This window comes from Bubalus bubalis, chromosome 8 (assembly GCF_019923935.1).
Source record: "Bubalus bubalis isolate 160015118507 breed Murrah chromosome 8, NDDB_SH_1, whole genome shotgun sequence".
Taxonomy (NCBI): domain Eukaryota; kingdom Metazoa; phylum Chordata; class Mammalia; order Artiodactyla; family Bovidae; genus Bubalus; species Bubalus bubalis.
In genome coordinates this window covers 48,840,792-49,417,507 of record NC_059164.1, presented here as the reverse complement: position 1 = coordinate 49,417,507, position 576,716 = coordinate 48,840,792, and the positions used below count along the sequence as shown (strand labels likewise).

Below are 576,716 nucleotides of genomic sequence, written 5' to 3'. Positions count from 1 at the left end.
AATTAGGGAGAGGAGAAAAGATAGGAGAGAGAATTATTGAAAGAGTTGGCCAAGCATCATGGAGCAATTTCCAAGGGGCTTTTGAAGAGCTTTCATGTTTATTCTTAGACTGCATCCCCTTCTATCTGCTTAAAACTGCAGCAAAGACCTTGAATAATTTTCTTGTTTGTCTGTTTATTGAAACAATGGAAATGGGTTGAATCTATGTCGCAGTCAGTGCCAAGATGTGGATAATAAGGAATAGCAGCAAGTGCAGAACAGGGAATGATTTAGCAGTGTCTGGACATCATGGCTGAAGGTGACTGTGAGAATGTAAACTCTTCCAAAAATTCAGTGCACCAGTATTAGCTGCAAAACTCTGAGCACTGAGGCAAAAAAATAAATAAATAAAAATCCAGAAGTAGATGCACATATATTGGGATTACCCAACACAGGAATCACCACTGGAGAGCGATTACTATATATGCTAGTAGATTTTGTACAAAACTTTTTGGAGTCCCCAAGGATAGAATGACGAATTGAATTGAGCAGAAAGGAATTTGCTCAGAGTAATGGGGTTTGGCTGAATGAGCACTTGCTCAATATAATCCATTAATAATGACTAGAACAGATAATTCTTGCTGGACAAACTTCCCTTCAAATTTCATAATATAATATTTCTGTCATGGGATCAGGGGAGAGTACAAACAATTTAAGGAAGCTGTTCCTGAAGTACTCAAAGGCTCTTCTTATAATCAGTTCTTCCATACATAGTCCTTTCTGAGTTCTCTCCTGTCCTTGAAGGGTTCAGCAATGGAGCATGTGAAGTATCAGCCAAGTAGACAAGTATGAGAATTTTGCGCTCAGGTAAAATTATGAAGCATCCAAGGAAATAAAATAAGTCTTCCATGACCCATGAGGGGCCTGGCAGGTGAATCCTTTTAAATACTGAGTTAAAGTCAGTTAAAAAAAAAAAACAAACAAAAAAAAAAAACACAAGAGAAAACAAGTTCAGTTTCAAAGACTGTGAACTGAGCCACATCAGGAGGACAAACCTAGACTAGCATTCAGGAAGAACTGCCATAAATGGGAGAGATTTAGGGGCTAGGACAGTGTTGATTGTCTCAGTTCAACTGCGGGTTCCCTTGTTTGCCAGTACTTGCTGTGGTTTGAGTTTCTGGCTTTGTGGTTTGAGTATCATGTGATTTGAGTTTCTGGCTGACTAGTCTTAAATGTGTAGGGTCAGGACAAGATCTCTCAAGGAAAATGCTCAGGAAACTCAATGGTAGCTGAGTCTTCATGGGAGTGAGATAAACCAGTATGACTCAAAGTTCTGATTTTTCACCAAATCCATGATCTAGACTTTGAGATATAATCGAAAGAACATCAACTACAAAATAAAAATGATTGATTCCCAGCCCCAAATACCCACCTGCCAGCATGCTTGTGAGGATTAAGTATTAACATATATGTGAAAGCAATCGTGCTGTGTTTAGTAAATACTGGTTTGGATCTTTTTCTCTCTTGCTCCTTTCTCCCCTCTCTCTCTCCCTCTCTTCCTCTATTCCTTCAGATTCTCTTCCACAATAGATGCCTTAGAAGCATCACTCTCTGAGCATCAGACCCACTGGCTTCCAATTAAATCTGATTTTCAGTACTCACGTAGACCTTGCCACATCAACATTCAGATGCATTCAGCTACTAGCTAGGGAGATGTTCTATGCCCACATGGACGTAAGCAGTGGGTGACTGTAACCCTGAGTCAGGGTCCCTCAGGGAAGATGAGCAGAAACCTCAACAAACTCAAAGCATGTGTTTCATGTATAAGGAGAGAGCACAAGGCAAACTATTTGTCAGCTGTTTTCACTGCTGACTGGGAGGCCTTGCTGAGAGCACCCCAGCAATCCTTGTTCAAGCCTCCTGAAAGGTGATTCATTCTCTTTCGCCCTGTGGCAAATCTGTGTTAATAGTCCAAATGATATGGATTTAATAACATCATCTATATAGAAGTTATGCATAGCATTCCAAAACAGAGTTCAAGCAGACCTTGTTGATATTCATGTGATCAAAATTGTGTAGTGTTTATTTCATAAGCAAATAGCAAAAGGCAACTGCAGCCCAGAGAAAAAGTTTTGGAGATGTCTACAGAGGGTGGTAGCTGAAATGATGCAATAGGATGAGATGACTCAAGAAGAGAGTGGAAGGCAATAGATAAGGAACAGACAGGAAAAAAATAATAATAACATTGGAAAGGCATAGTCAGAGTAATAGGAAGGTACCAGAATAAAGTAGCATCTCTAAAGAATCAGGGCTAAGAATTTCAAAAAGTCAAGAGGAGTAAGGCTAAGAGTATAGGTTGAAACACAGGTTAAGATGGAGACACCTTTTGGTGTCTAACCCTTTTGGTGGTTTCCCATATCTCCTAGGATGAGATACCAAATTATTCACAATGTCCAAAAGTCCTTTAGCTTCACCTCACACCATTCTCTCACTCTCCCACTTCCAAATCTCTGCTCCAGCCTCATTGGCTTTCTTTTAATTTCTCTAAGGTAACATGTTCCCTCCTACCACAGGGCCTTTGTATGTGCTATTCCTCTGCCTGAAATACTCTTCTCCTTAGGTGCACTTGAATTTGTTTTTCCAATCTCAAAGGAAGCATCATTTCCTCAGTGAAACCTTCCCTGACTAATTCAGGCCAAGTCAAATTCCTTAATTATATGCTTTTATAGAATCATTTTTCTTTCTATCCTAGCATTAATCTCAATGTATAATTATATGTTCATTTATGTTATTTGATAAAATTGTCTCACCCACGGGAATGTAAACTTTATGAGTGGGATTCAAGGAATTCTTAACACAGCCATTAAGATTTTAACCAAATAGCAACGGTTCTGCCAACCAGAACCAAGACTGGTGTGAAAAGAGACTTTCTGTACTCTCCATCCATTAGTACATGCCTAAATAACCCCATCAAAATCACGTTGTTGTTTCTCCATGATTTAGCATTTAAGACACACCCTGGCACATCTCGAGCCTACAAACTTGTCGATTAGATTTATATAAGACAAGCCATAAAGCAGATTTTCCAGCCACTAGTTTTTAATCTTTGGAAGGACTAAAGACTTCTTTAGGAATCCAGTGAAAGCTATGGGTATTGCTCGAATGAATTGTGTCACCCCTAAAGAGCTATATTGAAATTTAACCCCCAGATCTTGGGAATATGATATAATTTGGAAATAGGGTCTTTGCAATTGGTTAAGTTAGAGGTGAGGTAATTACAGTGAGCCCTAATCCAATATGACTGATACCCTTATACAAAAGGGAAATCTGAGCACAGAGACAGGGCTTCCCTGGTGACTCGGCAGTAAAGAAGTCACCTGCAATGCAGGAGATGCAGCAGGAGCCAAGAGTTCAATCCCTGGGTTGGGAACATCCCCTGAAGAAGGAAATGTCAACCCACTCCAGTATTCTTTCCTGGGAAATCCCATGGACAGAGGAGACACAGAAACATGTATAGAGGAAGACAATATGAAGAAACAACATGAATACCTTCTAAAGCCAAGGAGTGCCTGAGACCACCAGAAACTGGAAAGAGACTTGAAACAGACTGTCCCTCAGCACCTTCAGAAGGAACCAGCCCTGCAGACACCTTGATTGCAGACCTCTAGCCTCCAGATCTGTGAGGCCCAAGTTTTCTATTGTTTAAGCCACCAAGTTTATGATCCTTTGTTGCAGCAGCCTCAGGAAACTGATCCAGATACTTTCTAGAAATAAAAGCCCTTATCAACTTCCACAGTCTTCATGTAATTTCAGGGTGTTCACAGATCCACTGAAGCCCAGTCAGTAATTCCTGCAAAGATGCTATAAAGTTCCTGGACCAAAATCCCATGGGATAAGGCAAAGAAAGAAGAGAGAAAAGAAAGTTGGCATCAGCTACTGTTCGCTATAAGTTTGTCCCTTCACCAGACACTTGACATTTATTTCCTTGAACCCTCATAACCACTTCATGAAGTCGATGTTAGCATCCCCATTTCAGAGAAGAGGAAATTGAGACCCTGAGAGATTTAACTTCATGCACAAATTCATGCACAAAATCTAGAGAGTGGCTCTGCTGGGAATATGACCTGAGTTTGTTTTACCCTAAAACCAAAGCTTTTTCCATTCTTGCCCTGCCTCTGAGCATGAGTGATATGTGAGATCCAAAGCACATGATGTGTGGTTTCCGGGGCTGTAAGGTTACAGAGAGACCAGGGTTATGCATGTGTCAGTGGCTTCGAGGGAAACAGGAGAATAGCTATAAAAAAAAAAAAAAAAAGTCATTTCTTTTAACTGCTTTCCTTCATTGTTTGACATTATAACTTCTTTTGAACTAAGGATTTTGGCATAGAAAGATTTTTGCTTTTGCTTGGCAAGGATAGAGACAACAAAGGATTAATTAAGTCAAACTGATAATGATAATTATCAACAGGCACTTTAAATTATGATTTTCAGGGGTGGAACAGTGTGTGGCTGAGACAGCAGAGCAAAAGAAAGTCAATCTCTCATTCATCAAAAAACATTTTTTGAGGACCCACTCGATGGTATGCTCCATGGTCTGTGGAAAGTCTGGCCACATGGAGCCTTGAATCTAGAGAGTGGAAATCAACAGTTACATCAGTCAATACAATAAAGTAAAATGTGTCTGATAAGCAAAGAAGAGTAAACAATAAACAGTAGGAATAACTGCTGGATCTAAGTTTACCTCAAAGTCCGAGTAGTGATTATCCTGCTTAGGGAGTAAGAGAGAGGTGATTTCAGGCAGAGGTCCTGTGCAAAGGTCCTGCGGTAATGGAGAATATAATACATTTGAAGACCTGAACCCAATTCATCACAACCTGAATGTGGAATGTGAAGGGGAAAAAATAATTTACCCCAAGGGCTGTTTGGAAGCTAGGTCATGAAGGGCCTTAGCAGCAGCTGTGTGATGGAGACTGGTTTCTCCCAGAGAGCAGGGGGAGGTCAATAAAGATTGGCAGCTGAGGAGGAGAGGGCTACTGGGCTCTCTGAGTCTCTGTTACTTCATGGTAAGAGATAATAAGGCCATTGTGAAGACTCAATGAGTCATTTCATGCAATACTCTTAGAATAGTGTTCCAGGAAGCATCAGCTTTTATATCATAACAGTAATATGGGCCAGACTGGGGGAGCCCTATTACTGTCAGGTGCTGCATTCTAAACACCATGCCTTTCATTCCACCCATTTCCAGAGAACTCCTCAGAGGCAAGTGCCATGGTGACGCTTTGATTCTAGCCCCCGGAACATACACAGGTTTCCAACAGGTTTGTCCTATTCCACCTTGGTCAGAGAGCGAGGTTTTTCCTCGTATCATCCTCAGACAAGATCTGAAGATCTCCAGGTCTGTGGAAGGCAGGCTGTCCAGGCTTTGCATCAGGGAGGGGCAGCAGGCAGAGTTCAGGGCACTGGACGCTCAACAGTGAACTGCAGGCCAGTGGCCCTGGCAGGCCCACCCTCCTTCTCACTTTGGGGCCCGCCAAGGTGGGGCCCGCCAAGGCTTATCTCGTTTAGGGGTTGCTTTGAGATGGTAGAGACTCACCCCAGAAGCATGCATCAGAATCTTTATGCCATGTCTTATACTTTGTTTTACAGCTTTGAAAAAACTTAGACGCTTTGGTGAGGCCTATGGCTGGTAGTACTTAAAAATAACACACCGCTTCCTCACCATAGAAAAGTCCCAGGAGATTCAGTTCACTTGAGGACTTCACTCTCATCTCCTTATATGCACTTTTAGAGAGTTACTCAAAATATGTGCAGGTGTGAGTGATAGCTCTTCCAAACATGCAGGCTGTGGGACATGAGAGTTAAGGTCACGTTCAGCCTATTCTTATTTCCTGACACCGGGCCTCTGAGGATGAGGACAGAAGCCCTAGATAACATGGCTACCAGAGAAAGCAGACTTTCTTTGTTCAGAGAGTTTCTTGTCATTAAAGACAAAAACTCATATATGCTGAGTATCCACCATGCTCAGGGACCTATTGTAGTTATTGGCTCATACATGATCTTTTACTCTATTAAACTTAGGAAGTAATTATGATTCTCATTTTTACTACTATGGAAAATACAGCCTGGAAAGGTCTATAGATCAGACCAGATTTTCATATGCACAGTTTCACTCAAAAGTCAACAGACTCCCTGTACCCTCTACCTCATTGCAGGAAGAGCCTGATGTGTGTGAAGCCCAGCACTAGCACTACCTGGCTCTGTGACAATGGACAAACTACTTAATCTTGCTGTGCTTCGAATTCCTTAACTATAAAATAGGCAATAAAAAATTTTCATCTAACAAGACTGCCGCTGCTGCTGCTGCTAAGTCGCTTCAGTCGTGTCCAACTCTGTGCGACCCCATAGACGGCAGCCCATCAGGCTCCCCTGTCCCTGGGATTCTCCAGGCAAGAACACTAGAGTGGGTTGCCATTTCCTGCTCCAATGCATGCAAGTGAAAAGTGAAAGTGAAGTCGCTCAGTCGTGTCTGACTCTTCGCGACCCCATGGATTGCAGCCTACAGGCTCCTCCATCCATGGGATTTTCCAGACAAGAGTACTGGAGTGGGTTGCCATTGCCTTCTCCATCTAACAAGACTACATTAAGTTAAATGAATTAGTATTTGTGAAATACTTAGGATGGTGCCTGATGATTAATTAGTGCTATAAACAAGTTAGCCATTATTGTTATTATAACTGGAAAGAGCAAAATCTCAACATCTCAAAATCTCAACAGAGCAGGGTTTTATGGTCCTTGCTGCCCACCCTATCCTCACCCCATGTCCTTTGCCTGCCTTTTGTCTGTGGAAAACTTTAACCAAAGAATAAGTTTAATAAGAGAAATGAGAAATGTAGAAACAAAGGAAAACAGTTCAAATTTGTTTCTGACTATTTGAAACAGTCAAAATTGTTTCAATTTATTATTTGAAATGAATAATAAATATATATAACCAAATAATAATATGTAACCAAATAATAATATATAACCAAATAATAATAATGTAGTCATGAAGCATAGTCAAGGACATTTAGATCCTTCTCAAGAACTATAGATAATATTCTGAGCCATATCCTGTGAGCTGTCTTATAGCTACTGAAATCCCAGGTGGAAGAAATTAGCTACATGATAACCAGACTGTACCCACGACATGTGCAACCATAATTCCAAGAACTGGCCTCAAAGGAATGGGAACAAACGGACCCTGGAACTGAAGATTAACTGTACCTAAAACAACCAAGATGATGCTGGTCAGACCACCGATGACCAATTTGAAGATGGCTGGCAGAGCTGACTGTGCTGTTTCTGCATATAACCCCCTCCTTCTGTCTGTAAAAGATCTTACCTCACTGGATGCCAGTTGCGGGGGGTTGGGGGCTGTAGGGTGGGGGGAGTCAGCCTCTGAACAGATGTCTGCACTCCCCTGCAGTTGCTGGCATCTGAAAGAAAACAAACTTTCCTTTTCACCAATCTGGCCTGTTTACTGGCTTTTGAGCGGTAGGCAGCCAAACTGTACCTTTCGTTAACAATCAGAGCAAAATCGGATATTGCCCAAGATCTCTGGTCTGAAAGTGTATACATATAAATAAATATACGTATAAAAAAAAACAAGACAAAGAACATTCAATACCCAACCTCAATAGCTCATTCCAAGAAATCTTCCCTTAAAAGAAAAGAAACCTCCAAAGCAGATACATGAGAAGTGTTGGGTTTTAAAAATTGTTTTCCAGTAAGAGCTAATTCCTTTATTTGGGTCTCTCACACCCCCTCTCATTTTCCCCATAGCATAATTAAGGATCTGGATGAACTGGATAATACCATTTTAGTCCCATGATTATCTGCCATTGTTATTGGCACCCTGAGGTGGAGCGCATCTAGAGAATTTTAAAGGAGTTTTACGGTCATTAAAATCTTCAGCCTCAAACTTTATTCAGCTTATCCTCAGCTACAACTGGGATAATGAAAAGATAAAGATTTCGTGACATTCCTTAACAAGCTTACTCAGTAATCCTAAATTGCTGCTGTGGGTAGGCTCCCAGAACTTTCTATAGGCTCTTCTCAGAGTTTGTTGTTCTATGAATTAAGTTCATTTAGCAAATCTATACTGATCATTTATCTGTGCAAATAACTATGGAGAATTTTTTTTTAAAGTTGAAGACAGGACTTTCTCTTGAGAAAAATAAAGTCTAGCTGGGAAACCATGAACTGGTCTCACATTAAAAGTAGTATGTGACTGTCCAAGTCCGGCTAGGGTGTTAGGATGGCATCAAAATAGCTCTCATACACTGGCTGAAATGTGATTGAAACTATCACATCATAATTTCATTTTTCAACTCAGATTTTTGCCAATCCCTCCCTCCAAAAAAAGAAAAAAAATCAAATGACTACTTGTCCTGCTCGCTTCTAGGCCAGCGGTTCTCCAAATATATTCTCCTGAATATGTGTGTTTTGGAGATAAGAGGACCCAATGATTCCATTGCCAGCAAATGGAAGACTCCAAGATTTTAATAGCCCATCAAGTTGAATTAACACCTTTGATAAAAGTTAGAAAACCGATACTAAGAAGATTGCCCCAACTCTCAAAGATGAATCAAGGGAGTACCAACGTTTTCTTTAAAAACTAATGAGCCTATGCCAAGAAATGGTCAGAGTATTCATTAAAACCTAAAAGTGTCACAGCTGGACTACAAGAATTTAGTTGGAATTTTTTTTTAAGTTGGTGACACTAAATTATCATCTTAATTTGGGGGGAGGATTTAGGGAGGGTGGCTTAAGAAACTTTGTAAGGCTCTCAACTTCATATCACAAAATGCTTTCTAGAAATTCACCAACATACAGGTCAGCTGCTGTGCATGAGTCCTTATTCCATCATCAGCCCTCAAACATCACTGGGAATTATAAACTTTTTAATATTTATCAATCAAAGAAGATGAAAATGGTATTATACAGCTTAACTTGCACATCTTTGATTACTACTGAAGTTGGACATTTTAACATGTTTCTTAGACATCTGTCTTTCTTATTTATGAATTGTCTACTTATGTCCTTTGCTTATTTTCTAGTGAACAATGAAGACAAATGATTAATAAAATGTCATATTTTGTAGGAAGTGTTGTAAATGTTTTCCTCGATTTGTCATTTGCCTTTTAATCTTCTTTGTTATTATATTATTTATATATGTAATATTATAGTCTATTATATATAATATAGGGTTATATATATTTTGTGTCAGTGTTTATATAGACAATTTTATATAGTCAATCTGTTTCTCTCACTCTCTTTTTTGCTTAAATGCTGGAATCCAACATCAGGCTGCTTTCCTATGTTTTATTTTAGTATTTTAGAAATCCTGGAGTGGTTTTATACTATTTTAATATCCATGTCTTTAATGCACTACAATTTATTTCAGTGCATGGTATGGGTAAAACTACAGCTATATTTTGTTTCTCAAAAAAAGAATTATTTTCCCAATACTTTTTTAGTAAGAAAACCCATCCTTCCCATGGGCTTATGATGCTTATTTTGAAATGTTAAATTTGTGTGTCTCTTTCAAGACTGTTGTGCCTAATGATTTATATGTGAATTCAACAGTCTGTCCAACTTTTTGTCTAACACTTCATTTTATTTTTTTTATTTTATTTTTAAACTTTACAATATTGTATTAGTTTTGCCAAATATCGCTTCATTTTATAACTAGCATTTCATAGGGAAAGTGCACAACCGTGCTTTCTTTTCTTCTCTAGCCTTGATTTTTTATTTTTCCAAAACAAAATTTAAAATTATTTTGTGAAACTGCAAAGGAAAGCGTTTGGATTAGAATTATATTTTTAACCCCTATTTTAAGTGGAAAAATTTATAGACTGCTGAGTAGGTAATTTCAGGAACTAATTAAAATTATTATATACTGCTGCACATTTATGAAGTTTATGTATCTTTTTTAGCATATAGTTTCTACAAATTTCTTCTAAGGGTTATTTCCAGGAGTCTTTGTTTTCCTGATGCAAGTGAGTTATAATTTTTGCTCTCATTTTATTTCTGATTATGTCTATTATTTTTTTAAACTATTGATTGAAAAAAAATTCACCTTCAAAATATCTTGTCTAAACAGATGTTCAACTGAGTAACAAGAGGCCAGTCTCCCTAAGAGGCAGACACATTGAGTTTACAGGTGTTGTGCACAGGGGAAAGTGGGCCTCTGTTCAGAAGCTGTGCACCTGCTTTCCATAATGCCAGCCTGTATCTTTCCTCACACAAGATGAATTTATTGCATACTGATGGAATCTTTTCATAACGAGGTGCTTCTTGACATTGAGCTTCTAGTTAAAGTGTACCTCCTCAGAGAGGCCTTCCCTGACTGTCCCATCTAAAGTGGCTATTTATTCACTCTACTCCATCACTCTTTTTTCTCTGTATAGTTCTCTTCACTCTCTGGCTTTTTCAATGGTCTGTGTGTTGCCTGCCCACTCACCAACACCAGAATGGAAGCTCCCTGAGGACAGGACCTGGCCTGTCTTGTCCTTCACTGTATCCCAGTACCTAGAAGAGAGTCTTATGCGTAGTTGCATTTCAGTAAAGCTTAATGATTAAATGAATTCCTGAGACTATGAACTGATGATGCTTCTTCAGTCTGAAAACCACAATCCCAGGACCCTTTTCTCTCTCTGGGGACTTCATATACTGTTAACAATGGCCCACTGTCTGTCCTATTTCACTCTTGGCTGCTGTTAAAAATAATATTGTTATTGTTGTTAACCACTCAGTCATGTCAGACTCTTTGTGACCCCATGGACTGTAGCCCACCAAATTCCTCTGTCCATGAATCTTCCAGGCAAGAATACTGGAGTGGGTAGCCATTCCCTTTTACAGGGGATCTTCCAGACCCAGGGACTGAACCCAAGTCTCCTGCATTGCAGGCAGATTCTTTACCATCTGAGGCACCAGGAAAGTGACAGTGAAGTCACTCAGTCGTGTCCGACTCTTTGCGACCCCATGGACTGCAGCCCTCCAGGCTCCTCCGTCCATGGGATTCTCCAGGCAAGAATACTGGAGTGGGTTGCCATTTCCTTCTCCAGGGGATCTTCCCAACCCAGGGATCGAACCCATGTCTCCCACATTGCAGGCAGACACTTTAGCCTACCAGGGAAGCCCCAGAAATAGTATTACCTGGAATTAATTCAGGAAAGTGATGTTATTGAGAAGTGGCACGAAAATAGAGGATAAAGGGATGACTTTGGCTACTCCAGAAATATTTTCCCACTGCAGAGATACCTGCTGGCTTTCTGACTGATCAGGACACGCTTTTGGCAGAAGTAGTAACAGTGGGTGAGAACATTTCTACCTTATTCCTGCCTGCCTGTTGCTTTTCAAAGCTTAGGGGCAGAATAGTCTTGGCCATTGCTCAGCTAAGCCCTCTGATAGCTAATTAGTGATCATTCTTGCAGATTGATAAACTGCTGATGGATTCTTCCTGTTTCTAGCACTATGGTAGCTTTGTATCTTTGTTTGTTTGTTTAAATGGACATTTGACCATGAAGTCGGGGGAAAGATAAGGTTCTACCACAACCCAGAAGTCCACAGGCAGTGCTGTCAATTAAACAGAGATGATGGTTGTGGTTTTACATTCAACTCATATTCAAAACTGAACGTATAGAACTGTGTTTTAATGTAATCATTCAGTCTTTTCCTCATTTAATAAACATGACTTTTATAAGTAATGTTCTAGCAACATGTACCTAGGAAGTCAAATAATAGTTAAAAAATTGTTATCAGTTGTCCTCTTAAGGACATTGATATGAACCTCAGTGTTATCATTTATGAGATGGGAATAATAATAATAAGTTTCTAGCTCAAAGGTTGTTGCAGAGATTAAATGAAGTAATCAGTATAAAATTCTGAAGAGAGACCCTGACATAAAGTAAGTATTGGTTACTGTTCTTTAAGATTGAGGTTGATACTATTTTAGTTTTATGTATCCTTAATATATTCTGTGAAAAATGGCAAGAACTACAAGAGCCACACTTCTTAAGAGAAAGTCACTGTTATCTTTTAAAACTAAGCTTATATTATCCCTCATGGTACCTGAGTATGGCTAAGAGTGGGTACATTTCTGCCTATGGGTGTGAAGCAATGGAGACTGGACAGAGGTATCCCAGAGGACAGGCCAGCTAGTGGATCTATGAGCACATAGAAGGCACTACCTTCATAGGTCACCTTAGGTAAGATCCTTAGAAGATTTATACAGTCATAAAGGCTTGATTTTGTTGGTCAATGAAGGGTTGGTCAGACTCTCAGGGGAAAGAAACCAAAGTAGGAAGTATCTACCATTTTGAGGGCCTATTACCTACAGAGTTATTGACTACATACTTTATACTGTTTCATTCAATCCTAACAAAATCCTTTAGTAGACCTAGAGAAAATTTAGGCTCACAGAGAGTTCCAATAACTTGTCCAAGGTGATAAGGGACCTAGTCAGCATTTGAAGTCAGTTCAGTTCAGTTCACTCGCTCAGTCGTGTCTAACTCTTTGTGACCCCATGAATCGCATCTCCATCACCAACTCCCGGAGTTCACTCAAACTCACATCCATCGAGTCGGTGATGCCATCCAGCCATCTCATCCTTTGTCGTCCCCTTCTCCTCCTGCCCCCAATCCCTCCCAGCATCAGAGTCTTTTCCAATGAGTCAACTCTTTGCATGAGGTGGCCAAAGTACTGGAGTTTCAGCTTTAGCATCATTCCTTCCAAAGAACACCCAGGGCTGATCTCCTTTAGAATGCAGATTTGAACTCAAGTGTGTATAATTTCAGGGCTTTCTCAGTGGTTCAGCAGTAAAGAATCTGCCTGCAATCCAGGAGCTGTAGGAGATGGGAATTTGATCCCTGGGTCAGGAGGACCCCCTGGAGGAGGGAATGGCAACCCACTCCAGTATTCTTGCTTGGAAAATCCCATGGACGGAGGAGTCTGGTTAGCTACAGTCCATGGGATCACAGAATCAGACATGACTCAAGCAACATACCATGCATGCTTGTATAATTTCAAGCCCATTTCCTTTCTGTTATAGTCCACAGTCTCTCTCAGAAACTGACAAATACTAAGCAACTTAACTTTGTTGAGACGGGCGTATAAACTAGAATGACAATGCATTATTTTACAATGGTGCTTTGAATCTTTTCAGTGAGTAGAATACTTGCCTGTGATAACAAATTATTTAAGAAGTAAAATTTCTAATCCGAAGGGAATCCACCTAATCTGGAGGAGTAATTCTTCTTGGCCACGGAATTTACTGAATTATGCCTGATCCATAGGGCTAGTTAAACATTTCTCTCCTTTTTGGGTGTTTCTGTTCATGCAGGTTGGCTATTGCTCTGAAAAGCCAGGGTCTAGGGTAGGTGGTATTAGGCACCAAGGCAAATACTTTTCTCCTGTGTCCTTGCTCCCTTCCTTTGCTGCCAGAGGGTCTGATGTGTTGCCCTTTGGCTGACCCAGGATGATAAGATCTACTTGAGTTGGGATTGGTAGTAGAGCAGACACACCTAGTAATTTACCCCGCTCTGGTTTGTGGCTTCCTTGGCCTCTACTTCCTCTGCTTGATCTCGCCTAATTCCCCAGAGTCCTACAGAAGTACTTGGGGGCCAGAGTCCCAGCTAAATAATGGTGATGGTTCACTTGGCTCTGTCTTCTGAGCATGCGCCTCTATGGATCCTTGACAAGAGAGGGAGTAAAATCTGGATATTCATGGATTTTGCCCAAAGTAACAACACATGATTTTAATCTCAAAATTGTCCCCAGTGTTCTCCAGATATCTGCCAGATTCCATAGTTTTCTCTCCTGCATGCAAACAGTGCCAAATCCTTGGTCCTAGATTCCCTAACTAAATTCCACATAAACCAACCTCCTTCTGCTAAACCACTTTGTCTTCAGACAAAATGAGAACATGCTAGTGTTCTTTCATATCAGCCCAGTTTCCACAGCATGTTAATGAAATAGCATTCCAATGGCAATCTTGCTTTAATAGGACTTCATGATTTCTCCAGTTTTTCAGCCCTGAATATGCAGACCTTCTTTTTCCATGGCTTAAATCTAAATAACTCTTTTATCCATTCATTATGTATTTATTGGTCCTATGTTTCCAATCACAGAGCTTAACCTTATTTCTGAGTTTGGAAGCAATTAAGTTTAGCCTATTTGTATCTGACTTCATTAAGTAAATTTGCTACTAACATTCTTCTAGAGATATATGCTATGCTATGCTATGCTATGCTATGCTAAGTCGCTTCAGTCGTGTCCAACTCTGTACGACCCCATAGACGGCAGCCCACCAGGCTCTGTCGTCCCTAGAGATATATGGATCTATCTAAATAGAAAAATTATTAAATAGTTTATTTTTGAACAAACTGGTCATACCAAATAGTTATATAGGGCAAGAACCTAGGGAAATTTTTATCTGCATTCTAGGAGCACCCGCTGCAAATACTTTTTTTTTTAATCTATCAGTCTTATATTATTGGAACTAACTGAATCACCTAAAGACTTGTTTCCCCCTCTTCCTAACCTTTAATCCAGGAAATGCAAAGTTCTCATGACAGAACTAGAAAGATAAGGGGTTTAGAAAGAGTAAAATAGACTCATGAGTTTTAGAATTGTATGATAATCCATTTTTAAATAAGAACTATCTACGTTTTAATATAATTTCCACACAATGTTAAACTAAGAAGTGTCCTCCAAGGTTTAATTGCTACACACTTGAACACACAAAAATACTGAACTTTAGTTGTTCTGACAAAATAAAAGTCATTTTGAATTTTTTGAACTGAAAAAGCGGAGTCGGTACTCCCCAAATTAGTAGACTCTCTCATTCAGGCTGTTTTTCTTTATCATTAAATGACAACATCTACTATGAGGTCAACAGATCCACAGACATGAAAATAATTCTAAATTTCTGACAGAAGAGACCAATGGTTAGTGGCTTAGGAAAGAACATTCAGTTTGGAAATGCTGTATATTAGGATGACTTAATAGAGAGACATTTGAAATGAAAATCTCTAAGGTGCTGCTCCAGTATGGCTTGAACTGTTCTTATGTTTATTTATCTATATATACATCACAATAAACTGTGGAAAATTCTGAAAGAGATGGGGATACCAGACCACCTGACCTGCCTCTTGAGAAACCTATATGCAGGTCAGGAAGCAACAGTTAGAACTGGACATGGAACAACAGACTGGTTCCAAATAGGAAAAGGAGTCCGTCAAGGCTGTATACTGTCACCCTGCTTATTTAACTTCTATGCAGAGTACATCATGAGAAACTGTGCTGGAAGAAGCACAAGCTGGAATCAAGATTGCCGGGAGAAATATCAATAACCTCAGATATGCAGATAACACCACCCTTATGGCAGAAAGTGAAGAGGAACTAAAAAGCCTCTTGATGAAAGTGAAAGAGGAGAGTGAAAAAGTTGGCTTAAAGGTCAACATTCAGAAAACGAAGATCATGGTATCTGGTCCCATTACTTCATGGGAAATAGATGGGGAAACAGTGGAAACAGTGTCAGACTTTATTTTTTGGGGCTCCAAAATCACTGCAGATGGTGACTGCAGCCATGAAATTAAAAGACGCTTACTCCTTGGAAGGAAAGTTATGACCAACCTAGATAGCATTTTGAAAAGCAGAGACATTACTTTGCCAACAAAGGTCCATCTAGTCAAGGTTATGGTTTTTCCAGTGGTCATGTATGGATGTGCGAGTTGGACTGTGAAGAAAGCTGAGCACCAAAGAATTGATGCTTTTGAACTGTGGTGTTGGAGAAGACTCTTGAGAGTCCGTTGGACTGCAAGGAGATCCAACCAGTCCATCCTAAAGATCAGTCCTGGGTGTTCATTGGAAGGACTGATGTTGAAGCTGAAACTCCAATACTTTGGCCACCTGAGGCGAAGAGTTGACTCATTGGAAAAGACCCTGATGCTGGGAGGGATTGGGGATGACAGAGGATGAGATGGCTGGATGGCATCACCGACTAGATGGACATGAGTTTGGGTAAACTCCAGGAGTTGGTGATGGACAGTGAGGCCTGGCGTGCTGAGATTCATGGGGTTGCAAAGAGTCGGACATGACTGAGCAACTGAACTGAACTGAACTGATATATATATATATCAGTAACTTTGGATTGAGAATTTATGATGATATATCAAATGGTTTCTCCTCCCCCTTTCCTCCTTCTCCTCCTATTCTTTTATTCTTACCCTTATTCTTACTCTTCAATTATCTTTGCTGTTTGGGACATAAATTGAGTTGAGCTAGAATTTATTGGATTGCTATAATCATGATTTTTTTATATTAGACACATAAATATCTAAGCAATGCCTTTAATGTCAAGCTACCAGAAGTACTGGGGTCCATCTAAAATCTTTGCTGTGCTATTGTTTGCTTTAATATAATGTGAGTTATGGCAATAAGAATACACATGGTTGCTGATCTGATTAAAACTGTTAAGTGAGAGAAATTTAACTAAAAAGACACGTCATGAAAGTGTGCACCTTTGTTGGGTTTGAAACACCACTTTACTCACTCCTGTGATGCTAATGTGCACCATAGGTCTTAAAATTTCCTAAAGTCTTGCAAGACAGATCAGTTTATGTTTTCACTTTTTTACCCCCAAGCCCTTGGAGCGACCAGAGCTACTAACGAAAGGCCACTTAATACTTTAGAATCAAAATGTTTTGCAAAAGCAAAGGACCCTGATAATAAGATACTAAATTGCAACTGTTGATCATGCATGCCCATCAACTAATGTGATCACAGAATGTTTCAGAAATAACTTTTAGTCTTTTTCTCACCAAAAGTTTTCAATTTAGCTTTTATACAACTTTGTTTTTCCTGGAATTTAACTGTGTTAAATTTTGCAGTAGAATTTAATGGAAAACTTGACTTTGCTAAGGGTACTTGTTCCATAAGATAGGACAGCTATACCATGATTCCACAACAAAGATACCACTTCTGCCACAAAAATGAAGCAAAATCAAGAGACCCTAAATATCTATTTTATATAACCCCCCTACCCTATCCCAAGACTATACTATTAATCAAACAAGTTTGTGTATTTAGCTAACTTGGAATTTTCCAGTAGTTTAGATTGGTGCCTTCTGGTTGGGAAACTAATGCCAATGTTTTCTCAGCCTTTCTCCAAGGTGAGAAAACTAATTAACTAGGCTGAGAGGTTATTAAATAATATACTGTAGATTTGAAAAACCATTTCACAAGAAAACCTGTGACTTATTGTGGCTTTCTTTAGTTTTGTTTATTGATATTATAGAGCTCAAGTGAGGTTATAATGATAACAGTCATACTTTAATAAGAAGAGTACTTGTTTTATCATCAAAAAGTACCCTAAGGAAGGAAAAGAACACTTAGCTATCCAATTTGAGCAAATGGTATGTTAAAATAAATATACAACATACCACTGGGAATGTTATAGCTGCAACTGAAGCGTAGCACACACAAACACATATACTCAGATTACCCAAATACCAAGAATGCTGTGTGTGTGCATTCAGTTGTGTCCAACTGTTTGTGACCCCATGGACTATAGCCCACCAGGCTCCTCTGTCCATGGGATTTTCCAGGCAAGAATGCTGGAGCAGGTTGCCATTCCCTTCTCCAGGGGATCTTTCCAACCCAGGGACTGAACTCACATCTCCTGCATTGTAAGCAGATTCTTTACCATCTTAGCCACCAGGGAAGATGTATCCACCGCCAATTATATCCCACTGCTTGACTGTCGAAAATGCATTACACGTCTCATCTTTAAATAGGAAATAAATACGGTAACTGTGTTAATATTTGCCCTAATGAAAGCAATATGAATTTAAGAATAGCGATATAAATGTGTCATTCTCCCTGAATAAAATATACTGCAAATTATAGCCCAGTGTTTTTTCTGTACATGTTCCTGAACTAATAATTCTGCTTTAAAACAAATAAAAGTATATTTCAGTTGTTATCATCCTAGCATAGTTCTCAAAAGATTATTGAGGTCATTCCCTGGCAGTCTAGTGGTTAGGACTTTGTGCTTTCACTGCTGCTGTGGCCTGAGTTCAATCCTAGATCAGGGAACTAATATCCTGCAAACTACGCAGCAAACCCCCCCCCTCCCCACCAAAAAAATGATTGTTGATACTAGGATATCCATGTATAATGTTAAAGTTAAGTTTATTTTTTTAGAGCTTTCCACTCACAAGGCCTTTAAATCTCACAAATTACTCACAAGACTTTGGCTGAGGAGGCTCATAATCTCCAACTGAAGTCATTTTTCATCAATAAAAAAGGCAAGGATGCCCTTCTTGCATCTAAGGTGCCTTCAGTAGATGGACAGAAACACAATCTACACACTTCAAAAAAGTGAAAGATACAATCGTGTGACACAGGTGTCTATACCAGCAAAGCAATTTAAAATAACTGAGGGAACATTGAGAGGGTGGAGTTAGTGAAGAAAATCCAGCAAGGAGTGAGTATTGAGTTTTCACATGGTGTGGAATTTAGCTTAATGGGAAACTCAGTATGTCACTGGAAATCTCCTCAGAGATCTAAACTTTCTGCCCTTTTAAAATATTTAAATAATTTTATATTTTGAATACTGGGTCCCAGTCTTAGGAAATGCAGCATTATCTCAATTTGCAAAGCCTCTGGCAACAAAGTCACCCTGATAATCAGAGCACTTGAGGGCAGAAAGGCCAGGCCCCTTTGATTCCACACAAGCCAGTGGGAGAGGGAGGAATGGCTCTGTCTCCAAGCAGGGCCTTGAGAATTGAAGGCCAAGGGTAGAGAAGACCCCTGAGCTTGCATGGATCCTGGCAGTTTGCCTTGGGAGGGGTGGAAAGAAGTTGCTGTGAAATAATATAAAGGGTCAGAGACACAAGGCAGAGGGTCCACAAAGTGAAACCCAACCCTGGTCCTGGTCCATGTCAGTACTGTCTGCAGATTAAGTGAGGCACCGGATGCTCCTCTCTGTTAATAGGAACCAGTCCCTTCCCTATTCGAGAGTCCTCTTATTTTTTTTACTATTTTGGCCACTGGAGAATTTTATACAAGACTGGTAACTGATAAAACCCCCTGCACCCAGAAGTAACTCAAGTTTCATTTCCCAGGCTCTTATGGCCATTTGAAAAGAGAGACCGGTGCCAAGAGCTGAGGCTGGAGAGGGAATCAGGGCCTGATCAAAGGGGCCTTGGACACCAGGCTATGGAGCCTCCACTTTTCCTGGAGGCAGTGGAGAACCACATAAGCAGGGCACCATCAGGTGTGTACTGAGGTCCCACTGGACACAGAATCCTTCTGCAAGGAAGATTTAGCTTAATTGGGAAATGGCTTAACTCCCAAAGTGGACAAACTGAAAAATGAAGGGTGCCAACTTCACATGTTCTGAATAAAATAAGAGGAGTTCCTTTCCTTTCTCGTTCGAGTGGTGGTATAGATTGAGGTGGGTGAATGCAAAATTGCAGAGCTAAGGGAAATGGTGCAGGGTTATCCTGTGGGTGGAGAGAAAAGAAGTAGGTCAAACACTGTCACTAAGGCTTTATCAAGCTGGACCACCTTGAAGGCAGCTGTGAAAGTCTCCCCCATCTGTGCAGTCCAGAGACTGGCCTTGGTCACAGTGCATTCTTCTCTGTGACTCTAGGAACCAGCATAGGCAATGGAGATAGCAGCGGTTCAGGACTGGCTTATGAATGAATGAATGAACAGAGGATGGTTTCTAGAACAAGGAAAAGGACAGAGGGTATAAAGATCTTACAAAGATCAGCAATGCTAAGAGCTGGGATGTGCATGTGACTGAGGGGATGGACAAGAGGCTGTACCTTTAAGAACTATTTTGTTGAAACTCAGGACACTGAGTGCTTATGAGGATTGAAGGAGAAAATATGGGTCAAAAATGACTCTGAGTCTTCCAACCCAGGAAACTGGGACTTTAAAGAGGAAAAGCAGGCTTTTGAGAAAATATAATGAATTTGGTGTAGATCTTAGGAAGCACTTTATTCATTAGAGGAGTGTTTTGACTGCCTTATAGCCATATATAAGCCGTATAAGGCTCATGCCTTATAGCCATGAGCACCGAAGAATCGATGCTTTTGAACTGTGGTGTTGGAGAAGATTCTTGAGAGTCCCTTGGACTGCAAGGAGATCCAACTAGTCAATCCTAAAGGAAATCAGTCCTTAATATTCATTGGAAGGACTGATGCTGAAGCTGAAACTCCAATACTTTGGCTACCTGATGCAAAGAACTGACTCATTTGAAAAGACCCTGATGCTTGGAAACATTGAAGGTGGGAGGAGAAGGGGACATAGGATGAGATGGTTGGATAGCATGACTGACTCGATGGACATGAATTTGAGTAAGCTCCAAGAGTTGGTGATGGACCGGGAAGCCTGGTGTGCTGCAGTCCATGGGGTCACAAAGAGTCAGACATGACTGAGTGACTGAACTGAACTGAACTGATAGCCATATTTATTATAAGATAATACATATTTTGAACTGTGGTGTTGGAGAAGACCCTTGAGAGTCCCTTGGACTGCAAGGAGATCCAACCAGTCCATCCTAAAGGAAATCAATCCTGAATATTCATTGGAAGGACTGATACTGAAGCTGAAACTCCAATACTTTGGCCAATTGATGCAAAGAACTGACTCATTTAAAAAGACCCTAATTCTGGGAAAGATTGAAGGTGGGAGGAGAAGGGGACGACAAAGGATGAGATGGTTGGATGGCATCACCAGCTCAATGGACATGAGTTTGAGTAAACTCTGGGAGTTGGTGATGGGCAGGGAAGCCTGGTATGCTGCAGTCCATGGGATCACAGAGTTGGACACGACTAAGTGACTGAACTGAACTGAATACATATTTATTACAAAAACAAATATATCAAAGAACACTGAGAAGTGCAATTACATTAGTTTATTGATACAGTATAGATAAACTGTGAGTAATACAGATTGTTTTCAGCATAACATAGGTGTCACACATTTCTCCTGGCAATAGATGATGGATAGATAGATGGCCAGATAAAACACAATATTAGAAAGAATATAGAATGATAAATTTTACTACTAGATGTCTCCCTAGAGATGAGCAAACCCAATCCCATTTAGCAAATGAGGAAATAAGGACCAGAGAGGCTATCATTCTCCATTCTACAAACTTTAGGGCACTGACCATGTGCCAGGCACTTAGTGCTGGGCATATAAAAGTAAACAGAACATGGTAACCATACTCATGGCACTCATAGTCAGGCTAGTGAGTCAGAGTGTCCAGGAAGCAGGAAATTTTGACACAGCCTAGTAAGCATTATCAGAATAACATGTTCAAGCTACAAGTTGCACCCAGTCCAGGCTTGGGAGCAGCCTCTGAAGGCCATGCATGAGCTGACCTAGGAAGGATGAGCAGAAGTCAGACCAAAAAAGAGGTTATGAAATGCTGCCCCAGGGATGTAAGAGGAAACACAGTCTATCTAGTGAATCAAAGGAGCTCCAGTACAAGAGAATTCTCATCCTGGATTTCAGAAACAACAGTCTCCTGAATCCCACTGTGCTATTTTTAGAATGCTACCTGTCTCTTTTGGTCTCTTGACGAGTTGATTCAGCACACATATCAATACTCTTGCATAGAAAAAAGGAAGAATACATGGCTCATGCTTACCCAGAAATAGACATTAAGATTTTCCAAACCATCCTATGTAAAAATATATCTTTAGAGGAATCATTCTTTTTACTATAGCATTTTATTTCCTCCCCAAGTATTTACATCCATTGGGTCATGCCATAAAGCTCTTAAGGCCAGAAGGGATTTTCAGAGATCATTGTGTCAGAGACCAAGGGAGCACAGGGTGGGGGAAAAGGAGGAGGTGCTGGGGGGATGGAGCAGTGGAAGCAATCCTTACCCTGGCACAGGCAATAAGGGGGCCAGTGTGTATAGAGAGCTTCAAAATTAATACTAACACTGACCACAGTCAATTTGCTCTTTTTATCACCATGTGCCAGCAATCCAGCAAGTCCCAGTAATGTCAGTAATAACACATTCGCCCCTGATGACCCTTCCCTCATCCTGTGTGTGCCGCCACACGACCTATACACTTGCATACGCAGAAAGTGCAGGGCCCAGACAGGCTCTGGAAATACCTGAGGTCCCTGTGTTTGCCATCTCTTCATATATTACCACATATTCTCCATTCCATTCCTTTTTTTAAACCTAGCTCAAGTAGTCAAAAACCATACATTAAAAAAAAACATATCAAAGAATTATGATATTTATCTCCAACGAAGACACTCATTTCTCAAGTCTCAAATCTGACTGGAGCTGGGGCCGCTGGTATCTGATGTCCGATGCTGTCCCTTCGGTGTTTGCAGGCTTACCAGGAGCATTCCTCGCTCATCCTCTCTGGTTGGGCTGTCTGGCATGTGCTTGGCGGGGTGAACACTGATGGGTCTTTAATGCCCAGCTGTATATCGAAAAACCGTGTGGACAACATCACACTGTAATTTTTGGTGAAGGTTTCTTGGACAGGATAACAATCCTTGACGGTATAAATGCCAATCCAAGTTTCATCTATAAGAGGAAGGCAAGTTGAGTCTTTAATGTAGAAAACAGGCAAAATACAGTATGTTTTAATGTGGTAAAATGTAGCATTTTAACCACTTTTAAGTACAGTTCTGTGGCACTAAATGCAGTTACATTGTTATGAAAGTATCACCATCATCCATCTTCAGAGATTTTCCATCTCCCCCAGCTCAAACTCTGTGCCCACTAAACACTAACTCCCCATTCTCCCCTCCCTCAGCCCCTGGCAACCACCATTCTAGTTTCTGTTTCTATGAGTCTGACTAGTCTACATACCTCATATAAGTGATATTATACAGTATTTGTCCTTTAGTGACTGGTTTATTTCACTTAGCATAATGTCCTCAAGGTTCATCCATGTTGTAGCATGTATCAGAATGTCCTTCCTTTTTAAGTTTCAATAATATTCCACTGTATGTATATACCATCTTTGTCTACTCATTTGTCTGCTGATGGAAACTTGGGTTGTTTCTACCTCTGGCTATTATGAATAGTGCTGCTGTGAATATGGATGTACAAATATCTCTTTAAGTTCTTGCTTTCAGTTCTTTGGGGTATATGCCAAAAAGTAGAACTACTAAGTCATATGATAATTCTATGTTTAATTTCAGAGGGAGCCATCATACTGTTTTCCACAGCAATAAAGGCCTGTGTTTATGAAACACTCTTGGGGGAGGTGTGTGGGCAGCATTGCAGAGAAGAGCTTCACATATCTGTATAAAAGACATATAATGGCAGTCTATATGGTCACTACAACTTTAGTTAGTGTTTTGGGGGAAGGAAAAGGAGGCGCCCAGTTCTAACCTGTGCCTTAGACAAACATGTCACAGACCTTGGGGGCATCCCTTAACAGTCAAAGTGGAGAAAGTTACGGGGAGGTGGGGGTCTTAGAAGGCTGAGGGGTTTCAAATGTGATGCTGAGATCCCTGCATTACACAGCTAATAGAGTACATGTGGGCACTTCAATGGAGTTAAACAATTTGATTAAGCTTCTAAATTTCCTTAACGACTACCTTCCTTAATGAGCTTAAACATTTTTTTCCCTTCCTGCCTCTTGAGATGCAATACTTGAATACTTTGTTGAACCCTTACATGATCTGGCTGACTTTCTGTCCGACCATTCCTGGACAGTGATCTGCTCCTGGGGGCCCCCTATGGAGTATTGGTCCTCAAAGGTGGAGTTCTGAGGAATGTCCAGAGGGTCCCAGGGCTCTGTCAGGGTGATCTTGGAGCACTGCTTGGTGGCTTGTTCAATCTGAAACATCACTCCATCCTTATAGAGCAAAATATATTCAAATAATCTGGAAGATAGATTAAGAGAGAACATTCAGGACTTTATGTTGCAATCACCATGTCTTTTATCAGCATAAAAGTCAAAGGCCTTTGATACAAATTACTGTTAAAATAGAAAAAAATAGTTTTGCTTGTGAGGCAATTATTTACTTATTTATAACCACTAGGCACCCAAACAACTTGAATAGAAAATAAAGCTCAGAGGTCAAAACTGAATATTCCTGAGACAATTACCTATCAATTACCTATTAACTTATCAAGTACCTATTGTATGACAGACCCTCTGCTTGGGAGACAAACACAAGGAGGTGAGACCTTGAGTTAGCAGCTGGTTTGTGACATTTTAGCCTTAGAGACACAGGAGGATTTGACTCTTGGCCTTCGTTGAGTCCTTACAGCAATGAGTCAGGGACTCCAGGGATATGCTGTAGACAGGATGACAAGAGTTGAGGATGTACCAGGCAACTGTGCCCCACTGTCTCAACTGTCATTATAGGAATGGGCTTCGGTGAGGTGCAGCTGCACTGGGAATGAGCTGAGACAGGCAAGGACAAAAGCTGAGGGACCCCAATCAAATGGCATCGCTGGACTGAGTTTGTCTGCATGCTCTCAGCCTCTTCCCTCACGCCCAGCGCACACACTTTGTGCAGAGCAAGCCGGAAGTATCCCAGGCTGTGCTTGAGCTCACAGACTGCCTGCCATCACCTTGCATGCTGTGTGGTCATCAGCCTTGTATCTTTCTTAAAACTAAGCCGTCTTGATGTTGGATGAAGCTTGCTGTGTTTCCATGCATTGAACTGTCAGTCTAAAACTCAGGGCACTGTTGCTGACCCAGTGGAGTGAGGTTGCAACCCTGACTTCAAAAGTGAAATTTTAAACATCTGAAGGCAGAAGAGCCCAGAGAAATAGCTTTCCATGAGCAAATAACAATAGTCAGCTGTTCATCTGTGGTACATAAGGCTCACTCCACCCCACAACCCCCCAGAGGATGCCTGTTTTCCATCTCAAGTCAGGGGTTGAAATTTATTTTCTTCAAAAAAATTTTGTAAATGATAAGTTTCTATATGGTCGAATAGTACCATATGAGCTAGGATAAAAATATGAATATAACCCCATTTTATGTATTTAGAAATATTGACCCTGCTTATTCCAGTAAATGTTTGACATGGCTTATGAGAGTAAAACCCAAGCACAGACTTTGAGAAGTGGGAGTGACTGGAGGAAGAAAAGGAAGTGTTCATTTTATGCGCTATTGCTCAAAACTGGAGCAAATCTCTCATATAGAAGCAGGGTTCACGTCAAACTATAAGTCCTTTGGAGGAGTTTGGAGTTGGACTGTGGCACATCAGAGTCTAAACATTCATGGAAGGAATACAGAAATATTTGCATCAACTTTAGAGCACAGTCCAGTCATCATAAGGGATTCCTTGTTCATACACAAATCCTGCTCCATGACCCTTTCAGTGAGAGCAGCACCTATACTGTACGCCCCAAGGAGTGGTAGTCTCCATCGTCCTTCTCCTCACCACCAGCTTCATCTTATTGTGCTTCCCCAAGTTTAAGGCGTTTAGGCTACAGTCATTCCTAGCTTTGGCTGATACTCTAGTTGTATGCAACTGAAAGATATGCAGCCAGGTGCAGGAAAAAGGAGCTTCCTTCCTGAAACTCAGCCCGAGAATCCACGTGAGCACAGAAGTGGAAGCCTGGCAGCCATGTTTATGTATGTGAGCTGGTCACCCTCCACAGAGCTTCAGAGAGCACAGGGGGACATCTGACGTGGGGAGGGGTGGGGAGGTGGGGGAAACAACCAGATTGTCTCTCATTCAGACGTGTGGAATTGATACCAAACGTCTACTAGTCAGTCACTTATCATGGCTGGTCGTGTCATACGTAAGCTCAGAAGTCATGGGAGGCTTATTTGCAATAGGTGAACTAAAAGTAAAGAAGGAACAGAGAAGCAGCAACAAGCTGGGATTCCAACAGCTATTCATTTTCTGAATGTATTTTCTCTCTGAGGCCCAGTGCCTACAGATCCACCTGCAGAATTATGATGTTTCCTTTGTTCTAATAACTTCCCTTTTTCTGCTTGGAACTTTTTGTGTGACTCATAACCAGGACTCATTTCTAATACAGTTGAGGATCACTGTTCCACTGAGAGCCCCGGGAACAGCTGCCAGCACAGCTGTTCTGGGAGAGGCACCACACAGGCCACGGCAGAGCCAAGGGCAAGGATGGATGCCTGTCAGTCACCCGTGGGGCAAGGGAGGAGGGCAGCAGAAAAGGAACTCTGCCAACTTCACTGTTCGCCCAAGGCCAGATCTGTCCATACACAGAAGTAAAATTTAACTTAAAAATGAGAATTCTGGACTTGAAACAATCACTGCAAAAGGTTAACATTTGTTAATTCTGGGTGGTCTGAACACAGGTGTTTGTTATGATGTTTTCTGTACTTTTCTAAGTTTTCAAAATATTTAATTTGAAAAAAAAAAAGAGGGCATAGTCTGATACTGACATTATGTTGACAGTGCCTCAAGTAAAACAGAAAATATTAATTGAATGGGAAGCAAAATAGAACTGTATAATCATCTTTTCAAAATTCCATATGGATATTAATGCTAGTACTGCCCCATTCAAAGTTTTGGAAAAGAAGACGTTCATGGCTTGTATGTTTATATGAACATTTTCACAGTCAAGATGTGGGTTCTCTATCATAACCAGGATAAAGGGGCCTGGAGCCCAATTAAGCCAGAAGGTCACAATGCAGAGATCAGCCAGGGTTGAAATGAATCATCTGTCTGGGATGCTGTGCGGGTAATAACCCGTGGATCTGAAAGAGTAACAGACTTCAACAGAAACTGGGTCCTGGGAGGTGAGATCAAAGCCTGGCTCTGAAGAGAAGGAAGTTGTGAGGACAGGAGTCACAAACCACACCCCTGGGTTACAGTCAAGCAAGGTGGGGGGCTAGAATGGGTGTGAAGGACGAGGCAGGCAGGCCAGCCCTGGGTCAAAAACAGCCTGTAAACGCAGCCTCCTCGCTGGCCAGACACCAAGCAAAGCACTGTTCCCAGGAGGGCCCCGACGCCGGGATCTCAGGCTCTCCAGGTCCAGCCAAGGGGTCGGCAGGCCAAGCTTTCCACAGCAACCAGATTGCAGAGGAATGCCCAGTGCACCATTTTGCCTCCCACCTTGTGGGACAAAGGATTTTTGTGGCTTCTGATAAAATTCTCAGGCTGCATGGACAATTTCTGTTGTTTGCTGAAAAATCCATTTTCCTAAAAACTGAAACTCTAATTTACAGAAAGAACAACTCTGCATGCCAGAAATCTTCTGATTTCTCAATTTTAATTTTAATTGTAACATACACATAACACGAAATCTAACACCTTAACCATTTTTAAGTGTACAGTTCAGTGGTGTTAAGTACTTTCACATTGTTGTGCAACCAATCTCCATAACTCTTTCATCTGGCAAAACTGGAACGCCATACCCATTAAACAACACTTTTCTTCCTTCCCCAGCTCCTGGCAAGCACCATTCTATTTTCTGTCCCTATGAACTTGACTACTCTGAGTACCTCACATAAGTGGAATCATACCTTTTTGTGATGGGGTTATTTCATTTCACACAATGTCCTTAAGATTCATGAGTAGCATGAGTAGCATGAGTCAGAATTTCCTTCCTTTATAAACCTAATATTCCACTGAATGTATAGATCACATATTTTTTATTAATTCATTCGAGGATGAACACTTGGGTTGTTTCCATCTTTTGGCATTGTAAATAGTGCTGCTATGAACATAAGTATGCAAATACATTAATTTTTAGTGTATGAACCACATTTTACAAAAATAATTATATATATTTTTTCTAACCTGTGTTTTAAGTTCAACAGTTTGTCCTCGGTAGTGGGCTTCCCTGGAGTCTCAGTGGTAAAGAATCTGCCTGCCAACGCAGGAGACATGGGTTCCATCCCTGGGTCGGGAAGATCCCCTGAAGAAGGAAATGGCAACCCACTCCAGTATTCTTGCCAGGGAAATCCCATGGACAGAGGAGTCTGGTGGGCTATATAGTCCATTGGGTCACAAAAGTGTTGGACACGACTTAGCAACTAAACAATAACAAAAACAACATTCTTCCAAGTATTTCCAAAAAATACAGATGTCAAATCATTTTCCCTAATTTACTATGAAATATTTTTAAAATGCAGGAATTGAAGAACGAGTACAATGATCACCCTTATATCTGCCATTTTGAATTCAACAGTTTTTACATTTCATCATATTTGCTCTATTTTCCAAGTATCGCTTACAAATAAGACTCTGTACTTCATGTCCCATCACATCAGAAGACAGGTGATGTCCCATTCCACTATTAATGCTACCAACTTTGATCACCAAGTCATGTGATTACTCCAACTGTCTCCATCATAAAGGCATTTCTTTTTGCAACTGCCAAAGTGCCTGCATGCTCAGTTGCCAAGTTGTGTCTGTCTCTTTGTGACCCCCATGGACTATAGCCTGCCGGGCTCCTCTGTCTATAGAGGAGAATTCCAGGCAAGAATACTGAAGTGGGTTGCTATTTCCTCCTCCAGGGGATCTTCCCAACCCATCCCGTGTCTCTTGTGTCTCCTACATTGGTAGGCAGATTCATTACCACTGAGCCTCCTGGGAAGCCCCAGCTGCCAAGTAATTGGTGGGTAATACCTTGTGATGCTGAAAATATCTGTCACCCAATCATTTTAGGTAAAACCATTTCCTGAATCAATTATTTCACTGGTGGCTGATACAATGTTACCAGTGGTGTAGCAAACAGCATCTATCCATCGATCTAGTATCACTTTGCACTCTTGGGTTTTTATTTAACATACAACAAATAATTAAACTCATTATTCCATTTGATGCTCAAAGTATCCCAATTTTGTCAGTAGGAGCTCCTTTTACCTGATATTTGTGACTTATAACATGACTCCATTAGTCTTTGAGTGACTCATGGCCTTCTGTGACACAAGTGTCCCAGACTCATCTTAGACTTCTCTTGCACTAAATCTAAAATCAGTCATTTCTCTAAGGATCCCTGAATCTAACTGGGAAATAACTTGGAAACCAACATCAGGGCCCCAGATGTGCTCATTGTCATTGGGATGTCTTTGTTTTGAGAATATTTTAGTGGTTGGAGCCTTGTACATTTAAAAAAATATCGTGAGTTCATACAGATATTTCCAATCTAAATTTAATGTTATAGATTCTTCTCTATCATTTTTTAATGTTTGTATATATTTTCTCTTAAAATAATCTAAAAACATAGCAAATTTATTTGCTTAATCCTACAATAGCTTTGAAATACTTTCAAAAGTGTTATCAAAGAATAAAACTGCCCAGTGAAGTTTAAAATATCATTGTAATTCTTTTCATGCTTAGAAAACAACTCAATACTGCAGTAAATATTCACTTGGATTAAGCCTATTCCCTGAGCAGGTACATTTCCAGGTTGATATGTCATTAGGCTCATTTGTTTGTTGTCAATTCAAGGACTTCACACTTTTCCTCTTTGATTTAATTTTATTATTTAAATATGTAAAAATTGTCATGTTTCAGAACTCAGAAAAATATAAAAAACCACATTCAGAGAAGTCTCCCATCTCAACCCCTGCCCCATCCCTTGATCTCCCGATAAACAGCACTTTTCATTGGCTTCCCTGTTATTTTCCTTTATTTCCTTTCAAAAATATAAGCAAACACATGTATGTACTCTTACTGCTCTCTTTTCTTTATAAAAGGGGTAGAATACTACATACACTTTTGGCACCTTGCTTTTTCCAGTCTCTATTAATACACTGAGGTTATCATTATTCTTTTTATGCTCATATCAATAGTTTATTGTAAGTAGCATTGATTATTTAGTCAGTCTCCTACTGGTGAGCACTGGCTTGTTTCCATTCTTATGATATTGCCCCAAACACCACAGTGAATAATCTTGTGCCATTTTGGAGGTATACATTTTGAATAAATCACTGATATGAAACTACAAGGACAACAGAATTTTGTTAAATATTATCAAATTTCTTTTTACAGAGTTGTACAATTTTGCACTTCTATCAATAATAAATGAAAGCACCTGTTTCCTTTGTAGTCTTGCCAACAGATCATGCTGTCAAACTTGGATGTGTGCCAATCTGATAAGTAAGAAACGTCAGGATTTTAAAAAAAAACAACATATTTTCCTTTGGGGGTTAGCATAATAAGCATACACTAGACTGCGTAAATCTAAAGTGTAGAGCATGATAAAGTTTACAAACTGAAGAACTGGGATCCCCTATCCATATCCAGTTGTGGCACCTCTGAAGTCTTCTCTGGCCCCTCCCAGACACTTCCCTTCCACAATGAATAGAATAGTGCTCAGTTGCTCAGTCGTGTCTGACTCTTGGCAACCCTATGGACTGTAGCCCATCAGGCTCCTCTCTCCATGGGATTCTCCAGGCAAGAATACTGGGGTGGGTTGCCATTTCCTCCTGCAGGGGATCTTCCCGACCGAGGGATCGAATCCTTGTCTGTTCCATCTCCCACATTGGTAGGCGGATTTTACCACTGAGCTACCAGGGAAGCCCACTACCAAGGACAAATTGTTGAATTTAAAATAGTGTAGTTTTAATTTGTCTTCATTCATTATTTTCGGTTGAAATATCTTTTCATACATTTAAGGACCATATGACTGTCTCAGTTTTCTGTAGCTAGTGACTTAGCCTTTTGTGTCTTAGTTGCAGATATTTTTTCTCTGCCATTTGTTCACATTATTTGCATTTTTTCCTACAATGCATATTTTTGAAGTCAGATTCCTTTTACTGCTTTCAGATTTTGTCAGATTTAGAAAACCTTTCCCTTCTCCCAGGTTATAAAAGAATTCACCGATGATTTCTCTTATCCCTGTATGGTTTTCTTTTGTTAACATTTAGATCTTTAATTCATTTGGTATTTATTCTTGTGTATGATGTGAGATATGGGTACAATGTTATCTTTTCCCAATTGTTCTAACTCTATTGATTTAAAAGTCCATCTTTGCCGCAGTGACTTGAGATGCTGCCCTCCTTATACACCAATTCCAGATGTACACTGGTCTACCCCAGAACTCTATTCCATTGGGTTGTCTATCTATTCATGCACCTGTGTCACACTGCTTTAATTACAGCGACTTACTAGAATGCCATTTCATAATCTCATAGAATTTACTAGACCTCCCATGGTGTCCTCCTTTTCCAGGGCTTTCCTAAATACTTGCTTTTTAAATTTTGTGATATGAATTTAGAATTAACTTATTTGGCTTCAGAAAAAACCACCTTTTTGGCATTTGGGAGGACTGAGTTAACTTTCAATATTAATGTAGGAAGATTGGATGTGCTCAGTCCTGTCCAACTCTTTGCAATCCCATGGACTATAGCCCGCCAGGCTCCTCTGTCCATGGAATTTTCCAGGAAGAATACTGGAGTGGGTTGCCATTTTCTACTCCAAGGAAGAATGGATACCTGTATGATATTGTTATTCTATTTCCCCGCAAACAAAAAAAAGTCCTTGTTGTTGTTCAGTTGCTAAGTTGTGTCTGACTCGGCAACCCCATGGACTGCAGCACACCCAGGCTCTTCTGTCTTCCACAATCTCCCAGTTTGCTCAAATTCATGTCCATTGAGTCAGTGATGCTATCTAACCATCTAATCATCTGCCACCCCCTTCTCTTCTTGCCTTGGATCTTTCCCAGCATCAGAGTCTTTTCCAATGAGTCTGCTATTCACATCAGGTGGCATAAGTATTGGAGCTTCAGCTTCAGCAACAGTCCTTCCAATGAATATGCAGGGTTGATTTCTTTTAGGATTGACTGGTTTGATCTCCTTGCAGTCCAAGAGTTTTCTCTAGCACCACAATTCAAAAAATCTTCAGCACTCAGCCTTCTTTATGGTCCATCTCTCACATCCGTACATGACTACTGGAAAAACCATAGCTTTAACTATACAGACCTTTGGCGTCAAAGTGACGTCTCTGCTTTTTAATATGCTAATAGGTTTGTCACAGTTTTCCTTCCAAGGAGCAAGTGTGTTTTAATTACACAGCTGCAGTCACTGTCCACAGTAGTTTTGGAGCCCAAGAAAATAAAATCTGTCACTGTTTCCACTTTTTTCCCTTCTATTTGCCATGAAGTGATGGGACTGGATGCCATGATCTTAGTTTTTTGAATGTTGAGTTTCAAATCAGATTTTTCGCTCTTCTCTTTCACCCTCATGAGAGGCTCTTTAATTCCTCTTCACTTTCTCCCATTAGAGTGGTATCATCTGCATATCTGAGATTGTTGATATTTCTCCTGGCAATCTTGATTCCAGCTTGTGCTTCATCCAGTCTGGCATTTCACATGATATACTCTGCATAGAAGTTAAACAGGGTAACAGTATACAACCTTGCCATACTCCCTTCCCAATTTTGAACCCAGTGAGTTGTTCCATGTCCAGTTCTAACTGTTAACTTCATGACGCACATACAGATTTCTCAGGAGACAGGTAAAGTGCTCTGGTACTTTCATTTCTTTAAGAATTTTTCCAGTTTGTTGTGATCCACACAGTCAAAGACTTTAGTCAATAAGGCAGAAGTAGATGTTTTTCTGGAACTTGTAGCTCAATTGGTAAAGAATATACCTGCAATGCAGGAGACCCTGGTTCTCCTGGGCTGGGGAGATCTGCTGGAGAAGGGATAGGCTCCCCACTCCAGTGTTCTTGGGCTTCCCTTGTGGCTCAGCTGGTAAAGAATCTGCCTGCAATGAAGGAGACCTGAGTTTGATCCCTGGGTTGGGAAGATCAACTGGAGAAGGGAAAGGCTAGCCACTCCAGTATTCTGGCCTGGAGAATTCCATGAACTGTATAGTCCATGGGGTCACAAACAGTTGGACACGACTGATCGACGTTCACTTTCACTTGCTTTCTCCATGATCCAATAAATGTTGGCAATTTGATCTCTGATTCCTCTGCCTCTTCAAAACTCAGCTTGTACACCTGGAAGTTCTCAGTTCTCGTACTGCTGAAACCTAGCTTGAAGGTTTCTGAGCATAACCTTGCTAGCATGTGAAATGAGTGAAGTTGTATGGTAGTTTGAACATGCTTTGGCATTGCCTTTCTTTGGGACTGGAATGAAAATTGACATTTTCCAGTCTTGTGGCCACTGCTGATTTTCCAAATTTGCCAGCATATTGAGTGCAGCACTTTAACAGCATCATCTTTTAGGATTTGAAATAACTCAGCTGGAATTCCATAACCTCCACTAGCTTTGTTCATAGTAATGTTTCCTGAGGCCCACTTGACTTAACACTCCAGGATGTCCAGCTGTAGGTGAGTGACCACACCATCGTGGTTATCTGGGTCATTAAGACCTTTCTTTTATAGTTCTATGTATTCTTGCCACCTCTCCTTAATCTCTTCTGCTTCTGTTAGGCCCTTACCATTTCTGTACTTTCAACCTTGCATGTCTTTACATCTTTTCAAATCTCGTTTTGTCATTTTGTATGTATCAGCAGTATTTGAAATTTTTCTTATACATATTTTTAACATTTTCTTTAAATTTATTCATAAGTAGTTAGTCTTTTGTTGTTTTTGATGTTGCCGTTTTAAATGAGACCTTCCATTGTTATTTGCTATTTCTAGATTATTGTTTGTATATATTAAGGCTATTGATTTTTCAGGCTAATTTTATATACAGTTACCTTACTGAATTATCTTACTGTTTGAATTAGTTTTATTCTTTAGGCCTTTTGTGTTTTCCAGCATACTACATCCATATCCTTCACTCAGTCGGTTCAGTAGCTCAGTCGTGTCCGACTCTTTGCGACTCCATGAATCCCAGCACGCCAGGCCTCACTGTCCATCACCAACTCCTGGAGTTTACCCAAACTCATGTCCATCGAGTCGGTGATGCCATCCAGCCATCTCATCCTGTCATCCCCTTCTCCTCCTGCCCCCAATCCCTGCCCCCAGCATCAGGGTCTTTTCCAATGAGTCAACTCTTTGCATGAGGTGGCCAAAATATTGGAGTTTCAGCTTTAGCATCAGTCCTTCCAATGAACACCCAGGACTGATCTCCTTTAGAATGGACTGGTTGGATCTCCTTGCAGTCCAACGGACTCTCAAGAGTCTTCTCCAACACCACAGTTCAAAAGCATCAATTCTTCAGTGCTCAGCTTTCTTCACAGTCCAACTCTCACATCCATACATGACCACTGGAAAAACCATAGCCTTGACTAGACGGACCTTTGTTGGCAAAGTAATGTCTCTGCTTTTGAATATGCTATCTAGGTTGGTCATAACTTTCCTTCCAAGGAGTAAGCGTCTTTTAATTTCATGGCTGCAGTCACCATCTGCAGTGATTTTGGAGCCCCCCAAAATAAAGTCTAACACTGTTTCCACTGTTTCCCCATCTATTTCCCATGAAGTGATGGGACCAGATAACATGATCTTAGTTTTCTGAATGTTAAGCTTTAAGCCAACTTTTTCAGTCTCTTCTTTAACTTTTATCAAGAGGCTTTTTAATTCCTCTTCACTTCTGCCATAAGGGTGGTGTCATCTGCATATCTGAGGTTATTGAGATTTCTCCCAGAAATCTTGATTCCAGCTTGTGCTTCCAGCCCAGCATTTCTCATGTTGTACTCTGCATATAAGTTAAATAAGCAGAGTGACAATATACAGCCTTGACGGACTCCTTTTCCTATTTGGAACCAGTCTGTTGTTCCATGTCCAGTTCTAACTGTTGCTTCCTGACCTGCATATAGGTTTCCCAAGAGGCAGGTCAGGTGGTCTGGTATTCCCATCTCTTGAAGAATTTTCCACAGTTTATTGTGATCCACACAGTCAAAGACTTTGGCATAATCAATAAAGCAAAAATAGATGTTTTTCTGGAACTCTCTTGCTTTTTCCATGATCCAGCAGATGTTGGCAATTTGATCTCTGGTTCCTCCGCCTTTTCTAAAACCAGCTTGAACATCTGGAAGTTCACGGTTCATGGTTCATGGTTCATGGTTCACGTCCATATCATTAGCAGAGATCATTTTTATCTCTTCTTTTCTAATTCTCATGTCTCTAAATATTCTATCTCTAATTACATTGGCCAGTGAATCAAACACAGTATTAAATAAAATGGAGCTAATGGACATTCTTGTTTTCTTCCTGAGTTTAGTGGGAAAGGGGCTATGGTTTCAACATTAAGCACATTAAAAATGATACAGATTTCATCATATTAAGGAAGCATCAATTTGTTCTTATTGAATGTTTTGTATCAAGATTGTTAATTGAGTTTTATCATCCACCTTTCATAGATGTTTATAGATTCCTTAAAACAGGATCATCTGTACATTCCTGGAATAAACCTCAATCATAATATATTCTTTCTTTCATGTGCTATGGGGTTCAGTCTTGGAGAAGGCAATGACACCCCAACTCCAGTACTCTTGCCTGGAAAATCCCATGGATGGAGGAGCCTGGTGGGCTGCAGTCCATGGGGTCGCTAATAGTAGAACATGACTGAGCGACTTCACTTTCACTTTTCACTTTCATGCATTGGAGAAGGAAATGGCAACCCACTCCAGTGTTCTTGCCTGGAGAATCCCAGGGACGGGGGAGCCTGGTTGGCTCCCATCTATGGGGTTGCACAGAGTCGGACACAACTGAAGCAACTTAGCAGCAGCAGCATTGGGTTCAGTCTACTATTTAGTAATTTGTAATCAATGATTCCATCAATTTTCCTACATGACAATGCTTTACAATACTTATTAGATGCATATTTCTCTTTTATGTATGTATATATACACACACACCATAATTTGCTTCAGTAGTTCCCTACTCATGACCACTTAGATTATTTTCACAGTTTGTCAGTATTAACAATACTAAATACAAATTGGACATAAGCCCTTTTGCTTTCTGTTTTTATATTCCTATTTAACAATATCACTCATTATCAGAGAAATGCAAATCAAAACCACTATGAGGTACCATTTCACGCCAGTCAGAATGGCTGCGATCCAAAAGTCTACAAGCAATAAATGCTGGTGAGGGTGTGGAGAAAAGGGGACCCTCTTACACTGTTGGTGGGAATGCAAACTAGTACAGCCACTATGGAGAGCAGTGTGGAGATTCCTTAAAAAACTGGAAATAGAACTGCCTTATGATCCAGCAATCCCACTGCTGGGCATACACACTGAGGAAACCAGAATTGAAAGAGACGCATGTACCCCAATGTTCATCGCAGCTCTGTTTATAATAGCCAGGACATGGAAGCAACCTAGATGTCTATCAGCAGATGAATAGATAAGAAAGCTGTGGTACATATACATAATGGAGTATTACTCAGCCATTAAAAAGAATACATTTGAATCAGTTCTAATGAGGTGGATGAAACTGGAGCCTATTATACAGAGTGAAGTAAGCCAGAAAGAAAAACACCAATACAGTATACTAACGCATATATATGGAATTTAGAAAGATGGTAACAATAACCCTGTATACGAGACAGCAAAAGAGACACTCATGTATAGAACAGTCTTTTGGACTCTGTGGCAGAGGGAGAGGGTGGGATGATTTGGGAGAATGGCATTGAAACATGTATAATATCATATATGAAATGAGTCGCCAGTCCAGGTTCGATGCACGATACTGGATGCTTGGGGCTGGTGCACTGGGACGACCCAGAGGGATGGTATGGGGAGGGAGGGGGGAGAAGGGTTCAGGATGAGGAACACATGTATATCTGTGGCGGATTCATTTTGATATATGGCAAAACCAATACAATATTGTAAAGTTAAAATAAAATAAATAAATAAAATTTAAGAACTGGGATTGTTGGATCAAAAGGAAATTCCCATTTTATATTATATGAGTTACTCCTGCTGCTGCTGCTGCTAAGTCACTTCAGTCGTGTCCGACTCTGTGCGACCCCATAGACAGAAGCCCACCAGGCTCCCCATCCCTGGGATTCTCCAGGCAAGAACATTGGAGTGGGTTGCCATTTCCTGCTCCAGTGCATGAAAGTGACAAGTGAAAGGAAAGTCGCTCAGTCGTGTCCAACTCTTAGCAACCCCATGGACTGCAGCCTACCAGGCTCCTCTGTCCATGGGATTTTCCAGGCAAGAGTACTGGAGTGGATTGCCATTGCCTTCTCCGATATGAGGTATTACTATTTCCCAAAAAGGAACAGTGGAATTTTTAACTGGGTGTAGAGTATCATTAATTTCCTCCCATTGGAAAAGGTACTAAAAGTGTATGCTACTGTGAGAAAATGGGAGAAAACCTTTCTGTCTAATTTTTCTACCTCAGGATAATGTTTACAGACATACAGTGTTAAAAGCACTGTAAAGAAGTTTTGGTCAAGGAATTAAGGATCCCAGTCTACCAATGGTGAACTATATCATCATAATTTTAAACTATATTTTCCATATGTAAAGAGAGATTAAAATTTTAAATCTCACAGCATTATTATGAAGACAATTTTAGATAATGAATGTGAAATTATTGCATAAATGCAAGGATTTATAGCTTTGTAGGAAAGTCTGATTACAGATGGATTTGCCATAATCAGTTAATGTTTAACAAGTAAACTATTCATTTAACACGTACACATTAAGATGTGATCTACTATGTAGCAAAAGGTTAATTCATTCAGATGAAATGGAGAGATGAAGGAGACAACACTTCTGAGGCACAATGAGGCCTTTTGTGGAAGACATAGCAGGCATTCTCACCCATTCTTCCTGACCTGCCTCTCAATATAGAGGCTGAGAAAGTATACTCATATACTTATTTTCTTAGTTTTCTTTGAAGCTAGGAGTGTTGTCAGTTCTGGTCTTGGAGACCTAAAAATAAGTCTATGGGGAAAGGGAATCCTTTGGAAATTTCTTTGCTCTCAAAAAATAGAAGAGGAGAATCTCTGTTCCACTTCCTTCATTTTCTTTGAACATAGTTGAGTAAGAACATAAGGCTTGGAGTAAAGGCAGCCATCTTGAAGCTGCAAGGCAACATGTCAGCGTACCCTCTTGCAACTATGAGTCAGCATACTGAGAGTGGCAAAGTGGATGGATGGAGAAGAACCAGGACCCCTGATGAAACTGCTGAGTCAAACCTACAAACACATATCACCAGAATTCTGAAGTAAACATCCTTTCAATTTAAGCCAATGACAGTCAAATTTTCTGCAGCCAAAAGGAGAAATAAGTAAAAACAAATACTTCATAGATATTACCTGTTGGATACCTTATAACAACAAGTCTATGAAAGCCTTCCCTTCCAGAATGAGCAGCGTCCAAGGATTTGGTTAATCCTAGAACTCGAAATACCAGAGCCTGGCCTGGGCATAAATGAACTCAAAAGCTACTGCCTTCACAGCCAAAAGGCAACTGTTTTTCTGTCTTGAATTGGGGTAGTCAGAAAAAAAAAAAAAAAAACAGTATAGGGCAGAAGTTACAAACTGGCAAATTCAGCTGGCTGACATTATTAGCCTTTTTCATTAAAAAAAAAAATGGAGGAGAAAATACGAGGCTCGGAGCATAATTTAGTAGTAAATAATGATGCCATGATCAAACCCAAGATGCGATCTCCAATCAGACTCGCTCTAATTCACTAATACCACACTCTTTGCCTCCTTCCACAGGGGAAAGGAATGATTTTTCTCATTCACGTAGAAGTACTTGGCCATCCAAGATACACTAAATTACAGAAAAGGGAGTGGACAAATATTATATTGTGATTACAAAAGTACTTTGGCTTTTATGGAAGAAATTGGACAAATTTTGGATTTGTTTAATATGCAGTACAATAGATTAGTAATGCATGCCGGCTCTCTGACTCTCAGCAGGAAGAACTGAGCTGCGGCCACTTGACATTCTGGCATATACCAAGATCGAGTTACACCCTACAGTAATCATGAGACATAAAAGAAAAACACTATTTCAAAATTGTCGTGTTAGACACCAACTCATCATGCAGGCTGATGCCAACCGCATATAACAAAAGGAAAATTCAATTACTTGAGAATGCAGCCCTAGGAAAAGTCAAGTCAAAGAATAATTATGTGTGCAATTTAAGAAGCTGTAAGGTGATGGGCCTCCACTACTTGGATTCTAGTTCAAAAGAAGAAAAGGATGCTCAAGAAACTAAAGAGATTTTTTTCCCCCAAAAAAAATGTATCTGGATGAATACTGGCAACGTGTAGGCATATATTCTTTCATCTGATGAAAGATAATAATAAAAAAATTTCTCATGAGGCAATAATTCAAGGAGGGTTTTTTTCTACCACCACTAAAAGAAAACGCCTCATTAGCACTGAGATACCCATGTTGCCATGGTACGTGGTGATTTCTAAAACTTCATATCAGGGGTATTAAGGAGGTTGGGAGGATACAAGCATAGTTAGGGTCATATAGTCAGCACTCTGCTTTTCAGCAGAAAATAATAGTTCCCAGGTGGCGCTAGTGGTAAAGAACCTGCCTGCCAATGCAGGAGACATAAGAGAAACGGATTCAATGTCTGGGTCTGGAAGATCCCCTGGAGGAGGGCAAGGCAACCCACTCCAGTATTCTTGCCTGGAGATCCCATCAACAGAGGAGCCTGGCAGGCTACAGTCCACAGGGTCACAAACAGTTGAACACGACTGAAGCAACTTAGCACACAGCACACACTATGTTGAAATAAAACACACACACACACACACAGCCTTCCAGCTAACAGTTAACAAAACAAAAATACAAATCTTATTTTTCACTTTCACTAGGATTTGGGATTTTGCATTTAAGAAAAAAAGGAATAATGTATGACCACAAGAATAGCTTTCCACTGAAAAACATGATTATCAAGATAGAAAGTGCAGTGAAAGTAGTATGAAGCAGACTGGCTATGGGAAGCAACAAAAACAAAAAGCAGAAGCAATGAGTTTAAAGGCACTATTCCAGAACTCAAGTGAAAAAAACATAAAAAGTGATGAAAGGCTAATGAAAAGATAAAAAATGGGGGGGGGGGGCAGGTGTATGAGAATCAGTACATGATAAATAGAGAGATATTCTACAAGCAACAAATAGAGAAGACAAAATATCAAGCCTCCAGAAATTTCCCTAGAACTGCACATTAACCAAGAGATATTAATAAAGTTCAAAGATTAACATATACATCCAACTATCTATTAAATAGACAAACACCAAGGACCTATTATGTAGCACAGGGAACTATATTCAATATGTTATAATAACTTATAATGGAAAAGAATCTGGAAAGTAATATATATATATTTATATATTATATATATATAACTGAACCTCTTTTCTGTATACTTAAACCATTGTAAATCAACTATACTTCAATAAAAATTTTTAATTTAAAAAAGTTCAAGGTTAACAAAATACAGTGTACAAAGACTTGGGCAGAAAAAAATTGTTAAAACTAAACAAAAATTACTTTGGTATCAAACTTCTCTTCTAGAATTCTAAATGCCATAAAAAATTTAAGCAAAAATACTATTATTACCCAATGAATTATATGCACCCCCAAATTATCATTATGTGAAAAAACAATAAGATATTCTCTGACATTCAAAATCTCTGAAATTACACCACCACAGCAATTCCGTAGCTGAAAAAAATTAATTGAATATATTCTCTAGCTGACCAAAACATGAATCAAATCTAGGAGTCAGGTGAATGTGAATATAAATATAAAAGAAACTGCATTGAATAATAAAAGTAGTAAAATAATTCATGTTTCTCATTCAACAGAGGACATTGTGGCAAAGCTACTTAGCAGTTTATACAAACACACACTATAAAAATTCCTCTGTGTTTTAACAAGTGAAGAAGTTGACCTTTTAGAGGCTTGACTCAGTGTGGTGAAAGAAGGAAAGACAAGAAGCCATCCAAACACTTTAAATTCTTTTCCACATACCAAGTGGGACCTAAATAAATACTTGTCTTTTACAAAAGAAACTGTGTTCTGGCACCAGAAAAGCAGATCCCAAAGAGGACCAAGCCTTCAGCAGAGTGGCTCCTCTGGGGTCTCAGGGGTAAGCCAGACAATAACCAACACTGGCTGCAGGGAGAATCACTGTCCACAATAGAATCTGTTACAAAGAGCTCGACTGAAAGGGAGGACTCCCATATCCAGAGGAAACACGTAAACCATACCAGAACACAGCACGTAACGTGGCATCTCAGTGGGTATTAAATATGAGGTGGATTCTCTCCCCAGCATCCTGTGCTCCCAAGAGCACAGGCTGTAGAATTTCCACTGGTCCACTACCTGTTTCTCCTGAAATGAGAGTTTCTATCCCACTGGGCTTTCTCTGCATTTACTGCCTCTGCCTCCCCACTTCCACCAGGGCCTCTCTGCCAAGAGTGGTCCTGGAGATTCTGAAGCAGATGCTGTTTCCACTTGACTTCAGCCAACTCAGCTCCATGGTGGTCGGGCATCTTCCTCAGAGGAATGTCTGCCTTTTCCAGCTTGGATCCTGGGTTATTGGCTTCTCAGTGAGACTCTGGGCAGCAGGCCTTATGATTCCAAAGGATATAAGAGGTGTCCCATTAAGGGACTTGGGGGCAATGTTTTAGTAGCTTTGGCATCAGTGCAGATGGTCCTGCTAACCACAGTCTTCCCTGCAAGTATTTTCAAGCAACCTTGAAGCCCTTGCATTCATTATGGCTGTTCCTGGATGCCACACCAACTAGTCTGGTGGTTCATGATGCCTCCTATAGTCCTCGTAAGTTATATCTCACCTATAGCTGACAAGATTACCTCAGACCCAGGAACCTGCGTGCCCCTTGGCCCTGTGCCACTATCTTCCCATTGGCTAGCATCTTCCTTGATGACTTGTGATATGCTCAAGAGCAGGTTCTCTGGGTCCTATGACCTGAATTTTTTTCTTCCCCAAAGTTATGTTGAAAACCTAAAGCCCAAGATGAGTATTTAGGAGTGAGGTCTTTGGAAGGTGATTTGACCAAGAGCCTTCACAGATGGAATTATCCTCCAATTAAAAAAAAAAATTCACATAGTAGCACTCAGAAGCAGAGGAAGGCCCTGCTGGGGCTGGGTTCAGGGCCTGCCTGCCATGGATGTTGAATGTTACCAAATGATCTTTCTATATTTCTTCAGATGACTGTATAATTTTTCTTGTTTATTCTATAAATATAATGAGTTATATTGACTGAATTTTTAATATTAAATAAAACTTGCATAATCACTAGGTCAAGATCCATTTTATATACATATATATTTATATATTTATTTATATATGTATATAAAATTACATATATTTATATATATGTATATAAAATTACATACTGTCGGATTTAAAGATTCCCAGGTGGCTCAGTGGATAAAGAATCTGCCTACAATGCAGAAGGCTTCCCTGGTGGCTCAGAGGGTAAAGCATCTGCCTGCAATCCGGGAGACCTGAGTTCAATCCCTGGGTGGGGAAGATTCCCCTGAAGAAGGAAATGGCAACCCACTCCAGTATTCTTGCCTGGAAAACCCCATGGATGGAGAAGCCTGGTGGGCTACAGTCCATGGAGTCGCAGAGAGTCGGACACAACTGAGCAACTTCACTTTCACTTTCACTTACAATGCAGAAGACGTAGGAGATGCAGGTTCAATCCCTGGGTTGGAAGATTCCCTGAAAGAGGGCATGATAATTCGCTCCACTATTCTTGCCTAGAGACTTCCATGGACAGAGGAGCCAGACAGGCAATAGTCCACAGGGTCACAAAGAGTCGAATATGACTGAAGCAACTGAGCATGCACGAATACACTGTTGGATTTAATATGCTAATGGTTTATTAAGAATTTTACATCTATACTCATGAAGAAATTTGTGATTTTCTTACAATGTATTGCTTGATTTTGTTATCAAATAATCCTGGTATGAAAAAATATTTGGAATAAGTTCTGGCCTTCCTTTTTCCCATTCTGTTGTTTTCCTCTATTTCTTTGCATTGATCGCTGAGGAAGGCTTTCTTATCTCTTCTTGCTATTCTTTGGAACTCTGCATTCAGATGCTTATATCTTTCTTTTCTCCTTTGCTTTCCACTTCTCTTCTTTTCACAGCTATTTGTAAGGCCTCCCCAGACAGCCATTTTGCTTTTTTGCATTTCTTTTCCACGGGGATGGTCTTGATCCCTGTCTCCTGTACAATGTCACGAATCTCCATCCATAGTTCATCAGGCACTCTGTCTATCAGATCTAGTCCCTTAAATCTATTTCTCACTTCCACTGTATAATCATAAGGGATTTGATTTAGGTCATACCTGAATGGTCTAGTGGTTTTCCCTACTTTCTTCAATTTAAGTCTGAATTTGGCAATAAGGAGCTCATGATCTGAGCCACAGTCAGCTCCCGGTCTTGTTTTTGCTGACTGTATAGAGATCTAGAGATCTCTTCAAGAAAATTAGAGATACCAAGGGAACATTTCATGCAAAGGACAGAAATGGTATGGACCTAACAGAAGCATAAGATATTAAGAAGAGGTGGCAAGAATACACAGAAGAACTGTACAAAAAAGATCTTCACGACCAAGATAATCACGATGGTATGATCACTGACCTAGAGCCAGACATCCTGGAATGTGAAGTCAAGTGGGCCTTAGAAAGCATCACTACGAACAAAGCTAGTGGAGGTGATGGAATTCCAGTGGAGCTATTTCAAATCCTGAAAGATGATGCTGTGAAAGTGCTGCACTCAATATGCCAGCAAATTTGGAAAACTCAGCAGTGGCCACAGGACTAGAAAAGGTCAGTTTTCATACCAATCCCAAAGAAAGGCAATGCCAAAGAATGCTCAAACTACCACATAATTGCATTCATCTCACACGCTAGTAAAGTAATGCTCAAAATTCTCCAAGCCAGGCTTCAGCAATATGTGAACCGTGAACTTCCAGATATTCAAGCTGGTTTTAGAAAAGGCAGAGGAACCAGGGATCAACTTGCCAACATCTGCTGGATCATGGAAAAAGCAAGAGAGTTCCAGAAAAAACATCTATTTCTGCTTTATTGACTATACTAAAGACTTTGATAGTGTGGATCACAATAAACTGTGGAAAATTCTGAAAGAGATGGGAATACCAGACTACCTGACCTGCCTCTTGGGAAACCTATATGCAGGTCAGGAAGCAACAGTTAGAACTGGACATGGAACAACAGACTGGTTCCAAACAGGAAAAGGAGTCCGTCAAGGCTGTATATTGTCACCTTGCTTATTTAATTTATATGCAGAGTACATCATGAGAAATTCTGGGCTGGAAGAAGCACAAGCTGGAATCAAGATTGCCGGGAGAAATCTCAATAACCTCAGATATGCAGATGACATCACCCTTATGGCAAAAAGTGAAGAGGAACTAAAAAGCCTCTTGATGAAAGTGAAAGAGGAGAGTGAAAAAGTTGGCTTAAAGCTCAACATTCAGAAAATGAAGATCATGGCATCTGGTTCATGGGAAATAGATGGGGAAACAGTGGAAACAGTGTCAGACTTTATTTTTTGGGGGGCTCCAAAATCACTGCAGATGGTGACTGCAGCCATGAAATTAAAAGACGCTTACTCCTTGGAAGGAAAGTTATGACCAACCTAGATAGCATATTCAAAAGCAGAGACATTACTTTGCCAACAAAGGTCCATCTAGTCAAGGCTATGGTTTTCCCAGTGGTCATGTATGGATGTGAGAGTTGGACTGTGAAGAAGGCTGAGCGCCAAAGAATTGATGCTTTTGAACTGCGGTGTTGGAGAAGACTCTCGAGAGTCCTTTGGACTGCAAGGAGATCCAACCAGTCCATTCTAAAGGAGATCAGCCCTGGGATTTCTTTGGAGGGAATGATGCTAAAGCTGAAACTCCAGTCCTTTGGCCACCTCATGCAAAGAGTTGACTCATTGGAAAAGACTCTGATGCAGGGATGGATTGGGGGCAGGAGGAGAAGGGGACAACAGAGGATGAGATGACTGGATGGCATCGCTGACTCGATGGATGTGAGTTTGAGTGAACTCTGGGAGTTGGTGATGGACAGGGAGGCCTGGCGTGCTGCAATTCATGGGGTCACAAAGAGTCAGACATGACTGAGTGACTGAACTGAACTGAACTGAATTGGTCTTCCTTTTTAATAATAACTTTGGTAGGATTGATATGTCTCCCTCAAATTTTATAACATTTATGAATGGATAAAAAAAAGAGAGAAATGCCAAAGAGCTAGCTGACCATGCCCACCATGTGAAGATACAGTGAAAACTCAAACCCAGAAGAGGGTCCTCACTCATTGACAGAATTCACACTCTGTACCTTTCCCAGTAGACCTAACTTTAGCCAACAAAACAGCCTGCTATGAAAGGACAGGGGTCATCCAAGGAACTGCAGCCTTTTTGTCCAGGGGCAGCTACTGCTTCTGTTTAGGAGCCATCTGTCCCAAGAGTTCCTCTTTTCTTTGGAAGGTCTGAGGGCAACGCAGTCACCCTGCTAGGGGTCTGATTCTTCAGAAGGCCTCTCGGTTTAAGAGGTACTGTTTCAGAAGGAAACCATTGGTGGTGGGGGAACTTCCTATGCCTATATTAGGAGGAATTCTCCAAACCAGAGGGTGAGGAGCAGGAGAAGCACTGTAAAGAGTGTTTGATGAGAGAAGAGCTGTGAGTAGCTCATGCATGAAAGGAATCTGGGGGATGTACTGGTCATTGCATGCCCTTCTACCTGTAGTGGAGTGTATGCTCCACTATAACCCTCTTCAAAACTTTTCAAAATATGGGTAGACACTGAAATTTAATTATTTAAATTATTCTTAATAATTTAAAATTATTCTTAACAAAAAAGATATTGGATGTAAAATATAAATGAATAATAAACCATAAAACCATCACACAATTCCATTAGCTTATTGTTAAAATGTAATTTAGAGGGAAAAAAAGAAAATTTAAATATAGAATATTGGGAAGAAAAGGGGATATTGATAGACAAGGTGAAGTTTTTTTAAGAGTTAAGAAAATACCATGCAAACTTGTTATGATGATAAATACAATGTTTATTAAGTAAAAGATTTTCTAGGAAACTATAAACAACGAAAACTGACTCAGACTTAAGCAGAAAGGTAAGCTGGTCAACAACTAGAGGAAAAATCCTTATAATAGCTTAGTGAGATCTTAGATCTTTGATCTTAAAAAGAGATCAAAGAGTTACTTCTTCAAAAATAGTTGGGTCCACATGATTTCATGAATCATTTTTTTCCAACCTCAAGGCTATAGAGCATACAGAAATACAGAAAGATTGCCAATTCTTTTACAAAATTATGAAACTCTGACATTAAAATATAGAAAACTAATACAGTTGTGTAAAGTTTAAAAATAAAATAAAATTAAAAAAAAAGAAAGAAAAAAAAGAAAAGCACCACAGTACAAAAAAAAAAAAAATATATAGAAAACACAAATATAAACAATAGATCAAATTAAATTATGGCTATGGATTAAAAACAAATATTAAATATTAGCAAATCAAGCAGACTATTAAAAAATAAAACATAATAACAGAATTTATTTCAGGAATGCAAAGATGGTTAAATGTTAGGCAATCTATTAGTATAAATCACTAGGCTGGGGAAGTTTAAGACTCATCCTGATTAGAATAAATTCTTTATAAAATAGGTCAGAAAAATACTTACTGAACATGATAGTGTGTCTTTGTTAAACCAGCAGCCTGTAGGAGACTTAACTGTGGCAAATTAGAGGCATTCACTTTAGAGTGAGACTCATGACAAGGGAGTGTGACATCACTGCAGTATGTCATTCTGCCTTTCAGTTTCTTGTTTATCATATTTGAAATCGCTAAAAATTAATGAGGCTCCTTTTAGGTGTGAGTGGGGTAAATAAGAACATTCATATTTTGCCAGTTGAAATATCAGCTGGAACAACCTTCCTGAAAAGCAAAGTGGTAAAAATTTAATAAATGTGTAATCCCTTTTCAACCATTTTCTTATCCAGGAATCTGTGTAAAAAATTTTTAAAGTAAATTGCACACAAATACAAGGTTATACATGTAGTCATTTATAGTAGTGAAACATAAAGGAGAAAGAAATCTAATTGTCCCCTATTTAGGATTGCTTATAGAAACTGTGTTCCATCCATTAGCCAGAATACCATATAGTCATTAAAAATGATTCTGTTAAAGATTGCATAGTGGCATGAAAATATGGAATGTTTTGTTAAATTTTTAAAAATCACATAGCATGTTTCTAATTTAATTTTAGAATTGTATATACAGAAATAGAAATTGAAAAATCTAGAAGCACATATATAAGGGTTGTTAATTCTGGACAACATGATTCTCTTTACTCTATTTTGCTATTCTTGGTTACCTAGATTTTCCACCACGAACATGTATGATACTAGTAATCCAAAAGTCATAAAAATGGTATTTATTCATTCAGTAAACATTATTGAGATATACTATGTGCCAAGCACTTCTAGGTGTTGGAGTTTCGGTACTATACCAGACTGATCAATTTCTCCTCTCACTCCTGGGAAGAGAGACTCAAGACAATGTCACTCAGAGATGGTGTCCTGAGTAAAACAGAATGAGATGTGATGGAGAGTGGGTAGTGGGGAGGGCTTTATTGGACAGTCACATAAGGCCCCTCTGGGCTAAGACCTGAATGGGGAAAAGCCAGGAGTTCAAAGGTGATACAAGCAGACTAGTCAGTATGGATGAGCTTGCACAATATTGTTAAATGAAAAACAGCCTATTACCAAACAGTGTGTGCTACAGTATGTAAATTGTGCATCTAAGAGTACCTCATGAGAAACGCTGGACTGGAAGAAACACAAGCTGGAATTAAGATTGCCGGGAGAAATATCAATAACCTCAGATATGCAGATGACACCACCCTTATGGCAGAAAGTGAAGAGGAACTAAAAAGCCTCTTGATGAAAGTGAAAGAGAGTGAAAAAATTGGCTTAAAGCTCAACATTCAGAAAATGAAGATCATGGCATCCGGTCCCATCACTTCATGGGAAATAGATGGGGAAACAGTGGAAACAGTGTCAGACTTTATTTTGGGGGCTCCAAAATCACTGCAGATGGTGACTGCAGCCATGAAATTAAAAGACGCTTACTCCTTGGAAGGAAGGTTATGACCAACCTAGATAGCACATTCAAAAGCAGAGACACTACTTTGCCAACAAAGGTTCGTCTAGTCAAGGCTATGGTTTTTCCTGTGGTCATGTATGGATGTGAGAGTTGGACTGTGAAGAAGGCTGAGCGCCAAAGAATTGATGCTTTTGAACTGTGGTGTTGGAGAAGACTCTTGAGAGTCCCTTGGACTGCAAGGAGATCCAACCAGTCCATCCTAAAGGAGATCAGCCCTGGGATTTCTTTGGAGGGAATGATGCTAAAGCTGAAACTCCAGTCCTTTGGCCACCTCATGCAAAGAGTTGACTCATTGGAAAAGACTCTGCTGCTGGGAGGGATTGGGGGCAGGAGGAGAAGGGGACGACAGAGGATGAGATGGCTGGATGGCATCACTGACTCGATGGACACGAGTCTGGGTGAACTCCGGGAGTTGGTGATGGACAGGGAGGCCTGGCGTGCTGCAATTCATGGGGTCGCAAAGAGTCGGACACGACTGAGCGACTGAACTGAACTGAAAAGTCTCCTAGGATATTTAGAAGATGTTACCAGTAGTCATATTGGCTTGGTAGTTATGGATAATTTTTACTCTTTGCATATCTATATTTTAGATATCCTTTTTCAATGAATATATGTTATCATTGTCATTCATTCTCTCATTCAAAAAAATTTAATCAGGGCTATTCTATGGTGCTGGAAATACAGCAACAACCAGGGGAAAAATCCTGGACCTAATGGAGCTTTACTTTGGGTGGCAGAGGAAATGAGGGAACAGACTTTAAAATTTAAATTAAATTAAATAGCATATTAATAAAATATTAAGATAGTATGTTAATAAAATATGAAATAGTAGGTAAATATCTTGAAGATAAAAGGTAGTGAGGTAGAGTATATGTCGTGGAGAGAAAGGACAGTCTAATTTGCAAAAGGGTCATACAGCTTTTCAAGGAAAAGGCTTTCCAGGCAGAGGAATCAACCACTCATGTGCCAAAGGAGTGAGCATGCAGAGGCTATGGGCTGAGTGAGTGAGCTGGTGATGAGGTGATAATGGATGGATGATAGAGTGAAGAGGTCAAGACAAACTGTGGAGGGGCTGGGGGAGCAGATCCCACAGGATGGTCAAATCCTTGCAAAACCTTTACTCTGAGACATAGAAACACACAGGAGGGTTTTGAGCAGACAAGCAACATGATACAACAATTTTAGCAAATCACTCAAGCTGCAAGGTTGAGAATAGACCAAAGGGAGCAAGGGCAGAAGTAGGGACCTGTTAGGTGGCTGTTGCAAAAAACCCAGGCAAGAATGATGAAGGTTTGGACCAGCCTGACAGTAAAGATGTGTGACAGTAAAGAGAAAGAGAAGGTAAGAAAATGAGGTAAAAGGAGGGGAACTAGAAGAGCATGATGTCCTGAAAAGTACAGAAGAAAATACATCAAGATGGAGGAAATGACCAACAGTAAAATGAAAACAGATAAAAGATCACTTGATTAGTAATGGGGAGCATACCGTCGTTCACCAGAGCCGTTGCAGTAGAGCTATGATGGAGAAAGTTTGCTTGGAGAGAGTCCAAGAGAACATGGGAGGACAAAAATGGGAATCAGCATGAGATTTGCTTTAAATAGATGGAGAGAATGTAGTTTCAGTTAGTAAGAAGATCAAGAGAAGATTTTTTTTCTTGAAAGCTGGGTAAAATAAAATAAATTATAAAGGGGGAAAATAGAAGATTTTTACTGGAATTGGGGAAATATAAGCCTATCACATTTATTCCAGGAAAAACAAACCACTAATTGGTGGAATATTTTCAGATCTTTGGGCACTTTGCCCTTGACCACCATCTTTGAGGTCAGAATCAGGAAGAAACAGTTCAAGGTTAATGGAGAGAAATAAAGATATTTCCAAAGCAGTATGGCGACCACCTCTGGCTTCTATTTATAAATTAGCCTCCTATTCCACCAGTGCCTTTAATCTCCTGGGCTTATCTTCCTTGGAATTTATTTTTCATCATCCCTGCATCCCATTTTTTCCACATCCCAGCATCAATCCTCTGAAATTCAGGGTCAATAGACCCACAGAATTAAGATTCTTAAAGCAAACTTTACGTGCTTCCAAGAAAATCTCTTTCGTAAAGAAAAACTCAGTATTACAAATCCAGCATGGTTTATTTTTCGAGGATCAAATGCCACAAGCATTTAGACTTCCTGAGCTAATAAAAGAAAATACTGGCTCCAGCCTTCAGAGATCAAGGAGGAGGGAGTAAGGGCAAAAGAGTAATTCTCCTGAAATTCTGAAAGGAGTTCCTCAAATGAAAGCCCAACCCGTGCAAAACAGGGCTCAGGATCAAATAAATTTGTTGAATATTTCATACTAATTTACTTCCCCCAGCACACAGACACATTCTGAGAATTTACAACGATATTAGCCCCAAGAAATCCCAAAGAAAAACATATGAAAAAATGTAACCTGACCTTCCCTTCCCCTCATTAAATAGTTTAGTCTAGAGCCATTAAGCAGGGTCAAGCAAGGTAGGTCTCTGCATGGCCTGGCCTGGAGTGCAGAGCCCAACAGGAAGACATCCAAGTAGGAAGTGGGTAGCATAGCTATGCCTGATACCTACTGCAATTGAATAAAGGGAGCCAGTTTTCTCATGGTCTGAAAAGGGAGTTACAAAAAATGAACAGGAGAAATCTAGAATGATCCGTGGTGGTGGATCAGAATTAGAGATACTGGTATAAATATCTCTGTGTATTAAAATCGGAAGCTTAGAAATAAATGTGGATGTAAATATGTGTACATATGTGTGAATGAGTGAGTGTGTGTGTGTATATGTATTCAAACCTATATCTTTTTGCTTTGTCTAGTGAGGGTGCCTGGAAAGTGCCACCCAATAACCATGAGCACAATTAGAGCAGGGACCTTGGCTTCCAAATATTATTCTCTAGTAAAAATAACCATATCTTCCTGAGAAATGACTTATTCCAATACTCCAGCAAGGAAAGTACAGATGATCTTGGAATATCTTGGCAGAAATTGAGGATATGTTCAAAGAAGAGAGACATGTCAAAAAAACATAGAGGCCAACTTGAAGGGCTTCCCACTGGCCAAATCTGAAACATCAAATAAATAGTGAAAGCAAATGGAATTCAATGAGCATCCTTATATTCATGCTGATAAAAATAAAAGAATAACTTGAAACTTTAGTGAAGAACAGAATATGTACATGGTCTTAAAATATCTCCCTATAAAATACTTACAGATTATAAAATATAAAAGTATCATTTCACACTTAAGAAATATTGCAGACATCAGTCATCGAGTTATCAAAGTAAACATCCAGATGTGCTGTTTCTACCCTAGGTGAATAACTTGAATCTAATTATGAGGAAGCATCAGACAAACCCAAATCAAGGAACATTCTACTAAATAATTGGCATGTCATCTTCAAAAGTATTGAAGTACAAGAAAGTCTTAGGAACTGTTAGTGACAAAAAGAGACTAAAAAGGCATACCTAAATGCAATGCTTAAATATAAACTGGGTCCTTCCTGCTACAAGAACATCAAAAGCACAAGTGACAAAATTTGAGTGAGACCTGAATTTCAGATGGTAGCAAGGAACACATGCTAATTTCCTGGTTTCCATGGTTGTGTCCCAAGACAATGTCCCTATTTATAGGAAATATACACTGAAATACTGGGGGGCCATGGGGGCATCAAGCTGACAACTCATTCTCAAGAGACTCGGGGAAAAATGGCTACAGACTATAATTGTAACTTTTTCTGTAAGTGTAAAGTAATTTCAAAATAAAATTGTGCATTTGGAGGAAAAAACCCTTATCCTGATTCTCAAACACATATGATTGTCGAAGCTGCCCCATGTGATAACTTCCCCTGGAATGAATCTTCCACAGCAGATCCTTGGAGGGACACTCCTGTAAGCAGTCCCATTCAATCCCACAGTATACAAGGAGACTCCACGGAGAGGACAGCCAAAGAGTTTGGAGCCAAAGCATAGAAAGTCAGCCCATCTCATCTCTACCCATGAACACAAGCTTTGGTGGAAAGGTGAAAGAAGAAAGAGATGTATCTGAATTTATCTACACAAAGGGACAAGTTTAAAAATAAATTTAGAATTTATGTCAAGTTCATTGCATCTTGCAAGAAAAAAGAATCAGCCTAATGTAATAAAAGTACAAGTAGTGTTCTCATGGTATCGTATAATTTTATTTGTACCTAGCTTTTAAGAAGCCCGAAATGTTATTTAGTATAAATACTGTAGATATCATTAAAATCAAATTAAAAGATGAAAAGCACTGCTATTCCAAGAAGCAAAGGAACTTGTGGAGGTGAAGCCAGGATTAGAAGCCATGTTTGGCATCCCACGACTGTCTAAATGGATGTCCACTGCTCTCTATTACACTAGGTGGTTTTCTCTAAGAATAGAGAAGAGAAACGATATTCTGTTCTCCAAGAAGTAGAATGCTCTGGAAAAATCTGAGACAGAGATGGAACTAATCAGAATTTGTATAAGATAAAGTGGATACTTGTCACTCCATTTAAGACATACTTTTCTTTTCATCCTTTAGTGAAAAAAAAAAAAAAAGAAATCCTCAAACATGTGGGGATTGGTAGTTGAATAGTCCTCTAAGATACATTTCTTTTTTTTTTTTTTTTTTTTTTTTTTTTTTTATTTTATTTTATTTTTAAACTTTACATAACTGTATTAGATTTGCCAAATTAAGATACATTTCTAACTTACCAGTGCATATCCTCTCAACGCCACTCTGCTCCCTTTGCATCAATAGCTTGATTAATTCCCATTCCCAATCTACCATTTTGTAAACAGGAACAGTAAATTACTGGTAGTCTTAACAAAATTCATTCAGTATCTAGACTGCTTCTCCCATGAAGTTCACTGAGTCACTGAAATACAAAATAATCTTGCCTTTCCTTCAGTCTTCCAAATGTAATACTTGTGAGTTTACCGGAAAAAACAGTTGGAAACAGAAAACAAAATAGTATCAATTACTAATATTTCCCATTCTCTGCTAAGGCTTGTCTTATCTGAAGCTTGTAAAGTTATTTAATCTTTTCCATCATCTCAGGGAGAAGAAAGCCTGGAAAATCCTAGTCATTCCACAGTAACTATCAGTGGGATTTTCCATAACTATCTGGATGCAAAATAAAAATCTTAAGAAATTGATCCAATTCTAAAACTTACTTCTCAACTTACTAATAAATATGAAGAGACAACCCATCCATATTTTCTTCAAACCGTATCAGGTTTCTTGGCCAGACTGCTAGTACCTGAAAAAGTTTCAGAGTTTGTTCCAATAAATCTACATTTAAAAGCTTAAAAATGCATTTGTGCGCTAACCATTCTTTTCTGCATCTGACTTAGGGCCAGAGATGGGACTGTAAGATAAAACCTTGGCAAGAAATTGGGAAGAAAAGGAGTAAAATTGCCTTCTAAAAGCTAAACTGTGAGATTAACACTTGACGGATCAGGGCAAGTGTGAAGAAGTGAGAAATCACCACATGGACACAGGGAACAAAAGTCAATATCTGGTAATAAACCATAATGGGAGAGAATGTGAAAAAGGACATGAACATATATGTAAAACTGAATCACCTTCCTGTACCCAGAAACCCACACATTGTAAATCAACTGTACTTCAATTTAAAAAGTAAAGAAAGAAAGAAATCACCACCTGGGGACAAAAAAGCTTCCAGGCCAGCAAGATTTGGCTGTGACCTCAGTGAGGCTATAATATACACATCTGAAGGCTCTATTAATTGATCATGGAGTCACAGAAGAAGAAAGGTTTCTAAGACAACCTGAGCAATACCCACCCAGGCTTTATGCAGAGTGAAGGGGGTCTGGACCAGCAGTGTTGGGATAGCATAGGATCAGGGACTTCTATGCTTCTAACTTCTCTAGTGAAAATGATGCATGCTTAATCTTAGCCTGATTCTGCTGGGCTGGCCTCTTATGTATGATGGAAAGCTCAACTTTGAGCACACAGCCCAGCCTAAAGCAGGCAGTCATTAGACTCCATGAATTTGCTCCAACTCTTTGCTCATAGCCTCCTGATTAGAATTTGGCTCTCTACATAGTTCTGCCTACAGGGAGAGAATGACCTAGTCAGATTTGAGAATTCTGGCCCCCATGCCAGCTACAGCACTCACTGAGATATACAGTGTCACACTTGAGCTTGTTTATTCTCAGTCAGCTCCCAAAGAAAGGGCCCTGGAGGGTGCCACAAGGTCTAAGTTTCTGAGCTCATGGGGCTGGCAGCGAGTCTCTGGGCTATGGTAAATTTACCGGGATGGCGAAGATGGTGGTGGCCAGAGGGACAATTGTGGCCACACCTTCTACATTGCACTGTGTGCTGTACATAGTTGAACTCATTTCATCCCCACAGCAAAGCAATACATTAGGCATTAGTAGCATTCCCATCTAGTAACCTAAAGACCTGCATTAGAAATTGGAATTCAGAGGCAGATTTATCTAACTCTAAAATCTAATCCCTTAAATCATGAAAATCCTACCTCTGGGAGGTGGGGAGATAAACCCTATCCTCCTTTCCTTCTCCTGGCCTCACTCCACTATGTCAGCAGTGTGCTTTGGGCCATCCTGTTACCGATCAGGGTTGTTGGCCTCCTTAATCAATAGAAACTGATCAGAGGCCAGACAAGAAATTCAGGCAAGGCTTTATAGGAGCCGCTGCTGCAGTAGAGGGGGCAAGGGGAACAAGAACAAACAGATCCCCAAGGGGAGCAAGCTTGTTCCTTACACAGGATGAGGCTAGGGGTGTATCCAGGGGTCGGGCTGCAGGGGGATGGCTTAGGTGGTTTGCCCACCCCTTAATCAGTGGTGTTTTGTATAGGGGAATGTACATAATAGGCTGCTTTTGCGCCAGGCTCTTTCAAATGTGGGGATTGGGTTTTGGCTCTCTTTGTATCCTTTATCCAGAATTCACCCTAATTGTGCATGCACACAGTTATTTTTAGTCCCATATAGTTTCTTTGTATTTTATTGCTGGAGGAGAAGTATGTCCATGTGTGAGCACTGGAGCATAGGGTCCCAGGTCCCAGGTCTGTCTCAATCCTAGTCCGTCTTTGACATGGACTCATCCGAAAGCCACCACTATACAAGGCTTCCGGACAGTGCACACAAAAAGCAGTACTTGACCCTTCTTCAGAAGTGCAGAAGCCAAATCCCGTCTCAGCAAACAGCATCACCATCTACGCAATGCCGTCAGTACCGTTAGCTTTCACAAGCCAGAAATGACTTCCCCCACCATCACCCTGCAGCATACCATCTAATCCTCTGCACCTTCTTCAATAAGCCTCTTCAGTATCCTTAAAATTTCTCAAAAGTGTCCACTTCTCACCATCACATTGCCACACCCCATCTTCCACCTGGATCTCTCTACAAACATCTCCTAAGTCATGTTTCGGCTTCTTCTCTTGTTCTTCTTTATTCTCAACCATTCATCCAGTGCTCTTTTAAAAACCCAGCCATGGCATTCCACTGTTTAAATATCCTTCCCTGGATCCCCAACCTCCCACCATACTCCATGCTTCAGTCTAACAGTGATTGGCCTGCAGTTCTTGGAATATTCTCAGCCTTGCCTGTGGCAGGATGTCCCAAAATAAACCTGGATGGATCCTCCTGGATCAGTCTTCCCTCCACACCTGCTTCCCCTTAATGGTCAGCCCGTCCAGGGATTTTGGGACTCACTCCTGTTCCACCTCCTCCAGGAAGCACCTCCAGGTTAGTTGCTTGTCTGGGGTGCTCTCAAGTCCAGCCCATCCCTTACCCCACTATATGGGAATTCTTCCTTATATGATTCAACCCCCACACCATGACCTCCCTGAAACCCAGGACCCACTCTGATTATACAAAATGACTGACACACAAAAAAATGCAGATTGAATGAATAAGCAAATGAACAAGAGCCCAGTATATCATAGATGTCAGAATCCACTCAGTTTCCTCCAGTCCTAGCTCTTGATCTGAGAAAGTTATCTAATCTCCCTTGACCCCAGATTTCTCTGCTTGTAAAATGGAGATCATAACACCTGCATTATCCAGTGGTTGTGATTTTTTAACTAAATAATACAGTATGTGGAACATCTTCAGGACCATGCCTGGTACATAACAAGTACTCAAATGCTGGATTTTGCTATTATTATTACAAAGTTCTTCAAGACTTAACAGAAAACATTCATCTTCTTGAAAGAGAAAAGATACTCCCAATACCCCATGATGACTCAGCTACTCCAGGCCTCCTCAGCACTTGTGGTTTACAATCATGTACTATTTTGCATTCTCAAATATATTGCTTTGAACAAATCTTGCATTTGCATACTGTCTTCAAGATACCTAATACTTCAACAAACACTTTTAGGTGAAATGATATCAAATTTTCTCCACATTTTACTGCCCACGGGAGCCTTAAACTGTGGACATTCACATGGCACCTCCTAATTATGCCAACTCCATATGAGAGGCCAGCATAACCCTTGGAGGAACACACACAGAGAAACAGGAATGAGGCAGAAGGAACTGACAGGTGGCGATCCCAAAATAGAAATCAGGTTTTAATAGGGTCAGAACAAACTGCAGTCTCAGGAAAGAGGGTGTCCTTTGTCATAACAGATGCAGAAAGGTGACGAATCATACCAGTAGTTAAAAAGCATTGTAGCATAACCTCTCTGTGGAATATTGTGCGGCCATTAAAAATAGGTAGGGGGCAACTATTAAAATGGCAAATAACAACAGGTAAGAGATCATGTTCTATAAAAAAGATACAGACATACAGGCTTATTGATCACCGAATGTAAAACTTGCTTAAAAGAAATTTTAAGGTGGTAGATGAAAATTTCAACGGTTGTGACAGTTCTTTTAACTGATCCCGCACACTTTTGGTTGAGTTGTCATATTCCTTTAAAAAGGAAAAAACAAAAACAAAAACAAAAAAAACCTCGTATAAAATATGTATTCGGCGTGTCTCCTACACAGATGGCTCCTGAAAGAGCTGCGATAGTGCAGAAGACACGCCCTAGGCTGAAGGGGGCACCAGGAGTCAGGAGGCTGACTCAGCAGCGTTTGAATGTGGGCGAACCAGGGCCTGGGGGCGCCACCTTTCTTCACCGGCCACCGCCCTGCGAGGTCTTACTGAGTGCCCGCCAGCAGGCCGCCCCCAGTGGGCCAGCCCGACACCCAGCCCCCAACTCTGCTGTCCCCAAGAGATCCTCTCCGCGAAGTTTTTCTTTGATGGGAGGAAGGCGACGCGAGCTGCTGGAAACCCCGCGCTTCGGCGCAGCTCCCTCGACCTCGCCCTCCCCGGGCCGCCCTGGCCTCGCCCCCCCCGCCTCGCGTACCTCTTGCAGGGGATCAGCGCCTTCCTCTCGTCCAGCACCCGCACGCGCTGGTTGAGCCCGTCGTAAGAGAGCAGGGCGCGACTGTAGCGCCCGGTGCTCTGCCGGTACAGCACCTGGCGTCCCTCCCACTGCTGCGGCGCCTGGCAAGGGCGCTGAGCTCCCAGGGAGCCCCCAGCCCCCGCCCCGGCCCCCGGCGCCGCCGTCCCCACGCCGCAGAGGCAGCCCAGCGCGCAGACCCAGAGGCCGCCCAGCAGCCAAGCGTCCAGGGACCCTCGGGCCACGCGGAGGGGAGCGCGCCTAGGCATCGCCTTCTGCCGCGGCCGCAGTCCCCAGAGAGCCAGCCCGCGCCCAAGGGGGCGCTGAGCAGCCCAGGCACTCAGCGGGGCTTTCTCCAACTGTGCCCGAGGGCGGTCTTGGCCGAGTTGCTGCTGGTCACGGCGGCGGCCTTTCCAGCTGTTGGGATCAGGACGCGCAAGGCCTGGGAGCCGGGATCGGCCACGGGAAAGCTTCCCTGAATCGTGTGAGAGCTGTTTCTGCCTGGGCCGCTGCCCGCTGCCGCTACTGTTTTCACTTGCTCTCTGCTGCCAACAGGAAATGCAGTGGCAGTGGTGCCACTAGCATCCTGAAGGGTATCCGCGTTTTAAGGGGGATGGGGTGGTGGGGTGAGAAGCAAAGTGTTTTTCTGCTGAGTATTCAGCAGATAACCAACACTGGAGGACAAACTCAAACACAAGATCAAGAAAGCTGGATCACTGCACTTGCTGTACCCCACATAACCCTGTCCCTTTATCAAATTGTTTTTGTCGCTGTTCAGTCCCTTACCTCATGTCCAACTCTTTGCGACCCTATGGACTGCAGCACATCAGGCTTCCCTGTCCTTCACTGGAGTTTGCTCAAATATTTGTCCATTGAGTCAGTGATGCCATCCAACCATCTCATCGGAGCATTTAGGATGAGGAGGAGTAGCCCGCTTCTCCTCTTGCCCTCAATCTTTCCCAGACAGGGTCTTTTCTAAAAATTCGGCTCTTCAAATCAGGTGCCCAAAGTATTGGAGCTTCAGCTTCACAGCATCAATTCTTCCAATGAATATTTAGGATTGATTTCCTTTAGGATGGACTGGTTTGATCTTGCAGTCTGAGGGACTCTCAAGAGTCTTCTCCAACACCACAGTTTAAAAGCATCAATTTGTCAGTCCTCAGCTGTCTTTATGGTCTCTCATATCTCACAAACACGACTACTGGAAAAACCATAGCTTTGACTATATGGACCTTTGTTGGCAAAGTGATGTCTCTGCTTTTAAATATGCTAATAGGTTTGTCATAGCTTTTCTTCCAAGGAGCAAGCATCTTTTAATTATGTGGCTGCAGTCACTGTCTGCAGAGATTTTGGAGCCCAAGAAAACAAAATCTGTCACTATTTCCACTTTTTCGTCATCTATTTGCCATGAAGTGATGGGACCAGATGCCATGATCTTAGTTTTTTGAATGTTGAGTTTTAAGCCAGCTTTTTCACTCTCCTCTTTCACCTTCATCAAGAGGCTCTTTAGTTCCTCATCTGCATATCTGAGGTTGTTGATATTTCTTCTAGCAATCTTGATTCCAGCTTGTGATTCATCCAGTCCAGCATTTCACAGGATGTACTCTACATATAAGTTAAATAAGCAGGGTGACAATATATAGCCTTGACATACTCCTTTCCCAATTTTGAACCAGTCCATTGTTCCATATCCAATTCTAATTGTTGCTTCTTGATCTGCATACAGGCTTCTCAGGAGACAGGTACAGTGGTCTAATATTCCCATCTCTTTAAGAATTTTCCAGTTTGTTGTGATCCATACAGATACTTAGTTGTGGATGTGACTGGTGATAGAAGCAAGGTCCGATGCTGTAAAGAGCAATATTGCATAGGAACCTGGAATGTCAGGTCCATGAATCAAGGCAAATTGAAAGTGGTCAAACAGGAGATGGCAAGAGTGAATGTCGACATTCTAGGAATCAGAGAACTAAAATGGACTGGAATGGGTTAAGTTAACTCAGATGACCATTATATCTACTACTGCGGGCAGGAATCCCTCAGAAGAAATGGAGTAGCCATCATGGTCAACAAAAGAGTCCGAAATGCAGTACTTGGATGCAATCTCAAAAGCAACAGAATGATCTCTGTTCATTTCCAAGGCAAACCATTCAACATCACAGTAATCCAAGTCTATGCCCCAACCAGTAATGCTGAAGAAGCTGAAGTTGAACGGTTCTATGAAGACCTACAAGACCTTTTAGAACTAACACCCAAAAAAGATGTCCTTTTCATTATAGGGGACTGGAATGCAAAAGTAGGAAGTCAAGAAACACCTGGAGTAACAGGCAAATTTGGCCTTGGAATACGGAATGAAGTAGGGCAAAGACTATTAGAGTTTTGCCAAGAAAATGCACTGGTCATAGCAAACACCCTCTTCCAACAACACAAGAGAAGACTCTACACATGGACATCAGCAGATGGTCAACAGCAAAATCAGATTGATTATATTCTTTGCAGCCAAAGATGGAGAAGCTCTATACAGTCAGCAAAAACAAGACCAGGAGCTGACTGTGGCTCAGACCATGAACTCCTTATTGCCAAATTCAGACTGAAATTGAAGAAAGTAGGGAAAACCACTAGACCATTCAGGTATGACCTAAATCAAATCCCTTATTATTATACAGTGGAAGTGAGAAATAGATTTAAGGGACTAGATCTGATAGACAGAGTGCCTGATGAACTATGGATGGAGATTCGTGACACTGTACAGAAGACAGGGATCAAGACCATCCCCATGGAAAAGAAATGCAAAAAAGCAAAATGGCTGTCTGGGGAGGCCTTACAAATAGCTGTGAAAAGAAGAGAAGTGGAAAGCAAAGGAGAAAAGGAAAGATATAAACATCTGAATGCAGAGTTCCAAAGAATAGCAAGGAGAGATAAGAAAGTCTTCCTCAGCGATCAATGCAAAGAAATAGAGGAAAACAACAGAATGGGAAAGACTAGAGATCTCTTCAAGAAAATCAGAGATACCAAGGGAACATTTCATGCAAAGATGGGCTCAATAAAGGACAGAAATGGTATGGACCTAACAGAAGCAGAAGATACTAAGAAGAGGTGGCAAGAATACACAGAAGAACTGTACAAAAAAGATCTTCACGACCAAGATAATCACAATGGTGTGATCACTGACCTAGAGCCAGACATCCTGGAATGTGAAGTCAAGTGGGCCTTAGAAAGCATCACTACGAACAAAGCTAGTGGAGGTGATGGAATTCCAGTGGAGCTATTTCAAATCCTGAAAGATGATGCTGTGAAAGTGCTGCACTCAATATGCCAGCACATTTGGAAAACTCAGCAGTGGCCACAGGACTGGAAAAGGTCAGTTTTCATTCCAGTCCCAAAGAAAGGTAATGCCAAAGAATGCTCAAACTACCACATAATTGCACTCATCTCACACGCTAGTAAAGTAATGCCCAAAATTCTCCAAGCCAAGCTTCAGCAATATGTGAACTGTGAACTTCCAGATATTCAAGCTGGTTTTAGAAAAGGCAGAGGAACCAGGGATCAACTTGCCAACATCCACTGGATCATCAAAGAAGGAAGAGAGTTCCAGAAAAACATCTATTTCTGCTTTATTGACTCTGCCAAAGCCTTTGACTGTGTGGATCACAATAAACTGTGGAAAATTCTGAAAGAGATGGGAATACCAGACCACCTGATCTGCCTCTTGAGAAATCTGTATGCAGGTCAGGAAGCAACAGTTAGAACTGGACATGGAACAACAGACTGGTTCCAAATAGGAAAAGGAGTCCATCAAGGCTGTATATTGTCACCCTGCTTATTTAACTTATATGCAGAGTACATCATGAGAAACACTGGGCTGGAAGAAGCACAAGCTGGAATCAAGATTGCCGGGAGAAAGCTCAATAACCTCAGATATGCAGATGACACCACCCTTATGGCAGAAAGTGAAGAGGAACTCAAAAGCCTCTTGATGAAAGTGAAAGAGGAGAGTGAAAAAGTTGGCTTAAAGCTCAACATTCAGAAAACAAAGATCATGGTATCTGGTCCCATCACTTCATGGGAAATAGATGGGGAAACAGTGGAAACAGTGTCAGACTTTATTTTTCTGGGCTCCAAAATCACTGCAGATGGTGACTGCAGCCATGAAATTAAAGGACGCTTACTCCTTGGAAGGAAAGTTATGACCAACCTAGATAGCATATTCAAAAGCAGAATTACTTTGCCAACAAAGGTCTGTCTAGTCAAGGCTATGGTTTTTCCTGTGGTCATGTATGGATGTGAGAGTTGGACTGTAAAGAAAGCTGAGTGACAAAGAATTGATGCTTTTGAACTGTGGTACTGGAGAAGACTCTTGAGAGTCCCTTGGATTGCAAGGAGATCCAACCAGTCCATTCTGAAGGAGATCAGCCCTGGGATTTCTTTGGAAGGAATGATGCTAAAGCTGAAACTCCAGTACTTTGGCCACCTCATGCGAAGAGTTGACTTATTGGAAAGGACTCTGATGCTGGGAGGGATTGGGGGCAGGAGAAGAAGGGGACGACAGAGGATGAGATGGCTGGATGGCATCACTGACTCGATGGACATGAGTCTGAGTGAACTCCGGGAGTTGGTGATGGACAGGGAGGCCTGGCATGCTGTGATTCATGTGGTTGCAAAGAGTCAGACACGACTGAGCGACTGAACTGAACTGAACACTGTCAAAGTTTTAGCATAGTCAATGAAGCAGAAGTAGATGTTTTTCTGGAGTTGTCTTGCTTTTTCTATGATACAATTTGATCTCTGGTTCCTCTGTCTTTTCTAAATCTAGCATGTACATCTGGAAGTTCTGAGTTCACTTACTACTGAAGACCAGCTTGCAGGATTTTGAGCATAATCTTGCCAACATGTTAAATGAGTGCAATTGTACAGTAAGTAGTTTAAACATTCTTTGACATTGCCTTTCTTTGGAATGGGAATGAAAACTGACCTTTTCCAGTCCTGTGGCCATGGCTGAGTTTATCAAAATTACCAGCTGCTAACTCCAAATTAAAAGTAGAAAAAAGGGTCTCTTTCTGTAGAAATGACATCAGTCATTCATTATGGCCATTTGGCAGCCAGTAGAGAGCCTGTGGGACTAGATACTATGGGGACTAGTCTAGACCCTAAACCCTGTGGGACTAGACACTATGCCTTTGCTCTTGGGCTGAGGACTCAGGAACACACCTGGTGGCCACATCTGCAGTGAGACCCATCTCCTCACCCATCACCTGACAATACCACAGACCTACATGTTGGTGTCTGGAAGTTTAGTGTCGTTAAGAACAACGTTAACTGGGTTTATGGTTTATGTCTGTGTAAGGTTAGAATCTGTAGTATGGACTCGATAAAAAGCAACTGTTTAAAAAACAAAAGGTGAGGGTGGGATGATTTGAGAAAATAGCATTGAAACATGTATATTATCATACGTGAAATAGATGACCAGTCCAGGTTCGATGCATGAGACAGGGTGCTCAGGGCTGGTGCACCGGGATGACCCTGAAGGATGGGATGGAGAGGGAGGTGGTGGGGGGCGTTCAGGATGGGGAACACATGTACACCCATTGACTCATGTCAATGTATGGCAAAAAACCACTACAATATTGTAAAGTAATTAGCCTCCAATTAAAACAATAAATTAATTTAAAAAAAAAACAAAAATGAAAAAACACCTTGTTTTCAAAGTTTATATAGTCTTTTCACCTGATCTGCTTTTCAAAGATGAAGAGTGAGGCAGGTGAACGTGGGAGAGAGCATTCCTGAATGAGAGACAGATGCGGGGCAAGAGGAAATGAGTATGATTTGGGGGATCAAGTATGAGGCAGATGGTAATCTGAGGCCAGATCACTCAGGGCCTTGAAAATCCTTTTAAGGATTTATTATTAATTCCAAAGTTTTGGAGCCAACCATAAATGTAAAGCTAGGGGGAGTGTCATCAGGTAGAAGTCTTAGGAAGCTCCCCCAGGTCAGTGTGGAGAATGGCAGGGCAAGGCAGAGGGCAGGGGGAAGAGGAAGATGCTGTCACAATCTAGACAAGAGCTACTGTCTGAGTTAACACCTTGGTAGTAGCAATACAGAGGATGGAAGAGTTGGGGACTAGAGAAAAGGATAGACTTGGAGGAAGACCACTTCCTTTGAGTGGTTTGGATCACTGGAAGTTCAGTCCTGAATGAGAGAAGATAAATTCAGTTTAGGATTGGCTGATTTTGTGATGACTATGGGATATACAGATGGAAATACCCAGAGGACAATTGGATAAACATTTCCAGAGACCAGCAGGCTTGCATGCGTGCCTGCTAAGTCACTTAAGGCATGTCTGTGTGACCCTATGGACTATGGCCTGCCAGGCTCCTCTGTCCATGGGATTCTCCAGGCAAGAATACTGCAGTGGGTTGCAATTTCCCACTCCAGAAGATCTTCCTGACCCAGGGATCAAACCCACGTCTCTTATGTCTCCTGCAGGAAGGCAGGTTCTTTATTACTAGGGCCATCTGGGAAGCCCAGCAGGCCTAGGAGTCTGGATTTGGAAGCCATTGGCATTTAGTTGGTCACTGAACCCAGAAAGGACAGTAGAAGAGTGGTTTCCCACTCATGGTGATTTTGTCTCCCAGGGGACAGTTGGCACTATCTAGAGACATTTTGACTATTACAATGGGATAGAGGGCAAGCTGGCCCTGGCATCTAGTGAGAGGAGACCAAAGACACTACTAAATTACCCACAGTGTGCAGGACAACCCTCCCCACCCCAGCTCCCATGGCTCACTAAAAAAAGAATTATCCAGCGCTTTTGACACTAGTGCTGCGACTGAGACAACCTGGAGCAGTGGGGAGTGTAGAGAGTGAGAAGAGGGCTGAGGATGGAGCCCTAGAGAACTCCCGACATTGAAAGGATGGGCAGGGAAGCAGGCCCTGGAGGAGACTGAAGAGGAGCCACCAGAGAGAAGCCACTGACCAGGGGAACTTCCCCAGTTACATGAGATTTTGGCAAATCAATGTCAAGTATGGGGTAATGGATTGAGTGCTAAAAGCCAGGCAAGAAGAGGGAGGCTGGTTGTCACACTCTCCAGATGAATTCCTCAATGCTGCCACCCTCTCCTAGGAACACTAAAGCCAAACTACCAACAGACCTAATCGGGTAAGCAAGGAGCTTTATGAGAAGGGTGCTCAGCTTTTCCCCTCCCTTTCTTAATGCACATTCCATCTGAGAACATCAAGGAAATACCTGAAATGTCGTGACTTGGTACTTGCAGAGCTAAACTAATGCAGCAGGTTCAAACTAGCTGTAGAAGTTTGAGTCCTCCCCAAGTTTGCCCTCCTCAGCTGATTCCTAGGAAAAGGGCAGGGAGCCCAGTTCATTCTCAAAACTGTATCTTCTTCCCTGGTAGGAACTTGGGCTGAAACTCATTTTCACTAAACCAGGGTTTAGACCTACTAGAATCTAATACTGAAAACAGCTTGAGATCTCATCTGGGCTATCCTGTTTGCTTGCTATTTCACTAGCCTGCACTGGCATTTGAAGCTTGGTTTTCTACAGAAAAAAAGATACCTCTCTAGATGGGCCCTGCTGTATTTGGTTACCCTGGATTCCCACAAATAAAACTGGACTCCTTGGGTGAATCCTGAAATGTGTTTGTCTCATTTACCTTTTCAACTAACCATATTTGATTCATGTACCCAGAAAAAATAAATAAGGTAATGCATTTACACATCAAGTGCATTGTACATGCTCAGTAAACAGCTGTGCTTTTCCTTTATTGGGCTATTTTAATCCTCAGTCCCAATCAGAATCAAAACTAAATTAATTCTGTTATCTAAGCTTTGGAGAGAAAATCAATGTCTGCCTTAAGTTCAGATTTCCAACCAAACCATGAAGATTACCATTCAGATAACATACTTTCATATTCTAATGCCCTAAGAAAATATCATATACCATAAATCTTACAGTGTATACTTGGAACAATAAAGCCTCCCTTTTCTGGGGATGGCTGAGCCAGCAGTGGATTCTACTACCTGTCCGAATAAAAATAAGATAAAAGAGAGAACAAAACATACATCATTGATCTCCATGGTACACAGCTTCTTACTTCATTAAATAACAGTTTCCAAGTAAATCAAGATGTTAGACAGCTGGATTGGAAATCACTTGGCATAAAGGAGGAAAAAAATCTTTCAGATTGTGATATCAAAGTCGTCTTGGCTTTCTGCTTTCGTTCAAGTTGAAAAGAGGAACAAGGAGTAGGAGAAAGAGGGAGAAATGTTAGACGGAAGACATTTCTCAAACTGGAAGATGCTGCGACACCTTCGGTCAGTTCTTTTCCTGGAGCAGGTACAGCTCAAAGGCCATTCTGGAAAAAAACCTGAGCCCAAAGTACTGTCTACTAGCCACGACAGTAATCACAAAAACAAATTCCATACAACTCAGGGCCGGGAGGGGGCGGTTTGCTTATATAATGCGTCCATCCTGTTCCAACTGCACTCTCCTGGTCCTACACGTCTCACTGCTCGGCGCTTCTCATGCCCCCTACTGGAGAAAGCAAGTACGTTTAAGAGGTAAAGAGCAGCAAAAGTTCCCATTTCCCTCCAACTTCACAGTTGGGGAACTCAAAAGGCAGAGGGCGCAAAGTTCAGCTTTGATTCGAAAGACGGTTCTTCCCTCTCTTGAAATCGTATCTTGCACCTTCTTGGATCCGGTGTCCAAAACGACTGCCAGAGGCTCTTTTTCTTGGTTTGAAGAAAAAGGACTGGCCAGACTAAAAAGGAGGGACTTTGGGGGAATGCAGGATTCAAGCCCTGGGTTGCGGCCCGGAGAAGATGATGTCACCGCTTCTGCAAGAGAGGGCTGGGGGGTGGGGCGGCCGACGGGGAGCCCGCGCCGAGCCTGCAGCTGCCAAGGGAGCGTTCCTAGCCCACGTCAGGGGAGGTGTCGGGATAAATAGGTCCGGCAATGGCCGGGGTTGGCTGCGCTCGGAGCTGCCGGGCCGGGGACTGGAATTGCCAGGGCGGGTTCACGCCTGGGAGGCTGAGAGCTGGAACTACTGGGGCCGCGCGCGCCGGACTGCGGATACCCCCGGCCACCCCAGAGGCCGCGCACTGCTGCCCACGGGAGTTTGGGTAGAGCACATCCCCTGTGCCCTAAAGCACCTCTTCCTTCGTGAAGGGAGAGAGAAAGACTAGGGGGCCCATTCTGTCTACTGGGGTGGCGGCGCGGGAGGGCAGTAACATGCTCCTCTCCATCCTGACCGCGTTGTGCCTGTGGCTGCGCCTGGCGCTGGGCGTGCGCGGCGCGCCCTGCGAGGCGGTGCGCATCCCGATGTGCCGGCACATGGCCTGGAACATCACGCGGATGCCCAATCACCTGCACCACAGCACGCAGGAGAACGCCATCCTGGCCATCGAGCAGTACGAGGAGCTGGTGGACGTGAACTGCAGCGCGGTGCTGCGCTTCTTCCTCTGTGCCATGTACGCGCCCATCTGCACCCTGGAGTTCCTGCACGACCCCATTAAGCCGTGCAAGTCGGTGTGCCAGCGCGCGCGTGACGACTGCGAGCCCCTCATGAAGATGTACAATCACAGCTGGCCTGAGAGCCTGGCCTGCGATGAGCTGCCTGTCTACGACCGGGGTGTGTGCATCTCGCCTGAGGCCATCGTCACTGACCTCCCTGACGGTGAGACTTGGGGAAGGACCAAGGTGGTGATGGGGGGGGGGGGGCGGGGGCGGTTGAGGGGGCACTCTGGACTGTCACTGCCACATGAGAACCCGACAGCTGCCAGTGGGTGGTCGGGCAGCGCCCCATTCTTCTTAGGTGAATTGGAGGAGGTGGGAAGGGCTGGTGACTTGACTTCTGGAAGTCTGCTTTCTCCACAGGAATTTCAGGAGCTGAAGAACACCATGTCCCCATAAAGAGGGATGGGCGACTTTGCTTAGATAGGTGACACTAGAGAATTTTTTCTTTGTAGTAATAAAATAGTAATAGCAGTGACTGGGTCTGAACCAGCTTTGAGCACTTTTTTTTACATCATTTAATAAACAAAACACTCCTACCAGGATTCTCCACTTAACGTTAGTTCTTGAAAGCTCTTTCTGAAAAAGCAGTACTAGTCACTTCCCACCAGGAGTACAGTTTATAAATTTAGTTGCCCTGGAAAACTGTGATGTCTGTTTCATGGTCTTTGACCCAATGCCAGCGTCTGTGGCATCTTAGTTAACTCGAACTCAACCACCACTTCCTTCTTTTCTCTTTAGTCTTTTTGATGCTTTTCTAGGAAGAAGAGGCAGGTTTAAATCCACTTCTTGAAATAAAACCTAAGAATATTTTTGCCTTCTTTTATCCCTGACTCAAGTTGCTACACATTTAAAGAAATTATGGTGTTGCTTTAGTGTCGTTTCTGAAGTTATATCTCAGAGCCTTGCCCAAAACGTGGAGGTGGAGAAGTGAAATGAAGGGGGGGAAATTTAAGCTCCTCTCTAATTCAGTTTTAAAAAAAAAAACAAACAAACATGTATTTCTTTAATTATAGAAATGATACAGGGTTATGCTTCTTTAGGGAGTAGCTCTGGACTGTTTCTGCAAAATGTGAGGTGGGAATTGGGGACTATTTTGGTTATTTTGATTAGTGTAAGCTCTCAACTTGGAAAATCAACATTTTAAAATAGATTTAGGGGGGAATGACATAATTTATCCAGGTTGGATAAATGTCAGATAAATCCAGGTTGGCTGTATATATCAACCAGTTTAAATGGATGTGCCTTCACTTCAGTTTGTTCTGGATAAGCAGTCTCAGCCATAAGTCTTCTTTCCTAAGCCCAAAGAGTCTATATGGAAGAAGTAGTTGACAATCACATATAATTTTTGCTGTTTAGGATTTGTGTGTGTTTGTGTGTGCTGCCGTGTTAGTCAGTGTCTCCAGATGATTCCTTACTCCAGCTGGAATCACTGACCACACCCATGTGTCCCTGTGTGTTTTTCAGACGTTAAGTGGATAGACATCACTCCAGACATGATGGTACAGGAAAGGCCTCTTGATATTGACTGTAAACGCCTAAGCCCGGGTAAGTTCATTAGCCTCAAGGCTCCATCTCTTTCTTCTCTCCAGAGTGACTTCTGAACCTTTTTTCAACATTGCCTTTGTTTTGTCTTCTTTAGACCGGTGCAAGTGCAAAAAGGTGAAGCCAACCCTGGCAACGTATCTAAGCAAAAACTACAGTTACGGTAAATCATCTGCTGAATCCATTGGCTTGGGGACTTGGCACATGACACAGCCAGGTCTGCTAGTCATGAAGTGAAAAAGCGGGTTGGTGATTTCTCTCAGTCATGTGGGTCCTAGATGGCACAATAACAACTGTGAATATATCTTGCTTTTCTGAGTAAATCAAGTAAAAACTAAGTAAAGTACCTGGGTGAGGGCAGTGCTGTGAATCAGATTACAAGTGTGACATCCTGATCCTAACTGTCCTATTTGTCCAGAAGTTCTGTCAGCCAGGACATCACCTCACTTCTCTCATGGTTTCACCACAGGGCCTTAGGGCAGCGGTGGGAGGGGACGGAAAAAAAAGTTTCACTGCTGTGGAAAGGATGGGTAAGTGATCTGTGGATTTGACCTGAGGCCCAGAGACCAAAGAATTAAGATGTGCACACGTATCTTTTTACTTATAAAAACACTTTTTAAAAAACTGTGGGAATATGTTAATCACAAGACCTACAGCTGTAAGTATTAACATAGTTAAAATGTTCTCTTATTTGAAAGACCCAGTTGGCACTTTCTTCAGAGAATAAGTCAATCATGCTGTCTTGAATGTTTTCAGTGAATTCTAGTGTCATAATTTGAAAGTAAATTTAATTAAAAATGTGTTCCTTTAAAATATCTTTTTGGGCTATTTCATGGGTTTTTTTGTGTGTTTTTTAAATTATTTCTGTTGAAATAGTGGAAACTATTTGGGTAAAAATGTTTGTTTTATTTGGTAACTTAGTTTTCCATATTTCAAACTGAAATTTTATATCATAAGAACCTTTGTATTATACAACCCACATAAAAGCAGGAAGATCATGGCACTATAAAAGTCTGAAAAAATAACCTCTTATTTAGGTTGTCATATTTGAGAACCACACATAGCCAAAATGGGTAATTCAACCCCCCCCAAAAAAAAACAAAACAAAGCAAAACACTGTCTTTTCTAGTAGCTTCTTGTTACTGTTTTTTAAACCTGTTATATGTAGATATCATCTTAATCTGATCCACGTAGCCCCTTGTCTGGCACCATCCAGCCTTAGTTACTTTGTTGTCCAGTCTGAGTTTCACTGTCATGCTGTTCTCTAGGGCATCATTGCTTCGTAACCACATTGATGATGAAACTATTTTCTATTTAAATTATTCAACTCCTTCATAAACCAGCTTGCTAGGATGGAATCCAAGACAGATCCATCCTAGGCTGATTACAACTCCATGGCAGGTGGTAATAGCAAGGGACCAAGGAGGTCAAGGAGCTTCCCTGGTGGCTCAGATGGTAAAGCGTCTGCCTGCAATGAGGGAGACCTGGGCTCGATTCCTGGGTCAGGAACATCCCCTGGAGAAGGAAATGGCAATCCACTCCAGCACTCTTGCCTGGAAAATCCCATGGACGGAGGAACCTGATAGGCTACAGTCCATGGGGTCGCAAAGAGTCGGACATGACTGAGCAACTTCACTTTCACTTTCACTTTCAAGGAGGTCAGAACTGCAAGCATGATAAGACCCAGTGACGTTACCAGTCATCTGTAATAACAGTTCCACCTCTGCCCACCACAGACCCTGCTTTGGTGGTTTGGGAAATTAAAGAATTGAGAACAGTCATCTTCAGAGACTCCTTCCTGCATGAGAATATTAGGACTATAACAACTTTCTCTGGAACAGTTCAAGCAGCAGATGGGTGATTGAACCACACAAACTTTTAGGTGCCTTCTGAATCTGAGAATATATGATTCTCACTTCAAATCATTACAGGACAGAGTAGAAAGACAAAGTAGTATTATTTCTACAAAGTTTAGTCAACCTTCTATGTAACTAAATTTCCTGATGTTCCCTTCTGCACCCTCCCAAAAAAAGCCCCTCATCATAGAATTATAGAATTCTAGGGCTGAGAAGAATCCATGGGATTCTGTATTGAAACTCTATCTGTAGCCCCATGTGGAGCAGTCACTGACCCAAAGACAGATCTCAGAGTAAGCCCGCTTGTGAATTTCCTTTTCTATCTTGCAGCATGATTCAGAACTTTTAAGACATTGTTGACAATATGGGAGGCCTTACATTTAGCATATGATTGTGTGGGCATTTTTGCCTGCATTCGGGCAGCTTGGACATGACCATAATTACAGGAGTGATTCTTTAAGAGAGGCTCAGAGTTGGCAGGAATACACCATCCATATTTCTCTCCAAAGCTTCAGCAACACTTATATCGATTTTTCAATTGCAGTCATTCATGCAAAAATAAAAGCCGTGCAGAGGAGTGGCTGTAATGAAGTAACGACAGTGGTGGATGTGAAAGAGATCTTCAAGTCCTCATCACCCATCCCTCGGACTCAAGTCCCTCTTATTACGAATTCTTCCTGCCAGTGTCCACACATCCTGCCTCATCAAGATGTTCTCATCATGTGTTACGAGTGGCGCTCACGGTAGGCACAGAGGGGCAGAAAAAAACTGCACACAGCTTAGGAAAACCATGAATCCCACTTAGAAGTCCTAGTTTGTGTGTTTTGTTTTTTTTTTTTAAAAAAGCACTAGCTTTTAAAAAAAAATCAGTTTTATTAGATGGTTTGATTGGGATATCATATATCCTAAACATCGCTTAATTCTTTATAGAATTAAGGAAAAATGAAAGCATGAGCATTTCAGTGGACTCTTTAAAAATCAATTTCAGAATTTATTACCGGATTTCAGAAACTTATAAGCAAATAAATTGAGTAAAATCAGTTCTTTTCAAATCAATCTTATTGTAGCAAATATGAATTTTTAAGACCTTTTAAATAAATTATGAATCAAGAAACGATGGCCATTTGAAACACAGTTCCACACTTAGTTTACATTTGTTTACTTGAGTATTATATAAACACATATATACACTCACACACATGTATTGTATGCATCTCTCCAGCTGGGAGTGTGTCTCCTCACTTATCTTTCCATAACATCTTTTTATATATATCCTTACAACATAAGAAGTCCTTAAAATATAAAAATCAAACACTTCAGCACAGGTTCCAGAAAGAGCCCCATAACTTGCTTCACTTCGTTTCTCCAGCAAAACTACTCATTTTTATTTAAAAAGTCTTCCTTTTGATTCTCTGCCATTAATAATGTTCCTATTCCTTCTGGATATACAGCTCAAGATTCTATTTCTCAAAAAAAAACCACTTTTTGATACTGCCTTCACTTGAATACTTTCTTATTCTTCAGTCTATTAGTACTTAGTACCTTCTTCACACTTCTTGTGCTTTCGGCTTTAAAGCTGTTTTACTGCTTATATCTTGTCTTTCTAAAGACATTGAATGAATGAACTTTGAATGACTGTTTCTGGGCTCATTCCTCTATGATGCTTATATATGCTCCAGTACTAGAAGCAGCTCTGAGGATGTGCCGGATTGCTGAACAGGTGAATAGATAATACATGAGTTAAATAACAGCCTTTGTGTCATTTTCCCTGTTAGATTATAGATAGTGTAATTCTGATCAAAATCCTAGTAAATCTTTTGGATGATTGAGATTTATGTCTTCACAAATAGTGCTAATGATCATTTGGAAGAATAAAGTGGTAAGGACATGTAAAGGAGATTTTGAAAATCGAAGGATGAGCGAAAATGTGCCTTATGTCATAAGCAAAGTCAGCATAAAGCTACACTTGTTCAAGTCATGTGGTGCAACAGTAGACATGTAGATAAATAAAGCAGAGAAGAAAATCTTGCAACAGATTATAATGCATGCAAGAACTTCTATTATGAAAGAGATGTGGCAAATCAATAGAAATTAAACTGTTGTTTAGTAAATGTTGCAAATAGCTTTACTTGGGAAAATAGTATGTATTTTCACTTTGTACTCAATAAATTTTAAATGGGGTAAAAAAGTAAATATTTTAAAAACTTAATCAAAAAGGATAAAGTTCAGTAAATAAATGTGTACTACCTGAAAAATAAAGTAGTCTGTAAACATAAAAGTAATGTAAGAAATTATGAGGGAAAATGTCAGTGCACATATCTGATGACAATATTGTGCATATTAAAATCAAAAATAAAAAGAGAAAGACATGGACTTCCCTAGAGGTCCAGTGGTTAAGACTCCAAACTTCCACTGCAGGGGGCATGGGTTCAATCCCTGGTCTGTAAACTAGGATCCTGTGTGCCAGGCAGCCAAAAAAAATTTTTTTAGAAAGAGAAAGACAAAAAAAAAAAAATTATTGCAATGGGTATAACAAAAGATAGTGATTTACTCTATAAAAAGTAAGTATAAATTTACATCTAAATCAATATTTAAAACATTGACTACAATATAGAAATGCATGTACGAAGTCTATACAAAGTTCTAAAAGAAGTACAAGTAGTAAATAAACATTAAAATATTTACCTCCTTAATTTTCCAACCCAAATAAAAGCAAGATTCCATTCTTACTTAGTCTTAATGTTGGTGAATTAAGTGACAGTTCAACCATTTTGAAAATAATTTAGCACTATGCATTGAAAACCTTAAGAAAAAAATACATACTCTTCTGCTTTCATAAATCTATCTTAAGGAAATAATTAGCCAGTGCACACTAGTGATATTCAGTGCAATGCTGATGATAATAGCTAAGCAAAAGGGAGGTTCAACTGTAGAGAAATAGTTAAATACATTATGGATATCCATAGTTATAATTTATATAGTTAGGAAAGTTATATTTTTTTAATTTTTCAGGTATATAAGAAAATGCATATAATGCTGAAAGGAAATATACAGTATGATCTAAATGTACAGTGTGATCTAATAAAATATGAAATATTAGTAAAATAAATACACTGAAAGAAAATATTAGTAAAATATAAATGGGGACTTGTGGGGCTAATGGTTATTGAAGAATTTTGGTTTTTACAATTTTTTGTATTTTATATTTTTGAACTTCTGTATTTTTGAAATTTTTACTTTCATAATTAGCATTGCTTATTAAGATAAATTACTTTTTTCAGGATGATGCTTCTTGAAAATTGTTTAGTTGAAAAATGGAGAGACCAACTCAGTAAAAGATCCATAGTAAGTATAATTAGGAATTCACAGATATGGATTGAAATGCATGTATTTGGGAATTCTTCACATTCTTTCATCTCTAGGCTATCATGTGCTGTGCTTAGTCGCTAAGTCGTGTCCGACTCTTTGTGACCCTGTGGACCGTAGCCCGCCAGGCTTCTCTGTTCGTGGGGATTCTCCAGGCAAGAATACTGGAGTGGGTTGCCATACCTAGCTCCAGCTAGGCTATGATAGGAGTCAGCAACAGTAGCAGTATTTGTCTTTGAATAAATAATTAAGAGAATAACTTTTCTCATTTGGAGTTTTTATCATAAGTTTCTCTTCAGTTTCAAAGGTGATTTGGTTGCATTCAATACTGATCTACTGGTTTTCAATATTTCCAGATTAAATTTATTTATTGCTTTCTTTATTGTATTATATTTAATTTGTTTAGCAGTCAGTCAGGTGCTTGAACAGAATTAATATACAGTGGTATTAATACAGACATATATGGGTGTGAATATCTGCTTTTGAAATTCATACTGTCACTGTACAGAGAAGATTCTTTCCCTTTAAGATAAGTATTTAAGATAACTTCAAGACTTTTGTCAAAATAAATCATATACAAAAAGTAATACTTTTGTGGTCAAATCCATAATTTAATGGTAACATCATAGAAAAATCGGTCACTCAGTTAGAGGAGTTAGAATAATTTTCTGCCCAGAGATGTGAAATCATTCCAGAACTAAAGAAATCAGGTTATTGGTTTGGATTTTAAAAGCATCCTTTTTCCTTAAAATATGTTTAGATGTATGCAGGAGAGTTTGTGTTACCCAGTTCAGAAAAGATACTGCAACTGCCTGTGTTTTCTTAGTTTGCAGGAATGAAAATTCTTGAGCAAGGAGAGAGTGTATATTAATACTGATTTATGGAGAAGGTGGGCTTCACAGGTAGCTCAGTGGTAGAGAATCTGCCTGCCAGTGCAGGAGCCGCAGGAGACATGGGATCAATCCCTGGGTTGGGAAGATCCCCTGGAGGAGTAAATGGCAACCCACTCCAGTATTCTTGTCTGAAGAATCCCATGGACAGAGGAACCTGGCAGGCTACAGTCCATGGGGTCACAAAAGAGTTGGACATGACTGAGCAACTGAGCGTGCTTGCATGCATGGAGAAGGCAGTTTCAACACAACCTCTTCTACTGAGTCCTTTTCTAAATAACAGGCCCAAACACTGCTGCTGCATCTAAGTTAAACACTCATGAGCTTCTCAGGAGCACACTTTGTCTTACTGAACAGAAAATTCTAGCAGAGTTGCTTATCTGATTTCCAAGACTGCAGTAGATTAGAAGAATCAATCTAGAAGGTAAGTCCGCCTTGAAAACTGAGATTGTTGACAGGAAAGAAAGCTTTCAAGAATCATAACTGGGTCATTCACTTTGGCAGCAAATACTCCAATACAGTATTAAGAATATGAAAATATCACCATGGTATAACAATGCACAGTAATAAGTTTATTATTTTAGGACTAGAGTTGTGCCCTAGGAGGGTGGGGACTGCATTTTTCATTTCATTGTATTTTTACTGCCTGACCTATGGTTGTGGTCTAATTTTTATACTCTAACATAAAGTAGGGACATATGTGTTATAATGAAAAGCAATGTCTATTCAAATAGACTCTTTTTCATTTTTTTTTCTTAGACATTTTCATATTTAAAGAGTAAATTCTTTTTCTATCATGGAATCTTGACTGTCTAGAATGGCATTTCTCATCAGCTCTGGGTAGCTAACACATGAGCGGATTACTAAATGTGGGTGGGGCTTCCATTTTCTTTCAGATATAAGAGAGTTAGGTGAACCTATAAGTGTGGTAAGAAATCCCAGCTTCCTAGTGAGGCTGTATCCATTTCTGCTTTTAGCCTTGGCAAAGCCTTTTTGAATGATTGGCTGTATAGGAAAGTTGCATTACAGGGCCTATGGGAAAAATTGCATACATTAGGGCCTTCACAGGAGGAGAAGGGGATGACAGAGGATGAGATGGTTGGATGGTAACACCAACTCAATGGGCATGAGTTTGAGCAAACTCCAGAAAATAGCGAAGGACAGAGAAACCTGGCATGCTGTAGTCCATGGAGTCACAGAGTTGGACATGACTGAGCAACTGAACAACAGCAAAGGGCCTTAGGCTGTGGAGTCAGGCTGGTAAATTTGAATCCCAGCTCTGACTTTGTCGGCTCTGAAAATAACATCAGTATGCTTGTTTCCCGGTCATGACAATGGTGTCTACCTAGAAGGGCTGTTGTTTCAATGAAATAAATGTATGTCAAGACATTACCATATATATCCAGTGCTTTCCAAAGCACCTGTTACAGGATACGTGCTCAACATCACGGGGTAGAGTAGCTATGGTAATCATGAATCTCATGATGAGTATATTACAGTGAAAATACGCATTATTTTGGATATTAGTTTAATAGCATGAAGAGGTGAGACATATTTGATGGTCACATGTACACATTGCCTCCCAGCAGTGGGAAGAGAGGCTGCAGGAACAGCAGAGGACAGCCCCGGACAAGAAGCGAACAGCAGGGCGCACCAGCCGCAGTAACGCCCCGAAGCCCAAGGGGAAGCCACCTGCTCCCAAACCAGCCAGCCCCAAGAAGAACATCAAAGCTAGGAGTGCTCCAAAGAGCACAAACCCAAAACGAGCGTGAGCTAACTGCTTTCTGCAATGGGGACTTCCTCTCAGAGTGAGGCCAGGCATCACCCAGACAGCCTGTAGAAGGCCACACACCCCTCGCCTTAACAACCACAGTCCTCTTCATAGACACATCTTGCAGCATTTTTCTTAATGATATGCTTCAATTTTTCTTTTTAAGTCACTACAAACCATAGTGGTAGGTATGCCCTTTGGTATGCAAGGTATAAGAAAGCTGGTCAAATAAGCTTATCGTATTGAGAGTAAACTGTGTGCAGACTCTGTGAGAGCTCCGCAAGGGCAAAGATGCTTTTGTTCTTACAATTTGACCTGATATGTGCATTGAAAAATAAATGCCATAATACAAACCAAACACCCAATTTTTTTTTTTTACAATATGTTTTATTTTATTTGGTGGTTAGGATGTGAGCAGTTTTTCAAAATGTGATTGAAAATACAATGCTTCTAAAGAGGAAAGCAAGAGGAATGAATGTTTCAAAGATCTTTACTGTTTGCAGAAGAATTTTTGTGATCAAAGGGGATTTTTGAACAATCTAGAAAAGTAGGATGTGGAAAATCAGAATCAGTCTGGTTTTATGGTTTTTGTTTTTACAAAGAAGCCTTTCTGCTCTGTTTTCAGCTAGAAACCCTAAAACTAAAACAACAGTATTGCTAAATGAATAAAAGGGAAAGGCAGACAGACAAAGTCTGGACCCTTGTTTTCTGGTTACCATGCCACAGTGGAGATGCTCTGGTTTCATATGCACCATGTTTCTTACAGCCCCTTTAAGCAGTACTGGAAACACTTTGTTTCTTCTCTATGATTCGGGTACCAATTAGTCATCCCCAAGCATCTTACACCTGTGGGTGTGATGCTCATCTCACTTCCCAGGACATCCCAGGTATCTTGACGCCCAGCCTCTCTGCTGATTGCTGGTGCCCCCAAGGGTGCCTTGGGCCTGAGGTAGGAGGGTCAGGATCCAGAGCCCCTGGTCTTCAGCCTGCTATGGCACCCTTGCCACACACCAGCTCCGTACTTGGAAAAGACAGTTGCAGTCACTTGTCCATCCACTACTCAAGGATATAGAAGAACAAACTGCAAGCTTAAGAGTAAAATCTCCTTTAGATGTACCATTGTTGCTGCTTCTCAGAGTAAGGGTAAGTTACATGTTGCATTCACACACAATGATTAAACAGATAATTTAATTTCATCTCTGTAGGCTTTGGGACACAGAGGTGAGGTGTGTGGGTAAGCCAGGGCAGAGTGAAGAAACAGCGTTAATGAGAGTGCTGGCACGGGCACCCATCTCCTCCAGAAAGTGTAACTTCATCTGCATCCTGTTACCCCACGGCAATAGAGCTGAAGGAATCCAATATAAACACCCACACAGAGGTATCAATAAAATACTCCATGTGTGTTTCTGTCTAAAAAACAAACCACTCTGGCCCTTAAGGAAAACCAGACAGGTATTTAGGATAGCATCTAAAGAAATCTAGGAAAGTCCATACTTTATACCTATATACCATATCCTAGGGTATCAAAAGCCATTGATACCCTAGATTACCTCCTTAGCATAGTAGGAATTTGGAGGGTGGGGAGGGGAGTTAGAACTCTCAATGGAAATGAAAAAACTCCCTGCAAAACTTTTTTTTAAGTGCAAAATGATGTAACGAGAGTTTGGAAATGGCTTGACAATTTTAAACACTGTTTCATTTGAATATTTAACTGAAATCATATACTGCATATCACAACTTAATAAGGTACATTAATTACTTTAATTGATAATCACTGTTTATTTGTTATAAAAAAGTTGAAAATGAACATCAGCCCACACTGAGAGTAATATAACAAGTGTGGAAGTGGGTTTTGTGTGAGAGCCACAAATTTTTCTCCCTTAAAATATTGTTTCCACCTAAATACTTATGAGAGGTAAATCGCTCACCTGGGGGGATGGGGTTTGATTGTATAACGGTGCACCCTTCCTGCCATCTTGTTGGGTTTTTCTCTTTGGATGTAGAATATCATTTTGGGTAGGCTCCAATCTTTGTTACTGATGATTGTCTGGTAGTTAGTTGCAGTCTGGGTGTGTTCATGAGAAGAGGCAAGCCCAGGGTCCCTCGATTCCACCACCTTGTAGCTACTTCCTTCAGAAAACTTCCAATTCCTTCAGCATCCATCAGTTTGGTTACCAAATCCTTTTCCCTAGCTTCTGCAGGTTGTCAGCAGTCCTGAGCATTCCTTGGCTTGAGGCAGGATAACTCCTGTGCCTTGGTAGTCACACAGTGTTCCTATGGGTAGGTCTGTGTCCAAATTTCCACTTCCTGACAGTCACTCCTCTCGCAGTTTGCAGTCTCCCTCTGTGCATTTATATGATAAAAAACAAAACCTATTATACGGGTTATACTGTTTCATAACCTGCCTTCTTCACTCAGCCCTTTATTTGAATTAGCTCTCACATCACTAAAACCCAGGCCAGCTTATTTATAATGGCCATGAGGTATTCAATGATGAGCATCACTTAGACCTTCATATTATTAGAGATTTAACTGTATGTACTGAATAACTCAAACAGCTTGACAGCTAATATCCATGCACATCCTTAGTTAGTCCTGGGGGATAAGTTCATTTAAGGGACATTGCTGGGCCGAGGAGGATGCCCAGCCAGGAAAGTTCTTGATCCTATTGTCAGTCATCCTGCAGAATGTTTGGCCCATAGGTGTATCAAAGTGATTTTCCAGCTCCTTACTAAGATTGTCTTCACCTTCTTATAACATAAATTTGAGCTGAAAACTTGATGTCTCTTTTCATCTATGAGCCCTCAACTGACAACATTCTCCACATTCCAGGCAGCTGGGCAATGAATGACTAGTTTATTTTGTCAATAACTTGTGAGAATGGACTTCTGAATGTGGCTCCCCAGGCATGAGGGGAGGACAGATTTTCATGTCACAGATAATTTCCTACTGTTACTGAGTTCTCAGAACCAGGAAAAAAAAATGTGGCACAGAAGAATACAAGCCATAAATGCTTCCTTGTACTCTGTCTAATGAACATGTGTTGCTTTTATAATTAGAAAATACTGTAAACATATTAGGCCTTCCCAGGTAGCACTAGTGATAAAGAACCTACCTGCCAATGCAGGAGACATACAAGATGCAGGTTTCATCCGTGTGTGGGAAGATCCCCTGGAGGAGAGCACAGTAACCCACTCTAGTACTCTTATCTGGAGAATCTCATGGACAGAGGAGACTGGGAGGCTATAGTCCATAGGGTCACACAGAGTTGGACATGACTCAAGTGACTTAGCATGTATGCACAAACATATTACCAGAGAGAGAAAGAGGGTGATGAAATATAGTATGGATTTAAGCCAGGTATCAGGGAAGGCAATGCCAACCCACTCCACTACTCTTGCCTGGAAAATCCCATGGACAGAGAAGCCTGGTAGGCTGCAGTCCATGGGGTCGCTAAGAGTTGGACACAAGTAAGCGATTTCACTTTCACTTTTCACTTTCATGCACTGGAGAAGGAAATGGCAACCCACTCCAGTGTTCTTGCCTGGAGAATCCCAGGGACGGGGGAGCCTGGTGGGCTGCCATCTATGGAGTAGCACAGAGTCGGACACAACTGAAGCGACTTAGCAACAGCAGTAGCAGCAAGCCAGGTAGACATGAAAACTTTTATTGATTACATGTGTGTTAGTCTGGGTACTCAGAGAAGCAGGCACCAAAATGGAATTCAATCAAATATGGATCCTATTAGAGGAAACACCTGTGAAAAAGAGTGAGGAGGGAGTTGAATAAGGCTGGGAGAGCTGAGACAGAAGGAAGATGGACAGAAAGTTGGGGAAGAAACACTCCAGGCTGCTTCAGTGTCTAAGGAAGGCTTGTCAAGACTACTGGGAACCTTGACCCAAGCCAGCCATCAGGGACTCCCTTGTCTCCCAGGGACAGTTCTGCCTTCATATCCTACATATCTTACATTATTTACTCTTCTATCTAAGAGAGGTCTGTTTCTACTAGCATGTAAAGAAACCTTTTTTGAAAGGATGTCAATGGCAGTAAGAATCTATATGGTATGTAATTTTGCCTTTACAACTTCAGGCAGTATAGGCGTAAGTCTAATATATCTAGTTGCAATATTTGTATGAGAGTAGTTTTATAACTAGTAGTTCTAACATGCAGCTGTAATATCTAGATGAGAACCATTTTGTAATGGCAAATTTAAATCACATAAGTGATATATTTTAGAGGGAAAAGGAGCATACTTGATCAGCAACTACATTTAGATAAGAGAGAAGACTCATAGCCAGAGGGCCGATCCCAAATCTCACAAAATTGTAATAACATGAATAACAGTATGAGGTTCAGAACACTGAGGTTAAGCAAAACATGGTATTATGAATAAAGTTTCATCATGGTATCAAGGGATCTCTCAAATGCTGTTGTTGAATCAAACAGATGGATTTTTAAAATTCATTAACCATTTAGTCATCTAATAATTTCAAGTATTTATTATGTCATTGAAATATTTTAGCAGCTGAAAATCACATAAACCATTGCTTAGTAAACTTTCTTCTTTCTTAAAAGCATTGAAAAAAGAACTGGCTTTGGAGGTCTCTCAGAGTAACTTCCAAGGGGTGAGCAAGTTAGAACACTGTACAGGCAAGCATCATTAGCAACAGATCAACTCTTGGTGTCTCAGGGCTAAGAGACTCCAGGGAGAGAGCCATAGAATAGAGCAGAGCACATTTTAGGGAACTGGTCCATTTTCTGCAAAGCATCTGCTTACAAGGAACAGGATCCAGGTAGGGTATCCTGGAAGGTAGTAGCCTCTAATCAACAATGCTTCTGGTCTCCTATGTTAGAAACAGGCTACAAGGGCTAAGTAGGGCAATGAAGGAAACTCTGGCTTCAAGGTCAAGGTGCATGACTGATCCAGTGCCAGAGGCTGGAGATTATTCTGTACTGTATAGTTCATGAAGATGAGACTCATCCCCGGCTCTGTCTGGCTGTCAGGTTAGAGGTGCTTCCTTCCCTCACAGACACACCATTGCCTGCCTTCTGAGCTAGTCCCTGTATTTGGACCCATGGTCCCACCATCATGCGCTTCTCATCTTGTTTACATATCTCAGCCCACTGCTTTAAGGTATATACACCGATTACCTCAGCCACAATGGCCAATGACATACATCTGCTGCCTAAAGTCCAGCTAAGATTCAAGATCCAGTGAGCTGGAGCCCTGGCAATTTTCTAGTCTTTTCTAACCTTTCTTCCTCTGGGGAAGAATATACTCCCAGATACCACCAACCCCAGCCCCCAGATGCCTGCCTCATGCTGCTGCATACCACTTTACTAAGTTCAAACCCCTCAAGACCAACACCAACATAAACTAAAGTTTAACTGAATATATCTCTTTGGACATTGATTATTATATTTCTGACTACTTAAACCTAATTCTACAACCTGAAAAAAATAGCCTGTCCCTATGTCTTGCTTTTAAAATCTTTGAACAGCTATGTACAACTGAGTGAAGCATGCCATCTGCTGGTTATTAAGAGTTTTGGCTTTAATGCTACTGGAGTCCTGGACCAGTCCTGAGGCAATAACAGTGTGTCATTTAGGTCTAATTGGACTATAGTATTGCTGAAGTCCTCCATTTCCTTGCTGATCTTCTGTCTTGTTCTATCCATTATTATTATGAAAGAGTTCCATTGAAGTCTCCAGCTATTACTGTGGAACTTATTTCTCTCTTCTGTCAAAGTTTGCTTCATGTATTTTGGAATTCTTTTGTTATTGTGCATATGTTTATAATTGTAATTTATTGATAATTGAATCTTTTTCAATATCTAATGTCCTTTATTGTCTTTTGCATAAACTTCTTTGATGTCAAATATAATTTTCTGATTATAATATAGGTACCGTAGCTTTCTTTTAGTTACTATTAGCATGGAATATTCTATTCCATCTTTTTAATTTCAAGCTTTTTGTGTTTTTGGATTGAAAGTGAGTCTCTTGAAGATAACATATTAATGGATCACATGCTTTAATCCATTCTGTTATTCTCCACCTTTAAATTGGAGAACTTACTCCATGTACATTTAAATTGGGAGAACTTACTCCATGCTTCCCTAGTGGGTCAGCTTGCAAAGAATCCACCTGCCATGCAGGAAACCTGGGTTTGATTCCTGCGTTGGGAAGATCCCCTGGAGAAGGGAAGGGCTACCCACTCCAGTATTCTGGCCTGGGGAATTCCATGGACTGTATAGTCCATGGGGTCACAAAGAGTCAGACACGACTGAGTGACTTTCACTTTCATTTTACTTCCCTTGTGGCTCAAATGGTAAAGAATCTACTTGCAATGCAGGAGACCCATGTTCGATCCCTGGGTCAGGATGACCCCCTGGAGAACCCCATGGACAGAGGAGCCTGGCGGGCTACAGTCCGTGGGGTCACAAAGAGTCGGACACGACGAGCAAGTAATACTTTCACTTTCACCCATGTGCATTTAAGGTACTTACTGATTAGGAAGGACTTATGTCTGCCATTTACTTATCTGTTTTCTATATGTCCTGTGTGCTTTTCTTCCTCAGTTCTTCCTTTACTCTTTTTCACTTGGTTGACTTTTTATGTTTAGCACACCATTTTGCTTCCCTCTTTTTCCTAGTAGTTTATAAAACTTCTCAGTGGTTCCTCAGAAATTGCAATTAACATTCTAAAACTCATAACAAAAGCAAAGCAAAACAAAAAACAACTTATAACAACCTACTGTGAAGAATACCAATTTCAATAGTATATAATGGAATACACCACTAGTATTTATTTTAATAATATACACTTTTCTCCTAAACTTTTCTGTCTCTCCCCTTTTATATTATTGTTGGCACATACTGCATATTTGTACACTGTGTGCCCATCAATATATATTTATAATCATTATTTTATCATCTTTTTTATATGTTGATACCATAGGAGGGCAAAAAGAGTTAGAAACCAAAAGTACAGTAATACTAGCTTTTACATTTTTACCAGTGCTCTTTATTTCTTCATGTGTGAGTTACTGTCTAGTGACCTTTCATTTCAGTTTGAAGTACCCTCTCTAGCATTTCTTGTGGAGCAGACTTAGTAGTAATGAATTCCTTTAGTTTTTTGTTGTTTTTTTTTTTAACTAGGAATGTCTTAGAAGGATAGTTTTGCTAGGTATAGGCTTCTTGGTTGATTTTTTTTTTCTTTCAGTATTTTAAATGTGTTATCCTATTGCCTTCTGGCCTCCATGATTTCTGATGAGGATCAGCTATTATTGTGGATTCCATGTACATAACAAGTGCTTTTCTCTTATTGCTCTCTAATTTCAGTCTTCTTTTTTTTTTTTTTTTTGGCTTTTGACAATTCAACTGTAATGCGGTAGAACTGTAGCCAGTTATCAAGTCTTGTGGGTGCCATGCAGCTTTCTAAAAATTCTCTGATTATTTCACTTGTCACTAACTCACATTTCCACATTATTTTGTGTTGCTGTTGACTTCCACATTGATTACTGCAGTGCCTCCTCTCTGTATAACTTCAATCTCTTTTTCCCTCTGTGTCACATATATGCATCTGCTCACTCTGTGCTTACCTCTAAGAATCCTAGAACACATATTAATTTTCCATCTCCAGCCTTTAGAGTCTTAAGCTCCTTTAGGACAAGCACTGTGTATATACAGCCCTGCAACAGTGTCCAAAAAGAGCCAAATGATTCTTGAATGTCTGAAACATACCCACAATACTGGCCCCCTGAGAGTTATGATATAGTGACAGCATAAGACAGAAACCAGCAAAATGTGAATATATGTGTGTAGTGGTAGTCGTGCTTTAGTCACTAAGCCATGTCCAACTCTTGTGAGTCTATGGACTGCAGACTACCAGGCTCCTCTGTCCATGGGATTTCCCAGGCAAGAATACCAGAGTGGGTTGCCATTTCCTTCTCCAGGGGATCTTCCCAACCCAGGAATTAAACCCAGGTCTCCTGCATTGCAGGTGGATTCTTTACCAATTGAGCCACCAAGGAAGCCTGTGTATGTGTGTGTGTGTGTGTATAAAACTCCTTTCTTGCTTCTTTACCTCTGATTTTGAAAATCCTACCCATTTTTCAAGATCTATTTGATCCATTACATTCTCCAGTTCCTACCCATCAAACACACACCTATCAATTCAGCACTGAAATATACACTAATTAAAAATCCCCCATATTATTCATAATGTTTCCCTCATCACAAAAGGGGGGGAGGTATGTTGACATTAGATCTACACTATATTTCTAATAGACACTATAAACAGAATGTAATTCTACTCACCACCTGCTCCACAGGCACTCATCACTGACATGCTTAATAATTAGTTATAATCAGACATTGTTTCTGTGATTTTGTCTCCTCATCATATTTGTATTTCCCTGAAGGTAACCTTAATTATTATTTATTAACCAAGAACCCATAGTTTTGTATTAACTAAGAACCCACAGTTCAAGCAGATATACAATACCTATTTTTCCAACATAAGTGGTCAAGGGTTGTACCATCATGCTTTGGTCTATAACTGAGCTAGACTAATGAAATGAGCTGCACTATGCCAGAATTTACCTTTATTTCTATGCATAATCTATTAATACAACATTCTTATATCTAGAGAAATCATAGCTTATCAATAATATTAGGAATCAATGTGCTTGCTCATCTCTCCCTGAGCAACCAGTTGGGTGTGAAGGGATTGCTCCATTTCACATTGTTTCTTCATTATGCTCTGGAGGCTGATTCTCAGTTTGGCTTGTCCAGGTGGGGACTGTACTCCACATTCAAGTCAGCAACCAGAGCCACATGGGTGTACATTTGTGAGCCTTCTCTTTGAAACTAAAGAAAGAAAGTAGGTTTTATGGGGAAAATTATCTGTCTTACACTCTTATCTCCCATATTGTCCAAGATGGAAAAGCTTTCAATCAACAACTAAGCAAGACTCAATTCACATACATTTTATGTAACTTCCTCTCCCCAATAAGCACCTCTTTGCCAAAGAATAGAACTGATTGCCTTTTATTCTATGCTTTCTAATATTCTATTCTATTCCATGGTCATATAGTACCCACAGGTAGTTAATAGGCTCCAAGTTTCCAGACACTTAAAGGATAGAGTTGAGGCTTCTGAATGAGACTTTGACCACTCAGAGTGAAGAAGTGGAGGGGAAGAAAGGAGAGAGACTGATGAGACTGAGTCATAGCAGATGGCACAGACACAGCTGGAGACCAGGGCTTGCCAACCCATAGGTTTAAAACCAAGGCTGGCAAATCCACAGATGTCTCACTTGCCCTACTGTCTCTCAGGTCCCTGGCATCTACAAGGCTCCCAGGCTGCTACAGACCTGCAGAGTGTGTCTGGCAGGAAATAAAGTTGATTCAGGAGTATGGGGAGAACTCTGGTCTTTATGGACCAGCCTTGTCCTAGGTCTAGCCACTGTAATAAGGAGATATAATAATAATTCAAGAGGTACTGTACTTTAGTTTTCCTCAAGGTTCTCAGGAACAAAGTCTTCAAACATTCTACTAATCGTCTCCATTGCCTCCTCCATATTAGATGCACCATGGACAGCATTTTTCAAAATATTTTTTCCAAATTGGGCTCGAATAGAATCTGGGGACAGTAGTCTTGCTTCCTCTGGGTCTGTGGGACCCATCAATCGTCTCCAGTCTGAAACAGCATTCCACTTGGTCAGAATCATGACCAAAGATGTACCCCTGCAAACAAGAATGCTTTCAGAAGACTTGGACTATTGGTAACTGTAGAGACTGAATACACAGCTAAAGACAGAATGCCACAGCTTCATCCAGAGAGCTCATCTTTATTCTTTGTCCTCATCAGTGTGATTTTTCTGCTTTTTTAAAAAAATTTTAACTTCTCCCTCACCCAATAGGTTTTCTGGTTTTTTGGGTTTTTTTTTTTTGGCCATGTTGCATGGCTTGCTAGGTCTTTGTTATCTCACCAGGGATTGAACCCGTGCCCTCTGCAGTGGAAGCACAGAGTCCTAATCACTGGACCACCAGGGAAGTCCCTTTCAATAGGATTTTTGTTCTAGAAGAATGTTTGTTGTTTTTTTTTAATTTTAGGGATACATGCTAGGCACTATTCCAGTTACTTTCAATGTATCAATTATTTAGCCTTCACAACAGTGCCGATGAGGTAGGTCCTATTAACATCCCCATTTTATGGATAAGGAAACTAAGGCAAAGATCAAACATGTTGGCAAAGCAGATATTTAAAAGTAGATAGCCTCTATATTTAATGTGAAGAACTAAAGAAACAAAGAAACAGAAAACAGAGAAGAAAAAAAGGAATTAGCATAAACATGAACTCCAAATATTACCAGGGTGCTTTTCTCATTAATTAGATTGGATAAAATATTTTAATGAATTTTTTGTATTTTTCAAAGTTTCTATAACAAACAGTTACTATGTCTACAATGCAAAGAACTTTTATATATCAGAAACTTACTCAGCTAAAACATCCAAGACATCCTTATAAAACGCTTTTCTTTTTATTTTAAAATAAATTTTCTCTGCTTCCTCTTCAGTTAGGAGTGTTTCTTTCATCTGTGTTATATCAAATCCAGTCTCTTTAATAATTTTCATGATATCCTCTAGGGAAAACAGATATTTGATAGTCTTGCAGATTGCCTCCATTTTTGTTCTGTATTTAAGTAGATTGAATAACTGTTGCTGCTACTGCTAAGTCACTTCAGTCGTGTCCGACTCTGCGCGACCCGATAGACGGCAGCCCACCAGGCTCCCCCGTCCCTGGGATTCTCCAGGCAAGAACACTGGAATAGGTTGCCATTTCCTTCTCCAATGCATGAAAGTGAAAAGTGAAAATAAAGTCGCTCAGTTGTGTCCGACTCTTCGAGACCCCATGGACTGCAGCTCACCAGGCTCCTCCGCCCATGGGATTTTCCAGGCAAGAGTATTGGAGTGGGGTGCCATTGCCTTCTCCGATTCAATAACTAAGGAAGGTCATAGTATCACTTGCATACAGTGGTTTTAAAAAAACCAAAACTGTGCTAAACTAAACTGAAAAGGCACCAGAGGGACATTCAGAAGAACTTCAATATGTTAATGTAGATGTTCAGTTTCTGGGATCCATCTTTCCAGAAACCACCTGAAATGTCTAGTGGTCTATAAATGAGGAAATCTGTTTCTATGCCAAAAGTGAAGACATGTTTTCATCTCCACACTGCAAATGCCAAGGAACTTCTTGGATATAGAACTTCTAGATATAGATTGGAAGAGACAGCCAACCTGAACTCTTCTCACTGAACTGGCAGGGCACCATTAAGGTGATTAAATAAAGGAAATCTGGTCAAAATCTCTCACAGCCTAAACTTGGAGCACTACCGCCTGATAATGAAGGTGTTCATTGCTTTATTCTTTCAGCTTTTCTTTACTTTGCAAAATTCCACAGAAGTTGAAGAAAAACGTATACATTGGTTCTATCTTTATATATTTACCTCTTTGTTCTTGTGTTACATGAGGTTTAATCAGTGCCACAGTGTGTTGAGGAGGAAAGAAATATTGTATTTCCCTTTCAGCAGCTTCTAGTGAATCACTTCCGTACAACTGGTTGATAGGCAAACCTTCTATTGCAAATTGTGCGCATAAACTTTGAAAAAGAAGTCAAGTCAAAAACTGTTATAACATATAAAATAACATAACACAGTGTAAAACTTCATATTTGCATTCTACAGAAGGAAGTAACTGCAGAATGGCTTGGGGCATGCTATTACCTTTAAGGAGGTAGCAGTCATTAGAAAGAAAGGAGTTGAACATTTCAGTAATCATGATAATGGATACTGACAACTATCAAAGATGGAATGAACACCCTGGTGCAGTGGAAAAGAACAGAATATAGAATTCTGGTGGTATCACTTGCTAGCTACATGATACCGATCAACTATTTTCCTTGTCTGTGCTTCAGTTGTCTCAAATATGAATATGATAATAAACCCTGTTTTGGAAGTCTTTGAAGATGTAATCTGATGATGTGTTTGAAATTTATGGGACATATTAAGCTGTCAATAAATTCCTTCTCCTTCTTTAATCACTAAATAATATCAAGCACTAGAGATGGCATTTGACCTATTCCAAAGATACCAAATTATAAACACTGAATCCAGGAGACATGGCAGTGGAACCCTCCAGGTAAGGAAAGCAGCACTGAAAGAGGAGCATACCAAACAGCTTTGTGGAACAAGGCAGAAGTGACATTGATGTTAATGGACAAGCCCTGCTGGGGTAGTTTCTTCCAGTTCTGTTTTTGTACGATAGATGAATACACATCTCCAAAGTCAACCGTTATTCCTCAGTGTTTTCCAGTTGCACCCTTTTCTTTCTGTCCCTCTGCTTATCTATTTATATTTCAGTAGAAGTGACGTTCATTGCTCATTGATTTTCTGCCCTTTAAACATAGCCCTGAGCAAGCAACCCACAAAATCCAGCCACAGCAAATAATCTCCCTTCCTGTTAACAGACTGACATCACTGGAAACTTGGCTTTCTGTCCTAAGTTTTAAGACCCCTTTCTTATCTCTGAGTTTCCCTTGTGGCTCAGCTGGTAAAATCTCTAATTTTTTCAGTGACCATTTCAGATTTCCTTATCTAACGTGACCTTCCCATTCAGCCCTTGGCTGCTCTCACATCTCTGATTTGAAGATATTTGTAGACTAAGAGCCTGTGATTGTCAGGGAGATTTGTACAATGAATGATACATCACCAGAACTGAATCCATTCAATGCAGAGAACTACAAGCAGACCCTCTATTAGGCTGTTAGACATGGTATTTGGAAAAAGTGTCTGTGTGTGTGTGTGTGTGTGTGTTTGCATGTAAGGATAGCAGAGAAGGATTGCTATGTTTCTCTTGTATGCAAGTGACCATATTTCAGATTAAGCAAGGGAGAGTAAACAGTCTGATGCCCAAGTGCAGGAGTTATTTCTAAGGCAACTTAGAAAAGGAGGCAATCAAAAATAATGGCTAAGAGTCATTGTGAACTTGTGGCAACATTAGGGATCATAAGGGCTTAGGATTTAAATTCTCACTATAATAGTGGGGAGAAGAGGGACAGTTACTGAGTGCCTTCACTTGGAGAAAATGTCTCTGTGCTGGTATGTAGCCTCCATATTTGGAGCCAGAATTTCTAGAAGAGTGTGCCTACATGTATCAGATCAGATCAGATCAGTCTCTCAGTCGTGTCCGACTCTTTGCGACCCCATGAATCGCAGCACGCCAGGCCTCCCTGTCCATCACCAACTCCTGGAGTTCACTCAGACTCGTGTCCATCGAGTCAGTGATGCCATCCATCCATCTCATCCTCTGTTGTCCCCTTCTTCTCCTGCCCCCAATCCCTCCCAGCATCAGAGTCTTTTCCAATGAGTCAACTCTTTGCATGAGGTGGCCAAAGTACTGGAGTTTCAGCTTTAGCATCATTCCTTCCAAAGAAATCCCAGGGCTGATCTCCTTTAGAATGGACTGGTTGGATCGCCTTGCAGTCCAAGGGACTCTCAAGAGTCTTCTCCAACACCACAATTCAAAAGCATCAATTCTTTGGTGCTCAGCCTTCTTCACAGTCCAACTCTCACATCCATACATGACCACAGGAAAAACCATAGCCTTGACTAGATGAACCTTTGTTGGCAAAGTAATGTCTCTGCTTTGTATAGGCCAGGTATTGATAAGGATTCTTCTCTCTGATGCCATGTATTGCATTCTCTGCTGCATTTCATTAAGAGGTTCTATGGCACCCTGCTCATACCACATAAAGAGTGTCCAAGCCATATTATCCTTTACAGTAATTTTCTGGCACAGGAACAAAGACATAAGAGAGGAGGGTCAAAAGAGTACAAAATGCCTCCTTCAGGACAAGTCCAACTCAAGATCTTATACCCCAAAGAAAACACTTCAACTCTATATACATGATGTCTCATAAGTCCTGTTATTTATTGTGGTAGCATGGATGCAAACATTTCCTGTGTTTGACAAAGCATCTTTATTCTTGCTCACTTGAAGGAGGGCTTTTCTTCCCCTGAATTCAATCCTACTCTGAAATTAACACAAAGAATTTAGGTGAATTGCAAGTCAGTTTGTTTCCATCAGCTACATGCCAGGAACAGAGATGAATGAGATGCTATCTCCTTCCCTTGGCTGAGACCAAGCCCAGCAGCTAAGATCAAAAAATATTTTTTAAAGTGCCTCTAGGTAACAGGTACTAGACAGCATATTAAAAAGCAGAGACATTACTTTGTCAACAAAGGTCCATCTAGTCAAGGCTATGGTTTTTCCAGTAGTCATGTATGGATGTGAGAGTTGGACTATAAAGAAAGCTGAGCACCAAAGAATTGATGCTTTTGAACTGTGGTGTTGGAGAAGACTCTTGAGAGTCCCTTGGACTGCAAGGAGATCCAACCAGTTCATCCTAAAGGAGATCAGTCCTGGATGTTCATTGGAAGGACTGATATTGAAGCTGAAACTCCAATACTTGGCCACATGATGCAAAGAACTGACTCACTGGAAAAGACCCTGATACTGGGAAATATTGAGGGCAGGAGGAGAAGGGGACGACAGAGGATAAGATGATTGGATGGCATCACCGACTCAATTGGCATGGGTTTGAGTGAACTCCGGGGGTTGTTGATGGACAGGGAGGCCTGGCGTGCTGCAGTTCATGGGATCGCAAAGAGTCGGACATGACTGAGCGACTGAACTGAACTAGGTAACAGGTAACATGCCAGGTTTTGAGCTGATTACAAAATTCTAAGACTCATCAGTAAATTACTTTGTAAATGTTCCCACCAAATTGTAGACTATATATTAAGTTAGTCATCATTGTCTTAAAACTCCTATATCAATTAAATAACCTACAGGACTATTATGCCCTTCTCAAAAGAATTTCTCCTAAACAGTGCATGGGGCAGATATTTCTGCCAAGATACGGACTTCTGGCTGGGTAGCTACCACTTATTTTCAGCCCCAAATGAAGCAGCTTACAACATTCTCTTGCAAAGCCTTGGCCATATTCAGGTTAGCACTGGGCTGGGCTTTCAGTCATAAATAGCCCACTCCTTACCCAGCAAAAGGAGCATTCCTGAGAACCTACTTTGGATGAGAGCTGTAGTTTCTGTACCCTATATTCAAAAGGAAATCAAAATGGCTCCCATGAAAAAATCTGAATCATACCACTCTGGAAGATATTCTTTGGCTTCTTCAACATTGCTTGGTCCAATTAACTGTTTCCAGTGTCCTAAGCCATTCTCTCTTACTAAAACAAGGGCTAGCGATGGACCACTGTTAGAAAAGAAAAAAAAAGTTAATGAAACTATGGTTTGTAGCTAATTATAGATATAAATAATGCAAGTGAATTTGTTAGATGAAAATAGTAAAATAGCCCTTTTTACTAAGAGTATGAAATTAATTTCTGTTAGTGTACTCTCAAGAGTATATTCATCAAAGAAAGGAAGCAGAGAAAGGAAGGGAAAAGAAGGGCCTTGGTTCTGATCGAGTGGTCTACGGACAATACAGGTATTGTCCCCATGCCCCTGCTGATTTATATTATACATGCTTGCTGGCTTTCTGGTCTAGCTGCTGTTTCATTTATTCTGCTAGAAACCCATTCATCTCCTTGGACTAGTGATCTTTAGGACTACCAAAACCCTTGAGAGTCAGTCATAGCTGTCTACTTAGACTTGATGATGCTGCACAAACTGGCTATTCAACTCAACTAGACTCCAGAGGCTTCACTGGGAACCTGCATTGCTCTAATAACATTCCGGGGGGACCACAGAAGACACACAGTTGAGCAGGCAATCAAAATGGAAGTAATATTGGCAAAGAAGTAAACTCAGCACATCTTTACAGAATTGAGAGGTTTGGCAACTTGAACAGAAAGCAGGGTTAAAAAAAGGCTAAATGATTCAAACATAAATCAACCTGCGCTTTCTCAACCTGAATTCTATTTTACCTGGTCATGTTTTCTATAACATTTCCAAAATAATCTTTATTTTCATATTCTTTGCACAGTGTTTTTGCTTCTTCTTCTGATAATACTATCTGTCTTTGCAGCAGTATTTTGAAGCCTTCATCTTGAATTTTATTCAAAACATCCTCTAAATAAAAAGTCACATAAGTTTTAAAGTGCTAGGTTATTGATTGTATACACAATACAGACTATATTATCATAAGGACATAGAATGTATTTCATTCTCATATGAAATTTAAGTTTACAAAAATAGATTATTCGATTTTTAATTTAAGGTGAACAGTATTCTTAACATGTCAAATTTATGATGCCATTTCCAGTTCTTCAGTGAAACAAAATCTATAGATCTGAGAATGGGGGATTTATTTTTAAAAATGTGTACAGTCAGATAAGTTTTATTTCATACATAAAGGTGATATACTGACATTCTCAGATATGCTAGGGTTCTAGAGTTGGGTTTCCCTGATAGCTCAGTTGGTTAAAAATCCACCTGCAGAGCAGGACACCCCAGTTTGATTCCTGAGTTGGGAAGATCCACTGGAGAAGGGATAGGCTACCCACTCCAGTATTCTTGGGCTTCCCTTGTGGCTCAGCTGGTAAAGAATCCACCTGCAATGCAGGAGACCTGGGTTTGATCCCTGGGTTGGGAAGATCCCCTGGAGAAGAGAAAGGCTCCTCACTCCAGTATTCTGGCCTGGAGAATTCCAAGGACTATAAAGTCCATGGGGTCACAAAGAGTCAGACATGACTGAGTGATTTTCACTTTCAGAAAACAAAATAACTAGGTACATATCTTTTTTTAATGTGCTTAAATATAGGCTCTAGATAACTGAAAGATGAAATACAGTTGAGTAAAAAGTGGGAAATTAATGGACCTAAGGACTGTGAAAAGCATGAAAACTAGTTTATATAAGAAAAATTCTAAATATATCCACTGTAAACATGTTTATAAACAAAATATAAATTTCAAAATATGCCATCAAAAGACATGCTATTGGATTACATTCAAAATCTTTTTGTACCATGTGGCAGATAGAACTATTTTAGAGTATAGATATTTTTGCCTAAAAGCTAAAGCAAACATCATAATTGAAATCACTGGAGGCATTAAAAGCAGTCAGGGGTAGAATAAAGGCAAAATGTTATCATACTGGCCTTTAATTATTTAATAGTTATTCTGGAAGTACTAAGCCATACATAAAAATAACAAAATTTAACAAAATGGATAACAGTGTTTGCATATAAGCTGTTTGGGAAATTCAGGAGTATTTTTAAAAGGTTAATAGTATTAAATATTATAATTCAGTAAGGGAGTCAGTAAGTAAACATTTACAAAAGCCACTATCTTTCTTACATAGAAAATAAGTTTTGGGGGGAAGTGTCATTCACTATGGGCTTAAAAACTAGGAATAATGCTGAAAAGAAAGAGCTGGCACTAAAACAACAACTATGAACAGCTTACCTTTTATTGAGTGAATACTTTAGAGCAAAGAACATTACATATATTCCCATATTTACTTGAAAAATAAGATAACAAGAACTATAATGAAGAAAACTATTATATCTGAATAAAAGATGCAATAGATGAGTTGAAAAGAGGTACATTGTATTTCTTGAAAATTCCTAAGAATATGGTGAAGATGTCTGTTTTCTTCAAGTTAAATAATCCACATAGACTTTGCTTTAGAATTTCTTGAGGTGACCCAGAATATTAAATATCAATGAAGGTCAACATTTATTTAAAGAGTGATGAATTACCATTTGCTACCAAATGGCAAACATAGTAAACACAAAATAATCAAAAACTGAGGCTAGAGTCAAGCAAGAGGGAGAGGGATAGTGATAAGAGACTAACCAACTTCAAATTTTGTTTTTCCCCCTTTTCAATTAACACCTTTATGCCATCCTTAAATGTCAGTATGGTTTGCATATCACAATAGCAATATGTTATGACATTAACAGCTATTACCAAAATTCTTTGTAGGAGAAAACTGTATTTGTTTGGGAAAAATTATTTCAACAAATTATTGAGTAGAAGGTGAGATCTTTGCAACTTGGTTGGAGGTAGATTTACTTTGCTCAGAAAAACTGAAAAAATTGTATTTGTTTCCCGGGAACAAGAGTCAGGATTTCAGGGGCAATCCAAACCAGGTGACCAGTGTGGAAGCAGAAACTGCTAAATACTACTAAGCACTATGAACAGAATGCAGGCCATTTGAAAGTTAGATTTGGCAATTTGGAGGTCATTGCTGAACTTGACTAGGGTAGTTCTGACAGAAGCTCAATTGGAGGGGCTTCAGGAGTGGGTGAGGGTCAAGAAGACGATTCACTGAGCACAGACAACTCCTTGAGAAGTGTCCATTGCAGAGAAGTAGAGAAATGGGGTGTCAGCTGAGGGGGCAGAGGATCCAAGGCGGTATTTCTGGTTTTGTTTTTATTTCATTGAATTTTGTTTATTATTATGTTGGACCATGTTTTTGAGCTAACAGGGAAAACTCAGTAACAAGAGAGAAAGTGATTTTTTGCCAGAAAATAAGGGACATTTTCGAGTGTGGAACACTCAGGAAAGCAGGTAGAAATGGCATACATAGATCAAGAAAAGGGCTGGCCTTGGATGGATCATGTCCATACCAGGGTTGCCTCTTCTCCTCTCAGCCAATAACATTGCTTCTTATTTACAGAGAAACCAAGTAACGGAAGACAAACCCCTCAACTTCCTGTCACAAATCTATAAACTGGATCTGTGTCTATCCAGCCCTCTTTCTCTCTTGCTACATAGAATAAAAATCTCTTCTCAGCCCAATCCTATACATCTGCTACAGAAACTATTTCCTCCTGACTCTCAGTGACCTTGGCCTGTCCTAATCTTTTCTCTCTTTCTTGTAACTTCAACTGGTTGGTTCCTTCCCATGAGCATTAATCTACAGTCAGATTTTTCCAATCTCAAAATAACATTTACAAATCTGTCAAATATTACTTCTTTAATTCTGAATTGTTCTGACTTCTTTGTATATAATCTCTCACCCCAGTTTTGAGACTGACTTTTGTGGCAAGCACTACACTGAAACTACTCAAGATTTTCCTTTTCCTGGCTAATTCAAACTTGACTTTTTAGTCTCTGCATAAACGGTGCTTCTTCCATAAGTATTATGCAACTGTCCCTGGTTAATTAAGCCATACTTATCTTTCCACTCAATTTTGGGCTGCATATCCTATTTGATATCCAGTGAGGCATCTCTTATCATAGTGCTTTCCACCCTCAGCTGTTATTATCAATTAGATGTATTTTGCTTCAGCAGTTCATGTACAGGCTTCAACAGTACATGAACTGTGAACTTCTAGATGTTCAAGGTGGATTTAGAAAAGGCAGAGGAACCAGAGATCAAGTTGCCAACATCTGCTGGATCATAGAAAAAGCAAGAGAATTCCAGAAAAATCTCTACTTCTGCTTTATTAATTATGCCAAAGCCTTTGACTGTGTATATCACAGCAAACTGTGGAAAATTCTTCAAGAGATGGGGGTAACAGACCACCTTACTTGCATCCTGAGAAACCTGTTTGCAGGTCAAGAAGCAACAATTAGAACCAGACATGGAACAATGGACTGGTTCCAAATTGGGAAAAGGGTGCATCAAGGCTGTATATTGTCACCTTGCTTATTCAACTTATATGCAGAGTACATCATGCAAAATGCCGGGCTGGATGAAACACAATCTGGAATCAAGATTCCCAGGAGAAACATCAATAACCTCAGATACAAAGATGATACCATGCTTATGGCAGAAAGTGAAGAGGAACTAAAGAGCCTCTTGATGAAAGTGAAAGAGGAGAGCGAAAAAGTTGGCTTAAAACTCAACATTCAGAAAACTAAGATCATGGCATCTGGTCCCATCTCTTCATGGCAAATAGATGGGGACACAATGGAAACAGTGAGAGAGTTTATTTTCTTGGGCTTCAAAATCACTGCACATGGTGACTGCAGCCATGAAATTAAAAGATGCTTGCTCCTTGGAAGAAAAGCTATGACCAACCTAGTCAGCATATTAAAAAGCAGAGATATTACTTTACTAAAAAAGTCCAAAAAAGCTATGGTTTTTCCAGTAGTCATGTATGGATGTGAGAGTTGGACTATAAAGAAAGCTGAGTGCTGAAGAATTGACGCTTTTGAACTGTAGTGTTGGATAAGACTTTTAAGGGTCCCTTGGACTGCAAGGAGATGAACCAGTCAATCCTAAAGGAAATCAATCCTGAATATTCATTGGAAAGACTGATGCTGAAGCTGAAACTCCAATACTTTGACCATCTGATGCGAAGAACTGACTTGCTGGAAAAGACCCTGATGCTGGGAAAGATTTAAGGCAGAAGGAGAAGAGGACAACAGAGGATGAGATGGTTGGATGGCATCACTGACTCAATGGACATGAGTTTGAGCAAGCTCCGGGAGTTGGTGATGGACAGGGAAGCCTCACGTGCTGCAGTCCTTGAGATCACAAAGCGTCAGACATGACTGCGTGACTGAACTGAACTGAGATGCATTTTGCAGCAGGTTGTTGTACTGGTAGGATAAAGATTATATTGTGTAGAAAATTAAACCTAAAACCCTAGTGACTCAATACATCAGAGATATTCTTATCACCAATGTTACATGCTCATAATAAAGCTGCCTATAGCAGCTTTACTCCTAATAGCCAAAAACTGAACGCAACGAAGATGTCCTCTAATAAGTAACTAGACATATGCTGGTATATTCATACAATATAATGTTACTCAGCTATAAAGAAGTAAGCTATTTAAGCCACAAAAAGACACAAAGGAAACTTAAATGTATATAGTTATATAAGAGAAATTTATCACTATATGATTTCAACTCTATGGCATTCTGGAACATGCAAAACTACAGAGACAGTAAAAAGGTCAGATCACAACAGGGGTTGGGAGGAGGAGATGGATAAATAGGAGAACAGGGATTTTTAGGGCAGTGGTTCTACCATGTATGATACTGTAAAAGGGACACATGACACTGAATTTATCAAAACCCACAGAATGTGCAACACAAAGAGCAAACCTTAACATCAACTATGAAGTTTAGTTAATAACAGTGTGTTGATATTGGTTCACTAGTTATAAGAATGTGTTACAATAAAATATTACTAGAAGAAATTATTATGGGGGTAAGCATATGGGAACACTGTACTATCTTTCTTAATTTTTCTGTAGATCAACAACTATTCTAAAATATAAAGTCTATTTATCTAAAAAAATATACATATTGTTCAAGGTTTAAAAAGCCAAATGAAACTTTCCAAAGACGAGAACTCTAGGCCCAGGGAGCTTCACTGGTAAATTCCAGTAAAGATTTTAAAAAGATGCGATATCAATTCTACACCATCTCTTCCATAAAACAGTGACTACCTTTCATCTCATTTTATGAAATCTGCATTTACCCATTACCCTAATACCAAAACCAGATAAAGACATTACAAGAAAGTCCCCAACAAAATATTGAAAATTCAAACCCAGCAATATGTTAAAAAGGACAGTAAAAGAAAATAAACAACAACCAAGTATAGTTTATCTGGAGAATGCAAGGCTGGTTAAATATTTAAAAATCAAAATAATTGCCATATTGTTAAACTCAAGGAAAAAATATCAGTAGATACAGGGAAATTTTTTTGAGAAACTATAACATCCATTCATGATTTTTAAAAAAATACCTCCCCAAACTAGGAGTAGGTGAGAATTTCCTTAATCTAAATAAAGGGCATACAAAGCTAACATGACACTTAATGGTAAAAGACTTAATGCTTTCACTGTAAGATCAGGAGCAAGGTAACTTGTGTACTCTCATCTCGCTTATTATTCAACATCATGCAGGAAGTTCCAGCCAGTCCAATAAGGCAAGCAAAAGAAATAAAAAGTGTATGTATTAAAAAGAAAGAGGCAAAACTGTCTCAAGTTTTAGATATTATTGTCTACATCAGTGGTTCTCAGTCCTTCAAAGTGCATTTAACAATGTTTGGAGATGTGTTTTGATTTTCACAACTAGGAGTTGAGGGGATGCTACCGACACGAAGTGAGCAAAGGCCAAAGATGGTGCTGAACATTTTCCAACGTTCGTGACGCAACACCGTCAGCAATTACCTGGCCCAGAAGGTAAGTAGGTCTGATGTTCAGAAATCCTGTGCTGTGCTGTGCTAAGTCACTTCAGTCATGTCCTACTGTTTGTGACCCTATGAACTGTAGCCTGCCAGGCTCCTCTGTCCACGGGATTCTGCAGGCAAGAAGACTGGAGTGGGTTGCCTTGCCCTACCCCCTGGGATCTTCCCGACCCTCCTCTCTTATGTGTCCTGCATTGGCAGGCAGCTTCTTAACCACTCGTGCCACCTGAAAAGCCTTCAGAAACCCTAGTAACAGAAATTCTCAAGGAAATGATGTCAAAAAGCTCCTAGAACCAAGTAGTTTAGCAAGTCAGAGAATATGAGGTCAACATACAAGTATCAATTTATTTCCATACACTGGATATAAAAAAGAATTAACAGTGTTACTTTATAGTTTCTGTTCTTGCTCTGCCAATATTCTATTCACATAATACTCTATTATGTGTGGTTAAAAATAGCTAGCATGTTTTAAGTGTTAGGCACTTTATGTTTTCTCATTTTAACCTTCTCAATTTAAACATGAAGAAAGATTTGGTAAAGTACATTTTTTCCAAATCACACTAGTAATAAGAGGTTTACCTAAGTGTTGAACTTAGGCATTTCAGACATGAATACTTCTAATCTTTATTATAATAACTATAATAATAATTATATACAATAATAATTCTTGTATGTTAAATCTACCCTAACAAATTCCTAGGTTAGAAAGCACTTTCTGAACTTTTTAACTATAAAATTGTTTTATTCTTTTTATTGAGAAATTAGTAAATTAGTGTCAATTAAGTTTCTTACTTCAAGTGCTTTTTCTTGAATGTTAAATTTTAAACTAATGTATTTTAATATAATTATTCAAATCATATGCACAATGTAGTTAAACAATTTACACTTTATTTCTTACCTGTTCTTTCATTAACAAGGGCTGGTCGAAGTAATGCCAGTATCTTTTCAAATTTTATGCCTCTAATTTTTTTAAAATCAGGGATTAAGACATCAATAAACTTAGTATTAGTTATATTCTCTTCAACATCACAAAACTGAGATATTTGTTGTATTTCCAGATATTGTTGTAAACTGTTGAAATCCAAAACATAATTATAAACTGAAGTTTAATAATCATGCCTGAAAATTAAAATTATAATATATCCTCACAAATAAAACAAATGAATATGGAACTTCACATAAAGATAAGTTACATCTCTATTACATCAAAGAATATGCATTTAATTCCATTTTTATTGAACCAACACAAAAATCAATTACATGAAATCACATGTTTGATTTCATGAGAGTATATTAAAGACACCAAAATAACGTACGTTTAAAAAAATTTTTTTCTTTCCTCTATGTAAAGCAGTCCAGATACTTTCTAATTTTCCTTATAATCTTGTCTTTGAATCTAGGCTAATATAGGAGCACATTTCATGTTTTCAAATAGGTAAGATGCTTTCTATTTGAAATTTATTATTTATTTACTTCCAACTTTATTGGATTATAATCAGGAAATGTATGTGGTAAGATTTTAATTTTTAAAAATGTGTTTAGGTTTTCTTTGTAAACAAAGCAAATTTACTTGTGGGATTTAAGGTTATACATGTTCATATTTCATATATTTTAGATCATTTATTATACACAATTATGGAATACATATTTGCCATTCCTATATATCCTTGCTCTTTTGTCTGCTTTGTATTGAGATCTATGACCATAATGTTACTTTTATCCAGTTCTTCTTATTATCTTTCTAATACTTATATTTTTATTATGTCATCTGTGTGGTTTCAGGAATAAATTTTTTGACCACTATATCTTCTTCACAAATGTTTTCTTTTACATCATGTCCTTCTTTATCAAGTTTAACACTTTTAATATTCAATTCTAATTCTTTATTTTTTCTGGCTATTTTGTTGCCATCTCTTAATTTTTTTATTTTTCTTTGTCTCTTCTAAGCAGAATATAGATTTAGATTACTGCGATACTGAATGGTTTGCCTCGGAAATGAACAGAGATCGTCCTGTCGTTTTTGAGATTGCACCCGACTACTGCATTTCAGGTTCTTTTGTTGATTATGAGGGCTACTCCATTTCTTCTAAGGGATTCTTGCCCACAGTTGTAGATATAACGGTCATTTTAATTAAATTCGCCCATTCCAGTCCATTTTAGTTCACTGATCCCTAAACTGTCAATGTTTACTCTTGCCATCTCCCATTTGACCACTTCAAATTTACCTTGATTCATGGACCTAACATTCCAAGTTCCTATGCAGTCTTGTTCTTTACAGCATTGGACTTTATTTTTATCACCAGACATATCCACAACTGGGCGTTGTTTCCACTTTGGCTCAGCCTCCTCAGTCCTTCTGGAGCTATTTCTTCTCCCTTCTCCAGTAGAATATTGGGCACCTAACAACCTGGGGAATTCATCTTTCAGTGTCATATCTTTCTGCCTTTTCATACTGTTCATGTGGTTCTCAGGCAAGAATGCTGAAGTGGTTTGCCATTATGTTCTCCAGTGGACCACGTTTTGTCAGAACTCTCCACCATGATCCATCCATCTGGGGTGGCTCTACATGGCATGGCTCATAGTTTCATCGAGTTAGACAAGGCTGTGACCCATGTGATCAGAAAAACCAAATACACTCAGCAAAAACAAAACCAGGAGCTGACTGTGGCTCAGATCATGAACTCCTTATTGCAAAATTCAGACTTAACTTGAAGAAAGTAGGGAAAACCACTAGGCCATTCAGGTATGACCTAAATCAAATCCCTTATGATTATACAGTAGAAGTGACAAATATATTCAGGGGATTAGATCTGATAGACAGAGTGCCTGAGGAACTATGGGCAGAGGTTCGTAATATTGTATATGAGGCAGTGATCAAAACCATCCCCAAGACCAAGAAATGTAAAAAGGCAAAATGGTTGCCTGAGGTGGCCTTACAAATAGCTGAGAAAAAAAGAGAAATGAAAGGGAAAGGAGAAAAGGAAAGATATACCCATCTGACTGCAGAGTTCCAAAGAATAGCAAGGAGAGATAAGAAAGCCTTCTTCAGTGATCAATGCAAAGAAATAGAGGAAAACAATAGAATGGGAAAGACTAGAGATCTTGTGAAGAAAATTAGATACCAAGGGAACATTTTCATGCAAAGATGGGCACAATAAAGGACAGAAACGGTGTGGACCTAACAGAAGCAGAAGATATTAATAAGAGATGGCAAGAATACACACAAGAACTATAGAGAAAAGTTCTTAATGATGCGGATAACCACGATGGTGTGATCACTCACCTAGAGCCAAACATCCTGGAGTATGAAGTCAAGTGGGCCTTTGGAAGCAACACTACAAACAAAGCTAGTGGAGGTGATGGAATTCCAGCTGAGCTATTTCAAATCCTAAAAGAGGATGCTGTCAAAGTGCTGCACTCAATATACCAGCAAATTTGGAAAACTCAGCAGTGGCCACAAGACTGGAAAAGGTCAGTTTTCATTCCAATCCCAAAGAAAGGCAATGCCAAAGAACACTCAGACTACCACACAATTGCACTCATCTCACATGCCAGCAAAGCAATGCTCAAAATTCTCAAAGTCTTCAACAGTACGTGAACTGAGAACTTTCAGATGTTCAAGCAGGTTTAGAAAAGGCAGAGGAACCAGAGATCAAATTGCCAGCATCTGTTGAATCATAGAAAAGGCAAGAGAATTCCAGAAGAACATCTACTTCTGCTTCATTGACTACATTAAAGCCTTTTGCTGTGTGGATCACCACAAACTGGAAAATTCTTAAAGAGATGGGAATACCAGACCACTGTACCTGCCTCCTGAGAAACCTGTACGCAGGTCAAGAAGCAACAATTAGAACTGGCCGTGGAACAACAGACTGGTTCAAAATTGGTAAAGGAGTGCATGAAGGCTATATATTGTCACCCTGCTTATTCAACTTATATACAGAGTACATCATGAGAAATGCTGGGCTGGATGAAGCACAAGCTGGAATCAAGATTCCCAGGAGAAACATCAATAACCTCAGATATGCAGATGACACCACCCTTATGGCAGAAAGCAAAGAGGAACTAAAGAGCCTCTTGATGAAAGTGAAAGAGGAGAGTGAAAAAGTTGGCTTAAAACTCAACATTTAAAAAACTAACATCATGACATCTGGTCCCATCACTTCATGGCAAATAGGTGGGGATACAACGGAAACAGTGAGAGAGTTTATTTTGGGGGGCTCCAAAATCACTTCAGATGGTAACTGCAGCCATGAAATTAAAAGATGCTTGCTCCTTGGAAGAAAAGCTGTGACCAAGCTAGACAGCATATTAAAAAGCAGAGACATTAATTTGCTGACAAAGGTCCATCTAGTCAAAGCTATGGTTTTTCCAGTAGTCATGTATGAATTTGAGAGTTGGACCATAAAGAAGGCTGAGTGCCAAAGAACTGATGCTTTTGAATGGTGGTGCTGGAGAAGACTCTTGAGAGTCCCTTGGACAGCAAGGAGATCAAACCAGTCAATGCTAAGGGAAATCAATCCTGAACATTCATTGGAAGGACTGATGCTGAAGGTGAAGCTCCAATACTTGGGCCACCTGATGTGAAGAGCTGACTCATTAGAAAAGACCCTGATGCTGGGAAAGATTGAAGGTAGAAGGAGAAAGGAACGACATAGGACAAGATGGTTGGGCGGCATCACTGACTCGATGGACATGAATTTGAGCAAGCTCCTGGAGATGGTGAAGGACACACCCAAGTGACTGAACAACAGCAAAGAAGCAGAATATAGATGAGTACAGTTTTTAAAATTTTTTATTTTGAAAAAATGTATATTGACAGAAAAGTTTTAAGGCCAAGATACTGAACTTTAGATTCATCAACTGTCAGCATTTTGTCACATTTGTTCTTTCTCTCTTTTCCCTCCACCCCCATTCAAGAGTGTGTGGGGTGTGTGTGTGTGTGTGTGTGTATTTTGACTTAACCATTTAAGAACTGGCTGCAGATATTTTCACCATTCACCCTCCTAAATACCCGAGGGAAGTTTACACTGTTACAAGAGTATTATCTTATGAACAATCCATATTCAAGTTTCAGCAGTTTTATAATCTGTCCTGTCTATAGTACATACATGCATGCTAAGTTGCTTTAGTCATGTCTGACTCTTTGCAACACCATGGACTATAGCCAGAGAGGCTCCTCTGTCCATGGCATTCTCCAGGCAAGAATGCTGGCTTGAGTTGCCTTGCCTTTCTCCAAGGGATCTTCCCAACCCAGGGATAGTACCTACATCTCCTGCATTGCAGGCAGATTCTTTGAGCTCAGATTCGCTGAGCCACTGGGGAAACCACCTATCTATAGTAATTTTTCCTAATTTTGGATCATATATTGCATGCAGTCGCCCTTAGCCCTAGTCTCCTTCAGCCTCTAACAAATGCCTCAGCCCTTCTTGTCTTTCATGATACTGATATTTTGAAGACTCCAGGCCAGCCCTCATTTTAGAAGGTTTCAAACTATGGAATGGCCCCATAGTTTCCTATTACATTCTGGGTATGATACTCTATAGGAATATCACATCAGTGGTGCTGTATCCTTCATGAAACATCACAATAGGAGGTACACAATGTCAGTTTTTCCCATCACTGGGAAATTATAATAACATAGTCAAAGTGGAACCCCCAGTTTTCACCACTGAAAAGCAACAATTTTCACTTTGTAAATAATATCCTTATTATTTATTTATCCTTATTATTTGAAAGGGCACTATTGGAAAATCCATATATTATTCATACAATGGATTTAGCACTCATTGATGATTCCTGTCTGCATTAATTATCATTAGGTAGTTTTTAATTTTTTTATCTTAATCTGGTAATCTCTGTATTTGATGGGATAGTTAACCTTTTCATATTTAGTATAGCAGTCATATACCCGGCTACAAAAATTTATATATACTGTTTATTCTACATGAGAGTTTGTGTCCTTGATCCTTTAGGTTTTGAATCTACTTTAAAAATGGCAGGTGAAAGTTCACAGCACCTGTTAGGCCATGTCTGTAGAATAAGATCTGTAAAAACTGATTCCCAGAAAAATGTGTTCCCTAACCCACAACTTCATGCTGCCTGCTTAGGTTGATACTCAGTATAAACACAGGCCAATATTAAAAAGAAAATGCTGCAAACTTTGCAAAACAACATTGACACACCTCACTCCACCCCTATCCTGCCAAGTGCTTAAATTATCTTATTACGTGTGTATTGAACAACTGCTTCTGAATGTTGGATGCAATAGACCCCGACCTGTACAACAGCACCAACAGACACTGACTCCCCCTGTGCCAGCTATGTTAATAGTGTTTCACACAACACTTTAAAAAATGGCTCAAAAATTCAGGTATGCAACCTGGTATAGCCTGCTCCCCAACCGCTAAGTATCATTTTCTCTTAAAACTCTCACAGTAACTCATACTGTTTACAAAGTCCTTTGTCAGCACTTGATTTATCCTACCAGTCCCTCTATCTCACTTAAAACTGGGAATTAATGGTTTAGGGTCTCCCTGCTACCTAAAAATTATGATATGGCTAGGAACCAGTGGATGGACCAACTAAAAAAAAAAACTGCTCTAATTTATTAATAAGATAGCAAGGAGAGTTCTGGAGATGCTCAACCAGAACACGCAGTGGAGATGGGCTGCCCAGCAGGAGGAGACACACATTAGGAAGCCTCAGGACTCAGCTACTCGGAACCTGCTCCTGCTCACCCACCTTTCTTTCAGACATGACCCTGACAACTCATGGACTAAACGCTGGATTTTCTGAGTCTTCAGAGGAATAAAAGGCACAGATGGCAACTGCATAAACCCAACGTTCTGTAAGTGACTTACGTTCACTTTTGAATATTTACAAACTGTTAACAAAAACTGTACAACTATTTAGTTCTTAGCAGTTTATCACCACTAACTGTCTTGAGTAAAAGGACAGAGGACATTTGCTGTTTCTAGGACAAGGGGAGGCAGAAGTGGAATGTAGAGAGACAGGAAAGGGGTCTGGTTTGGAAGGGACCAGCCTTGGTCCCATTCTAACCCTTGAGTCCAGGGCCATGAAGCCAGATTGGTGCACCCAGTGTTAGAGAAAGAAACAGGAATTTCTTCCCTTTCGAAACTGCTTGACGTAAACTTTCAGGGCAACTCCGGCTTTGTTGATCATATAAAATTTTGGACTGAAAAGAATACCTGTGGCCTTGACATAAAGATGTTTGTCTTTAGACTTGAGATATCTGTATGTTATACTATGTTACCTGCTAAAACATTGTAAACAATACGCTTCCTGGCCTGGAGTTACCTTTTCCTCTCCTTCATCCTCGAAGGCTTGGCCATCTCCTGTTGTTCATCCCACGGTTCTTTAGATTCTGTCTCAGAATTAACTTCACTTTCATCCCAGGAAGGCTGTTTTTCCTTTGCTTGTGAAACAACTAGAATATAGCTTAGGTTCCTTGTCATAAAAGAAACAAAATCCTCAAAGTCAGGCTACAAAATAAAATAAAAATAATATTATTAGGCTCATGAAATGGATAGACTACAATGGTGACCCCTACCCAAGTCAAGGACCTCTTCCCCTTCATGACTATTGGTCAAGAGAAAGTTACTCACAAGCCTCCTGTTAACTAACACATCTCTGAGGGACAGAAGTTCACAGTTGGCAGGGACTGATCGTCAACGCAGTCTAATAACAATTGTTAAACTATAGGATGCTTCCAAATCAACTGGAGGGCTTGTTGAACACAGTTTTCTGGAGTCCAGTTCCAGACTTTATGATTCAGTAGGTTTGGGGTGGGGCCTGGGAACTGGATTTTCTCAAAAGTTCCCAGGTGATGCTGATGTTGCTGGTCCAACCCTTTTCCAGAGCCAAGAAAGATGGTCTGTGGGGGTGCAGCTGGTTTACAAAGTGCTTTTCAGTAGAACTTTCTCTGATGACCAACATGCTCTGTGCTCGTCAGCATATGTAACCACAGGCAGCTGCTGAGCACTTGAAAAATGGCTAGTGCCACTGAGACTCTGAATTTTTAACTTTTTTTAACTGTAATGAATTTAAGTTCAAATGGCCACATGTATCTAATGGCTACCATACTGGACAGTGAATTTCTAGAACCTACATCTCCTGACACCCAAGCCATTGCACTTGCAAATACAAAGTCTTTACTGTATTACCCCAGACAAAAGAGAATTTTAAAAATAGCTTGATGAAAAGGATTTACGTGTAGGTAAAGAAAGGATTAAAGCTTTCCTATGAAGTTTATGACAAGGAGCCTTCAAACTGGGATCAGAATCTATAGGAAAGGTCTGGATACTCACTTCCTGGGGGCTGATGCACAGAGTCTTAGAGGACACATATCATAAAGAGATCTTTGCTCCTATAGAACACAATCAGAGCATCCATTTTTGCTTGGCTGCCTCTATGTCTACTGGAGCTTTCTCCATAGTCGCTCTCTTTGGATTAACCATGATATGGACACCGCCAAGGAAATCTGGAGCTTAGTTGTTGGTCAGACTTATTTGTTTTTTCTATAATGAGAATACTAAACTTAGAGGAATCCACTGTATTTGACACACAGTGGATTTTTAAAAAAACTTTCTTACCTGGTCTACTATTTGACTATAGAAGTGCTTTACTTGTTCTTCAGTAAGCGGTTTCTTATCCTCTGCTTCTATGACAAATCCTGCCTTGATAATCTTCAATTAGAGAGCCAGGTCAGATCCAAATGGGTAAAAGTCAAGGACATTTGTTTCTTAGGCTTAACAAATCATCCAGATTTGAATGCATTACATGATTTTGCCTCAGCACAATCCATAAGGCACTAAGTTGCAAGAGGCCCAAAAATATGTAAACAAAGAAGGTTCTTTTCATGACCCCCCCACCAACCTCAGTGTTTAAATTTTCGTGGCTTGAACGAGAGACTCCACACTACTTCTATTATTTAAGTGAATTGTTTCCAGGTTAAAAAAAAAAAAAAACAACTAACTGAATTCTAAGGAAAGATATCACAGCTTTCTAAATTATTCAAAAAGACATACATTTATAAGCACTTTTAACCATTTATTTTCAAAATTATTTTAACCTTCTTAACTTTTTTCAAGGCTTACCTTTCTTAAATCTGTAACTCATAATCTAGTATATCTTACTCTGACAGCAACAAAAATATCCAAATTACAGGGAAGAATAGTATTTAAAATTCAGCCATGCTTTGTCTTAAAATTTTTTAATTTAATGACAAATTGTGTGTATGTCACTCAAGTATAACAATGTATAAAATGTGCCATCTACTTTATTGTAGTTTAATCAATGCTGCTTTGGCTGAAGAAAGAATGCATGATGGGAAATTCATAATGAGATATCCAATCCCTCCTGACATAGCTTCCCATGTGACCTCCTCTATTGCACATGCAGCATTCTTACAAATTTTAATATAATTTTGTTGTTTCAACACAAAATCTCTATTCAGGGGTCAGTAAAACCATAGCCCCTTCCACCACACATGCTTAGAAACAAAGTTTACTAGAACCACGCCCCTTTATTTACTGTCTTGTTGCCTTCTCCAGATGATGGCAGAGTTAAACTTCTGTGGCAGAGATCATATGCCCCATAAGCCTGAAAATAGTTACTATCTGGCTGACCTTTGGATTAGAATGCAATTTTCCTCCAAAAATTTTTTCTTTGGGCTCTAAAAGCAAAACCTTAAATGCTTCTTTAAATTATCATGTATCTAAAAGGACCATATACTTGTGACAACATCAGGGGATAATGCAAGCTAAGGTGAGCTTATAGCAAGTCTGCACTGATGATAACTAAATACAAAGACTTTGTCATCATCCAACATAAGAATGGCAATTTTTATCTTTTATATTGGATGCTAGTAGAGCAGAGTTATTTAAATAAGGATGTTGAGTAGGTTGAGCCTTTGTAAGACAAAACATCCAAAGCCTTTAGAGGTACCTAGTACCAGATGTTATTTATGTTCTAGTTTACTCTAAATGATAAGCTTGCCTCTACATTGAAAATTAATGGATTTTTTTTTACAATTAATTTAAACTATTTTTGGGAAATATTACTTACTTTTTCTTTAATTTCTTGAACTTTTCTAGCAGCCACAGCATCAGGCTTGATAATAACAATAGTGTATATTTGGTCTAGGAAAAAACAATGGATGGATTTCATTTTCTTGGCACAAAGTCTAGATAACGAAGGATTTGACAATTGCAAGCGTAAACTACTAATGTCCAGTGAATTTTGTCCATCAACAGCTTTGTCCTTATGGCATTGCAACTACCAAAGAGTTTCTACTTAGAATCAAAGTATATTTCCTGTATTTGCATGCAGGAGAAACTTTCACAAGAGTTTACAGTCAGAGGGCCAAAAAAAAGTGTAGGTGGGTACTAGTTACTTTATTTTTTTTGGCCACATTTCATGGCTTGTGCATCTTAGCTCCCCAACTAAGGGTTGAATCCGGGCCCTCGGCAGTGATGATGTGAAGTCCTACCCACCGGACCACCAGGGAATTCCCAGCACTAGTTATTTTAATACAATTCACGTGCATTAGAATCACACCAATGATCCACCCAGCTCAGTATCACTAGTGGCTGGAGTTTCAGTGCAAGCAAACATTATAAACCAATGGCTTAACTGTCTATGAATTTATCCACATTTATCTACACATTTTTATAACTAGTTTTTAGTGCAGAATAGCTCACCTAGCATGTTGTTTGCCTCTGATCCCTCCAAGGTATGAACACACATTCACTCACTCACTCAAAACAATCCAATGAAGGCAGGAAGTTGTTCGTCCATAAAGTAAACTAGAAGTGCAGGTCATCAGGGAAGAAATTTTTACAAGTTTTGGAAAGATGATAAAGGATAAAGTAGGAGGAAACTACTGTCCAGATTACTCACAGGGGACAGAAGCCCCCGGTCAAGTGTAATATCTGAAAGACTCCAGGCATAGAGACTGAAGGCAAGGCAAGGGGAGCAAAAGAGATTGCTTTTTAAGAGCTGAGTCTGGTATTGCACAAATCATCATTAATCCTACCAGTCCTTATCAATTAACATTAATGTCATTACAAGGTTTTTGCTGCAAGTGATGCTGTAATGAACATTATTCATGTACACCAATCCTTCACTATTACTTTATAGTAAATTTACTTGCCAACGCTTTCATAGTTTAGTTCCCCAGCATCCTCTGAATCTGAGTCTACAAACACAATTTCATGATACTGTGAAAAAGGAAAGCAAATAAAACAGTTATATTTTAATATGATAGTGAGAGAGTTTTTAGAAATTTTGTTTCTAGTAAATATGTATAATCAAAGGGATAGAAATTAAAGTGGAAATGTGCCTGCATTTATCTAACACTACTTTTCCCCAACCTTTCCACTAAAATAAAATAAGGAATATTTAAATAGTTGGGATGTGGAGACTATCAGGAATAATGCATATATGCTATATGGAGAAGGCAATGGCACCCCACTCCAGTACTCTTGCCTGGAAAATCCCATGGACGGAGGAGCCTGGTAGGCTGCAGTCCATGGGGCTGCTAAGAGTCGGACACGACTGAGCGACTTCCCTTTAACTTTTCACTTTCATGCATTGGAAAAGGAAATGGCAACCCACTCCAGTGTTCTTGCTTGGAGAATCCCAGGGACGGGGCAGCCTGGCGGGCTGCCGTCTCTGGGGTCACACAGAGTCGGACACAACTGAGGTGACTTAGCAGCAGTAGCAGCAGCTATATGGAAAATTCTTAAAAACAAAACCTTTAAAACTTAAGAGCACAAGGAATAAAATAAGAAGAAAAGATTAACAAGAAAGCAATAAGCACATAATCATTATGTTAAAAACTGAAAACATTTGTAAGCTTCAGGATCCATTCTTGACCATTGCTCCAAGTAATTAGGAGCAGAAAGATACTTCCTTAACTTATAAAAATAAATCTTTCTCAAAACAATAGCCAATTTCCTCCTATAGAGTAAAACCCTAGGATAACTAAGGGAGTCTTAGTTTCTGGAGAAGCCCTGAAAATGCTTCTGTGATTCTGTAAACTACCTGAAAAGTTTATATATTTACATATATACATTTTGAGGGCAAGAAGTTTGTATAATTATAGATTCTTAATGGACTACATAATCAAAAATACTTGTAAATAACTATATGGAAAGCATTCACTTCTGTTATAATCAGAAATAAGATAATTATGCCAGCTATAACTTCATAGTGACCTGTCTTGTATTTGTTGGATCTACCCTGACAAACAGGGCAGCCACTAACCACATAAGGCTATATTTGAGAGCTTGAAATGAGGTTAGTCCAAATTAAGATGTGCTATGAGTAAAAAATACACAGCACATTTCAAAGACTTAGTTTGAAAAGATGAATGTGGAATACCTTATTTCTTATATTGACTACATCTTTTTTCTTATTTTATTGAAGTATAGTTGATTTACAATGCTGCGTTTAATTGCTGCTATAGAGAAAAGTGGCTTAGTTATACATATATACTTTTTCATAGTCCTTTCCATTATGGTTTATCAGAGGATATTGAATATAGTTCCCTGTGCTGTACAGTTTATACATCTAATAAATAATAGCTAGCATCTGCTAATCCCAAACTCCCAATCCTCCCCTCCTTGGCCCCCTCTCTCCCTCAGACACTGCAAGTCTGTTCTCTGTATTTGTGAGTCTGTTTTTGGTTCATAGATATGTTCATTTGTGTCATATTTTAGATTCCAAATATAAGTGATATCATATGATATTTATCTTTCTCTTTCTGACTGACCTCACTTAGTATGATAATCTCTAGATGCATCCATGTTGCTGCAATGATTTTGTTCTTTTTAATGGCTGAGTAATATTTCATTGTGTGTGTATGTATGTGTGTGTGTATATATATATACATACACCACATCTTCCTTATCCATTCATCTAGGGGTGCATGTATTGTTTTGAATTATAGTGTTGTCTGGGTATATGTTCAGGAGTGGGATTTCTGGGTCATATGACAACTCTATTTTCAGTTGTTTGAGGAACTACCATACTGTCCTCCATAGTGGCTGCACCAGTTTACATTCCTACCAACAGTGTAAGAAGGTTCCCTCTCCTCCACACCCTCTCCAGCATGTATTATTTGTAGTCTTTTTAATGATGGCCATTCTGACAGGTGTAAAGTGGTACCCCATTGTAGTTTTGATTTTCATTTTTCTAATAATTAGTAATGAAGATCTTTTCATGTTCCTGTTAGATCTCTGTATGTCTTCTTTGGAGATATGTCTATTTAGGTTTCTGTCCATTTTTCAATTGAGTTGTTTTTTGTTGTTGTTGTTGTTATTGAATTGTAAGAGCTCTTTGTATATTTTGGAAGCTAAGCCCTTGTTGGTCACATCATTTGCAAATATTTTCTCCCAGTTCATACATTGTCTTCTCGTTTTGTCTATGGATTACCTCATTGTGCAAAATCTTGTAAGTTATATTGAATACATCTTTAAATGGGCATGTTTTTAATATGTCAGGTGCAAGAAAAGATGTTTGAAAATTAATTTCACCTGTTTTATTGTTTTTAAATGACTAGTAGAATATTAAAATTATGTATGTGACTCACATTATGGCTTGTATTTTATTACTATTATTGCACTGCTGCTGCTGCTGCTGCTGCTGCCGCTAAGTCGCTTCAGTCGTGTCCGACTCTGTGCGACCCAATGGATGGCAGCCCACCAGGCTCCCCCGTCCCTGGGATTCTCCAGGCAAGAACACTGGAGTGGGTTGCCATTTCCTTTTCCAATGCTTGAGAGTGAAAACTGAAAGTGAAGTCACTCAGTCGTGTCTGACTCTTAGCGACCCCCTGGACTGCAGCCCACCAGGCTCCTCTGTCCATGGGATTTTCCAGGCAAGAGTACTGAAGTGGGGTGCCATTGCACAAGGCAATTGATGAGAAACCTAAATAATAGAAGTGTCCAACAAAATGGAATAAGATAAAATAAATATCAGATATTAATAAATTTCTTACATATCCACTATTATTAATTAAACTAAGATGTCATTCTGCAAGGATAATGAGAATAACAATAAAACCAGAGTACAGAGCACACATAGCGAAAGCCAGATGCAGTATAGTAATTAGGAGAAATGTTTAAAAGTCATTCTGCCTGACTTCAAATACAGCCTACTAGCTACCTGTTTCTAAGGAAAGGACATGTTTCTAAGCCTGTCTTATTGAGCACAAATACTTCATAAGGTTCCCCTAGGTTCAGATTCAAGATGCAACATAGGAGGCTCCTGAACTCACCTCCTCCCTCAGACACACCAGACCTACAGTTATTTGTGGAACAGTTCCCTCCGAGTGAAATCCAGAAAACAACTGGACAATTCCTATGCATCAGACAGATGAGGAAAAAAAACACATGCAAATTGGGTAGGAGAGGCTGAGTCACAGTCTCACCATAAACTCCCTCCCCTACCCAGAGGCATAAAATGGAGAGGGGACTCACAACTCCCAGCATCCCCCAAAGGAGTGAAGGGCTTGACACCAACATTGAGTACCCCCAACTTTAAGACTTCCAACAGAGAGATGGGGCCCCCAGTGCTTGGCTCTAAATGAAGCCCAAGTTAGTGGACGAAGGAAATAAAGATCAGAGCGGAAATAAATAAAATAGAGACTATAAGACAATAGAAAAAAATCAGTGAAACTAAAAGCTGGATTTTGAAAAAATACACAAAAGAGAACTTTAGCTAGATTGTGAGGGAAAAAAAGAGAAGACTCAAATAAATAAAATTAGAAATGAAAGAGGAGACATTATAACTAATACCACAGAAACACAAGGATCTTAAAAGACTATTATGACCAACTATGAAATGATTGTCTCAAAAAGCACTCCCATGTTCATTGCAGCCTTATTTACAACAGCCAAGATACGAAAACAACCTAATGGACACTGATGATGGATAAAGGTATTGTATCTATACACAATGACATCCTACTTATTCATAAAAAAGGAAGAAATCTTGCTATTTGCGACAACGTGGATGGAGCGTGAGGGCATTATGCTATGTGAAATAAGTCAAAGAAAGATAAATAGTGTATGATCTCTCTTATATGTGGAATCTAGAAAAAATGAACTCACAGGCACAGAGAACAGAATGGTAGTTGACAGCAGCAGAGCGTGGTGAACTGGAGAATTGGGTGAAGGAGGTCAAAAGGTAAAACCTCCAAATAAGTTTGGAGGGCATAATGTATAGCATAATGACTATAGGTAATGATATGTATCGTGTATATGAAAGTTGCTGAAAGAGTAGATTTTTAAAACTTTTAGTGACAATTTTTTTCAGAAAAAATGACATGACAAATGTCAACTAAGTGTGGTAGTTGTTGTTCGGTTGCTATGTCCAATTAAGTGTAGTAATCATTTCCTAATATCCACATACATCAAATCATTAGGGTGTATACCTTAAACTAATAAAATATTAGTTGTCAATTATATCTCAATAAAAGTGAGGAGTAAAATGGTTTCTGTAAGGATTAAATGAGGATATCTTTTTTAAAATCTTAGCAAACAGTAAGTCCTCAAAAATTCCTAGTTATTATAACTTCAAAAAGAAGTAGAGGGGGTGGAAAGAGTGAGGGAGGGAGATACAGAGAGAAAGGAAGGACAAAGATTCCCTGAAAAACAAGAAACCTGAAAATATAAAGGAAAATGCGCTTGGATGAGAAAAATGACTATTGTAAATGTAAATCCCCTATGCTTGTCGTTGTCAGTTTACCATCAAAATATTCATTTTTTTCCTTAATGCTTATACTTTGTACACACTAAGGATATTAGCGCATTGAGACACAGTACAAACATTTCTCCAAGTTTGCCGCTTTACTTTTATATTTTATTCAAACTTTTAAATAAGTATATCAATTTTTTTCTTTTTTGATATGTTTTATATTATACTTTCAAGGCCTTTCTCAACCTTTGACAAAATAAATGCTTTTCAATATTTTCTTCTAATACTTTTATGTTTGGTTTCTTCATAGGTCTTTCATTCATATGAAATTTGTTTATGTCCATGAGGAAACGATATAACTTTCTTATATAAATAGCCCAGTATTACTGTTTTATGAATTTTTAATCCTTTCCAGATTTAAGCTGATAGTTTTTATAGCAGATACTTATACAGCCTTGAGCCTATACCTTCTCATAGTTTTTATTTTTCATTATTTCTCAGCTAGTCTTTACTTTTTGTTTCTTAAATTCACACTTCTTGTTTTTGTTGTTGTGTGTGTATATGTGTGTGCATGTTTCAATATGTCAGTCCTATTTATCTGTCTATATCTGTAATCACTTTCCTATGTGGCTTTCTTTCTTATGGTATATTATGTTCATAGCTCTACATGCTATATGATTCATTTCAAAATTTCAAAATATTTTATTTCTTATTACCAAGCAGTACACTTTGCACACATAGGATCTTATTCTAAGCATCATATTAAAGTATAATACTTATTGTTCATTTGTCAGTTTATCTTGGCCCTCTTTTCATATCAATAAACAGAGATAGAATGTACTAAATAATACTTTACTGTATGAATTCGTATAATTTATGACACATTACAACATTTATGTCATATATTCACTATTGCTAGGTATTTAGATTGGTTCCAAAATTTTAGTAACATAGACAACACTGAAATAAATAGCCTTTTCTTTCTTTGTCTCATGATCTTAAGGAAACGTAATGGAATGTAATTGTCAGTCAAAAGATACATGTTTTGTTTTAAGCCTTTGATTCATATTATCAAAATATTCCCAACAAGGTTGCACCATTTAGATACCTAGATAGTTATAAAACTAGGGGAAACACTTCAGGAAAACAACAAAAAAGATGAAATACATCATTTTGAAAACAAATTTTTTAAAATAAAATTGTTAGTAATTCAAAGTATTACCTGAGGGCGAACCATTTCACCTGCTGCAATTTTCCTCTCCTCATTGACCAAGGCAATAATTTTTTGATTCACAAGTGGTGCATTTGCACCCTGGATTTTTGCAACAATTGTGCCATTCTATAAGGGGAAATAAAAGCAGGAAGGAAATTCATTTTCAGGATAAGTCAAGAATTAATACTTCAACTGGACTAAGTCACCCCACTCTGACCCACATCCTCACCAATCCTTTTTTAGCTACTGTAATTAGCCATTTTAAAATAAATATTAGTGGTATGAAAGTATGTCCATTTGGTAAATCCACCTCTTGGAGTTCTACCTCTAATTCATCTGTTAGATGATTAGATCTACCACTAATTCTCCTACAACCAAAGACAGGCCATCCATGCATTAAATTTTACTAGCTCTGTTCAGGCCTCTCAACATTACTCTCCTTCATTATTTTTGATATTATTTCCCTTTTGTTTGTTTTATAACATATACTTACTGAACACTTGTGTACTATCATTCTTTGGTATTGCCTTTCTTTAGGATCACAATAAACTGTGGAAAATTCTGAAAGAGATGGGAATACCAGACCACCTGACCTGCCTCTTGAGAAACCTATATGCAGGTCAGGAAGCAACAGTTAGAACTGGACATGGAACAACAGACTGGTTCCAAATAGGGAAAGGAGTACATCAAGGCTGTATATTGTCACCCTGCTTATTTAACTTATATGCAGAGTACATCATGAGAAATGCTGGGCTGGAGGAAGCACAAGCTGGAATCAAGATTGCCGGGAGAAATATCAATAACCTCAGATATGCAGATGACACCAGCCTTATGGCAGAAAGTGAAGAAGAACTAAAGAGCCTCTTGATTAAAGTGAAAGAAGAGAGTGAAAAAGTTGGCTTAAAGGTCAACATTCAGAAAACTAAGATCATGGCAACCGGTCCCATCACTTCGTGGCAAATAGGTGGGGAAACAGTGGAAACAGTGGCTGACTTTATTTTGGGGGGCTCCAAAATCACTGCAGATGGTGATTGCAGCCATGAAATTAAAAGACACTTACTCCTTGGAAGGAAAGTTATGACCAACCTAGACAACATATTCAAAAGCAGGGACATTACTTTGCCAACAAAGGTCTGTGTAGTCAAGGCTACGGTTTTTCCAGTGGTCATGTATGGATATGAGAGTTGGACTGTGAAGAAGGCTGAGCACTGAAGAATTGATGCTTTTGAACTGTGGTGTTGGAGAAGACTCTTGAGAGTCCCTCTGACTGCAAGGAGATCCAACCAGTCCATCCTAAAGGAGATCAGTCCTGCGTGTTCATTGGAAGGACTGATGTTGAAGCTGAAACTCCAATACTTTGACCACCTGATGCGAAGAGCTGACTCATTTGAAAAGATCCTGATGCTGGGAAAAATTGAGGGCAGGAGGAGAAAGGGACAACAGAGGATGAGATGGCTGGATGGCATCACTGACTCGATGGACGTGAGTCTGAGTGAACTCCGGGAGTTGGTGATGGACAGGGAGGCCTGGCGTGCTGCGATTCATAGGGTTGCAAAGAGTCGGACACGACTGAGCAACTGAACTGAACTGAACTGTGTACTATCATTGTACCAGGCATGGTGGTACGAGATAATAGTCTTGGTTTTTGTTGTTGTTCAGTTGCTCAGTTGTGTCCAACTCTTTGCAACCCCATGGACTGTAGCCCGCCAGGCTCCTCTGTCCATGAGACTTACCAGGTAAGAATACTGGGGTGAGTTGCATTTCCTTCCCCAGGGGATCTTCCCGACCCAGGGAGCAAACCCACATTTCCTGCATTGCAGGCAGATTCTTTACCACTGAGCCACTGGGGAAGCCAGTAGTCCTGGTACCATATAATTATTTTAAAAAAAAGAAAAAAACCACAAACCCATGTGAGATTAAAACCATGACAGGAACCACTAAGGGAGGTACAAAGAGCTGGGAGCACCTAGAAAAGTTTATTCTGGTTAGGTAGATTAGTAAAAGTACTTATCAATGTCAGGAAGTGATTCTTGGTTTAAAATGTGAAGGACAGGTAAGAAATAAAAAGAAGAAAGATCATTCTAGGCAAAAGGGAATAGAGACGTGAGGGTCCTATGGCTGGAAAGAAACATGGTAAATAAGAAGGCCAGCAGAGAAACTAAGGGAAGGCCTGATATGAGACAGAGCCCAATAGCTAAGGGGAGCCAGAATGTGCAGGGGCTTGGGGGTCTTGGGAGGATGCAACCTTTATCCTAAGTGCAGTGGAAAGACTTTGAAATATTTAAACAGAGGCAGGGATCACAATTAGAACTTCTGTTTGTATAATCATTTTACCTACCATATGGAGAAAAGGTTAGAGATGGACCAAGAGAGGATGTTTGTACACAAATCAGAAGCTACTCTAGAGGTGAAATGGGAGAGATGGGAGCTCAGTCTATGGCAGTGCTGTTAGAAATGGAAACAAGGAGATGAGTGTGAGGCAAGCTTGGGTGATGAAATGACAGGACCAAGGTCTGGTGTGGATGCTGTGTAATATAAGAAGTCACTAAGATGACTTTTCTGTTTCTGGCTTGAGAAACTGGGTATGTTAAGATATTACTCACCAGATGAGGCAACACTAGAAGATAACATTTCCAATGGGGACGCGGAGGGCAGGAGGGGTCTAGTATTGGACCAGTTCATTGTGAGATGTCCTTGAGCTATCAAGAGGAAAGATCAAAGGACCGGTTGGATACACAAGTCTGGTGCTCAAAGTGTAGGATTTAGCTGAAGACATATACTTGAGTTATTGATATATAAGAGGTGACAATTTGAACTGTGGGAGAAGTTTTCTAAGGAGATTTATAGCATAATGAAGTCAATATATAATGGCTGAATAAAGAAAGGTGAACCTGTAAAGGAGAATGGGTGGGGGGGATGGTGAGTAGCATCTAGGAAGCAAAATAAAAACCAAGTCACAAAAGTCAAAAGAAGCAACTGTTCCAAAAAGGAGGGCATGACCACCACATTTAATACATTTGAGAGGTACAGAATGATGAAGACCTGAAAGCATTCACTCTGTTTAACAACAGGCTGGTAACTGGATACATTAGCAACAGCCAGTTTGGTGGAATAATCTAAAAGAAGTTTGATTGAATGGGTTGAAGAATTAATGGGATGAGAAGAGATGGAGTGAAAATATAGAAACTCTTCCAAGAAATTTAGCTCTGAGGTAGAGCAGAGAGGTGAGTGGAGGCTGGAGAAGGACATAGTATCAAAAGAAATTTTTTTTTAATTGGAAAGATTTAATCATATTCAAAGGCCAAAGAGAAGAATCCAGTTGAGAAAGATGTGAATGAAAACTGACACTCTAATTACCATTTACCACTAAAATGGACCTCCATGAGCTTTCTAATATCCCTTGAGAAAGCCCTTCCTGCTAACAGGCTGGAATGAATTTGTTGTCAGCTAAGAACACTGCCCAAAACAAAGGTGGTTTTGTAGTCATGGATTGAGATTCTTTTTTTTTTTTTTTTTTTAAGTTTTAATTTTAATACAATTTTTAAAGGTTGCTTTACATTTGCAGTTATTACAAAATATTGGCTATATTTCCCATGGAGATTCTTGAATTAGGATTTTGAATATGGGAGCAATGGGTGATAACAAAGTGAGGCATAACTACAGGAAGTGAGTTGGAAGAGAAGTTCATTGGTAGTTAGGAGAGGCTAGGATCCCGCAGTCCCAGGATGATGACAGCATGTGAGCATGAAAGGAAGATTTTGAGCCCTGTCTTCAGGTGGACGTGGGTCTGCTGCTCAGACCTGCCTCACTTGGCAGGGGATGGCCACCCCAAAGCTGCAGACTCTATGTGGGCCACCTGCCCAGCCTCTCCTCCTGAGTCCCAGGCTCCCAACTACTGCTGCTACTGAAGCCACCTCAAGGGCACGCTAACCTGTCAAGCCCATTCCTGCCTCTGGTTGGTATTCATTCTGGTTCCCTGAATTATATCTAGGCCAAGGGTCTGCAAACTATGACCTGTACAGAGATGATACTTCTGCAAAACTGAAAATACTTACTGTCTGACCCCATATAAACAACAGCTTGCTACCCCTCAGATAAATCATCAAATCTTTCCTATCCAGTTGACAGCAAGATCTATAGTGCAATTTTTAAAATTCAGTTAACCGTATCGTTCACTTCCCTAAAAGAGCTGCAAGATTATTGTTTAACAGAAGCAAAAAGTTATATTTGAGAAGTGTTTTTAAAATAACTGTTTATAATATCAAAAACGGTCTCTTCAACAGCAAAGACACGGTCCAAACCCTCTCAGGGAAGAATTTCCTTTTTGCTCTGTATCACACAAGCAAGGAGTTACCTGACTCTTCTTTTAGAAACCAGCACTTATAATATTTTTTGATTATTAAAGTTGCTTATCTTGGAATATTTGGAAAATATAGAAAAGTATAAGACAAAAATTTAAATTATATATACTTCCCCCATACACAGAAAACTTCTATTAGCATTCTGGTGCTACGTACCTTCTTTCTATACATTTATAAATAGAGAAAAGCAAACTATATTACAAAATAGTGACCATATAAATATTTCTTTGCATTGATATATATGAATATTTATAACCAATTCTCTTCTACTGGGTACCTAAGAAATTTCCAATTTTTCACTCCTATAATAATTCATCCTATAATAAATATCTCTGATTATTTTTCTTAGGAAAGGTAAATACCATTTTGTTTTTCTTTTCCCTGATCAACTCAGTGTATGGTAGTCTAATCTTCACAATGCATTATGAGCTCCTACAGGTCAAGTTATGAAATATGTTAATAAACAAGCAAATGTAAGGCAAAAGAAGTCTACAATTACTATCATCAGAGAAGAGTTCCAGTCATTGTGCAATGTTATTTGTTCTTTAGCTGTGAATTGGAGTCTGATGATACATTTGAGATGATAAATACACTTACAACACTGAAGAGAAAAACAGGTTCACATTTGTCTCTAAATGGCTGGAGAGTCACAATACTGTCAGCTTCTGCCTAAAAAAAATTATTTCATATAATGATAAAGGACACTATGTTCAAGTCATTTGATGTGCTATATTCAAAAAATGCAGAGATACATAATTATGTTTATGTTTACTACATTTCCTGAGTATGTTATAGTTGTATTTAGAATCAAGTTACACATATTCTGGCAATTCAGACCCTATCTCATTTGGCTCCAACCTTCCTTCCCAATCTTCATCCTTACAGTTCCCAGCCTGCAGCTAAACTCATTTCCTCATAGACTGCTTCAGTCTATGAGGGCTTTCCCCTTGTTACCTGCTCCTTCCCTTTCTTTTCCAACCCTGCTCAAGTGTCCTTCCTCCAAGAACTCTGCTTTGCTCCCCCTTCTGCTGTAAATCATCTTCCCTCCACATAATACTTCATCGCCCTTCTCTCAGGGCACCAATCGTCCCTTTCAATCCTGTACTACTGTTGTACGAACCTAGTTCATGTCCTCTGTTAGAAAGTGAACTACATGCACAGAGAATCATACACACCCTCGCATGTCACCCCCCACCTTATCAGTCAGAGCTTCCTAAGTGTTTTTTTAATAAACTGGTTGTCAGATTTAAAACCCTTTGATTTTAAAGTTTTCTCACAAATTTCAAGTTGTCTTAAATTGATTATCAACAACTATGTATTAAATAATAGTGTTCTTGCAAATTAATGTAACATCCCTTGGGCCAGCTATCAGGATGTGTGTTATAGGATCTTCTATATAAGAGTTGCGTTTTGGAATATAGAGTGATTGTTTCCAAACTGGGTTTCTAGAGGTTCCCCAACCATGGCCAAGGATAGTGAGGTGCAAGCCAAGGCAGGGTCCCTCAGCCCTATGGCAGCCAGAGGGGCTATGTTGTAATCATTTTTTTTTAACACATTGGATTCTAAATCACTTTCTTTCTTTCCCTTTCTTTCCTTCCTCATTCTCTATTTTTCTCTTTTCAAAAAAGTAGGCTTCACTGCTTTCAAAAAAAGAAAGAAAAAACTTAAAAGGAACTAATCTATAATAGTAAAGGACAGTAGTCAAAGATTACATTTAAAAGTAGTCTAGCCATCATTGTTGCAATTTAATATTATAGTTAAGTACTAGCAAATAAGGCATATAATTAAAAACTATAATACATAAAAACTATAAACTGTAATACATGACATTTACTGAATTTTTATATGTACAGGCACAATGTTAGTACAAGTGTTCAAGTCTTTTAAAAGACCACATAATAGAAAAAATTGTATACTGACCATGCAATTTAGGGTGATTTCAATCACCCTAATTTAAAATACCTATCAGGTAATTAACTTAATAGACCACATAATAGAAAAAAATACCTATCAGGTAATTAACTTAAAAGACCACATAATATAAAAAATTGTATACTGACCATGCAATTTAGGGTGATTTCAATCACCCTAATTTAAAATACCTATCAGGTAATTAATTTAAAATACCTATCAGGTAATTGGCTTTCCCTCGTGGCTCAGACGGTAAAGTGTCTGCCTACAATGTGGGAGACCCGGGTTCGATCCCTGGGTAGGGAAGATCCCCTGGAGAAGGAAATGGCACCCCACTCCAGTATTGTTGCCTGGAAAATCCCATGGACGGAGGAGATTGGTTGGCTACTGTCCATGGGGTCTCAAAGAGTTGGACACGACTGAGCGACTTCACTATTCACTATTCACTATCAGGTAATTAACCTGATAGGTATTAGTTTTGGATTCAAGTTTACAAGTTCAAAAAGGGTCTTTCTTTAGTTAATGTCAGGAAATAGAATATCCAGCAGAGGTCGCCCCTCCATTGCTCCCAGTGGAGGTTTGGAAGCTATTATACATAATTTTTTTTTTTTAATAAGCAGGTCATAGAAGAAAAATAGCATCAGTCTAAGTGAATGTACTATTGTTGGTTGTGCTCAAACAGAAGAGAAGCCATTTAGAGACAATGCACACATTTTTGTTGTTGTTAAACAAAAGAACAATATGAACATATTTGGGATATGTTTTAGAAAGTTTACTAGCACTCCCTGGTGGTATAGATATAGTGATGAAACTGATTCGTGTGAGGCAGGTTGAGGAAGTCTGGCTGGCTGGGGTACTGCTGGGAGGACACACTCAGAAGGCTCTGGGTGGGAGGAGGCACTATGAAGACCGGTGTCCTCACATAGCCCTGTGCTGTGCTGAAATGATAGCCCAAAAAGCCACATGGGCCAATCCTCCTGGACCCACTCCTCAGCCTCCACCACAGTGCCCAACCCACACACATACCCCAGGTCTGCTCCTACTCAGGCTCTATGAACAAGGAGGGATTTAATGACTCCAGACCACCTGGGAACACAGCATCAAATAATACTTTCCTCTCGCCTTGCTTTCTATGCACCAATTCCCTTCCCAGTAGCCAGACAAGTGAGCAGTGGTTCTGCCTTGCTGTCTCTCCCCATTGACCCCAGTTTCCTTTTTGACCTGGAGTTTCTTCATGATCTCTAGACCATGAACTTGCACTCCTATCACTTCCACACAGATTGCCATGAGTCACGAGAATTTTCTGACCCTTGATTCTCCAAGATCCATTTCCCAGCTATTAGATCCTTCTGCTATTGTCTTATAATTTCTTACACCAACCCACCGTCTATTGCATATGGCAATTCCCTTTAGGCCTCATTCTCTGTCCTCTGAAATTAGTTTTTCTCCCTGTTGTTGTTGTTTAGTTGCTAAGTCATGTCTGACTCTCTGCGACATCATAGTTTCCCTGTCCTTCACTATCTCCTGGAGTTTGCTCAAACTCATGCCCATTGAGTCAGTGATGCCATCCAACCATCTCATCCTCTGATGCCCCCTTCTCTTTTTGCCTTCCATCTTTCCCAGCATCAGGGTCTTTTCCAATCAGTTGGCTCTTCACATCAGATGGCCAAAGTCAAGTCAAATCTAGAATCACAATTCAGTTCTACTCAGGTGGCCTGACTCTTCAGAGTTAAGGTTGTAATATAATGCTGCCCTTTAAAAACTTATATGGCCCTTATTTTAAAAGACAAAGTCAATCTCTTGCAAAAATGAGTTAATGATTGTATATAACCACCTACTCTCTCTTTTTTTTAAACTTTTCTTTCTGTTTTCTCTTTGTTAGTTCTTCAGGCTTTTTTTTTTCCTTCTTTGCAGCCCACCTTCTTTAAGAGGAAAAAATAATAAAAGATGAGTTTCTAAGCTTTAGACTGTTTATTTGTAACCTTGAACTAAGAAAAAGAAGCCCTGTAAACAATGTGTCTGCAGAAGAGGATGGACAAATGTAAGTTAAGGTCAGTAAGCAAATTCATCACAAGGTTGGGGTTGGGCGGAATCAGGAAGGCCTGTATACATGAGAACATGCAGTAGATTGAGGCTTCATATTTGTATCGGGGATTATGAGTTTTAGGGATAAGAAGTAAAAATACATGAGTTATCTGCTTTTGCATCTTAGGTCTAGCTGGTCTGGACATGTTTCTGTCCAATAGAAATAGAAAATGAGTCACATACATACTTTTAAATCCTCCAGTGGCCACAGTTTAAAACTAAAAAGAAACAGGTAAAAACAATCTAATGATACATTTCACTTAGTCCAATATATCCCCAAATGATGATTCTAACATGTAATGGATGTAAAAAATTATTAATGAAGTATTTCACATTCTTTTTTTCATTCTTGTATTTTATACTTAGGATGCATCTCAATTTGTGGGCTAAATTTTAATCATAAATAATTGACTTCTAATTAGATTTCATAAATTCAAAGAGGTAGAGTCACATATCTAATATTAACTGGGTAAATGACCAGAGTCCTACCCTAAGCTTTCTAGTAAATGCCATTTGCAATCCTTATTCTGAACACACACCATATGCTCTGGTGAAAATAAATATGGCAATAAACAGATACCCATTTTTATGTTTTTCTAACATTCAAAACCATGGTAAATGACTTTAGCTTTATAGGAATGGGACAAAAATCACATTTGTTCTCAGACCTAGGGAATTAAATATACAGTAAATTACCAAGTAAACACTGTCCATTTTGAAGAATTGACAGATTGCTTAAATTAAGACAACCCTCAACATTTAAAGTAATAAAATAATAGTTTAGTGGAAATCCTTACTACAGCAAAATGCAGAAGTTCATCTTCGTTCAGCTCATTTTTCAATTTTCTGAATAAGGTTTGCATTGCTTTGCAAGGTCCACACCAGGCTTGGTAAACATCGATCACTAGAAGATGACAATATTCGTGAAAGAACAAAGGCAAAGAGTCTTAAATAGCAGCTTCTCCCAATTCTTAGGGCAGAGAAAAGACAGCAGGTTTTTACTCCGGGAAGTGGGGAGTGGCGCTCAGTGTTGGCGTACCACAAGATGCCCTGAGCCTAACTCCGGACGGTAAACACCTGGGAAGCCTAGTACCTGTTAGGCCTTTGTTCTGCATCATCTCATCCCACAGGCTTTGATTATTGACGACCGCCTGCAAAAAGGAAGGGGCTGTCAAAAGTCTTCAAGGGCCAATGCTCTAAGTAAAGAACTGTTGATGTGTCTGCCTACCTGTAACTGGATTTCTCGCTTTTTGCCTGCCATTTATCCACTGTCACACGAAAGAGGGAAGAAAAATAGAAAACATGTAAAAGAAAATTTAAATAATGTTGTTTATTCATTCAAGCAGCATCTTAAGTACTGCAGAAATTTTCCCTCAGCAGTATTGGATTATGTACTTTCCCCTCTTCTGGAGAGAGAGGAGTCATGGTCTCTGAAGAGCTCTTCAGGCTGGGATCTGTGCTAAATGCTTATAGCAGCCATACTATCTTACCCTCCCAATAATTCTGAAGTAAAGTAAGTCATAAAAGAAGCAGACTCACAGATATAGAGATCAAACTACTGGTTACTAGTGGGGAGAGAGAGATGGAGGAACAACATATGGATAGTGAGTAAGAAGTACAAACTATTGGGTGTAAGGTAGGTTCAAGGACATATTGTACAACACAGGAAATACAGCCAATATTTTGTAATCATTGTAAATAGAAAGTAACCTTTAAAAATTGTATAAAATTTTGAACTTTTTTTTTTAAAGGTGCTCTATAAGGTGGGCAGCCAGTTTTGCAAAACTATGGCCAGCTCAATAATGAACTCTCTGTCCTTCATTCTATATTTCCTGGCACTGAATTCCCATAAAGCAGTAGCTTCTAAGAAAAAGAAGTCAGAACTGTCGGGAGACACAGGTACTTAAACAGAGTTTTGTTTGTTTTTCCTGGAGGATTATAGAGTGTCTGTGTGCCAGATGTTAATTGTCCATGAACATGAACATGGATCTTCCTTGGGTTCCTTTCCAGGGAGATTTAATTTTTAGAGCATGGCCACCAGTGTGTTCTGGGGCACAGCATAAACTTTGTGCAGATGTTAAATCAGTGAGGCCTAAATATCCTGCTCCCTGGTGTCAAGGTTGTTTACACATGGCTCCAACTGCGTGTGTCACTGGACACTAGTGTGAACAAAGGAGTGACCACAAACAAGACTACATCCAGCAAAGGGAATTCTCTCACGAGCGTTGCACAAAACAGACCCTTGTCTAGCTGCTAGATTCTGACGGATCAAGAACAGGAACTCAAAATCACCGAGGGCATCAATCCCTTACCGAGGCCTGTGTTTTCGCCGGGTAAGTTCAGCCAAGCGCAAGTCCCTGGGGTGCGCAGCAGGCCTGGGCGGTGGCCGGACTTCCGTGGCGCCGATGCTGGTGCTGGTGCTGGTCCCGAGGATGAGGATGAATGCCAGGATGGTTCCGGCAGCGGAAGAACGCCGACGTTTCCCTCCACCCGTCCCCCTGCCCGCGAGCCCCGTCCCAGCCACCCACGGACCGAAATCCCAGCACAGACCTGGGCGGCAGTTACAGAGCAGTTGGCTCCCAAGTTCGTCCACTTCCTGCTGCCTCCTTGCGTCTGGGTACCTTCAGCGTCTCCCCTCCTCCTCCAAAGTGTGTTGCTCAGTGCTGCTGCTGCTGCTAAGTCGCTTCAGTCCGACTCTGTGCGACCCCATAGACGGCAGCCCACCAGGCTCCCCCGTCCCTGGGATTCTCCAGGCAAGAACACTGGAGTGGGTTGCCATTTCCTCCTCCAATACATGAAAGTGAAAAGTGAAAGTGAAGTCGCTCAGTCGGGTCCAACTCTTAGCGACCCCATGGACTGTAGCCCACCAGGCTTCTCCATCCATGGGATTTTCCAGGCAAGAGTACTGGAGTGGGGTGCCATTGCCTTCTCCGCAGATTCCGTCATCTCCTGCACTTGACGCCGGACATGGCTGCTCACCAAGGGCAGTGTGAACCCTATGCGCCTCTGGTTGGAAAGAAGGGCTCCCCAAAGTCCAGCCCAGCCAATCCTCCATATTCCCTTGTGCCTACCTCCCTTCTTCATCTTTAAAAAGTAATTTACAAAAGCACTTTAGACTTAAATGAAAATTGCAAAATTAATACCCAGAGCTTCTATATAGTCTCCCCTTACCTTATCTTTCACAATCATAGTATAATTATTGAAGCCAGGAGGCTAATGTTGATACAATATTAGCTACACTACAGACCTCATAAGGTCCTTTCCATTTTCCCAAGAATGTCCTTTTCCTGGTCTGGGACTGAGTCCCACATTTCATTTACCTTTCCTTGCTCTTCTCTCATCTAGAACCATTCTTCTGGACTATCTTTATCTTGTAAAGCCTTGGTGTGGGTGTGAGTATGTGTGTGTGTGTGTTATTTCATTATGTCATTTGCAGAATTTATATCAGGAAATTTTTAAAGTAACAAAAAAACATATACTTTCCTTTCATGCCATATGAATATGATCACTAAAGTTACTTTAACTGCCTTTTCAGCTTGCTCTTTTTTCTTATTCTTAGGATTCAAATACACCAAATACATTAGGTCAGCTCACTATTCTTCATGATGATTTTTTGCTGTTGTTTTTTTGGTGTCTATGACTTTTTCTGTGAGTTAGTTTTTAACAGGGATTGCCTTTTAAAACGGAGAAGGCAATGGCAACCCACTCCAGTACTCTTGCCTGGAAAATCCCATGGATGGAGGAGCCTGGTAGGCTGCAGTCCATGGGGTAGCTGAGGGTCAGACACAACTGAGCAACTTCACTTTCACTTTTCACTTTCATGCATTGGAGAAGGAAATGGCAACCCACTCCAGTGTTCTTGCCTGGAGAATCCCAGAGATGGCAGAGCCTGGTGGACTGCCGCCTATGGGGTCGCACAGAGTCGGACACAACTGAAGTGACTTAATGCTAATGCTAATGCCTTTTAAAAACTATTATTTTATTCAAGTATAGTTGATTTACAATGTTGTGTTAATTTCTGCTGCACAGCTATGTGACATGATGGTTTATCCCAGGATATTGAATATAGTTCACTGTACTATACAGTAGTACCTTTCTGTTTATCTATTCTGTATAAAATACTGTGCATCTTGCAGAGATTGCTTTTAGTCTGAGCATCTGTGACATGGTTTCCCTGGTGGCTCAGATGGTAAAGAATCTCTTGCAATGTAGGAGACCTGGGTTCGATCCCTGGGTTGTGAAGATCCTTTGGAGAAAGGAGTGACTACCCACTCCAGTATTCTTGCCTGGAGAATTCCATGATCATGGAGGGTTACACAGTCCATGGGGTTACAGAGTCAGACACCACTGAGCGACTGACCCTTTCACTTTTTTTCACTTTCTGTGACAGGGCTGCAGAAGCATGGTGACACAATGATGTCCCATGTGCCTTTGCATGGTCCATCATTATTTACAGCACCAGACAGATTGTATGTTAATTTCTCAAATTAGATTTCCTACTTCCCTCAGCAGAAAACCCAAATCTATATCTATGATTAGCATAACTCTGGGACCTGAATTTCTCATCAGTGAGTTTTTAATCCACATAGAATTCCAGTGGATGGCAAGCACCTCCTGCACTAAACCAATTGGAGGAGAAATGCTTATAGTCCCACTCCAGAAATGGGATGGCTCGTCTTTATTTCTAGCAGTATACAAGTGGTTTCAGCCAACTGTGAATCAGAGCCTCTCAGCCCGAGTGTGTGGACTGGCAGGGATGCAGAGGTCGGATCCCAGCCCCGTCTATGAAAGTTGGTTCTCCATTCTAATGCTCCGATGAATCCTTTCGGGTCCAGTAATGCTCACCCCATGATTTCAATTTCCTGTGGTGCTTCTCTCTCCTAGATATTTCTTTCTATTAGTTTTCAGCTAAATTTAAAATTGTTGTACTAAAAATTTGAGTTATTTTATTCAGTATTTCCACATATTTAGACCTAAACTGGGCATCTTTGTGCAGCAGCTCTATCAACCACATTGACTGGATCTTAGCCTGCTGATTTTTTATCATGACTTCCTCTGTGATTATTGCTTCCCTTATCACTTTATGATTTTTAACTTGGCTTAAAAATCCAACATTCCTCAAGTTTTCTTTAGTGTCCTACAATAGGTAATTCTTAGAGATGGTACTTCTGAGGCGTCCTTAGCTCCTGCCTCTCCAGGGGTCTAACTCCCTTTTCCCATTGCCCCATGATGTGTTCTTTCTCATCACCCCTCCTCAGTGTGAGACTTGTTCTATTTTGATAGGGTGAGTGGCTGGCTTGGCTTGGGAAGTATTCTGTACCCACTTTTATGTGGGGGGTGGTGGTGAATTCTCTGGTAATATCTATACTTAGAGTACAAGCCATGTGTGTAACTTCCAGTTTATTCCCTGTTTTTAGCAAGTTTCACATGGGTCACTCCATTCCTCTGAGGTGGCATCTTTCTCACTAGCTTTTTAGTTGTCTGATTTTCTGGAGAAGGACAAATACAACTCTGCTAAGTCACTTCAGTCGTGTCCGACTCTGTGCAACCCCGCAGACGGCAGCTCACCAGGCTCCGCCGTCCCTGGGACTCTCCAGGTAAGGACACTGGAGTGAGTTGCCATCTCCTTCTCCAATGCGTGAAAGTGAACTCGCCCAGTCGTGTCTGACTCTTTGCGACCCCATGGACTGCAGCCTATCAGCCTCCTCCATCCATGAGATTCTCCAGGCAAGAGTACTGGAGTGGGGTGCCATTGCCTTCTCCAAAATACAACTCTTAACTGCCAACAATTCCTACTCAGGTTCATCCTGATTCCGATGATCCAGGCTGGAAACACACCTCCCACTATGAGTTGCTCCATTCACAATTTGTTTGGGTTTGGGGTTTTGGTTTTTTTGTTTGCTTGTTTTTTGTTTTGGGGGGTGAGGGGGGCGGGGTTGGCTGCACCATGGCAGCAGGCAGAACTCCTCAGACCAGGGATCAAACCCACCCCTGCTTCAGGGAAGCACAGAGTCTTAACCACTGGACTGCTAGGGATGTCCTATAGTTTGTTTTTATAATATATGTAACTATTTCTTGATTTTAGGCTAGCAGTCAACCTAATTTCTGGAGTCCATTTCACAAGCTTTAGTGTTTTTATCCCAGTTCTTCTCATAGGTTACCCCAGGAAGCCATCTGGTAAACCTCTGGGGAACCCAAGTTTTCCTTTGGACTCATGTTGACAACAACATAGGTACCAGAACTTTCCTCTTTAGGAAGCTCTTTCTCTGTTGACAACTATTGAGATGAATCCCAGTCAATTTACTGACAATCTAACCCTGGTGAAGCAGCAGTGATTGAAAACATATAATACTCCTTCTAAAACACCAGACGGTGAAGTGCAGGGACAATACATCCTCTTGATATATATCCTTGATAGGGTAAGGTCATATTCAGAAATTCTCTTACAGGTAGTTCTGCTCATCTACTTGGTCCACTGTGGGAATAAGGAGCCTGTCTACAAAGATCCATTACATCTCTTAACCCTATAGTTGCTTCCTGTACTCCAACCCATATGCAGAATCTGAGAATCTTTTTTTTTTTTAATGAAATTTGTCTTGTTAACCTGAAAAGATGTTATTGTGCAGCAACTACAGGAAGCATTTAGCAAGTTCCACAAATGTTCATGCACATGTTTCAATATCTTCACATAATGCTTGTACTATTTAAGGGAACACCTCGCTACTACAAAAAAAGTTTCAATCTATTCTCAAATGATCACATTTACCAGAGTTCAAGACATGCAGGGCAATAGGTGAAGTTGAGTTTTTAAATATCATTCCTACTAATTGCACAAAGCTTGAATGTTGAGGTTTTGAAACATAAACTTGATAAGCTTTTGATTGGGGTCTTCCTAGTAGAGACGGCAAGGACAAGTGCACTCTGAAACTGTTATTTAAAAGAAAATGTATCTATATTTGATTAAAGGAGAGTGTAAGTTAGAAATGCCAAAAAGTCTCTGAGAGGTTTTACTCCTGAAGAATCTAGTACTTTGTTTTTCTTCTAGAGTATATTTGACATTATCTTTCAAGTTTCATTCAATTTTCATTTCAATTCAATTGAAAGACAGAATCTTTCAGGTTTCACTCAAAATGCTTTTTCCTACACTGACCTGCCACTTTGTTTGTTTGTTTGTTTTGGTCCTCACACAGCACTATCTATAGCATTCCATTTTTTTCTTGGCTCAGAGTCGGACACAACTCAGCGACTTCACTTTCACTTTTCACTTTCATGTATTGGAGAAGGAAATGGCAACCCACTCCAGTGTTCTTGCCTGGAGAGTCCCAGGGACGGGGGAGCCTGGTGGGCTGCCGTCTCTGGGGTCGACAGAATCGGACCCGACCAAAGCGACTTAGCAGCAGCAGCAGCATAGGTTTATTAGTATCTTACTGATTCACTTCTAGGTTCTCTGGATCTCTGAATATATATGAAGGCCCATAGGAGAGGAACTGGGTTGTAAAATTGCCAAATTGTTTTCACTTTGCTCTCCTTTTGTGGTTATCTCTGGCACCTGGCAACATCACTTGCACAAAAACACTCAAAAATTAGTTGGCAAATTAGTGCATTTGGAAACAGCAGACATTCTTGACACATGTGCAAACTGCTTGGTGAGGATTCCTGTTTTTGAATTTTAAACAAAATTCCTATTTTTAAATTTAAGCACTCTGGTCCAGGTCATTAGATGATAAAGAAAATAAATACTGTAGGGATTTACTTTAAGTTCATCACTTGAGCTAGACATAGAAACAAACTTCTCTATGTAGGAGAAATTTATGTACATTTTTGTTAATCTTCCCTATCTCCTTCAGATCAAACATTCTAGATTCTGAATGCCAATTTAAATGTCATTCAAATAATAACACTCTCTTTTCACACTAAATAAAAAATTAAGGTTCTGAGAATAATTAAAACATGTAATATGATAAAGCCTAAAGATAAAGAAATAAATGTCATTTAGTTTCTTCTCTGCTCTCACTATCTGACACTGAGGCTTATCCTGCTAGAGGAAAGGTGCTGCGATAGAGACCTATGTAAGATAACAGGGGGGTTGGTTAAATAGAAGTTCATAACTCAGTCTGGAAATAGGGAAAGGGCACCATGAGATCGGGCCCGTGCCTTTGGAAAAGACAAGAATACAGTAAGTCCCCTACAAGTTCTGTCCCAAGAGCATGCTCTTAAGTCTAATTTGTTCAGAAATCCAACAAAGTTAGCCAACTAATATCATCAGCTATATAGTACTGTACTATAATGAGTTTACAATGCTTTCACACAAATAATACACCAGAAACAAACACAAAACATAAAAAAAAATTTTTTTCACCTTATATTCAGTACCTTGAAAAGTACAGTTGTGCAGGACAGCAGTTGGCATAAAGGGGCTGGCACCAAGTGAGCAGGCAAGAAGAGTAACTGACTGGAGCGGGGAGAGGAGGTGGAAGATGTAGAACTGAAGGATCATCAGCAATAGGAGATGGAGGGTAAGTTGCAACCAAAAAAACATGTGAACACACGTTCGCATCTTTGAAAGTTCCCAACAGGAAGGTTCATATGTAGGGACTTACCGTAGTTAATTACTCCCTCCACTCGCCGTGAAGGACTCGAGGCAAGAGCAGAAGGTATGGCAAAGCTGAGCATGGACCACAGAGTGAGGCCATTGGGATGAAGAGGGTACCAGGAAGGAAGGTGACTACAAGGTGGAGAAAACAGGATGTGCCAAGTCATAGAGGATGAAAGAGTCAGACACAGAAAGAATTGTGATTATGATGGTTGGCCTGAAATAAAGGATCTGGGTGAGGTCCCTATGAGTTCAGAAAGGCCATCTGTGGCTGGAGCACAGAGGTCCCATAAGAACAAGATTATGTGTGGGCTTCATATGAAAACGGTGTCAATGTTCTCAAGGCTTAAAGTGGGAGGATTTAAAACTGACAGTTAACGTAAAAAGGTTTCAATTCTAGGAAAACCACCATGACATCAGCCTGGTAATAGAAGCAAATATGATCGGTGAGGGGGCGATGAAACAGGAGGTAATAGATAGAAGACTATTTTAGCCACCCAGGAGAGCTGGGCTAAAGACCTCAATGAAGGCAGAGACTGGAGGTACAGGGTAAAAGAGACAGGTTTGTGGAATACTTGGGGGCTGTTATCAGTGAGACTTGGAGACCAACTCTTTGTCAAGATGAGCAAGTGGGAGAAAAAATAGAAATAAATTTCAGGTTTGAGTGAGTGAATGATGCTTTTCACATGAATGAGAGATACAAAAGAAGGATCAGACCTGGAGGGAAAAATGTGAGTTCAGGTTTTAGGATGACAAGGTGGAAAGAGAAGACTCATTACCGCTATTGACAGTCAAATCCCCAGAAAACAAGTAATTGTGCAAAAGCCCTTGTGCATGATCCCATTAGGTTTGAGTAATCACACCTTCTAGCTCAACCTTGCTCTGTGTGACTGGTAGTTTGTGAATAAATAAGGTTATTACGCTAAGGCTTTTTCTAGAGCCTTTCCTGGTGGTCCAGTGGTTGAGACTTTGCCTTCCAATGCAGAGGTCACAGGGTTTGATCCCTGGTTGGGAAGTGAAGATCCCATATGCCTCAGGGCCAAAAAACAAGAACAGAAAACAGAAACAAATATTGTAACAAATTCAATAAAGACTTTTTAAAATGGTCCACATCAAAAAACTTTAAAAAAAAAAAAGGCTTTTCTAGCTAATTTGTGCTCTTCCTTCTACCCAGCACACACATTTTCTATGAAATCCCCAAGAAGCAATATTAGATATGGTAGCTTTTGCGATCTTAGGCAAGTTTCTTAACCTCTCTGTAGTATTTGTTGTTGTTTAGTTGCTAAGCCACATCCAACTCTCTGCAACCGAATGGACTATTGCCCACCCAGCTCCTCTGTCCATGGGATGTTCCAGGCAAGAATACTGGAGTGGGTTGCCATTTCCTTCTCCAGGGAACCTTCCTCCCCAGGGATCAAAACCAAGCCTCCTTCATTGGCAGGTGGATACTTTACCACTGAGCCACCAGGGAAGCCACTCTGTAGTCTTTACTGGAGCTAATCATGGAGCCTATTTAATGACTGCTGTGTGGATTCAATGATTTAAAAGATATAAAATGCTTAAGACCATCTCCAGCTAATGGCAAGTATTCAATTATTGTTTTCTATTGTCGTGTAAAGATATAACTCTAAAATATTTTGATTAGTACACCTGTGTGGAAGTCCTGTCTACCTAAAACTTGAGAGACTAACTTTTCACAAAAATTCCTATCTAGTTAAGAATTGAATGGAGATGGTAGAGAAAGAATGCAGGGGAAATGGGAGTGGGCATGGAGAAGGGAGAAGAATTACATGACTGAAATGTTTTCAGATGATCAATGCTGATATCCTTTTACACAAATGATTCAGTGATTAATCAATAAAAGAAAGAAGTAAAATTTTGATTACAACCTCTGTAAGTAGGTCATCCTCATGCATGTGTGCTAAGTCACTTCAGTCGTGTCCAACTCTGTGTGACCCTATGGACTGTAGCCCACCAGGCTTCTCTGTCCATGAGATTCTCCAGGAAAGAATACTGGAGTGGGATCTTCCTGACCCAGGGATTGAACCCACATCTGACGGGTTCTTTACCACTGCTGCTGCTGCTGCTACTAAGTCGCTTCAGTCATGTCCGACTCTGTGCGACCCCATAGACGGCAGCCCACCAGGCTACCCCAGTCCCTGGGATTCTCCAGGCAAGAACACTGGAGTGGGTTGCCATTTCCTTCTCCAGTGCATCTTTACCACTAGCACCATGATAGTATCTGAGACAGATTGCTGAGCCCATAGATAAGAAAAAAGATCGTGAATAGTTATGGCATGTTGTTACATATTAAATTCCTGTGGTTCTGGCCAAATGGAGTGATGGAAACCAGATTAAACATACTACCTGGAACAATAACAAATGGACAAGATACATGTAACAGTGGTTTTCAAGACACTGGATGAACATCAGGTAAAGAAGGGCAGTGATCAGTGAGAGCCAGGAAAGAAAGGAGATGATTGCTTTAGATCACTGCCTTGTAAGTTTCTAGTGTGCCACATAGGGAGGACAACCCAGGTGGAACCAGGCACAGTCCCCGGGTTAAGGAGGCTGAGCTGAGAATGCAGGCAATGAGGATTTTTAGGGAGAGGTAACAGAAAACAGAGAGCAAAGCAGAGAGAGAACTCCAGACACTTATATAACCAGCCTCTCCTTGAATGTTCAGCTGAGTACTGATCTGTCTAGGGAAGGAAGAATGAATATTAGAGGATTAGTGGGAATTGTGCCCATTGTTCACATAGAGTTGGGAATAGTACATGTTCCCACCAGGCATATTGAAGAATTTAATAATTTATGGGACACTCTGATGCTGGGAGGGATTGGGGGCAGGAGGAGAAGGGGACGACAGAGGATGAGATGGCTGGATGGCATCACTGATTCGATGGACTTGAGTTTCAGTGAACTCCGGGAGTTGGTGATGGACAGGGAGGCCTGGCGTGCTGCAATTCATGAGGTCGCAAAGAGTCGGACACGACTGAGCGACTGAACCAAACCGAACCGAACCAGGTATAGAACTCAGCAAGTTCTTGCTTGAATAATGTGGAATAAATAGCCCTAGATGTAATATTGCTCTGGACCTGCCTAACAGATCTTAAAAACAACACCTTAATGAGAAACAAACTGCCTCCCAGAAGAAAGTTCAAGAATACTTACAAAAAAACAAAAATTTCTAACATCCAACCAGGTGAAATTACAATGAATGCTAGTAGAGGGTAGGAAATAATAAAATTTACAGTGGACATAAATAAAAAACAGGGAAAATCAACATAACCGAAAGTTGATTCTTAGAAATCATAATAAAAATTAATGTTTAGCTAGACCCGACAAAGAAAATAGGGGAGAAACACAAATACACAAAATCAGATATAAGACTGAGAAAATTACTACCAAGCTTACAGAAATAACTAAGGATTTTAAGAGAATACTATGAACAACGAGTGAGTGAAGTTGCTCAGTCATGTCCGACTCTTTGCGACCCCATGGACCGCAGCCCACCAGGCTTCCCCGTCCATGGGATTCTCCAGGCAAGAACACTGGAGTGGGTTACCATTTCCTTCTCCAGTGAACAACAGTTCACTAATAAATTGGATAACTTAGGTTAAATGTATAAATGCCTACCAATATAATATTACATAAAATGATTCAAGGTGAAAGGGAAAATCTCAACAGATCTATAAGTAAAGAAATGAAATCACTAATCAAAGACCCTGCAAAGAAAAAGAATCCAGGATCAGATGACTTCAAAAGTGAGTTCCAGCAAACATATAGAGAAGATTTAATGCCAATCTTTCTCCAACTCTTCCAGAAAATAGAAGAGGTATACTTCCAAACTCATTTAATGAGGCTAGAAATACCCTGAAACCAAAGCTCTAAGTAAGAAGACAGTGGAGGAAAATAACTGTCAACTTAGAATCCCATGCCCAACAAAACTATATTTTAAAAGAGAGATGAAATAGAAACTTCTAAAAAGATACCAGTATGTATGTTAGAACTCCCTTTCTGTGGTCCACAACCAATTATTTTCCTGCTAATTCTTTTTAATTTTTGAAAAAATTTTCATGTAATTGTTTGCTTTTACTGATCCTGACTGCCAGATTCTTTACCATGTTCTAAACAAATTCTCTTTTATGAAGTTTTCAGTATGAGCTTCATCTCTGAAATTTTTATGTTGCTTATTCTTTGAAATGTGTCAGCCTATATTTTATCATCTTCTGGACATTTTTAAAAAAATCACATCTTACCATCAAGTTTGAGCTCTGCTTTTTTGCTTCTGTTTTAGGAGCAATGACGTCAATAAAGAATATTTTTGAAAGTAGGGGTCTGCCAACATTTTTCTCCATGATTCTCTACCCAGAAAAGCTTAACTTGTATTAACCACCTCAACAGTCTCCCTTGCCTTCTAGTGAATTCAGCAAATAGAGAACATTACCAAAACATTGGAGGGGTGGAGAAGAATAAAATGATGGTATGTATTCCACTGGTTTATTTTGTACAGCTTTGCCGTGGGATGATTGATTTATTGGCTCAAGGTCATAGCTTCTTTCAAAGCAGCTCACTCCACAGTTGGGCTTCCTTTGTGGGAAAGATTGAGGGCAGGAGGAGAAGAGGATGACAGAGGATGAGATGGTTGGATGGCATCACTGACTCGATGGACATGGGTTTGGGTGGACTCCAGGAGTTGGTGATGGACAGGGAGGCCTGGCATGCTGGGGTTCATGGAGTTGCAAAGAGTCAGACACGACTGAGCAACTGAACTGAACTGTGGCTCAGCTGGTAAAGAATCCGCCTGCAATGCAGGAGACCTGGGTTGGATCCCTGGATTGGGAAGATCCCCTAGAGAAGGAAAAGGCTACCCACTCCAGTATTCTGGCCTGGAGAATTCCATGGGCTGTATAGTCCATGGGGTCACATAGAGCCAGACACAACTGAGCGACTTTCACTTTCACTCCACAATACTCCTGTTTCCACTTTTTGGTCACCAGTACCCCTGTTTGTCATTTTGGGCATAAGGATAGTGATAGCACTACTATTACTAGCCTTGGAGAGCCATTGTTTTGGATTTCCCTGCGTCGTATACACTTCTTTATAACTAGTCTCTCATCACTGTGTTATCCTTGAATTAGCCTAATTTGTGTGGGACTTCATTTCCTGGTGGGAACTTGACAGGAAATGAATATTTGATCCGCTCACAGTACTTTGTCCAACTGATATCCCCTTTGTAAGCCTGAAGCACTAAAGGTTCTGCATTTAGTATAAATAAAGTGGGTAGAGAGTTTATCTTTGTTTTAGCTCCTTATAAATGAAGGAGTTAATAGTAACCTTTTATGCATAGAGTGTTATTGAAGATGTATTTCCTATCAAGTGGCAAAATAACTGCTTGAGAGAAAAAGAAAATTACTGGTAAATCAGCTAATCTGAAGATGTATCCTTGATCTGGTTAATATCTGAGATCTAGAGTACTATTGTTCTTAGTAGTTTTTACTCTGAAATATCAATATTTATCATCATCCAGATTGAGAGATACCAGCACAAACCTCCATCTGACCGGATTTATGAGGTCATTGGTTTATTACCTGTTGGGTAAGCAGCTTCCACCCTGGGCAGAGGGCTCATAGGACAGATGATTACTACTTGAGGACCGAATTTGCAATTCCCAGATCTCACAATATCCAACCTCCAGTGTCTGATTTCACACTTTTCTAACTTCAAGAGCAGTTTGATTTTCAAGGTAGGATTAAATATACACAATCAAAGAAGACACATTCCTTTGGTCTGAAGTGCGGAGCATATAAGAGATAATTACACACAAACATACTTATAAGCCAAGAAGGCAATGGCACCCCACTCCAGTACTCTTGCCTGGAAAATCCCATGGACGGAGGAGCCTGGTAGGCTGCAGTCCATGGGGTCACTACGAGTCGGACACGACTGAGCGACTTCACTTTCACTTTTCACTTTCATGCATTGGAGAAGGAAATGGCAACCCACTCCAGTGTTCTTGCCTGGAGAATCCCGGGATGGCAGAGCCTGGTGGGCTGCCGTCTATGGGGTCACACAGAGTCGGACACGACTGAAGCGACTTAGCAGCAGCCGCAGCATACTTATAAGGCAATTTGACAAGGGCAATAATAGATGGTCTGTACAAATACATTTGTTAGGTATCCAATGGTAATATCATATGCTTTTCTATATTATGTTGATAGTTACATTTCATTACATTTCATCAGGATACTTTCACTAAAGAAAGAATGGTCTTATCCCTAAGAGAAAAACATTTTGACAGGGAATATTATCATTACTTGAATAGTCTTCAGGAACAGTGGATTTCAGATTATTTTGATCTTACATCTTTATCAGTAAAAAAAAATGTATATATCCTCATTAAATAATATTTATACATAGTTTATACCCATACATTGCCAATAAGTTCCTTTATGAATATCAGTACAATAAACTATATTTTAATATAAAATAAATAGAAATAAATTTCTACTACTCTTTTTACATTCCACTAAATTATTATTGTACCCACTCCACTCTGAAGACTACTGTTCAAAAGTAAATGCATTTTAAAAAAAAGATTGTTCCCATATAACAGGTTTATGATATTGACCTTACAGTATGGTAAACTTTAGGTACTGCACAATTTCTCTCTGGCACGGGGGTACAATTTTCCCTCCTTTTCCAGTAATCTACTTGACTTTCTGTCTGATAGACCCAGTAGAAAATCACAAGGAAATGAAAACTCAGAAGTCAATTTCAAGATGCAGGTACGTTTATAATTCTTGGTGAACTTTTTTCATTTCTCTCCAAAATCCAGAATGAATGGGAAGGATATTTGATAAGAGGGTAATGGAGCCAAGTCAGAACTTCCTGCCAGATTCTTCAGTGCCCTGGCATGAAGTTGTCTTGGCCAAGACTAAATCCTCTGGCCAACTTACTAGAGAGGGAAGAAGTGGTAAGTCCTCTTTATGGAGTATAATTATAAGCAAAGCAAAGCATAAGGACCTCTCGATGTCTGTGTTTGATAAGTAGAATCTGAGTTGGTTGTCTTGGTTGTTTTATTGAGTTTAACTGACACTGACTGATTTTGTTTAACACTTCCTGGTTATATATGGTGTCTTAAAGAAGCTTCAGAATAGTCCCACAGTCTCGGAGGCATGGCTCTAATACAGTCTGCCAGTATGCCTAGACTAAGTCCAGTTGTTTTCCACCTTTTTCTATTTCTTTTCCTGCTTTATGGCTGCATGTCTGGAAAGGAGGCTCTGGGAGGTAATCTCAGCTTCCTGACTGTCTGATATATCTTAATCAGAATCAAACCACAACAATGCCCCATCAATTCCGAAAGAATTTCCTCTAGGTCTCTTGACATTCTGAGCTAATTCTTTCCTCCAAATATGGTAAAATATCAGTAATTTTCAAGATAGAGTCATCGACAAGTTGACCATAAGTTGAATAAGTTAAGGCTTCTGTACAGTCTTTATCTTTGGGTTCTCTGGACCTTGAAGAACATTCTAGGATCAAAGCTCAGTGAGAATAAATGCAAAGAAGAGAGTACATTGAGAAAGCCAATAGCTGTGCATAGTGGAAGTAAATATTACAAGAAAAAAAGAGATAGGGGTTGAGTCTGGATGGTTGGGATCAACTTGTGTAGAGTTAAGGCAATTGAACATATTCAGTTAGTGAAGAACTAGTAACAGTTTGCTGAGAAGAGGGAAAAAAATCAATCCTCATTACCTTTTTGTGAAAAAATCATTTTGGTGATGATTAAGAACAAGAATTTGAAAAATTTCAAAGTTGTGAAAGCAGCTACTCAATTGAAACTATTTTATTACAATAGTGAGAAACTGATCAACAAAGCAAGTAACACAGGTGTATTTAATGAAGAACACCACCTACGAAACACAGCATATCCAGGCAACAGGCTGTAGTTAAAGCAACAAAAATTTCATTATAACGAACTAACTCAGAATCTTCTGTCTCTGAGTAATGTTGAATGAAGTGTATCCGGAAGGCATGATGGGGTATAAAACAAACCACTATTATGAGGAGGAAGAAGAAGCTCTTGATTTGAGCTCTGTACTCTTGATGGGTCCACATGTCTGGCCAAAGAGCCTTTACCAGTTGAACAATGACCCACATCTGTATCAGAAAGAGGGTCACAACTGTTGTCATCATAATGACAATCATAGAGTAGTTCAAGATAATAAACTCCTTGCGTTTGAGGTCTTTGTAGAACTCAAAACACTGTTGTTCTGAGTAACTTGGATTGGTGCCGTATTGTAAAAAAAATATTGGCAAAAAAATTACACTGCCCACCAGCCAAATAATAATGCTTAAAACCACCACATGGTACTTTTGGAACTGAGTTTGGAGTTTCTTAAAATACATGAGCAATCGACTTATGATGATGGCCACATAGAAAACAAAGGTGAAATACATATGACCATATATTATGCTGCTAACCAATCGGCAGGTGAAGGATCCAAACTCCCAGACAACTAAGACATAATAGCTGAGGCGGAAGGGAAGGCTGAACAGGAGGATGGAGTGTAGCACGATGATATTGAGAACAATCGTGGCGACGATTGATTGGCTGTTCCTTTTGAGCATCATATAAGACATCGCAATGGCCCCTGCAGCACCTCCCAGCAAAACCACACTGTACAGTGATATGAGAATCATTCTGCAGTGCCTGTCACAGCGACTCAGGTCTGTGTTCGAAGCGTTTGACAGGGTGGTCACATTGGTCAGCTCCATCTTTCACCACAAAATGCTTAGGAGGCCATAAGTCCTTAAATTAAAAGTTTTATAAAATTAGAGTAGATATATTAAAACTGCACAGCAACTGCCCATGAACTGAGTACCCCAAAAATATTGTCAGAGACTCATCTTCATTACTCAAAAATACTGAAAAGACAGAGTGAAACCAAATGACAAAAATAAGATTAAATATAAAACTTGTCATTGGGCAGTCAGGCATTCTGTTCACGGATATGCCTAAATTCACGTACCAGCACAGGGCTGAGGATAAGACATATTATTCTCTGGCATAAAATTTAAGGAAGGGCTAGAGACTCAGTCATCAAAATAAGTAACAGTCTAATGCAATATTTTTTAGAATCAAAACTAATGCAAAAAAATCATGATGAACAAAATAAAGTTTTAATGATGGTAGGGTCCGTATGTACCCAGCAAATATCCATATCAGATCTATAATACAAAGGCCATCCTTCCTATTGTCAGGAAATCCAGCTTAAGATACTGTAGAGATCATGTAAGTCACATGAAATTGTTGTAAGAAGATATATCAGACACTTGAAAATATTTTCTGTGAACAGCTTTGAGGAAGAAGTGGCCTATAATATACATATTACCTTCACTCTTTTCTTCTTCCAAACTCTGAAACTTTCCTGGATTGGTGTGCTACATTTGGTAAAAATTTGGGGTTTGAGGGTAGGTTCTGTTTAGTTTTCGTTTAACTTTTTCAGGTACTGGATGCATAAGGGGCAGTGATTGTATAGCAGAAAGACAAGAATGCTTGGCAATGTGCTTTGCCATACCTAAGTGCCACTTGGTCATTTGTTCACTGTTAGAGCATGCATAAGTCATCTGGCCTCACAGAACTCTAGCTGTGAAATATAGAAGATCATACTGCCTACAATAGCTCAGTTGGTAAAGAATCCGCCTGCAGTGCAGGAGACCCCAGTTCGATTCCTGGGTTGGGAAGATCCACTGGAGAAGGGAGAAGCTACCCACTCCAGTATTCTCGGGCTTCCCTTGTGGCTCAGCTGGTAAAGAATTCTTCTGCAATGCAGGATACCTGGGTTCTATCCACAGGTTGGAAAGATCCCCTGGAGAAGGGAAAGGCAACAGAGAATTCCATGGACTGTATAGTCCACCGGGTTGCAAAGAGTCGGACACGACTAAGCGACTTTCACTTCACATACTGCCTACATCACTGAAAAATTAAATGAGTCAGTGTGTTTGAGACAACTCTATATATAAAAAAAAAAGAGAGAGAGCTACACAAAGTAATGATCCTTAAGGTGAAACAGCAAAGACAAAAAAGACATTATTTACTTTTTTCTCCTTACTCTACATAGGGGCAGATACACAGTTATGTTACATAAAATTGTTGTTGCATTATTAAGTATATAATAAATATTTGACAATTAAAAAAAAACTTTTTCAGATCTTTGATTAGATTGTATGAGACCCAGGCTTAAACAAGTCAAACTTTCCCATCTGGAATGATCTGTGTCCATTTTCCTCATGTATCTGCTCTCCATGTGGCCAGAAGAAGTTTGAGCATGTTTCTGAGGGAGAAGTTATTCCACAATGAATACCTTAATATCTTAGAATTTTTCTTCTGCTACCATGGACTCTTCTTAGAATAATTAAATCTTTGTTTATGAAAAAATTTACATTGGCCCTGTCAGGTTGACTACCCTCAAATAAGATTTTATTGTAACTTAGAAATATAATTATATTTTGCATAACAATGTAAATTTTATATGCTGAAATATGCACTCTAGCCAAGTACATATACATAAAATACATAATGCTTATATACTTTTTGTGTGAAACAAAATAGTTTTATGTGACTTATGAAAAACAAATACAAAACTACTAAAATTTTAAAGTGTCGGTAGTCCTGCAGTCTAAGGAGACAAGATGTAAGTTTGAAATGACTTTAAAGCAAGGAAAACTTAAATAATCTATCAAGTCCAACCAGTTTAAGTGGTTTTTATACGCTTATCATTGAAGTTGCCTCTTCAATCGCAAATATGGGAATGAGATCTAGTTTGTAAGAATGTTATGAGAAATAATAAAGATTCCATGTCTAAAGAGCCAATAAATTCCCTGACATGGACTTGGTCTTAAAAGTCTCCATGCTACTTCTCCTTCTACAGTGTATACAAAGCTATATCATAAAATAAAATTCCACCCTTTTGAAGTTATCTCTCAGAATCACCCTATAAATATTCAAATGCATTGGGATAAATTTTTAGCAAAGAGAGGAGTTGGATCATCCCTTTTCCTTTCTCTCAGGACCTTAGCCTTAGAGCCGCCAACCCCAGGAAATTTCTAAGTATTTCTTTGCTTGTAAAAACCAAGCACTGAGATTTCTAGCTCTGTTTAACATGCAGAAACCATTAAATGACCACCCAAACTACTTACTTGTTCTTTTCCTCTTATGATTTTCTGCTGGTGGAAGACTCAAGGCAACCTGGTCATTTGTTGGTGATCTACATCAGAGCAGGTAATAAGAATCGTTTTCTAGAAGCAAGTCTTCACTAAGAACAGTCAAGGGAAGTCATGGGATGAATAATGAACTGGTGGAGAGCTCAAGCTTTAGACTGAGAACTTCCGAAGTTACAGTGTCAAGATGGAAGGTCCAGATAAAGCATCTGGGCCACCAACAGATGTTTATCTCTAAAGCTAGTGATGAGACAGACTCAGATCATTCTTCCTAAGTTAGGACTTTCATTTTCACTATCCATTATTTCTTTGCAGTAATTTTTCTTATTAGCATGAACAATTTAGAGCTTTTTTCACCCCCAGTGCTGTTCCTTATTGCACTTATTATATCCAACATGTTTCATATTCAGTACAAGAATGATGGAGAGAAGTACTTCCTATGAGACTTTTATATTCTCAGCAGTAAGATCAAATTATTTATCTCTCTGGTGTTCAATTTCCAAAGACTCCCTTCCCTCAATAACTGCCATTTGGAGATATGACTCCTTTGGAGCTTGACCGTCTGGTGATGTAACTTCCACAAGAGGGCTCGTTTTGTTTTTCTCAAAAGTCTTAAATATTCTTCCATCAGTTTTCTTACTTCCTGTTCTAACTGCACAGTCATCTTTAGCTGTCTTAAGGTCTCAAAGAGTAATTTTAAGGAAATTGGGTTTAGTACACCTAAAGATGAAAGAAACCAACACGCCTTTGATACTCACAAGCAAATGCAGCCCCAAATCATATTACTGATCAGCTACAGGTATTTAAAAGGCCCACAACTCAATAACCTGTAAAGCAAACTCATTATGACCTACATTTTAGTAACAACTGATAAAATTTTCATTTACTTTGGAAAGAATGAATATCATCACCACCTACGCCATCTGCTAGATGATCACCCAACAGTGTTTGTTGCCACAGAGATATAAAACAATAGAATCTAAACATAATAGAGTCATGTGCTTGATTATTTCAAGAAAAACAATAAAAGATGAGATTTCCAACTCTTACAGTCAAAAGCAGATCTGTACCAATTCAACTCAGTTAGAAAGATTTCTCATGGAGCCAATTTTTCGATCCATTTTAAACATCTCTTCTTAAATCATATTATATTGAAAATAGAAAATCTGGATTGTGAGCCTGGATTTTCACATTTTATCTGACAGGTCTCATTTTTCACATAAAATGTGTTTCTTGGAATCTTCAAGATAAAGTATGTTCCCATGGAAACTATGCTATATTTAGGATTTGCTTCTCTGACGAAGGACTAACTAGGAAATGTCAGTTGTGACCAACAGTGTAGCCTAAAAATAAAAGTCAGCTATAATTCAAAACTATGGCCAGCACACAGATTAATTGTTCACACTGACAGCACAAGGAATTCAAAGTATTAAAAAGTGTATATATTGCAGTCAAAACACAGCTAGAAGAATGCACGTATTTAGTGTATTTTTCTCACTATACTCAGAATTCAGCTCTTTTCATTCAGGTTTTTAAGAAAAATAACAAAACCTTAGTATGAGAGCTTAGAAATTCCCCAGTTCAGAACAATACAATCCTCTTCTTTTTTTAGGTTTATAATGTAATCATGACTTATTGCAGTATAGTTGTTTTACGGTTTTGTGTTAGTTTCACGTGTATAGCCCAGTGATTTAGTTGTACGTATACATATATCTATTCTTTTTCAGACTCTTTTCCCAAATAGGTTAATACAGAATATTGAGTAGAGTTCCCTGTGCTATATAGTAGGTCCTTATTGATGATCTACTTTGTATATATGTGTAGTTGTGTGTATATGTTAATCCTAAACTCCTAATTTATCCCTCACCACCCACATTTCCCCTTTGGTAAACTTAATATTGCTTTCTGTTTTTGTTTTTTAAATAACTTCATTTGTATCGTCTTTTTTTAGATCCCACATATATTGATACCATCTGATATTTCTCTCTCTCTGTCTGACCTGCTTCACTTAGTACGATAGTCTCTAGGTCCATGTGTGTTGCTGCACATGGCATCATTTCATTCTTTTTTGTGGCCGAGTAAAGTTGATTCAGTGTTGTGTTAGTTTCAGGTACATCTGTGAGTCTCTGCCCAGAGTTGCTTTTCTCACTTCCACACGTCAGGCTGCCTCTGGTCATTCAGTTCTCAGTGCTAATGTGAACCCCCTCTGAGAAGCCCTCTCTGACTGCCACAGTGTTGGGCAACTGCTCAGGGGACACACCACACTGCCCCAGTTGAAGTTTTTACATATGATTTTCCACAAGGTGTTTTAATTGCTTAATTGTTCACTGTGGGTCTATCGCCTGCCTTCTGGTCTACTGAGATAAGCTGCCTGGAACGTACCTAAGGATATGCTGTGTCATTAACTTTCGGACTCTAAATCAAACAGGGCACCCTGCCTGGCATTTCAAAGCCTCAGTCAATGGCTTAGGCATGTAAACAAGGTTTGAGAATTATCAGCTGCTGATTGATTTACTGCTTTCCTAAACTGGAGGAAATGGCAACCCACTCCAGTGTTCTTGCCTGGAGAATCCCAGGGACGGGGAAGCCTGGTGGGCTGCCGTCTATGGGGTCGCACAGAATCAGACATGACTGAAGCGACTTAGCAGGGCTTCCCTGGTGGCTCAGACGGTAAAGCATCTGCCTGCAATGCGGGAGACCCAGGTTCGATTCCTGGGTTGGGAAGATCCCCTGGAGAAGGAAATGGCAATCCACTCCAGCACTCTTGCCTGGAAAATCCCATGGACAGAAGAGCCCAATAGGCTGCAGTCCATGGGGTCGCAAAGAGTCGGACACAACTGAGCGACTTCACTTCACTTCACTTCAACGGTACCGTCACTGTCACCTCCCAGTGCCCAGATCAGTGTGCAGCACATACTTGTTGAATGAGTTCAGTATTTGTTGAATAAATGCATAAATGTATATGATTTTCTAAAAGTGACTGTGAAATGATCCTTCTTTTGCAGATAATGACTTAATCATTTTAACTTCATTCTTACAGGTTTTCAAAGATGAGTGTAAGAGCTAGAACTAACCTAAAAGAGGCTCTAACAAATCCAAATATTTCATTTTACAGAAGGAACTGAGGCAGCCCAAGTAGAGGCCACACAGGCGCCCTGCCTCTGTGGCCTCCCAGCCCACCCTCCTTTATGACCTGCCCTGTCACCCAAAGTGACCATCTCCCAAGCCACTACCTCTGGAAGCTTCACTATATTCCAAGGAGTCTTGTCTCTTTTTTAGGAAATTGAGTCTCTTTAACCCTTGGGAGATCCCAGAGCATGGAGACATTCAACAGAAAATGAGAAAACATTTGTTCAACGTAAACTTTTTCTCCAATCTTTTTAGCTTCAAATATTTAAACGCTTTGCGTGAGTCTTCTCATAAGCCTTGGGGAGTGACCTGATTTCACAGTCAAGCTGGTTACCTGTTTGGAGATTATTGAACAATGTGGTTTAATTTTTTTTTCTCTTCTATATTCTACTCCTTTATGAAAGGAAGATAATACTTCCTCAGAACAAAGGAAAGGAAGTAGTGGTTTTACAACACATGATACCCCCTCAAGAGAAGGATGAGATATAGCTCAGGTCAATAGATTAAACTCAGTTGCTTTCTGAAATAAAAGACTTATCTTAGTATTTTGACATCCAGTGGGACTTCAATCAAGATATGATTAATGAAGTATTTAATTAATATAATGAGAAGGACTTTGTAAAAATTCACAGAAGGAGACTTCTTCAGGCATAATAATAGCCACAGATGTACTGGGATATAAACAGGTGTCCATCACTATAGTGCTTCAAAATTAAACTTTCTAAGCAATGTTTCTCAAATGTTATGGTGCTTATGAATGACCTGGTGATCTTGTTAAGATGCAAATTCTATTTCAGTGGATCTAGGGTGGGGCCTGAGATTCTGCATTTCTAACTGGTACCTAGGTGATGCACAGCCTGCTGGTCCCACAGACCACGCACCATGCACCATCCTTTATGCTGTGAGACTCTACACTATACTGTCCAATATGGTAGCCATTCTCCACATTGCAGCCATTTCAATTAAGTTAAAACTGTTCACATCCTTAGTCATAAGTCGAATGCTCAATTACAGAAAGTTCTGTTGAATAGACTTACTAAGGAAAACACAGTGCATTAAATAATTCCTATTCCTTGCCATCTCACCTCCTTTCTTTTCTAATTGTAGGTTGCCAGCTTTTATGTGGAGAATAACAAGCGTTGATTGGATAAGCAGCTGTGCTTGAAGCTGTGGGAGGTGGGGCAGAGGAGAACCAGGAAGAAGAGTTGTTGAGGAATCCAAAGACTAAAAGGATTTCAAGAAAGGTAAAGGTCAACAGGAACAAATATTGCCAGGAGAACAAATAAGCTAAGGTTTGAGAATTGCCCATTGAATGTAGAGGCATGGGAAGCAGAACAGGTGTAGCTGATGGAATATAAAACTAAACCAGGGCTGTTAATGAGGAAAGCTTTTTGCTTATTTACACTGGAGTTTGGACTCAGATGGGCACCATATCACTTTGGGGAAGGGACAGAGTCTTTGAATCTCTTTATTTTTAAAATAGGCAGCATGTTGACTGTACCCACTTGACTCATAGCTTCTGTGAGGGCAAAGTGGAGATTTAAACCCAGGGCCTCAGGCATCATCTCTTGAGCCTTTTCTACTACTGCCTCTAAGGGGTTGGCAGGAAGGCAGGACCGCTGGTCCTCAGTCTTACTCTCCACTCACTCACCTTTCCCCACTTTCATCTCTTGAAGCAGGAGTCTCTTGGGATCCTGGGAAGGGAGGGTTTCTTGGGCCCATGGGTTGGAGTGGGTCATATTGCACTGTCTTCATGACCATGTAGCTCATGTTGAAAATTAAAGGTTTTGGGTTTTCTTGGGACTTCTCTGGCAGTCCAGTGGTTAGGACTCTGGGTTTTCACTGTCAAGGGCCCAGGCCAGTCCCTGGTCAGGGAACTAAGATCCTACAAGCCTTGCGGCATGGTCAAAAAATAGTTTGGGGCTTTTCTAAATAAATACATACCTAGGTACATACATAAATACATAAATAAATAAAATAAGCAACATAGAATTTTTTCCCTGCCCTAAGAGTTTTTTTTTTAATGAACAAAATGCAAAGCTGACAGATACATCAAAAGCATTTTGATTTCGTAATATAGCCATGCAGTACTGACCTAGCTCTCATGCGCCAATCATTCTCTAAGTTTATGCCTCAGATTTTTCTTTTAAGGAATTTTTTTGTAAAAAAATCTGAGTTGCTAATAATTAGTGGATTTCAGACACTTGGACATTGGCTCGCTGAGAACTTACAGATGTGATAATTACTAATTTTGGCTTAATAGTGGGCACCGGGGAGAAAGATTGAGCCAGAAAATATGGGACCAAGGAAATGGACTCTACTCAATGGACTGGCTCCTAGAGGCAGGTGGGCAGTCCAATGACATGTCCTGTGGAAGTGACAGACTTTGGCAGGCTCAACATGGTGTGAAGGGCAAGAAACAAGAGGAAATCCAGGGGATGCAACCCAAATCTGGGTAGGTAGAGGCAATGAGACTGGTATTGTGCTTTCTCTTGCATGGGCCCAGTGAAAGGACAGTCAGAGGATAAGGCAGAGTTTGCAGCTTTCACCGACATCAGAGTTAACTAGACACTTATTACCACAGCACTTCCTGAGAGCCTGTGGGTGGGGCCAGGCACCCATACTTTCAATAAGCTACCGGGTCATCCTGATTTATCTTGATGCAGTCCTTCAGAGGACCATTTCTGAGAAGGGTAAGAGTGGGTTTCATCCTTCAGGTGAAGGACTGGAGTTTATTTTGGGGCCAAAAACCTAAAAGGAAACTGAAGTTGCAGAGGAGACACTGAGGCAGAGTCACAGCTTTATGGAGCATGGAACAGACTGCTAGGCAGAAAGTGTCTAACTCAGTAGCCAGGCTCACTGTATACACACTGGCAAGACATCCTGCCCTACCTCCTGCATTGATTGTAGACTGAGAGGTATGACCCTAGAGGTGGGGCTTAAAGGCAGATCAGAGTGGGACTACACCACATCTAAATTAGCCTCACTATGTGATTTAGAGCCTAGTGATTTCTGCCTTCAAGTAACAATATCAATATGAATGTCTTGAATAAGATGAGACAGCTCTTCTCTCACGTTGCAAGAGTTCCAGGATGGATGGCTCCAGGGCAGTTTCTCTTGAGCCATCAGGGCTGGCAGAACTCTGGGCTGGTTTCCCGTGTGTCTCATGACTTTCCTCTCACAGATACGAAATGGTGGCCCTTGTTGCAGTTGTCCTCACACAAGCTTGTGGGGAGGCAGACAGAAAACCATGGTGACTCTTTTTTACAGGAAAGAAGACATTCTGGAAGCCCTCCAGCAGTCCTGTCTTTACACCTTGTTGGCGAGAGGGGTTATTTGTTGACTCCTCGTCCTATCTTAAAACCTCCACGGTTTACATTCTGTGGCTGGGAAGAGGGCTCCCTTTCCTGTCTCGCGCTACTGAAAGCAGTGTGGTATGGTGCACAGGGAGGGAACAGGTAGATCTTTCAGGAGGCAGTTAGCAGCGTCTTTATCTGTCATCTCAGGAACACGATGAAAGGATTCTGAATGCTGAGAACAGGTCCACAATTTACTGCATGAACCCCTTATGGTCCGTCCACTGTTAAATGAAGGCAGTAAAGTTCAGCTTAAGGAGCTAAGCTTTTGCATGTAACTGAGAGCACTGCCAATCCGTCTTCCATTTATCCTACTCTAGGACACAGCAGACATTCCCAGAACACATCCTCCTGTACAGTGTCCTCCAAGTCTTCTCTTAGGGTCATCTCAACCTTTGTGTTGAGATACTTTTAGTTGCACTTCTTAACGTGGACGTTTTCTCAATTTCTATTTCAAAACCAAAGATTCCATCTTCCAACCTCCTTTTTATTCCGTATTAATCAAACATCTCAGATATTGAAACACTAATATACTTCCTTCTTCAAGGGAAAGTGAAGAAACATTTCTTCACAAATGTTGTAAGAAGGTAGTATGGGTTCTGTTTTTGAAATAATATGAAGTTATGTTTTTCTGCATGCCCATGAAAACGTGAATGTTTAATAATTTCTGAGAGTCATGCAACTTAGAAACCTGTAGACTTCTTGCTTGCTTCCAGAATGATTCATTAATTTTATCATCTGTGTGTGTTCATGCTAAATCGCTTCAGTCATGTCTGACGCTGTGTGACCCTATGGATTGTAGCCCAACAGGCTCCTCTGTCCATAGGATTGCCGTGCCCTCCTCCAGAGGATCTTCCCTACCCAGAGATCAAACCCACATTTCTATGTCTCCAGCATTGGTAGGTGGGTTCTTTACCACTAGCACCACCTGGGAAGCCCCAGTTTTATCATCTAGTTTGTGCTTTAAAGCTATTTCAAGAGAATAAATACATGTGGTGAGAATGGCATCACCGACTCAATGGACATGAAATTGAGCAAGCTCTGGGAGATGGTGAAAGACTGGGAAGCCTGGTGTGTCGTAGTCCATGGGGTCGCAAAGAGTCAGAAATGACTGAGCAACTGAACAACAAAAGAGTATTTTAGTTGATTTTTGTATTCCTTCTTTCCCTTTCCTTTCCCAATATTAAAATAAAGAAATGAAACATGATCTTGACAATATAAACTGTTGAAGGCAGTAACCTTCACAAAGGACGTGACCACTGGCTGACTCTGAGCAGGACCCAGACAATTGAAGGCTCCTCCCTCCTTCCCTCCCCTGTCTTTGGACTGTGCAGTCCACTTGCCTTCCCTGAGCTGGACAAGTAGAGTAAGTAGATTTTCCAAATGCTGCACCCCTATTCCTGTGGTGGCCCCTGCACCCTGTAGAGAGAGAAGAAAGAAAATCCCCACTGATGCCTGATATACAAATGGATCTAAAGGAGACAATTCATCCACTTAGTCTGCAGTAGCCACTCGGTCCAACAGTGACACCATCTGGATAAAAACAGGACAGCAGCAGCAAGTGGGTGAACCTCAGAGCACTGGCTGGCAGTCACTCATAAGCCTTGGTCATTAACCCTTTGAACTCACAATTGGGCCCTTCTAAAGAGATTAAACCTATGGCTTGGACAATGAAAAACCAAGGGGCAGGTGATATAAATAAGCCCTTGTGGGGTCAGGATATATGGAAAGACATTTGGGTTCACCTGCAAGAGCCTCAGGCAGTCCTCATTGTCTTCCATGTCCCAGCTCATAAAGCACTGACACCCTCTGGTAATCAGGAAGCTGATGCCTAGCTCTAGTATGAACCCAAAGAACTGATCTTTCAGTATATACAACAGATTGAGTGCAAAGAAAGAGTGACCACCACAGTGCCCTGGTAAGATACCATATTGCTAAGGACCCTGGATTGCTCTTGAAAGACAGTGACTCGATTAAAGCAGCAATAGCATGTCCTGGATGCTCTAAACAATGCCCAAAGCACTGCCAAAGGAATCTGGGAGCATACACTGGAGATCCCACCTAGTAAGAGGTTGTCAAATTGATTATATTGGGCCCCCTCCCTATAAGGAAGGGTTCTAAATGTGCCTTGGTTTGTGTGGACACCTTGTTAGGCTTAACTAAAACTTTCTCCTGTCATTGTGCAAAAAAGGGTGCCTCCATTATTGGTTTAGAGAAGCTGAGTGCCTTGTGTGGATACCTGAATAAAATCGACAGTTATTAGTGGTCACATTTCAAAGGTCATGATTGATCAAAAGACCATGACATTAAATGGAGGTTCTGTCTCCCCTGTAATCTGGTTGGTAAAAAGAAATAATGTATTAAAGCAACAGATTAAGTTACTAACAGGTAAAACCACTCTGGCCAGGTGACCTGAAGTACTGTCCCAGGCTTATTTTACATTTGAGTGATCAAACACTAGGGCCTATTATCCTGTATGCCAGAGTGGGGACTTCTGCTGAGGCATCCAACACCATAAAGGTATAGAAGTCACCAGAAACAGCCTCTGCCCTGAGTCTCACTCTGCGTGAAGAAGCTATGCTGCTGAGAATACCAAGCACCATCATGCCTGGGTGTGGCATTATCTACTGGAATTTAAGGTAGGAAGTTCTGCTGGGATGGGTAAGCTACTTCACACCCCAGGGTTGGGGGGTAGATGGGCTAGCCAGTCTCCACTGAGATCTCATTGTCCTGCCGTAAGTGGAACACACACCGTTAAAAGAGGGGAGAGAGTGAGGGTACTGCTGTACCTCTGACAGTGCTGCTTCCCCGGCTAACATGTCTGGTAAATACAACCAGGCCAAGTTCCTCAAGCTGCCAACCTTGTCTCCTCGTGGCCAGATGAGTATGTTTTGTTTTCCCCTGGTACACTTGGCCACCATCTAATTCCCCTCCTGGAGGACATTATAGCACACACAGAAACTGTAACTAAATTCACCCAACAAGTCTTAAAAAATATAAAATTACATTAAAAAAAAAAACTCAGAGGAACCTCTTGTGTTATAGAAAATCATGCTATTATTATTTCCAAGTTTTCTGTAATCATTTCTTTCCATTATTTTGCTATGCCAACCGATATTTGCCAGGTACTTTGATTTTTTTCTTTTGCCTCTGGTACTTTGATTTTTAATCTGATAGAGGATATTTTAGATAGCATGTATCAAAAAAAGCCACATATCCTCTAATGTAAAAAAATATATTGGCATTCTTTTGAATCAAAGAGTAGAATGGTGGTTACTGGGAAGCGGGTGGGGCAGGATGCAGAGATTTGTCAAAGGGTACAAACCTCCAGGTGAAGTTCTGGGGATATAGTATTCCATGTGGGGATTATAGTTAATAATACTGCATCCTATACTTGAGCATTGCTAAGAGGTTGTATTTTAAATGTCCTCACCATTAAAAATAAATGATAATTCAGTGAGGTGACAGAGGTGTTAGCTAACACTGTGGTTTTGGTCATCATTTTGCTATATGTAAGTGTCTCCAATCAACATGTTTCACAACTTAAACTTACACAAGGTAGTATTCAATGATATCTCAAATCTGGGACAGGGAGAGAGAACACATGTAATAAAGAATTCTGACTTTCTACACTGTGAAGTGTTTTATCAATGAGTGCATATGCTGCCCAGTCTATATACACAGATAGAGCTATTAAAGAACAAATGTAATTAAAATGTACTACTTGGGGGGGGGGGAAAAACTCTTATGAATCTGATTAGAGTTAATTCATTTTCTAAAAGTCTGATCATGCCTGAAGCTATAAAACTGCTTTCTTAAATACACATGTTTGAAGACAGAATATTGCATGCATGGAAAGCCCACTCTGAAACAATTTGCCAGTCTTGTGCAGCACAATACTGTCAGTTGGAAGAGATGTGTAGAGGCAATGAGGCTTTACATTCAGTTGTACAAATCATTTGGGAATTAGTAGGAACTGGTTGAGTTTATGAAGAATCCCAGCCTCCCCTAAACTTTGTTTTTTAATCAAACATTAGAACTATACCAAGGAGTTCTAATTTGTTGGACCTCTGAGAAATGATTCCATCATCATTTATTTATCAGTAATACATATTATTTTTAATTATTATACTTAAGAAATTTTAAGACATCTATATAAGTATTATAAAGCTAACTAAATCACACTAGTCAAAGTATCTTGAGTTCTTTAGATTTAAGATCCATTATATGGAATATATATATATATATATATATCTCGATTTTATTCTGGGCATAAAGCAAAGGCAAGAAATTTGGGTGTAAATTTAAAAAAACTATGAATATAATGACTTAATAATATAGAGTATATAATCACACCTATATAGTGCTACTAGTCATTTCTTTTATTGTTTAGAGAAGCTGTTTTTTTTTTCCTTTGAGGTATAGTTGATTTACTTTGAGGTATAGTTAATTTCTGCTGTACAGCAAAGTGATTCAGATATATATATACACACACACACATATATATACATTCTTTTTCATAGTCTTTTCCAATATGCTTTATCATAGGATATTAAATATAGTTCCCTGTGCTATACATTTGGATCTTCTTTATCCATTCTATATATAATAGCTTGCATCTGATAATCCCAAACTCCCAATCCATCCCTCCCCTACATTGGCAGCCACAAGTCTGTTCTCCATGTCTGTGAATTTGTTTCTGTTTCATAAATAGGCTCATTTGTGCCATATTTTAGATTTCACATACAAGTGATTAAAAATGATATTTGTCTTTCTCTTTCTGACTAACTTCACTTAGTATAATAATCTCTAGGTCTAACCATGTTGCTGTAAATGATATTATTTTTGTTCTTTTTTATGGCTGAGTAGTGTTCCATTGTCGGAGAAGGCGATGGCACCCCACTCCAGTACTCTTGCCTGGAAAATCCCATGGACGGAGAAGCCTGGTAGGCTGCAGTCCATGGAGTCGCAAAGAGTCGGAACGACTGAGCCACTTCACTTTCACTTTCACTTTCATGCATTAGAGAAGGAAATGGCAACCCACTCCAGTGTTCTTGCCTGGAGAATCCCAGGGACGGGGGAGCCTGGTGGGCTGCCGTCTAAGGGGTCCCACAGAGTCGGACACGACTGAAGTGACTTAGCAGCAGCAGCAGCAGTATTCCATTGTATATATATACTGCATATTCTTTATCTATTCATCTGTTGATGGACATTTAAGTTGTTTCCATATTTTGAGTATTGTAAATAGTGCCACTATGAACATAGGGGTGCATGTATATTTTTGAATTATAGTTTTGTCTAGATATATGCCCAGGACTGGTATTGCTGGATCACATGGCAACTCTATTTTTAGTTTTTTTGAGAAACTTCCATACTGTTCTTTGCAATGGATGCACCAACTTTCATTCCCACCAACAGTGTAGGAGAGTTTTCTTTTTACCACACCCTCTCCAGCATTTGTTACTTGTAGATTTTTTAATGATGACTTTCTGACCAGTGTGAGGTCATTGTAGCTTTGATTTGCCTTTCTCTAATAATTAGCGATGTTGAGCATCCTTTCCCAGTGCCTATTGGCCATCCATAAAAAAATAGTGTAAAATGTGCCTTTTGCAGTTTTCAAAATTGCTTAAGAAGTTTGAAAATATTTGAAATAATATTTTCCAAGGAGGTTGGAGTCAGGTTTTACCTCCTCTTTCTATTTGAATTGCAAATACATTTTAAAGTTAAAATTACTCTGGTAATGTCAAAGAAAGAGGGGGACGGTAATGCCAATATCCTAGGATTGTGTCCAGCAGGTAGTATTATGGATGTTATTGGGGTAGCATGCTCCCTATCTCTTCCCATTGCCCACACCACATTTGGTGGACTATTTTACTTCAGTTTAGGAAATTCTCCCCCGTACAGTCTAATTAACTCAAAACCATTCATTTGATTTATAGTACCTGGCACATTAGCTAGCAGGGCATCTCTCCTTCCACCATGCTGCCAAATTTCTGACATTTGTACGTGTTTGGCTGGGGGAAATGGAAGGCTTTTCCATTTGTGCTTTCTTGATGTGCTAAGATTCTCTCTTGACTCACACGGTGTGATTCCCTTGAATAGTTTCACTTCCTGCTCTTTGGGGATTTGTAAGTACATCATAGTTTCTGAATATTTCAACTGCATACAGGCTTGCTTTGCCTTTGTCTGTGACTCACATATCTAAGTATTAACTAATTTTCCTAGACAGAACTAACTTCCCATTTCTTTTAAATGGATCTTTTCCTCTTCTCAAGGTGTTCAAGTATTTTTGATTGTTTATTCATTAATTTAATTTAAAGTAGCTCATTAATAGCTTCTGCCACTATTATAGCCACATTACATTTGTAACGAATTAAAAAATGGAACAAAAAGTTATAATATCTATTTCACCAAAATTACACCCCACTGTAAGACATCATCAAAAAGAATGAATTTCTAAGTCAGCCATCCAAGGCTATTTGTGATTTAGCTCTTTGTAAAATTTTCAGTTTTGTCTCCCAACCCAACATCTAAATTTTTTTTTAAATTTTCTTTTATTTTTAAACTTTACATAATTGTATTAGTTTTGCCAAATATCAAAATGAATCTGCCACAGGTATACATGTGTTCCCCATCCTGAACCCTCCTCCCTCCTCCCTCCCCATACCATCCCTCTGGGTCATCCCAGTGCACCAGCCCCAAGCATCCAGTATCGTGCATTGAACCTGGACTGGCAACTCGTTTCATACATGATATTTTACATGTTTCAATGCCATTCTCCTACATCTTCCCACCCTCTCCCTCTCCCACAGAGTCCATAAGACTGTTCTATACATCAGTGTCTCTTTCGCTGTCTCCTACACAGGGTTATTGTTACCATCTTTCTAAATTCCATATATGCGTTAGTATACTGTATTGGTGTTTTTCTTTCTGGCTTACTTCACTCTGTATAATAGGCTCCAGTTTCATCCACCTCATTAGAACGGATTCAAATGTGTTCTTTTTAATGGCTGAGTAATACTCCATTGTGTATATGTACCATAGCTTTCTTATCCATTCATCTGCTGATGGACATCTAGGTTGCTTCCATGTCCTGGCTATTATAAACAGTGCTGCGGTGAACATTGGGGTACCCGTGTCTCTTTCAATTCTGGTTTCCTCAGTGTGTATGCCCAGCAGTGGGATTGCTGGATCATAAGGCAGGTCTATTTCCAGTTTTTTAAGGAATCTCCACACTGTTCTCCATAGTGGCTGTACTAGTTTGCATTCCCACCAACAGTATAAGAGGGTCCCCTTTTCTCCACACCCTCTCCAGCATTTATTATTTGTAGACTTTTGGATCACAGCCGTTCTGACTGGTGTGAAATGGTACCTCATAGTGGTTTTGATTTGCATTTCTCTGATAATGAGTGATGTTGAGCATCTTTTCATGTGTTTGTGAGCCATCTGTATGTCTTCTTTGGAGAACTGTCTATTTAGTTCTTTGGCCCATTTTTTGATTGGGTCATTTATTTTTCTGGAGTTGAGCTGTAGGAGTTGCTTGTATATTTTTGAGATTGGTTCTTTGTCAGTTGCTTCATTTGCTATTATTTTCTCCCATTCTGAAGGCTGTCTTTTCACCTTGCTAATAGTTTCCTTTGATGTGCAGAAGCTTTTAAGGTTAATTAGGTCCCATTTGTTTATTTTTGCTTTTATTTCCAATATTCTGGGGGTGGGTCATAGAGGATCCTGCTGTGATGTATGTCAGAGAGTGTTTTGCCTATGTTCTCCTCTAGGAGTTTTATAGTTTCTGGTCTTACGTTTAGATCTTTAATCCATTTTGAGTTTATTTTTGTGTATGGTAACATCTAAACTTTTGACTATTACCCCATTCTCAGGAAAAGCTCTGTACAGCCCTTATTTTCATTTATTTGTTCTGTCATTCTTCTTATACTAAACGTTTTTCTTTACTTATTCTACATTTTACACATCCTTCCATTTTGACATAATTATCAATGGCTTCTCATAAATTCTTCCTAATTAAGTTAGCCAAATAAAACACAAGATGCCCTGTTAACTGTAAGTTTCAGATCAGCAACAACTAACTTCCACAAGCCTCTTATCCTTCTCCATCAGAGGGTAGACAGAATGAAAACCACAATCACAGAACACTAACCAATCTGAGCACATGGACCACAGCCTTGTTTAACACAATGAAACTATGAGCCATGCCGTGTAGGGCCACCCTAGACAAATGGGTCATGGTGGAGAGTTCTGACAAAATGTGGTCCACTGGAAAAGGGAATGGAAAACCACTTCAGCATTCTTGCCTTGAGAACCCCATGAACAGTATGAAAAAGGCAAAAAGACATGACACTGAAAGATGAACTCCCCAGGTTGTTAGGTGCCCAATATTCTACTGGAGAAGAAAGAAGAAATAGCTCCAGAAGGAGTAAAGAGGCTGAGCAAAAGTGGAAACAACACCCAGTTGTGCATATGTCTGGTGATAAAAGTAAAGTCTGATTTATAAAGAGCAATATTGCATAAGAACCTGGAATGTTATATCCATGAATCAAGGCAAATTAGAAGTTGTCAAACAGGAGATGGCAAGAGGGAACATTGGCATTTTAGGAATCAGGGAACTAAAATGTACTGCAATGGGTGAATTTAACTCGATGACCATTATATCTACAACTGTGGGCAAGAATCCCTTTGAAGAAATGGAGTAGCCATCACAGTCAACAAAAAGAGTCTGAAATGCAGTACTTGAATGCAATCTCAAAAATGATAGAAGATCTCTGCTCATTTCCAAGGCAAACCATTCTAATACTCTGAGTCTATGCCCCAACCAGTAATGCTGAAGAAGCTGAAGTTGAACGATTATATGAAGACATACAAGACCTTCTAGAACTAACACCCCAAAAAGATGTCCTTTTCATTATAGGGGACTGGAATACAAAAGTAGGAAGTCAAGAAATACCTGCAGTAACAGGCAAATTTGGCCTTGGAGTACAGAATGACGCAGGGAAAAGGCTAATAGAGTTTTGCCAAGAGAACGCACTGGTCATAGCAAACACCCTCTTCCAACAACACAAGAGAAGACTCTACAGATGGACATCACCAGATGGTCAATACTGAAATCAGACTGATTATATTCTTTGCAGCCAAAGATGGAGAAGCTCTATACAGTCAGCAAAACAAGACTGGGAGTTGACTATGGCTCAGATCATGAACTCCTTATTGCCAAATTCAGACTTAAATTGAAGAAAGTAGAGAAAACCTCTAGACCATTCAGGTATGACATAACTCAGATCCCTTACGGTTATACAGTGGAAGTGATCAAGGGATTTGATCTGATAGACAGAATGCCTGAAGAACTACGGACGGAGGTTTGTGACATAGTATAGGAGGCAGTTATCAACACCATCCCCAAGAAAAAGAAATGCAAAAAGGCAAAATGGCTGTCTGAGGAGGCCTTACATATAGCTGTGAAAAGAAGAGAAGCAAAAGGGAAAGGAGAAAAGGAAAGATATACATATTTGAATGGAGAGTTCCAAAGAATAGCAAGGAGAGATAAAGCCTTCCTCAGTGATCAATGCAAAGAAACAGAGGAAAACAATAGAATGGGAAAGACTAGAGATCTATTCAAGGAAATTAGAGATACCAAGGGAACATTTCATGCAAAGATGGGCTCGATAAAGGACAGAAATGGTATGGACCTAACAGAAGCAGAAGATATTAAGAAGAGGTGGCAAGAATACATAGAAACTACACAAAAAGGATCTTCATGACTGAGATAATCACGATGGTGTGATCACTCACCTAGAGCCAGACATCCTGGAATGTGAAGTCAAGTGGGCCTTAGGAAGCATCACTATGAACAAAGCTAGTGGAGATGATGGAATTCCAGTTGAGCTATTTCAAATCCTAGAAGATGATGCTGTGAAAGTGCTGCACTCAATATGCCAGCAAATTTGGAAAACTCAGCAGTGGCCACAGGACTGCGAAAGGTCAGTTTTCATTCCAATCCCAAGGAAAGGAAATGACAAAGAATGCTCAAACTATCGTGCAATTGCCCTCATCTCACATGCTAGTAAAGTAATGCTCAAAATTCTCCTAGTCAGGTTTCAACAGTACATGAGAGATTGAAGGCAGGAGGAGAAGGGGACGAAAGAGGATGAGATGGTTGGATGGCATCGCTCCCAGAATTTGAGAAAGCTCTGGGAGTTGGTGATGGACAGGGAAGTCCATGGAGTCACAAAAGAATCAGACACCAATGAGTGACTGAACTGAACTGAACCGAAGGTTGGTGGGGAGAAGGAGTGACAATTTGACAAGGAACACAGCTGGCATTAGGAGTGAAGAGCAGCTCCTGGCTGACAGCCAGCAAAAGAATCAAAACCTCATCCCTATAGCTGTAAAAACAGAATTATGCCTACAACCTAAATAACTTTTAAAAGAATGTTCTCTGACAGAGCCATCAGAGGTGAGCCTAGGCCAGCTGACACCTTGATTTTGATCTCGGGAGACCTGGAGCAGAGGACCCAGTTGACCCTACCTGGACTTCTGACCTACAGAATTGTGACATGATAAATTTGATTTAAGTCATTGACTGTGATATTTTATTTCAGCAGCAAAAAAAAAATTAATACAATTACCTTTACACAGTTTATAGACATTTTGTGGGACATACTTATACTAAAAAGTTCAGTTCAGTTCAGTCGCTCAGTCATGTCCAACTCTTTGCAACCCCATGGGCTGCAGTACGCCAGGCTTCCTTGTCCATCACCAACTCCCTGAGCTTACTGAAACTCATGCCCATTGAGTTGGTGATGCATCCAACCATCTCATCCTCTGTCATTCCCTTCTCCCCCCACCTTCAATCTTTCCCAGCATCACAGTCTTTTCCAGTGAGTCAGTTCTTCACATCAGGTGGCCAGAGTACTGGAGTTTCAGCTTCAGCATCAGTCCTTCCAATGAATATTCAGGCCTGATCTCCTTTAGGATGGACTGGTTGGATCTCCTTGCAGTCCAAGGGACTCTCAAGAGTCTTCTCCAACACCACAGTTCAAAAGCATCAATTCTTCGGCACTCAGTTTTCTTTATAGTCCAACTCTCACATTCATACATGACTACTGGAAAAACCATAAATTTGACTAGACAGATCTTTGTTGGCAAAGTAATGTCTCTGCTTCTTAATATGCTGTCTAGGTTGGTCATAACTTTTCTTCCAGGAGCAAGTGTCTTTTAATTTCATGGCTGCAGTCACCATGTGCAGTGATTTTGGAGCCCAAAAAAATAGTCTCTCACTGTTTCCATTGTTTTCCCATCTATTTGCCATGAAGTGATGGGACCACATGCCACGATCCTCATTTTCTGAATGCTGAGTTATAAGCATTTCACTCTTTTTCACTTTCATCAAGCAGCTCTTCAGTTCTTCGCTTTCTGCCATAAGGTTGGTGTCATCTGCATATCTGAGGTTATTGATATTTCTCCTAGCAATCTTAATTCTGGCTTGTGCTTCATCCAGCCCAGCATTTTTCCTGATGTACTCTGCATATAAGTTAAATAAGCAGGGTGACAATATATAGCCTTGACGTACTCCTTTCCAAATTTGGAACTAGTCTGTTGTTCCATGTCCAGTTCTAACTGTTGCTTCTTGACTTGTATACAGATTTCTCAGGAGGCAGGTAAGGTAAGGTAAGGTAAGGTCTGGTATTCCCATCTCTTGAAGAAATTCCCACATTTTGTTGTGATCCACAGTAAAACCTTGGTGTAGTCAATAAAGCAGAAGTAGATGTTTTTCTGCAACTCTCTTGCTTTTTCTATGATCCAGCAGATGTTGGCAATTTGATCTCTGGTTTCTCTGCCTTCCCAAATCCAGCCTGAACATCTGGAAGTTCTTGGTTCATGTACTATTGAAGTATAGCTTGGAGAACTTCAAGTATTACTTTGCCAGCATGTGAGATAAGTGCAATTGTGCAGCAGTTTGAACTACCCCTACCACCTGGGATTCTCTCTGTCTTTTCTTCTACCACATCGCTACTGCTTCCAGCATGAGAAAAAGCTCATGTAATTAGATTGAGACCTCCTGGATAATTTAGGATAATTTCCTTTTTAAAAAATCTGTACCCTTAATTACATCTGCAAAGTCCCTGTTGCCATGTATTACAATGTAACATGGCTTCCCTGGTAGCTCAGAGGGTAAAGCATCTGCCTGCAATGTGGGAGACCTGGGTTCGATCCCTGGGTTGGGAAGTTCCCCTGGAGAAGTAAATGGCAACCCATTCCAGGATTCTTGCCTGGAGAATCCCATGGACAGAGCAGCCTGGTAGACTACATTCCACGGGGTTGCAAAGAATCAGACACGACTGAGCGACTTCACTTCATAAAGTAACATATTCAGAAGTTCAAGGGATTAGGCCATTATTCTGCCTACCACAGTATATATTCTTCTAGGATTATTTTCTGGCATATCCTTCACTTGGATGATTTGGAGAAATATCTTACAGAAATATTGCTTAATTTATTTTGGCTACAGCATTGAGTTTTGTTTAAACAAAAGGAGGCTAGAAGTTCTTTGAAGGGTTCTTATAAGCCAAACTTTAATAATCAATAGAAGGAGAAGTTGACTATTGATTTAGAGAAAGAAAGGTCTATAATAGATCAGTGGTAAACCTTGTAAATCAAAGGCGAAAAAATAAATGATACAGGAGCGATGTGGATATCTATTTTATCTAGGAGCCAAAGGATATAGGGTAGAATAATTACTGTATTTAACATTATTGCAAGTGTGATATTTTCCTGAAGGATATTAAATATTATTAGCCTGCTCTTAAAAATAGAAGACAATTTCCTATTTTGCACACCACTGAATTTATAGCATTTAAAATGAACTGAACTCCTCTTTTCTCTTAAATTTTTTTCTAAGATCAAAAGAATCATGAATGGGTTTTAATTTCCATTTGTAACTTATTAACTGGTAATCTGAATGAAATTAAAAGTCAATAATACAGAATTTTAGAGAATCTACACTTTGCTGGGTAGTATGCTAAAGCCTGGTTTCCCTGGTGGCTCAGAAGGTAAAGCGTCTGCCTGCAATGTGGGACACCTGGGTTTGATTCCTGGGTCGGGAAGATCCCGTGGAGAAGGAAATGGCAATCCACTCCAGCATTCTTGCCTGGAAAATCCCATGGACGGAGGAGTCTGATAGGCTACAGTCCATGTGGTCACAAAGAGTCGGACACGACTGAGCGACTTCACTTTCACTTTCACTTTCATGCTAGACCCAAAGGATACATATACAGTTATGTTATACTCTGTGCCTACAGGAAATTCACAGGCATATAAACAAATAAATAAAGATACCGTGCAGGCAGGGAACCTGGAGAAGCAACCACACATCGAAGGCATGTTTTACTCAATGAATCATTGTTGCTGTTTTTTTTCTTTTCAATTGCATTGTTTTTAGAGCAGTTTTAGGTCCACAGCAACACTGAGAGGAAGGTATAGCTATTTCTCATATACCTCTGCCTTCACACATACATGACAGATTGTGATATCACTCAGTCAAATCCAACTCTTTGTGACCGCATGGACTGTAGCCCACCAGTCTCCTCTGTCCATGGGGTTCTTCAGGCAAGAATACTGCAGTGGGTAGCCATCGCCTTCTCAAAGGGGTCTTCCTAATCTAGGGACCGAAGCAGGCTCTCCCCCATTGTAGGCAGATTCTTTACCATCTGAGCCATCAGGAAAGCCATCCCCACCAGAGTGATACATATATGTTTCAATCAATGAATGTACACTGGCACATCATAATAACCCAAGGTCCATAGTTTATCTTAGGATTTACGTTTGGTAATGTATATTCTATGAGTTTGAGCAAATGTGTAATGACAGGTATCCATCATCAAATATCACAGTGTTTTCACTGCCTTGAACATCCTCTGTGTTCTGCCTAATTCACACTCTGCCCCCATCCCAATCCTTAGTAACCACTAATTTTTTGTTTGTTTTTACTATCTCTATAGTTTGCCTTTTCAGAATTTCATATGGTTGGAATCATATGATATATGGCCTGTGTAGATTGGTATAAACATTTAAGATTTCTCCACATCTTTTCATGGCTGAAAGTTTGTTTTTAGCTCTGAATAATAATCCATTATCTGATGTACCACAGTTTACTTATCTATTCACTTACTGCAGGATATCTTGGCTACTTCCAAGTTTGGGCAATTATGAATAAAGCTGCTATAAACATGTACATGCAGGCTTTTGTGCTCACACAGGTTGCCAACTCCTTCAGGTAAATACCAAGAATAACAATTGTTGGATTGTATAGTAAGAGTATGTTTAGTTTTGTAAGCTTTTCTAGTTTTGAAGGAGGTATGAGGAAAAGTACTGAAGCATAAAAAAGCACAGGGTATTTGAGGAACCATAATTATGGCCAGTCTTTGGGGTCACAAAGAGTCGGACACGATTGGGCGACTGAACAACAAAGTATGGCCAGAGGGTAAAGAGCAAGGGGAAAGTAGTGAAATTAAGACTGGAAGCTCGTCAGGCTTGAAGCCTATCATGCCCTGCACTTGATTCCATGAAGATGAAGCATAAACTTTTTAATCAGTGAAATCACGTGATTGGACTTGCACTTTAGAAAGATTACCTTGGCTTCCCAGAAGAGAATAACTCTGGGTTGGAGGTCAGTTACAGGATTTCCCTGGTGGCTCAGACAGTAAAGTATCTGTCTATAAGGCAGGAGACCCGGGTTTGATCCCTGGGTCAGAAAGAACCTCTGGAGAAGGAAATGGCAACCTACTCCAGTATTCTTGCCTGGAAAATCCCATGGATGGAGGAGCCTGGTTTGCTACAGTCCATGGGATCACAAAGAGTCGGACATGACTGAGCAACTTCCACTTCACTTCACTTCACAGGCTGGAAAACCAGTTTAACGAGATTGAGGATGAAAGCTTAAACTAAAGCAATGGAGGCCAAGATACAGAGCAATGGAAAGACTTGAGAGATCCTCCACTAAGATCCTCAGACTTCAGGATGGTTAAAGTTATGGGGAAGAAAGAGTAAAGGAGAAGAATTCAGAGTTTTTTTAAAAAATTTGACAACGGAGGAAAATTTAAATATTTGATAAAGTCTGACTAAATTAGGAAGTGAAGGAAAACAAGTGGGGGGGATGGATATTTGGATGGTGACAAAGACTTTCTCATTTGTCAAACTTTAATTTGATTTCTCTGAGCCCTCTTCCGTCAAGACTTCCGCCCCAGGTCCTGTCTTTGGTCTTCCAAGTCCAATTTTATCAAGAATCCTGCTGAGTCAGTTTAGAGAAAATCTCCCACCCTTGATATCTAGTCACACTGGTCAGTCTTTAGCAAGAATCTTGTTAAAATGCTTTAGCAAGAATACCCCTACCCTTGGCATCCCCTCTTAGTAATTTTCCACCCACTGGCCCCTGCCCCTCTGCTCCTTGGCTACACATCTCCAACTGTCTTTGTTGTATTTGTAATTCAGCCCAATCTCTTTCCCTAATTGCAAAAGTCTTGACACCTATGGCAAAAGTCCTAAAGTCTTTATTGTTTTAACAAGTATAATTTTTTTAACAACAGGGAGGAACGTCTCTCTGAAACTAAGGTTACTTCCATATGCCTCTAAAGCTTAGCTTGTGCATGTACGTTTTAACTATAGTATGGCTAAATAACCTATCTATATCATGCACTGCAGGGGTTTATCAGGCATTATGATGTACATAATCCAGCCATTTGTGCCCCAAGAGCCTGGCAAACTGGCTTCCTCCTCTTAATTAAAAAGAAAAAACAAGGTGTAAGTCTAACACCCACTATGTGACAGATCATACAATTCCTTCCTTAAACACTTCACAATCATCTTATATGGACTAAAGCAGTAACACTCACCCATGCAAAACATGACAAGTCTAGAGAAAAGAGACTCCGTCATGGTAACATTTTGAGGTTAGTAACGACTGCTTTTCTGTTTTCTAACCTCAACTTATTTAAAGGAAGCTACAGTAACTATTCCAAGGCCAAATTTGGCTGTTACTCCAGGTGTTTCTTGACTTCCTACTTTTGCATTCCAGTCCCCAAAGGAGATCAGCCCTGGGATTTCTTTGGAGGGAATGATGCTGAAGCTGAAACTCCAGTAACAGTAACTATCCAAATTCCCTGTTTTAGCAGTAAAGCTTCTTGACATATAATGGATATGCTCTAAAAAATACCCTTTTTTTTTTAAGGACATTGAATTTGAATTTCGTGTCAATGTTACATGTCCCAAAAGTTGTTTTTTGTTTTTTGTTGATGTTGGAGAAGACTCTTGAGAGTCCCTTGGACTGCAAGATCCAACCAGTCCATTCTGAAGATCAGCCCTGGGATTTCTTTGGAAGGAATGATGCTAAAGCTGAAACTCCAGTACTTTGGCCACCTCATGCGAAGAGTTGACTCATTGGAAAAGACTCTGATGCTGGGAGGGATTGGGGGCAGGAGGAGAAGGGGACGACAGAAGATGAGGTGGCTGGATGGCATCACTGACTCGATGGACATGAGTCCGGGTGAACTCCGGAAGTTGGTGATGGACAGGGAGGCCTGGCGTGCTGCGATTCATGAGGTCGCAAAGAGTCGGACACGACTGAGCGACTGAACTGAACTGAAGTGATTGAAAATGAAAAGCCCATTCTTACTTTGCAGACGTACAGAAACAGGCCATAGGCTGTATTTGCCTTATGGGCTGTATAGGCTATTTGTAGATTTGGTAGGCATAAGATGTTAGGATTGAAAAACCAATGTGTTAAGTGTGGGACCTTTTGGAAAGAAGAGTGTAGCGGGGCTTTACTGGCTGACTTCCAACAGGATAACGTATGTGAAAGAGCTTTCCCGGGATTTTTAGTCCAAGTGGCGAAGCTCAGGAATGATGACAGCAGAGTGGTTAGGACCCCGGTCCATGCCGCTCACTATCCTCCAGGCGTTTGGTACGCAGCCCGGGTTCCGAGAACCTGAAGGAGAGCGGACAAAATCGCAATGGACGAGGAGATAGATGCTTAGCTCAGCTGATCGCGTACTGAGCCCTGCACACAAGCCCGCCGAACCAAAGAAACTCCCATGGCTGGTCCCCAGGCGGCGCCTCTTCTGGTGCCCGCAGGCGCGTGCACGCACGCACGTCTCCCGCCCGCGCTCAGCCGTGCTCTATTGCGCATGTCTGGGGAGGGGGCGGAGCGGCGGCTGACGGGCAGGCAGAGGCCTCAGGGAGGCGGAGGAGCTCCTCCCCGGTCGGCGAGTAGACCCGGGCCGTCCTGCGTCACTTCCGCTGGGGCGGGACGGAGCTGGAGGAGGGTGGCACCCCAGCTGCTGCCAGGGTGTTTGTGCTGGAAGCTCAGCTGATGCTGGCGGGCAGAGGGGACGCACGTTCGGGGAAAAGGCGCATCGCCCCTGCCGCCCAAGTAGCTGCGGCCTGCATCCCGGTAGGTGGCCCGTGGGGGGCCGGCGGGACGGTAGGCTAGGGGAGAAGGCCGCGGGTCGCCCCGGGGACTCCTTTGGCCCTCCGCGACTTCTTATCTCTACTCGGAAGGCGCTTCCACGGCGAGAGGGCGGGGAGACGCCCGGACCCGGGCTCCAGAAGGCGACCGGGCACCGGAAGGGTCCGCAGGTCCCAGGTCTGAGGGGTGCGCGATGGTCTCCTCGTCTTCTGGCCTGGTGGGCTTTGCTGGTCCACACGGCTCAGACTGTTGAGGTTTTTCTGGTTCAGCCCCGAGCTGTCTGTTCCACCCCCGAGCCTCGCAGCCGAGGTTCCCTGAGTCTGTCTGACTTCCCCTGGGCAGTGGGTGCTCCGACAGTTCCCGGTTGCTTGTCAAAACCGTGTCCCTCCTCTACCTACATGATTCACCGCTGTCAGTGCACCTGATGAGTCGGCTGCTCCAGGTATTTAATTATCAGCAGTTTCTTTGTAACCCCACCCACACTGAACTCTGTCCCCCGCTCCTGTTGCTTAATCGGTTTCAGATGTGTGCTGTTTAATAGGTGAAGGTGTGTTGCACTGCTTCCAGTCGCTGTCATGTGAATCATCATGCGGGGAGGAGACTGGTTTATATACCTAATACTATGGTAACTTTAAATAAAAAGTGGTGACACCTAGGAAAAACTTAGATGAGGAGCTATCACATAATCCTGTTTAAAGTGGTGCTTTTTACTTCTGGTAACATCCCATTTGAACTGCATCCCAATCTACAGTCCCGATTATTGAGCTTTCAAAAATGACAAAAGTAGGTTTTAGTGTATCAAGGAAATGCTGTTAAGACAGTGAAATACTAAGAATTTTTAAATCCGGGAGTTTTAGAAACGTTTAGTGCACTGTGAACCGAGAGTTTAATGCCCATTGTAGCTGTTTATGTCAAATCTCTTGTGCACATTAGTTGTGCTTTGAATATAAGAACATATTCTTTCTTCATCATTTTTCTTAAACTTTTTTGTCAGTGTTGATCTTGTTTTTCTCTGTTCCTGGGTCAGATCGCAATTAAAACCTTGAGAGCAGTGTCCTTTTAACAAGTCATGTTGGATGAAAAGATCGCTTTCACTAGTTTATATGTTTACTTGCTTCAAGTGCAGAGTTAATCAAGGTACATCTTTTGAGTGGTTTTTTTTTTGCTTAGTAATAATGACGGAGGATTTGTGCCGAAGGGATCTTACTACTTGGTGTGTGGAACGTATATTTGTGAAAAGGTCATAGAACTCTTAGCGGGACATCCTCCTGTCATGTCTTAGTTCTGACCTTTATTTCCCATGTCTTATATTTTATTTCATTCACTCTCCAGTACTTTTTCGGACGTCCTGCCATTGCCCTGAGCTTTTCTCGATGTCTTTTCTCTTGTGCTTTTTTTTTTTTTTTTTTTTTTCTGCTTGGCAAGCTACCTCTTCCTAACTCTGAATGGCTGTCAAGGCTCTACCCTTGTTCTCGATACACCAGAATTTTAAAATTTGAAACCCAAGGACTACTTTAGTACTTCTGTAAATATATTGAAATGTCTTGGGAAATATAGTGTATATATGCAGATAAGCATTTTTACGAGGAAGAGAAACTTTTATCAAATTTTGCGATCCCCAAATTCTGGAGAAGAATTAAGTGTATATCCTTCTTTGGTAAATCCAGTCTTATGATTTCTGCTGTCACTGTGCTAGTAACTCCAAACATAAATCCAACAGCCTGTGTTCCTGTAGTCTCCATGTGAATGCCCCACTGTTTCTGTATTCTGTAAAACCAAGAAATTTTTATTGGCCCCCTTCCAAGCAATCTCATATCCACAAATGGCATTCTCCCTGTTTCTCTGATTAAAACCCTTAAGTTGTCTTTACACCTCCCTCTCCTTACCCTGTTCTTTCCTGTCACCAAGTCCTGTGTTTCACTGATTGCTCCATTTTCAAAGTGTGGCTCAGAGCAATAGTCATCGCCATTATAGTACTTTTATCTTAATCCAGTCCAAACCTCTGTCACTCATGTCTGCGTAATTGCAGTATAACCAAATGAAGTCTCCCATAAATTAATTCTTTCCATCCTTAGCGGAGCCTCCACCTAGCAGTTCCTGAATTTCTTCTAGTTATAACTTCATTCCATTCCCCAGTGGCTGGTCTAAGCCTCACTCTTCTATTTCTGCCTACATCTGTATTTGTACTATCCTATAAATAGAGTACATCATGAGAAACGCTGGACTGGAAGAAGCACAAGCTGGAATCAAGATTGCCGGGAGAAATATCAATAACCTCAGATATGCAGATGACACCACCCTTATGGCAGACAGTGAAGAGGAACTCAAAAGCCTCTTGATGAAAGTGAAAGAGGAGAGTGAAAAGGTTGGCTTAAAGCTCAACATTCAGAAAACGAAGATCATGGCATCTGGTTCCATCACTTCATGGGAAATAGATGGGGAAACAGTGGAAACAGTGTCAGACTTTATTTTTTGGGGCTCCAAAATCACTGCAGATGGTGACTGCAGCCATGAAATTAAAAGACGCTTACTCCTTGGAAGGAAAGTTATGATCAACCTAGATAGCATATTCAAAAGCAGAGACATTACTTTGCCAACAAAGGTTCGTCTAGTCAAGGCTATAGTTTTTCCTGTGGTCATGTATGGATGTGAGAGTTGGACTGTGAAGAAAACTGAGTGCCCAAGAATTGATGCTTTTGAACTGTGGTTGTTGGAGAAGACTCTTGAGAGTCCCTTGGACTGCAAGGAGATCCAACCAGTCCATTCTGAAGGAGATCAGCCCTGGGATTTCTTTGGAAGGAATGATGCTAAAGCTGAAACTCCAGTACTTTGGTCACTTCATGCTAAGAGTTGACTCATTGGAAAAGACTCTGATGCTGGGAGGTATTGGGGGCAGGAGGAGAAGGGGACGACAGAGGATGAGATGGCTGGATGGCATCACTGACTCGATGGACATGAGTCTGAGTGAACTCTGGGAGTTGGTGATGGACAGGGAGGCCTGGCGTGCTGCGATTCATGGGGTCGCAAAGAGTCAGACACTGAGCGACTGAACTGAACTGAACTGATAAATAGTCTGGTCCTCCTGCTCTTTTCTCAGTTGATGATGGCACTTTACAGTTTACCTTCTTTATCTGTTTGCAATCTAACTTCTGTCTCAGCTCAATTTGCTCTCCAAACCCTTATCTGCATTTACTAGTGTTGTGATTTGGGAGCAGTTAAATTCAGCTTGTTGATTTTGTTGACAGCTCTTTTTGGCAGTTTTGGCCTGATAACTGTCTTTCTAGAGGGGTGTTTTAAAATTGTATGATCATGGGATTGTCTAGACTTCCCTTAATTGTTCCCCTTTCAGATTTGCTTTCTATGCTGTATTTCTTTGCCAGGTTGATAGGTGTATTCTAGTTGGTCTTGAGGATTATCTCTTATTGGAAAGAAACAATGAAGATCCCTTACTGTAATCCCGGCTTTTATAGCTCTGTTCTCTGCTTGACTCTTGGACCCATGTCTACCATTTTTCCTATTTCTTACTTTCCTTTAACTAGCTTATTCTTATTATTCCTGAATAGACAAAGTTCATTCCTGTCTCCAAAGCTTTGGTTGCTTTTTCCTCTGCCTTGAGTGCTATTTTCCTGGATACTTTTAAATAATTTGCTTACTTGGTTCATTCAGGTCTCCAGTAACATGTCAACTCAATTCTTCTCCTGACTACATCAGCTGAAATAGCCCTCCCTGGGCCCTTTTCTCCCCAGCCTCCAGCTTTATTTTTCTTCATGGTACTTCTCGATCTGTTGTTATACATTGTATTAGTTACTTGTTTGTTAATAAGTTGTCTTGTTCTCCAAGACCTAGGAAACTGAGGTTTAATAACTCTCAATAAATGGATTATTCCTTTTACTATGAAATAGTATGCCTTTTTAATCTTATTTAATGCTTTTGCTTTAAAGTGCTTTTTGCTTTCTTTTGATTATATAGGCCTTGGTATATATTTTCCCCTATTCCTTTATTTTCATCCTTTCTTTGTCATCATATTACAGTAACATCTAGTAACTAGCTTGTAGCTGGAATTTTCATTTCTAAAATTTTACTCTTCCTGTACATTTTGTACAGTTGTTGTTGTTTTTTTTTTTTTTTTTTTTGTGCTTCCTTATTTTGTTCTATCATTGAATGTCTTAAACCTACTTAATTTATTTTCTATTATTTCTAATCTCGGTTACACTTTCTCTTGTTGGCTGTACTTGCCAGTAGTCTCTTGCAGTGATGGTTCTTTAACTGTGAGTTCATCTTCAGTGGGGGTTGCTGAACGAGAGTCTCTTGCCTGAGCTTTGGAAGTGTCCTTCCATGGTGGTTTCAGTGGACTGGGCAGAGGCCGCATGGAGTTCCCTAGCTCAGACTAGTTTCCATTGCTTAGTCAATGCACCTTAAAGGAAATGTGACTGCAGATCCAGGTATGTGATGCCTCTTCAACCGTGGGTTTTCCACTGTTGGTTTTGTTTTATTGGGGGTTTCTTTTTTAAAAAAACTTTATTGTGGTAAAAAAAAAAAAATCATAAAATTTAATATGTTAATCATTTTTAACTGTATAGTTCAGTGGCATCCAGTAGATTCACATTGTCATGAAACAAATTTCCAGTACTTTTTCATCTTGCAGAACTGAAACCCTACCCAGTAAACAATTCCCCTCTGCCCCATTCCTCCAGCCCTGTAACCATCATTCTGCTGTCTGTCTCTGTGAATTTGACTGTTCTAGAGCTCTCATGTAAGTGGAGTCATATAGTACTTGTTTGTTTTGTAACTGGCTTGTTTTGCCTAATGTCCTCAAGGCTCATCCACATTAGCGTTTGGGGGGATTTCCTTCCTTCTCCAGTCTGCATAATACTCCATTGTGTGCATATACCACGTTTTGTTTATTTAACTGTCCGTGCACATTTGGATGGTTCCCACCTCTGCTGTTACGAGTGCTGTGATACACATCAGTGTGCACACTTTTTAAGTCCCTGTTTTCAGTTTCTTTGAATATATACCGAGGATTGCTGGATCTTATGGTAGGTCTATATTAATATTGTGAGGAATTGATATACTGGGTTTTTTTGTTTTTTAACTTTTATTGACGTGTAGTTGATTTATAATGTTGTGTTTTACTATTTTCCATAGTGACTACAGCATTTTCCATTTCCACCAACAGTGCTCCGGTTCAGTGCTCAGCTTCTCCACATCTTTATCAACACTTGATATTTTCTGGCATTTTTGTTTTGTTCTGTTTTTTGGTTTAAACAACAGAATTTATTTCTCAGGTATTTTTTTCTTTTCTTTTCTTTCTTTGGTAATAGCCATCCTGATAAGTGTGGGATAATACCTCAGTTGGTTTTGATTTGTATTTCTCTGATATCAGTGATGTTTTTCATCTTTTCTTGTGCTTAAATTTACTGAATGTCATCTTTGGAGAAAGATGACGTCTTTCATCTATTCAAGTCCTTTGCCCATTTTTTAATTGAGTTATTTGATTTTTGTTGTTGAATTACAGGAGTCCATTATTAGTTTTGAGTATAGCTTTTTTATTTAATTTAAATAAATTGCTTTGTAGAGGCTCTAGTAGCAGATATTTGAATGATAACTCTTCAGAATAATATTTGTGTCTACAAATAACGTTCATGTTAACAGGCTATTTTTAAAGCACTAGCTATGTGCTGCGGAGAAGGCAATGGCACCCCACTCCAGTACTCTTGCCTGGAAAATCCCATGGACAGAGGAGCCTGGTAGGCTGCAGTCCATGGGGTCGCTAAGAGTTGGGCACGACTGAGCGACTTCCTTTTTTATCCGTGAGTCCTTTAGATGTATTTTATCATGTATTTCTGTGTTGGGGATTTTTTGTGGAACTTTTGTGTTAATTCAGCTTATTACATTGACTGCACATCCTTAGGGGTTCAGAAGAGCCAGTGAGGCACATAGGTTTGCTTTTTTTCTTTCCTCCCCTCTACAGATTTTAAAATAGTACGCTCACATGCAGTTTGGAAAGATGTTAGTTCAGACTATCTTCTGAAGAATCACAATGGGTTCTTGGTTCCTGTCATTCTCAGTCTTGTCCTGTTACTCCATCTATCAGAGATCTGCTGGAAACATCTTCCTAATGTCATTCCTTTGTTTAACATAGTTCATTGACAGTTTGATCTTTAATCTCTTTGCTAAGATTGTCAGACCCTTCATAATCTGGCTCCTCCTATCTTTGCAGTATCACCTTCGGCCTGTCCCTCATTAATGGCTCCAGGTCTTAGAAAGAATTGACTGCTTGCAATTTTTGCTTCTATTGTGTGTACTTTCTTAAATGCTTTTTTTTTGTTTGTGTTTGTTTTCCCCATTATTTAGAATTCTCTCCTTCCCCTCTCATCTTTTACCATGTGACGAATTACTTTTTTGCCCAGTTTTCAGCATCTTTTTTTTTTTTCAGACTTACCTGGATGTCTACTCTGACTTTGTGTCTTCCATTCATATAGTACCATCTGTTAAAGTGCATTGCGTTGTTTTCTTAAATTACAAATATAATGCTTTCTCTTTGTAAATAATAGAATCCATCCAAAAGTAAAAGCCCTTCTCTCTAAAGCCCTTCTTTTTCAATTCCACATCTCAGTTCACAGGAATAAACAAACAGATGCTTAGCCTTTCAGAATGTGTGTGTGTGTGTGTGTGTGTGTGTGTGTAGCCACAGATTTCAGCCGCATATATAGGTTTTGTTTTCTCGTGTTACATAATACCTTTGTGTCTGCATCTCTGTATCCTTGTGTGTATGATATTCATACCTATGTTACTGCAGTTTGCCTTCCTCTCTAGACTGTATATAAAGGATATATACATTGGATATATTGGATCATCTAGTTCCTAACTGCTATGTAACATTACATTGTAATTCATTGTATTATATGTTATGTACTGTAATTTATTTAACCATCCCTTTCTAGAGGACACGAGTTGTTGATCGGTGTTTTGATATTTCAAGCAGTGTAGCAAAGAATGTGTGTATGTACCCGTACTCCTGTGCAGTTATTTCTGTAGGATAGATTCTTTATGGTGGAATTACTAATCAAAGAACATGTGCCTTTAAAATTTTGATAGATAGCTATTAAAATTTCATTAGATTCTGTCAGGTAGCCCTCTGTGTCCCATTTCCCCAGGTTATTATCAGTACTGGATAGTATCAGTTATTTATATTTTACCAATTCAAAGAACAGAATGTCTGTTTGAAATGGCATTTATGTTGTGGTTATGAGCATCTTGTCTATTAGGTGTTGCACATAGTTTTGGAGAAGGTGTGGCAACCCACTCTAGTACTCTTGCCTAAAAAATCCCACGACAGTCCATAGGGTCTCAAGGAGTTAGACTACTGAAGCGACTTAGCATGTATGCACGTAGTTTATTCTAGTCTGACTTCTTTGATTAAATGAGCAGTCACTACTAGACCATGAAATCTTTATAAGCTATCTCAAGCTCTAGACTGAAAGTTTCTTGGTATCCTCTTTGTGGTCTCAGCATTTAGGACTATATCTGGCATCAAGTTGTTGAATGTGTGCCCAACACACAGTGAGGCCAGACAAACTGAAATGTCCACGTTTGGAGTGGGAGAAGGGTTTATTGCAAGAGCCATAAAGCTGGCAGCTCCTCCTCAAAAGACCTGAACTCTGATGGGTTTGGGGGAAGAGATTTTATAAGCAAAATTTGTGGGGAGGCCTCTTCTGATAGGATGAGGTGACAAAATGGTGTTCCAGGAATCTCAGTCATCAGCTTTCTGGTTCCAGCCAGTCTGGGGTCTTAGGGCTTGTGCTCAGCCTGCCATTACCATCGTCTTCCTGTGGAGGGGCCTTAGTTCCTGTAGAAGAACGCAGAGATTTCTATAAGATTGTTATATACATCCCCCCAGGATGAACCAGGAGCCTGTCCCATCTCTGCACTGATGTCTCTTTCTGCATTCCTTCACTCTCTTAATTAACTGTTTGAATCTGCCCTTTTGGAACTCAGGGAGGGTCTCAGAGGCTGAAGGCCTTTTTCTTACAAACAAGAAATTGGAGACGCAGGCTTTCATGCATGGGAGGGTCCCATAGGGTCCTGGTTGGTTTCAGTCCCCCCTTTTCTTTGATATGCCTCAATCCTGAGGGGAACAGATGTTGGACAGGAGAATAACATTTTGGATAGAGGTTAATAAATTTGACAGAGGAACTCGGTTTCAGGGGGACTAAGTTTCAGATTAAATATTCTATAAATGGTTTGCAGTGAATAGGAGTATAAGACTTGACTATTGTCCTCAAAGAACTTAAAGTCTAGTGTCACATAAACTAGCTAAGACTTTAATAATAAAGAAGAAAAACAGTAGAATATTTAAATTATGTCAATGAAAAATTAATCAGTAGGTCTAAGAAAGAATTGGGAGATTTTATTTGAGCCAAATTTGAAGATTATAACCCAGGAAGAGTATCTCAGAAAACTCTGAGAACTGTTCCACCTGTTAGAAGTTGAGACACAGTTTATATAAGATGTTTTGAAACAGAGGGCTGTACATAAAACAATGTATATTGACAGTTTGCATCATCCAGACTTAAGTACCAGCACAGTGGGTCATGTGGCCCTTTACAAGGTCAAGAAAAGATGTTCTGTCTTGCTGATGTTGGGAGAATGTTGCTGTGAATGTGGAGCAGGTATTCCTGCTGGTGGGGGAGGTGTGGTAGGCTGAGAGCACAGGTAGAAAGGAGGCCAAGGGGCAGAGAAGAACTTTTATGTTTAAGTTTTCCTTGTCTTACCATGAATATAGATTTTGTTTCACAGTTGCATGTTTGGTTTTGTGTTGTAGGAGACCTTATCTATCCGGTAGCTTCTCTAAATTAGTTTCCATGAAACATCCTACTACTCACTCTTTTCTCATTGATTTATATACTAAAAGATTAATTACCTTCTATTTGCTTAAAAATGAAATCTCTATTGCCATCATGAAAATATATTGTCCTATCTTCTTTTGAGACAAGTTCCTGAGTTTAGTTCAAGTAATGTAATATATTTTATCTCTTCCCCAACTTCAGTTTTACCTTGAATCCTAATCTTTTTTCTTTTTTTTTTCTTGCCATTTTAGGTAAGACCATGAATTATGGCATTTCTTAAATGAAGCATTCAGGAATGAAGTGAAAGTCATAACGTATAGAAAATAAGTAATTTTTAAGTTATGTCTATTAATTTGACTATAGATCTATATTATATTTACCTCCTTAGTAATGCGAGAAGTCTTTGTGGGAAACAGAGGAGCAAGCAGCTGCCTTTCTTGTGCTCACCTGAACATTACTGGAGGATAAGCCACATCAGTCTACAGAGAGGTGTTCATACGAGCAGAATAAGATGTAAATGGACCAAAAGTGAAGCTCATTCTTGCAGTAAGCACTGTTCCCCCCTAAGCCACCATGGTTTACATCTTGGAATCTTGAGACTTAGCACTTCTGCTCCCAAGGGACTTACAAAAGTGAGCCCTCGTATGTCCCGTATTAAAAATACTTTGAACTCTGTTTCAAAGGCTGTTTTTGGCAAACAAAATGAAATGATCTCTCGTTTAGCTCAACTTAAGCCAAGTTCTCGAATATTAAGAAAAGTGACAGATAGCGGTTGGTTAAAACAGAAAAGCGTTAAACAAACCATCAAGTTTCTTAAAAAGTATAGTGACAAGTCAGCAGAAAAGAGTTCTATTCCAGCAAAGGAAAGTCAGGTTATAGAGAAAGACGATATAGGTAAACCAAGCCTTTTTCATTACACAAATAATATAACCACAAAATTTGGAGAGTCATTCTACTGTTTGTCAAGTCATATTAATTCATACTTCAAGTGTGAGGAAAAAATGTCTCAACAGAAGGAAGATCAACATTTCCAGGAAAAATCAGAACTTGAACTTAAAAAGGTTGAAGATGAGAAACCCAGTTCTCCAGATCCTGGCATCCTGTCTGATAAGAAGCTAGATTCAGAAGCTTCTTTATATTCTGAGGACAAGCCTGGAAGTCCCAGTGGGACACCTGAGGTTCTTCCCATTTCTACTAAACAGAGTATTGCTAACTTTCTCTCTCGTCCCACGGAAGGTGTACAAGCCTTAGTAGGTGGTTATATTGGTGGACTTGTCCCCAAACTCAAGTATGATTCAAAGAGTCAGTTAGAAGAGCAGGAAGAGGCGACAAAAGCTGAGCAGACTGTCAGCAAAGACAAAAACGCAGAGGAGAAAAGGCGGTTATCTCTTCAGCGAGAAAAGGCAAGTCGTTATTCATTGTGATTTTAAGTTTTAATTTTTGTCAGATTTCTAAGTTTCATTTCCTACTGTGATTTAAGAACTTTGATCATCTGTTGGTATCACTGGAGCAGTTTTCATACTCAAATCATACATATTTTAATATGTCTTTGCAGATCATTGCCAGAGTGAGTATTGATAACAGAACCCGGGCATTAGTTCAAGCATTAAGAAGAACAACTGACCCAAGGCTCTGCATTAATAGAGTTGAAGAACTGACTTTCCATCTTCTAGAATTTCCTGAGGGAAAAGGAGTGGCTGTCAAGGTAATTTTGATTACCTTTAATCTGTTTTTTTCTTGGAATAAAAGTACTGGTACACCTTCTGAAATGGGGAAGGCGACACCTTTCATTTTCTGTTTAAACATTTTTTGTGGTTTTATCATATGTGTGGTGTTTTACATACTCAGTAATTACCCATTTATTCTGTAATATGCATTGCACTAAAGGGTCATTTTTCTTCTGTAATATGTTATGCTCTTAGTATTCATATCTGTACTTTTAAGATACTTCCACCATTTTAAAATAAAAGATATATCTCAGTGTATTAGTTGAATTGCCTAATAGCTACCAAGGTTTTCTTAAATGCAACGTTAAGTGTTTATGCTATGCAGCTACTCTTCGGACAGGAGTTTGTAATTCATAAGTAAAACAACTGCTTGTTTTTATTTCATGATCTTTTTGTATTTGAAAGTCTAAAAATTTTTATGATCTTATTGGCAGTTGAACTTGTGATTCTGTTAATAAAACAAACAGTTTCTTTGCCTCAGTTTTTTCAAATATAAAACAGTGAAAATAATTTAGATCTATTTAAGTAGACTGTTTTCGTGCTAGCGTGTGTGCTAAGTTGCTTCAGTTGTGTCTGACTCTTCGCGACCCCATGGACGGTAGCCTGCCAGGCTCCTCTGTCTATGGAATTCTCCAGACAAGAGTACTGGAGTGGGTTGACATTCCCTTCTCCAGGGGATCTTCTTGACCCAGGGATCGAACCTGTCTCATGTCTCCTGCATTGGCAGGCAGGTTCTTTACCACTAGTGCCACCTGGGAAGCCCTGAAATACCATAAAATGTGAATGATGTCTCTTTACCTCTGTACTAAGATTATTAGTAACATATAATTAACAATTTGGACATGTCATATAAAGAATAGACAGCATTAATATTTTGTTAGAGATCCATCAGTGCGTATTTTTTACTTGCCATCCAGAAAATTGTCAGTTAACTTAGTTCATATTTATTCAACAGTTTGATAACAATCTTGCTAAAAAGTTACACATTTTAAATTAATTTTCCCTCTGAAATTTCATACAATACATATATTGTAATAGCTAAACTTTAGAATATCATGTTCATAGAATTTGGAATTATCTTTCATATGTATGTAATCTCTTACCTAAAAGATAAATTTTCCAAATATGGATATGCTTTTAAGTCATTTTAACATTTAGGTGATACACTGAAAGCAAACTGCTAAGATAAAGATGCGTACTTTAATGAACTTTTATAGAACAGTCTTATGGACTCTGTGGGAGAGGGAGAGGGTGGGAAGATTTGGGAGAATGGCATTGAAACATGTAAAATATCATGTATGAAATGAAAAAAAAAAAAAGAAAAACATTTTATTGAAGTATGATACATATGCAGTTTTAAGTATAAAGCTCAATGAGTTTCCATACACCTTCACATAGCCAGCACCCAAATGAAGAGCAGAATTTGTCAGCGCTGCAGAAGTCTCCCCTGGACCCCGTTTCAGTCACAGTCTCCCAAAAAAGGGATCACAAATTAGTTTTGTCTGTTGTTGTACATTATGTAAACTGTTGTTTCTGTCACTCAGCACACTGGTAGGAATCTTTTACATTGTTGTGGGTGGTTGTAGGTCATTCATTCTTGTTTCTTTCTTATTCCATTGTGTGAATGTGTTGCAGCTTAGTTACTCATGGTAGTGTTGGTGGATTTCTGGATAGTTTTCAGTTTTAGTCTCTTGTGACCTGTTTTGTTAATAGAAACTTTGAGAACTCATAACTGACCTTAAATCTAGGGACCCTTCAATACCTTGGAGAAATGTGATATATATTTTCTTGTAGAGTGGCTAACCTTCCGAATTTACCTGGCTTCCTTTTTGTTGGTATTGTTGATGTGTTCCTTCTTCCTTTTTGTTTCTTGCACATTGGAATTTAAATATAAAGACTTGATTGCATTGAGCGTTTTCTTGTTGGAGTATACTGTAGATGATATTATGCACCTCATGTTGCATCATGTCAAAACATAATTGGTTGAACAACAATTAGTAATGCTAAGGTTGATCACTGAATTTGGAAGATTACAGTCTTATCTTTTCACTGTACAGTTAGGCTAGAAGTATCAGTCCACCAGCTGTTAATCTAATTGTTTCCAAAACTTGTCATTTAATTAGGCTTGCAGAACAATAAATTTCTAATTCTGTTATTCCTTCTGCCTTATAATTGACATTTTCCTGTAAAAGTGGAGATTTCTTCGCCCATCTAAAGCTATTTGGTTACTCTCAGAAATCAATGTTGCAGGAAAAATAAAAGAAATGCATAATTTCTTTCTACTTAGTCAGCAGTTTTCAAAGTAAAGAGTTTGCTCTAAAAGCTGCTTCAGTGGTGAGATGAATTCTTGGTGTTTTTTTCTTTTTATTATCATTATTAACTCATAATTTTTCATAAGTTGTGTTTCCATAATCTTTCCCCCATCCTTTTTTTTAATGTGTGATTTATTTTAACTTTGACTAGTAGGGTGCCCTACTAGTTTCTTGTGTCTTTTTCAAAATTTTTGTAAAAATATTATACAGAGAAAATATACATAAGTATACAGCTCCATAAATTTTCAAAAATTGAACACATCTTATAACGACCACCCCAGTTAAGAAACAGAATGTTTCTAAAAGCCTCTTTATGCTCCCTTCCAATCATTCTTTAAAAAGATTGACCAGTTTTCTAGCAGTATAGATGAGTAGTACCTCTTTCTGCTTGTTATATAAATGGAATGATACAGAATGTGCTCTTTTATGTCCCCCCACCCCCATCAGCATTATGTTTGTGAGAACCTTCTATACTGATGAGTGTAACTAAGGAACATTTATTCTCATTGTTATGTATTCTGTTGTATGAATATAGTGCAATGTAGTGGACATTTGGATAGCTTCCTCTTTGGAAATATTTAGGAATAGTAGTTCTGGGATGTATCTTTTGGAAAACATAAGAGTAGTAGTCCTGCTTGGGCTTCTCTGGTGGCTCAGCAATAAAGAATCTGCCTGCAATGCAGCAGACCAAGGTTTCATCCCTAGGTCATGAAGATACCCTGGAGGGGGTCATGGCAGCCCCCTCCAGTGTTCTTGCATAGAGAATCCCGTGAACAGAGGTACCTGTCAGGCTGCAGTTGATAGGGTCGCACAGTCGGACAGACCTGAAGCAACTAAGCAACAGCAGCAGCAGTAATCCTGCTTGTAGAGTATGCCTGTTCTCATATTAGTGGACACTGCCAGATGCTTTTGCAAAGTGCTTTTATCAGTTGATACTTTCACCGGGATTGTATGAGCCTTCTGGTTATGCTTCCTCCTTTCCAATGCCTTATATTATCTTCTTATTTTAGCCATTTTGTTAGATGTTTAGTGATTTAAATTGTGGCTTTAATTTGTACTTCTCTGGTACCTGTGAAGTTCAGCAGCTTTCCAGTGTTTATTGGCCATTTGTTTACTGCTGAAGCTGAAGCTCCAATACTTTGGCCACCTGATGTGAAGAATTGACTCATTAGAAAAGACCCTGATGCTGGGAAAGATTGAAGGCAGGAGGAGAAGGGGACGAGAGAGGATGAGATGGTTGGATGGCATCACCAACTTCATTGGACATGAGTCTGAGCAAGCTCCAGGAGTTGGTGATGGACAGTGAGGCCTCGTGCGCTTCAGTCCATGGGGTCGCAGAGTTGGACATGACTGAGCGACTGAGCTGAACTCTTTGCTGCCCTCATGAAGTGCCTAGTCCAGGTCTTGCTCATTTTTCCATTGGGTTGATCAGCCTTTTCTATTTGACCTGGAAATTTTCTTTATCAATTATGGATATGTCTTTATATATTATAAAATATGTATATGTTTTACATGTATGTGTCTTATAAATATATTTGCCTACTCTGTGGGTTACCTTTCATTCTTTCTAATGGTTTTTGATGAGTGGATGTTCTTAATTTTAATATACTACAGTTTTTAAATATTTTCCTTATGATTAGCACTTTGTGTCCTATTTAAGAAATCTTTGCCTGTTTTAAAATCAGGCAAAGATTTATCCTGTGTTTGCTTCTGAAACTTGATTGCTTTTACTTTTACATATATACTATTCATCTAGAATAGGTTTGATTGTATAGTGTGAGGTAGGAGCCTTGATTTTGTGAAATGCCTATATCCAGTTGACCTAGCACCATTTATTGCAGAGTGTCATTGTAAATCAGGTGATTATTTATGGATATATTTTTGAACACTGTATTCTTTTCTGTTAATACATTGTTTATCCTTGTTTAAATATTGTACTGTCTAATTTATTGTGTGTGTTAGTCGCTCAGTCCTGTCTGACTCTTTGCAACCCCAAAGATTGTAGCCCACCAGGCTCCTCTGTCCATGGAATTCTCTAGGCATGAATACTGGATTGGGTTGCTATTTCATTCTCCAGGGGAACTTCCCAACCCAGGGATCAAACCTGGCTCTCCTGCATTGCAGGTGAATGCTTTACTGTCTGAAATGCTAGGAAAGCCCAGTTTATTGTAGCTTTGTAACAAATTTGATGTCTATAGTATAAATCTTCCAACATTGTTCTTCCTCTTAATAATTTGCTTAGTTATTCTTGGCACTTGTGCTTCTGTATAAATTTTAGAATCAGCTTTGTTGTTGTTCATTTGCTCAGTTGTGTCCAGTGCTTTGTGACCCCATGGATTGCAGCACACCAGGATTCCTTGTCCCTCACCACCTCAGGGAGCTTGCTCAGACTCATGTCCATTGAGTTGGTGATGCCATCTAATCATCTCATCCTCTGCTGTCCCTTTCTCCTCCTGCCTTCTATGTTTACCAGTATCAGGGTCTTTTCCAATGAGTTGGCTGTTTGCATCAGGTGGCCAAAGTATCAGAGCTTCAGCTTCAGCATCAGTCTTTCCAATTGAGTATTCAGGATTGATTTCCTTTAGGATTGACTGGTTTGATCTCCTTGCAATCCAAGGGACTCTCAAGAGTCTTCTCCAACACCACAGTTCAAAAGCATCAATTCTTTGGTACTCAGCCTTCTTCATGGTCCAACTCTCACATCTGTATATGACTGTTGGAAAAACCAAAGCTTTGACTATATGGATCTTTTTTGGCAAAGTAATGTCTCTGCTTTTTAATATGCTGTCTAGATTTGTCATAGCTTTTCTTTCAAGGAGCAAGCATCTTAATTTCATGACTGCAGTCACTGTCCACAGTGATTTTGGACCCCAAGAAAATAAATTATTATTATTATATTATTATTTATTATAAATAAATTATTTTTATTTATTTTATTAATACTGTCACTATTTCCATTGTTTCCCCGTCTATTTGCCATGAAGTGATGGGACTGGATGCCATGATCTTTGTTTTTTGAATGTTGAGTTTTAAGTCAGCTTCTTTACTCTCCTCTTTAACCTTTATCAAGAGGCTCTTTAGTTCCTCTTCGCTTTCTGCTGTAAGGATGGTGTTGTCTACATATCTGAGGTTACTGATATTCCTCCCAGAAATCTTGATTCCAGTTTGTGCTTCATTCAGCCCAGTATTTCACATGATATACTCTGCATATAAGTTAAACAAACAATAACAGTATACAGCCTTGACACACTCCTTTCCCAATTTGGAACCAGTCTATTGTCCCATGTTTAGTTCTCATTGTTGCTTCTTGACCTGCATACAGGCTTTTTTAGGAGGCAGGTAAAGTGATCTGGTATTCCCATCTCTTGAAGAATTTTCCACACTTCGTTGTGATTCACACAGTCAAAGGCTTTAGTATAGTCAATGAAGTAGAAGTAGGTGTTATTCTGGAATTCTCTTGCTTTTTCTATGATCCAGCGGATGTTGGCAATTTGATCTTTGGTTCCTCTGCCTTTTCTAAATCCAGCTTGAACAGTTGGAAGTTTTTGGTTCACATACTCTTGAAGCCTAGCTTGGAGGATTTTGAGCATAACTTTACTAGCATGTGAAATGAGTGCAGTTGTGCGGTAGTTTGAACATCGTTGGCACTGTCCTTTGGGATTGGAATGAAAACTGACCTTTTCCAGGTCTGTGGCCAGTGCTGAGTTTTCCAAATTTGCTGGCATATTGAGTGCAGCACTTTCACAGCATCATCTTTTAGGATTTGAAATAGCTCACCTGGAATTGCATCACCTCCACTAACTTTGTAGTAATGTTTCCTAAGGCACATTTGACTTCACAGTCCAGGATGTCTGACTCTAGGTGAGTGATCACACCATCGTGATTATATGGGTCATGAAGATCTTTTTTGTACAGTTCTTCTGTGTATTCTTACCATCTCTTCTTAATATCTTCTGCTTCTGTTCGGTCCGTACCATTTCTGTCCTTTTTTGTGCCCATCTTTGCATGAAGTGTCCCCTTGGTATCTCTAATTTTCTTGAAGAGATCCCTAGTCTTTCCCGTTCTATTGTTTTCCTCTATTTCTTTGCATTGTTCACTTAGGAAGACTTTCTTATCTTTCCTTGCTGTTCTTCGAAACTGCATTCAGATGAGTGTATCTTTCCTTTTCTCTTTTACTTCTCTTCTTTCCTCAGGTATATGTAAGTCCTCCTCAAACAATCTTTTTTTTTTTTTGCATTTCTTTTTATTGGGGAATTTGATAAAATAAGATAATCATACTGAGATTACATTAAATTTATGGAGTAATTGTGGTGAATTAAGTCTTTACAGTATTGTCTTCCAAGCCTTGAAAAATTGTATCTTCTTCCATTTATTTGGACTGTTTTTATTTTCCCTCAACATCTTAGTCTATTAGGGATGCTGTGTTGTAACAAATGCCACCAGCTGGGTAGCTTAGTAAGAGCAGACAATTATTTCTCAGAGTTCTGAAAGCTGGAAGTCCAAAATCAAGGTGCCAACATGACTGCTTTCTGATGATGGCCCTCTTCCTGGTTCAGAGCGGGTGCTTTCTCACTGTGTCTTCACCTGGTGGAGTCTCCAAGGGATCTCTCTGGAGCCTCTTTCATAAGGGCACTAATCCCATTCATAAAGGCTCCACCCTCATGACCAAGCACATCCCAAAGTCTTCACTTCCTACTACTGTCATTTTGAGAGAGTTAAGATTTCAAAAGATGAAATTTTGAGAAGACACAAATATTCAGACCACGGCACTTAATATTTAAAAACTTTTCAATGTAGGTGTCTTGTATATCTTTTGTTAGATTTTTTTGAAAATTTAATTCCTAGGTATGTGAGAGATTTGGGTGTGATCCCTGGGTAGGGAAGATGCCCTAGAGGAGGAAATGGCAACCCACTCCAGTATTCTTGTCTGGAGAATTCCATGGACAGAGGAGCCTGGTGCACTACAGTCCATAGGGTTGCAAAAAGTCGGACAGGACTGAGCACGCACGCACACACACATACACACACACACACACACACACATACACATACACACACACACACACACACGTTTGTGGATAGTAATGTTATTTTTATTATATTTTAATAATATCAAGATCACCTTTTGGTGTTTGGTCATTTGGTACCAGATTCACATACCTTATAATTTTCCTGGATGCTGTATGTTGTAAACTTTAAAAATTGCATAGGATCTAGACTGTATCAAATGATTTCTTTTTTCAGAGATAGTCTGTTTGTTCCTTTACTTTACATACAGAGTGAGGCACTGATAGCTTCAGTTAAGTTAGGATCAGAGCTGGGTCATGGCTGGCTTACAATTGGCTGGCACCTGTGGTTTGCCCTATTTTTAGGGTATATTCTTCTAGGACTTTTAGTTAAGAACCTGGTGTGTTCTCTACCATCACCACCCTCTTGACCACTAAAATCTCAAAACTACAGAAAATCCCATTCCATATTCATTCTAGTTTTTAAACTTGTCATTCCACGTAAAGAATCTAGCGAATGTCTTGAGGTGAAACCAGTGATGTGATTGAGGCCCCTCAGGGCTTCAGTATTGTGGCTCCAAACCCTTGAGATTCTAAATGCTCAGCTGATTTCTCTGGCCTCCATTCATGGCCCGCTGTCTGAACCAAGCCCAGCTTTTCAATCCTTTTTTCCTTCCCCAAATCAGCAAGTTCCTCAAGGGAAGAAAAGTTATACTTCCCAGCAGTTATCCCCTTTCCAAATCTGATTTATCATAGTAGACAAAATGACTGCAGCATTATGAAGTCACTTTATTTATTGAAAGACAGGGAAGTGTGGCATGCTGCAGTCCAGGGGGTCTTAAAGAATTGGATATGACTGAGCGACTGAAGAACAGCAAAGCACAAGTATAGCTATGACTCAATTGTTCTCTTAAACTTGGGGTGCTGACAAGATGAGATGCTTCTGTGTATAATAGCTAGAGAAGCTCAGGTAAACTCAACATAGAACCCCTCAGTTCAGTTCAGTCACTCAGTCGTGTCCAACTCTTTGCGACCCCATGAATCGCAGCACGCCAGGCCTCCCTGTCCATCGCCAACTCCCGGAGTTCACTCAGACTCACGTCCATCAAGTCAGTGATGCCATCCAGCCATCTCATCCTCTGTCGTCCCCTTCTCCTCCTGCCCCCAATCCCTCCCAGCATCAGAGTCTTTTCCAATGAGTCAACTCTTCGCATGAGGTGGCCAAAGTACTGGAGTTTCAGCTTTAGCATCATTCCTTCCAAAGAACACCCAGGGCTGATCTCCTTTAGAATGGACTGGTTGGATCTCCTTGCAGTCCAAGGGACTCTCAAGAGTCTTCTCCAACACCACAGTTCAAAAGCATCAATTCCTCGGCGCTCAGCCTTCTTCACAGTCCAACTCTCACATCCATACATGACCAGTGGAAAAACCATAGCCTTTGTTGGCCTTTGTTGGCAGAGTAATGTCTCTGCTTTTGAATGTGCTATCTAGGTTGGTCATAACTTTCCTTCCAAGGAGTAAGTGTCTTTTAATTTCATGGCTGCAGTCACCATCCACAGTGATTTTGGAGCCCAGAAAAATAAAGTCTGACACTGTTTCCACTGTTTCCCTATCTATTTCCCATGAAGTGATGGGACCAGATGCCATGATCTTCGTTTTCTGAATGTTGAGCTTTAAGCCAACCTTTTCACTCTCCTCTTTCACTTTCATCAAGAGGCTTTTTAGTTCCTCTTCACTTTCTGCCATAAGGGTGGTGTCATCTGCATATCTGAGGTTATTGATATTTCTCCCGGCAATCTTGATTCCAGCTTGTGTTTCTTCCAGCCCAGCGTTTCTCATGATGTACTCTGCATATAAGTTAAATAAGCAGGGTGACAATATACAGCCTTGATGTACTCCTTTTCCTATTTGGAACCAGTCTGTTGTTCCATGTCCAGTTCTAACTGTTGCTTCCTGACCTGCATACAGATTTCTCAAGAGGCAGGTCAGGTGGCCTGGTATTCTCATCTCTTTCAGAATTTTCCTAGGATTTATTTAATCGCCTGCCTGATCAACAATATGAAGTTGAATGCTTAGAATCTTGAGGTCCCAGGTTTGTTTAAACTAATTACTTGTTTGTAATGGTCACCCTTTGCCTTCTACCTTAATTTTATTTGTTAACAGTTGCTCATATTTCACAGTGAGCTACCCTTGTATTCCATATGCGGTATACATGAGATGGTTTGTTTTTTTCTGTTAATAACAAGTTTAATTTCCAATAATTACAATGAAGCAATTTCGTCTTCTTTAGGATTCAGACAAAATATTGTGTGAACTATATGACGTTAATCTTTTGTTGTGACAGTACTTTGTAAATATGTGTTAAGCAAATGGCATTTTCTCTAATTTTTAAGCACTGAGCCTTTTAAAAAATATTTGTATTGAAGTTAATTTTTGGCCTGGATATTAGGACAAATACATCCTAGATATTAGTTGACAATAATATGTGAAAAGCTAGTCTGTCATTTAAGATTACTGAGAAAGTAGTAAACACTGGCATTCTGGTTACATGAGATGATCTACATGTGTTGATTTAAAACAATCATATATTTTCACTCTTGTGACAAAAGCAGCAAAATGTCTTTACTTTCAATATAGGAAAAAATTATTCCTTATTTACTACGACTGAGACAAATTAAGGATGAAACTCTACAGGCTGCAGTTAGAGAAATTTTGGCGTTAATTGGCTATGTGGATCCAGTGAAAGGACGAGGAATCCGGATTCTCTCAATTGATGGTGGTGGAACCAGGTAAAGCTAGAAAAATGATTTTTTAAAAATTCTTTTTAATGAAGTTAGTTGATTTGCAGTATTGTTTTAATTTTTGCTGTATAACAAAGTTGATGCAGTTATACATACATACATTCTTTTTATAATATATTCTTTTCCATTATGGTTTATTGTAGAATATTGAAGAGAGTTCTCTGTGCTGTTCAGTAGGACTTTGTTGTGTATCCATTCTGTATATAATAGCTTATATCTGCTAACCCCAAACTCCCACTCCATCCCTCCCCAACCCTCAGCCCCTTGGTGACTATAAGACTGTTGTCTCTGTCCATTAGTGTATTAGCAAAATGATCTTTTTAAACCTATAGATCCTAAATAATAAAAACAGAACTACCATATTATCCAACAATTTCACTTTCTGAGTATTGATCAGAAGAAAATGAAAACACTAATTTGAAAAGATATATATGTACCTTTGTTTGTTACAACATTATTTACAATAGCCAAGATGTAGAAACAATCTGTGTCCATTGATGAATGGGTAAAGAATATGTAAGGGATATGTGTATACACACACACAGGAATACTACTTAGCCATAAAAATGAATGAAATGTCATTTGTGACAGCATAGGTAGAGCTTGAGGTTATTTTGCTAAGTGAAAAAAGTCACACAGGGAAAGACAAATACTGTATGATCTTATATATGAAATATAAGAAACAAAAACAAAGCAAGAGAAAACTCAAAGACTCAGAGAAGAGCTTGGTGGTTGCCATATGGAAGGGAGGTTGGAGGGTGGGTGAAATCAGTGAAGAGAAGTGAAAGGTACAAATTTCCAATTATGAAATAGGTAAATCATGGGGATGTAGTGTACAGCGTAGGAACTGTAGTTAATAATATTGTATTTGCAAATTTGAAAGTTGCTTTAAAAAGTAAATCTTGAATGTTCTCATCACAAGGAAAAAATGTTATACTTTCTCTGGTGACAGATGGGGCGGTCATTTTGCAGTGCACACAGATGTTGAATCATTGCATTGTACATGGGAAACTAGTACAGTGTGGTGTGCAATTATACATCAGTTGAAAAAAAATACTTGTAGATCAGATCAATTGTAAGAATTTTTTAAGCTGATTCAGCATAATTATGACATTATAAAATCAAATTCTGAAGTAAAACTTGAAATTGTTTTTCTCAATTTACTGATTTATCAATCTAAGAACTTTAATTCTAAGAACTTCTTTTAACATATACCCAAATTTCCTGTTATTTTAATGTGACCTAGTCTTTATGTTAGTTGACCTTCTCAGACATTTTTGGTAGTTTAGGACAGTTTGTCAACAATGATTCTCTTAAAATTTTGGCAATGTTATGTAATGTTATCTTTCTTTTATTGTGTGTATCTTACCTATATATATTAGTCACCTAGTAACAAGGTGATTGTTAGAAAAGGAGCCTATATCAGTAACTTCCTAACTCCCTACATCTTGTAGATACCAGTTCTGGTGTACACAAGAAATATTTAATGCATTCTTAGCTCAGAAGGAGATTTCACCATCTCCTTTCACCAATTGGTAAAATTCACCGGTTTCACCATCAGACTCCTTTCTTACTACTGGCAATCCATCCATGCTTGCTAATTGTGTAGTTCCTTATTATTTGTTGGCTAGACACTTTGGCTTGGTTTTATAAGTCTTTTCCCCCTAAAATTTCTAGCTTGTGTTCTACTTCCCTGCCATCTCTACTCTTCCCTTAAGAGATAACAACTAGAAAAACAGAAATGTATAATGTGTGCTATGAAGAAAAATAAGGCAGAATGAAGGGATAGAGTGTAACAGTGCTGTTTTTTTTTTTTTTTTTTTTCTTGTTGCAAACAATCTTTTTTTTTTTTTTTTTTAAATTTTATTTTATTTTTAAACTTTACATAACTGTATTAGATTTGCCAAATATCAAAATGAATCCGCCACAGGTTTACATATGTATGTAAACAGTGCTGTTTTAAAGAGTGATCATGACTGTGAGTTTTTGAAGAAATAACATTTGAGTTGAGTTCTGAAATAAGAACCTTAAAGAGCATTCAAATGTCTGTTTAGAGTGAGGGATCTATAGAGTGAAAAGAGGTGACCAAAGAGTATTTGATTTCATTTTATTAGTCAATTTAGAAGAGAACAGTTGGTGCTAAATACCCTGCAATGCCTGGAATAGTTCCTACAGCAGAGGAATATCTTACCCAAAATGTCAATGATGTTGCTGTTGGGAAACACTGGTTTAGGGGACTATGAGAAAGCAGCGAGGATGGGAAATTTGTACAGAATGAGTAAGATAAGAAGCCTCATGAGAAAAGGAACCCTTTTTACTCGTTCTGCCTGGTACAGCATTAAACATAGAATCAACCTAGAAATAATACTGATTTTTAAATTTGTCCAGAATTACTTTATGAATACTGCATTTTAAAAACAGTTTTCTTCTGGCTTATACAAGTAAAACTTGGGAGAAAAAAAATACAAAGAGAAACAAGCCAAACATAACATATCTCATGTATCCAAGATTATTTTTACTATTTTGATTTATTTCTTCAAGTATTTTTTCTGTATGAATATATATATATATGCATGCATGTTTGTGTGTGTGCATGTTTTATTTTCCTTTTCATAAGATAATGGAGGGCACACTGTTAAATATATTTTATCTGGCATGATCTTTAATTCTTCATGTCTCACATTAAAGGCACATTAAATCTGCGGTGTGTCTCATAAATGATCTTGTCTTATCAACTGTCTTCAAATTTACATTATTTCTACAATTAATAATAATCTTTCATTTTCTACTTTAATAATACAATATTTTCTAGTGACTTTGTGCTTGCAATATCAAAGCACAATTTGACACTAAATTTTATTTTATGGTACCTGATTAATACAGTGTTCTCTGCTCCACACCTTGTATTGAGATGAAAACTTTTCATTGTGTATGTATATCCTCTAGTATTAAGGATTGTCCACCTATTACACACACCCTGAATTGGCCTGCATCTCCTAGGCTGTTCCATCTTTCACATTTGAAGCTACTTGCTACCTTTGGTGAGGATTCAGAAAGTCAGCAGCATAAATTAATACCTCCTTAGTGCAGAACCTTGTCTTGAGATAGTTGAGAGTTTTAAAAAAATGAATAAAAGAGAGCTTAAAAATATGACTGATGAATTACAGAAAATGAAATGTGTAGAAGCATAGGTTTACCAATCATGTTGGTAAGTGGAGAAACCAATGCATGACATCCCCAAACCAGTGAATACAGAGTTTAAGCAATTTCCAGAGTTGTAGTGTCTGCTATATCTTCATTGTCTTATTTAAAGAGATGCTAGTGTAAATGGCAGCCCACTCCAGTACTCTTGCCTGGAAAATCCCATGGATGGAGGAGCCTGGTGGGCTGCAGTCCATGGGGTCGCTAAGAGTCGGACACGACTGAGCGACTTCCCTTTCACTTTCACTTTCACGCATTGGAGAAGGAAATGGCAACCCACTCTAGTGTTCTTGCCTGGAGAATCCCAGGGACGGGGGAGCCTGGTGGGCTGCCATCTATGGGGTCGCACAGAGTCGGACATGACTGAAGCGACTTAGCAGCAGCAGCAGCAGTGTAAATTCAAAATCTGCTGTTACCCAGGTTTCAATACCATTATTTAAATACTGTATTTTCGAAAGCAATCCAGAAACCTTTGGCAATTTTAACTGATGCTAATTTATATTACTAGTTTTCGTATTAGCATATAGACTAGAAAACCAGGGATTGTTTTAGTAAATAGATTAGCTTTCCTTAAAACAGGACTTCTCATTTTTGCCTTTTATTTTTCCTACAGGGGTGTGGTTGCTCTTCAGACACTACGAAAATTAGTTGAACTTACTCAGAAGCCAGTTCATCAACTCTTTGATTACATTTGTGGTGTAAGCACAGGTAATTGCTGTTATTATATGGAAGTGGTGCATCCCAGCAGTGCATTAAGCAAAAGAACATTAAACTTTCATGATTAAGATCATGGTCATTTCCTGAAATGATGGATGCTAGTTTCATATTTTGATACTGAATAGTCCTTTAATTTGCTTAATGAACTTTTAAAAATGCTTATTGGAAATAAGTTAACATTCAGAAATAGATTTTAGTGTGCTTTTCTAATATGTTTTAAATAAGCCACAATGACAAGAACAATTTGTAAATTAATTGCCTTACAAAAAGTAACAAAATGGTGAAAAAGTGAGTCTTAGTTGCTCAGTCATGTCCAATTCTTTGCAACCCCATGGACTGTAGCCCGCCAGGCTCCTCTGTCCATGGGATTCTCCAGGCAAGAATACTAGAGTAGGTTGCCATTCCTTTCTCCAGGGGATCTTCCTGACTCAGGAATCAAACCTGGGTCTCCTGGATTGTAGGTGAATTCTTTATGTCTGAGTTACCAGGGAAGCCCACAAGATGGTGGGTATTCAAAATTGTACTTGAACCAATAGAACATCAAGGATGGATAAGATTTTGCTTTCTTTTGGAAAGTGTCCCTCTGTGAGGAAATCTTTTAAACGGATTCTCACATTTATCTGTTTAAGTTTTGATTTCAGACAACTAGATAAAAAAGGGTATAAGAAGCAGTTTCCTCACAGAGGGATACTTTTGCTACTCGCACATTCCTAACTGATGTACATTTAAAATTCCAGTTTCGTATTTATATGGAAGAAATTGGCAAGTTAGAGTATGATTGTTTCTGAATAATTTTCTAGTTTTTCACTGACTCACTATCAGATGAATGTTTGTTTTGCTTTCCGTTTGTTTTTCTGTTTCCTGAATCAGCTCTCTCACCCGTGTATCACCGCCACCCACCCCCACCCCTACTCTCCTGTGTGCACAGGAAGCTTCTCAGGGTGCCCTGGCTATTGCTTCAGTTCAGTTCAGTCGCTCAGTTGTGTCCGACTCTTTGTGACCCCATGAATCGCAGCACGCCAGGCCTCCCTGTCCATCACCAACTCCCGGAGTTCACTCAGACTCACGTCCATCGAGTCAGTGAGGCCATCCAGCCATCTCATCCTCTGTCGTCCCCTTCTCCTCCTGCCCCCAATCCCTCCCAGCATCAGAGTCTTTTCCAATGAGTCAACTCTTTGCATGAGGTGGCCAAAGTACTGGAGTTTCAGCTTTAGCATCATTCCTTCCAAAGAAGTCCCAGGGCTGATCTCCTTCAGAATAGACTGGTTGGATCTTGCAGTCCAAGGGACTCTCAAGAGTCTTCTCCAACACCACAGTTCAAAAGCATCAATTCTTTGGTGCTCAGCCTTCTTCACAGTCCAACTCTCACATCCATACATGACCACAGGAAAAACCATAGCCTTGACTAGACGGACCTTTGTTGGCAAAGTAATGTCTCTGCTTTTGAATGTGCTATCTAGGTTGGTCATAAGTTTCCTTCCAAGGAGTAAGCGTCTTTTAATTTCATGGCTGCAGTCACCATCCGCATTGCTTACTGCCCAGGTAACGCTCAAGGACTATTAGCATTACAGATCCCTACTGTATATTTTACTGCTTTACCTGATAATTCCTTACTTTACATTAGTTTATCATCATAATTTTTTTCCATTTTTTTCTCATTCTTTAGAATTATGATAGTAGTCCTAAAGGCTACCAGCATCAAAGCCAAATGATTTCTCTGTATTATCTGGATCAAGTATGACATATTCCCAAAGGGCATGTTAATTTATGCTCCATTTTGAAAACTCAATAACAGTTGTGGGGATAATTTCAGAAGCATAAGGAGTTGGTGATTCCTGTGATGTTCCACTGAACAGTGATTCCTCAGATGATAGCAAATTTTGAAAAGCCTGGGTTAAAGAAAGTTAAGGGGTTTCCCTGGTGGCTCAAATGGTAAAGAATGTGCCTGCAATGCAGGAGACCCAGCTTCGATCCCTGGGTCGGGGAGGTTCCCTGGGGGAGGGCGTGACAACTCACTCCAGTATTCTTGCCTGGAAAATCCCATGGACAGAGGACCCTGGCGGGCTGCAGTCCATGGGATCTCAAGAGTCAGACATGACTGAACTAACACATACAAAAAAAGTCAAACAGTTTTCTTTACAGATGCACTTCTTAGATGTTCTAGTATGTTAAAAATGCATTGTGACTCACTCTCAGGATAGAAGAGTAATATTTATATACCCAATTGATGTAACTATGGAAACTTTTCTTAAAGAGACCTTTCCCAGGGCAAATGTTCTTGGAATTTTTTTCCTGAAGCTGTTATCCTGGCCATTTCTGTTAATATTTGGAATGGTCCTAGATTCATACCTTTAAATGTATCTACAGGCACCCTGGTTAGTAGGTGGATGCTCAGTAAGGGGGATTTAAATCAGAGATTCATCCATGGAGTAGAGTATCTTGTGTGATAGGCGCATTTCTGCACTTAGCAGTGTATCTTTTCCACTGTGTCTTCTTGATTATGTTAACCTTAACTTACAGTGCTCATAATTTTCCTTTCTTTTCCATTTTGTATATTCTAATGTGAAACTTTTGTTTGCACATATAGTTTTTATAAAGTTAAAAATATGTATTTAGTTTAAGGTTAACATCCCTGTTCTTTTTTTCTACCGGTACAGTAAAATTCAGTTTTTTTTTAAATATCTTTATCTTTATAGTAGCTTTCCTTAGAAGCAATTTAATTTTTTGGGCAAGTTATTTCTAGTGTAAACATTTTCTGAAACTTGATAAATAACAATTTGTTACATAGGTATACCATACAGTGAATTTTAAAACAAGCTGAAGACTTCTTTTACTAGAATAAGACTTAAAAAATACATAAAATATTTAAAATGCATTATGATAATGATTTACTATTTTTGTTTCTTTTTGTAAGCAGCAATGCCATACAGATCTTTGCCCCTCCCACCCTCTCTGCATCCCCCAAAGCATTCTTCGCCCCTTTTCCTCCTTAGTTCAGGGTTATGCCAGTTCGGTACACTAGATGGCAGTGTGTGATATCAGTTGCAGCTAGGGTATTAAATCAGCTGTTTAAAAAGACATCCCAGAGACCTAATTTCTTTGTTATGTGAGTTCCTGGGACCAACATGAAGGTGTAATTATTTTAATGAATTGATAAGTTGTCAAATATACTGTATTCTGTGATTAAAACTAAGGAATTAAGATTAGAAAGGACATTACCTACCACAGTATCTTAATTATATGTTATTTAATGTAAAATAACACTTTTTTATATATTTTAAAATTATCATCAGTGGTTAGTATTTGTTGAATCTTCATTGAGGCCTGGTAATGCCCTTTACATGTGTTATCCCAGTGTTACAATAATGTATAAATTTCAGTTATTGTAATTATCCTTATTTTATAGATGAACAAGATTAGAGCTCTGGGAGGTTAAGAGGTTCGTCTCAAGTGATACAGTCAAAAGTATGAAAGCTATAATTTTAACCAGGTCTGTGACTCAGAAGGTCTTATAAGTACTATAATGGTCGTGCTGATAAAAACTAAGGATTCTTTCTTTCAGGTGCTATATTAGCCTTCATGTTGGGATTGTTTCATATGCCCCTGGATGAATGTGAGGAACTTTATCGAAAATTAGGATCAGATGTGTTTTCACAAAATGTCATTGTTGGAACAGTCAAAATGAGTTGGAGCCATGCATTTTATGACAGTCAAACATGGGAAAACATTCTGAAGTAAGTTGTATTTATTCTTTTAAAAAATGTCTTGTATGTAAACAAAGCAGAAAAATGTAAATGCTCAATTGTTGATCTCCTTCATTAGAAATAACCACTGTTAATATTTTGGTGAAGTGTATTCTGTTCACTGCTTTGTTGGGCTCACATGTGTGAGATTGGTATGTAAAAATTGCAGTCACCTTTTTAAAAGTTGCGACTACATTGTGCGTAGGACACATTTACCTCCTGTTGTTTTTCCTTCACAAACAGTTTCCCCTAGGCATCTGCAGGATATTGGTTCCAGGAACTCTCAGGGTACCAGAATCCACAGGTGCTCACCGGCCTTATTTAAAAAGGCATAGTAGTATTAGCCTTTCTCAAGTCATTAACAGATGTTGTTTTAAAAGATTTAATAATTTTTAAACATTTTCCCCAAAATACTGTAAAGCCATTATACTCATTTTCTAAAAATATAAGCATAAAGTAGAAACTTAAAATGACGCACAGTCTTAAATTCAGATCCAAGGACCTTATATTTTCTAATTTTTTTCCCCTAGATGATACATATTTTCATATATATTTTATATGGTGGAAGTTATATTGTAATTACAATTTTCTATCTTTTTCCCTTTTTTCAACTTTATTAAAATCCCTTGACATATTTTTAAAAAGACTCTGCTACATTCTGCAGGGTGATGCCATATTTTCTTAACCTAATATTAAGATTTATGATTTTATGTTTTATGTTTCTGATTTTTTTGTGATTATGAATAGTGCTGTTGTAGGAAAGTTTACATTTCTGCCCACACTTCAGAATATATCAGTAGGTCAGTTTATAAGAAGCATAATTATTTGGTCAATACTGATGTTTTTCTAAAGCAATTATTAAATATGAAATAAAAAATATATAAAGAAAATAGTGAAAATGTATATAGTTCTGCAGAGACCAAAATCACTATTAACATGGTGAGGTACATTTTTCTAGAATTTCTGAGAGATAAATAAGTGTATGTGTGTGTGAGGTTGTGAGTATGCTTTTGTATTCATACCATTTATAAAATTGGGATGATAATGCATGTGCATTTTCACTTAGTATTTTATTTTTATTGGTTTCCTGTGTCATTAGATATTTTTTGAGACATGTTTTAATGATTGTTCACAGTCCATTTTACGGATGTACTGTTTTTTAACATATTTCCTAGTGAAAAAAAGAGGATATTTCAGATATTTTTGCACCTAAAATAAAGTTTTGGTGGATACCCTGCATCTCTACTTAAATCTCTGGTTATGATTTTAAGATAAACTTCTTCAGTGAAATTTTTTGGGTCAGAGAGTTTACATATTTTAAGAATCTTTTAAAGATAGATATATGTGTATACCTGAATTGATCTTTGAGTCAGTTGTCCCAGCTTAGCCACCAGAATCAATTTGTGTTTCCATTTCATGAAATACTTAACACCAAGCATTTTAATTTTTAAAACTTTGTCAGTTTCAGAGGTTTTTAAACTGGTATTTCCAGTTGGCATCAGGTTGGTTATTGATAAATTTGAACATTTTTTTAAAATTTCTTTTTAGTGTGCAGATTTCAAGAGCGTAGTACTTGCTCATTTTCCTACTGGGGCTTTGTGCACTATGTTATAAATGTATTAATCATTTGTTGATATGTTGAAAATGTGCTTTTTAATTAACAGTATTTTTTAATGTGAACTTAAAATTTTCATGTAGTCAGATCTTTTCCTTTAATTTTGAACTTTGATATTTAGAAAATGTTTTCTACCTCAAAATCAGGCAAATCTTTATATTATTTTCTAGTCCTAAAGTTTAAATTTGTTTTTTTTAGGTCATGACTAAGTTTCATGATTCTGTGGTTTAAACTCACTCATGGCTGCTGGCAGCCAGTGGGCAGCTCAGCTGAGATGGCCAGGACAGCTGGTCTTCCTCATCCTGGGCTTTATCCCACTGTGGCAGTCTCAGAATTCCATCAGGGCAAGCCCAGAGCATGAGGACTCCAAACCTTATTTTAATGACATGTTTGCTGATGTCCTGTTGACCAAAAGCACTCAAACCCAGGATCTGTGTGGAAAGGGACTGCATACAAGGGTATGGAAATCAGAAAGAAAAGATTGGAAAATTCAGTGAAGGCCTTGCTGTTAATGCTCTACCATGTCCATTCCCTGGCCTTTTGAGTCCTTTTTTTCCTCATTGTTTATTGAGAACATATTTATATTCTTTTTTCCCTGGGATAATGATTTTGTATTACTTAACGAACACTTTTTAATTACATCAGTAGAATCTGGGAATGTTTTATTTTATTTTAACATTTCTCCAAAATAATTAATGTTTTGATTTTCTCTTCAAATTTATATTCATAACAATTCACTAAAACATTTTAGCTCTTTATAAAATTAAGCCTTAAACAAAAAAAAATAAATGTGACCTTTGCTTACAGTGTGAAAGTAGCATACTCCCAGGATCTCTGTCCCAATTTTACAGATTTCTATGAAAAGATAAAGTAAAAGACCCTTAGGAGAACAAAATTGCCTTGATCTTCATGCAGAAGAAACATGCAGATCTGGTTGGGGAAGACAAAGATCTTGTCCTTTATAGAAAGCATTTTACATTGTATTTATAAAAGATAATAAAGGGTATGCTGCTGCTGCTTCTGAGTCACTTCAGTCGTGTCTGACTCTGTGCGACCCCATAGATGGCAGCCCACCAGGCTCCCCTGTCCCTGGGATTCTCCAGGCAAGAACAGGAATGGGTTGCCATTTCCTGCTCCAATGCATGAACGTGAAAAGTGAAAGTGAAGTCGCTCAGTCATGTCCGACTCTTAGCGACCCCATGGACTGCAGCCTACCAGGCTCCTCCATCCATGGGATTTTCCAGGCAAGAGTACTGGAGTGGGGTGCCATTGCCTTCTCTGAATAAAGGGTATATTGCTACCTAATTTGTAAATATGTGAAATTCACTAATATTCTAGTTGAGAAATGTAAGTACTGTTTGAAAAAAATGTTGTTAGAAAGGCATTTTTCCTTATTGAGGCAAGTTGGTAAAAAAAAAACAAAAACATTCTTTATATTTAGTACAGGGGAAAAATACATAATTTTTAAGTCTGGAAAAAAAAATCAGCACTGAATAAAATTTCCTTGTAATGGAGTTGTGAAAATTGCTGCCCAAGGGTAATTTCTATAATGTTGCAGTAATTCAAATGCCAGTTCAGATGGTTTAAAAAGCATTTTGGGGGGGTGGCATAGGCTCTGTATTGCTAAAACAGGTTTGAAGTCTGAATGTCTTGATGTGGTTTTTAGACTGCTCTGTATATAGCCTGTCATAGTTCAGCACTCTTATTTCACCACAGTTCCTTTATCCTATCAGGAGGACCCTGAAAACAACAAATTTGTTCTGCCTCTATGCCTTTACTCTGTATATGTTCTGGCTTTTAATGTGTTTTCTTGCCATCAGTGGTGTCCTTGTCAAGCTACACCTCCATCCATCTTTCCTAAATAAGAAAGCCTGTATTGATCCCTCCCCCCACACACACAACCTCCTGCAGAATTGCAGATACTTGTAGTTTGAATTGGAGGTTAATAGGTAGCTATGTATTGTTTTATGTGCATTAGTTGGATTGTAAGCTTCCTAGAGGAGATTTTTCTTTTTTGTCCCACATAACAGGAACTACATAGTGTATGTTCCCTGATATTGGGAAATAAATCATTTTGATATAATTTAATTCTTCTCCTTTAATAAAGGGACAGGATGGGATCTTCACTAATGATTGAAACAGCAAGAAACCCCAAATGTCCTAAGGTAAGTTTAGAGTCTCTTAAATATAATACCTATGGACTTCCCTGGTGGCTCAGACGGTAAAGTGTCTGTCAATGCGGGAGACCCAGGTTCGATCCCTGGGTTGGGAAGATCCCCTGGAGAAGGAAATGGCAATCCACTCCAGTACTCTTGCCTGGAAAATCCCATGGACAGAGGAGTCCCATGGGGTCGCAAAGAGTTGGACATGACTGAGCGACTTCACTTAAATATAACACCTATATGAAATTGAAGGTCAGGTAAATGGAATATTATGAAGGCCCTTCATTAAGGGAAAAGTTTTCTTAGGAACTGCTGTTAATAGATTATATTGATTCCTTATATATTGGGTCATTTTATGAAGATACAGAATATGAATTATGGAGCTTTTCTATATCAAGTAAAATAAAACAAAAATTTAAGAACGTGAAAGACTGGGACTAAAGATAATTATTATGGGGTTAATCTAATCTAGGGATTTAAGGGAAACTGTGGCATTTCCCCCCGTAGATTTTTTTAAAGAAACTTCATGTGCCTCGTGAATATATATTAGGTTAATATACAAATGGAATTCCAACTTTTAAAAATGTCATTGTTACTAGAATATGTCTTGGTATGGCTCCTCTTTTTATTTATTTTGTGATCTGAGTATTGCTTGAGTTCTGTGTCCTGTATTAAGACTCGTTATTTGATTAAGGAATAAGGGTTTATGTACCTAGGAATCCTATGCAGCTTGTGTTTATTCTTGAATAACAAGCTGTAACCATGAAAAATCAGATACAACTCTCTCTATTGCTCTTTCACTCCCGCTTACACATATTTTCGTTCATTCTTTAGATATTAATTATGTACCCCATGTGTCAGCACTGTCCTGGGGACTTTGGATACATTAGTGAGTAAATGCAGGCATGGAGTTTACAGTCCAATAGGGCAAAGTAAGCATTAGTCAAATGATCACACAAATGAGATGCGGTTTTCCTGAAATAAGTGCTTTGGAACACAGAAACAGTTCTCTAAAATCATGTATTTACAAGGACATGAGGGAAGGCTGCTGTAAGGAAATGTACTTTGAGGTTTCAGTGTAAAGGCTGATGAGCAGTCCTGGCAAAGGGAACAGTCTGTACAAGAGGAGCGTTCCAGAAATGCAGGCCCTAGAGATTGGAGCTTAGGGATCCAAGGGCAGCGTGTGCAACGAGGTTAGAGGGATAGCTCCATCAGACCATGTGAGGCCTTGATGATGAGATGCAGTAGCTCGTCAGAAAGGACCCAAGGATGAATGCTACACCCCTTGTTTGTTCTCTTGTATCTTCAGGGCTTCTTGTTTGTTCTTAAAATGTGAGCCTTGCCAGACTTTAAAAAAGAAAAAAAAGAGTGGGTGTGAGGGAACTGCAGCCACCTCAGAAAGTAATTCACTCCTGATAAATGAGGCAACCACCCACACGTTTCGTAATTGAGCCTGCCTGTATACCAGTTAATGGAAAGACTCTAGATTTTAGTATATGGCCAACTCTTATCCATAGTGGCCTACAGACACTTGGGTCACTCACAGGAACTTGGAATGTGACTTTTGGTTTATAAAATAGCAAAGCACACAGGCCTCTTGCAGGACTTGGCATAGAGCCCTAATAACTTAGCCCTCACCAGTACCATTCAGCTTCTTAAAGTTCATATAGCAGGTCATTAATAGATACATCACATTTTATATAAATTCAACTGATATTGATAAAATCTGAGACCCTAGGTGATAAAGATTAGTTTTTTTAATTTAAAAAAAAAAAACCCAGCCTCCAGTTATTAACTATGATCAAAAAGCCTTGAGAATTAGTTTATTGTGTTAGAGTTTCAGTTACTAAAGTCATAATGCTTTCAAAGAGCACAGGAACAAAGATTGATTTATAAATGATAGGAAATTAGTGTATTATTCATCTTTAGTTTTTGTTCGTTGCTACTACTGCAGTATCATATAAAGGTCTGCAAATTTATGCCTTCTTGAATCTCTTTTTAAGTAGCTAATCAAATCACGTAGTCAAAGAATATCTTTTATTACTGTTCTCTCATAATGCATTTCTCAAAATTGTCCCAGCCCTTGTTACTGTTTTCCCATAAAAAAACAAACAAACAAACAAACAAAAAAACCTGTTTAAAAGGATCTGCTTCTGTTTGCTTAACATTAGGGTTATGTTATACACTTTACCTTTATAGGTAGAGTTGTACAATGTTCATTCATACCACTAAATATTTAATTTTTACAGTCCCAAATATTGCTGCTTACAATGCGTATTGTCCACTTTTTAATCGACTAGGTCGCTGCAGTAAGTACCATAGTGAACAGAGGGATAACGCCAAAAGCCTTTGTGTTCAGAAACTATGGACATTTTCCTGGAATCAACTCTCACTATTTGGGAGGCTGTCAGTATAAAATGTGGCAGGCCATCAGAGCCTCATCCGCTGCTCCGGGCTACTTTGCAGAATATGCGTTAGGAAATGATCTTCATCAAGTAAGTTGACTGTGTGGCTTGTCTTCTAAAACTTTACATGACTGAAGAGTCGGCACTTACAACTGAACTTAGAGGGATGCACCAGGGAAACTTTCCTCATGTCTCCATGTGGCAAAAGATGTGTGTGCAATAAAATAGGATATTTTTAGCTGTTTGTTTTTCTTAAATTAATAAGCCTTCTGGTTTGAGAGTGTATTTTAGGAAAGATTCGTTTGTATCTTCTGAAATGAGATTCATGACCATTTACGATAATTTTAGTTTGATGGAAAAATGAAGTAGTATGTGTGACTGGCTTTCCAGATGTGATAAAAATTAAAAGTGAAACAGTCCCTAAAAATGCAGAATGCAGTCTGTTAACAGTTTTGGTGGATGTATTTGGAAGGAGATGTAATAAAATAGTAATACTAAACATTCAGTAGGTTAGCTAGGTGCCAGACACCTATATAGTCCTTTGTACACATTTCCTCATTTAATTATGAATGCTTATGATGCTGGAGAAGGAAATGGCAACCCACTCCAGTGTTCTTGCCTGGAGAATCCCAGGGACGGGGGAGCCTGGTGGGCTACCGTCTATGGGGTCGCACAGAGTCGGACACGACTGAAGCGACTTAGCAGCAACAGCAGCTTATGATGCAGATAGAGTGATATCCATTTTGCAAATGAGAAATTGAAAACTTAAGAAAAATTAAGTGACCAGACTAGGGTTGCAGCTGTTAATTGATGGAGTTAGGATGCTGTCTATAATTATACTATTTTAAAATTTATGGCTAAATGATCTATTAAGCTGAACATTGTTTCTATGATGTTGAATGATATATTATTTTTCTTTGACAGAGACTTTTATCATAAATTATTTTCCCTGTCAAGTTTTCCCACTATTTATGAAAATCTTAACTCATAGTTTATACTCAGTGATAAAAAAGTCAACAAAGGTTTTGAGCTGATAACTTCCAAAATATATGTTTTAATATATGCCTAAAGAGTCGGACATGACTGAGCCACTTCACTTCAATGTATGCTTAGTTTATTATATGCTACTACACTTAAAATTCTTTGATGGAATCGATAACCTTAACTCTCCTGCCTGGCTCAGTATTCAGATATAGTTGAGAAGAAAACTTACTTTGATAATAAATTTTAGATATTGTTCAAAAACTCATAGTTTTTTATATAAGTGCATAGCATCTATATATGTGTTAATGTTATAATATCTAAAACATTGTTATCAATTTCATCTTCTATAACTTTATATACCAGCTTAGATATATTGTATTTTTAAGTGTTACATTCAGCTATCTCATTTTCTTTCTGTCTTACCAGAAGTAATATTATAATCTTGGTAATTAAGAGATTAAAATTGGTTCCTTTGGTCTCTGGAGTCAGTGCAGACTGTTTCCTACTTGGTCAGCTCAGTCATTGCAGAGTTATGTAAGGCACTTCCCATTCTCGCTTTCCTTCACTTTATTCCTCCCCCTCAGGGCAGAAAGTGCTAGCTGTAGAGCTTTGTTCTGACATTTTATTTCGAGATTTACTGATCAAAATAAAAATTGGATTTTAATATATATGTTGCCATTTGTAACAATGACTTCTTCATATTCCATAGTGTTTTCACCATGTCATAAATGGAGAAATAACAATTTATTCGGAAATGTAATAGTTAACGTTTATAGCTTACAACTTGAAGACTTGTCATGCTACAAAATTGCAGTTATGCCAAATATTAGTGAAAGTTTCAGGACCCTACATTCCCAGACTTCAAAAGAAATTCTCTCGTTTGCTCTTTATGCTTTATCTAAGAGGAAGTAGTTCTAAGATTTAATTTAGTCCTATAGAATGCAAATCATAAACTAAAGTAATTCAGCGATTCTTTTTCCATTTCAGATTAGTGATATTCCTTTCCATGCAAAGCAATTTTTATTTTGATGACCATAATCTTTAAACTTAGGCTGGTCTACAGATTAAAATAATTTATATAAATTTTATTTAAAGCATGTAACTATGCAGAGAAATATGCTCAATATTTTGTAATGACCTCTGAGGGAAAAGAATCTGAAGAAGAAAATATTTAGTTTCATAAATATATATATATATATATATAAATGAATTGCTGTGCAGACACGACTTAACAATTACACCACCACCACCTCCATCACACCTGAAACTAACATGATACTGTAAATCAACTGTTCTTCAATTGTAAAAAAAATTAAAAATAATGCATAAAATCATATATGCAGAGAATATACTTTCATGTAAATCAATGACTTGATTCCAGAAAGATTAGCACATCTAACTTAAGAATATTCTGATAGAATCTAGAATCTAAGCAAACCATATTTGAGCAAATATTTTCCTTATTCCATATTCCTTTCTGTATACTTGAAGAAATGGCATATTCTTCTCTTCCAAAGACACCATGTAAGGCTGATTAGAGTATTCTAAGATATGAATGATCTTAAGTGCTTAAACAAAGAAAACATTCAAGCAAAGTTCCCTTCCTACTCTTTAAAAGTTGCCAAAACTATAACTCACTATTTTTTACAATCCTCTTCTCCTTAGCTCTTAGAATAATTATATTCAGTATTTCTAGTCTCATTTTTAAAATGAGACTGTCATGTCTTTTTAACTGTCATGTCTGACATATGTTTTAATGTAAGTTCATATCCTTTTTATAATCAGGTAAAGTATAAATTATAAATTATGGGACTTCTGTAGTGGCTCAGACTATAAAGAATCTGCCTGCAATGCAGAAGACATGGGTTCGATCCCTGAGTTGGGAAGATCCCCAGGAAAAAGGTATGGCAACCCATTCCAGTATTCCTGCCTGGAAAATTCTATGGGCAGAGAAGTCTGGCAGGCTTTTCCCATAGTCCATGGGGTTGCAAAAAGTCAGGCACAACTGAGTGACCAACATTGAAGCACAAGTTGGTGGATGGGTAGATTTCATTTGTCTTTGTAAAGAAATGAATGTTATTACAGTATTGCAAGGTTTATTAGATGTCCTGGGAAACTATAAAGTAGGAAGAATTCTTCTTGAATAGCTTCTAATGTATTATTTGTCTCCCCAACCCAAGTAGCATCATATTTATCTTGAAATAATTACTTTTTACAAAATGATCCCTTTTCTCTTTCTAACAGCTACACATATTTTATGTGTACAGTTTAATGAAGTTGATCATATGCATATTGCTTCTCTCTTTCCACCTCCTCCTCCAAAATTAAATCATTTTTTCACTGTCTTTGGGGAAAGATCCTGATAAATTAGTTTGCACTAAAGGTTTTTCTGGCAGATTCTAATATATTATTTCTTTTAGTCCTTATTTACATTTTAAAACGTTGGGTTTAGAATTCAGAATACATTAACCTAAAACAAATTATATTTCATATAAACCTTCCAAGTAAAGGATGTTTGAAGCAGAAAGAGCCTGCCTAGCATTTTCTGTGCTAAATTATGCCTGTGTCAGGCCACAACTAACAGTATTCATTTTAACTAGATAAAATGTTGAGAGTGCTTGCTCGGTGCCAGACATTATGTTAACCATAAAGAATATGAAGGTTTTTAATAATTGCTGACATATTGTTTGTGTTTCCTGGATCTTATCATCAAATAACTCAAAACTAGAAGAAGATAAACAGTTATAGCATGAGATGATAAATTCAATAATAAAAATATGTACAAAGTTAAGAAGTAGTATAAAAAATGTGATTTATTTGTCAGGATTGGCTTTACAAAGAAGTCTTCTGAGTTTACATATAAAGAATGAATAGTTAATTAGGATAGAAATAGGATGGAGAGGACGGAGAATCCTTGCTGGTTGCAGATCCTATTTGGTGTAATAAAAATGTTTTGGAAAACATTGAGTGTTACTGATGCCACTGAATTGTAACCTTAAAAATGCTTAAAAGGACCAAATTTATGTTATATATATTTTTTTCATAATAAAAGACAAATTTTTAAGCACACTGTTAGGGAGTTTGCTGGTAGTTAAGATTTGGCATTTTACTGCCATCACCCAGGTTCAGTCCCTTGTCAGGGAACTGAGATCCCCTAAGCTTTGCTGCATGGCCAAAATTAAAAAAAAAAAAAAAAACAACTAAACATGAGTTGATTAAGAGACATTCATTTGTATGGTCCATTGGTTATTTTCCAGTATAAATTCTGATTTATGATGTGAAATGATTAAATATACATTAAAAGCAGTAAAAAGTATCCAGATATTAGGCTTTTTAAGAAGCACATGCATGATGTAATACAGTTAAAACACAATCCTGTGTACCTCTAAAAGATAAGTATCAATGTACTTAACAAGTTTATTTTTCAAGTCTGTTTTACCTCAGCGCTTAGAATAAGCAGTGGCTGATAAACATGAAGTACACAATAAATAAGTAAATGTGAGTATGAATACTGTGGGTGGAAAGGCTTCAGGAGATGCCATAAACATTACAATAGCCTAATGACTTGCCGATAGAAAAGGCATCTAACACGAGTAGGCTCTCATCTAACAAGGGTGGGCTAGTAACTCTGTAAATGGCTTAAGGGGTGGTATGCCTTACCATTGGGCTGAAGTGAATACCAAAAATGTCAACTTCTGCACTATTTTGGATGGAAATCAGGTAAAGTTTAAGGAACAGGAATTTTAATTTTGAAGCAAGCTATTAAAACCATTGAAAACTTGGCAACTTTTGATGGGGGATTAATTTTATTATTATCTCTCCTTGCTAAACCTTGTTTGCCCTTCTTTTCTCCCCTTCTTCTCTTTTCTTAATCCTTCTTTATCAGTTCAGTCACTCAGTCATGTCTGACTCTTTGCAACCCCTTGGACTGCAGCACGCCAGGCTTCCCTGTCCATCACCAACTCCCAGAGCTTGCTCAAACTCACGTCCATCAAGTCAGTGGTGCCATCCAACCATCTCATCCTCTGTCATCCCCTTCTCCTCGTACCTTCAATCTTTCCCAGCATCGGTCTTTTCCAGTGGGTCAGTTCTTCTCATCAGGTGGCCAAAGTATTGGAGTTTCAGTATCAGTCCTTCCAGTGAATATTCAGAACTGATTTCCTTTAGGATTTACTGGTTTGATCTCCCTGCAGTCCAAGGGACTCTCAAGAGTCTTCTCCAACACCACAGTTCAAAAGAATCAGTTTTTTGGCGTTCAGCTTTCTTTATAGTCCCTCTCTCACATCCATACATGACTACTGGAAAGACCATAGTTTTGACTAGACGGACCTTTGTTGGCAAAGTAATGTCTCTGCTTCTTAATATGCAGTCTAGGTTGGTCACGGCTTTTCTTCCAAGGAGCAAGTGTCTTTTAATTTCATGGCTGCAGTCACCATGTGTGGTGATTTCGGAGCCCCAAAAAATAAACTCCCTGTTTCCATTGTTTCCCCGTCTTATTTGCCAGGAAATGATGGGATCATGATGCCATGATCTTAGTTTTCTGAATGTTGAGTGTTAAGGCAACTTTTTCACTCTCCTCTTTCACTTTCATCAGGAGGCTCTTTAGTTTTTCTTTGTTTTATTCCGTAAGGGTGGTATCATCTGTGTATCTGAGGTTATTGTTTTTTCTCCTGGCAGTTTTGATTCTAGCTTGTGCTTCATCCAGCCCAGCATTTCACGTGATGTGCTCTGCATATAAGTTAAATAAGCAGGGTAACAATATACAACCTTGACATACTCCTTTCCCAATTTGAAAGCAGTCTGTTGTTTCATGTCCAATGGAACTATCCTTCTTTATAGTTTTTATGATAATGAAATGTTTCATCTAAAATAGCCAAATGATTAGAAGTTGCAGAGTATAAATATAGAATTGAAGATAAAAATAATTTAATGAAAGAAATAGCTTTCTGCTGAATTAGAAGTGGAGTATGGTATGGGCATCATTCATTTTATCCCATTCCTGGCATAAACCTCACATGATATATCTACTCAATTTTGAACAGCTATAAACTTTTAGAAAATTATTTTCTTTCCTTGTGGATTCTTCAAAATAATGTAGATTATTGATCATGCTTAGAAATATAAAGCTTGCCTACTTTGTTTAGGTTATATCTGCAGTAAAGGAAATTGATACTTTGAAATTGTATTGTTAATAAAATTTCAACTTAAATTGCTTTAATCAATTTGGTTTTATTGGATTTGTGAAAGATCTGGTCTTTATTTATTTGGTAAAACCACAATTCTTTTGCTAGATTTTATATAGACTCTATTAACCACTAAACAAGAATAAAAACCTTTAAAAGTAATTCTGTTCATTTGAGTAATTTTGAACAAAATATTCAGAGCAATCCAAAGTTCAAAAAGAACCTCCGTAATAGTAAAGGAAAGTTTAATAAAGCCAGTGGAGCCAGTGAATTTTCATATGACTTCTATTGTAGCTGTAGTTTATAAAATAAATTCACTTTAAAGGAATCTCTTGTTTTTAAATCATTTGTTAAGTTTATTACATAGTTCAGTTTTCCTAATTGAGTAAATTTCAAACTGTGGAAAATGTAATTTGTTTTCACGTTTGTAAAAAAAGAATTTCACTTCAAATTTACTTCCTATATTTGTTTGACTTACATTTTGCAGGATGGAGGTTTGCTCCTGAATAACCCTTCAGCATTAGCAATGCACGAGTGTAAATGTCTTTGGCCAGACGTCCCCTTAGAGTGTATAGTATCCCTGGGCACTGGGCGTTACGAGAGTGATGTGAGAAACAACGTGACGTACACGAGCCTAAAAACCAAACTGTCTAACGTCATCAACAGCGCTACAGACACAGAAGGTTAGTCTGTTTATTTGCTGTCTTAATGTACTTTGCCTTTAGAATTCAGTTTTTGGTAGACTGTGCTGATGCTCACTGCAAAAAGTACATTGTTATGTCTGTATTGCAGGCTTAGGAAGCACATGGGAGCAGGTCTTTGTCATTTCTCTTTCTCCTCACTCATTTCTACAGTAGCAACTTCTCTGTGTGGGAGCTAGTGGTACCTTTGCCTCCTTACAGTTGGAGAAGTAGCTGAGGCAGGAGTAGCACAAAGACTTGGTTGGAGACTCTTACGAAAAAGAAAAAAAAGGTTGGTTCAGATAAACACAGGATAACATGGAGAGAATCAGAGTACTTCTGGATTATTTAATAACATGGAGGCAAACCAGAATAAGTCCTTACTTCCACTCTGGCTGCCCCTGTAATCTAGCCTTCGTAATAAAGCCCAAGTGATCCTTTAAAATGTAAATTGCATCATGTCTTTACCTGGTTCCAAACCCTCTTGGCTTCCCATCACACTTAGAACAAAATCCCAAAGCCTCACTAACTGAAATTTACCAGGCCTTGGAAGACCTAGCCTTTGAATGCATCTCTTCCCCTTCTCTCAAGCTGTGTCCCCTCTGTAAAGTGTGTCCAGCTACACTTGAATTCTTGCTTTTCCTCAACTTCCTAAGAAGGCCCTGCCTCAGATATCTGTCTTCTGTTTGTAAGGCCTTACCCAGATATCAGTACGTGCTCGAGTCCCTCCCTTAACTTCATTCTGGTCTCTGCTCAGATGTCACTTTCCCTGAGAGCCCTTTTCTGTTCACTTTCTAATCTGTGTATCCCACCAAAATGTAAGCAGAAACTTACCCAGCGAACTGTGTTGACTACAATGCCTGGCACATAGTAGGCAGTCAATATTTGTTGACTTTCTAATTTTAGCCTTTGAGGTCTAGAGCTCCTTATTTTACTATATTATTTTTAAGTCCTACATGAAATCTGTTATTAAATTTGTAAAAAAGAATTGTTCCCACTTAACAGCCCCTTGCTTCTGAATCTTATTCTCTCTCTGTTATCTTATTACTGACTGAGTCATCAGCCTATATGAGCATCTTAAACTTCCCACTAAGGACGTTTCTTTATTAAATGATAACCCAAGAAACTTCCCTGGTGGCTCAGACGGTAAAGCGTCTGCCTACAATGCAGGAGACCTGGGTTCAATCACTGGGTCAGGAAGATCTCCTGGAGAAGGAAGTGGCACCCCACTCCAATATTCTTGCCTGGAAAATCCCATGGATGGAGGAACCTGGTAGGCTACAGCCCATGGGGTCGCAAAGAGTCGGACACGACTGAGCAACTTCACTTTCACTTTCAACCCAAGAAAAGGTGACATTCTGGATTTTTCACTATCTACAATTTTGTTGTGAAATCAATAAAATATTCTTACCGTAAGCAGTCTTCTTAGAAAAAGATAGCTTTGATCACCCAGTCTCATGATACTTATATGTATACCTTGTGCAAACCACATTATTGGCTCACTTGAAATGTTTAAGAAATATGAAATACTGCCTTTGTGCACATACACTCTAGTTAATGAAGAATTAGAGTGAAACTTGTAATTGCTGGTATTAGATGGTTATTGATGTATAAAAACAGCAGTTGCCTTTGAAAGTTATATGCAAGACCTGATGGTAAAAAGTACAAAACATTACTGAGAGAAATTAAAGCAGGCCTAAGTAATTGATAACTGTGCTCATGAATTCAAAATGTCAGTATTGTTATGCTGGCAAACCACAGATTGGTTTTAGACTTCATGCAACTGCTAGAGAAATCAAAATGGACTTTCTGTGGGGGTAGAGATTAACACGATGACTGTAAAATTCATATGGGTATGCAAAGGACCTAGAGTAACCAAAACAGTTTTGTAAAAGAACAAAATTAGAGGACTTAGACCCTCTGACTTCGAGGCTGTAAAACTACAGTTAAGCAAGGGTGGTGTTTGCATTAGATCAGTGGTACCTAATAATACAGAAATTGATCCAGACATGCGTGCTCAAAAGATTTTTGACAAAGGTAACTCAAAGAGGAAAGGATAATCTTTTCAACAAATAGTACCAGGACAATTAGATAACTGTATTTAAAAAACTGAACCTTGACCCTTCACACCATATACAAAAACTAACTTGAAATGGATCATAGATCTAAATATAAGAGTTAAAACTGCAAATCTTCTAAAATACCCTGGAGAAAATCTTAATGACGTTGGGTTAGGTAGAGTCTTTGATAGTACATAAGAGGAAAAATAGATAAATTAGACTTCATTAAGTTATAAATTTTGTTCTTCAAAAGACACTTTTAATAAAATGAAGAGACAAGCTATCTGCTGAAGTCAAATATTAGTAAAATATGTCTGTCATCAGAACCAAATGTACAATCAGATGCAAAACATATAGAAAATGCTTCCAATATTTCATATAAGGAATATATAGAGATAAAACAAAACAAAAAATCAATGGAAAAAAATGGCCAAAATATTTGAAGGAAAAAAATGGCCAAAATATTTGAACAGACACTTCACTGAAGAAGATATACAGGGGACTGATAAGTACATGAAAGATTTTTCATTAGTAGTCATTGCTGTTAAGTCGCTTCAGTCGTGTCTGACTCTGTGCGACCCCATAGATAGCAGCCCACCAGGCTTCTCCATCCCTGGGATTCTCCAGGCAAGAACACTGGAGGGGGTTACCATTTCCTTCTCCAATGCATGCAAGTGAAAAGTGAAAGTGAAGTCGCTCAGTCGTGTCTGATGTCTGACTCTTAGCGACCCCATGGACCATAGCCTACCAGACTCCTCCATCCATGGGGTTTTCCAGGCAAGAGTACTGGAGTGGGTTGCCGTTGCCTTCTCCATTATTAGTCATTAGGGAAATGAATATTAAAACCACAAGATACCAGTACACACCCTCTAAAATGATTAAATATAAGACCAACAATAACAAGTCTTCGCAAAGATAAAGAACAGTGGGACTCAGATAATCCTAATGGTTGACATGCAGAATGGTGCAACCATTTGGAAAAGAGTGTTGTTTTTCTTAATAAGATAAGTAAACTTTTACCATATGAGCAAGCAGTTTCATCCCTGAGTATTTATGCAGGAAAAATAGAACCATATATCCACAAAATGATTTAGGATTATTTCTAATAGCTGAAAACTGAAGAGAAGCAGACCCAGACCAGAGAGAACAAATTGTGTAATATCCCTACACTGAATTACTACTTAGCAATAAAAAGGAAGAAACTATTGATCCATACTGCGACATGCATTTCAAAAGCATTTTGCTGAGTAGAAACAATAACCAGACACAGAAGAGCTATATATATATTTGTAAGTTTGTTTATATGAAATTCTAGAAAAGGCAAAAGATAAGGGAGGAATCAACCATAAAGAGGCATGAAGAAGCTTTTGGGGTGATGGACAATATTCTGTGTCGTGGTTGTTGTGATCAAACAAGTGTATACCATTGTCAAAACCTGGCAGTTTAGACATTTAAAATTTATTAACCTTACTGTATATAAATTATACCTTAATAAAGATGATCTCAGGAAATTAAAAAACAACAAAAGGAAGGTTGAAAAGGCATCTCAGCAGTGGCTAACAGTATGACCGAAAACAGAAGAGTCCTGGAGCTGGGATCCTAATTTAACAGAATTATATGGTATATATCAGGAATTGAATTTCATTTCATAGTTATATTCAATATTATGAATTCTTTACTTCTGCCGTTAATTAGCTAGAATGTGAAAAATAAGCAAGGCTTTCTGATTTGCCTAAAATAGGGTAATTTAAATAAACAAAATTAGATCATTGCAGAATAACTTGATTTTTTAATTCGCTCTGTCCTCTCTTTGTTTTAACAGAAGTCCATGTAATGCTTGATGGTCTATTACCTCCTGACACCTATTTTAGATTTAATCCTGTTATGTGTGAAAACATACCTCTAGATGAAAGTCGAAATGAAAAGCTGAATCAGCTGCAGTTGGAAGGGTTGAAGTACATAGAAAGAAATGAAGAAAAAATGAAAAAACTTGCAAAAATATTAAGTCAAGAAAAAACAACTCTGCAGAAAATTAATGATTGGATAAAACTAAAAACTGACATGTATGAAGGCCTTCCGTTCTTTTCAAAATTGTGATGAGTGTGTGCGTGTAGTCTCCTAACTGAATGCCTGTTGAGAAGATCCACAGAATTCAGTAAGGAATCGTGGGGTTCAGCATGATTTATCATCAAAATGCTCTTGAATTCTGGGGCATCCTGAAAAGACAGTGTTTGGACCAGCTTGCACAGTACAGAGAGAGTGTACTTGGTTACACAATTCATATGGAAATTAGGTTTTTATGATGTTAATAATTAACTGTGCTTTAGGAATCTTACTGTACTAGTTGATTTTAGTACATATCGATGTTGTATTGTTTGATGTTTGAAAATTTATTAATATATGTGCCAAACAAGAACTGAAAACTATCACATTATACTTGGTATTTTTACTTTAGTCACCATAATCATGCTAAATTTATTTAATCATTGATTTTCTTTCATGTGGAAAAACTAATTTCTTCTTCATTACTTTAAACATTACTTAGGTTTTTGATAGCTACATTCTATAATCCAAATATTGCCTCCCATGATTGTCATGTGATCTAAACAGATGCAGAAAAAAAAATGGAATTCTCTCTATCAAAGGACTTTTACATTTGAAATATGAAAGACCCAGATACCGTTTTCTATTCCAAATATGTTTATTTCAACGTTGTTTGGTTCCGAAAGATAGGTGAAGTTCCAGTCAACCACTTTTCCCCCCTAAAATTTCAAGATAATGCTGTGTGTCAATTTTCTAGCTCTAGCTTATCATTCACTCATATAAAATTAATTATTTGAATTTACTGAGGAAATACCCCATCATTAGCAAAAACTAAACTGTTGAAATAATCTGTTAAAAGGCTGATGTCATTTTTAAATTATTTACTATTTATAATGTAGCCTGTCATCTCTTTGTAGCTCTGTCAACAGTATGCTTTAAAAAAATGTCAGGCTTGTTTTATCTTAACTCCTTTAACCATCTAGACTTCACAGAGATTAATAACATATACAGCAACTTGCATCATTGTTTATGCTAACCAAATTCATCTTTGTTGTGTTATCTATCTGCCATGTAAATCCTTTACCGTGTTTAGATTTGTCAAGAAAAATGAAAAGAGGTGAGTGTCCTTTGCTTTCTCTACATAAACTGGAGCTAAACCCATTACTGTGTCTTTGCATCAATGCTGTGTAGAGCCAGTGAGGCATGGTTCACAGATGCTGGAGGAGCTGAGAGTCTGGATGCTAATTTGGGCTGCGATGCACAGTCCTTCTGTTTTGACTTGGAGGAGGGTGGATAGCCTCTCTGGGCTTCAGATATTTTATTCTGGGAAAGTGGGAAGAGCTAGCTGTAAAATTTTATTTACTCTTAGGGCAACTGGAAAGAAAATTCTACAAATGTAGAAACAAAAGATTAGAAGAGATGTGAAAATGAATTTTCAGTCCTACAGAGGAAAAATATCTGCCCTTTTCAAGGAAGCAAAGAATTCTCTGTTTCAGAAAAAAAAATGTAACAAATTATCCAACTCATCAATTATTTTAAAAATATAGAAAATAAAAATTGTAGCTCAGTCTTTTTTGGATAATTCTGTTCTTATTTATGTGATCAGTGCTGTGCTGGTAATATTTCACTTCTGTACTTGCTGCTGCTGATGTCCATTATTAAAAATGGTGCCTTGGGTAGAGTTGTGTATAGGCTACGGTGGAGAGAGCCTGGCCGGGGTTATAATTACACTCTGCACCTCTCCCTCTCCCATGCTACACTTTATCCAGGAGAAAGTAGGTGACAAAGGAACCTTCTGAGAGGCAGGGAAGTCAGGAATACTGAGCATGCAGTCTGAGGGGACACAACCCCCGTGTCCTGCCCAGCAGTTTCTGACAACTGCCTTCTCCTTTCACTTGGAATAAATCTGCTAATGACTGAAGGACTGGGACCACTAGAGTTCCCATGTCCCTGTCTCTGTCCTTGTTGCTTTTGCTTTTCTCACCAACAAAAGGTACACCAGTTGGGTGGTGCACCCATTTTCAGTTGTCCCCATTTGTACTTGAAACTGATTATCTGAAGAATTGTGTCATTCACCTGAGATAACCTTCACTTTACAGTGAAGCCAGTGCTTTCCTTTGTCCAAAAGCAGAGTGGATTTCTTTTCAGAAAAGAACAGAAGAAAAGGATACTCTCCTGAAATATGAAGACACACTACCAGGTAGGTTATGGGTTCTTTATTCGACTGTTTTTAAAGTACGATCAGTTCTTTATGAGAAGAATGTTTTAAAGATAGATAATGGCCTAATTAGGTTCCTTCCAATGCAATAATTCTGTGATAATTTATAAAAGTAAACAGTGATCAAATGAGTTAAAAGAGAAGAAATTAGGATATTCCTACTTATTCATTCATATCACTTATTCTTGTAAGATTTAACTGATGTCTTTGGCACACAGTTTATGCTTCTTGATAAATTCATTTAAATCAACTAGTTTTCATTCATGCTAATAAATATATCTCATTCTTAAAATTATTTTGATTTTTTAAAAATACAGCAATGTGTCCCTTGCAGGTGGCTATATTTTGAAAAATGATTGAAAATCCAAAATGTATCTACTATCAGTAGTTTTACAGCTAAACCAGTAAAGTTCCATTTTTACCGTAAGGGAAATTTCATAGCTCTGAAAGTAGAGAAACATAAATGTGTTTAAGTGTTTTCACATCTATAGAGGTAATGTGAGTATTTTTATGATTATTACTAGCTAATATCTAGCACTTACATGCCAAACACTATGCTGAAAGCTTTATGTCCACTATCTCATTATATTTATATCCCTGTGGAAGAGGTACTGTTAACTATTATTCCTAATAATAGCAAAATAATAATAATAATAATAACTTAAGGGGCTTCCCTGGCAGTCCAGTGGTTAAAACTCCATATTTCCAACACTTTACTACAGAGGATTTTAGGAACTAAGGTCACACATGCCAAAAAAAAAAAAAGTTAAAAGTGAGGTAAAGAGAAAAATCATAAATGTTTTGAACTTTTTGTTTCTCTCAAGTGAAAGTGAAGTCGCTCAGTCATGTCCGACTCTTTGCGACCCCATGGACTGTAGCCTACCAGCCTCCTCCCTCCATGGGATTCTCCAGGCAAGAGTACTGGAGTGGGTTGCCATTTCCTTCTCCAGGGGATCTTCCTGACCCAGGGATCAAACCCAGGTCTCCTGCATCCCAGGCAGACGCTTTAACCTGTGAGCCACCAGGGAAGTAGCCACGTTCAAAATTTATTATTGATTGTGCAAATATTTGTTAACTGACATCTTTGTTTCAAGATTGACTCCACCCTTTACATCACCCATATTGGATCATTCCTGCTTTCACGTGAAGTATCTTTTTCTCCTTCATTTTCTATAGCTTGATTGAGGTGTAATTCCCATACCAAAAAAGCTATCCACTGCAAATGTTCAGCACTTTGTAGTAGATTTATAGAGTTGTGCAACCATCAAATAGTCCAGTTTTAGAGCAGTGCCGTCATCCACAGATCCTGCCTCATGCTTGTTTATAGCCATTGCCTACTCCTGTCACCTGCTCCAGACAACCAGTGATGTGCTTTCTGTCTGTGTAAAGTTACTGTTTCTGGATATTTCCTATAAATGGGATCATATAGTATATAATCTTTTGCATCTGTTTTCTTTTCACTTAGCATGTTGCTGAGATTTTTCCAGGCTGTAGCATAACAGTAGTTGGCTCTTTCTCATTACAGTCCATGGGGTTGCAAAGATTTGGACACGACTGAGTGACTAACACTTCCAATAGCTATTGATGTTGAGTATCTTTTGAGGTATTTATTAGTTATTTGTATGTCTTCTTTGATGAAATATCCATTCAACTCTTTTGCCCATTTTTAAATAGTTTATTTTCGTGTTATTGGTTGTGCAAAAGTTCTTTATATTCTAGATGCAAGTCTCTTGCCAGATAATATGTATCTCCCAGTCAGTGGCTTGCCTTTTCATATTTTCAGTAGTGTCTTTTAAGTATGCATATGAGTTTTTAATTTTGATGGTCAGGTTATCAATTTATTCTTTTGAGTTAATTTTGTATATGATATGTGCATGTGTGTTCAGTCACTTAGTCATGTCCAACTCTTTACAACCCTATGGAAACTGTAGCCCGCCAGGCTCCTCTGTCCATGGAATTCTCCAGGTAGGAATACTGGAGTGGGTTGACATTTCCTTCTCCAGGGTATCTTCCTGACCCAGGGATGGAACCCATGTCTCCTGCATTGGCAGGCGGATTCCTTACCACTGAGCCACCTGGGAAACCTATATGGTATGAATAAGGGTCAAATCTCTCTTTCTCTCTTTTGCATAAGGATAATAGTTGTGCCAGCATCATTTGTTAGTCGCTCAGTCATGTCTGATTCTTGTGACGCCCTAAACTCTAGCCCGCCAGGCTCCTCTGTGGAATTTTCCAGGCAAGAATACTGGAGTGGGGTGCCATTCCCTTCTCCAAGGGGATCTTCCATATCCAGGGATCAAACCCAGGTCTCCCACATTGCAGGCGGATTCTTTACCTCTGAGCCACCAGGTCGGGAAGATTCCCTGGAGAAGGAAATGGCAACCCACTCCAGTATTCTTGCTTGGGGAATCCCATGGACAGAGGAGCCTGACAGGCTACAGTACATGGGGTTTTAAGAGTCAGATGCAACTTAGTGACTACACCACCACCACCACCACCACCAGCGTCATTTGTTTAAAAAAAATCCTCTCACCACTGATTTGTCTTTGTTCTTTTGTCAGAAGTCTGCTATCCTTATATTTGTGAGTTGATTTCTAGACTCTCTTTTCTGTCCCATTGACCTATATGTTAATTTTCTACTAGTACCATAGTGTCCTGTTACTATAGCTATATGTAAGTTTTAAAATCAGACAGTAGAATTCTTTCAACTTAAGCTTTTTCAAACTTATTTTGTTTTTTCTAGTCCCTTTGCATTTCCACATAAATTTTAGAATCAGTTTGTTAGAGCGCATGTATACACACACACATACACACACACAGCTGAAATTCTGATAGGGATTGCATTGAATGTATTAAGCTGAGGGAATGGACATATTAACAGTATTGATCAATTATGTCTGTCCTTTGAAGTATACAATGAACATGGACTATCTCCATTTTATTTAGATTAAAATTTTTTTTTCTAAATAGTGTTTTGTGGTTGTCAGTGTATATATCCTGTACACCTTTTGTAGAATTTATTTCTAAGTATTTTTAAGTGTGCAATTCCAATTGTACGGCAATATGTATATATACTAAATATTGCAGTTAATTCTTATACAGAACTAACTGGTGTAAGGGATTTAAATCTCTGGAAATAATACTGATTGAGAAAGATCAGATCTAATTCTGAATTAGATGATATTTTATTTTTGCGGGTGCTCAGTAACTGGTAAGTTACTGAGTTATATTTTAACATTTTGTCTTTCCTTATTCTTAAGTAAAATATTTTGAATTTATTTCTCATTAAATGAATTGGCTTAGTGTTCAGTCTCAATCAGTAAAAACAGGAGTTATAAACTACTTTAGAGAAGATCAGTGCAGTAGATGCTTAAGACATTCATTCGATATAGAGTTAAGGAGTTAGCTTCCTTTCCTTTTCATATTTCTTCATTGTAGATTTCTGTGTTGATACTAACTAATGAAAGAAAATCCTTTTACATAGGCTAAGCAATTACAAGCTCTCAAGTGTAGAAATTCCTGAAATACATTTAGTTAGAATAGGAGTCAGTGATGAATTTAAACAGTGGCTCAAAACAATCAACATGTGCAGGATATAAAATTAATACACAGAAATCCCTTGCATTCCTATACACCGAGAAAACAGAAGGAGAAATTAAGGAAACAATCCCAGTCACCATTGCAACGAAAAGAATAAAATACTTATGAATAAATCTACCTAAAGAAACAAAAGACCTATATATAGAAAACTATAAAACACTGATGAAAGAAATCAAAGATGACACAAATAGATAGAGATATATACCATGTTCATGGATTGGAAGAATCAATATACTGAAAATGAGTATACTACCCAAAACAATATATAGATTCAGTGCAATCCCTATCAAGCTACCAACAGTATTTTTCACAGAACTAGAACAAATAATTTCACAATTTGTATGGAAATACAAAAGTCCTCGAATAGCCAAAGCAGTCTTGAGAAAGAAGAATGAAACTGGAAGAATCAACCTGCCTGACTTAAGACGATACTACACAGCTACAGTCATCAAGACTTAATGGTACTGGCACAAAGACAGAAGTATAAAACAAAGGAACAAAATAGAAAGCTCAGAGATAAATCCATTCACCTTTGGACACCTTATCTTTGACAAAGGAGGCAAAAATATACAATGGAGAGAAGACAATCTCTTTAACAAGTGATGCTGGGTAAACTGGTCAACCACCTGTAATGAAACTAGAACACTTTATAACACCATACACACACACAAAAAAACTCAAAATGGATTAAAGATCGAAATGTAAGACCAGAAACTAAAGAACTCCTAGAGGAAAACATAGGCAAAACACTCTCTGACATAAATCACAGTAAGATCCTCTATGACCCAACTCCCAGAGTAATGGAAATAAAAGCAAAAATAAATGGGACCTAATTAAACTTAAAAGCTTTTGCACAATGGAGGAAACTATAAGCAAAGTGAAAAGATAGCCTTCAGAATGGGAGAAAGTAAAAGCAAACAAAGCAACTGTCAATTAATCTCAAAATATGCAAACGGCTCATGCATCTCAATACCAGAAAAATAAACGACCCAATCAAAAAATGGGCCAAAGAACTAAACAGACATTTCTCCAAAGAAGACATACAGATGGCTAACAAACACATGAAAAGATGCTCAACATCACTCATCAGAGAAATGCAAATCAAAACCACAATGAGGTACCACCTCATGCCAGTCAGAATCAAAAAGTCTATCAAAAAGACTACAAACTATAAATGCTGGAGAGAGTGTGGAGAAAAGGGAACCCTCTCACACTGTTGGTGGGAATGCAAACTAGTACAGCCACTATGGAGAGCAGTGTGGAGATTCCTTAAAAAACAAAAGAACTGCCATACAACCCAGTAATCCCACTGCTGGGCATACACACTGAGGAAACCAGAATTGAAAGAGACATGTATACCCCCAATGTTCATCTCAGCACTGTTTACAATAGCTAGGACATGGAAGCAACCTAGATGTCCATCGACAGACAAATGGATAAGGAAGTTGTGGTACATATACACAATGGAATATTACTCAGCTATTAAAAAGAATGCATTTGAGTCAGTTCTAATGAGGTGGATGAAACTGGAGCCTATTATACAGAGTGAAGTAAGTTGGAAAGAAAACACCAATACAGTGTATTAGTGCATATATATGGAATTTAGAAAGATGGTAATGATCTCCTATGCATGATAGCAGAAGAGATGCAGATATAAAAACAAACTTTAGACTCTGGGAGAAGGTGAGGGTGGGGTGATTTGAGAGAATAGCCTTGAAACATGTATATGTGAAATAGATCATCAGTCCAAGTTCGATGCATGAAACAGAGCACTCAAAGCTGGTTGGTGCACTGGGAGAACCCAGAGGGATGGGATGGGGAGGGAGAAAGGAGGGGAGCTTCAGGATGGGGGACACATGTACACCTGTGGCTGATGCATAACAATGTATGGACACCACAGTATTGTAATTAGCCTCCAATTAAAATAATTACAAACAACATGAAAGCTCATCTCAGGCTTTGTGAGTTTATGAAAGTACACTTTCTTATTTTTCTTTTACCAGTTAGCAGGACAACAGATAAGACATTTCTAGTAGCAGAAATTGGCCACTTGATTTATTTTTTAGTTATTTTTAATGCTGCCATAATTTACCTTTGTTCATCCAATGTGTGTTATTCTGACAGATTTGTGCTCCTCGTGAATGACAGCTATTAAATGCATAAATTTCCTCTTTGCTCCCTTTATGTATTACAGCCATGACATTTGAGTGTTTGCTAAGTTCCAGGAGCTGAGCTAAGCAAGCTGCATGTATTATTTAGCACATTTAATACTCACATGTAAGCCTGTGAAGTGAATAGCATAATTATCCCTTAGTAAGAAAATGTTTCCCAAGATATCCCGGCTAGGAAGTGGCAGATGAACCCATTTTCTAAACCATGATTCTTCTATATGTCTTCCCTAGAATGTCATTTTGTGAAACGTTGTGAAGAGATTTCAGATCCTGTTTACTAAACTGAATCTGTAAACTCTTAAGTTTCATCAGTGAAGTATAATTCTAACATCTAATTGTGTGAATACTTTCTGAGTCCTTGTATACCACAGTGGTTATCTACTAGGAGTGGTATTACCCTTCTCCCTGGAAAGATTTGAAAATCTGAGAGAGTGAGGGGAGATTGTCTGGGGGAACTACTGCCCTTTAGTACCCCAGGAGTCAGAGACGGTAAATGTTACATATACAATGCACAGGGCAGCCTCTCAATGAACTCTTCCACCCAAAATACCAATATCGCTCCCTTTCAGAATCATGAACTGCTTATCTTCAGAATAGAAATGATGTATTTCTTCCACAAGAAATTGAGGGTATACTTTGCCCAGAGTTAAGGTGCATATTTGTAAAATTCCATTTGGATTCCATCTCAAGAGGAATTCTTTGTGCATTCATTGCCCCTTGTTCACTTGTTCTTTTTTTTTTTTTTTTGCCAAGTTTAAATACAACTGAACTGTTCACTTAATCTTACTTTTTGGACCAAATCTGTGGCAGTTACTCTGTCGTGACAGGAAGGAGGGAGATCACATTAAAAAGCAGTTTGTTCTGTTCCTGGCAGAGCTATCCACCATGCGAAATAGGATTCATAGAGTACAGATGGCCCTGAATGAAAGTGTTTTCATGTGCTGGTCCAGGGATTTGATAAATGTGTGTCTCGCAAGAGTCAGACTGATTGCCTTGTTCATTATAACCTTTATTCAACTTATGCAAGTCAACCGACATATTCATTACACTCCACAGATACATATTATTAATTGAGTCTTTTGAAGTATTGACTGTAATGTTGATTCACATTCATGATGAAAAATTATAATAAGGATTAATTCCTTACCTCTAGACAATATATATGGTGAGTTGTATTTTAAAGATTTCAGTTTGATTGAATGTAAACAGATTACATGGTCCAAAATTGTTGAGACCCAGTAAGAGTCATAGCTAACATTTATTGCCATGTAATCCTCAGACCAAGGTACTGTCATTATCCTTATTTTATATTAGCACTGAGATGATGATGGTGGTGATGAGAAAAGTCTTACATTTCTTGCCTGCTATTAAGTTTGGGCTCTGTATCTTTCCCCAAAGAGAAAACAAATAACCTTTTCATTATAAGTGGGAAGTTATCGATCATAATGTGGACATGGGTGGATAGCTGTCTTTCTTAAATTATTTATCTAAAATAACAAACACCTTACTATCCCTTCATGTATTTTATTCTCATGTACATCACCTTTAATACCTGATTTATATTTTTAGACAATTTTCAAGGATCAGACTAAGATAACTATGCTCATCTTATAGAAGAATAAAATAGTTAACAATTATGACTTGGTAGCACTCTTTCTCGGAGAAGGCAATGGCACCCCACTCCAGGACTCTTGCCTGGAAAATCCCATGGGCAGAGGAGCCTGGTGGGCTGCAGTCCATGGGGTTGCTAAGAGTCAGACACGACTGAGCGACTTCACTTTCACTTTTCCCTTTCATGCATTGGAGAAGGAAATGGCAACCCACTCGTGTTGTTGCCTGGAGAATCCCAGGGACAGGGGAGCCTGGTGGGCTTCTGTCTCTGGGGTCGCACAGAGTCAGACACGAATGAATGAAGCGACTTAGTAGCAGCAGCAGCAGCACTCTTTCTTGGCTACAGTCCATGGGCTCACGAAGAATCGGACATGACTGAATGACTAAGCACAGCACTCTTTCTTACCGAATGTACTGCTGCTGACAATGCTTGTAAAAAACAAAAGGATAACAGCAAGCCAAAAATCAATCCAATTATCTGCAAAGAAAGAAAGACTGTGTCATTTTAACATTAATTGTGTGACATTGTATTCCCAACACACATTGCCCCCAGAAAGTATTTAATATAGTGTTAAATAGCCTATCAAAATAATTTTAAAAGAACTCTGAATACAATTAAAAGTAAACCATACCTTGGCCAAACAACAGAATATGAAAAAGAAAAAAAAAAAGTCATCCAATGTTTTATGCCAAGATACACAGTCTTTGGAATTCACTGTAGGAGTTTTGCAAAGAAAGGTCTTACCTTTCATTATGTTTTGTACAATTGTACCACCTTTTCGAAAACAGATGTTCTGCAGTAGCAAACATGTCACCCTGCTTCTGTGTTTGTGATACTATATGAACAATCTCGGAGAAGGCAATGGCACCCCACTCCAGTACTCTTGCCTGGAAAATCCCATGGACAAAGGAGCCTGGTAGGCTGCAGTCCATGGGGTCGCGAAGAGTGGGACATGACTGAACGACTTCACTTTCACTTTTCACTTTCATGCATTGGAGAAGGAAATGGCAACCCACTCCAGTGTTCTTGCCTGGAGAATCCCAGGGACGGGGGAGCCTGGTGGGCTGCCGTCTATGGGGTCGCACAGAGTCGGACACGACTGAAGCAACTTAGTAGTAGTATGAACAATCTAAGGAATTCTTAAAAGTCCCTCAAATTTAAAAAGTTAAATAAAACTAGGGTAACTTGCCCCTCTCCCTGCCTTTCAGATTTGGCCTTAAAAGCATGTTTTTAAAAAATAATACTAGTAGAATTAAGAGCCATTTAAAACCACATTTTTTCTGTGTCTCAAATGTTAAAACTATATCTTGTAAATCATGGGTGCTGTTATTTTGCTAATTTTGAATGAACTTGTTTGGTATCAGGATACGGTTAATCCATGCACATCTAAACATGTTGAATTCCATTTCCTGAATTGAATTATGTGAAAAGTACCAATGCTGACACTCAGAAATTATAGAAGTAATGAAACTCTAGACTATTTGCTTAGTATGTAATGCAGATATACTAACATATGCATATAGTGTATAACAAAGAAATACACACTTCAGAGGTTTTGATGAAGGTTAGGTGGTTAAGAATTTTGTGATACAGGCTTATACTACTCTCATATTTTGAGTATGGGTGAGTGGCTATGTCCTGATCTCCCTATGGAGCATCCCAGGTGTCTGTAATAGTGTGTGGAAAAATACTGCTACCATCCATCCCATCACAAATATAATCATCAGCTCACAAAGTAAGACTTCAACTTTCTTTAGAGTAATTTTCACCATCTTATATGCACTGCACTCATTTCGAAACCCCTGAAAAGTCATGATGACAAGTTTAAAAGGTGTAAATAGAACTATCATAGATGCTTCTTTATGAAGCATGAGAGAAAAAGAAAATTCTCATTGGGCAACAAGTAATTGCTATAATATAGCTTTCTTTATTTTTATCTGTATTATGCATTCCCTACCCAGCTGGTCATATGCTGCTTCCAACTCTCACAGTTTCTAATACCCTGCTAGATACATTATAGGCCCTCAGTATTTGTAGACAGTGAAAGTGCAAGTCACTCAGTCATGTCTGACTCTTTGTGACCACATGGACTGTACAGTCCTTGGAATTCTCCAGCCCAGAATACTGGAGTGGGTAGCCTTTCCCTTCTCCAGGGGCTCTTCCCAGCCCAGAGATCAAATCCAGGTCTCCTGCATCGCAGGCAGATTCTTTACCAACTGAGCTATCAGGGAAGCCCAAGTATTTGTAAGTTGGACTTAATTGAATGATCTGTCTTACACAGTTATGAGGAAGTGGGGAAAATGAAGATGCTTTAAAGGTACTTTCTGAATCTGTTTACTTTAAAATCTGAAAATGAGGCTGGTTCCCTGTGCTTGTGCATAGAATCACGGCTGGGATCCTTTTCCTCAGCGTGCGCACAACCCTTTCCCGACAGAATCACACAGGTTACAGAGCCTGTCATTCTCTCTCACCTGATGCCCGAGGTAAATACATAATTCATAGTATTTGTATGTCTTACCTCCTGACAAGGACTCAAATACAACCTTCTGGGCACAAAAGAAAGGTTTCTTTTGTTTGAAATGTGAGCTTTTTAACCCATTCTTATTGGACTGCCTTGTTGCCAAGATCCTTAAACATACATCTTATTCTAGTAAATTTATGGGTGGACCCCTCAATGGTCAAAATAACTGTAGTCTATATTTGTATACAAAATTTATTTATAGTTGCTTATGGCATTTGTGTACTTTCCAGAACACCTTCAAATCAATTTCTTCATTTTATTATAACAGCTGTCCTGTGTGCTTGGCAAGACCAGCATTGTTATTCCATGAGGAATATATAAAATATAGCACTGAAAACCCAAAGGCTTGTCTGACTTCACCTTGTTTAGTATGATGGCTTGAGCCAATAAATTCCCAGCTGAGAACTCTTTCCTCTGCTTTCCAAATAATCACTGGGGGTGGGGGTATTGGTTGCAATAAATAGGCTCTGATCATAGTGGGGATTCGTATTCTTACCCAGTGTGGCACAAGATTTGCATTTCTGGGAGATATGCTTATATTTTTCTAAAATAGGAATACTTAGTCATCTAAATGACATGTATTACGTGCCATTCGTATCATGAACCTGACTCTGAGATTTAAGTATATGAAAGAAATGTGTCCTTGAATGATTCTACGATGACCTGGACGTCAGAAAAATAAAACAGTACAATGAGCAATATCTCGGACACTTTGGGAGCGCACAGATCGAACAAGGTCAGTGCAGTGGTGTCCAGTTCTGTAGCTACTTTCTCTCAAGTCCCTGATCATAGCCTAAGGGAGGTAATAGGTCTTGTGTTAAGATGAAGGTCTTGGTCAAAACTCAGATGGGCTCAAAGTGAGGCCCTAGGCAAGTTCACCTCCCTCAGAGTTTTCATACCTGAAGCACAGAGTTGTTTGAGCCTTAAGAATAATGTAGGTTAAAGGACCTGGAATATAGTATGTAGGTGCTCAATAACTACATGTTTGTAATGTATATTACTAATATGTATTAACAAGAGTATATACTAACAGCAATTATTTTTGTGTTCTGGAAAATTAAGATCCCAAGGGAAAATAAATTAATAATTTTTACTGAATTATATACTTCTGAGATCACAGTGTTCTTTTTCTCAATGTCACAGATTTACATTGTGCAGTACCCTTCCCCTTCAGTCCTTGAAAGGATCAAGTCATCCTTTGATATGACCTCTCTATTTTTCTGCATTATCTTTTATTACTCTGATCTGTTGTGCCATAGGATGCATTGCTAAAAACACTACTATAAGGATTATGCTTTGGGGTTATAAATTGAGGATATAATGTCCATTTTTGTTCATGTGAAAATAATGATATTGACCTTGGAGGCAAATGATCTCGTTGCACATAAATTACTGTGTCCCGTGTTATTTGCTGCCAGATAATTTTCAACAGTTGTCAATGCCCTTGTTTCTGAAATTGATTTTAAAATAAAACAAGCATGAATTTAGAAACTGTAAACCTTACATGGAGAAGGAAATGGCAACCCACTCCAGTGTTCTTGCCTGGAGAATCCCAGGGATGGGGGAGCCTGGTGGGCTGCCGTCTATGGGGTCACACAGAGTCGGACACGACTGAAGTGACTTAGCAGCAAACCTTACATGTTTTATTTATGCCTAAAAAGATACTTTGAGATATTCCACAAATTGTATTTCCCTTAGGTTGCAGAAGCTACTAACTGTGCAGGTCACATGATTGAAAATGAAACCAGTTAGATGTGAAGAAATGTATCATGGGCCATCCCATCGTTACCACCTCACATCCTGACTAGGGAGTCTACTCACATCTCCCAGAGACTACTCCATCAAGAAATGAGGAGAGGGAGGTACTTCAAGTTTAATCCAGTTTATGTGGCAGGAATTTTGGCAGGCAGGGAAGGAACAGTGTCCAGAGAATACACTGATGTTTGTTGTCCTGGACCTAGGGGTTTAATCTTCCTCTGTAGTGTGGAAAGATATTCCTTGGGCTGTCCCACTATATGGGCCCCACCCCTTAATATACACACACCATGGTTCCTGAGACCTATGAGTTCCTTGTTGCTGGCATTTCATTCATTCATTGAGGGGATATTTTTTTTTCAGTGTAAATAGCATATTTATTAATAAATGAAGTATATTTTGAACACAACAAAATGCCTAGTTAAAAGAAATCTGTATAAAAGATAAGTGCAGTGTTTTCTGCAAAGCAACTTGTTCTATGCATAAAGCAGACTCACTGGAAAAGACCCTGATGCTGGGAAAGATTGAGGGCAGGAGAAAGGGGAGCAGAAGACAAAATGATTAGAAAGCATCACCAACTCGATGGACATGAATTTAACCAAACTCTGGGTGATAGTGAAGGACAGAAGAGCCTGGTGAGCTATAGTCCCTGTGGTCGTAAAGACTCAGACAAGACTGAGCGACTGAACAAAAACTTGTTCTATAAACTTGGATTTTATATATTGGATTTCCTGTTATTTTCTCCTCCACTTAAGTTATGGCATCAAAGTTGCATTGGAATTTTCCCCTACCTTTGGGGTGATCATTCTGTTGGTATAAATGCAAAGCTATTGGTTTGAAAGGAATAATAAAAGTCATTGAATTCAATGCCTTCTCCTTCCCCTGCCTCTAACTCAACCAACCCTAGCCAATGATCGAAATTCTTTCTAACATCCCTACCAAGTCTTTGCTTTCTCTTTTAGTAATGAAGACCCCACATCTCCATGAAGCTCCGTCCGTTCTTGGCTGTGAACCTTGGCTTTAGGGAAGTGATTCTCAATACTTGTTCTAAACAACCATGAGGGCATCCCAGGACACCTCCATATGTAACAGTAGTTTTACATATAACCAAACTTTTAATAGAGGCTATCTCTAGAGAGCAAGATGGTGATGAGAGGAAAACTTTCTCTTTTCATTTAATATACTTCTATTGGTAATTTTTTTACAGTGAGTATGTATTACTTTAATACATACATGCATACAGTTAGAAAAGTGGTCCAAGGGGGTAAATCTTAATCACACTAGGGATAGGATGTTTGATGGGAACAAGGCCCCCTAGAGGAACAACAGAATGAGAGGGAATAGTTTGTGTTATGATTTGACACCTCCACTGGCTGTAATATTCTTGGGTGTAGAGTGGGCACTGAATTGACTGGAGATAGTTGGTAGAGAAGGTTGAATGCCCCCTACCTCCTTGAAAATCATGTCTAATCTCTATCTCAATTGAGTAAGCCAGCTCTTCAGGCATTTTGTGGGATTCCCTGGTAGCTCAACTGGTAAAGAATCCACCTGCAATGCAGAAGACCCTGGTTTGATTCCTGGGTCAGGAAGATCTGCTGGAGAAGGGATAGGCTACCCACTGTAGTATTCTTGGGCTTCCCTGGTAGCTCAGCTGGTAAAGAATCCACCTGCAATGAAGGAGACCTGGATTCGATCCCTGGGTTGGGAAGATCCCCCTAGAGAAGGGAAAGGCTCCCCACTCCAGTATTCTGGCCTGGAGAATTCCATGGACTGTATAGTCCATGGAATCAGATTAAGTGAATATTGATAAAACACCTAATATGTGCCAGGCGAATTTAAGAAATTATGATAAAACAGTGAGGAACAGTGGTAAAAACACCCAAGTACCAGACCTTATGTGTCCCAAAGAGAGTTGCTTGGCCTTTAAAGCAGTCACTGTGGGAAGCTTTACAGTTTTATCAGTGATTTTCCGATCTCTGTTATGGAACTTTATTCCTGAGTGCATACACTATATTTGTATATGTACTATGTATATTAATAACTTCAGTTATATATACACAGTATAAAATTTCTGTTATGTATGTAACCATGTAATTTCTGTTATATACAGAATATATAATTTCTGTTGTACATATGCATATGTTTAATTTTATATAATTTATTTCTTTACTAGTAGTGTGGCAGAAATAACTGAAACTTTGGAACAAAATAACAGTGTGAATACATGATCTTTCAGGAAGTTATTTAACCCTTCCAAGGCTTTTTTTTTTTTAACCTGTAATACTAGATGAACAATGGAAAAATCATACAGTTGTGAAGATTTATTTATCCTTATGAAATTAACCCAAAATGGTATCACTGACATTGACAAAAATCTCTCTGGACATTTAAAAAAACTGAGTCAATCATACTGCTTTTTAAGCAGAAATACCTTCTATGTTGCACAGACCTTTTATGCATTCATGTAGAAGCATGCAGTGATGAGCAAAAGTCTATCAAGGTGTTTTGGTTTTTACTTCTGCCTTTAGGTTTTTCTATTTCACAACATCATGCACTTCCAAAGAGACTCACCAAAGGGCCAGAGTCCAGGAGTTCCTTAAGCAAGTATGTAGTCTCTGCCTTTTTGACGTGTGCCTCTCTTGCTATAAGGATGAATGACTGGTACGCATGTTTTATTTCTGGACTGTCTACTGAAGATCAGAATTCAGAGGCCCATCCCCCCATGGCGTGCATTCATGGGACACACTATCCCTGGGCTCTGGAATAAAAACATTAGCTGTCTTAGCTCCAAGTTTCAGTGCCAAGTCCAGGCAATATCCTGCAGTCCACCAAGAACCACTGTCTGGCCTAGGACACAAGAGTAGAGAAGGGGCAGCAAAGAAAAATAATGAGAAAATAGCCCAAGATTTGATATAAACGCTTTATTGGAATGATAAGTCTACTCAAACTTTAGACAAATAATTTTAAACCCCTCATAATTCTGTCATTTTAAATAATCTTTTTTTTTAAGTTGAAGTATAACTGATTTACAATGTTATTTTCAGGTGTACAGCAAAATGATTCAGTTATACATTTATCTATTCTTTTTCAGATTCTTTTCCCTTATAGGTTATTACAAAATACTGAGTATAGTTCCCTGTGCTATACAGTAATCCTTGTTTATCTAGTGTGCGTATGTTAATCCCAACCTCCTAATTTATCCCTCTCTGCCAACTTTGGTAACTATGAGTTTTTCTTTTTTTCCAAAGTCTGTGGGTCTATTTCTGTTTTGTATGTAAGTTCCTTTGTATCGTTTTTTGGGTTTTTTTTAGATTCCAGATATAAGGGATACCATATGGTATTTGTCTTTCTCTTTCTGACTAAACTCAGTATGATAATCTTTAGGTCTATCCATGTTGCTGCAGATGGCATTATTTCATTCTTTTTTATGGTTAAGTAATGTTCCATGTATATAGGAACAATATCTTCTTTATCCATTCATCTGTTGATATTTAGGTTGCTAAATTTAGGATATTTAGGTTACTTCCAGGTCTCTGTTACTGTAAACAGTGTTGCAGTGAACACTAGGATGAATGAACGTTCATTAGTAGTTATTGTAAGAGTTTTCGTTTGCATGTGATCTTTCTCTCATATGTATTTCAGAGTTTCAGTAATAATGCACACACACTATTTTGCGCTGCACTATTTTCACTTTAGCTTATATTTTCCTTATTTCTCAGTCATAATTATCATTTTAAACTCTTGCATGATATTTTCATGTTGTGCTACACCATAAGTTGTAAAACTATTAATATAGAGGTCCTCTAATTTTAGCAAGTTGAATCAAGGGGGAAGTGAAGTGATTTGATTTTTAAAAAAACAGTAGTCCTAGACAATCAAACAACTGGATAATCAAAACATTAAAGGAGAGAAACACATTTACCTTTAAATGTAGGCTTTGGATGAAAATCCAGAAAGTTTTTCCAGCTAGGGAAGAATAGTCAGAAGGCACTTTTTCTGTACCTACAGCAACATCAGTCAATTTCAAGAAAATTTTATTATACCAATAATCCTTGCCTCAAAAAATATAAATTAAGATGAGATCCAAAATAAACTGTTAGTAAACCAAAATTATTTAAATCTAGAAGTAGCATTATTATTCTAACAATGTTTTAATACATCAGTATATCTATTATAATATATTAAGAAACAGGTTCATTTTAGGGTCTCCCCCAACAAGTGGTGGTGGCAGTGGGAGGCGGGGCAGGGAGGTTAGGGAAAGAATGCAATTGGAGATCAAAATACTAAATGTTTAAAAGTTATAAGCTATGTTCCATCTTCCTACCTTGATGAAGATGCTTTCAAAAAGATCTTGACATCCACATTTGAATTTAAAATTCTTGGAGTTCTGTTCCAGGACATGCTGGCATAGGGAGTGCAGCCCCAGACCCCAGCCCACGGCCCCCTCCCCGGCCTATGTGAACCTTCAAGGGCTCAGGCATGCTTAGGTGAAGCTCCCAACCCACCTGTCCAAGTTCTGTCCACACCCCTGCATTAGCCACTTACCAGAATGCCAGTTGTTTGTTTTGCTGTTGTTTTCCATCTTTATTAAGATATATTTGACATATAACTGTCTGTAAACTTAAGGTGTCCAATGAAATGATTTGACACATCATAAAATGGTTACCACAACATTAGTTAACAAAACCATTTCCTCATTTTTTTTTAAATATTAAGATATAATTGACATCTAACATTAGGTTACTTTCAGGTGTACAACATAATAATGACTTGATGTTTGTGTATCCTGTGAAATAATTACCACAGTAAGTCTACTTAATATCCATCATCACACATAGTTATGGATTTTTTTTGTTCTTGTGATGAGAACTTTTAAGATATACTGTCTTCAGGCCTCTAGTTACACATACCAGCAGAGCAGTTTTCTGTTAGGAGCCTGAGAAGGAAGACTTTGCAGGTCCTGAGGGGGTCCTGGGTATACAGACAAGGTCAGGAAGGAGAACAGGATGGCATGGACTTCTGGGGGGTGGGCAGAGCAAGGCTTCCTAAAGCACAAGGCCCAGGGCAGGATGGTACTGGACTTGCTCGTGTCCTATGGCTATCTGACATTTAAAAATATTGAACAACCTTACAGTAACATTTAGATTTTCTTTTAGATAATACAAACGGAAATACAAAGTCAGTTTTTATTAACCCAACACCTTTTTTCTTCTTTACAAAACCCCATGAAACACCAAATGAGAAAGCCAACCATTCAAGGAGACCCCAGGGTATTGTATCTGAAGCCATTCCTTTTCTTTCCTCCACAGTGAATTCATCTTCATTGTACTTGTCATCTGCTCCCTCTTAGGCCAGATGAAGGGCACGGATCAAGAGTGCTTCTCAGCATCTCTGTTTCCAGAGCGACAGTTCCCTGTCCCTGATGACCCCATCTGCAATGGCTGATCGCACACAGACCTTGGCTGGTCTCACGTTCATCCGGCAGAACCTGTGTATGTTCTTGCAGACAGAAACCTGAGGAACAGATGGAGGAGTTGGCCAGAAAACATGCTTGTTATCACGGAGAATGTTACTCCTCTTTCCGACTTAGTGCCCCAAGCATGGGGGCGGATTGAGCCGAGCAGAAGATCCTAGTGACTCAGAAGCTTCCAGGGAAGAAATCAACATATGGCAACCACTGAGGTCACATTTTCCTCCATTGGTTGTACATGGCATTCTTGACATAGGTATAGGGATGCTGTGTTGCCAAGCACCAGACAAGGAATGGGTTGTGTATTTCTGGATTCTGTCTGACACATACCCAAGCAGCACCACACAGGCACACACAGTTCTGTGGTTACATGGCAGATGGTGAAGAGAGGCACGGCAGAGTGATCAGTGTGTCTGCATCCGTGGAAACTTCCCACTGCTTACTGGTCAGGTGATCAATGAAACAGCACATCCTATTATTATTTATAGTATCTATAAATGTGCATCCTGTTATTATTCATGGTGGGTAATCACCCACTCTGTAGCTCAGGAGGTGTGGCCCAGCTGAGACTATGGCTGGTGTCTAACAGCAGAACGGAGCAGGGCTGGGTGGGTACCTTGATGGCCAATCCCAGGCTTGGCTGTAGGAGCACAGTGTGACTCTGGGGCATGGAAGTCAGAGATTAGCCTCAGCCAAGTCACACTGATATCTCATCTGTTTTCCACAGTTGCTTCTTTACTCAGCACCACATCGCATCTTATGACAACTGTCGTTTTGTTCATCTGCCTCTTTCCTATCCTGAAAATGTAAATGTTATGGGCTCAGACAGTAAAGAATCTGCCTGCAATGCAGGAAACCTGGGTTCTATCCCTGGGTGGGAAAGATCCCCTGGAGTAGGAAATAGCAACCCACTCCAGTGTTCTTGCCTGGAGAATTCCATGGACAGAGGAGTCTGGCAGGCTACAGTCCATGGGGTGGCAAAGCATCAAACACGACTGAGCGACTAACATTTCATTATCCTGAAAATAAATGTGATGTCAGATGCAAAGTCAGTGTTCTGAAATGCACTTGGACAACTGTATCAGTGATGCATTTAGCAGTTTAAAGCCAGAAACATTGACTATCTCTTAAGTTGCTGCAGGTTGAGAAGCCATGGGGCTTCCCAGGTGGCGATTGGTAGTGGTAAAGATCCCACCTGCCAATGCCAGAGACATAAGAGACACTGGTTCAGTCCCTGGGTTGGGAAGATCCTCTGGAGAAGGAAATAGCAACCCACTCCAGTATTCTTGCCTGGAGAATCCCATGGACAGAGGAGCCTGACGGGCTACAGTCCATGGGGTTGCAAAGAGTCAGACACAACTTGAGTGAAATGAGGAGGAGGAGAAGCCATGGGCTGGTGAACTAACTGGGCCCCTTGATCTCTGGGTCTCTCTCACTAGGCTGCAGTCACAGGTCAGCCTGAGCTGAGGTCATCTCCAGGCTCTCCTGGGGGGTGATCTGCTCCCACGGCCACTCTGATGGTTAAGGCAGGATTCTGCTCTTCATGAGATGTTGGACTGATGCCCACAGTTACAGGGGCCTCCCTCAGTTCCCTGGATGTGGACCTCTTATAGGACAGCCCCCAACATGGCAGCTGGCTTCCCTCTGAGCAACAAGGGAAAGAAAAGGCTTGCTAGACAGAAGCAGCTAGAGTCTTTTTTGTAACCTAACAACAGAAGTGGGCTTCTAAGGTGGCACGAGCGGTAAAGAACCCATCTGCCAGTGCAGGAGACATGAGATGAAAGTATGATCCCTGGGTCAGGAAAGATCCCCTGGAAGAGGGTATGGCACTGCACTCCAGTATTTCCTGGAGAATCCCATGGACAGAGGAGCCTAGCAGGCTACAATCCATAGCATCACAAAGAGTTGGACACAACTGAAATGACGCAGCATGCAGCAGAAATGACATCCCACCACTTCTGCCAAATCATTCGTTCAGTGAGTCACTCGGTGCCTTCTACACTCAAGGAGAGGGCTTTACACCAGGACACACACACACCAGGAAGAGGGGTTAACTGGGAGCCATCTTAGAAGCTGCCCACTGTAACAACTGGTGCTTTCTGAAAATAATGGACTTTAATCCTCTTTCAAATAGAAGGGCTTTTGTTGTTGAGTTCCTGTAAGTCATGTCTAACTCTTTGTGACCCCATGGACTACAGCACGCCAGGCTTCCCTGTCCTTCACTGTCTCCCAGAGTTTGCTCAAACTCATGTTCATTGAGTTGGTGATGGCATCCAACCATCTCATCCTCTTTCGCCCCCTTCTCCTCCTGTTCTCAATCTTTCCCAGCATCAGGGTCTTTTCCAGTGAGTCAGCCCTTAAGAATCAGGTGGCCAAAGGATTGGAGCTTTATTGGAGAAGGGCTTTAAAAGTTACTAAGTTCACCACATCCCTCTCAGAAACCTAATGCATGCTGCTCAGCCAGAGAAGATGAAAACAACGATGACACTGGTGTAAGCCACTCTTAGGAAACAACCTTGTGACCTACTTGTAACCAAGGATTTGGCAAAAGCAGTGTGATGTTACTTCTGCTGCGTGCTAAGTCGCTTCAGTGGTGTCCAACTCTATGACCCTATGGACCGTAGCCTGCCAGTCTCCTCTGTCCATGGGATTCTCCAGGCAAGCATACTAGAGCGGGTTGTCATGCCCTCCTCCAGGGGATCTTCCTGATCCAGGGATTTAACCCACGTTTCTTATTGCTATGATAAATCTAGACAGTATATTAAAAAGCAGGGACATTACTTTGCTGATAAAGGTCCCTATAGTCAAAGCTATGGTTTTTCCATTAGTCATGTACAGATATGAGAATTGGACCATAAAGAGGCTGAGCACCAAAGAATTGATGCTTTTGAACTGTGGTGCTGGAGAAAACTCTTGAGAGTCCCTTGGACAGCAGAAGTCAAACCAGTCAATCCTAAAGGAAATTAACCCCGAATATTCATTGGAAGGACTGATGCTGAAGCTCCAATACTTTGGTCACCTGATGCGAACAGCCGACTCATTGGGAAAGACCCTGATTCTGGGAAAGATTGAAGGCAAGAAGAGAAGGGGGCGACAGAGGGATGGGATGGTTGGATGGCATCACTAAATCAATGGACATGAGTTTCAGCAAAACCTGGGAGATAGTGAAGGACAGGAAAGCCTGGTGTGCTACAGTTCATGGGGTCGCAAAGAGTCGGAGACAACTTACGGACTGAACAACAACAACCGTACTACTATGGAACACTTTTTCTTAGAGTTCTACCCTCTTTTAACATAGAGTTCGGCCTACAGGCTGAAGAAATGCTCTTGGTTACCCCCAGAATTATCAAGTGACATCGTTAAAGTTTTTGTTTCTTCTTTCTTACCTAGCCTAGCCCAACATCTTCATTTCAGGTGTGGAAACTGACTGAGAGAGGAAATAACCTGCTGGTGGCCACACAGCTCAGGGTGGTGTTGGGTCCCAGCTAGGTTTTGGTGAACTTAATGTTGGGTTTAGGGCAGGGCCACCTGCACTCTGAGAGACCTGAAGCATGGCTGGGGATTAAGAAAGCAAGGATGAGAAGTAAGGTCAGGGAAGAAAAAAAGTGGAAGGAGAAAAAAAGGAGAGGGAGAATTCCAAGAAAGAGAAACAGGATAGCAAGAGTGGGGAAGGAGAAAGACTAAAAGCTTATTCACCTCAGGTACCACTGGGGGGCTCCATGACCTGCCCATACAGCTGCTCCAATCCTCTAAGGTTCTGGTGCATCCATGGAAACAACAGAACTTTTAGTGCCTTTTAAAAGGCAGCAGAGTGCAGTGGTTTTGGCTGTGGCCTCTGGAGCCAGAATGCCCAGGCTGCAATCCCAGCTCTGTCACTAGCTTTGTGACCTATGCAAGCTCTAATACTTAACCTCTCTTTCCTCATTTTCTAAAATGGGAATGATAACAGGACAAACTGCTTGGGATGGCCGTGGGATTGGTGAAATTAATAAATGTAAAGTGCTTACTATTCTTACTGTAGTGCAGGGCCCAGGCAAAATTCTCTTATCAGCAAGTGATGGGACAGCCAGGCTTATGTTATTCTCAGCCCTCACCTGGGTTTAAGGATGGAGTAAAGCTTGGGATCCAGGACGGGGTGAGGCTTAGGGATGAAATAAGGGGTGGCGGTTAAGGTAAGGAGGCGTGTGATCACTGCAGAAATGGGAGTGATAGTCACTCGGTCGTGCCTGACAGTTTGTCACCCCGGGGACTAGCCCCCCAGGCTGCTCTGTCCATGGGTCCCTGCGAATATGCAGCCAAATCAGAGTGCCCCATGCATTGCCAAACAAACCACATGGATAGTCTTTTTGCCCACTCAGGCATCCTTCTAATCCTTTCCCTTCATCCTCCCTTCATTTCAGCTCTTTATGTAACAGCTGTTTGGTTCTCCCTGCAGAACTGCAAAACAGTTGAATAAGCTGGAAATTAAAACTATTCAATATATAATCATTTTATAGTATTACAAGTATTGTGTGTGTGCTCAGTCGTGTCCAACTTTTTGCAACCCCATGGACTGTAGCCCACCAGGCTCCTCTGTCCATGGGATTCTCCAGGCAAGAATACTGGAGTGGGTTGCCATTTCCTGCTCCAGGGGATCTTCCCTGACCCAGGGATTGAACCCACATCTCTTGTGTCTCCTGCATTAGCAGGCAAATTCTTTACCACTGTGCCACCTGGGAAGCCCATTACAAGTATTATGCAGTATCAGAATTACTTAATGTTGCCGTCACCATGGTTCCCATTTTCTCCAGAACTTTTCACCTCTTCTGTCTTTGTTCTTTCTATTTAAGTATGTATTTAGCTGACAGACGTCTGGTCACACAATTACTTTTCAAATAGAAAAGTGTGTATTATGTCATAGACACTGTGCAGTGCTTTAAACTGACCCTAACAATAACCCCGAGTATTAAGTGTTGCTATTCTGTTGTAAACTATACTTGGAGAAACTGTCACTTGCCCGAGATTCCTTCCTGTCTTCATTCTTTCAGCATCCCCCAAGTACCAAACAGAAGGATGTGCAGGACAACCCGGACTCGAGGCACTTGCTGAGGTGAGGAGGGAAGTGAAGGGGCTGAAGCCCTTTACATAGGTGGGAATGATGAGATGGTGAGATGAGTTACATGATTGTCTGTGGCTCCATTTGTTTGGGTGGGAAATAAGGTCACACAAAAATAAGACAGACAATCCACATTAAGAAGTTCAATTTTGTGGAGTCAGACATGCAAACATGTCACTCAAATGTGACAAGTACTATTACAATGAAACACAGGGATTTGGGAAAGACTTCACAGAGGAGCTAGCAACTGAGCAAGGCTCTGAGGGATGAACATGAGTTTTCCAGATGAAAAAAGATGGAAGAATATTCTAGATGGAAGAAATCTCACATCCAGAGACTCAGAGTTATGAAAATTCTTTTCATTGGAGATGGAGAGTGAAGTTAGGGACAGACTGTGAGGGAGTGTGCCGGAAAGACTGGAGTTCACTTTACAGGCAATAGAGAGCCAGACCAGACTTTTAAGTAAGGGTATCATAGAATCACATTCTTTTTGTTTTTTAAAAAAGAAAAATTCAGAGGGGGATTTGGACAATTTGAAGAGAGGTGGGAGGTACCCAAGAGGTGGGGTAATGACCAGGGCAGGAAGAGTGATGGGACTGAGGGAACAACTCTGAAAAGATCCATTAGCCAGAGATCACAATGTTTCAGGAACAGGAGGTGGGTACGTGGCTGGAGCACCCTTTGGCTGGTGGGAAGAGAGGATGAGTGATGGAGCAGCAGGAGAAAGAAAAGGCTGCTCACTGGCATGCCTGGTGCTGTGGGTTGAAGTGGCAAGTTCACATTGAAGGTAGAGTAGAGCAAAGGAGTCATCAGGACCTTGAAGCATGACCCTGTGCCTTTTTTATTCCTGAATCCCGCCCCAGCACAGGGCCTGGAGCCTGGGGATGAGGAAAGGAGATGCGGGGTTCCACTAAAGTCTTCTTTAATTAACCGAGAGAGGAAGGCAATAAGGCTCCAGCAGAGGGGAGGGAGGGCTGGCGCCCGCAGTAAATAGTCAAGTGAGGTGACGCCTGGTGGCTGGGAAGAAGCCCAGGGAGGCCAGGCCGCAAACCTGTGAGGAGCTTGAGAGTCAGGATAGGGATCTTGGACATCAGCTAGCATGCAGCTCAGAGCGGGCTTCGGAGTCTGAACCTTGCAGCCCGCAGTGTGTTGGCTAAAATACTACTCATTTAGAAAATCGTAACTCTCTTTACCTTGCAAATAATTCTCCATAAATGCTCTCAAATCTGAAAAATAGGCGAATGTGAACTAACCCTGTTCTCTGGGACCAGATGATCCAACTCCCGCCGGGAACAGACAGCTAAAGCTTCCCTCTTTGGAAAGAAGAGGTGCAAAACAAAAAGATGTCAGTTTCAACCATCCCAACTGGTGAGTTTCGAAGAAATTAAATGCTTTAAAAGAAGGTGTAGCCGGGGCAGACCACAGACCTCGCACAGAAACCTAAACCCAGGAGAGTGGTATTTCAAAACCACTCATTATTTTCTGGAACATCTTTTGTAGCCAAATTCCAGATCCCAGCTATCTTCGTTCCCGGAACGCTCCCCACGCCCCCGCCCCCGCCCCCGCCCTCCCCAGGCCCCCACCCCCACCCCGACAGCCACCACTTCACGCGCTGGCAGGATGACGTGGGTTGGTGATGGCGCGGCCGCTCAGGTGAGGGGCCACCCAGTCCCCGGAGGCGCTGGCGGCCAGAGCCCATTCGCCACAGCAGCAGCTGGGGCGGGAGGGGAAGAGGCGGGGGAGACCGGGGGGGAGGGGGAGCGCGAGGTGGGGGCGGATCGCGCAGCGGGCCCCGCAGGCGGAGGGAGAGCGGCGCACGGGGAGGGGCCGGGAGGGCGCATTGGCGGGGGCGCGCGGGCGCCGGGCCAGCCCTGCTTCGCCTGGGTTGCCGGCTGACGCGAGCCGCAGTCAGAGCCTGAGCCGCGCGGGCGCAAGGGACGGCGCAGGGCTGCCGGAGATACAGCTTCGTCGGAGACTGAAGACACCGGCGCTCGGGGCCGAGCGGTGGGCGCGGCGTAAGAAAGTGAGTAGCTCCGTGCGTGGCTGAGAGTGACACTCGGTCCCGCTCACCGGCGACGGCTGTAACGGAGGAGGACGCGGGGGTCGGCCGTGTTGTCAGCGGGACACCGGAATACCCGGGCTTCCTAGAGCCGCGCCAGCTCTGCCTGCGGCAGGGCCAACCTGGTCATCAACTCCCCCCTTCTCCTCCGGAGCCGGGTGCGGGCCAGGCTGAGATACAGCGGCGTCGGCGGGCCCCCGTCACCTCCCCAGACTGTGGCCAACTTGTGCATCCGTGCCCCCCACTTTCCGGGAAGCCCTGTCTGGAGGTGGCTTTGGGGGCCATTGGGCCTGGAGAAACTGCTGGAGCCGGCACTGCGGCTTTCTGGGCAGGAGAGCGGAGGGCACGGGCTGTCACGCCGCAGGGCCGGCAGGGCTGGGAGCGCAGGTGCGGAGCCGGCGCGCTCGGGCGTATGCGCGTTCCGGCCCCGGCGGACACAGCTGGGCGTGGGCTTTGTTCGGATGCGCTCACACCTGCGCGGATCGCCGGAGTTCAGGGGCGAGCCGACCTCCACTCTCCCCAGCCTGGAGAGAACTTGGGGAACCAAGGATAGGAGACAGGAGAGACACCCGAAAGCAATAGGATGGGAGGCTTTCCGAAGGCTTTGTCGGCCCTACAGGTGCAGGGCCCCGGGGCCCCGGCGCCTCGCCTGGCCTCTCGGGGCTGAGACTTGTTGGGGCTGGCTCGCCGGGGCTTGAGGCTGACTCAGAGCCCCTTCCCTGCCCAGGCTCCCACCGGTGGGATCTGGCAACAGCTTCGCTCCGGGATGTTGTGTTGAGCTGGCCGTCACCGCCAGCTCGGAGCATCCATCTCCCGGCGAGCGCCATCTGTGCAGCGCACCGCCCCCGGCACTGGGCACGTCGTGCGGGTGGGCGCCGCAGCGCGCGAGTCCCCGGCCATACAGCAGCCCAGCCATTCCCTGCCCGCATCTGCCCGTGCGCAGAGGGAGAACCCGGGTGCCGCTGTGCAAGAAGTCATTTCTCCCAGAGCCGGGTACTCTGGGCAGCAAGCACCGCCGGAGGGTTCTCTCTGGACCCGGAGCGAGGGGGTTGGGAGGGGTGGAGAGGGGTCAGGTTGGTAAGCCAGACTCTCCCCTCCCCTCTCGGTCACCTCCCCTCCCGCCCGCCACCCGGTCCGCAGCAGCATCTTCTGTCCCCCGCGCCCTCCGGGGGGCCGTCCCTGTGCAGTTGCGAGCGAGGGGGGAGGGCGCCGAGCGCTGGCGTGCCTTTCCCACCCAGCCTCTCTCCTGTCGTTTTCACTCTAACAGTTCCAGCCGGAGACTGCATCCAGCGCGGAGCAGTCAGTCCTAAGCGCAAAGTGTTCTTTTCCTTCCTGATCCCGCGTGGTTAAGACGCAGAGGTGCAGCTTTGAGGGATGGGACCTCTCAGGACCTCTCCTCGCCCTAGGCGCTAGCGAGAAGAGATGGAGAAGAGAGTCGTGCGGCGGGAGACAGTTCTGCACCAGCAGCTCCCCCTGGGGCTCTCCAGGAAGGAACACAGTAGCCACTGAATACAAACGTTATGGAAGGAGGTTGGGCTACTTCGGTTCACACTGTTTTTGCTAACCGTGCCCTGTTATTAAAATATTGTAATAATAGCTTACTAGTAAATGAGACCTGCCAGAAGTACTGAAGTGGATTTAGGCAATTGGATACTTTGATCTTTACGGGTAATGAGAGTCTGAGTGCGCGTCGGAGGTGCGGGGCGCTGTGCATGTTACATGTATCTATCATCTCAATTTAAACAGCAGCCACATGTTAAAAATTAGGAGACTGGAGACAGGTCAAGTAACTTTCCCAAGGCCACATAGCTAGGAAGTGAGGAAGCAAGGATTAGCTTTTTGCCCATCCAGGACTGAAAATGTGGCCTTTTGGAAGCTTGTCATCAGTTTAGGGGAAGCCTAAAATCACCCAGTGTTCAAAATCAAGGACATATTGTAAGCCCATTTAATTCTGGCCCCTGCAAACCTCCTAGTAACAGTCAATATTGTAATTCAGTGACTTGTACTGTGAAATAGCCTTTTTTACTGCACTGTATTGCCCCTCAATTCCTTTACATGTTCCTTTATTTCTGTTAGCTTTTAAGTACTTGTCTGTTAACCCACAGTCCAACTAGTTGCAGTCACTGGACTGTTCTTAGTGACTATGACCCCTTGCGATTCCAGAGAGGCTGAGAGGTTCCTGGCACATCAGAATTTTTAAGAAAACTTGAAGAAAAGGCAAACGTTTCCATTTGGCATACATACATTTCGATTTCAGGTCCCCAGCCTTGAATCTTTTGACTGTGGCAGTTTTCCTCCTCAAATTGGATGTTGATTTTGAATAAGACCCTAGTATAGAATCTTAGGAAAGCGTTAGCTATCCTAAGTGTATGACTGGGGCACATTTATAAAGATGCTCCTTGTTGACTGAAAGAAACAAGAATTTGAAGGAAAGTGAAATCAGCTCTTCCTGGAATAGCTTTTAGGATGATTGTAATCGACTGACCAATTGGAAAAATGAATTCATTTTGCTTTCTTAATCCTACTGACTCATGGTCTTTTTTTCAGTTTGCTTTTTACTTTGTTACAGGAAAGTTGCTAAACATTTCAGGCAATTCAGGAATTTCAGAGCTGTAAGGAAACACTGTTCCTTAACCTTTGGGTTTCCAAATGAATACAGTGGGGCTCAGAGAGGTCACCCAGCCGATTAACATAGGGCTTTGGTGAGGTCTTTGGGTTGTAGGCCAGTCTGCTTACAACACGCAGCAGGGACAGTAAATGAAAAGCAAAGTCATCTTCGGAAATGCTACTTCCGGTGAGGCTGATGTGAGAATGCGTTGGGTGTGAGTGCTGCAGGAGGGTGAGAGGGTGCTAAGAATGTGTACACTTGGACTGTAGAAAATTTCCTGAAGAATTATTTCAAATAATTCTTTCATGTAGGATAGTTTTCCTTGTATGATCAGTTAAATAGAAATAGAATCTGTGGATATGATGTAGTGTATGTACAAGGGAGCTATTTAATGGCCCCCCCTCATGAAGCTTTTCTGGTAAAGAGATATTTTCATTCATTCATTCATTTATTCACATTTACTGAGTGTGTGGCCTGCTGTCCTAAGCCCTGGGGATGCAGTGTTGAGTAAAGCAGAGCTCCTGCCCTCAGGGAGACTAATACTGGTTTTTATCATTTATGGCTACAGACTTACACAGATTCTTTTCCCACGTATCATAATATACAGTTGATAAACTTGCATAGACTGAATACACAGTGTAACTGTGTTCGAATCAAGCAACAGAACTTTATGAAGGTTCAAGAAAGCCCTCTTGTGGCTCCTACCGGTCATTACGTTCCCCTAAGGGTAACCACCAAGACACCAGGCTTTTAATTCCTGATTGTGTCACCATGAAATCATAAGGTCTTTGTCTTAGTTAGCTTGGGCTGCTGTACAAAGCACATAGATTGGGCAGCTTATAAACAGACATTCATGCTCTTATAGATGTTCTAGAGTCTAGAAGTCCGAGACCAGAGTGTCAGCCTGGGTTCTGGTGAGAGCTGTTTTCCTGGCTGGCAGATGGCTCCCTGTGTGCGAATATACCCTTTCCTCAGACTGCACCTATGAAGAGTTCCCTCTCTTCCTCTCCTATAAGGCCGTGGAACCTATTGAATTAGGACCCCACCCATATAATCTCATTTCACCTTGTGGCTTAGTCTCTTAAGTCGTGTCCAACTCTTTGCAACCCCATGGACTGTAGCCCACCAGGCTCCTCAGTCCATGAGAATTTTCAGGCAAGAGTACTGGAGTGGGTTGTCATTTTCTTCTCCAGGAGACCTTCCAGACCCAGGGATTGAACTTGGGTCTCCTGTGCTGTAAGCAATCCCCTGTATTGCAGGAGGATTCTTTACCAACTGAGCCACCAGAGAAGCCCTATTTCACCTTAATGACCTCCTAAAAGTGCTCTATCTCCAAATACAGTCACATTGAGCATCAGGGCTTCAACAGATGGCTTTGGGGGCCACAGTTCAGTCCATAACGTCGATTTGCTGCCTCTGCCAGCCGCCTTTGGAGTCTCATCCTCATTTCCAAAGAACATTTCCCATCTGAGAAGCATGGTAACCCATAGCAGATTCAACTAGAATATGGAGCTCCTTGGGTAGTCTTTTATAGGACATTTTGTCTGTTTGTATCCAAAGACTGCTTGAGGTCAGCCTTCAAGTACTAGTGTGTGTTTGTTAGTCGCTCAGTCATGTCAGACTCTATGCAACCCCATGGACTGTGGCCCGCCAGGCTCCTCTGTCCATGGGGATTCTCCAGGCAAGAATACTGGAGTGGGTTGCCATTCCCTTCTCCAGGGGATTTTCCCAGTCCAGGGACTGAACATGGGTCTCCTGCATTGCAGATTCTTTACTCTCTGAATCACCAGGGCTGAGATGGTTTGGAATGATTGGAATTTACAAAATACATTTAGAAGCACCTTTGCTTTTATGTTTCATGTTTCCCCCACCTCAAGGAACCCAGAACTTTCCTTCCAGGTGAGGACCTAGGAGAAGGCAGGGCTCTGCTAGCTTCCAGAGATGCTAGGGACAAGAATCCAGTGGCACATTTTATTTAACCTTTGTCCACCCAGAAAAATGAAAAGCCCCTTTAGTTTGAAAGAGTCTTTATTGGCATCAAAGGCTAGAGTTTCTAAGAACAAGAAAATGTGCCACGAGGAACTGATGAATGTTGATTTCCCCTCTCAAAATATGAAGGAGAGGGCGGCATGGAGAAAATATGGGAGTGGCTCTGCCTCCAGTTTTAGCAGCACTAACATGTTCAATACCAGGTTTTCTTTAGAAGGGGGGAGCAAATGCAAGATATTTGTAGAAAATGTGAATTTATTTGCTGTTACTTTTTTATTGTGGTGTTTATATATACTTAACATAAAATCTACCGTTTTAACCATTTTTAACTGTGGGGGCTTAGTGGCATCAGTTAGTTCACATTGCTGTGCAGCCATCTGTGCTGTGATGTGCTAAGTCACGTCATTCGTGTCCGACTCTTTGCGACCCCATGGACTGTAGCCCGCCAGGCTCCTCTGTCCATGGAATTCTCCAGGCAAGAGTACTGGAGGGCTTACCATGCCTTCCTCCAGAGGATCTTCCCAACCCAGGGATCGAACCTGTGTCTCTTCCGTCTCCTGCATTGGCAGGTGGGTTCTTTACCACTAGCACCATCATCCCTGTCCATCCCCAGAACTTTTCTCATCTTCCCAAACTGAAACTCTGTGTCCATTAAAACAGTAACTCCTCGTGCCCCCTGCCAGCTCTTGTTGAATATCATTCTACTATCTGTCTTTGCATTGGACACCCCGATTACCTCATGAGTGGAATCATACAGTATCTGCATTTTTTCTACTGGCTTAAGTCACTTAGCATAATGTCTTCAAGGCTCATCCATGTGTCAGAATTTTTTTTTTTTACCTTTTTAAAAACTGAATAATATTCCATTGTATGTACACACGGTGTTTTTTTAAATGCATCTGTCAATGCATTAGGCTGCTTGCATGTTTTGGCTATTGTAAATAATACTGCCATGAACATGGGTGTATAGATCTATCTTTTTGAATCACTGCCTTCATTTCTTTTGGGTATATACCCAGAAGTAAGATTGCTCAGTTGTGTGGTAGTTCTACTTTAATTTTTTGAAGAACCACTGTTTTCCGTGGCAGCTGTTTTACATTTTACATTTCCAGGAGCAGTGCATAAGAGTTCAGTATTTCTGCATCTTCACTGACACATACATTCTCTTTTGTTGATATTAGCCAGCCTCATGGGTGTAAAGAATTATAACTGTTACTTTTGAAAGGCATAAGTTAATATAACATGTATTATGAATAAGCTACTCAGTGTTTTATAACTTAATGGTTTATTGTTTACCAATAAGGAAATGTGTGGTTCCTTCCAAGTGTTAATTGAGCCTATACTTTGTGCAGAGCATGAAATGGATGCTGTGGGATATGTGTCTTAGTCCTGGAGAAACCAGCCTTGGAGACACACATTTATGTGATTTAAAAAAAAAAAAAAACTGTTGAATTAGAGTATTATATGTCTATAGTTCTCTTGTCCTAAGTGATTTTGCTCTGAGGTTGGATTTCATGTTGGGCTTCCCCTGTGGCTCAGCTGGAAAAGAATCCACCTGCAATGCAGGAGACCTGGGTTTGATCCCTGGGTTGGAAAGACCCCCTGGAGAAGGGAAAGACTACCCACTCCAGTGTTCTGGCCTGGAGAATTCCATGGAGTTTCAAAGAGAGCAACTTTCCCTTAGATTCCATATTAGTATGCTTTTACTTTATTAAAAAAATTGACACCATTATTTTAACCCAGATGAAGAGCACATTTGCCTCATATCTGGAAACAGAAAGACAGTATGCTGACTGTTTAGGGATGTGCCTGAGTTGTCAATTACAAGTCTGTATTAGGCACTTTTCCCCACCACAGAATCTCCAAAGGTGACAGAGTAAACTCACCACCCAATTATAATTGCGTAGCTGAGCTAATAAGGAAGATGTGGTGTCAGTGTCATTGACCTATTTTATTGGCCTACAAGCTTGAAATTTCAAATGAGAAAAGGTTAATTTTTAAAAGTCTTATACAGGGTTTCCCTCAAGTGACTGAAAATCTAGTGAATATAAGAAGTGCCAGGCAAAGACAGAAATATAGATCAGTGGAACAAAATGGAAAGCCCAGAGATGAATCCATGCACCTATGGGCACCTTATCTTTGACAAAGGAGGCAAAAATATACAGTGGAGAAAAGACAATCTCTTGAACAAGTGGTGCTGGGTAAACTGGTCAACCACCTGTAAAAGAATGAAACTAGAACACTTTCTAACACCATACACAAAAATAAACTCAAAATGGATTAAAGATCTAAATATAAGACCAGAAACTATAAAATTCCTAAAGGAAAAACATAGGCAGATCACTCTCTGACATAAATCACAGCAAGATCCTCTATGACCCAACTCCCAGAGTAATGGAAATAAAAGCAAAAATAAACAAATGGGACCTAATTAAACTTAAAAGCTTTTGCACAATGAAGAAAATTATAAGCAAAGTGAAAAGACAGCCTTCAGAATGGGAGAAAATAATAATAAATGAAGCAACTGACAATTAATCGCAGAAATATACAGACAGCTCATGCAGCTCAATACCAGAAAAATAAACTACCCAGTCAAAAAATGGGCCAAAGAACTAAATAGACATTTCTACAAAAAAGACATACAGATGGCTAACAAACACATGAAAAGATGCTCAACATCACTCGTTATCAGAGAAATGCAAATCAAAACCACAATGAGGAACCATCTCATGCCGGTCAGGATGGCTGCCACCAACAAGTCTACAAACAATAAATGCTGGAGAGGGTGTGGAGAAAAGGGAACCCTCTTACACTGTTGGTGGAAATGCGAACTAGTACAGCCACTATGGAGAACAGTGTGGAGATTCCTTAACAAATTGGAAATAGAACTGCCATACGACCCAGCAATCCCACTGCTGGGCATACACACCAAGGAAACCAGAATTGAAAGAGACACATGTACCCCGATGTTCATTGCAGCACTGTTTACAATAGCCAGGACATGGAAGCAACCTAGATGTCCATTGGCAGACCAATGGATAAGGAAGCTGTGATACATATACACCATGGAATATTACTCAGCTATTAAAAAGAATGCATTTGAGTTGGTTCTAATGAGGTGGATGAAACTGGAGCCTATTATACAGAGTGAAGTAAGTCAGAAAGAAAAACACCAATACAGTATATTAACACATATATATGGAATTTAGAAAGATGGTAACGATGACCTTATATGCAAGACAGCAAAGGAGACACAGATATAAAAAACAGACTTTTGGACTCTGTGGGAGAAGGCGAGGGTAGGAAGATTTGAGAGAATAGCATTGAAACATGTACATTAACATCTGTGAAATAGATGACCAGTCCAAGTTCTATGCATGAAGCAGGGCACTCAAAGCTGGTGCACTGGGACAACCCAGAGGGATGAGATGGGGAGGGAGGTGGGAGCGGGTTTGGGACCAGGGGACACAGGTATACCCGTGGCTGATTCATGTCAATATATGGCAAAAACCAGTACAAAGCTGTAAAATAATTAGCCTCCAATTAAAATAATTAATTTAAAAAAGAAGTGCCAGTGATAAAGGGAATAAACCTACAAATTTTCATCTACTCCCCATACTGTTCAAATGGCTTATTCTGTTTAAAAACAGGAATGACAAACAAATCTTGCCCTGTCTTAATTGTTTCCTGGTTATCTTCCATATTGTTCCCTGCTAAAGCGTTGTTTAATTCACATGAAAGTGAAAAGGACACATTACTATCCAGTGAAAATGATACTTAAAACTTTCTTCTTGGGACTTCCCAGGTGGTCCAGTGATTAAGAATCCGCCTTTTAATGCAGAGGATGCAGGTTTGATCCCTAGTCTGGAAACTAAGATCCCACATACTGTGGGACAGCTAAGCCCATGTGCTTCAACTAAGACCCAATGCCGCCAAATAAATAAATGAAAATAAAAAATAAAATAAGAATTAAAAAGATTCTTCTTATTAAATGATGATACGAAGGGTTGGAAAGAACATTTTGAGCATACATCCATATTCATATGTGTATATGAATTTTCTGATGTGCATGGCGTATTGGTTTAAAGTCCTCTGGAATCAAGAAAATAGATTCCCAAGGCCATCTGAGGGAATCCTGTAGGAGGTCTTCAACTGTGTAATATGCAGTGAATTTGATTTATCTTTCTCAAGTGGGCTGAGAGCATTCAAAAAATTCAGTAGATGTATTCAACGCGGACTGATCGTTTCTCCAAATTTCAACTTTAAAGCTAATTTCATGCCACTTTTCAGTGCCCCTGGCGTATGAATGGTATGATTTACAGCATACATTTTGGACGAACATTCCAAACTCCTGTTAAACACCCTTAACAGATTCTCTCTCAAGGGAAAGGGAAAGGGAAATGTAGTAATCTTCCATTCGTTATGCCTTTAAGGTAAAAATGGACTGTTGAAAGTGTTTCGTCCTGGAGCTTTTGGGTCTTTGAGGAGGGATGGCTGGAGCTGGTGCGCCGCTGCCTTCCAGAGCCTTGTGCGGCTTTTCAGTCCCTCACCTCAATAGGGAGCTGAAAGGACAAAAGTGAACAAAGGAGGTCTGTTTTGCCTGCCCCACTTGCTGGGCTGTTGTCTTGGCCCTTTTCAGCGAAGGAGGGGCGGGGGGGAGCTGGGTCAAAGTTGAAGAACACTGAAAAGGAATTCAAGCTTCATGTTGAAGTTTGAATTATAGCTTCAGTTAGAGTGCCGAGTAGATTAGTTTGAATTGAAATTTTTGAATCTGGGGAAGCTTAAGTGACAGATGGTGCTGGAACCACATCCAGAGAGCTAGATGTTGAGTGCCGAAGCTAGGCACTCGGTAAACATCTAGTTAACTGACAAAAGTTTTCAAACTGTAGGAAGTTCAGTTCGATGTTGTGCACCCCATTAACACGCTGGGCTGCGTGAATTAGGGGAGGCCCCTGCGTCTGGCATACACTCAGATGCACTGGTCCTCCACTAATTGCATTGCAAATACTCTTCTGGCTGTCCTGCCCCTTCCCTGCTAGGCTCCAGTGAAATAAACACAGAAATGCCCAATCAGCGTCCCTTGTAAAATCTCATTACAGTGTTTTGGTATTGATTGTTGTGGTATATGACAAGATAAATCTGGCCTAAATATTGACTATTCAGTGCTGTTTCCTATATGAGTGTATTTATGCAGAGTGATTTCAGCTTTCTGCTTCTTGTAGGAGTCCATCACCATTATAGATTCTATTGAAGTTTTTAACACAGTACATGGTTTCCTCATTCAGTTTGGTCAGGAGCATCTGATTTAGAATATTTCTGAAGGAGAAGTCAGCTGTGTATATAACTGGAATAATAATATAGCTACTGGGAAGTCAGGGTTATTGAAATAATTTGGGAGTAATTTGTGGTTTTTAAAATGTTTTATTTTATATTAGAGTATAGTTGATTCATAATGTGTTAGTTTCAGGTGTACAGCAAAATGATTCAATTATACATATACATGTATCTATTCTTTTCCAAATTATTTTCCCATTTAGGCTGTTACAGAGTACTGAGCACAGAGTTCCCTGTGACCATTTAAATAACTTGATGATATAATCTTGTTCTGATGGTTAGTAGCATGATAGTGAAAAGCCTTTTTATATACATTTAATACATTCAAATGAATAGTTCTGCTGTTAGCAAAATAATGATGAAATGATGGTAATATGAACAAAACAGTAAAATAAAAATTTAGAGATAATTAATAGTGTAATATAAACAAAAGTGAATTGACTTCAGATTTGATTATATAACTTAAACCACATGTTGTATTTTACGTAAATCATGATATATACTTTGTATGTCTCATATTAATAGATTTTAAGGTAACTTGCATTTTCATAGTTGGGATAGGGTTTAAAAACTCCATGGCTCTGTATGTGTTTCTAGTAAGAGTTACCGTGGTACAAAATCATACTGGAAGGTATAATACATTAAGGGCTTATTGCTGTCCCCGAACTCTGAGGGGACTCATTAAACAGCAGGGAAGGTGGGAATTTGCGGTCAGATTTATTTGTTTGGACTGGGTTTGAAAGAGTCGAGATTAGTGAGTGTGAAGGATTCAAATGGAAGGAAGGCTCAGGTGAGAATTGTAACATCCCAGAGAAGTCTCCTCTGGCAGAAGGAGCGAGAAACATTTTAGGTAATGAGGAGAGAATGAAAGAGTGATCGAAAGAGAATAACTTATTCATAAAATCTGAAAAGAAGAGAAAGGAGAATAAAAATGTTTGTGTCAATTGCTTGGCTAATGGAGACTAATCTCCATAGCATCCAATACCAAATATATTTAACATTTTTTTAATTTAAATATAGTTGATTTACAGTGTTGTGTTAGTTTCAGGTATGTAGCAAAGCGATTCGTATATATATATATATTTTTTATATTCTTTTCCATTATAGATTATTACAAGATATTAAGTTTGATTCCCTATGCTATACATTAGGTCCTTGCTGTTTGCCTGTTTTATACATAGTGGTGTTATATGTTGATCCCAAACTCTTGATTTATCCATCCCCTCCTTTCTAAATATTTTAAAAAGATTTTATTTTGGCACTTTAGGTCACCGAAGTAACTTGACATTAGAAAATAGAAATAACTCATAGGTCACTCTGCAAAACAAAAACCGATAGTACATCATTTATTTTGGGGAAAAAAGACGTTGAACAGAATTCACCAGGAGTCAAAAGGTTAGTTCTTTCAGCATAACACAGTTAAATTCTTCGTGAGATCATCTCTTCTCTCCAGCTATTTGTTCCTCTATATACAGATGGCTCCAGCTAGAGAAAATTAGGTATATGAAAATGGGAACTTGCGAAGCATATTTGGGGTGATTATTAAAGTTAAAGAAGACTCTTCACTTTGCACAAGGATGTTATGATGAGTGTGTGTGTGTGTGCGCGTGTGTGTGTGCATGCACTAGTCACTCAGTCCTGTCCAACTCTGTGTGACCCCATGGACTGTAGCCTGCTAGGCCCCTCTATCCAGGGGATTCTCCAGGCAAGAATACTGGAGTGCATTTGCTCCTATCAAAGTTGAATTCACAAATAGTTTTTCAAGACTATCTAAAAAGTAGATGAATAAAGAACATGATAGATACTAATACCAAGTGAAACTCAAGCAAATAAGGCTAAATAAAAATCATTGAAGAGGTAGACAGGTGGTAGGTGAGGGGAACTGCCTCGATTGTATGAGAATATTTGATATTTGCTTTAGATAACATTGAGAGGCCAGTTCTTTCATGAAAAAGGAAAACTGATAACAAAATTGTCATCCAGATAACCCAGGCATTTTTGGCTTTGCTCATAATAGAATTCTGTCAGCCTTCCCCAGTCTTCTACGCATGGAAACCCAGTGTTCTGTTCCACGAGGAACCTCAGCTGCATTTCTCATGCATGGTAATGTATATGCACAAGTCCCCATGTTTGATGAATGAACGAATGTATGAATAAATAACTGAATCCATGAATGTTGCAAAATGTCAAGTGGATCTTTGGTTGGAGAAAATTTGGGGGATTTTGTCCCCCACCCTGTTTCAGGACATAAACAATGAAGTCTAGACCATGGAAAATCCCACATTCATAATTTCATGCCTGGATTCTGTATGATTATAATTTGTTTCCTGGATCTCAATTAAACAGTTGAGCAGGCAGGTGAAATCACTCCATCCAGAAGGGTGCCATTTTTGAAATTGCCACTGTGGAGCCCTAAATGACATCCTTGTGACCCAAAGAGTTCCTCTGTAATTTTCTACCTTTTCTGGCAGCTGGCGATTCCAGATTTGCACAAGGCTTTCCTTCCCTTCACTGTCTGAAGCTGGTGCTCTCCACTTCTCTCCGGAGGTCTCTGGGTGGCTGCACATTGATTGAGCTGAGGCACTTTTTGAGATTGATTTTCACCCTCTGAACTGGAAGAAATCAGAAGTGAGGCATACAGTACTGAAATGCAAAGTGGAAAAAGGCTAGTGTGGGAAACAGATCAGGAGAGCTCAGGCTGCAGCTTTAAAAATAGAACTTTCTCCTTTGGGGTTGGCTATTGAGCACTCCTATCTGTACTTTCCTTTATATTCCAACTCAATAAGATGTGAGTTGAGTTACAGCATGGTCTTTCCCAACTAGTTAGTGGGTTTCAGAAGGCAACAGCACCCCACTCCAGTACTCTTGCCTGGAAAATCCCATGGACTGAGGAGCCTGGAGGGCTGCAGTCCATGGGGTCGCTAGGAGTCGGACACGACCGAACGACTTCACTTTCACTTTTCCCTTTCATGCATTGGAGAAGGAAATGGCAACCCACTCCAGTGTTCTTGCCTGGAGAATCCCAGGGACGGGGGAGCCTGGTGGGCTGCCGTCTCTGGGGTCGCACAGAGTTGGACACGACTGAAGCGACTTAGCAGCAGCAGCAGCAGCAGTGAGTGATTGGGTGCAAAGCCATGGGTCCACTTTTGGGAGATTGCTGGAGTGAACTTTTCTCTTGAATTTTGGGAAGTACTGGGTTGCTCTGCATAGTCTAAGAAATGTTGCTACACCATGTGATTTTGGATAAGTTGCTTAATTACTTAATTTCCTTTAGCTGGAAAATGAAGATAAACAACATCAATTTTCTCATCATGAACCCTACCTCATGAAAGCATGTGAGTAGGAACGATGATGATGGAACTGAAAGTGATAAAAGACAAATTAATCTGTGTTCTTATTAACTAGAATGTGCCAGCTATTTTATTCACTATAATATTTGACCAGATTTGCTTCAGAGATATCTATGTATCAAACAACTATGTCTGCTTGATTTTGAATAAATAAAGTGATCTCATGCTGCAGTCTTTGGGCTTGGCACCCTTTCTGGTGCTTCATGGTGAGACTGTTTTCAAAACATAAGCTATATTCTTAACTTCAACAAATGATAATATACCTGTGAAAGTCAGCTTGAGTCAATATGATAAAAAGGGTGTAAATTCAGCAAATACATTTTTTCCAATTGTATTTAATGCCATCATAGTCTTTTGAAAGCTGTGATTTATTCCAAGCCTTATTCTATTCATATTTTTCAAGAGGACAATCAGTAATTTTTTGTGTCGTCCATGACTAACTAGCAATACCACAAATCAATAAAGCATGAAACCATTTTAATAAATTCATCCCACTCACAAACTGCATGTGCTTAGAGGTTTGATATAGAGATATATACAATGAGGTTTGTGAGCAGGTTTCTCTGTATATCATTGTTTGTATTTACTTTGTGCCTTTGCACCTCAGACAAGACATAGATGCTTAAAAATAATAGCCGTATAAGCACTATGGAAAACAATATGGAGGTTCCTCAGAAAATTAAAACTAGAAGACCATATGATCCAGCAATTCCACTTCTGGGTATTTATCCAAAGGAAATGAAAATAGAATCTTGAAGGGCTATCTTCACCCCCATCTTTATTGCAGAATTATTCATAATAGCCAAGAAATGTAAACTACCTGTCCATCAACAGTTGAATGGATAAAGAAGCTGTGGTTTCAATGTATATACACGTGGAATATTGTTCAGCCATGAAGGAAATCCTGCCATTTGTGATAGCATGGATGAATCTGAAGGACATTATGCTAAGTGAAATAAGCCAGACAGAGAAAGACAGATACTACATGATATGACTTATATGTAGAATCTTTAAAAAAAAAGAGTCAGAGTAGAAAAGTGGTTGCCAGGGGCTGGGGGTGGGGGATATAGGGAGAGATTAATGAAAGGGAACAGCCTTTCAGCTGAAAGACAAATAGAATCTGAGGATCTAATATATAACATGCTGACTGTAATTGATAATACTGCTTTGTTTCTAAGAGAGTAGAAGGTATAGGCTCTCACACACAAAAAAAGGAAATATGTGAGGTGATAGTATGTTAATTACCTAGATGGGGGAAATCCTTTCACGATACATACATGTATCAAATGACCACAATGCACACTTAAATATCTCACAATTTTATTTGTCAGTTACACCTCAGTAAAGCTGAAAAACGGTAGTCCTCATTGAGCTGAAGTGGGACCTGTAGAAATGGGAACATGTTCTGGGTCAAGAATGCACCCCAGATTCATGTGCTGAAGGCCTGACTCTTAGTATCTCAAAATGTGACCTTATTTGAAGATGGGGTCATTACAGTTAAAATGATGTCATTAGAGTGAGTCCTAAAGTGAGTTCAGTGAGTAGTGTCTTTATAAGAAGAGGAAGTTTGGAGGCAGGCACAGTGGGAGAAAGCTTTGTAGAGATGAAGTCAGAGACCTTACAAGCAGAGGAATACCAGTTATTGCAGCAAAGCACCAGAAGCCAGGTGGGTGCATGGAACATGCTCTTTCCCACAGCCGTCAGAAAGAGTCAACCCTGCTGCCACCTTGATCTTGAATTTCTAGCCTTCAGAACTGTGAGACCATAAATGTCTGTCATTTAAGCCACCCAGACTGTGACTCCGTGACAGAGCCCTAGGAAACCAGTACAGAATGTGTCACCTGTTTCTAAGTCTATCCCTTACAAATAAGAAGGGGTGAAAATATAGCCCCTTCCCATGTCTATGTCCGTATCTATATCTATCAACATCTACTTTGTATACCAAAGAGCTGTTGTTCAGTCACTCAGGTGCATCCACTCTTTGGGACCCCATGGACTGCAGCACACCAGGTTTCCCTGTCCATCTCCAACTCCCGGAGCTTGCTCAAACTCATGTCCATTGAGTTGGTGATGCCATCCAACCATCTCATCCTCTGTCATCCCTTTCTCCTCCTGCCTTCAATCTTTCCCAGCATCAAGGTCTTTTCCAATGAGTTAGCTCTTTGCATCAGGTGGCCAGAATATTGGATCTTCAGCTTCAGCATCAGTCCTTCCAATGAATATTCAGGGTTGTTTTCCTTTAGGATTGACTGATTTGACCTCCTTGTGCTGTCCAAGGGATTCTCAAGAATCTTCTCCAACACCACAGTTCGAAAGCATCAGTACCAAGGAGTATGTGTATAGAAAGCACAGGAATACTGGGAATGGTGAGAGTATTCATTTGATTCACCGGACAAATGTGAAGTTGGTGGTTTAATCAGTGGATTACTCTTTTTCGAGTGTAATCAGGTTGACTCCAACTTGGCTGCCTTTCTTGTGTAAATTGTCATCTCTTGAAAACTTCAGGGGGCTTATTTTGTGGAAATCTCTGCAGGTACCCTGGCTGCTCCTTGCCAATTGGGATGAATCTCTTGACTTGAAAAACAGTGTGGTGGCTGACATTTCCTGCTACTGAGGAAAACAAAGGTGTGACTGAGGGGCCAGTCTGCCTCAATGGGCATGCTGCTTCAGCAGGACAGGGTGAAGAGTGGCCCTGTGGAGAACCCTTCAGCTAACTATCATTAGGCAGCACGTCTGTCTAATTGAGGAAGCAGGATGGCCAAGCACTTTTAATCAACTTGAATATTAGTTGGAATGAATTGGCAACTTGGAAGCCATTTAAGCTGGTCCTTAATGATGTCTGTCCACTTGCTGTGAATTCTGCACTTTCACCAGCGCCAGTCTTGTCTGTCTTGGATGGTAAGTGCCTTCATGGCATTCATGCATGCTCTGTCATGTCTGAGTCTTTGCAACCCCATGGACTGTAGCTGGCCATGCTCCTCTGTCCATGAGATTTCCCAGGTGAAAATACTGGAGTGGGTTGCCATTTCCTTCTCCAGGGGATCTTCTGGACCCAGGGATTGAACCCACTTGTCTTGCATCTCTTGCATTGGCTGGTGGATTCTTTACCACTGCACTATCCGGGAAACCCTCCTTCATGGCGGTGACCCTAATTATTAGTGCCATATATACGGCATTAATGAACTGCCTCATCCATAGAAGGGCCCACTTGTTTCAAATCATATCAGTGAGATGATTTTGGAGGAGGGTTCTTGGGATGAGCACCAAAGACTTTAAAACCTCTGAGTTTGTGTGATTCAGGAATTTCATTTTAATATGTAAATTATTTGCCAATTTGCAGTCTCCTTCTGGAGTCAGGAAAGGCTAATGAAAACTTGTGAGTATCCAGCAGGAAATAATTTGGAATCAGGCTGTTATTACTTTTGTGGGTTCTTACAGCTTATCTTTTCCATGCAGGGCAATGAGGTACCAGTGGATGGAGTGAAATGTCCAGGGCTCTAGAGGGAGCAGAGGGCAGCAGTGGTTTGTTTCTGAAAATCACCCTCTCAGTATAAACTCATAAGGTCTTTTAAATCTTTTCCTTGAAAGACAATTTTGTGATGGTGGTTTGAAAGATTTATGGGAACCATTGTAACATTTGGTGTCAACCAAAGTGTACTTGCAAATGTGTTAATATGGGGTTAGCAGTGCCAGTTCTAGTACAAATGAACTACCTTTTAAGTCCACGTTATTATTCTGACTTGTTTTGTCACACTAAACTCACATCATAGAATTTTATGCTCAGAACTACACTCTCTGATGCAAAGAACTGACTCATCTGAAAAGACCTTGACGCTGGGAAAGATTGAAGGCGGGAGGAGAAGGGGATGAGAGGATGATATGGTTGGAAGGCATCACCAACTCAATGGACATGAGTTTGAGTGAACTCTGAGAGTTGGTGATGGACAGAAAGGCTTGGAGTGCTGCAGTCCATGGGGTCGCAAAGAGTTGGACACGACTGAGTGACTGAACTGAACTGAACACTCTCATTTCCAGCAACTCTGGATGCACAGAATGCATCCTAGGAAAGCAGTTACTGCCAGGGAAAATGGGAAGGGCTCTGCTCATCATCTGAGCATAATTTCAGCCCTCCCCATTTCTTCTCCAGTCCCCTCTCCAGTTAGGAGTGGGGCCAGTGATGAATATGTGTGTGTCACACACCTGTGACCAAGAGAGCCTCCATCAAGGAGGGGGCAGGGTATCAGTTACTTGACATGGACGACTCGTAGCAGCTGCTGTCTGTGGCCCATGGGCTCCCTGCCCTGCCCGACAGCTGCATCTCACATCCTGCTATCAAACCACCTCGGCCACCTCCATCAAAAAAGGGACTGAGCCTGTGATCCTGAGGCATTGCTTCATGGGCAGCCTGCTCCTGTGGTGAGATAGATACATATACATATATGTGTGTGTGTGTGTGTGTGTGTGTGTGTGTAAAGATGCCTCTCTGAATTTGAGGAAATGAAAGCACAATGATTTTACAACATTTTACCATTGATAAATGACAGCCATCCCTGTCATTTATCATCTTACCGGTTGCTTATGTATATAAAGCATCTTACATGAATGATCTCATTTAGTCTTTATGATTTTAATCTTGTGACAGCCCTTTATGTCAGAGGCCAACAGAATCTTTCTGTAAAGGAACAGAGAGTAAATATTTTGGACTTCGTAGGTCATGCAGCCTCTCTGAGTCACAGACAATATGTAAGTGAGTGGCATTCCTATGCCCCATAAATCATCCTTTATGTGATGGCCAGATTTGCCCCGTGGGCCATAGTTTGCCATCCCTACTGTATGCTATTTTGCCCGTTTTACAGATGAAGGAACAGAGGCTTAGGGTGTTTAAGTGATGGATAAGAATTGCACAACTCTTCAGATGCAGAACTGGGATTCTAACCCAAGGAGTCTGATTCCATCCCATAGTTTTATCTCCTAAGAACTACTGTGTTATCCTGCTTTGAGAAATGACAAAGAATGGAATTTTAGTTTCTGCATGTTGTGACTTATAGATTATGACCCAAACTTCTGGGAGAAACCTTCATTTCCCTTAAAAAAACTTGTATAGGGAAAAGTATCATTTCATATCCTGAAGATGTTATTTAGGTAAAGTAGAAAGTCTGACCAAGTTAGTCACTCAGTCGTGTCCGACTCTCTGCAACCCCACGGACTGTAGCCTGTCAGGCTCTTTTGTCCATGGGATTTTTCCAGGCAAGAATATTGATGTGGGTAGCCATTCCCTTCTCCAGGAGATCTTCCTGACCAAGGGATTGAACCTGGGTCTCCTGCATTGCAGGCAGACTTCCGTCTGAGCCACCAGATAGTCTAATCCATAGCATATTCAAATCATGGGACTGTGCCCTCAGATAACTGAATAAAGCTTTTCAGATTCTCCATATGACTTGATGTTGTGATCATTTTCATCAATAGATCTGTGGATGACAAATTACCCTAATTTTAAAAAATATGTAAATTGTTACTTTTTAAAATGTGCTTAGACATTGGTGGTCCATATGTTACACAGTCAGATAACTCTGGCATATTCCCAAGAAAGCTTTTTATTTTTACAGAAAGCAAATTATGCAGAAGAGTTCTTTCCATGTTCAATAGAAAGCCCTTGAATGAGTTTGTTTTCCAAGATGGACAGCTCCTTTTATATTTTATTTCTATAGTAACAGTTACGTTTCAAACTTGAGAACTACACACCTATAAGATAACCATCTTGACTGTTGTTGGTCATCCCCTTGGGGAATTTGTAATGCTCCATGGTGTCCAGACAGCACCTGAAGTCAAATTTCACAGGCTTGCAGTGTGTGTATAATACATACAGCAAGCTCTTAATTCAGAATAGACTGAAGTTAGGAAACACTTAGTTTTAGGCAGCAGTTCAGTGCACACAAAATACCATGAGTGGCCCAACTTCAAAGCCATTCCTGGGACACCAGGAAGAGTTCAAGAACTCACAGTTTCTGACCTTTGGGTGAATGAAACTTCAGGCAGTATGCAGCTGGCAAAGTGGAGGCTTCATGTGACCCAACATTGTTGCCCATACTTCGAGGGAAGCTCAAAATGGGACTACTCCTCCCTGGTGGAGAAATCAGAGGGTGGAAACTCTTGTGGGGAAGTAACCCTATTCTCTTTGGAAATGTGAAGTCTTTGAATTGAGTGAGCCTGCATTCATTTCTAAGAAGGCTGACAGGGGAATCAAACCCAACTAGTGGAAAAGTTGACTGCTGTGTCCCTGTGAAGTGGTTACTGTGAATTAACCGATGTAACAGACTAGAAAAAGCATGACTGATGCAGATTTTTTCCTGTTGAGTTATTTCCTTCAGAAGATAGTCCTAAGGTTTAGTTTATTTAATAAAAAAATAAGTAGCCCAAATAAAAAATGGAATTATGGTACTATTGACAACTTTTTTTTTCACGGATTTTTTTTTTACAGCTGATACCGAAGAGTAATTTACATATCATAAAATCTATCCATAGTACATATACAATTCAGTGATTTTTAAAATAAAATTGTAACTTGTGCAGCTATGGTAAGCAGATTCTAACTGGCTTTGGAGACTCTTTCCCCTGTAAAATACCCTCCCTGAAAGTGAGGCCTGAGAATAAGATGGGATGGCACCCCCATAATTAGGTTACAGTATATGGCAAAGGTGAAGGGATTTTGCAGATGTAGTTCAGGGTCCCAAGTCAGTCAGTTATGAACTGATGGAGAGGGAGATGATCCTGACTGGCCCTTCAGAGGGGAACCTCTCCCACTGTTTTTGAAGGTGCTTCTATCCATGCTGTGAATTACTTATGGAGAAGAGTGGCTGCAGTCCTTCAACCACAAGGAGCTGAGTTCTGCAACAACCTGAGTGAGCTTGAAAAGGGACCTGGAACTCCAGCTGAGAAGGTAGCCTGATCACACCTTGATAGACTCAGTTTAGCTATACCTGGACTTCTGACCTGTGAAAAACTGTGATATAATAAATGTGTTGTTCTAATAAGTCTTTAAGTTAGTGGTAACTTGTTGTGTAGCATAGGAAACTAGTATAGTAACTCACCATAATCCAGCTTTGAATATTTTTAAGCTATGTGCAAAGTCCTCTCTCACTCCAAGGCAACCACTGATCTGTTTTATCTCTCTACAAATTTGTGTTTTCTGGACTTTTCATATTAATGGAATCATGCAGTATGAAATCTTTTGCATCTGTCTCCTTTCATTTAGCATAATGTTTTTGAGGTTCCTCCATGCGGTAGCATGTATCAGTGGAATTCCGTTGAGTTTATATATTGAGCAGTGGATGGACATTTGTATTGTTTGCAGTTTGGGGCGATTATGAATAATGCTGCTGTGACCATTACCATGTAAGTCTTTGTGCTGATGTTTTCATTTCTTTGTGGTACTTAGGCATGGAATTGCTGTGTTGTATGGTATATTTTTGTTTAACTATTTAATACACTGCCAAACACTTTTCTGTAATGGCTGTATCATTTTCCTTTCCCATCAGCAATGTATGAGGGTTCCAGTTTCTTGACATCCTTGCCTGTCTTTTTTATTATGGCCATTCTAGTAGATGTGTAGCGGTATTTCATTGCATATAGTTTTACTTGCATTTCCCAATGACTGATAATATTGAGCATCGTCTCATGTGCTTGTTAGCCATTGATATGTCTTCTTCAGTGAAATGTCCAAGTGATTTCCCAATTTTTTTCAGTGGAGTCTTTTTATCATCTTTTTATTGATTTATAAGAGTTTATATATACACACACACACACACACACACACACACACACACACACACACACACTGGATATAAGTCTGTGATCAGTTATTGGAAGTATTTTCTCCCACTTTGTGGGTTGATTATTCTTTTTGTTGATAGTGTCCTTTGAAGCACAAGTTAGTCTGGTGTATTTTTTTCTTCTGTTTCATGTTCTCTTGATGTCATATCTAGTTCATTTCTTAATCTAGAAGTCACAAAGGTTTCTTCCTTTATTTTCTCCTAAGAGTTTTATTATTTTAACTTTTACATTTAGCTTTTATGATCTATTTTCAGTTAACTTTTATATATAGTGCAAGTTAAAAGTCTAAATTCTTTATTTTGCATATGGGTATGCAGTTGTCCTAGTATCATTTGTTGAAAAGACTATTCTTTGCACATTGAAGTGTCTTGGCAACTTTGTTAAAGATAAATTGATAATAAATGTAAGGAATTATTCCTGGATTCTCAATTATGCACCTTTGATTTGTCTATCCTTATGCCATGCCATTCTGTTTTAATGTTTTTAACTTATAGTAGCTTTTGAAATTAGATGGTATAAATCCTCCAGCCTTTTTTGTGCTTTAGTTGCAGTCCATACATTTTTCACTTTAGTTGCATTCCTTAAATTATGATATTATTGATTTGGTTGTGCTTATGTATGCTGTTTCTTTTTATTTTCTATTTGTTTTATTTCCTGTTTGTCTCACTGATTTTTCTTTACTGATTTTTTTGTGTGTGTTAAGTAATTTTTAAAGCACCATTTTTATCCTCCATTGAAGTTTTTACTTTTTTCTTGAATTATTTCATAATACATATGATACATGCGTCTTATCATGCCCTACTTCAGAATAAAGCTAATTTGCTTCTAATAAAATATATAAACTTTACTTCAGTATATCTTCTTTTCCTCCTCCCTCCTTTGTACTATTTAGATTACCTTTATATATGTTATAAACCCTTCATTCAGTGCTGTAATTATTGCTTCATAACATCTTTGTTTCCCTTGAAATATCTTTTTTTGCTTTGGTTTTGAAAAACAGTTTTGAGGGATCTATTCTTGGTTGACAGTTTTTTTTCTTTCAGCACTTTATGTCATTCTGCTGCCTTCAGGGCCCTGTCGTTTCTGATAAGAAGCCATAAATTATTTAAATCACTGTTTCACTGTAGGTGATGAGTCCTTTTTCCCTCTTGCTGCTTTCAAGATCTTTCTTTACTTTTGCTTTTCAAAAATTTGACCATGATGTTCTGAGATACAGATTTCTTTGTGTTTATCCTACTTATAGTTCATGAACTTCTTAGCTGTGTAGATTATTATATTTCATCAAAGTAGGGAAGTTTTTTGCTATTATTTCTTCTATTTTTTTTTTTTTTTTCCTTTTTTCCCCTCTCCTGTCCTTTAGGGACTACTCCTGTACTCATGTTGGTATGCTTGTTGTCCCACAGGTCTTTGGGACTCTACTTATTTTTTTTTTTTTTTTTTTTTGTCCTGCTTTCCATTCCTGAATGATTTTTGTTGACTTTTTTTTCTGTTGACTAGTTTTAATGTTCATTGATTTTCTCTTCTGCCTTCTCAAATTTGCTGAGTGCCTTTAGTGAAATTTTGTGTTACAGATATTTAACTTTTCGGCTCCAAAATTCCCCTTTGATTCTCTTTTATAATTATTTTATCAAGGTTCTGTATTTGTTGATTGTCATCATGTCTTCCTTTATTTTTTAAACATGGTTTTATTTACTTTTTGAGCATATTTACAATACCTGCTTTGACGTCTTTGTCTGCCAAGTCTAACTTTTAGAACCATGCAGGGACATTCTCTATTGATAGTTCCTCCCCTCCCCATGCATATGGATTATACTTTCTTTTTCTTTGCATGTTTATTTATAAATTTTTTGTTGAATACTTGCATTTTAGATATATAATAGCCATGGTGGATTCTCCCTTTTTCCCCCTGAGAAATTTGTAGCTGTTGTTTGTTTAGTAACTTATTTGTGTTAAATCTGTGGGATGCCTCCCCTACAATGTACAACTGCTGATATCTCCACTCAGTTTCTTTTTATTTTAAAACATTGTGTTTTCGGAGAAGGCAATGGCACCCCACTCCAGTACTCTTGCCTGGAAAATCCCATGAATGGAGGAGCCTGGAAGGCTGCAGTCCATGGGGTCACTGAGGGTCAGACATGACTGAATGACTTCACTTTCACTTTTTACTTTCATGCATTGGAGAAGGAAATGGCAACCCACTCCAGTGTTCTTGCCTGGAGAATCCCAGGGACTGGGGAGCCTGGTGGGCTGCCGTCTATGGGGTCGCACAGAGTCGGACATGACTGAAGTGACTTAGCAGCAGCAGCAGCAGCAGCAGCATTGACTTCCTTTCACAAATGATTTCTCTGTAACATGCCAGTGTTTTTTGATAGTTTTCCATATAGAAGAACTCACAAAATTGTAGTCAGTCCTCTCAAATCTTGCTGCTGTTTTATCAATGATAAAATTCTAAATTCTTTGTTGTCATTTTAAGCAATCGTCATTTTAAACAATCCTGTCATTTTGACATTTTCACCTGGAATAAATTCCATATCAAGAAAAAATAAATAAATAAAACAGTGTGTTTTAAATTAAAACATTTATTTTAAAACTAGAAGCCCAGCTTCCTAGTGTTTGCTATTGTGCCTGTATAGCTTAATAGTCACCCAGTGGTTGCTCAGAACATTTGATTGCTCATATCAGAAGTTGTGCTCAAACATCTCCAGCCAATAAGGCTCCCACTCTCTGCTGATGAATTCATCTGTGCCTGGGGAATGCATTTGAACTTGGTGTCACTCTCAAGTCTTCCCCTAGCTTTTACATTCGACCGAATCCCCTTGTGTCTACCATGTGCAAGGTCCAATGGCCCTGGGTATGTGGGTGGTTTGAACTTCTCTAGTCTTTGCCATCATTTGCACATCCTTCACCAACAGTATATGTGAAAGGCTTTTTCTAACCCCACATGTTGGGTTTACCTACTGAAGTGAAGTCGCTCAGTCGTGTCTGACTCTTCGCGACCCCATGGACTGTAGCCTACCAGGTTCCACCATCCATGGGATTTTCCAGGCAAGAATACTGGAGTGGGTTGCCATTTCCTTCTCCAGGAGATCTTCCCAAGCCAGGGATTGAACCCTGGTCTCCCACATGGTAGGCATTGTAGGCAGACACTTTACCATCTGAGCCACCAGGGAAGATCCCCCCTGTTAAATTCCTGATTGGTCCCTCAGTTCTTTGTTTGCTGTAAACAAAACTTCAACCTCAGGCTATCCAAACTTCACTTTCTAGTAAGAGCATGTACTTTGACCACGATGTGCTCTGGGAGGTGCAGTGAAGCTGCTGGTTTTTGATCTTTTCTGCCCTGACTGAATGAATTACCTCAATGATAGAGCTGGTTTGGGGATTGGGAGGCCTGGGATGAAAGCAGATCCAGGCAGCCACACTGCCACAGACTCATGCTTCTGACCCTGAGTTTAGTGAGTTATCACAAGTAAATGCTCTGGTTATTGACTGCCTGGGTCAGTTTCCAGAGCACTGAAATGGTTGTGGTTTATAGTTGCTTTGGAGGGAGAGAATTTGTCAGCCTCCTCACTGTCCTTGTCATAACTGCTTGTCTGTTCTTTGGAGGTTCATTATCGGAATGAATGGACCCAGCAGTAAATTTGAGACACTAATATGTTTACATTGTTTAAAGGATAGATTTGCTTCTAAAATGCACTTTTATAAGCATGGTAAATTGTAGAACAGAGATAAAAGAATTTTAATATGGTTAGACATGCGCTCAAGACCATCTGAGCTTCTTGCTATTCCTTATATAACTTGTTTAACATCTAGGAACCTGTTTCTCTGTTAGTGTAACAGGGATTATAGTACCTGCTTTATAATGTGGTTGTGAGGATTAATTGAGATAATTAAAAATACTGAGGATAGGGCTTAGTATCTAGGTAAAGGCCAGTTTCCCCTGTACAGGGTCGGCAAGTGATTAACATTGAATTTTATGGAATATATATATTACATATATATATTTCTTTTAAAGAATGAGACTCTGGGACTTTTTAACAATTGGAAAATTAGACTCTGAGAAGAAAGGTTAAAGGTGTTGGAACTGAGTCACCAGAAGAACAGAAAGCAGGGAGAGACATCAGTGAAAGGATACTGAATAATTAATGTAGAAATGGATGGAAATGCTGATGAGATGGATTAGTGAGGGGTGGGAGGTGGAGCAGAGAACCTGCACAAAGAAAAGAGACCAATAAGAGCTCTCTGCCATTAAGTCTTTAGCTCACCTAGAATAGAGGGAAGCTGGTAACAAGGATTACATTCTGTCTTTGTCTCCTTAGAACTGCCTTGCCCAGTGCTCATGGCTGGTGCTCTGACTTGACCACCCTAGGAAGTGGCTCTTGCCCTTCACCTTCCTTCTCATTTCTTAGGCATTTTCTCCCAGTCCAGAATGAGTCTCTGAGTGTACACTGTCAAGAAGTTCTCACTCATATTGACCCTGCTTGAGCCCCAGAGATGAAGAGTGATGAAAGAAGGATTCATTGATCAACTCTCAGGGTACCAAGGAAGTACTAATACTTAGATACAAGAAAGATATCTGGAGAACCACCTCACTTTAGTAATGAGAACTGAGGCCCAGAGAGTGTCTGTTTCTTGCCCGAGCTCACAGAGCAGTTACGTGGCAAAACCAGCGTGGAGGTAGATCATTTGCCTTAGGATAGGCCTAATTGCTTGTGCTTTCACAGAATTTATCAGCAGGTCTAAACACTGATGTAGGCCTGCAGGATAATGGCTTCAAGGCTCAGTAAGATTTTTTTTCTTCAACAAAAAGCACATTCATAGCAGGATGCCTGTTTGTTCAGGAAAGTGGGCTAATGAATTTTAGAAGGATTTTTAACAAAGATTGGAACAAAAAGTATTCAGATAATTAAAACTAAATAGACTGTCTGGGTCCCTGGATATTCTAATTTAGAAGAGAATTATAGCGTCTGTGACACACTGAGTAGACAGTCAATAAATGTGACTGACCGAGGCTGCTTGGGTGCCAGCGCAATAAAGGGATTCAAATGTGGATTGAATTGAGTGTGGATTAGAACGGCAGGTCAGAGATCAAGTGCTAACATATAACTACCCATCTACCCTCCCCCAGATAATAAATAACATTGAACTTAGCCATCCTCCCACTTCCTGAGCAGTCTATTCTATTTCTTCAGCCTAAGAAATGGCACATATAGGCCATGAGGTTATATCCCAAAGAAGGCCTCTGTGCTTTACCACCAAGGTCAGTGGGCTCTGCTCTGCTCCTCCTTGAGTCTGGCTGTTCCAAAGGGGTGAGGGATCCAAAGGCCAAGTGGATGTCTGTTTTGCTTCCCAGACTTAACTGTGTACTTGAATCGCTTGGAGATCTTATTTAGATCTTCCGATTCAGAAGGTCTAGGGTGGCACCTGAGATTCTGCTTTTCTAATAAGCTCCCAGATAATGAGAATACTAATGGGTCCCTCAGCCACACTTTGGGTACCCAGTTCTAGACCTCACTTCAGTACCAAGGACCCATGGATTTCCTATCCAAAGAACTGGAGCCATATCCAAGACCAACCCATAGGGATCTTTGAGGACAGACTGCCTAGGTGTGCATACCCGTGACCCTGAGGGGTAGCTGGGGGTGTTGTGTCACGGTGTGACGGGGAGGATGGGCTTGGAAGACGTGTTTATGGTGGGGCAGGGAGGATGGGCTTGGAAGACAAAGCTTGGCGTTTCAAGCTGTGGTGCTGTATAAAGGAGCATAACACTCCACATGCTGCAGGACTGAGATGGGGTGGGAGGAAAAAGGAGCCTCCCCATTCATACTGTTGTTCCGAGTTAGGAATACCTTGTGAGTTAGGAGTGCTTGTGGGTACCTCAGGAAAGATTGAGTTAAGATTATTTTATTGTGATTCTGTTTGACTAGTATAATTTTTATTATTTGATCTCTGCACCTAAACAGATTCTGTTTTCCGTTTTTTCCCATGCCACTGTTGCAGTCTGAGAGAACTCTTTATTTCCCTTTCATGATGCACACTGGATACTTAAAAAGTATGTCAACTAATTTTCAGAGGGCTCATTCATTATGTGTTTAACAACTTTGAGAATTCTCCATTTTTCTAGCTGGCTATTCTGTGCTGGTACAAGAAGTGCTGTATTGTATGCTTACTGTTTGGTGGAAATTGATGGTCTTGTTATATCAGTTCTTTGAACAAGAAGCAGCACATCATTTGGCATAACTTCATGGATTCATATGTTGTCTGAAAATTCGGTGGAAATAGCCAGCAACTGCCATTAGTTGCATTGACAATAATCCATACTAGAGGGTCTGTGTCACTGACTTTTTCCTCATTCCTCCTTTTTTGTTTTAAGACTATTTTGTAGAGTGGTTTTAGGTTTACAACAAAATTGAGAAGGAGGTACAGAGATTTCCAGTCTAATCTCCTGACCCCATATATGCATGGCCTTCCCTTTTATCAGTATCACTCATTAGAATGGTGTGTGTGTGTGTGTGTGTGTGTGTGTGTTTTGTTTGTTTTTTAACCAAGGATGAACCTACTTTGACACATCATAATCATCCGAATCCGTTATTCACTTTAGGTTTCACACTGGTATTGTACTTTTTATGGATTTGGACGTGTGTCTAATGACATGTATTCATCATCATGGTATCATACAGAATATTTTCACTGCCCTAAAAATCCACTGGGCTCTGCCTATATATCCCACCCCTTCCACCCCCAGCAGCCACCGATCTTTTTACTATCTCCATAGTTTGGCCCTTTCCCGAATGTTACATAGATGGGACCATACAGTATGTAGCCTTTTCAGATTGACTGCTTTCAGTTAGTAATAGGCATTTAAGGTGCTTCCGTGTCTTTTCAGGGCTTGATGGTGCCTTTCTTTTTAGCCTTGAATTGTCTGGATATGCCACAGTTTATTTATCCATTCACCTACTAAAGGACATCTTGGTTACTTTCCAAGTTTCGGCAATTAAGTGTAAAGCTGCTATCTTTGTGTAGGTATTTCTGTGAACTTTTTTCAACTCCTTTGGGTAAATACAAGGAGTGTGATTGCCAGATTGTATGATAATAGTATGTTACTTATTCTTTTATAACATTTGTAGAAAAGCTGACTAATTAGACATGAGACAAAGAATAATGTTTGAGACTGTAAATATTCTGTAAAGACTACACATACCAAACAGTTTTCCAAACAGATTTAGCAACCAAGACCAGGGGCATCCACTAAAATTCTAAATATTTTTCTTAGCAGCTCCTCCTCTTGCATGTCTAGCTTCCTTCCCTTTCTAACCATCTACCAAAACTTGTAGCCAGCAGATAACTTTCAGATTGCCAGCTTATAAAAATAGAGTTGCCATATGATCTAGCAATCCAACTCCTGGGCTTATAATCCAGACAAAACTATAATTCAAAAAGATACATGTACCCCTATATTCACAGCAGCACTATTTACAATAGCCAAGACATGGAAGCAACCTAAAGTGAAAGTGAAGTCACTCAATCGTGTCCAACTCTTTGCGACCCCGTGGACTGTAGCCTACCAGGCTCCTCTGTCCGTGGGATTCTCCAGGCAAGAATACTGGAGTGGGTTACCATTTCCTTCTCCAGGGGACGTTCCTGACCCAGGGATCCAACCTGGGTCTCCCACATTGGAGGCAGATACTTTAACCTCTGAGCCACCAGGGAAGCCCAAATATTCCTTTGAGCCCCCTTTTTGGGTTGGGGGGGAGGCAAGAATACTGGAGTGGGTTGCCATTCCCTTCTCCAGGAGATCTTCCTGACCCAGGGATTGAACCCAGGTCTCCCACATTGTAGGCAGATGCCTTACTGTCTGAGCCACCAACCTAAGTATCCATCAAAAAATGAATGGATAAAGAAGATGTGGTACATATATATTGTGGAATATTCTTCAGCCATGAAAAGAATGAAATATACCATTTGCAGTAACATGGATGGACCAGAGATTATCATATGAAGTGAAGTAAGTCAGACAGAGAAAGACAAATACCATATTATATTACCATATTATATTACTTGTATGTGAATCTAAAATATGACACAAATGAACTTATCTACAAAAGACAAACAGACTCATAGACATAGAGGATCGACTTGTGGGAGAGGAGGTGAGGGAGGGAACAACATCCTGTGACAAGCTGTACTGGAGAAGAACATGAAAAAGAAGCCATATAACTGAATCACTTTGCTGGACAGCAGAAATTAACACAGCATTGTAAATCAACTGTACTTCAATTTAAAAAAAAACCTTTGGTGAAGGCTTTAAAAAAAAAATCCCATGAATTTCATGCTTCTCTTGTACACTGTTCTTTTGACAGGAACTGAGTCAGGATGAAAACTCGAGACAGTAGCCAATTGTTGAGGAGTAGCTGCAGCCTTTGGCCATCGTGCCACGCGAGGTCTGAGCTTCCCCAACACAATATGGACGTCACAAGGGGGTGCTTATGTTGGCAGCCCAGGCAGACCCCACGGCAGCGGAAGCAGCACAAGCTGACGGAAAAGAGCACTGGGCGAAGAGTCAGGAGGCTTGGCTCGAGTTCAGTCTGCTGTGAATGACATGACTTTGGGCAAGCTGAGCATTTTCTCCATTGACAGAAACAGTACTGCCCTCTCTTCTCAGAATTCTTATTGAGATAAAATAAGATAATAAGTGCCAGTGGTTTGGGAAAGTAAAAAGCGATGGTAAACATTTGTACCGTTTCTTTATTCATTCAGCAAACATGTACACACCAGGCGTGGGTTATCCCTGTTAGGACACCTGGATGGCTCCTGAGCTGGACCTTGTGGGTTCTCAGGGCAGTGGAGATGAACCAGCAGCACATCCATGCAATGCTGTGTGGTTGGGTCTTAGAACTTCAGCAGCTATGAAATGCAATAAAGAATCAGAGGTGGTCATGGACACCTCTGCCAGGGAGACTGGTGAATTTTTCCCAGAGCTGGTGGGTTTTGATATAGCTCTTGGAAAATGAGAAATTTACCCAGCTGAAAGGGAGTGAAAGGGTATTCTAGGCAGAAGGACCGCCATTTTCAAGGCACAGCAGTGTGACTGTACATAGAGAATCATCAAGTTAAAATTAACCCACGGATATTCACTGAGTACCTACCTTCCTCTAGGACTGCTAAGAGCTGGGGAAAGAATATGAATAAAATGGTCTTAGTTCCTACCTACTGTTGGATGTATTTATTCATTGTGTTAGTTTTCTTTGGCTGCTATAACAAATTGCCACAAATTTAAAACAACACAAATGTATTATCTTGCAGTTCTTAAGGTCAGAAGTCCTAAGACCAGAGGTTGGCAGGGCTGTGTTCCTTCTGGAGGTTCTAGGGGAGAATCATTTTTCTTGCCTTTTCCTGTCTAGAGGCTGCCTACATTCCTTGGCCCATGGCCTTTCCTGCATCTTCAAAGCTAGCAGTGTGGCATCTTCAGTCACTCTCCCTCTGACTCTGACCCTTCTGCCTTCTTATGAGGACCCTGATGATTACATTGGGACCACCTGGATAATCCAAGATAATCTCTGTATTACAAGACCCTTGATTTAATCCCATCTGGGAAATCCCTTTTGCCATGTAGCCATAGGTTCAGGATTAGGCCAGGGCCATTATTCAGCCTACCGCATTCATTCCACAAATTTTCTATAGTTTCCCACTATTTGGCTCTAGAATAAGGTAGGTGAGCTTCATGCCGTCACAGATTTACAAACGAGTGTTTTGGATGATAGAGTTTTTGTATTCACTTGTGTCCTAGGCACTTAGATAGATTTTTTTTTTTTTAAAGAAGTGATTGATACCCACTACATCCCAAGCTGATATCCTGCCCTTTTCCCTATTCCATACTTGCTTCATCTCCATCAGTCCTTCTAGTTGCTTAAACCAAATCCTTAAAGTCTTCAACCAAACACTTGAGTCCTTTCTTTCTTCCACATGCCTCATCTCATCTGCCAGGAATCCTGTTTGCTCTATCTTCTATATATCCAGAATCCAACCACTTCTTACCACCAGCACCACCAGTTCTACCTGGGATCAAGCCACTGTCTGGCTTAATCTAAGAGTCTCCTCCTGTTCTATTCCCATCCTCCTCTGCTATATTTTATTCTAAACATAGCAAACATAGGATCCTCTTAAAATAGAAGTCATAAAATAAAAGATTGTATTATCTCTAATAGCAGCCCAGTCATCTCAGAGTAGAAGCAAGATTCTCCAGGCATTTATCCTGCCTTAGGCTTTTGACCTGGCTGTGTCCCAGATCAGGAACCATCTTTTTCCTGGGTTTACTGTCCATCATCTCATCTCTTGAATGACTTTATTCAAGTGTCCTCTTTGAATGAGTCTAACCCGGTTACCCTATTGAAACTGCAGCTCCCCACCCCTATTTCTTTCTCTTTTAAAAAAATATTTATTTATTTGGTTGTGCCAGGTCTTACTTATGGCATGCAGGATCTTTGATCTTTGATGCAATATGCAAACTCATAGTTGGAGCATGTAGGATCTAGTTCCCCAACCAGGGATCAAACCAGGACCACCTGCTTTAAGGGCATGGAGTCTTAGCCCCTGGACCACCAGGGAGGTCCCCCCACTCCTTAGTTCTGATTCTTCTTAACTTGCTGTAGTTTTTTAATTTTCCATACCACTTTTTAAATACGATGTAATTTGCTGATTTAACCTAATAGGAATGTAAGTTTCAGAAGACCAGAGATATTACATCCCAGGCACATTGTACCCAGTACACATTCAGATCAGTCACTCAGTCGTGTCCGACTCTTTGCGACCCCATGAATCGCAGCACGCCAGGCCTCCCTGTCCATCACCAACTCCCGGAGTTCACGGAGACTCACGTCCATCGAGTCAGTGATGCCATCCAGCCATCTCATCCTCTGTCGTCCCCTTCTCCTCCTGCCCCAATCCCTCCCAGCATCAGAGTCTTTTCCAATGACTCAACTCTTCGCATCAGGTGGCCAAAGTATTGGAGTTTCAGCTTCAGCATCAGTCCTTCCAAAGAAATCCCAGGGCTGATCTCCTTCAGAATGGACTGGTTGGATCTCCTTGCAGTCCAAGGGACTCCTCAAGAGTCTTCTCCAACACCACAGTTCAAAAGCATCAATTCTTTGGTGCTCAGCCTTCTTCACAATTCAATTCTCACATCCATACATGACCACAGGAGAAACCATAGCCTTGACTAAATGGACCTTTGTTGGCAAAGTAATGTCTCTGCTTTTGAATATGCTATCTAGGTTGGTCATAACTTTCCTTCCAAGGGGTAAGCGTCTTTTAATTTCATGGCTGCAGTCACCATCTGCAGTAATTTTGGAGCCCAGAAAAATAAAGTCTGACACTGTTTCCACTGTTTCCCCATCTGTTTCCCATGAAGTGATGGGACTGGATGCCATGATCTTCGTTTTCTGAATGTTGAGCTTTAAGCCAACTTTTTCACTCTCCACTTTCACTTTCATCAAGAGGCTTTTGAGTTCCTCTTCACTTTCTGCCATAAGGGTGGTGTCATCTGCATATCTGAGGTTATTGACATTTCTCTTGGCAATCTTGATTCTAGCTTGTGTTTCTTCCAGTCCAGCGTTTCTCATGATGTACTCTGCATAGAAGTTAAATAAACAGGGTGACAATATACAGCCTTGACGTACTCCTTTTCCTATTTGGAACCAGCCTGTTGTTCCATGTCCAGTTCTAACTGTTGCTTCCTGACCTGCATACAGATTTCTCAAGAGGCAGGTCAGGTGGTCTGGTATTCCCATCTCTTTCAGAATTACCCACAGTTTATTGTGATCCACACAGTGACATTAGGTTCCTAGTAAATGTTGAATGAATGAATGAAAAAGTTATACCATGGAAGAACCATATCATGTATCTAACCATATCATGAAAGGTTATACCATATCATGTATCTATATGAGGAAACATGATGAGCACCATCTGGGATTATGTGCACAGTTGGAAGAATTATAAAAGGTTCGCAGTGAGGGGAAGTAAGAATGAGCTCAGGTCTTTCTTCTGGGTGGGGAACATGGGCTTAGAGATAATACAATCTTTTATTTTATGACTTCTATTTTAAGAGGATCCTATGTTTGCTATGTTTAGCATAAAATGTAGCAGAGGAGGATGGGAATAGAACACAAGGAGACTCTTAGAATAACCCAGGTCTTTCTTCTGGGTGGTTGAAAAATAAACACTGGGTGAAAGACGTGCCTCCTTCACATTGACTCCCTGGTTTTGTTTGAAATTCAAAATTGAAAGAATTGAATGTTGTTAATTGAGCCTGGGTAACATAATGACTATTTCATGAGGCCTTCTGAACAAAACAAGTCTGACATGGAGCCATTATGTTTCCTCTTTACAGTCTGGAGAAGTTGTTTGATAATCCTTAGAACCACTTTTCAAAAAATAAAATAGAAGATTTTAGGTCAAAACAGCATGTCGGAATTATAATTTTACTTCTTACCTTTGGTCTTTGCCAAGAATAATTGGAAAAGGAAAAAATGAATAGCATGTATTCTGCCATCCTGTCAAGAAATGACTACTCTTCTGTTCTGCCAACCAAAAAGGAACTGAACAACAGGCATAAATGGAGTGAGATGGGTGAAAAAGGAGATGAAAAATTTCAAAGTCTGAAAGGAAAGGCATTCTGTTCTATTTTAAACATGCTTATGGAAGACTACACAAAATCATGTACATTGATATCAAGAACAATTTCTGTAAAAGCGATTATTTCTGGTATGTGGCAGATTTGCCCATAGAGGGGGACTCCATCTGGTAAGCCTATTGCAGTGAGTAAGGATCTTGTTACTTGGTTCTGTTTTCTTTTCCATTTCTCTTACCCTCTCTCCTCTGTCTTCCTTTGGTCCAAGGATCTCAGCGTCTTTTGATCCTCAGTCTTTGTCAGACTTGTTGGCAAGAATATAGCCTTCTCCCAAAAGCCAAGGTCACAGGTACAAAGCCCTGGTTCTCTACCTGTTAGGACAGCAGGTTGGTCCAGATGCTCTTCTTCTTTATTAGGATATGTTAGGACAGGTGACAGGGAGTAAAGAAACAGGTCAAATATTTAGGTAGAACTAATGCAGACTATTTAAGCAATTAATTTTGCAGTTCTAGTGATACTAGCCAAAATACACTTAAAGCCACTTTTCCTTTTCTCAGGGCTTCCATGGTAGCTCAACTGGTAAAGAATCTGCCTGCAATGCAGGAGAACCTGGTTTGATTCCTGGCTTGGGAAGATCTCCTGGAGAAGGGATAGGCTACCCACTCCAGTATTCTTGGGCTTCCCTGGTGGCTCATCTGGTGAAGAATCCGCCTGCAATGTGGAAGACCTGGCTTCAATCCCCGGGTTGGGAAGATCCCCTGGAGAAGGGAACGGCTACCCACTCCAGTATTCTGGCCTGGAGAATTCCGTGGACTGTACAGTCTATGGGCTCACAAAGAGTTGGACATGACTGAACAACTTTAACTTCACTTTTCTCAACTTCCTTTTCTCATCTGTGTCTAGAGAAAGTAGAATGGTTTTGCATATGTATAATAGCATGGAGTTATTACTGTTAGCAAAATACCTATAGATTTTATATACTTTCTGTTTCTAAAAGTTTTAGAATGTTTTTCTTTCTGCCTTATCTTGTCCTTTCTCTGGTTATAGCTATCCACCACAAAGGCCATTTGTCATTAATGACCCATGACCCCTTTTTATTAGACATACTTAAGAGGGTCATGAATTTTAACTCAAAGGATAAAGGAGATATATCATTTTCCTAATTTGCAGCTTGGGAGACCACAGGGGAATCTTAAAATTTGATTGATGGTTAATCATTCAAATAAAATGAGATATGACAGTAAAATGGTTAAAAGCAATCAATCCAGAACATGATCAGATTAAGTATGCTTCATAGGAGTTTTCAAGCTTGTTGTTTATTTTTAAAATAATGATTTCTTTCTGGGCAGAGAATAGGCTAACTTTCTTTACTAGTGGCCATTTTTTGCTGTTTGAGTAAAGGATCCCATGGTTCTGATCTCTTTTTTGGAAATATATAGATCTACACACATTTACAGAAAATATGGAGGTGCTTAGGTATTTTGAGTGAAGAGCACATGAAAATCTTAAATTTCTCTCTCTCAGAGGTAAAACCCATGGTACTTAATGATGAGTAGTTCTCATAACAGTTTCTCTCCAATCAGTGAATTGTACTGAAGAATAAAGTCAATATATACTTCAGAAACTTCCAATTGAAATCTTGGGCCAAAGAGTAAATAAAGGCATCACATATCTGAAATACCTGTTATATGCTATGGGCATTTGTAAAATAGCTTACTTTACAATTTACTTTCGCATATATTTGCTCATTATTCTCATTTGATCATGTGTGATTCTCATAGCAACTATAATATCCCCACTTTACAGATGAGAGAGTAAAAACCAGAACTTGCCAAGGCCAGACAGTGGCTAGTAAGAGGACAAGCCAAGAAACTAATTCTTCTGGCTTCCAGTCCTGTACCCTTCCGAAGATTTTTTGCTGCATTTCTTTTCCTGCCACTTAGAACCTGCTGCTCTACTGAGTGAACCATAACAGTGGTTCTCAAGGTGTGGTTTGAAGGCGGGAGGAGAAGGGGACGACAGAGGATGAGATGGTTGGATGGCATTACCGACTCAATGGACATGGGTTTGAGTGAACTCCAGGAGTTGGTGATGGACAGGCAGGCCTGGTGTACTGCAGTCCATGGGGTCACAAAGAGTCAGACACAACCGAGCAGCTGAACTGAACTGAACAAGGTGTGGTTTACAGAACCAGTACCATCAGTGTCATCTGGGGACTTGTTAGACATGTAAATTCTCAGGTCCCACAGCAGACGTACTAACTCAGAGACTATGGGGGTGGGGCCCAGCCATCCATATTCCATAAACTCTCCAGGTGATTCTGTTATACACTCACAGTTTGACAGTCATTGACCTCAGTAGTATATTTGTCGTTAAAAATAGGGCTGAGGCAGCTTATCTATTATTTATCCATTAGAGCTGCCCTGTGGGAGGCACAGGGAGTGTTTGCCTTCTAGGAATTCATCTAGTTGTGAGAGGACCAGCTCACTTGAGACAATTAAAGGTGCCTATAGCCGCTAATTAAGTGCTGAGTCCTGGGGGCAGAGCTAGAGATGCTGGAGGTCTTCAGGGAAGGGAGTAACTCCTGGAGGTAGCCAAGGTTGGATAAGGCTTTCTGGAAGGAAAAGAAATGTAGATGGGCCTCCAGGTGCCCTAGGATTTGAAGTCTGGAAGCTAGAGAGTGGAAATTCCAGGGGAAAGGTAAGTTTGGGAAGTAGGAAGGAAGGTTGGCTTGAGTAGAGAAGAGCTTTGGTGTTGGGAATGTGGAGTAGATTTGGAGGGGGAAGGCCATATTTTGATGAACTTGGTTAGCCCAAAGTTGGTTTAGTATCGGACAGTGGGGAGCCCTAAGAGATTTTGATTAAATAACTGAGACAATAAAAGTGTAGTTTAAGGAATATTAAACTGTCCTGTGTAAGCAGGACTTGTTTATAATTTGAACATTTCACAGTGTTTTACAATGTCTTCACCCCCTACCAGATCAATATTTATGGGTTTTTAAGTCAAGTCTGATCTTAAACAGATGTTTTTAAAGCAACAACTGATACAAATAAGGATTTATTTTGGGTTATGGCAGTAATGACCTGCTTTGATTGCTTAATGAGATAAGCTTGTGTACCTTTTGCTTAGATGAAATGACAAGTGGTCTAATCTGCTGATGGAGGGAAAGGTCAGGTCCTCCTTTCATCAATACATAGCTGGTATTGTGTCCCTTTGATAGACTTTCTGGTTGTTTAGGTAGAGAGTTTCAGCTTTACCCTGAGTTAGGCTTCTGCTCAGAGAAATGAACTTCAAACTTCAATGAACTGCAAACTTCATCTGGGCAGAGTAAAATGGCCTTCCCTTATGGGCTCATGTACTTGAAAGCTTTATCAACTGTAAGGGCATTTGGCAAAATATTTCATTCAATTAAAATGAAACAGATAAAGTATCAAGTGCTCACTCTGTGTCTAGGGTGTAGCCGTGACTAAAGTGGTGTCTAGAATTTCAGAGACAAGAGCCCAGATATAAGAGAATATAAAATGGGAAGTAGTCATGGAGCTTCAGCTCATAAGGGAACATTCAGTTAGAGATGTACAGGGAATTGCCTGGCAGTGCACTGGTTAGGATTCTCTGCTTCCACTGTAGGGTCCAGGGGTTCCATCACGGGTCAGGGAACTAAGATCACACAAGCCATAGTGCAGCCAAAAAAAAACACGTACACATTCTGGTTAATGTTTAGTCCTGATGACAGAGATGTACATATCTTTTTAGCTAGACAGACACAGTCAGCTTCAGAGATACTTGGAATCATCTACCATACCTCTGTGAAGATTTCAGTTCACTCTGGAAAATAATTAATGCAGTCATGCCATCTTTGTGCAGTAGTCAACTTAAAATTTTCATCATAAATAAAGAAGATGACAGTTTAAACCACTTGATCTAGATTCTAAAGAACAAGTCGGGGCAAGAATGACATGGGGAGAGCTCAGAGCTTTGCTTCCTCAGTTTTACAGGGAAGTTGAGGCAGTCCTTGGTAATTGCATTTCTTCCTTAAGCCTGCTCAGCTCTCCGCTCATTTGTGCCCATGATGGGCCTGGACAAGTACAGTGTCAACTGTGTATGTAACTTGTGATAATGAGAATGACCCATGTTTTGCCAGTAGGGTCCATGGAGCCAGGCAGGCTGATGTGACAGTTCTGTGTCTTTGGATAGCCACTGTTTTCTATTTTATAACCTTGAATTTTGATTTGATTTTTAGGGGAAGGGGGTATGCTCTAAATGTATCTGGGAACTGTAAAATCTGGGACAATGCTTGAGGCAGCAAAGTTGCTGTGATACATTTAAAAATCTTGACAGACTCACTTGATAAGATTGTGAGGATAATAAACACCTTCTAAGTTTCAACCTGAAAGCCTCCTAAGCCACCAAGAATAAACCCCCCTAGTTTTCAAAACACACAGGTACCTCTTCCAGGGTTAGAGTCCCACTTTGTCAAGTTGTAGGAGAGAATTTTAGAGTTGAGCAGGGATCTTAATCCCCATATGTATAGGAAGAAACTAAGCAGAAATGAATCTGGAAAGACACATGAAATAAACATTTGGAAAATAAAACTTTGTCTTTTAATATTTCACATTGCTAAGTTATTTTCTACCATAAACATCACCTTTTATTATATTCTTGCTAATATTCCAGCATAGTGGTTCTTGAACTTGTGGGTCCTGATCATTTTTGTTGTTCTTGTTGTTAAGTCACTAAGTCACATCGGACTCTGTAACCCTGTGGAGAGCAGCTTGCCAGGCTCCTCTGTCCTTCACTGTCTCCCAGAGTTTGCTTAGATTTATATCCATTGAGTTGGTGATGCTGTCCAAACCATCTCATCCTCTGCTTCCCCCTTCTCCTTTTGGCTTCAGTCTTTTCCAGAATCAGGACCTTTTCCAGTGAATTGGCTCTTCGCATCAGGTGGCCAAAGTATTCGAGCTTCAGCATCGGTCCTTAAAATGATCATTTTTAGAATCTAGTGATAGCTATGACCTCTATGACCTCTCACTCGAGAAAACTGCTGTGATCGTCAGTTTGGGATGCCAGCTGTGTATCTGGTTGACTCCATTCTCTCTGGGACTTGCAGGAAGCCACAGAACATACCTCATCTTCCTCAGTGGACAGGATGGCTACCATCTTGGTTACTTTGCAGAAAAGCCCCTTGGGTCTGAAGCACCAAATTCTAGCTCCTTCCCTTCTCCCCCACTCTCTTTGATGCTCCCTTCCTGCTGAGAAGATGATATGCCCTTAACTGCCAGTAGTCAACACTGGGCTAAATCAGGGTCCCCAGATTTGTGACTGTGAAGGGTCAACCTTCTTGTCTTTTACATGAGTGCACAGATCCAGGGTTGCTGGGCTTACAGAGGCACGTGATTGGTAATCAGAACAACTGTCTCAGGCACATTTAGGGTGACTGCTGTCCTCTTGAAAAGGAGGACAAAGCATATGGAGAAGAGGTGATGACAGCAGTAAGTTAGATGTGAGACTCGTCACGCAGTATAGTGGAGAAAACCTGAAGATCAGCTTCCAGAATGAGGGTTTCCACATTCTGATGTCAACGTGCCAGTTATTTGGCTTCCCTGGAGCTAAGTGTATTCATTTTGTGGTATTTCCCTCCTTGCCTGATTAGAAATGGGTCCAGGTGTTCACAGTAGTAGACCCTGAGTGTATCGGAGAAGGAAATGGCAACCCACTCCAGTGTTCTTGCCTGGAGAATCCTGTGGACAGAGGAGCCTGGTGGGCTGCTGTCCATGGGGTCGCACAGAGTCGGACACGACTGAAGCAACTTAGCAGCAGCAGCAGCAGACCCTGAGTGCATTCCTGACTTACATTCTTGGTGGTGACCCTTAAGGCCATGAAGTGTGACACATTTTAGCAAGATCACCACCAAAAATAAAGTTCAGAGCCTAAAATGCTAAATGTGTTTATCTGGAATATTGACTCATGCAATGGCCAAGGTACCCTTAGATTTTATTTTGGAACCTTATCAGTCAAAATAGTTCATGTTTGCGTTCCTGAAGTTCCCTGGTAAAGCAAGCTCAGAGCATATAGTTACATTTGAAAGTCCTTTTAATTTTAATCCCATCACTCGCTCATCATTTTCTCATTTATATGTCCTTATGTCCTCCTTTCCTTTCTGACTCTGGTGATGTTCTCCTATCTGTGTTCTTGTTCCGTCTCCCTCCCTACCCACTCTACCTTGATTTTTTTTTTACTCACTTCCTCTCCCTTTTTACCTTTCATCTTTCTTATGCTATCGCTTACTCTTGTTTCTGACTCACTCTAAATTTTCTTCTATCTGCTACCTCTGCCCTGTGTATTACGTATGTATGAAATTATTTCATACGTATAAAATGATAAAGGTTGATAAAGGGAGCTTCACCATTTTCTCTGCCTGGCTTAAGAAGCAGAGCATCATCAGTTTAGTTGAATTCCTTTTCCCACCTCCATCCTCTGCATTCCTGCCCAGAGCTAACCAACTGCCATCTTACATACTGTTTCACATCCCATTCTGATTGCTGGGGCAGGAAGACGACGGACGCTGTCCCCAGCACTCAGCCTCTGCAGCTACATCTTCTCTTGGCTGCTGGAGGCGAAGCCTGGGGGTGGGGCACAAGGGAGTGGAACAGAGGACCATCCTGGGTTGGGGGGGTGGGGCTGAATGGTAGCATTTTCACTACAGAGGGTGTTCTGCCCCCTCTGAGATCCTGTTTTAATCACTTGATCTTTTGTGACCTCTTAGTCTTTTTTTTTTTTTTGGAATATAATTGTTTTATACAGTATTGTGTTAGTTTCTGCTATACAACAAAGTGTATCAGCTATGAAAAGTGAAAGTGTTAGTCGCTCAGTCATGTCTGACTCTTTGCGAAACCTGGACTGTAGCCTGCCAGGTTCCTCTGTCCATGGAATTCTCCAGGCAAGAATACTGGAGTGGACTGTCATTCCCTTCTCCAGGGGATCTTCCCAACCCAGGAATCGAACACGGATCTCCCACATTGCAGGCAAATTCTTTACCATCTGAGTCATCAGGGAATGAGCTATACATATACATATATCCCCTTTCTCTAGAGCCTCCCACCCCCCACCCTCTCATCTCACTCCTCTAGGTCATCATAGAACACCGGCCTGAGCTCCCTGTGCTACACAGTATACATTGTAGTGTTTATACGTCAATCTCAATCTCCCAATTCAGCCCACATTCCCCATTGTCATGTTTTTAATAAGAAAATAATAGCAAATGAAGCAACTGACAAAGAACCAATCTCAAAAATATACAAGCAACTCCTGCAGCTCAATTCCAGAAAAATAAACGACCCAATCAAAAAATGGGCCAAAGAACTAAATAGACATTTCTCCAAAGAAGACATACAGATGGCTAACAAACACATGAAAAGATGCTCAACATCATTCATTATCAGAGAAATGCAAATCAAAACCACAATGAGGTACCATTTCACGCCAGTCAGAATGGCTGCAATCCAAAAGTCTACAAGCAATAAATGCTGGAGAGGGTGTGGAGAAAAGGGAACCCTCTTACACTGTTGGTGGGAATGCAAACTAGTACAGCCACTATGGAGAACAGTGTGGAGATTCCTTGAAAAACTGGAAATAGAACTGCCTTATGACCCAGCGATCCCACTGCTGGGCATACACACCGAGGAAACCAGAATTGAAAGAGACATGTGTACCCCAATGTTCATCACAGCACTGTTTATAATAGCCAGGACATGGAAGCAACCTAGATGTCCATCAACAGATGAATGGATAAGAAAGCAGTGGTACATATACACAATGGAGTATTACTCAGCCATTAAAAATAATACATTTGAATCAGTTCTAACGAAGTGGATGAAATTGGAGCCTATTATACAGAGTGAAGTAAGGCAGAAAGAAAAACACCAATACAGTATACTAATGCATATATATGGAATTTAGAAAGGTGGTAACGATAACCCTGTATGCGAGACAGCAAAAGAGACACAGATGTTTAGAACAGTCTTTTGGACTCTGGGAGAGGGTGAGGGTGGGATGAATTGGGAGAATGGCATTGAAACATGTATAATATCATATAAGAAACGAGTCACCAGTCCAGGTCCTATGCAGGATACAGGATGCTCGGGGCTGGTTCACTGGGACGACCCAGAGGGATGGTACAGGGAGGGAGGCGGGAGGGGGGCTCAGGATGGGGAACACGTGTATGCCCGTAGCAGATTCATGTTGATGTATGGCAAAACCAATACATTATTGTAAAGTAATTAGCCTCCAATTAAAATAAATAAATTTAAATTAAAAGAAAATGTTATGTGTCCAGTGAACTTTTAGGAAGTGCCATCTTAGTGATGGCACTGTGCTTATGGGACTTAGTTTATGGAGTTGTAAATTCCCTTTCACCCTCATCTCCCCGTGGTCCCTTTCTTTTGACTAGAGAAACTCCATTATAGTTTAAGATGTATTTTTATGGCAAGGATTATCCATATATTTCAAGAATATTTGTGTCAAGCTGGGTAATGTGCATTACTGGGTTGGCCAAAAAGTTCGTTCAGGTTTTCCATATGGTACAGAAAAACCCAGACGAACTTGTTGGCCAACCCATTATACACTGTGCTTCTCAGTTCGTTTGAAATATTTCACATATACAAAAGAGCTTGGGCCAGAGATATACAGACCTGGGTTAGACCCCAGCTCAACTTAAATTCTCTCAGCGTTTTTTTTTTTTTTTTTTTATTGAAGCATAGTTGATTTACAATGTTGTGTTTAGTTTTGGGTATACATTAAGGTGATTCAGTTATACATAAATATATACATACATCAATTATTTTTCAGATTCTTTTCCCTTTAGGTTATTACAGAACACTGAGTAGAGTTCCCTGTACCACACAGTCGGTCCTTGTTGATTGTAGTAGCATGTATATGTTAATCCCCAAATCCTAATTTATCCCTCCCCTCCTTTCCCCTTTGGTGATCATGAGTTTGTTTTCTGTGTCTGTGGGTCTGTCTCTGTTTTGTAAATAAGTTCATTTGTTTTGTTTTATTTTGTTTTTTAGATTCCCCATACAAGTGATATCATGTGATAATTGTCTTCTTCTGCCTGGCTTACTTCACCTAGTATGATAATCTCTGGGTCCATCCTTGTTATTGCAAATGACGTTATTTCATTCATTTTTATGGCTGAGTAATATTCCACAGTATATATGCCCCACATCTTCTTTATTTGTTCATCTTTTGATGGATACTTGGGTTGCTTCCATGTCTTGGCTATTGTAAATAGTGCTGCTGTGAATATAGGGGTACATGTATCTTTTGGAATTAGCGTTTTCTCTGGATATATTCCCAGGAATGGGATTGCAGAGTCGTATGTTAGATCTGTTTTTAGTATTTCTTTTTTTAAGGTAACTCCATACTGTTTTCCACAGTGGCTGCGTCAATGGGGATAATGATGGCACTGTCTCTCAAAGCTGTCTTTGAAGTGAGATAATGCACATAAAGTGCTTATTGCAGCGCCTTCCATATAAACATATGTTAGCTATAGTACCGTAGAACTTAGAACATTTGGTTGAGATACTGTTTATCTGAAGCACTGATTTTACCATGGAACAGAGTGTTTTGAAGGCTGTGTTGCTGATATTGCAGCTCAGCAAAGAGAGGCACAGGAGAAGGGAGACATGTTCTCTGAACCTGCAGGCAAATGATCTTGTGAAGTGGCCCTGGAGGGGGTATTATCTAAGAAAGGACATGTTGAAGTGGAGGAGGTTGGAACCCCCACTTCCTGTAGACCTCTTCTTGCTGCAGGTCCACTCGGTGTGATAGAGCATGTCTTAAAAATACGTCTCCTTTTCTGTGGAGGGGCTGCTGCCATTTTCCCTCCTGTTGGACCGAATATGATTGACTCAGTGTCAGTAATCTCTGTAGGGCAGGTCAGAGGCTCTGTAAACTCTTAATATCCTAACAGTACCTAAAACCATGGAATTCTCAAAATAAGCTGCAAAGACTGAACAGAAAACAAAGTGATTGAAGAGCAGAGTGATTTACTCACCCCAATGATTTTCTTTGAGCTGTGAATTTGTTAGTTTCAGGTCCCTATCTACAATACAAAGAGAATGATTCCTAAGCCTTTTATTTAAAAAATAAAGTATTGGGGCCATACTGTATGTTAATTTTGTGTCCTGCTTTTTTTCCTTCAGGTAATTTTATAGCTAAAATGACAATATTAGTGATGATTCTGACACATACTTCATGGTAATCATTTTCCTTTTATAAAATGCTTTCACATTCTTTCTCAGTTCATCTTCAGAAAACCTATTTATAGGCTTTAATTGCATTTTTATTTTTTAAATGTTATTTTTATGTTTTAATTAAAAATTGTTTTCCAAAACAAGCAAGATTTTACTGAAGCACAGTTGGTTTACTGTGTTGTATAACTACATTTCAGTTTAAGACAGATTTTGTTTTTCTAAGAAATTCCTTGAATATGTTCTTTCTTTCTATACTAATTATGCAGAATCTGTAAAAGATTTAAACTTCATTTAAAGTAATGGTAAATGTTTTTAAACATATTTCCTTGCCTCTCAGTGCTGTTACAGTGATGGAAAGATTCTCAAGCAGAAAATATTGACATGTTTTGTTGTTGATTACTCAGTACTTACCTGTGACTTTGAAAATTATGTCACAAGGTTTAATAATATTTATTTTTAAGCCCTTTAAAAATTAACATTTGATAAAGAAGATGTGGTACATATATACAATGGAATTCTACTGACCCATTAAAAAAGAATGAAATAATGCTGTTTGCAGCAATATGGAGGGACCTAGAGATTATCATACTAAGTGAAGTAAGTCAGACAGAGAAAGAAAAATAGAAAATGATATTGCTTACATGTAGAATCTAAAATATGACACAAATGAACTTATCTATGAAACATAAACAGACTCACAGACATAGAGAACAAGGGGGTTGTCAAGGGGGAGGGTGGGCGGGAGAAGGACTGACTGGGAGTTTGGAATTAGCAGATGCAAACTATTGTACATAGAAGGGTTAAAAAAAAGGGCGTACTGTATAGTGTAGCAAATTACATTCAATATCTTCTGATAAGCCATGGTGGAAACAAACAGGAAAAAGAATGTATACACACACACACACACACACACATATATATATACACACACATATATATGTTTAACTGAATTACTTTGCTGTATAGCAGAAACTAACACAACATTGTAAATCAACTATACTTGAATAAAAAACTAACATTTGTGTAGTATAAATAAAATTTCAGTGATCTATGTTATGGAATACTTCAAAGATTTGAACATATGATTATTAAGCACAAACACTAATGAACTGCATATGACATTGTAGGCAATACCTTAGTATGACACATCAAAAATGAGTTTTAGTAAATAAAACCGTAGCATGCTAATACACAGTTCACACTAGCTTCTCATTATATTTTCAGCCTGTTTCACTCCATCTCAGACAAGATTATTATTCTTTTATTTCTCTTATGTTGTTTCTTTATGCCTGCTACTGCTAAGTCACTTCACTTGTGTCCAACTCTGTGCAACCCCATAGATGGCAGCCCACCAGGCTCTCCCGTCCCTGGGATTCTCCAGGCAAGAACACTGGAGTGGGTTGCCATTTCCTTCTCCAATGGATGAAAGTCAAAAGTGAAAGTGAAGTCGCTCAGTTGTATCCAACTCTTAGCCCCCCCATGGACTGCAGCCTACCAGGCTCCTCCATCCATGGGATTTTCCAGGCAAGAGTACTCGAGTGGGGTGCCATTGCCTTCCCCTTCTTTATGCCTACATAGTCTTTTTTCCTAGCACCTACCGTAATGTTAAAACTCATATTAGAGACATAGTGAGTCCTTCATAGCTGTCTGTGTCGGGCTGCTTTCTGTACCTGCTATTTTAGGCTGTGTGAGGGGGAACAGAGTTAGGTGTTTGTTTTCAAAGAGTTGTGTTTTTTTTCACTAGCCCTTAGTTACAGGCACTTTTCTTTTACCAACATGTTCTTACCATAATAAGAAGATATTTACTATGAACAGTTTCTTCCTGTTCTATTCTCCTATCCCCTACCCCTTTCTCTTCCTCTCTCTCTCTCACACACACACAATTCTGAAAAATGCTTTTTTACAGAGCTCTGAGACAGTGTCATGTAATAGAAAGGATATAATACTGAGGGTCTGGAGACATCCAGGTTATGCAGGGGTTTATTGGGTTTCTACTTTGGGCAATGGGAGATTTAGGGCAACCATAGAACGGAAGCCAATGGAAGAATTGGAGAGAGAAACCCTGGACACCTTAAAAAGTCAAGTTGCAATATTAAAATTCTCACAGAATAAGTGTAACATGAGTAGTCAGGCTGTAGGTACTATCAGGGACTTCCCTGGTGGCTTAGGCAGTAAAGACTCACCTGCAATGCAGGAGACCCAAGTTCAGTTCCTGGATTGGGAAGATCCCCTGGAGGAGGGGTAGGCTACCCACTCCAGTGTTCTTGGGCTTCCCTGGTAGAATCTGCCTGAAATGCAGGAGACCTGGGTTGGAAAGGGAGCTAATTTTAATCCATTTGCACAAAATAAAATAATTTTTTATCCATCCCTGTTTTAAGCTATATCTGTAGTTTGGGCATAAACATTTCGTCTTATCCAGAGGACTTTTCGGTGTTGACATGACAGTGGAGTATAACTTTCTTGGGAAGAAACGGGTGGCTTTGAAATGAGAGCTCTCACTTTGAATTGAGCTCTCACTTCTTTCTGCCTTAGGCATGTCTTATTCATCAGGATGATGTTTAATATAGACCTTCCAAACTTATAAAAAGACAGATTGAGATAAACAACAAGGTCCTACTGTATAGCACAGGGAGCTATATTCAGTATCCTGTGATAAACCATAATGGAAAGAATATGAAAAAGAATATATACACACACATATATGTAAAGTGAATCCTTATGCTATACATCAGCAATTAACACAACAGCTTAGTTAGGACAACATTTGATAGACATGCAGTTTTATTTTATTTGGATTTTGAAAATTAAAACCTCAGATCTCATGCAAGTTGGTGAACAAGCAATAGTAGGGTTGAATTATAAGCAATCAAAATCCTGTATCTTCCTTGAAATATATTAGGAGGAAAAGACATATGTTAAGAGGAGGAAGATGTATAAGGAGAAAATTGTGAATGTGAGCTGGGAAGAGTTATGATACAAGGAAGCTAATTGAAGAGTATCTGGAAATAAAGCATCCATAGTACTCCCCAGGGAGATTAACTGCCAGATAAGAAGCCAGTTGTGAGAACACAATGACTAACGTTATCTTTTAAGAACAGTTATGGGGATGACAGCACTTGTTTTACTTAAAGTAGATAAAAATGAACCAAAGAATAATAGAAGTGTGAAAGAAAAATCCATATGATAGCACACTATCCAGGGTAAACATACTGCGATGTTTTGGGCCAAACTCATTAAGCATACATATCCTATTAGTGCCTTTCATTATCAAAAGAGCTGGGAGATATTTTTAGAGCTTATGTTAATAGGTAGAGGAGAATCACTCCTGAAAAACTCGCAGAATAATTTTTAAAATTCAGAGCAGAATTTTTAAAATGAGTTCTGCTTGCCCTTAAGTTGCTGGAAAGGATCTGTGTATCACCATCTAAAGCCACTATATGGATGAGCAAATAAAATTTCAGACAGAAAATTAAGCCCAGAAAATTCTTTGTGGTTATATAAAAATGGTGCAATTATATTAAATGTTTTAATCAATCAAATTAAGTACTGACCTTGATAATAACTTAAAAATGAGGATGATGGTGTACTTTCTAAGTACTTGAGTGTTTTTGCAAGGGTAAATGTACATACCAGATGTGTATTAGATAAAATCTCACCCCTCAGCTAGTGTAGTGGATCAGTGTAGCTTTTATTGCTCAGGGTGCAGTGTGGACCATTTCAAGATGGACTGCCATCTCTTGTTCCATTTATTACCATGCTCTCTAGTAGACGTCGATTCCTAAGATCATGCCAGCCATTAGTGTTCCCAGAGAGGTCCTTCTGCTCGTATTCTGTGAGTGGGCTTGTCTTTCTTCTCAAAATATGCTTTGGAAGTGGATGCTTCATAGAAGCACAGAACTCTCTTGTTTGGTGAGAGAAGCTCTAGTTCAGAAATATGTCAGCCAGTCCTATAGTACTGGCCTTGAACTTAGGGGAAGACCAAGGAAGTGCAGAACTGTGCTCCATTCCTTTCAAGGCAGTAGGTGACCACACCTCTCCTGCCACCTGGGTTTTGTTTCTTGTTCTTTGTGTCCACAGGTGTAGCTTCTATGGATGTGGCTTCCAGAGGGTCATGCTTTTATTTCTCTCCTGAAATCAACATGAACCCACTTGCCCAGCATTAGTGAGAGCAGCTTTCAGTGTTAAAAAAGCTGTGGATGCAGTTTAGTGCAAGACATTGACGGCTGCTTCCCTCTTTCCGTGCACATTATTATTGACTCCAAGGGCTGCCATAATATCAGAAAGATGAGCAGTGAGTGACTGTCAGCTGACGGTGTTTAACCAGAAGCATGTGTTACCTATGCAACTTACAAAGGAAGAAGGAAAGAAAAGTCTCCTGCCCAGTGCCCATAGATTTGGGATTGAAGTCTGAATGTCTGAGTGAAAAGAAAACAAATTCTATAGGTGATTATGCCCTGAACTCTCAATTGAATTGCTGAAATAGTTATCCCATTACCAGGAAATTATTTTTCTCCTTAGCACTTACAGTAGGCTACAGATGGCTGTTATCTTAAAGTATCCTTAGAAATACCAGTGTTGTTTGATCAAATTATGGAAAGCATGTTGTGAGGCCAAAGGAGAAAATCATGAGGCATTCAGTCATTACTTAAAAAAAAATTTTATTGAAGTATAGTTGATTTACCATGTGTTAATTTCTGCTGACAGCAATGTGATTCAGTTATACATGTATATATATTCTTTTTCATATTCTTGTCCATGATGCTTTATCACAGGATATTGAATATAGTTCCCTGTGCTATATACAGTAAGACCTTTTTGTTTATCCATTCTATATTCTTTGCATCTGCTAAACCCAAACTCTCAATCTATCCCCCCTTACCCCCTTGGCAGCTACAGCTCCGTTCTCTAGGAGTCTGTTTTGTAGATTAGTTCATTTGTGTCATATTTTAATAGCTTAACCATAATTTTATTTATTTTTGGCCATGTTGGGTCTTCACTGCTGCACGGGCTTTTCTCTAGCTGTGGCAAGTGGGGCCTACCTCTAGTTGCAGTGCACGAGCTACTCACTGAGGTGGTTTCTCTTGTTGTGGAGCACGGCTCTGGGGCTCTCGGCTTCAGTACTTGCAGCATGTAGGCTCAGCAGTTGTGGCTCCCAGGCTCTAGAGCACAGGCTCAGTAGTTGTGGCGCATGGGCTTAGTTGCTGTGAAGCATGTGGGATCTTCCCAGATCAGGGATTGAACCCATATCTTCTGCATTGGCAGGTGGATTCTTTACCCCTGAACTACAAGGGAAGCCTCGTGTCATATTTTAGATTCCACATAAAAGTGATATCATATGGTATTTGTCTTTCTCTGTCTGACTTACTTGACTTAGTGTGATCATCTCTAGGTTTATTCGTGTTGCTGCAGATGTCATTATTTCATTCTTTTTATGGCTGAGCAGTCAGTTACTGTTTATGGGAAGACGAGAACCCGAAATAAATGGTCAATTCCAGTGGTAATGACACCTGAAAAGGGATGGCCCCAAACTAGGAACCGTCTTTGGAGGATGTGTATCTGTGATGTTGTCAGCTAATTGAGCAGAGAAATTAACAGCATGGTGCTGAAATGTGAGGAGACTGTCATAACGCACAGCGCCTTTCAAGAGTTCATAAAGGTAGGTGCTGTTTGATAGCAGAGCTAGCAAGGTCCACAAGGAAACTCACTTAATTATGAATGGCAAGAGTAATTAACCGGATGTGTGAACCACTCTGTGGTGACTGAAATTTCATTCATTTCCTTTCCCTTTGACTGGTTTCCCTCTGCTTTGTGTGAGGAGGTCTCAGCCCTTCTACTGCACAGATACGGATTTCAAATCTTGAAAAGCACATTACATCAACCCAAGATTTTCCTTGGGGTATTGATCTGTCTAGTAAATAAATACTTTTTTTTGTTGTTATTACTTCTTTGCCAAAGAGGTAGACAATTAGTTAGAAAATGAAAGAAAAAAAAAATCCCTACATGACTGCCTTCTGGCCAGAAGTGTGTCCTGCTGCCATAGAAACATCTCTCTGATCAGAGACAAGATGACAAAGCATAGTTCTGAGAAAGCAGGTTGCTTTGCACCATGCCTAAGGTTTAATCCTTTCTTTTTTTTCCTCCCGGAGGCAATTTCATGTAGTCTTGTCAACCTTGTCAGTTTTATAGGAATGTCTCCAAACATCCCTTAAAAACTGATTAAAATAGACACAATGGTGCTCTCAAAGAAATGTGATGTCTTTTCTTTGTCTCTGTATTACTCCTGGAATCCCATCTGCAGTTTTGTTTAAAGCAGATGTAGTGTTTAAATCTCCGGCAATGATCCTTGTGAAATGATGAAATCTGGGTCATGCTGATCTAAAGGATGTACTCTCGTGTGCTGCTGGCCCCATTCTGTCCTGGAAGAGTCGTTTTTGTTGTGTGGAGAAAACAATGAAATGCTTCTGAAATGTTTGTGGTATCTCTCAGAGGAAAAAGAAACTCTATGGCAGATATATAGCCAGAGGAGTCCCCTGAAGAGAACCCTCAAGGGTAAGAAGCACCACGTGGGAGAAACCACACGGAAGCCACAGGGCTCTCTTGTCCCCTTTCTGTGGGTAAAAATTAGGATGTAGGACAACCACTTAATTAAGAAGCATTTATTATCTCTTTTGTCAGGCTTCTGAGTGCGTTATGCTTCTCAGACCTAAGTCTCCTCTGAAGTTATAGGAAGTTGTAATATTACTGACTTCTGCTCCCAGCCTACATTTGCACCCATTGAAAAATATAGCACAGAAACCAGATAGATGGAGACAAAGGGATGCTGGCTTTATTATGGTGAAAGCTGATTGGAGAAATGGTTAGATGTGCGGCCACAGAGGGCTTCCTGGTACTTGTCCCTCCTTCAGACATTCTGACCCTCCTGGTCCCACTGCAGGTGGAGCCTGTCCAGAAAAGGCACCCTTGTTGTCAGTGGTCGACCCAGAAAGGCCAGAAGACTCAGGGCCAAGATGATGCAGCTTCTTCTCCCAAACCCGCCATGCTGATGACCAGGTGTGACGGGAGAGTGGGCAGAAATTGGAGGGGTTCTACATATGTTTTACCTTCCAGTCAAAGGGAGTGAATAGTGTATTGCTTCTGTGAGGAAAGGCAGAGTAGAAATGCACATCACCCTCAAAACCGCTCAGGCCCCGTGCTCCACAGCCCTCCACTCTGAACCTGGGGCTGGTCCTGCTTCTCCCCACCCAGCTCTTGGCTCCTGGGTGACTCTTCTGTTCTCTGTACTTTCTCCACAGTACACCCACTGCTGCAGCTGCCCTGTCCTAACCCCCTAGGATGCCTCTTCTCCAGGGATCACGCTCCCTCCTGCCTCTCTCCCCTCTTCCCTAGTAGTCGGCTATAGGTGAGAGCTGATGCTTTTGCTTTTTGTACCTTTTATACTTATCGTATGCACTCTCCAATACTGTGTGCTTCCTGGTGACTCGTGGTAAAGAATCAGCTGCTAATGCAAGAGATACAGATTTTCTTTTTTCTTCTTTTGGGTTTTCTTTTTTTTTTTTTTATCATAATTGGAGGCTACTTTACATTATTGTGGTGGTTTTTGCCATACATTGACATGAATCAGCCATGGTTATACATGTGTCCCCTGTCCCGAACCCCCTCCCACATTCCTCCCCATCCCATCCCTCTGAGTTGTCCCAGTGCACCAGCTGTGAGTGCCCTGTTGCATGCATCGAACTTGGACTGGCGATCTATTTCACATAGGGTAATAATATACATGTTTCAATACTATTCTCTCAAATCATCCCACCCTCACCTTTTCCCACAGAGTCCAAAAGTCTGTTCTTTATATCTGTGTTTCTTTTGCTGTCTTGCATATAGGGTCATCGTTACCATCTTTATAAATTCCATATATATGCACCTGTTTTTCTTTCTGACTTACTTGACTCTTTATGATAGGCTCCAGTTTCATCCACCTCATTAGAACTGACTCAAATTCATTCTTTTTAATAGTTGAGTAATATTCCATGGTGTATATGTACCACAACTTTCTTATCCATTAGTCCGCCGATGGACATCTAGGTTGCTTCTATGTCCTGGCTGTTGTAAACAGTGCTGTGATGAACGTTGGGTTACACATGTCTCTTTCAGTTCTGGTTTCCTTGGTGTGTATGCCCAGCAGTGGGATTGCTGGGTTGTATGGCAGTTCTATTTCCAGTTTTTTAAGGAATCTCCACACTGTTCTCCCTAGTGGCTGTACTAGTTTGCATTCCCACCAACAGTGTAAGAGGTTTCCCTTTTAGGAGATATGGATTTTATCCCTGGGTTGGGAATATCCCCTGGAGAAGGAAATGGCAACCCACTCCAGTATTCTTACTTGAAAAATCCCATAGACAAAGGAGCCTGGTGGGCTACAGTCCATGGGATCAAAAAAGAGCTGTACATGATTTAGTAACTAAGCAACAACAACCCTTGGATAAAAGGGTCAAAAATTAGAATAATTCACCATAGAGGGAAATTTCCTTAAAATAATCCTGAAACAGAATACAATGTTAATGTTATTGTACAGATTAAAAGTCTTATGTGGACAATATGAAAGACTTTAAAACAAACTTGTTGTTCCAAGGATGACATTGCAAATGAGGCATTTTTCTTTTCTTGAAAAAAAGTGAAAAAGTGAAAGTGTTAGTGGCCCAGTCATGTCTGACTCTTTGGGACCCCATGGATTGAAGCCTGCCAGACTCCTCTGTTCATGGGATTTCCTGGGTAAGAATACTGGAGTGGGTTGCCATTTCCTTCTCCGGGGAATCTTCCCAACCCAGGGATTGAACTCAGGTCTCCTACACTGCAGGTGGATTCTACACCATCTGAGCCTCTAGGGAAGCCCCCTTTCTTTTGTTGCTCTCACTTAAATAATGACCCTAGGTCAAACTAGTGTAGAAGAAAAAAAATCAGTCTCAAAGATCTTAGGCCCCCCTTTCTCCACTGTCCCTTATAGGGGCTCAGACACATCACCCCACCCCTCCATGTCACTTGCTATGACAGGGGACTTGCCCCTGATGAGGTGACCTGTTGTTTCCTTGGACAGCTCTTCTTGTTACAAAGTTCGCAGTTCTCTACTGAAGTAAAATGTACCTCCAGAGGTGTGATTCTAATATACAATGGAATGAGCTTTAAAAAATGATCTAGGGCCAGATCCCACCCTAGACTAATTAAGTCCCTGGAAATGGGTCATTAGCATGTTTTTGCAAATGTCCTTGGGAGTGTCCTGGGCAGTGAGGACTGACAACCACTTTCCTCCTGGAAGCGCATCACATGTTTAAAGAGTGCTCTCATGTTTCACCTCCATCTCTTCTTCAAAATTATCCTCCAGTCTTCATGTGAAACCGCTTGGAATGATTCTCTGTATAATGAGTATCATTTTATACCAAAATCACTATAACAAGGTTGCTCTTTTGAAGAAATTTGATGAAATACAGGTGTGGTGATAAAAAAAATCATACTATAAGGAATCAGACCAAAATTTTATCCTGGGCTTTTTAGTTTACACACATGGGCTTATGTTTTTGTATCCATACTTTAATGGTGTTTGCAGACTTGAAATTCAAAGTCTACTCAGTTGCAGCAGTGGGACTAAAATGCCATATAAGAATCTGAATTTGAGAGGCTCCTGAGTCAGAAATCTGTGTGCTGAGCAGGACCTTATGAGTCTACCTCTGTTTTTTCATGTCTCAATGTTCTGCTTTTTGTAATGATTTATTTTTTTAAATTTTTATTGGAGTATAGTTGATTTACACTGTTGTGTTAGTTTTTGCTGTATAGCAGAGTGAATCAGCCATACGTACACATACACCCCCTCTTTTGTACATTCTTTTTCCCATGTAAATCATTACAGAGTATTGAGTAGAGTCCCCCGTGCTGTACAGGAGGTCCTTATTAGTTATCTGTTTTATATATAGTGTCTGTCCCACTCTCCTATTTAGCCCGCCCTCACCTTTCCCTTCTGGTAACATAAGTTCATTTTCTACATCTGTGACTTGATTTTGTAATGATTTAAAAACCAAGAAGAATGGAACTGGAGGAATCAACCTACCTGACTTCAGGCTCTACTACAAAGCCACAGTTATCAAGACAGTATGGTACTGGCACAAAGACAGAAATATAGATCAATGGAACAAAATAGAAAGCCCAGAGATAAATCCACGCACATATGGACACCTTATCTTTGACAAAGGAGGCAAGAATATACAATGGATTAAAGACAATCTCTTTAACAAGTGGTGCTGGGAACTCTGGTCAACCACTTGTAAAAGAATGAAACTAGAACACTTTCTAACACCATACACAAAAATAAACTCAAAATGGATTAAAGATCTCAACGTAAGACCAGAAACTATAAAACTCCTAGAGGAGAACATAGGCAAAACACTCTCTGACATACATCACAGCAGGATCCTCTATGACCCACCTCCCAGAATATTGGAAATAAAAGCAAAAATAAACAAATGGGACCTAATTAACCTTAAAAGCTTCTGCACATCAAAGGAAACTATTAGCAAGGTGAAAAGACAGTCTTCAGAATGGGAGAAGATAATAGCAAATGAAGCAACTGACAAACAACTAATCTCGAGAATATACAAGCAACTCCTACAGCTCAACTCCAGAAAAATAAATGACCCAATCAAAAAATGGGCCAAAGAACTAAATAGACATTTCTCCAAAGAAGACATCCAGATGGCTAACAAACACATGAAAAGATGCTCAACATCACTCATTATCAGAGAAATGCAAATCAAAACCACTATGAGGTACCATTTCACACCAGTCAGAATGGCTGCGATCCAAAAGTCTACAAGTAATAAATGCTGGAGAGGGTGTGGAGAAAAGGGAACCCTCTTCCACTGTTGGTGGGAATGCAAACTAGTACAGCCACTATGGAGAACAGTGTGGAGATTCCTTAAAAAGCTGGAAATAGAACTGCCTTATGACCCAGCAATCCCACTGCTGGGCATACACACTAGGAAACCAGAAGGGAAAGAGACACGAGTACCCCAATGTTCATCGCAGCACTGTTTATAATAGCCAGGACTTGGAAGCAACCTAGATGTCCATCAGCAGATGAATGGATAAGAAAGCTGTGGTACATATACACAATGGAGTATTATTCAGCCATTAAAAAGAATACATTTGAATCAGTTCTAATGAGGTGGATGAAACTGGAGCCTGTTATACAGAGTGAAGTAAGCCAGAAAGAAAAACACCAATACAGTATACTAATGCATATATATGGAATTTAGAAAGATGGTAACAATAACCCTGTGTACGAGACAGCAAAAGAGACACTGATGTATACAACAGTCTTATGGACTCTGTGGGAGAGGGAGAGGGTGGGAAGATTTGGGAGAATGGCATTGAAACATGTAAAATATCATGTATGAAATGAGTTGCCAGTCCAGGTTCGATGCACGATACTGGATGCTTGGGGCTGGTGCACTGGGACGACCCAGAGGGATGGAATGGGGAGGGAGGAGGGAGGAGGGTTCAGGATGGGGAACACATGTATACCTGTGGCGGATTCATTTTGATATTTGGCAAAACTAATACAGTTATGTAAAGTTTAAAAATAAAATAAAATTAAAAAAAAAAAAACAAACAAAAAAAAACCAACCTGGGCTAGTGGCAGAAATAATCCAAAAGTGAGACACATACCTGTCTTGATGAGTGGAAAACCAGTCAATCAAATACAGCTTCTTAAAAAAGAGATAATAGGCGATATAAATTTAGGGGTTTCAGGTTTGGTAGTGAGAACTAGAAATTTTGATATTTGTCATGTTAGAACCTAGATTTCTTCTGTAAGATTATTTATCTAGGAAGTTGAAATAAACATGGCCTTGTATTCACAGTTTCTATGGAGTATGAGGCTTGTTTTTGCCTGGGGAAATTTTGTTAAAGCTGAATTTCTCATTGAAAGGAGGGTATTTCACAGATCTCTCAGAATGTGATGTTCAAACACCCAGAGCATCGCATTGTGTGTGGGGTATGTGTGTGACTAAGGCATTGTGTCAATACCAAAAAAACCCAAAACAAAACAGTTCCTGGACCCCTGAGGTGGGCACTGGGTTGAAGGTGGGGTGATTTGATCCTCAGGCTAGTGTCTGGAGCCTGGGATGACCTGAGAAATGTTGGAGATGAAAAGAGAATTGAAGAGTGATAGGACACGAATCTAAAAAGACTCAGCAGAGAGGCTAACAGAGTGTCAGACAGATGGGACGTTGGGGGTTGGGGGAGGACTTGTGGAGAGGAGCCCCAGTTTTTGGTATGTCTGTAGCAGGGTGTTAGCAGAGAAGGAGCCATGAAAAGCATTTGGCTGGTTATTGATGGTAATTTACAAGTTGCTGTTATTTTTTTTCATTTTCCTGTAAGGGATAGAAAATCATTCATTCATTTCTACTGAGTAAAAAAAAAGTGAGTATTGTTTCATTTTAGCTGAAGTGGTGATAGTAGTCAGTATCTGGAAATCGTTCCTTTTCCCAGATTACTTTTCTCTTAATGCTCTGGTCACCGCTAACATTGCTCTTGAATTCCTGCATGGCATTCATTCATTCATTCTCTGATTAAAGGGGCCATGTTCCTTTGAGATTGTCTGCTGTTCCTCATCCAACTTTTTCACCTGCTCAGGTGTTTTTGTCTCATCACCAGCAGCTCCCCAGGCACACCACACCTCTCATCCGTTTTCCAGCCCACAGCACTTCATTTATCTGATTTTATTTTGCTGTGTCTTATGGGGGCTGGGGGTGACAGGACTGAGAAGAGCCATGCCTGTGACAGCCACAGTCCGTTAACTCAAGGAGATTGTTTCTTTCTGAATGAGGGTTGGTTCCATTCCTTTCTCTTGTAATCCCTTTCCGAGAGCACTCAGCCTTGGTGAGGAATGAAACCCTATGCTCTGTGGCCTCTTTCCAGCTGGGTGCAGTTCCAAACTGCAGTCAAAGCCAACACTAATTATCTTCAAAGTTTCTTATTAATAACAGAGTAAAGACATATGTGAGTGAATATTGAATATTAATTTTCTCTAATAAGAAGGTTTGGCTATTTTATTATGAATGTGAAGCTGTCTTGGGATCTATAGATGGAACGCTGACATATAGCCTCCAATGTCTGGAGAGGATGATGGTGCCCTCTGGCAGGAAGCTTTGAATTTTCTGGGACAGCTTTTCTCACATTCTTGCTTAAAGGCCTGTGCCCATCTTCGTGACTTGGCAAACAGAGCAAAACTTCCTGGATTTGAACTGGTCCGATAGACAATCTGTGATCACCCTGCAGGGCCATACTAAGTTCATTGTGACATTTTCTGTGTTTCATTTTTTCTAGATAAATCAGTATCTCAACTAGTTTGTGGATTTAATTTAGTTTTAATCCACCTCAGAGAATGTTGGGCTTTTAACAGTATCAGTTCTACATGATCTAACAACTGCCTGGAATAGTCCCTAGGAGGCAATAGGCTCTTTAAAGTTAGATTTAATTAATTATTACAGATTATTGAAGCAAGACTCAATTTCTTTGCTGGGTAGCACTTTAAAAAGGCAGATATGTGTTCTTTGTACTTGAAAAATGATAGAACCACTTCTTTAAAAATGTTCTCTTGTACTTTCATATCAATTATATCAATTCATCTTCTCATTTAGCTTTGGAATGCTTTGTTTTATGTTAATCAGTGATTCTTGGCTTCATGATTCTTGGCTTCACATTAGGAGAACCTCTTCAGTTCAGTTCAATTCAGTCGCTCAGTCGTGTCCGACTCTTTGCAATCCCATGAACTGCAGCACACCAGGCCTCCCGATCCATCACCAACTACCAGAGTCTACCCATACCCACATCCATTGAATCAGTGATGCCATCCAACCATCTCATCCTTTGTCGTCCCCTTCTCCTCCTGCCCTCAATCTTTCCTAGCATCAGGGTCTTCTCAAATGACTCAGCTCTTTGCATCAGGTGGCCAAAGTATTAGAGTTTCAGCTTCAACATCAGTCCTTCCAATGAACACCCAGGACTGATCTCCTTTAGGATGAACTGGTTGGATCTCCTTGCTGTTCAAGGGACTCTCAAGAGTCTTCTCCAACACCACAGTTCAAAAGCATCAATTCTTCGGCTCTCAGCTTTCTTTATAGTCCTACTCTCACATCCGTACATGCCTACTGGAAAAGCTATAGCCTTGACTAGATGGACCTTTGTTGACAAAGTAATGTCTCTGCTTTTTAATATGCTTTTCAGGTTGGTCATAACTTTCCTTCCAAGGAGTAAGCGTCTTTTAATTTCATGGTTGCAATCACCATCTGCAGTGATTTTGGAGTGCCCCAAAATAAAGTCAGCTACTGTTTCCACTGTTTCCCCATCTATTTGCCATGAAGTGATGGGACTGGATGCCATGATCTTACTTTTCTGAATGTTGAGCTTTAAGCCAACTTTTCCACTCTCCTCTTTCACTTTCATCAAGAGGCTTTTGAGTTCCTCTTCACTTTCTGCCATAAGGGTGGTGTCATCTGCATATCTGCTTAAGACTAGTTAAATCAACATCTCAGGTGTGGATTTGGGGCACCTGAGGTCATAATTTTTTAACAGCTTTATTGAAGTCCAATTCACATAACAACAACCTGCGCATATTCACGATGAACCGTCTGATCAGTTTTGCCGTATGCGGGCATGTGTGACACTATAGCCACGGTCACGGTGGTGAGCGCATCATCTATGGATTCCTCGGTGCCAGTGCAGGGGAGGGGGTGGCAAATGAGCCTTGGAATCCTGAGCTCTTATAGCTGGTCTCATCTAATATTTAATAATAGTAACATCAATGAGAAGAGTTATTTATCATTTCACAACCCAGCCTTTTTTTTTTTTTTTGAGACATAATATGTTGTTGTTTTTTTTTTTGAGGCCTAATCTGACTGCATTAAGAAGAAACATTTTTTTCTGTCAGGCTATCAGTGTGTTTCTCTTAAACTTTCTTTCTGGCCCAGAAAGGACTGTTTCTACACAGTCTGGTTTGGGGACTCATGCGTTCATCTTTTCTGCTCTGATATGTTCACTAGAAAAGTCAAGATTTAACAGTAATCTGAGTCAGCCAGTGCCTCTGATTACATAGAAGCGAGCCAGACCTCTCATTGCCAAACTGCAGATGTAAGAAAATCTGGCAAAGGCAGGGCCATGATGGGGATGGTGGGAGTCGGGTGGGACCTGATTGGGGACCCAAGTGGAAATGTGGGCTGCCACTGCTCCAAGAGGGCACCCAGCCTGAAACCGTTTCAGTTCCGATCAAAATCCTGATGAGGGAAGTGGAATTTTTAACTTAATAATGCTCCGTGTGTCAACTGTGTTAAGAATGTCGCTGATTGTTTTTCAGCCAGTACTAGTAAAATAGTATCTCTTTAGAATATGATTTTTAAAAGTCAGCCAAATAGAATAGCTTTATGGCCAATATTTGGAAGTTGGTTAAATGAAAATGATTTCTTTACATGCTAGAATATTATGCAGACGTTAAATGACTGTAGACTATGGTCATCTTGTATTATTAGGTGAGAACAGTGAGTTACTAAATCAGTGCATCCTATATGATTCCACTTCTATTTTGAAAAATGTATATGCACACACACATTCAGGAAAAATAGAACACTTGGAAGACATACACCAAAACATTGACAGTTTTTAAATTTCTGGGGATAGAAGATAACATTTGGTTTTAATTTTTTAACCTTTACTCTCATATTTTGAAAAATAAAAATACTTTTTTTTATCAGAAAAAAAGCAGTGGTATTAAAAATCACCTGCAAAAGTTCTCCCCAGTAAAATAAAACAGTCCAGTCAAAATGAGGACTGAAAATAAAAACCATTAGCATTCCAGCTTGGAAATAGTGTGAATTGCTGGTAGGCGGGCCCTCACTCCCTGTTTGTTACGCAGTTTGCATAAATGACAGGACTTCAGCAAAATAAACAAACCCCTGGTCAAGTTGGAACTAGTTCAGTTGGCTCTCAGACATCCAAGCAGATTTGTTTGATTTATTCTATTAAACTCAAGTTCAAGGTTGCAAAGCATGTGTATTCCTGTTGAAGTGTGTTGGCATTTCATTTCATTTTGACTGACTCCAACTGTTGTTTAGCAAGAAGGTAGGGTGGTATGCACATTAGCAGGTTTATGCATATGGTTATCACATTGGTTTTGGAAAATTCGTTTCCAAGGCCCATCAATCTGAAGAGTGTTCTCTTTAACAAGGGAGGAGCGTGAAATCAGTGTATGCACCTCTTGTTGTTCAATCACTAAGTCATGTCCAAGTCTTTGTGACCCCATAGGCTGCAGCACGCCAGGCTTCCCTGTCCTTCACTATCTCCTGGAGTCTGCTCACACTCATGTCCATTGGGTGGATGGACATCTTATCCTCTGTCGCCTCCTTCTCCTCCTGCCCTCCATCTTTCCCAGCAGCAGGGTCTTTTCCAATGAATCCGCTGTTTGCATCAGGCAGCCAAAGTGTTGCAGTTTCAGCTTCAGCATCAGTTCTTCCAGTGAATATTCAGCGTTGACTTCCTTTAGGATTGACTGGTTTGATCTCCTTGCTGTCCAAGGGACTCTCAAGAGTCTTCTCCAACACCACAGTTTGAAAGCATCGATTCTTTGGAGTTCAGCCTTCTTTATGGTTCAACTCTCACATCCATATATGACTACTGGAAAAACCATAGCTTTGACTGTATGGGCCTTTGTCAGCAAGTGATGCCTCTGCTTTTTAATACACTGTCTAGGTTTGTCATAGCTTTTCTTCCAAGGAGCAATTGTCCCTGACCACCAGCCCACTACTCTTGGCCTTGACTCTGTCCACTGTTTTTGCCACTTGCAGCTTCATTCTCTCTCTCTCTTTCTGTTTATTACATGTCTCCTCAGCCTATAAGTGGGCTCAAATCTCCTCTGGCTAAAATGCACTTCTTATCTCTGCTTCTCCTTAGAGGTTCCATTCTCTTTCTCTCTTCTCTTTTACTGCCAGGTCTCCATAAGATTTTCAGTATTTACTGCCTGATTCCAGCCAGAAATACCTTCTCCCTCCTCTGGAAGCCCCAGACACTTGATATGCTGTTCACGGTATTCATGTCAGCCACAAACATCCCCAGCACTGCACCAGGTATATTCCAGCCTTTGACACATTCCTCCCACTACCTCTGAATTCCTAGGGACATAGCAGGTCATGTTGAAACTGATTCTGAAACTTCTGGGCACAAATTCAAGGGTATAGGAGCGCACACAACTCAATAACAGAAACATAAGCAACCCAGTCAAAAAAAAAAATGGCCAGAAGGCCTCAATAGACATTTCTCCAAGTAGAAGACATACAGATGGCCAATAGACATGTGACAAGATGCTCAAGATCATTAATTATTAGAGAAATGCAAATCAGAACTGCAGTGGGGTTCCACCTCACACTGGTCAGAATGGTCATCATTTAAAAGTCCACAGTTTGCCCAGGTAGACAGCTACTCTGCCAATGGCCGTCTTACAGAATTACTTATAGGGTTAAGAGAAGTATTGTCAGGGAGGCCCTTGGCCTACATCTGGCTCGTGACAATCACTCATTGAAGGCTGAAGCACTTCTTTTCTGATTGGCTCCTTCCTTTCCTACCTGAACACAGGTTCAGAATAAAGAAACCATGCTGAGGTGTGAGTGTGGAGCTGCCAGCAAATTTGTGTGATGCAAACTGGTATCCCAGCAAACTGCCAGCACATGAGCCTCCCAGGCAGTCACTGTAAGATCACCAGGCACAAACAGAAGGCCACAAATGCCAAGGGTCTCTTCTCTCTGCTTTGCTCAAGCAGTGTGACCTATCCAAAGCATCTGAAATCACAGAAAATATCCATAGCAAGTATTCAAACAGCAGATGGCATTCCTATGCCAGAAGCTGTCCATGCCAGCAGCTCCCCCACACATCCACAGCCACGGCGGGGGAGGGGGAGCATCACACTTTCTTCTTTTCTGGGATTTGCCATCTTTTTCTCGTCTCCAATGCCAGTGTCTTCTCACAGGATTTACAAGAGAAGAAAAGTCTCACTGTTCTGGAAATGCTCGAAAACGTTCCAAAACTTTCTTAGCATTCTTCCTAGCAACAGATCCAGTGACTTCTCTCCACATTTCTCCTGGGTGGCACCATTCTCATTGTGTTTATCTCTTTCTGCCACCAACTGGCCATACAGCCTTGAGCCATTAGACCGCTTTCTGTGTCTCAGTTTTGTCCTCTGGGGAGAATAAGACCTCCCTCCTCGTAAAGTTCCCATGAAGATCAAATATCTGCCAGCGACAGATAGTACCCATTGACAAAAGTACCCAGTATGGAGTAAGCACACAATATGTCTTGCTAGGTAGTCATGTTAGCCACATAAACCGTGATCGCTTCCATGTTGGTGGAACTAACATGACTAAGAATCACATGATTTGCTTTTGGTGTCCTGGCTTTGCCACTTACTGACTGGGATGAATCATTGAGAAGTAACCTGCTCTTAGTTTATTTTTATCTGTAAAATGTCAAGCAGAATATTTATTTTCTGAATTAAGTGAGATTACTTCTATGAAAAATATCATAAAAATGCCATACAGCCCAAGATGGTGTTATGATCTCTCATCTCTGTCTTGGAGTAGAAGCTTCCATGTCTTAGTCACCTTTGTGTTTCTTGTGGCTCCCAGGGCTAGGACCTGGCCACTGGTGGACCTGAGCAATGATTGTTGAATGAACAGTTCAACACAACTGAGAAAAAAACACACCAAGAGGACCTCTGTGTGGCGAAGAGACACAGCATGAGATCTATACATGCATTTCAGTTCAGTTCAGTGGCTCAGTCGTGTCCAACTCTTTGCAACCCCATGGACTGCAGCACACCAGGCTTCCCTGTCCATCACCAACTCCTGGAGCTTGCTCAAACTCATGTCCATCGAGTTTGTGATGCCATCCAACCATCTCATCCTCTGTCAGTCCCTTCTCCTTCTGCCTTCAATCTTTCCCAGCATCAGGGTCTTTTCCAGTGAGTCAGTTCTTCGCATCAGGTAGCCAAAGTACTGGAGTTTCAGCTTCAGCATCAGTCCTTCCAATGAATATACAAGGTTGATTTCCTTTAGGAATGACTGGTTTGATCTCCTTGCAGTCCAAGGGACTCTCAAGAGTCTTCTCCAACACCACAGTTCAAAAGCATCAATTCTTTGGTGCTCAGCTTTCTTTATGGTCCAACTCTCACATCCATATGTGACTACTGGAAAAACCATAGCCTTGACTAGATGGACCTTTGTTGGCAAAGTGATGTCTCTGCTTTTTAATACACTGTCTAGGTTGGTCATAGCTTTTCTTTCAAAGAGCAAGCGTCTTTTAATTTCATGGCTGCAATCACCATCTGCAGTGATTTTGGAGCCCAAGAAAATAAAATCTGTCACTGTTTCCATTGTTTCCCCATCTATTTGCCATGAAATGATGGGACCAGATGTCATGATCTTAGTTTTTTGAACGTTGAGTTTTAAGCCAGCTTTTTCACTCTCCTCTTTCACTTTCATCAAGAGGGTCTTTAGTTCTTCCCTTTCTGCCATAAGGGTGGTGTCATCTGCATATCTGAGGTTATTGATATTTCCCCTGGCAATCTTGATTCCAGCTTGTGCTTCATCTAACCCAGCATTTCACATGATGTACTCTGCATATAAGTTAGATAAGCAGGGTGACAATACACAGCCTCTACATTCTTCTGTCTCAATTTGGAACCAGTCTGTTGTTCCATGTCCAGTTCTAACTGTTGCTTCTTGACCTGCATACAGATTTCTCAGGAGGCAGGTAACGTGGTCTGGTATTCCCATCTCTTGAAGAGATGCACTTGTATATGTTCTTTAAGACCGATCCATCAGCCCCTCTCCCTAGTCTTCTTTTATACGAATTCAACCCTAGGAAGACTGGAAGTATCCAGTTAGAGCCTAGAGGATGGGCTTAGTTACTCTGGGCAGGCACATCCACCACCATAAGAAATTACAGCTTGACAGCCTGACAGCCAAGGTGGAGACAGAAAAACTAAGGAAAGCAGACACAGGAACTTAAAAGCCCTTTTATGTGTGTGTGTGTGTGTTTTTTTTTTTTTTTTTTTTTTTTACTGTAAGGAGAAATCTCATGTGACTTACTGAAAGCAAAGTTAGACAAAGTAGCTGAGCTCTTGGGAGAACAATTTCACTGTCAGGGGTATACCAGATGACCTACAATGACAGATTCTACTAATTTTCATGATTGCTTCAGGGAAGGATGAGGCGAGCTTGACTGTTTTTGCAATATGTTTCTCAAATATAACTTCTTGGTCTGCTGCACAGGTAATTACTCTAACCATAAAGTTCATGTTGCCAATTATCTCAACTATGGCCTAATTTTCCCTAATGATGCTGAAGCCTAATTCTTCTGGGTTTTGCAGTCTCTACCAAGTAAATGTTAAAAACCTTTATCTAGCAAAATCAACTGCTTGGCCATGTCAGTTTATGTAGCTATGTATATCTTTTGGATGATTTGCAGTCAATTTGGAGAACTGCTAATGATTAAAATTAAAGAATGACCTAGAGGCTAAAATTAATTCATTTTAATTTATTGACAGTTTGGTTTTCACTATATTTTATACCACTATTGGCTGTGTGAAATAGTGTCCCATTCTGTGTTGTATCATTGCATGAACAGCATTCTACGTGGCATGCTTGTCTAATCTGGAGATGACACGGAGGTGAAAGGCATAATACATATTTTGAAAGGGCAGACTTGAGATGTCAAATGTTTTTGGCAAGTTGTAATGATAAACTCCATTCTCAAAAAGTGAAATATTAAAGGGGTGAAAATAAAACCTCCTCTTGGTTCTAGCAAAAATACCTACAAAAAATAATGGAGCTGCTGTCAACCTGATTTGTAGCTATAAGAACAGCTGGTAATTGAGGTGGCATAACTTAGTTGATATGCATTGGGCATCTGGAGCTGTAGAGAACAGAGACTCACTCAGAACACCCTTAGGAGGATGGACTGATGCCCATCTGGATCTGAAAAGTGGGAGGTTATTAGGCTTGGATGCTCCTTCAGGGAATGAGTCTTCTCTCTCGTCATCTCTCTGCTCTTGCTGCTTACCTCTGCATATTCAGTAGGTTCTCATCTGACTCCTAGTGTTTCATCCAGGTCCCAGAGAGAGCTGATTTGGTTGACTTGGCTGATTATCATTTTTTTCTCCCAGGTGGCGCTAGTGATAAAGAACCTGCCTGCCAAAGCAGGAAACCTAAGAGATGCAGGTTCAATCCCTGGGTGGGGAAGATCCCCTAGAGGAGGTCTTGGCAACCCACCCCAGTATTCTTGCCTGGAGAATTCCATAGACAGAGGAGCCTGGTGGGCTACAGTCCATTGGGTTGCAAAGCGTCGGGCATGACTGCAGTGACTTAGCACACACTAGAGCAGAGGCTTTGGCACAAAGCAACCTCATGGGTCATCTTCCAGCCTCTGAGAATGCCCTGGAGTCCGGTGCTTCCCCCCGGTCCTATCAGTGGCCACCTCTACTAAAACAACAATTGATCTCTGCTTTTCTGAACAGAGGACTATGGTTGGGGAGGTTTACAGTAGGATCTGAATCTGGATCTATATCCAAGAGCCAGATCTGGGATCAAGGAGTGAAAGCTACAAGAAGAGAGATTCAACTCTGTACAGAGTACCCTGAAAATGGAATAGGTTGTAGGCAGATGGATGGTTGGATACACCTCCCAGGCCCCTTCCAATTCTCAAAATTATGTTTTCATTTGTACTGTCACTCTTCTTTTTCTTCCCAGAAGTGTCTTAATGAAAACCATCTTTTCATATTATTTTTAAAATGGGCTGTGGAGATTATTTCTGCCACAGTATAATTATGAGCTGCCTAAGGTGTCAGAAGCAGTAATGCTTTGCATTAGCCTCTTAAATAAAATATATTTCATATGTGGAATATTTATAACTTAGATTTTATTATAGTCAGTAACTGTTTAAAGAAAGGAAATCATTTACACAATGTAAATGTACCGGACCAACAAACTGCAACAAAGATACTTCTCTAAGATTTTGAAGATGAGTGTAAGACTGTTTCAGGCATTTTTTCCTAAGGAATTGTAAATGGCCTTCCAGAGATTTCAGTTAAGCTTTAAAATTCACATGTCATGATGGACTGAATCATTTAGGACAGATTTCAGTGGTGACTCTTCTGACACTTGTCTGAGCTAAAGTCTCCAAAGTAGTGGCTTTAAATCTCACTATTCAAATTCTGCTAATTTGGAAGTGTGTGTGTATGTGTTATGAAGCGAGAAGAAAAAGTATTCCATACAATGTTCATCTTTTCTCAAACAACAAAAGTTAGTTATTTAATTGGAGAAAATCTGAAAGCACTGAGAAGACTCCCGGGTGCTTCTGTTTCCTTTTTCCAACGTGAGAGTGCTTTGTGCCAAAAGAAAAAAGAAAGGGCTGGGCAGATACAGGGCAGAGTAGCCTTGCCTCCAGCTGCCTGTTTATTGCATTCCCTCCAGGCAATACATGGTTGGGGAAAAAAACAGCTTTGTTAAAATTCCACTTCCACCATTTTGGAGGCAAGACAAAGCACTCTCGACTTCAGTTTCCTCATTTATAAATCAGGGATAATAATAGTCCTTAGGACAGAGTGTTCTTGTGAGGATTAAAGCACTTAGCACAATGTCGGGCTCTTACAGAGTACTCAGAAATTTAGCTCTTAGGATTATTTTTATCTTCATTACTTTTAAGGGGTGGGAATTCTGAGGTTATGCTTTCCCCTGCCCAGAAAGTCAGTAGCATCAGGCCCTGTTAATGGTGTGAATCCATGTGGCCCTGTCCCACCCAGCCCAGCCTGAAATAGGGTTATGTCCGGCCCCAGCTCATGATCTGCTTTTATCCTCCTTGGAAGACTTGAGTCCGTCCTGGTCTCACTCCTTTGCTTGGACCTCATATAAGTCTGTGTCCCTCTCAGAGCCCTAGTTTCCTCCTCTTGAAAATTAGGGAACTATTTATTTATTTTTAATCGACATAAAGTCTATTCTTTTTCAGATTCTTTTTCCTTATAGGTTATTACACAATATTGAGTACTGTTCCCTGTGCTACACAGTAGGTCTTTGTTGGTTATCTATTTTATATGGAGTAGCGTGTATATATTCTTGCCTGGAGAATCCCAGGGATGGGGGAGTCTGGTGAGCTGCTGTCTATGGGGTCACACAGAGTCGGACATGACTGAGCGACTTAGCAGCAGCAGCATGTATATATTAGTCTCAACCTCCTAATTTATCCCCCTACTTTTCCATTTGGTAACCATAAGTTTGTTTTCTATATCTGTGAATCAGTTTCTGTTTTGTGACTGAGTTCATTGGTATCATTTTTTAGACTCCACATATAAGCAATATCATATGTTTGTCTTTGGTGTTCTTCACTTAATATGATCTCTAGGTCCATCCATGTTGCTGCAGATGACGTTATTTCATTCTTTTTTATGGCTGAGTCTATTCCATAATATAAAGATACCACATCTTCTTTATCTATTAATATGTTGATGGACTTTTAGGTTGTTTGTTTTGGTTATTAATAGGCACATGAAAAAATTCTCGACAGCACTAATTATTAGAGAAATGTGAATCAAAACTACAGTGAGGTATCCCCTCAACTGGTCAGAATGGCCACCATTTAAAAGTCTACAAATAATAAATGCTGGAGAGGGTCTGAAGCAAAGGGAACCTTCCTACACTGTTGGTGGGAGTGCAGATTGGTGCAGCCTTTGTAGAGAACAGTATGGAGGTTCCTCAAAAAATGAAAAATAGAGCTATCATATGATCCAGCAATCCCACTCCTGGGCATATAAACAGAGAAAACTATGATTCGAAAAGGAGAACTGTTTAATTTTATAGAGTTCGGAAGTTTTGGATATTATTCAACTGTATTTATTTTAGAGATCAGATGCAAATTATGTAGAGAAGATGGACTCTTAGCACTGGATGAATCATTGAATAATGTCTCCTCTGACTTCCTCTCCATCAAAAAAATGCCTGTGCTTGGGTTCTGTCCGACTTGATCTGATATATTGGTAATTGGTCAGGCATTTGGCCACATGGGCCTAGCCACTGATATTTTATAAAACCTCTCCCACTGGTGCAAATGTGCCTGCAAGGTTTATAGACACTTAGCAAGCCCAAGGTCAGACTATTAATGGCAAAGGCAGGTCTAGACTCCTGGCTTCTCTTTTCTCCCTGTACACTGTCCACAAGTTCTGGTTTAAAAGAGATTTTCTAAACATTTTTGCAGTGTTTTTTTTTTCACACTTTCTCATAAGAATGAGTAATTAATAAACACATTATTCAAACACTTCTTTTAGTTGGCTTCCTTTTAATTAAGGTTTCATTCTGTGGTGTTCTACCTTAACCTTATGCTTGTTTTCTTACAATGGTGTGTTCTGAAACCTTCATTCCCAGATACCTCCTTTTCTCACCGCCTTCAAAGCCACCTCCAAAATGTAATTGCATATCTGGGTTCCTGACAGAGATCATCAACCTTGATCAAACACTTAGTTCATTGTTTGTTCTTTGCAGTTTGTATTAGATTTTCCCAGGTTCTACCTGTGTGTTGATGTGATTGTACAGCACTCTGTATTCCCATGAAGTATTAGAGTAAAATTAGATAAAGTGCCTTTTTTCTCTCTTTGATTTGTGTGAGCAGTTGTTTCCTGCTATTGAGGGCTCATTCCGACTTCTAGCATATACCAAAATGTAATTGGAATTGTGTTACCTTCTTTCATTACCTGTTGCCATGAAATTGCTTAAAGTTTCTTAGACATTGATGTCCTTAACTACTGTAATGCTTGGTTAAAATTCATCATGGGATTTAATACGTATTAAGTTCCCCTCGTCAATTTTAGTAGGGTAGTTGAATGAAAGCTTAATAAAATTAGCTAACCCAAAACAGTTTACACTTCTCTGTGTTTGTTTTGTTTTCAGGAATCTTTGTGATACTCCACGCTTGTGTGCCGAAGACATTAACCAAATCTGCTCTCAGGGGTTGGCATCCTGGGAAAAGAACAGCTTCCGGAATCAAGGAAATTTTCGGGAAGTTCCTGGCCTGGTGGATCTTTGAAGGTGAGAATGAAACCATTTTCTCTTTGTCTTTAGAAATCTAATTGAGCTGTTCTGTCTTCAAGATCTGCTTTTTGGGAGAGTGAATAGGAGACTACATTATAGAAAATTCTCTGTAAAGAACTGAGAGTATTTCTTTTTCAGGAGATTTTATAGTAGTCATGAAGGATATCAGTTGGCTATTTTGACCAAATAGGAATTTATCTGAAGTGTAGATCTGTGAAATGACAATCTATGAAGACTTATTTAAACACACACACACACCTCTTTAAAAAAATCAGTAACATTTCTCAGAAATTTATTATGCATTTAAGGTCTCTCTCAGCCTTCATTTCTGCTTTACCCTGCCTTCTAGGATTATTTTAAGAATCAAACAATATAACTTATGTGAAAGCACTTTGTAAACCATGAAGTATTATTTGCATAAGTGAGAAAAGCAGTCACTATTTCCAAACATTTATAATCCTCCAGATTACTCTCATACCCTCCAATCTGTTTTCTTCCATAGTGTGATTCATTTTTATTTCAATTCAGTATACTTTGCTAGGATCTTAAGAAGTCAAGTCCTTCCCTTCAAGGAATATCTGTCAAATGCAGGGCAGTCACATAAATATATATGACCCACTCCAATATGATGTTAAGTATATTGAGAATGCATTAAGGAGTAAAAAAGGCATCAGATGCAGTCTAGAGCTGGAAGATTGTGTGTGTGAAAGCAGGCTTCCTGGAGGAGGTAACCCCTGAAATGGCCCTTAAAAGATGAATAGGGGTTAGACTGGTAAAGAGCAGGGTGGGGTGGAGGAGGCCATTGCAGGCAGTGGTGGTGAGATAGTTGTGTAAAACTCACATATGGAAGTAATAAGTCATTCAGGATTATTGACCCATAGGTATAGGGTGTATGTGTGTGTGTGTGTTTGTAAGCACTGAAGGTTTTTTTTTTTTTTAATTGAAGTGTGGTTGATTTACAGTGTTGTCTTAGTTTCTGGTGTACAGAAAAGTGATATATTCTTTTTCAGATTCTTTTCCATTATAGTTTATTATAAGATATTAAATATAGTTCCCTGTGCTATACAGTAGGACTTTATTATCCCAAACTCCTCATTCATCATTCCCCTAGGCCTGTTCTCCTTTGATAACCATTAGATTGTTTTCTACATGTGTGATTCTATTTCAGTTTTGTAAATAAATTCATTTGTATCATTTTCTTCAGATTCCATAAGTAAGTGATATCGTATAATATGTATCTTCTGTCTGACTTAACTTCATTTTTTTTTAATTTTATTTTATTTTTAAACTTTACATAACTGTATTAGTTTTGCCAAATATCAAAATGAATCTGCCACAGTTTTACATAATTGTATTAGTTTTGCCAAATATCAAAATGAATCCGCCACAGGTATACATGTGTTCCCCATCCTGAACCCTCCTCCCTCTTCCCTCCCCATACCATCCCCTGGGTCGTCCCAGTGCACCAGCCCCAAGCATCCAGTATCGTGCATCGAACCTGGACTGGCAACTCATTTCATACATGATATTTTACATGTTTCAATGCCATTGTCCCAAATCTTCCCACCCTTTCCCTCTCCCACAGAGTCCATAAGACTGTTCTATACATCAATGTCTCTTTTGCTGTCTCGTACACAAGGTTATTGTTACCATCTTTCTAAATTCCATATATATGCGTTAGTATACTGTATTGGTGTTTTTCCTTCTGGCTTACTTCACTCTGTATAATAGGCTCCAGTTTCATCCACCTCATTAGAACTGATTCAAATGTATTCTTTTAATAGCTGAGTAATACTCCATTGTGTATATGTACCACAGCTCTCTTATCCATTCATCTGCTGATGGACATCTAGGTTGCTTCCATGTCCTGGCTATTATAAACAGTGCTGCGATGAACATTGGGGTACACGTGTCTCTTTCCCTTCTGGTTTCCTCAGTGTGTATGCCCAGCAGTGGGATTGCTGGGTTGTATGGCAGTTCTTTTCCAGTTTTTTAAGGAATCTCCACACTGTTCTCCATAGTGGCTGTACTAGTTTGCATTCCCACCAACAGTGTAAGAGGGTTCCCTTTTCTCCACACCCTCTCCAGCATTTATTATTTGTAGACTTTTGGATCACAGCCATTCTGACTGGTGTGAAATGGTACCTCATAGTGGTTTTGATTTGCATTTCTCTAATAATGAGTGATGTTGAGCATCTTTTCATGTGTTTGTTAGCCATCTGTATGTCTTCTTTGGAGAAATGTCTATTTAGTTCTTTGGCCCATTTTTTGATTGGGTCATTTATTTTTCTGGAGTTGAGCTGTAGGAGTTGCTTGTATATTCTCGAGATTAGTTGTTTGTCAGTTGCTTCATTTGCTATTATCTTCTCCCATTCTGAAGGCTGTCTTTTCACCTTGCTAATAGTTCCTTTGATGTGCAGAAGCTTTTAAGGTTAATTAGGTCCCATTTGTTTATTTTTGCTTTTATTTCCAATATTCTGGGAGGTGGGTCATAGAGGATCCTGCTGTGATGTATGTCAGAGAGTGTTTTGCCTATGTTCTCCTCTAGGAGTTTTATAGTTTCTGGTCTTACGTTGAGATCTTTAATCCATTTTGAGTTTATTTTTGTGTATGGTGTTAGAAAGTGTTCTAGTTTCATTCTTTTACAAGTGGTTGACCAGTTTCCCAGCACCACTTGTTAAAGAGATTGTCTTTAATCCATTGTATATTCTTGCCTCCTTAACTTCATTTAGTATGATAACTTCTATGTTGCGCAAATGGCATTATTTCATTCTTTTTATGGCTGAGTAATATTCCATTGTGTGTGTGTACACGCACCACATCTTTATCCATTCTGTTAATGTACATTTAAGTTGTTTCCATGTCTTGGCTGTTGTAAATAGTGCTGCTATGAATGCTGCCGTTCATGTATCATGTATCTTTTTGAACTATAGTTTTCTCAGGATATATGCCAGGAGTAGAATTGTAAGATCATATGGTAATTGTATTTTAGTTTTTTAAGGAACCTCCGTACTGTTCTCCATTGTGGCTGCACCAGTTTAAATTCCAACCAAAAGTGTAAGAGGGTTCCCTTTCCTGCTGAGGGATTTTAAGGTGGCAGTCATTGGCTTTTTAGATGTGTTAACCTGAAGAAAGTTAGAGGAAGAGTTACAGTGAGCAAGGTTGAAGGAGGAAGATTTGTAATGATCTGGGGAAGAGATGGGAGGATTATAATTGAGGTAGAAGCAGAGAGTGCCAGAGAATTGATGCTTTTGAACTGTGGTGTTGGAGAAGACTCTTGAGAGTCCCTTGGACTGCAAGGAGATCAAACCAGTCAGTCCTAAAGGAAATCAACCTTGAATATTCATTGGAAGGACTGATGCTGAAACTGAAGCTCCAATGCCATCTGATTATCAGAACTGACTCATTAGAAAAAACCATGAAGTCTGAAAAGATTGAAGGCAAGAGGAGAAGGGGATGACAGAGGATGAGATGGTTGGATGGCATCACCGACTCAATGGACATGAGTTTGAGCAAGCTCCAGGAGTTGGTGATGGACAGGGAAGCCTGGTGTGCTGCAGTCCATGGGGTCACATAGAGTCGAACAGGACTGAGTGACTGAACTGAACTGAGTGAGGAATAGAGAAAGAAATTTTGAACAACTAGAATATTCTGAATTTTATGATAGTTTGAACATTGGAAATGAGAAAACGTTAAGACTTGGGATTGTCATGTTTCTGACTTGAGTGACGGAAAGCATGATGATGTCATCAAGAGAATTAGAAGGAAAGTGGACTTGGTGGTGGGGAGGAGAGGACTTTGAGGTATATTTGGCACATGTAGGTCAAAATGTCTGCCAGCTAGTTGGACCTGTAAGTGTGGTAGTTAGGGGAGGGCTGAGGACTAGCAACATTGATTTGGGAGTTACAGGCAATAGTTAAAAATCTTTTTAAAATATAAATTTGATATTGTACTTAAGCCTCCACTATCATTTATTTGTACACTTAAAGCACAATTCACCACATCCTCAATTTCCATTTTATTTTGCCATTACTTGTCATTTCATCTGTATCTATTCTTGTTGGTCCTGTTTCATAATAAATTGGGATTTTACCTCATGAACATTGTTGTGACCTTTTGAGTTTGATGAAAGAAAATTCCACCTAGTATTTTAAAATTCCATGAAACCCTAAAATGTTGTAGAATTGTAAGTGCCAGTCTCCATTTTAATTCACAGTGGCTATAGAAGTTATTTTTTAAAAGTACTTTGCTTTCCAAAGTATAGTATTTTTTTTTTCCTGTATAAATCGAGTTTTCTTGTCAATTCCTCCCTTTCATTGCTCTGTCCAGGATCTGAGCCTCGCATATGGGAGACTAAGCAGCATCTTTTTTGCATTCTTCTGTGGGGTGGTGCCAAGGTCCCTCCCTTGGGTCTTCCCAGAATCAACCCAGAATGTCATTAAGGAAGACTGTTGCAACAGAGGCTGCAGTGTTTGAGGTCAAGCCTACCCAAGTCAGACTTCTGAAAATCATTACGCAGAGCCTTCTTTGAGGGAATGTCATGGGTAAAAATTTTAAATTCAAATAATACTTACAATAGTACTATTTTGAGTGAATTTTATTTGATTACCATGGTCGTAATGAACTTACTGATTTTTTTTTTCTTAAGATCTGTTGGAAAATTACAAAACGCTCCTTTTTTACTCTTTCTAGTTCACTTCTTTAGCATCCTTCCAGAAACTTTCAAGATCAGTTAATCTGTCACTTTCAGTTTTATACAAAAGAGAATTAATTTGAAGCAGAATTAAGTACATAATGCTAACAGCTGGAGCTAGAGCCCTGGCCAGTTGAAACGCATTCTGTCCTTTCCACTTGAGCTTTTTCCTTCTTATTCCAAATCTTTATTGAACCGTGATGTTATCTCTGTGTCTTAAAATAGGAAATTGAATTAAGTAAATCAGTTCACACTGATGGCATATGCTTTGGTTAATCATTCTCTGCTCAGCAAACAGATTTTGCCTCACTGCTTTGGGCTCTGATTAAGGTTTTATTGTTTTTTTTATCTTTGCACCTAAAAATATTTTTAGCATGGAATTTGTTTTTAGCATTCTCTATTGTGGTTCCTGGAGAAGGAAATAGCAGCCCACTCGAGTGTTCTTGCCTGGAGAATCCCAGGGACGGGGGAGCCTGGTGGGCTGCCGTCTATGGGGTCGCACAGAGTCGGACACGACTGAAGCGACTTAGCAGCAGCAGCAGCAGCATTGTGGTTCCACTGCTAAAAGGAAGGACTGGAAGAGAATCGAAACCACCTGTGTTTAAATTCCAGTTTAAAAAGATCTATCATTTCAATCCATTATCAAGCCAGTTTTTTCCAATGGGTGCTTTCAATACCAACATACTAGGCACATTCACTAATAAGGCAAGCACCGGCCATACAACCCAGTTTCCTGAAACATTTGACTTTTTTCCAGCTTTATTTCCCTTTTTAAAATAAAAGGCAACTTCCATACATTTAAAAAAAAAAAAAAAAGACACTTCATTTATTTTAAAATCAACACTTTTAAGCAGAGGCTATTTCTGATTGGGTCAAAAACATTGTAAGACTTGGTGAATTTCATGTATAGAAAATGAATTCATGGAAATGCTGAGTTGGTGTAACTTAAAATGACATCACATGCATGCAAGTTGTAGGTGGTCTCAAGGACAATGAATTGTTCTCTGAAATTCACAGAACAGGCAGTCATTTCTGTGAAACCAGTGGGCTGTTTCAGGGTCCGGATACACAACATGATTCAATCATCCCGAGAGTTGCCAGTCGCGAAAGGAGTTTCCACTTGCTTGTGTGCAGGACACAGGAAATATGTCTCCCCGTTTTGGTCTCTTTCTGCCTTCTGTCTCACTCATAGTCTTTGTGATATAGACAAATATGGTATCTCCAAAACAGGAGACCCTTGACAGTTTGCGTTTATGGATCTAGAAGTGGAGAGAATTGGTTGTGAATTGAAAAGCAGGCAAATCACCCTTCACTGGGCTTCCCCGATAGCTCAGATGGTAAAGAATCGGCCTGCAGTGCAAGAGACCTGGGTTCAGTCTCTGGGTTACAAAGATCCCTTGGAGGAGGACATGGCTACTCACTCCAGTACTCTTGCCTGGAGAATCCCACAGATGAGGAGTCTGGCGGGCTACAGTCCATAGGATTGCAAAGAGTTGGACGCGACTGAAGCAACTTAGCACACACGCACGCACGCACACACGCATACGCACACACACCCTTCATTTGGTAACAAGCTAGCGCCCTGGGAAGACAGTGTCTTGGCATGTTGCTCTCTGCATAGCGTGGCCACATTGGACCAAATGATGATGTGAACAGAGATGGAGAGATGGAGAGACTTCTGCAGACAGTAAACACAGGATTGTGTGATGTCTGGAAAGGGACAGGCCGGCTTTCACTGCTGTTTAGCTTGGTGGTAGGGTCTTCTGAACAGTCTGACTGTGGATAGTAGTATTGGATGGCTTCTTCCTGCTCCAATTCCAGAATGAGTGTGCCAAGTACCATTATGCCAACAAAGCACAATGGATAGCACTGATAATTAGCTTTGGAGGTGCCACTTTATAAAGTATTTAGAGTTTAAAATAATATTCAAGACTTCCCTTCTTCTGCCCTGTGGGTAGAGCACAGAATTTTGTTGGAGGAAGGTTGTTTAGAGAAAATTCTTGGACAGTGAAAGAATCGGTGAGTTGCCAGGGTGACACTTCTGAATGGGCAGTCTTCCAAAAGGCTCAAATCATATTTAGCAGTAAAGTGTGTTATCCTATGCCCTTTTGTAGTGTGGGATTTTGAAAGGAGAGGGAACAGGAAATGCTGAGCCACCAGCTTTTGGATCCAAATTCAGTCCCACTGTAGAGGTCACAGACATCAGCAGTTTGTGGGCCATTTTGGTGGAGGACAATAACAGTGGATTTCTAATCAGATAATGTCCTGCTACATTTGAATTTTCACTCTCCACTGCCTTTTGTCATCTGAATCCTTTCAGAATCATTCTTAACTCAGGTTTATTATTAACTTTTTGAACTCTGGCTTCTGTACTAATATCTTGCTGCTCATGTTAAAATGAGAACGTTGCCGCGAGAATTTTCTTTTTGCATTTGTTAATAGAATAGCAAGGCAGCATAATATGAATTAATACTCTTCACATTTCCCCACAATATAAGCTGGATTCGTTATCCCCTGGGGATCTATTTCAAATTCATGCCCTAGTAAGCCATTCCAGCTAGTGTTGGCTTTCTAGCTTTTCAAAAGCTTCTCCATAATGGGCAAATAGAGAACAATACATAATACATAATTTTGATTTTAAACTTTAAAAACATGTTTGATAGTTGTCATTATAAAGTGAGAAATGAGACAGAACTTCCTCTTCAATCCCCAGTAGTATACGTATTTGTAATTTTCTTTTGGCAAGAACCATCCTGAGGCAATTATGTCTTTTTAATATAGTTTAGACAATAAATTCTATGAGGAAAGATTAAGGATAGAAACCTTATTGAGGATGCAGAACCACTAATAGAGTTTATTCATCCTTTTAACATCTTTCCTCCAGAGGACACATGTATTATCATTGACCCAACTGTATAAAATGGCAGTATCTGCTTGGGTAGTAATTATCTGTTACCAATATTTCAGATTATTCTCTCTCCTCTTCTGTTTCCCTTCTTTGCTCTCAAAATTTCCAGTTTTGTTTCCAGTCATCATATTAGTGCATGTGTGTCACACAGAGAATGTGACACAGCAAAGGGACAGAGGCAGAAAAAGAGAGAAAGAGCTGAAGAAAGTGACAGAAAAACAAGGGATATTTTGTATTTCCTACACAGAAACCAAAGCAGTATTTGGAGTTCCTTTCCTGCCTCCATCTTATTTATTTTTTTTAATTTCTTTGACATGAACGCTACGTGATTTTTTATAACTGAGCAATCAATAAGCAATTACGCAGAACCATATTCTGAGTTAGAGATCCGAAAATAGTCACTCCAGTAGAGCCGTGCTGTCACCCAGACGCCTTGCCCCTTTCAGGCTTAAGATCCTCTTTCCCCAGCGTCTGGGAGTCTTAACAGCTGGAAGCTCACAGCTGGGTCCCTCCTTGGTGATTGCCCTTAGCTGTCAGCTAAGGAGAGCTGCCTCGCTCAGGATCCTGCCCTTTGCCCCTGGCGCAGCAGCATACATTCAGTGGCTGGTCAACCTGGGGACACAGAGGCCCTTGCCCCACTTCAGGACAACTCTGGAGGGCCTGCAGGCTCAGCTGGGGCTTCTGTTGTGACTGCACTGCTGTCCAGCTTCTCCCCCTGCCTCACCTGCTTTGTTCATGCTCCCGTTTGTGCTGAGTCCAGCAGCACTCACCAGTGAAATTTGCACGTGTAAATTCTCATCTCAGAGTCTGGTTCGAGGACGGGCAGCCTGCAGCCACGGCCATACCTGGACCGTGCCTTGCGTCCATGTGTGAGTGCACTGAGGAAAGGCACTGAGTCGAGGACCATCATCAAGACCTCTGACAGTCTAGTCCCTGCCGTTCCTGTGAAAAGTGGGGATAATCATACCAGCCTCTTAGAGTTGTCGCCAGGATTCAGTAGCAAAACATTCAGCGCCTGACACACAAGAAGCACTCCTTAAATTACAGCTTTTGCTGAAATTATCTACAAATGACCCATAAATGGTATACTGCTGCTGCTGCTGCTGCTAAGTCGCTTCAGTCGTGTCCAACCCTGTGCGACCCCATAGACAGCAGCCCACCAGGCTCCTCTGTCCCTGGGATTCTCCAGGCAAGAACACTGAAGTGGGGTGCCATCGCCTTCTCCAAAATGATGTACTAGTTCTGACCAATTGATTACAATACAGAATGTATTGTAATGTCATTTTATGACATTTATTTCAGTACAGGGTCAGGTTAATGAAAGAGGCATCATCTGCTTATTTAAATAGTTCTTCCTCATTGTCAGTTTCCATTTATTTAGTGTGTAGAGAAATTGGGAAGGTCTCTAAAGGGAACCGTAAGTCATTAAAGAGGGAGAAGGAAAATGTTATGGGAAAGAATGAAAGGATCTGGAAATAAGATTGGAAGATTGAGGAGTAACTTGCTTTCTATCTTCAAGTAAGTGGGAACGTTTTATGAGGGGAATAGTGGACTTGGTTTTCCCATGTTCACAGAAGACAGAACAAGAGAAAATGGACATAAATTGAAGGAGGAATCTAGGTGGCTTTGTATTAAGGGAATTCCTCTGTTCTTGGTAAACATGGGAAGGAGCTTGTAATATATATAAATATATATATATGTATTTAAAATCTTCAAAAAAAATAAAATAAAAGACAACATTCAGTCAATCACTGAGATGCTTCCTAGGGAATTTATGGAGGACTCTGAACTCTATGATTCTGAGATTTCAGAAATGATGTTTCCTAGAAACTCAGACACATATGTTCTGTTTTATAAATGGAAACTAACTACTATTTGACCACTTTCATTTTCTTTTTAACTAAATTTCTTATGATTTCTTTGAAAATGTCTATATGCACCTTGTATGTGGTGTTCTGATAATGTTAATTTTTTCACTGAATAGGTATCTATTAAAAATATGACAAGTATCATCATCATAATTTCCAATATGTCATCTCTTTATATTATGTATAAAAATAAATTAAAACCTAGCATCATATGCCATTTATCTATATGTGCTGTAAGTTATTTGGGGACTCAGATCTTGGGATGACAATGTTTAAATGAGCGCTTGTGAGTAATAAATCACTCCAAAGTGCTTTAGAACACCAGCAAGAGGTCTGGAACTTTGGAGAACACTTTTTCAATCAATTAATGGCTTAGAGATAAGATTAAAGAGTGGATATGGGACTAGGTTTTTAATGTTCTTTAAGACCTCAGTGTCAAAAGATAAGAGGAAGCCACTAAGATGTTTCTCAATTACTGGTAAATGTAATGGATTCTGCATTTTCTCCTTGGCATGGCTTATCAAATGAGTCATAGACAAGAAACAGAATGAAGTGGGTGAAGGAGCCCTGGACCACAAGCCAAAATGCCTGGCTCTGCTTCCATCACAGCTAAAAATGGTCTGTGCTTCTCTTATAGAACTATGTCTGCATGGATTTTCTTTGAATGTCTTAATTTCAGAACCCTGTATTAGATGCTCATCACAGCACAGTACCTTATTTGAGAAGACACCCAGCGGACCTAACCTGAGGGCCCCATCACCCCTTGACCTAAAGCAAGCAGCTCTGCTTCTGCTAATTATTTTTCTTCTTCTTCATTTTTTTTTTAGCAAGCACAGGTAGATAGAGGTTCCATTTAGGTTTTCACTTGACTAAATAGATCCATTGCTAGAAACAAGAGTTCTACAGGCTGACCTCTTGTCTTCAGTTTCCTCCCCAGTATATCTCATTAAAATACTGAGTTTCACTGCTTCTCTTACGGCAAACTCTTCCAGTAGCTGTCTGTTTCATGAGGGAAAACGTACACACTGTTTACCGCAGTATTCCTGGCCGCCCTCACTGCCACAGCAGCAGAGATGACTTAGAAGTCTAACATGAGGTCATCTTGATCTGGTTATCAAATGCAGAGTTGGAGACTGGGTGGCTTCTCACAAGCAGCTCATGCAGTCGACTTCCTGTCTGATTTTGCTCAGCATCATCCTTGCTGTCCTTCTAAGCCACCCAGGCCATTCTGTTCCTATTCTGAGCATACCTCCTCCATAAGGCCTTCCTTGATTGCTCCAGCCCCTATTAATCTGGCCCATTTCTGAAATTCTCTTACATGCATGGGCATTTATGCTAGTCTACATTCCATTTTATCCAGTTTGACAATAGTATTATGTAGCCTGCCTGTGCACAGCATTATTTTCACCCCCTCAGGTGTCAGGGAACACTACAGCAGTCTCTGTGACCACCACTTACCTAGATACACATTCCAGCATCATCCCCAAATGTAAATTTTCAGTGTTCAGTTCACTTTAGTCGCTCAGTCGTGTCCAACTCTTTGAGACCCCATGGACTGCAGCACACCAGGCCTCCCTGTCCATTACCAACTCCTGGAGTTTACTCAAACTCATGTCCATTGAGTCGGTGGTGCCATCCAACCATCTCATCCTCTGTTATCCCCTTCTCCTCCTACCTTCAGTCTTTCCGAGCATCAGGGTCTTTTCCAATGAGTCACTTCTTCGCATCAGGTGGCCAAAGTATTGGAATTTCAGCTTCAGCATCAGTCCTTCCAATGAATATTCAGGACTGATTTCCTTTAGGATGAACTGGTTGGATCTCCTTGCAGTCCAAGGGACTCTCAGGAGTCTTCTCTGACACCACAGTTCAAAAGCATCAATTCTGCGCTCAGCTTTCTTTATGCATTAAGATATTCTGGAAGAAGTTTTAGCAACATGGATGGAAATAAAACTTACCTTAAGTTATAACACATTAAAGCTCAAAGCACTTGCCTTGATCTTATGATATAGATTTTAAGCCTAATTCTGCCTCTCACTTTGGGTTCATCAGCAAGTCACTTGTTCTTTAAGATCTTCTTAATAACTGTAATAATAGTGCTGTTCTTTGTTCTTTGCACCTCACAGAGTGCTTTTGCATGTTCTTTAATTTGAACTTCACAATGACCCACAAAGTACTGAGGTAAGCTAGTGTCTATCAAACAAGAAAACTGAGCTTGGGGCCATGACCTCAAATCTTTTTTAAAAAAACTTTTTATTTTGTACTGGGGTATAGCCGATTAACAAACAATGTTACAATAGTTTCAGGTGAACAACAAAGGGACTCAGCCATATATATACGTGTATCCATTCTCCCCCAAACTCTGCTCCCATCCAGGCCGCCACATAACATTGAGCAGAGTCCTGTGTGCTGTATGCTAGGACCTGGTTGATCATCCATTTTAAGTATAGCTGTGTATACATATCCATCCCAAACTCCCTAAGTATCCCTTCTCCCCCTCCACCTGCTCCACAACCATAAGTTTGTTCTCTAAGTCTGTGAGTCTGTTTTGTAAGTAAGTTCATTTGTATCATTTCTTTGTAAATTCCACACATTAGGAATTCCATAGGCTATTTCTCCTTCTCTGACTTACTTTACTAGGTATAACAATCTCTAGGTCCATCCATGTTGCCCCAAATGCATGCCCTCGAATTTTTATGTGTTAAGCTGACAGTAGCCACTGAAACTCAAATCTTCTGGCTTCTCTTTTATTGTTCTACTAAACTGTTACTAAAAGTGTTATCTGCATGACTTCCCTGATGACCCAGTGGCTAAGACTCTGCACTCTCAAAGCAGGTGTTCCAGATTCGATCCTTGGTCAGGGAACCGGATCCCTTATACCGAAACTCAGAGTTTGTATGCCACAAAGTAAGATCCTGCGTGCTACAACTAAGATCCAGCACAGCCAAATAAATAAGATTACGTCTAAACAAAAGTGTTGTCTACGGACCAGCTGCCAGCTGTGTGGGTGTCACCTGGGAGCTGGTTAAAAATGCAGAAGTTCAGGCCTCACCCCAGACCTGCTTTCTCAGGATCTGCATGTTAACAAGATGCCTAGGGATTCATCCATCATTTAAAGGGGAAGAAGTACTGTAATATCAGAACAGTATAAGCCTCTGTGGTACAAACATGAAAAGGTTTTTAAAATTTTTATCCCTCTCCCTGCCATCAAATCTCCTCTGTCATCTCTCCCTTTCCTTTGAAGAGATTTTGAGCAGATTTGATAGACTTTTAGTTACTTTCTGTTCTTTTTTTAAATAAGTTTCATATACTCTAATCCAGTTTTAAAACTTCAAACTCATATGGAAGGAAAAGCTTTCCTTTACCCCAGCCCAGCTTGTACCCTTCAAAAGGTTGCTTTTTCTTTTTGCCTGTTCTTAAACCAAATGTACTTACTTCCAAGTTCTGACTCTTGATAATGTATCATGATGATGTTCAGTGTTCAGCATAAGAAATTCAGTTGCCCCACTCAGTCTTCAGTGAAACTCAGAAGTAAAAACCAAGCACACACGCCCAACATTAAGTAACCAAGATATTTCAGTCTCTATTCACTGTATTTAACAATACAGCTTTTTGGACCAAGGCTGACTTACGGTTGGTTGTCTCTGGCAAAAACTGAAGTTGTTAAAGTATGAGACTGTACTTCATGAAAAAAGAACATTTTCAACCTCTTGTTCTTAATTTTTGTTTTCCTTTTTCAGTCTTCTTTGACTCGGAAGCCAAGAGTTAGATTTATTCACCAGTAGCCAAATGCCTGTCCTTAGATGCTAGATGGAATCCCTGTGGGTCCAGTGATTAGACTTTCACTGCAGGGAGTTTGGGTTCAAACCATGGTTAGGAACCAAGATTCTGCATACCGTGTAGCACAGCAAAAAAAAAAAAAAATGAGAGCGAGAGATGAATTACCCCAGTCCCAACTGCATACTTCGTTGAACTTCTAACTCTGCCCTCCACCCTGAAATGAAAGTTTCATTTTGACTCTCCTGCCACCTTCTCTGTGTCTAGTTTGTCTTCACTTTCATGTGACAAAAAAAGGCAGCTTTTATCTTTGTTTCTGGTTTGCAGATTTCATACATATTCATTAGCAGTTTCCTTTTCCAGCTACTAGTTTGTAGTTTGTTATTTGTAAATGAAGTCTGAAATGAAGGACAGCTCCCAGTTCTCACTTTAATACACTTGAGTTGTTCGTCTTGATTTTGGAAGTCATGAACCAGATAGGAGTGACTTTTGAAGGCTGTTTTCTTAGGCTGCATCATTCAGGGAAGGGGTGTATATGTGTCTCTGTGTGTCGTGTGGCTTGGGTAGGTAGACAGGACAAGTGCAGAAGGAGTTTTTCCAGAGTATCTTCAGGGTCATCATGCTAGGCAGTACACCCACTATCTCACTTTATCTTCACAAGGGCACTCTGAGAGAGGTGTTGTTCTTAGAAGCCTGAAACCAAAGCTAAGGAAAAGTAAGCAATTTGCTCCAATTCTCAAAGCTAGTAACTGAAGGACTGGTGATGACAGATAATTAAATGTGGATGTTTCACGTGTTTTCTACTTGATCCGTAGAAATTGATCATGGGACGTTTTGGAGTAATTACCTTTAGAGTAATTCTCAGGCTTCTCTGATGGCTCAGAGGGTAAAGAATCTACCTGCAAGGCAGGAGACATAAGAGATGTGAGTTTGAACCCTAGGTTGGGAAAATCCCATGGAGGAGGAAAATGGTAATCCACTCCAGCCAGTACTCTTGCCTGAAAAATCCTGTGGACAGAGGAACCTGGCAGGCTTTGGTCCAAAGGGTCACAAAGAGTCAGACGTGACTGAGTGATTAAGCACACACACCTTTAGAGAGTCAATTTGTTTTTATTTCAGTGTATTAAGTTGTTAAGAACAGTGTTACTAGGCCTGGGCTAGTGGGAGTGAAGCCTGCCGGTCCTGCCCTCACTTAAACCTGAGGCTTGGTGCTGGTCCTTAGGTGCCGGGGAAACTGACTCAGTATTTCCATGGATTGCTCTTTTAGTTAGTGCTTTGTTTACTGGAGAATGCTACAAAACCCTACCATTATGTGTCTGTAGAGAGTTTTTCTTCCCACCTTCAAGAAAGCTCTGGTTTGTAGAAAGCTCTTGTTCTTCCCCTCCCTCTCCTCTGGAAAACAAAACAGATGCAACTCTTAGGGCGGACTTAGCACCACACACTTAGCAATTTCAGGCACGCGCTTAGCAATTTGAGGAACCACCTTTGCGCCTCCCATAATTTCTGGAGTGTTAGCAGGCAGCACACCTGTCCTTTTAAGGGCTGTTTTTCTAAATTTGCTAGTCAGGCAGGTAATCTCTTTGTATTGTGAGTCTGTTTCTTGATTGTTGCATCAGATTCCCTCTGTGTCTCTCCTTGTTCAGGTTGGTGGCTGTGGACAGAGGACCCCTCCTAGGTACCCTTCTGCCTTGGAGAGGATTGACATTGCCCTATAAATAAAGACCACAGAAACCTGCACATGTTAAGACCAGCCTGAAGCAACTGTATACTAGCTTCTTAAAATTTTTGCTGAAATTTAAAACACTATTTGCCTTCAGATGTAAAACAGAGGCCCTTTTTTTGGAACTCAGTAGCACTCAGAGTTGTCTATTGTCTACCAAGCAAGTTGTAATTAAGTTTCCTATGCAATTTACCATGTGATTTAGGATATGTGATTTTTTTTTTTTTTAAAGCCAAGGGCAGAAGTATTTTTAAATAATGTTGATTTTTCCCCAAATATAAAAGTAATACATATTCATTGCAGATAATTTAGAAAGCAGTGGAAAACATGAAGAAAATAAAATAATACAGGTAAAATGATTATTAACTTTTTGATGTGTGTTTTGTGTTATACTCACATATATATGGATGCACACACAGCATGTTTAGCTTCTTGAAAAACAGTTTTAATGGAATTAGCCCTTGGGACATTAATGCCCAGCATTTTTCTCCTTTTCAACTTGTTCTTTTTATTTTTAGATTGGATTATTACACATAAAAAAAGAGAGGGAGAATAGCTCGGTATTCAGGAATGTTTACTATGAAAACAGGTTGCCTAGATTCTGGTCTTGGTTTTGCTGTGCTAGCTTGGAACCTTGGGAAAGCCACTTAATCTTTCTTTGCTCAGTTTTCCCATATATAAAGTGGGGACAAAATAGAACATGTATCATTCACAATGTAAACTGTTAGCTATTATTATTTTCTAAAATGAAGATAACATATATGTAATGTAAAAAGAAAAACTATACATAATCTAACATTTTTGTTTGTGTTCTATTCCTTGATCATACCCCTTCCCTCCCTCCAGAGGTAACATTGCCCTAACTTATTGTTTAGCTTTATATAATTTGAACTTCATATAATCAACCTCATACACATTTTTACTTAACATTATGTTTGTGAGATTTCTTCAGGTGATTTTTTTTCATTGCAAAGAGTATATGTCACATTTTTTAATCCCTTTGGATTGTCTTTAAATTTCATATTATTACAAGTCATGTTGCTGTGAACATTCTCCTACCTGTTTCTTGATGCTCATGTGCAAAATTTGTTGCTCTTGTCCTTCTGGTTTTTATTTTTTTAAGAAGTTTACCTGCTGCGTAGTATTGTATGAGCATCTTCGATTTCACTGGGTATTGGAGAATTGTTTTCCAAAATGATTGTATTGGTGTATATATATATATATATATATATATATATATATATATATATATTTAAGGGCTTTCCTGGTGGCTCAGTGGTAAAGAATTCACCTGTTAAAGCCAGAAACACAGATTCGATCCCTGGGTCAGGAAGATCCCCTGGAGGAGGAAATGGCAACCCACTCCAGTGTTCTTGCCCAGGAAATCCCGTGGACAGAGGAGCCTGGTGGGCTACAGTTCATGGGATTGCAAAAGAGTTGGACATGACTTAGTGACTAAAGAGCAGCAATATATACTTAAACCAGAATGTGCACAAGATGAAAAGTCTAGGCAATGTAACTTTTGTTCTGTATAGATAATATGTCTTTTCTCTTTGACTGTTTTAAAGATATTTTCCTGTCCTTGGAGAGATGTTGTTTTATTATAATATGTCTAGGTGATATTTCTTATTATTCATCCTTTTTAGTATTAATATATATTGTGGTTTCTATGTCAGTGAATTTCATGTCTCCCATCATATCTGGAAAAATTGTTGCTACTACTATAAACATTCCCTCACTTTCATTCTTCCCTTTTGAAACTAACTAGACTTACTTAAACCTCATTTATTTTCTATGACTTAAACTCTTTTTTTGTATTTTTCTTCTGCTCATGCTATAATATGAATCACTTATTGAACTCTATTTTCTTTTTAATAATACTGTCTTTAGCTATATCTACTATGTTATCATATATTGAGTTAAAATTTTAAATTAAATGATTTTATTGTTAATTTTCAGAATTTTCATGTTCTGAAATCTATCATATCTGCCTGGTCAGTTGTATAACATTTTATCCTTTGTGTTTAAAACAAAATTTTAATTGTGCTAAAATACATGAGTATTTTTATGCCATCTTCACTGTTTCCAAGTGTACGGTTCAGTTAAGTACATTCACGTTGTTCTGTAGCTGATGACTGGAACTCTTTTCGTTCTGCAAAACTGAAACTCTATCCCCATTAAACAGTGCTGTATCCCTCGCCCCTCCTCCAGCCTCTGGCAAACTCTGTCCTACTTTCCATCTCTATGAACCTGACTTCTCTAGGGGCCTCAGATAAACGAAATCCTACAGCATGTTTCTGTGTCTTGTTTATTTCACATGACGTGCCACCAAGGTTCATCCACGTTGTAGGATATGTCAGGATTTCCTTCCTTTTTAAAGCTAAATAATATTCCATTGTGTATTCCTTTGTGACGCTTATCACCATTTTTGTTTCTTTAACTATTTCAAGTATGATAATTCTTAATCTCTCATAATTATAACATTTGATGTCTTTGGGCGTCTACTTCTATTGTTCTGCCGATTTTCCTTCATGGTGGCTGATTCTCCTCAGTGTTTGGCTGTGTTCTTTATGAGGTTGTAATGGAATGAGCTTCATACCAAGAGATCTTGATAGCTATCATGAAGAGGAATTTTTTTAATTAAAAATTTTTTTTTATTTGAGTATAGTTGATTTACCATGTTGTGTTAGTTTCAAGTGTACAACAAAGTGTATCAGTTACGCATATACATGTATCCACTCTTTTTTAGATTCTTTTCCCCTATAATAGGCCATTACTGTGTGTTGAGTAGAGTTCCCTGTGCTTCACAGTAGGCCCTTACTAGTTATCCATTTTTTAGTTATCTATTTTATATATAATAGTATTGGAGAAGGAAATGGCAACCCACTCCAGTGTTGTTGCCTTGAGAATCCTAGGGATGGGGGAGCCTGGTGGGCTGCCGTCTGTGGGGTCTCACAGAGTCGGACATGACTGAAGTGACTTAGCAGTATGTGTATGTCATTCCCAATCTCCCAGTTTATCCTTCCTTCCCCCTTAACCCCGGTAACCATAAATTTGTTTTCTACATCTTAACTACATTTCTGTTTTATATATAAATTCATTTGTATCATTTTCTTTTAGGTTCCACATATAAACAATATCATATGGTATTTGTCTTTCTGACTTACTTCATTCAGTATGACAATCTCTAGGTCCATCCACATTGCTGCAAATGGCATGATTTCATTCTTTTTATGGCTGAGTAATACTCCATTATGTGTATATGTTTGTGTGAGTGTGTGTGTGTGTGTATAATATACCACATCCTTTTTTAGGGTGTACTTTTTTTCTACTTCACCAAGGGCAGAGCCCTTGGGGATCCAAGTTTCATGTAATTGCCTCTGTTTTGACTTTTCTCTCAATATGGATCCAAGACCTGTACTTCTTTTTTTTTTTTTAATTGAAATATAGTTGATTTACAATGTTGTGTTAGTTTCAGGTGTACAGCAAAGTGACTCAGTTATACACATATATGTGTATATATATATATACATATATTCTTTTTCAGATTCTTTTCCATTATAGGTTATTACAAGATTTTGAATATAATTACCTGTGCTATACAGTAGGTCCTTGTTGTTTATCTGCTAAAGCAGTGTGTATCTGTTAATCCCCAACTCCTAGTTTTTCCCTTGCCCCCACCTTTGGCAGCCACAAGTGTGCTCCCCAAAAGTTTGCTTGGTGAGTTCATTTTTGTTTTGTATATAAGTTCACTTGAATCATTTTTAAAGATTTCACATATAAGTGATGGTGAAGACATATGTTATTTGTCTTTCTCTTTCTGACTTACTTCACTTAGTATGATCATCACTAGGTACATCCATGTTGCTACAAATGGCATTATTTCATTCTTTTTTTATGGCTGAAGAATATTGCATTGTATTAATATCTATATACCACATTTTCTTTATCCATAAGTGTCAGTGGACACTTCAGCTCCTCCCATGTCTTGGCTGTTGTAAATAGTGCTGCTATGAAGGATGGGGTGCATGTATCCTTTCTGATTAATTTTCTCCAGGTATATGCCCAGGAGTGGGATTGCAGGGTCATATGGTCGCTCTATTTTTAGTTTTTTAAGGAACCTCCAAACTGTGTTCCATGGTGGCTGCACCAATTTACATTGTCATCAGCAATGTAAGAGGCTTCCCTTTTCTCCACACCCTCTCCAGCATTTATTTTTTGTAGACTTAAAAAAAAAAAAAGATGTATACAATTTTCACACAGCAGCAAGATACAAATTCTGTTCAAATTCCCATATACTGTAAACCAGCAGACAGTGGAACATATCCAGGGACATAAAACAAAGGTTCAAAAATGTCATGGTCTAAAGTTATTGAAATCATAGAGTCTGTTTTCTTATCACTGTAAAATTATGTTAGAAACCAGTATCAAAAGATATTTGAAAGTAATCCACGTATTTTCAAGTGCAATGTGACATTTACCAAGAAACATACTATTTGTAGACTTTTTGATGATGGCCATCCTGACAGGTATGAAGTAATACGTCATTGTAGCTTTGATTTGCATTTCTCTAATAGTTAGCGATGTTGAACATCTTTTCAGGTATCTGTTGGCCATCTGTATAAGACCTGTACTCTTGACGCCTCCACCCTCCCTCCCTTCCCAGAAATTGGTGATAGAAAAATACCTTTAACTATTGATTTCAGTTCTGGCTTAACCTTTTATGATTAATGTTTTTACTTTTCTGTTATCCTCTGATATTTCCCTTTTAATTACTTTTAGCTCAGCTTTTCTTTTACAAGCTGTCTTTTATACTTTATTCATAATATTTTGGTATTTATTTGGATTTCAGAATATGTAGTTTGCTATATTGCCAGAAATGGAAATTCTGAGCGTTAAAAATTTTACCCATTGTCAACAATGTTGGAAACAGGAAGGAAATCTAAAAAAGAGAGGATATATGTATATATATGTGCTTAATCACTCAGTCATGTCTAACTCTTTGCAGCCTTACAGACTGTAGCCCAGTCCTCTGTCCAGGGATTTTTCCAGGCTCCTATGTCCATGGGATTCTCCAGGCAAGAATACTGGAGTGGTTTGCCATTTCCTCCTCCAGAGGATCTTCCCAACCCAGAGATCAAACCTATGTCTCCTGCATTGCAGGCAGATTCTTTACCACTGAGCCATCGAGGAAGCCTCATGTATATGTATAGCTATTTCACTTTGCTGTACAGCAGAAACTAACACAACATTACAAAGCAATTACATGCCAATAAAAAAAATTAAGAACTGTCAAAACAAAAAAAAATTATTATTGGAAACAGGATTGCTGTGATGTTGGTAAGTTAGGAAAGAGCATGGCCCTTTTGCTGTGGGGAGGACTGAAGGGCAGCAGTATTGTCATTTATCTGAATGCCTTTCTGACTTACTGAGTCTCTTGGATTTGTGGTGAGGCCATAATAATATTGTGTGAAACTCCTGGGATTGCTTTGGTTTCTGAAATATTATCTCCATTTTTGTAATTTTGATCTCTCCCATTGTTAACTGATACTATCCACTCTCAATTTAGTATTTTCCCAGAGGAAATTCAGCACTCTCATGGAGGATATTTATAGCCACATTTGTTGACACTCGTCTCTGATGTCTTTTAATTATTCTTTTCATATGTCTTACTGTTAACAAGACTGTAAACCAGGTTTCCAAGTGTGAAAGTCCTACAGCTGCTCTGGGGTTGGTCTTGGTTGAAAAGTCCTGTTGTATTGTTTTTTTTTCACTTGGTCCTGCTAGGAGCTTCCTGATGCTCAGATTTTCTGTTTGGAGACTCTTTTATGCAGATAGGTTTACAGTCTGTAGGTTCCATTCAGTTCCTATTAATGTTCTCATCACTGTTTTCAGTGCACTGCTCCACTAGTGAGCTAGCCCCAGAGGCTATTGCTGTGAGATTCCCTAGTCACATTATTTTGGAAAGAACTGTTCAACAGCAGTTTAGATGTAACTGTTACTTTTACTAGGATTTAAGACAGGTTATAGAAAGAAGTTGGATGGTCTTCTCACCAGATTTCCAATATGAATCTTGCCTAACATTCATCTTTAACTGGAACAGAGGTAGAAAGTGAAAATCAGAAAGGAGAATGAGTCAGGAGTTCCCCAGTAAGGTTTACATATATTCATTGGTAGATTCAAGCTGCCAGGTGATTTTAAAGTAACACAAGTACAGGTATCCTGCCTCTCCAGCAGCCTTATACTCAACCTCTTCAAGGAGGGCAGCAAGTACCAGCCCACATTTGTCTTACTCATAACAAAGTGAAAGTGAAAGTCACTCAGTTGTGTCCGACTCTTTGCGACCCCATGGACTATACAGTCCATGGAATTCTCCAAGCTAGAATACTGGAGTGGGTAGCCTTTCCCTTCTCCAGGGGATCTTCCCAACCCAGGGATTGAACCCGGTCTCCCACACTGCAGGCAGATTCTTTACCAGCTGAGCCATAAGAGAAGCCCCATAATAAAACTAAGCGTAAATTGGGAGCTGGGGATTAACAGATACACACTACTGTATATAAAACAGATAAACAACAAGGATCTACTGTGTAGCACAGGGAACCATATTCAATACCTTGTGATAATGTATAATGGAGAAGAATCTTAAAAAGATTGGATATATGCCTATATATCTCACTGAATTCCTTTGCTGTACTCCTGCAACTAACACAACATTGTAAATTGCTATATGTCAATACAAAAGTAAAAAAAAAAAAAAACTGAAATAAGGCTGTCAATAATGTAATGTGAAAATATTAAAAATTTAGAGTAGCAAAAACCTGAAAAACCCAGCTTTGACTGACTTAAAGAAAAAAGCATTATATGATGGCCACTAGGAGAGCACAGAATTTACGGAATGACTGTCACCAGACTTCAGCATGGCAGGAACCAGGTCCCCTCCAGAAAGCAGGAAGCCAGACATTGTCTTATAGCCGAAGAATCCAGTTGGGGTACTGTGCCGTGTCGCTTAGTCATGTCAACTCTTGACGACCCCGTGGACTGTAGCCTGCCAGGCTCCTATGTCCATGGGATTCTCCTGGCAAGAATACTGCAGTGGGTTGCTGTGCTCTCCTCCAGGGAATCTTCCCAATCCAGGAATCAAACCCAGGTCTCCTTCATTGCAGGCGGATTCTTTACCATCTGAACCACCAGGGAGGCCTGGGGGACAATGATTAAATGGATGAACCTCAGTCATTTTAGTCTCCTCAGCACTCTGCCCAAGACTTGAATACCAGGCAGGTATTTGATTGATCTGAGGGTTCCATAGCTGTCCCATGGGTGGGGAAGGTGAGGGAACTGGATTCAGAGCCCTTCCAGATTATATCCAAAGTTGAAATGACCTCTGAAAGAAATTTGTGCTACTGCTGCTGCTGCTAAGTCACTTCAGTCGTGTCTGACTCTGTGTGACCCCATAGACGGCAGCCCACCAGGCTCCCCCGTCCCTGGGATTCTCCAGGCAAGAACACCGGAGTGGGTTGCCATTTTCCTTCTCCAATGCATGAAAGTGAAAAGTGAAAGTGAAGTTGCTCAGTCGTGTCTGACGCTAGCGACCCCATGGACTGCAGCCTACCAGGCTCCTCCATCCATGGGATTTTCCAGGCAAGAGTACTGGAGTGGGGTGCCATTGCCTTCTCTGGAAAGAAATTTGTGGGGCACTTATAAATAAGGCATCCGTGTGAGGCAACCAAACACCAATAGATGTCAATCTCAGGTTCACTGTGAATCCCAGGAATGTTTGAGGCAATGACAACTTAAGATCAAAATCAGATTAACCATCTATAATTTGTTCTGTTATTTAGTCGCTCAGTTGTGTCCAATTCTTTGTGACCCCATGGACTGTAATCTGCCAGGCTCCTCTGTCCATGCGATTTCCCAGGCAAGAATACTGGCATAAGTTTACCTCTTCAGGGGATTCTCCTGACCCTGAAGGAATCGAACCCACGTCTCCGGTATTGTCAATCGCTAAGTCGTGTCCAACTCTTTACGACCCAGGGATTGCAGCACACCAGGCTTCCCTCTCCTTCACTATCTTCCGGAGTTTCCTCAAACTCATGTCCACTGTGTCAGTGATGCCATCCAACCCTCTCATCCTCTTTCACCCTTTTCTGCTCCTGTCCTCAATCCTTCCCAGCATCAAGATCTTTTCCAATGAATTAGCTCTTTCTATCAGGTGGCCAAAGTTTTGGAGCTTTAGCTTCAGTATTAGTCTTTCCAATGAATATTCAGGGTTGATTTCCTTTAGGATTGACTGGTTTGATCTCCTCCTTGTCCATGGGACTCTCAGAAATCTCAAGCACCATAGTTTGAGGTGGATTCTTTACCACTGAGCCACCTGGGAAGCCTCTAACTGTCCACAATACATTGCAAATACAGTCAATTATAAATGGTTTGGGGGGTTATTAATAATTTCTCAGATGTTCTCAGGTGTATTTTCTCTTCTTCTTTGTTTTGCCCTTTAGACATTTCAGTTCTCATTATTTCTTCTCTAAAAGATGGGATAGATGACATTTTTAAAAACTTTACATGCTTGTGTGCACCAGATGACACAGAAACATTTGTTTGCAGGACAGTGGCATGAAGAATCTGTTAAGCATAATGATATTTATGGGGTTAACTACTTTTATTTTGTTTTAATTGCATATCAGATCAGCATAGGACTCAAGATAGATTGATTTGCTAAGTTTGAAAGGTCTCCAGGGAGACAGATGTCCCTTTATTCCTTATGTCTTGTTTTCCATAGGAATTGGTTATCTTAAGATAGGGAAAAGTGCTGACTTAATGAGTGTCTTCAAGACTATGATTTTTTTTTTTAATTTCTAGGCTTATTCTGAGTAGTTTTAAGCCTTCAGAATCATACAATAAAGAAATATTCTAACATTATTCATCATGTGGAAGAACTCCTGAATTCTTAGAAGTGATGACAGATTCTCCCCTGCAGGACTTTAAAGATTGGGATTAGTTATTTGTGGGGAGAGAATGGTGCTCTAGGCATAAATTTATTTTTATTTATCTTTTGGATGCACTGTGCGGCATGCGAGGTCTTAGTTCCCTGACCACGCATCAAACCCTTGACCCTACAATGGAAGCATGGATTCTTAATCCCTGGACACGAGGGAAGTCCCAATGCTTTTGATGTAGAGTCATTCACATACTGAGCGACTTCTGTGGGTCACGTTCTGTGTCACTGCCCTCATGTATAGCTTGTCGTCTCCCAGGAGAAGACAGGCATTTAAGTAGCTACGTGTGCCACCAGCTTGGGACTCCACAGTCAAAACAAAGGTGTTGTTTTATCAGTACTGAAAATAAGCTAAACCTCCTGAGACAGGCAGTCTGGGCTGTGTGGCTAGGTTCCCTGCTTCTAAACTTTCTGGAAAAAATAAATAAATTAACTTTCTGATAGCTGGTGTTAGAACATGTTTGCTTGTTTATTTATTTATTTATTTTTTACTAATGTATAGTTGATTTACACTGTTTCAGGTGTACAGCAAAGTGATTCAGCTACATACACACACGCACACGCATTTCTTGCATGACCTTTAAGGGTTCAAGACTACTCAAAATAAGCCTAGAAATTTAAAAAACAATCATAGTCTTGAAAACATTCATTAGGTCACCACTTTTCTCTACTCCAAAATAACCAATTCTGGCTGTCTCTCTGATGATAAGCCAGCCTTGTGTCAAAGTCAGAGATACATATGTGTTGTCGTTATTCAGTGACTGAGCATGTTTGACTCTTTGCGGTCCCATAGATGGTAGCATGCCAGGCTCTTCTGTCCTCCGCTATCTCCTGTAGTTTGCAGATTCATGTCAATTGAGTTGATGATGTTATCTAACCACCTTATCCTCTGCTGCCCCCTCTCCTTTTGCCTTCAATCTTTCCCGGATCAGGGTCTTTTTCAGTGAGTTGGCTCTTTGCATCAGGTGGCCAGAGTATTGGAGCTTCAGCATCAGGCCTTCCAGTGAATATTCAGGCCTGATTTCCTTTAGGACTGACTGGTTTGATCTCCTGGTAGTCCTAGGGACTCTCAAGAGTTTTCTCTACACCACAGTTTGAAAGCATCAGTTCTTTGGAGCTCAGCCTTCTTTATGGTCCAACTCTCACATCCATATATGACTACTTGGAAAACCATAGCTATGACCTTTTTTGGCAAAGTGATGTCTCTGCTTTTTAATATGCTGTCTAGGTTTGTCATAGCTTTCCTTACATGGGTCAAGTGTCTTAATTTCATGACTGCAGTCACTGTCTGCAGTAATTTTGGACCCCAAGAGAATAAAATCTGCCACTGCATCCGGATATATATATATATCTACTTCCAGAGATATATATATGTATATATATATGTACATACATACATATATATTCTTTTTCAGATTCTTTTCCATTATAGGTTATTAAAAGATATTGAATATAGTTCTCTGTGCTATACAGTAGGCCCTTCTTATTTATTTTATATATAGTAGTGTATATATGTTAATCCCAAATTCCCAATTTATTCCTCTCTCCTTTCCCTTTTGGTAATTATAAATTTGTTTTCTATGCCTCTGTTTCTGGTTTGTAATTAAGTTCATTTATATCATTTTTTTAGATTCCACATGTAAGTGATATTATGTAAAATCTGTCTTCTCTGTCTTACTTATTTCACTTAGTATATTTATCTCTTCACATCTACACTAGCCCATGTGCTGACTCAATAAATATTTGATGTCCAGACTGCATAGTTGGCATTCTTGGTTGTCACTAAGGAACAAAGTGACAGGAAGAGATCACCTGCCTATGCCTTCTGCTGGGAAGAAAACTCATTATGTGTCTCTCTTTGGAGCTCACAGACACAGTCTTTAACCCCTCCTTGGTCACTGACCATGACCTTACCAACGCCTACTATGTTCTGAGTTTTGCTTTTATTAGGGCACCTATTTTATCTCATGGCATCTTTTTCCTGATGGGCTTATCCTGCCTTTGGAACAAGGTGTTTGTTTGACCTGTGTAACCACGTTGTTTTTCAGAGCATCCTACACATAGCGCACTCATGGTCTGTTGAACTGAAGTGTCATTTGATAGTTTGGAGACATCATTTTTCTGTCTGCTTAATATCTGCTCTGATGATTAGTATCTGCTGTAATATGGGCAGACTCAGAAACTTATCTCATTAGGAGAGGACTCCATCATAGATTCCAATCCTGAGTATTCATTGGAAGGACTGATGCTGAAGCTGAAGCTCCAACACTTTGGCCACCTGATGTGAAGAGCTGACTCATTGGAAAAGACCCTGATTCTGGGAAAGATTGAAGGCAGGAGGAGAAGGGAGTGACAGAGGATGAGATGGTTGGATGGCATCTCTGACTCAATGGACATGAGTTTGAGCAAGCTCCAGTGCTCTTTTTTTTTTTTTTTTCTGCAAAACATTATTTATTTATTTTGTTGTTGTTGTTGACTGATTCTCCACTTTATTTTTTTTAAATATAAATTTATTTATTTTATTGGAGGTTAATTACTTTACAATAGTGTATTGGTTTTGCCATACATCAATGTGAATCCGCCACAGGTATACACATGTTCCCCATCCTGAACCCCGCTCCCTCCTCCCTCCCTGTACCATCCCTCTGGGTCGTCCCAGTGCACCAGCCCCGAGCATCCTGTATCCTGCATTGAACCTGGACTGGTGACTCGTTTCTTATATGATATTATACATGTTTCAGTGCCATTCTTCCAAATTATCCCACCCTCTCCCTCTCCCACAGAGTCCAAAAGACTGTTCTATACATCTGAGTCTCTTTTGCTGTCTCGCATACAGGGTTATCGTTACCTTCTTTCTAAATTCCATATATATGCATTAGTATACTGTATTGGTGTTTTTCTTTCTGGCTTACTTCACTCTGTATAATAGGCTCCAGTTTCATCCACCTCATTAGAACTGAGTCAAATGCATTCTTTTTAATGGCTGAATAATACTCCATTGTGTATATGTACCTCAGCTTTCTTTTCCATTCATCTGCTGATGGACATCTAGGTTGCTTCCATGTCCTGGCTATTATAAACAGTGCTGCGATGAACATTGGGGTACACGTATTTTTTAACATCTATTTATTTATTAATGTCATCATCAACTCAACACAATTTTTTGCTATTTTTACTCTGTAAGATACACAGAAATACAAGTTTACATGAAAATTTATTTGTGTATTTATTAGTTTCATCAAAACAGAATTATTCTATGTACATTAATTTGGAAGTTGCATTTTTCACTTTACATCTATAATGGCCATCCACCATTATAAACAAATAGTTCTAAGTCAGTCTTAAAAATAATGGTGTGATATTCCATGGCATATCATAATTTATTCAACCATTGTCTTATTTCTGGAAAATAAGGAATTTCTTCTCCAGTTTTTGCCACCGGAAATGTGTTGAATTAAATATAACTACAATACATGGTATCCTTATATATTAGTGTTTGCATCTCTTTCTTCAGCAGAGCAACCCCAAATCACATTGCTGAATCAAAAGGTATGTATGTTTTTGATGTTAATAAATACTATTATTTTTTTCCAAATGAAATAATTCATTCTCCTATCAGCAACATATGAGAATATCTGTTTCAAGGAAAAATATTTTAGCCCAATTTCTCCCTTTCTTTGGGCTTCCCTGGTGGCTCAGATTTAGGTAAAGAATCCACTTGCAATGCAGGAGATCTGGGTTTGATCTCTGGATTGGGAAGATCCCTTGGAGGAGGGCATGGCCACCCACTCCAGTATTCTTGCCTGGAGAAATCCATGGACAGAGGAGCCTGGCAGGCTACAGTCTCTGTGGTCGCAAAGAGTTAGAGAGGACTGAAGTGACTTAACACACACTCCCTTTCTTCATGGCCTTCTTACCATAACTATTCCACTAAGGTGTTTTTATGACCAATAGGTTTGTATTTGACATCTACTAGGTAAGATTCATTCTCATCTTGTAACTTGTTTGCTTAAGGTCTCAGAATCTCTTATCTCTGGTTTTGCTTTTGTTTTCCATCTGAAAAAACAAATTTTATCATTTTAGGAGGCAGTAGGCATTTCTAGAATTCTCTTTCATGTAAGTCTATCATCTGTGACAGATTACTCAGTGTTTTAAGGAGGAAATTGGTTCCAGTGGATAACATCAGTACAAAAGAAGCAAGCAAATCTTTGGAAGCTACAGAAACTGGTTGGAGAAATATCATTAGTGTGATGACAAGCTTATATGGATTCTGCAAGGAGTGAAGAAGCAGTTATGAAAGATTTTATATTTTAAGCGTGGAAACGTGGGTGGGCTGACATCTTGACTACATTTAAAATTAAGCACAGTTTTGAAGCTTCAACTTGTGTACATAATGTGGAAGCGGTGTTGAAGAAATACATGCAGCAAATGTTGGACTTTTATGCCGTCTATGTTTGCTGTTACTTTGGAGCACTTAGGAAGAGTTATTTATTATAATACCAAGGGAAGAGAAGGGCTAATGGATGAAATATTTGACTATCTAAAAAAGTTGATAAGAATCTCTTAATGTTTGTAGAAATGGCATGCTGATTGCTAATTTATTGTCCTATAAAATTTATATAAAATATCCCTCTTATACTTAATTGCTTTTATCAGAATCCTTTTTCTTCACCATTCATGCCTATTATATTTCAAAATGTTACTGTTACAGTGAAACCAGAAAACAATGGAAGTCTTTAAGCCACACATGACAATGTTCTCTGCTGCCTGACTCTTTGATTTTATTTCTAAGAGATCTGAGATATTTGACATAGCCAGTGAGGTGAAAAAAAAAGGAACTCCAACTAAACAATCATATCCTCCCAGACCCAGACTGTCTAGCACAGCTTTAACTTGAAACTTTGGAAAACATTGGCTCTAGGCTGGATCTTACCCGAGATTCTAATACTACACTGACTTCCTTTCCAGTAATTATTTATATTAATGATGGATCTTATCTTTGACGTACCTTCAGATAATTTTGTCAGAAAAATAATGGTAAGGTGTAGAGAAATACAATTGATTTCCTTACCAAGTCTAGAAAACAAGGTCACAGTCTCATAAGAATGAATGATTCTATTTCTGAATATTTTCATACAGCTGGAATGAATTTTTAAATCTTAGCAGTCTGTTAGGAAATCTTAAAAAAAAAACCAACTTACTTTTCATTGCTATAAAATTGTCAAGTAAGATTGCTTATTTATCAGATAGCATGTTCTCCAAAAGATGCCATAGGCCAAGTTCAAGACTTTGAAAAGTTATATACCCTCTTTAAAAATTTTTTTCCCTGAACATCTGAAACATTAAGGCTTCACAGGGAAAATTTAGTAGAAGTCTATATGTTAAAATGAACCAGCAAACATTTCTTTTAAGAAAATAAGTTCATTGGTATGGAAGAAATCAAAGATGGATAATACATCTTAACAGACATTTTAGGTAAGGCACAGTAATGTTTTGCTTTTTAGGACTTCTTAGGCTACTCAGGGAAAGAATACTTGTCCATAAGTAAAATTACCTTCAGGAAAGAAAAAAAAAGCCTACAAGTATAGTATGAAAAAATAACCAAGAAACTATTTAGGGACAAAAAAAAAACATCTGAAGAGGAGAAAAATAATACCTATTGATTTCTCTTTAGGAACAGAATTTAAATAAATCAGTTTAAAATTTTGTTAAAAATTTTTTTAAAGGAAAGTGCTTTCAGAGACTTAAGTGAACTCTGCTTCATAAAATACTTTAAAACTGCTTCAGGATATATTATCAGTAATTCTTTCTATATAATACCTTGATGAATTTATAAATTTGCTAATGGAAATAATCAAGAATTATAAATTGGTGTGATAAAATTTTTGTATTTGTGGATAGATAAGTTTACAGGCTAGTAGTTATAATCCTATGAACATAAAATTTTCAGATAATTCGAATTAATTGGAATAGACTTAATAGCCTTTGAAAATTCTGGGGCTTTTTAACATGATTTACATTATAAATGTGTGGTAAGTTAAATACTTAAAATAAAGCTAAAATTATATTGTCTCTTATCACAGTGTTCTATTTTATTGACATATCTTTAATTTGGCTTTTCAAAGTGGGAAAATATATGGAATCAATTTAGTATTTTAATACGGTTTATTATCTTTTTGGTATTTTTAAAATACAACCCCAAATTAGGACCAAATTGTCTATTAAATAATGCCCCCCCTTTTTTTAGTTGATCACAGGACAGTTCACCATTTGGATTTATAGCAGATCATATTCATAATATTGTTGAGAAATATATATCATAGGTTGCCTGTGTGAAAGTATATCCCAAAGTAAAGTTCCACCAGTTTTATAAACATTAAGGTGCCTTTTGGAGACTGGGTCTTTCAGAATTACATGGTGTCTCCTGTATTTGCTCTACTGTGTGCTTGGTATTTTTTTCTGGTTTGAGGAATCTGTTCAATGGGATGTTTGTTAGATCAGCTGGCCCTCCGCACTGCAGTGAATAGTCATGCAAACAGATGGAGAGATTTAATTTTCAGTTAGGAAAGGGTTCCATAGCAACTTCTAAGTAAAATATATGTCTGGCCACATTTACTGGGCTGCTGTTGTTGCAAACCAAACATATACTTAAGTGTGATCTGGAGAGAGACATTTAAAATACATGCTGCTCATCTAGTCCCTAAAAATCTTCTCTCTTTTTCAGTGGAGAATATTTATTTCAGAAACATTGAGCATGTGCATGTGTCTGTCTGTGTACCTGTGTGTGTAAATGTAGCAAGTCAGATGGCTTTTAACAAGCTTTAATTAACTTCGTGTAGTAAGTCAAGTCACATGAAAAAGTGTTTTCCCAATATTTTTGTGAGTAGAAATTAATACTTTGGAAACCATGTTTCAGGGTTTAGGTTCCCGGCTGCTATAAGAAGGGCTGGTGCTAAATATACCACAGTGGGATCCAGGCAGACCATCCAAAACCTAGTGAATATCATGATAAAGATAAGAATCCTGTGAAGCCTTCTGTGTCTGGAGGCGAGTCAGCCTCAAAGCTCAAATAATGGATGCGTTTCCTTTCAAGCTGTATATAGTGATGATGAAAAGGCCTCATAGTGGCATTGAGCACAGTAAGATCCTGAATGGAAAATATATTAATCTATATAATAGGTTCATACTTGGGTTTTTTTAATATAATTGCTTGACACTAATAGATAATCAATGTGTGGTTTATATGGTAACATTTAAAGATTAAAATATTTGATCTAGCTGGATTTCCTCATTTCCTAACCATTTATGATGAATGGATGTTTTTATGACACCTTGCATTTGTATAAGAGCCTTTTTTTAAATCCCTCAAAATATTATCAGTTGTAGAATGTGGTCCTTCATGTGGTCCTTTGTTGAGAACCCCCTTTTTGATGTATAAAAAAACAAAATTGAATTTAGAGATAAGGTCATGTTTTGCAAAAACATTAAATATGAAAAATTTCAGCAAATTCTCCAAATCTAGCTTAACTCTGCTTATGAAATATCTGCCTCAAACTCCTGTAAGTTTCCATATAAATAATTCTATTACTGAACGAACAATGGATGTATTTTTTTTAAATCTTTGTAATGATGGAAGAGCCTTATAGATTGAACTTCAGTTATTAATTCTGGAATCAGCCCATCTTAAAAACTCAGGTGTTTTGTAAGATGCCACATAATAAAGTAAAACCTTCTTCATGATTAAGTCAGGTATAAATTTTAAATGAAAATGCTATGTAAAAAATTTCATCTAATATGATTATTCAATGTTAAGTGTTAAAAATATGAACCTAGAGTTTTGGCAGGATAGTATTTCAAGACAATTGCTTTTGGGTATAGTAATCAAAATATTTTACTGGAATCAAGCAGACAGCTCTTATTATGGGCGACTCCAATGTTATAATCTATGTGACTTCCCTGACCTTTGAAAACTGAGAAAGCCACTGCCACTCTCCTATTTCCCATTCTAGTAAAGGTAACTTACTACAGTAGAATTAAGTAAATGATATTTTAACATTTGGGATTAAGTTCATGACATCTCTTCCCCAAATTGCTTTATTCATTTCTTTTCATTTATCCTTGGATATTATTGTTTCAGGTTACAGAAATAATATGGAAGAGAATGCCTTTTGATCTAGGATGGTAAATCTTTAGCATTTTAATCCTGGGTTTACTTAATGATCTCCTAGGCTTCATTCTAAGACAATAAAGGATCACTATGGTAAAGCAGGTATGAGTTCAAGTCAGACAGATCTAGGTTTGAATTCCAGCTGTATAAATGTTTAGTCAAATCCAGCTGTTTATTTCTAAGAAATGAAAACTTGGAGAGATTAAATAACTTGACCAAAGAGTCAGAGCAAATATTTTACATTCAGGTTATCTGACTGTGGAATTGGTCTTTCCTCTCTGCATTACATTGACCCACTTCTGTTTAGTAAGCACATATATTCAAATATAACTTTTAAAAATAAGCAGATATTCAGAATATATAATTTCACAAGCTTTTTGCATTATGGCTCAATGATAGGATTATACATTTTGTATGTAATTCTCTTTAAATATACCTTTTTTTAAAGTAACCAGAGTGACACAAAGTAATGAATCTGATGGGTCCAGTTGTCTCTCAGTACTCAAGGGAGGTGGCTTCCAGGATCCCCATGGATCCAAACCTGAGGGTGGCCAAGTCCTTTGCTGTATAAAATGGCTTAGTATTTGCATATAACCTGTGCACATTCTCCTGTATACCTTAACTATCTCTAGATTACTAAAACAGTGTAATTGCTAATACCTTGTACCATGTCAATGCTTTGTGAATACTTGTTAATGTGTGGAAAATTCAAGTTTTGCCTTCTGAAACTTTATGGAATTTTTTTCTCAAATATAGATGCCATAGATGCCCCACCTGTTGGTACAAAGGGCTAATGTAAATATTATGCCTAAAACTTTTACATGTTACTTAAATTTCTAGCAATTTTAGGCCGGAAAAAAACCCCACAAATAACCAAAGAGAGTGAATTTTCACAGAAAAGAATTAAATCACCTCTGAGTTGGGAAAATAAGATATTTAAACTTGAAGCAATTACGAGTTTTCGTAGTACTCTTTTATTCACAGCTTCAGTGTTCACATGTGGGGCATCTCTTCATGCCTTTATTGCCATTTGTGTGACTTCGTTGGAAAAAATGTGTATTTAAATCCTTTGTGTTTTAAAATGAAAATTTTCAAACACTTTTAGATTTACAGGAAATTGCTTAGATGGTGCAGAAAATTCTCTTAAACAACCCCCCCATTTCCCTGATTAATAACATCTTACGTTAGTATAGTACATTTGTTACAATTAATGACCACTAGTGATATAATTTATTAACTGTACTTAATTACATTTCCTTGGATTTTTACTTAATGTTGCTTTTTTGTTCTGGGATCCTCTTTGGAGTCCACACGTTTTGCTGTTGTATCTCATTAGGCTCCTCTTGACTTTCTCAGACTTCCCTTGTTTTTCATGACCTTGACAACTTTGAGCAGTAGTGGGCAGCTGTTTTATAAAATGTCATTCTGTTGGTATTTGTTGAATATTTTACTCGAAGGGAGTTGTCGGTTTGGGGGAGGAAGTTCACCTTGATAGGAAACCATTTTCACACATTATACGCAGAGCGCATGCTACCAGCTGGGTGCTGGGGATGCTGACGGTGGCGACTCTGCGGAGCTGGTGACTGTCAGGCCTGTCCACCGTGAGGTGACCCTGTGCACCCTCTTGCTGTTACATACTATACCCTTTGGAGGGAAATCTCTACAAGTAGCTCATATTTAAGAAGTAGGGAGTGAGGCTCCACCTCCTTGAGAGTGGAGTATCTACATAAACTACTTAGAATTTATCTGTATGAGGAAATTTGTTTCTTTCTATTCATTGTAAATTTATTCAGTTATTTATTTATATTGATATACACTCATGGATATTTGTTTTATGCATTGGATTATAATCCAGTACTGCTTCATTCATCATATTTCTCAAATTGTTCCCATTTTGGCTATTGGGAGCTCTGCCTTTGTTCCTGTGTCTTTTTGACATAGCTTTATCGTGATGGGTTTTTTAAAGCACTTACTTTCTGGCACCACCAGATCCTTCAGACTCATGTATGTCTTGCCCCAGTCCTAGATCCATCCATTTTCCCAAGGAACCCTGGTTTCTTTTATTAGAAAATGGTGCTGGAAACCAAGACTTGTCACTAGGTGTGCTCGTGATCACTAGGATGTCATGGCTTTTAGGTCTTCTCAGCTGACACAGCAAGGAAATGTATAGGCCCATAATAACTTGTGCCATAAACTATCTGTAAATATTCTTATGTAACTATGTATATCTAAATGAAGCTAAACATAAGTTTTTACAACGTCTCCTGCTCTAATCCATTACCTCAAGGATCAGTCTAGTCTCTTCCCCTAGCCCATCTGTAAACTCAGTCCAGTGGTGAGAAACCAGGGTCTTGCCGTCCACCGTCCGTTTACTTAATTGTCCAGTCCCTGTATGCATGTGTTGAAGTGTCAGAATTGTTAACCCATATTCCCATAGATACAACTTTGTGGTACAGTACTTGGGGGCTTCCCACGTAGCTCAGTTGGTAAAGAATCCATCTGCCAGTACAGGAGCCATAGGAAATGTGTGTTCAGTGCCTGAGTGGGGAAGATCCCCGGGAGGAGGAAATAGCAACCCACTCTAGTATTCTTGCCTGGAGAAGCCATGGATAGAGGAGCCTGGCAGGCTACAGTCCATGGGGTTGCAGAAGACTAAGGCGCAACTAAGCATGCACGTACAGTCCTTACCTACAGTTTCTTTTGCCTTTAGTTTTATAGACTCATTTCCAAAGTTGCTTTAGTTCAGCACGTTTTTTCTCCTCCCAGTTCACTAAGATTGTTTTACACATTTGTAGTACAGTTAGATTGTTTTGTCATATTCTACATTTCATCCTAGGATTCCCCCAATCTCCTAAATGATTTTTTGAGATTTGCATACATTAAGATTTACTTTTTGTAAGTTCTGTTGGATTTTGACAAATGCATAATATCATGTGTGCTATCCACAATGACAGTACCATACAGAATTAGTTGCACTACTCTAAAAATTGCCTCTGCTTTACTTATTCAACCCTTTTTCCATTCTAACCAGCCCCTGACATCCAGTGATCTCTGTACTGTCTCTCTGGTTTTGCCTTTGGAGACGGTCATTTAATTGGAATGTATGTAGCCTTTTCAGACTTGCTTCTTCCACTTAGCTCTATGCATTTACGTTTCATCCATCACTTTTTGTGACTTGATAGTTCATTTCTTTTTATCGCTGAATAACATTCCATTGTGTACTGCTTTTGGCTATTGGGAGCTCTTTATGTTGGTTCAGTAGAACAGATACTGTTCCTATTGAAGGACATTGTGTTTGTTTCTGGTTTCTGCTATAATCGTTTGCATGTAGGTTTTTATGTTGACATAGTTTTCAACTCATTAAGTACCTGGGAACATGATGGCTGAATCACATGGTATAAGACTATGTTTAGCTTTATAAAAACATGTCAAACTGTCTTCTGAAGTGGCTGTACCATTTTTCATTCCCATTAGCAATGAATGAATCTTCACTGCTCTGCATTCTCACAAGCACTTGATATTATCAACTTTTTGGATTTTAGTCATTCCAACAGGTATATATGGCATCTCTTTATACTTCTAATTTGCAATTCTCTAATGGCAAATGATGTTGAGCATCTTTTTTTATTTTTGGCTCCTGGTTAAAGAGATTTTTAGACCACAACTGCATACTGTTTTGTGGTTGGACCCATTTCAAAAAGGGTGTGTATACACATTTCTAGTACACTGGTGTTTTTTTTTCATACTGTTCTTGGGGTTCTCAAGGCAAGAATACTGAAGTGGTTTCCCATTTCCTTCTCCAGTGGACCACGTTTTGTCAGAACTCTCCACCATGACCCATCCATCTTGGGTGGCCCTACATGACATGGCTCATAGTTTCATTGAGTTAGACAAGGCTGTGGTCCATGTGATCAGTTTGATTAGTTTTCTGTGATTGTGGTGTTCATTGTATCTGCCCTCTGCCGGGTAAGGATGAGAGGCTTATAGAAGCTGTTTTTTAAATTTTTATTTATTTCTTCATTTTTGTCTGTGCTGGGTCTTCACTGCCATGAGGGCTTTCTCTAGTTGGGTGAGGGGGACCACTCTCTAGCTGCAGTGCACGAGCTTCTCATTGCTGAGCACAGGCACGCAGGCTTCAGTAGTTGTAGACCCAGACTCTAGAGCACAGGCTCAGTAGTTGTGGCACATAGGGCTCAGTTGCTCTGAGGCATGTGGGATCTTCTGGCATCAGGGATCGAACCTGTGTCTCCTGCATTTGCAGGCAGATTCTTTACCACTGAGTCACCAGGGAAGGCCTTGAGCATCTTTTCATATGCCTACTTTCCATCCATGTGTTTCCTTTGGTGTGATTTTTAGTCTAATCTTTTGCCCATTTAAAATTTGATTTATTTGTCTTTTTATTGTTGATTTGTGTTATTTGCATATTCTAGATATAAGATGTTTATCAGATAGAAGATTTACAAATATTTTCTATTTTTTGAGTTGTCTTTTCACCTTCTCATGTCCTTTGAAGCACAAACATTTTTATTTTTGATCAACTTTAATTTTTCTGTTTTTTTCTTTGGTACTTGTGCTCTTGGTGTTATATCTAAGAAACAGTTTCCTAATCTTTATTTTCTCCTAATAGTTTTGTAGTTTTAGCTCTTTCTTTAGCTCTACTATTTGTTTTGAGTTAATTTTTCTTTTTCTTTTTCTTGATGATGTTTTTTTTTATTTTATTTTTTAACTTTACAATATTGTATTGGTTTTGCCATATATCAAAATGAATCCGCCACAGGTATACACGTGTTCCCCATCCTGAACCCTCCTCCCTCCTCCCTCCCCGTACCATCTCTCTGGATTGTCCCAGTGCGCCAGCCCCAAGCATCCAGTATCGTGCATTGAACCTGGACTGGTGACTCATTTCATATATGATATTATACATGTTTCAATGCCATTCTCCCAAATCATCCCACCCTCTCCCTCTCCCACAGAGTCCATAAGACTGTTCTATACATCAGTGTCTCTTTTGCTGTCTCATATACAGGCTTATTGTTACCATCTTTCTAAATTCCATATATATGCATTACTATACTGTATTGGTGTTTTTCTTTCTGGCTTACTTCACTGTGTATAATAGGCTCCAGTTTCATCCACCTCATTAGAACTGATTCAAATGTATTCTTTTTAATGGCTGAGTAATACTCCATTGTGTATATGTACCACTGCTTTCTTATACATTCATCTGCTGATGGACATATAGGTTGCTTCCATGTCCTGGCTAAACAGTGCTGTGATGAACGTTGGGGTACACGTGTCTCTTTCCTTTCTGGTTTCCTCAGTGTGTATGACCAGCAGTGGGATTGCTGGGTCATAAGGCAGTTCTATCTCCAATTTTTTAAGGAATCTCCACACTGTTCTCCATAGTGGCTGTACTAGTTTGCATTCCCACCAACAGTGTAAGAGGGTTCCCTTTTCTCCACACCCTCTCCAGCATTTATTGTTTGTAGACTTTTGGATTGTAGCCATTCTGACTGGCATGAAATGGTACCTCATAGTGGTTTTGATTTGCATTTCTCTGATAATGAGTGATGTTGAGCATCTTTTCATGTGTTTGTTAGCCATCTGTATGTCTTCTTTGGAGAAATGTCTATTTAGTTCTTTGGCCCATTTTTTGATTGGGTCACTTATTTTTCTGGAGTTGAGCTGTAGGAATTGCTTGTATATTTTTGAGATTAGTTGTTTGTCAGTTGCTTCATTTGCTATTATTTTCTCCCATTCTGAATGCTGTCTTTTCACCTTGCTTATAGTTTCCTTTGATGTGCAGAAGCTTTTAAGTTTAATTAGGTCCCATTTGGTTTTTTTTTGCTTTTATCTCCAATATTCTGGGAGGTGGGTCATAGAGGATCCTGCTGTGATATATGTCGGAGAGTGTTTTGCCTATGTTCTCCTCTAGGAGTTTTATAGTTTCTGGTCTTACGTTGAGATCTTTAATCCATTTTGAGCTTATTTTTGTGTATGGTGTTAAAAAGTGTTCTAGTTTCATTCTTTTACAAGTGGTTGACCAGTTTTCCCAGCACCACTTGTCTTTAAAGAGATTGTCTTTAATCCATTGTATATTCTTGCCTCCTTTGTCAAAGGTAAGGTGTCCATAGGTGCGTGGATTTATCTCTGGGCTTTCTATTTTGTTCCATTGATCTATATTTCTGTCTTTGTGCCAGTACCATACTGTCTTGATGACTGTGGCTTTGTAGTAGAGCCTGAAGTGTCAGGCAGGTTGATTCCTCCAGTTCCATTCTTCTTTCTCAAGATTGCTTTGGCTATTTGAGGTTTTTTGTATTTCCATACAAATTGTGAAATTATTTGTTCTAGCTCTGTGAAGAATACCGTTGGTAGCTTGATAGGGATTGCATTGAATCTATAAATTGCTTTGGGTAGTATATTCATTTTCACTATATTGATTCTTCCAATCCATGAACATGGTAAATTTCTCCATCTATTAGTGTCCTCTTTGATTTCTTTCACTGGTGTTTTATAGTTTTCTATATATAGGTCTTTAGTTTCTTTAGGTAGATATATTCCTAAGTATTTTATTCTTTTCGTTGCAATGGTGAATGGAATTGTTTCCTTAATTTCTCTTTCTGTTTTCTCATTATTAGTGTATAGGAATGCAAGGGATTTCTGTGTGTTGATTTTATATTCTGCAACTTTACCATATTCATTGATTAGTTCTAGTAATTTTCTGGTGGAGTCTTTAGGGTTTTCTATGTAGAGGATCATGTCATCTGGCAAACAGTGAGAGTTTTACTTCTTCTTTTCCAATTTGGATTCCTTTTATTTCTTTTTCTGCTCTGATGCTGTGGCCAAAACTTCCAAAACTATGTTGAATAGTAATGGTGAAAGTGGGCACCCTTGTCTTGTTCCTGACTTTAGGGGAAGCCAGACTCATCAAGAAACAAAGGGAGAAAAATCAAATCAGTAAAATTAGAAATGAAAATGGAAAAATCACAACAGACAACACAGAAATATAAAGGATCATAAGAGACTACTATCAGCAATTATATGCCCATAAAATGGACAATGTGGAAGAAATGGACAAATTCTTAGAAAAGTACAACTTTCCAAAACTGGACCAGGAAGAAATAGAAAATCTTAACAGACCCATCACAAGCACAAAAATTGAAATTCTAATCAGAAATCTTCCAGCAAACAAAAGCCCAGGTCCAGACGGCTTCACAGCTGAATTCTACCAAAAATTCAGAGAAGAGCTAAAACCTATCCTACTCAAACTCTTCCAGAAAACTGCAGAGGAAGGTAAACTTCCAAACTCATTCTATGAGGCCACCATCACCCTAATACCAAAACCTGACAAAGATGCCACAAAAAAAGAAAACTACAGGCCAATATCACTGATGAACATAGATGCAAAAATCCTTAACAAAATTCTAGCCATCAGAATCCAACAACACATTAAAAAGATCATACACCATGACCAAGTGGGCTTTATCCCAGGGGTGCAAGGATTCTTCAATATCTGCAAATCAATCAATGTAATACACCACATTAACAAATTGAAAAATAAAATCCATATGATTATCTCAATAGATGCAGATAAAGCCTTTGACAAAATTCAACATCCATTTATGATAAAAACTCTCCAGAAAGCAGGAATAGAAGGAACATACCTCAACATAATAAAAGCTATATATGACAAACCCACAGCAAACATTACTCTCAATGGTGAAAAATGTTTTGAGTTAATTTTTGTATATGGTTTGAGGTAGAAGTTCAGCTCCATTCTTTTGCAACGCGTGTATCCCCCTACTCCAGCACTGTTTGTTTAAAAAAGCTATTCTTCCCCCATTGAATTGATCTGGTACCCTTGTCGAAAGTCATTTGCCCTGGAATGTAAAAGTCTATTTCTGGTCTCTCAATTCTGAGTTTTATTGATCTGTGTCTCTCTTCATGACAGTATCTCACTGTCTTGATTATTGCAGCTTTGATGGTAAGTTTTGAAATCAGGAGCTTTAAGTTCTTCAAATTGATTTAACTTTTTCAAGATTGCTTTGGCTTTTCCAGGTCCCTTGCATTTCTATATGACTTTTAGCTTGAGAAATATTTCAATCTTTGAACCTTCTCTTTTATTTCTTTTCCTTCCTCCCTATTCTTTCATGTAGTATTAATTTGTATTTGCTCCTCCCTCTTCTTCTCCAATCACTTACCTGGGCCCCTTTCCCAGGACAAATCAGGCAGTTATTAATTAATCCTGTTGGAAATGTCAGCTGATTAAACTTGGACTTTGCAGATGTTTGACTGGGGAAGTGATCTTTGGCTTTTTCATTCCCCACCTCTCCTTTTCCAATTAATTGATAAGTCTGTAGCCCTCCATCTACTCCAGTATCATTTGGGAATTCAATTCCTTGGTATATGTCTACAGATCCCACTCCCCTGAAATATGCTATTGGAATTATTTTACCATTGTTAGCAACTTCCATACATTAGAGAGAAATTAATTATACAAGGTATGGTTACAATCGTATTATGTTTCTTGCTTGAAAACATTTTGGAACATGGATGATTCTCAAAACATACTGAGAGAAGCCAGACACAAAAGACTATGTATTTATGGACTTTATTTTTATGAAGTCCAAGAGCAGACAAAAGTAATCAATAGGAATAAAATTCAGACCATTGGTTGCCACTGGAGGAGGGGGCGGGGAATAGACTTGAATGAGACAAGAGGAAATTATCTAGGGTGATGGAAACATTCTATATCTACATCAGGTCATTTATTACATGAGTGTAGACTTGTGTCACAACTTACTGAACTGAACACTGAAGATCTATGCATTTTCTGTATAGAATTATACTTCAAATTTTTTAAAGTGAAAAACAGAATGAAAACTTTTGGTGATATTTTATTGCCTTCAGCTCAAACTCTTCAAGTTGTCATTCAGAACCTTTGAAAAATCTAAGGTCTCTGTAAGTTTCTCTTGTTATTTACCTCTCACACCCTGCGATCCAGCAAAATAGAATTTTCATTGTTCTTCACACGCACCATGATTCTCCACTTCTGTGTCTTTACTCTCACTTTTCCCTCAATCAGGAATGTCTTTAAATCCTGCTGTATCAAAATGATCTTTTCTCAAATTTCATGTCAAAAGCCAGACCTCTTCTCTAAACACCTTACTTGGTAGCATTTTGTATTTCTCTTATGACAGTCTTGACTCTTCCCTGATTTTATTGTAATTATTTAAATCGCTATGTCTGTAGTGTTTGCCGGAGAAGGCAATGGCACCCCACTCCAGTACTCTTGCCTGGAAAATCCCATGGACGGAGGAGCCTGGTGGGCTGTAGTCCATGGGGTCGCTAAGACTCAGACATGACTGAGCGACTTCACTTTCACTTTTCACTTTCATGCATTGGAGAAGGAAATGGCAACCCACTCCAGTGTTCTTGCCTGGAGAAACCCAGGGACGGGGGAGCCTGGTGGGCTGCCGTCTATGGGGTCGCACAGAGTCGGACACGACTGAAGCGACTTAGCAGCAGGAGCAGCAGTGTTTGCAATGTGCCTGGCAGTTTGTCAACATCCTATTCCCACTTCAGCCTGTAAGTTCCATTAAGGCAAGATTACTTATATTTGCCTTCTTTCATCCACAGAATTAGGTAAGCATTTATTAAATGGATGTATGTATAGATAAAGATAGATGGATGAATTAATTAATTAATTGGAGTATATAGGACAATGGGGAATACTGGGGAGGAGAAGCTATCTTGGCATTTAAAAAAACCCAAAAACCTCTAACATACTTTGTGTCTTACTCGTAAGGTATAATGAATGAGATGAAATATGACAGGTGATAAATAAAATTTGGTGGCCATCAGCCAAGTCCTGAGGTTATAAACATACCTGTGCAAATCTGAAAAACATGACAGCTTCTGTAATGACAGAAGTTTCATAGTTTCATACAGTCTGTAAAGTCGTTTCCCCTATTATATTCTTCCAGCTTCTGGGGGTTTTAGACTGTCCTCATTCTGGCAGTGCCTTCAGACTTTGTCTTCAGGCAGTAATTCCCAACCAAGGCATCTGACACATTGATGTTGCCCAGAGGTGGTACTCAGTTGGTTTTGCTAATAGGGTAATAAACCAACTCCCCTTGACAGGAGGGAGTGACTGTGTTCAGGGAGTGAGCTGAAGCTCAGGCAACAGAGGTCTGGCAGTTATTGGACGGTTGTATCGAGAGACACAAGCTTTTAGGAGGAGCCGGTACATTGTGGGTCATGAGAACCTATCTATAAATGCAAATTCAACATCACCTGGCATTGGCAAAACTTCCCTATAAAACCAACCAAAATAAAGCTACCATCTCCCCCTTTAAAAAATTATTTTATGGGGGAATACTAGGAAGGTGGCAGGAAACTACTAAACCCTTAAAAATAAAGCATGACCAAAGGACATTTGGTGAGGTGAAAGGAATATTTGTGATTTTCATGATTGACCTATTAAGATTTCATTTGTAAGATTCTTACACAGACAAGCCAGTTCTTTTGGATGATAGGCTTCTCCACCATTCCTGCCATACTTGTCGTTTTCAAGGGATGGGAGGCCTTGATAGCCAAGGGAAGATAGATATATCTCTATATATTTTTCATTGCTGTCCCACACATCTTGCAAGATCTGAGTTCCCCAATCAGGGATTGAACCCAGACCCTTGGCAGTGAAAGCACCAAGTCCTAACTAGTGGACAGCCAGGAAATTCCTGCCAACAGAATAATATTTTAGCTTCATTCTTTCCTTTCTCAAATAGGCCACCTTAGTAGGGGGAGGGAAAAACATAACTAGAGAAATCTGAATATTTGTTCAGAATCTCTAATTCATTGTGTTGTATGTGTGACTTATAGATGGATCCAAGTCAGGTTCCTTTGGCTCCTCTTTTGGCCTGTATATTTATGTTTTGCAGGCTGTAATAATAATTTTTAAACAATCTTTTTTCAATTCCTGGTTAAACAGATTTTCAGACCACGGCCATATACTGTTTTCCTGTTGGACTATTTGTAAAAAAGGAATATATATATACATTTCTAGTGTACACTGTTTTTGTTTTAATGTACTTATTTCTGTTTGGCTGTGCTGGGTCTTTGTTACTACGTGGGTTTTCGTTTAGTTGCGGCAAGCGGAGGCTACTCTCCAGTTGCAGTGTGCAAGCTTCTCGTTGTAGTGGCCTCTCATTGTGCAGCATGGGCTCTAGGGCACGCAAGCTTCAGCAGTTGGGGCACATGGACTCAATAGTTGCAGCTCCCAGGCTCTAAAGCACAGACTCAATAGTTGTGTAGCATGGGCCTAGTTGCTCCACCGCATGTGGGGTCTTCCAGGATCAGGGATTGACCATGTCTCCTGCTTTGGCAGGCGGATTCTTTACCACTGAGCTACCAGGGAAGCTCTACATTTCCAGTACACTGTTAATTAGCAGTGGTGATAAGGGTCATCCTTGTTTTTCCTGATTTTTAAAGATAGTGCTTTTAACATGTCACTGTAAACTGTGATATTTACAGTAAGTTTTGGGTAAATTTCTCTTGGCAGGCTAAAGAAGTTCCTTTGCATCCTGGTTTTCTCAAAGCTTTCTCTTAAGTGAGCAAAGACTCTTATTGAATATTTTTCTGTAGTTGATGACTTGAGCATACAACATTTCTCCTTTAATGTGTGATAGAGTGAATTGTTTAATATATTTTCTAATAATGAAACATTTATATTCCTTGGAAAATCTATTTTTATATTCATACATTTTTTTTTTGGCTTAAAACAACCACATTTTATTATACATTTTATTAGTTTACTATTCTGAGAATTGGTGGCTTTGGCTGGACTCTTTTTTTTTTTTAATTTTATTTTATTTTTAAACTTTACATAACTGTATTAGTTTTGCCAAATATCAAAATGAATCCGCCACAGGTATACATGTGTTCCCCATCCTGAACCCTCCTCCCTCCTCCCTTCCCATTCCATCCCTCTGGGTCGTCCCAGTGCACCAGCCCCAAGCATCCAGTATCGTGCATCGAACCTGGACTGGCAACTCGTTTCATACATGATATTTTACATGTTTCAATGCCATTCTCCCAAATCTTCCCACCCTCTCCTTCTCCCACAGAGTCCATAAGACTGTTCTATAGTCATACATTTTTAAGCACTGCTGTATGTCTCATTCAGCAGTATCTAGTGGAATTGGGAGCTAGGTTTCGAAGGCTGTCTAAAGTAACTTGTGGCTCCATGATTCTGTGATTTGTTTTCAAGGACTCCCTGATTTATATACACTTAGAGAAGGATGGGTCCATGATATTTTTCCCTCATGGGAGGAAACTGAAACTGGAAAATATTAAACGACCAATCTAACATCACACGTTGGAAACAGAGTTATGTAAAGTGCTAGTACTTCCTGGGTTTGTACAATTCTGTGACTTCCTAGTTTATGAACCCAGCGTTTCCTCTGGACAGTGGAGATCATAACAGCCCTACCTCATGAAGAAACAGCTCATGTAAAATACTTTGTCCGGTGCCTGGCACATGGTGAAAAACTCGCTCATTCATTCATTCTTTCAACACATACTCATTGCACACCTGCTATGTGTTCTGAAGCTGAGGATACAGTAGAAAATAAGACAGAAGAGGTGCTTGTTTCCAAGAAGTTTATATTCTAGTAGTGAGAGACATCCTAAATTCACATAAAAGAAAATGGAAAGCAGTTAAAAGATTTCCAGAATGGAGGGAGCATGATGCAGTTTAAGGAGATGCCTGGTACTTGGCTGGGGGAACAGACCTTAGGAGGCAAATATGGAAACTATTAATGTTCTTTGAGGCAGGTAATAGTGGCTTGACAGAAATGGTAATAGCAAAGTTGGTAAGAAATGGATCTAGAATATACATCTGAAGCATAATCAATGGATTTGCTGATGGGTTAGCTGTGTAATTGAATGTTAGAATTTATTTTTAAGCTAACAATTTATAGTTGTGACTACTTTTGAGATATGGGTATGGGAAAAAAGGACAAGCCAGGCTGATTGCTAGTTTTCTTTATTTGAACAGCTAAGCCATGCTCTTTACTGATATCAGAATGTTTAGGGGAACAGAAGATTTTTCCCACAAAGGGAAATAAGAGTTGATTGTCATTAAAAAATTATCCATCATTTTCTCAGCCTTCTGATTATATTTGACCCACATTGCTTTTTATCTTTTCTTCTCCAAATATTTATGAATTTATGTTAAGGGAATAAAAAGAACATTTATTTTAGTTAAAAATAAATATAAAATGTAAGGAGAGCTTTATTTTTGACCAATCAACTTTCTCTTTTTATTTTCAGTTACTTTTTCGTTGTAGAAATATGGAATATTTTTATAATATGGGGGCTGCTGCAAAGTGTGTAAAATATATTTTTTCACTAAAAGAAAATATATGGGGACTTCTCCAGCAGTCTAGTGGTTAGGACTTGGTGCTTCCACTGAGGATTGCCAGCTTTATTTCCTGGTCAAGGATCTAAGATCTTGTAAACTGCGTGGCATAGCCAAAAAAGAAAAGAAAACATATGTATGTAAACATGTTCGTTTTCTTGATCACTCTCTAGCATTGCTCTCTCTAAGCATTGCTTCCTAGTGTGATTTATGTTTATTGTTAGTACCTGTCAAGTAAAACACTGTCAGAAAAAAAATTGCAACATATAAAAAAAGTTATTTCTAAATGTAGTAATTTTTATAGCAGCTTCCAGAAATGTTACATGAAAAATCTATTTCCTCCAAACTGTAAGGATAAAAACCTGTATCACAGGCAGGACAGCCTTTCTGACATCCAAGCAGATCTGATACTTTATTATATTTGCTTTCTTGAGTTGTTCTTCCGATGCTGGCGTACCAAGGAAAATTCTCTTTGACTTTAAAACAGACCACTTTTCAGTACTTCTTTGATTAGATTATGCGTAAAATGTTTATGTCTGCCACTCACTGGAGATTAAGTAATTAAGATGCTCTTAATATTGCAAGAGAGACGTTACAAGTCTCATTATTTTAATGGACTGGTGGGCTCCAGGGGTTTGATAATAGGCTACAACATCTTGCATTCCAAGTTAGCAAAATTTAGTTTTGCCCATTTGGCACCCTGAACTTGCAAGCTTTTGCTGACTCAAGCTTTCAGAAGGAAGTAGTCTTAGGTTAGTTCTTAGGGGGATAGGCCGTTCTTACAAATCATTGTCAGCAGCAGCAGCATCCACACAATGGCGGCCTTATTACTAGTACCACTCAAGAACTAGCGATTCCACAGGCAGACGGTCAGTGGTCTTCTCATCTGTGCTTTGAGAGGGGTCTCTGAGGCCCTGAGGCACTCTCAGAGCGATGGCACGGCTGTCTCTGCTTTTTTATGAGCTTATCTTTTAGAGCCTTCACGATGGATGACTAGTAGGTCTGTACCATCTACATAACTGCAAGGCAGTGTTTGCACTGGAAATGCAAAAAGACAACTATTTTCTTTTGTTAAGTTTATATTATCTGGTTCCAAAAGTACCCATAATTCACTTCTTAAAAAGCCAGAAAATGACCAAAGTCTTGAGGTACAACTTCTGTTTCATCTTTGCAAATCTGTAATGAATTGAATTGTTTAAACCTGTCACAGCAGTAAGTCCAGTGTCTCCCTCTGGGTTGTCAAAAACTAAAGTGAAACAAATATGAAGTCTCAGGAACTCCAGTCCTAAATCTTTCCAAAATTCTGTGCTCAGTGGAGAGAGCCCTTACCTAGGCGGCCCAAGAGCGCTGCTGTTCCATGCAACTACCAGTGTTGCCTCTTGGTCCTCTGTGGTCCCATGATGAAGCTAGTCTACTCTGTAAGGTACCTTGATGTCCCATCTTCCTGGGGAATGCATTATGGCTTTTATTTTTATTTTTTTTTAATCTTTTTGGCTGTGTCTATGCTATATGTGAGGTCTTAGTTCCCTGACCAGGGATTGAAGCTGCACTCCCTGCATTGGAAGGCATAGTCTTAACCATTGGACTGCCAGGGAAGTCCCACATTGTGGCTTTTAAAAGGAAGTAATGTTATCCCCTCCATGCCACACTTGATCAAGTGTTGTAATAAATCATCTGTTCTATGTCAAGCACTGTTCAGTATGCCAAGAATACCAATGTACCAGTGGGGAATAAAAACCCAAACAGACAAGCTTCTGCAGGTAGCATGTATTCTACTGGGGGGTCCCAATCAATGAGCAATTGATGAATAATCTATTTTATATAACACCATGAGAAGAAAGATGTTACTAAATTACATATGGGTGGGGACCCACTAAACAGAGCCTGCCCCAGTGACCCTTTGTCACAAGTCTAAACCTAAGTCAGCTTATACTTACAGTAAACCCTGCAGGGAATCCGAATGTATACTGATCACAATCCTCCAATTCAACTTACCTAGCTTACCTTACTCTGGAGAACAAGACCTGCTCCCCCTGTAAGTAAATGCCCCACATCCTGGCCAGTCATGCCTTATTTCCAGGTTGCCTCTTAACTCCCTATAAAACTCATTCTTGCCCCCAAATCTACTGGGAACAGTGCTCCACTGCTTGGGAGGCACTGTACTTTCCCAATTCATGGCTTGTTTCCCCTTGAATAAAGGACATCTGACCTGTTACTAAATTGTTTTCGTGTTGTCATTTGATACTACCAAGTAAACTGACAAACCATCTACTGGAAGACTTGTAATTTCAAAACGTTGAACCATAAAAGAGAGTGAGAGAAGAGAGAAGAAAAAAGAAATAAGCTAGGTTATCCCCAAAGAAGGCTCTCAGAGGAGGATTTGAGTGCGCGTAATTTATTTGGGAGCTGGCCCCAGGAAGTACCCACAGGGGGGTGGGCCCATGAAATTAGAAAAGAGAGAAAGCCAATTGGGCCATAATGCTGAGCAGGTAGCCTTATTACCTGTGGGCAAGTGAAACTCAGTCCCACAAGGAGCTTTGGGATTGGTTTAGAACATGCCTCAGTGTCATCACAAGCACAGGGTAAGGAGGCAGGGAGGTTTATCTACCAACTCCTATTGGTCACTGAATGAGTGTCCACTCAGGTCATGTGTCAGCTCCTAGTTCTTAGGCCTGCCCTGTTCAGAGGCTGAGCACCCCTGGGAAACCCTCCTGGTGGACAATGGCAGATGCTGACATAGGAAGCCATCTGTGTACCTGGAAGGATGAGTGCCAAGGGGATGTTGGAAGACCACGACCAGCGTCTGTTACAGTGAGTATCTCAAGATTGTTGTCGTTCAGTCACTAAGTCATGGCCGATTCTTTGCAACCCTATGGACTGCAGCTTGCCAGGGTCCTCTGTCCTCTACTGTCTCCTTGAATTTGCTCAGACTCGTGTCCATTGAGTTGGTGATGCCAAGCAACCATCTCATCCTCTGCTTCCCCCTTCTTCTCCTGCCCTCAATCTTTCCCAGCATCAGGATCTTTTCCAATGAGTCAGCTCTTCACAGTACCAAAGTATTGGAGCTTCAGCTTCAGCATCATTCCTTCCAATGAATATTCAGGATTGATTTCAAGATGGTTGAATGGTAATTTGAGATTATAATAAATATCATGTCAGAGAACAGATTCATGTGTATGTATAAATGAATCATGTTGCTGTACTCCTGAAACTAACACAACATTGTTAATCAGTTATACTCTGATATAAAATAAAAAAAATTTTTAATACCTGACAGAAGTAAAGTGGAAGAAAATTGTGGGGGTGGGAGGAGGGATGTCATTTTAGAGAGTATGGTGAGAAGTGGGCATTTGAGAAAGTGACATTTGAGTGAAAACCTGAAAGTTGAGGATTGAAGTATGGGTAGACCCCAGGGAAACATCTCCAGTAAAAGCTCTCAACTGCAAGAAGGCTTGTTAAGTCCAGGGAATTAAATGAGTCATTATGGTTGAAGCACAGAGAAGGCAATGGAACCCCACTTCAGTACTCTTGCCTGGAAAATCCCATGGACGGAGAAGCCTGGTAGGCTGCAGTCCATGGGGTCGCTAAGAGTCGGACACGACTGAGCGACTTCACTTTCACTTTTCCCTTTCATGCATTGGAGAAGGAAATGGCAACCCACTCCAGTGTTCTTGCCTGGAGAATCCCAGGGACGGGGGAGCCTGGTGGGCTGCCGTCTATGGGGTCGCACAGAGGCGGACACGACTGAAGCGACTTGGCAGCAGCAGCTGCATGGGTGAAGCACAGTCAGCAGTGGGGCAAATGCTAAAGGACTCATTGGGTCAGGTAGACAAGGGCCTACCTGCACAGAACCTTATAGCTGTGGCAAGGCATGGGGGTCTTATTTTGAATATGAGGAGAAGCTTTTAGAAGGTTTTGGGCAGTATGTATGATCTAGTTTTATTTTAAACCATATTTGTGACCCTATGTGGGAATAAGAGTAGAAACCAGAGGTGGACTGGGAGACTATTATAACCATTCATGTGACAGGCTACTGTGACTTAAAGCATAGAAAAAGAAATATTGCAATGAGAGATATTCTTATGGTAAAGGGTTGTGCTTCCTGTTCATGTAGAAGTGATATTCAACCAATAAGAATCGAAGGATGAACTAGGTAGCAAATAAGATCTACAAAATATAATCATTGACTGAGAAGAAGATTTAAGAGTTAATAACTAAGTACAAACTTAAAGAGCAGTAGCAAGTATGTGCTGGGCTTCATCGCTCAGTTGTGTCTGACTCTTTGCGACCCCATGGACTGTAGCCTGCCAGGCACCTCTGTCCATGGGGATTCTCCAGGATACCAGAGTGGGTTGCCATGCCTTCCCCCAGGGGATCTTCCTAACCCAGGGATCAAACCCAAGTTTCCTGCATTGCAGGCAGATTCCTTACCATTGAGCCACCAGGGAAGCCCAATAACAAGTATAGTGACATAAATATGCAGAAAGTCAAAGAGCCAAGAGGCACAAAACAATAACAAAAATAAAATGTAACTGAGCTATAACCTGGGCCGGTGTTCTTGGCCACTCTCTGGGACATAGAGTAACATTCAATTACATAATCCCAAAATTTCTGAAAAATCATGTTGAGTGTAAATGAGCTTTTGTGTATGGGGATTTTTGCCCATCACGTAGCAAAGCTTTCCCTAATGTTCTTTGCCAATACATCCATCTCCTCACATGGCTCACCCACTCCTTGCCCTCTCCTAAAAACTTGCCTTCCCAGGTCTAAATTTCTAAAAACTCTACTCACAAAACATAAGCCCGTGGTGCCCTTCCCTCATTCATTATCCTAATAGCTACTTAATTGCTATTTTTTGCTTTTCATCCCCTCCCCCAGAGCCCACTGTTCCCTAAAACCTCCTTTGATGCTGTCAGTCCCTTAAGTGAAATATTTCTGAGTCTTAGATTCCTTTCCTGAGGTTAATAGTCTCTTTAACTCACTCTTCCCTCACAACCCTCAAGCTCAGCTTAACAAAGCTTGTCATGCTCTGAACATACTTTGTCACTACCCTCTGAGCCTTTGCTTTTTCTCTTTCCCTCTTCTGGAATTTTCTGTCATGTCTCCTACATACACACACACCATCGCTGCCTACACACACACACAAATATATTAGGTATCAAGTCTCTTTCTTAAACCTATTCCTTTACTCGGTGCATCCTAGCAGAGATTTAGCAACTCATAAAGTAGCACAGGTAAAAACATTAGCTAAAGATTTATTTATTGAGTGCCTACTTCATACCAATTTTTGTGCTTGGTGTACAAAGATGAATATGGCATGTAGTTGCTAGCCTTAAGAAGCTCAGTCCAGTAGAAGGTTTGAATGTGTAAGTATACCCTCACTGAACATGACGAGTATGGTGATTGAAATATGTAGGGTATGGAGTCTAGGCTGTTCACACAGAGCAAATTAGGTGGAGGTATTCAGCTTGCAGGCCCAGAGCCAAGACTAAGCTGAACCACAGGCAGAGGTCTCAGTACCAAGGAGAGCGCCTCATGTACCCAGCCTTGAGGCATTCTTCACATTCTTGGAAGCAGCTCGAAATTTTCTGTTAGGCTCTATCCTGACAAGCAAGCATTTCTGGCTTAAAGGACCCTGGTTGGACATACACTGGATACCTTTGAGTTAGGAAAATACTCCTTCAACTTATGAAGTTGGAGGGTTTTAAGATTGCAGATAGTTGAGGAATTTATATCCTTAGATGGTTCTCTTGGATCATATTCTCAGGGATAATTCTTATTCTAAAAATCGAGATGGAACCCAGGACTTTATTTTGTTGGGATTTTCCCTCTCAGTCTTTGGGAGATTGTGGTCTAATTCCTGCCTAATTTAGACAGAATGGATCTCTTCAGGCATTTTGTTTGTTTGTTTTAACACCTGCCTGGCAACATTATTTTCTTCCTTGAGATGTTATACATTTCTAGAGTAGCATAGTTCCAAAGAAATATAATAGGAGCCACATATGGAATTTTAGTTTTTTTAGTAGCCGCATTAGAAGAATAAAAATGAGGAAGTTTCCTGGTGGCCTGGAGGTGAGGATTCTGGATCTTCACTGCTGTGGCCCAGGTTCAGTCACCACTTGGAGAACTGAGATCCTGAAAGCTGCATGGCATGGCAAAAAAAAAAAAAAAAAAGTAAAAACAAACAAGTGAAATTAATTTATCTTTAAACCCAGTGTATCCAAAATGTTATTTCAACATGTAGGGAATGTTAAACAGTGAGATTCTGGCTTTTCTGTTAATGTTCAAGACCTAGCATATATGCTCTTGCCGCATATTTCAGTGCAGACCAGCCGCATTTCAAGTGCTCAGTTTCCACACGTGGCTCATGGCTGCTGCAGCGGACAGCACAGCTCTGATGTTAGGGAGCCTGTCTGTACTCACGCTCCAGCCTTTCTGCCACTTCATATTTCCAAATCCTTGTGTATTTTGGCCAGAAAAACACCATCCCTGTAAAAGATGATATCAAACCAAGTACTTTTGGTCTTCTGTTTACAACTGAGTAGGAGGTAGGAGGGAAGAATGTTTAAGTCTTAAAATAAATTTGAGTATGTTTTAATTTTTTTTAATTGTAAAAGTCACACAACATAACACATACTACTTTAACCATATTTAACTGTACAGTTCAATGGCCCTCAGGACATTGACCTTTTTGTGCAATTCTCACCATCATCCATCTCCCGAATTTTCCACCTTCCTAAACTGAAACTCTGTCCCCACTAAACACAAACTCCCCATCCCCCATCCTTACCCCCCAACCCTGGCTCCTGGCATTTAACAAAGTACTTTCTGACTTTTTAAGTCAACCTAATGGAATTAATCATCTAGTTGAGTGGAGTGAGGAGAAAAATGGATTCATGAAGGAAGACAAAATACTTATTCTGTACAGATCTGTTTCATAATGAGGAAAACTAATACTAAGGAGGATAATATGATTCCTTCCCTTGAAAAACATTTTACAATATTAAATAGTATATTCTGTTGTGGGGTGGGGACAGAGGCAAGAGTGCTGGAAGTCAGACTGAAATTTTAGTTTTAGTTCAGTTTAGTTTTAGTTAGATTTAGATTCTTTTTTAAAAATTTATTGTTTTGGAGTATAGTTGCTTTATAATGCTGTGTTAGTTTCTACTATATAGCAAAATGAATCAGCCATACATATATTCCCTCCCTTTTGGGTTTCCTTCCTATTTAGGTCACCATAGAGCTTTAAGTTGGAGAAGGAAATGGTAACCCACTCCAGTATTCTTTCCTGGAGAATCCCATGGACAGAGAAGCCTGGTAGGCTACAGTCCACGGGGTCGCAAAGAGTGGAACACAACTGAGTGAGAGCTTTAAGTAGAGTTCCCTGTCCTATACAGTAGGCTCTCGTGGGTTATCTGTTTTATATCTAGGACTGCATATATGTCACTCCAAATCTCCTCATTCCTTCCATCCTTCCTTCCCTCTTGATACCCTTACATTCATTCTCTATGTCTGTGTCTTTGTTTCTGCTTTGCAAATAAAATCATCTGTACCATTCTTTCTAGTGTCTACATTTTTGCATTAATGTATTTGTTTTTCTCTTTCTGGCTTAGATTTAGATTCTTGAACAAGTAAATTAACCTGTCCAACCCTAAGTTTTCTCATCTGTAAAATAAAGGGATTGGGATGGATATCTCTAAATTCCTTTCACCCCTACATTGACGCTGCCTCTTAAATAAATTCCACAACCTATCTCTTCTCCACCTATATAATTTCTTACAGAGCTGCCACAGCTAGTCTTCCCAGCAATGTCTCAAATCTATCCTGTTCTCTCTATCACAAAAAACCTTTTCTAAATAAAAGTCTTATCATCTCGTGCTTAATGTCCCTCAGTGGCTTCTGTGGTCCATAGCAGTCAGCATGGCCTGCTTTTATCTGCTCCCCCAGACACACTCCCGGTCTGGCTTTACTGGACTACTGCAGCTGCTAGGGCTCTCTTTGTCAGCTCAGGTTGTTTTAACAAAATACTAAAGACTGGAAGGCTTAAACAACAGAAATTTATTACAGCTCTGAAAGCTGGTAACTCTAAGAGCAAGATATTGGCCAACTTGGTTTCTGGTAAAAGTCTCTTCCTGGTTTGTAGACTGCTGCTTTCTTGCTATGACCTCACATGGCTGGGAAAGAGGATCTCTCTTATGTCTCTTCTTATAAGGGCACTAATCCCATTCATGAAGGCTCCACCCTCATGACCTAATTACCTCCCATCTCCATCACACTGAGGATTAGGGCTTCAATATATGAATTGGTGGTGGTGTTGGGGGGTGGTGATACCATTCAGTCTATAGCAGGGAAGCAACAGACCAGCTTTCAAGGAGATTTGGGAAATAATTAGCTCAACCCCCAGTTGCTATTATAAAAACCCAAACATATAATACAGGATTTTATAATGATGTGCATGTCATTTTTGTACAAGTTCAGTACTTAGGCAGGTTTTCCTTATTTTGAGACAAAATGCTTTCCATGAGATATTGGGAATTTTGTGTTAGATTTAATCTTAATGATTACCTAGTCAGACACCTCACTGGAATAAGGAAACTGGTATCTAGAAAGGTAGAGTAACTTGTCAGCATCGCACATTACACAGCTCACCAAGATTCATAGCTGAACCTGAAATCCAGGCTTTTTCATTCTCTCATTCTTGTGTTTCCATGTATAACATATACAGTAAAGAATCAGTTTCTTATTTGACTGCACCTCTTCTCTCCATTTTTTTCTTCTTTATAAAATATAAAATCTATTCCAGAGGTCCACATTTCTCATCCTTAGTTCATCAGGTACTGCTAATTGGTTTCATGACAGCTTCCCTAGATTGGCTCTAATCCTATTCTCTGGATAGAGTCAAAATCAAGCCTTCATTCTTGGCTTCTTCCTATTCTTGATCCTTGACTTCATATAACTAAAGGCAGTAAGAATGGCCCTGGTGTCTAAAATATATATATTTTTAGAAATAAGGCTAAGACTTTATTACTCATAAACAGCTTCTGATCATCTCTGTCTGCTTTGGTTTTTCTCAACTATCAAATGAGAAACATAAACTAAATCATTTCAGTAATTTTTTCCTGCTATAACGTGTCTATACCCAGAGTCCACTAAAATGTTACATTCCACACAGTAGTCATTCTGTAAATGTTTGAGGAATTGGTATTAATGGAGCAAAATGTAGGTAATGCTAAAACATAGAAATTCCTTGAACTTTACTCTTTATTGGCCCTGCATCTCTGCTGCTACAGGAGAGCAGTACATGCTATCATTTTCCATAACTGCAAAAATGAGTAAATAAATTATGGAAGCATCAGATGTGTGGATCAGTCTTTCACTATAATACATAATGTTTATTTTTATTTTTAATAATTCACCAGAAAAGCCCCTCTGAGGATTTTATATCTTACTTAGTTTAAAAGTGTCTCTTAATTTAAAAAGGAATCCATTTCATGGTTTGTAGGTATTTATTTATAATTATCTAAGGGATTTGAAAGCTGTCATTTTATAGGTAAAAATGATTCTACTTTTAGCTCTTTACTAGCATTTTCAGTGTGTCTGGAAAAATTTTAAGATATATCAGGATGATGAAAAAGCTTGAGTTTAGTGGGCCTGCATACCATTCAGGTGGGTATTTTCCTTATAGAAAATCTTGTAGAACATTGTTAAGCTTTGAGTGAACCCTAGAAGGATCTGGAAAGCTGTGCGATTGGCTGGCACAATATTGAGGATGGAGAGAGCAAATCAAGAGAGGCTTGTAACTTCTAATATATTTGTAGTCAACACCTAAGATTTTTTAAAAAATCAATGTATTGTTTAAAAAACAAATACCTTTAGCTGTTAGTTCCTACAGATAATTTTAAATCAGCTAATCTCTCTAGTTTGTACCCTTTCCAAAGCCGTCTTATGCTTTTCATTATTATATTTAGTAAACACTGCATCCACTCTTCTGGGTGCATACAAATGGATACAAACACACCAAATGACAGACGCTCCACCACAGAGAGCTTCAGATTGGATTAGACAGCGGGAAGGGGGCACTTGGAGGGTGGAAGAGGCTTAAAGTCTCCTCATGGACTGCCTGCTTCAGTTATGTAAATGAGTTGGGTGGTATCAGAACACCTTTTAAATATGAGTAATTAGCTACAGAAATTACGCTCAGCGAAACTGAACTAGAGAGAGATCATTTGAATGAAGCTGAGGTCATGGACTGTAAGCAGTTCACGTAGAGAGCAGAACAAAATGGGTCTATGGGGTTCCACTTGGGTGTAGGTCATTTCAAATCAAATAGATACAAGAGAGGCATTTTCAGAATTAGTGTTTTGACTGAAAGGTAGGTCATTGAAAGTATGCTTTTGTTCTTAATATTAATCCCCATACATGGTATCCTCTTCTGCTGGTTGGGGAAAACAGAAAGAGGAAAAAGTCTGACAACAAAGGGAAACAGTGGACCATTAACAGAGGGAGGAGGAGTCGTGCATCATCCTCTGTGCGAGCTGGGAGCTTTCCGAGGAATGTCGTCTGAGGCCTGGGAGGACAGTGTGCAGGCAGCTTGTAGCCATACTAAGATTTCTGTGCTTCAGAGGAGGAGACAGTAAATCTGAAAAGCACAAAAGAGCATTTTTTCACTCCACCACTCCAGAATTAACTCTAAGGGGACAAAACCTTGCCCATATTTTTGGAGACATCTGGGTGAGGTTAGCAACTAAACACTTTCCACATCCTTTAGGGATGGAAGAGGGATCAAAATAGTTAAATCTGAGATCTCTTGAGCATTCTCAAAATTACTTTCCCTCATTTGGCAGCCAGCCAGCCAGCCCCTTGTCTTTGCAGGGAGGGGGAAAAAAAGGCTGGTGGGACATGAACCAGCCAAATGTGGAATTGAAAATAGACGTTTCAACTCTCTTGTCTTCTGTTTTCTTTATGTTTGGAGGGAAATAATAAAGAATCTAATATCTGTCCTGTGAAGGAAAGTACCACAATTGCATATATTTCTTTATAAAGCCAGTTGTGAGTTATGATTTGGATAATGTGGTCAGTTTGAAGCTGAATGTAAATTCTCCTGTGATGGTACCTGTGGTCTCAAGGAGTGCATACTAGACTCTACCACTCAGGTGTGTACACTAATCAATCCCAGCTCCACGGTTAGAATCCTAGCTTACACAGTTGCTGTGTAACATTAGGCGAGTCACTTAACCTCACTGACTCTCCACGTCCCCTTCTGTAAAATGATGGTAATAATTAGAAATACATCATCATATTATTGTGAGGATTAAATTCATTAATAGATGTATGTGTGCCTAACACAGTGATAGAAGGAGTCAAGAAATGACTCTTTTTATTATAACCATATCCTCAGATATAAATAGCAAAAATGGGCCCATTTCCCCATTTTCTAATTTGTCTCTTCATTTCTCATTGCTCATCTTATCTAAAATATTAAATACGTTGAGGATCTCATTTAATGCTTTCTCGATTACTGGTTATTATTTTGTATTCATTTTAAAATGATTAGAAGAAATCTAGTGGAGAGGGCGATGTTGCTGCAGCAGAGCCAGTGCCCCGCCCAGGTGTGTGAGAGTCACTGACGGGCACAGGCCTGTTACTGCCGTGGGCATTAGAAATGCCACTAGAACATACATGGTATTTGGGGATATGGTTATGAATAAAAAAGTCCAGAAGCTGTGTAAGCTTTACAGGCAGGGATATACGTGTACACACACACATACATATGAAAGAGAAGATACACAGTGAGCTTGAAGAGAAGAAAATGAATGAGTAGTCCTGGATAAAAGAGATAAAGGCAAATGAAATTGCTTCCAGTTTTGTCTTTCTATTCATTATTTCATTTTCTTTACTAAACAATTGTACTTGTTTTCCATTCTCTTTTTCAATTAATCCTGAAAAAGGAAAGATAAGGTGGAGAGAATTTGTATGATAAATAATAAAAAAATGAGAGAGAAATGACGTAATTTTTAAATAAAGAATTTATAAAATAGGCAGACATAGTGATTGTTAGATAAATATATGAAGTGATTGAGATATAAAGTGATTGTTAAAGTTTATTAACCATTTACTAATAAATAAGACAATGCTTTCATGTATGTGGTATTTTTCACTCTGTGACTCCAGGTTACTACTGTTGGGGCCATGCACAAATGGAGAAAATGTAGTTTGAAGGGGCAGAAAGACCTCAGGTTATAGACTGGTAAAGGGACAGAGCCAGAGTTTGAACCCAGGACTTTCTGACTCCAGAGTTCTTAGCCACCAAACTCCTTTATGAAGAAATAGAATAAATGAGCTGAAAAGGAAGTGGAGACATGACAGAATAACAGAAGAAAAGGAAAAATAAAAATAATGGCAGGAGAACTGGAAATGATGGAATGATTGAAAGACTGTTAAAGAAAAGGGAGGAAGAACAAGGAGTGACAACATTGGAAAGAAGGGCATAGAGCCAAGAACTATGATTCATGATCAATATGTGAGGGACTGAGGATGGTTCTATTTCAGTTTAATGAATTTTTTCTTACATCATTACAAGTTCATGTATAGAATCATTAGACACAAAGGCATAGCTATATTCAGACATTCACTAAGAGTCTAACAGGTAATAGGTACCTGCAGTGTACAAATACAGTGGTTGGTATTAAAGTTAACAAAATAGTTTATAATTCAAGAAGAGAAGAAGAAACAATTACATTTTTTAGGAGCTAAATCAACTAAAAAATGGTAGCAAATGTAAGATAAGTGCTTGATGATAAGGTCTAAGGGCAGAGAGGCAGTTCTCGGATGGCTGTGTCCCTCAGATCAGTTATCTGGAGGTAAATGAACTTGAACTTGTTATCGCTAGAAGGGGGAGATTTAAAGAAAGGGAGAGTGGTGTCTTTGCACAAAGGTGTGAAGCTGGAGTGGGCCTGGCATGTTCTGAGCATTGGGGTCATATATGTTAATTGGTGTTTGGAGAGATTAGTATGTCTTACAGCTATTGAACTGGCCAAAATATTTTAAGATAACTTCCAGAACTGCAAGATACAAAGGTGACCACATACATTTCTGGCTGCCCTAGATATAACTATTATTGTTGTTCAGTTGCTCAGTCATGTCCAACTCTTTACCTCCCCAAGGACTGCAGCAGACCAGGCTTCCTTGTCCTTCACCATCTCCCTGAGTTTGTTCAAAGTCATGTCCATTGAATTGGTGCTGCCATCCAACCATCTCATCCTCTGTCGTCCCTTCTCCCCCTGCCTTCAATCTTTCTTAGCATCAGAGTCTTTTCCAGTGAGTCACCTCTTCACATCAGGTGGCCAAAGTATTGGAGCTTCACCTTCAGCATCAGTCCTTCCAATTAATATTCAGGACTGATTTCCTCTAGGATTGACTGGTTTGATCTCCTTGCTCTCCAAGGGACTCGCAAGAGTCTTCTCCAATACAACTTCGAAAGCATCCATTCTTGGGTGCTCTCACATTCATATGTGACTACTGGAAAAACCATAGCTTTGACTAGACGGACCTTTGTCAGCAAAGTGACGTATCTGCTTTTTAATAGGCTGTCTAGGTTGCTCATAGCTTTTCTCCCAAGGAGCAAGCATTTTTTAATTTCATGGCTGCAGTCATCATCCACCATCCAGCGATTTTGGAGCCCAAGAAAATAAAGTCTGTTACTGTTTCCATTTTTCCCCCATCTATTTTCTATGAAGTGATGGGACCAGATGCCATGATCTTAGTTTTCTGAATGTTGAGTTTTAGGCCAGCTTTTTCACTCTTCTTTTTCACCTTCATCAAGAGGCTCTTTAGTTCCTCTTCGCTTTCTGCCATTAGGGTGGTATCATCTGCATATCTGAGGTTATTGATATTTCTCCTGGCAATCTTGATGGAACCACTTAAAACGTAATGTGGAATGGCATTTCCATAAAAATGTTTTCACTTTGATTTATTTTAAGAAAAAAATTTCAAAAACTTTCATGACTGGAGATAGAAATTATGGCACAGAAGTTCAACATTTCATATTCTGCATTCACTTGAAATTGCAAGTCTGAATTCTGTTAGCAATATGACAGTGTTTGTGAGATAATGTTAACTTAAAAATTAAAATATCAAGATTGCAGTTCTGTTGAAATTACATACACACAAGCATTCAGATAAGAACTGCAAAGAAATCCTGATACATTGGAGATGGAATTGTGAAGATTTTTGTTTGTTTGTTTCTTCTAGTTTTGTTTAAGAAAAAGAAAGATGAGTAATGAGTAGGGTGAATTGTGGCAGAAAAGGTAAAAATCAGTTAAAACAGTTACATTGATCTTTTACGGATGCTTAACTAGGTTCTTGAACTTCTTATTATATGAACAATAGATTTTTGGGGACTTCTGAATTTTCTTGGGTTAGAGTTTCATAACTTTCAACAGAGTCTTAAAGTTGTTCATGACTCATCTAATACTTGGACTGAGAAAACAGATCTAAGGGAACCTAATTTTTAATGTGTCCAACAAATATTATTGTAATAACAGTAATGAGAGAATTTCTCAAGATTTTTTTTCTTAGAAGAGGTGGTAGATTTTACAGTTCAGAAAAGATTTGAATATGTGTGGTTACAAAGATCTCTTCCATCTAGGGTGATTTGGGGTGGATTTTGTTAGAGCAGAATTCTCAAACCTCTTTCTATTTTATTTTTATGAATGGATTGCTTCCTTATTATTCAAATAAGCTTTTAGATATCAGAAGTAAAGTCATTTTGAAAAAGGAACTTACATATATTAGGAGGCACTGAGTCTACAAAAGGGGTGTATGTGTGTGTGTTTGAATATATAATTAAGAACAGTTATAAAAAATTACTTTGACACTTAAACACCCATCAATAATGTGTGGCTCTTTGGGAGGTCATTGCTTCGGCAGCTGCAACTATCAGAAAATAGAAATGTGTTGTTTTACAAATGGTGGAAACAGAAATCATTTGCTCTAGGCTATATTTCTGTTAAATAATTTGAACATTATTGGAGCTGGAAAATTCAAGGGAAGTAATGATTGAACCATATGATATTACTTTTTTTTTTTTTACCTCTGTTGACCTACAGAAAGACAATTTCATATGGTTTGATCCCTGACATACTTCTTATTCCTTACAACTTCTTTTTTCTCTATTCATTTCTATCCCTTCTTGTTTTATCTTTCCCAATTTATTTTTTATTAAAGTATAATTGATTTACAATATTGTTAATTTCTGCTATACAGCACAGTGATTGTTATACATATATATATTCTTTTTCATATTATTTTCCATTATGGTTTATCACAGGATAGTGAGTATAATTCCCTTTGCTACACATTGCATGCATGCTAAGTCACTTCAGTCATGTCTGACTCTTTGTGACCTCAGGGACTGTAGCCCGCCAGGCTCCTATGTCCATAGTATTCTCCAGGCAAGAATACTGAAGTGGGTTGCCATGCCCTCTTCCAGGGGATCTTCTCAACCCAGGGATTGAACCCATGTTCCTGTGGCTCCTGCATTGCAGGCAGTTTCTTTACCACTGGTAGGACCTTGCTGTTTATTCATCCTATATAATAGTTTGCACTTGCTAATCCCAAATTCCCAATCTGTGCCTCCCCACTCCCTTAATTTCAATTATCTAGTTCCCTGACCAGAGATTCATCTTGGGCTGTCTGCTTTGGAGCATGGAGTCTTAACCACTGGACCACCAGAGGAGTCCCCAGATTCATTCTTCATTGTAACAATGCCCGAGTCAGTGGTTCAGAAAGTCTGTATATATTTTGAACAGGTGAGGCAGGAGGAGAGAGATGAAGATTGAGAGAAAGAGAAAGAGCTGAGAATTAATAAATGTTTTGTTGCTATGGTGGTGCACAGATTCAGAAAGAATCTGTTCTCTTTAAATATTTTAAAGTGTACCAATTGACCTCAAAAACATTTTCTCTTGATCTCTCTCCTTAACTTGGCATTACCATGCCTTCCTAGAATCTTGACATTTTGACTTTCTGTAAATTAAGGAAAAGCAATAGGCTGCCAGTCTACTGTGCCATCAAGTTATCTGTGGGGTTCCTGGGTCTCTGTACTGTATTTACAGAAACAGATGGCTCTTGTGACACTTTCACCAAATGACATGCACTTAACTTGTCTCCATCATGTAGATTCACAGCTTTGAGAAACATGCCAGCTGATGCCTGTGAACTTGTGGATCTAGCATAGCATTTCAGGGTGGGAAGAAAAAAAACCACTCAGTTAATTCATTTTCCCATTTAGTTTCTAGGCCCACTTTAGCAAAATTCTTCATCTCACATTCAGCCAGCTAATTGGCATCCTTTTTATCTCCTGTAAAGAAATTCAAAAGTAAAGCCTCCATCATTTCTGCACTAGGAGAACTTACGAAATGTTGCAGGAAACTGGCAATGAGTTGAACTTTGGCAGAGATAAGCGCCTGTGCAATAAGATGATGAAGGCAAAGTAGTAGTTTAGGGTAGGACTCTTCCATTCTGAATCTTTTGCTCCTTCATAGGTGGTTTTTATCATATTATCATTTATTTAGTGCAAACACTCATGTAGCATTTACTGTGTGCCAGGCATTGTTCTAAGTGATTTACAAATATTAACTCTCTTAATACTCAGAGAAACTTTAAGAGAAAGGTTCTATATTATCCTCATTTTACAAATAGAGATACTAAGGCACAGAGGTTGACTATTCTGCTTGTGCATTATAATATTTCAAACTATAAAATTTGGAGAGAAAGTAACATTTTTAAAAACTGATATTTTCTTGGGAAGAAGGCTTAAATGGACATTTCTGCAGAGAAGACATACAGATGGCCAAAAGGCACATGAAAAAGTGCTCGATATTGTTAATTATTAGAGAAATGGAAATCAAAACCACAGTGAGGTACCACCTCACACTAGTTAGAATGGCCGTCATTAAAAATTCTACAAATAAAAAATGCTGGAGAGGATGTGGAGAAAAGAAAACCCTTTTACACTGTGGGTGAGAATGTAAGTCCATGCAGCCACTATGGAAAACAGTAAAGAGGTTCCTTAGAAAACTAGAATTACCATATGATCCAGCAATCCAACTCCTGGGCATATATCCAGATAAAACTCTAATTCAAAGAGATACATGCACTCTGATGTTTATAGCAGCACTATTTACAATAGCCAGGACATGCAAACAAATGTAAGTGTCCATTAACAGATGCATGGATAAAGAATATTTGTTGCATATATACAATGGAATATTACCCAGCCATTAAAAAAGAATGAAATAATGCCACTTGCCTCAACATGTATGGATCCTAGAGATTATCATATTTAATGAAGTAGTTCAGTTCAGTCACTAAGTCGTGTCCGACTCTTTGCGACCCCATGAATCGCAGCACGCCAGGCCTCCCTGTCCATCACCAACTCCCGGAGCCCACCCAGACCCACGTCCATTGAGTCAGTGATGCCATCCAGCCATCCCATCCTCTGTCGTCCCCTGCTCCTCCTGCCCCCAATCCCTCCCAGCATCAGAGTCTTTTCCAATGAGTCAACTCTTCGCATGAGGTGGCCAAAGTACTGGAGTTTCAGCTTCAGCATCATTCCTTCCAAAGAAATCCCAGGGCTGATCTCCTTCAGAATGGACTGGTTGGATCTCCTTGCAGTCCAAGGGACTCTCAAGAGTCTTCTCCAACACCACAGTTCAAAAGCATCAATTCTTTGGCGCTCAGCCTTCTTCACAGTCCAATTCTCACATCCATACCTGACCACAGGAAAAACCATAGCCTTGACTAGACGGACCTTTGTTGGCAAAGTAATGTCTCTGCTTTTGAATATGCTATCTAGGTTGATCATAACTTTCCTTCCAAGGAGTAAGCGTCTTTTAATTTCATGGCTGCAGTCACCATCTGCAGTGATTTTGGAGCCCAGAAAAATAAAGTCTGACACTGTTTCCACTGTTTCCCCATCTATTTCCCATGAAGTGATGGGACGGGATGTCATGATCTTCGTTTTCTGAATGTTGAGCTTTAAGCCAACTTTTTCACTCTCCACTTTCACTTTCACATCAAAGGCAAATACCATACGATATCACTTATATGTGGAATCTAAAATATGATGCCAATGAACTTATGAAACAGAAATGACTCATATACATAGAGAACAAACTTATGGTTCCCAAAGAGGAAAGAGGGTAGAATATATTAGGAGTTTGGGATTAGCAGGTACAAACTACTATATATAGAACAGATAAGCAACAAGATGCTACTGGGTAGCACAAGGAGCTATATTCAATATCCTGTAATATACCATAATGGAAAATAATGGAAAAAGGAATGTATATTATATACATAGATAAGTGAATCACCTTGCTGTCAGCAGTAACTAACACAATGTAGTGGATCAGCCATACTACAATTTTTAAAAATTAAAACTTCTCATTGTATAGATACGTAATTTGGGGTTTAAATGAAGTATATCTGTGAAAAAGCACATCTAATATTTTATGTTCTACAGTTTAAATGGGTACCACGTCATACATGTAGAAAATCAGTTATACACCAGGAATAGCCGAGTCTGGACCCCCTGCAGGATGTTGTTCAGTCATCCAGTTGTGTCCGACTCTTTGCGACCCCTGGAACTGCAGCACAGCGGGATTCCCCGTCCCTCACCGTCTCCCGGAGTTTGCTCAAGTTCATGTCCATTGCATCAGTGATGCCGTCCAGCCATCTCATCCTCTGATGCCCTCTTCTCCTTCTTTCCTCAGTCTTTCCCAGCATCAGGGACTTTTCCAATAAGTCGGCTTCTCACGTCAGGTGACCGAAATACTGGAGCTTCACCTTCAGCATCAATTCTTCCAATGCGTATGAGGATTCAGGCTTGATTCAGGGTTGATTTCCTTTAAGACTGACTGGTTTGATCTCCTGTCTGTCCATGGAGGATAGGACAGGGAAACAGCAGAGTGTAGATTTTGATGCCCAAAGTTACCATCGCCTGGTCCCCAAATTGGAGCCAGCATTTTGAGAATGATGTGGTCCACAGGGTGATAAGAGTTCATCGCCTCATGAGTTTAAAATGAGATATTCCAAAATGACGTTTTCAAAGCCAGGGCAGCTTTTATGGAAAGAGTTGTAATTGTCAACTTCTACTTTTCTTAATAAAAATATATTGGAAGGTAACAGAATTACTTCCAAGGGCGCCCTTCTGTGTGACAGTCCAAATGGTGCTGTTTTAAAGTGGGGACAGTACCCACTCTTGTCATAAAAATGACAGATTTGATGATGACTTTGGAGGAGCCTATTAAACCTTGTACCTCCGTTTACCAAAAAATGTTTTGAGAAACCCAGTGAGTAACCAGCGTGGAAAAGTAGCGGGTCACAGTGGGAGACAGAGCGGGAAGTGGGCCCGCAGAAGCGTTTAGTGTTTAATGGGTCCACGGCTGTAGGGAAGCAGTGTGCCGAAATAATCCTGATTAGGCTCGGTCAGTCAAGCCGCATAATCACACTTGTCTCTCCTCCTTTCAGCCCTGACTGTTCAGAACACAATTGCCTTTTAAAGCACCGTTTTATAAGTAGTCCTTACGCTGTCCTTTAAAATAACAGCCTTCTTTCACATCAATGTGTGAGCCTTTTTTCTACCTGTGGGAATAGCCCACTCGGAAAAGAAAAGGTTATGTTAACATATTCATAGAAAGACATAGGCACATTCTCTTTCCAATGGGAAGGTTTAAATTTTGAGAGTTTTTTTTTTTTTAGGTTAATTTGGGCTTTTATTTGCTGGTATAATTTAACTACAGTGCCCTGCAAACTTTTTTGATCTAAAAACTTCATTTGTATATCACAATCTAATAAACACACACATATGTTATATATACACACACACACACACACACACACACACACACATATATATAAAAGTGAAACAAAAATTTTACCCAAAACATCTACCTTGGGTGTTATTTTTTTTGAGACCCTTTTAAAAGCAGTTTTAGATTTATAGCAAAACTGATAGTAAGATATAGAAATTTCCTGTACACTGCTTTCCCTCACAGGCATAGCCATTATCAGCACAGTGACACTTTTTTTTTAAACCAAGGATGAACTGCATTGACGCATCACAGCCACCAAGGCCCCCGGTTCATCTTAGAATTCACTTTCATGAGATGAGTAGTGTTGCACATTCTGTCAGTTTGGACAAAAGTATAATGACATATATCTATCATTGTAATGTCATTCAAAGTATTGTCATTGCTCATACAAACTTCTGTACTCTGTGTATTCATCTCCCCATTCATTCCAAAGAAATGATGGGAAAATACCCAAAGGGAAAGCAGGTAGAAACGCTGCTGTCTAGAGCGGTTTCTGTCCCCAACCATATGTGCCATATATTGACATGTGTAGCTGAGTTTTTACTGTTTCCTGTCCGCTGGTACCATTAATAGCATGTATACAGAGCAGCAGATATATCATTAGGAAGAAGTAACTTTAAAGGCTTTCCCCCTCTACTTGTTTTATCTTTTAAAAGACTAAGAAAAAAAAATCTGAAAGTTAGTCTACGTTTTCCAAGTTTTTTGAAAGCATAAGTTTCTCAGTTTTTTCGAAGCTCATTAGGGCGTGTTCAGCAGAGAAACAGCTGCACAGAGGTAGACCCCGTCAGGATGCTCTGATGTCTCTACTTGCTTGGGTTTCCGAGCTCACGTGGCCCTGGTTGTTGTTAATCTCCCTGACACTGTGCTTTGAAGGAGATGGTGTTACATGTTGGTTGTGCTTTTGTGAAGAAAAGCATGATTCTAAGCAAGTCTTAAATGTTGAAAAGAGCTTCAAAGATATATATCGACCCATTGTTCATGACCGTCACTGTAATAAATGGGGAACAGATTTTTAGGGTTTTTTCCTATAGGAAGTCAATCACTGTCATTGAAAATCTAGTAAATGGACACTTTCTAATCTTGAACCATAGCTGGCGAATGACTTTTATTGACTTTTTCTTCTTTTCTTGAAGCTTTTCAAGAGAACCTTGAAGCTTGAAAATAGTCTTTAGAAATTTACCAGAAACAAGGGGCTTAAGGATTTGTGGCAATGCCAACAATGAGGTCATAGCTATAAAAATACATACGACATTTCAGAACACCCTCCATTACTTTCTTCAGGTCTTCTTAACATAAAATCTAACCCTGATGTATTTAGCACTCTAATGAAAATTCCTTCTATTTATTATTTTTATTTGTGTACTTATGTGTCAATAATACCTGGCTTACAAGAGTAATAATAGTCAATTTTTTTTAAGTTTTTACAAGTCAGATAGGTGAGTACTGATGACCATGGGAGGACTGAAATTGAGAAATAAGTCAGTAGGGGAAAGGAAACAAAGAAAAACAGTTATAGTATTTGTTTTTACTAAGGTCTCACATTGGATTATTTGAAGCACATAGGCTGCCATGGAAGGAGAAAAAGGCAGAAATGATCGGTGGGAGTCTGGACGACAGGTTACACATGTTTGTGAAGTAGGTCCTGATGCTGGAAAAAAAACAAGCCCATCTTAAGCAGTTACTGTGTCCTGTAAAGAAAGAATATTTAAGCAGTGACCAGAAAGGATTTCTAAGAGTTTTCTTAAGTTAACAGTAGATTTTATTATTATATGATCCAGCAATCCCACTCCTGGGAATATACCCAGACAAAACTATAATTTAAAAAGGTACATGCATCCCTGTGCTCATAGCAACACTATTCACAATAGCCAAAACATGGGAACACCTTAAAGGCCCATCGACGGAGGAATAGATAAAGATGTGGTGCATATATACAATGAAATACTGCTCAGCCATAGAAAGGAATTAAATAGTGCCATTTGCAACAACATGGATGCAACTAGAGATTATCATGCTAAGTAAGTCAGAAAGAGAGACAAAATACCATATGCTGTCACTTACGTGTGGAATCTAAAATATGGCACAAATGAACCTATCTATGAAACAGAAACAGACATAGAACCGACTTGTGGTTGCCAAGTGGCGGGTAGGAAGAGGAGTGTACTGGAAGTTTGGGGTAGGTAGATGCAAACTACTATATATAGAATGAATAAACAAGGTCCTAATGCATAGCACCAGAGAGGGCAATGGCACCCCACTCCAGTACTCTTGCCTGGAAAATCCCATGGACAGAGGAGCCTGGTGGGCTGCAGTCCATGGAGTCGCGAAGAGTCAGACATGACTGAGCGACTTCACTTCCACTTTTCACTTTCATGCATTGGAGGAGGAAATGGCAACCCACTCCAGAATTCTTGCCTGGAGAATCCCTGGGTCGGGGGAGCCTGGTGGGCTGCCGTCTATGGGGTCGCACAGAGTCGGACACGACTGAAGCGACTTAGTGGCAGCAGCAACAGCAATGCATAGCACAGGGAACTATATTCAGTTCAGTATCCTGTGATAAACCATAATGGAAAAGAATGTTTTTTAAATGGATCTATGTATGTACAAACTGAGTCACTTTGCTGTACAGCAGAGATTGGCACAACATTGTAAATCAACTATAGTTCAATAAAAAATTGAAAAAGTAAAGAAAAAATAGTAAGTTTTTAAAAATAACACCTTACTTCTCCCATCAGAGGTGAAAATATGGCAGGTTCCTTCTTTTTAAATTTTTTAAAATTGAAGTATAGTTGATTTACAGTGTTGTGTTAGTTTCAGATGCACAGCACATTGATTCAGTCATACCTGTGTATTTATATCTGTTCTTTTTCAGATTTTTTCCCTTATAGGTTGTCACAAAATATTGACTAGAGTTCCCTGTGCCATACAGTAAGTCTTTGCTGGTAATCTATGTTATGTATAGCAGTGTGTATCTGCTAATCCCAAGGCAGTTACTTCTTAAAACAATAATATTACCAAACCATCACCTATTGTGCACTTTGCTAAATAACTTGGAGCCACTAAACAGATTTCTCTTGCTTCTCAATGGATATGGGGAAATGTTTAACCCTCATTGTATTGCCACAAAGCCAGGCTGCCTGATCACCCTGGGAGGCCCTGGAGGTCTGAGCAGCTTTGGATCGCCGCAGAGAGGGCTTTACCATTTTACTGCACAGGGTCCAGCCACAGCAGGGATCAGAAGCCAGTGTTTTATCTGCAGAAATATGCTGGTAAGGGCTCTCTGTTTGAGATTTTCCTTTTGCTGCTGAAAAGAAATAGGAAGCAGTAAAATAACTTCATCTGTAAGGTAATATCTGGGCTTGTTTCTGTACAGAGGGAGTGAGGTGTGACTGTTTCCTGGAAGGGATGGATCTTGGTCCCCTCTCCCAGGTAGCATTTTAATGATCTGTTTAAAACCCAAGCCAAAATTAGAATTGTATTCCAACCGTAAAGGCTGGTCTCAAGCTTTCTGATCTCTGTTCATTGATTTGATTTCATTTAGTGTGCTGATCTGGTGTGTGGAGTTTGTATCAAAAATCAGTGTCTTTCGCATAGCTTGTTAAACACTGACAAGAAAGACTTGGATGGGAGCATGACAAATTTAGTTCAAGTATTTTTTTCACCACTCAACTGCAAGCATAGTTCAGGGAAAAGTAAGTACTCGTAGCTTATGTTTGCTCTCAGGCTGTAGCAACAGAATGTCAGTGTATTTTGTCATCCTGCATATAGCTATTTATTCTTAATGGTCTCATGGACCATTTTTATATTACCTGGAAACAGTTTTCCAGCCAGGCTTTATCTGCTCTATTCCTGTTCTTTATATTGTAATTATAGTACTTTCCATGCAGAAAATGTGGTATAAACTTTAGCCATTTCCCTTTTTTTATTTGAAAGAGAATTCTATTGTCATTCTGCACTAGCTTGAGAATTTCCCCCAAGTTTTCTGTATTAATTCTCCTGTATTCCACAAAGGTCAACAGAACAAGAAAAGCTGGATTAGAAGCACATTTTTTTTAAATGCTATAATTGGATTTGTTAGCTTTAGCTCATGAAGGATCTTCAAAGACCACCTGTGAGATTATATTCCACATCTCTCAGTTTTTTGACCCTCATGAGATGAAACATGGTTTAATTACACTAATGCAACAAAGTTTGGCATCCTTTAAAACATCCCTGGAAATACTTGCTATCTGATTTTATTACAGCAGGACATAGAATAGTGTATTTAAAGACATTCTGCTATTTTCCTGGGGCAGTTTTTTGTTATCGTTGATACTTTCTATTGGCAATAGTAAAATAATGTAAAAATAACCGTAAAAGTAACATTCCTCTAGAGTGCTTTTCAGTTTGCAATGTCTAGTTTAATCCTCTTGGGCATAGTGTCTGGAGAGCACAGGTCTTATGATCCCTGTTTTAAGGATGAGAAAAGTGAGATTCAGTGGCAGGCTCCAAGCTCTGCAAGGAGGAGCGTGCAGGGGTGGATTCTGACTTGGGGATTCGGACCAGTGTTCTCTCCAAAACATTGTAGCCTCCATGTGCTCAATGTTTGCTGTAATGATCAGGCTCTTTGAACTAAGTCCTTTAATAGGAAGACTCTGGCAACAGCTGGTGTTAGGTAGATTAAAAATATTAAAATCAAAGCCCTTGGTTTGAAAGTAGAATAATTAAGAGAGTGAGAGAAAAGGGAAGAAAGATGCCAGAATCACTGAGTGATGTTAAAAGAATTGAAGGATAGGGCAACATGATTCATGAGGTTCATGCCTCCTTCTTTTTCTCTCTGTCAAAATAAGTCTCCACTGCTTTAGTGCTTTTCTTCCTCATCACTGGATTCTTTTGAGAAATTTGCATTGCTTTGTTAATTTCATATAGGACTCAAAGAAAAGCACCTTTCTCAAACTCGATATTTATATTTCATTTCCAGAAAAGAAAGTATTCAATCAATGAAATTTCCCTTTATATTACACATGACCTAAGACTCATGCTTCTGTGAATTGTATTGAGAGTAGTGTTTATTTCTGGTGTTAACAAGTTGCTTTCATTTCCCATGGCTGCCTTCTTTTCATTCTGAATTTTCCTACTCTTTAAATAACTGTGCTCTTAGATTTTAATTCTGCTACTTGGTCAACACTTCTCTTTGTCATTCTTGACTGTACTCTGCTTTTCATAGTTCCTTTCATTTTTCTCAGGAAATCTCATTATGGATACTCTATTGCATAATAGCCTGGCCCTGAAATTCAAATGAAAACTGAAATGCTTTCAAGCTTTGGCCCCTATTGAAATACTCACTACCGTGTCATTAGTGTAAATAAAATTGTGAGAATGCACTCTTATCTGCCTCTTTCAGTGTTCAGAGTGCCCTGATTATTGGGAAGTTCTTGTTAGCTACATTTGTCTTTGGTACCAACATACCTCTCAAGCCAGATTTGTTAATCCTGTCATGTTTGAGACCTTGGACCACTCAAAAAGTAGAAGAGTTATTTGATATATCTTTGTGTATTAATTTTGCATATCTCATCAAACACATTAGGTATGTTTATGTGTAGTTCTATACATATATTTGTGATTAATGTTAAAGAAACATTTATGAGTTTTCTTACTACTGAATGTTACAAAAAGAGCTTTATTTGCTTGTTTATAGTTGATTTACAGTGTTAATTTCTGCCATGCAGCAAAAGTGACTCAACTATACACATATATACATTCTTTTTCATATTCTTTCCATTCTGGTTTATCACATAATAAATATTGATATATATTTATCAATATATATTGAATATATCAATATATTCAATAAATAGGATATTGAATATAGTTCTCTGTGATATACAGCAGGACCTTGTAATTTATCCATTCTCTATGTAATAGTTTGCATCTGCGAATCCCAAACTCCCAGTCCATCCCTCCCCCACTCCCTCTTCCCTTTGGCAACCTCAGGTTTGTTCTCTGAGTCTGTTTCATTGATAAAGTCATTTGTGTCAGCTTCCCTGGTGGCTCAGACGGTAAAGCGTCTGCCTACAATGAGGGAGACCCCGGTTCAATCCCTGGGTCAGGAAGATCTACTGGAGAAGGAAGTGGCAACCCAGTCCCGGAGCCTGACAGGCTCCAGTCCATGGGGTCACAGAGAGTTGGACACAACTGAGTGACTTTCAGTTCACTTCAGTATTTCATTGTATACATATACCACATGTTCTTCATCCACTCAGCTGCTGATGAACACTTCAGTTGTTTCCATGTCTTGGCTGTTGTAAATAGTGCTGCTATGAATGTTGGGGTGCGTGTATCTTTTTGAAATGACAGTTTTCTTTGGATATGTGCCCAGGAGTGGGATTGCTGGATCACATGATAATTCTGATTTTTAAGGTTTTTAAGGAGTCTCCTTACTGTTCTCCATAGTAGGTGCACCAACTTACATTCCCGCCAACAGTGTAGGAGGGTTCCATTTTCTCCACACCCTCTCCAGCATTTATTTGTAGACTTTCTCATAATGACCATTCTGACCTGTATGAAGTGATACTTCATTGTGTTTTTACTTGCATAGAAATGGAATCTTAAACCAGCCAATCAGGAGTCACCTGATCAGCACTAGTGAGGTCATCTGCCTAATAGACCTCTGCTGCTCGCTAAAGGAGAGTAGCTTTGCAATAACCAACTTGCTTTTTCCCTAGTATAACTCCTTCTTCCTGCTCTGTTCTGCCTATAAAAGTCTTTCATTTCGTAAAGCTTCTCAGAGCCTTTTTCTATCTGCTAAATTGGAGGCTACCTGATTTGAATAGATTTTCCCTTGAATAATAAACTTTTAAATTTTTTAATACACCTTAGTTTATCTCTTAACTGTTATCTCCTTGTCAGTTTGACTATATCCAAATGTGGGATGTTTTGACCCTGTCTAAGATGGTCTAATGAGAGGGAAAGCATTATTATCAACAGGGAGAGAATAGAAGAGAATGTTTTAAAGAAAAAATATTCCCTTAGAGAGTGAAGTAATTCAAGTAACCATAGCACAATGAATAAGAAGGATATGACTACTAATTGAAAACCATGAAGCTCTACTTACATGCCACACACCCTCCCTGGAACAAGTCACTAATATCTGCTCAGAGCTGTTGGAATAGCCTTTTGCATGATCTTCCTGTCTCTATTCTCCTGCAGCCTGTTTTTCAATACAGCCTGTTTTAGACTTTAAAGTGGACCTCAGATCATGTCATTCCTCTGCTCAGAACCCCTCTCAGGGGCTTTCCATTCCAGGCAGAGGGAAAGCCAGAGACCTTGCAATGATAAACCAGCCCAAGCTCATCTGGTGCCCCACTCCACGTCTACCTTCATCTTCTGCTTTTCTCTCCCTTATTCACTCCCTTTAGCTACTCTGATCTTCTTGCTATTCTCAAATATGCAAACTCCTGGGACTTACCTTAGCAGTCCAGTGATTAAGACTCCCTGTTTCCAGAGTGAAATAAGCCAGAAAGAAAAACACCAATACAGTATACTAACACATATATATGGAATTTAGAAAGACAGTAACAATAACCCTGTATAGGAGACAGCAAAAGAGACACTGATGTATAGAACAGTCTTTTGGACTCTGTGGGAGAGGGAGAGGGTGGGATGATTTGGGAGAATGGCATTGAAATACGTATAATATCATATATGGAAAGAGTTGCCAGTCCAGGTTCGATGCACGATACTGGATGCTTGGGGCTGGTGCACTGGGACAACCCAGAGGGATGGTATGGGGAGGGAGGAGGGGGGAGGGTTCAGGATGGGGAACACATGTATACCTGTGGCGGATTCATTTCGATATTTGGCAAAACCAATACAATAGTGTAAAGTTTAAAAATAAAATAAAATAAAAATTAAAAAAAAAAAAAAAAACACGACTCCCTGTTTCCAATGCAGGAGCTGTGGGTTTGATCCCTTATCAGAGAACTAAGATCTCACATGTTGCACTGGATGGCCAACCCCCCCCCCCCCCAAAAAAAAAATGAACAAACAAAAAACTTGTAAGCACCTACCTCGGAGTCTCTGAATTTTCCTAGAACTCTTGCCTTACCTGCAAAACCCTTTCCCAATGGCTCTCACACACACCTTCCTCAAATCTTTACTGAGATCACACATTCTTAGAGTTTTTCCCTGACCATCATATGTAAAATGTCAACAGCTCCCCATCTCTGCCCTCCCATCCTCTCACCATACATTGTTTTTTTCATTCTAACATATTCTGTCTATTGAATTTTTTATTTTGCTTTCTGCTTGTCTTCACCCACTAGAATATAAGTTATATGAGAGCCAGAATTCCTGCCCTGTTTAGTCACTGTTCTCTCCAGCACCTGGATCATACCTGGTACTTACTAGGTACTCAGTAACTATTTGCCAAATAAACAAATGAATCATGGAAAGTTAACTGGGGAAAGGAAACTGAAAGTCTAGGAATCATACAATATGGGGAAAAAAAAAAAACCCTTAAAGAAGACTGGTGTCTACTCACCCCATGTGTACTGACAGGCATGTTTCCCGGGTGTGCCAGATAGTTGATTCAGAAAGAAAGGCCTTGGATGCCTTCAGTGTCATGCTTTAATGCAAATGATGCTGGGAATAGCGATGAGAATAATGCAAAAAGCGGGGGAACGGTGGGGAGGTGGAAATTGAAAATGGAATTGCTTGTTTTGCTTCCAAAGTAGTGATTTCAAAGCAGAGAACTTGAATAGGAAATAAAATAACAAAAACTGTGTCTCTGAAAATGCAAACTTCATTTACATTCTGATCTGTGTGATTTTTCAAGTTCAATGATCCAAGGTCAGAGGGTACTTGTATTAGCATAGACTTTGCTTTGTTTATTCACCTCTGACCAAACCTCTGAATTCCTTTTCATGATGGTAGTGTTCTGACGACAATAAAACCAAGCTTTCATAACACCAGTAACATTTATACAGCACTTGGACAACTCTTAAATGAATTGTCCTAGAGACCTTAGGAGCTAGGTCAGGATTATTAACCCCATTTTGTACACAGTGAGGTAAGCTGTTTTGTCACCTGGTAAGCTATTGAATTCATAATTTGATTGCTTTATTTAGAAATAATGGCTCATTTATTACAGATCATGTTACATTAAAGATGACCTCTTTTTAAATGGACAGCTTCATATTTGGTCTTGACTTTGGTCAGTGATCTGGAACTAATAGAATTGTGATTTGTATAAGACCAAGAATTTCAGATTCTCAAGTTGAGAGGCTGATTTAGAGACTTGAGACTCCCAGAGCCATTTTGGTATTGATCAGGATTAGGCCACTCTGCCCAGAGACTGCTAGGGAGAAATCTGTACTGGTGGGCTTAAGTGTGATTGGGGGTTCTCCCAGGCCATAATTGAAATCCTGTTAGATTCCTCAGCTTTTTTGTTTTGTTTTTTCTTTTCTTGCTCAGAAAGTTCCCTCTGACTTAAAAAAAAACAATGTAAAAACTAAAGTGGAAAATTAGTGCTTGCAGGGACTTCCCTGGTGGTCCATGGGCTAAGACTCCCTGCTTCTAGTGCAGGAGGTGCGGGTTCGGTCCTTGGTCAGCCAACTAAGATCCCACACGCCACAGGGCCAGTAGATAGACAGATAGTACCTAATGCCAGTTCTGAAGCTCTTTGGGAAATACAGTTTTAAAAAGAAAGAAAATTAGCGCTTGTATAGACAACTAAGAAATGGAGGCAAAAATCTTCATTAGGCGGTCTCGGGTGCCAATCAAAATTATGGGAAACAGAGTCAAAGTCTCTAGAGTGACATCAAAGTTGTATTTGGAACGCATTTAGTTTTGTTTCTGTTGTGGTTCATTCCTTTCCAGAGCAGTATTATGAAAAGACCGCAATTGAGTTCAGTGAGCGTGGCAACTGCTCAGGAAGCTGTGGGGAAAGTGAAAGTGAGGAGACAGCCTGTGAATTCATGTCTGCGTCAAGAAGAGATGAGGAAACCAGAGCAAAAAGAAATTTTGAAGCCAAAGGGGCTTGCCAGCTTTGAAAACTCATATCTTAAGATAAAGAAAGAAGAAAGAAATGCCTAGTCTTTATCTGAATGTTTGAAAGTTTTTCAGACCTCTTATCATTTTACCTGTATAGTGAGATAGGTTTAGTGCCAACAACAACAAAAAATATGCAAATTATACTCTTAATTGTTTAATGCATTCATTATTCTTTATGGGCCCTAAATCTGATTTATTGCATTTTCATCCCTTTCTTTACAGTCTGACTTATTATTTGTAACATCTGCTAAGACTGTGAACTAGAGTTTTGATAACAATGGACAGCTTAATTGAGCATTTAAAACTTTGCCTTAAAAATTAGAATAATTTTGAACATGTAATTTAAAAGTTATTTTTAAATGTGTAGGGCCAAAGTGTAAATTGTTTGAATGTAATTTTTTTTTTTTAAGTGTTAGTCACTCAGTCATGTCTGACTCTTTGCAACCCCATGGACTGTAGCTTTCCAGGCTCCTCTGTCCATGGCATTCTCCAGGCAAGAATACTGGAGTGGGTAGCCATTCCCTTCTCCAGGGGGTCTTCCCAACCCAGGGATCGAACCTGGGTAATTACTAGGCTTTAAATCAAGTCAGATTAAACTTTAAAATTAAGATATTTGTAAGGCTATGTCTCTAAGGGTGATAGATGTAGAGGCCTCTGCAAATAGTCTGTCATTAGTCACTGGGACCTATAAAATCAAGGAGGCTTTGGTAGTTTATAATAAAATGTGGATAAAGCATCTTTGGGAGCATTCTTCTGGCTGTTTACATTGCATTCTTATGGTAACTTAGGCAGAACAATGAATTGACAGATCTGAATTGTATCATGAGTTTGGTGGAAAGATGAATTATGCATATCATATGGATCAAGTCTATACACCTTTTCTGAACTTTGAGAGATAGTCTGGGATGAACTGTGTTGTTCTGGGGTCAGAGCAGCTCAATGACACAATCACGAGTTTGATGTTTCCTTATTCCTATTTTTTTCCAGAATTTGAAATGCAAAAATTTCTGTCACCTTCTTACTGAATGTTTAAATCTGTGCAAATTAAAAGAGGTAGCATATGGCAAACCTGATTATATATAAAAGGTAGAGTTTTTCCTTTTCCCTTGTATATGTGCTCTTAGCACACAGCATTTTGCCAATCTGAATGTTTTTCCCATTCAGCAGCATACATTAGCATTGACAACCATATTTTAAAGGAAGAAACACTGTGCATTTGATTCTTTGTTCACATCCATAAATATTAATCAAGCTAGGACAATATTTAGTTAACTGTCCCGTTTTCACTTTACATGTTAATGAAAGATGCCAAGTAATCATATTTTGTGAAGTTTAATACACTTCATTATTTTTCATCAAATAGTTTCACTTGTCCCCCGCTACCCTCCACCCTGCAAAATATCCACTTGAAACAGTATTAATCAAGTGTGTGCAACTTAATTTGTCAGGCTTGCAAATTCAGGTGACTCACTTTTAATCAAATTCTACTTCATTAGTAGAGTATACAGTAAAAATTTAAGAGACTTATGTTTTGATCAACACAAAAGAATTAAAAAACAGAGGGATGTTTCTAATTTCTCTTCTGACCATGATGATCTTTGATATGTTAACTACTGCCTTTCATCTGAAAGCTTCAGAGCTTCACCTATTTTTGTAACTGTACAGGAATTCATTTGCTTTTGCCCTCATTTTCACTTTGCTGTTTTAAAATCGTTAAAGCAGCAAAATAAGTATTATTTCTAATGAAATCATTCCTTTCCTACCCTCATCCTCATTAAAGTGCATCTGGGGCTCCCCATGATGCTTGAGGTAAAGACTGAAGGATCTCCAGGGCTCCGCAGGGCTGGGCCTCTGCCTGCCTTTCCAGCCTCACTGGGGCTGCTCACCTTTGCCTCTGCTGTGCTCAGGCCACCCTTCTTCCCAGCTCCATTTCTTACGTCCCAGCCCAGTCATTGTTTCCTTCAGGAAGACCAGCCTCCTTGACAAAGCCAGTTCCATCACCACACACTAGGAGCCCCATGCAGCTCTGCACTGAAGACTTTAAAGAATTGTTATAAAATTATTAATATATTGTTCAGTAGAGTTCTGGGTAAAAGGAAAAAAAAGAATTATTATTTTAGATTCATTTCTGTGATTATTTGATCAATACCTGTCTCCTGCGGTTGCCTAGAATCTTCATGAGGGCAAGAAGGGGTTTGGTTTGTGGATGTTTTCATTGTGTTTTCACCATTGTATCTCGGGTGCCCAGCATAGGACTTGGCAAGTCATAGCCATTTAACTAATATTTATTGAGGGGATGAATAAATAAATGCTCTATGATGGTAGGATTTTATTGTGTGCACTACTCTATCTTCAGTACCTAGAATAGTGTCTAAGGCATCAGTTCAGTTCAGTTCAGTCACTCAGTCGTGTCCTACTCTTTGCGACCCCATGAATCGCAGCACACCAGGCCTCCCTGTCCATTACCAACTCCCGGAGTTCACTCAGACTCACGTCCATCGAGTCAGTGATGCCATCCAGCCATCTCATCCTCTGTCGTCCCCTTCTCCTCCTGCCCCCAATCCCTCCCAGCATCAGAGTCTTTTCCAATAAGTCAACTCTTCGCATGAGGTAGCCAAAGTACTGGAGTTTCAGCTTCAGCATCAGTCCTTCCAAAGAAATCCCAGGGCTGATCTCCTTCAGAATGGACTGGTTGGATCTCCTTGCAGTCCAAGGGACTCTCAAGAGTCTTCTCCAACACCACAATTCAAAAGCATCAATTCTTCGGCGCTCAGCCTTCTTCACAGTCCAATTCTCACAACCATACATGACCACAGGAAAAACCATAGCCTTGACTAGACGGACCTTTGTTGGCAAAGTAATGTCTCTGCTTTTCAATATGCTATCTAGGTTGGACATAACTTTCTTTCCAAGGAGTAAGCGTCTTTTAATTTCATGGCTGCAGTCACCATCTGCAGTGATTTTGGAGCCCAGAAAAATAAAGTCTGACACTGTTTCCACTGTTTCCCCATCTATTTGCCATGAAGTGATGGGACCGGATGCCATGATCTTCGTTTTCTGAATGTCTAAGGCATAGTTGTTGCTTATTAAATATTTGTTGAATAGATTAATGTTTGCCTGACTTTTTCAAGGACACAATATATTGGTGAGAGAGTATAAGGTGTACTTTGAATTTTTTTTCTGGCAACTACCCTATATTCATTAATTTAACGGAATTAGAAGGAAGTCTGTTTGTTGTTGTCTAGTCACTTGGTCATGTCCAGTTCTTTGCGACCCCAAGAACTATAGCCTGTCAGGCTCTTCTGTCCATGGGATTCTCCAGGCAAGAATACTAGAATACAAGAATACTTGCCATTTCCTTCTCCAGGGGATCTTCCCTACCCAGGGATCGAACTCATGTCTTCTGCAAGTCTCCTACATTGAGGGATTCTTTGCCACTTAGCAACCAGGGAAGCCCATATATAATGTAAAAGTTACTATTTTTAAATGTGTAGTTCAGGGGTAGTAAGCCCATTTGTATGACCATCACTATCATCTGTCTCCGGAAGTTTTTCATCATCCCAGACTGAAGCTACCCGTTAAACAAGTGGCTCCCCGCACAGCTATGTGGTTTTATAAAACTTTTTTTAATTTCCCTTGGAATCTTTTCTTCTCATCACTTCACATGGAAGTTTGGTATGTAAAATATAGAAAAGTGAACTGCTTTTGCTTCTAGAATAGGGTTGGGTGCCTTGTTTCATTGTGTGTCTTGGTGGGTGGCAGCATTATCTGGAGACTGTGTTCCAGGACAAGGATGCCTTGGAGAGACGGGGGAACCTGGGACCATGCTGGGAGACACCTGCCCACCCATGGGTAAGCTCTCATCTCCCCTAGTTTAACATGGAATCATCTTGGTTTCCTCTTTTCTCTACACACACACACATACACACACTCACACATACACATACACAGATATACACTGACTGTCACTGTCCTAAAACTGTGAGCTTCTTAAGGATTGGGATCATGTCTTAACTTGTCTGGATTCCTGGAGCTCTGTAATGTTTGTTGAAAGAGTTTGTATTCCACCCTGTGGATGAGAAACCTTCCCAGTTCTACTTTCTTCTAGGAAGGAAATGTGACAACCTCACAAAGTGGCCTCTTTCCCTGTTGAACCATCTTTACCATGTTGCCCGTGGTGTGGCCCAGGGCTGCATCCCCCAGGACTCCCTGGGGTGCCTGTTACAAGAATGGATTTCCATCCTTGCCTACAAAGAGTGAAAGTCTCTCAAAAACTCTGTTTTATTTTTTTTTTCAAGAAAGCTTAATTTGCTTTCAATGGATCAGAGAGGTGATGAATTTTAAAAGCCGAGGTTTTAACTCAGTACTTACTATTCTGCTGTAGCCATTAAAAAAAAAAATTATTGGACTATAGTTGATTTGCAATGTTGTGTTGGTTTCTGCTGTACAACAAAGTATATCAGTTACACATGTACATATATCCACTCTTTCACATTCTTTTCCCATATAGGTCATTGCAGAGTTTTGAGAACTTGAAGAGCCCCTGTGCTATGCAGTAGGTCCTTATTAGTTATCTATTTTATACATAGTAGTGTGGATATGTCAATCTCAACCTCCCAGTTTATCCCTCCCACCATTCCTCCCTGGTAACCATAAATTAGAAAAACTCTATTTTCAATCTTACCTATGTTCTAGGTACAGTGTTATTTTTTTATACCATCACCTTAAATCTTCTGTATTTGTTTGGTTTATATTCAGTGAAGTTGAGAAATAGTTTCTCACTGTCTGTGATATAAAATTTTTTAAGATTTTATGTTCATTGACATATATTGACAGTTCAACCAGCCTCCTTTAAGCTTTTTCTTCCCTCAATGAAGTAAACAGTTATTTTAATTGTCTTTAAGAGGACTTATTTAATATCCGTTAATCACTCTTGCCCTACTGCTCTGAATACACTGCTAAGTTGCTTCAGTCGTGTCCAACTCTGTGCGACCCCATAGACGGCAGCCCATCAGGCTCCCCTGTCCCTGGGATTCTCCAGGCAAGAACACTGGAGTGGGTTGCCATTTCCTTCTCCAATGCATGAAAGTGAAAAGGGAAAGTGAAGTCACTCAGTCATGTCCGACTCTTAGTGACCCCATGGACTGCAGCCTACCAGGCTCCGCCGTCCATGGGGTTTTCCAGGCGAGAGTATTGGAGTGGGCTGCCATTGCCTTCTCCATGAATAAACTAATACACTAATATTATAAAATTAAATCTGTTCCTCTTAGATTATAGACACAGAAAAGGGGTCAATGAGGGAATAGATTTAATTTAAAGTTTCTGTTGTGTCCATGGCATGCTGACTCTATTAGATAGGGCAGAGCTAGCAGTTGTAACAAACCCTTGAACAGTAGAAACACTTTCTTTCTAAAAAAAAGTAGAGTTCCTTTCCAACTCTTGTTCCTTTCCAATTCCTCACAGTCCAGTGCTAGTAATATAGACTATCTGCCAGGTGGGAAGGATCTCTGCTTGTCACCCTTCAGGGACCTCCAGTGACAGGGGCCAGGCCATGTGGCTTCCAAAGTCACACTGGGTATTGACATCCAGCCAACAGTGGGGAAATATGATGTGTGGTAAAGACACACTTGCTTCCGAAACATCTGGGCAAAGAAGTGATACATATTAGCGCTCTTCCATCTCAAGGTCTTTCCAGAATTCAAGGGGGTCTGGAAATATAGACCCTGGACAGGAGCCTCTTCCATACAGCCCCTCTACATGACAGAGGGAACAATGGCTCTTTGATGAACAGCCAGCATTACTGCCCACTGGATTTCTAGGTTTCCACTTATAGTCATTCCTCCTGGAAAACCATGAAATGTGGCATGTCCTAGGTACCGTGAAATGTTCCGATAATGTATGTGTATGACAGCATGATGGCCAGGGAAACTGACAGGCAGTAAGACGGCATTTATCCAACATCAGTGTGATTTGCTTACTCTTGGTTGTTTGCACCAGTCTACAAGGTAGCAGGTGACAATGTCACTTAAAACAGGCAAAAGCTTCTGGGGATGGTCTGTCTTCAGTCTGTTTAATTTGATTTATCAGGTTTTATATCTCTGAAAAGCATATTGGTTCACCCGAGAGTTTCCCATCAGAATGGATCTCTGCCTCACTCTACCCTGACATTTAAGAGGTCATGGAGGTGGTCCCAAGTCCAGGTGGCGCAAGTGGTAATGAACCCATCTGCCAATGCAGAAGGCGTAAGAGACGCAGATTCAATCCCTGGGTCAAGAAGATGCCCTGGAGAGGAAATGTCAACCCACTCCAGTATTCTTGCCTGGAGAATCTCATGGACAGCAGAGCCTGTTGGGCTGTAGTCCATGGAATCACAAAGAACTGTACACGACTAAGTGAATAACACACACACACACATACACACACGCAACAAGTTTATTGGTCTTGTAAGGGTAGGCTGAAGTTGACACTAAACTTAGAATTAAAAGTCCGGGCTCTGTGTCCTCATAACCCTTGCCAGCCAGGTTGTGGTAGAGGTGGGCCCCTCTGGGTGCCATCTTGTTGAGGTACTAGTTGGAGAACTTGCTTTATTTCAGACCATACTTTCTGCTTTTGGAATGTATTTTGTTTCATAGGCTGCTGAAATGGGGAGAACTGGGTTTCAAGATGATTTTGGCTTTCTGCCATGCTGAACTGAATTCGACTGCTGGATGGCAGGCACACCCCAGAGAAACCAAAGATAAATGCCAATTTTAATAGGGTTGTTTATTTATCCTTTTCTCTCTGGTTAATAAGTATGAATGAGCCCCAGATTCAGTCCAAGGATCATGTCAAAGGCAGGAAGTTAAGAAAAGAAAGAAGAGTTTGGGTTTTAGTCCATGACTGATACAACTGACGTTTCATTAAGACCAAAGATTAAAATAACTTTGTAAATTACTATCATTTCCTAGTGATAAAAACACAAAACGATTTTGCATGCGACTTAAATATGTAATAGTGCAGGCATATAAATATATTTTTATGTATAAGGTTTCCAGAATTGGTGTTCAGAAAAGTGTTTAACTGTATATTTTTAAGAGTGTAAACAGGAAATAACTGTCACAATTGAAAATATAATTGGACTGAGAAGTCGAATGTTTCATATTTTGATGTAATCTACCCCAAAGGGTAGATTATCATCCCTAAGACCAGTTTTTAGAAATCAACCTCACAGAAACCAAAGAGTAAGCATTTTTAATGACCTCACAGTTGTGCTGAAGAGTATAAACTAAATGAAATTTCAAGTATTTTTCCTTGCTGATACTATTTCCTAACAGTGTTTGCAAAATAGATTTTTGGTTGTATTGAATGTTGTGAATTCTAATTTTAAAACAAATTATGCCAAAAATACCAATCAATAATTAAATTTATTTTGGAGCTGTTAGGAAGTTTATTTTATTATTTTTCTATGACTGGCCAAGGCAAGTATCCACTTTTTTGAAATACTGAAAATTTTCAATCTTATGCACCATTGAATTCATTTTTTTTTTGTAATTGTTTTACCTTGTGTACCTTGACCTTTGGATTTGTTGCATTTTTCACCTAGATGTTATTCATCTTTCATGAAGGCAACTTTTAAATTACATCAGATTTTATCTTGACCCTTTGAGTTAGAACTGGCTTTCTTTAATAGGATAAGTTGATCGTATTTTGGTTAAGAAAAAATTAAATTGTTACTTTGGTATTGGAAAAATAATCCTTCACAATGATGTATTACCCTATGCCATTGACCTAAATATGTGTCAGAGTGATGAAAGCCCATTGATACAGTTGTCAAAGCAAGAGTAATGAATGTAACAAGCATTCGTTCTCTAGAAATGTTTGGCATAATTGCTGACATGGTAATACAGTTAATACATAGTCTTTTGGTGATCTTTGCAAAGGTTTGAGGGTTTACATCATCAGACGGAGGTTAAAAATGAGGCAGTGCCCTTTTCAGTAGTATAGGTAAGCAAGGATAAAATAATTTTCTCACATGATGCTTATGGGAAACCAAACCTGTGGGAAATTACACAGGTGTGCTTTTTTTTAGGGCATTTTACCTTGAATTGAATCATACTGAAAATAATGCAAACTTATCAAAAGAACCGTATTTCTTTGCCTCCTTTTTATTTTTTTATTTTTTTTTATGTAACAGACTTTAGGTTTTTATTTATTTATTTATTTTGCTTTTGTTCCATTTTCTTTTTTTTTTATTTTATTTTTAAACTTTACAATATTGTATTGGTTTTGCCAAATATTGAAATGAATCCACCACAGGTGTACATGTGTTCCCCATCCTGAACCCTCCTCCCTTACACTGTTGGTGGGAATGCAAACTAGTACAGCCACTATGGAGAACAGTGTGGAGATTCCTTAAAAAACTGGAAATAGAACTGCCTTCTGACCCAGCAATCCCACTGCTGGGCATACACACTGAGGAAACCAGAAGGGAAAGAGACACGTGTACCCCAATGTTCATAGCAGCACTGCCTCCTTTTTAAAATCCATGTTCAGAACATCTTCTATGCCATACCCAGTAGTATTTTCATACCTGCCCCTTTTGTGAGACACTAGAGAATCCCAGGGACAGAGGAGCCTGGTGGGCTGCTGTCTATGGGGTCGCACAGAGTCAGACTCGACTGAAGCGACTCAGCAGCAGTAATTAAAAGCATTCCTGGAAGAGAGGCATAGACATGCTAGTGCAGCAGGTGTTGCTGACAGCTGGAAAGCTTGGTCCAGCTGTGCTGAACAGGGGGCAGGGCGGAGGGTAGTACCCAGCTCAGCACCTCGGGGACTTCTGTCTGACAGCAGCTGAGATCTCGCCATTTGTCCTTCCTGTAGGTTTTGACCCTGTGGACCATCCTTTTCCCTTCCTGACCCTCTTCATTCTCAGCTTCTTTGATGCCATCCTCTCAGTCTGCCCACTCTGTCTGAGAATTCCCTGCTCTCTCAGTTCCATCTCAGTAGCATCCCACTGCAAGTTTATCCTACCCTCTCTCAAAAGGAAGAAATAGAAAAAGCAGGAGTTTGGGATTCAGACGGAAGTGGTCTTGTGCTCTGAGTGAAGGATTTGCCAGTTGTGTGACAGGGGTCATTAACTCCACCTCTTTGTGCTTGAGTTTTCTGCCTCTGAGTCCAAGCAGTAATGATGCTTCTAGAATTGGTGTATCACCTGTGCATCTGGGACATAGTACAGCCTGTTCCATGTTAGTTCTCTTAGCTCTCCCAGGTAAAAATTATAGTAAAATCAATTTTATTGACCTGTGTCTTTAATGGACTCACTCCCCAATATTTAACTGTAGCCTCTAGTCATCTGTAATACAGATTTTTCAATAGCAGCTCCCCAGCAACGTGATGTTAGTGTTTCAGACACAATGAGGTGCCAAATAGAGGGGGCAAAGAGACTTTTAAAGGGCTTAGATCAGCAAACTCAGGCACTCTCTAAGTTTCTGTTGATTTCACCATACAGAGAAATTTGTTTTAGAAGAAACTTTAAGAACAGTCTACCTTAAGAAGAACAGTCTACCTTTTGAGTTGCATACCCACCTTACCATGATTATTTGGAGATAAAGGATTGCGGGTTATTTTGGTCAGTGGACCCAAGAATGCTTACCTTCTCCTCTGCCTATGAGATTCCCTAATGTTTACCTTCTGCTTGTAGAGGTCATTGCCAAAGCAAGAGGAAATACACTTGCATGAGTAGCTGAAGCCTTGGTCTTGATCCCAGGGCAGAGTTCTGTTACTCTAGGCTGGAAGAGGTGACAGGCTCCTTTCCCCTAGGTGAGTAATGACCTGGAAGCAGTGCCCTCCGTTAGGCAGGGTCTGATTCCCTTAAGCCCAAACCAGTGTCAGATACTAGCACAGCAATGTGAGGATACCAGTAAATCAAGGCTCACATATCATAACAGAAAGAAAGGTCACAGGAGGGGTTTCCCTAGTGTCACACCTGGCACTGGGCTACCCCACCTACCCCCAGGCAGGACCAGAAGCAGAGCTGAGTTGTCCTAGGGGAGAGCAATGTGGAAAGATGCAGAGAAGGCTGGGTGGGGGGGAGAGAAGTGAGAGCCCACACGCATGCTGACCTGATGGAGTTCCCCTTCTAAAGATGCACTCACGTATTAGGACAATGAAGTCACAAAATCTGTCCATTAATTAAATAAAGATCATTATTTCTTGCAATAATATCAAATGTCATGGCCAAATCAGTGTTCTTACCCCTAAATCAGTGTTCCGTCAGTGTTTCCTGATTCATCTTAGAGTTGGGCTTTGGAGGATGCGCCCAGAAGCCAAAAATCTTCTTTGTTGGTGACTGAAACATTCCCCAGAGTAGCCTCCCTTTCCAGTCTCTACCCTCCTGGACAGTTACCACACTGCTGACAACTGTTCTTTCCTCTTGCCTGAAACCTTCAGCAGGACTGCATTGTGCTCGGGTTCAAGTTTAGACTTGTCAGTTGGTCGGTGCTAAAGGTCCCTTGCTCTCTAGTACCATATGACCTCTGTAGCCTCCCCTCTTGGCCATATTCCCTGCCTCCCACCATCACTGTGCCTGTTGCTCCATCGCTCTACTAGTGGGGACATACCACCCTCTTGGTCATTGCCGTTCCTTCTCTCTACTGAGAAAGCCCTCTCTACCCATCTTTAAGTGTTATGTCCTGTGGAAACCTTTCTTCCCATCTTTAAGTGTTATGTCCGATGGAAATCTTTCCTTGATGCGCCCTTGTAGAATCAGTTGTTCTTTTGTGGTTTCATTGTTGCTGTTGTCGCTTGACTCTTTGTGACCCTTTGGACTGCAGCACACCAGGCTTCCCTCTCCTTCACCATTTCCTGCAGCTTGCTCAGACTCATATCCATTGAGTCGGTGATGCCATCCAACTATCTCATCCTCTGTCGTCCCCTTCTCTTCTTGCCTTCGGTCTTTCCCAGAATCAAAGTCCTTTCTAATGAGTCAGTTCTTCACATCAGGTGGCCAAAGTACTGGAGCTTCAGCTTCAACATCAGTCCTTCCAATGAATATTCAGGATTGATTTCCTTTAGGATTGACTGGTTTGATCTCCTTGCAGTTCAAGGGATTCTCAAGAGTCTGTGGTTTCATAGAATGTTCTATAAATATTGCATTTTATGGTGACTGATGGTAGCTCTGGTTTTCCCATCAGTACATGGGCTAAAATCTCTCATGTATGAAACATGTCATATTTAATTCTTATCTTCTTATTTATATTTATCCAGTCTTTTGACAGATGCATATCAAATATTCAATGTTTGGTTGAATTATTATTATAGACATAGCTTCAAATACTTGTAAACTCTTTCCTACACACTTCTAGAGATTTTATAAGTGGGAACTAAAAGACAAAGAAAGAAAACCTCATGTATCCTAAATTGATTTTAATTTCAAGGAAGAATTACTAACCTCTGCACCATTAACATTTTGTCCTGATAAAATACCATTGCATCAGAGCCAATGAAAATCAAATGAATGGTTTTACATGTAATTAAGATAAAGCTTTTTGCAGTTGAACACAGAAGATATTTTATAACACGTGCCTAAACTACAACATCTGAGACAATGACACATCTTTTTATTTTGGTAATAGAATCATTTTGTGATTCATAGTTGTCTTCATATTTGAGTTAAGCCAGGAATTCCTGAATTGACACTTGTGTCTCTTCTCTGAAAGGTTTTTCAGAGGTTGATAGTATGACTTCTGTTTTCAAAAGTCCAAAGTCCAAAAAGCCACAGATTCTCTTTTAGAAAACCATGGATGTCCCTGAATTGGTTGTCTTAAAAAAAGAGAGAGAGACCTAATGTACTCAGCTGTGATTGTTTCCCTCCCATCTGCACTGTCCTTTGCTGGCTACTTCTCAGCTGGAATATTTGCAAAGGGAACATTGGGAACATTCAGGATGAGGAGAGGAGACTTGAAGATGGTCAGGCTCTGGATTGTCCATAGCTGGCCCTTTGTCAAAGCCCAGGTGGGTCTTCTCTGCTCTGGACTGCTCCTATCATCTCTTTATGACCCTCTTTGATTCTGGCAGCTTAAGAATTTAAAGTGTAGCCAGCTACCCAGATGATTCTGGTGCTCATAAAGTTTGGAGCTTGCTGATTAGTAGGTGCTCTTATATTCTCTAAAATCCTACTAAAGACAAAAGCGGAGGCCCAGAAAGTGGTACCATATTCAGTCACACAGCTCATATTGTGGCTCGCATGGTAAAGAATCCGCCTGCATTGTGGGAGACCCAGGGTCGGGACGATCCCCTGGAGAAGGGAATGGCAACCCACTCCAGTATTCTTGCCTGGAGAATTCCATGGACAGAGAAGCCTGGAGGGCCACTGTCCATGGGGTTGGGAAGAGTCAAACATGACTGAGTGACTAACATGACTAACACTTGAGATCTTGAGGCCTTTCAAACATAGAAGATTTCCTACTCTACTAAACAAAACATTTCAGTCATCATCATCCCACAACAAGGAAGTATTGTAGCCACACTGTATGCATGCATTTTCCATATCCCCTCCATTCCCATAAACTGAAAAGGCATGGACATGATGCTTTTGATTGGGATCCATTGAGGGTATGGTCACCAGAGTTTTGGTCACTTCTTTGATGTCACTTTTGATTGAAACCAGCAAAGATGTGTTTTGGCAAATCTATACATAATTTGTCTTTCCATGCAGGGCTTCCCCTGTAATTGTGTTTCCCATCAGAGAGTCAGTTGGAGTTAATGCATTGACTATGGTGATGGATGACAAATGTCTTGTTAACAGTCTCCCCACTCTTCAACCCACAGAGGAATGCTAAGAAGCCTTTTGGTTTAAAGAAGTCAAAGGAAGAACAATTTCTTCAGATAGGAAGATCTTCTTCAAAGGTAGGAGTTTATCTTCTGAAAGGTTTAAATTAGTTACTGGTTCAAAATGGGAATTATACCATAAAATGATGTGATTGTGTAATATTATTGCCATACTGAATACTGTCCATCCAGAGAGTATGATGAAAAACAGAGAGTAGGGATATGGCTGCAAAAACATGAATCATACTGCATGTCAAGAAAAATGGATCAAATACACAGGGAAGAAAACCAGCCCTTTGCATCCTTTCACAGTAATAAGATTTTTGTGTTACTAAATCATGAATCATATCAAGTTTAGAAAGTAGACAGCAGAATAAAGGCACTGCTGGTAAACTATATGTTTCTGATGGAATTAAAGATTTAAAAGGAATTATTTATAAGAAAAGTTTTCTTTTTGATGCAGTCATCTATCAAAAATCTCCTGAGACCATATTATTCGTACATGATTTTTGTGTGTCTCACCGTGAAGTCCGAATAATACCAAAGTCTGCTTATGAAGTTTTAATGTGGGACTTCCCTGGTGGTTCAGTGGTTAAGAGTTCACCATCTAGTGCTGGGGGTGTGGGTTCTGTCCCTGGTCAGGGAACTAAGATCCCACATGCCTCATGGCCAAAATACCAAAGCATAAAACAGAAACAACATTGTTACAAATTCAACAAAGACTTTAAAACGGGTCCACATCAAAAAAATCTTAAAAAAAAAAAAAGTTTTAATGTTACTCTGATACTCTTTCTGCTTTGTAAATCCCTTTCCCATCCACACTGCTCACTTCAGTCTGATTTATATCATTTAGAATTATCAGTTCTAGAACTGACTCTGCCAGGCCAATGATGCCTTCTTCTCAAAGGCCATTGAATTTGATGAAAAATATCTTATTTAATGATCTGGAACACAGTTCAGAGAACTGTACCTCACCCAATAATAGCTTTCTTAAGGAATTTCTGAGAGTGTGATTGTTCAGCATTTAGTTCTCTACCTTATAGGTTTTATTTAACAAATAAACTCCCATGGAATTTATGGATATTGTATGCAAGATTTTGAGGTAAAATTTTCCAAGATACTGTCCCTTGTCCTTGAGAAGTCTGAAATTGATTCATCCATATATCATTTTGTATTTCAGAGGAAATGATTCGTGCCTCCATTGAATTTGCTTCCATTGTGTTTTCAGACTAAATACATGTGACTAATTAGTTTTTGTGATGTTTCAGAAGCCCACCAGAAATCCCCAGATCAGTAGCCTGAAAATTAAGCAGGTTACTTTGTGAATCAAATAGCACAGGCTTTGTTCTGCTTGGAGAATTCTCAAAAAGTGAAAATTAGTAAGGACTAGCAACATTGCCAGAGAAGGCAATGACACCCCACTCCAGTACTCTTGCCTGGAAAATCCCATGGACAGAGGAGCCTGGTAGGCTGCAGTCCATGGGGTCGCTATGAGTCGGACATGACTGAGAGACTTCACTTTCACTTTTCACTTTCATGTATTGGAGAAGGAAATGGCAACCCACTCCAGTGTTTTTGCCTGGAGAATCCCAGGGACGGGGGAGCCTGGTGGGCTGCCGTCTATGGGTTCGCACAGAGTCGGACACGACTGAAGTGACTTAGCAGCAGCAGCAGCAACATTGCTGAGTTAGGTAATTATGAACAATAGCAAAAAGGCTTAATTTTGTATAAATCACCCTTTTAATGGGAAGCTCCCTCATTAATGTAAACTGACTCATTGTATAAAGTTTTGATATACCCAGACACACCCCCTCCAATGACTATCCATATATCATAAAATAAAGACACCTGCCAGGTGAGGCGGTGTAAGCTACCTCTCCATTCTGGCAGGGACATGGAAGGAAGTCTGCTTACACTGAATTGCAGTTGTTAAAAACTAGGAATTTGCAGTAATGGTGGTGTTAGTGTGCCCTTTCCACATCCTTAGACAGCAGTATCATAGAAATGAGTTTCACTTCCACAGGACTCTTAGGCCAGCAAAGCTTTTTACTAAAAGAGATGGCTTGTGCACAAAGGAGAAGGTGGGGAAAAGTACCAGCTCCCTGAGTAAAAGGGGCAAGTTGCTTTTATAACAAGAGGGGGGGGCTTGTCTCATTATCACTGATAATTTCCAGAAATGCTCAGACTTCTTGATCAGCAGCAGGTGGCTCCATGGTGGCTATCAGGTGTAGGGTGTACTTCTGTGAGGAGAAAGGAGTGTGTGAGAATATCCTGCAGGAAAGCACTGGAATAGATAAGGTTTAAGTTTATAGTTGAATCTTATGGCCATTAGCTATACTTGTGAGTGTAACAGAGGTAAAATTTGCTCCAGCGAGCCTGGTTTATGTCTCTGGGCCTGAAGCCCCACGAGCCTTTCTTCTTTAGCTTCCAAGACCTGTTTCGCCCAAAGCTGTTACTGGTCCTTTTCCAAAATGGCTGCACTCTTGTCTTCATGTCTCAGTAGTAAGTGGCCTACCAATAAAACCCCAGCACCAGCAGTAAGCTCTGGGCAAGTTCTTCTGTAAATAACATACTGAGTGATACTTAGGAGAGGTAGGAAGACCACAAGGCCAGGAGTTTGTTTGTAAATGGTGATTTCTAGTAAAAGGGGGAAATGTGCAGAGATGAGGCAAGCAGAGGGGCTGCCAGGAAGGACTGCCCTGTGCCCTTGTAAGGTGTTAGTGGGCTCAATAAGCTGGTTCCCAGGGTAGTTTTCCTGGCTGGCTACATTATTTTCTGATTCATTCAATGCAGGAGAGTAACTTGACTTCAAAACTCTGTCTTTTAGACAGAGTTTAAAGTTCACATTCTACCTTTTGCAGTACATTCTTCTCAGAGATCTTCTTGGCTGCTCATTTGTCTGCTGACAACAGTGAACTTTTGAGTCATCAGGCACTAGTAGAGCCACAAAAATATCTCGCTTTATCTTTGTGGAGGATTTAATCTGGTGGAAACTAAATGCTGTGTCTCTTCCCATGTCTTTCCCTTGCCTCACAAAGACTCCCTGAAACTTCCCAAAACTCTAAAGCACACTTGTATTCAGAATGTCCCCAGGCTATTCAAGAATTCGGCCTCTGACATTAGAATAGAAAGTGTTTTTGTAGCTACTTACAGTTTTCAGTAGCCTTTCCCACGTTCACCAGTGGGCTGTGGTATCCGAAAGACGTGGGCAGTCAGAGCCATGGTTCTTGAAGCCCCACCCCACATCCCTCTCCCCACTCCCCTCTCTACCCAAGTCTGATTGCATATAAAAATTGCATTTGCGTTCATCATAACATTAATGAATAAGTTCTCTGCAAGGAAGATCTGCCTTCTACCTGGATTGAAAATTTTGAGCTAAAATGCAGAACAGTTAGTGGTGGAATTTCAATAAGCAACCACAGTTGCAAAGGGAATACCCCCCAAATCACTCTGAATATTGGTTTTCTGCTCTGGCTGCATTTGTGGAAGTTTGGTCCTGATCATAACCATAATGAATCTGAAGAAGGATTACTCTCATGCTATGCCTTATGGCATGTTCCCTCTGGGTAAGCAGCAGAAGAGGAAAAATCTGACAGTTATTGGAGTTATTAAATGATTGTTTTGGTTGATGGTTTGGAACTTGTTCTTTCCGTTGGACTCGTGGTACTAACTTTTTAAAATGATGTAGATGTCTTGGGAGAATGGTAGTTATATTCTGAGTAGATAATAATAAAACTGATAACAATAAAAAGACTTTATCTTATAATTAAGTTGACCTGTAAATGTGAATCAGTATTTACTTGCAGAGTCCAGCTGGTAGTACTGTTTTTGATACTATTCAACAATAAAGAGATCCATTAGGATTTTGTCCTCCAGAGTTATTTTAAGGCTGATAAGTTTTGTTTCACATTAACTTGATGCCAGATAAACCTAGGAGACAAACATCATCCACAAAAGGAATACTTGCCTATGAAACTAAAGATGAAAAGCTCATTAATAAAAGCAGTTACCCTGGGAAGCCCAGAATTTACCAAAGCCAAGTGCCTGTATGCTAAGTCACTTCAGTTGTGTCCGATTCTTTGTGACCCCATGGACTGTAGCCCTCCAGGTTCCTCTGTCCCTGGGATTCTCTAGGCAAGAATACTAGAGTGGGTTCCCATTTCTTCCTCCAGGGGATCTTTCTGACCCAGGGATCGAACCTAAGTCTCTTGCATTGGCAGACTGATTCTTTATCACTGAGCCACCTGGGAAAACCACCAAAGCCAAGTTCAGTTCAGTTCAGTCACTCAGTCGTGTCCAACTCTTTGCGACCCCATGAACTGCAGCACGCCAGGACTCCCTGTCCATCACCAACTCCTGGAGTTTACCCAAACTCATGTCCATTGAGTCAGTGATGCCATCTAACCATCTCATCCTCTGTTGTCCCCTTCTTCTCCTGCCCTCAATCTTTCCCAGAATCAGGGTCTTTTCAAATCAGTCAGCTTTTGCATCAGGTGGCCAAAGTATTAGAGTTTCAGCTTCAACATCAGTCCTTCCAATGAATACCCAGGACTAATGTCCTTTAGGATGGACTCGTTGATCTCCTTGCAGTCCAAGGGACTCTCAAGAGTCTTCTCCAACACCACAGTTTAAAAGCATCAATTCTTCGGCACTCAGCTTTTTTAATTTTTTTTTATTTTATTTTATTTTTAAACTTTACATAATTGTGTTAGTTTTGCCAAATATCAAAATGAATCCGCCAGCTTTTTTTATAGTCCAACTCTCACATCTATACATGACTACTGAAGAAACCAAAGCCTTGACTAGACGGACCTTTGTTGACAAAAGTAATGTCTCTGCTTTTTAATATGCTGTCTAGGTTGGTCATAACTTTCCTTCCAAGGAGTAAGCATCTTTTAATTTCATGGCTGCAATCACCATTTGCAGTGATTTTGGAGCCCCCCAAAATAAAGTCAACCACTGTTTCCACTATTTCCCCATCTATTTGCCATGAAATGGTGGGACCGGAGGCCATGATCTTAGTTTTCTGAATGTTGATCTTTAAACCAACTTTTTCACTCTCCTCTTTCACTTTCATAAAGAGGCTCTTTAGTTCTTCTTCACTTTCTGCCATAAGGGTGGTGTCCTCTGCATATCTGAGGCTATTGATATTTCTCCTGGCAATCTTGATTCCAGCTTGTATCTAAGCAAAGGGTATTCACCTCTATAGGGTTTTATACCAGTTAAAATTGATTAGGTATTTAATCAGCTAGAAAACTAGAATGATCTTTTCTAGTACTTATTAGCTTCCTCCTTCTTCCCTTGACTTATGATGAGGGCAAACTCCAGCTTTCCACTCAGTGACAACATCTCCTAAAACATTATTGAACATAGACTGTCCCTGCCTGGTTGTACTGGCAAACTTCTTTATGGAATTACTGCTCACTAAGAAACAGCAGCATTCCCAGAAACCAATTGAGATGAGTGGAGGTTCTGTCCTTCCATCCCAGAGTAGTGCTCAGCTGTTCATTTCTATGTGGAGTCTGAGTAACATTCTGTGACCTGGGGTCAGATGAAAACATACTAAATCTCATAGACAGCGTTTCTTTAGGGAGGTTGAGTTATAATACATGTCCTCATATTTTTCTGAGTTATTGCGACATCCATGATTGAGATGCCTTTGATGATTAAGTCCATTCTGCCCCTTGCAACTCATCCTCATGATTCTTACAAAACACAACCATTTTTCTTTGGAAACCCACCTTATCTGCCTCCCACTGCTCAAGCTGCTCAGTTTGGTAGTTATCTCAGGAGAAACTGTGGAAAGGCATCTGACAAAAGACATCAGCATCCTCTTTTGGAAGATAGTGGGAGGTGGGTGAGCGAGTAATGAGAAAGGTGGAATCGTCTTCTGGCAGCAGCAGTTAGTGCTAGTAGTCTGTAGAAGGAATTCTGCAACTTGTACATATTCCTCCCCTCTCCTCCTACTGTGGTCCAGAGGGAGAAAGATCTGCTTTGAAACTGGAGGTAGAAAATCGTCTGTCACTTCAGTACAGGAGGCATGTAGTGACTTAGCATTATACACCAAAGGGCTGTGTGGTGACCTTTACAGATTCTTACTGGCTCAACTTTGTTTTACCTGCTGCACTTTTGGGCTTGTAGCTTTTACATGATTTGTAGAGTCACCTGAATTAAAGTTGGTGATGAGAAAAGGCTCCATCAGAGGGACACAGACTTTCATTTGGGGGCTCATTGAATGACTGGAATTGTGCCACCAGGGAGGGGAGCCACTGCCCTGTGACCCTTGCTCCCAACAGTACAACCTCTGCTGAAATAACTCTGCCCCTGGAGGTGAGTTAATTCAAAAAGACCATTGTAAATGGCCTCCCTTACTTATTCCAAATCATGATCTTTATGTTCAGGGTTCTCCTGATCAAAATCAATATTTATTGAACTTAGTGCACCCTAACCTACTGAGCGAGGCCCTCTGAGTGTTGATAGTAGTGGAAAGCCTTCAGTGCTCAGGTGCACAGAACTCTGAACAAAAGTAGGCTTGTGTGCCCAGATTCTGAGGGCATTTTTATCATATCCCTTCTTCCCAGCATCTGGACATTTCATCCCTGGCTGCTTCTGGAGGGAGTCAGATCCTGACAGAGGGTTATCTAGGGAACCACCCAGGAGGAAAATGAAGCCCAGTGTGGAGCAGGAGGCCAGGCTCACGCCCCTGCTGTGGATGCAGTATGCTGCCGTCACATCTGAGTGCAGACACAAATAGATGCTGGGACTTTTTTTTTTTTTTTCGCTTTGCTTTGTTGTGGTTTATTTTGCCTTTCACAACAGTAATTCATTTTTTAAGGCAAAGGAAAAAAGAAAAGCTCTTGGAAGGATTCAAGTTTTCATATCTGCAGAAGGCATTTCTATAGCTTTTGTCAAACTTAGCTGGTCTGTAAAGCGCCTTTGTTTATGGTTGACTGTTGCAGAAAGCGAGTCCATAAACTAGTATGCATCCAGGAGAGAACGATTTCTATTGAATGAATCGAGTAGGATATGGTGCATGGGGCCAGTCCTGAAAAGGGTTTTGTTTCTTGCAGCATGGTGGAAATTCACATTGATATTGCTGCTGTGCGTTCGTTAGCAAGCACGGTTAAACAATGGGGCATGCCAGCCGATGTGGCTCTGTTGATTAATGCATTCCTTGAATGTGTTGATTAATGTGTTCCTGCGATGCCTCCTGAAGCTGAGAATGCACCTGAGGCACACGGGATGTGCCTCGTCACTGGTTCTTGGTTGCCCACATGGACTCATTTGCACATGGGTCTTCCAGATATGTGGTTCACACCCGCACCTTTGTAAATAAAACCACAGATCTAGCAGATTTTTTTTGCAGGAATATTCTCTGGCAGATGTGTTGTATGTTAAATCTAGCAGGGATTCTATAAGCCATGAAGCTTATAGAAAGACTAGCTGTCCAGCTAAGTGTAAACCCTGGATACCATCCATCTTGTGGGTGATCCTGTCCTGACTTTGAGTTTTGTTCTTCTCAACGTTTGTGTAAAGAAAAAAAAAGCAGAAAATACTTAGGGAGTGCAGCTTTCACTTGAATAATACAGGAAGAGCTATGCAGATAGACTGCCCATTAGACATTTGGTGAACTTGGCATCTCAGTTGGAAATCTACTCTTCCCAGAGGCAGGGATTCCCATCAACCCAGCCAGGGTAATTCTGTTTCCAGTTGGCTTCATTCAGGGTTGTGACATTTCTCCCTGTATTATGAATTTCCATTAAACCACATAATTTTTTTCATAGCTTGTTTCCAAAAAGCCTCATCTTGATGGAGTTTTGCTTGGCTGATGGTTTGATAGAGATACATTTTTGAGAGTTTTTATTTGTTTACTATCTTGTACTTGTTACGTGAGTCATAAGAATTCTATTGGCACTTCTAAAACTTCCCTGACTCCAGAATCTTCAGGAAGATGGCCAAAATGATGAGAAAGCCATGTTCAAAACTAGTGAGGAAAGGTCTGAACATGAGAGAAGTGATTCAGTGGTGGTGGTTTGATGGTGTTGCTGCTGTGTCTTGAGGCTCCAACTATAACATTTTAACAGGAGACCAACAAGGCTATTCAGAAAAAATAATTATTTTTTCTTAAAAAAGTGAAAAGTTCACTCTGAAGAAGAAGGAACTTTAATATATTAGAGAATTCATGTATGTAACTATTATATAAAGAGATAGTGGAATCACCAAAATACTATTTAATAACTGGCATGAAATTAAGGGTGAAGAATGACATTCTTATATTTTCAAGAACAGGACTTGAGTGAAGATTCCTTAATTCCATGTAGAAGACTTAGCAGTGACAAGACCATTGAAAGATCTACTTTGGAATGTTCATAGAATACATGACTTCTATTATTTGATGAATTATATCTAAACCCCCAATTTACAATTACTTAAAAATGCTTAGTGTTATATGTGCCTCACAAGGAATACTTGTGGGGAAAAAAAAGTAAAATATTGAATTATTTCCTTGGCAGGCACACATAAGCTACTCCCTTGGAACTTGAGGTATGCAGAAATATGCATTTAAATCATTGTAATGCATATTTGATATGGAAGACGTATTTGGGAAAACTCATTTGATTTTCAGAGAATCTCTAATGATATGATATGTTTAAAAGAGAAATGCACCAAAATAACTGCCTAAGAGAGAGTTCACATTTGTGATTAGACATGCATTTTCCTGGTTAGCTTGAATTCTGCAAGAATTGAAGGGGTAAACAAAGAGAAGCGGTGAACATGATTAATCCGTTTTTCTGCAAAGCTTTTGATACTGTACTGAATAAAAGCCTTGCTGACAGAAGCTGTTAGCCCAGTGAAGAGAAGGCCATAGGAACAGGTTATGAAAGGAGAGGGTGGAAGGCAGAGAACAATCCACATGGGGAGGGGGCCCAGAGAAAACGGGTCCTGCAAATTCTTGTCAGTAAGCATAGAGAACATGGCATTAATGTAGTTTCTTAACTGGTTTTGTTCCCTGGGGCAAAGAAATCTGAGAAATAGAATTAGACAAATATAGCTAGACAGAACTACCGTATTCAAATTCTTCAAATGACCTGGAAAACGTAGTAGTCTAAGTTCTGAGTGTTCTGTATTTCTTCATTATGTAATATTTCCCTCTTGGAGAGAATTCAACTATAGATATGCTTGCTTTATTATAAAAAAGGTCTTCAAACTGATTTATTGTGCAAAATACTAGGAAGCTTTCTTACCTAGAGGAGTAGGAAAAAAATAAACACATGCTCTGTAAATATTTGTAGAGTTGAATGAATTCTTGTTATATACCCAAACCAGAAGTCATCCCTAGAGAGAATCTCACCCCTAATTTTCTCTCTGGGTCTCTCCATGTGTTGCTGACAGTTGTTGGCTACCCGGAGCAGCTTTATGACAAATACATGAAATAAAATTTTCACTTTTCTGAAAAACAAACAAACAAAAAACCTTTGGACACTAGGGTTTTTCATCCATAGAACAACCCCGAAGTTCAATGAGAAAGTAGATTTCAGCTGTCTGTCTTACAGTGGACTTGCTGATTCTGTCCAAATTATTTTTATTATTGAAATGTAAGTGACTTGATTCAAAACACACAGAAGAAACATGGAAAGATATAAAGGGGAAGCAATGGGAAAACTTTTTTATATAAACAGATTTCCCTCAACTGATAGTCAAACACAACTTTGCACAGGTAGTGTGCAATCACCACAGAATGACTCATGAGACCGCCGCCCATAATTTCACCAGTATTTCACCAATAAATTAAAGTTTATTCTGAAGTTATGTGGGTTTCATTAATACAAATGAAATACTAACTTATGAGACCTATGTTTAGTGCCTGTAGGATAACCATCTTTATTATTAAAGATTATTGATCATTTCTTATGTATAGGGAGTTGTGAGTTCTGAAAATGTAGTCTGTATTGTCGCAAAGAGTCAGACATGACTGAGCAACTGAACTGACAGATTGTAAGATATGACTCTGGCCCTTCCATGGCTCATACTCTTTAGTGACATATGTATAAATCAACCACTCACGTACACATGTATGTACTAGGTATGCACGTGTAAAGAAAGCATGGAGTAGCATTAAATGTGTTTGAAATGTGTGAAATAGGCTGTTAAATGTGTGAAATAGGCTGAAAGTGTCCTGGGAGTTCAAAGGAGTGGTGACCTTTACATACTGAGAGGCTGACTAAGGTTTATGGCTGCTTTGAACTTGAACTGATCATTGAAGGAAGAATGATTCTGAAACTAGTTCAGACACACTAAATTGAAAATGGTAGACATTACAGTGGTGGAAATGGCAGTCTTGAGGGGGAAGGGAGATAAGTGTGGCATTTGCACAGCCAAAGGACAAAATAAGTTAACCAATTTAACGCAAAAAGTAGACCTAAGATGTGGTTGAAAGTGGCTTTGGAGAGCTATTTGTGCTTTTCTTTTTTTTGTGAATGGATAAACATTTATTCACTCATCCATGAGCTGCTGTGTTTCAGACATACTCAGAGTAACAGGCAAGCTATACTATACATGCCAGGTATACAGCACAATTATTGTAATATAGTGTAATTAGTCCCAAAAGGGTAAAAATAAGATATATGTGTGTGTGTTTGTGTGTGTGTATCTCTTTGTGTGAGTGTATATGTACATATAAAGGTATAGGGTGATGTAAAGGCAAATGTGACAACTCTGCATGATGGCATCAGGAAAATCCTTGAAAAGGAACATCGAAGTTGAGCAGATATCTTCTAGGCAGATGTGGAGAAGGACATTCCAAGGAGAGTAGATACCACTAGAAACTTGGTGATGGGTACATTTGGAATGCTTGGTTTGGTTGAAGGTGGGGAAGTTGGAGGTGCCATGAAGGCCGGTGGGAGCCAGGAGTTTGGGGTACGTTGTGGGATTCCACTTAAGGATTTGGAGTAAGGGAGTCACATATTTAGATCTTAGTTTACAATAAGTGGCTTCCCTGGTGGCTCAGATGGTAAAGCGTCTGTCTGCCTGCAATGCGGGGGACCCGGGTTCAATCTCTGGGTCGGGAAGAGAAGGAAATGGCAGCCTACTCCAGTACTCTTGCCTGGAAAATCCCATGGACAGAGGAGCCTGGTAGGTTACAGTCCATGCGGTCGCAAAGAGTCGGACACGACTGAGCCAACTTCACTTTACAATAAGTACCCGGTCAACTGTATATAGAATAGACAGGTGATGTTGAAAGCTGGAAACTAGTAAGAGGTGAGAAGTGACAAGAAGCTAGAGAGCCTGACCCAGGGTCCTAGCACAGGAGACAGATTATGGTATATTTGAGTGGACGTGCCCAAAAAGGAATGAAGAATGCGGAAAAGCAAGTCCTGCCCTCTGGCTTTAGTGACTGGGTGATGGCGGTGCTACTGACCAGAATAGAAAATACAGATGAGCTGCTTTTGAAAGGAAGATAGATGATGATTCCATTGTGATTATATTGCATCTGAAATATGTCTGATGGTAAATATACTGTACTGAGTTTGAATTATGTTCAGTTATGAATCCATTAAGTTCATGAGTGAGAAGTGAAGTGTGACCACCATTGTTTCAAGAAGGTTAATTTGGCATCGGAACTTTAGGAAAATTTAATGAAAGCAAATTGAAGGTGAGGAAAGCCATTAGGAAAGTCTCTGTGGTAGATGCATGAGAACTGAGATCCCCAAATGAGGAGAGAGGCTGTGGGCTGGTGAATAGAGAATAGCAGATGCTGCAGAATAGCAGCCCCTTGCCTTTCATGGTTTGGAGTAAATGTAGTGGAGTTTTTGTCCCAAGATTCCATGAAGACAATCTTAACTGAGCCATCTCTGCCCTAGGTGAGGCACAGCCCTGGGCCTCAGAGGGCTGGCAGCAGCGATACCTGATCTTCCCAGGCTGTCCTCAGAATGAGTACACTGTTTTTTTTAAGAAAGAACATGGGTAGTTGCCCATGGGCCACATGTGAGGAGAATTAACACCATTAATCACTACCAAGAGATGAACTGGCCATAGAAACCAAAAGGTCAAAAACTCTTATTAACCCACAGACCTAGAATGTACACAACTCAGACTGAAATGACTTTCTCAAAGGCTGATCTGGACAAAAGAAATTTTGCCAAGGGCAAAAATGAAGGAAAACTGTGCATAGCATTCCCCAGGGTCACTGGAAACAGTTCTGAAGCAGTAACATGGGATAATATGTCATTATTACTGAGCATACAGATTTGAGTCCAATGTCGGGGAAAGAGTTCCATGGTTTTGTTCCTGTTGTTGTTATGTTCATGATGTTTCTTTGTTTTGTCCTGTGGTCACTGTTTGTAAAGGGTGACCACTTAGACATATGCCAAATGATTGAGGTGGTGTTTACATGAAATATTTCCATTTTAATAATTCTTTCTGATTTCTAGATGAAAGGCAACTTAACCCTGGGGCATGTGTTAAGATGAATCACAAGTCTCGAAAATACGGTCCTAATGCGATGCATTGGCTACAGAGGAAATTCACGTGTACTTATGGACACATTCTGGCATAATTAATGTCCTAAAACATAATTTTAAATGTCCAAATCATAATATATATTCATACATTTTCCTTTGAGCTCCTAGGTGTTTCTTAATCAAAACTCATTGCACTTTCCATCCATCTTCTATTCAATCAAAAAGAATTGTAGTTTTTAAAAAATGGAAAAATTATCTAATTTCCCTTCTACTTCTTATGTATAGTTTAAGCAGAAAAAAAATCCCAAACCTGACTTGGTACTCTTTTCATTTATCCCAAAAACATGGGGTGGGCTATTAAGTGGTCATATGTTCATGCCATGGAGTCACCCTTCTTTCTTCCTTCTGTAGCTCAACTAGTCCAGTCTTTTGTTGCTAACGACCCCTCAGGTGCCTGTTAGCAGTTCTTCTCTTGTTTCTATTGTCTTGGAAGTCATATTGGTCATACATGTGGGCCATAGAATCAATTTTCTGGATAACTATCTAACACTTAATTTAATTTTTCTAAATGTTGTCTGTGGAAAGAAAAAACCCTCTTTTTTTCTTTATCTTACTTGCATTGTTTTGAATATAGCTGGCATATAATATTGTTTGGCATCTGCAATGAAATTACCTTTATCATCTGTCAGTAATTTTCTTCCTGATAAAAGGAATGGGAAATGTTTGTTAGGATATACAATAGCACTCTTTTTGAATTGTTCAAATTATATAGAATTCTGTGCCAATAATGTTAGATAGTTCATTTACAATTTAAATTAATTTTCTTATCAAAATTATCCTTTGTTTTCTTGGCATTACATAGCTGTGCCTTGTATACTTCTTCATTGTAATTACGTGTTTACCTTTATTTATAGAATATAGGGAGCATTATGTAATTTTCTTTTTATAAAGACTATGTTTTAAAATTTTATTTTATTGAAGTATAGTTGATTTATAGTGATGTGTTAATATCTGCTATACAGCAAAGTGATTCAGTTATACATATATATATATTACATTATTTTTCATATTCTTTTCCATATGGTTTATCACAGTTTACCAAATATAGTTCCCTGTGCTGTATTTATAAACTCTATATATGCTATACATAGAAACATATTCATGTATGTTTATATGGATAAACAACAGTAGGAGCTTGTTGTCTATCCATTCTATGTTTAATAGTCTGAATCTGCTAACCCCAAACTCCAAATCCGTCCCTCCCTCTCCCTCCTCCCCCTTGGCAGCCACAAGTCTGTTTTCTGTGTCCACGAGTCTGTTTCTGTTTCATAGATAAGTTCATCTGTGTCATATTTTAGATTCCACATATAAGAGATATCATATAGTATTTGTCTTTCTCTGTATGATAGACCGCACTTAGCATGAAGATCTCTAGGTCCATTCATGTTGCTTGCAAATGGCATTATTTCATCTCAGTATTATTTGTAATGAGAATTTATGAGTCTTTTAAACCTTATTCTATAGAAATAGGCATTCAATATAGGTAAAATTTTGTTTCCTGAATACAGTGTAAAGTAAAACACAATTTACTTCTTAAAAAGATTTTCTGTTACTGAGTTAATAGTATTAAATTTTGCTCAAAAGTATGTGAATTTAAGAACATTCTTTTTCATAACTGAGCTACTGTTGATTCATAAAACCATTCAGTGCCACGAAATCAGCACCATATCAAAGTTACAATAAATTAGAAAATTAAGAAATTCTAGGTTGTAAAACTAGATCTGATGCAAAAGTTTGCCTGGTCCCTTTATTATCAACTTGGCCTGGCCCGCATGCCTCAACCAGGGAAGGCACCTGTGGTTCTCTGACCTGCTCCTTCACCATGTCCTGTTTCAGTACTGCTCTGCTCCTTGTTTAGCACAACGTGGAGCCAAGCCATCCTCTCCAAGGGTCTCATCTTACCCAAGGCTGTATTTTTTCTTTATTTCTGGGTTTTACTGGCATATATGTATGACATGAGGGCCTTTATGTAAAATAGATGTTTATTATAAAAATAGCATCTGGGATCCTCTATGCTTGTATTCCATAAAGACAAATTAGTTTAATTTCATATAATATATTTTAATGTCTTCCCAATGGTGATGGCCCTTCTTCAATATTTAATAAGGTAAAATTAACATAGTGTTATAAAAACAACTGAGAATAATCAAAATATGCCCTCAGGAGAATTTTTTTATATCAAGTTTCTTCCTTCCTTCCCTCCTTCATTTCTTTTCTTCCTATTCATGCTTATAAAAAATGTTTTGGAAAGGATTAAATTTGTATGTAGACAGTAATATCTTAGCAGTGGAATTGAATATTCCCAGTGAGACCTAAGGGCTTCCCTAGTAGCTCAGCTGCCTACAATGCAGGAGACACTGGTTTGATTCCTGGGTCGGGAAGTTCCCCTGGAGAAGGGATAGGCTACACTCCAGTGTTTTGGGGCTTCCCTGGCAGCTCACATGGTAAAAAATCCACCTGTATTGCAGGAGAACTGGGTTGGGAAGATTCCCTGGAGGAGGGCATGACAACCCACTCCAGTATTCTTGCCTTGAGAATCCCACGGACAGAGGAGCCTGGTGGGCTATAGTCCATGGGGTTGCAAAGAGTCGGATTCGATTGAGTGACTAGGCATAGCACAGCACATTGATACCTATTCTAAAAACCATATGTCCTACTATTAATAATAGTCACCTTTTATGAAGCTTACTCAGTGCTAGACATGTTCTAAGCACTTTACACATTTTATCTCTTATCATCCTCTCGGTGACCTGGTATTATCCTCATCATCACCCATGGACACACAGCTAGTTAAATGGTAGAATAGGGATTCAAAAACCAGTTGAGTCTAATTCCAGAGCCTGTGTGCTTCACCACCATGCCTCTGCTTAGACAAAAGAGGTAGCCACCAGCACGCTTGATTAGTTAAGAAGGGATGCCCTTGGCCTTGGGCATTCTGGTCACTGTGCTTTGTGTATAAGACAAGGCCTCAGAGGGAGGTCAAAGCTATTACCCTGCTGCCCATTCTATCAAATAATAAATCTAAAGGCTATCAAGGTTGTTACACTGTACTGCTGTGCTAAATATCCATCCCATGTTCATGCATGTTGGATGGAATATGTGGGTGCTACATTCTAGGCCAAACAGTCTTATATGTTAGGGGTGCTTGCCTGCTTCAAGGTGGTGTTACTGTCTTTTGTGAGGCTGATTATATCTAAAAAGAAGTTCCTGTAACTTTAGTGTCAGTGTGGTTTCCTCACAGGTATGACATTTGTCAACATTAACAGAAATAGTCATAATGAAGGCTTGTTGTCTGTACCTTGTCATCGCCACCCCCAATCCAGCCTCTTCCCTCCCAGAGCTCTTCCACAGGAACCCCAAAAGCCATGTTTTACTCGCAGAGGATTACAAAGGCACTCAGCTCTACTGCTTCTCAGAGATGACCTGGCCACTGCTTTAGATGTGACTTCCTCTCTTTTTCTTGCTCCTTTCCCATCCTAAACCTGTGTTTGCATTTTAATAGAAGGATTTGGAAAATAGCTTGAAAATCTGAAAGAAGAAACAGTTAAACCTTATCATTAGATTATTGTAGTAGAATTCCTTGCATAAGGAAGTTATCTTTTTTTGGACAGAGGGATCCTGTCTCACTAATCATGCAATCAACATCCAATAAAACTACCCACTCGTAAACCTCACCCACTTAGACTGTAGTTATCTCGGTGATAACTTTTACAGAATGATCATGATAAATATACAAACTTTTGTTTAAATAAGACCATTAGTAATAAAGTATGGTGAGTTTAGGACTAATATATACACACTCAGTTCAGTTCAGTTCAGTCGTGTCCAACTCTTTAAGACCCCATGGACTGCAGCATGCCAGGTATGTCCATCACCAACTTCTAGAGCTTACTCAAACTCATGTCCATAGAGTCAGTGATGCCATCCGTCTGATCTTCTATCGTTCCCTTCTCCTCCTGCCTTCAATCTTTCCCAGCATCAGGGTCTTTTCCAATGAGTCAGTTCTTCCCATCAGGTGGCCAAAAGTACTGGAGTTTCAGTTTCAGCATCAGTCCTTCCAATAAATATTCAGGACTGATTTCCTTTAGGATTGACTGGTTGGATCTCCTTGCAGTCCAAGGGACTCTCAAGAGTCTTCTCCAGTGCCACAGTTCAAAAGCATCAATTCTTCAGTGATCAGTTTTGTTTATAGTCCAACTCTCACATCCATGCATGACTATTGGAAAAACTATAGTTTTGACTAGATGGACCTTTGTTGGCAAAGTAATGTCTCTGCTTTTTAATATGCTGTCTAGGTAGGTCATAGCTTTTCTTCCAAGGAGCAAGTATCTTTTAAATTTCATGACTGCAGTCCATCTGCAGTGATTTTGAAGCCCAGAAAAATAAAGTCTGTCACTGTTGCCATTGTTTCCCCATCTATTTGCCATGAAGTGGTGGGACCAGAGGCCATGATCTTAGTTTTCTGAATGTTGAGTTTTAAGCCAGCTTTTTCACTCTCATCTTTCACTTTCTCCTCTTTAGTTCTTCTTCACTTTCTGCCATAAGGGTGATGTCATCTGCATATCTGAGGTTATTGATATTTCTCTTGGCAATCTTGATTCCAGCTTGTGCTTCATCCAGCTCAGCATTTCTCATGATGTACTCGGTACATAACTTAAATAAGCTGGGTGACAATATATAGCCTTGACATACTCCTTTCCAGATTTGGAACCAGTCTGTTGTTCCATGTCCAGTTCTAACTGTTGCTTCTTGACCTGTATACAGTTTCTCAGGAGGCAGGTCAGGTGGTCTGGTATTCCCATCTCTTTAAGAATTTTTCACAGTTTGTTGTGCTCCACACAGTCAAAGGATTTGGCATAGTCAATAAAGCAGAAGTAAGTGTTTTTCTGGAACTCTCTTCCTTTTTTGATGATCCAGTGGGTGTTGGCAATTTGATCTCTGGTTCCTCTGCCTTTTCTAAATCCAGTCTGAACATCTGGAAGTTCATGGTGCACATACTGTTGAAACCTGGCTTGGAGAATTTTGAGCATTACTTTGCTAGCGTGTGAGATGAGTTCAATTGTGCGGTTGTTTGCGATTGCCATTGGAATGAAAACAGAGTTTTTCCAGTCCTGTGGATAGTGTGGATATATACACACTGCTGCTGCTGCTGCTAAGTCACTTCAGTTGTGTCCGACTCTGTGTGACCCCATAGACGGCAGCCCACCAGACTCCCTCATCCCTGGCATTCTCCAGGCAAGAACACTGGAGTGGGTTGCCATTTCCTTCTCCAATAAAATAGATAACCATCAAGGACCTAGAATATAGCACAGGAAACTATACTTAATATTTTGTAATAAAAGACAGAGGCTTCCCTGGTGGCTCAGACAGTAAAGAATCTGTCTGCAATGTGGGAGACCCAGGTTCGAGCCTGAGTCAGGAAGAACCCCTGAAGAAAGGAATGGCAACCTACTCTGGAGTATTTTTGCCTGGAGAATTCCATGGACAGAGCCTGGTAGGCTAAATAAAGGAAAAGAATTTGAAAAAGAATATCTATATATTATATATATAGTATATGTGTGTACATATATTTATATATATCGCTCCATATTGCCCTTCTCTTTGCAACACCCTAGACTGTAGCCTGCCAGGTTCCTCTGTCCATGAGATTCTCCAGATGAGAGTGCTGGCGTGGGTGTCTGTACCCTCCTCAGGCTCGAACCTGCATCTCCTATATCTCCTGCATTGACAGGCAGGTTCTTTACCGCTAGTGCCACTGCACCAGAATACGCCAGGCATGTATGCAGTAGGTACTTAATTTTGCTCAGTGAGTGAATTCATGAATGTAGACTGATAAACATTTGAAGATCAGCCCTTTGTCAAAGTATGTCTTTAACTAAATAAAGCTCACTTCACTTTTCAGTTTCCCAGAATTCCTCTATGTCATGGTTTAGAACTTGACACACATGCTCTGCTCACGCAACCTAAGGGTATTGTGGCTTTCCATTGTTAAATGCGGAGGTGGAGTTGGAAAACAATCAAAGGAAATGTTCCTCTCATTTTTTGGAACACATGAACAAATCTAGCATTTGTTTTTGAGAGAACAAATGTTCTTTGCAAAGAATAGAAGCTGTTCCCCAAATCTTTGAAGTATGTCACTGATCTTTAACCAGTAGCCGGAGAAGGAGGAATCCTAGTGACAAACATGGGCTTTGTTGGGATGAAAGCGAATCATAAGTTTACAAAAACTGATTGGGCATTTATTTGGCTTGTGACTAATGCCTGGCAGGGACACAGAGGAGGCTCTTCACTGGCCCAGCCACATATATTTTAAGTAAAGACCCTTGTGCTCAAAGAAATTCAGTTTTTTTGCCTAGTGTTCTCTTTTGGATTAAAATAAAGCATTGCTTGAGATATAAATAATAATAAGAATCATGCCAAAGTCACAGCAGTTCCTCTAATGGTAGAGGGAAACAGATTACTTGGGGAGAGGGATTATCATTGTTTATTTTTACAGGGTTTATTTTTTTCAATAATTCATTTAATTTGCTAGTTGTAAAACCACTGTAAGAATCGGAGCAGTGTTCCTAACTGTCTCCCAATTGCTGGTTCTGGGTTTTGTGGTACAAATGTTGAAGCCAGTGTGCTTCCTGTCAATACAATAAAAAATCTTCATCACCCCGAGGGCCTACCCTAGATGCAGTATTGATGGAGTGGTTTCAGGATGCTACAAATCTCCCAGCCTACAGGCTAACACCTAAACTTCTCCTGCTAGAGTTTGGTTTCCTTAACTCACTGCTGTATTTACTGAGCTGCTACTGCTTCAATCAAGTATCAGACACATGATGAGTGGGAAAGATACCAGGATACCAAATACCTGAGGGGAGAGGAAAAGTTAGTGCCTTTGTCAGAAAAGGGACACAAGTGAAAGTATAAGAGAGAAACTTTCCCAGCCTTAAGGTTTTACAGAGGGCCAAGCTCATCCATTGGTTATAGGGATAAAATATTTTGAGGACCAAGGGTCTTTACCTAAATGTGTGTGGCTGGCCCAGCCTAATCCATTGGTTACAGGGATAAAAGGAGGCCCATTGTTTGAAAACCCATGGTTCCCTGAGTCGTCTTGTTTTTACCCTCCTTCTAAAGGCCTTGAAGTGTGCCAGAGAGCATCAGGCAGAAGTGCTCATTTCTACCAGTAACTCTGTGAAATGGAAGTAATGTTGCTTCTTGCAAACTACCTCCATGAAGACTGAGCTAGCTCCCTGCACTCCTTCAGCAAGCAGGCTTAGAGGAGCCCCATTCAAGCAAAGTCGTGTGCAGAATTCCAGGGCACAAGGCAGAGAAGAGCTGAGCTGCTCTGGAGCACCACCTGCGAGCCTCTCCTCTGAGCCCTGAAGAGGCTCTGTCCTGTGATGCTGGCCCCTGGTGCATGATGCTGACTACAGAGCACTAGGGTGTTGTCACAGTGTCGTTCTCCATCCATGGAAACAGACAATTTAAGGTTATCTTCAAGTGCACAGACTCAGGAGTCAGATAACGTAGTCAGACACTGAGTCCTGACTTCATCAGTAACAAGTAAGGAAAATGGAGAAGCAACTTAACTGCAGTAGGCCTCACTTTCCTCATTTGCAAAATGGGAAAACATTCAGTTTAGGAGGGCTTCACAGGGCTTCCCTTGTGGCTCAGCTGGTAAAGAATCTGCCTGTAATGTGGGAGACCTGGGTTCGATCCCTGGGTTGGGAAGATCCCTTGGAGATGGGAAAAGTTACCCACTCCAGTATTCCCGGCTGGAGAATTCCATGGACTGTATAGTCCATGGGGTCACAAAGAGTTGGATATGACTGAGCAACTTTCACTTTCACTGGGTACAGAGTAAGCCCTCAGTAGAGAGTAGTTGTTGTTTTAAAGATAAACTAAACTCAGTCTCAAATTAGGAATTTGGGATCAATGTATACATACTACTATATAGAAAACAGGTAAACAACAAGGACCTAATGTATACAACAGGGGACTCTGCTCAATATTTTGTAATAATCTATAATGGAAAAAAATCTGAAAAAATGTTTATGTATATATTTTTGTTGTTGTTCAGTCACTAAGTCGTGTCTGACTCTTTGAGACCCCATGGACTGCAGCACGCCAGGCTTCCCAGTCCTTCACTATCTCCCAGAGCTTGGTCAAGTTCATGTCCATTGAGTTCATGATCCCATCCAACCATCTCATCCTCTGCTGCCCTCTTCTCCTTTTGCTTTCAATCTTTTCCAACATTGGTGTCTCCTCAGTGAGTCCGCTCTTTGCATCAGGTGGCCAAAGTATTAGAGCTTCAGCTTCATCATCAGTCCTTCCAATGAATATTCAGGGTTGATTTTCTTTAGAATTGACTGGTTGGATCTCCTTGCAGTCCAAGGGACTCTCAAGAGTCCTCCAGCACCACAGTTCAAAAGCATCAATTCTTTGGTGCTAAGAATGGCCCAACACTTCGGCTTTTTTATGTTCCAGCACTCACATCTGTACATGACTACTGAAAAAAAAAATATGTATATCTATATATATATATATGTGTGTGTATATATATATATATATATATATATATATATATAACTGAATCACTTTTACTGTATACTTGAAACTAACACAATGTTATAAATTAACTATACTTCAATTGAAAAAAAGAACACCTCGGTCCCAATTGATATGGAATTCTTCAATTTTAGGGGAGAAAAAAAATGAAATCAGTAGATTTAAAAGAGGATGAAAACTGTGAAGGTCTAGCCATCACTGAATCACTTTTCTTCCACTCTCAACCTCTGTTGTAAAGACTAGTTCTGTCCCAGATTATGTGTGGGTAGGGATTGTGGTCCTTGTTTGCTATAGACACAAAGTTGCTTCTGTATGATGATGCAAATGTGGATTTCAGGGATGCTAATGTTCTAATGAGCCAGAAGTTAATGAACAGGAAACTGAACAAGAATGGGGCAAACCACTTGGCACCAGGGATGGTTTCAGGCAGGAAGTACAGAAAGGAGGAAGTGATTCGGAAGAACATTAGGGTGGGCTGGATACAGGGCTGCTTCTGGACTAGCTGAGAGCAGACTTGACTGTGAGCTGAAGGAAAAACACAAGTACACCTTCTGCTTCTTGCCCCAACAAATCAAGTTCGAGATGAAATACCCAAGAGCTTTCCAATTGCACAAAGGGTCTGAATGCCATTTGTGTGAACCCTTGACTGTATCTCTTTTGTCCGGTTTACTCTTGGTTTAAACATATTAGTTCTGTTACCCAGAGAGATGGCAGATTTGTTCATGGTAGGGGCCGTGTCTTTTGTATTTTATCCCTCTCCCAAAGTGTCACCACCTAGCAGATATATTTGTATAAGAGGAGCAAAGTACAGGAAGCCACTTTAGATACTGTAAACAAGGGAATGTATTAGAAGGTCTAGAGCCCCAAAAAGAGGGAGCGGGAAGAGAGAGAGAGAGAGACAGGGGTGGTGGGGTGGTGTTGGAGGAGCAAAAAGCAAGAAGAGGTGACTCCTAAGGTCAGAAGTAGCTAACCTGCCTGGGCTAGAGCCCATGAACTTGATCTTGCTGCTGCAGGTGGGTTGAGACACTTGACATTGGTTCTACTCAAGAAGTGTTCTCTCTACCAGAGTTGGAACCCATAAGAAAGCCCTGGGCCTTCCGAGGCTGCTGGAGTCCAGAATTGTACCAGTCCTATTGCTACTTCAGCAGCTGCCATCAGCTGCCTCATTCTGAATCAGAAGAAATCATCTTCTGTCTCTGTGATGCTTCAGTATTGCCCACAAGTACCACCAGTAAGGAAAACCCAATGGGAAGACAGGTGGTCAAGGAGCATGGAAATACAGTTTGCAGAGACCGAGCTGGACAAAGTGTAACGGGACAGGTGTGGGGCTGAAAGACAGCCAATGGATCATTAGCACGCTTGTCATAATGGAAACATCACTCGATTTAATAGCAGAAGACCTGAAATCAAGCCCATCTCTAACACTCAGTGGTCATGTGCTCTTGTGTAAGATACAGGTTCAGTATCTTGCACCTCTCTGTGCCTCAGATTTTCTGCTTGTAAAATGAGAATAATAATAGTACTGCCTTACCATGTTGCTGGGAGGGCTAAATGAGATAATGCATATGGAAACCATTTAGAAATGATCAATATCTCTGTGAATATGAGGTACCTTAGACCTGTTATCAAATTCACTGTTCATGAGGTAATCACTAAGGACATTTTTATAAACTAGAAAAGATTTCAACCAGTCTGGCAATTTGCTGCCTGCATGTAGATTTCCTTTATGATACTGAACAATTACTAAATTGGGGGAGATGTGAGATCAGTGGTACTTGTCAATTTAGCAGATTAAAAAAATTCAGCAATTCTCTTTTGATGGGTCACATCCAAAGATAAGCAGCTGAGCCCTCTTAGCAGCAGGAAGGAAGGGCAGCAAGCCTTGGGTTACACAAATGAACTTATTAAGGGGATTTATAAAGCCATCTAGTTAATCAGAAAGGAGGGGAGTGAAAAGAGCCTTTCTTAGCCAAGCCAGGATCATCCGCTGGACAATTAGAAGCACAGTTTTCATTAGACTGTTGTAGTCCTCGGTTGGGGTCAGGCCTGTGAGCTAGGATACAGCTGGCGGGTGGAGACAGTCCGGCTGTAATTAATCACGAGGGGGTGGAAACCAAGGATGAGGCGTTCACACCCTTTGATTTCAAATGGCCCCTGTTCCACTGCATTGACCTGCGGTGCCTATATTGACCTCTGTTAGATTTCTGTGAATTGTGGCATGTTAGGGCCTCACTTACAAGTTGCCAGTGGAGTTGTTTAGGTAGTCCATTGATTTTAGCCTTGACGGGATGAAGATTGGGTTAAATTTCTTTAAGATTTTAGAGTAAAATGTGCTAAGTCAACCAGTGTAGGAGGTTAATGGATTTAGCTATTAATGTGTTTTACACCAGTAATATCAACAACAACTAATTCTTTCTTGTGTCAGATGCTTTCTCTGTGTCAGATACTGTTCTAAGCACTACACTAACTCACTGAAACTTTGTAATAACCCTATGAGGTAGGAACTGTGGTGCCCATTTTTACAGATGAGTAAAAATGGCATATAGACCTAAAGGACCTTGTGTAGGTCACAGTAAGTGGGGGACTCAGCTTTCAGCCCAGATGAGGCTGGTTCCGGTGTATTAATATTTTCTGAACCATTAAAAGGTACTGCCTCTTGAAAAATGGAAATTTCTTTCATGTCCCTAATTGGTGATTGTTCACGCAAGTGAATGTGTCATATTTAACAACACACATTTCTGTAAATAAATCACTCTTGTGAATTAGTGATCAGTTTTCCAAGACTCAAATTGCATCAGCATTTTAAGATTGTTCTTTCTGATGTTATTATTTTAATATTCTAACTTACTGAGAACTAAAGTTCCTAAACTGTTTCTTCACAAATAAAAAAAATGTATTACATAAAAGGACCAGACTAGGCATCTGGTGCCAAGAAAAACTTGGACATGTGTTTTTTAGGTAAGGAGCCAGTGCCAAGGAGACCCAAAGGTACTTGGTAGCAGCTCAGGGTCTAGGCAGCATGTGGCCTTGGATACCATCTTTAGCCCCAGATTCTTGGGGCTACGCAGAACTTTTAAATGAGTAAAACAGTTGACGTTTATATAAAAAAATTTTATTTCTGCCTTAAAAAATCACGTGGTCTGGCAACACTGGGTATGTATTTCACTGACAACAGTCTGCTGGAGTTAACAGGAGACTCTCAGCTGCCCAGAAAGCAGGGCCTGAGTCTCTATTCCTTTGCTGGGCAGATTCACTCTTTAGCAACTTGGCTCCATTAAGCATTTTAGTTTGAGACCATTCGGGTTCAGGATGGGGAACACATGTATACCTGTGGCGGATTCATTTTGATATCTGGCAAAACTAATACAATTATGTAAAGTTTAAAAATAAAATAAAATTAAAACAAACAAACAAACAAAAGATGTCCTGATTCCAGTCATCTTCTTTTTACAGGACTACATGGGTCTTTCAGAAAATTATAGCCATTTACAATTCAGATACTTATAAAAAATACTTTTAGTTTAAGATTATAATCAGGTTTCAGTTCCTCTTCTGGGGTGAAAAGTTGCATCTCTCCATTTCCTCCCATCCCCTCCTTTCCTCTTTAAAAATGTGTGATGATGCATCAGTTTCATGCAAGGTCAAAAGGAACTTTGATTATTGTCCTCATTTATGCCAAATAAACTGATACATATATAACAAATACATTTAAAAGCCGGTGGTACACTGAAGAAGATATGCTAATGACATACATATGAAAAGATGCTTCACATCTTGTCATCAGGAAAATGCAAATTAAAACAAAATATTTGCATGGACCATATATCCCAAGTAGACAAAGCAATCTCAAGAAAGATGGACAAAGCTGGAGGCATCACACTTCCTATTTTCAAACTATATTATGAAGCTCTAGCAATCAGTCAGTATGGTATGGATCAATGGAACAGAATAGAGAGCCCAGAAATAAATCCATGCATGTGTGGTCAATTAATTTACAACAAAGGAGCCAAAAATATACATGAGGAAATGACAGTCTCTTCAACAAATGATGTTGGGGAAACTGGACCACTATGTTACACACACACACACACACACACACCCCTACAGAGAGGAATATTATTCAGCCATAAAAAGGAATGAAAATTTGCAACAACATAGACAAACCTTGAGTATATTATGCTAAATACCATAATGAGACAGAGAAAGGCAAATGCTGTATGATCGCCCATGTAGAATCTTAAAAAGTAAATAAAATTTTAGAAGCTCATAAATACAGAGAACAGATTGGTTGCTAGAAGTAGGGGTAGAGGGTGAGTGAAATAGGTGAAGGGAGTTCAAGGTACAAAATTCCAGTTAAAGATAAGTCATGGGAATGTTAGGTAAAACATGGCAACTATAGTTAATAATACTGTATTGCATATCTAAAAAATGCTAAGAGACTGTAAAGGTTCTTGTTACAAGAAAAAAAAACCTGTAACTATTGATGATCACAGATGTTAACTAGACTTATTGTGACACTGATTTGCAATATATATATATACTTATACTGAATCATTATGTTATACACCTGAAACTAATATAATGTATTTCACTTATACCTCAGTTGAAAAAAAGAAACCAAAAAAACTCATCAAGAGAAATAACATACCACTACACAACTATCAGAATGGCCAAACTCTGGAAAACTGAGAGCGTCAAATGCTCATGAGGTTGTGGAACAACAGGAATTCACACATTGCTGGTGGGCATGCAAAATGGTACAGCCACTTTGGAGGACGGTTTGGTGGTTTCTTACAAACCTAAAGCATACTCTTACTATATGATCCAGCATTTGTGCTCCTTGGTATTTACCCAAAGGAGTTGTAAACTTCTATCCACACGAAAACCTGCACACAGATGTTTATAGAATGTTTATTCATAATTGCTAAAACTTGGAAGCAACTAAGATATTCTTCAGTAAGTGAATGGATAAATAAACTGTGGTACATCCAGTCAATAGCATGATTCAGGGCAAAAAAGAAATGAGTTATAAAATTATGAAAAGATATGAAGAAAACTTAAATGCATATTACTAAGTGAAAGAAGCCAATCAGAAAAGGCTACATATTATGATTTCAAGGATTCTGGAAAAAGCAGAACTATGGAGACAGTAAAAGGTCTGTGGTTGCTCAGGATTGGGATTGTAGAGAAGAGATGAATAGACAGAGCACAGAGGTTTTTTTTTTTTTTTAGGGCAGTGAAAATACTTACTCTTTATATTATAATGGATACCATGGCATTATACATTTATCCAAACTTATAGAAGGTACAACACCAGCAATGAGCCTAAGATAAACTATGGAAGTGAAGTGATTATGATGTATCAATGCAGGTATATCACAGGTAACAAATGTACCATTTTTGGTGGGGAGGGGTGTTGATAACAGGGGAGGCTATACATGTGTGGGGGCAGAGAATACATGGGAAATCTCTGTACGTTCCTGTCAATTTTGTTTTTAACCTAAAACTGCTCTAAAAAATAGAATCTTAAAAAAATGTTTTTAACCAAAACACTATTGATACTGTCACTAACCAGTCTTTGTGACCCATGTTTAACTATCAAGAAAGGCACATTTGAGAAATAAACTATCTGAAATCAGCTTATCTTTCTCTACATTGTTATGCCAATCATTAAATTGTATTAATTTCTGATTTTCTAATTATGTATCATCAGGCTTATGACTTCTGAGCATTTGCTTGCTATCTGGCTATATTTAATTCAAAAATAATTTGTATAATGAAACTAATTCTATTTTCCCTTGAGATAATGCATTTTTAATTACTGAGAAGGGAGTCAAATTAAATAATATTTATCCAAAGTAAATGTAGGAGATAATAAAATATTTCCATGGCAAGTTTAACTCAAAACACTCATGTATACCAATTAATTTGGTGTTAGATTAGAGATATATGGAAGAGGGGGTTGCCCAGAAACACAGCTCTTTTCTTTTGATCTTGTGTATTTCATCTGCCAACAGCTGAGCAACTTGATCCTGAATCTGCCAGTTTTCTCTGTGGATCCATTGGAAATGTGGCTAATCCCAGGCGGTTTTGTTCATGCTCGTGTACAGATTGCTTTCAGAAAGTGCCCAGATGTGCACAATAAGTCCAGCTTTGTAATGCCATTTATCTGGCAACAGAAGTGCTATTTGCAGTAGTTAACTATCTTTTTTACATTTGCCATGGTCCAGTAGTATTGCAGAGCTTTGTGGCATCCGGTAGCTAGTGACTGACAATCAGCAGATTCTAAAGCCTTTTCAGAACCCTGAAAGAATAGATAATGATAGCGTACAATGCTGAAATGATGAAAGGAATAATGGATACTCAAATGTTGATGCAATTCAGCTTCCTCGAAACGATTACAGTTCATTTTCTTTGATTAGTGTTGTTCAAGTTTTGACTTTAATTCTTTATTGTTTAACTTCTGGAAGATGCCATTCAGGAAAACATTGCCACACAAAGTCCATCAGAAATGTTTAGACAGTTGTCATCACAAAGAGTCGAAATGCCTGCTTTGTTCTCTTTTGTTGACCCTACTCTGTCCTGCACTGATGGTTGCTGATTCGACTTTTTAAGGACATAATTGATTTCTTTTTAAATGTTTGAGAGAGATGGTTTTCGGCTTTGGGATCAGATAGGAAGGGTGCTGTGCTGACAGAAAGCTGCAGAAGAGTGAGTTAAACAAAGTGGTAGTATTTTCATTTAGGACAGAGAAGTTCGGTGGTTTGTGGCTCAAGTGACCTTTGAATGTTGACCTTTGAGACTTTGGGATGAAATGGAGTCTTCAAAATTTGACAAGGTTAATGTACAAGCCTACCTGTTACCTGGAACCTTCCAAGTTTGTGTTTATTGTATGGTGTGCTCAGTCGTGTCTGACTCTTTGTGACCCCATGAATTGTACCCACCAAGCTTCTTGGTCCATGGGATTTCTCAGACAGGAATACTGGAGTGGGTTGCCTTTTCCTTCTCCAGGGGATCTTCCTGAGCCAGGAATTCAACCCACGTCTCTTGTGTCTCCTTCGTTGCAACTGGATTCTTTACCTGCTGAGCCATCAGGGAAGACCTTATGTTTATTAACACCATAGATTTGCCCCCTATATGGGAAATACATCTCTTCCTCTTCCTGGGCTTCCTTTCAGGAAAGAAGGAGCTCCAAAATACCATTTTTATTTTATTTTAGTTTAGTTTAAATTACATTGGTTCTCAAACTTCAGTGTGCATCAGCATCACCAAGGGTTTATTGCTATACCGATTCTTCCCACCTTTAGAGTTTCTGGCCCAGTGAGGCTGTGGGTTAGTCACGAGAACTTCCTTTTCTAACCAGATCCCAGCTCATGCTGCTGGTCTGGAGACCACATTTAGAGAACCACTGAGTTAAAAGAATTTTACTACAATAGGTCAAAATCCCTGCTAGTGAGGAATTCCCAGGTAAGACTCTGAAGTCTTAATTTCTGTGACTTAGCTGTTGATGCACTGTAATTCAGCAGTCATTTCTTGAGTGCCTGCTATGTGCTTGGCCCTGACTGACACTGCTAGTCCTAAGAGGAGAAACAAAGATAAGTCAGACGAAGACGCTGCAAACATCTGTCAGGTACCTAAATAACTGCACTGAGAGGTTGAGGATCTGTACTTTTTCTGTTTATTGTTGGCAGTATATGTATAATTTTAAGTGGAAAGCCAAATTTCTTTCATTGTGAAGTGACATGAAGTCGCTCAGTTGTGTCCAACTCTTTGCAACCCTGTGGACTGTAGCCCACCAGGCTCCTCTGTACATGGGATTCTCCAGGCAAGAATACTGGAGTGGGTTGCCATTCCCTTATCCAGGGGATCTTCCCGACCCAGGGATCGAACCCAGGTCTCCCGCATTGCAGGCGGACGCTTTAACCTCTGAGCCACCAGAGAAGCTTTAACTGTACTATTCCAATATTTCCAGTGGTAATTCTGCATTTTTATTTCCAACAGAAGGTTATGTCCTGTAACCACCCTAAGTCCTAGATAACTTTTGTCTCAGGGAAGTCCTGGCCCAATTCACTGCAGGTGCTATTCCTGTTACCAAACTGAACTTGCCAGACACGCAGCAAAGCCAATCTCCTGACACAGCATTATGGTGAAGGAAATATAGCAGTTCTTGTAAGGCATCCAACATGGGCCCAAGCAAGGATAACAGGCAGCTTATACTCAAAGCCGCAAACTCCTCAGTGGTTTTCAGAGAAGGGGTTTAAAAAGGGAGGTTAGGAGCGGGCATTGCAGGGTTCTGCAGTTGGTGCAGTGTGACAACTGGCTTATGTGGTATCACAATTGCAGGCATGGCGGGCATGCTGGACACATGCTTAGTTGATTCAGAGATCATGCCAAGTGATTGGACATTTACACATGGGAAATGTATGTGTCTTCATGCATGTGTAAATGTATGCAGTTGGAACCTAGTGCCTGGTATCTGCAGAGACTGTCCAGCCATAAAATGTTATCACCTAACATGGGCAGGTAACAGCAATTCACAGGGTTAGCATTATCAATCCACAGACTCCAGCTGTTTATGACCTTCATGTAGTCAGCTTCTCCCACTTGATAGGGGTTTTGAGTGTCTGCAAAACAACCCAAAGATGCAACTCCTCGGAGTGTTATCTATGGCCCTTAAGGAGGAAATAAAGTTCCTTGACTTTATTCATGACTAAATTGTTATTAATTTGTTTTGCTTGACTATTGTTCTCTGTTTCTCCATTTTCTCACTTCTCTGATTAAATTTACTCTTTGCAACTCAGGGAAGGGACAAGGAGGCCAAAGCTTTTCTGCCAACAAGAGGCAGGGGACACAGAGGTGGGTGTGTCTTCTTCAGGAAGGCCCCTCAGTGTCCTGGGATTTCATTCCAAGCAGGCTGACCTTCACCACCTCTCATATTGTCTCCCTCCACAATAGAAATGGAGAAAAACCATTACAAGCAATAACAGAGACCCAAGGTCTAAATCATAAGCCTTCTCCTCCCAAAGAAGGCAAGTTACACTTTTATCAAAATCAGTAGTGATGGCCCATATGGTGAGTTATATGGTATCTTTATGGTAAGGGGAAACACTTTCCCAACTGTTCTTGGAAAGACTCATAGAGAACTCTCCCTGGCTCCTGCTGATGGCTAGTTGATCCTGACAATCATTTAGAGAGTGGACAGATTCTAATGTAGTTTAAGTTGCCTACTAAACTGAGAAAGGATTCATGTCTCCAATAAATCATGCTATTAAAGATAAATAGGGGAATACAATAAATGTGTGTGTTGGTAAAGTAAGCTAAAAATAAATTTTTCTTACTGAATCTATGCAAACTGGCATTAGAGACACGTTTCTATTAGCTTACTTATGGTTCTCATAATACTATACTGATGTATATTTTTCCATGTGCTACTGAGTAACCATTGCTAATTGTTGTTCAATCACTAAGTCCTGCCTGACTCTTTGTGATCCTGTGGACTGCAGCAGGTCAGGCTCCCCTGTCCTCCATTGTCTCCCAGAGTTTGCTCAAATTCTTATCCATTGAGTTGGTGATGCTATCTAACCATCTCATCCTGAGCTGCCCTCTTCTCCTTTTGCCTTCAGTCTTTCCCAGGATCAGAGTCTTTTCAATTAGTCAGCTCTTCATATCAGGTGGCCAAAGTATTGGAGCTTCAGCATCAGTCCTTCCAATGAATATTCAGGGTTGATTTCCTTTAAGGATGACTGATTTGATCTCCTTTCAGTCCAAGAGACTCTCAAGAGTCTTCTCCAGCACCACAATTCTAAAGCATAAATACTTTGGCACTCAGCCTTCATTATGATCCAACTCTCACATCCATACATAACTACTGGAAAAACCATAGCTTTGACTATATGAACCTTTGTGGGCAAAGTGATGTCTCTGCTTTTTAATATGCTGTCTAGGTTTATCTAATACACTGTCTAGGTTTGCTAAGGCCCCTTCCCTGGTGGCTTAGAGGGTAAAGCGTCTGCATGCAATGCTGGAGACCCGAGTTCGATCCCTGGGTCGGGAAGATCCCCTGGAGAAGGAAATGGCAACCCACTCCAGTACTCTTGCCTGGAAGATCCCATGGACGGAGGAGCCTCGTAGGCTACAGTCCATGGGGTCACAAAGAGTCGGACTCGACTGAGTGACAACACATTAGGTTTGCTAATACATGCATTTAAAATTGAGAAAATGTACTTAGTAAAGAGTTTGACTAAAAAAAAAACTCTTATGTAGCTACAAAAACTTCTTACTTGTCATTTCTGAAGATTTAAAAACAAACAAACAAAAAACACCTCAATGTAGTAGAACCTCACTAGAGACGTACCTAAAAGTGATAAAAATGACATATTTGATTCTATAGATACCACAGTGGAGTGGAATGAGTGTGGGCCATGGAGGGACATAGATCTGATTTTGAATCATGGCCTTGCCACTGAATGGCTGTTTGTGAAATGGGAGTAATGCCTACTTCACAGGACTTAGAAGTATTAAATAAGGCACATAAAGTCTTTAGAAGAATGTTTGATACGTTATGCCTTCCTTAGTGGCTCAGATGGTAAAGAATCTGCCTGCAGTGTGGGAGACCCTGTTCATTCCCTGGGTTGGAAAGATCCCCTGAAGAAGGGACTGAGAATCTCATGGACAGAGGAGACTGATGGGCTCGGAAGTCGATAGAATCAGAAAGAGTTGGACACGACTAAGGGACTAACACTTTCACTTGATACATACTAATCACTCAAGAAATATTTTCTCTTCCACCTCCCATCTTTCCTTATTTTCTCTGTTTCCTTCTCCTCATCTTTTTTCTTTCCTTCTTCCTCCACTTCTTCCTCTTCCTCCTTCCCCTTCTCCCCCTTTTACTTTACTCTTCCTGTTTTATCCCTGTTACTTTGTCTCAGTGAGTACCGTCCTGCTCAGAGGAACCACTTCACTGAATCTCTAGCATCATTTTCACCCGTTGAGGTTGAATTTGACCCCTGAAATGGTCTAATGTCATTAAGAACCAACATTCTACCTGGGGGGTAAGCATGGTGAACATTACTCTAAAGCAGTGATCTGTAACTAATGAAACAGCCCTTTGCGTTTTTGTATATCCTGCAAGTTTAAAGGTGTTTTTACATTTTAAAATGTTTGGAAAAATAAAAGGATCCAATTTTCATGACATACGCGAATTTTATGAAATTCCAATTTCGGGGTCCATAAGAAATAACGTTTTGTTGGAGCTCAGCCTCCCCCATTTGTTAAGGATCATCTAATAGCTGCTTTTACACAGTTTACCAAAGTTAAGTTGTTGGAATGGAGTAGGGGGTTGTGGACTGCAAAACCGAAAATATTTATTCATATAATCTGACCTATAAAAAAGTTGCTGACCTGTGCTTTAAAGGAACAGAACTTGTGTGGATTTTAGTTTGGTTCTGAAGCCGGTTCTGTAAGGGGAGCTTCGTGGGAGGGGCCACTGCAGCAGGATTGGAATGAGTATTGAGCTTCCCAGGGCGGCTGTGTGGAGAGTGTTCAAGGAGCTGGATGGAGTTTTTGATAGAACTGCCTGCACACACAGACAAAAATCCATCTCTGCTCTTCTCATGATATCACTAACTCCTGACGGAATTTAGTGAGTGATGATTATATACAAGGGAGTTTTGTAACCAGCCCCCTAATCTTTTAGACAGTTTTATCTATGAAGCATCCAGGGCACTAGTTTCCCTGAAGCCATCCCTGTGACCACTTTCGACCTGCATTTCAGAAGATATCTAATGACAGGTAAATCCCTCCCTTTCTCTCAATTACTCTGTTATCCCTGGGAAAGTCATTGTCTTTTCTGAGCAGGCTGAGAATCTGTTGTATCTCTCTAGATGAAGAACTGATCAGCTCACATGTCCACCTTGAAACCCACTGTAAAGCCTTTTTTAGAAATAGATTGAAAGCGATCGCATGTTCCGTGATAGTCCCCCCTGACGGAGCCAGCCAGTGCTGGCATTTGTGAATAAATGCATATTCGTTTTCAATTCAATGCAAACAGCTATTCCTGGGAGGATTGGTGATAGAGTATGTTGCTCTAAAGGAACGTAATGGGGTGACTACAAAGGGTGGGAGGCGGGTTATTTTTTGCAGCCATGTGGAAGGCACCATGTGACCTGGTCTCCAATGACTGAACTGAGGCAGCAGACAGAGGAACAGAGCCATTAGGTGGACTTAAAGCTCAGATGGTCGAGCCAGACAAGCCGATAAATTTAATAGGTTAATGAACACCATCTGTCAGTTGCATTGACACTCCTGACTCTTCCTAGGAGCATCTCTCTCTCTTCCCTCAAAGTCTCACCCCAGCCTCATGTTCACGTTGCTGCTTCAGCCATTCAGTGAACAGATGAATGAGCCCTTTTACTGCAGGACCTTGATCAGTCACTCACTTATTCAGTGGAGTGCTAATTATGTGCCAGGCGCCATGCTAAGTGCGTGAGACACAAAGCAGAACAAGAAGGGTTTCCTGCCTTCCCCTGGGAGGCGCTGACAGGCTCCCAACAGAAACAGACTTGGAAACGAATGTTGTAAAGGATGGTGGGCTTCTGATAGATGCCCGTCTGTGTATGTGAAAAGCTCCTGCTGGGGACAGACCACGAAACGAACAGTTGCAGTTCAGTATACACTGCGAGTCAGGTGAGCTAGTGTAGGCTCTTAAGGGCTATCTGTGCTAAGTGGAACATCTGAACATGACTGTGAGATCCCTAGGCAGCTAAGCAGTGCAGTCTCATGACCAGGATTTTGGAATGATGCTCTGGAAGCTGTGTGGAGAATGGATTGGAGGGTCATGATGCTGGAGGCAGGAGGCGTATTTATAACTCTTAGGGTACCCAGGTAGGTGGTACCGCCTAGAGAAGGTGAAAATTAGAGAGATTCAGCTGAACCTGATGGCTTATTAAGGTGGGGCAAGAAGGAGATCGAATAACAGATGGCACACAACATCCAGCTTAGAGTCCAAGCACCAAAAGGTCATTCAAACACTGCACTTTTGGATGATGAGAAAGGAAAACATGGGAGCAGAATTCTGGGACAAGAGATTTTTAAGAAACGTGATAGAGTTTGGGAAATGAGAGACATATAGGATGAATGGAGGAAGAGAAGTCTAAAGGGGACTGGGAAATGTCATCAGAGAGCTAGAAAGTGAAGGACGTGGTGACTCCCAAAGAAGGGAAGCGCAGAAAGGGAGGTGGCGAGTGAACAACAGTGCCACACCCTGTGGAAAGGTCAAGTGAGACCACAGTGGAAGCTACCAGTCCATGTCCAAGAACCTCAAACAGACATGCACGATCCTCCCAGAAGTAGTCCATTCTCCTTTTCCAAATGCATTGCCTTTTTTCTTTTTACTTTTTCCAAGTTGAGCTATTCTGTTTCTTATATGTATCCCTCAGTTCCCATCTCCTGCTCCTTTTCCTTCCTGAAAGGAATGCTGTAAAATTAATAACACGTGCCACGTTCCATTTTGGCTGAACTGGCATGGATTGCTCCATTCTTTCTGCCATTCCAGTCCTTGATCTGTACATCACTGGGCCACCAGTCACTTTCTTCCTAATATAATGATTTGTGTCATTGTCCCCTCTCTGCTCAGTTGCAAAGCAGACAAATCATATTTGCACAATACCTAGGGATTCAACTATTAGGTCCTTTAAAAGACATATGATCGTCTTTTGCTGATGATTTGGAATGTTAAAACCAACCCCCCCTACCATAAAAACTTAGCTCTTATCAGAAACTTAATTGTGATATGAAATCAGTAAAGCCAAATTCCTTATAATATTGTCATGTTCTTTGTTCATTTGTCATAGACAACTTTAAACTTGATCACAAAAAGCCAGTCTTAACTTAGATAGTCAGGAACAGATGAGCATTTAAAAACACTTATTCTTAAACTTGGCTGCATCAAGCCCTTGCATGGTGAAAGAAAAAAGCTGCCAACTTTATCAAAGCAGTAGCTAGTGTGGGCAGAGCAGCCCACAAGCTGGGCAGCCATTCTAGAATGATCTTTCCTGAATTCTCTAGAGATACCCTCCCTCCTGCCTCACATTTGCCACTGGGGCTCTTTTACATGCATTTTCTGGTGGCAGATAATAACCCCTCCCTCAGCCCCTGGGTGGCCAGCTGGATACCCCAGCATCCTTCCAAATGGATAGAAGCACATGGGGACCCTGGTACCAGGTTCTACCCCTAAGCTTCTGCCATAATTGATTGGGAGTGTAGTCTGGGTGTTGAGAGACTTCAGATCATCTCAGGTGGCTCTGAGGAGCAGTGGAGTTCCAAAACCACTGGTTTTCACTCTGATTTGCATTTGAAGATTGAATCTGTTACTACTGCTGATGACTTTTTGTTCCTACGTTGGAATCTGTATAGTTATAAAAGCAGAAATGTATCCTTACCTGTTAAAATATTTTCTTCTCTTTCTCCTCCACTCTGCAACCAACCCATGAGAGAATGCTCAAGGGTTTTGGCTGACAGAGCTTCTATCTCTACCAGAAGAAAAAAACACCCATTTCTTTCATAAATGTGCCACTTTGGCCAGTTGACAACAAACCACCAAACCTTTAGTATAGAAAAATTCCCATAGACATTTTTAGAAATTTTGACCTCCTTTTCTGTCATAGTAACTTAATAGAAAATACATTTGATTTTATACTGAAATTTGAAAGTGCATTCATGTTATTCATGGCATGAAGTTGCCAGAGTAGCTTTGTTCTTAATAAGTTCCAGCTAAACAGAAATTCCTAGTAAAAATAGGTTGGTTACTATCTCAGTGTTATTTTTTTCTAGTAATCATGTGTCCAGAAGTAAATGTATCAAAAAGATTTATTTCTTTAGAGAGAAAGAAAAGAAAAGAAGAGAGAAGCACACAGGTATCAACCCATTAGCTCAGACATTAGTGAAGTCCTCCATTTTATGTTCCATGGGACAAATGATTTCCTAGTTACCTTCTCTATTAAAAATCTTAATTTTGGTCATTTCCTTAGAAACAGGGTAGTAATATCTTTTCTTCTTGTTATACTACTAAGTTTGTGTATATATCCACTCTTTAGGAAAAGTTCTGTTTTCCTGTGTGGGCAGTCGCTCAGTTGTGTCCAACTCTTGGTGACCTCATAGAAGTACTTAAAAGCACTAAATAAACCATCACACAGGGCTCCTTGTTATTTAAGATATTTGTGTAACAGTTCTGTTGAAGAAGTGCAACTGCAGTGACATCAGAACTTTAGTTTTTCCCACAGGGGCCTAGCATTCCTGCTCTGCGGGGCCGGTTCTCCAGCTCCTGTAGGAAATCTCGAGGATAAAATCTAGAAATAGGCTTATCCACTCACTGTGTTCCATCAATAGTCTTCCAGACCCTGAATCCTGAAACACTGTCACATCTTTCATCATCATGTCGAGGTTAGTTTATTCATCGAAACTGCCATCTTTGGGAGTTTGGGAGGATGGATACATGGATATGTGTAGCTCGGTCACTTTACTAGACACCTGAAGCTCTCACAGCATTGTCAGTTGGCTAAATGCCAACATAGAAATAATTTTTATAATGTTAAAAAAAGAGGTTCAGAAATACTGAGTGACTTTGCCAAAGATACATAGCTAGTTGAATGAGGATGTGCTCTTTATCAGGTCCAGTTGATTTATATTGAATTATGTTTAATGAGACCAACCTATAAGCATGTTCATCCTAATAAAGAATGGAAAGCTCTTGCATGTTGAAAAAAAAAGCTGTCAACTTTATCAAAGCAACAGCTAGTGTGGGCAGAGCAGCTCCCAAGATGGGCAGCCATTCTAGGATGATCTTTCCTGAGTTCTTTAGAGAAACCCGTCCTCCCATCTCACATTTGCCACTGGGGCTCTTTCTGATCTGGGCATCATTTTCTGATGGCAGATAATAACCCTCAGCCCCTGGGTAGCCAGCTAGACACAACAATATCTTTCCAAATCCCTGCCAAGATCCAATTCAAATATATTCTACCCCAGAATCCTTTGTGTTCACCATCCCAAGGTAACTGGCCTTTCTCTGAACCTTCACAGATGTAGTGCCATTCCTGGACCATTGATCTCTTTAGTCCTTGCATTACAGTTATTTATGGTACAATCTCCTGTAACATCTCCCCTGCTCTACTCAAAGCTCCTGGAGAACTCCCGTCATTCTTTGTTTTATTGCCCACAATGTAAAGGATAGAAGAAATGGTGAAAACATTAAAGATCAAGGCATTTATCAAATGTACTTGTTATGTTATTGTCACATGTAATACATATGTAAACAAGTGTCATCGTTGAAGACATGAGGAAGTTTCTCAAGTGTTTACTTTTGTGGATTTCATTAGGTTAAGGGGGAAAAAGTAGATTTGCATTTTTATAGTTCTTCACATATTTTTAAATGGAAACATGCAATCACTTAAAGCAATTTATCAAGAATATTTTAAGTGGTTCCATGAAGTTATTATCATATTTATTGTATTATGCCAAGGAGCAGGCAGCAAATTACTTGTTTCCTTCAGTAAGGAACCGATTTCTAAAGACTTTTGGGATTTTAGAAGGACAGGTTTTTCATCATTTAATTTTTAAGTATATTTAATTCTTCCATTTTAAGAGCTTTTAGCTTAATAGGCCCATTGCTTCCCTGTCTACCTTCTCTGTGTTCTTGAGGAAGATAATTCATTATTTTATTATCTTTTTGTGGCCTAGTGTTAGCAGACACACCAGACTAAAAGACAGCTTATTAAATATTTATGAAATCATATTAAGGTGGCATTTGTGTCCTTTCTATAACAGCTGCTAGCTGTATCGCCAGATTCTTTATTTTATTACACAAAACACAATGACAGTGTTATTGCCATCAATCTAGTTAAAAATGGACAAGGGTCAAACTATTTCCAGGAGTACCAAAGGGACTATATGTAGGAGCTCTAGGTTAGCCTCTTAGTAAGTTTTGAGACAGTTCAGTAAAAAATATTAAGTTGAAAGACAGAGTTGAGTGTGTTCCTTATTGTTCTGAGAGTGCTCCTTTCCAACTCTGACCATTCTGAGATTTGAGTAGTTGTTTTTATTTTTTTATTTTCCATTATGTTTTATCCCACAATATTGAATATATTAATAGTTCCCTGTGCTGTACAGTAGGCCCTTGTTGTTTATCCATTCTCTATAGATGGTTTCTACATAGAAACCATTCTCTATAGAAAAGGGCTTCCCAGATGGCCCTCATAGTAAAGAACCCACCTGCCAATGTAGGAGACAAAAGAGACACGGGTTCGATCCCTGGGTTGGGAAGATCCCCTAGAGGAGGGCATGGCAACTCACTCCAGTGTCCCGGCCTGGAGAATCCCATGGACAGAGGAGCCTGGCAGGCTACAGTCCATAGGGTCGCAAAGAGCTGGACATGACTGACTTGAGTTAGCATGCACACATAAAATAGTTTGTGTCTGCTAATCCCAGACTTCCAGTCCATCGCTCTCCCGCCTGCTCTCCCCCTTGGCAACCACAAGCCTATTCTCCATAGTCTATTCTCTGTGAGTCTGTTTCATAGATAGGTTCATTTGTGTCCTATTTTAGAATCCACATATAAGTGATATCATATAGCATTTGTCATTCTCTCTGATTTACTTCACTTAGTATGATAATCTCTAAATCCATCCATGTTGCTGCAAATGAAATTATTTCATTCTTTTTTATGCCTGAATAGTATTACATTGTGTATGTGTGTGTGCGTGTGTGTGTGTGTGTGTGTGTGTGTGTGTACCACATCATCTTTATCCATTCATCTGTTGATGGACATATATGTCCAGGTCTTGGCTATTGTAAATAGTGCTGCTGTCAATATAGGAGTGCTTGTATCTTTTTGAATTAGAGTTTTGTCCAAATATACACCCCGGAGTGGGTTTGCTGGATCATATGGTAACTCGTCAACAGCTCTTTTTATAAGGGAATCTAGGCAAAACTGATAGGGTGGACTGGCAGGGTGTGTTCAGGTAGTGGCTCGTGGACATCCCACTGATCTTAGCAGAAAAGAGAGGCCTTCACACCACACTTTAAATGTCTCGTTTCTCCCTCACCTCTGAAGTGCTGGTCTCTTCCTGCCTTATGCAGATTGCCCTTCAGCCTGGTGAAAGGAGCCAGACTTTGTTTGGATATAACAATTTCCTGAAAACACCTAGACTTACGTTTGTGTTAGTAAGTGTTGTTGCTCTCATTACAGAAGCTGGTTGAATGTGCAGCTGATCATGTGAGCTGCCTCTGTGCCCCTTCTGCCTCGGGGCTCAGATAACCCCACTTCATTTATTTTTTTGTACATACGAATATGATTTATTACAGCCAAAGGATACAAGAACTTAACAAAGAGAAAAGGCACGTGGAATAAAGTCCAGAGGAAACCAGACATAAGTTTCCAAGAGTCTAGTCCCATTGGAGTCACACAAGATGCACTTAATTACTCCAGCAACAGGTTATAGCAACACATGTGAAATATTATCTCCCATGGAAGCTCAGCAGAGACTCAGTAGATGACCCCACTTAAAACCACCCTCTGCCCATACTTATCCTGCTACTGTATTACAAATAAAACTCATCTCCTTTAGGAAGCATAAAAATGGTGGTGTATCAGTCTCCTTATGGGGGAGGTCACAAATCTCTCACTCGCCCAAATTTCCAGAAAAATTTTGTATATTTATATATATGTGTGTATGTGTGTGTGTGTGTGTGTGTATATATATATATATACACACACATCCAAATGTATTTTACATTTTAAGAATATAAGTATTTAGAAGCATATGAAACAAACAGCGATTGTGAAACGTAAGTCGTTTCTATTTGATTTGTGAATGTTGAAAATTTTCATGTTTTTTGAGAAGAACAAAAAACAAAATTGATAAAAACTATGATTGATCATGAGGAAGATCCTATCATTATCACACTCAAGAAATCAGGATCAAGCATTTTTAGCCATGCTACACTTATGCCAAAAAGCCCACCCAGATGAACACCAAATATCTATTCTCTTACCTTACATTCTTTGTTCAAATGTTTTTCTTTATTGTTGGTATAATGTAAAGCACATAGGCATTATAAGCCGGCAACCCTCTCTCTCTCTTCTTTTTTTTTTTTTTCACCAAGTCAAGCAGCTTATAGGATCTTAGTTCCCTGACCAGGTATCAAACTCAGGCCCTCGACAGTGAGGGCATGGAGTCCTAACCACTGGACCGCCAGGGAATTCCCAAAACAGCCCTCTTTCATGGCCTCTGCTTCTTACTCACTGAATGACTTGGGCAAGATACTGCCACATTTCTGGCCTCAGTTTCTTCATCTGTGAAATGGAAATGTCAGTTCATAATTCCTTTTCTGGAATCTTATGATCAGATGAGTTTTAGAGTTCAGGATTTTTAAAGAATATTTATTTATTTTTCAAAGATAATACAGTGTATATACAAGGATTAGACTGTATTAGTATAACAGTCCCAGCAGGGTCTGGAGCAGCTTCTGTAATCAACTTAGTAATTCTGCGGTAAACGTGCATAGTCACACTTCATGGGATAAAGTATGGAAATGTGTGAGATTTGTCACCAAAACTTTTGTTTTTCAGAACTTTTGGGTAAATGAGCCTGTGCCAACCCCTGCTTTGAGGATTTTTGTTCAGCAAATTATAGTTGCTTCAACAATGGTAGCTGTTGTTTTTATTTGAATTAATGGTAGGTAATGTAGACTTCATCTCTTACACAAATCGATATGTGAATAAAGGAATTCTATTCAACATACCCCTCTGAATCCCACTGGATTTTATAAAAGGTGATCACTATATTTCAGAAAATGGTGGTGAACGTCACTCTTCAGGAAAATATTCACAAGAGGGCATCAGTGCCTTCTCAAGTAATTTTAGATCCTCATATGTTCCTCTGCTCTGAGATGATGGATAAGCTCAGAATTATAGATTCAGAACAGTAAATGAGATTTCCATTACCTATGCTTAAAATTAGTACCAAGAAATTTTTAGCTTTCTCTTTTTTTGCCATAATTCTTACTCAAGGGGGTAAAATCAATCACTTTACTAGTTCAGCTACTGTCTGAATGCTCTAAGGTGATTGATGGGGATGTGTGCTAAATTTTGCCTGCTAGCTTATGCCTGATGGGTCCTCAGTCTGGGAGTTTTCAGCTCACTGGTGTGTGAGGGTCCGTGGGAGGTATCTCACTAGTGGTTTACTATAATAAAGTACCAGAGTTTGTAAATTACTTAAAAAATAAATAGGTGAGTATTTCAGGTTACCCTTGGATAATGTCCCTCTCACTTTCTTAGGTTCTAATATTATTTTCTTAAATGGAAGAGAAAAGGAAAGGGTTGTGTAAGAGTGTGTCTTGAAATAATGTTATTCATCATGTTCTGGAGGAGAATTTTCTTTGACCTTTATTCTAGTATATCTGCCTGTTAATCAAAGTATGTGGATTCTGTTTTTTTAATATGTGTGTTTTATGTTATGTTTTCAAAGAGTAATTAAAATTTTTTCTTTTGGTATGGTTGATTTACAACTTGTGTTATTTTCTGCTGTACAGGAAGTGACTCAGTTATACATATAAATTCTTTTTCATTTTCTTTTCCATTATGATTTGTCACAAGATGTTGAATATAGTTCCCTGTGCTACACAATAGAATCCTGTTGTTTATCCATTCTATAGATAATGGTCTGCACCTGCTAATCCCAGACTCCCGTCCATCCCTCCCCCTGTAACCCCTGGCAACCACAGGTCTGTTCGCTATGTCTGCGAATCTGTTACTGTCTTGTAGATAAGTTAATTTGTGTCATACTTTAGATTCCATATATAAATGACATCATATGGTATTTGTCTTTCTCCTTCTGGCTTCACATAGTATAATAATCTCTAGGTCCATCCATGTTGCTGCACATGGCATCATTTCATCTTTTTTACGACTGAATAGTATTCCATTCTTTATATGTACCACTTCTTCTTTATCCATACATCTGTCAATGGCCTACTTATAATAATGTCATGTCTCAGGTATTACAGATAGTGCTGCTGTGAACACTGAGGTGCATATGTCTTTTTGAATTAGAGTTTTACCTGGATACATGCCCAGCAATGGGATTGCTGAATCATATGGTAACTCTATATTTAGTTCTCTGAGGAGCCTCTATACTGTTTTCCATAGTGGCTGTGCCAATTTACAGTCCCACCAATAGTGTAGGAGAGTTCTCTTTGAAAGTGTAATTTTTAAAAACACTTACTGGCAGCTTCTTCATCTTTTTGTGGTAAAATGAACATAATATTAAATTTACCATTTTAACCACTTTTAAGTGTACAGTTTTGTGGTATACGTACATTCACACTGTGGTACAACCATCCTCACCCTCTATCGCCAGAATTTTTGTATCTTCCCCAGCTGAAACTCTGCCCCTATTGAACACTTACCTCCCCATCCCCCACTCCCTCCAGCTCTTAGCAACCACCATTCAACTTTGTCTCTCAAAATCTGACTGCTCTAGGCATCTGGTATAAGTGGAGTCATACAGCATTTGTCATTTTGTGACTGGCTTATATCACTTAGCAGAATGTCTTCAAGATGCATGCACGTTGCAGCATCTGTCATAATTTCTTTCCTCTTCAGGACTGAATAATTTTCCATGCTATGTAAATATACTCAGGTCCTTTATCCAATCAACCACTGATGGACACTTACTTGCCTTGCTCCCCTTTCTGGCCATTGTGAGTGGTGCTGCTTCGAGCATGGATGGAGAGACAATGATTTTGAATTAGTATGGTTACTACTTGTGTATTTAGAGATGGTCATATCATCTTTTTTTTAATAGGCTATTTTATTTGTTTATTTTTCTTTTTGCGGGGGCCCAACCCCATAGCATGTGGGATCTTAGTTCCGCAACCAAAGATCAGACCCGTACCCTCTGCACTGGAAGCTCAGAGTCTTAACCACTGGACTGCTAGGAAAGTTCCCCACTCATATCATCTTAAAAACATGTCTGTTAAAATGTTAACTTGGCTATTTAAAATCTCAATAGCAAAAAGTCAGCATAAATTACAATTTTAAATTTAAGATTAAATTGTGCAACCTGTTGCCTACCTGTGAATTATTAGGATGTCAGCCTCTGTATGAAGAGGGCTCCAGAAAGGGGATGCTTGGTCTTGTCTGACCAAGGGACTATGCAAGAGCTTCACCAGCTAGTTTTCTTTGGTGTGTACCTGGTGTCAGGTTCTAACCTCAGAATCTAGGATGTACCAGAAAGGAAAGTGATTGGTTTTCCTACTGAATTATATTTGAGTCTCAAACTGTTGCTTTTCTTATCTTGCTGCATTTTTCCATGTGACAGTCCCTCAAGTAACCACAATATGAGAATAAGGAAAGATTTTCAAAATAAGAAAGATTATTATTTGCAAAGCTCATGATAGGTTGTGAAAATAAAAGAGGCTGTGTCTGCTAAAACATTTTGAATCCTGACCAGCACAAAGTAAAGAACTAATGTCTCTTTTCAGTTGTAAAATCAGAAAACACATTAAGTAGAGTATGGTTGATTGCTGTGTCGGGAAACCTTGCTAAGATTTCCAGCACATTCCAACCCTTTTATACAGCTACAAAATTTTATTTATTCCTTCTTACTCCTTAAGTGCTGTGGTGTAATAAAAGCTGGATATTGTAGCCATGGGATGAAATTGTATCTGGGTCATATTTTCAATCTTAATACAAATTCAAATTTGCTTTCAGCCCAGTTTCTTTTATTTTCAGCTCAATTTCTCTTATGATTGGGACAGATAGGCCTTCAATTATTTACCTAATGAAGTGTTTTATTTACTCATTACAATTTGGTCTAGTTTTGCATTTGTTATCCTTTCAGGTACATAATTGTGTCATGTTTGAGTGTATAACCTGTAAGAGGCATGTCCTTTCCTTCTTAGGACAACATCCAGACCACATCCGCCATCACACACTCCTACCCTCCCCATCAGATTCTTCCTTCAGCCTATCTGGAATAAAACAGTGATTCAAGACAGACAGGCCCCTACTCTCAGAGAGTTTACCATCTTCTGAAGGGCAGAGGGACATTAGCAAAAATAAGCACAGTACATTTGTACAATTACAAACTGAAATCAGAGCTGTGAAGAGAAGAGAGATATTTACAGAGGAGGTTATAGACCACAGTAGTTACACAGACCTGGCCAAGCCATATTGGAGACTGAAGCAAAAAGGAGAAAATTAGTAATACTGATCTTGTCTTTACTTCAGCTTTTGGTATTTGTTCAAGTGGGTGTTTTGCATTAATTTGTTTTTTTCAAATACTACTTTAAGATATGAGTCATCTTGATGACTGAGTGTTTTGGCATCCCCTGAAATTTTGCATTGAAAGCCATTGCTCAACTCCCCTCACCCTCATCCCAGCCCTGCTCTGAAGCCAAACTCCCTGAGTTCAAGTCCTGTCCTGCCACTATTGGCTGTGTGACATCAGGCAAGTTGTTTATACTGTGTCCCTCAGTTTCCTTATCTGTAAAAGGGGAATAATAATAGTACTTCATAAAGTCATTATGAGGATTAAAGTTAACATTTGTAAAGCAATAGAGCAGTGCCTGGCATAAAGTGTAATTAAGAAGCGTAGTAGGGAATGCCGTGGCAGGGCAGTGCTTGGGACTCTGCTTTCACTGCCAAGGGCCCAGGTTCAGTCCTTAGTCAGGATATTAAGATTCCACAAGCTGAGTGGCATGGCCAAAAAAATTAAAAGCTAGTAAAGGAAGATGCCTCTAGACTGTTTCAAGTACTGAATCACTGATTATGAGCCGATTCATGTCTGCATTCACCAGGCTGCCACCAGCAGGCTCCACCCTACCACCATTTTTGCTGAATTTACTCACATGCCCAAGACAGTCTGATAGCTAGTGTGGTTAGGTTTTTTAAAATGAAAAACTTACTCATTGTGTTTCCTCTTTCCCCTTCTTATTTTTCACTCTGAAACAAGCAGAGAGATGGTGGGGCATCGTGGCCCACTGTCACCCTCAGGCAGCTGCCTGTTCTAATCCATTTCATGGACATGGAATACTTCCTGGACTTGTTAAGTGTTTTTTTCTCCCACTGAGGCAATGGTCGCCATCTCTGCATGATTGCAGTGTTGCTTTGTGTGCTGTTGACACGTCCAACTTTCGATTCTTACCCTCACTTACTAACAGATTTCTTGGGTAGTCTTTGCAGAGTGCCGCACACAAGTTAACAGGCTACACACAATAAAAGGGGGAGGGGTGGTGGGGAGGGAAGGACTGGGAGTTGGGGATTGGCAAATGCAAGCTAGTATATATAGGGTGGAAAAACAATAAGGTCCTTCTGTATAGCACAGGAAACTATATTTAATATCCTATAATAAATCATAGTGGAAATAATATGAAAATATATATATATTTACATATATATGTATAACTGATTCACTGTGTTGTACAGCAGAAATTAACACAATATTGCAAACCAACTCCACTTCAATAAAATTTAAATAAATAAATAAGCAGACCAGTCCCTTGTCAGGATCCCCTCTTGCAAAACCCACTGCTTCTTTTCCTGTCTTTGGGGAAATTCCTCGTTTTCTGCTAGCATTTATTTTTAGCTCCATTTTACATTCCACTCATGGTGATTCTACAAAGACTAATATGTCGCTTTTTTTATTCGTGTAAAAGCACTTTTTTGAAAACAAAATCATCCTCTTATCTTTTATGGCAAGGCTGCTGTGTTTATACTTCAAAAGTACAAAGGGTAAACAGAAAAAATTCCTAATTTAAAAAGTGGAGAAAGGCAGTGTAAATTAATGTTACTTTTTTAACATCTTAATGCAAAAGTGGCTAAATGCAATTTCAATTTTCTAAAAATTCTGATGTGCACTACTTTGTTCCATAAGTCTGGAGGTAACTCTATGATATTGGCAGGAATTTAATGATCTGTACATATTTCTGGAAAACCAGGTTAATATTTTTGCTAAAGTAGATTCTATGTATGAATATAATAAGCACCCTAGGGAAAAAATTGTTATACCGTGGAAGAAGCTTTATCTCAGAGTGAATAAATGGGTTCTTTCCTATTTTACCCTCAAGCTGTGAATTAACAATTTCTAGCTAGAGGGCTGCCAGGTTGGAATTAGTATTCCACTTTGATGAGCTCTATTCATAGTCTGAGATTATATGTAAATGTTAGGATCTTTCTGTCTCTTACAAAAAACCCAAATAACCTACACTTTAAATGCAATGTTCCAGTTGAAATAATAAATCATTAAGGAATGAAAATGTTTCCCTTTAAGGATATATGTTTAGTGGTCACACATATTAAAATGTGGTTAAACTTAAAGTATTTGTAATGAAATCCTCAATAATTAAAAAAGTTTTTTACTTGAATTGTAGTTGTTTTGTTGTGTTAGTTTCTGGTGTATACAGCAAAGTGATTCTGTTTATATATACGTGTGTATATATATATATAATTTTTCTTTATGGTTTATTGCAAAATACAGAGGGTAGTTTGCTGTGCTATACACTAGATCCTTATTGTTTGTTTGTTTTATATATAGTAGTATGTATATGTTAATCCCAGCCTCCTAATTTATCCTTACCTTCCCCAGCTTTTCCCCTTTGGTAACCATAAGCTTGTTTTCTATGTCCGTAGAAATATGTCTGTTTCTATGTGGGTCTATTTCTGTTTTTTGTTAAAAAAAAAAAAAAAAGCAAGCTCATTTGTTTCATTCTTTTAGATTCTACAAATAAGCAATAATATGGTATTTGTCTTTCTCTGTCTGGCTTGCACTTCACTTAGTATGATCATGTCTAGGTCCATCCATGTTGATGCAAATGGTATTAAGTAAATGTTGATTATTATTAGGGACTTCCCTGGTGGCTCAGGTGGTAAAGAATCTGCCTGAGAAGCAAGAGACCCAGGTTTGATCCTGACCTATACAAAAGGAACAGTTTGAAACCTGAGCATTTGAACATGAGGAATTTCCATAAGGAAGCTAGGTTCTGCTGTGTAATTTGGAAAATGTAGAACTGAGTTCAGGTGTGAACCTGTTTCCTTGGAGGTGATGAGGGGAGATTAGGGGAACTCTACCTAGTTGCTAAACTGGGTCAAACTAGGATAGATCTCCACCAAGCTGTGCTATGGAATCATCCATGTCTTCAGAGGGACACTGAGACCGTCTACAAGTGATGGATCACCGTCACCACCGCATCAAGGGCAAGGGCACTGGTGAGGCCTTCCACCTGGCTCAGGGCTCTTCCATTAGTCTGCATCTCAAAGCTCCAGGGTTCCCTGCAGGATCCAAGAGAACTGGGCAAAGGAACAGGATTCTACAGGTGGTGAGGGAAGGGATGATTGTGAGTGTGCCCTGGGTACTGTCACACAGGTTTACTTTCTAAACTCAGCTGAGTCCTCTGGAACCCTGGGCAAGCCTTGGCTGCTGCCTATTCAGCTCTGAGCATCTTTCAGGAGGTGAGGCTGAGATGGAACCAGCGGAAGTTGGAGGTTACACAGGTGCTGCCATGGCCCTTGGGAGCAGCTGATGGAGCTTCTGGGCTGGATACTTCAGTGCCTCTTGGGCAAATGTAAGGTCAAATGCATTCCCTGTCTGGTACTGTTCCTAATACCGTCTGCTGTTGGAAGGAAGAGAAGTATTGAAATTGCTGCTTTTTCATTATGCCTTGCCTGAAGACAGAGAAAAATGTTTTCTTCCCGCTAAAACCCTGGAGAATTAGAAACCTATAGACTGAGTGAGGATTTGGTCCAATGAATCAGACTGGAAACAGACTGATTTCTGATTAAAGAGTTCAACCCATGGAAACTGAATTATGCATGTTTGTTACAGGAACAGAGAAATGGTCATTGTTTTTAGCCTTAACTCTGGAGATGGTAAGAAGCAGTGAGTTTCCAAGGAGACTGATAAAGCTCCTGTCTAACTGGTGCTAATTACAGTAAGTCGCCTACATACAAACCTTCAACTTGCAGGCTTTCAAAGATGTGGACATGCCTTCATATGCACAGTCACCTAAGTTAGTTCACGTGCCTGGCCTGCATTGTCCTGCGTGTGCATCCTCTACAAGTGGTTGTGCTTTTGCGAGCTTTACTGTATGCGGTACAGAGTACAGTGTCTTTATTTCAAGCCCAGGGTATCCGAAGCAAGCGTCAAAGCTGCAGTGACACAGCTGGTACTGCTAAGAAGTGCCAGGAATTGGAGAACCCGAGAAAGGACGAAGAGGGACAAGAGGAAGAAGTAACTGAAGAGCCGAAGAGATCCATGACTCAAGAAATGGCAAGGGGGTTTTCTTTATTTGAGGAGGCACTATTGGTTTTAAGGCATAGGACTCAAACGTAGAATAGTACACGAAGATTGTAGCAGCCATTCAGGCTCCAATCCAGTGCTACTGTGTAATCTGTGATGAGAGAACAAGAGCTACTCTCCAGACATTCCTGGATTGTCTTTTTGTTGTTGTTGTTCAAGAGGGTAGATAGAACTGAATCTAGCAAGGAGCCAGAAGCTGCGCCATTAATATCAGGCAAGAGTGAAACTGCACGAAAGATCCTTCAGCTCCATTATCTCCCTCCTCCAGTCAGTAAATCTTGCCTTTTCACTCAGTCCCATCCCCTTGATACTTTTCAAGGGACCATACTTTATATGCAATAAATATTTGTATTATAAACCTTTTACAATACAGTACTATATAGCCAATTGTGTTAGTTGGGTACCTAGGGTAACTTTGTTGTACTTGTGAACAAATTGAACTTATGAATGTACTCTCAGAGCAGAGCTTGTTCATATGTAGGGCATTTCTATACAGTGAAGCTCTGTATCATTCAGTGTGAAGCATGAATATGTCTCTGAAACATCAGTTTGTTGCAGCTGGTGGGCCATTTCAAGTAAGGTAGGATAAACCTGGTTTGGATGAGACCTAATGACCTTAGGTCATTGTGATTTCCCCAAGAGTCTTAGTTGTTTTGATGACCTTTTTAATGAAACCAAACAACAACAACAACAAAATCAAAACCACATAATTTCATTTGTAGAGAATTTCAGCATAATTAGAGATGAAATAATGCAGCATCAAATATCTTCCCAGATAAATGAAAAGAGAGCTTTACACAGGAAGTAGAAAAGAAAATGCTAGGCTGTTTTAGATTTTCATGTATGTAACATTCAATGTGGGCTTCTCAGGTGGCTCAGTGGTAAAGAATCTGCCTGCAATGTAGGAGATGCAGGTTCGATCCCTGGGTCAGGAAGATTCCCTAGAGAGGAAATGGCAACCCACTCCAATATTCTTGCTTGGGAAATCTCATGGACAGAGGAGCCTGGCAGGCTACAGTCCATGGGGTCACAAAGAGTGGGACACGACTTAGAACGACAAAAACAAGCACTCACTGTAGTAATAATAGGGTGTGTTTTAGAAACAGCAAGTGACACAATGGGGAAAGATCGCCCAGGGGGAGGCCAGAGTGTATTTTCAGGCCCGTGATGTTCAGGAGCTCCTCAGGCTGCTATGAGGCCTGGCTCAAGTCACTTTCAGCTGCTGCACATGTGTTCCTGGTGGATGGCACCTGCCCAGCACGAGGATGCGCACTTCTGATTAAGTCATCCTGTAGTCCTGCAAGCCCAGCTCTGTGGAAGGGGTCATTTGCGGAGATGAATGACTTATTTCCTAAGTGGTTTCTGTGTGACAGTTGTGCTCATGGCGGGGGTAAGGGCTTCAGAGAAACACCCCATGATTTGAGGCAATTACCCAGCCCAGTGCAAGGCTGGGAAGTGCCAGCACCTGCCAGATGGTGCTGGCAGGAAGCAGGCACCGGTGGGGCCTGGTGGGGATGCTAAGAGTGAGGGCAACGAGCTGCTGTTGGCCCTTGGCCACTTTGCACCTGTTAGCAGAGGGGCTAGACCACTGTGTCATTCACGGGCAGAGGACTGCTTTCTTTGTCACCTTTGAGGTTAATGATATTCTCATCCTCGCACCTGGGGAGGAAAGACAGCCATTCTCATTTCCACCAAAAAAAATAATAATAAAAGCAAGGAAATTCAGGAAATTCCCTTCTGTGACAATGTTGAATGAACAGAGTAAAATGAAGCAAATAGATAATATGATTTGGTTTCCTCTCCTGGAGTCTGACAGGAAATTTGGGAGTTGCTGCCCCAGGGCATCAAGGTGCTCCCCGAGGGGACCATAGAGAAGAAAGAGGTAATTGCTCTGAGTGCCTCTGAAGAGATGTTTTGGGGGCCCCATGGGCTGGGTTACATTCACCTTCCTTCCAGTGTGTGCCCCCATGTCAAGCTGGGAGGCCAGCTTGCAAAACTGAAGATGTCTGAGAAAGGGGTCCCCAGCTGTGGTTTAGAGAAGGAATTCTCACCAAGGGAGTTTGTAGTTACATTTCCAATGAGACAAACGAGAATCAAAAACTAAGCCAAGGGGCTTCATGGTGAAAGAATGTGACCCAGAAAAAGAAGAAAAGAGAAAACAGTTCTAGGCAATGAAGCAGAAAGATTTTCTCCCATGGGAGTCAGGATGAGCCTTTGTGAATTGCGTGCCCCCTGAGGTGATGGAGAAGAACCAAATGCAGAGTCTCCAGGAGAAATGACCTAGGGAATGAGTGAAGTCACACATCTAGAGATCCGTGTTGTGTATAACACTTGTACTGTAGATCTTCAGGGAATAAATGGTGGAATAAAAAGGATGCCCGACACTTGTCATATGGACTATGTCTACTTTGAGCCGCCATAGGAAGGTTATGAGCTTGGAACCCACCGGAGTGGATTCAGGTCCTCGGTTTGAATTCTCACTATGAGATCATCTGGCCTTTCTGAACCTGTGTCCTCAGTGTAGAAGGAGGATAGGGTGAACATTGAAACAAGGCAGGGCACATCAGTGCCCAGGGCAGAGCTGTTCATGTTTCCCCCATTGGCCTTGGGAAGAAGAGACACAGAGGAATCCAGGAAGCCAGTTGTCCTCCTGGAGCAATAATCCAGAGACTTTGCAAATCAGGTCTAAGACCACCACCCTAGGCTTGTCTTAGTCTAGGGTTCTCTAGAAGCTGAGCTAGAGATGAAAACTTGTTTGTTTGGAAATGTCATCTTAGAGAAGCAGAAATGCAGAACAAAAAGTATGAAGCAGAGAAAATCAAAAAGCCACCCCCAGGATGCATAATTATATTGAGTGTTAGATGCCCCCAGACCTGTGAGGGAGTTTACAAGATGCACCTCAGAACTGTCTGCCAGGAGATGAAAGGAGGCTGAGTTTCCTCACTAGCTGTAGATCCCTATTGACCAAGAGTTCAAAAGTCTCTGGCCTTGCTGGGTTGTGCATCTTGAATGCAGGCGGACTCCTGGGACCATGGAGCCACAGATGCTGAAGGCAGGAAGTGAGGGATCCCTTATGAGAGACAGGATGAGGCTGCTGTCCAGGTGCCCCTGTGCAGAGCTCTCCAGGCCTGAAGAGAAAGAAGACTCAAACAGCTAGGGCTGAAATCCAAGGAGGCATTGAGAGGGTTTCAGAGCCTTGCAGAAGAGGGGTGAATACACCAGCTCTCACAAGAATGTCTTTTTTGTCTTTCTGTCTAGAAAGAAGGGGATGAAATAAATCAACAAACAAGCCAGCCTGCCTACCCTTTGACCTTTCAAGTCTATGATTCCCAAAGATAAAAATTACTGAAAATGCCTTGATTAATAAAATGTGAATGGACACAGCAAGTCAGAACAATGGCATTTATTCTCCCGAAGGCAGCTGCCCTATGTAGACAAAATAGGAAGCAAAATAGAGCTATAGTCAGACCCAGCGATAGCTTAGAGAACAGAAGATCCAGCGTAGGCCATTGTGATCAACACAGAAAACAGAGCTCTGAGGAAAAGCTGGTGAGAAGCCAGGTTTATTGATCCTTGGTGCCATGACCATTACTTGGGTCTTAAGTGGTTTGTATAATGATTTAGGAAATCTTATTCAAGGTGAAATGTGAAAAGGGATGCCAGGATGGTTTTATTAGTCCGGAATTTAGAAGCAAAGAAACAACACAGAGTCTTTCAAAGGAGACTTGGCACCAGGCAAAATTATAAAAAGGGTCAGGTTAGTTTTCAGCCCTTCTCTGCCCACCAGTCCCCTGAACACTCCCATGCCCACTTTCCCCACATGGCATTCACCCTTTGGGAACCTAATATCCCCATTGGACTCTCAGGTGCCTCTCAACTGCTGTCAACTGGTCAGTTTGTAACTGATGCTTACCATGGACCAAGAACCTTGCCAAGAGTCGAGTTTGAGACTCATTGTTGTAAATCTTCCCCTGCTGTCATCCTCTGCTGCCCAATTCCCACCCCCAATGGCTAGATCATTTGAAAGATTAACTTATACACACCAGGCCAGACGTCTTTCATGCTGCCTTTCAGAGTCTCTTGGCTTCTCCATCTCCCATTCCAGTTCTACATGAATTTTGGGCAACTTGGTACCGGCCCACGTCTCATCTCCTACCAAAGGCTCCTGTGTTGAAACCACTACAGAACTAACAAGGTGTCCATGCCTAGGAATGGGTTGCATTACAGAAACAAATGTAATCCCACAAAAGAACAAGAGAGAGAGAAGGGAAGCCAGGGACAGAGCCTAAGAGCCGGAGATAGCAGCTGATCTGGGAAGACACACATGAGAAGAAGCGAGAGGTCAGGAGTCAAGCAAGTCAGGAACTGGATAAGAAGGATTAGGAGAAGATTGCATATTAAAAAGCAGAGACATTACTTTGCCAACAAAGGTCTGTCTAGTCAAAGCTATGGTTTTTCCAGTATTCCACGTATGGACGTGAGAGTTGGACTATAAAGAAAGCTGAGCACCAAAGAATTGATGCTTTTGAACTGTGGTGTTGGAGAAAACTCCTGAGAGTTCTTGGACTGCAAGGAGATCAAGCCAGTCAATCCTAAAGGAAATCAGTCCTGAATATTCATTGGAAGGACTGATGCTGAAGTTGAAGCTCCAATACTTTGGCCACCTGATGCAAAGAACTGACTTACTGGAAAAGACCCTGATGCTGGGAAAGATTGAAGGCAAGAGGAGAAGGGGATGACAGAGGATGAGATGGTTGGATGGCATCACCAACTCGATGGACATGAGTTTGAGCAAGCTCCCAGAGTTGGTGGTGGACAGGGAATCCTGGCATGCTGCAGTCCATGGGGTCATAAAGAGTTGGACACGACTGAGCGACTGAACTGAACTGACCAAGGAGAGGACTGAGAAATGGAGAAACCAAAACAAGGATATCAGGAGTTCCTTCCTTGTGGGTGTGGGGCCTCCAGGAAGTAAATCCATTTAGCAAACTTACTTAACGAGGTGGTACTTCAGAAAGGTCACACCTCATAGAGAAAAACAATCGACAATCAAAACATGAAGCCATGATTTGAAAGAAAGTCTAACTAGAGCCTGTCTTCTTTACACTTTATCATTTTTACCTGGTCACTTGGTTTCCCCCTTGTTGTTTATCTATTTCTTATATAGTAGTTTTTATCTGCTAATGCCTAATTCCTAATTTGTGCCTCCATCTTTGGTGACCATAAATTTGTTTTCTATGTCTGTGAGTCTTATTTCTGTTTTGTTAATAAATTCATTTATACTTTTTTTTTAGATTCCATATATATATATATAAGCAATATCATATACATATATCTTCCCCTGTGTAGCTTACTTCATTTAGCATGATAAGTAGTAGTCCATTGTATATATGTGCTGCATCTTTATCCAGTCCTCTGCTGATAGACATTTGGGTTGTTTCCGTGTCTTGGTTATTGTAAATGGTGCTGTTGTGAATATTGGGGTGCAAATACCTTTTCAAAGTAGAGTTTTCTCCAGATATATGCCCAGGAGTTACCACTCACTTGTGTGTGCCCCTTGGGGAGTTTGGGCTTTATTCATTTTAGACAAGATTGTTCTGAATTGATGTTTAAACATGGGGAGAAAAGGTATTGAAAGGACTGGGCAGAAAAATAAAGAGTGGTCCATGGGACCTAGATTGGAAAGAAAGGAAACACAGATAAAAGAATTAGAGAGTGGGAGAAACAGGAGGCCAAAAACAAGGCTGCTGCTGCTGCTAAGTCGCTTCAGTTGTGTCTGGCTCTGTGTGACCCCATAGATGGCAGCCCACCAGGCTCCCCGGTCCCTGGGCTTCTCCAGGCAAGAACACTGGAGTGGGTTGCCATTTCCTTCTCCAATGCGTGAAAGTGAAAAGTGAAAGTGAAGTCACTCAGTCATGTCTGACTCTTAGCGACCCCATGGACTGTAGCCTACCAGGCTCCTCCGTCCATGGGATTTTCCAGGCAAGAGTACTGGAGTGGGGTGCCATTGCCTTCTCCGAAAACAAGGCTAGTGGAAACAATTAAGAGAAAGAATTGCAAGTGAGGACATTTTGGTCAGAGGGGATTGGTGCCATTTTGGTTGGCTTCCAGCCAAAGAACGACCAGGAGTATTTTCAGCCCTGGGTGGAATTTTTAGCCCAGGGTGTAAACTGGTGGAGAAAGCCTTTGACAGAGTTTCCATCCAGCACCCACACCACCTCCATCTCTAACAGGCAGAGGCCTAGGCTCCTCCTCTATATGAGAACACAGATTTCTCAGAAACTGAGTCAGAAAAGTTTTATTTCTTACATCATAGGAAGATATGGTATGCTTATGAGGGTTATTGATTTGTAATTTCATTTCTGGTAATATATTTCTCTGATAGGTATTAGGATAATGCTGTCTGAAATTCAGCTGGAAAGTATTTTTTCCTCTTCTATTTTCTGGAAAAAAGGTTGTATAATATAGGTGCTATATTTTGACTATAAATAAAGGATGAAGATTGTTGCATTAAAATATGCATTTATAGTTTTGTTTAAAAGCAGAAGTTTTATTTTCTTAATCTCTATTCTGGGTGCCTTATTTCTGCTTTGTCGTTGTTTAGTCATTGAGTTGTGCCCAAATCTTTTGGGGCTACGCGGACTGTAGCGCACCAGGCTCCTCTGTCCATGGTATTCTCCAGGCAAGAATATTTGAGGGGGTTGCCATTTCCTCCTCCAGGGGATTTTCCTGCCTGATGGATTGAATCCACATCTCCTGCTCTGGCAGGCAGATTCTTTACCACTGAGCCATCCAGGAAGCCCTATTTTTGCTTCAAGAAAGAGAAATGAATAGCACTGATGTTTAAAAAGCCCTCATGAACCTCAACATGCTAAGTGACCTGGGGACAAGGGAACACTGTGGCAGGTACAAAAGAGGACATGTCTCAGCCCTCATCTGAGACTCTGGACCAAACAGATCCTTCCTGTCTGACTCAGGTCTTAAGATCTCATGTACCTTAAGTGACATGGAAGTTAATGTAAAACCAAAAGTAAGTTTGATCTGAAATCAAAGTTATGTAGCAGTGAATCTTAATATATCATAAAAAAAATTACTTTGGTAAGTACTGAAAATTTTCCTGAACTCATGTTAACGAAAATGATTTGCAGATGGTGATAAAAATATTTTTTCATGAAAATGACAAGTGTATTTTATTTTCCTTGGCATTATCTATTTTAGTTAAAATAGGCTTTTATCTCCACATTTCCCCTCTTAAAATTATTCCTTCGGTAATTCCATTAGACTTTCATAGACTAACATGTTGTTTTCCATTTCTTTCAGTATTGTTTTTTATTCAGAAATAAGTATATTTATATTCCACACGTAAGTGAGGTCATATAACATTTGCCTTTTTGTCTGACTTAACTTCACTCAGTGTGATAGTCTCTAGGTCCATCCGTATTGCTGCAGATGGCATCATTTCATTCTTTTTATGGCTGAATAATACTTGATTGTATATATGTACCATATCTTTCTCCATTCTTCTGTCAGTGGACACTCCGGTTGTTCCATGTCTTGGCTATTATGAATTGTGCTGCTATGAACATTGGGGTGCATGTATCTTTTCAAATTTGAGTTTTTTCTGGATACATGCCCAGGATTGGGATTGCTGAATCATATGGTAACTCTATTTTCAGTTTGTTGAAGACCCTCTGTACTGTTTTCCATAGTAGCTGCCCCAGTTTATATTCCTACCAATGGTGTAGAAGAATTTTCTTTTCTCCTTCTCCTCTTACCCTCTTCATTATTCGTTATTTGTAGACTTTTTGATGATGACCAGTGTAACAAAAACAACAAGGATTTACTGTATAGCACAGGGAACTATACTCAGCATCTTGTAATAACCTATAATGGAAAGGAATATGAGAAAGAATGTGTGTGTGTGTATATATATATATATCTGAATCACTGATGTATTCCTGAAGCTAACACAATATTGTAAATCAACTATAATACAATTAAAATAATAGGATTATATACTCTCTGGTAGTTGTCAAAATAAAACTCTAAGGTGATAATTTAAAAAATATAGATATATTTAACTCTTACTGGGGCAAGAATGAGTATAATGTGAGAGCACCTAGCAGGGAAAACAAAGGTGTGAGTGTACCCTCTGAAGTGTGTCCAGAGTTGCAAAACACAGGATAGTCAGGTTTATTTTTCTTTTCTATGACTTTATTGCAGTGTACTTTACATGCCACAGAATTTACCCATTCTAAGTGTAGTTTTGGAGAAGGCAATGGCACCCCACTCCAGTACTCTTGTCTGGAAAATCCCATGGACGGAGGAGCCTGGTAGGTTGCAGACCATGGGGTCGCGAAGAGTCGGACACGACTGAGCAACTTCACTTTCACTTTTCCCTTTCATGCATTGGAGAAGGAAATGGCAACCCACTCCAGTGTTCTTGCCTGGAGAATCCCAGGAACGGGGGAGCCTGGTGGACTGTCGTCTATGGGGTCGCACAGAGTCAGACACGACTGAAGTGACTTAGCAGCAGCAGCAGCAAGTGTAGTTTGATGAGTTTTAGTAACTTTATACCATTGTGCAAGCTTCATCCAAATCTAGTTTTAGATTATCCATCATCCCCTAAAAATCCCTTCCTGCCTCCAGCCCCAGGCAGCCATTAATCTAGTTCTGGTTTTATAGTCTTATCAGATAAATGAAATCACATATAATCTTTTGCATCTGGTTTCTTTCACTTAGTGTAGTCTTGAGGTTTTGTTGCTCATATCAGTGGCTCATCCTTTGTTACTGCCGGGTAGTTTTCCATTAATGAATATACCTTATTTTGTTTTTCTTTTCACAATTGATGGGACATTTAGATTGTTTCCGAGTTTTGATTATTATAAAAAATGCTGGTATGTCCCTTTGCATTCAAGTTATATATATATATATATATATATATATATATATATATGTTTTCATTACTGTTAAGTAATGAAACTTTGTAAGCAACAGTTAGAACTGGATGTGGACCAACAGACTGGTTCCAAATCAGGAAACGAGTATGTCAAGGTTGTATATTGTCAGCCTGCTTATTTAACTTATATGCAGGGTACATCATGCAAAATGCCGGGTTGAAGCCAGGAGAAATATCAATAACCTCAGATATGCAGATGACACCACCCTTATGGCAGAAAGTGAAGAAGAACTAAAGAGCCTCTTGATGAAAGTGAAAGAGGAGAGTGAAAAAGTTGGCTTAAAACTCAACATTCAGAAAACTAAGATTATGGCCTCTGGTCCTATCACTTCATGGCAAACAGATGGGGAAACAATGAAAACAATGAGAAACTTTATTTTCTTGGGCTCCAAAATCACTGCAGATGGTGACTACAGCGATAAAATTAAAAGACACTGCTCCTTAGAAGAAAAGCTTTGACCAACCTAGACAGCATATTAAAAAGCAGAGACATTTCTTTGCCAACAAGGTCTGTCTAGTCAAAGCTATGGTTTTTCCAGTAGTCATGTATGGATGTGAGACTTGGACTATAAAGAAAGCTGAGTGCCAAAGAATTGATGCTTTTGAACTGTGGTGTTGGAGAAGACTTTTGAGAGTCCCTTAGACAGCAAGGAGATCCAACCAGTCCATCCTAATGGAAATCAGTCCTGAATATTCATTGGAAAGACTGATGCTGAAGCTGAAACCCCAGTACTTTGGCTACCTGATGGGACGAACTGACTCACTGGAAAAGACCCTGATGATGGGAAAGATTGAAGGTGGGAGGAGAAGGGGATGACAGAGGATGAGATGGTTGGATGGCATCACTGACTCGATGGACTTGAGTTTGAGTAAGCTCCAGGAGTTGGTGATGGACAGGGAAGCCTGGCGTGCTGCAGTCCATGGGGTCACAAAGAGTCAGACACGACTGAACTGACTCTTAAGTAAATACCTAGGAGCAGAATTGCTGGGTTTATAATAAATGTGTTTTAAGTTTTAAGAGTTTGCCAGATTACTGTAAAGCCCGAGACTATGAACCACGTGGCGAAGCCATCTGGGCACCCTTACCCTCCGCCTGGGTGCCCCTTCCCAATTTAATCTCTTGCTTTGTATGCCAAAAAAAAAAAAAAAACACACAAGAGAGAGAGAGATTGGCAAATTATCTTCCAAAGTGGCTACCTTTTTACCATCTCACAGCAACGAAGTGAGACAGTAAGCATTCTCCCCATGCTTACCAACACTTGATATGATCCATCTTTTTGAAAATAGCTATTCAAATGGGTGTGGTGGTATCTCTTTTGGTTTAATTTATCTAATGATAAATTATATGAGCATCTTTTCATGTGTTTGTTGGCCATTTGTATATTTTCTTTGGAAAAGTATCTATCCAAACCTTTGCCCAATATTTTTTTTTTACTGTTTGTCTTACTTTTGAGTTGAAGAGTTTTCTTTTTATATGTTGTGGATACAAGTTCTCTACTAGCTTTATGATTTATAAGTATTTTTCTCATAATCTGTGGCTTAGTTTTGTATTTCCTTATTTATGTGTTTTGGAGCAGAAATGTTTATAATTTTGATAATGTTCAAGTTATCATTTATTTCCTTTTATGGTTATGCTTTTAGTATCAGATCTAAAAAATCGAATCCAAGGTCACAAAGCTATTCTCTTACTTGATTAAAATTATTGAATTTCATTCCTTTTAAAATGATCGAGAATGATCTGGATGCCACAACAATGCCTTAGCCATCTGTTTTTTAGTTTTATGCTTTAGTGGTTGTGCTAATGATAGGAATCCAGAGACCAGGTATACTGTTGTCATTTTAAGTAATTATAACTTGGCCCCAGAAGCCTTATATTTTCCATTCTGCTGAGCACTGTTCTCAAAAAGTTCCTTCCTGCCTGTTTTCCATCCATTTCCTTTGACCATCCCAGCCCCAGGCAGCCATTGATCTGGACATAATTAAGTCTCAGATTATTGAGTTAAATTTAATTGAATAGTTCAAAATTTCCTGCACATTTTATTCTTTGCATGAGAAGATGGCACTCTTTTTTAAAAAATTTGTTTGCTTGAATTTATTTTCCTTGCAGTGTTGTGTTGGTTTCTGGTGTACAGCAGAGTGATTCAGTTATATATTATTGTGCCACTCGTGTCAGGTGTATTCTTAATTTTGTAGCCTTGCAAATTAAAATGTTAAGCATCTGATGTAGAGATTACTACATTTACTTCCTTCTCTTGAGAAAAATATACTCATAAACCTTGGTTTGTACTCTTGCAAAGGCCTAGAACACTTTTTAAAAAAATTCTTGAAGGAGACAAAAACCTAAGCTTCGAAAGCCTTCCCAAGATAGGCTAATTGGATATACATAAGGTGCTGACCCTGGCCTAGTGAGTTTTGGCAAAGGGGTGCCCCCAGTGCTTATCAACTTAAACCTGAGCCCACTGACCTGGCAGGCAGAGGGAGGACCTTTAACAGTTTCTTCTGCCTGTGACTGGGCAGCCCCAAGACTCACAGCCAGTACCCCATGAAAGCCGTATTCAGTTGTTCTTTTGTGCTCTGGAATGTCTCTGGGGTCCCTTGGTCTCCAACCTTATTCTCAGTGGACTCCCTTGGTCTCCTCTCTCTTACCTGATTTACCTGATTACTCCCTTGGTCTCCTCTCTCTTGCCTGATTTACCCAGGGTTTTCATCCTAGACTCTGACAACTGTTCTGCCAGCCTTTTGAATTGTTCTCCAAAAGATGTTCCTTCTTGTAATGCTCAGCTTGGCTCCACTGGATGCAGAGATCCAGAAACCACTGTCCAGCGTCAGCCGAGAGCCCCAAGCCTTCTCTCTGAGAAAGCACTGGACACTGATGTGCCTTAGCTGCTTCCATCCTTCTGCCCTTTGTGTGAGAGTGCTCTTTTCTCCATTCCCACCTTGCCTACTTTTATCAGAGCCAGTAACCAGCAGCCTTGTGGAATCTGATGCTTTGCTCTCTTTTTCCATTGTCTGATCTTATTTGTTTTTCCCTTCTGGTGTAGCATCTCAGTGGTTTTACTGTGTTGCTGTGTGCTCAGGCCGGAGAAGGCAATGGCACCCCACTCCAGTACTCTTGCCTGGAAAATCCCATGGACGGAGGAGCCTGGTGGGCTACAGTCCATGGGGTCACTAAGTCGGACACGACTGAGTGACTTCACTTTCACTTTTCACTTTCATGCATTGGAGAAGGAAATGGCAACCCACTCCAGTGTTCTTGCCTGGAGAATCCCAGGGACGGCGGAGCCTGGTGGGCTGCCATCTATGGGGTCACACAGAGTCAGACACGACTGAAGTGACTTAGCAGCAGCAGCAACAGTGTGCTCAGGCACTTCAGCTGTGTCTGATTCTTGGCGACCCTATGAACTGTAACCTGCCAGTCACCTCTGTCCGTGGGATTCTCTAGGCAAGAATCCTGGAGTAGGTTGCCATGCCCTTCTCCAAGAGATCTTTCTGACCCAGGGATCAAACCCACGTTTTCTGCATTGCAGGCATATTCTTTACCCACTGAGCCACTAGGGAAGCCCAATTTGGTGGGCTTTTTATTAGATTCTGCTTTATATCATAGCAGGTGCAGCTCTCAGAATTCAGAGTAGGGCTAGAAGAGACCTTAGAGGTATTCAAAGCATGAGCCTTTATAGAGGGACTTCTATATAAATGTTTTCCTTGAAATAGTTATGATTCCTTTCATGTGCTTAAGAAATTATTTTTCATGGGTATTTTTTTTTTTTGCCCAACTGCTTTGTGAATTACCACAATTTCCACATTTAAAAAAGTGATAATAATCATAGTGTAACTTGGAAATTTCTGACATCTGCATCTTCTTTCATTTTTTTTGTCTTCATCCTCCTATTTCACTTTTCCACGTACTTCCCAACTCTCTTTCCAGAAAGATTACAAATATTTATTTCTAGGAACTCAGTTTACTCGTAAAAATTTTTTTTCATGATTTACTCACCTGAGGAGATGCAAAGAGGCTGTAATTCTAGGTTTAATGTTCCTACTAACCAACTTTGATGCAAACCAGAGACTTTTCTCTCCTGATTCTTCCAGGAAGCTGGAAACTTAGACCAGGAATGCTTTCCTCTTAATGATGCTTCTAACTTGCTCTTTGAGTTGGTATTTCTTCCACACCATAGCAGTGAAATCCCATATTCCTTCTGTGGAGTCCATTTATGTAGTGATAGTAATAGAATATGATCTTTTTATAGAAAAGGTGGTTTCTGAGAAGGCATACACAACAAATTATTCTAGAGCTTTGACTCTTGGCTTGATTGAATCTCACATTGCAGAGAACAATGTTTCTAACACTAATATTTCTGTGTGCTTTGCTTCTATGGACTTCTGAGGAGCCCATAATTTAACTTCCTAGAGACTGAATTCTATTCTAAATGCTCAGAAGGAAGATGCTCTTTGAAGTAAATCTGACAAATTCTCTTGGAAGCCTATGATCATTTGCTGATCATTTTTATAAATGCAGATTTTCACATAGGCTGTTTAAAAGAAAATTAAATGCATCAGGAATTAAATATGAATTACTCCCCTGTTTTGTGGGTAAATTCTTTGTAGTAGAAAATGTATATTAGCAAGTGACTGAAATGTGTTCTTTGTATGAAATAGCCTCTAGCTGGAATGAAGGATTTCCAGCTTATGATAATACACCTTCCCCAGCACCGATAACAAGTGGAAAACACAATTCTTCATGTCATGTCAGACTCCATTTCTCATTTTCACGGTCCCATTGTGATTACACAGAGCTTGGATACCTTGGCAAAACGCATTTGGAAATGTTACTGTGAAGATTATAGTCATCTGTGACACGGCAGGAGGGACAGCCTTAGATGTGATTACTCTGGGTGTTCTGACTGCTCACCCCCATGCCCAGGCCAATGTTTGGGGAAACCCAATAGACAGGAAAGAGCGATTCAGAAATGCAGCTGGACGGAAGGCAGAGGAGGTGGCTGCAGCCAACAAGCACCCACACAGCCCTTGCTCACCACCAAAATCCTGCCCCCTGGCTGATCACTGAGAGCAAACAATAGAACAGTGTAGCATGTCACTTCTGAAACTCTTTCCAGAAAGGGACCTTCAGAATTTACTGTGAACTGAGCATGCTGTCTGTGGCAATGATAGCAGTGCCCTGTAGATATTTGTAGGCACTAGACATTTCCCAGAATCCCTTGTGGTTAGTGTCATTGACTTCTTCTGGTCCATGGGTTAGGAGCAAAAACTGTCAGCATCACCTCTGGGTAGGGGCAGTTAAGAGCAGGAGAGCACAGGGATTCTGAAAGTCACATGTGGAGATGGCAGCCTCAGGGAATGGTGGAGCCTCTGTCAGCCTAGAGCCTCTGTGCCACCCACACTGGGCACGGGCAGGACTCAGGTCTAAAGGGTACTGTTCTAAGCACTGAGACCTCTGAGTTAATTTCTCACAGTGCTTTAGGCTAATTCTCTCTCCAGCTCTTTCTTCTCCCCAAACCCTGACTCCAGGCTATTAGGAGAAGAAAGTACTGAGATTTTGGCCCCTGCTTTGCACCCTCAGTGGCTCATACCATTTAACAACAAGAGCAGTTTGTAAATCCTTCCTTCTTATCTTAGAAATATGACATAAGTTTTTAAAAAGTGGCAAGTCTGCCAGGCCTTCCAAAATGCTATTATCTACTATTAAATGGCTGCCATGTTGCCATATGTTGTTTACTTGACAAATAGATAAGAATACTAATATCCTGCAGGGCCTTTTCTGCTGAAAGTTTTAATAAACTGTTTCTGATCCTTACATCTTCTCAGTGATATTTATAGAAATCTCTGTTTACAAGAAGATAAATAGAGCCAGAACTTGTTTCAGTGACTTGACAAATGTTTCTGAATATATTACTATCAAGGCCCATATTTCAGATTTAATTTTCCAGTTCTCAGACTTCACCCTTAGAGCTATTCCCTACTTTCCATGTTTAAAAATTGGAACTTTGTTTCTGTTTTATAATCTGAAGAAAATCACCTAGGAAGTGGACCTTGCTTTGAAGGAATAGACCTGTCTCTAAGGCCTGCCTTTTTTCTTTTCCTCCCCCTTTTCTTTGATACCCTGTTTAGTAGGAGAATAAGTAGATCCAAGTAGAAGCCAAGATAGAACACTAGCAGATTCTGGTCTGATTCATGAAGATCAGAAGGTAAGAGAGGCAGACCTTCATGGAGCTCCCTCTCATCCTATTCTCTAGCTTAATTTTTGCTTTTATGCATTAGAAATAGATTGATAGAATACCTAAAATACTAAATCAGGCCTTGTTTTTTTTAGTTGCTCAGTCATGTCTGACTCTTTGTGACCCCATGAACTGCAGCGCACCAGACTCCTCCGTCTTTCACCCTCAGTTTGCCCAATTTCATGTCCATTGAGTTAATGATACTATCCAACCACTTCATCCTGTCACTTCCTTTTCCTCTTGCCCTCAATTATTTTAGGGTAAAAAGTTTTCTTTGGAGTCAGTGGTAATTATTTTCTATTTATTGAGTACAAGTTTTGTATGAGAACTATAACAAGTCTGTACTCTTTGGCTGTACATACAAGGAAGCATATAGAGGAATTATGTATTTTTCTAGTGTTCTATCTTGGCTTCTATTTGGATCTACTTATTCTCCTACTAAACAGGGAATCAAAGAAAAGGCGGAGGAAAAGAAAAAAGGTAGGCCTTAGAGACAGGTCTATTCCTTCAAAGCAAGGTCCACTTCCTAGGTGATTTTCTTCAGATTATAAAATTGGATAATAAAATTGGATAATTTTAGAGTCATCACCAGACTATTCATTTAGGATTCCTGTAGCTCCAGCCATGATATTGTAAGGAGATATGTGCACCGGAATCATCAACCCTCTTAAATGGGTATATTAGCACCTTTCTGGTTGCAAGGAACAGTCAGTCTGAGTTTTATTATTTTGGGTATCTGTGGCTATGTAACAAATCACCCCCAAATTTTGTGACTTGAAACAGTTGATGATTTTTTAAATTCTGAGGCTCTGTTAACCTTCAGGTGATTGACATCTGATTGTTCTGTCTCAGATGGTTCTTCTATGTCATGTGGTTTATTCAGCTGCTTTCAGCTGGGAGCTCAGTGGAGCCCAGAAAGTCCAAGATGATCTTTCGTCTATGTAAGGTCTCTTTCCACTCTCTCCTCTCATCATCCATAGTCGAGCTAAGCTTCCCAGAAGGAGCATTACAAGAGGAAAGCCCCAGTGCGCAAGTGCTAATCATACCTCTCAATTTGCATAATCCTTGCTAAAATCTCATTGGCCAAAACACGTCCTGTGACCAAGCCCAGAGTCATTGTGGGAGGGGGCTACACAGAGGGATGGATGCTGGAGGGGTGCTTCCTGGGGGCGAGCGATGTAACAGTCTACCTACCACACTAATGAAGGCTTATTTTAGAATTCACAGGATGGAAGAAAGATGGGAAGATCTTTCAGCCACAACCACTGTTCTGGCAAACCTCACAGAGAATTGGAACATTGTTCGGGATGCCAAGAGTTTTAGAGACCCGGTGATCATAGTACAAATGGAGCAGGTCCTTGTCATCACCTGAGGTGTTCACCAATGCTGCGGGCACTCAGTTGACCATTTCCACTGATTCTGTTACTGCCTACTGGCTTCATTCTGCTCAGGACACCTCATATCCCCTGCTGACTCATGATTTCTCATGCTGCCTTGCCTCTGTGTCATCTTTGACCTTTGTTCCTTCTCCTAACTGTGACTTATTCTCTCTTTCTGCTTCATATTCACTCTCCCCATGACAAAGGAATTTGCTGCCAATTGGTTGGTCACTCTCGAGCCCTCTAAAATCGCCAAGTCATCTCACAGGCACTACATGGCCTTTGGTCAGACACCCACGCCTGATTCTTCTAGCCTCAGTCAGGGTGGTGGGGTCAGTGCAGAAAGACAGACTGTGAGTAGGGCAAGCATTCATTGGGAAGAGTTTCCTCTCTGGTCTGTTTAGTTGAGTGTGATTGGATTTGGAGGTAGGATGAGGAAGGCTTCCTTTGAGAAACTCCCAGGTGATGCTAGTGGTAAAGAACCCACTTGCCAATGCTGGAGATGTAAGAGATGTGGGTTCGATCTCTGGGTTGGAAAAATCCCCTGGAGGAAGGCTTGGCAACCCACTCCAGTATTCTTGCCTGGAGAATCCCCATGGACAGAGGAGCCTGGCTAGCTACAGTCCATGGAGTCACAAAGAGTTGGACATGACTGATCAACTTAGCACACACATGTATACTGTTCCTCTCACTCTACCCATCCTTCCTTTCTCATCAGCTCTCTCTCTGTCACCCCTGAAGCTAATCCTGACAACTGTCACCAGATAATTGGTGGACACATGTGGGACAGGCACCACCATTGGTCAGGGTCACCATTAGTCTCACCCTTACGGACTTTTGTGCATTTGTGTATGTTTGATTTTTTAAACTGAAGTATTAGTTGATCTACAATGTTGTGTTAATTTCTTCTGTACAGCAAAGTGTTTCTGTCATACATATATACGCATGGACTTTTCAGTAAGCACGCTTCATCCTTCATCTTAGCTCTCTCAATCAGATCATTCTCTATTTCCTTTCTTGTAATTTCTGTGCTAAATTTAAAGTAAGGAAGATTGAAAAAGACTATATCCAAATAATTTTATGTGATGTAAATAACTAGATTTTATTGAAAGACTTGCCTATTTTTGATCTAACTTCAATGGCAAAAAGATTTAAAGCTGTTTTCTGTATCTAAGAGCCCCTTAAAATATTGTTTTATGTATTTGTAGACCTCTTTATACATAAAATAGCTCTATAAGAATTCACAAAACTTGGTAATAATAACCTTCCCCAGGGAGAAACTGGGATTGTGTTGCTTACTTTGGATTATATGATCTTTTGTACCTTATGAATGTTGTACCATCTCCTTATATGTTGCATACTTTTTTGAGCCATTTAGCATCTTTTTATTTTTATTTTTTAATTTTTAAAAAAATTTTGTGGCCCCTTTTTGTTATAAATTGAAGTATAGTTGAGTTACTATGTTTCAGGTGTACACATAGTGATTCAGATAGATATAGGTATTAATATACTTTTTTGGATTTTTTTTCCACTATAGATTATAAGATATTGAATATAGTTCGTTCCCTGTGCTACACAGTGGGCTTCCCAGGTGACACTGGTAGTAAAGAATCCGCCTGCCGATGCAGGAGACACAAGAGACGCAGGTTCCATCCCTGGGTTAGGAAGATCCCCTGGAGGAGGGCATGGCAACCCACTCCAGTATTCTTGCCGGGAGAGTCCCCATGGACAGAGAAGCCTGGCGGGCTGCAGTCCCTGGTGTCGTGAAGAGCTGGACATGACTGAACACAACACAATACACACATACATATCACATCTTCCTTATCCATCCATATGTCAGTTGACATTTAGGTTGCTTCCATGTCTTGACTGTTTTGAATAATGCTCCTATGAACATTGAGTTGTATCTGTTTTTTTGAAGTGGAATTTTTGTCTTTTCTGGATATTTACCCAGGAATAGGATTACTGGCTCATATGACAACTCTATTTTTAGTCTTTTAAAGAACCTTCATACTGTTCTCCTTAGTTACATTGCCTACTTTTAAAATTAACTCTCTAAAAGTCTGTCTTGTCTCCATTGTACTAACTTGCGGTTCCTTCAAAAGGTCAGGGCAAGTGTGCAATGCACGTCTAGTGGTCACTATTCACATGCAATCTATTGTGAAGAGGCCCCTGGAGATGTGCTCTAGGAAAATCTTCTGTAGACATTCAGAAACCATTAACACTTGTTTGTTTGTTTTTAACATCAGTGACTAAGTTTGGTAATTCTGTTTGCTTATTGGCTGAGTGCAAAATAAGAGGATATGAGAGGAAGGGATATGCTAGAGGCCTCTCAGGGTATGACAAGCTGGAAGCTCCAGAACTTTTCAGAAGCACTGGAGCTTTGGGTCTGTCACTTTACATATCATGTGTGTCCTTAAGCAAATGACTTTACCATCCTGCATCTCAGATTCCTTATCAGTAAACTGGGAAAGGAAATAGAGTTCTTGTTTGGGGTTATTGGCAAGATGAGATAAGTTAACACATGGAACAAACTCAGTGTGATTCTTGGCACAGAGAAGGTCCCAATGAATAATGGCCCCATGATTTTTTTTCTCTCATCTGTTAAATGGGTAAAATACCTGCTCTCCTATTTTGTATGGTTCTGTGAATACCTAGCAAGATAATCAGTTATAGTGCTCTGAGGAATGGAGATTTGAGCTATTGTCAAGATGTATTCTATCATCTATTATTTGGTTAAAAAGCATCTGTTACTTGTCTTCTATTCCTTCAGTATTATTTCAGGTTCTAGGTACCAGATTCCTTGTAGAGTTTCTATTAAGGGACATCCTTTGGGGCTCAGAAGGAATTATAAACATGTTCCTTTGCTTCACAAGATTTGCCTTGTTATTTGAAGAGATCATTACAGTCTCTAAAGTCACATAATCCAAAACTCCTTTTTTCTAAGGCACATTCATGGTAGTGGAGTTATGTAGGTTTGTATGACTTTGTTGATGTGTTAACTATATGAACTGTTGTTTGTCAATTTCTCTCTAATCTTCCTTCCATAGTCTCAGACTCAAAACTTATGACTGACAAGCACAGGTATGGGCTAGGATTGGGCATTAATATGCTTATTCCTTTTGGTAAGTGTTTAACAAAATATAAAAAATAACCATCCCAATACTACTCAGCTGTAAAAAAAAAAAAAGAAGAACAAAATAATGCCATTTGCAGCAACATAGATGGACCTAGAGATTATCAGGGAGAAGGCAATGGCACCCCACTCCAGTACTCTTGCCTGGAAAATCCCATGGACGGAGGAGCCTGGTGGCTGCAGTCCATGGGGTTGCTAAGAGTCAGACACGACTGGGCGACTTCACTTTCACTTTTCACTTTCATGCATTGGAGGAGGAAATGGCAACCCACTCCAGTGTTCTTGCCTGGAGAGGTGGGGCCTGGTGGGCTGCCATCTATGGGGTCACACAGAGTCGGACACGACTGAAGCGACTTAGCAGCAGCAGCAGCAGCAGCAGAGATTATCATGCTAGGTGAAGTAATCCAAAGACATACAATGTGACATCACTATCACTGATATGTGGAATCTAGAACATCACATAAATGAACTTATGTTTAAAACGGAAACAGACTCACAGACATAGAGAACAGACTTGTGGTTACCTAAGGGGGAAGGGGATGGAGGAGGGATAAATTAGAAGTTTGGAATTAGCAGACACAAACTACTATATATAAAATAGAAAAACAACAGGGTCCTACTATATAGCATAGGAACTATGTCCAGCATCCTGTAATAAACCATAATGGAAAATAATATGAAAAAGAATATTTATATACACACAGATACATATATCAATCACTTTGTGTGTATCAGAAACTGATACAACATTGTAAATGAACTGTACTTCAATTAAGAAACAGTAACCATCCTGAGTTGGCTGCTAAAAAATACCTTTCACAGTCAAGATGATGCCACTTCCAGTTAGCTCTCCACTCAGAGAGGGCGGCCGCTGATGGCTCACCAGAGCAATAATTAGCGTGCCAAAGGGCGTGCAGTCACATAAGCATCTTTGTTTATTGGCTTAGAGAGTAGATCGTGTTACACTGTGCAGTCAGCACTGAACCACCCATGTTGGGATGCTAAAAAGTACAAATAGGCTAGAATGAAGTGGTAAGTAATGCATGGCCTCCTGGTTCTGGTAGAGAACTGCTATTTTTTTTTCATTCAAATTAATTTCATTTCTCATTTGAGAAAAGCAAAGATTTTCTTTTCTTTCTAACGGCAAGACTTCTTAGGTAAGCAACAGGAGTATGAAGCCTTTGTTAAAACGTGTGCTTGTATGATTTAATATGAATTTTATACAAAAGAAATAAGGGAACCTTAAGTTTTCTTTCTTTCTTAATGGTGAAAAGTTTACTAAAGAAGGGAGATTTTTTTTTTCTCTCCTGTTTCAGAGATTCTAAAGGTAACATGTGAAAAGTCACTTTGAATGGAGTTAAATGAAGCAGAATAGTAAAAGGCTTTCCTGTTTATGATTACTCTGGGTCATTTTAACAATATGTAGTTTTAAATATTGGGGTGATTTGTATTCTGAAGATGAACCTATCATCTTTCTCATTCAAGTATGCTTTAAAATGTCTGTGGCAAATATTTTTTTTAAATTACAAACTATGTTGTGCTAGCATGCCCTATAACTTGACTAAACAAGATGCTATTTCAGATGGGGGTTTCATTCATCTTAATGTAATTGCATAAACCATTTAGTTTTGGTTCATGATTCTCACGTAAAAGAGAGTGACCATTGTTCCAAGGTAAACTTCAAGGCAGATGGGCTCCTGGCAGGGCAGGGCTCTGACGTCAGTACTCAGAGTGCAGAAGCAGTGGCTTTCCTCTGTGAGACATGCGAAGTCCATCCCTCTTACAGAGAGAAAGTTCACTTTTCTGTAGCTGTATTTGATTTTCACTGTGACTTTCAGGGACCTAGCGCTGTCCTTAGAGACTGGGTTATTCACCTGTGCTGGCATTCCTAGGAGAAGTCAGTGATTTTCCATGGGCAGGATTCAGAGGATGGGCTGGGCCATTGCTTTGTCCTCCCCAAACAGAACCTACACTGGAGATGATTTTGTGGCTATTGGTTTAAATGAGCTTACAGCTTCTGATGAGAGACTGCATCTTCATTTATTATAGTTCATGACCTCCTCTCATTATGAAGATTTACTCATGTCTCTTTAAGTAAGTGCTGTCTCAATTTTTCTTAAGATTTTTATTTTTTTCTTTATACAACACTGTGATTTAATGTGCAGTATTTTATTCCATATATATTCTGAAAAGATAAGCAGGTTGAATGATACTTTCTTTTATAGGATGTTGTCTAATAGTTTCTCTGTTTTGAAGGATGAATAGTTAAGGCATTCAGGGAAACAAATAATGAATGAAGAGCTTAGAAACTGTATGTAGTTGCTTAAGATCTTATGTGCATTACAATTTATTTGTACAGCTTCTAGAAAGTGTTTTAGTTCTCTGGCATCTATTCCAGGCACTTAAATTGAATAAACTCAGTTAGTTTGACACACAATTCAGGCAGATGTTCCCTTTGTTTTCTCAATGTTTGGTTCTATAGTTTTCTCTCAGTATGTGTAGCATGTATCATTGACTTGTTTTAGGGTCATCTTGCCATTTATGTTTTATTTTCCTTGAAGACTATCTATAAATTCACAACTAGCAGTTCAACAGAAAAAATCATGAAAGACCTAAGTAAATCTGATTAAATAATATAGATCTGCTTTGCATGCACAGAAAGACAGTCTGGTTTATATTTTGGTTAGTAATGGTTGGGTGAGCTTCTCTACCTGCCTCTCAATGTTTAAATCGTGATGTTTATGTATTGTAATATAGAAAGACAAATTTCCTGGATCTTAAATGAAAGCACACAGTATGGATGTTTCATTCATAAAATAATATTTATATATGTATAATGTCTATGTTTGGAATTTTTTGCATTTGTTTAGCATATTTTTATATTTGTTTTGCAAGAAATACACAACTACAGTTATAATCATGTTCAAATCAGAACTCAGTTGCTAGCAAAACACATGTTATCAGCATCACTTCATTTCTCTTTTATACATTTAAGCTCTCTTCCACACACAGACATAATATGCCAACTAATTTGACCAGATTGATAAGAGTTTGGTTTTCAAACCAAGTAGTGTAAATATAGACAGTTATGGTTTCACTCTGTTACCTTTGTAAAAATGCCTCCTCTTCAAGAGGATTTATATAAAGGACTTTTAGAGAAATAGTTTTGTGACTTTTAGACCATAATGCTGAATTGAGTAAGAAACTGAAGAATTCTGGTAGGAAACCAGGGATTCCCAAGTGCTATGATGGTAAAGAATCTGCCTGTCAATGTAGGAGACTCCAGAGACGTGGGTTCAATCCCTGGGTTGGGAAGATCCCCTGGAAGAGGAAATGGCAACCCACTCCAGTATTCTTGCTTGGAATATCCCAAGGACAGAGAAGCCTGGTGGGCTACAGTCCATGGGATCGCAAAGAGTCAGGCATGACTGAGCATGCATGCATGCACATAAGTATAAATATAAATATAGCCTTAGATAGACTGTGGTCAGAGTGCCTCTCTGAATACAACCTCATCTTTCCCCTTTCCCTGCCTTTTTTTTTCTGCCAATATTATTTACTCCTTACCGTATGCCAGACACTGTGATGAGCTCTGGGGACATGATAGGGAACACGGAAGATGTGGTCCCTACTCTTTGGAGGTTTTCAGTTGAGTGGGAAAGATAGACATTTTAAAAATACACAATTACACAAATAATTCAGTAATGAAACTGCATAAATGACCCTAGTTTATAATAATGGCATCTCTCCTACCTTCTTGAGAGAGAGCTATTGGTCACTAGCATCTCTTAGGGAGAAGATTATACCCATCATTTCACGCAGGAGTCTGCTGTCGGACAGAAGCCTGTCTGACATTCTGTGTTTGTGCTCATGTTTTCTTGTGTACGGTAGACACTTTCATGTGCCAGGTACACTATTTTAGGTTATAAAGATGGGAGAGGCACAATCTTTGTCTGAAGTAGTAGGGGAGAGAGCATGCATATCCCCCAAAAGTATATACCTGTATAATAACATGATGAATAAAACAAGGAATTTCAGGGGTTCTCAGAGGATGAAATAAATGACTTTATTTGAGTGGTCAGCTTGTGTTTCCATTTTCAATGATCTATAAAGAAATCCTTTGGACACTGATGAGGAAATTTGGTGGAGAGGACATTCCAGGTAAAAGGAGTAGGATAAACCAAAGCAAGAAGTTGGGAAAACTCAAAGCATATTGAAAGACTGGCCCAAGAAAGAAAAGCAGAATCAGGCAATCAAACTGACAAACAAACAAACAAAAATAATAACTTATGTGGAAATAGGAGGAAATAAGGTTGGTAGGATAAACTCAGACCAGATCATTGAAGTTTTTTATTACCTGTTTAAGGGTATTTGAACTTTATTGGGTAGGTCCATGAGACTACTCTGATGATTTAACCAAAGACCTTTTGAGAAAATTAGTCAGCATTGTTTCAGAGGGTTGCTGCAGTGAGGAAGACCTGAAACTCAGAGCCCAGGCGTGTCTGTTGCCACAGTCCAGGTAAGAGACGGAAAAGGCCAATATTCTTGGTGGTTCTGCCAGTAAATCAGTGTTTGAGGTTTGAAACAAATTGACAACCACACCCTGAACTTTCACAGAGAGAATCTCTGGAAAAGAGAAGCCATTAGGCCTCCCCTTCAAAGTCACACCTTTTAACCGATTTAAAGCTAAGTTTTCTTGCTCTGTTAGAGACATGGTAGCCTCTGATATAAACACAGATATTTAAACTGGGAAAACCAGAAGGATGGCACTAACAGGTTTTGCTTGACATCATTGCAAATATTTCTGACCTAATTTTAGCTGATTTATGAATAAATGATTCTTTCAGTCCTCAGAGTTAAATATTTAAAAGTTAGCTCCCATTTAGAGTTCATGTATAATACAGAACTGATGTTCTGAACTGCAGACTTCCTCTCTTCATTTCCTTCTTTCAAAAAAAAAAAGATTACACTCATTCTTCCTCTATCCTTTTTCAGTTTCCTGCATGAGAATTATTGAAACACTGCACACAAATCTTTTGTGAAAGAAGAAAAGGAAATTCAGCTTGTGGGGCTCAGCAGGAGCTCAGCTAATGCAGCTTAAAATAATGCCGAAAAAGAAGCGCTTATCTGCAGGCAGAGCGCCGCTGATGCTCTTCCTGTGCCAGATGATTAGTGCCCTGGAAGTCCCTCTTGATCGTAAGTATTAACATTGCAAAGCTCTGAGCCCCTGGAGCCAGAACCTCCCCGGCATTTACCATCACTCTGAACAGTGTGGATGGAGGACACGTCTGTGTGATCCTGAAAAGCAAATCAAACAGCACCTGGTGTTTATAAAGAATCAGTCCCTAGGAAAAAAAAGAATCAGACTCTAGAAAAGGCCATCGAATGGGTCAGACACATGGTCCCCTCCCTATCAGTCTTTCCCTCCCTTCAGGTCCTTTTGGTGTACCACTGAGGGGGCTGGCCCAAGAAGGAGTGAAGTGTGAGCTGATCTTCCCAACAGGCAACTTTTTATAGAAGCCATCCTGCAGGAATTGCTTTTGGACACAGGCAGGGAAGGAGAGGGAGGGACGAACTGAGAGAGTAGCGTTGACACGTGTCCACTGCCAGGTGTGAAATAGATAGCTAGAGAGAAGCTGCCGTGTGGCTCAGGGAGGTCGGGGCTCTGTGATGACCTAGAGGGGTGGGATGGGGAAGGAGGCTCAAGAAGGGGGAATATATGTATACATTTAGCTGACTCACGATGTTGTACGGCAGAGACTAACAGAATTGTAAAGCAACTATACGCCAATAAAAAGAATGATCACGGATTACCACCCCCCTCCCCGTTTATCCCCTTCCCACCTCTCCATCTTCTCCCTTCATATGCTGAGAGCAAAATGATCATCTCTCAGCCAACCCCATGCCCCTCCGTATCCCCAGACTACCCACGACTCATTTCTCTTGACTCAGACAAGGCAAAGTTCACTTTGGAGTTTTGAATCTTAAGTATGAGTTTAGAGCTAGAAAATGTGTCTTATCAAAGCCTAGTGAAAGGTCTTTGTTTTAAAAATGGTGATTAAAGACCAAGATGTCAATGTTGAGAATAAAACAAGTCTTCAGCAAAATTGCTATTTAGAATGGAGCAAGTAACAGCTACTATAGGAGCCCACCCTTTCCTCAGTAAAGCACCATATATGCTGCACTCTCCCCGAGCTGGGTGGCGTCTGAAAAATTACAGATAATGCTAAGTGCCAACGGGTTACTTTTCCTGCAATGGAAAGCAGAATTTCAAATCTGGACAATTACTGTACTTCAGAATTGATTTATTCTTTATCCCTAATCTACATGACCTCTTTAAATCCATTAGCTTCTTGAATAGAACATCTGTTTGGCAAGCTTTCCAAGGTGCAAGGAAGATAACACTTTCCTGGGGCAATTCAATTGTTGTTATGTCGTTTTTTTGTTGTTTTTTTTTTTTTAACCAAAGAGATTGCAACTGCCAATGGGAAGAAGAGATGTGATGGGCCCCATGCTTTGTTGACTCCTTTTGCTGTGCATCTTTAAAGTATAAGAAAATGCAACATTCAACTTCTTTTCAAAAGATATTCATTCAGTGACTTTAATTTCAATTAAAAAAAAAAAAGATATGATTGGTTAAGCCCATTGGTGTTTGAATGCCTAAGTAAGCATTTGCCCTAGCAGATATGTAGAAGTGAGAGAAAAGCATTGAGAGAAATGCTTTTGTTCTCTCTTGTGTTAAATATATTCTCCCTTAATCTGACTGCTCAATCTAACAATCAGAGGGAAACAGTCACCTACGGCTAACTCAATTATCGCTGCTAATGGAGAAGAGGCAGAACCATGATGAAAAGAAAGTCACAGACAACCCAGGCGCTCCTGCATTAACCTTTGCAAGTAGTAATGACAGGCAGCACAGCGGAATCATGTGAATTGCATGCTAATGCAGTTTCTTCCTGCCCCAGTTCCTTACACCTCTTCTGCACCTTGGGGTAGGTACTAGCAGCCCTGGGTGACTGAGGCATTCTGAAGCAGAAATATGTCAACTGTCTGAAAAGTGCAATTACCAACATGGGGATTAACCATGGAAATAGAAAAACCTCAAATCAGTGCTGGATTTGACTTGGATGGAGCACTCTCCTTGTGGCAGTGTCCCATTGTTAGGTATCATTACCATGTGCATAGTGATGTCTGGAATAATAGGATCAGACACAACACAGTATGTGACAACTCAGATTAATTGTAGATTTAGGCTATTTTTCAAATTGAACATAATTACTTGTCCAGCACAACATGTATGGCATGGAATTACCCATTCCTATTCCTGGAAGAATCATTTTTTTGGGCCTATAGCATCTCTTTTGTTCTTCCCTTATGTTTCTGTAGAAATCACTGCTTCAGGAATAAACAAAACCTTTAATGGGGGTTTCTTTCTCTTGCTACTTCACCAGCTCCACCTTTGCTCTACTGGTTTTTTAGATTAAATAAAATAGACAAGACGCCCCTATTATCTTCAGGGTGCTAACGTTCCTATTACTAACATCTGGTTTTCTTTAATCCTGTTCGCCCACTCACCTGCTGATATTGATGGGGAAAAAGCAAAACTTCTTGAAGACTGTAAGTGTCTTTCAGTCATTACCAGGCAGTGTGAAAATTTGACTGTGTCTTTGTTTTTGAATGAATACTGTGAATTAAATGCACGATTTTATTTTCATGGCTAACGTCTTTTTAAGCATGTGTGTTTACTGTGGCTAAGCATTGCAATGAAATTCCAAGAAGCAGGTTGAATATATTCCCTGCATAAATTCTGAACTCAGGTATTACTGTTTTTCTTTTACCAATATTCTGCACTACTAACTTCTGCACTTCATTCACATCTGATGTAACTCAATGAGAACCACAAAATTGGAAGAGAACTTCTGGTTCTAAATGCTGTTAAAAGCTGGCTGGAATAAAAACATGTCTTTGGATATATACAGGAGTTGGGCACTTGCAGGTACTTCAGCAGAGTTCATTCATATACTTGCTCAATCTGCAGGACTGGGTAGACTAGTGTTTCTTAATGTCATCAGTAAAATGGCCCAGAGAGTTTGAATCTTGTTTGGAAGTATACAAAAGACAAGCAACCCCCACTCACATCCTTTCTGAGTGGCATGCTCTAATCTAAAACTGCTGCCTCTGACAGCTGGGCACCACCTATCATCTACCTAAAAAATAATAATAATTTTCAAGCATTTGAAAAATTCTTTGGTATTGGATTAACCAGGACAATTATATAAAATCACCTTTTCCCCTTGTTACTCCGTAGCCCTTGTTGGTTGCCCAGTAACCTCAGCACTGTTCAAAGAGTTCCATCTAGATGGTCAGCTCCTGGCCGTGACTTGTGGCAGCTAAACCAGCTCCATTAAGTTCTGGGTCTGAGACCACCACCCTTGCATCTCTGTCACTCTCAGAAAAGCACAAGAAATCAGATTGAATCACTCCTAAAAGTCCCCCTTACCCACAACCTATGCCTGCTGATCCCTTAGTGGGGAATTCTAAGCTTCTTTCCATCATCCCAGACTCTATACTGCCAGAGCCTAAAGGATCTCTGCAAAGTGAAGCTGGTCTAAATAAAAATGACTATGATAATAATCTAAATACAGGTAATATCACTGAACCATTACAGTTTGGCATGGACTAAGAATTTTGCACAAGTAATTTCATTTGATTTTCCCAGCAACCCTAGGAGGTAGATACCACTTTCAAACCCTGTTTTCCCTTTACGGAAATGAGGGCTCACAGAAGTTAAGAAACTTGCTTGAATTCTCACAGCTGGTGAAAAACAGACAGACTAGTTCTTAATTGTTAGACCAAACTGCTACCCAGCATCGGTAACTGACTGGGCTGGAAAGGATGAGGCTCCCCTGGACAGTGCTAGAGGCTGAAAGGAGCAGCTGGCTTAGGATAAGGAAGGGGATGGATCTTGCTAAAGGGAGTTGAAATTGACACTGTGCAGTATCCTGCAGCTAACAGGTGCACAGTAAATGATGGCAATTATGAGTTCCATTTTTGATCTGTATTTTAGGTGTTCTTTGGATATTTAGTAAGAGCTGTCTGGTCAATAGACACAAGATTGGAGACAAAGAAAACAGAATCATGCCTGCAGATTTATAAGACATTTTAAGCCATGGAAGTGGTCGGTTTAGTCATGTGCACAGTTCCCCCACAAGAAAGAAAGACAAAGGCAGAGAACAGTTAGGAAGCTTTGGGAAATAACTTGATTGGCAGATGGAAGAAGTTTCACAAAGGAAGCCCAGAGCATAGTTGCAGAGGAAAGGGACAGTCTGAAATATGAAAAACTTAAATGAACCAAATACCAAGTCTTTACATTATAAAGATGTCCTGTACCCTGTAAGATGTTTTAGCAGCATCCCTGGCCTCTACCCACCAGATGCCAGGACCACTCCCACCCCAGTGGTGACAACCAGAATCATCTCTAGATGTGACCAGATTGAGAACCATTGTGGTCTGTGTAAACAGCTCTCTTTGGAGGTGTGCAAGGTAGTTACCTTGTACCCAGGACACTTTGCTTCTCTCTGCTTGCCTAGGAAGTCAAGCTATTTTGCTGCATTAGGCAACAGAAGAAGTCAAAATAGATTATTTCTCCCTTCCCTTCCTGTTCTACACTCTGTGATTCTGATTTCACAAGGAGGGCATGGTAATCTTAGAGTGACTTGAACATCAAATGTCCACATACCAGGTTTTTTTCAGATTCAGTTGTTCTGGGTCAGAATAGTTTCTTCCTACAATGTGATAATAAATTATCACATAGCACTTTGAAGACTGAAATGAGAATATTGTTTCTTATAACAGAGAGCTTCCCAATTCCTCTTCTAAATAAGCCTGTTTTATCTCTGTTCCTAGTAGCCACCTTCCTCCTGGCTCTAATAAGACATGTCAAGTCTCTAATTTAATCATCTTTTTAACAGTGCTTCTCAAATATATTTGTTACCTGTGTATTCATTTACATGAACCCAGGAATGAACTATAAAGCAGTTACTCTTTAATAAAGTTGCAAATTTACTCGTAACTTAAATTTTATCAAAAAGCATCATTTGAACCAAAGGTCTCAGAGAAATTTCTCATTGTTACATCAGAAATGAAAATCTTAATTTTAAGCTTATATTGGTAAAGAATTTCCCAAACTTTCAGTGTGGGAAAATGGGCTTTATGAACACAAATAAAGTTACCAAAAGGGAGTTATGTCTTGACTCCAAAATTTTAAGAGTCTTTTAGCCAAGAATCTGCTGAGTTGTGTGTTGCCACAAGAGAAATTACTAAAAACATTTGGAGCATATTTAGTCTAGGGTAAGTGATTTTGATACAGAAAAAAAAATGATTACTATTACAATATTAAATAATTTATTTCTATCCATTGTTCTTCTTTCTACAATTAAGTGGTGCAACCACCAACCATCACTCAACAGTCTCCAAAAGATTACATTATTGACCCTCGAGAGAATATTGTAATCCAGTGTGAGGCAAAGGGGAAACCTCCTCCAAGGTAGGTGTGCTTTCTGTTGTTATAATACTGAAAAGAAGCACTGATAGATCCCTGGGTAAGGACAATCCCCTGGAGAAGGGAATTGCAACCCACTCCAGTATTCTTGCCTGGAGAATCCCATGAACAGAGAAGCCTGGCGGGCTACGGTCCATGGAGTCAAAGAGAGTCAGACACGACTGAGCGACAAACACTTTTACTTTCACACTTTCACCTATTATTAAAGTGTCATTTAGGGAATCTCCACACTGTTCTCCATAGTGGCTGTACTAGTTTGCATTCCCACCAACAGTGTAAGAGGGTTCCCTTTTCTCCACACCCTCTCCAGCATTTATTACTTGTAGACTTTTGGATTGCAGCCATTCTGACTGGCGTGAAATGGTACCTCATAGTGGTTTTGATTTGCATTTCTCTGATAATGAGTGATGCTGAGCATCTTTTCATGTGTTTGTTAGCCATCTGTATGTCTTCTTTGGAGAAATGTCTATTTAGTTCTTTGGCCCATTTTTTGATTGGGTCATTTATTTTTCTGGAGTTGAGCTGTAGGAGTTGCTTGTATATTCTCGAGATTAGTTGTTTGTCAGTTGCTTCATTTGCTATTATCTTCTCCCATTCTGAAGGCTGTCTTTTCACCTTGCTAATAGTTTCCTTTGATGTGCAGAAGCTTTTAAGGTTAATTAGGTCCCATTTGTTTATTTTTGCTTTTATTTCCAATATTCTGGGAGGTGGGTCATAGAGGATCCTGCTGTGATGTATGTCAGAGAGTGTTTTGCCTATGTTCTCCTCTAGGAGTTTTATAGTTTCTGGTCTTACATTTAGATCTTTAATCCATTTATGGAGAACAGTGTGGAGATTCCTTAAAAAACTGGAAATAGACATGCCTTATGATCCAGCAATCCCACTGCTGGGCATACACACTGAGAAAACCAGAAGGGAAAGAGACACGAGTACCCCAATGTTCATCGCAGCACTGTTTATAATAGCCAGGACATGGAAGCAACCTAGATGTCCATCAGCAGATGAATGGATAAGAAAGCTGTGGTACATATACACAATGGAGTATTATTCAGCCATTAAAAAGAATACATTTGAATCAGTTCTAATGAGGTGGATGAAACTGGAGCCTATTATACAGAGTGAAGTAAGCCAGAAAGAAAAACACCAATACAGTATACTAACGCATATATATGGAATTTAGAAAGATGGTAACAATAACCCTGTGTACGAGACAGCAAAAGAGACACTGATGTATAGAACAGTCTTATGGACTCTGTGGGAGAGGGAGAGGGTGGGAAGATTTGGGAGAATGGCATTGAAACATGTAAAATATCATGTATGAAATGAGTTGCCAGTCCAGGTTCGATGCACGATACTGGATGCTTGGGGCTGGTGCACTGGGACGACCCAGAGGGATGGAATGGGGAGGGAGGAGGGAGGAGGGTTCAGGATGGGGAACACATGTAAACCTGTGGCGGATTCATTTTGATATTTGGCAAATCTAATACAGTTATGTAAAGTTTAAAAATAAAATAAAATTAAAAAAAAAAAAAAATAAAGTGTCATTTAATAATGTCTGTAGGTTCATTGTTTTGTCTTTCTGCTTTTAATTAAATTCAGTTGGTTCTTCCTAAAAACCCAGATGGTTGCATTTCCATACTGATAGCTTTATGTGTGACATGCTAAAAAATTGTGGGAAGATGTCAAAAGAGCCTTCTGACAGCCTGTGACATGGGCAAATTCCTTCTGTATGGGCCTTGGTGTCTTTATCTATAAAATAAAGAAGCTGAATTACACAACTTCTAAGATCTCTCCTAGCTCTCTCGAAATCTATAAAATAGCTCCAAGTGGTTTTCCAGACATGGCAGAGTTCAACACTCAGGACGCTTTATATGCATCTTGGCATGAGCACTGCAGAGCATTTTAGACTTGGGAGAAACATTAAACATTATCTTGTCCAGCCAGTATATTTTATAGAGGGAAAACTGATGCCCAATAATGCTAGGTAACCTTATCCAGGTTCCACACCTCCTTAGTGGGTGATCTGTAACTTGTCCTGTAATATATGGAAGTTTTCAAGAATTGGATGATTATTATGGACATATAATGTGGAATTTTTAAAGTTATAAAATAGAAAGGAGATTTTCTCAATATTGTATTTCTGAGTTTGTCTATGACCAGCCTTACTAATCTATCACAGACTGGCACCAGAGGAAAAAATTAACTGGCAGTAAATACCTAAGGATATCAAAAATTTCCATCAAAGGCTGGCTTAAAACAATCTGTTCTGCTATATTATTAGAAATATTTGAGTGCTTAAGCCCTAATGTAATGTCCTATGATGGACAGTGTCCCCTTCACTTTAATACTCACTTAATACTTCCTATAACTCCCTGTTAGGCAGGATTTCTCCACCTTAGCTCTGTTGATATTTTGGGCTGGATAATTTTTCGTTATGGAGGCAGAGCTCTCCTGTGCATTGTAGGATATTTTACAGCATCCTTAATCTCTATTTACCATAAGCCAGTAGCATCCACTACCACTGCCTCCTGCCTTAGGAGGTGTGACAGCTCCCAGTAAATGGGTAAACAGTGGGAAGGGAAATCCAAGAGGGCTTGGGAATCATGGAAAAGTTTAGAAATTAATGCTTGTGTAAGAGCATGGCCGTTGTTCATTTGTAACCAGTTACCAAGTCTTTTATTACATGACTTCTGTGGCTTTTATATAAGGCAGTCATTTATTTTATATAAACAAAGCTGAAAAAGAAGGCTTTTAGTTGCCAATTTGAAATACTTTCCCAGAAATTTACAAAATCATCTCTAGATTAAAAATTCTCAAATATATTTTATATAGAATGGTCACTTTTTTAATGAAACCTGACATTTAAAATACCATTGAATTCAAGTGTCTTCCTCTCCTCCCAGCTCACACTTTGCCTTGTGGTAACTTGACACTAGTCTGATCACTTATAATATACACATATATTAGTACTTGTAAAGGCCTTTCATGTTACACTTCACCCTGGAGCAAATTTTCATAGACAGGTTATCAATTCTATAAACAATGGAGTTTATAATAAAAATGTAATAAAGCTCTAAGAAGATGTGCCTTGGTGACCTACTTACAATATTTTCTTTGAAAAATGACAGGCAATTTGTATGCATGGTTTCTTTATTGAGTCAGATTTTGGTACTTCTGATGAAGACATGAACCTTAGTATGTATGGTCAGCACTTTTTTCTAAGTCACGATTCAGTGAAACATTTTAGGTATGGAGCTTATTGCTCTTTTATTGAATATTAAAGTCTAATTATTCAGAAACTCATAAAACTTCAAGGAATTTGTTAAAAAGCAAGTAATCCTGTTTTTCTGGACTGTTAACAAGCTTAATCCTCTATGTGCCTGGCAGCTTTTCCTGGACCCGAAATGGGACTCATTTTGACATAGATAAAGATCCTCTCGTCACCATGAAGCCTGGCTCAGGAACCCTCACAATCAACATCATGAGCGAGGGGAAAGCAGAGACCTATGAAGGAGTCTATCAGTGTACAGCCAGGAACGAACGCGGGGCTGCGATTTCTAATAACATTGTCATCCGTCCATCCAGTAAGTCAGACCTGTTCGCTGAACAGGACCCTTTTTAAAGTCTGGCTCCAACACCAGCATCTGTTACATCATCCAAATAACCACTACAAGAAGGCAGTGGCACTGATGCCAGTACTCTGGCTTATTTTGCATGAAAATCGTCACCCTTTTCCACCTTTCCCAATTCGTCAGCCTAATGTTTTGCCAAACCAGTGTGTCTTTTGTAGAAGTCCAGAATAAATCACCAGGGGTAAGAAAAATGCTTCTTCCTCAGATTGATCTAATCATTAATTTCTCCTGAATCTTATGTACAAGCATAGTCCATATAGTCAGATGGAGATAAATTCAATATAAAATGGGTAATTGAGGTATAAGTGTAACTTCTTTAAACATTTTTTAATTGAAGTATGGTTGATGTACTTTATTATATAGGTTATATGTATATAATATAATGATTCACAATTTTAAAGGTTATACTCCTTTTTTTTTGGAGTTTACTTCTTTTTTTATTTTTTATTATCATTATTTTTTTACTTTACAATATTGTATTGGTTTTGCCATACATCAACATGCATCCGCCACGGGTGTACACGTGTTCCCCATCCTGAACCCCCCTCCCACCTTCCTCCCCACACCATCCCTCCGAGTCATCCCAATGCACCAGCCCCAAGCTTCCTGTATCCTGCATCGAACCCAGACTGGTGATTCATTTCTTATATGATATTGTACATGTTTTAATGCCATTCTCCCAAATCATCCCCCCCACTCCCTCTCCCACAGAGTCCATAAGACTGTTCTATATATCTGTGTCTCTTTTGCTGTCTCACATACAGGGTTGTCGTTACCATCTTTCTAAATTCCATATATATGCGTTAGTATACTGTATTGGTGTTTTTCTTTCTGCCTTACTTCACTCTGTATAATAGGCTCCAGTTTCATCCACCTCGTTAGAACTGATTCAAATGTATTCTTTTTAATGGCTGAGTAATACTCCATTGTGTATATGTACCACAGCTCGCTTATCCATTCATCTGCTGATGGACATCTAGGTTGCTTCCATGTCCTGGCTATTATAAACAGTGCTACGATGAACATTGGGGTACACGTGTCTCTTTCCCTTCTGGTTTCCTCAGTGTGTACGCCCAGCAGTGGGATTGCTGCGTCGTATGGCAGTTCTATTTCCAGTTTTTTAAGGCATCTCCACACTGTTCTCCATAGTGGCTGTACTAATTTGCATTCCCACCAACAGTATAAGAGGGTTCCCTTTTCTCCACATCCTCTCTAGCATTTATTGCTTATAGACTTTTGGATCACAGCCATTCTGACTGGCGTGAAATGATACCTCATTGTGGTTTTGATTTGCATTTCTCTGATAATGAGTGATGTTGAGCGTCTTTTCATGTGTTTGTTAGCCATCTGTATGTCTTCTTTGGAGAAATGTCTATTTAGTTCTTTGGCCCATTTTTTGATTGGGTCATTTATTTTTCTGGAATTGAGCTGCAGGAGTTGCTTGTATATTTTTGAGATTAGATGTTTGTCAGTTGCTTCATTTGCTATTATTTTCTCCCATTTCCATTTAAGAATATTATAAAAATTGGTTATATTTCCTGTGTTATGTAATATATCCTTGTAACTTACTTTATGCACAGCAGTTTGTAGTTCTTAACTCCTTCCCCCTATATTGCCTCTCTCCTCTTCCCTCTTCCCACTGGGAGCCACTAGTTTGTGAGTGAGTGAGTATATGTCTGTGAGTCCACTGCCGTTTTGTTATATTCACTAATTTGTTATATTTTTTAGATTCCACATATAAATGATATCATCTATTTGTCTTGCTCTGTACAAAGAGACCTATTTCACTTATCACAGTGCCCTACAAGTCCATCTATGTTGCTGCAGGTGTCCAATTTTCATTCTGTTTTATGGCTGAGTAATATTCCATTGTGTGAAAGTGAAAGTGTTAGTTGTTCAGTCATGTCTGACTCTTGCGACCCCATGGACTATAGCCTACCAGGCTCCTCTGTCCAAGGAATTCTCCAGGCAAGATTACTGGAGTGGGTAGCCATTCCCTTCTCCAGGGAATCTTTCTGACCCAGGGTTGAACCCAGGTCTCCTGCATTGCAGGTAGGTTCTTTACCATCTGAGCCCCAGGGAAGCCCAATATTTCATTATATGTCACACACACACACACACACACACACGACTTCTTTATCCAGTCATCTGTTGATAGACACTTAGGTTGCTTCCGTATCTTAGCTATTGTAAATAATGTTGCTATGAACATGAACATTAGAGTGCATATATTTCTTTAAACATTTTTATATCAAAATTTCACTGGAAACAGAGTGGCCTCATCATCTTCATATTATTGTAACTCTTTTTGCAATAGTCAGTACATCCTCTCAACAGCCCAAGAGCATGTATTGAAAGAACAGTGGCCATTTGAAAGTCTGATCATTTTTAAAGCTTTTTTCAATTATGTGTATAATATTTGTGCTTTACAGAACAAATCAACTACAAATGAACAAAAAAGAAATGTAAAAATTGTTCACGAATCCTTTCATTCAAGGAAATTACTGTTTTTTATATTTTTACCTAGGCAGATAAGTGTGTACTTATTGAAAACAAACTCATTCTGAATTTGTAACCTTTTTGGCTTATCTACATATCATGTTTATTATATTAATCTTATACTTATTGTTTAACTGTCTTTATACAACATCTAACACTATTTTATTCAAAAGTATAGCTTTACTATTATTTCTTTCACAAATCTTTTTACATATATAAATGTTTTTTGTTCTTTTGTGAAAAGCATGCTTTTAACAAAATCATTATGTATCTTCAAGGATTTATTTAATGTAAATTCTTAGAAATGGACTTGCTGACTTAGAACTTATCCTATGAATATAATTTTTTGAAAAATTTATCTTAATTTCCATAAATTCCAAGTTACTATTTCTCTACAAGTTTGGTTTATCTTTCTTTATAGTGCTTTTTTTGTTTTCCAGTGCAGAAATAACTTAGAAATTATTATTTTATTTTATTAGGGTCACCGTTGTGGACCAAAGAAAAGCTTGAACCAATAATACTTCGAAATGGCCAGTCTTTGGTCCTTCCCTGCAGACCACCAATTGGGTTACCACCACCCATAATATTCTGGATGGATAATTGTAAGTTTCAAAAATATGAACTTTCTTCATGAGTCTTATGATTATTGGCGATCCAAGTCAATGATTACCTCCTGTGATTCATGTTTATAATTTTTTTAGAGATGCTCAGGAAAACAAATCACATATCATTTCATTCATTTGCTCTGTTTTATTGAATACCTACTATGTACCTATTTACCTTGATTCATAGACCTAACATTCCAGGTTCCTATGCAAAATTGTCCTTTACAGCATCGAACTTTACTTCTATCACCAGTCACATCCACAGCTGGGCATTGTTTCACTTTAGCTCAGCCTCTTCACTCGTTCTAGAGCTATTTCTCCACTCTTCTCCAGTAGCATATTGGGCACCTACTGACCTGAGGAATTCATCTTTCAATGTCGTATCTTTTTGCCTTTTCACACTGTTCATGGGGTTCTCAAGGCAAGAATACTAAAGCAGTTTGCCATTCCCTTCTCCAGTAGACCACATTTTGTCAGAACTCTCCACCGTGACATGTTGGTCTTGGGTTGGCCCTACACAGCATGGCTCATAGTTTCATTGAATTGGACAAGGCTGTGATCCAAGTGATCAGTTTGGTTAGTTTTCTGTAATTGTGGTTTCCATTCTGTCTGCCCTCTGATGGATAAGGATAAGAGGCGTGTGGAAGCTTCCTGATGGGAGGGACTGGCTGTGGGGGAATCTGGGTATTGTTCTAAAGGGTGGGACCAAAGAAGAATCCCTTAGAGGAAGTGGAGTAGCCCTCATAGTCAACAGAAGCATCTAAATGCAGTACTTGGGTGCCATCTCAAAAACAACAGAATGATCTCTGTTTGTTTCCAAGGCAAACCATTCAATATCACAGCAATCCAAGTCTATGCCCTGACCAGTAATGCTAAAGAAGCTGAAGTTGAACAGTCCTATGAAGACCTACAAAACCTTCTAGAACTAACACCCAAAAAAGATGGCCTTTTCATCATAGGGGACTGGAATGCAAAAGTAGGAAGTTGAGAGCTACCTGGAATAACAGGCAAGTTTAGCCTTGGAGTACAAAATGAAGCAGTACAAAGGCTAACAGGCTTTTGCCAACAGAACACACTGATCATCACAAACACCCTCCTCCAATAACACAAGAGACCATCCTACACATGGACATCACCAGATGATCAATACCGAAATCAGATTGATTATATTCTTTGCAGCCAAAGATGGAGAAGCTCTATACAGTCAGCAAAAACAAGACTGGGAGCTGACTGTGGCTCAAGATTATGAACTCCTTATTGCCAAATTCAGACTTAAATTGAAGAAAATAGGGGAAAACACTAGAACTTTCAGGTATGACCTAAATCAAATCCCTTATGATTATACATTGGAAGTGACAAATAGATTGAAGGGATTAGATCTGGTAGATAGAGTGCCTCAAGAACTATGGAAGGAGGTTCATAACATTGTATGAGAAGCAGTGATCAGAACCATCCCCAAGAAGAAGAAATACAAAAAGGCAAAATGGTTGTCTGAGAAGGCCTTACAAAGAGCTGAGAAAAGAAGAGAAGCTAAAGACAAAGGAGAAAAGGAAAGATATATCCATCTGAATGCAGAGTTCCAAAGAATAGCAAGGAGAGATAATAAATCCTTCCTAAGTAATCAATACAAAGAAATAGAGGAAAGCAATAGACTGGGAAAGACTAGAGAACTCTTCAAGAAAATTAGAGATACCAAGGGAACATGTCATGCAAAGATGGGCACAATAAAGGACAGAAACAGTATGGACCTAACAGAAGTAGAAGATATTAAGAAGAGGTGGCAGGAATACACAGAAGAACTATACAAAAAAGATCTTATTGACCCGGATAACCACGATGGTGTGATCACTCACCTAGAGCCAGACATCCTGGAGTGTGAAGTCAAGTGAGCCTTAAGAAGCATCACTATGAATGAAGTTAGTAGAGGTGATAGAATTCCAGTTGAGCTATTTCAAGTCCTAAAAGATGATGCTGTGGAAGTGCTGCACTTAATATGCCAGCAAAATTGGAAAACTCAGCAGTGGCCACAGGACTAGGAAAGGTCAGTTTTCATTCTAATCCCAAAGAAAGGCAATGCCAAAGAATGCTCAAACTACCGCACAATTGCACTCATCTTATACACCAGCAAAGTAATGCTCAAAATTCTCCAAGCTGGGCTTCAACAGCACATGAACTGAGAACGTCCAGATGTTCAAGCAGATTTAGAAAAGGCAGAGGAACCAGAGATCAAATTGCAACATCCATTGGATCATAGAAAAAGCTAGAGAATTCTAGAAAAAACATATACTTCTGCTTCATTGACTACCCTAAAGCCTTTGACTGTGTGGATCACAACAAATGGGAAAATTTTTAAAGAGATGGGAATACCAGACCACCTTACCTGCCTCCTGAGAAATCTGTTTGCAGGTCAAGAAGGAACAGTTGGAGTTGTCCAGTTCCTAATTTGGACTGGATCCAAATTAGGAAAGGAGTATGTCAAGGCTATATATTATCACCCTGCTTATTTACCTTATATGCAGAGTACATCATGAGAAATGCTGGGCTGGATGAAGCACAAGCTGGAATCAAGATTGCCAGGAGAAATATCAATAATCTCAGATATACAGATGACACCACCTTAATGGCAGAAAACAAAGAGGAACTAAAGAGCCTCTTGATGAAAGTGAAAGAGGAGAGCGAAAAAGCTGGCTTAAAACTCAACATTCAAAAAATGAAGATCATGGCATTCAGTCCCATCACTTCATCACAAATGTATGGGGAAACAATGGAAACAGTGACAGACTTTATTTTCTTGGGCTCCGAAATCACTGCAGATGGTGACTGCAGCCATGAAATTAAAAGATGCCTGCTGCTTGGAGAAAGAGCTATGGCCAACCTAGACAGTATATTAAAAAGTAGAGACATTACTTTACTGACAAAGGTCCATATAGTCAAAGCTGTGGTTTTTCCAATAGTCGTGTATGGATGTGAGAGTTGGACCATAAAGAAAGCTGAGTGCCAAAAAATTGATGCTTTTGAACTATGGTGTTGGAGAAAACTCTTGAGAGTCCCTTGAACTACAAGGAAATCAAACCAGTGAATCCTAAAGGAAATCAGTCCCAAATATTCATTGGAAGGACTGATGCTGAAGCTGAAACTCCAATACCTTGGCCACCTGATGCAAAGAACTAACTCATTGGAAAAGACCCTGATGCTGGGAAAGATTGAAGGCAGGAGGAAAAGGGGATGACAGAGGATTAGATGGTTAGATGGCATCATGGACTCAATGGACATGAGTTTGAGCAAACTCTGGGAGTTGGTGATGGACAGGGAAGCCTGACGTGTTGCAATCCATGGGGTCGCAAAGAGTTGGACACGACTGAGCCACTGGACTGAACTACCATGTACCAGGTGCCTCTCTAAATAAACCAAAGATCCTGCTCTCACTGAATTTATATTCATTGCAGTGGGAATAAAAGGAAGGAGAGACAGAAGCAGACTGTTAAGTGTATTTGGAAAATATGCATCAGTTGACAGTAAGTGCTATGGACAAAAATAGGCAGAGTTTTGAGCAGAAATTTACAGGAATTAAAGAGTAGGCAGACCTTCACTATCTGGGTGGAAAGAGAAAACCAGTGTAAACCCCAAGGACAGGTGCATCCCTGGTGTGTGTAAAAGCAGCAGGGCGGCCAGTGTGGCCAGGCTGACTAATCCAAGGGTGACAGGCAGAGAAGAGGTCGGGAAAGTCCAGGGACTCAATGCGTAAGACTTTGGCTTTTGCTTTCAATGAAGTAGAGAGCCATTGAAGGAGCTGCTTCACCTGACACAGAACAGATAGTAAGAACATCACTTCGGTTCATGCCTGGAGAATAGAGAGGACAGAAAGAAGAAAAGAGCAGCCTGTTAGGAGACCAGTGCTGTGATCTGGACAACAGTTGATGGGAACTCTGACTTGGGTAGTAGTAGTTGAGTGGGTAAGAAATAGATTCCAAATATAATTTCAAAGTCTCTTCCAGGATTTTTGGGGGTCAGGATGGAGGCATGAGAGAGCAGAATCAAAGGTAACCCCAAAGACTGAGACTGAACAACTGGTAAAATGCAGTTGTCCTTTCCTAAAACAGCAGAAGCCCATGAAGGAAAGGAAATAAAACTGTTCCGAATGTTTTGTGTCTTTTTATTGTTTTTGGTATTTTATCCCCAGTAACAGCTAATATTTTTTAGTTAATTTTTTATCTTATATTGGAATATAGTTGATTTGCAGTGTGTGTTAGTTTCAGGTATACAGCCCAGTGACTCAGTTACACATATACAAATTCTTTTCCCATTTAGGTTATTACAGAGGACTGAGCACAGGTCCCTGTGCTATATACAGTAGATGCTTGCTTATCATCTATTTTATATACAGTAGTAACAATAGTTACTTAGGCATTTAGTGCCCAAGTGCCTGTCGCTTGGCTAAGGACTACATGAGTTATCTCATCTATTTTTTACAGCAGCCCCAGGAGGCAACTCAGATGACGTCACTTTTTAGGTGAGGGAACTGAGGCACAGGGAAATGAAGTCATTCATTAGTCATTGTAACGTCTGTCCACCCCTTCTCTAAACTTAGGGGATTGTTTGTTGCTCTGCTCTCCTACCCTTCCAAGCCTCCCGTTAGCATGTTACTTTGGAGGTAGCATGTGTTTCTGCTTGGAGACTAGGAACCAGGGTTTTGAACGCAAGAAGCCTGGGAGGCATCCTTGTGAAGGTATCCAGTGAGTTAGAGCTTCATGAGTCAGAAGAAAGATTCAGGGCTCTTTCCAGCCATTCGTGGATGTTAGTGCAGAGATGCTTCTTACAGTCAGTCTGGAGAAGAGAATTGAGGGAAGAAATGCAGGTGATGAAGAGCGCAGCCTGGGGGCTGAGACCAGGGCCCTCCTAGGGCCAGACATTTAGGGAGCAAAGAAAAGTAGATGATAAAGATCAGTGGCTTCAGTAAGAAGAAAACAGAGAGAGGAGCTATCCCCAGAACAAGGGGAAGAAAAAGGGCCAAGAAGACAGAATATCAGTCGTTTCAAACATTGCTGAGAGATGAGACAGCTTCCAGTCTGATCGAGAAATAACTATTGAATTTGGCAACATGGGGGTTGCCATTGTCCTTGACAGGAATCCTTTGGGTGGAATGGTGGGAAGGGTTGAAAATACTTGTGGGGAATACATTCTATTCTCAGTGACTTGATTTCCTTTGAAATCACAAGCTGTTCACATTACAGAAGATAAAATCTAGCTTTCACATTTCATTTCCATTTTCGACTCTTATATGAAATCACTCAGAGAAGGTATCACAGAGAAGTGGAAAATATATATATAAATGGATAAATGGACAAAAATATTTTTCATATGATTATGTAATAACTTTTTCAGATTTTGAAAGCATAAGTAACCAATCAAGTAGAACTGAGTGATATCTATGGTTTAGAATAACAGTATCCAACTCTCACTGCCAAAGTGAAGCCCAGTAATTGGCTTTTGCTTCTTATTCAGAAATGATGACTTTTCTGCTTAATAAAGAGAGGTTTACATGTGAAGTCTCAGAATCATCTGAATACGAAACTAATTTATTTTCATATTGCACTGCTGGTTATGTCATTTCCATACATTTAGGCCGTTGACAATGCCTCTGGATTTTTGAAGTGAAATTGCATGTGGGTATGAGAAAAAAATTCAGATATGTGTAGCATTCTCCTGGCAAGATGACCTTACCAAATTATTCCTATCTGCATACATTTTTTTCCCAATGCAATACAAAGGAATTCAATGGGCAAAGTGTTCCCACCCTCATAAAATCCCATTCCCTTTCATTTGATCTCCCAACACTAATCCACAATAAAATACAGCAGGAGAAATGAAAGAAGATAAATATATCCCTATATTTAACTCTTTGTATTCATAAAATAAACATACATTATTTTTCTGAGTTATTTTTTAAAACAACTCTTTCCCTGGTTAGTGACTTCCAACCATGAATTTACAACCGCCAACCAAACCCCCATCCTGACCACAAACTTGGTTCACATGGTTAACCGGCATCCTTTCAAAGTCTGTCTCCAGATTTCCCTGCCTTCTCCCACCCAAGGGAGCTGCAGGCTTCTACCCATCATTTTGCATTTCATGATGATTGGGTAGGGTACCTGCTGCTGGAGGAACATAGCTGTTTGACTCAGACTGAGAAATCCTCCTCCCAGGAGATGTTAACACTTGGCCAGAGGCAACTGAGAGGTGCGATTTTTCCTAGTTCTCTCACTTCAGATCTGAAGCACTCTCCCAGTGAACTGAGTCAGAAGCCTCAGGAAGCATGCTAGCCAGCCAAGTGTAAGTTCACACATAGATCAGTGGTCCCACTTCCCTGAGTCCTTCATCTCCTTAGAAAATCTCCCCTCCTTTCTTAAGGCTAGACGTTTCCTTGGACCTGAGGGGAAGTCTGTTGTTAAACGTGAAACTGGGAAGTCACAGTGCTGCTTGTACTCATTTAATTACAGAGATTCTATGAAGGACCAGGTGCATTTTCAGGGCTACAATAGCGGCCCAAGCAGATGACGGTCTCTGCCCTTCTGGAACTTAAGTTCTAGTTCAGGGAGATGGGCTATGAGCCATACACACAACAGGTAAAACATACTGTATGTGAGAAGGTAATTGGTAACACAGAAAAGAAAAGATAGAGGAGGTGAGGGAGGCTGGGTATGGGGGGGCCTCTGAGGCACACATGTGCATCGTTAAATCAATATTGCAGCCTGTTGTTAATTGCCTGTTTGCTGCCTGATTCTCCAGTTAGATCCCTATCCTGCACTCAGACAAGGCAGGGACCTTAATCCGTCTGACAGTTTGTCCAGGGCCTAGGTCATCACCATCAGATGCTCTCACAGTATTGAGTGTCTGACTGTGTATGTAGATGCAACCCAAGTTAACATCCTTATAAGCTTCCATAATGCATTTTCCGAGATATGTGTGTATCTGTGATTAATACTCGTTCAGTTCAGTTCAATCACTCAGTCGTGTCCGACTCTTTGTGATCCCATGGACTGCAGCACGCCAGGCCTCCCTGTCCATCACCAACTCCTAGAGTTTACCCAAATTCATGTCCATTGAGTCGGTGATGCCATCCAACCGTCTCATCCTCTGTCATCCCCTTCTCCTCCCACATTCAGTCTTTCCCAGCATCAGGGTCTTTTCCAGTGAGTCAGTTCTTCACATCAGGTGGCCAGAGTACTGGAGTTTCAGCCTCAACATCAGTCCTTCCAATGAACACCCAGGACTGATCTCCTTTAGGATGGACTTCACTTTTTGCCATAAGGGTGGTGTCATCTTCTCCCACACCACAGTTCAAAAGCATCAATTCTTTGACACTCAGCTTTCTTTATAGTCCAACTCTCACATCCATACATGACCACTGGAAAAACCATAGCCTTGACTAGACGGACTTTTGTTGGCAAAGTAATGTCTCTGCTTTTTAACATGCTGTCTAGGTTGGTCATAACTTCCCTTCCAAGGAGTAAGCGTCTTTTAATTTCATGGCTTCAGTCACCATCTGCAGTGACTTTGAAGCCCAAGAAAATAAAGTCTGCCACTGTTTCCCCATCTATTTCCCATGAAATGATGGGACCAGATGCCATGATCTTAGTTTTCTGAATGTTGATCTTTAAGCCAACTTTTTCACTCTCCTCTTTCACTTTCATCAAGAAGCTCTTTAGTTCTTCACTTTTTGCCATAAGGGTGGTGTCATCTGCATATCTGAGGTTATTGATATTTCTTCCAGCAATCTTGAGTCCAGCTTGTGCTTCCTCTAGCCCAGCATTTCTCATGATGTACTCTGCATATAAATTAAATAAGCAGGGTGACAATATAACAGCCTTGACATACTCCTTTTCCTATTTGGAACCAGTCTGTTGTTCCATGTCCAGTTCTAACTGTTGTTGCTTCCTGACCTGCATACAGATTTCTCAAGAGGCAGGTCAGGTGATCTGGTACTTAGGGATTAACTTAAATGTTAGGAAAAGTCACACAAACTCATTCCATAAAACATTTTTTGGTTTACACTTGTTTTCTAAAACCCTTCACTGGGCAGCTTTAGTCTCACCTCTGCCCCCACTCTAGAGAAGTTAGGGTCTGGCAGGTACAGTTGGGATTTTAATTCATATGTCTTTTCTTTTTGCGATTATTTGCTTTTACTCAAAAGAGCTTTATAGAGGAAAAAAATACATGCAAGTGAAGTTCACAGGACTATTTATTAGTAGATACAGTTATCTTGCTAATTTGGAAAGTGGCCACTTTGTGATGGAATGATCTAGATACCTCTCTGCCATTCTCCAGCCTTTCAAAGACTTCCACAGAGTGAGAGAGTTTCCCAAGGTCTGAATGGAGACCTTTACTTTTCCAATGTGCTCCCAGAGGACACCCGGGAAGACTACATCTGTTACGCCAGATTTAATCACACTCAAACCATACAGCAGAAGCAACCAATTTCTGTTAAGGTGATTTCAGGTAAGAGTTCAATTTCCAAAAACTCTCTTGCAATGATGTTTACAAATGTGTGCAAGTATGTTAACTATTAATTCCCACTAACTTTGAAGTAAACAGATTCATTGATCAGAGAAGTACCTGTGAATAGTCATGAAAGTGTTGGCATGTGTATTATAGGAAGCTTGCCTACTTTACTGTATTGTACAGTTTTTACTGTTATTACCATTCTTGTTTCTATGACAACTTCCTGAATCTATTGGTTTGGCCAGAACATTGGTAAGATGTTACAGAAAAAGCTGAATGAACTTTTTGGCCAACCCAGTTCTTAGTGTTCTGAGCATTTGCTTGTGGTTTATGCTCCACAGTGCCATTAACTGGGAGTCCTGCAGCTTCAGTTATATGTCTGCATCTTACTGGTTGGGGGTGGCTCAGTGAATTAATGAAATAGTCATGTACAATGCAAAGCACTGTTTTTACTAGGTTGGGATGGCACTTGGTCAGCATGGTGGTTTATGTTTTGTTGCCCAGTACTTTTTTTTCTTTTTTTACAATTCTCTCTCCACTTCTTTTTGCATTCTTCATAATATTCTGTTTATTTCAGTGGATGAATTGAATGACACTATAGCTGCTAATTTGAGTGACACTGAGTTTTATGGTGGTGAGTTTTGGTGATTGATTGTAACTGGTATTTCTTCTTCATTGTAGAATTTAGTTCACTAACTTCACCTCCATGGCTGTTTAACCTGATTTCTTTACAAAATTCCTAGTTACATGTTTAATACCACTAGAATCAATGTATGTTTCATATAAATTTAGCTTTGAGCTCTCAAACATGTCATTAAAACATGTTCCATGTTGTATGTATAATAACAAAAGTTACTATAACTGTTTTCATGTAAAGAATCATCCCACAAAATTTGGAGAAAAAATCTTTCATATATGTTTAGAATTACATTTTTCATTTTTTGTCTGGCTCATAAACTTTTCTCATAGATTAATAAGAATTGGCAAGGTACATTAACCTGCTAAAATACTAACATCAAAGTCTTAATAACCTTTAGCAACTAACGTTAACCGGATTTTGACAGGAAAGCATTGTATTTTCCATCTGTTTTCACATGACCTTATCAATGTCATATAATTAGAAATAGTATTTCTCTTAATTTAGTTTAAAATCAAGACACTATCTTCAGTGGAAATAATCTTTTAAAAATAGATTTAACATCATTCTTTTAAAAGGAAAAGAATTTTATTTCCTTAAGGGAAACATGGATCTTAAATATAGAGTCTATGAATGAAAATTATGGGTTCTGAATATGGGGTCCTCTTAAATTATCCATAAGCTCAAATTTCTGCTGTACTAATTTTTTACCCTTGAGATATGAAGTAAAAAGCACTAAGGTACTATCAATGGCCAGGGTAACATACCATAACTCCTGCCTTACTTTTATTTTATTTTTACCTTATTTCATATTATTTTATTTTATATTAAAATACTCCTGAAAAATATGGACCTCGAAATCACCTTCAAAGTGATTTTTCAAAGGGGTATGATTTCCTCCACCATCTCTAAAATCTAAGGAAAACTCTTAATTTGTCTTCAGTAATACCTTTTCTGGTGTTCAGCTTTTTCTTCTAAGTGAGGATAATTTATATATTATCTTTTCAGTTTTTATGAGCATCAAGTAGATAACACATTCAAGTGTTGCACACTCTTAAAGGGCTCTTAGAGCCTCGAGATGGTAGGATATCTACTTTAAGTTCTTCTGAGATGCCACCAGAGGATAAGGACACATTTAGGCCAGGTCTCCATATGATTTTTCTTCATGAAACATAAAGGTAGTCTCTCTCTCTCTCTCTCTCTACATATATATATATATATATATATATATATATACACACACACCTCCCTGAGATCTCTGACTTGAGCCCTCTTTATTTTTCCATTGAGGAAACCAACTTTAATTTCTTTAACTTCACCCATAATCTGTGGCACACATTTGCCAGACCTCTGCCAGTCACTTTCTAGTTTTGTTTTGTTTTCTGTAAACCTTGCAATTTTGGGTATCTTGATATATTAGATGTCCACCATGATTTATCTTCATGATTAATTAATGGAATTGACTATAATATTGTCCCTAGGGTAAACCAAAAGACCTTGTCCATTGTCATATCTTTCAGAAAAACCTAACATCTTCCAGAAAATAGATAGCTCATTTTCCCTTTGACCTGAGTACTCATCTTGAGAGGTGGATAATTTGATAACATAATTTTCCTCTCTATGTCTACATTTTGAAACTTTACCAACCCACCAAAAATACATAGAACCCTAAACCCAAATTAGGAAAATATACAAAGGAAAATAGTCCTCAATATTAGTTCTTATGCAACCAAAATAGTTTCTACTTCTGGCCAACTGAGTATGGCTATTTATAAGGCAAGGAGTATGTATGTATTTGTTTAACAAATTTCACAATCAATAGTAAATCGATTTGAAAAGGGATTAGATTTTTAGACAGTGAATTGTTCTTCTAGAAATCCATATTCTTACTTGGAATGCATATTGATCTTCTTGTTTGCAGCTAAATCACATAGACAGAGGCCACCAACATTTTTAACTCCAGACGGCAATACAAGTCGCAAAGAGGAATTAAGAGGAAATGTCCTTTCCCTTGAGTGCATTGCAGAAGGGCTGTGAGTTAACACTGTCTGTCTTGATGTCCATTTCTTATATAAACATAGTAGATTGGTAGAGAGACATTAATATTGTTTCATAGCAGGAATCACTGATAGAGACTCCATTAAGCAATCGAGAAAAATGTTATGATTACTTCCAAAACAGGCCATGTGTTATTTCATATTATGAAAATATTTTGTTAATGTAAATGTTCCTTTAGAAATAAGTGTCAGTAATCACCTTATGATTGTTGTAATTAAGCTTATTATTTTGCTACTGTTGTCTAACAGATCATCTCAAAACTTAGAGGCTTAAAACCAATAGCTATTTGTCATTTATGATTTGTCTACAAGTATGCAGTTGTGCCGTAACAGGGCTGGCTCTGACTGATTTCATTTGAGCCTGCTTACGCATCTTCTGAGCAGCTCAGCCTTGGGTTCACAGCTCTGGGTCTCCTGCTGTTAGCAGGGCAGTGGAGCTTCTGATCATGAATTTTTCACATCCTTCTAGGCAATCGAGCTCTGGCTGATTCTCCTGACAGCGGAGGCTTATTCAGCCTCTTAGTGCCTAGCCTTGACACTGGCATGCTGTCCCATCCTCTACCTCCTAGCGCTGGTCACCAGACCAGCTTCTTTGCAGCTGTCTCATCTATGTGTATACTTAGTTACTTAGTCGTGTCCAACTCTTTGTGACCCCATGGACTGTAGCCAGCCAGGCTCTGTCCATGGGAATTCTCTAGGCAAGAATACTGGAGTGGGTTGCCATGCCCTTCTCTAGGAGGTCTTCCCAATCCAGGGCTCGAACCCAGGTCTCCCACATTGTAGGTGGATTCTTTACCATCTGAGCCACCAGGGAAGCCCTGTCTCATCTATGCACACCTCAAAACTGATACCACCCCCAGAACCCATGTGCCCTTGAGAGGAATCCCAGGGAAGCCTCAGCTCAGCTGCAGGAACAGCTGTTATGTGAGGCAAACGCTGGAAGCAAGCTTCTGAATACTTTCCTCTCATGCCTGGCATAGAGTAAGTACCATTGATAAGGCACATTTGCTGGAACATTGACTGGACTCTCAGAAACATGTTGTGTTGTGTTTTTATCAGTGCTGTCCTTGACCTGGTGACTCAGAGTATCACATTCCTTCCTAGAAGCCCAGAATCGGCCTCCAGGAAAAATTTTATTAATACCTCTGGAGACACATGGAGGCCCCTGCTGGCCATGTCAAGAAATACTACTCATGACCCAGTTCATCAAGTATATCTGTTCAGTTATTTTTATTCAAGTAAACAAACAAAAACAATTCTACAACCCATTAATCCCACTAGTATTTCTAATGATAAATATTGTGTTCTTCCTGAGGGCCTGGACCATTCTTTTTTTTTTTTTTTTTTTTATCTTCCCAACACACAACTTAATACTTGGCCTATAGTTTGTGTTTATGTGTGTTTATGTGTTTATGTGTCCAACTCTGTGACCCCACGAACTGCAGCCCACCGGGCTCCTCTGTCCATGGGATATTCCAGGCAACAATACTGGAGTGAGTTGCCATTTCCTTCTCCACGGGATCTTCCCAACCCTGAGACTGAACCCCTGTCTCTTGGGTTTCCTGCTTTGGTCTTTACCGCCAGCACCACCTGGGAAGCCCTGGTCTATATAGTTTGGGCCGAGGCGTGCTTAGTCACTCAGTCATGTCTGACTCTGGGAACTCACGGACTGTAGCCCACCAGGCTCCTCTATCCATGTTGAGTCTCCAGGCAAGAATACTGGAGTGGGTTGCCATGCCCCCCTCCAGGGGATCTATAGTTTAGTGCTTAGTAAATACACTGAATGGATTTTTATTTTACCCTCATGAAAACCTTCTCAGGTCACCAGATCAAAACAAGCATTATTGTCTCCATTAAGGCAATGGAAGAAACTGAGGCCCCAAAAGTCCAGAGATCCAAAATCAGAGAGCAGTTTAGGAGTAGGGTAGGAATTTTGAAGCAGATCTTTTTAACTCTAAGCCTAAGTCTGACTTTTCATCTGTCTCTATAGTTCATAATTTAATAAGAAACATAGATGAGAAATGGTATAAGTAACATGTGAGTTGGGCCTACCTCTGTCAATTGATATAATGTTTTAAAAATATCACTAATAATGAAATTAAAATAACAGCATGATTCCTCTAATCACTTCATTCACATCATCAGATAGCCTGTTATAAGATAGGGAGATTCTTCCATTTGGTATGGAAATATGTATGGAAGTTTATGGGCACAAAAACTAACCTTAGGTTAGTTTTTCTCTAACCTTTCTTTCTCTAACCTTTTTAAGTCTGGCTGATTAAAAAATTGTAACTTGAAGGACTGCCCTGGCAGTCTAGTGGCTAAGAGTACAGGGGGTATGGGTTCAGTCCCTGGTCAGGGAACTAAGATCCCATGTGGCTCATGGCCAAAAAACCAAAACATAAAAAGAGAAGAAATATTAGAACAAAAATTCAATGAAGACTTTTAAAATGGCCCACATTAAAAAAAAAAGTTAAAAAAGATTGCAACTCTGTATCATTAATTTCATGGTCATTCTTTTGATCGATATAGTCCAGGCATGCAAAATTTTCCAAGAGTGTCTCCTTCATCAGAACTTTGAAGATAATAATTAGGTCCCTTCAGTCAAGTAAGTCTCACTGCCATTCTCAACAGATCCCTGAAGTCATCATGGTGTGCCATCAGTTAGCTTGTGTGAAAATGGTAACTTACAGACTGAAATGTAAGGTTTTGAGCATTACTTAATTAAAGTGTGGTGCTACTTAAAATATTTATCTGTTCCTCATGATCTTTATCACGAATTTTTTTTGTGATGTTATTTTCTGTTTACCTTATCAGGCCTACCCCAATTATTTACTGGATAAAAGAAGATGGAACACTCCCCATCAATCGGACATTTTATAGGAACTTTAAGAAAACTCTGCAAATCATTCAGGTTACAGAAGCAGACTCTGGAAATTACCAGTGTATAGCCAAAAATGCATTAGGAGCCATCCATCATACCATTTCCGTCACAGTTAAAGGTATATCATTGTCTAAAATGCATGGTTCTTGCCTCCATGAGAATCTTTCATTAAATGCCTTTAATTATATTCTTCGGTAATAATAATGTAAATTTATATCAGTACTCATGGTACGTTGAATCTCTTCTCATTGCCATTTATAGTGCTTTTAAATCAGGTTAAAACTTTGCTCCCTCAGATCTTCCTTGCAGAGGATTCCAATTAATAAATGTTGAAAGAATGAAGGAAATAGAAAATCACCATTAGAATTCCACAGTTGTAACTGCTGTAGGCAAGAGCTAAAATTACTGGATGCCCCCTTGCCTCTTCAGAGCAGTCCCTCAAAGTGATCTGAGAGTCCTGTCTCCTGGGCGTACATTTTAATAAAATATAACTCTCAAAAGTAAATAAATAAAATGATGAAATTACTTGGTCAAACTTTCAAGAGAAACAGGTTGTTTGCATAGCCTCAGTGTTTTTTCTCCCCTTAGCCACCCACATCCAGATTAATTACTGAGGCAGGTTTAATATATGTCCACAGATTCTTCACTCCTCATCCTTTAAGGAGAGAGAGCTTAATCGCCCTCCCCTTGAGTAAGGGCTGAAGTTGCCTGCTTCTAGTGAACAGAATGTGGGAAGCAGGAAAATGGTAACTTTACAGTGGAGAGAGCTGGCAGGCATCACTCTAACCAAGTGATCGAGGTTCATAAACCAGAATAAGCCATGTCGATGTTGTGTGCTCCCAGATTTAATGCAGTTAGAAGGTTCAATCACTCAGAACCTCAGTTGAATCGTGAAAAATCATCAGGAAAAACTCGAGTGAAAACCGGTGTACCATAGTGGGTACCAGTGGGGAGAGGGAAGGAGGGAGGGCAATAAAGAAGTAGGAGGTTAAGAGGTACGAACTATGATTTTCAAAATAAGCTACAAGGATCTATTGTACAACACAGTATTTGATAATAATAATTGTATTTGATAATAACTGTAAATGGAATATAATCTTTTTTAAAAAAGAATTATGATGATACTAATGATGCTGGTTGGATGGTGATTATAATCTAGCAATTCAGGAATTCTTCACTCAGAAATCACTAAATTTGACCTTAGGTGGAAAAGCTTTTGTTTCTCTTAAAACCTTCCTATTGATCTGTATGAGAATTCAATAGTCGCTGGTATAAACATTCTCTAGAAATGAGGGCGTGTTGGAATGGTTCACAAAATATTTTGGTCACAGATAAGAAATGGAGAATGTGCCTTAGGAAAAATATGAAGATTAATCAATTTAGTAAGCTTGATTTATCCCTGAAAGAATTCAATTGACTAGTACTCCTTTCTAAGTCTAGAAAGAAGTTCAAAGAAAAATTGCTTTATGAAAAAAAAAGAGATGATAGAGAACTTATTTATAGAGTTGGGGAAGTAATTAACATTGATACGTTTACACAGCTAACACACATATAATTACTTTTCTCCACTTCTGTCCTGATAATGATAAAACTAGAATATTGTTCCTTGTTATAAAAAATGAAAAGCTCTTGATTAAAAAAAAAAAAAGATGTTCTACAAAATAACTTACTAGTAGTCTTTAAAAGTCTCAGGTTCATGAAAAACAAAGAAAGACCAAGAAACTTTCAGATCAGAGGAAACTAAGTAGGAAGATGTGACAATTAAATGCAATGTGGTATCCAGGACAGGGTCCTGGAACAGAAATAAGACAGTGGAAAAACAGGAAAGTCTAGTACAGTGTGTAGTTGGGTTGATGGTATTGTAGCAATGCTAATTTCTTGTTCTGGTATCTGTACCATGGTTTTGTAAGATGTTAACATTAGAGAAAGCCGGTGAAGGACTTACAGGAACACTATACTCACTTGGCAGCGCTTCAAAAACTGCAAAGCTTTAAAAATTGCTTACTAATTTTATAACTGTATATATTCTACAGGGCTTAGAATTTAAATTCCTCTTTCGTATCCCTATCTGTACCTCTAAATTGCTGTACAACTTTAGAGAAATCTGTTACCTCTTTGATATCTGATCCATACAGTGTAGAACAAGATGATGATATTTGAATCAAAAGGCTCTTGAAATGATACATAGATGTCAGTGAGTCTCTTTAAACATTCTTTTGAAAATCTGAAGTGTTCTTTGAAGTATAACTTAGAAGTCTGTACACTCTTAAAAAAAATGAAATTAACAAATGGTTTGCAACATACTTATTTTTATCATTAAGATGGTTCGGTGTACTAAATTTCCTAGAATAATTGATTAAATTTTGTGGTGTTTTTCTCCTTTTCTCGTAAAGCGGCTCCATACTGGATCATAGCACCTCAAAATCTTGTGCTGTCCCCTGAAGAGGATGGAACCCTCATCTGCAGAGCGAATGGCAACCCAAAACCCAGAATTAGCTGGTTATCAAATGGAGTCCCGATAGAAAGTAAGTTTCCTTGATTGGCTCCAGTCGCAGTGTGTTTTTGGAGCATAGTGATTTCTCCACAGGAGACAAATGATGATAAAATAGCTTGACTTAAGGAAGGAAGTCATGTATAAGTTACACAGAAGGACCAGATTACCTTTAGATTTTAATTTTGTTATCTTTAGGCATAATTTATTATGACTGAATTGTTTATGCTATTAACAGAACAGCATGCACTGATTGGAAATTTGCAGTTGTTCTTGTTTTTTGTGTGAGTCATAGGAACAGTGACAGGGTGAGAAATAAACACCCACTGGAAAGTTCACATTATCTTCTTTGTTCAAAATGTCAAGTGATGTGTGGAAACATCACAGGAGTTGGAGGAGGTGTTAGGGAGGCTAGGAATAGAGACAGTGGATATGGCAATAAGAAATACAGCTGTCTTAATTTAAAGAGGTTTTAAAGTATTAGGCGTATTCCTAATAGAGCTCAGATGTTCCCAAGTTCTCCAGTCTTGAGAGGTCACTGTTCCATTTAATGCCCAAAGAAGAACATATCTTCTGACCTCAGTCGTATGCTGGATGTTCTGTCTTTGACCCGTCTTCCCTCCCCAAGTATTACTGAGATAATTCCTGAACAATGTTTACATGATCTCAACTGCCAAGTATCACCTCTTCTGCCACCTTCCCTGGACCACTCCAGCTCTCAGCCAGCTTCTCCAGGCTGCCTAGAACAGTCCCCCAGAGTGTAGCCACAGGCTGTCCCTCAATCTTCTAAGTCATAGCAAAGACCAGTTTTACAAGACTTGATTAGATGCTTGAGTCTCATAGAAGGGCATTATAGCAAAGAAAAAAAGAAAATTAAAATGGATATTGCATCTCCCTCCTCTTGGATTCCTAAGCATGGCCATCCACAGAGAGCCCACTGCCTCTCCGTTTTCTTGATTCCACCTACCACCAGCTGCTATTGACAGGAGAATCTTTGGATGTTTTCCCCTTCTTAGGAGAGAGAGAGAAAAATTGGTTTCTGTTTAAAACCCTGCATCATGTTCACCCTCCCTATCAGTAGCATAATAATCTGTAAAGCCATTCATTAAAGACAACCTTCAGAATTAAGATACGATATAGAGCAGCTTGACTCCTCATTCCTTCCAAAGTGAAAATCACTCAGTCGTGTCCAACTCTTTGCGACCCCATGGACTATACAGTCCACGGAATTCTCTAGGCCGGAATACTGGAGTGGGTAGCCTTTCTCTTCTCCAGGGGATCTTCCCAACCCAGGGATCAAACCCAGGTCGCCCGCTTTGCAGGCGAATTCTTTACCAGCTGAGCCACAAGGGAAGCCCAAGAATACTGGAGTGGGTAGCCTATCCCTTCTCCAGCAGATCTTCCTGACCCAGGAATCCAACTGGGGTCTCATGCATTGCAGGCAGATTCCTTACCAACTGAGCTATCAGGGAAGCCCTTCATTGCCTCCAAGCCAGAATCAGAAATTGGTTCTACTCTCCCATACCCAAAAGATCCATTAAACTGGCTTTCATGAAATAGTCTTCACCCTAAGATGAATCTGAAAAATACTGGCAGATTTTAAACAGCCCAAGTTCCTGATAATTCTCACCATCAAGGTCTTACTGCTCCAGGTCTAGGTAGAGTGAGAGACCCGCTTCTGTGAGTGTTTATTAGTAGTTTGTCACAGAACACAATCTTTATCAGATGCGCAGAATCAGACAGCCTGTGTTTATTGTAAAAGGAAATATGTTCCTGGAAGAGCACAGATACATAAGGGTCCAGCAAAATGGGTTTGGATATTTCTACTCCTAATTTTAGCTAGGATCAGAATCAGGAAGAACTGCAGAATATTTTGTGGTTGTGCATTGGGAAGCTGTTGCCACTCTCAGGGACATATGAGTGAAAACTGAGAAGTGGAAGGAAGCCCTGAACTAAAAAGTAAGTTTTCTGGTAGGAATGTATTCAGAATGGCAATAAGGGATGGAGCATGCTCAGCACTTTCGGTAGCTGAAGTTTCGTAGCTCAGAGATTCTGTGCCGATTTATGGAAGGTTAAACATACCCCTGAGATCTGGCCTCCGTGAAACTGACAAGTGGGAGGGGACATCCATCATTTCTCATTGGGGAAACTGTGGAGCCAGGGAATGTTGCAAAGATAAAGCCTTAAACTCAGCAGCCAGAATGCAATCAGAAGCAGAGGGAAATTGAGATGTAGGTGGGTCAGTGACACAGGGATGAGGGGAGATAAAATAAGGAAGCTGATCTTTCCTTCTGTTTCTCTCAGCTTGTGATCCTTCCAAACGAGGCACAGGTGGTGCCTCTCAGGGAATCTGTAACTCCAGCTGTATTGAGAGTTTTGCACTATTTGGGTATAACATAAGTAAGACTGAAGGGTGTAATGTCCAGCACAGGGAATATAGCCAGTATTTTGTAAATTTATTTGGAGTATGAGCTATTATAAAATATTGAATCACTGTGTTGTACACCTGAAATTAATATAATATTGTAAGTCAACTAGACTTCAGTTTTTAAAATGAGCTTTGAAGTTTCACTCATAGACATTCCCCTTTAAATGAAATATTTGGGGGAAGGATCAACTATGAAAGGCTGGCATTTGGGGGATGGGGTGTAGGTCCCTGGAGACAAGTGGAACCTGTCTGCTATAACCCCAGATCATCTGATTGGGTCCAGAGCAGAAAGAGTTAGAATAAAATCTCTCAAATCAGGTTCAAAACCAGTTGATTTCTTCCATCCCCAAAGTATGTCTTAAGAGACTGAGCAGAGCTGGGATCAGAGTTGACGATGCCTGCAGATCAAGGGCCCCTCTGCCTCTGGTATGCCTCAGAGTGGGCACTCTGGTGGACAAGTAGGAAGAGAAAATGCCATGCAGCCTGGCAGCAAAGCCAGGGACTCAGTGCCGGGAGCAGATGCTGTCTGTTTATACCGAGGTGATGAGAAGTGTATAAAGAAAGCTGAGCACCAAAGAATTGATACTTTTGAAATGTGGTTTTGGAGAAGACTCTTGAGGGTCCCTTGGACTGCAAGGAGATCCGACCAGTCCACCCTAAAGGAAATCAGTCCTGAATATTCATTGGAAGGACTGATGCTGAAGCTGAAACTCCAATACTTTGGTCACCTGATGCAAAGAGCTGACTCACTGGAAAAGACCCTGATACTGGGAAAGATTGAGGGTGGGAGGAGAAGGGGATGACAGAGGATGAGATGGTTGGATGGCATCACCGACTTGATGGACATGAGTTTGAGTAAGTTGCAGGAGTTGGTGATGGACAGGGAGGTCTGGCATGCTGCAGTCCATGGGGTCGCAAAGAGTTGGACATGACTGAGTGACTGAATTGAACTGAACTGATGAGAAGTGTCCCTGGGAGGTGTCTTCCTTCACATCTGGAGGCCAAACTAAAAATGCATGGATTACTGTTTGTAATCTCAGAATTGAAAGCTGATGGGTTTGAGGCACCTGGTGGGGACTCACAGCTCTCTGCAGGAGGGCACGTTAGGGGCAGTACAGTTCCCCACCCCAACTCTCAGCCACTGGTCCATCTACAGCTTCTGGTGAATGACTTCTTGGCTAGACCCTAAGTCTGTTTTTTAAATTTTTAAATAATTTAAAAAATTTTTCAATGTTCAATTTTTTAAAAAATTTTAATTGTATTCATGTATAGTTGATTTGTAATGTATGAATTTCTGCTGTACAACAGAGTGATTCAGTTATACATGTATATACATTCTTTTTCATTTTCTTTTCTGTTACAATTTATCCCAGAATATTGAATATAGTTTCCTGTGCTCCACAGTTGGACCTTATTGTTTATCTAATCTAAATGTAATAGTTTACATCTGCTAATCCCAAATTCTCAATCCATATCCCCAGTGCTCCCCACCTATAAGTCTGTTACCTATGTCTGTGAGTCTTTCTGTAAATAATTTCATTTGAGACACTGAGTCTTAAACAGCTAGTTAAAGTGAACTCTATATGCCCCCTCCTTGCACTGACCTCCCTGATCCAAGATAGGGAGTAAATGAAGAAGAAAACTGTCCAAATATCTGTCCAAGTTTGAGGAGCCTCCTGCCTCTCCCCTGTCCGCCCTGCTTGATAATTTACCTTTTAATTCAGAGGCCTCTGAATAGAACTGAGGTTTGGGGACATTCTGGAAACAAGAAACTGCGGCTTGTCATCTATAGTTTGCTGAGTTTGCAACCCCCAGATACATTCATCAGTGAAGGATGGCAGAGAGACAGGAGAAGGCAGGAGAGAGCAAGATCTGCTACAATATACAACACAGAATCGGCATGATAAGGATTAAAGGGGGAGCCAGAGTAGACCTCAAAGGTTAGCTGGGAGCACAGGCTGGCTTGCTGACACATTCTCCCTAGGAGGTTGCAGAAACCTTGGCTGGACCAGTTGCTGAGTGACAGGGGCAGGAACAGCTGTGCTTCTGCAGCATCATAGTGCGGCATCCCACCAGGTGCCTGACCTCCCCACCAGGCACCGTGCAACAGAGAACATTATCAGAGGACCACAGTACCAGATACCTCCCCACTCCTGATGTGTAGACAGTCACCTGATGTGTCACTCTCTTCCCCCCACCTCGCCCCCACCTCTGTAGGTTCTGGCTGCCAATAAAAGGAGAAAGTGGGTCAGAACAGGAAAGGGTCAGACTTGGGTTTTGTTAGCAAAATATAGTGTTGCTGGTTTGTGACTGTGCATTTAAGACCTGGCACCTACTGTTTTACAAAACTGGAAGAATTCATTCAGAAAGAGTCAAGGCCCTAATCTCAATGTCTTTCAAAGCTCTATCCCCCTAGGACTGGCCAGGTTACTTTAAACTTTCCTTGAAGCAAAAAAAAAAAAAAAAAGTATTAAATATGGAATTTGCATAAAATATGTTTGAAACCACCTGCAGAAGTCAAGAACACAGCTGCAGAGATGCTGATGCCAAAAAAGAACTCCTAATTTTTATTGTATGACCCACAGTGTCTGGGAAAGTGTGAAAATAGAACCCAGGACCAGAAAGAAAATGTCCAAGGTCAAGGCTGTGGACACCAAGATTCCTGACCTTGTCCTGGGAGACAGTGGGAGAGCCTAGCGCTTGTAGGTCTTTAATCATACCCCTTGTGAATTGAGGTAGATCTCTCGAATTCTTCCAAGTGGAGCATCTGTAAGATCATACTATTATTATGTTAAAAGTCCCCTTTTCTCTAAAAGATGAGAAGGGGATCGAATGAAGAGAATAAGGGTAGACAGAAGGCTTCCTCCTGCCACAGTTACATATTTTGCTGATATTGGAGGGAGGGATTGAAAGACAGTGATACATAATAAGCAGGCAGAGGAAAGGAGATGTGGTCTAGGACTCCCCAAGATTCCACCAAGTCATCTTTTTTCCAAAGGGCTCAGTGGCCATCCCTTCACAGGGGATGTAATACCTACATGAAGAAAATTCATCACTTCATTCAGAGATTTGTTCTACATTATGCACAGCTGTTCAGATTTCGGGAGATGTTTATAGAGGAGACTAACTCAGGAAATCTGAGCAGTAAGTATAACATTAAACAAACCACTAAGTCTCTAGTTTCTCATCTTTGAGATACATATACTTCTCTCTCCTTAGTCTGTTTCATGAAGCTCTTTTTAAAATAAAACTATGCATTAGGTACAAAAATATTTTAAAATTTGATAGTAGTTTTTACATGTATAGTGGCACTTATTGTTTTTCTTATTTTCTAAATGTTGGAAACATTCATGGTTTTGGCCAGCCATGTCAGGAAGGGTAGAATAAAAGAAAGTATGATTGGAAAACTGTCAGCCCAGTTCTGAACCTCACCTCTGGGGCTTTGTATGGTGGTGATGTCTGTGCTCTTAAGTTTCTTCACCCAGTGTGCATTTATAGCAACCAAAGTTGGTATTCCTGGAATTAATTATTATTTCTTTGGGCAATTTGGGTTTAGATACTGGAGAGTTACTCCCACTCCATAGCCAGGACACAGAATTCAAAGGCTTCAAATCTCTCTGCACCAGTGGTTTCATTCTTTGTCCAGTACCTGCTGAGCTCCCGTATGTCACTGTGACGGTCCCGGGTTTGCTGGTGTTTCCTTAGTAAGTACTCAAGGAAAACCAAACCAGCATTTGGCGGGTAGACCAAACCCCCATGGAGAAATATGTGCTTATTTACTCTTATTACGCTTACCTAGAGGGGTTATTTGATTCCTAAATACATCCCCCAAAATAAATATTTGGAGGCTGCTCCATTTAGCAGAAATAAGGCAGATACACTCAGAGGCCTCTCAGGTTAAAGAAAAAAAAATTGGAAAGGGTTGCTAGTAGGAAAAAAAACAAGCCGTGGGCTACATAAAGGCTGTTGTAAATGGTGTGCGTTGTGCTTGATGAACCCCCACCAGGAGAAGATGGTCCTACTGGTTTTGTGAGTTGAGCTGGTCTTCCATGTTTGTGGCGAGGTAACTTTTTACTGTGGATGAAAAAACACATAACAGATCCTACTGTCAGCACAGGGAACTCTATCCAATCTCCTGGATAAAGCAGTATAGACAAATTATTTTTAAAAGAATGTATATATGTGTAAAACTGAGTCACTTGCTGTATATCAAGATTGGCGCAACATTGTAAATCAACTATACTTCAGTTAAAAACACACACACGCATAACAGAAAATTTGCCATCTTAATCATTTTTAAGAGTACAGTTCCCTGATGGCTCAGAGGGTAAAGCATCTGCCTGCAATGCAGGAGACCTGGGTTCGATCCCTGGGCTGGGAAGATCCCCTGGAGAAGGAAATGGCACCCTACTCCAGTATTCTTGCTTGGAAAATCCCATGGATGGAGGAGCCTGGTAGGCTACGGTCCACGGGGTCGCAAAGAGTCGCACACGACTGAGCGACTTCATTTAGTACTTAGTACAGTACTTTCACACGATTGTGAAATAGATCTCCAGAACTTTCTCACCATGAAAAACTGGAACTCTATCCCCATTAAACACACAGTGATGTAGGTTTTAAGAGCTCGATATATTCAAGGACCTGGGAGGGACTCCCAGCCCTCCACTGCCTGGCGGATCCATGTGCAGTCAGAATGCACAGGGAGCCCAACTTTTGGGTCCAAAACACTGAGAATAATTGATAGATGAGACTCCAGAGATGCTGCTCTCTCCTAACACGCTGTGCCGAGGCAGTGGAAGGACATTGCTGAGAATGTGTGAGTCAGCAAGGCCGAGATGATCCTAGACTTGGGATGCAGGACAGGGAACACAGGCCTCCCTGAGGGATGCTGCATTCTCAGGGTACCTGACAGTTGGCCACAGGTCTCATCCACTTTCTAGGCCAGTGTAGCATGTCATTCCTCTGCTGAGGAAATCTATACTGTGTCCAAGGAATTGAAACTTGTATTTTTATTTTGTTTGGAAGAACAGGCTCCTTAAGGCCATTTTGAAATCATTAGAATCATAAACAGTGGATGTGAGCTAAGGTGCCAACTCAAATTGTTTCTTTTTTTTTTTTTTTTTGGCCACAACACAGCATTCAGGATCTTAGTTCCCCAACCAGGGATCGAACCCATGCCCAGGCAATGGGAGCAGGGAGTCGTAACCACTAGACCCAGGGAAGTCCACCAACTCAAAGCACCGTGGGTCACTCCATCACTAGTTGAAGTAACTGGACTGTCTAAGAGAATAGTCTTTCTTCCTTTTTATTTTTCTTTTGATTTTATTTTTTTATTTTAAAAAATTTTTATTTTGTATTGGGGTATAGGGCTTCCCTTGTAGTTCAGTCAGTAGAGAATCTGCCTGCAGTGCAGGAGACCCGGGTTCAATCCCTGGGTTGGGAAGATCCCCTGGAGAAGGAAATGGCACCCCACTCCAGTAATCCTTGCCTGGAAAATCTCATGGACGGAGGAGCCTGGTAGGCTGCAGTCCATGGGATCGCAAAGAGTCGGGCACGACTGACTGAGCAACTAACACTTATTACTTACTTTATTGGGGCATAGCCAATTAGCAAACAATGTTGTGATAGTTTCAGGTCAGCTGCAAAGGGAACCAGTCATACATACACATGTATTCATTCTCTCTCAAACACTCCTTGCATCCAGGCTGCCTCATAATGTTGAGCAGCGTTCCATGTGCTATACTAAGATGATTTTCTAAGTTAGCTATCAATTGTGATTGGAATGTCAGACATACAACTACGTACAGAATGGTGTGATAGTAAATGTGTGTAGTTTTAAGCCACTAAGTTTAGAGTAACTTGCTCAGCCTCAGTAATGCAGCCTCAACTAATTAGTCATTAGCCTCAACTAATGCAGAATGAGAATGAGTGGGCATGATACTTTGAATATGTGTGATTAAACAAGGATGAATAACACTAGCGTGATGTCTTTTGTTATTTATCTTCATTAATAATCCACAGATGAAACTTTTTAAAGTGATAAAGGAGTCTAAAGGCAGTAATAAATTGTCTTAGGTGCCCATCCTTTTCCTGTCATCAAAGAGGAGAAATGGTGTTTAGAATGTAAGTACAGGCTAGTAAGTGGTTCAGGTTCCAAGAGCAGTTTAAGAGGAAGGGTACTATTATTTATTGTTTTAATTTATTTTATTGAAGTATAGTTGATTTACCATGCCACATTAATTTCTGATATACAGCAAAGTGATTCAGTTATACATAGATAGACTTTTTTTCTTATTCTTTTCCATTATGGTTTATCTGGGATATTGCATATATGGGTGCTGTTATTGAGAGTTGTTTTTGATCAGCATGCTGAGACAGATACCTAATACCCCTTTTAGTGCACTTTTAAAGCCATGTAAGGTTACACCCTAAGATTTAGTGTTCACAAAAATAAATATATGTACAATAGCATGGCATTTCCAAATTGTTGGTCATGCATTGGACTGAATTCTCATATATTGCCAACTTGTTCCATTCCGCTTTAGATACGATCAACTGTGGTCTTAACATTTTTTTTAGATACTTGAGAGATTTAGCTGAAACTTCTACCTTTAAGAGAAATTTCACACAGTTTATTTCTACTTTAGCTTCCCGAATTGCCAAAGCAGGAAAATACATATTTTCACATTTGATAATTAACCCTATACTTATTTACATATCTGTTTCAGTAAGAGGCTTTTAAAATATACAAGTTCAGATGATGTAGAGGGTTTTATATTTTTGGACTACTTTTTGCTATCTCCTCCTGGTGGCTCAGACAGTAAAGAATCTGCCTGCACTGCAAGAGACCCAAGTTTGATCCCTGGGTTGGGAAGATCCTCTGGAGGAAGAAATGGCAACCCACTCCAGTATTCTTGCCTGGAGAATTCCATGGACAGAAGAGCCTGATGGGCTATAGTCCATGGGGTCATAAAGAGTTGAATACAACTGAGTGATTAACACTGGATAATTAACTTTCCTTCTCATAAATTACAGTAATTTTTTGTGAACAAGGTAATGTTTTCCTGAATTTGTATTGCAATTTACACCTAACTTGTGGTTTATTTCTCCTACCTCTGTCAAAATAATATTGAAAAGAATCAATCCATTTAAAACTGAATGGATATCAAGTGGATACCCATGCTGATAAGTGATAACTAAATTCTGAGAAAGGAAATTGATGGTTGCTGCCTGGTTGTTGGTTTTCTTTCTTACTGCATATATACCTAGATCGGTCTTCTGCTTACTCTAAATTAGACCTCAAGTTGTACATCTTTTAAGTAAATAGGAATGAAAGTATACTTTTTGTTTTTCTTTCCAAACAGTTGCCCCTGATGACCCCAGCAGAAAAATAGATGGCGACACCATTATTTTTTCCAAAGTTCAAGAAAGATCAAGTGCAGTGTATCAGTGCAATGCCTCTAACGAATATGGATATTTACTGGCAAATGCATTTGTAAATGTGCTGGGTAAGCTCTCCCTGTATTAAAGACACAGCAGATTCAATTAATGACCATTGTTGTTTTTCATTCTTTCAGCAGAAATACATTAAGCATCTGCTGTGCAGTGGCATAGAACTTGGAGCTGGAAGGGATATAGGAAGATAGATAAGATACAATCTGGTGGTTACATTGTGTCAAACCTCTCAAAAGGAAAAGAGCATTGGTTTGCTCTTAATAACTGAATGTGACTATTGTACCATCCTTAGAAACTGACAAGTCAAATGAAAATTTCATGATTCTGATTTTTGAAAATCAGTCGTTAATCATAATGTTTAGCATTGATCTAAGTCACAGATGTATATTTATTTATCAATTCATATTAATATGTTTAGAAAACTATGTCATAAATGTTCTGAAGTGGTTGGTTTTTGTGAACATTTTATTTCCCTTATGAAACAAAAATGACTAAAATACCAGATTTGTTAGAAGTAAAATTTATATGAGAATGGTTTTTATGATACCAAGGAATTATATTTCAACTCTTTAAGTGGAATAGGCTCCCTTTCAAATAGAATTAAGGTCAGGAAGCCAACCAATATGTGGTATTTTTTCCTTCATGCTTGAAATGAAGGTCAGTAAAATCACATGAAGAGCTGAGCCATCACGATGTTGATGGATGTACAGGAAGCAGTTCCGATTCTGGTTGTGTTTTGAGTCATTCAGCATTCTGCTTTTTTCTGCCAACTTGTGTGTTCTGATGGGCCATTCAACAAAAATGTATTTAGTCATTATTTTGTGCCAGATACTGTGCTCATTTATGGAAAGAAGACAGTAAAAAGTTCCATTCCTTGCCTACAAGGAACTCACAGTATAGTAGGAGATATAAAGAAATCAGTTATCACAAACTATGCCTGAGTAAGATGCAAATGTGAGACAGAGGGAGAAAACTTGTGTTTTTCCACCTTGAGTGACCAGTAGGGTCATACCTGCCTGAGAACGTAAGGGGAGAGATACATTGGCTGTGCCTTACTATGAACTCTGATGACCTTAAAAAGATGCAGAAATGCACAGTGGGCCTAAATGTTTATTTTATCTTAATATTTACTTTACTTTTCCACGACATTTTTAGCTGAGCCACCACGAATCCTTACATCTGCAAACACACTCTATCAGGTCATCGCAAACAGAGCTGCCTTACTGGACTGTGCCTTCTTTGGGTCTCCTCTGCCTACCATCGAGTGGTAAGTAGCGGTCCTGTCTGTTTGGCATATTTACATTTGCTAGAGCTTTCAAATTTCTCAGTATGTAGGGTTTTAGTCAGAGCACAGATAGGAGAAAAAGCAGGGAAGAATCCATCATCTTATTAATTATTAAATGTATTCACAAATATTTATTAATGACTTGCTCTGTGCTAAATACTGTCACATGGATAATCTTCTTGGCAGTATGCTTTGTCCACCCTAGAGGGATATATAAATGTTTTTGAAAAAAAAATTAAAATTACAGTGCCACGATATCACCTGGGATGTCATGAATGCTGGCTGGAGAGATAGGTTGAGGGACATTCCTTGATCATAAAAATATCATCTGAGGTGTGAGCAGGGTCCATAAGCTTAAAAACAGAATTTGCTATTAGCAGTGTTCCCCTCCCACTGAGCATGCTGGCTTGCGTCCAGCCAAGCTCCCTCCATGTCTTTCAGTCCCTCTTTAGACCATTCCATTTCACGTATCCCTCCTGGTACTAGTCCTGTTCATCCTCCCAGCTTGCTTTAGTCTGAGCTGAAAGAGACAAGGCCAAGAGAGGCAACCGGTCAGAAAGAATGAGTGAAAGAAAATTGGAACATTCATTTAAGGATCCTCTGTCAGCTGGCAGACACTGTGGGGCTCTACTTCTTGCTGTGAGATTAAAGCCAGGTATTGGATTAAAACACAAACATGGATGCTTATGCAGAAAATTTCCTAGCAAAGGAGAAGAGTTAATGCTTAGTCTTTCACCTCTTTTCATCCATCCTCACTTCTTCTTCTGAACTTTTTATTTTGTGCAGGGGGTATGGTCAGTTAACAATGTTGTGATAGTTTCCAGTGGATAGCAAAGGGACTCAGCCATACATATACATGTATCCATTCTCCCCCAGACCCCTCTCCCATCCAGGCTGCCATATAACATTGAGCAGAGTTGCATGTGCTATACAGCAGGTTCTTGTTGGTTATCCATTTTAAATATAGCGTTGTGTACGTGTCCATCCCAAGTGAAAGTCGCTCAGTCTTGTCCGAATCTTTGCAACCCCTGGACCTGTCAGGCTCCTCTGTTCATGGGATTCTCCAGGCAAAAATCCTGGAGTGGGTAGCTGTTCCCTCCTTCAGGGGATCTTCCAAATCTAGGGATTGAACCCAGGTCTCCCACATTGCAGGCAGATCCTTCACGGTCTGAGCCCCTAGGGAAGCCCATCCCAGGCTCCCTAACTATCCCTTCCGCCTGCCACCATAAGTTCATTCTCTAAGTCTGTGAGTCCATCTTCACTTCTCTTGATGCTAGCCTAGAAGCTGAATGTAGATGTACTTTACATGTATGCTTGTTTCTTTTTCCTCTCTGAATATTTTTCTATTTATACTCTCAAAAGTACAACCCTTGTAACCTTGATGTTGAAATCTCTGCAGATGGAGTTACAGACACATCACTGTAGGAGGAAAAGGTCAAAGCAGTCTTCATTTTGTCTGTTTTTTCATTTATTAGAGATAAAATAGATAATAATGTGATTATTAAATTATGAATCTCTCATAATGAAAATTATCACTTAAGTAGTTAGTATTATCACCCTCATTCTTTAAGCACCATTTATCACTAAGTTTTCCAGTTTGACATCCTCTCTTTGCATTGACCCCCCCACCCCAACCCCCCTGACTGACACGCATGCAGTATGCTTACACAGATTTGAAGTCTGTGAGCATCATCTGGTAATGCAGATCATGATGTGTTGACCTTGAACAGGGCATTTTATGTCTGACTTCAAACTATGATGTGTTTTTCTCATTGTGATGGTTTTCATAATGAAGGTTTAAGGGCGCTAAAGGGAGTGCTCTTCGTGAAGATATTTATGTTTTACATGAAAATGGAACTTTGGAAATTCCTGTGGCCCAGAAGGACAGTACGGGAACTTATACATGTGTTGCACGGAATAAGTTAGGAATGGCAAAGAATGATGTTCACCTGGAAATCAAAGGTGAGGCAAGGTGGCAAACATTTTTTATGTATTATGTGTCTTTGAGCAAATTCCCCAGGTTTTAAAAAAAAATTATTTTATTGAAGTATAGTTGATTTATAATGTGCTAATTTCTGCTGTACAGCAAAGTGATTCAGTTATATATATATATGTGTGTGTGTGTGTGTGTGTGTGTGTGTGTGTATGTGTATATATACATACTTTTTTTTCATACTCTTTTCCATTGTGGTTTACCACAGCATATTGGATATAATTCCCTGTGCTACACAGTAGAACCTTGTTGTTTATCCATCCTATATGTAATATTTTGCATCTGCTAATCCCAAACTTCCAATCTATCCCTCCCCCATCCTCCTCTGCCTTGGCAACCACAAGTCTGTTCTCTGTATTTTGATTTTGTTAAATTCTCCAGCTTTGGCAATGGATAACAGTAACTTTCCATTTCAGATCCAACAAGGATCATTAAACAGCCTGAATATGCAGTTGTGCAAAGAGGGAGCACTGTGTCCTTTGAATGCAAAGTGAAACACGATCACACCTTAATCCCCACTGTCACGTGGCTGAAAGACCACGGGGAGCTGCCCAATGATGGAAGGTATTTGAAGACAATGCCTTTCCTTTCTCATCCTTCTCTCTTTAAACTGCTCTTGAACTAGAGGTTTGCTGTATAGTGACTTTTTTGGAAGATTTGTTGACATGGACCATTTTTAAAGCCTTTATTGAATTTGTTACAATATCATTTCTATTCCATGTTTTTTTGCTTGAGGCATGTGGGATCTTAGCTCCCCGACCAGGGATTGAACCCTCACCCCCCTGCCATGAAAGGCAAAGTCTTAACCAGTGGACTTCCAGGGAAGTTCCTGTATAGTGACTTAATGATTACACTTTTAAAATTTCTGCTCGCTCTTCAAAGTAGATATACATTTCCTTTCCTTGCTGTTAAGTGTTGAGACCTAGAAAGGTATCGAGTTATGGAAATAAGACCCTGAGAATGTTTGTCTATTTCTGTATGTTGGTGTACTATGTAATTCAGGATGCAAAAATTCCTTTCAGATCTTGGACAATGTCCACTGTTTGCTGCCATGTACAGTGCAGTCTCAACAGATGTGTTCATTCCCTTTTACAAATAAGCAGAAATGTGATCTCTTTAATCATCAGAGTGTGCCTGAATCCTCATCAGTATTTTACAGGACTCTAGTTTTTATTTGGAAGGGGAGTTTTCTTTTCATTTTACCTAAAGCCAATAGAAGGAGGAGGAGAAAAATAAAACAAGTAAAGAATTTGAAAGAGCCTGAGCATGCTGCATTCCTCTAGCTTGGAATGGAGGAAAGGTCATGCCCATTTTCAGGTGGGTTTGATGGGGTACACAGTTGAACGGGAGAATTTGAGCAGATACAGGGGGGCTACAGTCATCACCCCAGTGGGAAGGAATGCTATCTGCTGGTAGAAATGGTTTCTGTGGCTTTTTTTCAACTGTGCCTTAATGGTGCCCTCTTGCCTGTAAATGTTCCTTAAAAGAACTATGTGGCCTTTTCTGTGCCCAGGGTTTCCATCTAGTTCTGTGCTTCAGCTGGTCAGTTTTATCCCTGGGATCTGAATTGATAAAAATGAGAAGGAAGTATGAAGAAATGACCATTGGACTAAGTTAGCTAAAGGTTTAGCTTGGAAATCCCCTGTGAATGCAGTTAATGATTTATGTGGCTTCGTTAAAACCATGCATGAATCCTATTTGCATAGATTTTTGACCTACTGGGCAAACTGTCATGCTTACAAGAAACTTTTAGAAAACTCTTCTTAGTGACTGGTGATCTAAATCTTCCTGTTTCTAGTGATAAACCTGATTGGTATTGTTTGCATTTATTTTCTTCTATTGCAAATCATTTCCCCTATTGTAAATTATGCATATGTAAAAATGATACAAAGTTTCTGCAGTAAATGATGAATTCTTTAGCCATAAAAAAGAATGAAATAATGCCATTTGCAGCAACATGGATGGATCTAGACATTATCATACTAAGTGAAGTAAGTCAAAGAAAAATACCATGTGATATCACTTATATATGAAATCTAGAAAAATGATACAAATGAACTTATTTATAAAACAGAATCACAGACTTAGAAAACAAACTTACAGTTACCAAGGGTGAAAGGGATGGGGGTGGAGTAAATTGGGAATTTGAGATTAACAGATGCACACTACTATATGTAAAATAGATGAACAGCAAGAACCTACTGTGTAGTACAGGGAATTATATTCAGCATCTTATAATAACCTATAACAGAAAAGAATCTGAAAAAGAGAATATGTATATATATATGTATATATATATGTACATATATACTCTTCTTATTTATATTCTTATTCATTTATATATATTTGAGTGAGTGAATGAAGTCGCTCAGTCATGTCCAACTCTTTGCGACCCCATGGACTGTAGCCTACAAGGCTCCTCTGTCCATGGAATTTTCCAGGAAAGAGTACTGGAGTGGGTTGCCATTTCCTTCTCCAGGGGATTTTCCCGACCCAGGGATCAAACCCAGGTCTCCCGCATTGCAGGTAGATGCTTTACCATCTGAGCCACCAGGGAAGTCCCCAAAATATTTCTTTGAGCCCCTTTTTTTTGCAGGGAGGGCAAGAATACTGGAGTGGGTTGCCATTCCCTTCTCCAGGAGATCTTCCCAACCTAGGGATTGAAGCCGGGTCTCCTGCATTGTAGGCAGATGCTTTCCCGTCTGAGCTACCAGAGAAGACTATATATATTTAAGTAAATATATTTAGTAAGACTAAATATATTTAAGACTATATATATTTTTTAAATATATATATTTAAAAAATAAAACTGAATCGCTTTGCTGTATACATGAAACATCAAGTATATATACTTCAATGAAAAATAAACAACAATAATTATAACTTTTTAAAAAATATACACTTTGTTAAAAATTGAGCTGGATGAGTGGTAGTCGTAAAAGCCATAGGAAAGCCGTTTAGTCAGGATAACTGGAACTGCCCCCACCTCAGCCCCTGGTCTTGAGGAAGTGCCTAAAACTCCAGAGGCATTGTTAAAACCCACTGGACCAGAGGACTTGTCATCATTTCAAAGCAAGCTTCTCATTCATTCAAAATATTTTCCAACTATAATCATTATCAAAGTGACATGTATTGTACAGGATTTTAGCTCTGATGTGCTGCTAGTCTTTATCGTCTTTCCCTTCTATCAAATTCGCTGTTGTTTTCGTGCCAGTAAAATGGTTATGGGGTGTGGCTGGGTGTCCATTTCAGCCACTCTGAACATGTGATATTGCAGGTTCACCGTTGACAAGGACCATTTGGTGGTCGCTGATGTCAACGATGATGATGGTGGGACCTACACGTGTGTGGCCAACACAACTCTGGACAACGTTTCGGCCAGCGCTGTGCTTAGCGTTGTCGGTAAGAACTAAAACACGTATAGTACAACTGGCTGCCCTGTTTTAGGATTGAAAGGAAAAATTGTCAATTGTAACTATTTTCTTGTTACAGTTTTACCATTTTATAGGTGAGTTAAATACCCACATCTTTTTTGAAAGAGTCCTTTGAGGAAATAATTCCAGCATAAATGTACCCTATAGCAGCACTGGAATTAAAATGGTGGTTATGCATATTAGTGATATTTTTATAAGACAGAGCAGTTAATCTACTTTTATTTAAAACTGAAGAGGTTTTACCCCCAAATTGTTCCTGTATGTTTATCAATGCCATGCCTTGCAGCTAAACATAAGGCTCAGTTTTATAATCTTGATCATGCTCAGTCTTTGTCTTTTTTGTGCTATCTTATATCTTTCCATTTTACTAATTTTGATTAAAATCGTTTATATTACTGTCCTTTCTAGCTCCTACTCCAACTCCAGCTCCCATTTACGGTAAACTAATATAAGTCCTTTTTCTCTGTTTTCTTTTGAACAATTTCACATGTGCAGAAAAACTCCTTTACTTTCTTATCTCCATCACGTCCTTGTGTTTCTTTAAGGAAAGGGGCTCTGTCAGATGTTCAGCTGTGTTATCCATTTACTACTGTGAATCATTTTTCCATTGTAACCCTGGAACTTCTCACTGCATATATTGCCACTCAGTTCCAAGTATTTCATGTGCTATTACAAAGTCGTTGAATTTAATGAAAGTCCCTCTTTGATATCATTTCTTTGTAAAGTAGCATAGTGCTTTTCGAAAGCTATTGTCCACCTTTTACAGACAGGAAAAGCAATTTCATACATCATTCCCAAAATTAGATTTTCAATCTATTAAAAGTTGTTTTGGAAAGCTAAATGTTGTTTGGGGGTTCCCTTTTCAAGAAATTTACATAGGAAAACAATGGATGTCTAGAACAACATTTGACCTTTGTGTCAGAGAAAACCACCAATTCACTGTGTTCACAGAAGATAAATCACTAAAGATAGACAAAAAAGAGGACACTTCCATATCATGTTGATTTTTCTGAGTTGGAAAAATAAATCAGAATTTTTTTCCTGAAATCTTTTTGACTGAAGAACCCTCATCTTTTTTCAGTGTTAAATACAAAAATTAATTTTGTGGCAAAAACTTGGCTGGATTTTACAGATACCATGAATTATACTATAGAATAGCTGTTCTTTATAGACATTTACTGCTTCTTTACTAGTATCAAAGAAGTGCTTACATTTTTATATGGCTTCTGGTTTGTCCAAGAGCCAGAGGTACTGCCAAGAGTAAGGTCAGGAAAAGACCCAAGGGGAACATTAACTCTCTGGATTTCAAGTGCACCATTAGAAGAGGCAGACATGCTTCTGGGACACCTTCATCCCAACAGGTGTCTATACCCTGGTGTCCTCTGAGAATAAACACACCTCCCCATATGCCTGACGAGTACTGAGCATGCACATAAGGTATGCATGCTAAGGGCTAGCTGCATAGCATCAATTTTATAATTCCCTTAAAAATATGAATATTCTTCAAGTGCCCCCAAATCTGTAGTTTAGCATGTTTCAGAAAGAATATTTGCAGCTTCTTTTAACACTACATGCATTTACCTGTATTTTGTTTTTCAGCGTTTGCCATTCTCTATTTCCCATTTGTTAGAAATTCAGCTTCCATATTATTGTTTCTGTTTGTGCTCATCTGTGTTTATGAAAAGACACACACTGAGAGTGCTGGAGAACCATACTTGTCCATTCCACTGGCTTTGGTGACAAGGGACTTAGTTTCATTTGAAAAAGATACAAGCAGAGCTCAATGAGGGGTTCTCCTGGATGGTGTGTGCGTTCCCAGCAGCCTCAGCTGTTTTCATTTCCTTTCGGTTGCATGCTCATTGGCCATTACGTGCTCTGTGTCTTTAAGAGTCCCCTCTGTGAATAGTAGCACAAGTAACGGAGACCCTCAAGGTCGGATGGTTAACTGTGATGTATGTGTTTGATCTACAGATGTCCCAAATCCTCCCTTTGATTTAGAACTGACAGATCAACTGGACAGGAGTGTTCAGCTGTCATGGACCCCAGGCGATGACAACAATAGTCCTATTACAAGTATGTGATGTCATTTGCTTTTTCACTGTAAACTTTATGAGTATTTTCAAAGCGTTCTGTCACATGCAATTGAAATTTCCCGCAGAGATATTTCCTGGCATCCTCTGCTTCATTTCTCACGGAACCAAAACATTTATTTATGGCTCACCTCTCCTCAGAGCTGGAGTCATTCTTGGTTACAGTTTCTGGTTTGGGACACTGATGGATAAAGATGGTAATTAAGTGAATAGACTGTCCTTTTGTGTTAAAGATCCATAAGAATCACCCTCAATTTCTACCAAAGTAGCAAGATATATTGCAAGATATTTTGCCCATTAATATGGGAGAAAATAACAGAAAGACCAGTCTAAATCTTAGAAAATTGAGGTAAGTAAAGTGACTTTTCAAACTCTCAACTGGTAACAGAACTCAGTGTAGACATCTGAGGTGTCTTTCTTTCCATTAGCCCTTGCTATAAAGTGACACATTCACCAGTGTTAACTCCTTAAACTCCTCACTTTGATGACATCAGCCTAGAGAGGTTATTTGGGAAAGAGCCCATGGAAGATAAAAGGGAGAGAAAGCAGCAGTAGGCAGGAAAGATCTTCAGGTTGTAATGCAGGTCTGATGTCTGTGAAAGGAGAGAGGAAGGAGAGGTGTGTGGGAGAACTCTCAGACTCCAGTACAGACCGTCTCAGCCAGGTCAGCAAGGACCCCAGGGGGAAGTTCCGCAGAGGGTGGGGCTGAGTCTAGGGCCCTCGCTGTGCTCAGTCATTGGACTAGATCAGGTGGAGAGTGGCCTCACGGGAACGCCGCAGCTGATCCTTGGGAAAGGGGCAGCAGATAGAGCCTACTGTTGACATTCCTGGTAGTGGGTTCTCTCTCAAAAAGAGATCTGAGTAGTGTGTGTATATGTATGTGTACATATAAATGTATACATATATGCACATATATGCTGCTGCTGCTGCTAAGTCACTTCAGTCATGTCCAACTCTGTGCAACCCCATAGACGGCAGCCCACCAGGCTCCTCTGTCCCTGGGATTCTCCAGGCAAGAACACTGAAGTGGGTTGCCATTTCCTTCTCCAGTGCGTGAAAGTGAAAAGTGAAAGTGAAGTCGCTCAGTCGTGTCCAACTCCTAGCGACCCCATGGACTGCAGCCTACCAGGCTCCTCCGTCCATGGGATTTTCCAGGCAAAAATACTGGAGTGGGGTGCCATTGCCTTCTCCATGCACATATGTACATATATATATATATACACTGTACACAGTAATACAGTAATAATTTTATCTTATTTGTGTCCTCAACTAAAATATACACTCCATACGGGCAGAGATTTTTGACTAACTTGTTTCAGAAGAATGCCTGGTATATAATAGGTACTTAATAGATATTTGTTGAATGAATGAATGAAGAATAGAAATGCCTTGAAATCTGATGGGGTCATTTTAACCTGGGTAAAAAAAGTCTCTAAGCATCCTCACCAGCTAAGTCTGGTTAATATACTGGATGAACAGAAAGACTTGGCATGAATGAAATGAATGTTCTGATCAAGGACTGAAAATCCATTGAGAAAGGAATATCACTAAAGAACAGAAGACAGAGGAGAGGTTTTTGCTTAATTTAATTGGAACTATTCTGCTTTACAGCAGGTATAATAAATCAACATGTACATCGTTTTAGAATTATCTTAATCACTGTAAAGCAATTTAGTCTTCATGCAGCATAAACATTACAGACGTGTGTCTACTCTCTTAAGTATCTGTTTGATTTTAAAACTTCTAAGCTTATCCATAGCCTAATTTTACTAAGCTCTTCCAGTATCCTTATGGCATGGTCCCTCACCTGATTTTATTCTCTAGGCTGATGTCATCAAGGTGAGGAGTTCACACTGGTGAATGTGTCACTTTATAGCAAGGGCTAATGGAAAGAAAGACACCTCAGATGTCTGCACTGAGCTCTGTTACCACTTGCGGGTTTGAAAAGTCACTTTACTTACCTAACCCTAACCCCAACACTAACCCTAACCCTCCATATACATGTAAAAATTGACACTGTACACATTTAGTTCTGTCTCTGCATCTGCTTTCTAGAGGAGTCAAATATAAGCATATATACACACACAGCTGTGTGTGTGTATGTCCATGTTTAGGCCACACAAAGAACAAAGCAGGAAAAGGAGATTAAAGAATACAGGGGTAAGGGATATAATTACAAACAAGGTTGTTAGGAAAAGCTACATTAATAAGGTAGCATTTCTCTGGAAAACAGTATGGAGTTTCCTTAAAAAAGCTGAAAATAGAGTTACCATGTGATCCAGCAATCCCATCCCTGTGCACATATCCAGAAAAGATGAAAGCCCTAATTCAAAAAGACACATGTACCCCAGTATTCATTGCAGCATTGTTTACAATCATCTGCCAAGACATAGAAGTAACTTAAATGTCCATCAACACGTGAATGAGTGAAGAAAATGGAATACTACTCGGCCATCAAAAATGAAGTAATGCCATTTGCAGCAACATGGATGGGCCTAGAAATTATCATACTAAGTGAAGTAAGACATAGAAGACAAATCTTACATGATATCACTTATATATGGTTCTAAAAAATGGTGCAAATGAACATATCTACAAAACAGAAGCAGACTCATAGACATAGAAAACAAATGTATGGTCACCAAAGGGAAAGGCAGAAGGAATAAATTAGGAATTTTTGATTAACAGGTTTACACTACTATATATGAAATAGATAAACAAGGATTTACTGTTTAGCACAGGGAACTGTATTCAATATATTGTAATAAACTGTAGTGGGAAATGATTATAGTTAGATTCTTCTATATATGTATTACCAAATCACTTTGCTATATACCTGAAACTAGCACAATATTGTAAATCAACTATGCTTCAATTACAAAATAATCAATTTTAAAAAAAAGAAGGTAATGTTTGTGTATGTCAATTAAGACATGAAGAAGGAGGTACTGAACACGCTATGTAGTTATCTGGAGGAAGAATTTCCCGGGGAGAGCAAGAGAAAGAGCAAAGACCCTGAGATAGGAGTGTGTCTGCTCAGAAGCCACTGTAGCTGGAGTGAAATGAACAAGAGGAAGTGAAGTAGGAGAGAAGGTCAAAGAGGCAGAGAGTTGGTGGGGGAGTGGGATGTGCGTGTGTAGGACCGTGCATTCCATTGTAGAGGTTGGGAAGGAATTGGAGGAACTTAAATAGAGGAATGGATCACGCTGGGATTCCCCAATGGCTCAGCAGCAAAGAATCCCCTGCAATGCAGGAGAAACAGGATCAAGCCCTGGGTGGGGAAGATCCCCTGGAGAAGGAAATGGCAATCCACTCCAGTGTTCTTGCCTGGGAAATGCCATGGACAGAGGAGCCTGGCAGGCTGCAGACCATGGGGTTGCAAAAGAGTCAGACATGACTTTGTGACTAAACAACAGTGGATCACACTGGCTATTCTACTGAAAATAGTCTATAGAGAAACAAGAAGGTAGCAGGGTGGTGAGACCAGGCAGGACCATGGTTCTCAAATCATTCATTGAAATTCCATGCAGAACTTCAGCAAACTCACAGGCATGCCTCCAGATGTTAAGTTTGTGATTTTTAAATTTTGGTTTTTTTTTTAAATACAGTGACATCAAAAAAATAAATAAATAAATAAATACAGTGACATCTGTCAGACACCCCATGAAATACTAGCTGGAGGTACTTCACAGCTTCAGTATTAATAGTGCTATGTCACATTGTGACAATGTCATATCTCTGCAAAGCCTTCGCTGTGATAAAAAAGCAAATACTGTGTGAAAATCAGTGTGAAACAGGAAAGGAGGAAGGTGGTATCTAATTTGTTGACGAGGTTAGAGAAGTTACGTGGTTTCCTGTTCATTTTAAGTTAAGATATAAATACTTATTAGTTTATATGGACCTAACTCCTTACTACTTGGAAATGTTAGGTATTTCTTTTGACCTAAAGGAGCCATGAAAAAAGGTACTGGAACATAAGCCTACCATGACTGAGAAGTTTGGGAACTTGTGAGTTAGGAGGTTATGCAGTAATTCACACAAGAAATCTTCATGTCTTATATTAGCTCATGGGGATGGAGAAGTTGAGAAATGGTAAGCTGAAATTTTGCATATATTTAAAAAATACAGCTAACAGAACTGTTGAGCATTTGAGAGAAAGAGAGGAATCAAAAAGGACTTCAAGAGTCTGGCCTGAGTTGTCACTACTAGTTGGGCTGAAGATTGGGATCAGTCTTGGTCACATCCAATTTGAGATGCCGTACTCAACAAACAAGTGGAATTCTTGAGTAGGTGATTAAGTATCCAAGACTGCAGTTCAGGGAAGAGATAGAGGCTAAAGATATAAATGTGAAGGTCATCAGTTTATGAAGCTGGAGATCACTAGCAAATTAATGCAGATTAGAAGGAGAACTCTAAGGATGAGCTTAGTGCATCACTAAGTGATGTGCAGTGCAACACATATTTCTAGTTCATTTTTGTATCTATAATTCGTATCATGGTACATGGCAAGTAGTAGATAATTAATGAATATCTAAATAACCTTTTTTCCATTTATTTTTTAATTGAAGTATACTTGATTTGCAATGTTGTTAGTTTCACGTGTACAGCAGAATGATTCACTTATACCTATTTTTTCACATTCTAGGTTATTACAAAATATTGAGTATAGTTTCCTGTGGTGTACCATATGTCTTTGTAGGTTATCTCTTTTATACAGAGTAGTGTGTTTATGTCAGTCCCAAACTCCTCATTTATCCCTCTCCCTACATTTCCCCTTTGATAACCATAAGTTTGTTTTCTATGTCTATGGGTATATTTCTGCTTTGTATATAAGTTCATTTGCATCATTTTCTTTTGAATTAAACATATAAGCAATATTGTATGATATTTGTCTTTCTCTGCCTGTGTTACTTCACTTAATATCATAATGTCTAGGTCCACCCATGTTGCCACATGTGGCATTACGTCATTCTTTTTATGGCTGAGTAATATTCCCTTGTATTTATATGCTGTATCTTCTTTATGCATTGATCTGTCAGTGGACATCTAGACTGCTTCTGTGTTTTGGCTGTTGTAAATAGTACTGCATTGAACTATTGTAAGTAGTGCTGCATTGTGGTGCATTCATCTTTTCAAATAAATACCTGTTTTTACAAGGATAAAACACACATACCACAAAATTTTAATAGAGACAAGAGAGAAGGTATCCATTAAAAAGTAAGTCTTCCTCCCACCCCTGACTCTCAGTTCCTGCAGTGACACCAGTATTACAGTTTGTGTCCTCTGAGAAGTAACATGTACATTCAGGCGCGTGTGTGTGTGTGTACGTCGTAGTAAATCTTTTTACGTTTACACAGCTGTAGTATCCAGCACACACTGGATCATGTTCTGAACACTTCTTGGTGTCACTTAACAATATATTTTAGAAATCGTTCTGTTTCAGTACATGTGGCGCAGCCCTATTCATTTTTTACAGCTGCAGAATATTCCATTGTGGGGGTGCATCATAATTTATTTAATCAGTGTTCTACTGATGAACATTTAGTTTGTTTGCAATTAGGTTGTTTCACTTGCAAACAATGCTGCCATGTGGATTCCTTTTCATGTATTTTTGAACATATGCATAAGCACATTTATTCAAAATAAATTGCTGGAAGCACAGTTTCTCAATCAAAGGGTATCTGAGTTAAATATTGTTAGATCTTCTAAATTGTGCTCCATTGAAGTTGTACCAATTCATGCTTCCCGCAATGTATAAGAACGCTCATTTCCCTATGTCCAAGTCCGCAAAGTATGTTAAATGCTTGATTGTTGCCAGTCTATGTAGTGGGAAATGGTATCTTCTTGTATTTAATTTAACTTCTCCTGTTGTGGAAAACAAAAATCAGTCATTTTTTCATTGTTTAAACTTTCGTAGAAATATGTGGGTCACTTCTAAATAATTTTAACTCAACAAGCTAAAGAAAGAATACCAAACATTATTGGATCTGCTTAAATGTTGAGGACAATAATAGGACTCTGAAGTCAAAATATCCCAATGATTTTTTCTTGAAAGTGAGATAACTCATGTTTGGCTGCTCTTGTTAGATTATCTGGTTCATTATCCTAGTAACCTACCGTTGGGTGAATGAGTTCATGTCTTGGGTTTGTTGCATGTATGTGGTATGGCCAGAATTCATCATTGAGTATGAAGATGCAATGCATGAGCCAGGGCTGTGGCACCACCAAACTGAAGTTCCTGGAACACAGACCACAGCCCAGCTGAAGCTGTCACCCTATGTCAACTATTCCTTCCGAGTGATGGCGGAAAACAACCTGGGGAGGAGTCTGCCCAGCGAGGCATCTGAGCAGTATTTGACTAAAGCTGCAGGTAAAGCAGGACCTCTGTGATATGAAATAAAATAGAAAAGTTTTCCACTGTTTGCAAAAGATCAAAGCTTATGAGTGTGTGGCTGCTTGACTTCTAGAACCTGATAAAAATCCCACAGCTGTGGAAGGGCTGGGATCAGAGCCAGATAATTTGGTGATTACATGGAAGGTGAGCTATGTCTGAAATCTTCAATTTTCCTTGGTATATTTACAGTGGAAAGAAAAGTTGTTTTTATATTTTTTTTTAATTGGAGGAAAATTTCTTTACAATGTTGTGTTGGTTTCTGTCATATAACAACTCGAATCAGCCATATTAACACATATATCCCCTGCCTCATGATCCTCCTTCCCCTCCCCTATCCCAGAAAGTTGTTTTTAAATAATATCCATATTAAAAATCCTGTTTCATCCATTTTGGGGACTCTTTATTTATTTATAGTGTAGTAGTTAAAAGCTTGATCCTTGGAGCCAGAATGAATGGATGCAAATCCCAGCTTTGCCACTTACTAACTGTGTAACACTTAACATCTCCATCATGTATCTGTATGATGGGAATAGCAATGAACCCCCCTCATAAGATTAAAGGAGTTAATGCATAGCAAGCACGTAGGACGGTGCCTAACACATATACATGCTCAATAAATGCTGACTAAAATTATTGTCATCATAAAGAACCATCTAGAAGACATGTACCAGTAGTCAACTTCTACTATTTTCTTTTTGGCCTGTGTGTATTTTCTGGACTTGAAAAAGTAATATATATTTACTTGTGGTTTTTTAAAACTTACTTTAGATAGACCCATACAGGGCCATACTTAAGATGCTTACACCTTTGTGTATATTTATATACATGCATGGAGAAACAGGACAGAATATGCCAGTATCTTTTTTTTTTTTAATAAAGAAGTAGTTCACAAGTTTCAGTCTCCAAGTAAACTAGAGACTGATGTACTGTCACACAAGCAGAAATACATAAAGGAAATTATATAACTGAAAAGTTTTATGTCACCCACCCATAACTGTGAAGCCAGAATTTGAGAGGCTTGGGTGGTTTTTACTACTTCAAGATAGAAATTAACTACCTTTGAAGTGTTGATCCCAAACAAGCTATGAATCTCATCACATGTGAAAAAAAGACAGAAAGTTTCCTGGAGAAAACTGTTCATAGCTTATATTTTACTGTCTCAGTGCTCACTGTCCTTAAGTCTGGGAATCGAACTTGCCATTCCAGTATGAGATGGTGCAATCTGTTTTATAAGCTCTGATTATCTGACTTTTCTTATAGCCCTTGAATGGTTTTGAATCTAATGGGCCAGGCCTTCAGTACAAAGTTAGCTGGCGCCAGAAGGATGGCGATGATGAATGGACGTCTGTGGTTGTGGCAAATGTATCCAAATACATTGTCTCGGGCACCCCAACCTTTGTTCCATACCTGATCAAAGTTCAGGCCCTGAACGATGCAGGGTTTGCCCCAGAGCCAGCTGCCGTCATGGGACATTCTGGAGAAGACCGTAAGTGTCTGATGCTATTTTGTGTATATTTTCCCCCAGCAAAACACACTGCCAACGTACAGGTCAAGGCCATGTCCAGAGGTACTACTTAGATTGGGAAGGAGAGAGGCAGCAGTTATTTTGCTCAACATTTCTGCATTTAAACAGCCTGCTGCTGCTGCTGCTAAGTCGCGTCAGTCGTGTCCGACTCTGTGCGACCCCATAGACGGCAGCCCACCAGGCTTCCCCGTCCCTGGGATAGAAAATCGGTTCAGAATGTTAAAAGTTATTACTTTTTAAAAAGATATGTTATTCTCACAAACTCAAATGAACAGATATCAAAAATGAAAAATTACTCTCCTCCTTGATAATTCGTAGAATAGGATTGGGGCATGTGTCAAGTCAAAATTATAAGACAGTGACATTTTTGCATGAAATTCAAAATGACATTGATACTTCTTACCCCCCTTTCTCATCTTCCCCAGTCCCAATGGTGGCTCCCGGGAATGTGCGTGTCAACGTGGTAAACAGCACCTTAGCTGAGGTGCACTGGGACCCTGTACCTCTGAAAAGTATCCGAGGACACCTGCAGGGCTATCGGGCAAGTGAAAGACACTTTTCTTGTTCTTTTCTTAGAACCTGCCCATCTAAGTGAAAGGCAATGCCAGATTCACTTTTCTTGGCTGGCGGAAGCCTTGAGAGTTCATCTAGCAAGCCACCTCTGCAGCATCCCAGCTAGAATCAGATCAAAATCTCACTGGTCACAAAGTGAGAGAAAAGTACTTTCTCTACTTATCCCACATGTAATCTAACAGTCTGCCAACTCAACAGCTAAGGAATGCATTAAATGGGAAAAACTATTGTTCAGAAAGCTACAATGTAATGAAATGCACCTAGCTTTAAAGCAATAGTGACATGTGTTGAATAAACAAAATTATCCTGAGAACAATGTGGACTTTTGTTGTTAATAATTTAGATTGTAGGTCAAGATCATGTAGTCCCAACTAGGTCATTCTTATAAACATCAATTTTCTTTGTTCTTGGGAAGGGTAGAAAGACTGGTTCATATTTTTGATTGACAGATGGTCAAAGAATTTTCCTAGCGACCAAGAAGTCACTGCTTTGACTTGTTAAACCCTGACATCTAGAGGCCAGTTTTTGCACTGCATCACGTTCAATTTGGCCAGATTCTGTAGATACGTTGATTTCTTTTGAAAGTGCTTTTAAACTCCTAAGAGAATTTAAGAGGACTTAATAAATAGCAATTCTGCATTTTTATCCAAAGTTAATCGATACTTTATCTCTTCAAAATCTGTGTCTGCAATCTAATGCCAAAAAATAAGTACTTTTAATTAAGCAATGCAGTTTGGTTTAGTGAGAAAGCCATAGACTTTGTAGAGGGTCTTCTTGCCTCTTGATGGCCCAGGGGCTCATCTGTACTATAGGAACAGTCATAATAAAAGTTGTGACACCTTTTCTGTGGGTTTAGGATTAAACTAAATGATATATTGTACTTGAAGTTGTATTAAGTCTGGAAAAGTTTGTAAATATTGGACAATAATCTTTAATTTTTTTCACGGGGTTGTAAGAGTCAGACACAACTTAGCAACTCAACAACAACAGTGATTTTTACTTTTAGAATATTTTATATAAGTAAAGGACACTTAAATTCTTCTCTATGGGTCTCATGCTGTTTCATTTCTTTAGTTTCACTTAGACTCCTCTAACAAAATAGTAGAGTCCAGCTTCATCAAATATTCTTAATTTCTCTCACTACCTGTGGGGTCCTACTCGCTTGCCTCCAAATCAATATCTGTCCATTGTTCATCTAGTCTAAAATGTACCCAGGGAACTTTCTAGGGGAAAACACAAAGCTTTAATTTTGTGATCATGAAGATTCCGTTGATTCCCTTGTCCATCCCTGACTTTTCTTCTTGCTGTTTCAGATTTACTACTGGAAGGCACAGAGTTCATTGACAAGAAACAGACGCCACATTGAAAAGAAGATCCTCACTTTCCAGGGCAGCAAGACTCATGGCATGTTGCCTGGGCTGGAGCCCTTTAGCCACTACACACTGAATGTCCGTGTGGTCAATGGGAAAGGGGAGGGCCCAGCCAGCCCCGACAAGGTCTTCAATACTCCGGAAGGAGGTAGGGTGGATGTATTTCTGAGCTCCTAGGAGAATATGGCACATCTCGAGAGGCTTTGGATAACAGAAGGGCCCCAAAGTAAGGTATATTCTGGAAGCCAAATGTGATTTGTCCCATAGATGAACACACCACACACAGAACAGGCAAAGTGTCAGCTCATCTATGGCCTGAGGCTGTGGATGAGGCTTCACAGGCTTCCCCAAAACCACCTTTCTCTCAACATTTTTCTCCACACTTAGTCATACTGCCAAAAATCTTTCTCTGTCTGTCTTAGCATAATACCCTGCAAGTCCATCCATGTTGCTACAAATGGCAAAATTCCGTTCTTTTTATGGCTGAGTAGTATCCCATTGTATATATGTACCACAGCTTCTTTATCCACTTATCCATTGATGGACACTTACGCAAGGTTCTACAAGGCATTGTAATGAGATGGGAGTTGGGACACTCAGGTGAGTCTGAGAGGCTGCTGGGCAGCTGCCAACACCATGAGCCCTACAACCAGAAGTCAGGACAGGGTTTGTCTGTAAACTGCTTTTATCCATGTCTGGGTATATGTTTGAAAAAAATACTAATTAAAAAAGATACATGCACCCCAATATTCACAGCAGCATTATTTACAAGTGCTAAGATATGGAAGCATCTCATTACAGTGAGATGTACAATGCTCCCATCTTATTACAATGCCTTGTAAAACCTTGCTAATTTGATGCTGACCTGGATCATTAACTTTCTGACCTAAAGCAAGTTATGTAACTTCTTTAAACCTCAATTACCTTAGCCAAAAAGCATCAGGACGAAATGTGATTGCCTGAGAAAAACATCTAGAAAGGAAAGAATCCTCTAGGTTGTAGGTTACTTTTTTCTGTGTAGCTTCAGAGTTCATGCTAACACAGCATGTGGGATCTTAATTCCCCAACCAGAGGTGAAGCTGTGCTCCCTGCATTGGAAGCATGGAGTCTTAACCACTGACCACCAGGGAAGTCCCCGAAGGTTGGAGGTCTTGACAGAATGTGTTGGGAAGAGTATCTCCAAGTGCAGGCCATGGCAGCGGGGGCAGGGAGTTGGGGGGTGCAGAGAACCAAACACACTGATGCAGGAGTTGGGGCTGGAGGAGTCTGGGCACAGTCACCTGGGAGCCTGGTGAAGTATAGTTGCAATACAAATATTATGTAAGTTATAGTTATACAGTATAGCGATTCACAATTTTAAAGGTAATACTCCATTTATAGTTATAAAATATTGGCTATATTCCCAATATTATAAATGTAAATTATTCCCAATATTATAAATGTTGTAAATATATTCATGAAGCTTATTTTTATACCTAATAGTTTGTACCTCTTACTCCTCTACCTCTGGATTCCTCCTCCCCCTGCCACTCCAAACTGATAACCACTAGTCTGCTCTCTATATGTGTGAGTCTGCTTCGTTTTTATTAAATTCACTAGTTTGTTGTATTTTTTAGATTCCACATATAAGTGGTATCATATAGTATTTGTCTTTCTCTGTCTCACTTACTTCCTTTAGCATAATACCCTCCAAGTTCCTCCATGTTGCTGCAAATGGCATTATTTCATTCTTTTTATAACTGAGTAGTATTCCCTTGTATATATGTACCATATCTTCTTTATTCGTTGATCTGTTGGTGGACACTTAGGCTGCTTCCATATCTTAGAAATTGTAAATAATGCTGCTGTGAACATTGGGGTGCATATATCTTTTTTAATTAGTATTTTTTTTTCAAGCATATACCCAGACACAGATAAAAGCAGTTTACAAACAAACCCTGTCCTGACTTCTGGTTGAAGGGCTTGTGGTGTTGGCAGCTGCCCAGCAGCCTCTGAGAGTCACCTGTGTCCTAACTCCCATCTCATTACAATGCCTTGTCCTCAACCTCACTGCTCCTTGGAGGTCAGGGCTCCTTCCACTGGAGGCTTTCACTGGTGAGACCTTAAACTGGTTCTTTAGATAGCTCAGGGGCTGGTGCCATAGAAAAGAGGGCCAGGAGATTGAAGGACAGACAAAAGAGGAAGTAGTATGTCCAAGACACAAAGGTAGGAAGCAGCATGGCTCCTTCAGGGAACCGTAAGTTAGGCCGCCAAGAATGGTGAGAAAAGAGAGGAAGTTGAGTTTGGGAGGACCAGTATGATGGCTGATCTTAAATGCTATGGATATTAACCCTCAAACCAGGAGCTCTTAACCTGGAACTGTAGTCTCTTAAGAGGTTGATGGACGGGTTTAAGGAGCTCCATGAACACCCTAGTGTTATATACAAGAGATATGTATTTTTCAGGGGAGAGTTTATGGGCGTCAGACTCTCAAAGGGGTGATGTGAAGAAACCTGGAATTATATAGAGGGCCTGAAGGGGACAGCAGCTGAGAGGTGAGGAGGGAAGGGATATAGTTGAGGTTACCACAGTGGATGTGGCAGAATTTCATGTTCCAGAGATGGTAAAAATGAAGCAGAGGGAGAAATTCCAGTTGACTACCTGGTTTCTGGCTGTAATGACAGGAGGGTTTAGGGAGCGTGGTAGGTTAGGTAGAGAAGGTAACGATCATGGAGGAGGACTGCCATCATCCCTCATCCTCATGAGGAAGGGGATAAAAGACCAGGCATGTTTCCCCTGGTAATCAGCCAGCCTCTGCCACAGAGATCCTGATTCCCTGCAGGCCTTCCCCAGAGCCAGGGGTTTGCCAGCAACCGGGCTGTTGTCCATCACCATGAGATGCTGGGCATCTGTCAGCTCTTGGGATAAGAGCTCCTCTGCACCTGGACAGGCTGGCTCAGGCCCAGAGCCTAGCAAGCAGCGTGTTCTGACTGTTTGCAGACTCCTGGTTTGTTGGGGAAAACAGTCCTTCATGGCCCAGAATGTAACTGCTTCTACTTGCAGGTCTGGTTAGATTACTAGTTCTGCTCAGTTACTAGTTTGCTTTTATTAAGACCCCATTCAAGAAACAAACAAGTACTGTCTCTTTAAAAGAACAACAACAATATTAGTTTGAACGTTAGTTTGGGTCTGTATCAAGGCAAAGTCCTTATGTATTTGGAAAGAATGGTTTTAATGACTTTAGACGGAAATGGTGAGGCAGAACAGGTTTCTATTAACATATTTTCAGCTGAATCATGAATAAGAATTAGTTATAAAAATTTTGATGCATAGTGTAGATCTGATGAAATATGTCACTTTAATGCAATTTGAAACATTCAAAAACCTTTGTGTTGACTCTACTTCTCATTTAAAGTCCCCAGCGCTCCATCCTCTTTGAAGATTGTTAATCCAACACTAGATTCTCTCACTTTGGAATGGGAGCCACCAAGCCACCCGAATGGCATTTTGACAGAGTATACCTTAAAATATCAGCCAAGTAAGTTATGGGGAGAAAGAAATTGGGGAATATGGCTTAAGAAGGAAAAGATCTTAACAGTTATCTTAAAATACAAACGAGTTGTTTCCTTACAGCTGTAGAATATATATATATATATTCTATATATATGAAAGTGTATATATATATATATATACACTTTCAACTGTTCTAGAAGGAACTTCAAATCATACTTTTTAAATAAAAATTACATATATGCTTTTGAATATAAATGATCTGTAGAATAACACAAACCTTGAGCATGGGGTTTAGGGGGGTACTATCGTTACATATGTGGGCATTATGTAGAACCAGAAAATGGGAAGAAAAGGGGTACATTTGGCACAAGGCCCCTGAAGACAAGTTTAGGGGTTATTTAAGAACACATGACTCCATCTGCAAAAACAGAGATTAGAAATGCTATTGAGATTCAGCTATAAAATTCTCCCATCTTAGAAGCCAATGGAGACTTTATTTCCCCTTGTTGCACCATGTTATAGGAATTTTTTAAATGGTTAATCCCATAGTTTATTTTTTATATTTAAAAGGCTTGCAAAAGCAAAATTAAATATCTGTCTGTGTCTGTGTATATATATTAAATATCTGTCTATGTATATGTGTATAAAATTCTCCCAGCTTAGAATCCAATGGAGACTATATTTCCCCTTGTTACACCATATTATAGAAATTTTTAAATGATTAATTCCATAGTTTATTTTATATTTAAAAGGCTTGCAAAAGCAAAATTAAATACCTGTCTATGTATGTACATATATACTTACATAGATGCATTTGTATTATAATCACAGGGTGAATCCTGAGATCCTTCTCTTTTTTGTAATCTTTATTGGAGTGTGTTGATTTACAGTGTTGTGTTAATTTCAGGTGTACAGCTAAGAATGATTCAGTTATATACACACACACACACACATATATATATATATATATATATACACACACATATATATATACACACACATATATCCACTCATTTTTTAGATTCTTTTCCCACATAGGCCAGTATAAGGATATTGAGAAGAGTTCCCTGTGCTATACAGTAGGTCTTTATTAGTTATCTATTTTATATATAGTAGTTTGTGTATGTCAATCCCAATCTCCCATTTATAGGACTAGGTAAGGTTATCAATTATGTTGGACAAAGAGTGAGTAAGGTTACACAAATCAGTGTAATCCGGGTTTAACATTTTGGGTTGATGCATTTATTTATGATACTGTTCCTACAGCAGTGAATGGGGAATGACTTTGTTTTTTTAATGGGGGAAAATTGGTTTCCAACATTATGTAGGTTTCATGTGTACAGTACTGTTTTGACTTCTGTATACACTACAGCTTCTGTATGTACTCTTCCGTATACACCACTAGAAGTTCAGCTTCTATCCGTCACCACACAGTTGACCCTATTACCCATTTCCCCTTCTCCTGACACACCTTCCCTTCTGGTAACCATTGCTTTGTTCTCTGTCAATGTGTTTGTTTTTGTTTGGTTTGTTCATTTACTTTATTACTTTATTTTGTTTATGTTCTTGTTGACAGTTAATAGCACACATGAATTAGGCCCTCTGGTAGATCTGAAAATTCCTGCCAACAAGACCCGCTGGACTTTAAAAAATTTAAATTTCAGCACTCGGTATAAGTTTTATTTCTATGCGCGAACAGCAGCAGGATCAGGAATTCAAATAACAGAAGAAGCAATAACAACTGTGGATGAAGGTAAGCTGGGTATGTATAAAATCCATGTAATTAGAAGTATCATGAGACAGAAATCATGTTTTTTCTTTCCTTCTTACCGTGGAAGTATCCATGCTACCCAACTAATACAAACATGTATTAGTAACTTCTCTTTCTGAAATATATATAAAAAATGATTTAATTCATACTGGAATAATGATTTGCTGTTTGTTTTTTAAGTCCCTTTTAAACATGTATTAAAATATTAAAGTGAAAAAAAAAAATTAAAGTGAGAGTAGGAAATTACAACATTTTGCCACACTTGAATTCACAGTTCAAGACAATGTTTTTTCCCAGTCTACAACTTTGCATATAGATACACACACACATATACGTACATATATGTGTAACACACATTCATGCACACACAGACATGCAGACCTATACACAAATAAATACACGTGATTCTGGTTATGGTCTAGATTCATCAGAAAAAATTTGCTAGTCTACATACTGATTTAGATTTTCTGGCAAGGAAATCAAAACAGTTATTAAATAATGCATTTACTTTTATGTTTGAGCATGGGACTTCATAGTTTGCTATGCCATCTGGTACAGAGAAAGCAAAAGAGCCTCATTAAAGTATTTAGGAAAGCAAAGAACTCTTCCTTTCATACTTTTAAAAATGATTTTGAAAAACTTTAGATTCAGTAAAAATGATAAAAAAAAAAAAGTAAAAGATTTTGCATGCCTCTAAATTATAGAACTGCTTAAGGGTTATTTATTTGATTATCTTCCATAACATTAGAAATTGAAATTTGGTTTGAAATCTCCTAAGCATCTTACATAAGCATGAATAAAGCACTTTAAGTAATGTGGGGATTTGATTCCTGGTAAGTTTGGGAACACCAGCATACCCTGCGGTGGTACACTGATGTGGTACACTCCATTCTTCTTGCATGCTTTAGCATTTTAAGAAGTGTTTTATGTAGCTTTACATGCTAACTATATAGTGTCCTGTTTCTGTTTCCCTTCATGAAAGCTGGTATTCTCCCACCTGATGTAGGTGCAGGCAAAGGTAAAATAATTTATCTGCATGACTTTCTACATGTGTGAAATTTGCCATGTTAACCATGGGGAAGTGCAGCATGGGTTCAAAGTGAAAATAAAATAAGCTCTGAAACGCCAACAGAAAGATAAGATCCTGCAAGATCTTGACTTTAAAATTCATGTCTAGCCTTTTTTTACAAAGAGAAAGCCGCACATTGAATTCACCTTTTCTCAAGACTTATCCCAGGTCCAAATCCTATTCTTGGCTTTTAATGCTAAGGATTGTGGCTGGATCAGACATGACCCAAACTGTGACTTTATCACAGCCCCTCATGATGACCATGCTGTCTATGAAGGGCTCAGAAATACTAGCCCTGTGATGAAAACAGCCAGTAAGAAATCAGATCAACTGAGCTTCCCGTTCTAATCTGATTTAGCCGTCCTCCTAAACTCAGTGTACACATTGCTGGCATCACACTGCACTGTCCACTTGGAATTTTGACTTCGCTGTACGCTCCAACTGGTCCAGGACTGAAAGTCTCCCCAGCGGGGTCCCCTCTGAGCAATGTTAGGCAGCCCACATGCTCTACTCAGCTGTGTTACTCCATTTCTGTCTTCACCAAACTACACCAAGTCTCTCTTCTCTGGGGAAGCACCAGCAATCACAGGGAATTACTTTTGTTCTCCTTTATTGCTCACAGATCTCTGGGTGAGGAAGATTGGTTGGGAGAATGGTGCTTGAATGAGCTGTAGTTATTTCTTCCACCCAGAGATTCCCTCAGTCTTTGACTCTTGGCAGATCCGTCAGCTTTTTAGTGAGCAGTAGAGACCTCCCTCCTCACTGGGCCCTGTACCCATGGAGAACACCCCTGGCCAGGGATTTTCTTGGACTTCGACAGACCAAATAAGTACAAATGGGAATGAAGAACAAGTCAACCAAAATAAATAAGCACTTTGCCCTAAATTGTTCAAATATTAGGAGCTTGGACCTAATCTTATCTTTTCTTTTCTTACAAATCTGATACTCAGAGTCTTGGTAAATTATAAAATGTAGATCAGCTAGATTTCAGAATGATAGAGTAAGAACTATGGCTATTTTCAATCAACTTAACAATGTTTTATAGGTGTTTTTAGACTCCAAAGAACAAAGTTGTAAAAATTCAAAATTTTCACAAGAGCATATAAGGATGCGAGCCTTTCTTTTTTATGCATACTTTTTTCCAGGGATGGTTACATGTCCATTAAAATCCTTGGTTGTTTTACAATAATTTGCTGCTGGGCTCCCCTTAGACCCTTTCATGGGACCATTCCAGAGAAAGCCTGGCCTCTTTCCCTGTGCAGCAGCCTGTCACTGGGCTCTGCCTAGAGGCAGTAGCTGAGTAATTGAGCTGTGGCAGGATTGTCTGCGTTTTCCACTGACTTGTCATATTGGAAAAGGACATGCATGCCAGTGGAAAAAATATCACCCGCTGATTTTAATGAATTAAGATGAACTAAAAGAAATCTTAATTAAAATAGTTGCGGTTTTACCATTTGATGTTACTAAATTGAATTCTGAATTACTTCTTATTATAGAGATGAGCAAAAATAGAGTCTCAGAAGGTTCCTGAAGCCCCCAGTGTTGAAATCTGGTGGAACTCAGATAAGATTATGGTGTTTAAAATTTTTTTAAAAAAGCTAAATCTAACCTTCTTTTCTATATTGTTTCATTTAATAGTATACCAGTAATTAAACATTGGTTACATAAAGTGATGATATTTAACCATGATGAGACTTGAAAGTGCTGAAGAATAATTTGTCTCCCTGGGTTGTCCTTCCTTAAAATATTTCTTTTTTCATTCTAGGAATGAATTCTATTCTCTTCTCTGTTTTCCTTCTTCATTAAGATAGATTTGAAATTTACATTTTAAAATTTTCTTACAGATTTTAAGAGATGTTCATGAAACCCAAGCTTTCAAATATAGAATTACAAAATGATTATCAAAATCATGAATTAGAAACCAAGAGAATTCAGTTAGGTGTATTATTCTAAGCTAACCCTTTTTCTTACCACTCTTCTGAGTTTGAGCATGGAAATAGGTACTCTTACACTCTTGAGGTCTTCAGGAGTCACTTCTTTTGGTCTTTGGTCAGAACTCTCAATACTGGTGTAAGAAATTGTAGTCATTTGGCTGCCTTTGTTCAATTTCTATGTCCCTTTCAATAGTTCCAGGGTCTCTGGGGAAACAGACCTGTGAAGGCATCTGTAGAAATGAACTGAAAACACATGGAGAATGGATTTGACTTATGGTCCCAGTACTGCTGATGGATAGACACTGCTTTATCTATGGATTATTACCTACTTTCTCACCTTGGGAGCAGGCATCAGAGCATTTGTGTGAGGTGACCAGTTCGGGCAAAGGAATAGGGAAAAACTAACTGGCAAGTCAAGAACTGAACCTAGTTCTTGACTGAATCAGCAGCTGACTGTGGTCAAACAGGACAGCAGAGGAGAGCTCTGCCTAAGGGACTGGTGACGAATCCTCTCTGTGGTCAGACTCTCACTTTATCCGTATACCAGAGTCAGTCCCACAGCTACTGATCAGGTCAAGAAACAAGGCCAGTGAGTCAAAAGCAAGTTTAAAGTGCACAACTTTATTTGGCCTGGACCAAACAAAACCAAAAACAAACAAAGGAATAACCCCTCTCCCCGCTCCAAATCCCCAACTATAGAGAAGGTTCAACAGCTCATGTCTACCTGGCCCAGAAAAAGCTCCAGCCCTTTTTAAGGCTCTGTGTGTTGGACAGTAAGGCAATTTCTGCCTTTGGTGTGCTTCTAATCTAGCAGGTAAGACAACACATTAAAAAAGAGTGAAAATAGATGGAACTGGAACAAAACATTATCTGATCTTAGAGGAGTGAACCATTTATTTTGCCAAACAGGATCAGGAAAAACTTCCCAAGGAAAGTAATGTTGAACTGGGCTTTGAAGGACAGATGGAATTTTGGCAGATGAATCAGGAAGGTGGGTTGTATAAATTCTTGGGAGGTGGCATAAACAACGTCACAGGGTTTAAAAACCCACAGGATATTTGGGTTAAACACAGCAGTCCACCTGTGGGCAGAGTAAGCCATCCACATCTGAAACAGGGAAGTGACAGAATCAGAGATGTGGTTTTGGAAGTTAAAGCTTAGTTAGCTCTGCTGGTGGTCTCTGCAGAGAATGACTTACAGTAGGAAGAGGGATTAGATGCAGACTAGATAAAGCCCAGTGGAGAAATGACACCAGCACATCAGAGGTCCTCAAGAGTGTTGGTTCAGTAAGTGCATGACTGGGGATTAGAAGCAAAGAGGGTTAGAATTCTCTGTAATAAGAAGGGCCCAACAGGATAACCTTAGGAAATTGTACTGTCTTCTCTGGGTATCTTTAATAATCAGCAAAAAAAGAAGCAGCAGCAAATTGCTCTTCTGTTGGAAGGTATGGTTCTGCCTTGAACATCTTCCATAATTACACCAAGACTACATTCCTCAGTTCCGTGATTCCAAAGTTTTGAGGAAAATTAGTGTTTTGCCTGGATTCTTAGCCACTGATGCTTTAGATACAGGGAATGTTTTAACTGTGTCTCTGTTGATTGATCATATTTTTATTACAATTCCTTTAAAAGGAATACCTCGGACAACTAAAATCAGTTAGGTCCACAGAAGGACCCTGTGTAATTCCATAATCAGTTTTGCTTTCTGCTGCCCCCCATCTTTAGCACAGAGGGGCATGCAATATATATGTGAGGGTGAATTAGATCTCAGAGGTCAAATGCATTATTGAATTTGTTTAATATACTTCTCTTTTTGATTCTAAGAAATGCTATTTCATTGAATTTATTTCGGTAGAGGCTTTGGCTTCTAAATTATATAACATAATTTGGAATTTAATTTCAGAGCTTGAATAAACCCATTCCTGCTTTTTGGTTTACTATCTTAGGATATTTCCCCTGGGATAATAATCTGATTTATCACTGTTTAACTACTCAAGTTAATATAGCTATACCTATGTCATTTTTACTGTAGGCCATTGTGGTAAGGCTGATAGAATTGTCAGGCTCAGGTAGCCAAATAACATCTTTCAATGACTGTAGATGTCATCTTAACTAGGTGGCAAGCATGTAGCATCATGTAGGTTCCATAATCTGATGTTTCAGGAAGCTGCTTAGATTCAGTTCAGCTTAGTTCAGTCACTCAATTGTGTCCGACTCCTTGGGACCCCATGGACTGCATTACGCCAGGCTTCCCTGTCCATCACCAGCTCCCGGAGCTTACTCAAACTCATGTCCATTGATTCAGTGATGCCATCCAACCATCTCATCCTCTGTCGTCCCCTTCTCCTCCCACCTTCAATCTTTCCCAGCAACAGGGTCTTTTCCAAGAAGTCAGTTCTTCACATCAGGTGGCCTTAGTTTAGATTACACTATGATTTTCTCAGAACGTGGTATGTAATAAACAGTCGTCAAGTAAAATTGTCTTGCTCTCTGGACTGTGTCCAGAGAAATAGTTCTTATTCATTTTATTTCTTGTTTCTTCACTTCTGCTAACTAGTATTGAGCATTTTCTTTGCAGCTTCTTTTTCAGTGTACCCTAACTATCCAACCTTCTCCAGGGCAGATGCTTCTCACCTGGGGCCCCTGAATTTCCCAGAGGCAGATTCTTAAAGAAATCTGTGACTCAAAACACATCAGAAGCCACTACTCTTTTTCTTATCTAAACACCAATTCATTAAAGGCCTACACTGAGATGATAAGTAGCATGGAAAAGCAGCCACTAGTGTTGGGTTTGACCTTGCAGTCTCATACCCTGTGACCTCTGCCCCTAGCATTGTCAGCTCCCCATCCCCACTGTACATCAGTACATGGAGACTGATGTTCTCAGACTGTCCCTCGTGGACAACAGTTTATAGTGTTTAGGACCCACATCATAGAACTCATACATTTTAATACGTGTGTGTCATTATTTCTGATTTCTCATTTATTTCCCAATGCTGTAACTTAAGAAACGAAAACCTTTCTAAAGTGCAGTAGAAATGAACTCTGTTAACAATCAATTTCATTTGACTTGAACAATTTCAGAGTACTTAAACTTATTTTACATTGTGTGTGTGTTTGATTTTGCAATTTGACTTGTCTGTCTATCTGTTTTATTTTTTCTATTGTATATTTATTTTAAGCAGTATACCCCGGGATCAGCAAACTTACTACTGCCGCTACTGAGACCTCAGCCAATATCAGTTGGGAATATGAGGGACCAGAGCTTGTGAACTTTTATGTTGAATATGGTGTAGCTGGCAGTAAGAAATGATTTCATTACCTGGGTTTTAATTGGGGGGCTATATTTGAAGAGATTGAGAACATCTTCAGGATGTACTGTGGATCGTCTGGAAAAATAACTTGATCTAAATAAATGAATCCAATGTATGTGAAAAAATTAGAGTGAACCATCAACCTATATATTTTATACATAACTAGGAGTCTCGTTGGTTCATGTTATGAAATACAAGGGACATAATAAGTTCCATTGCATTTGTTATTTTTAGATTGTGGTACTTAAAACTCTTTACCCATGACTTGTAAGTAAGAATAATAAAAAATAATTTTATTTCTATGTTTAATATATTCCCAAGTCAGGTACTCTACTTACATCCTGGCCACATCTACTAGGAGATGGGGCAACTTTCATTTTCAGAGTGTATGAGAACCCAGTCCTCCTCCTTAATACAGTGCTCTGCACTTAATGAGCTGGGTGGCCAGTGAATGTTTGTGACAAAATTTTGAATATAGTTCGACTTTCTGTTTAGGCCCTTATTGTGCAAGTAAATATTAAAAAAAAAAAAAAAAAAAAAAAAAAAACCTATGAGTTTAGAAACACCAGTACTTGAGAAAGATTGAATCTATAACTTGGGTAAATTTGAAGGCATTTAAGTTTACTGAAAGATTTGTCTTGTGAATAAAAAAAAAAACAAAACAGTTCTTTCCATAGTTGGATCAAGCTGTTTAATGTATTACAGTTCTTTTCATAAATATCATTAGAGAAATTCAGTAATTTCACAAGGCAAGGTAAAGATGAAAAAGTTTCCTTTGTGTTAAAAAGATGTAATCCAGTGGGTATATATGCAGTTAAAATGTCATCTGATATCCAGTTGATTTTTCTTTGAGGACGTTGTCATGTAGCTGTTCATTTTCATGGATTTATTTGACACAACTCAACTTATATCCCCTAAAATGATAAACTGAAGCACCTTAGATTTTGTCTTTTGCCTATAATGTGTATTTTCCTTTCTTGAAGCATTAAATGACTTCCGTTCCCTTAAAACATTCCAATATGTTGTTTTTGCAAAATTTCCATAGGCAAAGAAGAATGGAGGAGAGAAATTGTAAATGGTTCTCGGAGCTTCTTTGGGTTAAAGGGTCTAATGCCAGGAACAGCATACAAAGTTCGAGTTGGTGCTGAGGGGGACTCTGGTTTTGTGAGTTCAGAGGATGTGTTTGAGACAGGCCCAGGTGAGGTGCAGACCACACCAGTTCTGGCTCCCAGTCAGAAGTGAAGCCACCCAGTGCTCCAGTTGGAGATGGGAGGCTGATGGAGCCGTATTGTGGGTAGGGCTGAGAGTGTCTATGGGGCCCAGTTGGGTGGCGAGTTGGGTTTTTAATTGTCTTTGGCTCTTTATATCAAATGAATTACAGAATTGAGGAAATCACCTTCTAATCACATTTTTGCCAAAACCATTACAAAACCAGAGGTAAATATGATTCTTAACCTACATGATTTAGGTGACTCAATTTTTCACATCATTTATATGTCTCAACTTTCCCTCAGTTAGAACAGAATTTTTGAAATGCTTTAAAGCTGAAACAGCTCATTGATAAAGTCAGAATTTTTAATGTCAAAATGGACTGTAATCCAACCGAACCCTGCAGTTTGTGTGACAACTGATGTGAAGAATATTAAACTGCTGTAGAACAAAAAATTATTAAATTCGTGTACTTCATTATCATACCATATTTGACTGCTTGTATATATTTTAGTTAGGTGAATATTATCAAAATACACAAGAACATTTAAGTCTCTAAAATAAAGAAAAATGTTCTTGTAAGGTGTAAAAATATCCATATTTCCTCATAAGATGGAAAATAATCCCTATTTGCTTCAATTTAAAGGGTTGTGTGGTATGTGTTCATTTTATGATTCATAAAATCATGTTATATTCACTCATTTCATGCATTCTTGGGGAAATGTTGCATTTCCTGTAGAACCCATAGGAAAATATGTATTTTTTTGTGTGTCTTTCCTTACCCAAGCCTCATGATTTTTAAACTCATTTCTTCTAATTTAGAAAAGAACATGAGTGGTTTGAAAAAAAGAAAAACCATAGGTAATATTTAAGAACATATTAAATAAATGTAGTATTAAAATACCTTATGAAAATATTCATATGCTAAAATCATAATGCTTAAGGAAAAATATTTTTCTGTTATTCTCTTCTTTGTACTTTCATATCCTTAAGTGTACAGAGTTCTAGGAAAATTCCGTATTAAAAGAGGAATTGCCGTTCACAGCCAGCAGGACAAGGTGTTTTTTATTACTGAGAACTTTTAATTTCAAAATACTAAAAGCTCAATTATCTATTCTGTCCATATAGAGTTAGGATGCTAATAATAGTAACAGCCCTAGTATTAGCATTTATTCAGTGCTAATCTCAACTAGGTGAATGGTTTTCTTGGCTTTTCTCATTCAGTCCTTACAACGACCTTGTGAAGGAGACTGTTATTACCCACTTCCACCCCATGTCAACAACCAGTAATGAGAGGTGAAGGGCTTGCCCTATCACCCAGCTAGAATGCAGGAGAGCTCATATTTTCAACACCAAGAATAAGCTCTCTCTACACGCATGTGCTGCGATTCATGGGGTCACAAAGAGTCGGACACGACTGAGCGACTGAACTGAACTGAACTGACAAACACCCACCATTTAAGGCCACAGAGGCCCACATCCCAAGGGGAACAGGTTGTCTGCAAAGTGACCACTTCACGAACTTCCCTGGCAGTCCAGTGGTTAAGAATTTTGCCTTCCAGTGCAGGGGGCACTGGTCAAGGAGCTAAGATCCCACACGGCCAACAAATAAGCAAGAACAACAGCAGCAAAAATGACCATTCTGTTCAGCTCTTGGAATGTCTTTCCATCTATTCTGGACCCTTCATGGTCCCAGCGTGCTCCTACTTTGCAGATCTAGCTAGAATTAGATTCCATTCACAAAATCAAGTTACGGCATTTTCTAGGACGGAAAGCAAACGAAACCCATTAGAAAACAATTTGTCTTTGATGTGGTTATACCTACAATAATAGCAGCAGCTGGCAAGTAAGTTTCAAGATGAGCCCTCAGGGGTGGGCCATTCTTGTGTGTCAGCAATGGAGAATAGGATAAGGCCACAACCAGCTATTGTCACCTTTGACATGTAAATATAACTGTTAAGAGAATCAGTTCAGTTCAGTTCAGTCACTCAGTCCTGTCCGACTCTGCATTGCAACCCCGTGGACTGCAGCACACCAGGCCTTCCTGTTAAGGGGATAAACATCCATTAAACTGCAGTGACCTTACTTAACATATTAGCTCTAGGATGTCAGATGCTGTTGATCCAGCTTGCTGGTCCCCCTAGTTTCTCTGTCTATCCTGTAGGGCTGTGGGATGAACTGTAGAGTTCATGATCTTCTGCTACTCTTGATTCTCACTCCAGCTAGAGTTCAAGGTGCGAATGCTAGTGCCTGGCATGGAAACATAGCATCCTGGCTGAATTTTTAATTCTCTGTGTGAATGAGTTGCTTCTCTCTCTGAGTTCTGTTCATTTTAGAAACCTAGACTCAACTCAACTTTCACCCGTGCTTGTTTCGTGACTCTTCTTAGCATGACACCGTCTCTTTCTCTGATACTGGTTTTTTAAGATCTGTTTCTTTGATTATTTGTCTGATATGAACCATTTTTATTAAGTCTTTATTGATTTTTGTTACCATATTACTTCTGTTTTGTGTTTTGGTTTTTTGGCCATAAGGCATGTGGGATCTTAGCTCCCCCACCAGGGATCGAACCTGAACTCTCCTGCATTAGAAAGTGAAGTATTAAATCACTGGACCACTAGGGAAGTCCCTAAGGTCTATTTCATAATTTCCTCCTATGGCACACACTGCAAAACAAGGCTAGAGATGATATCCTGCTATTGTGCTTCTTACCTGCATGTTTGTTAAGACTCCTGCCTCTTTTTCTTGCTTTCTCACCTCTTTCCCCCAATCACTGAGTCTCTTCTCTTCTTTCACAAAAGATTTAAAACAGATTGAAATTTACTGGGCCCAACAGTTTGGGTTTTTTGCCCCCAGTGGGTTCTGGTTTTTTCTGTTTGTTTGTTTGGTCAACTGCCTCCAAACTTTGACCAAAGTAATTTTTTTCCCTTTTTAAACATTTCTAACTATTTTAACTCTTCAACAGGTCACTTTTATACATAATGGATTCTTCAAAAATAGCCATTTATCTCACTCTTTTTCTTTCATGTTTTAAAAAAATTTTTTTTAATTTTATTTTATATTGGAGTATAGTTGAATTAACAATATTGTTTTAGTTTCAGATGTACAACAAAGTGATTCAGTTGTACATATACATGTATCTGTTCTTTTTCCAGTTAGGTTATTACAGAATGTTGAGCAGAGTTCCCTGGACTATACAGTAGGTCCTTATTGGTTATTTGTTTTAAATATAATAGTGTGTATATCTATCCCTCCTCCCATCTTTCCCCTTTGGTATCCATATGTTTGTTTCCTAAGTCTGTGAGTCTGTTGTCTTCCATGCTTATTTTATGATCCTAAGTACTCAAGGACATTTTCCTCAAAGACCTACTCCCACAGAATGCAGGTTAAACATGAGACAACAAGCAAGGTGACAGAGAAGACTGTTGTTAAGACTAACTTCTAGGAAACAAAATCAATTTCATGTCTCTGGTTTCTTTTCTGTTTTCATATTCTTTAGGTCTGTCTATTTGTTTAATGTATTGCTATATGGCTTATTCAACTAATACATGAATAGATTTTTACTGTAAAATTTTTAAATAAAAGGACAATCCTCTGTTGCTCCCCTACCCAATCCTACTAACTCTTATTCAGGAAGAAAAAAACCTCACAGCCTTCATTGTGTATATGTGTGTGTGCGAGAGAGAGAGATGCACAGCAGTGGCCTTGACTTGGATTTGTAGTAATATGTGCATTTTAGTTAAGATGATTTTGGAATGTCCTGTAACATTTAAAGTCTCTTATAGTCATTCTGGACTTCATATTCCTTTTTATGTGGATGGGAAATCAATAAAAGCTCTTTTCATAATTTTTATTTTACATAATTTTTATTTTATGTCAACTTCTGGTACACTTGAAAGTGTGTGTGAGCATACACACATATGCACCTCTTAACATCCTGTATCTGCCCAGTCTTAAATAGATGGGGCAGTGAGACATACTTTTTTTCTTTAGACACAGGGGCAAAACACAAAGTCAACTTGGAGGTTCCTTTATCAGCTGTCAAGAAACATTTCCACTTTGTGCATAGCTGCATAGCCACAAACCACCAACTGGCAGTTCAGTTTTGACAGTCGGTATCTTCCTAAGACAATGTCTGTGCTGATACTTCGGTATCTTCTTGCATTTTGCCCTAATCAGTTGCACATAATTAGATGAAAAATGTAAATGCAGATAGTATTTATTACAGGACTGTAAAGCATTAAGCATGTTACAAACAAGGACTCTGTAACTTCAAGCAAAGGCTCCATAGACTTACATCAGTTAATTTTTGGTTCAGCTTTGAAGAAAATGTACTCAATCAGAGACCATGTGTAAACTGACAGAACTATGTTGCCAGAGTATGTGTAATGATGGACTTTTAAAATATTTAAAAGATGCAAGTCCCTACAGCATTTTATTCTTTGTAAAGACTTCTGCAGAGTTGATGCCCGGACACCAGTGCATTATAGCAGTAGTGTGCAATGGCTGGTACCATATTCTTTGGAATCCACAGTCTTGGGTGAAGCTCTGACTCTCAGACAAGGTCTTTACCCTTCCGAGCCTGAGTTTATTCCTCATGCCTGCCTCAAAGGATTTTTGTGAAGACTGAATGAGATTTTGCCCTCAGTACAGTGCCTAGTAGAGTAAGTTTCAAAATGTTAGTTCTCGTTATCATCATCCTCATCTTCATCCTCCCCGTGATGGTTATGGTATGTGTATGGAAGGGGAGCCCTGCCCATACTCCTGCTTCAGTTGTATCTAGTGATGATACAACTCAAAAGCCCTCCACCCAGTGAGGCCCAAGAGGCTACTGGGACTGGCTACCTGCAATTTGATTCATATTCCAAAGAATGTATTTCACTTCTCATTTTATTTCTTCAACACACATCCACATAATTTTTCACATTCCTCTTCACACTTGATTTTAAGCACTTCATTTTTCTCCCTATCCTTTGAGTGGAGAAAAACGGTAATAAGGTGCTGTTTTTGCAATATACAGTAGCCTGGGATACTTGTCACCATGCTTCTTTCTGCATCCAGCAATCACATTCACCTAACCCAACCATGTTAATGGATTCAGAAGAAATCCAGTCAAATTAAAAGAATATACAGGCATTCTTACCAATAAAAAGAAGAAAACCCTTTACCTTGATTAAGGTAAAAAGAGGGAAAAAATCAAGGTTTTAAAAAAATTTTATACCAGTGTCTTGAAACAAATTCTCAAGGGCTTTTCTGATTAGCCATTGATGCTGCACTTTGTCCCATTTGATTGACACTTTTGAACAATACTGGAAATGCTAATTATTCTGTGTTTTTCTTAGGAGATTTGCATACTGTGATTGGTTGAATAAAGGGTTTCACATTATTTGACTCAGAGTAGATGAAGGCTTAATCTGTATACATGTGATTGAGTATTATTCTCTTTAAACTGGCCACTTACTCCAGTAATACCACTGATAAAGATAGACCTAATAGTTTTTGGATTGGATCCTGAGTGATATTGAATATTACATGTTGAACCTTTTATGGTAAATAAGATTTTTCAGAAATTTCCCCAGAGCCTTCAGAACTCTGGCAAATGAAATGAAAAATAAATCTAAGAAATATTTTGTGTACAAATCAAGATGTTATATAAAGTAGTAAGGTTGGTTATCTTATGTGGACAGGTTTCATGTGTGGAAAGTTTTCTTTTTAACAGTTTCTAAAACATTTGGGGAAAATGGCAACATTATTGTAATGATATTTTAGCCTCTGAAAGTGGTTCCTTTGAAAGAAAAATACTCCATTAGATGTATACATTCTGTTCTGTTTAAAATGATCTTCTATTCTTATCATCGTAAATACAACTTATCCTGTAAACAATAAATGTTTTAATTGGTTTGGGACTATGTTTCTGTTGAAAATACATAGTGAAAATAACTGAATGCAATGCTCAGCAGGGTTTGTTAGCATTGAATGTGTTAGCAGTCAGATTTCTCTATTTGAATTTTCTTAATTGTTGAAGATTTTTCACCAGTTGAATATTTATATAACTCCTGATTGGTAGCTGGCAGATTCCAATGTGGGGCCACATGTAAAATATAGAAAAGCTCATGTACATGGCAGTTTTTTGCTGCAAGAAGCTACAACACTTCTCACCTCCTCCTTAACCCATTGGCACTGACACCATTGACTTGTTTTCCAGCAATGGCAAGCCGGCAAGTGGATATAGCAACTCAGGGCTGGTTCATTGGTCTAATGTGTGCTGTTGCTCTCCTGATCTTAATTTTGCTGATTGTTTGCTTCATCAGAAGAAACAAAGGTGGTAAATATCCAGGTAAGAAACAGAGATTGAAATTGTCCTCTAATGCTGCATGATAATCTGTGAAACTAAAAAGAGATCATGAGAGTCATCACGGAGACTACAATAAGTGTATCTTCCCAGAGCCATACATTCGGACTTTCTGTTCAGACACTGGCTGATCCCTTTGTATGTAATAGAAGCCTAAAAATTGCCAAGGATCAAAAGACAATTTTGGAGGAGCAAATGAATCTGTCCTCTGAAGATATTAGTGACTCTGCTTCCTTAGGCTTCACATGAGTCACAGGTACTGAAATAGCATCTAAAACCAACAGGCAGTAGCAGAAGGAAAACATGAAGTTTTCTAAAGGAGGTAATGCATGAACTGGATCCTGATATGATGTGTAATAGTGCTTTCCCTATACGGTTAATGTTTTGTTCAATTTAATAGATCCAGTGAATTTCTATTTTCTTTTTACCTGCCCATTTCCCTTTCAGTGACAGGGGGGAAAATCTACAAAAGAATAGATTTCCAAAGCAACTTGTACACATGAATATAGTTAACAGATAGATTGGTAAAATAGGGGGAAATCTTAGAAACTTAAGACTTATTCTTCTATTAAGTGAGTAAGAAACTTGTGCCAAAATGCTTTCGTGAGGTTAACTTTATCTGTTAACAAAATATTCTAGGTTATTCTAACCTGTTCTGTTTTTCTAGGTTAACTCCAAGAGACTAATACATCAAAATATATGCATAGGGAGTTCCCTAGTGGCCTAGTGGTTAAGATTCTGGGCTTTCACTACCATGGCTTACATTCGATCCCTGACTGGGGAGGTGGGGCCAATAAATAAATGGATAGCCACATGATACATCTGGTTGCGTATCATCTATGGCATATAGAATAATTTCCCCACTGCTATATGTCTCATAGAGTGTGCTCTTAAAGACTTTGAATAAGGAAACACAGGATCGATAAATAATAATGTTTTTTTGTAATTTTTTAGTTAAAGAAAAGGAAGATGCCCACGCAGATCCTGAAATCCAGCCTATGAAGGAAGATGATGGCACTTTTGGAGAATACAGGTGAGCCCCCTGCTTCTTAGTCACCCTTCATTCTCCCTGCCCTGCACAGATACCATACTCAGTCATGCCTAGAATGGGATTCAGCCAGGAACATGCTCTGCCTGGAATTGCTTATTTATCTCAAAAATTAGTTAAGAAACACTTATGGGTATAAATGTTTACACATCCCTCACAGTTAAAGTAATCTCACTTTTGGTTAGGACTTGGCACTTTCACTGCCAGGACCTGGGTTTTATCCCTGGTCAGAGAACCATGTTCTCACCAGCTGCATGGGCATAGACCAAAAAAAAAAAAAAAAATCCTACTTTTTCATTATAAATTGCCTTTGTATTAATAGGTTTGGAGATGGAGCATCTCCCACTCTGGCCTGTTTTCCAGAGACCCTTGCTATAATTGATCAACATAGAAAAGCTCAAGTGTTACAATAAGAGTTAAAACAATAGTACTCTACAAACCTGCATTATAAAGCAAACTATCCCTGTCATTCTCCAAGCAGTGCTTTTGTAAAACTGATGTTACTCTTTCCATCTTGGATTAGAAGGTTTTTTTTTTTTTAACCAAAACAGGTTCCTGTACACCTTCCTATTAATCATAAAATGATGGCTAGAGGGTTTCCCTGGTAACTCAGCTGGTAAAGAATCCTCCTGGAATGCAGGAGACCCCGGTTTGATTCCTGGGTTGGGAAGATTCCCTGGAGAAGGGATAGGCTACCCACTCCAGTATTCATGGGCTTCTCTGGTGACTCAGATGGTACAGAATCCGCCTGCAATGTGGGAGATCTGGGTTTAATCCCTGGGTTGGGACGATCCCCTGGAGAAGGGAATGGCTGCCCACTCCAGTATTCTTGCCTGGAGAATTCCATGGACAGAGAAGCCTGGCAGGCTACAGTCCATGGGGTCACAAAGAGTCAGACACAACTGAGCAACTTTCACTTCACTTCACTTCAATGACCACTTCAGTGGTGGTTTTAGAAGCTCTTAATTATTAAGAAATATCACAGCTCTGGAGGCAGTGTGTTAATTCACAGGGTTTTGGTAAATAAAGTGTTCTTAGCTTGGCTCCATCATTAAGGACAAATGTAATGTAACCTATGTGCTAAATAGTTTTTTTAAAAAACAAAAAGATTTCTTTAAACAAAGATTTTCTTGCCTAGGGGTGTAGGTATTTAAGAGAGATAAATGATTGTTTTAGATATGTTTAAAAGCAGAAACAAAAGATATATTTATTCAGTTAAAACATTGGGATTTTGGTATTCCAAAAAGAATGCATCTATTAATCAAAAATGCTTTTACACCTTGTTCTTTCTTTGTGTAAGCCTCTTGATTATATAATCTTTTAAATATGCACTGGGCCAGTATTGAGACTCTCTTGCCAGAAGAAAAGGCTTTTAGGTAAAATAAAATGTGTCACTATTTGTGACTGCCAGATGATATTTATAAATAAGATATGTGTATTCATTTTTACTTATCTCTAGAGCTCATTTTTGGTATGACCATGTCAACATCACGAGGGGCAAAATAAAGCCAAGGGTAAGAAATATGAGAACTGACTGAAAAAAACTATGTATTTTTTTTTACAAAGTTGGATTCACACCAGTCTCCACACAGATATAAGTGCTTTGCCTGTGTGTCTCAGCACCTCATCTTTCATTGTAATCTCCTTTCCAGAAGAGGTGACTATGATTTTTAAAACTCTTCAGAATTCTGGATCTTAGGATACAGAAAAACATCTAGTGAGGGTTGTCTTGATGTCAGATGTTGACTACAAGGCTGAAAGGGTATGAAAACCTCATTCAGCATCCCCACTGGTCCATCCACAAAGTAATATTAATGCATTAAAGCAGCCTGCAGAGGGTCGCAGCCAAGGGTAGCCAGGCCTTAACACTGGATGAGTTGAAATCTTTGCTGATTTCATTCACTCTCCTACATATTTCTCCTGTAAAGTAAGAGAGTCCGGAATTACTAAACAATTTGTTATTTTTAGTGTTCCTATGACTAGAATTCTACCCAAGATATGTGCTTCTGCTGCTACTGCTAAGTCGCTTCAGTCGTGTCCGACTCTGTGCGACCCCATAGACAGCAGCCCACCAGGCTCCCCCGTCCCTGGGATTCTCTAGGCAAGAACACTGGAGTGGGTTGCCATTTCCTTCTCCAATGCATGAAAGCGAAAAGTGAAAGTGAAATCACTCAGTCATGTCTGACTCTTAGCAACCCCATGGACTGCAGCCTACCAGGCTCCTCCGTCCATGGGATTTTCCAGGCAAGAGTACTGGAGTGGGGTGCCATTGCCTTCTCCACCACTGTTTATTGTAATAAAGCCAAATTTTTGATATAGCCTGAAAAAGTTATGTATCTGCACAAACCAAAAAGAAACTATTGCTCTCCATATATTCTTCACATGGTGATGGATTTGTGTTCTACATTATCATGCCCAAATGAATCTGGCAACATACTGCTCACTCTGTGCATCTCAAATGTCAGCTTGCTCTTATAGTTATGTGAAACCATGATCGATTGTAGTAAGGCTTTCTCAGGGTCCCTTTTCTGCCTACTCCATTAAAACATGATTGAAATCTAGGTTGAATGTGAACTCATCTGGAATCAAGAGACTTAGTTTTGCTGTCAACTTAGCCCTTACCTTTGATTTCTTTAGATTTGACATTTAATCCAAGTGTCAGTTTGTTCCATCTCTAAAATAACAGAGTTGTTCAAGTATGAGATAATCTCTGAAGGTTTCTAGTTCTATGATTTCTGTACTCCTTTATAAACCATCTACCAATGAGTTTTAATGTGATTTGGGGTTTCAGAGCAGAACATAGTGAGTATTTAGTTACTGGCCTCATTATCACTGTGTTTATATTTCTTTGGTCATGTTTCTTTGTCTTGGTGTTAATTCATATGTGGTATGTTCGTGAAGCATTTTCAAATAGCTGTTTTTAGCTAATGCCTTGAGTTTCTCAGAAGACAAAGACTCTCCCTTGGGTTTATTAAAAACAAACTCATTGGTTCATGTGTGAAGAAAAAAAACTTGAAATTCTATAGATCTGCGAATTGCCAAAGGAGATAAGGTTCTGACAGGTGTCTTAAACCTGAAACACAACTCAGTGATTTTTTTTCATTGAAGCTGAAAGTTCATAAGGACAATCCCACAAGTGAAATCACTTCCCAAAACACCCAGCCACCCTTTGCTACCGATGTGGCTTTGTCTTATGACTTCCTGGCATGACCTGAGAATTTTTTTCCTTTGGTTTCTTTTCTACTGGAAGAAACTAAAAAATCGTTCATTCCTTAGATGTCACATGAATGAAAATGGATTCAACTGTTTATTATAGAAGTTTAAATAATACACTTAAATGTCACAAGAGTGAAAATCACGAATCCCTTGTCTACTTTGCACCTTCTAGAAGTTTTTGAGCTCTGTATTATTTATTGATTCTTATTCTTTTTCATTCTGAAAATAAATTAATATTCTATCACACACAGACACACACAAAATCAGGACTATTGCCTAAATGTTAATGAATTCTGTTGATGATTTGCTTATTCTCATGCTTGAGGATGAAGCCATTTCTATGTGATTGGCTCTGAGCCAGGGAGTATTTCATAGTGCAAAAAGGATGGAACTTCAATGGCCAAATTTGATGGGTTTTTTTTTGTTTGTTTGTTTTTGTTTTTTTGCATATGCTGTAACCTTGTACTCTCACTCCAACACCCACCCCCAAACAGTCACCCTCGGGTTGAAGCCTGCAGCTTGCTTTGTTTGTTTCTTTAATTATACAGACAGTAGGATCTGCATCCTTACTAACATATAGAAAAATCAGAGAAACAATGCAACCAACTGTGTAAGTATTTTTTTGTCCTTTAGATCCATCCCTTTAAAAACCAGAATGAACATAGGTCATAAGCCATGGGACCATGGTATTTGAGGGAGGCTCTTGGCGTGGAAGTCTTGTCATGTGAGCATGATCCTGTTGCACGCTTGCTAACCCATGTTCGTGAGGCACAGATGATGTGCACATATATTGCATTTGATATATACTTTAGATTTATTCTGCTCAGAGACGTAAACTGATCATGAGCAGTATAAACAGTGACGGACTTTTAGAGGGAGTGTTTGGTTTGTGAACGTCAAAAATTATTGCAGTGTGATTTGACCATGGTAGGGTGGTGACCACAGGAGAATCAGACCTAGTGATCACAGATATATCCATCATTGCTGCGTTTTTACTTTGCAGGCATTCAATGGATACTTTCTGTGTGCACAGCTATTTTAAAAAAGTGAACTCTCTAAAATTGATTCTTTAGGGTAAGAGAAGGAAAGAATTGGTTCCAGTGCTTTGTCTGACATCATAAAATTGATGAAGAAAAAAAATGAAAAAAAAAGTTAAAGTTGGAATTTTAAAGAATTTCTAAAATGCATACTCTTTTATTGTTATTTTACAATGAATTCATTCAGCCAATATTTATTGAGTGCCTACTGTATTCTAGGCTGTGGAGATTTTTAAAACCAATAGACTCTTATCTCACTAGTTAATAGTCGAGGAAGGGATGCAGGGAAGTAAAAGGACAATCTGGGCATAGTGTAAAGAGTGCACTGGAAGGGAAGGAATACAGCCAAGGTGCCAAGGGAGCAGGGACAGGAAGCCAAAGCCAAGTTCATGGCCTTGAAGGAGGTGGCACAAGAAGTTGTCCCAGAGGGAGTAATGCAGGAGCTGAGTTTTAAAGGTTCCATTCCATTTCACAACTTATAGCCTTGAATAAAGATAATCATTATCCATGACTGATATGATTATATGTATCAAAAACATATTTTGTGGCTATATGTACTATTTTATGATGATTTTATTACTTTTGGGGGAACTTGTTCATCTTTGCCATTCCAGGCTAAGAATTAACATCTGATACCTCCTGTCCTTAAAAAATTCTCATAAAAACATGGATGGATTTTTTTAAGCTTTAAATACCACATAACTAAATAAGGATATGATTTTTCAATGATCTTCTGTAGCTTTTAAATTCCTCTTGTTTGGGAAACTACCCTTTCATACTGAAACTTGACCAAGCAGCTTCCCTTGGCACAATGTCAAAAGCAGTTGACTTACTCTGTCATTAGAGAATTCATCTTTGAGTTGAAAAGAGGCAGGCATTCATTCAGAGCTTCATCACAGACTTGTCACCACCCATCTCATCTGGAAAGTTCTAAGTGTATGTGTTATACAAGGTATTTCATAGGAAAAAGTCTCTCTGAGGCAGGGAGTCTGGAGTGGAGCCAAGAGGTGTGATGGCAGGTGGATGGGCACTCTCATTTGTTAGGTACTGTTCACATGCCAGGCGCTGTGCTGGTGCCTCATAAATATTTTTCTCATTTAACCAGATTCTAATTCCTGAAGTAGGACATTATATCACATGTCTTTAAAAGATCTTGAGCTGCCTCTGAACAGCTTTTCCTGGAAAGACTCTGTGAATAGAATATCCCGTTTCCTTACTTCATGTCTTTTGAGCACAGCCCATGTTGCTATAGATTCTCGCCCACTACAGCAGCCCACTCCAGTATTCTTGCCTGGAGATTCCCATGGATGGAGGAGCTAGGTAGGCAGTCCATGGGGTCACAAAGAGTCAGTCACGACTGAGCAACTAAGCACACACGTGTGGCCTTTAAACTGGAAAGGATGTTTCTGGGGAGCCCCTTACTGGCTGGCCGTTATTCATAACTGATGCGATTATGTGTGTAAAAATCCAAATAAATCTGTAGGAAGATATTAGAGTTCATAAGAGAGTTCAGTAATGTTGCCTAAAAAAAAAAATAATGTAAAAGTCAATTATATTTCTTGCTACCAGGAAATAGTTGGAAAATAGGGTTTTAAAAGTTGTCCCAGTTATGATAGCATGATTCATGTTGATATATGGCAGAAACCAACATAACATTGTAAAGCAATTATCCTCCAATTAAAAATAAATAAAAACTTTTTAATGAAAAAAAAAATGTTGCTACAAAAAAAATTGTCCAATGTGTGTGTGTGTGTGTTAGCAACTCAGTCCTGTCTGACTCTTTGTGACCCCATGGACTGTAGCCTGCCAGGCTCCTCTGTCCGTAGAATTCTCCAGGTAAGAGTACTGCAGTGAGTAGCCATTCCCTTCTCCAGGGAATCTTCCCAACCCAGAGATCAAACCAGAGTCTTCTGCATTGCAGGTGGATTCTTTACCATCTGAGCCAGCAGCAAAGCCCAGATTTTCCAATAGGATAATGTCAAAAATTTTTTGATGTAGGAATAAAACCAACAAAAAGATCTTCCTGTATTTCCATTTCAGGGTCTGATATTCTATTCCACTCAGAAGTTTGTCTGTCTCTGCACCAAAACTAAACTGTCTTAATATAGTAGCTTGGGGTGAGTCTTGATAGCTAGTGGGTCAAGTCCTCCAACTTTGTGATTCTTCCTCAAGAAATTTTAAATATTCTTGACCATTTTCATGTTCTTACATATCTTAGAATCAGCTTGCCAAGATCCATATAAAAGCCTGCTGTGTTTTTACTGGAAATAAACTGAATCTAAAAAACAATGTAAAGAAAGTTAACACAGTTACCAGAGGTCTTCCTATTCATGGTTATGATATATCTCTCCATTTATCTACCTCTTATTCAATAATTTTTATTCAAAAATTTTATTCAAAATTTTCTTCTTGGGACTCTTACACATATTTTTGTTGGATTTTTTCTTATCTACTTTATATTTTTGTGGTATCCTAAATGGAATTATTTTTAAAATTTCATTTTCCAATTGTTTGTAAGTACTTAGATCAAACTTACTTTTATCCTAATATGATATTAAGCAATGTTACTAAGCTCTCTTTTTATTCTAATGTTTGCCTATAGGTTCTTTCCAATTTTTTATGTATGTAATCATACTATTTATGAATAATGATGGTTCTCTTCTTCTTAATATATATGACTTCTATTTCTTTTTCTCATCATGTCACTTAGTATTTTCCAATTCAGTTTTGATTAGAATTGTTATTTCTGATGTTAAACAAGAAACTTTCAACATTCACCATCAAGGATGACATTAACTCAGGGTTTCTTATAGACACATTTAAGAAAGACACTTCTGTCCCTAGTATATTAAAGTTTTATTGTGAATGAAACTTTTTTCCTAAATCTTTTCTTCAGATTTTACCTTTATGGTAAAGTTTTACCATAAAACTTTTTTTCTAAATCTACTGGGATAATCATAAAAATTTTTTTTTCTTTTGCAAAAATGGTGAATTACATGAATTGGTATTTTTTTTGTTTTTTATTGTTCTTGTTTTTTTTTATTTAACTTTACAATATTGTATTGGTTTTGCCATATATCAAAATGAATCTGCCACAGGTATACATGTGTTCCCCATCCTGAACCCTCCTCCCTCCTCCTTCCCCCTACCATCCCTCTGGGTCGTCCCAGTGCACCAGCCCCAAGCATCCAGTATCATGCATCGAACCTGGACTGGCAACTCGTTTCATATATGATATTATACATATTTCAGTGCCATTCTCCCAAATCATCCCACCCTCTCCCTCTCCCACAGAGTCCAAAAGACTGCTCTATACATCATGTTTTAATGCTACAATAAGCTTGCATTCTTGGGATAAACCCAACCTGGTCATGCTATATTCTCTTTTTAGCCAATTGCTAAATTCTATTTGCTCATGATTTCTCTGAGATTTTTCTCATCTATGTTCCTAAGTGAAATTAGCCTGTAATGTTACTTTTACTTTCTCAAATTGTTCTTGTTGGTTTTAGATATCAGTGTTATATAGTGTTATACTATCTCACAAAATGAATGGTTCCTCTGACATGTCAAATTTGAACATGTCCAAAACTGGACCACCAGTCTTCTAGCCCAAACATGCTGCATTCCAGAGTAAGGGTAATTCCATCCTTCATGCTACTCAAGCCAGAAATGTTGGTGTTGTCTTTTTCTCTGTTTCTTCCATATCTAACCCATCAGGAAGTCCTATTGGTGCAGTCTTCAGAATATGTCTGTAATACCACTTTGTACCAGCCCAGTGTTCCACTCTGTCCCGAGTCACAGTCCTCTCACTCGTGAATTATCACAGTAATCTCCCTGGCCCCCTGGAGCAGGAGTTGGCTAACTTTCTGTAAAAGGTCCAACGATAAGTATTTTAGACTTAACAAGTTGCATGGTTTCTGTTGCAACTCTATAATTCTGTTGTAGTACTGAAGCAGCTATAAACAATATGTAATAAATGAGCACAGCCCAATTTTGGTGTAGTTCACCAACCCCTCCCTCTAGCGTAGGCTATTTGCAATACTGATGACAGTAATCCTTTAAAAATGTAAATCATATCAGGTCACGCATCCATTGAATTCCCTCCACTGACTTCCTGTCTCAGTGAGACAGATCCTTACATGACCTGATCTATCACCTCTTAATCTCAGTCTCTCTCTCCCCTCTCTTCCTCTCTCCCCGTCTCCCACCCCAAGCTGCTTTTCCATTCCTAGAACAGGCTTGCCCTCCTACAGGGCATCTGAACTATTTACCTGTCATAATGGCTCTCCCTCCAGCTGTCTACCTGAATAACTCAACTCTTTTTAAGTCTTTGATCAGATATCACTTCTTAACAAGGCCCCCTCTGGAAATCCTACTTGAATGTCAACTTTCCATCCCCTCCCCTGACACCCTCCATTCTCTTTACTCAGCTCTGTATTTTCCGTAGAACTAATCACCTTCTGACACACTCTGTGACTAATTTTTGAAATATGTTGATTGTCTGTATTTTCCCCTTCAAAAAGTAAACTTAGTGAGGGTTTTAGTCTATTTTGTTTATTGCTATATCTCCAGTGACTCAAACCTGTTGTAGAGTAGGCACTAAATGAACATTTATTAGATGTATGGTGGGTGGGTGGATAGATAGATGGGTGGATGGATGAATCAAAGAAATGTCATAGACTAGAATTTCCTGGAGTGTACACCTTGGAACATTAGTTCTCTAAAGCAGAATAATATTAATAGTTGGGATCAAGGTAACAAAATTCTGCTCATCATTAAATTCTTCAGTGGAATTTTCTCACCAAGTTATGGGCAATAACTCACAGGAAGTATTCAAGCACAGCTTAGAAGCTAATGATTAAATTCCAAAAATGTGCAAGTCATTCTTGTACCAGGTTGGAGACTGGCTGCTATGTCCCTATGTCCCCTGACATTTCCCAGGCACAGGCCATTACAAAATTCTGTGATTCCTCCCTGGTTATTTACTAACAACAGTGATAATATCATTTATTCACTTTGTAACAAGCACTTGTGTGTTACTAACACAGGTAATTTTCAATAGCATATATCAATGTCATGTAAAGCCAATATTGTTTTCCAGTCTTGAAATTTTCTTCTTGATGAAAAACTGGAGACCCTAGTAGGAATTATTGGCCAGAATATCCATATACCATGAAATATTTGTATCTTGGCTAGAAAGAAGTTATTTTTCAAAGGAAAGGGAATAGTAAAGTCCTAGCACAAGTTGCTAGGTGAAATATTACAGCTCAGGGGCCTCTCTTTTACATGAAATCTTTCAAATTTTTTTAAACTAATGTTTATGTTTCCCGTTTTTGTTCTTTGAAAGAATACAAAATATGTCATTGCTTTTTTTTAAACCAAATATTACCTGTTAAGGACTAGGTCAGCATGCATACCTAGTTATATGACCATTTGAGTGAATGCTCTTAAATATAGTAATTACTCTTCTACTTCCAGATGTTATACTTAGGGGTTTAACAGAGACATAAGCAGATATATAGAGAGTCCTACATATGTTTATTAAGTTGCACTCCTCAGATTACCATCTGATATGGATCAGCTGCATAACACACTGGGGAGAAGGGAATAGTGGGGTAAAGAAGAGGGCAGGAGATACTGGCTTTTACATTTGGGCATCACTCACACTTGTCAGAATATATTAACACAGTACTAATAGTACAGATGTAATGCCCTGAAGTTAAATTATGTTTCTTTCCAAATTAATAAATCTTGACCCGTTAACTAATCAAAAATAATACTGTATGCAATCAGTATAAGGATTTTGCTTTTTTTCTTAGGCTATTTTCATTTGTTTCTTCTGCATCCCTTTAATGGAATGTGTAGGTCTCTTGAAAGGTAAGGTTCAAGTTTACAAGTCTGGCCTGCACTCAATAACACAATGATTTGAGATGCAGGATTTTGCTTCTTGCTCAGAAAAACAAAAATCCATATTTCACACTTAACCAAAATCATTCTCCATTCATATCCAAAGAATCAGAAATATTATGCAGTTTAACATACTAACTTCTCTACCATAAGCTTTTACACCCTTTTGAACTCTAGTAAAATAGTGATGATTTTCAAGTTTTTTCAATTATTCTTTTGGTAATGCTTGTGACAATTTCTGAGTTGCTTCCAAATCAGGGGCCAGAATCTGTCATTGATATTGACATCACCCTGTGAAGCCATCCACCTGTCGAAGACTTCATGATTAAACCATTTCTGCACTCTACTTTCATTCCAACCACATTCCAGTCATTGAAGGCCACCTGGAGATTAGATTGGGCTAGAGAAGCTCAGGGCGCCAAATGCTTCCTCATAATTTGCATGGCTGATCTTTGAGAACCAAGCATTTTACCTAAGGGCCCATCTCGATGAACATGTTTTATCTTTTTTTTCCAGTGATGCGGAAGACCACAAGCCTTTAAAAAAAGGCAGTCGAACACCTTCAGACAGGACTGTGAAAAAGGAAGATAGCGATGATAGCCTAGTTGACTATGGAGAGGGAGTGAATGGCCAGTTCAATGAGGACGGCTCCTTTATCGGACAGTACAGTGGTAAGAAAGAGAAAGAACCAGCTGAAGGAAACGAAAGCTCAGAGGCACCATCTCCTGTCAACGCCATGAATTCATTTGTCTAATTTGTGAGCTCTTTGCCAGTATCCAACTTTTCTCAAATGTTTATCTTAATAAGCACTTGTCTGTCCGCCTTCTCATACTATGAACATAGAGGCAGAAAGTCTATGTGCAGCTGGGTGTTCATATGATGAGAACTGTCAAAGCAAGAACGTAACTCAGTCAAATGATATCTTAATGTGAACTGCAGTGCAAAGTGCATACTTTTTCATTCAACATAGGTCATCTTGATTTCCTAAGAACTGATAAAAAAAAAAAAAATGTTACAGCATCATCAACAGATCACCTTCTACCCACTTTGGGATACAGTTCAATAGGTTGCATGAAAAATGCTACACCTTTAAAGGATATACCTGTGTATGTTAATCAAACATGGGTTGATACTTTGTTTGATACTCTCCTCCGCTGAACCCCTAAGTAGGAATTCCGTTTTCATTGTCAAGAGTGTTACTGTAGTATTCTCTAGAACTTCAATGTCTTTGTGGACATTGTCGTGAAATTGGTGACTCTATGTCTAGCTGTCGTTAGTCTTTTTGGGAGACTGTTAGGAACCATATGTACAATATATACTTGCTAAATGAGTTAATTATGACAGGTACATTTGCTGATGCTTACTGAGACTCTCTTACCTGCTCTTTGCTCCTCTTACTCCACTGACCTCTTAATCATCGAGGTGTTATATTGGTACAGTGTTCTACTTTTTACATCCTCTCTTCATCCTGGTCCGTGATTTTTAGGCATAAACGATGTGTATCGCAATGCATTTTGGCACTTGTGCCAGACCAAGAGAATCTCAAACAGATCACTCCAATTAAATTTCCAAAATTATTCCAGAAAGCACAGGGCAAGACATATGCAGTGCCTTCAGATGATAAGCATTCCACAACATACTGCCTTCTATATCATTTGGTACAGTCAACTCGGAGTCCTAGATTATTGTCATTGTCTAAAAGTCACTTGGAAAAGGCAGAGTTCATGAAGATGGCAATGTTGGGGTATAAAAAGGAACTGTGACAGTAAAATGAAGACAATTTATTTTAAGGAGCATTTCCCCCCATATGTCTAAAAAGAAAAGTTTTATCACCAACTGGAGCATATGATGATTTTATGGTCTCTTATGGTTTCTATTAAAACAAGTCACATTCAGTAAGAAAGATGGGAACTTGGTAGAAAAATTTTTTTAAAGTTATTTCAAAAAAAAAGCACATAAAGCAAAGCAACAGGAATATATTTTTCTCTAAGTCATTACCTATGTGGCAGCTTTTGAAACTCTGCAGCATTAAACAGTGTGTATGCAAATTACATGGATGCCTTGCAGAATCTAAGAAATCTGACAAGTGCTAACAAGGCCAACAGTCAAAGGGATTACATCTGTGGTTTTGAAAATAAGCATATATATTCTACCAGCTTCATAAATAATATCTATCAAATGGTTTCCTTCCACATATGAAATTCTATAACAACCTATGGTTGAAAGAATGCTCAGTTTCATTTGCCAATAAATTGGTTTCTCATAACTTGCATCAAGTTTAATTTTAAGTAAAGCTTTTTATATGTAGATATTTTGTTGAATTTGTAAATACGCTTAGAGTGTAGATGCTATATGCTTAGGGGTGTTACATACAAATAAACATGCCAACAATGTTTATGTTGTACTGTATAAAATGTTAGCTAATTAATACAGTGTGTGGGATTGGAAAGCATTTACTTAAATGCCTTCTGGGGTTTTATTTTCTCTTTTTGCTGTGAAACTGAAAGAGTGAACTATTTTCCATACAGACAGCAGGTTTCTAGAAGAAATTTTCAGAGCTTTGCCGAAGCACAGTTTGAAGTAATCCCAGGTAAAGATGGCCCTACATAGTTTAATGTCTCCAGTCTTCACTTTTCACAGATCAGCCTTTCTTGTGGAAATCCAGAAAGACCAGACAGGCTTGCCTTGGCATCAGAGAGCACAGAGATAAGTTACTTCAAATTTACCAATGTATGGGGGTGGGGTGGGGGAGACAAGAACAGTATAGTTTTTCCTCTTCCACAATGGCAGATGCTAAATTTATCTGTGCATGAAGGGGTCATTTCTGTACTAGTGCAACAGAGTTTGTATTAAAAGTTAAATGTGGTTTTAAAAGTCCTTCTGTCTCTTGTAATATATCATGTTCCTAGTGGAATATGAATGTCCGAGTAATGGTATATTTAACAGTACAGGCAGAAGTGACTGGATTTCCGTCAAAAAAGTAACTGTTAAAAGGTCATGATCTCTTTGTGATTCTTCTTCAAACCTAGAGTTCCTGATGTTTTATTTTATTTTATTTATTGGCTGCATCACATTGCTTGAAGGATCTTAGTTCCCTGACCAGGGATCAAACCTTGGCCCCCGGCAGTGGAAACTCGGAGTCCTAACCACTGGACCAACAGGGAATTCCCCCTAATGTTTTAAAATATAATACAGAGTTTGATTTTTGCTTTTAAAAGGCAGAGAAAAGTTAAATGAAAAGCTAAACAATATGAAAAAGAGCTAATAAAAGAGGGGCATATCAAACATTGTAATGCAAAGCAGGAATAGATATTAACCAGCCTTTGGAGAAACAGTCTGAGAAGTTAGATGCTGCTTCCTTTCCTGAAGCCCGATCACCACGAGCTGTTCCCTGTTGTCATCCTTTCTTCTACCTGCCTGGACATCCGCCATCTCCAGCCATGGCAACTGGATTCCTTAACTTCTCCTGCTTGATGAAACAGCTTGAGTGTGGACAAGTAGCACTGACGAATGTGTCATCCACCCCCTTCTCAGCAGCCCAATTCTTCTTGAGTCTCATAACTGTCCAGCTCTGTAAATAGCCAAGACCTGGCTTGTTCCTCCACCTGCCCTTGGTCCCAGCTTTATACCCATAAGACCTTGTGCTGGCACAGAGCTCCCCCTCCCTACACAGTTACTTGGATACCAATGTGATACATGCGTCAACTGAATGATGCTAATAGACCCTATGTAGACCTTAGTCCTTCTACCATGGAGAGCATTCACTTTTGAGCAGCAAGTCAGGGTCTCCAGTCTATACCATGGGCCAGATTCAGTCGACGTCCTTGGACCACATCATCAGTCACAGGTCAGTTTAGCAACACAGCCTGGCCAGTTGTAAGCCTGACCACAAAAAACATTGGTTTGCTGATGCCTTATTGTTCAGATGGTTTATAATGGCCCTGCTTTACTTTTTTTTCCTCTCTCTTTTTTTTTTTTTTTGTAAATTTAAATTTTATTGAAGACCTAAGATGTGAAAATTCAAAACAAAATGTAATTGGTATTTCTGGAATTTAAAGTATAATGATTAATTTTACTTTTGTAATTTAAGTAATTTCAGCAAGCCTTTTTTTTATCGTTCAGTTCTTTAAGATTTATGTTTATAAATTGACTTCACAAGTTGGAGAAGACATTAGATAATTGATATAACCCAGTGTAACCTGGTTTACTTTTAATGTCTGATAAAATAATTGGAAATAGCTTGTGGAGGCAAAGGAAAGAAATGTGAAGAACTGAGACTTCTTACCCCAACTAAGCATCTCTCTCCTGCTCATGAGATTTTTCTACAAATTGCCACCAGAGGGCTCCCGTACCTTATTCAATGGAAAACAAAACAAAGAACTGGGAAAACAAAGCCTCTGGAGAAATAGTGCCAAGGACCTTTGATAATCAGACTGGATCTGATCATGCAGAAAATGATTGCGTGCTGTAACTGGGAGAAACGGAGTTGGCAGCTTTCTCTGAGGAGTTCACAACCTCCAGGGCATCATCTGTGTCACCAGGAGCCTCATCAGTATCTGCTTCCTTGTACGGTGGCCAGGTGGCTGGTGGCCCATCAGCAGAGCGAAAGGAGGAGGAGTCGGCCTCCTGGCTCCCTCCAGACAACCTCACCTGCAAGCTGGTGGTTGTGAAGGAGGGGCAGGATCCTAAAATGGTCCCTCCCCTTTCTCCCCATCATGCCATCTTGTCTGCCACAAGTGGTTTGATATTCTGTGGCTGGTTAACACAGTAAGCACAGTTTAAGCACAGACAGCTTTTCTTGTTCACTTTAGAAAAAGCAGGAGAGGGAAAGAATACTCCCAGGGTATTTATATTAAAGAAGCAAACTGAGGTATAAATGCTGCAAGGGGAAGGCACGGGGTCCATGAGAGCAAGTGATGGAGGAGACTGAGCTGTGCAGGGTGGTCAGGAGGCTTCCCTGAGAAGCTGGGAGCTGGGGGACAGTGGGACTCAGGAGGAGAAGGCAGGATAGAACCACTGCCCAGGAGGGGCCCTGCGTCAGGAGCAGATGCCCGGGCCACAGCATACTGGGCCCTGAGCACCAAAGGGTAGGTTTTTGTATTTAGTCAAGGTGCAGTGGAAAGTGAGGAGTAATTAAAGAGGTTAAAGAAAAGGGTTATATGACCAGATCTGTTTGTGAATGAGGTGGAATTCTTAGGATTTAGCTTCGAGAATGGGCTGGAAAGGAGCCAGGAAGGTTGATAAGAAGCCACTTGGAAGCTTCGCAGTTGTTTAGATAAGAGATGATAGAGGTTGGATCCAGATCATATCACTGGAGATGGAGAGAAGTGGGTGGATTTTAAAGATATTTAGGAAGGAAGTTAATGGGAGTGATAGATCAGATATGGAAGGATGATGGAAAGGGAGAGATCCAAGATGGTGCTTAGATTCCTGACTTGTCTAACCAGACGGTATATTCCTTTTTATTTCTATAGCCTTCAAACCTCTCCAGTCTCACTCAGTGTGTTCTGGAGACACTGTCTTGCTTCAGCTGTAGCTATTTAGCCATTATCTCAGCGAGTGACTCAACAAACTTGTTTTTAATCAACAAACTTTGTGCCTGTGTTTGTGCGCTTGAGTAGGAGCAGACTCAGCCTGCACACTGGACTCACCTGGGGAGCACTGAAGTCCTCATGCCTGCCCACTCACTCCACTGTGTCTCTGTTCTAATTGTCTGAGACATAGCCTGGCATCAGAATTTTTCAAAGCTCCCCAGATGATTCTAATGTACAGACAAGACTGAAACCGGCCACAAGAAACATGTTTCTACACTCTTGTATGTGCATTTAAAGTATTTAATGAACAGTGTTTTGAATACATTTCTTCGTACAGGTTGATCTCAAATTATCTTGTATTTGTCCCAGTAAAAAACAACAATAACGTATCGAGGGAAAATGGACTCCGCATCGTTGCTGGGAGTATAAAATGGTACTTTGAAAAACAGTTTGGCCATTTCTTAAAATGTTAAATATAAATTTACCTTATGACCCAGACATTCCACTCCTGGTATGTACTGAAAAAGAACTGGAAAAATATGTCTATGCAAAGACTTGTATACAAATGTTCAAAGGAGCATTCATCATAATAGCCAAACAACAACCCAGATGTCCGGGAACTAATGAATGCATAAAGACAATGTGGTCTATCCATGCAATTAAACAATGAATCCATATAATTAAATAAGATACTATTTAGTAGTCTTTTTAAAGTACTAATACCTATTGCAACATAGAGGACCAAGGGTAGCATTATGTTAAATTAAAAAGCCAGACACAAAAGACCACATACTGCATGATTCCATTTATTTGAAATGTCCAAAAAAGCAAGTCTATAAAGACAAAGTAGGTTGTCTGGGAATGGGAACAGGGATTACTGTAAATTGGCCAGAGGGATTTTTCTAGAGTGATGTAAATGTTCTAAATCTGGACCAGTGCCAACAATGGCACAACTTGATAAATTTACTAAAAATCACTGAATTGTATACCTAAGTGAATCTGTGGAATGTAAGTTATACCTCAATAAAGCTGTAAGACAAACCATCCCTAAGCCTACGTGTGTCTGAGAGTGATCAGGGCTGTGTGTAAATGAGCCTTGTGATGAGTACAGCACCACAGGATGGGTCACTCCCCCTCCCCGTCCTCCTGATTTTTTCAGGAGACCCCGCAAGATCAGTGGTTCTCCACGTATGGTCCCTGGAACAACAGCATCAGCACTCCTGGAGAGCCGTGCAAATTCTGGACCCACCCCAGATCTACTGAATCAGTTCTAGGAGTGGAGACCAGCATCTGTGTTTTCACAGCACTCTAGGCAATTCTGATGCATCCTAACGTGTGGGCAACGCTGGAGTCAACCTCCACTCCAGTCTCTCCTCTCTCCTGCCTGTAGGCATAGAAGGGATTTACCTTCTGAGATGAAAAGAAGAAACTAGGCTCTTTTCATAACAGCAAAAAAAAGTTGAAATAACTGAAGTGTTCATCATCAGGTAATAGAGGAAACAATTCTGTTGTAACAGACCAACATTTATAGTAATGAAATACTAACCACAGTAAAGAGGAATAAACTACTGATACAGGTCATTCATTCATTCAATTGGCAAACAAGTTTCATTTATGTGAAACACTGGAACAAGCAAAACTAATCTACAATGATGGAAAGCATATCTGTGGTTGCTTGGGGCTGAGCTATGGGGAGGGATTTACTACAAAAGGGCTGCGGAAGCTTTTAGGGGCAATGGAAATGGTCTATATTTTGATTATGGTGTTGTTTACAGGGGTGTGTTCATTTGTCAGGACTATATACTTAAAATGGGTATACTATAAAAAAAAATCAACAAATTTGAGAAATCTCAAATTGAGTTGGAAGAGCAGAAGGGGATGCTCTCACATCCTATGCTGAGAGCAGAGCCCAACAGGAAAAAGACTCCTTTCCCAGCAAGGACTCAGCCAATGAGAAGCCAAGGGCTCTTTGTTTGCTCCTGCCCTCCCAGCTCCCCCTGTAAGAAGCCTATTTCTTCCCATGCTGTGGGCGGGATTTGCTCGTGGCTCACGATGGTTGTAAGTCAGGGGTTGCAGTTCTGGTATGATCCGGAAGAAACCCACCTTTGCTGGATAAGTAACTGACAGTCGGTTCGTTTTAAGTCCACCATTATATCAATAATGCTGTTTTTTTCTTCTTTTTAAATTATCTTATTTTTCAAAAGTTTTCTTGAGCTTTGATACTCCTGTTTTTTAAAGGGAAAAAAGAAAAAAGAGTTGGGCCTAAGTGACTTGTCTCTTGGTTCTTTCTCATTCTCTGGTCAGCTGGCCCAAGGAGATTAAGGCGCAGGGGTGGGGAGGTGGGGAACCTTTGGCCCTGCTCTCATCTCCATGTGGTAAATGCAAGGGGTTAGGATTCAACCTGACTTCTAGAGGAAGGTCAGCTGGAAGCCATCTCTCCCTCACTCCAGCGGGCCATGAGGTCAACGCCTGTCAGGCATCTGAGGATGCATGTCAGCTCTGGTATCCACCCAGACCTCCCAAGCGTTGGGAGGCAGTCCCCCCTAACTTGCGTCTCGGTGTGGCTTTTTTGAAACCCCGGCTTGTTGGCGTCTCCAGCTCAGTGCTTCAAGGTATCCTTCTTCTCTTTCTTATTTTTCTCCCCCAAACTTTTCATGACCTTCCTTTTTCCTTTCTGCTGTCCCTAATGTTTGCTCTCCTGGGCTAAACAACATCTGTTTCCTAGCTCTCAATTCTCCATCCTGATGAGGTCACAGTGACATCTCAGAATTAACTTGTTCGAAATGTAAATCTTCAGTTGTTTTATATGCTAACTCTTCTCTGCCCAGTGCACCCAGTCTCAGTAAATGGCCCCACGTTGGCTCAATCAAGGCAGAGTCGGCATTTTCTCCTCTCCTACCCAACAGCTGGTTCTATTTTTTCCAAACTTTGTGTTGAATACATGCAGCATCTCTTTATTTCTAGCCTCCCAACTGTACTGCCTGCCCCTTTTGCCCTCCTGCAACCCAAACACCACACAGTGGAGCAGGGTTGTCAAACCTTTTCTGTAAAGGCCTGGATAGCAAATAATTGAGGCTTCTCAGGCCAGGTGCTCTGCATTACAGCTACTCAGCTCTGCAAGGACATCAACCACAGGTGTGTCAGACACTTAACAAAATGGGTGTGGCCAAGTCCCAATAAAACTGTGTTTATAGATGTGTTTTGTGCTGGCCTCAGCCTATTAATAGTGATGCTATTGGTTAGAAATACCGGGACAAGAGTTTGATCCCTTTTGGAGACACGTGCCTGAAAGTAATTTGAGTGTCTCTTTTTTTTAATGTGTATTTTTGTTGTGTTGTTGCTTAGTCACTCAGTCATGTCCAACTCTTTGCAAATCCATGTACTGTAGCTCACCAGGCTCCTCTGGCCATGGGATTCTCCAGGCAAGAATAACTGGAGTGGGTTGCCACTTCCTTCTCCAGGAGATCTTCCCCACTCAGGGATCAAACCCTTGTCTCTTGCATCTCCTGCATTGGCAGGCAGATTCTTTGCATATATCTATATATATATAATTGCATTTATTTAATTTATTTTGTATTTGGCTGTGCTGGGTCTTCGTGGCTGCGCACAGGCTGCGTCTAGTTTTGGCGGGTCGGAGCTGCTGCTTGTTGCAGTATGGGGCTTCTCATAGTGGAGCACAGGCTCTCAGGTGTTCAAGCTTAAGTAGCTGTGGTTCACGGGCTCTGGAGCATGGGGTCAGTAGTTGTGGCACACGGGCTTAGTTTCTCCATGGTATGTGGGATCCTCCTGATCCAAGGATCAAACCTGTGTCCCCTGCATTGGCAGGCAGATTCTTATCCACTGTACCACCAGGGAAGACCCTGAGTGTTTCTTTAAGAAGGTCATTAAAATGCTCCGTGAGACCAGCTGCCTGCAGGCCTAACGTGAATGGAATATCCAAAGAGTGTTAGATTGCAGAGGCCACTGTGGAATCTCCTGAGAGGTCTCCTGGTCAGAGTCTGTGATGTCTGTCCATCCAAAGCGAACAGGCATAAAGAAGAAAGAGAGAACCTATTTAGAAGAGGAGTTCTGGTTGGGGGTTGCCAAAAGGAAGCTCTGGTAAGCATTGGTGATTGGAACACCCTTTCTGGAAGCCCCAGCAGAAAAGGGCAGTGGGCCAAGGAAGCCATTCTGCCCTCAGGCGTGTGGTGGTTTCTCTAGGAATGTGTCCCGGATCTGGATGATCTCTGGTGTGTGGCTTGGGAGCAGAGAAGGCACTTTGTTGCAACCTTGGCTGCTGCTGGAGGGGAGAGTCCTGCCTCCTTGTGGTCAAGTCGATAAGGCGCAACTCCCTGGTGACCTGAAGTTGTGCAGCCTATTTGTCGAGTTGATGGGAATGATAGGTACCCTGAGCCCTGTACCGGGCTGAGTATGGAGGGCTTATGAGAGGGTCTCCTGGATTGTTGACAATGGCTTCTGATGAGGTGAAGTTAGTGTAAGCAGAAATGTGGGTAGAAATGATAGGACCTGGGGACTCAACTAATTCCTTTTATATCTGGGTCTCCTGGGTGGGCTTGCCTTCTGTGAGAAAATTGCCCCTCAGCCCATGGTCAGACCAAACCACAAGGTCATTAGTGACAACCCAAGAGTCTGACTATGTGGCTCTGCAAAAGGTTGTGGTATGGCCTCCTTGAGGGTTGGGTGCACAGTCACGAGTTCCATCACCTGGGCTGAGCAGGAGAGCCCCTCCCCTCCTCCAGGGAGGTGCCCGAGGAGAGGTGGGTGGAGCCGTGTCTTCCAGCTGCACTGGAATGGTGCCATCTGTGAAGAGCACAGACTCCCCATCCATCCCAGACATTTGTTCCCAAGGGGCTCCCCAAGGAGCCACAGTGGGGGAGAGGAAGCACCGTTACCTCCTCAAGTCTCCCAGGCAAGGGGCTGAGCACGGGGAAGCCACATCTTCCTGTAATCCGGAAAGGCCTTTGACATCAGGTGTGGCCCTATCCTAAAGGTACATTTCCATTTTACCAAAGAGGCACTGAGAGCCATGCTGGACTTCCATTGGGAGGCATCTCTAACCCAAGCCTTTATCGGGACATGGATTTGGAGTAGTGGGGTGGAGGCTACTTAAGGCCTCAGTTTCTGTAAGAGCCTAAGAGGATGCCCACAACTGCACTCAAGGTGGGTATTTTGGGGCTGCTACTGTGGGTAGGTGCTTCTCCAGGGAATCTTCCCAACCCAGGGATCAAACCCATGACTCCCACATTTCAGACAGATTCTTTACTGTCTAAGCCACCAGGGAAGCACACTGTGGGTAGGTGCTTAGTCTAAAAGTCTTTAAGAAGCCAGGTTAACTCCTGTTTGGTCCAGACACTAACAGGAGGCATAGTCAGATGTGGCCAGGCTCTTGACTTGGAAAGTAGGGTCAGAGGGCATTAAAGGTAAGGTTTGTTGGACTGTCTGCTGAACTGCTTCTGAAGCCCACTGTTGGGCTTCATCCCAACAGAAGGTGGCAGAATCATGCATGTGATTGCACATATGGGCAAAGACAGAGATGAGGGATGTGTGCCTCCAGAACATGCAAAGACCTAGTATGTGTTTTGCCTAAGTATGGGGGTGGTGTAATGTGAGTAACGGATGTTTTGGCTGTTGGGGAGGTTTCTCGGCCCTTAGAGGACCACGTGATGCCCTGAAACTTGTCAGGTGAGGAGGGCCTTAGGTCTCAGGAAGGGTAATTGCCCAGCCACATTGCTGTAACTGGTGTGGGAGGACATACAAGGCTGCCTGCTGCTTCCTCGAAGGGACTGTCAGTCTAAGGTCATCAATATGATGCCAAGAACAGCACTTTGCAATTGTATGGTGTTTAAGTCCTGGCAGCAGAGATTATGTATCCTTGCAGGATTGTTCACATATCCCATTGGGAGCCTCAAAATGTGTGTGGAACCCCTTCCAAAGTAAAAGCAAGTTAGCCCTGGGATTCCTATGTAATAAGAACAGAATAGAACATATGAGCTAGGTCAGCAACTTCGAAGGACTCTCCTTGGGCCCATTTATGACCTCACTCAATCCTGTATTAGGAACTGCCTGAGCATTGTGGTTCCAATAGTCAGTGGTGAGGTTCCATGAGTCAGTAGGGGCTTAAGTACCAGCCACATGGGTATTAAATAAAAGGGCCTGCTGACTCCCATCTCAAGCATGTGAGTAACGCAGAGCATAAGCCTTCAGTGCTCTGTTAACGGTGGTGCTGGGGGCTGTTTACCATCCTGACTGGAGGAAGAGGAGTCCTTGGCATCCATTTGGCATGTTCCACCAGTAAGTCAAGAACCTGGGCTTGTTGCAGGTGGCGTGTTGTCATGTCAGGGCATCCATGCCCACAGGAGGGAAACAGGAGCTGGGAGGGGCACCCCCAGAGGAAGCCCTTTGAGGTGAATGGCCAAATCATGGCATTGAATACATTTATGCTCCTATGATGGTTTAACCAGCAGAGCCCTGTAAGAGAAGGGCTCCTGTTTGGGGAATTTAGAGGGATTTCCTGGAGTAACTTGAGCTCTGGTGTCTAATAGGACCAAAAAGGATGAATATTTACTGTCCCAGTGGACTCTCAGGGTGGTACAGGGGCGATTGTCCCAGGAGGTGAGACAAAGTCTGGATAGGTGCCTAGGTGGCTGCCAGCCCTAGAGGTTAGGAAAGGGGCCAGGGGGATGGAGGGCAGCTGGATGCTAGAGGATGGCTGGCAGGAGGGGACTGTGGCAGGGAGAAGGCCAGTTTCAGGGCCTGGAGTCAGAGGCTGGCTATCCAAAGAGTAAGTGCCCAGGAATCCGAGGTGTCATGACTCTCGGGGCAGGTTTGTCCATGATCACCTTCCCACTCAGCTCGGGAAGCCCAGGAAGCCTCAGGAGCAAGTTGAATTCCAACCACCCAAGGATTGGAAAGTTTCTGGATGTGTGAGGCTGGTGCTCAGCTAACTGGGGAATCCTTGACCTTTCAAATGAAAAGTCATATTCTCCTTTCTCCTTTTCCCAGACAATAGGGCTCCCAGAAAGTAGGTAACATTAGAAGCCCTATTTCTCTGTAGTGAGCCATAGGAACGCTCTCCAAAACTGTTTCTTTAAACTTTTTATTTTGTATTGCGGGATAGACGATGAACAATGTTGTGATGGTTTCAGGTGAACAGTGAAGGGACTCAGCCATACATATACATGTATCCATTCTCCCCCAAACTCCCCTGCCATCCAGGCTGCCACATAACCTTTAGCAGAGTTCCCTGTGCTAAACAGTCAGTCCTTGTTCGTTATCCATTTTAAATACAGGTGTCTACGTGTCCATCCCAAACTCCCTAACTATCCCTTCCCCCATCCTTCCCTCTGGCAACCATAAGTTCATTCTCTAGGTCTGTGAGTCTGTTTCTGTTTTGTAAGTTCATTTGTATCATTTCCTTTTATAATCCACATATGAGGGATGTCATGGAATATTTCTCCTTCTCTGTGTGACTTACTTCATTCAGTATGACAATCTCTAGATCCATCCGTGTTGCTGCAAATGGTATTATTTCATTCTTTTGATGGCTGCATAATATTTCACTGTATATATGTACCACGTCATCTTTATCCATTCCTCTGTCAAGGGACATTTAGGCTGCTTCCATGTCTTGGCTGTTGTAAACAGTGTTTTCTCCAGATATATGCCCAAGAGTGGAATTGCAGGGTCATATGGTAACTATTTTTAGTTTTTTAAAGAACCTCCATACTGTTCTCCATAGTGGCTGTACCAATTTACATTTTACCAACAGTTTAGGAGGGTTCCCTTCTCTCCATACCCTCTCTAGCATTTATTATTTGTGGATTTTTTTATGCTAGCTATTTTGACTGATATGAGGTGATATCTCATTATAGTTTTGATTTGCATTTAACAATTAGTGATGTTGGACATCTTTTCATATGCCTCTTGGCCATCTGTATATCTTCTTTGGAGAAATATCTATTTAGGCCTTCTGTTGTTTTTTCGATTAGGTTGTTTTGATGTTGTTAAGCATCATGAGCTATTGGTAAATTTTGGAGTTTAATCCCTCATCAGTCATAGCATTTACAAATATTTTCTCCCAATCTGTGGGTTGTTCTTTTTTTGTTTATTGTTCTCTTTGCTGTGCAAAAACTTTCAAGTTTAGGCTCCATTTATTTTTCATTTCCATATTCTGGAAAACAGATCAAAAAAGATATTTCTGCGATTTATGTCAGAGAGTGGTCTGCTTGTGTTTTCCTGTAGGAGTTTTATAGTGTATGGTCTTACATTTAGGTCTTTAATCCATTTTGAGCTTATTTTTGTGAATGGTGTTACAGAATGATCTAATTTCACTTTTTTATGTGTACTGTACAATTTCCCCAGCACCATTTGTTGAAGAGACTCTTTCCAACATTGTGTAGTCTTGCTTCCTTGCTTCCTCACAGATTAATTGACCATGGGTGCATGGGTTTATTTCTTTTTTTAATGTATTAATTTACTTGTCTTTATTTTATTATTTTTTTTGGCTATGCTGGGTCTTCATTGTTGCATAGGCTATTTCTCTTGTTGTGACAAGTGGGGACTACTCTATTTGCAGTGCCCAGGCTTCTCACTGTGGTGTCTTGTCTTGTTGTAGAGCATGGGCTTCAGTAGTTGCAGCACATGGGCTCAATAGTTGTGGCACATAGGCTTAACTGCTCCATGGCACGTGGGATCTTCCCAGATCAGGGATTGAACCCGTGTCTCCAGCATTGGTAGGCAGATTAGTACAGGTCTTTTGTCTCCTTTGGTAGGTTTATTCTGAGGTATTCTTTTTGGTGTGATGGTAAATGGAATTGTTTCTTGAATTTCTCTTTCTGATCTTTTGCTGTTCAGTCAGTTCAGTTTAGTAGCTCAATCATGTCCGACTCTTTGCGACCCCATGAAGTGCAGCACGCCAGGCCTCCCTGTCCATCACCAACTCTCAGAGTTGACCCAAACTCATGTCCATCAAGTCAGTGATGCCATCCAGCCATCTCATCCTCTGTCGTCCACTTCTTCTCCTGCCCCCAATCCCTCCCAGCATCAGGGTCTTTTCTAATGAGTCAACTCTTCGCATGAGGTGGCCAAAGTACTGGAGTTTCAGCTTCAGCATCAGTCCTTCCAATGAACACCCAGGACTGATCTCCTTTAGGATGGACTGGTTGGATCTCCTTGCAGTCTGAGGGACTCTCAAGAGTCTTCTCCAACACCTCAGTTCAAAAGCATCAATTCTTCGGCACTCAGCTTTCTTCACAGTCCAACTCTCACATCCATACATGACCACTGGAAAATCTTTTTTGCTGTTAGTGTATAGAAATGCAACAGATTTCTGTGTATTGATTTTGTAACCTGCAGCCTTACCAAATTCATTGATGAGTTCTAATAGTTTTCTTGTATTATCTTTAGGATCTTCTCTGTATAGTATCATGTCATCTGCAAACAGTGACCGTTTAACTTCTTTTCCAATTTTTATTCCCTTTACTTCTTTTTTTTTCTCTGATTGCCATAGATAGACTTCCAAAACTATGTTGAATAAAAGTGATGAGAGTGGCTATCCTTGTCTTGTCCCTGATCTTAGAGGAAATGCTTTCAGTTTTTCACCATTGAGTATGATGCTAGCTGTAGATTTGTCGTATACATTTGTCTTTATTGTGTTGAGGTATGTTCCCTCTGTGCCCACTGTCGGGAGAGTTTTTAATCATAAATGGGAGCTGAATTTTGTCAAAAGCTTTTTCTTCATCTATTGAGATGATCATATGGTTTTTATTCTTCAGTTTGTTGATGTGGTGTATCACATTGATAGATTTGCAGATATTGAAAAGTCCTTGCATCTCTGGGATGAATCCCACTTGATCATGGTGTATGATCTTTTTAAGGTATTGTTGGATTCAGATTACTAGTATTTTGTTGAGGATTTTTTGTCTGTGTTCATCAGGGGATGTAGGCCTGTAATGTATGTGTGTGTGGTATCTTCGTCTGGTTTTGATATCAGAGTGATGGTGGCCTCACAGAATGAGTTTGGAAGTTTTCCTTCCTCTGTAATTTTTTGGGAACAGTTTCAGAAGGATAGCCGTTAATTCTTCTCTAAATGTTTGATAGAATTCAAATGTGAAGCCATCAGGTCTTTTTTTTTTTTTTTTTTCCAGGTTTATTTATTTATGGCTGCACTGGGTCTTCAATGCTGCGCTTGGGTTCTCTCTACTTGTGGCCATCCGGGCTTCTCTTGTTTCGATGTGTGGGCTTCTTTTGTTTCAGTGTATGGGCTTCTTATTGCCGCGGTTTATCTTGTTTTGGAGAACAAGCTCTAGGGTACTCAGGCTTAGTAGCTGAGGTTCCCAGGCTCTAGAGCTCAGGCTCAGTAGTTGTGGCGCACTGGCTTTAACGTCCCTCGGCATGTGGGATCTTCCCAGACCAGGGACTCAACCCGTGTCCCCAACCCGTGTCCCCTGCATTGGCAGGCAGATTCTTTACCACTGAGCTACCAGGGAAGTCCTGTTGGGAGTTTTTAAATCACAGTTTCAATTTCAGTGCTGTTTCCCCAAAACTATTATGTTAAAGCCCCAACCCCCATGTGAGAATATGGAGAGAAGGCAGCCATCTACATAGAAGGCAGGAAGCAGCATCTCACCAGGAACTGTACTGTCTGGCACCTTGACCTGGAACTTCCAGCCTCCAGAAACTGAGAAAATCAGTTTCTGTCATTTAAGCCACACATTCTAGGGTATTTTATTATGGCAGCCCAAACAGACTGAGACATAATCCTTTGCAAATTATTTTTTCACATTCCATCCCCCAGAGGCAAACAATCTTTGTGGTGTTTTTCTACTTTATAGACGTTTTTCAGCAGTTAATCCTCTTTAGTTAGCTAGAATTTGTTGTGTTAAAATAAGGAAACAGAATAAAAGAACTAACCTGCCTTTAGTGCCTATGAAATGCCAGTTACTCTAGGAAGCAGTGTCCATCCCCACTTAATATTCTCATCGGTCCTGTGAGGTGGCACAGCTTTTCTTGCCAGAGATCACACAGCCGTAGAAGAGATCTAACACGTAAACTCAAGTGTATCTGATGCCAAATACTAGCCCCATCCCCCCTTTAAATTATTTCTCCTTAAACCTAAGCTACATTCAATAAAACTCTGATATTCAAAATGGAGAGAGAGAGAGTTGGCCAAGGACAAAGGTCTCTTCAGTTATGGAAACTATTGAAAAATATAAGCAAAGCTTGCTCTTTTTAAAGGTCAGTAGGCGCTCAGTCCAAATGCTAGGAAAGGGAAAGACATGGTATCTTTCCTAAATACCTAGGGTTCAATTCAGTTCAGTTGCTCAGTCATGTTCAACTCTTTGTGATCCTGTGGCAGCATGCCAGGCTTCCCTGTCCATCACCAACTCCCGGAACTTGCTCAAACTCATGTCCATCGAGTTGGTCATGCCATCCAACCATCTCATCTTCTGTCATTCCCTTCTTCTCCTGCCTTCAATCTTTCCCAGCATCAGGGTCTTTTCCAGTGAGTCAGCTCTTCGTATCAGGTGGCCAAAGTATTGGAGTTTCAGCTTCAACATCAGTCCTTCCAATGGACACTCAGGACTGATCTCCTTTAGGATGGACTGGTTGGATCTCCTTGCCATCCAAGGGACTCTCAAGAGTCTTCTCCAACACCACAGTTCAAAAGCATCAATTCTTTGGTGCTCAGTTTTCTTTATAGTCCAACTCTCACATCCACACATGACTACTGGAAAAACCATAGCTTTGACTAAACAGACCTTTGTTGGCAAAGTAATGTCTCTGCTTTTTAATGTGCTGTCTAGGTTGGTCATAACTTTTCTTCCAAGGAGCAAGCGTCTTTTAATTTTATGGCTGAAGTCACCATCTGCAGTCATTCTTAAGCCCAAAAAAATGAAGTCTGTCACTGTTCCCACTGTTTCCCATCTATCTCCCATGAAGTGATAGGACCAGATGCCATGATCTTCGTTTTCTGAATGTTGAGGTTTAAGCCAACTTTTTCACTCTCCTCTTTCACTTTCATGAAGAGGCTCTTTAGTTCTTCTTTGCTTTCTGCCATAAGGGTGGTGTCATCTACGTATCTGAGGTTATTGATATTTCTCCCAGTAATCTTCATTCCAGCTTGTGCTTCATGCAGCCTGGGTTTTCGCATGATATACTCTGCATATAAGTTAAATAAGCCAGGTGGCAATATACATCCTTGACGTACTCCTTTCCCAATTCGGAACCAATCTGTTGTTCATATCTGGTTCTAACTGTTGCTTCTTAACCTGCATACAGATTTCTCAGGAGGCAGTTTAGGTGGTCTGGTATTCCCATCTCTAAGAATTTTCCACAGTTTGTTGAAATCCACACAGTCAATGGCTTTGGCATAGACAATAAAGCAGAAGTAGATGTTTTTCTGGAACTCTCTTGCTTTTTCAGTGATCCAAAGCATGTTGGCAATTTGATCTCTGGTTCCTCTGCCTTTTCTAAATCCAGCTTAAACAGCTGGACAGTCACAGTTCATGTACTATTGAAGCCTGGCTTGGAGAATTCTGAGCATTACTTTGCTAGCATGTGAGATGAGTGCAATTGTGCAGTAGTTTGAACATTCTTTGGCATAGCTGCAGGTCTGTCTAACCAGGCTTGGAACCACATTTATATAAGAATAGAGATCCATGTGTTACTCTTTTCTGATATTAGAACATAGGACAGCCAGTTTTTAAGAACTGCCCAGCTCTGCTTGTTGTGAGGCTGCCAGATGCTCCAAGACAGAATCAAAGCCTCCTCAACTTTCCCCACATTTATAAGAGCTTTATAAAGTTCTTTAAACTTTGTTGGTACTTACTTGAGATTGTTAGCTGTGTCATGATGATTATTTTCTACAGAGAAGGAAAGGACACAGAATATGAAGTCATGCTAACTGCTTACCAGATCTACTTTGGAGTAAAGTTCACAGATAGATGATGATTTGGGGGTCTCAGCTCCACTCAGCCAAGCTCAGTCCTACCTCTGTTTTAAGTGAGCCAAATGAGGAAAAAGAGGGGAAACTTGGAGACCTGGACTTGCTGTTCTACCTCTTGTTGCTCCAAAGAACAGTGGATCAAGGACTTCCCTGGCAGTCCAGTGGGGCACAGATTCACCAGGGTACCCAAGATCCCATATGTGGCACAGTATGGCTTTAAAAAAAAAAAGAATGGATCCTTCCACCAAGCAGTTTTTACGTCTTTAGGTACATGGCCAGTAT

General features: G+C 39.8%; 6 protein-coding genes and 1 long non-coding RNA gene across 37 annotated transcripts; 3 read left to right on the top strand and 4 right to left on the bottom strand.

Annotated features, from left to right (window-relative positions):
- Nucleotides 1-4,417: 4,417 nt before the first annotated feature.
- LOC123334701 lies at nt 4,418-6,411 on the bottom strand. The gene is made up of 2 exons (XR_006552751.2): nt 4,721-6,411; nt 4,418-4,606 (listed from the first exon to the last, which is right to left on the bottom strand). It is a non-coding gene; the product is annotated as an uncharacterized LOC123334701 (long non-coding RNA).
- Nucleotides 6,412-20,938: 14,527 nt separating this feature from the next.
- EPDR1 (ependymin related 1) lies at nt 20,939-58,029 on the bottom strand. Of its 2 annotated transcripts, XM_025291124.3 has the most exons (3): nt 57,428-58,017; nt 23,705-23,913; nt 20,939-22,600 (listed from the first exon to the last, which is right to left on the bottom strand). In XM_025291124.3, exons 1-3 carry the CDS (start codon nt 57,730-57,732, stop codon nt 22,404-22,406), a joined length of 711 nt encoding a protein of 236 aa, XP_025146909.1. In that variant the 5' UTR covers nt 57,733-58,017; the 3' UTR covers nt 20,939-22,403. The 2 variants fall into 2 exon arrangements, with proteins under 2 accessions (XP_025146909.1, XP_044802556.1); XM_044946621.1 differs by lacking the exons at nt 20,939-22,600; nt 23,705-23,913 and adding an exon at nt 46,577-46,830 and having other exon boundaries at nt 57,428-58,029.
- An 8,421-nt stretch (nt 58,030-66,450) lies between these two features.
- On the top strand, nt 66,451-76,769 carry SFRP4 (secreted frizzled related protein 4). The gene is made up of 6 exons (XM_006046407.4): nt 66,451-67,146; nt 68,451-68,531; nt 68,626-68,691; nt 70,929-71,127; nt 73,666-73,729; nt 76,227-76,769. The coding sequence occupies exons 1-6, from the start codon at nt 66,702-66,704 to the stop codon at nt 76,410-76,412; spliced, it is 1,041 nt and encodes a 346-aa protein (XP_006046469.1). The 5' UTR covers nt 66,451-66,701; the 3' UTR covers nt 76,413-76,769.
- A 1,587-nt stretch (nt 76,770-78,356) lies between these two features.
- Nucleotides 78,357-126,642, bottom strand: NME8 (NME/NM23 family member 8). Its single transcript, XM_044946620.2, has 17 exons — nt 126,203-126,642; nt 125,119-125,158; nt 124,984-125,041; nt 124,688-124,794; nt 120,492-120,563; nt 115,543-115,659; nt 109,774-109,840; nt 108,687-108,760; nt 107,213-107,305; nt 105,918-106,102; nt 99,496-99,668; nt 92,422-92,566; nt 91,641-91,748; nt 87,923-88,074; nt 86,914-87,058; nt 85,921-86,159; nt 78,357-78,754 (listed from the first exon to the last, which is right to left on the bottom strand). The coding sequence occupies exons 2-16, from the start codon at nt 125,149-125,151 to the stop codon at nt 85,922-85,924; spliced, it is 1,767 nt and encodes a 588-aa protein (XP_044802555.2). The 5' UTR covers nt 125,152-125,158; nt 126,203-126,642; the 3' UTR covers nt 78,357-78,754; nt 85,921.
- An 11,916-nt stretch (nt 126,643-138,558) lies between these two features.
- Nucleotides 138,559-144,047, bottom strand: LOC102408903 (probable G-protein coupled receptor 141). The gene is made up of 2 exons (XM_006046408.4): nt 143,689-144,047; nt 138,559-141,298 (listed from the first exon to the last, which is right to left on the bottom strand). The coding sequence occupies exon 2, from the start codon at nt 141,262-141,264 to the stop codon at nt 140,383-140,385; it is 882 nt and encodes a 293-aa protein (XP_006046470.1). The 5' UTR covers nt 141,265-141,298; nt 143,689-144,047; the 3' UTR covers nt 138,559-140,382.
- A 23,375-nt stretch (nt 144,048-167,422) lies between these two features.
- On the top strand, nt 167,423-214,725 carry PNPLA8 (patatin like phospholipase domain containing 8). 5 transcript variants are annotated; one of them, XM_025291115.3, is made up of 11 exons: nt 167,434-167,649; nt 172,813-172,952; nt 176,905-177,919; nt 178,072-178,221; nt 188,199-188,350; nt 192,177-192,271; nt 195,843-196,014; nt 199,746-199,803; nt 202,101-202,295; nt 208,860-209,055; nt 212,935-214,725. In XM_025291115.3, the coding sequence occupies exons 3-11, from the start codon at nt 177,161-177,163 to the stop codon at nt 213,207-213,209; spliced, it is 2,052 nt and encodes a 683-aa protein (XP_025146900.2). In that variant the 5' UTR covers nt 167,434-167,649; nt 172,813-172,952; nt 176,905-177,160; the 3' UTR covers nt 213,210-214,725. The 5 variants fall into 5 exon arrangements, with proteins under 5 accessions (XP_025146902.1, XP_006046471.2, XP_025146900.2 ...); XM_006046409.4 differs by lacking the exon at nt 172,813-172,952 and having other exon boundaries at nt 167,432-167,649; nt 176,768-177,919; XM_025291114.3 differs by lacking the exon at nt 172,813-172,952.
- Nucleotides 214,726-239,186: 24,461 nt separating this feature from the next.
- On the top strand, nt 239,187-564,539 carry NRCAM (neuronal cell adhesion molecule). 26 transcript variants are annotated; one of them, XM_044946617.2, is made up of 34 exons: nt 239,382-239,620; nt 308,662-308,799; nt 397,061-397,138; nt 470,190-470,390; nt 472,794-472,811; nt 475,635-475,740; nt 479,143-479,339; nt 482,366-482,488; nt 490,817-490,987; nt 491,568-491,624; nt 493,549-493,660; nt 496,502-496,686; nt 498,962-499,093; nt 508,852-508,995; nt 510,098-510,209; nt 512,023-512,189; nt 512,637-512,784; nt 515,498-515,622; nt 516,063-516,092; nt 517,626-517,727; nt 523,917-524,114; nt 524,212-524,282; nt 525,399-525,624; nt 526,089-526,204; nt 527,550-527,754; nt 531,001-531,123; nt 532,675-532,851; nt 533,852-533,887; nt 538,053-538,061; nt 539,057-539,173; nt 540,231-540,383; nt 546,600-546,731; nt 547,701-547,779; nt 558,471-564,539. In XM_044946617.2, exons 4-34 carry the CDS (start codon nt 470,285-470,287, stop codon nt 558,706-558,708), a joined length of 3,915 nt encoding a protein of 1,304 aa, XP_044802552.2. In that variant the 5' UTR covers nt 239,382-239,620; nt 308,662-308,799; nt 397,061-397,138; nt 470,190-470,284; the 3' UTR covers nt 558,709-564,539. The 26 variants fall into 26 exon arrangements, with proteins under 26 accessions (XP_044802538.2, XP_044802552.2, XP_044802551.2 ...); XM_044946602.2 differs by lacking the exons at nt 538,053-538,061; nt 539,057-539,173; nt 540,231-540,383 and adding exons at nt 259,750-259,874; nt 557,913-557,924 and having other exon boundaries at nt 239,383-239,620; XM_044946603.2 differs by lacking the exons at nt 239,382-239,620; nt 538,053-538,061; nt 539,057-539,173; nt 540,231-540,383 and adding exons at nt 239,187-239,250; nt 557,913-557,924.
- The last annotated feature ends 12,177 nt before the right edge of the window (nt 564,540-576,716 follow it).

What these genes read in the sequence shown, in the direction of transcription:
- EPDR1 (XM_025291124.3), bottom strand. Translation starts at nt 57,732, where the DNA reads ATGCCTAGGCGCGCTCCCCTCCGCGTGGCCCGAGGGTCCCTGGACGCT. An exon ending in GCGCTGATCCCCTGCAAGAG is followed by an intron (nt 23,914 to 57,427) that starts GTACGCGAGGCG and finishes TCTATCTTCCAG; the next exon opens with ATTATTTGAATATATTTTGC. An exon ending in CAGAAAGTCAGCCAGATCAT is followed by an intron (nt 22,601 to 23,704) that starts GTAAGGGTTCAA and finishes TTCCTCTTATAG; the next exon opens with ATGAAACTTGGATTGGCATT.
- SFRP4 (XM_006046407.4), top strand. Translation starts at nt 66,702, where the DNA reads ATGCTCCTCTCCATCCTGACCGCGTTGTGCCTGTGGCTGCGCCTGGCG. An exon ending in CTGTAAACGCCTAAGCCCGG is followed by an intron (nt 68,532 to 68,625) that starts GTAAGTTCATTA and finishes TGTCTTCTTTAG; the next exon opens with ACCGGTGCAAGTGCAAAAAG. An exon ending in TGTTACGAGTGGCGCTCACG is followed by an intron (nt 71,128 to 73,665) that starts GTAGGCACAGAG and finishes TACTTTTTTCAG; the next exon opens with GATGATGCTTCTTGAAAATT.
- NME8 (XM_044946620.2), bottom strand. Translation starts at nt 125,151, where the DNA reads ATGGCAGGCAAAAAGCGAGAAATCCAGTTACAG. An exon ending in ATAGTCAAATAGTAGACCAG is followed by an intron (nt 106,103 to 107,212) that starts GTAAGAAAGTTT and finishes TTTATTTTGTAG; the next exon opens with CCTGACTTTGAGGATTTTGT. An exon ending in GTTATAGAAAACATGACCAG is followed by an intron (nt 91,749 to 92,421) that starts GTAAAATAGAAT and finishes CTTTTCTAACAG; the next exon opens with TGGTCCATCGCTAGCCCTTG.
- LOC102408903 (XM_006046408.4), bottom strand. Translation starts at nt 141,264, where the DNA reads ATGGAGCTGACCAATGTGACCACCCTGTCAAACGCTTCGAACACAGAC.
- PNPLA8 (XM_006046409.4), top strand. Translation starts at nt 176,858, where the DNA reads ATGTCTATTAATTTGACTATAGATCTATATTATATTTACCTCCTTAGT. An exon ending in ATTGATGGTGGTGGAACCAG is followed by an intron (nt 188,351 to 192,176) that starts GTAAAGCTAGAA and finishes TTTTTCCTACAG; the next exon opens with GGGTGTGGTTGCTCTTCAGA. An exon ending in CAGCGCTACAGACACAGAAG is followed by an intron (nt 209,056 to 212,934) that starts GTTAGTCTGTTT and finishes TTGTTTTAACAG; the next exon opens with AAGTCCATGTAATGCTTGAT.
- NRCAM (XM_044946617.2), top strand. Translation starts at nt 470,285, where the DNA reads ATGCAGCTTAAAATAATGCCGAAAAAGAAGCGCTTATCTGCAGGCAGA. An exon ending in CATTGTCATCCGTCCATCCA is followed by an intron (nt 479,340 to 482,365) that starts GTAAGTCAGACC and finishes TTATTTTATTAG; the next exon opens with GGTCACCGTTGTGGACCAAA. An exon ending in AATAACAACTGTGGATGAAG is followed by an intron (nt 532,852 to 533,851) that starts GTAAGCTGGGTA and finishes CCTTCATGAAAG; the next exon opens with CTGGTATTCTCCCACCTGAT.